Consider the following 487,587-nt stretch of genomic DNA (forward strand, 5'->3'; position numbering starts at 1 on the left):
CTTTTTCTCTCATTTTTTTTTCTCCATTTTCTTTTTTCTTTTTCATCTCCCTTATTTATTTCTTCTCTCTCTCTCTCTCTCTCTCTCTCTCTCTCTCTCTCTCTCTCTCTCCCCCCCCATCTTTCTCCCCCCTTTCTTTCTTTCTCCCTCTCTTTTGCTCTTCCTTTCACTCTTTTCTAAACGGCTGGGAAGAACTCCAACCACAGAAAAATACATAGGCCTTGCTTCTACTTCCTATCCAGTTATCTTTGTTTTATATACTATCCTGTCTACATTTCCCAATCACAGAGTAAAAACATTATATCAAGGGGAAACACTTTGTATACAAACTCCTAATTTGTGATCAGTGCTGTGTTATAACTATGCACAAAAGTCCTAAAGTACAAAATCAATAATTATCACAGTTTGCCAGTTCCTAAATTGGGCTTCATGTTATTGTTATTGCTAATTTTACTACTTTAGCTAAGATGTCATATCTGCTATAATCAGAATGTCATTACTTCTGTAACAATGCTGGGAATCACTAGGATAATAACATTACCACAGCCCTATATATACCAAAGGACAGGGGACAAAGCCAAACAGATACCAACATCCCACTCCAAATTAATTGGGAAACTAGGATCTTATAAAAGATACAAACCAAGAATTTCACATACACATAAGACATCCTTGAAGAACAAACTTTTCCTAGAGAGGCCTTGATGCTAGCAATATTGTTACCTACTAAAAATCCACAAGGATCATCATAAAAAATAAAAAATTTTGAAATAGAAAATGACATGATGAAAAAGCAAAATGTGATCTCAGACCTTCAGCCCACTCAGAACAGGTCCAAACATCAACATAAAAAGACATCAACATAAAAGAAATTACAAGACACATACCTGAAATTTCTGAAATGATAACAAGTGAAGAAAAGAAACAAATCCATAAGACTATAGAAGAAAGTAGATCATAAATAATCTCTGGTAAAAAAAAAAGTCAACATTTATAAAGGAATTGCTCAACAAACTCAAAGTAGAGATAGATTAAAAAGACTAGACGATGATAATAAAACTAGATGATATAAAGAGGATAGAAACAGTAAATGATCAACATAGGAAAGAAATAGAATGCATGAAGTGGATTCAAACAGATACGTAGGAAATAAAAAATTCCATTACAACCTGGCAAAACCACTTGAACAAAACTGAAGATATACTGTCAACCTCAAAAACAGGATCACAACTAGCGATCATGAAAGGAAAGATTTCCTGACAATAAAAGGAAATAACATTTCAACAGCCACAAGATGACACAAAGAAAAATAATGTAAGAATAATTGGTGTCAATGAAAAAGTAGGAGTCAACACAAATTACATAAAAAGGAAAAAAAAAAAAAACAATTTGCAGAAGTAGTAGCAGAAAATTTCCCAGAAGTAGGAGAAGAATCTGACACACAGATAAGTGAGGCATATAGGACTCCAATTAGCTATAATCAAATTAAATCTACACCTAGACATACAATAATCAAGATCCCAGAAATTCAACATAAGAACAGAATATTGAAACCTCTTAGAGAGGAGCCTTTCCCCAGTCAAGCCATAAAGAAGGACAACTGGAGACTTTTATAGGTAAATGGATGCAACTTGAGATCATACTCATAAGTGAAATAAATTAGACTTACATGCGGATACATCATATTGTCTCACAGGTGTGAGAAACTGAATAAGTAAATAAGATCCAAAATGTACAACAGATACTATGAATTGAGAAGAAATTGTTAAAAAAAAAAAAAGACAACTATAACAGAGGAAAGGGGAAAGGAAGAAAGAAAAAAAAGAAAAGAATATATTTTTACATAATATAGTTAAGATAGTTATACAGTTAGTTTCATTTAGTTCATTGAAAAGAAAGATTCATGCTAATATCTTTTGGAAGAGATATCACACTTTTATGTCTTCTACTCTACTATGAAGACAACAATATGCAATGTATTAATTATTGTAATTCTACTAATCTGTTTTGTAACACTGTTTATTGTTAATTTTTTTCTCTTTAAAATAAAAAAGTAGAAAAGTTCTAATAGATAAGAATATTTCTACATTCTCAATGGTGATGACTACAGAACACCTTTATATGTGAAGGGTCCATAATGCTGGATCATACTGACATTATTAAAATTTAGCATAACCCGAAAGGCATGCTGAAATAGCACTGATGCACTGGTGAACAGTTTACTGGGGCTGACACATCATATGAATAAATTCCTTCACTGAATTCCTTGGATTTAAGCAATGAGAAATTGTAGGTAATTTCCTTAGAGTAAAAGACAAGGTTTTTCTAACAGCCTGTTAGGCTTCTCTGATGGGATTTCTTAATATTTTTTCCTGTACTTACTCCCCACCTCACCACACTGGCCTGTTTCTTGTTATGGGGATTCTCTCTGCCTGGCTGGTCCCCCTACATTCCCTAGGCTATTTTATCTCTTTCAAATGCCACTCATTTTCCATGAGTGGCATTCAGATTGCATTATTAAATACCTACTTCTCCTTTCTCACCATGCCTTCTACTTCTCTTAGCACTTACCACCTTTGCAGGATGGCAAATTATGTTCTTTGCTGTTCCTTGCTCTAGAATGTGAACTTGAAGGGACAGATCTGTTGAATTCTGTTCACACATGTACTCCACCCTAGAATAGTGGCTGGCAAATAGTGTTACCCCCATAAATCCCTGAAAAATGAATACATGAAACAGTTCATTATAAACAAGGTCCTAAAATATATTTCTTTGTCTTATTGCTCTTTTTTTCTGCTCTACTATTAAACTCAGCTAGTATTAACATTGCAAGCATGTCGACCTTTTCCAACCCGTAGGTTAGGCTTACTCAGTGAAGGAGCCTGTTTCTGGAAGTTATTCCTCTGGGCAGGTTGCCAATGCCTGAATTTGTCATCTTTGGGGTATGATGCAAGAATTGGGTGGTTTTTTTTTCTTTTTTCTTTTTTTTTTAGGGGCGTGTTTCAATTTTGGCTGACTTTATTGTTTTGTCTGAGGTTTTATTCTTATGTTGAGTTCTATTTGTCTGGGTTGCTCAAACAATTTAGCAACTATTCTTCACAGTGCTATAGAGGAATGAGAGCTGAGAAAGCTCTCGTGGCTGATCCAGGCCTTCCCCCTGCATTAAGTCTTGTTCTCCACAATACAACATCCATGGCTTTGTTCACTGAGGTTTTAAATGTCGGCACAGATTCCTTTGGGCGCCCACTCAGCACACCTAATACTCCTGACAATGAGCAGGAATTCTTGATGTTTTGTCTGAACTTTCTCTTTCTTATTTTCATTTTATTTCTCCTATTTATGGTCCAAGGTACCAAGCTATTTCTCTTTTGGCATTTTATGCCTTTCAGAGACACGTGGATTTACATTTTCTGTACAAATTTACATATATACCTTAATCTTTTATTCCTTCTATTTGGTTTTGCTTATTGAATTTCTTGCAGTTCTTCACCTTAATTTCCAGTATGTGTAATTTTACTAGTCACCCTTTGAACAACTGTAACACAATGCTGTTCCTTTTGAAACCTTAAGTAAAAGCGCTACCATCTGCCACATAAAGTTGCCAATATTCCAATTTGCTGCCATAATCAATCTAGGGTGTTTTTATTTCATTCCGTGGAATATGGGGGAGTTCTGTGCAGTGCTACTTGGTTAACTTGGCCAAACTTTTGATGATAATTGTGTGATATCAGACATCTCCTTAAACCCTTGACATATTTGTTTCCACATCTGTGAAAGGAGAGAACACCATTTGCTTCAGTCTTATTTTCCATAATCTTGCAAAAATAAATACATTATTTAGGGCTAGAAAGATCCTTTAGGTATTAAAAACACTTCACTTCCTAGCTTTCAGACAGAATCATACAAGATAAATTATTGTCAATATAAAGTTCAAATTACACTTTTTTCTGGCTTACAGTAATTTACATTAAATTAGTGCATCTCTACTTATAATAAAGGGTAAACTTAAAATTCTCAAACATTATCACTGGATTTTATAAAATATAAAATCACAGGGTTGGATGAAGTGCAGCGTCAAACTGCTTTAAGAATTTCTAAATATTTATACTTACTCTCTGTGGTCATCTCAGATGGGTACTGGTCTATGGACCCCACTTGAGTAGCCCTGTGCTAGACAATTATATTCCTCACCTTTAGATTTAGATATTTTCCTAGCTAAATATTTCTCTTATAAACAGGAACATCAGATTTTCTTTTACTTTTCAATTTGTGCTCTACATCAATTCAAAATCAACTTAAAATATCATAGCCAATCAGTCGTTTCCTCCAAAATATTTGGTTGCTTCTCATTTATCTTTTCAAAATGATGGAATCCCTAATTTATCTCATAAAATCTGAATGCAAAATAGGTTTAAAAATTTGACATTAATTGTATGTATTTTTAGAGTACAACATGATGATTGGATAGAAAAAGCATCTTTAAAAAAGAAAAATGAGCTTCCATCTGGCCTAGGACTTACAGAATACTCTCTTGGTCACAATGAGGTCAGCAGCAACTTTTCAAACTGTCAAGATTCTCTGGTTGATCCAAGCTCAGGACTAGGGTAAGAGTAGGCAGAGACTTACTAGTTTAAAGGAAGGCAAAAACCAAAAAGAATCGCAGCATCTATTTTACCTCACCTGGCCCTCTGCCACCAATCTGTACTTTTTGGATTTATGACATAGATTATATATCAGCAATAACTAGGGTAGTTCTTACATAAGCTGCTTAGGGTATGCCAAGGGCTTTCAACTGGCATCTTTTATAGTTTGAATAGAAAAAAAAATTTTTGAGTTTTAGGACTCTTTTTGAAATAGTTTTCTCTTTTTAGTGGGCTTTAATTACTTTGAGAGGGAATTGAATAAAAATGTACTGAAATTTCATTTTTTCAGAGAATCAAAGTTTATTGGAAAACATGAAATGTGGGGAAATATTAAATACTGTAAACTAAACAAATGTAATATATAAGTTACACATTTGACTTTTTATGATCTAAAAATCTATTCCAAGAAAAAGAAAAATTGAAATTTGAAGACTTATAAGCTTGTTTAAAAAAAAAACAGTGAAAGTAAATTCCACCTGGTGTGGGAACAGGGATAGAAGATCACCTCACAGCCAAGGTACAACACGGTCCTAAGGCAAATAGCAGTCCAGAATAGGAAAGGCAGTGACAGAGGTAAATGTTAAATACAGAATATTTTACACTGTTCTTCTAAGAAATTTTTACAAAAATAAGAAAATACATATATAAGTATCAATAGAAGAGAAAACTTACTGAAACAATATATCAAATGAAGGTTTTTTATATAAAATTTTCCAAGAGCAAACATATGGCCAATATGGATTAATCACTAATAAACTTAATAAAGTGAAAAGATTATTAGGTTCTTAAAACAATTATTTTGTTTTATAATGGTTCATACAGTATGCCAGATGTTTCATAAAAATAATATTTATTATTAAAATTATTTATGAAGCTAAAATGTTCAACTTTTATTTCACTAAAATTTAAGTGTTAAAAGCTGTTAAAAAACAAACAGAATTTACAGTTCAGTTAGCAGTCACTGAATGTGAAAAGAGTTCTTAAAATGCTCCTCTTCTAAGCCATTCTCATTCCCATAGAAACCAATGTGAGATCCTGGAAAATAAGGTAAGTTCTAAAATAATCACCATTATAAATACCCATTATATAAATGTAAATACAGGCAATTGAAATGATTTAGATGATTTTGAAATTGCATATCATTTCCCAAACCATAATGATTCCTTCAGAGTGGTTCTTGTCTGTCATATAAATACAGCATTTACAAAATTTTAAAAATTCTTATGATTTACTTGTGAAACCATAATCGCCTTTTCAAACAAGTCTTGGGCATGCAAATATCAATTTTTTTACATGCATTTTAGTGCAAGATGGGTCTGTTTTTGGTTAAGTTTTTATTTTGTGGTAGATTAAGTACCTCTCATTATTAACACGGGCTTATAAAATGGTTTCTTTATTCATTACCAACTGCTTACAATAATATCCAGATATTTAGAGACTTACTTTACAATTATGATTCTTCATATATTATTTATCCAAGTATTTTATAGTGATAAAACAGCCAAAATTCTTTTTTTGTTGTTGAAATTGCATGTTTTTCCAAATTCTAGAATGAATCATTAGAGTGTTCATAATATTAATGAAGATGTGAGTATGAGCGGTTCAAAATAACTACATATATATGGTACATACACACAGATACATACTTTAAAGAAGAGCTAAGTAGTAAGAACAGGTAGGGAAAAATTTCAACTTTATATCTGGTGTGCCTGTTAAGGGAACTACAGGACACAGACTATTCACATGTACTGTTAGCTAGATCAGTTTTCACAACTTGTTTTTTTTACCTTGATTTCATCTAGTTTTGGTTTTAATGTGCAATCCTCATGCCCCCTTATTAGAAATACAGAATCTCAGGCCTTACACTGACTGAATCAGAGGCTAAAGTTTAACAAGATTATCAAAGTCTGAATGCACTTAAAGTTTAAAAGCATTGACAGTCCCAAATAGTTGCCCCAGAAAAAATTTAGAAGCTTTATTCCAGATGGATTGGAAGATAACAGAACCCACCATGAAATAAACTAACAGGGAAGGGTCTGTGACTTCATGAGGTCTCTGTAGTATATAGCTCAGAGTAGAATCTACAAACAATGTTAAAATAATTTGGGAAAAAGAGAATTATAATTATCTATTTCAAAATTGACACATTTTCAAAAATTATGCTTTTTAAAAGAAAACATTCTTAGATTTTATTTTTCATTGCCCTTACTCCATAAACCAAACATTGTACATATTACATGCAAAGATTAACACAAAATAAATTAGAGCTGAAACATAAGTCCTGGAGCTCCAAAATCCCTAGAAGGAAACATAGCAGGGAAACTTGATATTGGTGTAGAGAATAGTTTCTTGAATATGACGCAAGAGTCACAAGCAACAAAAATAGCAAGTGGAAATACAAACTCAAAAGCTTCTGCAAATCAAAGGAAACAATAAAATGAAAAGATAGCCCATGGGGTGGGAAAAAAGTATTTCCAAATCATATATCTGATAAAGGCTTAATAAAACCAATATTCATATTCTAACTCTTAAAATTTAATAACACCAGCAAAACTACAAGTATCTCAATTTAAAATGGGCAAAGGACTTCATTAGACATTCTTCCAGAGAAGACGTACAAAAAGCCAAAGTTATATGAAAACATTCTCAATATCACAAATTATGCAGGAAATGCAAATCAAAACCAGAATAATACTCCTCACCTTTTAGAATGTTATTATTCAAAGAAAACAGAAGATAACAAATATAAATAAGAAAACAGAGAATTTAGAATGTTGGTTCACTATTGTTAGGAGTAGAAAATGGGACCATCTATAAAGAATGAAAGATTTCCCCAAAAATTAAAAACAGAACTACATAACCACAGATGATCCAGCTATATTACATATAGATATATATTCAAAGTTTAAATCAAGATCTTGAATATATAGCTTGCACTCCTATGCTTTATACAATTCTTTACAATTTCAGTTTTTTATTCTAATACAGTTATGCTTGTGTTTATCATAAATATTTGTGGAATTTTCATGTGATAGCTGCCTAAGTGCTGCGATATGGTAAAGAGAGGAGGTTTCTATGAGTGTTTTGTAGAGAAGTGCTACCAAAATATTATTTCTAGGATCTGCCTTTGTGGGCTCAGTGAGAAGGTACAGCACACAGCTGTATTGTGAAAGAGAAGACAGAGGAAAACACAGCCACAGTATTTAGCACAGCAAATGTTCAGGACCTCTCGAGAACAAGTATCAATGCTGTTGGGAACAGCTAGCTCCCAATGTTGACAGTCTATGCCCTGCTCTAAAGAAGGAATCAGTATTCTGTACTTGTCATATACCAGTTACCTTCTGAGTTTTTTGCATTGAAGTAGCTAATTTAATCATCATAACAACCTTATGAAGAAGGCAAGCTTATTATTCCACTTCAGAGATTAGAATACTAAGGCACAGAGGAAAATTTTCTAGAGATATATAGCCAGTGAACAGTAGAGCCTGAATATAATCTCACAAATGGTCACTTTGGAGTTTAAACATTTCACATTATCTTAAGTCACTTTCCTCATTGCTAGGACAAAATACCTGACACCCATAATGTAAAGGAAGAGAGATTTATTTTGGCTCATGTTTCAGTTTCAGGTTGGCTATCCCCCCAGAAAAAAACAGCATGGCAGAAGGACATGGTAAAGGAGAAGCAAAGGCAGAGCCATGGAGGGAGACATACATTTCCAGGCCATACCCCCAGTGACCATCCCTTCTGAGAAGACTCCTAAAACTCTCACAAGTCAGCTAATCTATCCCCATAATTCATCCATCTTCCAAACACATGAGACTTTGGGAGTCATTTTAGGTCTAAACCATAACATTCATGCCTGGTCCAAAAAGACTCACATTCTTCTTTATGAAAAATGCATTTTAGAAATGTATTCACCTCTAAAAGACATGAAAGTTTTACCAGTTTTATTGCTGAAAAGTGCAAGTCCAAAATTTTCTCTGAAACTTAAGGCAAACTCTCTGCTGTGAACTTTTATGAAAACATCGGAACAAAAGTTAAGTATTGTCAACATACAATGGTATAGGGCAAACATTCCCATTTCAAAAAGAAAGAACAGGAAAATAGAAACAAGATCCAAAACTCAGTAGGGCAAACATTTAATTCCACAGCTTCACGTCCAGTGCCTAGGGCAAGTTGTAGCAAGATGTGAACACCAAATGGCTTGGGTAAACTTGCCTTATATGCAAAAGTAATGTCTCTGTCTTAGGCTGGAACTACTCACTGCCTGTGGCCTTCGTCAGACATTCCACATTCCTGGGTCTCCAACTCCTTGTGGTCTCTGCTGCACTTCTGATTTTCTGATTTCATTCTCACAGCTTCTGGGAGTGCCCTCTCAGGGATACACTGCCTGGCCTTCCACACCTTCTTCTGAAGTGCAGGTAGAAATTTCCTCATCCTCCAACTCTTGCATTATAAAATCAGCACCGCATGAGTGATATCATGGTCTAGTAACAGCTCAAGCAGCAGCAAGGCCTCCTTGATTTATGTCTCCAGAGGCCTCCAAGTGCCAGAATGGCTGAGCACTGTGAATGAATCCCAAGGTCCTAATTCCTTAGGTGGCCCTTCCCAAGCAGAGTGTCCTGAGGTTATGCTCTGTGAAGCAAAATCTTTACTTTTGCATTGTGAAGGGTGAAGTCTTGCTGTTTCCAAAGATACACTCAAGGCACCCTTGCTATTATCCTGAATGAAAGCACTTAGCTTCATTTTAATATTTTCAGCCACCAAGCTCCCTTGAACCAAAACTTAACAGGCTTTAACTTTACAGAATCTTCTTTTCTGGAGAAACTCAAAAGTTTTACAATCACTCTTGATTCTCAGTGTAAAGCCAGCTAAAAGCTCCCAGGAGTACCGATACCACAGTTTCCATACTGGGCTGCCTTGAAATTTCCTCTTCCAGATTAGTCTACTGCCCTTCATCTCTTTCTAACTCAAAGTCTCAGAACATAAGCAAAATGTAGACAAAAATTTCACCACGATATAACCCAATGGAGTGCCAATGGAGTTCTTGTTCCCATCTAAAACTTCTTGAGTCTAGAAGTTTTCCTTCTGCCTTTTTATCAGCATTCTGTTCTTATGAGCTTCAAACAGTATCACACATCAAGCTCAGCTTACAGCATTCTATGGCCGCTTTTCCCACTAACATCTCTGAATCTTTCCAAACTCCTCCTTGAATCAGTTCTAAAGGCTTCTAAACCATAGATTTAGGTATAGTCTCAGCAATAACTCCACTCCTGGTACCAAAATCTGTCTCAGTCACTTTCCATGTCACTGGCACAAAATACCATTCACCACACAAAAGAGTAAGAGCTTAATTACTTAGCTTAGATTTTAAAACTTAAGCTTAGATTTTAAAACTGCTTGCAAATACATATTTTTATGTATTTAACTGAAAAACAATCTTCTCATTTTCATATCTAACATTTTCCAGTTTTTACGTGTACCACAACCATTAAACAAGAATTTATTTCAGTGATTCTAGCACTTTGGATTTATGAACCAATAAAATTGCGAAAAAAGGGGAGCAGTTGATATTTTAAAATGAATATAGTTTTTAGGGGAAAAACCATATTGCTGTTGATACTTTTCTTTTGCTAAAGATTAATACAAATTTCACATGAACAAAAACAACAGGGTAGATTTTCTGACTCCTGACAAAATACATTTTATTCATTTCTTTGGAAAAAAATGTTCACTTGACAAAAATTGTGTACAGAGGCTCTTTGATGGTATTACGCCTCAAGAAACCCAGTACAAATTGAAATTATTACAAATAAAAATGCATTTCATGTTTCTTAACTAATGAATAATCTAACTTACCAACGTGGTACACTGTAGAGTAAGGATGTTTCACAACTGCATAACTCTCTGAGAGCTGTGGTTGGTGTCTCTACTGAACATAATGAATGTAGCTTATCATACATTTCTAGCACTGGAAAGGAACAAACTTTAAAGTATAATTTCTACTGAATATATACTGATTTGACACCATCCTAAACTTGAAAAATTGTAAGCTGCACCCTCACAAATCAAGGACCAGCTGTGTATTTACAAACTATGTATACATCATGGAATGACTAAGTCAAGTTAATTAATATATGTATTCCATCCCACATTTATTTTTTGTTCTTGTTGTTACTGCTTAGATATCAACATGTTCAGCAATCAATACTAATCAGAATAGTATGAGGGTCATATTACTTCTTAAAAATTACTTAATATAGTTCTCTTTTTTTAAAAAAATTTATTTAAAAGGAAAAAGAGAAAAACACAAAACAAAACAAAGCGGTGTAAGGGTACAAGTAATGCAGAACTACAAAAAAAAAACAGTAAGAAATCACCAGTTAATAGATTACATATTATCATCTTAGAAATAGTTGCTCAAATCACAGTATCAAACAATACAAAGTGGACATTCAAACAGTGAGACTGCAAACAGTTGTGTTCAATGATCCAACCAAAAACATTAATATGGTCAGCTATTTAACACCCCTAAACACACTTGCTGTTGTATCCTTTAGAGCTCTTTTTTACAACAAAATTTACACATTTTGGGTTTTATTACTCCTTAGTTCTTATTACTTTTGGGGGGGGAGAGAATAAAGTCAAATATGGCAAAACAAAGCTGTCAGTCAAAACCAAGGATAGACATAGCACATGATGTAAAACAGAGTACAAGGTTATCAACAATGGTTATCAACGATGTCTCTTGTTTCCTTAAAAAGAATTGTCTATCTCATTAGATATTATAAAGTTGAACAAAACAGTAGAGAACAAGACCAATAAAACTTAAGCATTGTAAACATTACAGGACTTCCAAAGGAGACAATAGTCAAACCAGAATGGGCATCTTAGTGAATCTTATTGCCTTCAAAGTAGTTGCCTATACTCTCAAGCTTGATACTATCATACAGAATGGAACAGAGTCTAATCAGTCAAAACAAGATTGTGGGAGTATTACAGGACTTCAAAACAAGTTAATAGGAAATCAAAAAAAGTTACTATTATATATCCTGCTAATTTTTTTTAATTTTTCCCCTTAATTAAAACAAACATAAGAAATAACTAAATAATTTTTTTAAAGAATAAGGGAGAGATTGAGATAAAACAGGACATAACAATATAACAATACAGGTCAAAGCATGACTGTTTCGGCAACCTAGTGCTTCACCACCAAATAACCCGACTTTTTCCTTGAAATATTTGAATAAAACTTCATATACTATAGCTTCAAATATTTCCATATCAAGAAGCCCAGAATAAAGCCTTTCCAATTAATAAGTGAAAACTTTATAAGGCTTCAAGGCCACATAATGGGAAATCATGATTACCACATAAAAATTTACTTAATATAGTTCTCATCCATTTGTCCTTTGTTCCACTCTATAATTCCACACAATGTATTGATTTCTCAAATAATTTTAAGATGGATTCAAATTAAGATTCAAATCAATTATGTTTCATTGTGATTTATCTACTTATACATCTGAATAGATGGTATGCCAAGGGCTTTTTCTATATATGTTTAATACACAACATCTGGTAGACAGTATGAACTAAAGTTGTTGAATTAAAAAATAGTATTTAAACAGGTTTACCAAAATTTATAATGTCCTATATATTTCATGCTCATTCACAACGTTACATACCCATGTATAGGACACATATAATTCTAGATCACTATTATACTTAAGACACTCAAAAATTCTAAATGACATATTTTGGATAGTATGTTATACCTACTCATTTTTACATAGTATTGTAAAAATTATAAACTCGAGTTTCTACATGTATCCTCAAACTCTGTTTAATGAGCCCATTTGCCACAAAATAATCCCAAGCCCAAGGAACACTACATAATGGGAAGGTTGGAGATTTGAGACAGGCAAACAGAACTGCATTTGGATCCTTTAGCACACCTGAGCGGCTGAGTGCTTCTTTCAGAACCCTAGTTTTCTGTGATGTGGAGATTTTTAATATTATGCGTAGGGAATTAGTTTAAAGATCAGCTTAATAATGTTCGTTAGGGCCTGGTACTTACAGAACTCATGAATGTTGGCAGTTACTTTACCTTTCTATATTTTCTTCTTCAGTTGGAAAATAAGTAAAGGCGTTTGACATATTTTCTGCCCATTATGAGGGGATTTTTGTTGTTGTTGTTTTCAGTTCAGAGTCTCACTAAGGTAGTAAAACAACAAAATTCACCTTTCTAAATTGGAAATACTACTAAACCTGCAGGAAGCCCTGGGAGGACCTCCAGCATCCCAGCATCCTTTGCGCTGGTCCCGTAGCTCGTCCCTTAGTCTCTATGGTAGCGCCTGTGTCGCAAGCGACGGGTGGCTGCAGCCGCCGAGGAAGAGTGACGCTTCCAACTTACTGTAGTCATCTGTGAGGTAGTGGGGTCGGAGGGTAGCGATGTCAGAAAAAAAACAACCGGTAGATTTGGGTCTCCTAGAGGAGGACGACGAGTTCGAGGAGTTCCCTGCCGAAGGTAACCGGCTGCCACCTCCTGGCTTTTGTGCGGACGGTGACTCAGGCCTCCAGGTGGACGCGGCGCGGCCGCCTGGGCCTGCAGTGGGATGGGTCCCCCCAGGAAGTCTGCGCCCTCGCGGGCCAGCCCTGGAGGCTCGGACGCGTGATCCCCGCGGCCTGGGCCTCGGCCTCGGGGTGTCCTAATAGAAAACACTGGGAGGGAGCGCGGTGAGCCGGCCCCAGCGCAGGGTCGGGGATGTCTGGTCCCTTTCTCTGCCTGCAGCCTGATTGCCCATCACTTTGTTCCTGACCACATAGCCTATCTTCCTTACTTTCGGTTGGTCTAACAATAGCCTTTCTTTGCCTCAAAGTCTTTTCAGAACGCAATTTTCCCTAGCTCGGCCTGTGCTACTTCCTTCTAGGGCGTTACAGAGGCAGCCTAAGTAGGATGGGAACATCACGTGTTGGGTAGCAAATACGTGTTTTTGCCCTTCGGTTTTCTCAGCGTTTGTGTCTTCAAACGAACAGAGTTTAGAAGACCCTGACATTTTTACGTTTTATTAACGATAACAAGGAGGAACTTTAGTTTTTGTACTGTAGATAATAGCACGTAGTTATTGGCTGCGCTATTCTCAGAAATAAAGGCGATTTGATTGAATCGACATACTCCCTTTTGCACAAATACAGGAAATAGATGTTAGTATTACCATTTTTCGGATAAAGAACCTGAAGCTTGGAGCAATTAAGAAACAAGCTTAGTGTCTCCTACCTGGCTTCCAGAATTGTTGAAGCTGCAGTGGGCACACCTGGCCTGACTGACAACAAAGCTCTGTAGCTGTATTACTTCTGCTTGTTAGGTTGCCTAGCCAGTTAGGTTCTCAGAATTGACTGCTTGCCTAGTTAATTGTTTCCAGCAGGATTCCTGATATTTACCTTGCAAGAAAATAGGATTACTATTGGGTAGTCTTTACAAAGGTGATAAGAAGAGTGGTGTCTATTAGCGCTTCACTAAAATTGCCCTGCCTTATATAGCCCGCCATGATTCCATTATGCTTAAAATCATATAGCTGAAGCGTTTGTTCTTTTTTTTTTTTTTAAATAGCGTACCCAGTTTTGTTTAGTGGAATACATCAGCATGCACAACACTTAAGCTCAAAGCATATTTATATATTTTTGAGTATGAAATTCATAATTTTTTAAAAAAATCTGTTCAGTCTTTATTCAGCCTCACTTTCAAGTTGGCTTATAATCCTCTAACATGCAACAGTGTTGTAGAAAACTGGCTAATAGAAGACAGGATTAAATTCTTAAGCTCAAACTACGTATTTCAGATACCATTTATCAGTTATATAAGGCATGTTATTAGGCAGTTCATTTACATTATTCAGTCTAATTCACATCACCACTCTTAAGGAAACAAGCTCAGAGATTTTAAAAAATAAGACCATAAATTCAGCATAGTCTGTTAGATCAGAAAGGTCCTTCTGATTCCTGATCCAAACTTTATTTACATTTATTAAAGTTGCTGGTACACGATAGTTGGTCAATAAAAGCTTATTGAATGACTAAATCCTCATTTAAAATAAGTCGTTGAGAACGAACTACTTATAAAGAATTTTTATAGATCACTGTCTACTTGATAATATATTTGATTTTGTTCAGTAGTTTTCATCAGCTTTTGTAGTGTATGTAGTGTTCTCATTCAAACTATGTTGCAAGCAGCAATTTGTTAAAGTTTTTAGTTACATAATGAAAAATATTCTCATTAAAGTTAAAAAGAAAAATGAAAAGTTTTTTTTTTTTTTTTTTTTTTTTTTTTTTTTTGCAACACAAAGAACTTAGAGTGGACCTGGTTTGTTAACATTGAGTTACTCACCATTTATTATTTCCCAGTATATATTTTTTCTTCTCATAGAATATTTGTGCAAAACCCAATTATTTAAGAAACTTTTCCATGTAGAATGAGAATTAATTAGCCTTTATTTTGTTCAAGTTTCTCAGCTTTTCATCTAAATAGATTTTCCCCAGTTTAAATTAGAATTTGTTGGATACAAAATTAGCCATCTGGATAAAATCATTAAATATTTACAGTGAAAACTTGTCTAGTTAAAAAACCAAAAGAGGAAAAAACACCACAAAAGAACTTTTTAAGTGTTTTTGATACATTTTCTTTTGTATCTTACTCTAGTCATGATTTAGAGTTTATTGCTATTCAAAGATGTGGTTCATGGATTAACAGTCTTGGCTTTCTTGGGAGCCTGTTAGAAATATAGCATCTATTTCTCAACCTAAATCTACTGAGTGAGTCTGGGTAGAATTTACCAAGATCTCTGAGATTTATATGCACAATTAGAGTTGCAAAGCACAACTTTAAAACAGCGGCCAATTTTGAATCTTTGAATTCTCACTTAATGCTCTGATTTACTTCAAATTCTTTCCCTTCCGAAACATTCTTATGATTGTCTTTATGGTAAATATATCGTTGACAAAGTCACAAACAGAACAAATTAAAAATGCTCAAATTAAGCCAATTTGTCATTATCTTTGAATCCTGTAAGAGTCTAAAATTTTCAGAGGTTTTCTTAAGCCTCAGGGTACTCTAAAGAAAGGATGCTGTCCACACTGGATAACTTGCTGTGTAGAGCCTGTCATGAAAGTCATTATTGAAATTGTGTATTAATGGTTTGACTAATGGATTGCTCATCTTTTGGAGATATTGTTACATCTCATCCAAGGTGAAAAGCTATTAGATAGGATGTCAATTCAGTGACTTTAAAGAAAGGGAATTTTTACTTTAAAAAGGATACTAAGATAATGTGTTTTCATGGCAGCATCATTGTTTTATGTGACTGGCTTTTCTTTAGTGTGAAGTTTAACATCTGGGATGATTTTCTGAAGGTACAAAGGAGCAAATGCTCCTTTTATTCCCCCCCATTATTTAGTCTTAATCTGTTCTATTTGTAATTCCTCACAATTATAACTGTTATAAAATCATGTTTAAGATTTTTGATTCTCCAAATTTATGACTATTTAGACTGAGAGAACAGCTTTATTACGAAGAAAAGTCCTTGGCATGATTGATTTTGATACATTTTGGGAGGCCTTGACATGGTTAGAATTTAAAACCAGATTGCAGCTTGATCTGGAGATTTTATTTTTCATTCATACACATTTCAGTTTGTGCTATTAGATTGTTGTCTAAATCTGAGATAATTCACAATTTGCTTTAAACTTTGACTCCTTTTTCATAGCAAACAGATGGTGAAAGGATTTTTTTTGATAGACATGGGTGATACAGTAAAGGTGAGAAGAAAACAAGTCCTTTGATTCTTTTCTTAGCTTCTTCCTGTGCCAGTTAGGTTTTGTGTCCTTTGCTTTTTTAGAATATTTAAAGTGAAATTGAGTTTTCCTACAGGAGCAATACTATTTCTTAGAGAATGCTGTTACACTAAACATTCTGTAAATTTTCTTTAACTAATGAATTTGCTATATACTCTGAAGAAATCAGAAACAGAATATTGCCAGCTTTCTATACCACCCCACCTTGAGAAATTCCTAGGTAAGACATTGTTATTATTGGTAATCTGTCTTTTGAGGCAAACTTATAGGCTGGTGATCCTCTAAGGCTACCTGTGTTTTGGTATAACTGAGGTACTGTCACCTATACTTAAAGTAGGATGTTTTACAGTGGTCTAAACACCAGAGAAGTGTTGTGGGGATGTTACATACAGTTGCCAGGTGCGAGTGAGAAAAAAACTGCCAGCATTTAGTGGATAGAAGCCAAAGTTTTAAATGTGCACTATTCTTATTTCTGCATGTGAAAAAAACTGTCCTGGGAAGAGTGCCATTGAGAAATATTTACATGAATTTATATCCTAACGTGGAGTGAATTACTTAGCAGAAAAATTCTTTAGAATTTTAAATGCAGAAGGTAAGCAGGACCAATATTGACTTTTTCAGATACTATGCTGGTCAGTTTATCTAGTGCCAAAGAAGGCTTTGCTACTTGATATTATTAAGTATGATACAATGGATATAGAAATATATCAAACATATAAGTTAGTTAAATAATGAAGCAAGCAATAGAAAATGCATGTCATAACACTTGTAAAGAAAAAATATATTAAATGACTATCTATTAAATGTTCTTTATTGATTATTATATGGAAAAAATGTTTTTTGACTCCAGGATGAAATAAATATGAATATAGTCAGACCTGTGTTTAAATTAACCATTCATAAATTTATGTCAACTCATGCTAATTACTTCTTTAAAAGTGTGTAGGCTATCTGTACAAGTAATAGCTTAAAGTAAAAGGTACAGCGTATGGAAAAAAATATGTATTAAAAAGTAAAATCACTGTTTCTATCTACTTTTCCTCCCCAGAATTTTTCATGTTGTACTAGTAACCATTGTTATCTCACCCTATTTTTCCCAATTTATAGATGAATTGTACTTGTTTGCATAAATCTTTTAAATACTATGCATATTGTTCTCCTTCTTGCTCTTTATTTAATATATCTTAGACATGGTTTTGCATAAATATAAAAATCTACCATGTGCTTTATTGTATACTGTACATGTTAAATAAGTTCTAATTTGTCCCACAATTGTAGGTATGTGGGCAATATTTAGTTCTTCTTGTTTTCGTATTATGGACACTTCAGTGATTTTCTCAAATATTTTAATGTATTTTTTTTTTTTGTTTACCTATAAGGTGAACTCTTACAAAGGTAATTGCCAAATACTTCTAACCTATACTTATTGAAGATTTCATAATCACAGAAGAGCTACATTTTTCTCAGAACCATTTGAGAGTAAGTAGTCAACCTGATGGCAGTAGCCCGTGAATATCAACAGTACAACCATCAAAAATCAGGAAATGAACACAGTGATATATTACTATCATCTGCTCTACACATTACCTTCAGGTTTCTCCTGTTGTCCAATAATGTCTTGATTCAGAATTTTAGGTTACTCATTTGTCATATCCCTTTAGTCCTGTAGTTTAGAGCAGTTGCTCAGTTTGTTTTGGGCTTCTATAATGTTGATGTTTTGAAGATTACAGACCAGTTAGAGGTTTGTCAACTTTTGAGTTTGTCTTATGTTTTCACATGGGTTCTGCATTTTGGCAGTACAGTCACGGATCTGTATTCTCATTGCATCTATAAGCTGCAACATATTCTCCTTTGTTCTATTACAGATTTTCACTGTGATTAGTTTAGTCAAGGTGGTGTCTATCAGCTTCTCCATTATTAGGTTAGTCATTTTCCCTTTAGTAAGTGTTTTGTGGAAAGGCACTTTTAAACCATGTAATTGTAGTATTCTAATCATCATACTTTCAGTTCATTCATTTATATATCAGTATGAACTGATGGATTCTAGTTCAGTAGGTTATAATTTGTTACTGTTATTTATTTTGATTCTCAGATTATCTCCTGTTTTTACATGAGAAACCCCTTAGGCTATCTTTCCTTTTTGGCATTCCCTTATCTTTCTTTGTGCATTTTGTAACATTCTGATACAAGTTTAATTTTACTTTTCCTTTTTAGCCATAGAATCAATCATTTTTCTAAAGCAGTTACTTTTTTGGTGGAAAATGGTATGTAGAAGGCAGGACCTTGACCCCAGTTAGGTTTGTTCCTTTCAGAATATTCAAATTCTTAAGTAGAATGAACTAGAGATTATATAGGTGCGTGTTTACATATAAAACGGTGAGTTCATACCACTATATCCAATTGCAGTTCACTACGACAGGGTTTACTCTAGTTTTATTTTTTTTCCCCTTTTCACATTTGTGATTCTCCAATCACAGTTATCTTAGAGAAACCAACTTATAGTTACCTTAAATTTTGTCTCTCTGTCCATTTTCTCCTTTATCCAGTCCTCACCACACAGATTAGATGCCTTTCTTGCCTCTTTGAGCTCAGCATGCTATGCCAGCCATCCTTTTTTAATTCCTCATTTTGGGATGGGACTTTTCCATCCTGTCCCAGGTTCTAACACACCAACCACACTATGCTGTCCCTCTGTAGCAATGCTGTCTTTGATCAGCTTGGGCTCTGACACTTCCTCTGGAACCAGGTGCATTTTAAATTTGGACATACATTCTCAAATTGCATTTTAGAAAGGTTATGCAAACTTACATATCCTTATACAGTTAACCTTTTCTCTGATGAGCTCGCTTATACCAGAGACTAAATATTTTATTTATTGCCAACCTGTTGGATGAAAATAAAATCTTGCTTTAAATTTAAATTTTTTAAAGATTCATCATTGTTTTTCCATGAATGTTACCTTCCTAATCCTGTTTCTTTACCTGAGTTATAGATAATAATCTTTATTAGAGTCACGAGAGAATTATGTAATTGTGTTAGTCTGTTGGAGTTACTATAACAAAATGTTTTCAACTGAATGTCTTAAATAACACAAATACATTTTCTCACCCAGTCCAGAGGGTGGGAAGGCAAAGATAAACATATGGGATGGAGCATTTAGTTTCTGTTGAAGGCTGTCTTCTTATCTTGCTGAAGGCTAGGTTCAAGTGTGAAAATAATCTCTTTGGTAACTCTTTCTGTAAGGACACTAATCCTCCATGAAAGAGACCACCCTTATCACCTCATTCAGCCCTAATTACCTCTTCAAAGACTTCATCTTCAAATACACTCATACAATCCCATTACTGGTGAGAGCTTCAACATAGGAACTTTGGGGTGATACAAACCTTCAGTCCATAACAATGATACATAAATTGCTTAACAGTTTGACACTGTGTGTATCCAGTATATATATATATTAGTCCCTTTTATTTTCTCTCCCCTAATGTTCTTAGGGGTTTGGATCTTAGATAATGTTTTGCTAATATTTTAGATAATAAATAAAATTTAGAACTTTTAACTATTTCTAGTGAATATTTCAATTGCTAATCTTGGGTATATACCAAATTAAGTTTGTTGAATTTGTAGGTTAATTAATTGGTTTTCTTGTATTAAAAACTTCAGAGAAAGGGGCAATGGAGCTGAGGATTTAAGCTCAGTGGCATAAGAGCAAGGTCACGAGTTCAATCCCCGGTACCAAAAAAAAAAAAAAAACCCTTCAAAAAAATTGTTGCCCTCCACATTTTCCCTGGAGTATTGTAAGCAGTAATGAGGCTATTGTTATGAAGTTTAAACACAATTTAGACACAAAAACATAGTATATAAGGAAGGATATATTGGTTAGGGCTGCATACGGATTAGCACAAGAAACTCCTAAGTCTAGATTCTGATGGCTTAGGAAGGGATAATGAATTATCAAACGATAAAACAAATTCTTTGAAAAACAGCTATTTTGAGATTCTATAGGATGAGCAAGAAATAAGCAGTTACAGCTTGAGTGCTGTTTAATATTACTACTTGGTTGTTAAACATGATTCATTAAAAGATGTAATGAACTATAAAAAATTTTTTGAAAACTATACTTCTGTTTTGAAATATTTAAAATTCACGAAGCACTGTGTCTTTCTAGTTGTGTGTGTTACTGCCTTTATTCTGGAACATCTTTCTCTACCTTGCCTCCCTCAAGCTTGTTTGTAGTGGCTTAGCACATAATAATAAAATTTATATGTGTTATAACTTACATATGTACGGTATGAAGGATTTGTAAGTGTTGGAAATACTATTTTGGATTATTAAGCTCTTAATAATTAAATTTTACATAAAAATCAATATATAAACTCAGATATTTAAAGTTTCCCTCTGTGATAGATGGCAGATTCTAATTTGGCAGTATAAATATTAATTTACTTAATATTCATATTAAAATGCCAAATAAGGTTGAACACAGAAAAGTTATTTCTCAGATTATTTATTATGGTAGTTTCAAGAATGGTAACATACTTTGGGGTGTCTTACTCCTAAGAGTAAATGTATTAAGATTAAAAAGTAGATGACAAAGAATTTGATCCAGCATTTCTTTGTATAATCGCAGTGGTATCATAATTATGAAATGCCATATGTATAATACCAAAAAGGGATAGAACTGTTGTTATGACTCTTTTGCATGTGCCCTTCCTAAAACCTTGCTCACAGAATTGTTTTTCCTTCTTTATGAGCCAGTTTTTTTTTAATGGATCAATTTTTTCCTCAGAATTTTATTCTTACTAAAATTCCTTTTCCTGCTGTTGAAAAGAGATTTGGGGGAAAGGAGGAAGAAATGCTTTATTTTTCTGTCAAATGGTCATAAGTATTAAACTTGATAAAATAAAAATTATGCAACTCTTAAAAAGAAGACACTGTTGAAACTTTCTATATTGTTTTAAGAATTTTAACTTTTTCAAATTAAGATCTGATATTCCATAATGTAAATTATTAGCTTAGTTATATTTCTTGTTGATAATTCTCTGAAGCATTTGACTGCAGAAGAGCAAGTAGTACTATATAATTTTCTTTTCCTCTCATGAAGTTAGAATAAGTAAAGCTAGCATGGAGATTAGTTACATCAAAAACTAATATGAACATCAGCATTTTAAATCAAATCATAGTAAGATTAGAAGTTTTGGGACCTCTATAATTTTACTATTCCTGAAAAAAAGTGGAAATTGGTGTAAAACACAGGGCTCTACAGTGTGTTTCAGATTTACATGATTAGCAGAAAAGTGTCAGATACTCATTTCATATTTGTAACTTGCATCTTTTGACACCTCCTTTTTGTTTAGGGACCAGTGTGGACAGAAATTGCCCAGTTAAATTTAGGAAGGTGTTTAGTTGGAAGTAGGCTGATTGGAGGTTTGATGTCTTAGAATCTTTAAACATGTAAACATCTGTAAAACAGTTAATTAACTTGACAATTCCAGTTTCCAGGCTTGACCAAATAGCGTATGTAAAGTCTGAGGTTAGAAATTGGAGAATAATGGTAGAAAAAAATTAATGAAATATTTTCTCATTAGACAGTTTTACCTAATGTCCATTCTTTATGTACTTAGTAAGGAAATAGAAAAAAGACTGCAGTCTATGGAAGGAGTGATCTCCAAGATTGATGTAATGGTAGTAAGAATAGGGAGGGGGTAACGCTGTAGTTACTTGGGAATTGAAATGGAAAAGATATGATTATCTGTTTTATGACTGGTAATGGCAGTGATATTGGTGTTGGTTTTCAAACAAAAAAGTTATGATCTTTAAGGCTTCAAAAATCAGTGTATCTTATTTATTTTATATTTTGGTATTAGAGATTGAACCCAGGATCTTTCATATACTAAGCAGACACTGTGACTTAACTATTATCCTCAGCCTTTTGCATTTTATTTTGGGACAAGGTTTCCCTCAGTTGCCCAAGTTGGTCTTGAACTTACATTTCTTCTAGCTCAACCGCCACAGTACCTGAGCTGACAGTTGTGCGTCACTGCACCTGGCTTATATTATTTAGGCAGAAAGTCTTTTGTGTTTTAAAACTAAAAATAACCCTATCTGTCCTGTAAGATTATTAGATGGTTACAGAGCTATAGATTAGAATAAGACTGAAAGGAATGCGGAGGAAAAGATAAATAATGTCAGTGTTAATTTGTTATGAAAGCTTAAGTTGTCACATTATGGGTATAACAATTCAAGAAGCTAGATTTTTATAAATGATAAAGTGGACATTATTTGAAGTACTTTATTCAGTTTAAAACATCAAAACTATCTCTTTGATTTCTGGCGAGTTAGTGTTTCAGGGATAAACTTACTATCTAAAATGCAGGTCCTTTTTAAAATTTGGTTTTAGGCTACACCCCAAACCACCTTTACCTAATGTCTGTTCCGTATGTACTTAGTAAGGAAATAGAAAAAAGACTGCAGTCTATGGAGGGAGTGATCTCCAAGATTGATGTAATGGTAAGAATAGAGAGGGGTAACGCTGGAGTTACTTGGGAATTGAAATGGAAAAGATATGATTGTAATAATTGGAAGAGGAAGTTCAGATACTTCTCAAGTTTCTGGTGTTTGTTTTTGGGGACAGGTAAAATTGACCTTGTATTCTTAAGTCATAATGATAACATGTATCCCATTTTTAAGGAATGAAATATATAAAGTAACTGGGACATTATAATTCCCATATTTTAAGCTATTATTGAGTAGTTTTAAATGTACGTGTAATAAGGAAAGTATAAATCATACCTTTGTTATTTCTCTTCTTAGGTTGAAGTGCTCTTAGTGATGTTTTATAATAGGTGACTATTAAGATGAAATAAATCCTGGGCCCCAGGATTTAGTTCAGTGGCGTAAGCAATTGCCTGGCAAGTGTCAGGTTGTGACTTTGATCCCCAGGACACCCCCCCCCACACACACACACACACAACCAAAAAGAAAAAAGAAAAAGAAATAGTAGCTGGAAAATACTAAAGAGAGTATGTAATTCATAATTACTGGTTTTCATATAGAGAAGAGGGGAGTTAAAAATAAGATCATATTTTTTTACTACTACTTTTCTGTAGTTCATAATGTTTATATTACTTGTGGGCAGCTGGTATGTATACCTGATACATCTTTTCGTTTGTTTTTTGAGACAGGGCCTCACTATGTAGTTTAGCTGGCCTTAAAACTGACCAAGTAGCCCAGGCTGGATCTGACTTGCAGCAGTGCTCCTGTCTCAGCCTCTTGAGTGCTGATATTGCAGACATGTGCCACCACAACTGGCTATATTTTAACTCCTTGTGTCACTCCTTTTCCCCTCCTCCACTACACCTATCTTTTGGTCCCCATCCTTTTTTAAACTTTGTGTGTTTGCAGAACAAGATCTTAATGTGATTGAGAGCTATACTTGTGTGTATGCTAATGTATTATTTGTGTTTTAGGGTAACAAGGATAAATAAAAGTTGGCACACATAAGTTTCTCAGACACTAACAGTGGCCCTAGATGTAGTGTGTGGTAATTACGGTTATACAGAGTGCCAGTGTGATAAAGAGACACAGAATTTCTAGATGAAGTTAACTCCATAGGAGAGTCTAATTTTTAACTATTTTTCCTTTATTTAACTCCATAGAAAATACTATATGTAGTATTTTCTAGATTTATCAAGTGTTAACACTGTCCTGTTTGCTCATATATAATGATATGTGTATCACATATATATGAGAACAGTTTGCAAATAAGCCATTAATAAAATGATTCATGATTAAAGTATTGTAACCTGTGTCCCTTCATTAGATCATTCTCTAAAATTATTTTACAATCATGCCTCAGAAAGTTAACATGAAGTCATTAATATTTAAAATACAGTCCATATTCAGATTTTATCAGTTGTTTAAAAAAAAAAAAAGACTCACTTTTCCTCTAGTCCTGTGTTTTTCCTTTATTTAACTCCATAGAAAATACTAGTTTTCCCCTAGTCCTGTTTCCCTAGTCTTGCTCATGTGTCATATTTGGCTGTTGTATCACTTTTGTCCTTTTAAATCTAAGGGTTACCATCCATTTTTATTTGGTTTTTCATGACCTTTACTACTTCTTTGTAGAGTTCAGTTGTAGAAAGTTCTACATTCTGTATTTTTCTGATAATTTCTTTATGATTAGATTCAGAATTAGATGAATATTTGAATCAAATTCAAGATAAATAGAAGTCAAGCCAGTTAGGTTTGAATGATGGTGCAGAGAAAGATGAAAAGCAGGATGAAATGCTTCATGAGTACAAAATGTTGAGCAGCTATAAAATATGAATCATAAAGTTAAGGAGCTAAGTAAACAATGTTCTTCTGGATCATTCTTTATTGGGGAGAATGTGTACAAGAATGATTCAAGCCACATGACTAGCAGTGGGTTTGAATATTAAGTAAAAATTATTGTAAAACATATGTAGTATAGTATTTGTGTGTATAAGCATTAAAATGTAAAGCTATGTCAAAACTGTAGCAAATGAGTCAACCTAAGGAGAACAGTGTATGTATACTCTCTTATAGTTAGTTGACATACTTAAAATGAAAAGAGTACATAGCACCGTTACCCAGGAGACTAGATTTTTGTCAGGATTAAGAGAATAGAAGCAAGAACCTGTTAAAGGAGTACTGCTTTGTGTAGGTGAGAAAGGATATGTGGTAGTCAGATCTAGAGCGGAAGTAATAGCAGGGCAGAGAAACAGATTGACTTGAAATGATTGGGGATGAAAGGGACAGGACTGGTCATGGGTAGAGAAAAATTTGTGATGACTCATCTGGCACTTGGTAAGACTGACTGACTGCTTTTGTGATTTCCCTTTTTAGCTAAGAGATCATACTGCTTGAGAGTTGAGAGTCACTGAAGATAGTGAACTGTTCTGATGGTATTGAATTTGGACCCAGTAAGCAGTTGTATGTAGAATTCTAAAGTGTAAGGGAGACGGATGTTCTGCTAAAGTAAATCACTCAGGTTCTGAAGGAGGTGGGGACCATGGATACATTCCTGCTTCAGACATTCCAGTTATAAAGAATTCAGTTATAAAGAATTAGTATTTAAGAGCACATGGGAAAACATGTGTGCACGGAGTCAGTGTATCTTTCACTTTATTATGCCCATTGATTTAAATAGAAATAATAACTAAAGATGTGATTGTAGGAAAACCAGTTGATATACATAGTTCCTTTCTAGTTGTATACCTACTACTCTTGGTGTACCTTCTCAACAAATATTCCTTATGCCAGAACTCAAATGCCTCAAGATACTAGTTTATATATGTATTTTCTTTTTTTACTTTAAAGAGAAAAAAAATTCAAAACAGTGTAGTAGGATAAAAATGGTTAACACATTGCATATTGTTATCTTTAAATTAGTTACTTGGGGTACAAGATATAGGCATTTAACTTTCTAAGCAATGTTAGCACAAATCTTGCTTTTCAATGAACTAAATTAGTGTAACTATCTTAACTATACTGTGTGTGTGTATCACATGGATCTGCATTAGCAGTGTTTGAATTGTGAAAGTGTCCATTATTTTCTACTTCTGAAGTTTTTATGTTTGTAGAAAGAGTGTATGAGATGTACTTAGACACCTCTCTTTTTTTAGACTGGGCTGGTTTGGATGAAGACGAAGATGCCCATGTCTGGGAAGATAACTGGGATGATGACAATGTAGAGGACGACTTCTCCAATCAGTTACGGTAAACTTAAAGCCAGATTTTTATTATAGCTCATTCTAAGTTTGGAATATTTAACTTACATAAATAATTGTTGTCTTAAAAGGTACTTAATGTTTGTATTATGTAAAGCAGGATACTACCTTCATCTGAATTTCTAAACATGAATACTTTATATAATTGCATACAACTCTCTTTCTGATCTTTTGACAAAGGTAGTTAAATAGAAGCATATTCGCTGTTTTTATTTTAAATTTTTATTAGTTTGAATTTGTCAGTGTTAATTTTCTACCAGTATTGAATGATAGAATATGGGGGAACCCAAAAGATTGGTGATTCTCAGAGTGAAGTATAGATTAGATTGTCAGGGTATAAATATTCATATGGAAATCTACCTAATTTTATTTTTTGAGGTGAAATTCATATAACATAAAGTTAATCCTTTTAAGAAGACAAATCCATGATGTTTAGTACATTCACAATATTATGTAGCCATCTCTGCATTTAATTTCAGTTTAATTTAATTTTCAGTTTAATTTCAGCATCCCAAAAGAAAATACTGTCCTCATTAAGCAGTGACAGCCATATGAAGTCACCTTCCCCTACCAAGTACTAATATATTTTCTCTCTGGATTTGCCTGTTTTGGACTTTTTAGATCGAAGGAATCATAATATATGTCCAATTTCTTTGATTTAGTATAATGTTTTCAAAGTCCATCTGTGTGGTAGCCTGTGATCAGTATTCTTTTTATGGCTTAGTATTAGTCCATTGTATGAATATGCCATATTGTATTTATCAAAAGTAGAATTTCTGGGTTTAATGGTAATTCTAGGTTTAACTTTTTGAAGAACTGCTAAAACTTTTGTACAGTGGCAGAAGAATTTTACATTTATGCCAACAATGTATAAAGGTTCTGAACTTATTTATCAAAATGAACTTACTTATCAAAATGTTTTTTAAAAAGTTATAGCCATGAGTAGAAGGATATGAAATGATATCTCTGTTTTTTAATCTCCCTGTTGGCTAATTTTTGCATGTGCACTTGATCATTTGCATGCCTTCTTTGGAGAAATATTTATTTAAGACTTTGTCTTATTTAAAAATAGTGGGTTTTTTTGTTGTTGAATTGTGAGATGGCTACACACATTTTTGACACTAAAACTTCGTCAGATAGGTGATTTGCAAATATTTTCTTCTGTTATCTTTTCATGTTACTGTCCTTGGTGCAAAAGTTTTAATTTTAAAAAAAGCCTGGTTTCTTTGTTTTCTATGCTTGTGCTTTTGGTGTTATATTTCATAATTCATTACTGAATTTGATATAAGCAAGATTTATTTCTGTGTTTTCTTGTAAATTTTATTTTCTTAAAATTAGAATTTCAGTGTATTTTGAGTTAATTTTTGTAAGTGATATTTGATAAAGGTCTAACTCAGTATTTTCCATGTGGCTAACCAGTTGTCCTGGCACCATTTGTTCAATAGATAGTTTTGCCCCTCCTCACTTTATTACAGTTCAACCCATATTTATCTGCCTTGACTATAGGGATATGTAAGAGACTGCTATATGCTTTCCTCAAATCAAGTTATAGAAGATCGATTGTTCAAAAGGGAAGTGAAATAATTTATAATGAAGTTTTAACATTTAATTTTAATAGTGATACAGTAGTATCTGTTATGTACTACATTTTTTAAAAAACACCTACATTCTAAAGACTTTAGAATTTTGCTGGAGACTGATAATTTTACCCCCCTCCTTTATGCTCATTTTACAAGCAGTACAATTTACTTTGCACTATTATTCTGATACCTTTACGGTTTCCTGGTATTCTTAAAGTTTGTTAATTCGGGTTTTTTATTTTATCCTTTGATTAATTCTTCCTTGACATGTAATTTTTTCAAGAGCTTGAAACTTCAAGCTACTTTAGTACAGTTTGGAGTTAACCTCACCTCAGTTTTTAATCTGTCTTTTTGATGTATTTTCTTTTAAAGTTTTATATAGAAGAAGAAAGAGCTGTTGAAATGTAATTCTGCTTTTTTTCTAAAATCTGTAATGTTACACTACCTACGCCGAGCATTGAACCCATCTTTGTCATGCTCTTTCATCAAACTACAGCTCTTAAAGAGGTCTTTTTATGGATCTCAGTTTATTCTAGGATCAAGTTAATTCTATATGAAGTTTATTCACTTTGTTTTTGCATCGTGTTTTTTTTTTTAAAACTGGGCAACATCAGAGAACACCCTGCCACCTTTTTTGTAAAATAGGCATCTCCTTTTTCTTCTTCATTGGAATCATAATATGCTATAAGTTGCCAGGCCTTCCAGTGCTGTTAAGTCCTATTCCATATTTTTAATCATGGATCAGTTTTTCCCTTTTCTGATACATTCTTGAAATTTTAAAAATTAAGGTTCATGAGATTTTCTTCCTTTGCCATTCAAAAGAGAGTCACATTTCTCCAGAGGATTTTTTTTGTTATTTCCTTCATTATGATAGCACCTTTCTCTTAAAAATTATTCAAGAGATTATTGATATTATGATTTTTATCATAGCTATTGTCATAGTAAATTATCAATAATTGGTTTCTTACCAGTACTACTTCTTGCCTTTTTACTGCCTTAAAAATAGAGCATTATCTACATACCATATTCTTTTTATCTGCTTTAATAATACTCTTGTAAGTGCTCTTTTTTTCTCTGTTGTGTTCCTATCTTTGGGCCCCTGGATTTTCATACATGTATGAACTGTAATATATCCATTAGTGATAAAATGTCTGATTTTTATTTCTCTACTTAAGCCATGCTTTTTATCTAAGGCTGTTGATATTATCATTAGTACAGTCAAACAGAACTTGAGTACATGAAATGTGGCTAAAGCAGATGAAGAGCCAGAATTTCCAAAACTTAAATAGCCACATTGAAAAGTGGGTATGGAGGGTGCATGCCTGCAATCTCAGCACTCTTGAGAACTGAGGCAGGAGTAAGTTCAGCCTGAGCATGAGTGATTTAAACCCTTCCCTCAAAAAATAAAGAATTGAAGATATAGCTCAGTGCAGAACCTCTGTGTACCCACACACAATCACATGTAACTACCATACTGAACAGTACAACCTCTCAAACAGTCCTTCAAATAACTGGTATTGATTAACAAGTTTCCGTTTGTCCTGATCTTTGTAGAATGTGTGGTGGCCCTTACTAAGGTTTATGTTAAACAGAAATTCTTAACCTAGGAGGCTGCCCACTTATCATTTTCTTTTTGTCTCATTAAATGTAATGATCTTGAACAAATAGAAATATAGCAATGGCCATCTGTATCTCTCAGTAACTAAGAGTCATTCTATTTTCTTGTTGTGCTGACCTAGTAGCATTTGTTTCTCTATATAGGATAGAAAACTACTTGCTTTTCCCAACACTGCATCTTACATAAAAACTCCAAGAAGCCAGTATGTTTTATGATTTACCATATCAGATACAGTAACAGTAATAAAGTTGAAAAGCTACTTGTTACTACTAGTGCTTTACTTGTTTTGTTTGCAAAAGCAATACTGTTGCTTTTATTTCAAATCATCTAGAGTCACTGTCTGTTTCTATAATACTGTTCCAGGTATACCAGATCTCTTTCCACTTGTCTTTTTTGGATTTTTTTATTCATTCGTTTATTTTTCTTTTGGTTTAATATGCTTTTACTTTCTAGCAAAGAACTTTTCATTTTCTCTGAGAATCTAGTTGACAGCACTTCATCTCCTTTATGTTCAACATTTATAAATGTACTTAGTGACCGCCTTCCATCAGGAAGGTACCTGGAGGATAAATTTGGTCTTAGAATGAACTCTAGTGGGTTATGTTGTTGTTGTTGTTGTTGTTTTTACTGTTATTAAAAGTAGAAAATGAATTAGCTATAGTGATTGTATAAAAGGGAGTAGAATACTAACGTTTAAGAAAGTTTTACAGTTATTTTCATTTTAAATAGAAAAATTATAAACTTTTAATATAAAGTGAAATTCAAAGAAAATTACCAAATTCCCAGAAATTTGATAACAGTAGTTTTTCTAGGAAACATTTGAGGAGCTTTCTGTGATCAACAAAAATAGAAGCCATTACCTTTCCCTTCAGCTTTATTTCTTATTTTAATACATTACATGTATATAAATTCTCCCAAAATGAAGGAGATAAGTTGGTATATATGAAAGACAAACATTAAAGTTTTCAGTTTTCTAAAGAGAGGGGAAAGAGCCCAAATGAAGCAATTTAAATTTAGGTTTAAAGAAAGAAAAAGACTAGAGTCACCAGTCAGCAGCTGGTGGCTGTTTATACCACCAGCCCACTCTGAGCGTTTCATTCAAACAGAAGAGAACAGATAGTGTGTCTTTGATAAAACTCATGGAAATTAGGTCAGTATTTCAATTATAAAAAGCTAAAATATTAAAATGAAACAGTTTGAAGAAATGAATAATAAATACTATACATCATTCCCACTGCTTGATTTTTGCATCATAATTACATTGAATGGTACAGTAGTATCTATGCCAAATTGTACTTGAGAACAGATGTCTTTATTTTCCTGGATATAATGTACAGAGCTTATTAATCATACTGTACTTTTATACAATATTGTTGTAGACTTTCTTCTGTTTTCTCACAGACTGTTATAAAATCTGAATGGAGGTAGAAATGGTCATTTAAAATAGTTCAAGTTAATTATAGGGTTAAACTTTCTTATATAAATGTCTTACGCAAAGCAGATCAACAACTGAAGTTGACATTCTCAAAAGTACATTTGAAACTTTAGCCTGGCGAAGTTACTTTAAATTATACTGTATCTTTTCAAGCATATTTGCATATAAGTTTTTTATACTTTCATCCACATTTGAAATTAGGGATGTGAAATTTTATTTACTATTTTATGACATTTATTCTATTTATTTTGAGTACATACATGGTTAATGCAAAAATTCTCACAGACTCTTCAATTTGACTGAGATTTTTTTCTTGGTTAGAACAATAGATGTATGTCAGTATGGAAAGCAATCTGTTTATTCTTCCTGTGTGTATAACTGTAATACTTGTTATGATTATAAAATCTTTAAAGATCTGACATTGATGTGTGCTTACCACTAAGATTAATGACTCTTAAAATTTATGTCTAATGGCTGAGGGTGGAACTGATAGACTACTTGCTAGGCCTGTATGAAGCCTTGAATTCAGTCCCCAGCACACCAAAGCAAAAGTAAATAAAACTTTGCATTTAAATATTTATTAAGAACAGAATACTTATATAATGTTTAAGAAGTATTTGGAGGATAGTTTAAGTTCCCCAAGTTTCTTCCATAAGTAGGTTAATAAGAAAATTAAGGAAGATAAAAGTATTGATTCACATACAGTTTTCTTTGTATACATGTTTATTTTCTAAAATAAACCCATGTAGTAATAGTTTAAGTGGATGTTCCAGGCTTAGTTCATTGACTTACAGTAAGTCCCTAATGATACTATTCTTTGTGTTTTATTACAGAGCTGAACTAGAGAAACATGGTTATAAGATGGAGACTTCATAGCATCCAGAAGAAATGTTAAAGTCCCCTCCATTTGAACAGTGTACTAAATTCTACGACAAGTAACTCAGAATAGAATGCTTTTAAAAATGTTTATTCCATTATTTGCTTGAATTTTTGAAACAAAAAAATAAATGTTTTGATCTAATTTTTGTTTTGTTAAGTACTAATTTTGTACTCATAATTTTCCAGAACTTTAATGAAGTGACACATTAAATTCTGTGTTAAAGTAACATTCAGTGAGGTTCAGGTTCATAAATCTAGGCTGTCCAATTCAGTACTTTTCTTAAACCATACAAATTAAATGTTAGTCCAATTTTATGAAATATTATTTTTTCATCACATGAAACCTTAATGTAATCTGTATTTTGATAGCTTAGGCAACACTTATTAACATTTATAAAGTGACCCTTCAAAACATGTGTTTTTTTCAGCTCATTTATTTATTTGTTTTGTGTAAAAAAATTCCTTAACAAAGTAAGAAAAAAAGAACAGTTAAAACACTTTGTGTGCTGCTGTTAAAAACCTTTGCAAAAAACCCAGCCCATCCCCAGAGCAGTCCATTCATAGCCAAAGAATCCCTAGGGTGAGGCAGCTCTCCAGGGTTCCAGACTCCCACACACCTGAGTCCTTGCACCCAGCAGCAGACCCCACGGAACCCAGTGATCCCAAAACATCCAAATGTGCTATTTCTGCAGCATTGAGCAAAAGAATGTTTACAGTCAAGTGCGAGGTTGCACTGTGGGATGGCAGCACCCTGGTGCTGTGGCCTCATACATTACTTAGAGTTCATCTTCTGTTCCCTAACGCATGGGCCTTGTATATATTAATCTTTTAAAGTGTAACTTAGTTCCTGAGGCATTAAGAACAATATTAATTGTTTATAGAGTATTACTAGTACTTAAAATTAATTGGATGTTTGATCACAGTTTTAAGGTAGTATCTTCTGTTAGAATTACAGAAGTAGACTCAAAATACTTTACCAGGAAATTCATAGAACTTTTACTATACATAATACTTGTACTATGTACTGCAAAATAGATTAATACAATTAAGTTTCTACAAGGTGATTTATGTTGCCATACCTATTACTAAGGGAAAGAATTTGGGTTGTATAGAATTCTTTCTTATAAGCTTAGAATGGAATTGATTTACTGAGGTTTTGAAGGAATATTTTCAAACTTAACTATATTAAAAAGTAAACACTATTGTTGAATAATTTCAAATGTAAAGTTTCTGCAACACTGCTGCAAACAAATTTAAAATGGAAGTTGAGCAGAAATTCTCCTCCTAAGAATAAATATGTTTTGCCTACCTGACAGACCACTAGAAGATCAAATAGATTAAGAGACACAAAAGAACTTTGCAGAATATAAAAGCCCTATACATATAACTGATACTTTTGTAAGTATAGGGGAGCACAGGTAGCCATGTTAATGTTACATGTATGAAATGCTGTGTTTTTTCCTTGATGTTCTGGTTAATACTTTGGAAGATTATATGATAGTAACATGTCCTGTTTTTTGTTTTGGTCTGTGCTGTATTTTTAACAGATACCATATCTGTTTTTACTGCACTGACCAAGTTGAGAGGGCAGTAAATCTCATCCTTTTGGCCCAACACAGTCTACCCCCATACGTGATGCTGGGACTTTTCCAGCCACCTTAATATCTCCTGTTGTACTCATTTCTGAATCTTGTCTTGTGTCCACACTACCCTGACTTTGTGCTATAGTTATTATACATTTTTGTTTGTTTGTTTGTTTGGTAATCTTAATTTGGTGAAAACAGAACCCTTGATTATCCTCAATTCTGATCGTGCAGGGCTTGGTGGCACACATCTGTAATCCTAGCACTGAGGAAACAGGCAGGAGAATCACTGTGAATTCAGTGCCAGACTGGGCTAGTTCGTTCAAAGCCAGCCTGAATTACAGAGTGAGACCTCTCTCAGCCACAACAAAAAAAAAGCCTCATCTTTTCTTCAGTCTTCCATATCTTGCCTTTTCTACTTGATACCGACTGGAGAGTTAGACTGGAAAACATTTGAGACCTTTTTATAAGAAAGAATGAAAGCAAAAGCTGCCTTTCAGTTCTGTATTCTCTTGTCTCCACTTCACTGACAAGTGTAGTTGATGCCTCTTCTTACCTATTCAGCATCTATTCTCCCTTCCTCTTTCCTAGCAAAGTCTCTTTCCCACCTCACTTAAAGTATCTGTCTTTCATATAGGACATGTGACTCAAAGCAAGCCAACACTAACCCCATTTTCATCTCAGCAGGGGCTGGGTCTCAGTAATCTAAAGCCAATCCTGGTGACTATGTATCTTCTGCAACTGATTAGATAAGAGATACAGATTGAAATAATTTAGGGCCAGTGAAAATCTGGCAAAAAGGAGTTCTTCATAAACGTAGCCAAGTGAAGTCAGATTCTTCTGGATGTAAATACAGAGTATCTAATCTTAATTGCTGGAAGCATTCAAATAACCACCCTTCTAGGTTGAAGGTCAGGATAAGAAAATTTGGAAGTCAGGACCCTTTGATGATGTCATTGAGCCAACTGTAGAATGAGGCTTCTTGTGAAATAAGCCTCTAGGCTTCCTGAGGTTGGATGTTTGATTAATTGTACTCAGAATACCTTAGCTGATAATATCCAAAATCCATCTACTATTAGTGTCCCATCATTGCTCACTAGGTTCTTTCGCGATGATTATCTAACTAGTGTCTACTTTTACTTTTTCTGCTTTAGAATCTCTTTTGGAAGAAACATGGGTCGTATTAAAATTTAAGTTGTGTCACTGTTTTTCTTAAATACTGTCAGTACAGTATTTAAAATATTATAAAATCTCTACTTATAAAATCCAACATTATCTGACTTTTGCCTATTGATGTATATCACTTAATTCTCAGTACTATTGTAGTTTGATCATTTCTGAAAGGTAAACCAAGAGTACATCACTTTGACAGATGAAACTAAAGCTGTTTTGCCTATTAATAGTAAGTAGCAAAATAAGAGCAGTGCATGAATATCACCTGTTATGTCTTCACATTTTCTATAAGATGAATCTTCAAACTGTTGATCAGATCTGTTTGGTGTCAGCAGTGTAGACCAGAAGATAGTGAATATCATTTTATAAGAAAGGGGTGAGTTTTGCCTTCTTGTGAAGCACATACCTTATCATAACCCATTTTACAGTACAGATAGGATGAGGAATTTATGCCCTTCCATCCACTCAAGCTCTGCCACCATCTTAGGAGCATTTAGTATGACTCCAGACCAAAGCACATGCAACCCCCCCCCCTTTTTCTACTCTTACACTTGAACCCAAGAGTGATATATCTGCACAGCATGCAGTGTTCCTTTTCGGTCATTCATTTCTGTTTCTGACCTCCATAAACAGAGCTACTTGTCTTCCACCATCATGTGTATACTTTGCAGTTCATTGCTTGCGATACCAGGAACTGAAAATATGTTAGATCCACCACAAAATAGCACTTTCATATCTGTTTGTACCTACACAATTCAAACTGTATATTTTGCCAAAAGAGGATCATAAATCACTAGTGATTACAGAAGTATGCTTTGTTGTTGCCTGTGATGAAGTGTCACAGAAAATCTTAAGGGCAAGTGGTGTAGTTCAGTGGCAGAACATTTACCTACCACACTTAAGGCCCTAGAGTTTATCCTTAACACTGTGAGAAATAGATGCCCTTACTTTTCAGTTGATATTTAAAACAAGGGTGGGAGAAGTCCTCATAGCTTTTAAAAAGTTTGACCAAAATATGACATTAAAATTCAATAGCAGTTCAACAAATTGGTCACATGGATCTTACTTATAGGTTAATGCAGTACCTTAATTAAAGTAAAACAATGCTCTTTTCAACATTAGTGATCATAAGTAAAGACTAACAAGAATGTTGGAATTTTTGGAACAGTATAAAAAGATCATGGGGTATTTTATGTATGAAAACCATAATCCAGGTTACTTGTAATGTGTCTTAATGATTTTAATAATAATATTTCCAATTATAAGAATGGACAGAATGTAGATTTTATAAGCAGAGCAATTCTCTTCTAAGCTAAGAGAGTAATGACTATTAACCACAGAAATGGCCATCTGCGTTTAAATTATTTAATTTTTTTTTACTAAATTTACCTTTGGTGATTTATAAAAAGGGAATTCACCAAATTACTTTGACTTTCAGAAACATGCATCATCCCTCTGAAGTGGAACTGTAGGATAAAATAATACAAAAACTGAGTTACTAAGCAAAATTTAAAAGCTATATGTTAATGTCTTTTCATATCTCAGAATTTATTGTCTAATAAAACATTTGGAAGACTAAATTTTCACTAATATAATAATCTTGGTCTATATATTACTAGACTAATATACGAGATTTTCTTAAGCTAAAATTAGTTGGTTGGCTTTAAATTGTTGACTACTTTTGCATGACAGCTTTCTAATTTTTCTTATCTGAGTGAAATTGATAATCGAATTTTAGCACTATTTCAAAGTACAGAAAAGTCTAGATGTAGGAATTAGACTGACATCAAACAGTGTTGCCAGAAATGTGTATCAAAAGGTGTGAAGATGGAACTCCAGGCATCCCTCTTTCATTTCAGTCAGAATTTTGACCTTTTCATTTGTTTTAGACATTGGGATTCAATGTTAGATTTCATTTGAAAAACTGATTCTTCTGCCCTTCTTTTAAAGTTTGATAACAGTGATCTAGATTTTCTACAATATTGGCAATTTCTCCTAAATACCACCAAGTAAGTTAGATTTTACTTTCTGTCCAGATTCAAGGTATAGCCACTTCATACTGTGAAAATTATAAACATTTTTTCCTAAGTTTGCTGAGTCTCTGTCATCTATGTATTTGTGACCATGATGCTAGACTTACAGAATTGGACAGATTCTTAAAGAATGTCTTTCTCTACCACTTCATTTTATAGATGAAGAAATAAAACTTGGTCTGTGCGGCTATGTGACCATCCACAAGGTCACACTGGGCAGAAACAAGAAAAGATTCTAACCTAACACTCTTTCCACTGCATTGAATGTTCTCTTTTAGACATTCTGTTTCACCAATTTTGAACTTAGAATATTTGCTAGATATTAGTAAGTATAAATGGCATGAAGGAAAGGGTGAATTCAAGCAACACCCATTCAACAAATATTTAAGGAGTAGCTACTATGCATTAAGTACTGTTCTACTTATTGCAATTAGTTGGATAATTTAGAAATGAAAAATCTACATATGTTTTTATAAGTTAGTGTTCCATAGATGGCTGCTGAATTTTGGGATTAAAATAAATTTTTTTAATACATAGAGGACATTGGTTTCACCTTGACCAGGGACACAACCTTTATGTGAATAACCACACCCACCCAGATTGCCTAATGGTACTACAACTACTCTCTCTCCCGTTCTATTCAATCCCTTCTTTTTTCTACAGTCATTAGCACGACCAAAAGTCAAGATGCTCTGTCCAGCCTTGATGAAAGACTGAAAGCCTTTGGCTACTATTAGACCAACCCAACTCATTTTCTTGGGATTTCTGCCTCAAACAGAGAGAAACAAAGTTAGGGGAAACTGCTGTGATTCATTCAGCTGAGACCACTGAACAGTTTCTGAGGGCATTTCCTTACCAGAGCATCTTGTAGCTTATCCTTTTAAAACCTGGCTCTTCAGCATCATCAGATTCTTCCCTCACTTCCAGTAAATCAATAATCAGAGTTGATTTGTGCTGCTTGCAACCAGTTTACCCCAATGGATACTTACAGCTGTCTGTAAAATTCTGCAACTCTTTGTCAGGTGCAAGAACACAAAATGCTAGCAAAGAACAGAATTTGTGGAAGTTTAGCTTTTTGTCTCATAGTCCAAAACCTGAGTCACTATGCCAGGAAAATGATGACCCTAACCCCCAAGTGAATCTTTTCAGTGCTTTGTTACATTAACAAGCTTGGTATCAGGAGACCTGTTATACAATAAAGATAATTTCCTTCCCTCACTTATCTTCTCCCCATTTAGACTTCCTAAGAAACCGTCTTGGGCCTCTCAGGGCTGTGAAGCACTGTCATCCTGTTCCCTGTGTTCATTTTGATCTTCTAAAGTACCATTGCGCTGGCCCTCTGCTGAGTGCTGTTGACCTTGTTCACTGATTGCTTTTAGTGATTCCCTTCAGTGATTGATGGAACTGACTGGACAGTAATGAAAACAGAGCTGATTCACTTTATATTAGCAGGATTAAAGCCTGAAAACAAATCTAATTTTCTTTTATGGGGAAGAAAAGTAGGAACAAAAGATTTTGATCAGTGTCATAAAGTAACATGAAAGGGAGACTAGAGGGTTTAATATGGTAAAAGGAACCTTTGTAAAGCAAAGGAAGCATAACTGTTAAGATTCCTAATGGAAGGAGTAGTGACTCTCTAATTTCCTTTTTAACAATAAATGGGTTTACATGCTAGGCATGGTATATACTGGCCCACTTTACCTCTAGATAAATTTATATTCTGAATTGGGAGAAAATGACAAAAGGGAAATGTAAAACAATCACGAGGAAATTGGAGAAATCAGAATACAGTATTGGGCAGCATAAATTGAGATCTTAACCTTTCCATGATAATTCTCTATAAAAAAAAAACACAAAATGTAGCTTATAGGAATTAAGAGGAAGTTCTTGGGTTCTTTTGCATTTTCTGCCAATGTTGATGAATGTAAATGGGTTAACTATTAAATAATGAGTATCAAATATTTGTATCTTTAATTTTCAATCCTTTTAATAATTGAATCAAAATTATAGGTACCTGGGATTCTATTGCCTTTATCTTAGGAAAACCATTGCAAGAATATGCTTTCTTCTTTCTTTTTTCTTTCAAAAGTATCTAGATGTTTTGATCATTTGATCAATAGGCAGAGAGAAAGGCAACAGTAAATAGCCTAATACAATGTCATTGCATTGTTGGAATCATAGTTGTAAGTGTCATTGACTCAATCTTAGACTTATTTTACAGCTGGAAAATGGGATTGTGTGGGTCAGGGTCAGGGCCTCTACTAGACTATACTATGTCTCTAGCTAAATTGGAAGATGCCACTCTTTCCTTCAGGAAAATGTAGCTACATGATTTGAAGTTCAGACCAGATTTCAGTCCCCACAGTTTGTTTTGTTTTGTTTTCCTGGATTCTCTTCTGGATTCTCTCAGAGTATATAATCAACGTAGCTGTGCATAGCAGCCCTGGTATAAGTACGTGGTTGTCTACAAAGAGAACAACCCTCAGTATCTTAGACCAAAGAAGAATTTATTGGCAGGGGATTATGATTAAGAGGAAACTGACAAAAGGACAGGACCTGTGGTCACTTTGACATTAGAACCTTAGTTGACAAAGGTTTCACCATCAGGAATGAGTGGTCCTCAGGCCCCAGTTGAAGCTGCAGTGGATATGACCTCCATGCAACCTGACTTCCTTTGCTTTGCACACGTAGGATTTACAGTATCTTCTGTATGTCTACTTCATCTTTTTTGGTTGTTGCATTGATTGATTGATTGATTGATTGATTGATTGAGAGGCATGCACATAAACAGCAAAGACACGGTCCTCACAGTCAACAATGTTGTCTTTGGGGTAGATGAGTTGCTATGTCTCCAGGATGCTATGAGATCCAGACCCTTGGGGCTGGAGGTTTAGCTCAGCGGCATAAGCGCCTGCCTTGCAAGCAGGCAGTCATGAGTTGGATCCCCGGTACCGATAAAAAAAAAAAAAGAAAAAAGACAGACCCTTTCACATGACCCTGCCATGCCACAGCATATCCTGCTGCTTATGTGCAAGCCTTCCAGAATGGGAGAATATGATAGCAATTCTGTTTGTTGCTTCCTTCTCACCCAAGGCTCTCCTGGTTCTCTTAAACATTTTTTTTCATTCCCTTGCATTTTCTGTGTACAAAATTTTTGGCCTAGCACAAAGTATAGTGGAATTACTCTTTCCTCAATGTTAATATTCACATTATGAAACTACAAACTTCTACTGGCATATAGTCTTGATGAATTGATGCTCATTCATATATATATATATATATATATATATATATATATATATTTTATATGGATATGTGCATAAACGTAAAAATTCAAACAGACCATTTGCATGAATCGAGCTCCTGATACTACCAAATTCAAAGAGTTGGGATACACAGGAAGAAGTAGAAAACCATGTGTTCTAGAGCACTAGTCATTTTGCCTGAGTGCATGAGGTTGATTGGGGAAGTAGAACATTCCAAGGAGAGAGAATTGCCTAGATAAAGATCTGGAAGTAGGATTATGGTTAGCATTCTGCACTATTGGCTTATAAAATATTGTGGCATTTCCTGGACCAACACAGTGAGTATATACTTTCAAGTGACACAAATTTATTGTTTTAGTCACTAGAGTTCAATAGAAAGGTATGTCCTTTTATTAAAAAAAAAAAAATCCTTCTAAATTTCATAATCCTACATGGCAAACAGATAACTTGTAGTTATCAGTCACTGGTGTGAAAACAATATCATATGAATTTTCTCATTTAATTCTAAGTGCTACTTATACCCATAGATGAGGAAACACTATCATTTATACCAGTTTACAGAGCTGATGAATAATGGAGCTGATGTTCAAACACAGACATTCTGTTTAACCACTGTAATGCATCTTGAAAATTTGTTGTTGTTTGTTTGTTTGGTCTTTGTCTGGAGACCAGATGCCTGAATCTGTAGAAGAGCAGATTAGGCAGAGAAAAGGGGAAAGGTGAACAAGCAAAGAGTTAAGGAAACTGTGTTCCCTTTTGGCGTTGGTGTTTGTCCTAAGATTCAGCTTTTGCATGGTGAGAAGCCAATACTTTGCTGCTTAACTAGAGCTTGTCTTTCCAGTGTCTTTGTTCTTTAGTCGTGTTTTTGGTCACATCAGCCTGTTTCAGACAGAGAATGCTATTTCCTGTACCTCTCAGTGCCCAAGTCACTGACACCATCTGGGCAGTTACAGTATTCATAAAGCAGGAGAAACTGGTAGAAGGAAAACTCAACGGGAATGAAATGGAGGTTTTGAACAGCTGCGCTTCTCTACCTAATGCATCTCCCTCAGAGCTAACAACTAGATTGGTCTGAATTTATCATACCAATCCAGGTTGTTTCCTTCAAACTCTTAGAAGACTATCTGCAAACATCTACAGCTCCATGCCCATCTCTGGCACATCAGATGGTCAAGATAGTCTCTAGTTCGCCATTGTTCTTCCCCTGTAGTGACTGACTGAGACTGTAGTATAATGTACCACCCACACAGACCTGAGAAGATAAAATACTATGCTAGATGATCAGGGAATACTTTTTAGTATATATTTGAGAAGCATTAAGTTTCTCTTTGTCTTCTCTTTGTCTTTTGAGTCACAGTAAGCTTCCACCCAGTGAAGGACACTGAACCAAGAAGAGGCATGGGTTATGTCACCATCCAAGAGCAAAAGGGAATATTTTGTTTTTCTTTTAAACTTACATTTGTCTTTCTAAAAAATATTTTTTGGACCAAATTCTCCATCCTGGTATAAGCATCATGTGAAAACCATCATCATCACCACCACCACCATCATCATGCCCCTAAAGTAACATGCCTAATTAATGTGAATAAACCAGAATAAGAAAGTAGTAATGTTTCCAATAAGATGAATTGAGAGTTCCATAATTCCATTGTAGCTTTTGAAGTGAAAACTGTTGTTACTAAAACATCACTGAAACAGTGGAACCAAAATCAGACTATAATCCTATTTTCCCAAAAAGTGTATTAAAGGAGTTGAATTTTACTTCTGACTTTGCATTAAGAGGGTTATTTATTAAAGCTATCTTCTTTGCTATAAAATAACTGTGAATATTGTGTAAACTGAGGTTTGTGAGGCCTGCTATTCTTTTTGTGTCAATATAAATGCAGCTCATCATGCCAGAAATAATGTGTGTGGCTTAATCTATGTAGAAGTGTAGAATCTATGTAGAGTCTTGGTGCAGTTTTACTGATTTGACAGTTTCCTGGAATCAACAGGGAGTATGTATTCCCATGTGGCAAGCTACTGGATTTCCTCCACTGTATTGGAGATTATAAATGCTCTCCCCCCACTGACGTTTATTAGAAAGTAACGCAAAGCAGATTGCTGAGTTTACACTCTGTGGTCTTTGCGTATCAGGAATATAGTATGCATTCCTTGTGCCAGGCATGATGGCATCGTTGCAGGTTAAGCCTCAAATCCTATTGTGCCATTTTAATGATTACATTGACTTAACCTTTATATAGATGAAGTATATAACTTACTCAGAGAATACTTTGCTCCTTTGTGCTTGCAGAAAGAGTCCTTCAGGTTAGAAATTCGGTCTGTGATCTGTCAGGTGATGATACAAAAGGTTTAACTTAAACACAAACACTAGTTCACAGAGACAGGATCCAGATGGTTTTGTATTTGATTACACTGTCCTCCATCTCCCAAATATCTAGAGCCTTTTTTCTTTTTTCTGCCATCTGCCAATACACTTGAATGAAGGCCTTAATCACCTCAGCTATCAACAAGTTAAGTTTTTTTCACCTTTTCTTTCATTGGGGTGGTAAGACATAGCTAAACTGTAAAACAGTATCTAGTTTTCCCCAGGGTTAGAGGCTAGGCCATTTACTCGTGTAATTACAGTCTTTGTGATAAAGAAATAAAAATTTTTATTTGATCCCACTTAATGAGTTAGGATATATTTTCTTCTACTGTCTGTTATAATCAAAAGCAATAGATTTCATTATTACCTCTTAGCCATATATTATAAGTAGGTGATTTTATTATGGATTATTGATACTGGAAAATTAAAATTAACCATAACAAGAAATTAACAACTATATAGAAATAGTTAAAATGATAAGCCTTGAAATAGAATAAATAAATAAATGTGAATAAGTCAGAATCCCTTGATCCATTTCTGGTAAATACTAATCTTGTAACCTCAGCACATTACTTAACTCCTTGTCTGTGGAGAGGGAGACTGAGTCACTGTCAGGTTAATGAGGTAATTATGTACAGCACTTAGCACAATACCTGACATTCTATAAATGTTCAGTGTAGGGTGGTCATTTTTATTATTATTTGTGCTACTGTTTTTAATATAACTTTAAATGCTAAACAGATAAAGTAATCCAATGAAATGCCTAAGACTACTAATCTAGTATGCATCTGGAAATATTATTTCAAGTGGTTTCATTAAAAATATTTTCACTTAGAGAAATACCACATAGTGAATATAATTATTTTCACTCAAAATAGGTCATGCCACTTAGTTCATATGTCCTAGGGAAAGGCTGTATATTTCTTTTCTGTGGTGCTTTCTATAAAGTGTATCAAGCTTACATCAGCAACTTGTAAAAAGATTCAACAAGTTACAGCTTGAAGATCAAATCCAGCCCCCTATCTATTTTGTGTGACCAGGGAACTAAGTAAGAAAAGTTTGTATATTTTTGTAAATGGTGGGAAATTTTTTTTAAGTAGTGTTTTATGAATGAGAAAAATTATATGAAATTTAAGTTTGATTGTCCATAAATAAATTTTAATGAAATACAGTCACAATTATTTATCTATAGTTTATGACAGTTTTTTTTTTGTTTTTGTTTTTTGTTTTTTTTTTATCGGTACCGGGGATTGAACTCACGACCGCCTGCTTGCAAGGCAGGTGCTTATGCCGCTGAGCTAAATCCCCAGCCCCTGTTTATGACAGTTTTTAATCAACAGAGTTGAGTATATGTATCTGTGACATGTACAATACACAAAGCATAAAATACTTAGTTTCTAGCCCTTTACACAAAGTTTCTTGACCCCTGATTTAAAACAATGAATATTTTTGGATGAAGTTTTCAAGAATCTGTCACTTTGAATTTAAAACTCGGTGTTTTACGTTCCCATGTCTGCCATGACAAAGAACTGCATTATCAACTAGGTGATTTAAGACAATAGAAAGTCATTATCTCACAGTTTTAGAGAACAAAAGCCTGAAATTCTAGAAATCCAAAATCAAGATACAGTATCTGCAGGCCCACGTTCCTTTTCAAACCCAAGGGAATCTTTCCTTGTGTCTTCCTAGCTTCTAATGCTTTCCTGGCAATTTTTGACATTCTTTGGCCTGCAGCTGCATAAATCTGATTCAGCCTTCGTTGCCCTATAGCATCTCCCTACGTCTGTGTCTTTAAATGACCACCTTATTACTAGGACATCAGTCATATTGCATGAGGAACTCCCTTTGCCCCTTCATTTTAGGTAATTACTTCTGCAAGCACCCCATTTCCAGACAGGGTCACATTCTAATGTAATGGGTGGTTAAGATTTCATCATATCACTTTTGGGGAAAAAGAGAGGAAGAAAAATATTATTCAGCTTGTGATGATCAAGAAAATGGATCTCCAAAATATGAAGGGACTTAAGCAAAGTCATTTGGAGAGTTAGTGCCAGAACCAAGATCAGAATTTGGGTTGCTGAGCCTGTAACTAATTATTGAGTCAAGTTTCTACTAGATAATGAACGTTTAGAGTGAATTACTCTTCTATAATAAATGCATATGAAATATTGAATCTTGCTGAGTCCTTTTAGACATACCAACTTAAACAATAATGAAACCCACTATTTAAATGTATGGACTATAATTGATTCAAGTCCTCAGTACTGTAATTATTTATTTACAGCAGAAAAGAATGAGGATAATGAAGTTTCTTTCTTATTTTAGTTGTTAATAAACCATCATAGGAAACAATTGAATGTATTTATAATCTGTTATGTGACAACATTTTACTATTTTACTAAACTTTTAAGGTTTACATTGTTATTCAAAATGACATGCATACAAAGCAATGTTAAAGAAGAAAAAATGACAACCTAAAGTGTAACTGAAGTACTTTTTGAAATGATATATATGCAAACTGAACTTTTGTTTTTCAATGTCTATAACTTTTATCAGCTATAGAAATTTAAGCTTAACTTTATTTCCTTCTCAAAGTTACTCTTAAAGTAGCATTTGACACAGTAGTCCCACATACGTTAGTCCCACATATGTTACAAACTGAAGTTGTTTGTAGGAAGCTAATAGAATTTCTTAAAATACCATTGAAATATGGAGTATGGAAAAGGATGTCCATTAGAACTTTGAAATAGAAACGTGGTAGACCAAGAGAGATATTAGTGTTATGCGAGGATAGGAAAAGGAAACAGGAAAGTTTTGATCAAGAGTTATTTACATAGGAATACCAACTGTATTCTTTACAGTATTTTTCAAATGGTATCAGTTGCTTATGTTATGGTGAAGACCGAGTGATAGTACTAAAGAAAGCCACCAGTGTGATTCAGTAATGTTGTTCTCTTGGACTGCATCCGGGCTTTTTGGTTTCATATTTTGAAAGATATTTCTGCTTCCATTAGCCAGCACTAAGGCAGTTGGTCATGTGGCTCAGAAACCATGGGGAAAAACACCCTTGAGTGAACCTTCAGCTGTGACAGTCAGTCATTCAAAACCTAAAATAATCCCAAGATTAAATTTGTATGCTTTGAAAGAAAAAGCTAACAATAGCTCTGTTACTGCACAGAAAGTCCTAAAGTTTGCTGTGACTCTGGAGTAATCAATTGTCCAAACATATGCCTTTGAAGTAGATGGAAAGAAGGAAAAATTACCCCATTTGACTGATAGAAAAACTGAGACAAGAGCAGCTAACTTGCATGTGGTTACCCGGGGAATAGTTGGCTGAGACGCCAGGATTCCTGACTCCAAATTCATTGCTGTAACCATCAGACTGAAACCAACCGACAAAGGCTATAATTTGGTTTTGAGGCTGTGGCAATAGTTAAGGACCACAATAGTGAGGGAAACACACTTTAAGGAGGACCTTGAAAATCTCTCAAGAGAACTGTGCCTCTTTATCTATGTTGATTATGCAATGATTGGAATAAATGAGTGTTCTGTCCCCTACCACGTTCATGGCTTTGGATTAGGCTGAGTCCCTCTGAGGAAACTGGGAGTATTTACCTCACACTGCAATCCCAGTTTTTAAACTGATTGCATTGAGTTTATGATGCACAAATCAATATGCTAACATTATGCTTTATACTTGGCAGAAGTCATATGTGGTGTAATGGAAAAAGCATTTGGACCACAGAGTTGAGAACTGGAGACTTGTAAACCAGGAAGGCAAATTTCTTGGCGCTATAGGGGTGATCTGGAAGGGCCCCAATGTAGATGATCAGCAAGGATCTAAGTGGATAGAATCTCAGCATCAGTGTGTTTGGGAGGCAAGCAGGAGGAGTGTGATAAAAACATTGGCAGAGGGGGCTCGGGATTTAGTTCAGTGGCATAAGCGTCTGCCTTGCAAAGCAGGCAGCCGTGAGTTCGATCCCCGGTACCGATAAAAGGAAAAAGAAAAAAAAAAAAAAAAAAAAAAAACATTGGCAAAAGCAAGGCCTGTGAGTACCAGCTGAAATCCTGTAAGGGAAGCCTGAGGGCTTTCTATCTCAGCGATTGCGGTATATGTCTTTGGGAATGAGGTATAAAACACAGCATTTTGTCAATTTTTCATAACATAAAGCATTACTCCAACAAAATAGTAATAACTATTATATTATTAAAAATAATTTTGATACTACATCTCTTTTTTCACTGGATATTATTCTTTTTTATGCATTACCTTTTCCAATCAACAGGACAACCTTAGGTTTTAATTTTTACATTTTCAAATAGGGAACTTGAGGGCTAGAGGACTCAGGTGGTTTGCCAATTGTCACAGTGTTATCTCAGATGGTGAAATGTTGGAAGTGGGCTTCTAATTCCATTCTCTATGTGTTGTTCATTCTTACTGGAATAAGGGACATATAAAGTGATAACTGAGTTTCTATATCTAGGATGCAAGACAGATGGGTGTACTACATAATCTATTAATATGTCTTTCAATAACAAGACCATTCCTAAATAGTAAGCCTCGGATTTGTCTTCAAGTAAGAATGTAATGACTCTGGAGTGGGAAATTGAGGTTGCAAAGCAGGTCCTCATCCATATTTAATTTTGTCTTTCACCACAATTACAGCTTTTCTTCACTTACTAGTGGTTAAATTCATGGGCTTTGAAGTCATATGGACTTGATTTGAAATTGTGTTTCAGATGCTGACTAACTGCGTGGTTATGGGTAAATTACTTAACCTCTCTGAGCTCTAGTTCTCTCATCTGCAGAGATGGTATTTCACAGGATTGTTGTTAAGAGTGGGTGAAGACCTGTATACACGATTTTAGTCTACCGACAAATTATTAGCAGTCTTCAACTGTAGCATTAGAAGCATCTGGAGGGCTTTAAAACCCCTGATGTTCAGGCACATTCCAGATTAACTAATTCATAATCTCAAGGTATAGAACCCAAACATTAACATTTATGTCAATCTCCCTTTGTTAAACATTATACAGCTAAGGTTAGGGGCCAGTACATAAATACTAAATAATAGTTTTCTATTGTTTAGATGATAGATAATTTTGATCTTCAGTTTAGGAAATAATTGGAGGAATTCTTGAGTAAAAAATAAATACAGCTAAATCTTAAAAATATTTACTGTTTTAGAAGTTCAAAGTTGCCACTTTCCCTTTTGTCTAATAGGTTTCCAGATTAGCTATTAGTTCATAGAGAAAGGAACAGAAATAAGAAACCAAGGGCATGATTTTAAAGTAAGTATATACCTCCAGAATAGATTATCTAGTGGAAACTCCACACACACTTTCCCTCTTTAGTGATGCCCATGTGTAGAGAGGTCTGTAATTAAATTGTATCTGATCCCACCTCTGCCTTTGGCAGCCTGGGGTCTATCCAAATTTAGGGCTGGGTTAATGGCTCCCTCTGAGAGGGAGACTGGAGCAGGAGTGCCTTTCTGGGATAAAAGACTCTGGGGACAGCTGTTGGTATGGTACAAGCCAGTGCCTGTGGAGTCAGAGGGTTCAGAACTGAAAGCTCAGATATGGATGCCAAGTCTACTGAGCAGGTGTGGGATGGTGGGGTTCTAAGTGTGGGACACTTGAGTCAGGTGCAGGAGACAAGAAAGTGAAGAATGATTGTGTGAAATGTTACACTGTGTCTGCTGCTCATGGTTGTCACGCTAGCTAATGGTCAACATGGGATCTCCAGAAAAAAGATAGGTATCATGGCCTTAAAATCATTCTATGACAAATAATTTTTAAAGTATCAATTTGCCTAGAAATAGCTGGTGTAACTGATAAGATAAATGGATTATTAAAAGACCCCAAAATGTACAGAGAATAGGATGACTATCAATCCTGAATTAACCAGTATAATTTTTTTTCCTTTATTACCAAGGATCAAATTCACAACTTTGCACTTGCCAAGCAAGCATTTGCGCCACTGAGCTAAACCCCTGACCTAATAGTTATAATTTTAAATAGAGTTCCCTCTCACTCTTAGAGATGTCTTGATATAGGTAAAAAAGTTATAGGTAAAGGTCTTCTGGTGCTGTTATCCTCTAACTTGAAACTGGACACACAAACCCTCTCAGTGGATTAACAGAATTATAGAAACAAGTGCCTCACCATCCTTGAGGATAATATAAAGGTTATTCACATAAATCATTCAGGGAATAATGTCTCTGCAAATTGGAAGGTCTTTATAACCACACCCTGCTAGCAAGAAGGTAGGAATTAAAGAAATCTTGTTAGTGAAACTAAAGTTCTTTGACATCATACAGTGAATTCAAGGTTCAAGTTCAAAGAACTTGAATGTAAGCATTTGTCACATACTGTCTGTTTCTAGTGGGAATATGGGAAAGTATACTTTATCAATTCATAACACACTAAAATTTGCTACATGCAAACTTTTTTATGATTGACACATAAATATGATAAGTGCCTTATTAATTCATAAAGTAAACTTTTAGTTATTATCCTTCAGTTAACACTGAAGGATAATAAATTCCAAGAAAAGTCAAAACACTAAGAACACAAAGAACTGGCTTATCTTTGAGGATGCATTAAAAAAATCCACATATCCCATGGCAAACCTATGGTATACATACTGCAGCAGGCTGTTCATGTCACAGAACGCTAAAAAAGGTTTACCATCACTTCCCTAGAAGGGGTTTTGTTTTGTTTTTCACACTTACCCTGAGGACTGCTATCCAGTTCTGACTCTGGGTTAGCACAGGAATGGACAGGCAAGTGGGCTGATTGGAACAGATGTTTGTGAAAATCCCAGTGTCAGGCCATGGGAGGAAAAGATCCCGGGTAGCTAAGGAAGGAATTGGGCAGTACGTAAGGGTCCACCATGGAGGAAGTGTCCAGTAGGTCAGAGGAGGGCAACCAGCAGGTAGCAAATAAGGAAAGGGAGTTCATTCAGGACAAGGATGAAACTCCAGGTCAGGGTCCAGACAGGTGAAGAGTGTTAACAGATGAGCCTACATTTCTGAACCTGCTTGACCTATGCAGATTGGGATTCCAGACAGTCCTTAAGGCAAAGGTACATTCTTATGTCCGTCCTCCCAATCCGTTTCACTAGCTTCATCTGTTGACCTCCCAGTCATTCGATTACATTCTCTGAAGGTTTTAGACATCATTCCAGAAAAAGGAGGGATCACTTAAAGAACTGCAAGTATGCCTGGAAACCTCATTGCCTGTGCTGATGACTCCTTCAATGCCTTATGTTAAAGTTCTTAGTTTCTTGGTTTTACCCCTCATTTTTGTTAATAGTGTCTTTTCAAAAATATTTTTTTAAAAATGATGCAGCATTTTGTAGAGAGACAGAAGTGGAAAATTTCAGATACGTAAGTGATACAGAAAGATCATAAATGAATAGCGCAAACCCAACACTTGACTTGTTTGTGTTACACCACCGTTTCAATTACCTGTGTAGCTCAAGTCTGCGTCTTCTGCCAGAATTAATCCTTCTGCTGAATATTGTGTTCCTCCATTGCCTTCTCAAAATCCATGTCATATGCAATGCTGTACAAACATGTTTTTTTATTTTTAGCTTCGCTGATGTGCTTTACTAAGATTGAATTCTGGAGGAGTCCTCTGGGGTTTGCTCTCCTCATCATTGTATTTCTAAAATTCAACCATTTAATTTTATGTGTATTTGTGGTTTGTTCTTTATTTCACTAGTGCATACTTTTCCACTTTATGAGCATACCACAATTTACTCAGTTATCACTCATGAATGCTTGAGTTTTTTCAGTTATTATTGTCATGAACTATGCTGTCTACAAACATCTTTGTTTCCTGGAGCTTATGTGTAGTTTCTTGACTTACTAGGCCAAATAGCAACTTTCTAAATACATCCAGGCTTAAGCTCTGGAGCCAGTGAAAATCATATTTTGCATGGCATAAGAGATATAAAAGATTACATGTGCTTAAGATTCAGGACTTTGAAATGAGGCATTTATTCTAGATTATTCAAGTTGGTACAGTCTAATCATACGAGCCCTTGGAAGCAGAGAGTACAGCCATAAGAATGGTTTAGGAAGATGCATCTCAAGAATTTGTTAACCAGTTACTGCTGACTTTGAAGATGGAGGGCAGAATGTAACTGACTCTAGAGATCACAAATAGTTCTCTCAGTTTACAGCCAACAAGCAAATAGAGAAAGAATTGTGCAACAAGGAATGAATTGTGCCAATAAAATGAATGAATGAACAAGAAACAGATTTTCCCTAGAACCTCTGGAAAACAATGCAACCTCCAGCACTTAGTTTTAGTCAAATGAGATGCACACGGACTTCTGGCCTGCAAGGGAATAAGATTTGTGTTGTTTTAAGCCACCAAGTTTCTGGGCAATTGTTACAGCAGCAACTGAAAACTAAGCATTTATATAACTAAGAATGTAATTATTGGTTTATGAATTCTTGTTAGCTAATCATTAGCTAACAACACGCTAATTTCCAAAGGGAGTAGAATGTTTCTCTTATTTTATAATTTCACACATACTTGGAAAGTTCAACCTTAAAATTTTGCAATCTTGCTAAGTATATAAACTGATACCTAATTTGTTTTTGTTTTCATATTCTTATTAAGAGACTTCATACATTTATGAACTATGTGTATCTTATTTTTCTGTGAAATGCCTGTTTGTCATTTTCCATTTTTCTTCTGTAGTTGTTTTACTTTTATTAATTTTTCAAGAATTCTTTATATTAATAAATTATATAGTTTATATTTCCTTCATGTTGGGAGATTATTTTTTCACTTCCTTTTTGTAACCTATGGCAACTATGACAGTGGTTTAGAAAGAATCTGCTGTGAGAACTGTAATTAGCTGACAACCTTCATGTGCCACACCTTTAGGATCACTTTCTCCTAGCCTGCGCCTGGGGTGGTGAAGGCACGAAAGCCTGACCAGGACTCTCTCAGTGTGAGCCTGCAGCCATGCTCTCTCTAGCCAGTGTCAGGCTGCATCATTCTGAAAGGATGACCCCGCACACTCCTGGTCTTCTGTTATTCACAGATATTTCCCCAATCACCCTTTGCCTCCCTGACATCATCTTGGCATCTGTTTCCTAAAGAACTCAAACTAACACACTGGTTCTGGATAAACAGAATTTTGCTCTTTTTCTCCTGTCTTTTCTTTCTCTTCTTTTACTTCCTCTTCCTCTCTTTTATTATGGAAAATGTGAAACACATACAAAAGTAAAGAAAATTATAAAATATCTTCCACATAACCACCACCCCATTTCTATCATTATTAATATTTTTCTCCCCAGTTATCTTTCATCTATTTTCTTCTAATTTTTTTCTAAAATTAAAGTTTTAAAAGTTTTAGTTGACACATATTTATACATTGTACATGTTTATGTGATAATTTGATACAATGCTTCATGATTAAATCCTATAGGTCTTTATAAAATATGTAGTAAGTTATTTTAAACTATACTCACTTTGCTGTGCTGTAAAACAGTAGATCTTATTCCTCCTATTTAACTGTAGTTTGGTATTTATTATCTTCTCTATCTCATCTCCTCTATCTTTAAATACTAATGTTAAATACTTAACCTTTAAATATTAATTTTAATGTTAAGTATCCTATTATTTCACTTTCTCTAACAATGTCCTTCCTAAAAATGCCAGAATCATATCTAATAAAATTATTAATTTTAAATAGCATCTAGTACCCAATCTGTGTTCAAATGTTTATGGTTGAATAGAAATCATTTATCTTGCTGTAGCTGAGCAACCCATTATACCTTTTGATGGTTTATACTTTCTATATCATCAGAAAATTCTTTAAAATCATATAAATTATATGGCCAACAAGAAGTCTCCTATAATGTTTCTAATTTCTCAATCTTTTTTAAACATTTCAGCCTTGGATCACATGGAACTTATCTTTGTATATAATATAAAGTAGGGATTCAATTATTTTTCTATATAAATAGTCAATTGTCAAAATACTATTTTGTGACTAGCCTTTCTATTCCCAAAAATATGAAATTGTGTTTCTGTGATATAAGTCAATTACTTTTTAATCTTTCTCTTTATTCTCTATTTGATTGCTGGGAACAAATTTATTTCTGTCAATACCATACCACTTGAATTAGTGCAACACGTAGCAAGTCTACATCTGGCAGAGCCAATCTCTTCACCTCTTCTTTCTCTTGAGTAGATCCTAGTTTCATTGACCCTTTGTTCTTTTCATATGAATTTAAATCAATTTATTGAACTCCTAGACATAATTTGTTGATATTTTGGTTAAAGTAGCACTGATTTTGAGGAAAAATGTAGGGAATGGAGAGAACCGATCTTTCTGGTATGCAATTTTTCAATCAGATATGTGGTATATTTATTTATTAGGCAATGGCATCTTACAAAAGACTTTTATGGATTTCCCAGAGATACTGTATATTTTTTAGGACTGCATAGCAAGGAAGACTGGCAAAGAGTGCAGAATCTGGCATCAGACTACCTGAATTTGAGTCTTGCCATTTACTAGCTATACAAACTTATGTGACTTGCCTGCGCCTCAGCTTGTTCATTTTAAAGTGGAGATCAGAATTATACTTACTTTATAGGGCTGTGGTGAATACTAAGTGCATTAACATATATGGAAGATATATAAACATATGTGATAAGTAATAAAAATCATGGAAGTCCTTGCTACTAGTCCTTATTCTTAGCTGTCTGTTATTCTATTCAAATAAAATTGGTTTTTATGATTTACATTTCTCTATTTCTATATGTATGTATGTATGTAATTTATATATATATATATATATATATATATATATATATATAGAGAGAGAGAGAGAGAGAGAGAGAAGAGAGAGAGAGAGAGAGAGAGAACTCTACCAACAAACCAGTCCCAGCCCCACATGCAGAGGCCAAGATCAGCTCCATAACCAGCACATTCTCAGATGTAACAGAGACATTATCACAGAACTGTAAACACCAGAAGAAGATAGGTACTTGGGATAGCTATAAAGAACCACTTACATCTGGAGGACATCCCTGAGGAATAGACATCTCCTTTCCTCTCCAAAAGAGGTCTCAATGCTAGTGGTAGAGCTATATATCAAGGGAAGTTGGCAGGCATCAACATAGAAGACAAAACAAAAGAAAAAAGAGAAGGTAGAGAAAGGCAAGATGCAGAGACCTGGTGCAGGCCCAGCCCACCCAGGACAGGTTTTGGACTCAGTGAGATGGGTGAAGCTGGAATTCAAACACTGGAACTTTCTGAAATGATAGCAACAAAAATGACAATACAAGTGGCAAAGGCTATAAAGAAAATTCTCTCTCAAAAGAAATGATGTTTAAAATCAAAGATAATAGAGATACACAAATAAAAGAATAAATGAGCTTAGAAAAAGATGGAGACAAAAATATCCAACAAGGAGAAAAATATCCATAAAACAGATCCAAACAAATATCCCAAGAGATTAAAATCTCTATTAAAACTATATGCAATAGATTGAACAAAGAAAAGGACAGAACTTTACATCTTGAAGACAGAATTGCAACTAGTGATCATGAAAGGAAAGATATCTCAAAAATAGCAAAAGATAAAAAAATAGCAGAAGACCATGAGAAATCAATCCAACAGCTATAAGATGAAGCATAAAAGAATATCACAAGGTTGATTTGGGTCAATGAGAAAGCTGGAGACAGTACAAATGCCATAAGAATCACAAATACATATGCACCTAATACAGGAGCACACAACTGTAGAAGGCAGTTAATGGTAAACATGGAAAATCAAATGAGCAATAGTATAGCTTTAATGAGAGACCTCAATACCCCATTCTCACAGAGAAACAGATCAACTAAACAGAAAATCAGCAAAGAAATATCAGAGCTGAACCAAATCTGTGAACAAACGAAGTTAATAGGAAGAAGCCACACCTCAAGGCCATGTGTCAAGCTGCCTGGAAAAATCCAGTGAGCTCAGAGCTGGGCCCAGAGAAAAAGCCAAAACCTGAGCTCCTGCTGCCATCAGGGAAGCATTGGTGAACCATCACCCTGTGCCTTTCCACCACTCCAGGAACTCCAGATTGGAGGAACCCAGATTCCTAATCAATCCACTACACCAAGGGACTGGCAGCAAATGCAAGAAATACACAGAATGCAACAATGGGCTGATTCCGAGGAACACAAGAAAATGTCGAGACAAAGGAGCAAAACACAATTTCAGACCTCCAGCCCACACAGAACAAGTTCAGGAGACATAGTAGAAATTAGAAGTCACACACCTGAAATCTCTGAAAAGATAGCAGCTGAAGTAAAGAAGCAACTTAATTATTGTATTGTTTGGTTAATTTTACATGCCTATGTCTGATGGTCTGGGCAGCTAGTTTGAAGATAACAAGAGGCATTATGGTAGCTATTGTTAATTTCTTATTATCTTGTTTTGAAGTCTTGTATCATTTGCTTTGTTTTGTTTGGTTTGGTTTTATTCTATTTTGTTTTGTTTGATTTTATTAGGTCTGATGGTATGGGCAGCTATTTTGAAGATAAGATACATTATGGTAGCCATTGTTGATTTACTATTGTCTTGTTTTGAAGTCCTGTATCAATTTTACTATTTTGTTTTGATTGGCTTTATTTTGTTGAGTTTCACTCTCTTTAAAAGAAAATTTAAAAAATAAAAATGAAGTTATTGAATAATAAAATGCCTATATATCTCTGCTAATTAAAAAGAAAATTCTTTGACCTAGCAAGACTTGAGAGAAGTATGTTAAACATTCCACTATAAGAAAATATTTTTCCATATTTTTATGGTTCTATCAACTTTTGATTTATATTATTTGAAGCTATGTTATTAAATATGTGCAATTTTAGAATTGTTAGGTCTTCCTGGAAAGTTAAAACTTTTGTTATCATACTGGAACTCTATCCACAGAAATTTGTTTTTGTCTCAAATTCTATCTTGTCTACTATTATTATAGTTTTCTCAGTTCTATTTTATTACTATTTGATGGTTGGCTTTTTTCTGTCCTTTTATTTTCAACTTTCCATGTTATTAGATATTTTTTGGTATGATGCTTGTGGACAACATATAATAGATTTTACTTTTCATCCAGTTTGATACCCATATTTTTGACTGACAAGTTGACTACAATTATACTTACTGTGATGACTGAAATACTTGGACTTTTGTTTTGTTTTTGTTTCTGTTTTATTATATTAGTTTTTCTCTTCTATTTGATTGACATTTCTTTGCTGTTTCTATTGATCTGCTTGCCTTTTGATATGATTGGTGAAATATTTTGTTCTCTATTCTCTTCCATTTTTTTCTCTATTGGTTTGAAAGTTATTCATTTACTTCTGTTTTAGTGATAACCCTTGAGATTTTGCAGTAAGCTTAACAAAATCAGTAATCAGTTTATTTTTCTCTTGAAGAAAGTATATGAATCCTATACTTTAATTCTAAAACTTCATTTCCCATCCTGAATGCTTCTGCATTTTTTTTTCAGTTATCAAATTGGAAATTATTACTGTTTTCTGCAAACAATGTTTATCTCCAGGTCTGAACATTTTTTTAAAATTTATTTTTCTTCTAATGTTTCTCAGATTTTACTTCTTGAATCATTTTCTCTCTTTTTGAAACCACCTTTGAAAATTTCTTCAGTAAAGATCTTTTAATGACGTCTCAACTTTTTCTTTTTTTCTTTTTTTTTATAGCTGGAAGCATCTTTGCATTGCCCGTGTTCTTGAAAGACAATTGTGTTAAGGTGATAAGTCAGCAATTATTCTCTACTAGCACTTTGAAAAATATTTTACTGTTTCTCAGTTCCCTTATTGCCCTTGTAAATTTATATTTTTGAATCATTTTTTATCTGTTAAAATTTTTGTTTGACTTTGCTGTTTTGCATTTTCACCAAAATTTACTCAGCTTTGTAATTCTATTTTATACTGCTTATAGTTTCTTGGGTCTGTGAGTTCACATTTTCTTAATTTTTGAAAACTCTTGGACTTTAACTGAGAAGTTGGATTTTCTGTACTCTTTTTGTCTCTTTTAGAGTTTGCTACAGTATAGCTCTGCAAGCATGACTGTATCTAAGTACTTTCAACAAAGTTGCTCTACTGTTATAATTAGTTTAGAGATATCCACACTAATGCCACTAACTACAGGACCTTTAATAGGTTATAAAGCACTTTTGGGAAAATTAGGAAAATGTACCCTCTTCAGTTGTGACATTTGATATAGTGAGCAGAGTTCATAGTTTAAGGAGCAGAGATCAAGGTTGGGCTTTAATATATTTCCTTTTGCTGAACACAGCTGGCACAACCATTTGCAGCATCCTGAAGTGATGAGGCCTGTGATAGCTGTGGGACACTGGGTACTTTTAGGACCAAAACTGTGGGGCAGGAACCCACAAAGGCTGCAGAAACACAGGAAAATCTTTGTGCTGTGAATTAGGGAAAGGTCTCTCAGTCACAAGCTGATCTCTTCTGTATCCCATGTATATAAACACTCTACTTATTAAACTTGGTTTCTTTGATTCGTTCTACCTGCATTCTTTATCAGAGGAACTCACAGAAAAAAATAAATTAACGGATCGTTTTGCTATTAAAAACACCTGTGTGGTTTAATATTTGGGTCAGTAAAGAAATTTAAAACCTATATTAACAATGTTCAATTTTTTTATTATATAAAATGTATACACCTGGAGTTCTTAACTCCCAAGGGAGTGCTTAGCTACCAACCAAATCCAGAGAAAAGAGAGGAGTTAAAATTTATACTCGGCAAACTTTAGGAACTTATTCTGTACCCAGGACTGGGCTGGCACTGAGCAAAATAGTTTGATAAAAGTCCCTGGGCCCTGCAACCAGGAGAGTGGTGGGACATTAAACCACACCTCCCATCCTCTGATTTCACTTGGGATACATCCGCCTAAGTAACCTAATTGAGTGTCATAATTGATTTGGGAGACTCATTTTCTTCCCTGGAAATCATTAAAGGTGGCCATGGCTGCTTGAAGCAGCACTTCCTCTAATGGAATCCTCTGGGTTCCTTCATGAGGAAGAAAGGCTCGGTCAGCAGGTGGCTGCTCTGCCCTGCTGGCCCATGGCCCACGCAGACCAGCCCTCTCCACAAAGGCTGCTAGTAGCTCCTCAGGCCTCCCCACTGGGCACCTTTCAGAGTGCACAAAAAGGGCACATTGCCATTCCTAATGGAAGCAGCCACCCTGGGCCAAGGGCTGGCCACTGGGGTCCTCTTGGTCATCACCCCAATTAGTGAGACACACTCCATGCCACTAAAGAATTTTTAGCAGGAAACTCTTTTGTGAGTGGCTCAACTTTGCCTCTCTGTGAATATGTGGTTTCTTTTTCGAAGCCAGTGTTAAAATGCCCAATTAAATCTTTACCTTTGAGGTTTTCCAACCAACTGAGAAAACCCTCTAAAGGTAGCCCTAAAGAATTTACAATTCTTTCTGTTGAATTTCACTGGTGAGAGGTGAGACTGGGAGTGTCTACTCTGCTCAGAAAACTTTTAGAGTCACAGGGGGTGGTCCCTCCATTTTAATCCCTCTCTACTTAAGGGAGAAATAGTTTGAAGTCTGGAAGAGTAACATCAAGTCTACATAAAGAGGCTGAAGCATAGGGTCACACACTGAAAGCTTTCTGAAAGTTGGTTTTTGTGACATTCATTTATCCCTGTAAGTTCCTCATACTTAAATACATCTTTACCTATGGTGGAAATGGCCACTTGAAATACATATCCTATAGGTATGAGCTACCTCCAATTTAAAATCATCTCTGTATCTCTAAGATACAGCCTTAAGTCTACAAATGGTATCGCTGAAATCATCTAGAAAGTGCCTCTTTCATCAGTGAGAAAGATTCTTCTTGTCTATGCCTTGATTTAACTGTTTTTACTGTTCCAAGTTCTTCAATATCTCCAACTTAAATTTTCTTGCTGTCACTTAAATTTCTTGTCTCCACGGATATGAATAGCAGATGTTTTGTATTTTAAATGGTTTAAAGACAATATTTCTTTAGTGTATATAATTACAATTTTATGTAGACTGTATATTTTTATAGTCACAGCTACAGCTCCACTTATGAATAAGCCCAGCATATATGCATTACAAATACTAAGAGGTCTCTCTCTCTCTCTCTCTCTCTCTCTCTCTCTCTCTCTCTCTCTCTGTCTCTGCAATTGGACAATCTTAGTTCTAATAGAGAGTGCACATGTGGAACATGCTGGAGTATCACAGTCTTCTCCAGCTCCTTTTTATTTACAGACTTTTCGGTTATTTTTCACCATTTCATCATACCTCAGTGACTAAATAAGTGTAGATGATTTTGATATACGAAGACAGTTTATATTTATTTTATATTTGTATTTCTCCTTCTCAAAGCCAGACCCAAGCTATGAGGATGAATTGATCTTTGCCTATGGAGTCATGAAAGCTAGAGATGGGGAGAAAGGGACAGCAGGCTAAAGAGTCCCCACAGGACCAGTTTTCTTCCTGCCTAATCCATTAGACATGGCGTACTATATATTGTTAGACCCAAGGTTTCTGTCTTCAGGTTAATAGCTTCTTAATATGTAGCTAGTTCAGTTTGGACATTTGTTTATAATCACTAATTGTTACAAGGCTCTCATTTAGAAGGTAGCATTATATTAATTATGGAGATGACAAGATGAAAACTGTGTAGTTTATCAAAGCCAGGCAGCTAGTCATAAAACAAAAGGGTGAAAGGACCAAATAGGACACTCATCTTCCACTGTGACAAAGAATAGGCTGGATTACAAAGGGGTATAAGGACATTCTGGGGTGACAGGTTACTTTATCTTTACAGTTTGTTAGTTTCAAAGGGGTAGACATATAGTACATCAGAGCTTTACATGATGCACAATTTACAGTTCAGCCATGTCAAATATACTTGGATAGGTTATTCAAGAAATAAAATCACTGATGGCACCAATAGTTGATGAATGGAAATGAAAGTAAGATGCAGTTTTTGCACAACCACAAGTCGATGAAAATGGGAGTCTTGTGTACTGGATTCCTGTCTGTGCTCAATAAGACTATTTCCTTCCTTCATTACCTGGGCCAGAATCTAAGATGAAGAATTTCAAATTTACTGGTAGACACTCTTAGATTATGTCACACTCGGGGAAATTTGAGTGAATGGTAAGGGTTAACATTGCAAGATTCAATTCCTCCTGCCTGGCACCCGCTGAAGATGAGTTAGCCTCCTGCAAATTTCCATAGAAACAGAATAGGCTTTAGTGCTTACAGCCAGCCCTCAGTCATTCCTGGCGAACTACCAGCCTCAGAGATGAGCTTCTCATGTTCCTGCCAGGGAAAGGAGTGGCTCTTCACCGCGGTGAACTCTGATGTGGTGAATGTTGTGTAACCACAATGCAGGGCTGTAACTTCAAAGTATGCATCTCAGTCCGACTCATACCAGGAAAGAAGCTGATAACCTGACCCCCACCTCGCACATACACACTGAGCTGACATGATTCACCAGGGGAAAGAATGATGCTTTCTGATGAATTAGCTTAATAATTCCAGACCGAGAAGTTCTGATCTTTTTCCTGAAATCTGAAATTTGGGCTGGCTTACACCCTCTATCATGCTCCAGAATTAAGTGAAAGGTGGAAACTTAGTCTCTTGTGTCTGTAAATTTTCCCTGAAGAATTTTTTCCAGTTGCCATTGTTTGCATAACATTTGCTACCTTAACATATAGTTTCATTACAAAATAAAACTTCCCTTTTCATTTACACTCTGAATATTGCTCTGCAAACTATTTAAGCTTATTTTTTTTCTAGTCATCCCTAACTGAACATGAATGTTTACAATTGTCTTTCTAACTCCCTTATATTCTGTCATTTTGGGCAAAGAGCCTAAGTTCCAACGCACAGAAAAACAGATACCATTAAGTATAATTTCTCTCTCACTGACAAAAGTACCTTTGTCATTTCCTACTACACCTTTATTTCTTCTGCTTTCAGAAGAAAAAGAGAAGGCTGTGCGTAAGGAGCAGAAGGACCTCAGCTCCTCTCTTGTGGCATCTGCCCGCTTTCTGACTTCCAGATATTATCTAACTTCTTTGAACTTGCTCATGTGCAATGTAGAGGTAACCATAGTGTTAATTTCACAGATTATTGCAAAGAATAAATGAGAAAGTGAATGTCAAAGTGGTGCCTGGCTTATACCGTCCTATGCAGGATCGTATCAGTGCCATACTGACTGCTTTCTAAGGGGAACTCTACCTGTTCTGATGCCATCCGTGTTCCTGTTGCTGGGTCCTCCCTACAATGGTTACTTTTCTCTCAACCTATCCTCTGCCTTAACACAAATGCCACTTTTTGCTTGACAAGATACATTTACTTCTATATTTTCCCCCATTAGGATCTGAACTCAAGTACCAGATTGTCATCTCTGTGAATCTTGATACTTAAATGCATAATACGTTGGATAAATCAAATTTATGAAAATCGGGTTTTCTCTCTGAATACTATTCTTTCGGTGTTAAAAAGGTCAGTGTGATAATATTTCCCTTTCTTTGTTTTGTTGTGTTTTGAGGGTCATGGTATCATAGTTGTTAGCACATGGTTCTGGAGCCAGTGAGACCTAAATAGAAATCTTAGCTGTCATTTACTACCATGCAAATTTGGTCAAATGACCAAGTCTATGGTGCCTACATTTTTTACGTGTAAAATAGAGATAATCACAGTACCTGCCACCATAGAATTGTTGTATTAAATCATGTAAATTCTCAAAGAGCATGTAGCTCTATGCTTGGCACAGTAGCCATTTTTATCACTATTGTTATTTGAGTTGAGGAATCTCCAAACCATGGTGTTGTAGCCGCAAAAGAATTCAACTCAATTGTGCTCACATGTCAGCATTAATGGTGCTGTCAAAACTACAGAAAGAGTGGAAACAAAAAGAGAAAAGGGGAAACATTTTTATTCTGTTCACAGACTCATTTCAGTGCATGCTTGAATGATTATCTATATGAGTGTGTGTTTTAAATTTAAGTTTAATTCACACAGTTTTTCTTTCACATCCCAAACAATTGGAGAACAAAGGAGGAAAAACTAAATTTGTTCTTTGGGAAACATAACTGAAATGAAAAAGAATGTTTTTCCTAAGGCAGTTTAGATTTTATTTGGAATTTTAAATAGTATTATATACAATACCTACTATGCTTTTGATGTCTCAAAAATTGATTATTTAGTCACCATAAAAATTAAAATAACCAAAATAATGGATTAAAATATAAAGCATATACATTGTTACCAGTTAATTAAAATTTTTTTTTATCTTTTTTGCATTATTTTTCTGTGATTTCCTTCCATTTTTAGCAGAAAGTATTTCATATCTTGGACATATCAAAGAAGTGTACAGAAATGGATAATACATATATATATATGTGGCAATGAATTAGTATCCTTATTATTATACTAAAACTACAAATAGTCTACTATAACAAATGGGCAATAGACATGAACAGGTGATTCATAACTTCAATTCAAATGGCAGTGAACATAAATAAAGCAATAAATATTAATGTAAAAATTCACCAGAGGAGGCATACTTTACCTTGAAGTTCTTCAGGATTCATTTGCATTTAAACTGAACCTTCAGATTAAGAGATGGTTTGATTTTCTGACAACTTTATTATCTCAATTTTACAAAGCATCTAAAACTAATAAGGAGAGCAAAAAGGGTGGGAAAAGATATGAAACAAAACGACAGTGGCAACATTAAGTATTCAAAGATGAGGGCCGTCTGCTCCGGCCCTGGAAGAAAATAATTTCTAGATTTGAATTTAGTAAAACTGTGAGTCATCTTTTTGCATCTTAAAACACTTGTCTTGTTTTGTCTTTATCGGTCCTGCAGCCTGAGACATTCTGATGAACATAAGTGCCAGTGCCCAGGAGCAAATGTCGTGGGTTTGACTCTGACCTGGTGTTGTTCCTGCTTATGAGTTTTTTTCTCAGTGTCATCTAACATGCTTTGTATTTGATAATGTGGATATGCCAGACAACTGCCTCACTCATTGTTTCATTTATTTTAAAATCATAATTTATTTATGAAAAATCTGTTCTACCATTTAATAAGATATAGGAAATCATACTTGAGAGTGACTTTAATAGAAATCTTAGTGGAAGATCTGAACATCTTTCCAGCATGGAATTTTAAGTTCTCTTGATCTCTAATTTATTATCACTCTGGCCACAAGGCTTGATATTTCCTACAAGGTTTAGGAAATTTATGGCTGTTTTAATAAAAATTAATCCTTCACTTGCTACCCACATGCTTTAAGTTATTCTTCTGGAGGAAATGGAGATTCTGTTGTCATAGATTACTGACTTCATGTTTCATCCCATCTCTCTTTGATTTTCTGTTTGTAAATAATTGCTTTCCCCTCTGTTATAGTAGCCCAGAAGCACAGAAGTCCAAAGAGAATAGTCAGATAGGAGCAAATCAGAGATCCCCATACCTGAAACACCACAGGCAAACTCATAGCCAGCCTAACTCTTAGACGGAAGAAATTACTATCAAATTGTATGAATGAATTTTAGCTTAACACACACACAAAGTCATTTCTAAAAATAGAAAAAAGCAAAATTAAGAAATTTTATTTTTCAGTTAAACGTGTTTTATAAATTGCTACCAGGCTAGTTTTCTATATGGTAAGAATTTTGGATTTTCTTTTTATCTGTAGCTCTGCATATGTATGCTTGTGTATTTGTTTCTCTCATTTAGAAATTACTGATTCTCTCTGCAATTCTAAGTCAAGCTTTTCAGAGACTAAACAAACCTATTATTTGATAATGGTAATTGTATCAGCCAGGGTTTACTAGAGAAACAGATGTAACACAAGATATACAAATTTATAAGAAATTACAAGATTGGCTTACAATGCTCACACACCAAGTCAGATGAGAGATTGTGCAGAGGGTGGCTGCATGCTAGAGATTGAAGGGTCCAGCCCAAGGACTGCAGCTTACTACAGTGTCCTATGCAAGTCCATATCAGGAGGCCCATGGGTCTGTGATAGAACACTGAAGAATTTACGATGGAAGGCTAAAGAATCTATGACAAAGGCTGAAGAGTCCCAGCTAGAAGCTGGACGGTTTGTAACAGAAGCCAGGAGACAATGTCCAAGCTGAAGGCAAAGGCTCCTCCGAAGGACCAGTGATCAGTCCCTCATTTGCCCTTTACTGTATGCAGGCTGCTTCTCTGGGGCAGATGTAGCACTTACACAGTCTGCTGTGCCCTCCTCTTGCACAGGCTGAGGATGTTACAAACTAGGGACCCAGGCCCCCTGCTGAATCACTTAGTTAAAGCTCTGACCTTCTCCAATTGACCTAATGAACAATATCCTAGAACAGTAATTGCTTGTCCTCTATTCCCCAGGATGTAGAGCTGCTTAGTCACTTAGTTAAACTTTTAGACTTCTCAGGTTGACACAATGTATAAATCGTAACAGTAATATTATTACCATTGTACAAAAATCATTTTCTTTCAAAATTTCCTATCTGCTATCTTTTCATATTGGAAAAAAGCCATAAATTTACTTTCCCCTGATGGTGGTGCCTCCTGACCTTGTCTTAGTAAAACTGAGTAGGCCTAGGATCATTGGATGAAGCACCTCTTTCTTGCCTGTAAAGCATGCCTGGAAGGCTGGCACCTGTTTCCTCTCACTAATAAAAACCCATCTTTGACTCATCATCATGTAACATGTAAGAGGACTTTCTTAACATGTAGCTATGAAAGAAGGCTGTTTTGAGTCTTGTTCAGCAAAATTTCCCATACTTTTCGATCCTCAGTTTTGCAAGATGCCCATAGCGGGGTGGGGAAAATGTGGTCAAGTCATTTATGCAAACCTCCGCCTTTGAGCTATTTATAGATCCACAGGACAAATTAGCCCAAGCATGTCCTGAGACTTCCTGTGTTTAAAAAAAAAAAAACAAAAAAACTCTGTTTGGCTTAGTGATTTCTAAATTTGTTTGACCACAGAAACTTTTCTGGGGGGAAAACATTACTATTTCATGGAACTAGTGAGCTATAGAAAACACATGGGATACACTAATGGGTGATGTTAGGATGATAGAACAGATGGGTAGTGGGAAGAACAATGGATTTAAAGTCAGGTTTTTCATTTAAGTCTCTAACCATTTATTGTTCTGTTTCCTCATCTGAAAACTGGAAATAATAGTATTTACTACACAAAGTTCTTGGGGGGAATGAAAGAAGGCAGTGTATAAGAGAATATGGGACTAGTGCTTGCTGTATCTTCGCTTGAATTAGACTCTTCTTTTTTTTTTTTTTTTATTTAAAGAAAAGGAAACGAAAAAAAAATACATGGAGATTAAAAACAGACACTCATGACAAACAAGAATGGCTTATTGGCAGAGAGGCATTCTTCACAAGTCCTGCTGCTGTCCGTTATGCACAAGTGTGCTCTGTGACTTCACATCACGCTGGTAGTAGCTGCTAACAGATGATCTGGGCTGAGTTGAAAAGTGTAGAGCATTTCTATGACACTAAGTTGGCTGTCTTCAGAGTCAGTTGAGATTAGGCATTTTCAAGTTACAAAGAATTAAACTAATTGGCTATTTGTTGTACCTCTAAATGTGTTTGACCATAAAAATTTTTTGAGAGAAAAAGTAACATTAAATGGAACTAGTAGGTTATAGAAAATACACAGAATATACTGATAAAATACAGTAGTAAAACACAGTTTATGGGCTACTTCTGAATTAAACTACCTATATACCTGTGGTTAGCGCCTTATGAACCCTTGCTGGAGCTCTCTGCTGATTTTTTTCATTCGCATTCATTACTGAATGTTTTAGTATGAAATTCTAAAAGAGCTACACTAAAGATTTGTGGTTGACTAGATTTGTATCGGCAGAGGCCCCTTCAAAGATGTGCTGTTGCCCAGTGGTGAAGACAGCTACCAGCAGGGGGGCTTGGGCTTTAGCTCCTAGAGAGCCCACATCATCTGCACAGCCACCTTTCCGAAGTTCTACCCTTTTCATTCTAGGAGGCTTAATGTCTAACAACTAATCCAAGCAATGATAGAATACAACCATTTGACTCAGCGTGAGAGGACTCTACCACCAATGTTTCAAGGCCCATGTCTCAGCCAAGAGGGCCCAGGCTCTGTCAAGCCTGCACTGAAATATGACCTTCAGTGGCTTAGAAAGAAAATGTCTTTTTAAAACTTGCAGTTTGATCTCTAATCAATCCTATTTTATCCACTTCTTTCTGCACTGAAATATGACCTTCAGTGGCTTAGAAAGAAAATGTCTTTTTAAAACTTGCAGTTTGATCTCTAATCAATCCTATTTTATCCACTTCTTTCCACAAGCATATATTCTCAATGTCATCTCAGCATCTGTTTATGGAGAAACCAGTCTGTTTCCAGAAGTTCCTCTTAATTTCCTAAATGTTCATTAACAGTTTCATGAATACAGGATCTCCTCTCTAATTTGATTTTAAGTTCTTTCTGGGCAAGAAATATATAGCTTTCTACCAATGTGCCAATTTTTGTTTCTATACCATGAGATAGAAGATAGCTATTAAATCATGTTATTAATGAAAACATATTCCTTTGTGCCAATGGGCTTTTACTTCTGTACTTAATAAGTGGTCACAAATTAGGAGAACCATATTAGAAATCTGGAAATTAACAGTCGAGTGTAGCTTATTTTGGTGGCTCTCAGTGTCTACCTAATCTGTGGAAATTTCCAGTATGAAGTTCTCACTACTTTCCTTTTTCCTTTTTCTTTCTGCATCAAGAGTTAACATCGATGTCCAGAATTCTTCCACCTATATCCATCTTCTTCTATGTAGTTGAAATGATATTTTTCTTTATGAATTGTTATTCACAGCAACTTTCTTGACTAATGCATTCAAAAATTGTGAACGCCATTTTCCCCCTTAAATAGGCTCCTTTAGACAAATAACTGCTAAGCATTTTCCTGTGAATATGTAAATAGGTTAAAAATGAAGATGCAGCCAGTGTTGGGTGAATATTATTCCAACATTACACTTAAGATCCTTTCAGCGCCATTTGCTAACATTTTGTACTCCTAGCCAAAGTGCCAAAAATTGCTCTCTCCTCATGCAATTTTCAAAAATTTCACTGGTACAAAATGAAGTAAAATTTCTATCTGCAGGAGAGAGCAAACTTCATTTAGCGTGTTTTACAAAGTGCTAAATAGGTTTTCTATTTTAGGAGTGGAGTGGCAGAGTGTGTGCTTCCTGCTATCCTGATCCAGCATTTGCAATTCTGCTCCTGCACGGATTGCACATTCAAGGTTAACATTAACATAAGACTTGTTATTTTATTCAAAAGAAGAAGAAATACAATTACAATGTGCTTATGTGATGTGATGTCAGCCCTAGAGAGGTATTTTGCATTGTCTTTAATTTTTTGTTACTCAAAATAAAATAGGGATCAGGAGCCTCTGTAAGAGGCATTTCTATTTAAATGGGTTCAAAATAAGAGCTCTTATTTCTTATTTTCTAATGCACCAACTGAAAGAAAGTGCCATGGTCTTGCTGGTAAGTAATTTAGGACCCTGAGTCACTAGTATTATTTCAAGTCATTCATTAAATCCTTGTCTGAAAGAAACCATATATAGCTGAACATTCACTGGATGTATTTTCTATGAAAAAGATAATGTTCTCATAATAATATGAGAGGGAGAATAGTAACAACTAATATTGATTGATTGTCTGTACGGTTGTAGGCACTATCCTAAGAATCTGAGGCTTACCTCATGGGACCATTGTATACACTCTTTAAGACAGCACTATTTGATTTGACACCAGATTGTGATGTCTTCATCAAGTAGTCATTATTTTTTTCAAGTAGTCATTTTTAAAGATACAGTGCAAGTTTTCCCTCCTTGGAGTTACTTCTCTGACCTGTTTGTCTAGAAGATGTACCCTCTTTCCTGTACGTGACGTTCTCTATATTTGCCTCTTTAATTAAATGTATATTTCATTAGACAGTACTTATTCATTGACTTCCTGCCAGAACTTGGATTCCTTGAGGGCAAAAACCATCTCAGCATGCTCCATACCTAATGTGGTATGGCATTTTAATAACCAATGAATTCTGAAAGTGCCATGTCTAGCACAACTCTTGAATTTCCAGAGGGGGAATAGTGGAGAATGAAGAATAACAAGAGTCAGGATGCAGAGAGACGAGGTCAGGTGGAGTCTCCTCTCCCAGTGGGAGAGAAAGAACTGCCCAATGACTGCAGCATGTTATTTACACACTCAGAAGGTTGATGGTAATTGAAATACCTCTGCCTAACAACTTATTTGCCTGGCTCACTTCAAATGCCTCACATTCTCAGAACTACAACAGCTTTTCACATGGCTCACCTCAAGCACTGTGTACTTGAGGCTGGCCTTGTTTTAGCCCCAACATGTGATCCATCTCCAGCTTTAGCTGCTGCCCATATTAAAGTTTATTTTACTGACTACTGAATGAATGTCTAGATTCTATTGCCTTGTGTTATTATTATTATTTTTGGTGTGTGCATAGATTGCTAAAGATTGAATTCAAAATCTCACCTATGCTACACAAGCCACAAAGTCACATCCCTATTACTTATTTTTTGATATTTTAAAAAGAAACACAGCTATATTCTGTGTCTTATGTCCTACATTTCTGTGATAAAAATATAAAGATAGAATTAAGAAAAAGAAAGAACAGGAAGGTTAATAGTAGTTCTTTTTGGATAGAAAGCTTTTAGATGATTGTTTTCCCTTTATTTTTTTTTTAAACCAGCTATATCCTGGGAAGATGGTGGAACAGTAAGTAGCAACCTAAAAAGCCTCTCTGAGAGAAACAGCCCAGATGCTGGAATATAGCATTCTGGAGATGGAAAAGCAGGAAAGACGAAGGTCCTTTGACCAAGGAATAAACTAAAGTGAGAATTGAAGCCCACAGAAAGAATTTTTAAAAAGAAAAACTTGAACAGAAGAAGGTGGTAGCTGGTGGTGCTGTCATCAGAGCAAGTCCCACTGTGCCAGAAGCACTTTTGGAACCCAGAGATGCAAGGGCACAGTGAAGCTGGTGACTGGCAAGTCTGAAGGCCTTGGTGAGGAGATGTAAGGGCAGAAGGGAGCAGCAAACCAGAGAACTGCACTGGCTGTCGTGTCCCAACTCGTGTGAACTGCCCGGTTCCCGCTGCTTTGACTTGCCAGAGTCCCGAATGCGCTGGGGTGGGGGCACCCTGAGGTCAGAAATCAGAAAGACCAATGGAGAGCAGAGCCAGTAGAGGACCTATATTGACTGGCGCTGAGTGTCGGGAATAAAACCTTTCCACGGGAAAGGGAAGGACATCTTGGAAATGGGCAGGACTGGCAGAAACAAGGTACTGCAGAGACTTCAGTCAGTTGTTCCCTTCCAAGACGGGATTGGTCAGATGTGCTTGGCCTGGGTCACGCCCCTGGCTGGAAACCAGTAGGGTGTCCCAGACCAATTCCCTACACTGTGCACACTAAGGTGCAATGAAGGCCTCAGTGGGCTGGCTGACCCGGAGGGGAGGGGCCAACATAAGCCATCCCTATTTGCACTTCAATAGCACACTGAAGTAGGCAGGATCACCTAGCCAGCACACTTCAGAAGAACCAGAATCAACAACAACAAAAAAGGAACGGGGGAGTTCTTTATAAGCCTGTATGGAAGAAACAAAAAATATGAGAAGAAGAAACAATAAGAAAAAGCCCCCAGCCCCCAACTCTGAGAACATTGATCCAAGAAAGGTAAATACAAAAGAGATTGAGGACAGCAAACACGCAATATCAGATATGGCATCAGTGGACATAAAGAAATATATTTGGAATCTCATAGATGAGTTCAAAAGTGAAATATTTAACCAAGTAAAGCAAGATATAAATAGATTATTAAAAGAAATGCTAAACACCTCTCAAGAAGACACAGATGGAAGAATGGAGGAACACAAAGGAGAGAAACATTTGATGAAGAATAAAAAGAAAATACAGAATACATGAAGCAGATTCAAAGAGATTACCAGGAAATTAAAAGCTCCATTGAAAGCTGACAATGCTGCTTGAAAGAAACTAAGGATAGATTATCCAAACTGGAGGACAGGTTTGCAATATGGGCTTATGAAAGGAAAAACTTTTTTAAAATAACAAGGAAACAAAAAGTAGCAATACAAAGGTTAGAAAATGACAAGAGGATCTATAACTTGAGAATAAAGAATGTGAATGAAGAAGCAGGGGTACAAACAAAGGAACTACAAAAGCTATTCACAGAAATAATTAAGGAAAACTTCCCAAACATAGAAAAAGCAAATGATATTAAGATATATGAGGCATACAGAACTCCAGCCACCTACAACCCAAACAGAGACACACCCAGGCATATAATAATCAAAATCCCAGAACTTCAATATAAAAACAGAATATTAAAATCTGTTAGAGATAAGAAACAGATCACCTATAAAGGAAGGCCCAACAGAATTACAGCAGACTTCTCAACACAAACCATCAAGTCAAGAAAAGCTTGGAGTGAAATATTCCAAGCCCTGAAAGAAAATAACCTCCATCCCAGATTGATATACCCTGAAAAACTGTCTCTAGAAATTAATGGAGAAACAAGATCCATCCAAGACAAAGAGGAACTGAGGAAATTTGTGACCACCAATCGAGCTCTACAGAGAATACTGCAGGGCATTCTAGAGAGAGAGAGAGAGAAGTACCAGGATTCCAGGAACAGTGGCAGAGAGGCCTCAATGAATGGAGCAGAAAGTAGAATTAAGAAGACAAGCAGACAACTAATGACAAACAAAGAGCATAACAGAAATGAGGCAGAGCAGGTTGGTTATAAACTCTAATATAGAAGGCCTTGATACACTAAATTAAAAAAAAAAAGAGAATCACATGCAGATTAGATCAGGAGGTAGGGTCCACTGAGATGCTCTTTATAGGAAATATAATTAACCTGAAAAAGGGTATATGGTCTGCAAATCAAATATGGGAAAACAATGCTCTATGGGACAGGGAGTCAGAGAGTAATAGGGCAACTAGACCAATATTTGTGGATAGGTTGGAAAGACAGGCTTTAATTGGTAAAGGAATATAATTAGAGATCAAGTCCAGGAGGGAGAAGGTTTGGAACCACTTAGATAAATAGCAACCCCCCCCCCATTTAAAACTGTGGGTCTATATGAGACCAAAAAAATACACAGTGCACACTGGGGAAATGAAAGTAGAGGAATGGTCTTTAAAAAGATGGCAGAAGATATTGTTAATAGTGTATCAAGCATTAAAACCCATATTACTCACACCACTCTACTTAGATTTTAGATCTGTCCCATTTTGTCTACTTGTATTATATTTGAGGGAACAGACAGCTGTCCCCAAAACACCAGGATATAGCACAGTAATCATCTTTAATTTCCTATTAACTTAATTTGGAGCCCTGTATGACTTATACTGGTTTATCATGACTGATCTTAGTTAAATCTGGTTTTTTTGATTGCTGTTTGGTATTGACAGATTTTATTCAAAACTGTTATGATTGATAGTATCAAGTCTGAGAGTTTAGGCAATTACACTGAAGATGACAAGACTCACTACAATACCCATTCTGGCTTGATTACTACCTGTTTTTGAAGTTTTATACTACATACAAAATTGTGTCTTTATTAATAGTGTTATGTACTGATATATTTAATTATACTATGTCTGATGATATAGCCAATTCTATTGGAGATAACAAGAGACAACACAGTAACCATGGTAGAATCCCTTGTACAGCGGTCTTATATATCTTTTTCATTTCATGTATTTATAGGAATATGTTTTGTCTTGCTTTGTTTTGTTCCTCCCTCTAATATAGAAAGGATAGAAATACATGTTAAGACTCGTGCATGCATAGAAACAATAAAGAGTTTATGAGAACTGATCTTATGACACATGATGAAATGAACAAACACTTTGAAGAAAAAGAGACTACAGTACCCAATGCTGATCCAGAAGTATCATAATGTGAAACCCAGCAACACTATTATTCTTTGCTCAGAGTGATTTTTTGTTGAACAGAACTGGTTGCAGTCTCACTGTTTGAAACTCCACTTTATATGCTCACTTTTGTATCTTGAATAACTACTTGTAAGAGGACAATATGTAAATATCAACTAGTGATTTCTTACTTTTTATTCTTTCTTTGAAAGTATGTATTATTTCTACTCATTTTCTGTTTGTTTAGTCTTTCTTTAAATAAAATTTTTTAAAAAAGAGCAAAGGGAGGGAAAAGTGAAAACTACTGTCAATTTCTTATTATCTTATCTTGAACTCTTGCATTGTTTACACAATTTTATTAGGTTTGGCTTTATTCTTTCTTTTGTTGGATTTTATCCTTTCAGATGGTAAGGGCAGCTATTTTGAATATAATGGGAAATATGGAAATCGTGGTTTCCAATTATATTGTTTTGAAGTCTTATAATGCTTTCATTCATTTGTCTGATTTTATTTTGTTTTGTTTGATTTTATTATGTGAGATAGTATGAACATTATTTTGGAGAAAACAAGACATTATGGTAGCTATTGCTGATTTACTATCATCTTGTTTTGAAGTCCTACCATGCTTTTGTTCTTCGGTTTTGATTGGTTCTATCCTGTTGTGTTTTATTTGATTTTATTGTGTGTGATGTTATAAACAAATTTTTTGAGGAAAATGAGGTATTATAGCAGCCATTGTTCATTTCCTGTTAATTGGTTTTGAAGTCCTGTAATGCTTTCATTCTTTTGAATTTTTTTTTTACTATATTGTTATGTTTGATATTATTGTGTGTGAAGGTATGCTCAACTATTTCAAAGAAAAGAGACATTATGTTAGCTACTGTTGATGTCCAGTTGTTTTGTTGTGAAGTGCTGTGTTGCTTGCATTTTCCTGTTCTGATTTGCTTTGTTTCACTCTGTTTTCTTTTATTCTCTTTAAAGTAAAAAAATCTAAAAAACTAAACCAACTATATCTTCTAAGTTAGAAATATATTAATTTTATAAGAAAAACATCAGTCAGAAATAAATCTGTATTTAGAACTTTTAGCATCTGGTCAAAAATGAAATGTAACTGCTGTTAAGGAAGTTCACAATGTAATAGTGATTCTGTCACCTGCACCACTACTCTGAGACAGAACATTCACATGAGTTAGCTGATCAACCTTGTTACAGAGAGGCAGCAAGGAAGAACAGAAGCCCAGAGCTTACAGGAAGCCAGTGCTTAAGTTCCAGGAGAGGTGCCCAGGTCAGATGACACCTCTTCGGGACATCCTCCAGGTTTCATGACACCTGGGCATCCTGAAGGCTTTCCACTCTTGGACTTAGACTCTGGGAGAAGGTGGAACCACTGGCTCAAACCATTGCATGATATTCCACTTCAGAGGGGATGGAAGCAGAACTCAGTGTGTTCTGGACAATCTCTCTTATGTCAGGCTATTACATTCCAAGCACATTTGACAGTTACCTCAAGAACTACAAGCAGGAGACCCATTCTTCTACAAGTGGCTGTCCTGAGGTGATCTCCTACAATCTTCCCTTTCAGTATCGATAAAGACAAAAAATATAAAAGTATCAAGATTGAAAACCAAATCTTATGGAAAATCTTACCAGAATCTGGGAGCAATTTCTGGAATACATAGGCTGATAGAGCTTTGTCAACCCAATCCAAGTTTCTTTTGGATCAGTAGCCTTCCCGAACTTTGCTTCATGAGACAGAGGCCAGAACCCAGAGGACTAGGACTTGTTCCAACTAAAATTGTGCAGTCATGCCTTCATTGCACTGTCACTGCATTGTAGGCTTCCTGAACATTGTGTACATGGTCTTCCCTCCTTTCAGGTTGTCTACAGAAATAAGCCCCAGGAAACAACAATCTAATAAAAGATGTAGTCAGTTAAATGTTATATCCTACAAGGTAGATTCTCTACAAAGGAATGGTGAATAGGATTGGAAACTTAGATCAGGACTGAGCTGACAATAATTGGAGATATAGATATTTAAAATTAATAAGGAGAAAGATAAGGACAAAAGCAATCCTTTATTATCAAATATAAACTCTTTATCATCCTTACGTTCTTTGAGGATAATTTTTTAAAAAGTTCAAATTAGCCTCATAAAAATAGTATAAAAAGGGGGAAAGGAAATATCATGCTAGGACCTAGAAGACACTATGAAACAGGAAGTGAAAGTCATAAAGAAAATAGGATTAAGAAAAAAGGAGGTAAGATATGGAAATTGATACATATGATGAGAAATTACAAGAACTAAACTTGCAATACAGTATAAAATCAATTTTGTTACAGAAAAAAGAAACATAACTTGGTACATATGAAATGAGCTCAGTGATATAAAGTATTGACCTGAGAACATTTTCTGAAAAAGTAAAATACGAGACATGGTTGAAAATGCTGTAATATGAAGAGAGGGAATAAAATGTAAGCAAAGTAAAAGGTAAAAGAGTAGAAGAAAAAAATCATATTTTAAAGACATTATTGAAGAAAGTTTTCCTGAATTGAAAACACTATGCATATGAAGATCGATGTTCTAAGTGGAAATCTACATAAATAAAAATTGAACTTTAAAATACTATAAACTGTAAATAGAAAAACTGGTTCTTCTATGGTGAAATAAAAAAACAGGTGCCTTCATCCTCCTTCTCTGCACTCCAGATTCCAAGGCATCAATGTGAAAATTAAGTGGTGCTGCCCAATAAAGCTTGCTGTGATGACAGTAATGCTCTAGATCTGTGCTGTGCACATGTAGCTCTGAAATCTTTGAACCATGACCAGTTAACTTCAACTTAAAGAGCTTATGTGGTTAATGCCAAGCATATTGGACAGCACAAACTTTCACTTTTGGAATTAAGCTGTTATCTTTCTGATATCCATCAAAGTTGTCTTTCTGATATGACAATAGGTTTTTTTTAAAAAACAGTTCAAAATTATATTCTACTTATGAACTTTGTGTGTTTAATGTGTTACGTGCACATGCCAGTTTGACGCAATTGCAAACGTACTTAAAAAATAGAACATAAGAACAAACAAAAAGTTACACAATGTATCTTCTGTAAAATGTGGAGATGAAAGAAATACTTCTGTGCTCTAGATCCATCGGTTTCAATGCTTTGATTATTAAAGAACAAAAAATTGAAACAATTTAAGCATTAAACTCAAGAAGTCATGAAAAGTACAGTAATACAACTTATTTTTTAAAAAACATCAAAATGGGAATTTGAAAATATTAAATCAAAAATTAGTATATGGGAAAAGAGAAAACATCAAGATAAAAATAATATGAAAAGTTGGTTCTTTGAGGAAAAACAAATAAATCTCTGACTAGTCCACTCAAATAAAAAGAGATATATCTAAAATTATGAATAGAAAGGAAATGCAGTATAATAACAAATATAAAATAGACCTATTTTTTATTTTAAAAAGAAAAAAGTCAGAAAAGAAAAACAAAAGGCAAAAGATAAACAACAACAAACCCAAACAATAACAATATAGGTTTTCAAAACAGAATGAAAGAAATTTAACAATGGTTGCTATATTGGATAGTGTTCTTTTTTTTTCAAAGAAAGAAAAGAAAATTTAAAAAAAACAGAAGAACAGAAAAAAGGTAGAACAATACCAAATTTAAAAAATTAACCTCATAAAATCGCTAGTTGATACATTACCCATTGTTGTCTAAAAATAGTTGCCAAAGCCACAAAATCAAAGCATAAAAAGTGGCTAGACACTCAGACACTGGCAATGCAAACCTTTCTGTTCATTGATCCAACAGAAATTCAGTACTATGGTCATCTATCTTACATACTATACATACTGTTGCACTCTTTAGAGCACTTTCCTTCTCTTTCAATTTCACAGTATCTATTACGCCTTTTGGATCCGATTATTCTGTCACTTTTTATTATTTTTTACACTAGAGAGACAATGTGATATTTGTGTGAGTCTTATTTATTTCACTAATGAGGATATTCTCAAGTTGCCTCCATTTACCTATAAAGGCCTCAAGGCCATCTATTTTTATAGCTGAGTTCCACTGTAAAGAAATACATTTTTTTCATCCACTCTACAGTTGGTGGACATTTTGGTTGTTTCCAAGATTTAGCTATCACAAATTGTGCTATGTGAACATAGGTGCACATATATCAGTGTGATATGACATTTTCAGTTTTTCTGGGAAAATACTCAGGAGGGGAATAACTGGATTGAATGGAACTTCCAATCCTAGTTTTTTGAGGAATCTCCATACTGATTTCCACAGTGGTTGCACTAGTCTGCACTCCCACCAACAGTGGAGAAGTGTTCCTTTTTCCCACAGCCTCACCAACATTTGATTCCAGTTGATTTCTTGATGGCAGCCTTTCTTTCCAGAGTGAGATGAAATCTCATTGCTGTTTTAATTTGCATTTCTCAAATGGCCAGTGATGGTGAACATTTCTTCATATATTTATTTGCCATTTGTACACCTTCATCTGAGAACTGTGTGTTCACCTCTGATACCTATTTTTGGAGAAGGTCTTTGAATTTGGGGGGTTGATGTTTTTCAGTGCTTTATATGTTGTGGATATAAATCCTTCATCTAAGGGATTGTTGGCTAAAATTCTTTCCCATTCTGTAGGTTTTATTTTCACTCTGTTGGTGATTTCTTGTGAAGTGCAGAAACTTCTTAATAATATGAGATCCCCGTTGTTGATTCTTTGGAGTATCTCCCATGCAGTTTGCATTTTATTTATGAATTCTCTGCCTATCCCTATGTTTCCAGGATTTCTACCTACCTTGTCCTCCAGTAGATTCAGTGTTTCTGTTTTAATTTTAGATCCTTGATCGATGTTGACTTTAGTTTAGTGTATGGTGATAGGCATGGGTGCATTTTTGGTTTTCAGTGTGTGGAAAGCCAGTTTTTCCAATACCATTTATTAAAGAGACTATCTTTTTCCCAGTGAACATGGTTGGCCCCTTTGTCAAATATAAGGTGGCTGAGTGTCTTTTTAGTAATCTTTTTATCTTCTAATCTGTTCCATTGATCCTCAGGTGTATTTCTTTGCGAGTACCATGCTGATTTTATTACTGTGGCTTTGTAGTACTGTACTGTAGTTTTGAGATGCCTCCTGTCTTGACTTTGTTGCCCAGAATCGCCTCTGCTATTCTAGGTTTATTCTGTTCCCAAATGAATTTTAGGAATATTTTCTCTAGATCTGTGAGGTATGTTTATGATATTTTAATTAGGATTGCACTGAATCTGTATAACAGTTTTGGGAGTATGACTATTTTCACAATGTTGGTTCTTCCTAGCCAAGAGCAAGGAATATCCTTCCATTTCCTAATATCCTCTTCAGTCTCCTTTTTTAGACTAGTATAATTTTCAGCATATAGGTCTTTAACATTCTTGGTTAGGTTGATTCCTAAGTATCTGATATGTTTAGATATGATTATGAAAGGTGATATTTTCATAATTTCTCTCTCAGTTTTTTGTTTGTGTACAGCAATGTTATTGATTTTTTAATGCTGACTTTGTATCCAGCTATGCTGCTGAATTTGTTTGTTACCTCTAGTAGTCTTTTAATGGAGTTTTGGGGGTCTTCTATGTAGAGTATCATGTCATCTGCAAATAATGATAACTTCTTTTCCTATTTTTATTTCTTTTATTTCTCCCTCTTGTCTGATTGCTCTGGCTAATATTTCTAGAACTGTATTGAATAGGAGTGTTGATAGTGGAAATCCTTGTCTTGATCCTGATTTTAGAGCGAAGGCTTTCAGTTTTTGTCCATTTAGTACAATGTTGGCTGTTGGTTTGTCATAAATGGGCTTTATGAGATTGAGGTACATAATATCTATTCCAAGTTTCTATACGGTTTTTATCACAGGTGTTGGACTTTATCAAAAGGTTTTTTCTGCATCTATTGAAATGATCATATGATTTTTATTTTTGGCTCTGTTGATGTGGTGTATTACATTTATTGATTTGCATATGTTGAACCACCCCTGCATTCCTGGAAAAAATCCCACTTGATCGTGGTGTATTATCTTCTTGATGATTTGCTGCATTATATTGGCCAACATTTCATTGAGAATCTTTGGATCAATGTTCATTAGTGAGATTGGCCTATAATTCTCCTTTTTTGGTAGGATCTTTCTCTGGTTTTGGTATCAGAGTGATACTTGCCTCCAAGAATGATTTAGGGAAGACTGCTTCTCTTTCAATTTCATTGAAGAGTTTAAGGAGTATTGGCATTAAATCTTCTCTAAATTTCTTATAGAATTCAGTTGTGCATCCATTAGGACCTGGGCTTTTCTTTGTTGGTAAGTTTTTAATCATGTTTTTTATTTCAGTAGCTGATATTGGGTTATTCAAAATTGTTATATCTTCTTGATTGAGTTTTAGTAGTTCATACATTTCTAGAAATCTGTCCATTTTCTCTGCTTTCTATGCTATGTGAGTAGAGATTTTCAAAGTAGGTGTTCATAATTTTTTGAATTTCCATGGAATCTGTAGTAATTTCCTCCTTTTCAGTCCTTATTATATAGATTTCAGTTTTTCCTTTCTTTTTCTTCATACGGTTGGCTAGAAATTTATCAATTTTGTTTATTCTCTCAAAAAATAATTCTTTGATTCATTAATTCTTTGTAATTTTGTTTTTGTTTCAATTGCATTAATTTCTGCTCTAATCTTTGCAAATTCCTTTCTTCTATGAGCTTTGGGTTTGACTTTTTCTTACTTTTCTAGAAGCTTGAGATGTAGCATTAGGTTATTTATCTGTGCTTGTTCCATTTTCTTGGTGTGACTATTGCTATATGTTTCCTTCTTAAGACTGCTTTTATTGCATCCCATAGTACTGTATGTTGTGTCTGCATTTTCATTGTATTGTAGGCATTGTTTTATTTCTTACTTGATTACATCTGCAACCCACTGGTTGTTCAGAAGTTTGTTACTTAATCGCCATGTTTTTATACAGGTTTTGCAGCCTGTTTTGCCATTGATTTACAATTTTGGTGCACTATAGTGAGGTATTGGGCATGGGATAATTTCACTCTCTTTGCATTTATGTAAGAATGTTTTGTGAGTTAGTATATGGTCTATTTTGGAGAATGTCCTATGTGCAGCTGAGAAAAATGTATATTCTGATGTTGTTGGGTGGGATACTCTGTAAACATCCACTAAATCCATTTGCTCACAGTTATGATTCAGTTCTGTTATTTCTCTGCTGACTTTTTGTCTACTAGTTGATCTATCTCTTTGTGACAGTGGTGTGTTAAGGTCTCCTATTACAATTGTGTTCTTGTATATTTGGTTTTTCATGTCCATTAGTATTTGTCTTATATAGTTGGGTGCTCCTGTATTTGGTGCATATATATTTATAATTGTTAGTTCTTCCTCTTGAATTTTTCCACTTACAAATATGTAGTGACCTTCTTTATGTATTTTAATCATTTTAGGTTTGAAGTTCACTTTGTCTGCAAACAGAATAGCTACTCCTGCTTTTTTCTGGGTTCCTGTTGTATGGTTTTCATCCTTTTGACTTTTAGTCTATGAATTTCTTTTTGAGTCAGATGTGTTTTTTGTATACAGCATATTGTGGGATCCTGATTGTTCATCCATTCTGTCAATCTGTTTCTTTCGACAGGTAAATTGAGCCCATTTACATGTATGGATATCACTGATATGTACTGGCTTGACTTTGCCATATTGTGTTCCTGTGGTTGGTTTTCCACTTTTCTCTCTTGTTTAATTTTTTGTCCAGCTTGGTGGTTTCTTTTTGTTGTTGTTCTGGAGATTATGGTCATTTTATGTCTTTCTAGCATGTATTTCAATACTTTTTCTTGGTTTGATTTGGTAGATATGAAATTCTTCAGTTGTTCTTTGTCATGGCAGTATCTTGTTTCTCCATTAAATTTGAAAGACAGTTTTTCTGAGTACATCAATCTGGGTTAAAAGTTGTTTTCTTTTAGGACTTGAAGTACTTCATTCCAAGCTCATCTTAATCTGAAAATTTGTGCTGAGAAGTCCACCATGATTCTAATAGGCTTTCCTTGATAGGTGAGTTGTGTTTTTTCTCTAATAGCTTTGAGTATTCTGATTTTATGCTATATGTCTGGGATCTTAATTATTATATGTCTGGGTGTAGATTTAGGTTGGTTATGACTGTTTGGCATTCTATACAACTCAATTATTTGTATGTCAGATTTTCCCCCATGTTTGGGAAATATTATGCTATTACTTCTCTGAACAGGTTAGTTATGTTTTTTGCATTGTCTCCTGCATCCTCACTGATGCCTATTAGTCTTACATTGTTTCTCTTGGCATCATCTTGAAGCTGCTGGATTGTCATTTCATGCTGCTTTGTTGTTTTTATAAGTTCTGTCCTTTCATGGTCACTATCTGCAATCTTATCCTCAAGGTCTGAAATTCTATCCTCAGCTACATTTAAATGGTTTTGCCAGCTTTCAGTAGAGTTTTTGTTTCTTAGATAGCTCTTTGAATTTGTTTTGTGGATTCTGCTTGTTTTTTATATTGTTCATTCAAAGTTTCAATCAATTTCCCATGCTCCTGTATTTTTTTATCTATTTCTTCCCTAGCTATGTTGAGCAAATCCTTTACTAATGTTGTTATTTTTGTCTTTATGTAAGATATTACTTCTAATTTGATTTCCTCTATAGCCTCATGGAATTGTTTCTTTACTTCATTTGCTATCTTTTCAGAGATTTCTTGTGTGTGACTTTTAATGTCCTCCATTTTTCTGTTGCCTGTTCTTGCACCTGATAGACTAGATGTTTGAGGTTGCATTTTGATTTTTTGTTTTGTCATTTTCTCCTTCCAGGCCAATATTTGGTTATTTAATCCCAGTCATCACAACTGTCAGCAGTGTATCTCCTAGGGTCCTACTGCATGGTTGCTGTCTGCCCAGTTTTTGGGTACATAGTGACCAGACCCTGCCAAAGTCCTCTGTAAAGGTGAGTGGCCACCAAGTTTCCTGTCAAACCAGCACTGCCAGTCCACTGTAGTTCAAGGTTTTGGGAGGGAGAGTGGGAGCCAAACAGTCACAGCAGTGCTTGGTCTAAGAGACGGGGGAGGGTAGCCAATGGCAGGGGGCTGAGCCAGGGTGGGTTTGGTGGTCCTCTGGTTCAGCACATGGGAGGAGCGTACTGGGTCCCAGGTGTGGCTCAGTGGCTGGAGCCTGGGTGGAGCCTAGCAGTTGCCTTCTGGCCGTTGATGGTGGGAGGGCACCAAGAGATGCAGACACAAGCACAGATCAACAGCCTGAACTGGGGTGGAGCACAGCAGTTGTCCTCTGGCTGTTGGCCAATAGACCTATCTTTTAGGACATAGAAAATACTAAATAAAAATCTGGCAAATGGAAAAATTTCCAGGAAATCATAAGTTATTAGAATTAATTTAAGAAACAGTAGAAAATTTAGGAACTATATGAAAACTTTTAAGGTTTTAAAAAGTTGCTTTAAAAGTTTAGAATAAATCATTTCAAACCTTCATGAAAGAGATTACTTCCAGAATTTCTGTTTGAAAGACTGTTTGGTTTTGTATTTCCCTCTGAAATAAGTTTTGGGTTCACAGCAAAACTAAGGAGATACAAAAATACTCCATATGTACTTTCTGCCAGCCTGGAGTCCTGCATTTAAACATTTACCATTAGAGCCATACATTTGTTACAGCTGATGAACCTGTGCTGACTCTTCACTGTCACCCAAAGTTCATAGCTCACTCTGTGAGCTCACTCTGTTGCACACACTATGGCCTTGGACAAACATATAACATCACTACTTTCATCATATCTTACAGAGCATTTTCACTGTCCTAAAAATCCTTTATGTTGGTCTCTTCCTGCCCTAACCCATGCCAATCACTGATCCTCTTTTTGTCTCCATAGTTCTGCCTTTTACAGAATGTCACATAGTTACATATATTATATTATGTAGCCTTTTTAGATGGACTTCTTTCACTTGACAATGTGCACTTACATGTCCTCCATGTCTTTTGGGGGCCTGATAGTTCATTTCTGTTCAGATCTGAATAACATTAAATATTCTGAATTACTGAAGTTTATTTATCTATTCACTAACTAAAGGATACCTTGGTTGTTTCCAAATTTTTGGAATTATAAACAAAGCTGCAATAAAGATCTCTGTGCAAGTATTTGTGTGTTTGTAAGTTTTAATTCCTTTGGACAAATACCAGTGAGTCTGGTTGATTGATCTTATGGTAAGAGTACATTTAATTTAAGTATATTTTCTTTTTTGTGAAACTTCCAGTCTTAAACCAGCAATGCTGTTACGCATTTTGTATTCATTTCAGTAATAAATAAGAGTTCTGATTGCTTCACATCCTTCCAGTGGTTAGCATTATCAATGTTGTGGAATTTGGTCATTCTCCAACAGTTATATAGTTGTATTTTATTGTTGTTTTAATTTGCATTTCTCTGATGACACTATGCAAAGTGTCTTTTCATGTGCTTATTTGGCATCTACATGAGAACTGATAAAAATAAAGTGAATGTTTAAGTATTTAAAAATTATTACCATAAAAGACACATTGCCATTAATCTCCCTAATAGATTTCAGATAGACTTAGCCCATCATTCTTGCCACATTCTCAAACAGTTCTATAAGCCTTATTTCATGAATGTCTTTAATTAAGCAGTCCTGGCTACCTTCATGTCTTGATTCTATTCAAAATAGTTACCTTTCATGGTCATTTTGACTTTGGAGAAGAACCAGAAGTAGCACCATGCCAGATCCGGTGAACAAGCTGGATAAAGACACGTTGTGATGTTTATAAGAGCCAGCCTTTCCGTATGGATGACACTTGGCAGCAGCATGCACCATAGCTTTGATCACATCTCTTAAAGACACAAAAAAGCACTTCCATGATGGCTTCAGAAAGTAGTAAGAACAACAGGATAAGTGTGTTCCAAGTGAGCAGAAGTCTTTTGAAGGGCACAAATGGTGATGTATATTTTACTATAATAATTTTTTAAAAATTTAAATATTCAGTATATATTTTGATCACCTCTGTATAATTTCTTTGATGAGGTGTTTATTAAGCTCTTTGGACTCTTTTTTAGTCTAGTTTTTCACTTTTTTATTGGTCAATGTTAAGAATTCGTTAAGTACTTTAAATTACAGTCCTTTACCAGTTATCTTTTAAACTACTTTATCATCTGTGACTGTCTTCATTCTCTTGACAGTGGTTTTTATTTGTTTGCTTGTTTTGACAAAGAAGATATTTCTAATTTTAATGAAATTCAGTTAAATAGCTCTTTCATGGATTATGTGCTTGGTGTTCACTGTATCTGAAGAGTCATTACCAAAGCCAATGTCATCTACATTTCCTGCTGTGTTATCTTCTAATTGTTTTACATTTGTGTCTGTGATCCCTTTTGAGCTAACTTGAATGAAGGAAGTAGGTTTGTTCATTTTGCATGGGGATGCCTTTGTTTCAGTACCATGGTTGAAACTTTTTTTTCTTCATTATATTGCTTACACTTCTTGTCAAAGATCAGGTGGCTATCTTTATATGCATCTTCTGGGAACTATATTCTGTTCTGTTTTCTTCTTCTTCTTCTTCTTCTTCTTCTTCTTCTTCTTCTTCTTCTTCTTCTTCTTCTTCTTCTTCTTCTTCTCATTTGCTAATACCACACCGTCTGGATTATTGTAGCTATGTAATGAATCTAAAAGTTTGATAGTTTCAGTCTTCTCACTTTGTTCTCCAGTTCCTTTGAATTATTCTAGCACATAGGAAAGATGGGAAAATGTATTTTTAAGGACTGTATACTTTGATATCAAAACTAACAAGCATTAAATAATTAAAGATGATTGAGATCATTCTCAATTCTAAATAAAGATATGAAATGTCCACAGTATATTATGAAGACGTGCCAAAGTAACTTTCAGGATTCAAAAGCAACTACAAATGTATTGTTCTGTTTCAGGTGATGTTTTATTACCTGATCATGTATTAACTCACTTAATTCTCTCAAGAATACCATGAATTAGGTGGGCCCTATTTTTGTCCTTTTTACAGATGAGGAAGTTAAAGTGTTAGAAAATTAGGTAACTTGGCTAAAGTCATATAAATGATAAGAGCAAGGCCAAACTCCAACCTAGGCAGTTTAACTTTAACCATTAACTATCGTACCTTTCATACCCATCGAACATTAGAAGAAACCAAGGTAGACATTTCAATAGTTGTGAAAAACCCTGTGATAACATGCAGAATCCATTCTTGAATTTTTAAAAAAAGTATTTTTGCTAGAAGAAAAGGTTGTGTTATTCTTAATATAATAAAGATTATCTGTCTAAAATTAACATCTCGCCACATAATTCACAGGGAGAAAAGGATTTGCATTGAAGTCACATGTGAGGCAAAGACTCTCATCACTATCGACTTGCTTTCCCAGTTCTACTGACCTCAACCAGACTTGGAGTTGAAGAAAAACCAACAGTTTAACTGTTGTAAAGGGGCAACAGCGTAACAATGATATGATATTCTCCCCATAAAACTAAAGAGTATTACTTAAAGATCTAAAAGCAATGAGGAAATACAATATAACTAGTATACAAAAAATAAAGTTAGCAACATTGTAGCTTTCCTTGTATCACGAAGCACAAACTCAAATGCCTGATAGACAACCCAAGTTCATGACTGCACCTCATTCAGGGATAATGCTCACAGTAGCAAAACTACGTAAAATAAAATTTAACAACAAACACATAGAATTTATATGTTGAAAACTATGAAAGCTAAGTAAAGAAAAGTACAGTATGTTCCAAGATTATCTGGACAATAAGTAAGTGATACTACATTAAAACATTTAGAACAATGAGATAAGGAGAGAGGACTTCTGCTATTGCTATTGGTAAGATACGAAAATATATGTGATAGTTATGGCAATTTAAAGGGTAGGTTTCTGTTTCATTTCATGGACTAGATACGTCATTAGAAAACAGAAATATATAGAAGTGTGCATAACATTTTACCCTGTCATTCAGTCATTCACTCAAAAACTAATGCTGTAAGCATATCCTCATTACAACAGTAATAGTGATCATAGTGGACAAATCAGAAAAACGGACAAGAAAGCCAGACCTGATGGCACACACCAGCAATCCCAGCACACAAAGATTGCTCTGAGTGAGGCCAGCCTGGGCTATGTGAGTTCAAGGTCAGCCTACATGATACTGTGAGACCCTGTCTCCAATGTGTGTGTGTGTGTGTGTATGTGTGTGTGTTGTATGCATTCTGGTGGAAGAGAGAGTGCAAAAATTATCGAAAATTAACATGAAAAAAAAAGAAAATTCAAGTAGGATGATTTCAATGTAACATTAGAAAGGGACATTTAAATTTGAAAAATGAATGGCTACAAGGGATGAGCCAAATTATCAAGCTTACATGGTCAAGACACAGAAAGATCACCAGCATGGGTGGAGTAGAGGGTAATGGGATGATTACGACAGCAGGTTGAAAGGAGTTAGATCTTGCAAAGCTTTGATGCCAAGATAAAGGATTTGGATTTTATTTTTTTTTAAACTCAATTGAAACTTTGGGAGGTTTCTAAGCAGAAAGTGACATAATCTAATCTATAATTCATAAAGATCACTCCAGTTTCAATTCATGGAATGAATTGCAAGGAGGGCAGAACAAAAGCAGTCGATGCAGTTTGAAATTGATCAGAGATAAAAGTGGCTGGACTATGGGGGATTCTGAATATGTGGATGGATTTAAGGTGTGTTTTGGAGGAAGAAACAAAAAGAATTATATTGAGATATTGAGGAAGAGAAAGGGACCAAGACTAAAGGAATTGCTAAATGACTTTAGGAAGACTGAAGGAAGATCAGGATTGCTGTTAGTATGGAGAACCAAGTTTCAAATATAGTAAGCTTTAGGTGTTTTTCAGAAATAAGAAGTGGGCAGTGGGCTATGCAAATATGCAAATATATGGTTCTCAGATAGCAAAGTAAGCTCAAGACTTCTGTTTCAGGCAAAATCAGTGTATTGATGTTTGAAGGCAAGGCACAGACAAAAGGGTTAAAGAATCAAAGGCATTCTGCAAAGCTGCTCTGCAAACTTTAGCTTCAGAGGGCAGACCAACGGAGAGCAAGACACAAAAAAACAGCGAAGAAGCAGCTGGTGAGACGGGAGAAAATTGGCCAGACCTTAAAGCAGAGAAAAAAGAGTATTTCATGGAGGCCAGAATATTTCAGTTGTGCCAAATCTTGAGAATTCATATAAGAACAAAAAATGAAAGTGATTGCCTAGCTTGAAAACAACAAGGTGAGTGATGTTGGTGTATGTAAGATTCCTACTGAAGAAGAGGTGAGAAGTGGAGACCAGCACTTTTGAAAACCTTTTCAGCAACTAAAATGTCATTTCAACCATTTCAATACAAAATAACCATTACATTTGTTAAAACTGACAGTGCAAATCCACTGGGAGAAGAAAGATTATTTCATAAATGATCTTTGTATGATTTATTACTTATTTGGGAAGAAACTGTTTGAATTTTTACAAAAGAAGTAGAGAGAGAAATCAATAGTATAACAAGCCCTTCTCTAAATGGAGTTATTTTATTCTGTATTGTAGTTACACATTTTTTTCATAATAGGCTTATTTTTAATGAAAAATATTAATATCTCTTTTTGACAACCACTTATTTTAACAGACCACTGGATTCAAAACTTAATTAATTCAAAATGCAACAATCTATTGGCTTTGCATTGGTAGTCTGCAGTACATATAGAAAGGTGTGACACGTGAGAATAGTGAGTTTTAGCACGCGGTGGGCAAGGTGAATGTTGTAAGTGAAATACGAAGCACCTCGGAGAGAAGTCAAAAGAAGGGCTTATAACTCCAGGGTACTGATTAGGGCTTCAGGGAAAACTCTATACATGAAAAGAATTGATGAAGGGAATTGACATGAAAAATAGGTCATTATAAAAAACATCATTGGAGTGGTAAAGCAGAACTTACCTACCCGTCATTGAATAGATTTGTGGGGGAAATACACAGGATGTTTTGGCCAACCCATGGTTACAACAAGAGTATTTCCATGCAGTTAGAAGTGGGTGACTGACTAAGAAAGCAGCGATCCCTCCTTCCTGGTAAGTGGCAGCGTGAGTGAGCAGGGGATAGAACAAGTCAGTGCTCCCTGTGAGCTTACCGCCCCCTTCCCCTCCTTCCCCGCAGTTAGCAACTAGACAGTGTTGAGGACAGCTGGACTTGATAGCAACTAAGGCACATAAAGCAACTAAATTCTTGGATTGTTGGGTTGATTATGCTGACCTGGAGCCAGAGGTCTGAGCATCTCTTGGGAGTATGACCATACACAATATAGCAAATATGGGGGATTTTCTTCCACCTTCTCGTTGAAGGCAAATATTGTTTTCACTGTTTGGCTTTGTTCTGATTAATTGCTTTGCTCTATTTAATATTCTCTTTTGATAGGTTTTATAATGTTCTATTTTTGGTTTGATTTTGCTATATGTGATTGAATGGACAACTATTGTAAAGATAAGTTATACTATTGTACCTACTCCTGTTATCCTGGTAACCTGCTGTGAAGTTCTATACCAATTTCACTGCATTGTCTCCATTGGCTTTGTTTTGTCTTGTTCTGTTGTATTTTACTACCTTCAAAAAAATTTTAAAGAAAAAGAAGTGGAGAAAGCCCAGGAGGCTCCCCTTGCTTACCCCCAGGTGTTCTTGCTTATTTAAATAGAGAATAAGCAGGCAGTCTGTATAGCTCGGAATATGTAAATTGTGTGGCATCTGTATTTCTAGTCACTGTAGGAAATCACTATCAGCTATTCATGGCCATGGATTCTTTTTGGATCCTGTGTCCAGAGCTCAAGTAGCTTGTCTAAGTCCATTTAGGGATGCTTATCTCCGATTAAGTTAAAAGAATTGTGGTTAGTGAAAGAGGTTAGGGTTAGAAAATGGAGACTTCAGGACTGGGATTGGGTGGAGACACCACTTCCCTGTGTGACACAGTGCCTATGAATGCTGTGGATTTTTGAGTTTTACTGCGTTAATCTGTTGCTCAAGTTGAAGCCCACCTGGTACTGCATGAGAAGGTTTTGAGTTTCTGCCTTTGACTCAGTGCTGGATGTGAGGAACACTTCTTTAAAACACTTCTTTAAAACAAGTGTTTTCTGGCTATGAAGGAGTAAAAAGAAAAAACAAAATATATGATGAACAAGCAGTGATTCAAACTTCTACCTCTGTCTGGCTCAGAAATGATGACTCTTGACTATTGCTATCTGGCTTTCCACATAGACTCTAGGCAAAGAGAAATGATCTGATGAGGACAGTGCATGACCATATTGATTCTTTGAGGAAACCATGAAGTTACCAGTTTGTACTTAGCCCCAGAAAAAGTTTGCTCATCTCCTTGTGTTCTTACCCTCAGACAGAGACTGACATATGTTTCTCATGATCCCGGTTTAAAAAATACATTTCTCATTTTAGCTCTCAGACTATCTAGTGGTTCGTTTCAAGATTTATCAAACTTCGTCAGTTCATAACCTGAAGCCAATACCAACAAGATGTTTGGGTGTTTTTAGTACATTTATATATTTAGAACCTTCATTATATAACTTGTTCTTTCTTCTCATTGACAGAAAGCCTTAGTTTTTTTTTTTTTTTTGGTTTGTTTTTTGGGGTTTTTTTTTTTCCTCTTTGTACCATGAATTAAATTCAGGACCTTGTGCTTACCAGGCAGGCGCTTATGCTGCTTAGCTATAACCCCAGTGAAAGCCTCATTTTCTGCTTATATTTCCCTTTACTTAACTTTATTTTATGCAAATAGATGATTACTTGACTTCATTTTCCATTTCATTTCAGATGTTGAGCTCTAAGCAAAACACAACAGGAGCCTAGTTCCATCTCAATTCCAAATTCAATTAATGTGCTTCTTCATTAGATGAAGGAGATGCCACCTGAGCACGTGGCATCTGTTTGAACCATACTTTCTTTCCCTTCTTCTAGCTGTCATCTTTTTTCTCTCTAACCACCCTGGCTAATTTTTATTCTGATGTCTAATATGCACCTTGGGCTATTTGCTGGGCTTACTCAGACTTTCTGTCAGAATCAGCCTTCCTCTTCTCTCTGTCATCTCCTCTGATCTTCCAAGGGGAATAGCAAGCTCATTTGCATACTTCTGTGCAGCCTGGCCACAAAAACCATAGATGCAAATCAGCAGCAAATCACTACATGCATAGTCTTTTCACTCAGTGTTTAACATACCCTATAGAACCATGTTTCTCCAAACCATCAGTTTCAAAATGATTTGTGATCAAGATCTTTTTCAACAACTTTCAGAGAAGACCAAAGTTAAAAATTCATATTTACTTGGAACTTACCCTCATGGCTTCAGCATGCCTTTTCTCTCTGATTCTCATGTAGTACCACAAATTCGCCTCTGTTCTAGGCACAAAAGAACCTCTTATTGACAGAGATCCATACTCCATGTATTCTTACTTGTGCTTTCTAATTCATACTTAACATTTGACCAACCATATGTTTCTCTTCATCCAGGGAAGTTTTGCCTTATAAACAATATGTTTTTAATATTATACAATAAATGCATAGTAATACACTAAGAAAATAAAGAAAAGCTCCAGTGACAAGTATAGGATAATTTGTAATCTCTCAATTTTTTAATTGACTTATACTTTTTTAGGCCTTTTTATTATAGTAACACAATACTCCTTTTCATTCAACAATTGATATTTTTCCATATCAATAAATATTATACTACAATACATTAACAGTGCAAACATTAGTATTCACATTACACAATGTACAATGCACTCTAATTTAACAAACTATAGCCCCTTTGTTGAGCATTGAGGCTGTTCGCAGTTTACTCACATCATTAATACTTCATTGAGCATCTCTACTCACCCAGTTTTCTGTGCATTTTAACTCTGTCAAGTCACTGCTTTTTCATGGATTCAAGTTCCATACTGTCCCCTCTATTGTTCCCATTTGCTTTACTAGTTAAATGGGAAAGTATTTTTAGACTAATGTTTATCTTTTTCAACTTGACCATCCCTTTTTTGGAGGTATACCCTGAGATTATTTAAAGTCATCTCCAAGATTTCACACAAATTTCCCTAATAGCTATCTCCTGTTGTAGTATACCTATCCAAAATTGCATAATGACATGCTGGAATTTTAAAGCTCCCTCTTCATAAGCATTCATTCTTATGACAAACATGAATTTTCTACTCACAGCACATCTAGCAACAAATATTTATTGGTTTTCCCTACATCGTGCAATTCTCTAGTTCTCTGTAGACACCAACTGATGTCCAGTAATTGAGTTCTGACACTGGTTACCCAGAGTTAGTATTAGATCCCACCCATGAAGGCTTCAGCCCCTAACAAGTGTCCCTCATATGACTCCAAGAGCAAATAGTGTGTTTCCAGGTTACCCACAGTTATGTCCAACTTGTATACAAATTAGTGGTTTGCAAAACTCCCTCCTCAGGAGCACTAATTTGCTAAAATGGTTCATAGACTTTAGGAAAACATGATTATTCATTTATTATAGAAAATTACAAAATTTACAAATGAATATACAGAAGATGAAGTAATATATTGGATAAAGTCCAGAGAGTTCAAAATGCAAAACCTTCTATCTCTACAGATCTGGGGTGAATTGTCCTCCAGAACATCATATGAATACATATTCATCAACCCAGGAGCTCTCCACACCCCTTTATTTCTGAAGGTTATGTTATAAGACATAATTTATTAAATCATTGGTGATTAAATTTAACCTCCATCCTCTTTCCTATTCCCAGAAGTTAGGAGTTGTGACTAAAAATGTCCAACCCTCTAATCACATAGTTGTTTCATATGGCCATCGGCCTCCATTCTAAAGCTATCCAGGGGCTTTTAGCCACCGTAATTTCATTAAGATACAAAAGGCTCTCTCATCACTTTGGTGATTCCAGGGGCCTTAGAAGTTCTTGTGTCAAGAACCAATAGCAAATGCTCTAAGCATATTTCTTCTTATATCACAGTTATCAAGGGTACTTATACCTTTAAGTATTAGTAACCATAACAAAAATGGGCTTACATGAGAATTTTGCCTACACTAGATCCTGTCCATTACTTAGAACTCATTCCAGGATGTCTTTTCTACATGTATTCAAGAGTTTTTACACCAAGAGGTTTTTACATCCACACCTTGTCTCAATTCTCTTCAATTTGCATGCATATCTTGCAGCCTCCCAAATGTTGTTTAATATTTCAGGCTTGTCTTGTTTCTTGTTTGTTTTGTTTCATTTGTGTTATAGTTTTATAGTGTAATACATTCTCATTACACCCATTTTTTATTGTTTCAGTATGGAAGCCGCTCAAGGATATGTTATAATATTGCCTTTTATCTCATGGGTCATTAAATATTTGCTTTGCACACATTGGGCACAAAACACAGAACTCTCTTTAACTCTGCAAATAAAGAGACTAGAGGGATTCAAATACTGCTGTGTTACTCAGATGAACCCATGCATGATACTACTCCACTCCCTACTGTCATCTACCAAAAGACTTATTAGTACAAAATACCAAAGCAAGGAATTTATGTCTCAAGTATGTATACTCAGAACCATCATGTTTCTCCCTCTAAGTTATTCTTCCTATGTCAGTTAAAAATGTTTTCTAACTCCCTCTTGCAGTATCGTAATTACCTATTATTAGTTTGAATGTTTATAAAAATCAACTGAGATTTTAAATACCCCATGTCTGGGCTTTTCCCTAAATCAATTGAATCTGAACTACCAGGAACTGGTCCCATGCAAAGTTATTATTCAAAAATATTCCAGAAATGTCTAACATTTATTCTGTACAGACAGGTACTCAGTGTTGAACAAAGCAGTTCAACTATGGCCCTCCAAGACTTTGAGAAAAATCAGTAAGTTCTGTACTGATGGTTCTTAATCTTTACCAAACATTAGAAACAATGAGGGGCTTTTAAAAATTCTGATGACAAGGTCACCCTCAAGAACAGATAAAAATCTCAAAGGCATAAGTCAAATTTTTATTCTCAAAGTTACCTCAAAACACAATCACATTTAAGAATTAGTGGTCTGTACCCCTCCAATTCAAAGTATGGTCTATGATCCAAAGCATTAGCATGGCCTGGGAGTTGTTAGAACAGGCATGTTGGATCCACCCCGTCTGCAGATGGTTTTGTCATACTAAAGTTTTAAAGGCACTGTTCAAGTTACAAGGGAGCAACTCTATGATTTGTTTTGCAAAAGTATCTCAGTATTTTTGGAGAGATGCACACCCTTGCTAGTTTTGGTTTTAAATGCCTGTTGTAATTTCTTTTGCTCCTGATCTTATACATATTTGGTGACTATAAAACTTTGAAGTAAAATATCCTACTAAGTGAGATGTGAGGGAGGCAAACGTCTTCATGCTCTTCATCTAAAAATGAAATGGCACCCTAAATATGAAGTGTGAATTGCTTGGTGACACACTGACACCCTGAGGTGTAGGAGGAAAGGCAGTAGCCACAGTGCTCCACTCGATGTGGGAACAGTGGGGCTCCCTGATGGTACGATCACACCAGAGCCTCCTCTTGCACTCCAAGAGCAGCAACCTCCTTGTGAAGAGGTAGTTGCTCTTAGCACAGGTAAAGACCTGTTAAGTAACATTTCCACTTAGGTTGGGTCAGTCAGCATTGAAGCAGCTTTCTAGACATGAAATTTTGGAATTTGCATTAATTCCTTCAGTATCATGACTGAGAAATGGGTACTGAGTAAGAGCTGTTAGGGATTTCGGTTAAAGTCTGGAAAGATTGTTTTTTCAGTTCTCCCTGTCTCTCGAGTTCACTGCCTCACCCTTTACCCAAGGATTGTCCTTTGCCTTTATGCAACTACGTTATGCTCTGCACAACCAGCTGTTCCTAGCACACACCCACACACGCACACGTGCATAATGGACTCCTTTTTTTCCTTCCTACAAATATTTCTCTCAGGTAATGATGGAATGTTGAAGAAAAAGACCTTGTAAGAGCCAGTGTAATAATTAATGTAGCTAATACTGCTGAGTTCTTTTGATGTGCCAAGTACTTAATGAGCAATGCTTCATTTAACTTTTATACCAAACATCTGAATTTATATCATTATTTGCATTTTACAGGTGAAAAAAACTAAGTGGTGTAAGACAAAAATGCTTGTTTTAGCACAAAAAGTATGTCTCCAGGGTTTATATGCTTACTATCTACACAGAAATAGCTTTCTAAGTGAGGCTCTCTTGAAAAAAATGAGGAACTTAAATTTATTGTGAAAATTACAAGCAAAAAAGAAATGTACAATAATTCAATAAACTCTCATGTGTCTAATACCTAGATTTGTTATTGGTAAAATTTTGCTTTATTTCATACATATTTACTTTTATTGAATTATTTTAAAGTAAATTTAAAGTGTGTTTATATTTACCCCCATAGTGGGTAAAAAGGTGATCCCCAAAATATTTACATGTCCTAACCCCCAAACTTTGGGAATATAAATATTTATTGAAAGAATGTTATCTTATTTGGAAAGAGGATCTTTGCAAGTATAATTAACTTAAGGATCTTGAGATGAGAAAATCATCCTGGATTATTTTCATAGGTCTTTTACCCAATGACAACTATCCTTTTAAAAGAAAAGCAGAAAGAGATTTGACTTGACACACACACAAAAGAGGAGATGGCATGTAAAGATAGCAGGCAAGGGTGGGAGGCATGCAGCCAGCAGCTGGGCGATGTCCGGAGCGAGCAGAAACTGGAAAACGCATGGAAAGACTCTTCCCGAGTCACTGCAGGAAGCATAGCCTTGCCAGTGCCTTGACTTCAGACTTCTGGTCCTGGCAGTGGGAAAGCCTGAATTGCTCTTTCTCTACATCACCAAGTTTTTAGTGATACGCTATTGCAGCCATAGGGATTAATAGCACTTTTTATAACTTAGTAGGCATTACCAGCACCATAAGGTCATCCTTCTATCTGTAGACAACATGATGATCACACCAATTAACACCAATTCTCTGATATTGTCTAACATACAATTTTTATTCAAATTTCCCTAATTTTTCTCCAGAGATCTGTTAGGGCTGGTTTATTTAAATAGTCCAAAAAAGAAGCATACATTGTATTTGGGTTTTGCTCCTCATAAGACTATTTTTGTTCTAAAAAATGTTCTCACCTGCCCCTTGTTTTCTTGGCATTGCCTTATTGAAGAGCCTATAGAATGACTCATTCTGGAATTGTCTTATGGCTAGAATAAGGGGCTTTTTCAGTGAAACATTCTGATGGGCAAAGATCCCCCCAAAGCCCTCTTGGTCCTCCTTTGCTGTAGTAACCTGTGGGAGAAAGACCTGACAGGTGGTGGGGACAGAGGCAAAGGCAAGTGTGCACTGGTTGCCTCCTTCCTGAGGTTTCCCCTATAGGCAGGCTCACACCTCCCTTTCTTATGTGGAAAGATGGTCAGGGTTAATGCCTACCACCTGCTAAAGAGAGGATAAAACAAGGGCCCTTTCCCACTGAAGTCAGGGTTGTCTAGAGAAAAATGACTAGATAGGTAGATAGATAGATAGATCGATAGCTCCATTATTATAAAGAATTGACTCACCCAACTATGGAACCTGAGAAATGCCATGATCTGCTGCCTACAAGGTGGAGACACAGAAAAGCTAGTAGTGTAGTTTAGTACAAGGTGGAAAACCTGTTAGGTCAACAACTACAAAAAAAAGCAGAAATAATGTCCATAATTGAACATTTACTCCTAATAAACAAATAAACAAATGAACAAAGAAAAAACCCACAAGTGAAGAAGACAAAAGTAACCAATTTAAAGAATTAAATATGTGAATCTGTTATGGTTTGGATGTAAGATGTCCCTCTAAAGGCTCACATGTTCAGATATGAGGCTTTTTAGAAGTAATCAGAGCATGAAACCACTAACCTCTTCAGTGGATTACCCACTGATGAGCTCTTAACTGAATATGCTGTTGGGAGGTGAAGGCAGCAGGCCAGAGGTTTCATGCGTGGAGCCTACATCTTGCCTATGACCTTTCCCCTCTAGCTCTTTCTCTCTTTCCCTCTGCATCTTTCTCTACTTCCTGGTACCATGAGGAAAGCAGCTCTCCTGCACCATGCCCTTCTGCCAGTACATTTCTGCCTCACCACAGGCCTAAAAACAGCGGAGGCAGCTAACTAGAGATGGAAATCTGTGAAACTATAGGACAAAATAAACCTTTCCTTCTTTAAACTGTTATTCTGGGGTATTTTTGTTTGTCACAACAATTAAACTAACTCAGGACATAATAATATATTGTAAAGAAAAACGACATAGAAAACTGAAAATTTTGAGGCTAGAAATATGGAGAGTAAACCGGATGGACATTTTTCTAGAAAAATAATCCAATTTGTCTCAAAAAGGAAGTGAAAAAACAAGTAAACCATAAAGAAAGTGCAAATTTTTACTGTTGAGTTAAAAGTTACAGAATATCATGTTATTATTCTAGTTGATTCTATTTAAATTAATTAATAATTTTTAGCTTATCTATATTTAAGAAAAATATAAAATTATCATTTGGATCCATACCAAATCCATGATAGCGATTGCTTCAGAAATGAAAGAAAAGAAGAAACATAAGACCAATATAGAAACTATAATGTCTTGTAAGATTATTTTTGAGAAAAAAGGTTTAAAGAAACCTTTAATACGTTTTTTAAAATCCTGACTCTCATTACAGATATACATGCTATCCCTTTCTTTTAACTTAATCATTGAGAGAAGTAGGTGAATGTTATAGTGGGTTAAAAAACAATTCTTGAACTTTGTAAGTCACAAATATTGAAATGTACACAAATATTTTTGGGGGGTCAGAAGGAAGGCACAGAAGTTGTATGTCTGTAGATAAGGATCATTTTCTGATGATTCATCTAAAGTACACGGAATTGCAAAATGGTTCCATAGAATCAGAACAGTCTCCCTTGGAATATAGCACAACTCTTTCCACACAGCCATGACCAGACATTAACATTTGTTCAGTTTAGTGTGTAAATAGTGTGTTTTTATTACATCCTTTTTTCTACCTTTATTTAAATATAATTTTAATTTTTTATTTAAAAACCTCTATATTTCCATCACATACCAAATGCAAAGATTTGGATTTCATAGGTCTGGAGATTCACTATGGATTTCAGATTAAGTCAGACTATTCTGATGAGCAGCAAGGTTTGGGCACCTCTCCCTAGATGACAACTACCATTCTTCCCAACTGAGATTCCCTGATTTGAGGGCAAAAATGGGTACAAAGGCTGGGTTAGCTAAGGAGTAATGAGATCCCAAAGCTGATCAGTTAATAGGGGTAAGGAAGACACTTAGGTTGGTAAATACATGTCCTACGTACCATGCATTTTGTTAAATAGATAATTCTCTGGTACAGAATCAGCATAATAGTTATCCAGTACAATGTCTGGGAAGGTCTATTAATTGCGCCAAGCCTTGAAGTACGTACTTTGCCTACCTCCTGGGCTGCTATAGAATGGATCTAGAACTGATTCATTAACTATGAAGTACCATACAACTATGAAATATTGAAGAGATGCTTATCAGTAATAGCCATGATTTTGACTAATCATCTGTCAGTATGCATAGAAGATAATACAGAGAGGCTTAGAGATATTACAGAAATTATATTACAGTTTTAGTAAGGGAGAGGAAAAAAGAAGAAAATCTCTGCTCTCAGGAAAGAAACGTACTTGAAAATTGGGCTGGGGACAGAGCTCAGCAGCACAGTGCCTGCCTAGCAAGCGCAAAGTCTTTCATTCGATTTCCAGTACAAAAAAAATCAAACAAAATGTATAGGTCATGAATTAACTTTTAGGTAGGACTGACCAACCAATAGGTAATAGAGAACCAATAGGTAAATAAGATAGCAATTTATATTAAAATGGAGTTGGATCACACTACTATGGATTGGAAGGTACCATGGAATTAAAGAGCTAAGAGAAGATTCTGTGATTGCTTTGTAGGGTAAGCTGACCTCAGAGTTGTTTTGAGAATAAACAAGTAAAATTCTGTATCTTCACTAATGCCACTAATTTTATATTTTTTTTCTCTTGGCATCATCTTGAAGCTGCTGGATTGTCATTTCATGCAGCTTTGTTATTTTTAAAAGTTGTATCCTTTCATGATCTCTAATTGTGATCCTGTCCTCAAAGTCCAAAATCCTATCCTCATCTTCATATAAATGGTTTTGCCAGCTTTCAATAGAATTTTTTGTTTCTTGGATATCTCTTTGAGTTTGTTTCATGAATTACGCTCATTTTCTATATTGTTCATTCCAGGTTTCAGTTTCCTATGCTCCTGTACTTTTTTCTCTATTTCTTCTTTAGCTCCTCTGAGCAACTCCTTTACTAGGGTTGTTATTTCTGTCTTTACATGGGAGAGTACTTCTAATTTGATTTCCTCATAGCCTCATGGAGTTGTTTTTTATTTCATTTGCTATCTTTTCACAGATTTCTGGTGTGTTACTTTTGAAGTCCTCTATTTCAATGTCTCCTGCACTTGCTCCTAGTGGACTAGATGTTTGAGATTGCATTTTGCTTTATTGTTTTGCCATTTTCCCCTTTCAGATTAATATTTGGTCCTTCAATCCCACTAGTGTCAACTGTTGGTAGTGTGTATCTTGGGGTCCTACTGTAAAGTTGATGTTTGTCCAGTTGCTGGGTCTCACAATGAAGACTTCAGTAAGTCACCTGAATTCCCCCTGCAGGGCCTGTTGGGTGAGTCCTATGTTCTTTCTAGGCTTACAAGCCTAGGAGTACTGATGGGAATCAACCCCTAGTTCCTGCTGTTATTTATGTCTTCAGGTTGTTCAGAGTCAACAGAGTTCCCTATTTATAGTGTTTATCTCAGGTGGGACCCTACTGTGTCTCTGGGTATCCCACAGGCCCCCTTAATTTTCTCCAGGTTGGAGAGCCTTGTTGGTACCCTCCTCAAGTCACCTGATATTCTCTGTGTGGAGGAAGGACTTACCCACCCACTTGCCAAGTTTGCATATGACCTACTTCTGGAAGGGGTTTCTCTGTTGCTCATTTACCCACTAAAGGTGGCAAATTCTATTCCTATTTTATGGGCAAATTCACCTCACTGATGGAAGCCTGCTGAGTTCTTCTTACTGAGTCTCCCCTTGATACTGCATGGTTAATCCACTGCAGTCCAAGGTTCTAGGGGGAGGTACGGGAGCCGAAGTTCAACAGCAATGCTAGTTCCAGGAGGTGGGGGAATCCCCAATGGCAGTGGTCGGACAGCCAGGGCGCTCTTCATGAGTGGGTGTTCCTAGGTCCTGAGGTGGATGGCCAGGACTGTGGGACTCAGGAGGGGTGATGCGTAACTTCTGGCTGAAGTTCCTGGCCGAAGGTCCTGAGAGGTAGTCTGTGGAGACTACAGGAGTTGCAGGAGGGGCCCGGGTTTAGCCTGGCCCCATGTGCACCTCTGGCTGGAGCTCGATGTAGACATTTTGTATAAATAGAATCATGGTATATATGGCCTTTCATCAGTGGCTTCCGTTACTTAGCTTAGTCCCCCAAGAGCTGAGGTGATTTCTTTAAGACTGTATTATTCTCAGTACCTTATATAAGCCCTAATCCAAATAGATGCCCAACAGATGTTTGCCAGGTAGATAATGTATTAGTCGTTCCAAAGCTGGGAAATACCTAACATAAGATGTGATTAAAAATACAGCATGTGTTTAAATAAAAAAGTAGTTATAAAAGACATATTGTCATTAATTCTCCTCAAAATACTCTCCCTTTTCTTTGAACAAACTTATTCCATTGGTCTTGCCACATTCTGAAGCAGTTCTGGAAATCTTTCCTTAGAATCTTTAGTTGTGCTATTGTGGCTGCCTTGATTTGATTCAAAATACAGGTGGCAGGTTCAGTGAATAAGGTGAATGAGGATGCATGCTAATGTTGTTATGAGTCTGAATTTCTACTGGATGGCACTTGACAGCGGCATTCACCACAGTTTTGATCATACTTTGTAAAAATCTCACAAAAGTGGATCTCAGAACCTCTTCAGAAAGTAGCAGAAATGATAGCATATGTGTGCTTGAAGCAAGGGAAGTAGTTTGAGGGGAATTAAGGGAAATGTTTCTTTTCATGTAACAAATAAAAAATATTTTAAACATTCACCATATTTTCCAATCACTACTTGCATACAATTGAAAGGAAAAAACAGGTTTGTTTTTGCTCACAGGGGTTCAATCTGTGATTGAATGGCTTCAATGTACAAACATCAGGGTGGAAAGACATGGTAGAAGAAACTTGCACACATCATGTAGTCAGAAAGCAGAGAGAGAAAGCAAGAAGAACTATAGAAAAGATCCAGGAATCAGATGCAGTCCCCAAGGTCATCCACCCATGACACACCTAGATACATCCAGACACATGCTTTACGTAATGCTTCAATGAATCAAGTTCACAACCAAGACTAACTCTGACAGATAAAAAGGGAAAGTGCCTCAGACGTAGACCAGAGCACTACATAGAGATTAAGGTTAGGGACTAGGACTAAGTCCAAGGCCAAAATTACACAGGGAAAAATTTGTGAGACGTCTACCCATTATACCTAGGGTATTCACACACCTGATTCACAGAATTTCAGGGTATCGTTATAACCTTCTGTTAGAAATCCAGTGGCCAAACTGCTGGCTTCTGGGATTGACACAGTCAAAATGTACTAGGCTACTAATACTACCTGTTTGTCTGCATTATTCAATTTAATTATTAAGTCCTTTAGGGCAAAGACTAGAATTTCTGTTTTATTGATATCATGCACATATTTATTGAGTTAATTTTATCCTAAATATTTTCTCATGAAAAAGAATGAGCATTCACTCTCTTTCTTTCCTCTTTTGAAGATTCATTATTCTAATTCTTTAAAATATGCAAAAAATGCAAGAAAGTGATTTCATCCGAAATACATGTGGATTTGAAGGAAAATAATTCATCATTGAAGAACTATCTCAAATCATAAAACTTTGCAAAGGCAGAAACTTCCTATCATTCCAGAAACATGAAATACTAAGCATTTATTTATTTGTCTTTCCTCACTAACATGTAAACTATGATATCTGAGATCTTTGTCTGGTTCATTCATTTATCCTAAGCATCTAAAACAATACTTGACACATTTTGATATTTAACAAATACTTGATGATAAGGAAGATGGGAAAGAAGAGAGTGAAGGAGAGACAACTTTTATGTAGGGGATATATAACCACTAGGAATTAGTACTGAATCAGTCTTAACTCAACATTGTTGTAAGTGACCTAAAACAAAGCATGCAAGCAAACAAAAAAGCTACTAGAATAAAATTTTCTATTCTGCATAAGGACATATTGAGGCAATAAGAGTAACAGCAAAAGGAAATAACCTGAGCATATGAGTGGGAAGAAATGGGAAATAAGCTCCATGCAGACTGATGTAAGATGATAACACTTCATAGGAAAATGGTACAAATGTGCCTATAAGGTAATGGTTTCTAACTATCGGATCCGAACTGGGAGAGAATCCGAAAGAATTGATGAATGCAGCCTACTTTATACCCAGCAGCGATTCTTCAACTTCAATGCAATGAAAGGACTAAATTCCATGTTATTTTAATTTTACACATCTATACTTTGTTGAAAAAAGTCTATAAAAATAAATAAATAGTTTTCCAATGGCTATGGCACAATTTTCTCTCCCATCTTATGTCCTCCTTTTAATCCTGTTTTCCATGGTGGTAGACCATTCGTTCTCATTAAATGTTCAAGAATCTTGGTTGAGGTGACATGGGTAAGGTACCCTCTCTGTAGGAAGAGTTTCTGCAGCTCCTGCCATGGTAGGTTCAGATGCTCTGAATAAAATAGATCTATCTATAGTGGTAGCTTGATACTTGTTATTTTACTATCCATATTTTTTCCTTGTGCCCTGTAAATCTAATTTACTTGAAGTTGGCTTGAGTAGGTTTCTATTTTTGCAATTAAAAATAAAAATCTCCCAGGCACTCGTAGGAAAACTTTAAAGAGCAAAAAGAAAAATCCCCTTAATCCCATCTTGCATAAAAATGGATGTGAATGGGTTCCTTAAGTAAAAAAACACTTGGAAGCAGATTCTGGAAAGAATTAAATAGTTTGCCCAAGTTGGAAGAGGCCTCAATCCAAAAGTACTTGTCCTGTATATAGACAACCTTCATATAGCATTTATTTCAGACATAGTGAGATAGGAGGGGACTACTGGCAAGGTCACCAAAAACTGCTGTCTAGTAATCAGTGGGAAAAGGAAACTTCTTTAGTATTGACACAGATTTTACTGTAAACCTGTATGATTTTACTCAGTGTCTGTATATTATTTTACCATTGATTTTTATCATTGGCTTTCCTCATAGATATTTATTTTGAAAACAAAAGACATTATTGTTCATTTTGAATTTATACTGTACCTTATAGAACTGAAAGCTGACGAACAACTAGAATGACTGAAGAAACTGGTGACTTTTCATAGTAGGTTAACTTTAATTTAAACTGGAAATGTAACATGGCAAAACAAATGTTAAAGGCAACTGAAACTGATTAACTTGGAGCCAGGGATGTAACTGAGTGGTACATAGCTCTTTTAGCACTCGTGAGATCTTAGGTTCAAGCCTCAGTACCGCAAAGCAAAGAAGCCAATTAATTCATGAATCATAAGTAATTTGTGTATGTTAGTTTTTTAATCTTCATTATTCTGTAAGAAAAGTACCATTATTATTCCCAGTTTGTTTACATGTAAGGCTGAATTGCTAAAGTTTTACAGTGGTAAAATAAGGATTAGATTTTAGCTAGTCTGGCACCAAATATTATCATCCTAATCATCACACTAGATTTTCTCTTCTGTGTATGAATTAAACTCAACCATCTGAATACTTATAAATTTATAGAACTCTTTAGACCAATATGTGGCATACAGTCATGACTGTTAGATTCATGAATGCTATACCACAACGTAACATGCAAGAACACAGGAATCATTGAAAGGTACCCGTGTGTGGATATTGATGACCTGGGAACAATCGTATGGCTTCCAAAATTCATCTGTAATGTCCCTGTTCTAGACAACCCATATGGAAGCCAGATCAAAACCAGTGTGAAGGTTTCATGCTTCTATTACTTGTCATAATAGCGACAGAAAGAGTCTTTTAATGACCTTTAAGAGGTCTTCCCAGAGCTTCCCACTGCCAATGTTGGAAAGTACAGAACAATCAATAGACCGAGGCCCTAGTGGCCTTTCCATGCAGGTGTTCCTGCTGTTTACTTCTTTGCTAAATGAAGTGGCTGTTTGCTCATGCTTTTGTTATTAAATTTTGTCCTCTATAGAGTACATCATAAAATTAAAATGACAAAATTAATTTAAAAGAAATTTTCCTTAATAGTTTTTAAATGTTGTTATTAAGTGCTATGATCTTATGATTTCACATGTAGCCACCAATACAAAATTGATAATACCGGGATGGACCTGAGGTTTGTCTGTACTCAAAAGCGACCCTAAGTTGCGATGTCCATTAAATGTGAGAAAGGTAAGAACAGAGAATGAGTTTTAAAATTTATTAGTGAGAATCGAGGAAGACAAGAGTAGCAAACAAGATAAAACAACAAATTGTGGGGGGAGGGAGGAATCTGGTCCCAGAAAATAAGCACCTTTTAAAGTGCACACATTTGAAGAGATAGTATTTTCTCAGGGATGAGGTGGCCATTTTTCTTTCCAAGAGAAGGCAGTACTTTATTACAACAGGAGGGAGATACTCCTTAGTTTTAATCTTTTAATCTTTAATCTCTTAATCTTTTTAATTTTTAATCTTTCTCCATAGTTCACTACCATGCCATGAGCCAATCTTGAGCATGATTATAAACTTCAACTCTAATTTCTTTTATTTCTTTTCAACTAACTTAAAGAAGCATTTCTTAGCTATTCACTGTGCTTAACTGGTCAACAGTTCTCCCACATAAAAGATTCTTAACATTGTATTTAAAATCAATGAGCACAGAATCTCGGTATGGGGATGTGCATTTGACCTTAAATAAGAAAAGAATTTCTTTCTCAAATCCTGACAGTCCAACACATTTCTTTGGAGTTGTGACTTATCTGCAATTTCCCATTCATTCAGTACATGGAGTTACCTTCCAAGTAATTGTCAGGTAAAAGTCTAAACCCATTATTTTTTATTTTGCAATAAATACTTTTATGCTATTGTGAAGACACAATAATCATGCTGGGTACCTAAGTCCTCAACCCATTAGATTAAATTGGAGACTTCATCTTGGTTATTTCTCAATCCATCTTTCTCCCTTTGAATTCTTTTCCTTCTTTCTAGTTGTACATGATCATTGATTATTTCTAAAAATGTTTGCTGCTTTTTCAAAGCTGACCAAGACTGAGGTGATACTTTGAGTTCATAAATGAAAAGAAAGGTCGAAATACTCAGCTATTCATTATCTGAAAGGAATTTGTCATTTTCAATATGATCTTTCTTTATTTCTCTACATAAGAATGTCAGATTTATCAGTGGTCCTGACTTCACCTTATAATGCTATTAGCTCTATTTCCCAAATACCGTTAGAGGAAAAGATAAATTATTTCAAGGTAGGTGTTGTTTACCTTAGATGAGAGGTAGAGATATTAGTACCATCTGTTTGTATGGCTGTATGCCAGAAATAATCAGACTCACAGGTCCTTGAAATACAAGCACCTGACATGAATGAGTAAAATCAATTTGATGGAGACACTGATGAGGTGGACATATAGACTTTCCAAATGGATCAGATGAGGAACAGGTGGAAGAAGAGCTGGCAGAAGCACACACATTGGTTACTCAGCCCTAGCTGATTGATACAAGGAAAAAATTTGAGTTATTTGCGACATCATTTCCTATTCAAGAGAAAACAGAAGTGTGTTCATTTTTGACATGTTTCTTATTTCCCAAGTTTCTTAACAACAATGTCTTTGGTTCTCCTTTCTCTCTACTCATTCTTTTGAAATGGCATTTATGTTTATGTCTTCAAACATCATCTTTTTGTTAATGGCCTACAAATTTATACATTTAACCAAGAAACTTTGCTGAAGCTTGCATATCCACCTACCCTTAGGCATCCCCACTAAGATGCACGGTGACGCTGCTGTGTGGCATTACCATTCTTGACATTCTTGACAGACTTCCTTTGCCCTCAGCATTCCCATCACATTGTTAGTAATGTCACTCTCCGGCCAGAAGCTCTGTGGCCATCTTTCACTTCTTCCCACGCATCCATTCTGGCAAACTTCGCTCATGTATCTTCACAAGGTGCTCACACTTCCATTGTTTTTCATAACCTTCCCTGATGCCTCCCTAGTCTTCATAGTCATAGTCCCTATAGACCAGAAAATTCTTACCTAGGGTCTTCCTGAGTCCATCCTCACCTTCTTCCTGTGGTCTATGCTCAGAATGGAAACCAGAGTAATTACTGTACTTCAAACATAAATTAAATCATATCACTCCTCTGCTCAAATTCTTACTTAGCTCCCCATTTTAATAGAGTAAAAGTTAGCCCTTATGAAAGTTTATAACCCCGTATGCCACCCAGTCCCTCATGAACACTCTACTGCCTTTCACTTGCTCACTCCAAGCCCACCGGCAGCTGGTCATTTCTCAGCACTCACGCTCCCATTGTAGGGACTACAGAGGTTGTTGCCTCAGCCTGGAAGCTTCCTCACCCCTCGACCTTTCTCACCTCTCCTGTTTACCTGGCTGACCCCTGTGCCTTCTGCAAGTGTCTATTCAAATGCCACCTTCTCATGAGAACACTCCCAACCCACCTCATCTTTCTTCTAAACCCCTATTACATGTTTAATGTAACCTAATTTACATTTTTAACCTTTCACTTCCTAAAATACTGTTAGTTAACCATTTACTGGTTACATTATTTGATATTTGTCTCTCTAATGTAACTTCTATAAAGGTAGCTCTGTGTCTTTTTGGTCTTTGATAATTCCCAGGTTCCTTGATCCTTGATGAATTGCTATGCCACACTAATGTCCAATAAACAATAAGTGGTTGTAGATAGTAGATGTCGAATGAAATTTTTAAAGTTGCTAACTAAACAAATAAATACTATGATGACCAAGTAAAACCATGTACAAGCAAGACTATGGACAATTCATTGATGGCCTGTGGTGCAGAACTACAGTTCCTACATCCTTCACGCTCCATTATCACTATTGAATCTCTTCTATTCCAGATTTCAAAGCAGAAAGCACACAGAACTTGTGTGTTGGGTATGTCGAGTCCACACCTAGTCTCGTTTCCTTTGTGCCTTTCATTGCTTTCACTGCTCTTGCCAAATTTGCTCCATCTAAAAGACAGTGTAGATTCCAACCTGAAGGAAAGAACTGAGCAAGAAACCCAGGAAAAATGCTGAGGACCCATAAGGATACTAGTTACTCACCACTGCTGTAGTTGAGACTAGAACTGATAAGCATCAGCAGCCAGAACACTCAGGACAAGATAACACAGCTATTGCTTAAGCAACATTTACATCTTGAAAACTAAATAACATGGCAGAGGGAGTTTGGATACAGGCAGACCAGGCTAAAGTCCTGGCTCCTGGACTGGGGATTTAGTTCAGCGGCATAAGCACCTGCCTGGCAAGCATGAGGTCATGAGTTTGATCCCCGGTACAAAAAAAAAAAAAAAAAAAAAATCCTGACTATTCCACTTACTGTGAACAGCTTACTCAGCCACACTGATTGTACATTCCTGGTCTGCTACACGGGAGACATCATATTTGAAGATTAAATGGAGTAATAAACACATGTGCTTGCCACAGGATAGGTGCTTAATTAATGATTGCTTGTTTTCTTCCCCACAAACCCAGTGTTTGCAAAAAAAACCATTCTAGAGAATTGGTCACTCCCCTTCTCCTAAATCATTTTCAACACTATCCTTACTTTTTAAAAGTATCATTCTCAAAAATTATAGCTCTTTATTCAACCTGTTGATTATAACATAATTACTTCCTAGATTTTAGAATCTCTTCTTGGGTGCTTCTCTTCAAAATATATATTTTTGAATCCTGTGTTTGTCACACCAAAAAAAAAATCTGCCTTTGCTACATGAGAGTTCATCTTTTCAAAGACTTTCATGGTGTCTGTATATTTGATACATAAGACTTTAGCAGAAGGGCCAATTGTATTGATTAATTAAAATTAAGCTAAATGAAGAATGACATTTAAAAGTATGTAAACACTCATATTTTAATTCCTTAAACATGAACTAATTTTTAAAACACTCTGCCTCACCCAAAAATGTTTGGTTACTGGTTTTTGTCTAAATGAACCCTGTAGTAGCAGTCTCCTGCTCCTGTGTGACCTGGAAATTCCCAAGTAATCACTTTTGAATAGCAGATGTTTAGATAAGTTAAGATGTTCTTAAGGAAATAAATCCTTTTATGATTATTTCAGAAGGGAGCCGTATGTTTGACTCAATACTTTAATGGATCTGCATTCTGAACAGGTGAAAATAAATACAGGCAAAGCCCATGTTTAAGCTGCAAGAAGAGAATCTGGCACCTATTTTCTAGTGACGATATAAAGACAGGCCAGGGTGCTGACCCCAGGATGGGTGTGGGTCAGAAGGGCAGGAAGGGAATCTGCTAGTCCTCTTGTTCCATTTTAAAGTCTTGTAAGAGCAAAATGCATGCCATCTTTTAAAAGAGGGTTTGGGAAAAGGAAGTATTGTTAGAAAAATAACTTCATACTTACAATAAATCTAAAGATGACCTTGTCGTGTCATGTGTAAAACCAAGTGACATAACATAGCCTACTGTCAGCACCATCAGGAAATACTTCTTCAGTGTCCGCGGAAATGAGGTAGGAAGTGGATGGCACAGGAGCACATGGAGGAGCACTGGCTGACTGCATGCAGTTTGGTAAATAGGTGGGCAGAGAACTATTTATCATTACTTTGATTTTTTTATTATTTGTTGTTCTGTTTTCTACTATTGACTGTTCTTTTAATTTCTGCTCTAAAAAAACTTTGCTACTTGGCTGAAAAAAAAAACAGGGAAAGGATATTATTCACAAGCTTCATCCTTCACATGCAAAACAGTCTTGCGTTAGTACTCCTGAGAAAGTCCTAATTCTTTCCTCTCGACAGACAGTAAGACAAAAGCCCCAATCTCAGACCTGAAAGAGATTTTTTTTTCTTTTTCTCCTTCCCTTTCCTCCTTCCTTCCTGTTTCCCTCTTATACTCGTCCTCTCTCTTTTTTTTTTCTCATTTCTTCTCTGTTTTTCTCCTGCTCTCACTTTTGGTTCTATTTCCCTTTATTTGAACTTTGTAAATTCTCCAGGGTTATACACAAATCCAGTACAATTTCATTAAAGAGAAACACATTACATTACTTTCAATTAGAATCTAAACATAACTACACAGTTTCATCCACACCAGGAGAGAAGCAAACTGAAAAGAAAAAAATTAGAATAGTTTTACTTAACAGGCAAGACAGCAACCTAGCTCACAGACCATACATTTTTCCAAGTGTGTACATGCATATATGATCCCTGGTCAGTGGTCTGGGCCCGTGGTCAGAAAGACCTTGCAGTTCTACTCTCTTCAGATCTTTCTAATTAGAACTTGAAAGCCCATTTTCCTCCCAGAGAAATGCCAGATGCATTCTTCTTTAATGAGCTTAGGACCAAAACTGCAATATGATCTCCTGCTTCAGGTGGAACATGGATAACAGCTTAGAAAGAAAGGAGAATGGGGTCTGGAAGAGGATGTAGATTGAAGGATTACCTTAATTAAATGTAAAAGTAGGATCAGAGAGGTAGGAAAGCCTTAAAGAAACATGAGTTTTGTGGTCTGAGAGACAAAGCTATGTAGGGTAGCTGTTCCTATGTTTGGCCGGGGTGGGTAAATCAAAGAAAATCTGAGTGTTTATACAATATGTAAAGAAAATAAGGTGGGCATAACAAACATCCCATAGAAAATGAGTAACCCAGGACAAAAGACTACTAAGAACGAATCGCGTCTTAAATGTTTTTAGTTGAGCCTGTTCTAATTCTGTGCATTTTACCTCGTAAGTTAGATTTTCCTCAAATGACTCCACTGGTACACTATTTTCCAGAGTCCTAAACAGTAAGGCTACCGGGAAATAAAAGTTTAATTTAAAATTTAGTACAACTCAGAGTAGAGTTTGCCACATAGTATTTTTCATGCTATTTTGAAGAATTACAAGGACTTGAAAATTTTACAGTTTGGTTTCAATAATTTATAATCCACTTAAACAATGAGAAATTACAAAGCTCTAAAAATAAAGGAGGAAATCATGTGCTGAGATAAAAATAAGTACAATGTAAATTGCTAAGAGACAAATGGAAAGGTGGTGGGGAATAGTTTGCCCAGTACAAGACTTTGGCATAATCAAGTGAAAACAATACATATATAGGTATTTACTTGGATGTATCAGAATAAAACAAGAAAAAACAACTAGTTATTTAGAATGAGTGCACAAGAGATAACCAGGATGACTGGGTTCAGTTACTGAGACGTTCAGAGTTCTTGTACTGGTAGATCATTTAGCAACACAATTAGATAGATAAATATAACTTTAAATTCTTGATTACACCAAAAATATAATAAAATGCAGTCAGTCCAGAAGAAACTTGAAAGCTGATGAATCTACCCAGGGAATCTACAATACTGACTTGAATTTTATTTGCTCGGACATCTTATATGCTACCAGTATCTCATATGTAAGCTACCAAATACAGTTTGACCCCTAGGTAAAGAAGAAATCGGTAAACTCAAGAAAACACAACCACCTGATAATCTTCTTAGAGGCATTTGGGACTGCTCAGTGATCCATGAATGTCAAGTTAAACCTCTGCTATACCGTTTCAAACTTGTATGTAAATCTCAGGAAGGTAAACCTTGAGTAAAGAATACTTGTGATCTTTTTGTCCCCCTGTATGTTCTTAAGCATTTTAAAGGCATTATTTCACATAAACTTCTAAGATCTTGAGAAATGTACACCACTTCTAATATTTTTTTCATAAACAGAGGATAAATATTCAATGTTTCTGCTCTGACCAGGGGAGAATACTCAGTGGTAAAAGAGAGCAACATTTGTGTTGAATCTTAGCTGTAGAATTACAAAGATTTCAAGACTTTCTTGTCCGGCCCAGTTTTACATTGCTTTCCCCTCAAAACAGTTCCCAGTCTCCAACTGCAATGCCAGCTCTCCTGTCACTTTAAAGCTCATTTCTTATGTACCTAGATACCTTTCTTTTCTCTAGATAGCAAACGTGCCTCTATGTAATATCTGGGGAATGCTCATGATTGGAATTATTGAAAGTACAAGCTGACACAACAAACCACCAACTTGTTATTTTGATGAAAATATTTTTGTATTTTCAGCAGATGGCTCAAAATGTTGCTTTTGTTATACAGCCGTTGTTTTGACAAAGACAAAAATAAAAAAGAAAGAAAGAAAGAGAAAGAAAGCTCTGGATCATTTTTCGTATGAAATCTAATCTAAAACCAAACAATCTGGCTCGTGACTTTAGAGTGTGTCCCATGTTTCCTTTCTAGAGCCCATTTCCCTGGCAACCTCCACCCTCTCCCAGCTGTAGAGGTCAACACAATAGACTTGTCACAGGTTTTAAGTCGGGTAACCACTTTTAATTTGGAGAAATTATTACCCGGGGAGAAAATAGGCTGGTCTTGTACTTCAAAGAAAAAAAATAGAAATCAAGATGAACACAGCCTCCTGAATTGGACTGACTCTTAATGTTACTGCGTGCCTCATAAGCAGCTGTTCAAATAAGTAGCTGCCCGGAGGAAATGTATATTCAAATGCTCCTTGTCATTTGCCTCTCCTTGGTTCACACCTAAAAGCCAGATGCAAGCTCTTCCAGGGCTAACAAATAGATGCCTTCTGGTGGCTCATTATGGTAATTACTGGCCATATATTACTGCCATGTGAAAAGGGTTGTGAGGCAGCTAGCCCAGGGGGCATTTACAAGTGGTTTATTTGTGTTCAGCTATTAAGAATCCTCCAGTTTATCAGATCAACTACTGCTCTTGGGATTTTACAAGCAAGTTGTTCCCTAACAATCTGATCTTCATCTGCTACCTTTGTGTTGTATTTAAGCACCACTTAAGGACCTAACACTTTTCTTGAGAAAGTTACTTTACCTGTTTACAAAGAGTTTCCTGTGTCTGCTGTGTCCAATAGCATATTCCACAGGACTTTCTCCATTCCTCCCCCTTCTCCTTCCAAGGTTCCCAGGCTGCATCCTTTCTTTCATAATCAACAGGGCCATACATCTCTTTGTTGGCCACAAATATCATCCTAGTGTAAATGAATGTCGAGGTAACTGAGCTTTATGGGTTTGGACAACTTCACAGTTGCATCCAGGTTATACAGGGTCTGAAGCTCTTATCAGTTTGGGAGAGGACTTTTTTTTATTTCTTTATTTTTTTTTAAGTAAAAGAAACAAAAATCTATGAACATAAAATTTGGCACAAAAAATGAACTTGAGGGGCTGGGGATTTAGCTCAGTGGCATAAGTACCAGTCTGGCAAGCACAAGGTCGTGAGTTGGATTCCCGGCACCTAAAAGAAACCCAATTTTGTAATGAGAGACAAATTTTAAAGAGCTGACAAATGTACAGTATTATAGAACCAAAATAGAACTGCCTAACTCACCTGTGATACTATTATTCTTACTTTGGGAAGCAAAGGTCTTTATCTCTTTTTATGACAGTGATTTAGTAACATTTTTATGAGAAAAAAAACTCTGTTTATTGTGATTTACATTGATTGAAAAAATAGTTTATATTACTTAAAGAAGTGTCTTTCTCTGTTGTAATTTGTTACAGATAATGCCATATAATTTTTTAGAATTCTTTTTAAATTTGGGGAAGTGCTTATTTAATTTCTTTATATGTCTGTGATAATATCTTGAAGTATTTTAAGTTTAGTTGGTATGACTAATTTAAATATCCTTTGAATATCAATATATTCAATAACATCAGGGTATTGTGGCTGACTTCACTGAAATATCTGAATCAGTTACTGCTTTTTTTAATTTGAAATTTTTGTTTGCTTCTCAGTATCAGAATTATTTCAATTGACTTAATTACTGAACTTTATTGATTATAGATTCATATTTCATTTTTTTTCTGAGTTTCCTTTTAGTTTTTAAAGCATAGTTATAAGTGACAAAAGGGTACCCTTAATAGGCATTGAAATCAGGAGGACTTGAAGATAAACTCTCACTCAAGCACTGCAAGGCCTCTCTCCAAATTTGTTTTTTGATGTCAGAACAGTTTTGCAAATTGGAAAAATTAATTAGCTAGGAGATTCCCTTACAACTAAGATAGTAAAGGTTAAACATCTTTAGAGTCATAAAAAGTCTGCTTTGGGGTCCTTGGAAGATAACTCCGAGGCATAACACACTCCCATGAGCATCCTTACTTGACACAGTCTGTTGCTAAAGACACCATTATTAAATTTAAATGTAGAGAAAAGAGCTTCAAGTCAACATTTAATCCTATTTTATTTACTTTATTTTCTTTTTTTGGCAAGAGGTGTTAGATTTTCATAACCCCAGGAAGGGAGGTGTTAGATTTTCACATTTCCAGGAAGGAGTTCTTGGTGTGGGAGGCAAAGAAATGAAAAGGAATGGCTCTTGGGGACAGTCCAATTAGTTTGTGTGTCAGCTACTACAAGTTCGTTTGCCATCTACTTCTAATGGCAAGTTACTGCCATAGTACGAATTTGCTTCATACAACAGAGGTGGACCATTCAGCAGATTCTTCTGGTGGACATCATTATCCCACTATTTATAACTCACACTTTCAGAAATCAGGTGTTAAACACGTTCACATTATGGCCACATGCTGCATTTTAAAATGCTCCATAGTAGTATATTTTTCACTTCAAAACTAGTTGCCATGTGTTTTTGCATGAAACAGCATGCAAAGCCAAAAAAAAGGAGCAATCCCAGCTTGCTTTCTTAAAAACATTTTTATTTTCACATATAAATATGAAAATATATGCACCAAGATGTTGATAGTAGTTGTTTTTTGAGCAGCCGAAATTGTAAGATGTGAAATTGTTTAAAATCTTATGTGTGCTGGGGATATAGCTCAGCGGCACAGTGCCTGCCTGGCAAGTGTGAGGTCATGAGTTCGATGTCTGATACCAAACAAAACAAAGCAAAAAATCTTTATGTGTAATTTTTTCTAATACAATCTTTTATTTATATAATAAGAAAATATTTTAATACCAGAAAGAGACCATATCATTTTAACATTGATTTTCTTTACCCTTTTCCCAATAAAAGAATGGTGTAGAAATTTGAATCTGTATGTGCAGTTCAATATCTGTATTAAAATTCTGTTTTCAAGGGACATTAATCTATTTCTAAGAATTACTTTTTAAGACTTACTATAGCAAAAACAGGCAGATCAGTCTCACATATGGCTCAGTAGAATCTACAAAGTTCGTCCCTGTGATTGGGAAATAGTTCACTATATCAAAAATTTAGTTCTATAAAGGAGAACTCTATAAGAGACTTATCTCTATAAGAGAGATGTTTTTTATCTAATTGAATTTTTCAAGAATATACATAAAATATTCTCGGGAAAGGGTTATGCAGTTTTCGTATGTATAATTAGAAAAGGTCAGCACCTCTTAAGAAATGTGGCATGGTATGGAGATATTCCGCATTAATTTGAGTTCCATCAAGCAATATTTATTGTTGTAAATGAGTGTCAACCAGCACTTAGAATCTATGACGTGCAGAACGCACTCATTTACATACACTCCCCTGTCCTTCCTAGATAATGGTTCGCAATGCTTGGTGTGCAAAAGAAACATCTGAGGGAACTTGGGAACGTGCACGTCCAAGATTGCACTTCAGTTTGCCTTGCTCAGCAGATACCATGCATGACACAGGAATGGATCATTCGAACAGGGCCTCTCAGAAAGGCATCATTTTAAGAAAATGTGGCTCTTAAAATAGAGTGACTTTAGCAAAGAGTAAGAAAGAGACTCTTCCAGAGGCGAAAGGACTGTGAGTTGTGGAAAGCAGACTAGAAGAATTGTTTCTGGTCCTAAACACTCTCCCATCCCTTCTTCCCCAGCTGATGAATTTATGTACCCCTCAAATTGTGCAATATGAACCCTCTGACCAAAATCATAATGTGTGGGGAAAAACAATCCTCTTTCCTTCAAAGTGCAGTAGTGTGAAGCCCTGTTAAGATAATGTCTTGGGCCTCACTTAAAAACCTGCCACATTCAACCTCATAAATCTCTGCTCCTACAGATTGCTGCCAGAGTCCATGTGCTTTGTCTCCTCCATTTGAGCTAATGGTTTTTTACATTGTCTTCCAGACACGTGACAGCCTGGTGTCATAGTGCTGCTGAAAAATGCATTCTCTGTGCCCAGGAAGAACCTGTATAAATATTCTCAATAAATAAATAACAGTTGTCATTTTCAGAATATGACAATCTCCAGCTGCCCGTGCTTAACGGGAGCGACGTGTCATTTATCCTAATAGATGTGAATGCATGTATTGTACATACCAGCGAGTCACCTAATTCTTATTCACTCCAGTCTTGGTCTCAGTTGGGGGCAAGTGCCTATAACAGGGTTTGGCTGTATCAAATCACAAGCTGAAAAATCTTGGCCAATTATAGAAGCCTGAGGCTAAGGAGGGAGCTGTCCTTTCATACCTCCTCACAGACCCCCTCCTCTTCCCAGGCTTACCCCAGACGCCAGTCAACCTCCCCTCTGTGGAATTTCTGGGAATCTCTCTCCCCCTTGTAATTTAATGTGACTCAGTTGTTCTGTGTCCTAATAATACAAGTGGTGAGAAAGTCGCCTAATCCTACTGGCATCCCCTCTTGTCAGCACCTCTTTATTTCCCTCTTTAAAGGCTCAACATGTTTTGATTTACAATAGCGCCAAGATAACTGCAGGTGCCCTTGCTAAAAAGCAAGGTTAACTCACCTGAGATGAATTCTTTTATTGCAAACAAAAGCAACACAGGAGCAGGAAACACAATTAATACAGGTGCTTCCCTGAAACTTAGCAAATGCCTGCTGTCTTGAAGGGTGGGGAAATCCTCATCATTGCCTGAAGGTTCCTTTCACGCTATTTCAGTGAAGGAAGGATTTAAATTAGAATAGGTTTGAAGGAGAAAGGAAAAGCCCCAAAAGGACCCCATATAAGGACCTGTAAATTGTTTAAGAACTCAGGTTATTCAGGAGTAAGTAAAGTGTTGACCCAAAATGACCTCAACAGTAGCATTCCGGGACTGACCCATCTAATAAAATCATTAAAATTATAGGTGGTACATTTTAGGAGTATAGTCACGTTAAATAGCATTCTTTTTAAAGTACTCTAGTCAAGACAACCTTTGTAGAAGCTGTCATTTATTCTCCTTGGAAATATATATAATGCATATATTAATTCTGGAGAAGTGTTTGATTCTGTTAGATGAAAGCCGATGAGCTAACTTTCTCTTCAGTTTTCAAGTTCAGAGTTCACTACTTTGTTGGTTGACAGTTGATGGCTTTAAAACCTCAGAAGTTAACTGAGTCTTTTATCATAAAATGTAGGTAAATCTTTTCAGGTGGTAACTGAGGGTATTTGCTGTTAGTGTTAAGAAACAATCAGAAAGGAAATCAAGCAAAACAAATGCTTCAGTCCTACTAAACAGCTTAATTCTCTGAATCTTGCATTAAGAAAATTAAGATAAAAAGCCCTGAAAAACAAAAAAGGGAAATTGTAGACTTAACAACCTTTGACAAGCAGTTACTTTTAAATTGCCAACTATATTACATCTAATTTTACAAATCTTGATCACTTCTCTAAACAAGTAATGTGTCTTTTAACTCTTGGTCCTGATATTGGTTTAATTGGACAGTTTCATCCAGTAAAATGTTACTTTCCAGCCTTAGCTGGGTCCTCTCCAATATTAATTTACCTGGGGCAGTACATTCGATTGTCACAACACTGAGCCTTTCTCTGACAGTCTCCTTCTTCTCCGGAGTATGTATATTAAGGTTGCAACAAATGCTTGTGGCCTAGCCACATTTCCTCAATGGCAAACTACCTGCTCTCAGAATGACAGGATGACAAAACTACATGCTCAATTACACCTGCTCCTCTTTTAAGTAATTACCATAGACCTTGCCAAATTATGTGCTAGTTTTCTCAGGCATACTAATTTAAATTAGAATGAAAGTGCTAAACTTTTATCAATTATTACAGCCTGACAGTTTGAAACAAGGCCTTTGTTTTCTAGAATTCTACTCTTCCATTATCCAATTACAAATGGCGAAAGCCTACTGCTATTTCGAACCCCAGCACACACTACCATTTTGTTTCCTTTTTCATAATCTGTATATGAAATTGGATTTCCTGTATTCTGATTTTTAGGGGAAAATGCACCACTTTGGAGGTTTTCCTATGACTTATAGATGTACAGAAATAAAAGCAGTAAAGGAATTAAGCTGCCAGATTTATTAAATAAAAATTTGATATACTTAATTAACTATAAACTTCAAATAATAAATTATTCATTAGTAGCAATATGCTTTATGCAATATTTGGGACATAATTACCCCAAAAGCTGTTTTTCTAAACTCAAATTTTGCTCCAGCTCCCTGTATTTCATCTGGCAACTCTAGAGTTACATAGAACAAATTTTTTATTTATATCTGTTTGTTTCAGTAATAGTTTACTGAAAAATAGTGAGTTCTATTTGGATTTTGATATTGGGAAATATAACAGGATCAATTTAAATAAGATAAAATAACATATTATTAGCAAAAATATTAATCTGAATGGGGGTTTCATGCCTTCTTTTACAATCTAGTAAAATATAAATTTTCTCTGTGTATAAATATGAAAAGTCTATGTTCTCTGGCTGAATTAACATTTCTTGTTTTTGTGTGTGACCCTCTAAAACACTTCCCTTACTGAGGTCATCTGTAGTCACTCAAAACTGGAGAGGTCTTAGGAGAATAACAAATGGAAAAATAGTATTTTGAATAAAATTAACTCAGTTCAGCGAAGAAATTTTTTGCTTAAACTGGCCTATCTTAAACAAAATACTAGAAAACAAATACTTTTGATAATTTTCTGAGTCCAAGAAAAACATAGTAAAGACAATTGATTTTCAGAATCCTAACTGTGGAAGTGAAATGCTATAATTTTTATTCTTATAGTTCATGACTACTAGCAAAATAGTTATAAAGTCAGTCAAACACATTCTATTATGATCTCTTTCACCACAGATTTTATATTATAAGCCAATTAAAATATTTGTTAACAAAGTTAAGAAATGTGACAGAATAATATTAGAATTTTGCATGTTTTATAGTGTATGTGCTAAATTTGCCCTATGTATGAATTGAAATGTTTCTCATTTTATAATTATGTTTTTTATTTTGTTATCTTTTCATAAATCTAATAATTCTCACCTTTTTTTCTTTCTTACTTTTAAAATAAGTAGGGTTAAAAATGAATAGAAAAGAGAATATTGGTTGCCTTGGTTACTTTTTGTTCATTGCTGGAACAAAATATCTGATACCTAACATGAAGGAAGGAAAGGTTTATGTAGCTTACTGTTGGTGAGATTTCAGTCCCTAATCAGCTGGTTCCAAGGCATGCTGACATAGCACTAGTGCAACACTTCAAGGCAGCAGACAGCAAAAACAGCCAGAACAAAAGGTGGCAGGGGGGAGCAGAGCAAGCCTCTTTCCTCCTTTGCATTGTACACAGGCCACACCTTAGCCCCAACCCCAAGCGCTGGTGTAGCAATCTCAAAATCTCCTTGCCCTCCTGTTTCCTAAGATGAGGATATTTACAAAGTAAGAACCTTGGCTCCCTGCTGGGTCTTAGTTAAACTTCTACACTTTTCAAATTGACACAGTGTATCAACAACAGTACTGGTACTTCTATTCTTATAGAATGCACTTTTATTATCAAATAATATACCTACTTGTGTTAACCCTGATTTTGTTGTTATAGCCTGAATTTTTCAAAATAAAATGCCTTGATTTTTAATTGACTTGAAAGGTGACAGTAACAACATCTTTTTTTGCGGCTGCGAGGGATAAAAAAATGGGTTTACAACATATAATACTTCCTAATAAAGTAGAGGTACAAGATCTATTTGTCAAAGTTTTCTTAATCATTGTGTTTAACTAGTTTTCTACCGTGTTCACTAGTAAATGTTAAGTATTTATTTAATTTCTGTGGAAAGATGCCAAATTTATTGAGCAAACTTCTAAATAAGAGATATAAACAAAATAATTTACATATGTGTGCATATATTCTGATATACTGTATTAGACTCTTATTATTTTTTACCATAAGCTGTTTAGCTCTCCAGTGTTTTAAACATAAGTAAAATAACCTTATCAGTTACTTTAGAAAAGTTCCAAATGGCTATTTTTCTGGGGGGAAAACCAAGATTTTGGTCCTAAAGCAATAGCAAAGTCACCCACGAGAGTCTAAGATGCCCTGTGCAAACAGATCTGTTTGTTTGGCCGTGTACCAACCAGAAACAGGTATGTACTCTGATTGCTGATGTTGTGAGTCCAACCTGCTCTTTCCGGAGTCAGATATCTTACCAAAACGAAGAGGCAGCAAACAAAAAATAAAAAGAAACAAAAGCTCATAGGAAGGTGGTATAATGTGAGGAGAGGAAGAGTTGTTACAGACCAGAAGCACTGATTCCACAAAGTCAGGCTACTCCAAAGGGAGTGAACTAAAGCATCACCCAGATAGAGGGAGAATTTGTTTCTCCAATTAAGTATGATGGATACCAGAGTCTAAATTGGGGTAGGTATTCTATGGAAGAGAAAAGAAGTTCTACTGTCAAATATGCTTGAGAAATGCTGTCTTAGAGATTTATAATACATAATTGAGCATTATAATTTCTAATAGATCAATTTTTTTAAAAAGCTTCACATGATGAATATATTTATAATTTATTCAAACATATACTAATAAAAATATGTATCTCTTTAATCCTGTTAGTAAATATATGCATGTTTAATATTGATTTGCTCAAGCTTATTTGAATATGATGATTATTTTTTTCAGATCACCTGGTAACATTCTTTATTCTATTTCTGAATGAAACAAATTTTAGTGCTCTGTGGTTATTGGGCATTTGGATAGTTGGGTTATGGATCAATCAGCAACTCAAAAGTACCTAAAGACCGTGTTTTTGTTATGGCTCTTGTGACTTTGGTAATGAGCAGAAAAGAAAAAGTGTTAAAAGCAGAAACTTTGAATTGGGAATCAGAGGGTTCAAATTTCATGTCTTCTACTTGCCTCACACAAAAGGTCCGGCTTCTTTATGCCCCTGTTTTCCGCTTTGTCAAAGGGAGAAAAAATAACATCAGCACAGGGGAGATGTTCTGTAATATTACCTAATACTCAGAATTTAGCTAACAAGTCTTCATAGTAAGGATGTAGTGTTCAAATCTCCTTTTTATAAATTCCCTAAGAGGAGTGAATTTACACTGAAATTTTTAACCAAATGATTTCTGAAGAATAGAAATTAAATAATATTGCATATTTGACAAAGCCAATATGATGCTATGCAATGACCTAAGATTAAATGTATGCAAGACTGATCATTCCAGACCTGTGGTGGGTTGAAAGGATTCAATGTGATTACATATCTTAAGTGCTGAGTGCTTTGATGACCTGTAGCAGCTACAACTCTGCTAATTGTAGCAGAGATGAACTGACAGGTAATACAACTAAGGTAAGTTGGGTTTCACGTCCTTCAGGTTTCCCTTCTCACAGGTTTTCAATATCTGTTTCACTGAAACATGTACAAGTCCTGGTATTTGTGACTGTGTGCTCAAGCGAGGAGAATTCTTACACTGGCAAGCAGCATTGTGAAGGAAAGAAGGAAAACCCTGGCAGAAGTATGAACTCTCAGAATGCAGGCGCCAGGCATGGTGGCTCACGCCTGTAATCCCAGCACTTGGGAGGCTGAGGAAAGGAGGACTGTTGTGAGTTCGAGAAACAGCCTGGGCTACAAAGTAAGCTTGAGGCCAGCCTGAACCGCATAGCGAGACCCTGTCTCAAAAAGACAAAAAAAAAAAAAAAAAAAAAAAAAAATAATAATAATAATAATAAAGAATGCAGGCCCAAAGACAACCTGATGCTGCATTTTCCCCAGGGCCAATAAAAAAATTCCCATCTTCATCTTTTTCAAAAATGAAAGGTGAAGAAACAGATTTACAAAAATCTCTTTATTAATAAATAATTATAGACTCACAAGTCGCAGTGATAATACAGAGAAGTCCTGTGCACCTTTCACTGGTTTCTTCACATTGACTATATCTTAGCGACTGTAAATCAACATCAAAACCAGGATGCTGAGATCTGTACTCAGTGTGTTCAGCTCCAGGTCATTTTACCATGTGTAGTTTACCTCGGCTCGAGGTACAAACTTAAAGACTTTGCTTTACATATTGTTCCTTTTTCAAGAGGTAAGATTTTTCTCACAGAAACAGTTCACATTACTCTGAACATTAATTAATCTTATTAGTTATATTTCAACTTTCACAACTGGATGTGACCATGAGGGAAATAAAGTAGTTATGTGACAGTTTTGATGCTACACGTTGAAATATTTTTATAATATAGAATTGTGGACATTTCTCTTATGATTGCAATATATTTCTCCTTTCCTTTTTATAAACCTGGTCTGTGTACATAATTATTTTGAGGAGTAACTTTATATTTTAATTCAGTTCTTCCTTTTGGTCATCATTTATTGCATTGCTGGAAATCTATGTGTTTTATGCTGAAGAAGAACTAAATGGTGAAACAGACCCCATTTAAAAAGCCATAAACAAGCTTATAGTCATAAGTGGTGACATGAATAAATTGCTTTTGAAAGAAAATTCAGACTTAATATCATTACCTAGCCACAGCTGAAAGGCATAACTATATTTCAAATAGTAGTAATGGCTGGCATCACTGGGTTAGAAATGATTTCACGATGGCATCATAATGACTTATTAAAAAGAAAAACAAAGAACACCTTGAAATCTCATCATGCTGGTTACAGAAGTAAAAATTCAATAGTGAACCAACTGGTTTTATATCATATTCTTTGCCCTGTGGTACTTTGGTCTATAACACAAGTATGTCAGAATTTTAAAAATACTAATTTTCATAGTTTTGGTATGGCTACAGCTGTATAAAGCATGTTCATGATATTCATAGTAAAAATAACTGTTCAAATTATTAGATCTTCACACCGGTAAATGCTATAAGAGCCAATAATTTTATCTATAAGATGAATTATTTCTGGTAATGGTGAACAAAATTTTGTTGAAATTGAGAGGGGTGGAAAATACTGGTATCTACTAAATAAATCAGCTCTCTGACTCTGGCATCCTACCCACCCTCAATGTTACAACCAATACTTTGTTGTCAGTACAGATTTCCCCACGGGTTTACCCATGTATTTTCTTAGCATTCTCTCCAGCATCGCAGTTCAGGTTTTTTTCTCTGCCTTAAAGTTTTCCTTGTAGATATTTTTTTCAGAAAATAGATCTTATAGTTCATTAAAAATGTGCTAATTTATATTGCAAGATGTTTCACTGGTTGCACAACTCTAGGTTGACAGTTATTTTCTCTTAGTATTTTGAAGACATTGTCCTATCATCTGGTGTCTCAATCCAAGTGACATTGCTTTTATCTCGTGTACATTTTTTCTCCGTTCTCCTTTAAGAACTCCTGTTTATCTTGCAATCGGCACTTGCACTGTGTAATCTAGGTGACTCCCCTCTCCTTGATCTTGTGTTTTATTGGAATTGTTTGTATTTTTATTATTCTAAATTCTCAGCAATATTATTTTGAGCAATGTCTTCTCCCAATTCTATTATCCCCCACTCAGGAAAACTGACTAGACATTTACAAGACTTCCTTACTCTTCCCTCTTTGTTCACTGTGTTGTCCCTTTACTCTGTTCAATCAGCTGTTAGTCTAATCTATACTTTAGCCTGTTGAGTTTCTAATTTGATTTCTTAAGTTCTTTGGGTCATTTTTCATTTTACCTGGTAACTCTTTTTTTTGTTGTTAATATTTAAGAGTTTTTTTTTTCTTAAGAATGTTACACATCCCTGTTATATTCCACATGTAATAATTTCTAGTCCTGAGGTCTTAGTGGGTCTAACCTGTAGTCTTAATATATTGTTGCTGTTGGTGGGCTCTATATTTTTATTTTTATTTTTGACTTCTGCTGCTGCTGTTGTTTCTGCTCTGTTGACTCTTGCTCATGGTGATTTATTTCCTCACTAAACAGATTTTTTTTATTATTCTGAGCTCAGTCACTGGAATTTTGGCTATGAAAATTTTTTGAAGCTCAAGTTGAAAGTGTTTTAGATATGATTTATTTTTACTTCTCAGTCACCTAGGGGCACTACCTAGAAAGAACCAGTTCAAATTATATTCCTAGCTCTGGGTTTTTCAAGGTCATTGACTTCTTTGAAATCCATCCCCAAACCCATGTAAAGGCTTGTTTGTGGTTTTGAATTTTCATGGAAATGTTTTCCCAAACCCTTCTACTGAGAACCAAATCTAAGACATATAAACATCTGTTTCCTATTTGCCTCTGCTGGCTGTTATATTTGGTTTATTAATACACTGTTCATTAGCTAGCATTAGTTTTATAATATAGTTACCTATAATATCTTTTTCTTTTTTGCTAAGAGACACTTTTGGGTGTTCTGCATATATGCAGATGTATCTGATGCAAGTTTTTGACTTGAAAAAAATTTAGTTTCTTTAGGTCCTAAATAGAAATGGGCCCAGGCTATGAGCCACCAGTAAATGTTGACTAATCTCAGGGAAACTAAAAATGATACTTTTTTTTTTTTTTTTTGCTTTCTGAGGCCAATATTCCTTACGGTTTAGGGCTCAATCTCTTGTGAGGTTAACTGTTCACTTCAAGATTAAATATTATCTCTAACACTCCTAGGAAGGCTTTTCTGATGGCTTCTTTGCCATCTTACCTAGAATAGAACTCATAATAATTTAAAGACTGAATTAAAAACTACAGAAAGAGATAAGGATAATAATGGACCCAAACACATGGAACGGGGACTGGAAGTAGGACAAAGTGAAAATATATTTATCACTCATTGGGAAAATCAAGAAAATGTCTTAGAAATTAAATTAAACACTTATATAAAAGGCAAATAGTATACACTATGGAAAAGATAACCCTTTCAACTCATGTGAAGGAAAGTTCATGTAAGAAGCAAATTAAGCAAACACAGACCATTAGACAGAATGCAAAAAGACAAAAGGATATACGCATACATGAAAATACATGTGTAAAAATAAAACAAAGTAAGTTGAAACAGTGTAGTGAAACATAAAAAATGGAGCTAAATGTCAAAATTAAAATATGATGACAGAATGAAAATATGCATACAGTAAGGGCATTACAGACTTCCCTGTGAAAAGACTTTTAAACTGAATCACCAAAATGCAACTGTATGCTAAACACAAAAGATGCTTCTAAAATTGAATGTCTCAGAATGGATAAAAGGTAAAGGATAAACACTATAGTATATAAATGAAAACACAAAATTATGTGGTGCTGGGATATCAGATAAGGTTGAATTTACAGCAAAGAATTATTAAATAAAACTAAAAGGGAATTGTATACTGATAAAGGCCATAATTCACAGGAAGTAAAATAGTCTTATATTGAATAACAGCATAAAAATTCCTAAGGAGCCAATCATGCTGCTAACTTCCAAGGTTCCTGTGAGTAGTAACGGGAAGCTACAGCAAATAAAGGAAATAATCACAAGTGGAAGAGCATCTCTCTGCTACAGCTAGAGGAGACCAAGATGATGGAGTGGTAAGCAGCAGAGCCGGAGCCTCTCAGAGACCATCCAGGCTCTGGAGTGCGGTGACATGAGGAGGACAAGAAGAAGGGAGGAAATATCTAAAGCATGAACTGAGGCCTGCAGAGAGAGTGAAGAGACAGACTTGTGTGAGGAGTGGAGAGGTAACCAGTAGCTCCTCTCCCTGAAGGACCCACTGCATGAGATGAGTGGTTCTATCCTGCAGGCACATTGGTGGTAGCTGGCAACTGTGTAGGCCTCTGTGGAGAGACAGGAAAGTGGAGGGAAGCAGCAAACATGGAGGACTGCACAGGCTGGCAGTGAATGTGAAGGGCTCGGTCCTCCCGTGGGAGAAAGCACTTGGCCTGAGCCATATTTGAGATGGGCCAGCTGAGATCAGAACTCAGAGCTGCTGCTGGATTTGTATAGTGGCTCCTAGCTGAGTTCAGACCTATGGAAGGAAGGGAGTCAGACCACAGCCAGCTGATTAATCTGGTCTTGGCCAGAAAGTGTAAGCTCACTGAAATTATCCACTACCCCACCAAAAAGCTACTGATGGCTTGCTGAGATAGATTGGAATAGATGGGGACTCTATCTCCACAGGTTGTCTACCAATGAAAGCAGAGACAAACCTGGAAGTATACTTCCTCTCTCTCTCTCTCTCTCACTCTCTCTCTCTCTCTCTCTCTCTCTCTGTCTCTCTGTCTCTCTGTCTCTGTCTGTCTCTGTCTGTCTCTGTCTGTCTCTGTCTGTCTCTGTCTCTGTCTCTGTGTGTGTGTGTGTGTGTGTGTGTGTGTGTGTGTGTGTGTGTTTCTCTCTCTGTGTCTCTCTCCTCCCCCATCATTTGTTTTTTTGTTGTTGTTGTAGAGGTGGGTTTTTTTTTTTCGCTTTTTTTTTCATTTTTTCTTCCCCTTCATTGTTTAATCTTGTTTTTATATGAGTGTGAATGTGGTTTCTAGCTGCTTTGTGGTTTTGATTCTGTTCTGTTCTTTTTATTTCTTCTTTCTTTCTTTCCCTCCAGTCTTCTGCCCCAGTTTCCCAAAGTTAGCATTATCTCTGTGTGTCTTCCAACCTTACTTGTAATCTCTTATTCTTCTTTCACTTCTCTATATTCTCTTTAACCCATTTTAAAATGTAATGCACAAGGGCACAACTGAAACATTAAGGGCTTGTGTACTGCATCTTAATATGCTGGGTGTTTTTTTTTTTTCAGATTTGTTATGCAACCACAAATCTAGTTCATGTGGTCAAAAAATCTACAGACTGGCAGGATAGATAAAGAAGCAAGACCCAAGGCTGGAGATTTAGCTCAGCGGCATAAGTGCCTGCCTTGCAAGCAGGCAGTCGTGAGTTCAATCCCTGGTACCGATAAAAAGGAAAAAGACAAAAAAAAGTATCAAGAAGCAAGACCCAACAATATGCTGCATAGAAGAAATGCATTTATTTCAAGAAGAAATTCATAGGCTGAAAGTCCAAGGAAGGAAAGCAATACTCCATGTGACAAAAACCCAGAAAAAAGAAGGGGTAGTTATGTATTTGCAGACAAAGTGAATTTCAAGCCAAGACTGATTAAGAAAGATAAAGAAGTTCACTACACCCTTGTAAAGGGAAAAATTCAAGAGGAAGAGACAACAATCATAAATCTTTATGCAACAAATACCAGTACACCCAACTATATAAAAAATACTAATGGGCATGAAAAATCAAATAAGCACTAGTACAATTGTATTGGGGGATCTGAATATCTCACTATCACAAAAGGACAGCTCAACTAAACAAAAATATCAACAATAAAATTTTATAACTGAACCAAAACTTTTGAAGCAATACACTTAGTAGATGTCTACAGCATGTTCCATCCCACATCAGAATACACATTCCTCTTACTGCATATGAAACATTTCCAAAACAGACCACCATACTATCTCATAGAACTTGCTTAAGCAAATACAAAGGAAATTGAAATTATCCCATGCACATTATCAAATCATAGTGCCATGAAATTGGAAATCAATGACAAAAGACATGAAATTAAATAGCACCCCCTGGAACAACCAATGAATCACAGATAAAATTTAAGAGAAAATTAGATAGTTTTGGAAAGTAATTTTAAAAAATAAGATAAATTCATCATTTGTTTTAGGAAAATGTGATAAAGTGTAATAGCAATAAACTAAGGAAAATGTTTAAGATATATGAAAATGTACTTTTAAATGATGCAAAAGGACAAAACCAGAATTGAGCAAATAAAATTAAATGACATAGTCTTGGAAAACATAATATAAGGACAACAACTCTCCCTGTATTATTTTATACTAATAGTGGTATCCCAATGAAATTAATGCACAAAGAATTTTCAAAGTGGTCAAAAAATTTCAAAAATTTCTGAATAAGCTTATTTTTAAGACACTAAAATATAATATTACATTAATTAATATAAATTTTTACTTCTACAAAAAACCCATAAAAATACAAGTGAAATATTCAGATGTATATCAAAATTCTCATAATAATGTGACTTTTATAGAAGAAATACTTAAATTTTATGCAAAAAAATGGTAAGGGATTTATACAATAAGTAGTAATGAACAATTAGTAGCCCAGTCCTTAAACCATGATGAAATACAATTCAATGAGATCAGAAATTTAAATATTATAAAAAGAAACTCTAAGACTACATGTTAAAACAAACATTTAACCTGCTGGGAGATAAAGTAGATAAAATTCTTAAAGTCATAGACATAAGCAAGGACTTTCTGAACAGAACCTTGGTTACATAGGAAGTTGTACCAAGAATCAGCAAATGGGATCATATCAAATTAAAAACCTTCTGGACAGCATAGGAAGCAACTGACAAAGCAAAAACAAAACCTACAGAATAGGAAATAATTTTGTTAGTTATTCCTCAAACAGAGGATTAATATCTAGAATAGAGAAAGATTTCAAAAATTAGAACCCCAAAGTAAGAGACCCAATCAAAAACTGAGCAATTGAAATGACTTAATATAAGAAGTACAAATGAACAGTTATTACATGAAGAAATGCTCAACATTGCTGGCCATTGGAGAAATGCAAATTAAAATAACCCTGAGATTCCATCTCACTCAGAAATAATGGCCATTATCAAGAAATCAAATGACAACAAATGCTAGCAAGACTGTGAAGATAAAGGTACTCTTCTACTTTGTTTATGGGAATGTAAACTAGTGCAACCACAATGGAAATCAAAGAACTAAAATTACAAATTCCATTTGATCCAACCAAGATACTTTCTATTTATCTTCCCAAAAAGTTAAAGACATCATATCATAGTGATCCTTGCATAACTATGTTTATAGCAGTGCAATTCATAATAACTAAATGTTGGAAGCAGGCTATATGTCCATCAGCAGATGAAAGGATAAAAAAATGTTTTTCTCAAAGTGATATATTACTATTCTATAAAGAAAGATAAAATTGAGTCATTTGCAGGAAGTGGATGCACCTTATAATGTTAAGGAAATAAATCAGGCAAAAAGCTTAAATATCTCATGGTTTCTTGAGATTTTAATGCACATTAAAAAATCATTAAAAAGAAAGAGAGCAAAATAAAAGATTATATAAGTAGGGAGACAGATCTTTCTCAAATGTGAAGAGGATCAAGAGAGGGAGGGAGGGAAGGGAAATGAAACAAAGGAGTTAAGATGCTTATGTGCACATACCAACTCTACACAAGGCATGTGAACATCACAAGCAAGTGTACTAACAAATAAAAAAAGAAAGGAAGGAGGAAAAAAGGGAAGAAAGAGTGAAAGCAAAGAGGAAAGAAAGAAAGAAAGAAAGAAGAGAGAGAGAGAGAGAGAGAAAGAAAGAAAGAAAGAAAGAAAGAAAGAAAGAAAGAAAGAAAGAAAGAAAGAAAGAAAGAAAGAAAAAGAAAGAACAGGGCACTAAAGCGCTTAAAAGAAATTACTTGGGAACTTTAACACCAGTCTTGAAATGAGAGCAACCTTTCTACATGTCACAAAATCAGAAGCATAAAAGCAGATGTATCTCACACATACATGCACATCCATAAACGATAATTGCTATGTCTACACAAAATTAAATAATTTTCAACATTATAGATTACAACTAAAAGTGAGAAATGAAGAATACTTAAAACATACTACATGTTATAAAGAATTCCCTTTCTTAGTATATTAAGAATTACTGGGAATCAATTAGGAAACATATTTAAGGACTAGTAGGAAAATAAGGAAGAGAACTTGAGCAGGGAATTTATGGAAATTCAAACTTTAATGAATTGAATAAAATTAAGCAAAAACATTTTCAGCCTTGTCCATAATTTTTAAAGTGCTTATTAAATAACTATAATATATATTTTAAAGCTGTAAATTGAGATATATTTACATGAATGACTGTAAGTATATATACTCTTTCTACAGTGAACTATAGTATCTCCCAGTGTTACCAGTGAACAAGTGTTGAGATGAACATGTATTTTTATTGCAAATTATATTGTATGTTTCAGTTTTTCAATCTTGCTTGTATTAGTTTTATAAAATATGTTATTTCAAATTATAAATGTAAGCCAGATAAACAAAATAATTAACAGATTAATGTCACACAGTTAATACATAGCAAACATTTCAGTCAAGCCCAGAGCTATGACTTAGACAAAAGCACATAGGTATACTGTTGTCATTAATTTGCTTTATTCTTTTCTAAACTTTTTATTAATAAGTCTAATGACTAGGGTATTATGTAAATGAGTTCTGTCTTTAGAAAGGTTCATGTGAACACTTGTTGAAAAGCTGATATTTTTACTCTGTATTTTTTTTCACTGATAAGAGATAGGAAGCAACTTGTGACACCTTTATTTTTAACAAGCAACTTGTGACATCTTCATTTTTAACAAGCATGTGTAATAGATCCAAAGTTTTTTTTAAACCTTCTTTTAAAAACTTTTTAAAGCTTTTCTTCATTGCTAAAATTAGCACTGTGTATGAATAAATGTGTGCAATCATTATTCAGACTTTAGACTTACAATCTAATATTGCAAAACCAAGGTTGACAGTAAAAATATATCTTTCTGACCTATTTGGCTAAGGGGCCCCAAAAATTCATCTCTAGAACATTGCAAAGCACTCTGTATGAATTAAATCAGGAGGTTCCTTTTTCTTTCCTTCTTTCTTTTTCTTTCTTTCTTTCTTTCTTTCTTTCTTTCTTTCTTTCTTTCTTTCTTCCTTCCTTCCTTCCTTCCATCTTTCTATTCTTTCTTTCTTTCCTTTCTTTCTTTCTTTTTCTCCCTTCCTTCCTCTTTCTTTTTTTCTTGTCTTTTTAAATCAGATAATCCATTGACTAAAATTGTGCCAAGCGGAGCACTGACTTTAGACTCTAATGGCTTTATCAGGGCCGTTACAATTTATAGAGTGAGCACTTTACAATCTTTGTAAATATTGTACATATAGATTATAAAGTTTTAGAGTACAAAGTGCCCAACTCCACTTGTAAATTCACTTTTTCCATCAAAAGCAAAAACCATTAGCCTAATTTGGGGGGATTTTTAGTATATGAAATGATATTCTTAAAAATTGCACTTATCTTTGAGTGAAAAAAAAAGGTCTTTAAATTAAAAGTTTATTTTCCTAGGATAATAGATTTGCCTAAAGCTATAAAGTTTACCAAGTAAAACTTCCTACTATTATCAGGATTCCTGAATAGTCTTTATACTGAATTTGAAGAAGGCAAGATTAGTTTTTATTATTATTATTATTTTAAAGAGAATAAAACAAAACAGAACAAAGCAGATCAGAACAAAACAATGCAAGCAACACAGCATTGCAAAACAAGACAATAGTAAATCAATAGCGGCTACCACAATGTCACCTGTTCTCCCCAAAACTCTTGTCCATATCTTCACACACAATGAACTCAAACAAAACAGAACAGTATAAAACAATCAAAATAAAAGAATGAAAGCACTAATGGCCTTCAAAACCAGACAATAGAATAATCAACATGGCTACCATAGTGTCTCTTGTTTTCTCCAAAATAGCTATTCATACCTTCATATGTACTGAAATCAAATAATACAAAACAGACTAAAAGTAATCAAAACAAAGAATAAGTACATTAACTGGACTTCAAAAAAGATGACAGAAATTCAGCAATAGCTATCATAATGTCTCCTTTTCTTAAAAGTAGCTCTTCATGCCATCACGTTATAAAATCAATTCCCATAAATTCATTAGGAGAAGATCTAGGTGTGTACAAGTCTATATATCTATCCTTTCTATATTAGAGGGAAAAGCAAAAACAAAACAAAGCAAAATATAAAGAAAAATTTAAAAGAGACTAATAACAATAAAAAGAGCCCAAAACAAGATGATAGGAACAAAGCTAAGGTTGTTATTTTGTATAATTATCTTCAAAAGAGTTACTCAGCTTGCCAGATATAAACAAAATTGATCTAATTTAATGAATGTTGACTGTTTTGTTCCAAAAGCTAATAGAATTAGCATGGAATTACTATTAGAAGTAGTATAATCATCTTAAGCTATTATATATATATATATATATATATATATATATATACAAATTTTTTGCCCTGCTCAGTGTTATTTTTTTTCTGTTGGTGTTCTTGAAGTCATAGTTATTTTTATGTCTATCTAGAATACCATTCAGTATTCTTTTCAGGATTGGTTTTGTAGTCATGAAGTTCAACTGTTCTTTATTGTGGAAGTATCTTATCTCTCCAGCAATTTTGAAGGATAGTTTTGCATGGTACATCAATCTGGGTTGGAAGTTATTTTCCTTTAGGATTTGAGATACTTCCCTCCATGCTTTTCTTGACTTCATTGTTTGTGTGGCAAAGTTTTCTGTGATTCTGATGAGCTTTCCTTTATGGTAATCTTTCTCTTTTCTCTAACAGCTTTTAGTCTTCTGTCCTTCATGTTGAATTTCTGGGATGATGATTATTATATATCTGGTTGTAGATTTATTTTGGTTATGGCTGATTTGAGTTCTATATATTTCACTTATCTGTGTTAGTTTCCTTTCCCATGTTTGGGAAATTTTGGGCTATTACTTCTGAAAATAGTCTTTGTTATGTCATGTATGTTGTCAACTTCTTTTTTGTTGACACCTATTAATCTTATATTGTTTTTCTTTGCATCATCTCTCAGCTATTGAATTATTATTTCTTGATTTCTTGTTGCTTTTAAAAGATCTTTCCTTTCTTGTTCACTATCTGCAATCTTGTCTTTAAGGTCTGAAAGTTTCTTCACATTCATTCAGGTGGTTTTTCTAGCTTTTGGATAGTATTTTGATTTTCTGGATATCTCCTTGAATCTGTTTCATGCATTCTATGGCTTTCTTATACTGTTTATCAAAGTCCATCTTTTTGCCATGCTCCTTAGTTTTTTTTAACTATGTCTTCTTTAGATGAGTTTGGCATTTCTTTTATTACGTTTATCATTTATTCTTTTACCTGAGAGATTATTTCTGATCTGAGTTCCTTTACAGCTTCACAGAGTTGTTTCTTTACTTCAGTTGCTATCATTTCAGAAGTTTCAGGTGTATGGCTTACACTTTCTTCTATTTCCATGTCTTCTAGGCTTGTTTGGGATGGGACAGAGGTTTGAGATTGCATTTTGTTCTTTTGTTTTGTCATTTTCCTGTATTCCCCTGGAGAAGCTTAGTGCAAAATCTCAGTTGCTTCCTGGGTTGAGGATGTCTGTCTGTACTGCAGAGAGTTTCCCTAGTTGAGCGGGGGTAATTAGGCTGGTCTTTCAGACCCTTAGTGGCACTCAAAGTCTCTTCAAATGAGGGCAGTACATTGAATGGACCTTTAGCACACTCCACATGGCTCTCTGAAGCTCCTGGCTTCTTGAGGTTGTTGGGCAGGACTCTACCAGGTTCTGAGTTGCATACCAAGGCTGAATATCTAGATGGAATACACTGTTCAGGCCTTCAACTCATGCCACACTGCACATCAAAGCTCCTTGGCTGTTTGAGGATGCTGGGTGAAGCCCTGATAGATTCTGAGTGAGGTGCCAAGGTTGCACAGCTAAGTGGAGTTTGCTGTGCAGGCTTCCAGGATTAGTTTTTAAAGGACTCTCCATGCTGATTTGTTTGATGTAAAAATATACATCAATGTTAAAGTAATTAAGTAATAAGATTATCACTTATCTGTTTTGTTTTTTGCTTATATTTATAACACTCAAGTAAATAGACATTTTAATTATGCTCAAAAAATTTGTAGCTTTTTTGACACAGGGTCTTACTATGTAGTTCACGGTGGCCTTGAACTCACTTTGTAGATCAGGCTGACCTCAAACTCACAGTAATCCTTTTACTTCAGTTTCCCAAGTAGTGGGAAAAATATGTGCCACCACACCACCAGTCATGCTTAAATTTTAAATGCAACATTAATTACATAATTTGGATAAAAAAGAATCACTATGTAAAATTAGGTGTTTACATTATCAGTAGTTTCTATATATATATGTGTGTGTGTCTGAGTGTGTGTGTGTGCATATACACTGTGATTTGTGAATATGTTTAAGACTCTTTGTAGTAGTGACATAAAAAAGATATAAAGTTTTTCTCATTCATGATAAAATCTAGTCAAAAGTCCAGGGTTAACAGCAGATCAGTTCCATAAATTTCTCTGGAAATAAGGTCCCTTCTACTTTATGATTCATCTGTACATCATTGCATTCTCGAAGTCACTTAATGATCTATGGTAGACTCTCCAGCAATCACACTCACATTCTCACTAGCAGGATCAATGCAGGAGAAGGAAAAGAACAGATTCTTTTTTTTAATAGGCCATCCTAAAGTTGAACACATCTCTTATGTATACATGAAAATGCTCAGAATATAGTCATTAGGCTATGTATTCTTTTGCAAGGAGGACTGGAAAATAGAGAAAAGGACTAGTGGATGATGTGGTCTACTGAAAATTCCCCGTTAAATTTTCTGTTTGCTAAATCCCATTGCTTTTTATAATGCACACATTTTCACTTTACTAACATGAAACTTTTCTTTGTTCTATCCTAATATGTAAACTTAACTTTAAGGCAAAAATAGGTATAGTGAGGAGTTTTTAGAATAATATGAGTAATCAAAATTGACTCAACTATAAAGTAAGAGATCAGTTCTAAAGACTTCTTTTACTATTGTCTCTCTATGACCAAATTTCCTTTATCCAAGAAAAGACATTCAAGCCAAATTAACAATTTTACCAAATCCTCAGATGTTAGATAATCTCAATTTCACCCAAACTGTCTCAGAGCATAGAAGAAAAGGAAGTTATTCTACTTGTTTTATCAAGCTAGTAAGATTTCTATACCAGATTTTGTTAAAGAGAGCAGAACAAATGAAATTTGAATTAAAATGCAGTTACGGATTTAGTTAAATATTTTCCTTGTAGCATTTTCCCTGCCCACTACTGAATCATCCCAATCTCACCCTTGATCAACACTCTGTGGAGAAGCCAGGATGCTACAAATATTAATTGGGACATTTCCTTCACCCTCTAAAAATCTTCAATGGTTTTCCTTCATATCTGGGATAAAATCCAAATTCCTTAACCTAGTTTGTAGAATCGTCTGTGCTCTGGCCTCTGACTATTGAAACTCATTTTGTGTAGCATTCTCTCTCATTTGCTATATTAATGGGCACTTGGAATTCCCAAAACCCATCAAGTCCTCCCTACCATACATCTCAGCTCCATTTTTCTGTCTACATGCAAGATTAATTTTTAGATATTTATATGGGTGCCTCCATGATTTTCATAATAGTTTGTCTTAAATTCACAGATAAATTCCATGGCTATCCAATCCAAAGATAATCTCTACTATATCTCACTCAGTTTTAAATTTTAGATGGGCACTTAGCACTCAGTGTGTGATATTTCTTATTTATTATTTTTTAAATCTATTCTTATTAAACTTTTAACTACACTATAGTGTAAATGCATGATATTATTTCCTTAGCACATAGCACAGTACTTAGTATATTACTCAATAAATATTAATGAATGACTAATAAATGAATTAACAAGTGAATGAGAAGCTTTCTAATCTACTTTTAACAAATTTCCATAATGACAAATCAAGTTTCTCATTAAGAAAAATGTCTCTTACTTGGTTTTAACAAATTAATGATTTTTAATTTCCATTGTATGTACAGGGGAAAGATGACATTCCATTTAACTCTCTTTAAGCTTTAATTAGAATAAATGGTCATGGGAATTATAATTTTTGGAATGATTTGGATGCACATTTGATCATTACCTGGAGTAGAATGTATGTTTACTAAGCAGAGAATAACTGGGTCTTCCCTACTCTATACTATAGTTATAAAATGAAGTTCACTGTGGAAAGATACCCATAGTAACTGTTTTGTCCCTTTTATACACCAATATACAGACCTAGTAACAGGATTGGGTTTCTAACTTTTGCACCAAAGATGCTAAAGTTGTGTAAATGTAACTTGAGGTATTCAGAGCACCACAGAACTTTCTCCTTTTGCCCAGAGAAAGTGAACCTTCACAGTCTTGTCACCTCTCCATCTATCATTAATGTTTCACGTTTTACATTCTCTTCAGCTGAGTATGGAAATGGTTTAGTCATTTAAATTTTCCAAAGCTACTGTTCAGTGAAATACTTAAATACAGAATATTCAAGTACAGATTTATTACCCAATACATATGTTCAAGTATTGAGCAATAAAGATATTATTTAGGGCAACTCAGAAGCAGATAAAGGGGTAGGAAGATCAACTCATGATCAGCCCCAACAATTGCAGTGAGAAGCAGCAGAAGGTGAGAGTCATCACAAGGTGTTGCAGTGTCCACCATTTTGTGAGGGGAGCAGGCATCAGACTATGAGCCCCACTTCTGGTTGCTCCATTATATATGAGCATGAGACATGAGGATGTCCCTAACAGTGGATTTCTCAATTTTTTCCCCAGAGGATGCAAAAGAGAGCCAGTAAGTGGAGAGGTGGGTAGAACTTTGATCCCCTGTCCCCATTTCCATTGCTTCAACCTCAGTGGTTCTGTTGGTTAGGTTTGAAAGAATAAATATTTTGCTGTATGGAACTTTATAGAATCATTCTAATTATTTTGAAGAATTCAATAGTTATGAATGTTCTAACTTTTATAAAACAGAATAATGACAAGGGGGATTTGATCTAAGCTAAGTAAATCCTTAACTTGTATGCTTACTGAGTGAGGAATAGGCATCTAAATCAAATGAATAAGAAGTACACAAATATACTAAAATATAACAAATTTATTACAGAATAGTGTGCTATTTTAAATCAAATTGAAAATGACAGATTATTTAGTTATGACATAGGGGTAGCCCTCTCACACAATTGCCAGGGGAGCTAACAATTTAAGTGTAAAAAGTAAAATCTTGTAAGTACTACAGTAAAATATAGGGAAAGATTTTTTTTAAACCTGAAGTAGAAAAGATTAGAGAGTTGATCAGAATGCCAAAACCAGAAATACTAAAGGAAACCCTTAACAAGTTTAACTATATAAAAATGAAAGATGCCATATGACAAAGTTTAGAAGTAAAATTGAAAGACAAAACCAAGGAACATATTTGGAAAATACAGGCCAACAGTGGCTTAAAAAGAAGCAGTGCTTCCAAAATCAACTCTTTAAGCAAGTAGTACCCTGATTCCAAAACTAGACAAGAGCCCAAATAAAAAAGAAAACTACAACCTGCCCTTTCTAGTGGACATTGATGCAAAAATCCTTAACAGGATATTGATAAACAGAATGCAGCAAGTCATTAAGAAGATCATACACCATAATCAAGTAGGAGTCATCCCAGGAATGCAGGAATGGTTCAAATAAATAAATATGGTTAAAATAAATAAATCTGTACATCTTATTAACAGAACCAAAGACAAAAAAAATCACATAATCACCTCAATAGATCCAAATAAGAGCATCTGACAAAGTCCAATGTCCATTCATGATAAAAATTCTACAGAAAATTGGAATACATTGTCTTTACCTCAATCTTATAAAAGCTACCCATCACAAGCCAACAGCTAATATAATATTAAATGATCAAAAACTGAAAACTTTCACTCTCAAGTCAGGAATAAGATAAGGACATCCATTTAATATAGTTTCAGAAATATTAGTCAGAGCAATTTGACAAGAGAAAATAAAAGATATAAAATAGGAGAAAATAAAAGATATAAAGATTGTAAAGGAAGAAGTTAAATTATCATTTTTTGTAGATGACATGATGGTCTACTTAGAATCCCAGAAATGCCACCAAAACATTTGTAGATTTAGTATCCAAATTCAGTAATGTAGCAGGATACAAAGTTAACACTCAAAAATTAATAGCATTCCAGTATACAAACAAAACTCACAGAGATAAATTAAGGAAAACACACCCTTCCTGAGAACATTCCCAAAAATTAAATAATTATGAATTATTGTAACAAAAGATGTAAAAGACCTGTATAGTGAAAATTACAGTACCTTAATAAAGAAGGCTGAACAAGGTGACAGAAAATAGAAACACATCCCTCACTCTTGCATAAGAGAACCAACATAGTGAAAATAGTCATACTTCCAAAATTATTATACAGATTTACCATGGTCCCAATAAAAATATTATTAAAATGCCTAAAGGACTAGCGAAAACATTCTTAAAATTTATTTGGAACAAAAAAGACCTAGAATAGCAAAAGAAATTCTAAGCAACAAAGAAAAGTCAGTGGACATTAGACTGTAATCAGTCTAAGACCTGAAATTATACTACAAAGCTATTGTGATAAAATCAGGATGGCAAGAAACTGGCAAGAAAACAGGCCTGAGGATCAGTGGAACAGAATAGAAGATACAGACACAGCTACAAAGACACTTAGCTAACTTATCTTTGACAAAAAAAGCTAAACATGTTCATTAGAAGAAAGAGCGCCTTTGATAAATAGTGCTGGCAAAACTGACTCTCCACATGTCAAAGACTAAAACTAGACCTATGTCTATCACCACACAGTAAAATAAAGTCAAAATGGGTCAAAGATCTAAATATTAAAATAGTAACCCTTTATATACTAGAAGAGAAAGTAGATAGAAATCTTGAAGATATAGTTGTAGGCAGATACTTCATGAACAAAACCCAGATTGCTAGGGAAATAGTACAAAGAATCAACAAATGGGCTACCTTATTTAAAAGCTTTTGTACAGAAATCACCAGCATTGTGAAAAAAAAACCCACAGAGTGGGAAAAATTTTTAGTCATTTGTCCTACAGACAAAGGACTTACATCTAGAACATACACAGAATTGAAAAAAATGAGGTTCTCCCAAATTCAATGACCCAATCCATAAATGAACATCTGAGATGTACTTTTCAGGTTAAGAAATACAAGTGGCAAGTAAATACATGAAAAAATGTTCAACATCATTGGTCATTCAAGAGATGCAAACTAAAACAGCACTGAATTTCCATCTCACTCCAGAAAGTGGCTATCGTCAAAATATCAACCAATAACAAATGCTGGATGGGCTGTAGGGGGAAAAAAGAATCCTTCTCCACTGTTGGCTAGAGTGTAGACTGATGCAACCCTTGTGGCAATCAGTGTGAAGATTACTAAAAAGTCTAAGATAAGAGGTCCCATTTGACCCAGCTATTCTCTTTCTGGGTATTTTCCCAGAACAATTAAAAACATTTCATAGCAATATATGTGCACCCATGTTCATAGCAGCACAATTTGTAACAGTTAAATCTTGGAAACAATCTAAGGAATATAAAGGAGTACTGCTCAATCATACAGAAGGGTAAACTTGAGACTTTTATGGGTAAATGGATGCAGCTTGAGACCATAATCATAAATGAAATTAATCAGACCAATATGTATAAACACTGTAATGTCATGCTAGTGTGAAAAACTGAACAAGTAAATAGTATGAAAATGTATAATAGATATTGTGATTTAGGAAGAAGCTTTTCAAAAGAAAAGACAAACACTGAAGGAGTAAAAAGAAAAAGAAAAAATATGTATACACAGATAGTTAAGATACTTCCTAGCTTCTCTTAGTTCTTTTAGAAAGAAAGTTTTGCACTAATATGGTTTGGACATGATAGCATGCCTATATCTTGCATTCTGAGCAACAATTGCAAAGACAATACACAAGGTATCAACTATTTTTTTTTACTTTGAAGAGGGTAAAATTAAATGCAACAAAACAGAATATAAGAAAGCAATGTAAGAGACACAGACTTCAAAGCAAGACAGCCAGAGATCTTCACTATCTATCATATTGTTTCTTGTTTTCTTCCAAATAGTTGTCAAGATCTTCACATACAGTGAAATCATACAAAACAACATAGTATAAAACTGATCTGAACAGGATGATGAAGGCATTTTAGGTCTTCAAGACCAAACAATTAGGAAGTCAACCATGGCTGTCATAGTGTCTCTCCTTCTCTTCAAAATAGCTATCCATACCTTCATGTATGTTGAAATTAAATAAAACAAAATAGACTAAAATCACTCTGAACAAAGAATAATAGTCTTGCTGGATTTCACATCATGATGCTACAGAATCAGCCTTGGGTACTGTAGTGTCTCTTTTTCTTCAAAGTAGTTGTTCATTCCATCATGCATTATATAATCAGTTCTCATAAACTGTTTAGAAGTTCTATGCACGTATGAGTCTCTACATGTATATCTGTCCTTTATGTATTAGAAGGAAAACTGAAACAAAGCAAGACAAAACAAAAACAAAATTCCTAGATAAACATAAAATGAAAACGTCAAAAAATCCACAATACAATGTGATCAACAATGGTTACTATGATGTTTCTTGTTATCATCAATAGAATTTTCTATATCATCAGGCATAGCTTAATTGAACATAGTAGTACATAACAATATTAATAAAAACAAAACATTGGAGACACTATAAGACTTCAAAAGCAGGTAATTGTCAAACCAGAGTGGGTATCCTAGTGAGTCTTGTCATCTTCAGAGTAGTTGCCTATACTCTCAGACTTGATACTATCAATCATAACAGATTTGAATAAAATCATTCAATACAAAACAGTGATCTAACAAACCAGATTCAAATAAGATCAGTCATAATAAGGCAGTGTAAGTTATACAGGGCTTCAGATTAAGTTAATAGGAAATTAAGGATAGTTACTATAATATATCCTGCTATTTTGGGGACAGCTGTTTGTGTCCTCAAAGCTGGCACAAGTAGACAAACTGGAACAGAATATAACCAAACTAAACAGAGCAGTGAAAGCAATATGGTTCCAAATCATGATAAAAGATTAACAATATCCTCTGCCTTCCTTTTTTAGACAATTCTTCCACATTCACTTTCACAGGGTGCATGGGTCCCACTAACTCCTTTAATTTTTAGATTGGGGGGGCAACCTGCTATTTACCTAAGTGGTTCTGAACTTTTACCCCTGGACTTGATCTCAAGTTATATTCTTTTACCTACAGGCAGAGACAGAGCACCTATAAAGGAAAACCCATCAAAATCATGACAGACTTCTCATCACAAACCATCAAATCAAGAAAATTTTCCTTCAGTATAGCTGAGTTGTTCTCTATTGCACAAAACTATCATGTCTTTCCAATCTATCTGCAGGTGTTGAATGAGCTGTCCCTATTTTTCTCTGGTTCCCTGTCACATGGAGCATTGTTTTTTCATATTTGACTTTTGGTCCATAAACCATCTTTCAGGTTAATTGTATTTCCTATATAGAGCATCTCATTGGACCCCATCTCCTGAACTACTCTGCCTGTGTTTCTTTTTGTTAGTGTGTCAAGGCCATCTATGTTAGAAATTATAGCCAAACTTCTCTGCCTCATTTTTGCCATGCTATTTTTCTGCCATTGGTTGTCTGCTTTTCTCCTTCATTCAACTATCTGCCCTGTTCATTGAGGCCTTTATGCCACTGTTCCTGAAATCCTAGTGTTTTTGTTTTCTCTATATACTGTACTTTAGTATTTTTTGTACAGTTGGATTGGCAGTCACAAACTCCCCCAGTTCCTCTTTGTCATGGAAGCATTTTATTTCTCCATTAATTTTATGAGATAGTTTTTCAGGGTACACCAATATGGGTTGGAGGTTATTTTCTTTCAGGGCTTGGAATACTTTGCTTCAAGCTCTTCTTGATTTGATGGTTTGTGTTGAGAAGTCTGTCACGATTTTGATGGGTTTTCCCTTATAGTTGCGCTGTCTCTGATGGCTTTTTATATTCTGTTCTTGAAATGAATTTCAGAGATCTTGATTATTATATGTGTGGGTGTAGATCTGTTTTGGTTGTAGGTAGTTTGAGTTCTGTATGGCTCATACATCTGAATATCATTTCACTTGGGAAGTTTTCCTTAATTATTAAGTTAATTATTAATTATTAATTAAGTTTTCCTTAATTATTAATTATTTCTGTGAATAGCCTTTGTATTTCCTTTGTGTTTACCCCTGCTTCTTCACTCACATTTTCTATCCTTAAGTTATATATCCTCTTGTCATATATAACAATATATATGTTATTGTTATATACAATACAATACAAGTGTATTGTTATATACAATACAATACAAGTTATTGTTATATACAATACAATACAACTTGTATTGTATTGTTGTATTATATTATATATTGTTATATATAATATACATTTGTATTGTTACTGCCTGTTTCCTTGTTATTTTTAAGTATCTTTCCTTTCACGGGCACACATTGCAAACCTACCTTCAAGTTTTGTTAATCTATCTCTAGTTTCTGTCAGGCAATATTGCCAGGTTTCAATGGAATTTTTAATTTCCTGGTAATCTCTTTGAATCTGTTTCATGTATTCTAGGATTTTTATATTCTTCATCGAACATTTCTCTACTTTTTTGTGCATTCCTCCATTCTCCCATCTGTGTCTGCTTGAGAGGTGCTTAGTATTTCTTTTATAAATTTTTTATATCTTGCTTTACTTGTATTAATATTTCAGTTTTGAGATCATCTATGATATCACCAAGGTATTTCTTTATGTCAGTTAAAATTAAATAAAACAAAATTCTGTGTCCAATATTGCATGTTTGCTGCTCTCAATCTCTTCTATATTTACCTCTCCTGGACCAATATTGCCTGGGACAGGGGCTGGGTTTTTTTAAATTTGTTTCTCTTGTCATGTTTCTAGTTTCTTCCACACAGGTGTATGGTGGAGGTCCCAGCCCTTTTCTTTGTTGGTTATGGTTTTTCTGAAGCATACTGGCTAGGAATTTCTGCCCACTCCAGCTTGCTGGTAGTCATTGCGGTGCAAGCAGGGGTGGTGTAGGCTGGCCGCTCCCCTCCAAGCCAGTCAACCAGTGGGGGCCTTCACCACATTAGTGTTTGCCACATAGATGGAACTGGTTCCAGACAACTTCAGGAACAATTCCATCCCTGGCTATTGGATCAAGGCCAGGGGCATGATCCAGCCCAAGCAGATCCCACCAATCTGCTCTGGGCAGGGAGCAACCAACTGAAGTCACTACCATTTCTTTTTCAGGCCTGTCCTGCCCAATATCAATATGTCATCCAATCAGTCACCCCTCTCCTGCAGGAGGGTCAGATTCTGAGCACTCACTGCAAGTAGGTTAGTGCAAGTCTCCATGCCAGCTCTGTTCTCCATTGGGCTCGCCAACCCCAACTTCAGCACAACTATGGCTCCTGTGGCAAGAGCGCCATGACAGTGAGTCTGAGCAGCCCCAGTGGGAGTGCCACGATCATGGGTTTGACCAGGTCTTTTCTTTTTAGTTTCTTCCTGGGTCTAGAGGATCTATCTCCCTCCATCTGGTCTTTTCCTGAATGTTTTATTCCAGCATCTGAGCTGTTTCAGGGAGGCTCCCTATTTCGATGCTTACTGATCTGTCATCTTTAGCTCCTCCCTGTATCAACTATTGTAAGGGTCCAACTAACCTTGTTTAAGGGTCCAGCTGACCTTATTTTGAAATTTGGTTTCATTGTTTTTATTTACCTGGGTTTTTTTCTTTAAAGTAAAAATAAATAAAATAACACACTTATTTATATTTTTTGCTTGACTAATCATAATTGTACACATTTATGAGATATGAATAGTGGTTTGATATATGCATACAAAATGCAATAATTAAATCTAGTCATTAATGTGTCCATTACTTCACTTCTATCAATTTTTGTGGTGAGGCATTTGAAATTTATTCAGTTACTTTGAAATATAAAATACATTAGTGTTAATTATAGTCTCTCTGCTGTATATACAGCATGGTAACTACAGTAGATCACTTAATATTGTGGTTTTATGTGTCTTTTTCATTGCATGTTTTTCTAGGAATTTGTTTTGCTGTCTTGTTATGATTTGTTTTTCCCTATAATACACAGAGGATAGATATACATGTAGAAATTTACACATAAGAAGATTTTTTAAAAACTATTTATGGGAACAGATTATATAATATAAGATGTAATAAACAGATACTCTGAAGAGACACTAAAAAAACCCAATGCTAATTCTGTAGCATTATGATATAAAATCTAGCAATGCTATTATTCACTGATCAGAGTGATATTTGTCTAGTCTCCTAAGTTCAATTTCAGCATATGTAAAGATAAGGACAGCTACTAAGAAGAGAATGAGACACTATGGTAGTTATTATTGTCTTCCCCAAAGTCAGATCTTGAAGACCTAAAAAGCCTCCATCATCCTGTAATGTTTGATAAGTTCTATAATATGCAGCATGTATTTAATGTGTGTGAAGATGGGGACAACTATTGGAAGAAACTAGAGACAATTAGATAAATAGTGAAGATCTCCAGTGGGCTTGCTTTAAAATCTGTATTTCTTTAAATTGTTTTTTTTAAACTGTTTTGTTCTATTTTGATATGTTTAATCTCACCCTCTTTAAGATAAAAAAACAAGTATGTAGGACTGATAACCATATTACTAAGTTTTTGTTAGATCATTGAGCAGAACTGTTGGCAGTGTCACTATTTGAATGTCATTTTACATACTTTAATTTTGTAACCTGAACAGCTATTTTTAAGATGACAATATGTAACTTATTAACTGGTGATTTCTTATCACTTATTTTTCTGTAATTCTGTATTATTTCTATCCTTTTTTATCTCCATGTATTTTTTTTTTGTTTTTTCTCTTTAAATAAAAAAAAATTAGTGATTCTGAGCAGTTTTTTACATACTGTACCTAAGTTGGCCACTGTAGTATGTCTTCTTTTGAGAAATGTTTATTTATGTCCTTTACCCATTTTAAAATTGAATAATTTGGGTTTTTAAAAAAAATATTTGTTGATTTGTTTGGTTTGTTCTGGTACTGAGTTGTTTGAGTTATGCCTATGTCTGTTTCACTTTCTCCCTTATCTACCTGCTCCAGACACTGACATGCTACAGTTCTGAGACAGCCCCATACGATTCTGAAACTTGATCTGACTGTTACTAGGCATACATTTAGCTATAGGGGGTCACTTGTTCATTTGTTTACTTAAACATTTCTTGAATTTTAAATATGTGATAAGAATTATTTACTTGCTGATACTACAGTAAATAAAACAAGGAAATCTCCTGAACTGAAATACCTTATATTTTAAAGGGAGAGAAATAAACACTAAAAATAAGCTATTTCAGTTGACTATAAGTGCTCTGAATTTGATAAAATATAGTGATTTTCCACTAGCGGACATTAATAGTCAAATAGCAAACTGTTTCTTTGGGAAGCAAATAACAAAGTTCTAAAATAGAACTTCTCTCACTGTGATATACATACAGTTCGCCTAGAAACATTGTTGCTCCCCAATCTCTGAATCAGTAGATCTGGGGTGAGGCAGTAAATACTGTTTCCAGCAGGATTCAGGTGATGTTGATATTCCAAAACCACACTTTGAGCAGCAGAGTTCAAAAGACATGTTAAGGAGTCATACTTGAAAATTAAAGCTCAAGCATTGTGCCTACTCAGGGCCCTACTAACTAAGTGTCCTGGAGAATGTCGAATTTCAGAAAGAGCTTGAGATTGAGAAAGAAAATCTGGAACCTTCTGAAGAATAGGATACTCTTTCAAAGAGCAGGAGAAGCCAAAGCATATAACTATACTGCATCTCTCTGCAAATATTAGATTGAATTCTTTTTTTTAATTTTTCTTTTCAGTACTGAGGATCAAACCCAGGGCCTCTCCACCACTGAGATACACCTCCAGCACCACTATCCACCTTTAGACTTTGGGACATGGTTTCATTCAGTTTTCCTTGCTGGACCCCAATTTGGGATCCTTCTGCTTCAGCTTCCCAGAACCCTGGGATTACAGATACAAGCTACTGCACCTGGCAAAGTCCCATTCTTTTATTATTTATATATTAGCATATGCTAAATTCTTGCTTCATCTTAGTTCTTTAAAATCATAGCTCCACATTTGAAAGTGAGCTACATACAACCTTCTTATTCATACCTCTCTATCTCAACTTTGATCTAATACATCACTTACAAATAGAAATTTTATCAATGATGGGATGGAAGGGTATGAATGGCGTGCTCTTCAATCTCCACAGGCAACGCCTTGCAAGAGGAAATTTACTTTATGACTCTTTTCTCAAATGGGCTGTGAGGAGCAGTATTGTCGTGGCAGTGAGTAAGCAAGAACTGAGTGTGCATAGAAGACCCAGGTCCACTGCACTGCATCTATATACTACTTTACTACTTTACATCATCACATTCACAGAACCAAAACATGCTCTGCATAAACCAGAGAGGAAAGTGCCTTTGTAAAACTGAAGACAGCTGCTTCCATAATAGAAATCATTGTACACTGCATCAGAGAACTAAATTAGTAGTGAAAACAGTCATAAAAACCAACAGACAGCAAAACATGACTCACTTAGGAACTGCTGCCAGTCAGGCATATGGTCCTTGGATCCTGTTCAAAAATCTACACCTGCATTTTTTGAATAGTAAACACAGAAGACGTAATTACTAGGAAAACATGTGCCACTTTTCCAATGTGTCAACATTACTTTTGTTTGTTTGTTGTTTGTTGGTTTTTTTTTTTTTTTTTTTTTTTTGAGACCATGAATGGCCTAGTATTAAACTGACCACAATACTTACTCATTTCTATGAGACTTCACAGAGCAACTAAAGCGTAACCAAAGCCGACAAGTTCCATTTCATACACTGGGGACTATCTTTGGCTTAAGCAATTCTAACAGATATGTTTTACTGACAAAACATTCTTATATGTCTTCGGTACAATCAAGGAAAAATTAACATTGGAGACATAAGAAATATCAGTCCTAAAATGCATACAAGTGTATGACTGTTTAAATATTCAAGCTGCAGTGAATTGGGGTGTCTTCCCTGGTTCCCCTCTCAGCTATCCTGTAATTACTGTTTCAATAAAAAACAGATGTTCGGAGAAGACTTGATCTGTTCCTGCAGCTTAAACACAGCTCTGCCTCCTCAGCTGCAGTCCTCTAGCCAATCTGCAGGTTCACCATGGTCTGTATAAATCCTCAGGCCAACTGCAACTAAAGGATGATGCTTTTCCCTCCAGTGTGTAGGAAGGTGGTAACAAGTGACAGTAAACAATCTCCTTGGCTTCTGACCACCCAGAAGTAACCTAATGACTAATGGAAAAACATTTTTTTAGACTGGAATGTGCTGTTTATCTTTAAATTCACACCTTGGTCTCATGTTTCACAATACACGAATTGTGTTGAATAGCATTTATCAGCAAAGCAGAGTGACTAGAATTTCATTCTGAAATAAATCATGGAAAACCTGCTTCATGTCTAGTAAGGATTGCACCTGTGGAATGTCTCAGCTTTAGTTAGTGGAGCCCTGAATTTGCTGATGAATTGCAAAACTACATGTTGACTAATTCATATTTGTTTTGCTCAATTCATTAGTCAAACCTAAACGTAAATCCCGAACACTTGAAGAACTATGGGACTTTTGTTGACACATAAGAGGCAAGTGCTATAGATGAGCAGTGTTTTCTTCATGTGGTAGATTATATAGATCCTTTTCTAAGATCATATCACTTCACAAATTCTAGAGATGCTTGTGTAAGCAGTAAGAGGCATGTGACAGTTTGAAAGTGTGAAGAGTGTGTGTTTAGGTCTAGGTAAGGAACCTGAGTGTAACATTTATAACATGATTTATTTATTTGCTCCCCCTAGAATGGTGAGTTCCTTTACTACAGGAGCCATTTTTTCATGTTCAAGTCCCCAACATTTAGGAGTAAAGTGTCCAGTGTTAGTTGTATGATTTTCCTTATCTGAGTTTGCTTCATGGATCTAAGATTCAACATGTTTGACAGTCACCACTGAGAGGAAACCACAGCACACTCTTTTAAAGCAACAGAGAAGTCCAAATTGCAGCTGCCTGGGCCACAGACGATTTTAAGGATGGCTCATAAAATGTGCAAGTTAATTACATTCTCAGGTCTCTTTCTTTAGAGGTCATAGCTAAAGGAGACAGGAAGAGACTGTTAGGCCAAAGTATCTCTTCAGTGAGAGTACTGCTAGACCAACCACTAGAATGTAAGCAGGGCAAGTTGAATCCCAAATCTCTTTTCAGCCATAATTGCTGCAGAATCAAAACATTAAGCTGGGCGACTCAGAGCAGAGAACAGAAACATTCATCCCACTATTTGCATTTGCTTTGCACCAGACTTATGGGAATAGCCTTTGAAACATGTATTAAATAGTGAAAATTCAGGATACGCATGGCTCTAAAATAACTAACATACACATTTTAGAAGCCTAGGGTGTTTTTTTTTTTTTTCTGGAAATATTTACCATTGCAGTATAAAGCACTAAGGAGCAAATGTATTTGCCAAGCATTGAAAGTCTTTAAGAAATTATGTTATCAGGTTCTTGTTAGCAATAACATAAAACTTGGAACCAGCCAAGTGCTAACAAATAGTCTTTTATGCTGACAGCGCACTAATTCCTTGATCTTTTTTTCCCCTCATATGGCAATATTTTAGCAAGCTGCTGGGTTTTACTACTTCAGCTTTAGGCATTTTACTTCCAAAGCCTCCCCAGCTTTAGGTAGCTTGTGATTTCCTCGTTTAATCTAGCCTCACTTTAAAAATGTAAATGCTACTATCTTTTTAATAAGATAAGTAAGAAGAGTAGAAAACATAAAACATCGGGCTTAATTTTTGAAATATCAATTCAGTGAAAGACCATCAACCATTAAATTCTGCAAATCATGACAAGTTTTCTTCTGGATCATTAAGAAGTTCCAAGTGCTGTGAATGGAAGGCCTACAAAGGGATGCATCTACTTCTTGATTCTGTTTGAATCCAGAGGAAAGCAGGACCAGGCAAGGGTTTACAAGAGAAAGCACTGAGTACAGGCATATGTGCATGATCCTAGTACTCTGTGAGGCTGAGTCTAGAGGACTACAAATTTGAAACCATTCTGGGCAATTTAGCAACTTAGCAAGACCCAGTGTCTGAATAAATAATAAAGAAGGACTGAGGATATACCTCAGTGGAAAGGCTCCAGGTTCAAACCCCAGGACTGAAAACAAGATGAATGCACCAATGATAAGTTAGTAAGTTAGAGCTGTGATAAAGTATGAATTCAAGGAGAAGAGATTCAGTATGTATCAGGGCCTAGAATGGAGCTGAGGTGCAGCTCAGTGGAGTCCCTGAAATCAGCCCTCTCCATCCTCCTCCTGCGTTCTTCATACTTCCTTCTCTCTAGCTTTTCCTCTGCTCTGTCTGACAATGTTAAACCAAGTCTAACCATGTCTTTCCCTGGTTTAAATGCTCTACGGTCCTCATTGAAAAAAGGAATCTTCTAAGCTTATGGTACAGGGTTGATCCAGGGGGGGTCCAGGCATCCCTTGTTACCCAACACCTAGACCTCTGTGTTTCAGCAGCGCAGGACTTCAAGCTACCCACACACTCTTCTTGAATTTCATGACTTCATGACTTCTCAGAACTGTTCCCTTTCCCTTGCTCACTCAACAAATACCTCAGGAAACACCTTATACTAACTCTTGCTGGAACACACCTTCCCCTCCCACCTAATTAAACTTCAACTTTTGTTGTTATTTCTTTATCTGGAAAAGTGTTTAGTGATTACATCACTCACTATATTATTACTGCCACTGTTTCTGGTTTTAGTTGGTCTTCCTTTTCTAGGATAAGTGCATTGAGGGAAGGTTTATTTCCTGTTATTCCCAGTTCCTTGGATCCGATCACAGTGCCTGACACAAAGCAGCTGGTCAGTGTCTATTCAATAAATACATAAAGTCCTTGAGAAACCTCATAGAAACCAATCAACTAGGAAAAATCTCAAACCATTCTATTAACCATAGAGATATTGTTCCACCTTTATATTAGAAAGTAAAGCTTAAAAATTTTATTTTGCTAACTTATAAAATCTTTGCTGCCCCTTGATTCCTCAGGTGTCTTTCACTTTTTGGTTCTTATTTGACTCTTGTGTATTTGCATTTTATTTTACATATGAATGCACCTTAAATATTTTTAAAGTAAGTCACAAATCTGAGAAAAGAATAAAGAAATCTAATAAAAATTTCCAAAGTTGAATTTGTTCTTAAATACATGGAAAGTGTGAGCGGTAGTTAGGAAGACAGAAGAAGGAAGTTGAATTGGAGTAGGACAAAGAGGGAATGGAGGAGGAGAGGGAATGGAGCACAGGCAAGGAGGCTGGGCGTCAGAATTTTTAGTGTTTAAAATATGTGTATTTTCTTACAAAGAAGGCTATAAAATAAGCATAACATACCAATCAGATACATTATGCATCTGATAGGCAAGAAATACTAAGAACTAGCAATACCAAAATCTTGATTGATTATACAGGAAGGAAGAGGAAGAAATATGAGGAATCTTGTCTTTGCTCACTGCCCAGCAGAACATTAACAGGACCAAAGGGTTGTTTGGCCCTTTTTCATGAGGCCGGTTAACTAAAACTTGGTGGACAAGTGGCTAAAAGTACAACTTCACGACTCATCTTTTAAAGCACACTATTATTCACAAGCTTTAAACATTATAGTTTACTAAACAAAAGAATCCAATACTATGTCTAAGAACACAGGCATCTAAGTGGCCATATAAAGATAATGTTTTAAAATTAAGACTTCTTTTAAACAATTTAAACATGGCTCTTAGCATTCTATAATTATATTATATTCATGTAATCTTTACAAAAGCCCTATAAAAATCAAAGCGGATATCAGCAAATTTTAGAGAGCCAGACACACACTCGGTGTTCAGTATTAGAAGTGATATGTCATGATTCTGTTATTGGTAGAAATGATGAAAACAAGAGTCTTCATAGTAAACATGGAAAATTTGTAACACATGAAATAATGTCATAAAGGGATAGCCTTACAAAGACGGTTTGTATTTCCTAGTAACTGTTAAAACTGTAGATTCTCATTTCACTGTGATAGTTTAAAGCTTTTTTAATTTTAAGTTTTTTAGTAGCACATGTTTGCAGCACGTAATGATTATACTCTTTGTAGAGAGTTGCAGAAGTGCGTAACACATCTTAATTCTTTTAGATATCCCTTTTACTCTCCTTTCTTCCCCCTTCCTCTGCCATTGGTCCTCTTTCCTTTTGCAAAAGATCTTCCTATGTTTTATTTCATAACTTTTATTTTACCCTTTATTTATATTTTGAGGTTGACTTATAAGAAAAATCATGCAATATTTAAACTTATGTGTCTGATTTATTTCACTTAACAGTACAGTCTCAAAGTGTATCCATTATTGTACAATTGACTCAACTTAATCCTTCTTTATGACAGAATAATACTGCATTATATATAAATTCCACAGTCTTTCTATACATTCAACTATTAATGGACATATACACTGCTTCCAAGATTTAGCTATTTGAAATGTTCTTCTATAAACACTGGTATGGATGTATTGTTGTCATATAATGTCTTTAATTCTTTGGGAAAGATACTCAGGAACCTTTCAGTGGGATTTTATGGGGTCTTCCATGTTGTGGATCTTGTCATCTACAAATAATACTTGACTTTTTGTTGTCCTATACATATCTCTTTTAATTCTCTTTCTTCCCTGATTTCCCTGGTTAACATTAGAAGTACTGTACTGAGCAAAGTGGTGGAACTAAACACCTTGTATTATGTTTGAATTTAGAGGGAAAGCTTTGAGCTTTTTCCCTTTAATGTGATACTGGCAGTAGGCTTGTCATAAATGGCTTTTATCACACTGAGGTCAGTTCCTTCTTACATTTTCTTCAGTGTTTCTATCCTGAAAAAATTTTGGGATTTTGTCAAAGGCTTTTTTTGCAGCTGTTGAGCTAATCATGAGAATTTCTATCCTTGTGTCTGTGTTTGTGATATATTGTATTTATTGATTTGTGTGGGCTGTCATGCTTCCATCCCTAAGATGAAGCCTACTTGTTCATGATGTACAATCATGATGATTTGCTGCATTCTGTTTGCTAGTATTTGGTTGAGGATTTTGCCCCCATGTTCATTTAAATGATTGTGGTTCTCTGTTTTAACTGAGTCCTTGTCTGATTTTGGAGTCAGTTTAATGATAACTTCTAAGAATATCTACAGGAGTGCTCAGCTTCTCTCAGTTTCATCAGAGTTTAGAGAAGTATCAGTGTTAGATCTTCCCTGATGTTCTTGAAGAATTCAGTGGAGATTCCATAAGATTATGGCTTTTCCTAGTTGGTAAGTTTTCTATTACTGCTTCAATTTTACTACCCATTATTGGATTCAGAGTTTTCTAGGTATTTCTTATGTAGTTGTGTCTAGGAATCTATGCATTTCTTCTAGTTTCTCCAATTTATTGTAGTATAGATTTTCAAAGTAGTTACTGTTAATCTTCTGGATTTCAGTGATGTCCGTTGTGTTTTCTCTTTTTTTATTTCTAATTATATGGATTTGGTTCTTTAGTTGTTTCATTAAGACTGGCTAAGGGTTTGTCTATTTTATTTATTTTATAAATAACTAGCTTTTTCATTCATTGATTCCTTGAAATTTTTTGGTCTCAATGCATTAATTTCTGCTCTTAACTTTCTGATTTTCTTACTCATAGTAGATTTGAGTTTGAATGGTTCTTGATTTTCCTAGAATGTTCATGTGCATTATTAATATGTATATTTATACTTAGTTTTTCTGATATGGGTATTCACAGCTGTTAAGTTTTTCTCTTATGACTACTGTTGTTGTGTCTCATAAGTTCTGGTATGTTATACTGCCATTATTGTTAATTCTAGAAACTGTAATTTCTTCCTTGATTTCTTCAGAGACCCTTTGATTATTCAAGAGTGTATTGTTTAATTTCTACGTATTTGCTTAATTCTATGGTTTCTTTTGACACTGATTGACATACCATCTTAATATTTGCAGTGTAAACATTTTTAAATCATTCTTTAAAATGTAATTTTTAACATCTATATAGTATCTCAACAAATTATTCAATGAGTTTTCATAATTCTGAAAATTTAAATTTGACATTGATTTATTTGTTTTGCCATCATAATGACCATGAAAATGTTTGCATTTTTGTCCACATGATTTTCCTAACTTAATCAAAGGAGATATATATATATATATATATATTAGGGTTTGTAAGAGAAATATTTAATGCACATTTAATGGACATAACATATTATGAGAAATAAGGACAAAAATTATGGGATACTAATCATTAGAAACTATGCAAGCAAGAACAGAGTAGAGTTAAATAGTTACTGTGATGAATGAAAATAAGTTTACCTATCTAGAATTCTATATTCAACAAAATTATCCTTCAAAAGTGAAAGATAAATACTTTCTTAAGTAAATGAAAATAGAATTAATCACCAGCACAAATATTCTTAAAGAAATGCTGAAAGGAGTTCTTCTGAAAGAAGGAAATGCATATAGATCAAAAAGTTCAATCTATTTAAAGAAAGGAGGAATGGCAAAGAAATAATAAGTGAAGGTTAAATCTTTCTTTATTTCTTCTATTTGTAATTGACCTACAAAAGCATTTAAAGCAACAATGCTAATGATGTGTCAGACATAAAAGAAATGAGGAGCAGAATGTCAAACGAGATAGTAGAAAGAAATTAGGACTTCTGCACTGAGCATTAGTACTAATCTTACTTGAAGATGGACTTTTCTTAGTTAGAAAATGTACATTGAAAGGGAGAGCATTATACATGTGCATATACAAAAATGACAGGAAATCGCATTAATTTATATAATTAATATGAGCAAGTAATTATAATCAACAATAAAAAATAATTTAAATAAAGATAATTAAGTCTAGCATAAACATTAAAATTTTTAGAATAAAAATTGATACACTAATATATGAAATAGAATGTAATTATATAAAATTATTAATTAATTAATTAAAAGCAAGAAAGCAAGCAATAAATAGAAAAACTAGAAGTATATTAGATATCAGTTCAACCATATCAATAGTCATGTTTAAACATACATTAAACTGGTTTAAACAGATTGTTAGAATGGATCAAAAATGGGATTCTGCTTTATCATCTATAAGAAATCACTTTAAATATGAAGACTCAAAGAGATTAAAAGTATAGAGATGAAGAAAGATGTTTCATACATGAATTAATCAAAATGAAATGGATAACTACATTAATTGCAGACAAACATGACTTCAAAAAAGAAAGATTAGACTTAAAGAGGAGCATTACATCATGGAAAAGGGATCATTTTTCCAAGAGGACATAATCCTGAATATGTACGCCTAACAGACAATCAAATTATGAGGCAAAACAAAGGAAATGGAAAGTCTGCTATTGTAGTTTGGAAAGTTCATTACTCCTTTGTTAGGAACTGATAGATAAAATAGGAACAGAATCAGACATCACAGTATGACCTGAAAAGTGTAATTATCAATTTGATCTCCTTTAAAGGGAGAATGGATATTGACATAAATACTCTCCCCAACAAGTGTATAGTATATATTAATCTCAAGATCACATGGAATTTTCAGTAATGGATACACTATTCTATGTCACAAAAAAACCTTCGGGTATAGATGTATACAGAAATCACATCAAGTATACTCTCATATCTCAATACAATTAAAGTAGAAATCAATGGCCAACAGATAGGTATAAAATATCCCCAAATATTTGGAAATTAAGCATGTTCTTAAATAAAAAGCATGTTCTCAAATAATCTCTTCTAAAGCATCCCAGAACCAAAAATATTTAAATTTTATTTTTTAGAAAAAGATTAAGATAAAAGAGGACATAACAACACAGGTCAGAACAGAACAATTTAAGCAACGTAGTGTTTCACCACAAGACAACCCGACATAACAGTAGCTACTATAGTGTTTCTTTCCTTGAAATATTTGAGTATACCTTCATAAACTATAGTATCAAATATGACAAGACAGTGTAAAACCATTCAAGAGAATGAAAGTACTACAGGGTATTCAGAACCAACTAATTGAAAACAAACAATGGTTACTATATTATCTCCTTGTCCATAAGAAAATTTGTTTATACTATCACATATAACAAAATCCAGTAAGATATAACATGGTAAAACTGATGGAGACAGAAGAATAAAAGCTTGGTGGGACTTCAAAACAAGCTGATATTAAAGGAGCACTAGCTATTATAATGTTATGTTTTCTTCAAAATAACTGTTAAAACAATAACAGACAATAAAATCAAACATCCCAGAATAAAACAAATCCAATTAATGAGTGAAAACATTATAAGCCTTCAAAAAATATAATGGAGAATCATGATTACCACATACTTTTATGTATTCTTACCATTTCTTACACTAGGGAAACTATTCGGTATTTATACATGTGAGTTTGATTTATTTCACTTATGAGTATGATCTGAAGCTGCACCCAATTATTTATAATATCTCAATGTGATCATTCTTTATAGCTGAGTAGTACTCCATTATATAAAAATACTACAACTTTTTTATCCATTCCTCAGTTGATGGACACTTAGGTTGTTTCCAAGATCTGGCTATTACAAATTGTGCTGCTATAAACATGTGTGCACATATATCACTGTGGTATGATGTTTTCAGTTCTTCTGGGAATATGCCTAGAAGTGGAATAGCTGGAATAAATGGGACTTCCACTCCCAGATTTTTGAGAAATCTCCAGACTGATCCCCACAATGGTTGCAACATCTACACTCCCACCAACAGTGTAGGAGAGTTCCTTTTGCCCCACAGCCTCTTCAGCATTTGTTGGTGGTGATTTTCTTGATCTTGGCCATTCTTTCAGGAGTGAGATGGAATCTCAGTACGGTTTTAATTTGCATTTCTCTAATGAGTAATGATGATGAACATTTTTTCATGTACTTATTTGCCATTTTTATTTCTTCATTTGACAATTGTGTGTTCATTTCAGATGCCCATTTTTGTATTGGATCTTTGAATTTTGGGGGTCTGATTTTTTTTAATTCTTTATATGTTTTAGACAGAAGTCCTTTTTCTGAGAGACAGTTCACTAAGATTTTTTTCCCAGTTTGTGGGTTTTCTTTTCACTATGCTGGAGATTTCTTTTGATATGTAGAAACTTTTTAATAGAAGGTGATGCCAGGTATTGATTCTGGGAAGTATTTCCTGTGTGGTTTGATTCCTGTTCATGAATTCTCTATCTACTCTTATGTCTTCAAGATTTTTACCCAATTTGTCTTCCAGGAGATTTAGTGTTTCTATTTTAATATTCAGATCTTTGATCCGTTTAGATTTTAATTTAGTACATGGTGATAAGCATGGGTCTAGCTTTAGTTTTCGACATGTGGAGAGCCACTTTTTCCAACACCATTTATTTTGTCATTTTTCCAGTGAACATGTTTGGCCCCTTTATAAAGATAAGGTGGTTGATTATATTTGTAGTTGTGGTAGTATCTTCTAATCTATTCCATTGATCTTTGGTTCTGTTTTGATTCCAGTACCATGTTGATTTTACTACAGTTGCTTTGTAGTATAACTTTAAGTCAGGGATTGTGATGCCTCCTGCCTTGCCTTTGCTGCTTAGAAATACCTTTGCTATTCTAGGTCTCTTCTGGTACCAGGTGAATGTTAGGAGTGATTTCTCGAGTTCTATGAGGTATGTCAGTGGTATTTTCATTGGGAATGCAATGAATCTGTTTAACAGTTTTGGGAGAATGGCCATTTTCACAATGTTTGTTCTTCCTATCCATGAGCAAGGGATGTCTTTCCAATTTCTGAGATCCTCTTCAATTTTTTTCAGTGTATTATAATTTTCCCTATACAGACCTTTCACTTCTTTCGTGAGAATAATTCCTAAATATTTCATTTTTTTTTGGTTGCTAGTGTGAAGGGTGTGGATTCTCTTATTTCTATCTCTGTGATTTTGTTGTTAGTGTATAGGAATGCTATTTATTTTTCAGTATTGATTTTGTATCCAGCTACACTGCTGAACTTATTTATTATATCTAGGAGTCTTTCAATGGAGATGTGGGGGTTTTCTATGTAGAGTATCATGTCATCCGCAAATAATGATAATTGAACAACTTCTTTTCCTATCTTTGCCCCTTTTATTTCTCTCTCTTGTCTAATTGCTCTGGCTAGTATTTCCAGTACTATATTAAATATGAGCTGTGATAAGGGGTATCCATGTCTTGTACCTGATTTTAAGGTAAAAGCCTTTAGTTTTGGGCCATTTATTATGATACTTGTTGATTTATCACAGATGGCCTTTATCATATTGAGGTAAAGACCATCTATTCCAATTTTCTGTAAGGTTCTTATCATGAATGAATGTTAGACCTTATCAAAAGCTTTTTCTGTATCTATAGAAATGATCATGTGATTCTTACTTTTGGCTTTATTGATATGGTGGGTTACATTTATTGATTTACGTATGTTGAACCATCCCTGCATGCCTGGGATGAATCCCACTTGGTCATGGTGTATAATCTTCTTGATGATTTGCCACATCCTATTTCCCAATATTTTATTGAGGATGTTTGCATCTGTGTTCATTAGGAAGATTGGCCTGTAGTCCTGTTTTTAGTTGGGCCTTTCTCAGGTTTTAGTACTAGAGCAGTATTTGCTTCCAGTAATGACTTAGGAAGGATTGCTTTCCTTTCAGTTTCACTGAAGAGTTTGAGGAGTGTCGGTATTAAGTCTTCTTTGTATTTCTTGTAGAATTCTGCAGTGAATCCATCTGGGTCTGGCCTCTTCTGGGTAGGTAAGGACTTAATTCCATTTTCAGTTTCATTAATAGAAATTGGATTATTCAGTAGTTTTACTTCTTCTTGACCTATCTTTGGTACTTCATATGTTTCTAGGAATCTGTCCATTTTTTCTGTGTTATCAAACCTATGAGATTAGAGGTTTTCGAATTAGGTATTGATGATCTTCTGTATTTTTACAGAGTCTGTAGTGATTCCGCCTTTTTCATTCCTTATTGCATGAATCTGAGCTTTTTCTTCCCTTTTTAAATAAAATTGGCTAGGGGTTTATCAATTTTATTTATTCTTTCAAAGAACCAACTTTGATTCATTGATTCTTTGCATTGTTTTCTTAGTCTCTATTGCATTAATTTCTGCTCTTATTTTTGTAATTTCCTCCCTTCTTTTGGCTTTGGGCTTGACTTGCTCTTCTTTTCTGAGATGTTTGAGGTGTAGCATCAGGTTATTTATTTGTATTTGTTCTGTTTTCCTGATGTGGGAACTCAGTACAATAACTTTTCCTCTGAGGACAGCTTTCATTGCATCCCACAGATTCCAGTAAGTTGTATTTGTATTTGGGTTTGCTTGTAGGTATTATTTAATTTCTTCTTTAACATCCCCTGTGACCGGAGCTAGAGATTTAGCTCAGCAGCATGAGCGCCTGCCTTGTAAAAAAAAAAAAAAAAAAAAACTGTGACCTACTGATTACTCAAGAGTGTGTTATTCAGTTTCCATGTGTTTGTGGGATTTTGACAGTTTCTTTTATCACTAATTTCTAGTTTCATGGTGCTATGATCCGATAACATTCATGAGATAATTTCAACTCTTTTGAATTTATTTAAATATGTTCTGTGGTCTAGTATATGGTCTATTTTAGAGAATATCTCATGTACTGCTGAGAAGAATGTGTATTCTGATGTTGCTGGATGGAACACTCTGTATATGTCTATCAAGTCCATTTGTTTACAGGTGTGATTCAGTTCTGTTATTTCTTTGCTGATTTTCTGTCTGGTTGATCTGTCGCTTGGTGTCAATGGTGGGTTAAAGTCTTCTGTTATAATTGTGTTACTGCTTATTTGAGTTTTCACTTCTATTAATACTTGCTTTGTATAATTGGGTGCTCTGGAATTTGGTGAATATATATTATATATATATATATTGTTTTTTCCTTTTTATCGGTACCGAGGATCGAACTCACGACTGCCTGCTTGCAAGGCAGGTGCTTACGCCACTGAGCTAAATCCCCAGCCCCTGGTGAATATATATTTAAGATAGTTATCTCTTCCTTTTGAAGTTTTCCTCTTACCAGTATGTAGTGACCTTCTTTATCTCTTAGGATCATTCTCGGTTTGAAGTTCACATTGTCTGCAAACAGGATAGCTACCCCCACTTTTTGGGGGGTTCCTGTTGCATGAAGTATTGTTTTCCATCCTTTGACTTTCAGTCTCTGAGTTTCCTTTTGGGTTAGATGGGTTTCTTGTAGACAGCATATGGTCAGATGTTGTTTCTTGATCATTCTGCCAGTCTGTTTCTTTTAATTGATGCATTGGGACCATTTACATATAACTATTATATATTGATTTATTGTTGACATGTTATATTTCTGTTGTTGCATCTTTATTTTTCCATTCTGTTTAATTGTCTGCTTTGTTTAGTGATTTTCCCTAAGTGTATCTAAACTGTCTTTCATTATTCTTTGCAGGGTTGGCTTGGTGATCATTAAGTTCTTCAGCTGTTCTTTGTCATGGAAGTATCTTATTTCTACATCCATTTTGAAGAACAGTTTTGTAGGTACATCAGTCCAAGTTAGAAATCATTTTCCTTTAGGATCTGAAAAACTTCACTCCATTCTCTTCTTAACTTCATTTTTTGTGTTGAGAAATCTGCTGTGATTCTGATAGGTTTTCCTTTATAGGTGATCTGTCTTTTCTCTCTGACAGCTTTTAATACTCTATTCTTGTGTTAGATTTCTGGGATGGTGATTATTATATGCCTGGGTGTAGCTTTATTTTGGTTATGACTATTTAGAGTTCTATATGCTTCTCTCATCCTGATGTCAGTTTTCTCATGTTTGGGAAATTTTTGGCTATTACTTCTCTAAATATCCTCTTGACATCCTTTATGTTTCCCTTCTTTTTCATTTATCTCTATCAATCATATGTTGTTTTTCTTTGCATCATCTTGCAGCTGTTGAATTATTATTTCCTGATTCATTGTTATTTTTAAAAGATCTTTCCTTTCCTGTTCACTAGCTGCAATCTTGTCTTCAAGGTTGAGGCAATTTTTACAACTTTCAATGCAATTTTTGATTTCCTGTATATCTCTTTGTATCTGCTTCAGGTATTCTGTTTCTTTCTTATATGTTCATCCAGCGATTCTATCTTTTTGTTTAGTTCCTCCAATTTTTTAACTGTGTCTTCTTTAGATATGTTCAGCATCTCCTTCATGTCTTTTATCATTTCTTCTTTTACCTGGGAGATTATTTCTAGTTTGAATTCCTTTAATGCTTCCCAAAGTTGCTTCTTTATTCCAGTTGCTATTTTTTCAGGTATTTCTGGTGTATGGCATATATTTTTCTTCTATGTACATAGCTCCTAAGGTATCTTGGGATGGGCTTGAGGTTTGAAATTGTATTTTGGTCTTTCATTTTGTAATTTTCCTACATTTCCATGTTTCAAGTGTTATTCCAAGGCTTTCCCTGGACCTGTTGGAAATCCTCTTCTATGCCCTTTGTGACTTTGGCCACCCAGTTCCCCAGATTGAGAGAGGGTCATTGGAGTTGGGGCAGGCAAGCCGAAGCCCAGGGCGGGGGCAGTTGAGTGTGGCAGGAAGCTGTGAAGTTCCTTGGCTGGTGGAAGCAATGATCCCAAACTCCCAGGGCTCGGGGTGCTGCAGGGACACTGACCTCCACCTGCCAGTTTCCAGAATTGAGGGTGTAGGCAGGCCCAAGATCCCTGGAGCCGGCTAAGCATGACAGGAAGTCGGAAAGTTGGTGCAGGTAGGCTCAAGACCTACTGGCAGAAAGCTGCCTGGCCTGCTGGGAGCAAGGGTCTTAAATTCCTGGGGCTTGGGATGGTGCAGGAACACTCACCACAGGCTACCCAGTCTCCAGAATTGAGGGCACAGGCAGGTCCAAGATCCCCAGAGCCAGTCAAGCACAGCAGGAAGCCAGGAAGTTGGTGAAGGCAGGCCCAAGACCTGCGAAGCTGGTCAAATGCGGCAGGAAGCCATGAAGCTCCCTGGCTGGCCAGGAGCAAGGAGCTCAAAAATATTTAAATTTGATGAAAATAAAAATGTGACACAAAGGGCATTTTATAGTATTAAAATGAAGAAAGGCCTAAAGCTAGCTGTATTTGCCTTTCCTAATGATTTACATTTAGAAGAATGATTATTTTTAATGTACCAAAAGATTTAATGGTTTAGGACAGTTGTTTCTGGGTTACATAACCCAAGATTTCATAAATTCAAATTTATACATTTTGCTTACTAGATTATATAAAATTTTAAAAATATAGTCTTCTCTGCTATATATGCAAATACAAAATGTGCAGTTATGAACTGAGAGTGTAAATTAGCCAATAGCCACCATAATTTTAGAATACAATTCAAACTATGGCATTATATACAACAGAAACCCTTAATTTATTCAGTCTTAGGACCTATTTTCACTTTTAAAGACTACTACTAACTCCAAAAAATCTTTTTATTTACATTGGTTATATCTATTAGTACCTATCATATTGGAAATTAAAAGAGAGGGTTTAAAGTTATTATTTATTTATACTTAGTAATAAACACATTTCAATGTTAAATATATTTTAATGGAAATAACTTCAAAAAATTTGGTGAAAAGAATGTTTATTTTTTGCAAATCTCTTCAATGTCTAGCTTAACATAAGTGGACATTCATATAAGTGTGACTTATTGTGATACTTTGATTAAAGTTTCTGAAACAATTTCAGCCTCACACAGATTCACAGTTGGAAAAGAAGAAGCTATTTTAATTAGCCTTTCAGACCACTTTGATTATCCTTTGATGTTATACCAAAACTCAACAAATACAATTTCTCAAAGAATAATTGAAATTTGGACTCTGAAGCTATATCAATGAATTGTCCCCATTCTTCTTACAAGTACATTAAAATTGACTGCTCTCTTTTGCCCTTTGAATAAACTCCATTTGTGCTTGATTTAGTAACGTCACATATTGGTCATTTGGAAAATGTTGTCTCAAAGTAATACAGATTTCCTAAAGTTTACACAGTTCATATATAATACAGAATGCAATCAACAGTTGCATCATCATTAATATTGATGCAATTAGTAATGATGCAATCATCATTAATATTAACTAGTCTTATCAGAAAAAACTTTAAATACTGAAAAACTGTCAGAAGTTTCCCAAATTCTAATTTTTGCTTGATAACTTCAATTTGATTGTTGGAAACAAATGCTGTCAGATGTTTTCCTTGCAGTGACAAGCTCACTTTGTTCATTTTTGATAAAATGTCCTCCATATACTAAAGTATGAATAACCATAGTTTGTCAGTCATTCTTAAAATAAAAAGATGGTGTTCAATAAAAAAAAAACCTGGAAGTTTAGCTCTCATCTCAGATATCTGTGCGGCCATATGTGGCACCTTAATAAGCAGCAAAGTGTTTTAGTTATACCTCCCACTTTGTCACTTAAAGAGTTGAGATGTATACAAATTAATAAATTTTATTGCTTCATCAAGGGCATTCTTAAGTTATTCTGGCTTTTTCTCCAGGGAGGGTACCACAACTAAAAGAAACTTAGGACTGCTATCAGTCTGGTATCTCTACCTTAATTTGGACTCTGGTCCTGGCACTTATTATATTCACCAGTGCTTTTAACCTCTCAATTCAAATGTTAACACAGTTAAACAGCCTAATAATAACCCCAAAATACTCCTTAAAGATTTGGGGAACACCCAAAGGACCCCAGGGTCTTTGAATATTGCTGAGTAGAGAGATCAGTAAACAGAATAAAAGGTCTCTGTCAGTTATGTCCAGATAACCAGTGCCAAAGCTGACATCGTCAGCAGAAGACTTCCTGAACTGCATATGTAGGTGTGGTAGAACGAAGGCGGGGAGGGAGTAGTAACCTTAATACAGAAAGGTCAGAGAGTCTAATACTATCAGCAAAAAGTCTAAATGTTGCTGTTGTTGTTTGTTCACCTCTCTTGCTTTTTATTTTTCTATGTTTTTTCTTTTTTAAATAAAAAAGAAAAAGAGAAAAATGTCTAAACAACCTGGCAGCCTATAGATTCAGGATCAATACGTATGGTGGTGATTTTGCAGGTGACTGTCCAGGCAGGTCCAGTGGTAGCAAGTAGAGTTCATCCTTATTCTACGTGAATGAAGGTTTTTGGGAGGAGCAAATAACTGCCTTTCACGCACATCTGTAATCCCAGCACTCAGAAGGCTGAGGCAGGAGGTTCACTGTGAGTTTGAGACCAGCCTGGGCTACATAACAAGTTCAAGCCCAGCCTGAACTGCATAATGAAACCCTGTCTTCAAAAGGAAAAAGGAAAAAAAAAAAAAAAACACAAAACAACAACAAAACCCCTGTCTTTTAGGAGAAAGGTGGGAAGGATGAGCTAGCAATGGAGCTGAGGCCACCACAAGTCCTGAATACACACCAAGCTAGCAGTTAGTGGCATGTTGTACAGCATTTGTTTTGATGAAAAAGAAGCTGAGTGCTTCTGAATTTGTCAGACAGTGCTTAGAACTGGACTTGTTGTGGGATGTATGGTTTGGGGTATCATATCTTTTGCCTTACAGTTCACATGTTGTATTTGTAAGACATGCAACGTCCTCTTAGGAAGTAGTGAGTTAAAGATTAAGGAAAGATGTAGTGATTTTTTGTTTTTTGAGGTTAGAGAAGCCAACAGAACAACTAGTAACGCTGTGGGTAAAAGGCTTGTATTAGCTAACACGGTTAAGAGGATATTGACTGATGACTACACAGCACACCCAGCCAACATTTTTATCCTCTTTCTGAGTTTCATGGAAAAGAACATGTTTTAGGAGCAGAGAAAAAATACAGAAATGGATGTAAACAAAGTTAGAAAGTCAGTTTTTTTTTTTTTCAGGCTGTGTCTGGAATAAGCTTTCAGTTGAAATGAAATGCAATTAGCAAGTATGATAATGCATTTTGCTTCATTTAGCCCTTCAGTAGGTTTATAAACAAATTCTGCCAGTTAACTTGTAAAGCAGATGCATGCACTGCACTCTGCCTTAAAGAAGGCAGCTTTTGCAGGTGCAAGAAATACAACAGGATGACTCTTTTATCAATTTATCAGCCAGCAACATCAGCAACAAGGAACATGCACCGTTTAGTAAAGTAAGTTAAGAAATATTTAATCCAATGGATTAGTAAAGACACTGAAGAGTTGTACTCAAACCTTCAAAGTAATATTTTGTATTGTACTGTTCCCACAAAGACAATCTCAGGTATTACTGGGAGTCTCAGACTGAATGCTGGTTATTCCTAGTAGCAGTGACTACCAGGTGGACATTTTTTCTAATATTTCTGTATTTTTATATTTTACTCATACTATATTTAAGTTAATATGGGAAAAATGAACATAAGTAAAAATTTGCATTAATCCTGAGGAAGATTTAAAAATATTAGTGACTTTATACTTTAACCCCTTGTTCCAGTCTGATTCACTTTGGCAAAATCAAATCCTATATCCAATGTGCTACATTCTGCCATTTAAAGCTGTATTAACATCTTTGTTTTCCAAATCAAGTGGTGAGACAGTCAAAGGGAAAATAATATAGAATTCTCCAAAGCTAAATATGTGGCACTGTAATCCCACCACTCAGGAAGCAGAGGCAGGAGGATCAGCGTGAGTTCAAGGACAGCCTGGATTATACAATGAATCAAACACCAGTCTGAAATACACAGTGAGACACCATCTCAAAAAGCCAATGAAATAAACAAACTAAGATCAAATGAAATAAAATAAAATAACATATAATACTCCAAAAGAGAAGTAAAAGAGACAATTGGATCCCAAGAAAAGAGAGACTAACTTCCTAGAAGATTTAAAGAAGTCTTCACAGAACAGATGATGACATTTTAAATAAATCTGTAAAAGACAACTAACCATGACACAGTCCCAAGATGATAAAACAGTGCCTTGATTATTACAACACAGGAAGTATATAGGACCTTCTTAGAAATATTGAGTGGGAACTTGGCATGTTAACATCAGTAATGACAGGGTAAATGTTAAAATTTTCTTAACACTGAGAACCTATATGCTCTGAGCCTTGTCATGTATTCTCATTTCATGAAGTTTTCTTTGAAGATTGTTACTCATATAACCATTACTTGCATTTTCAGTATGAAGCCATTAACCTGCAATTCATACAAAGAATCTTCACTTAATTTTTTCTCATCAGAATATGAATTTTCAAACAGGCAAACCATATTAATAGTTTTCAGAATATTTTCATGCATCTTCACCTTTCTATTCCTTATGGATTTTTGATGCACAATAATATCTCTAATATCTCATTTAGCTCTGAAATAATAACATGTCTAGAAGATATGCTCTCTCTCTACTCTCCGTAGCTAATTCTGTGGTACAGATCCAGAATATGCCAATAGTTTCACATGTTGTGGGTCTCTAGTAGAGTAACTATAAGCAAATTTTGTGCTAAATGAACATTCTTTCCTTTTCCTCTGCAAGAATCATGTTATGTCCCAACTCAACTTAGTAGAACTAAGAATCTTTTTTACCCAACTCCACCCCACCTGAATTGTTCTCTTAATTTTACATAGCATAAGCTCTTCTCATTGCTTTTACCCAGTCTTATGCCTTAGTTTTTCTGACTGTAGGCTGGGCATTTATAAGTTCTATAATGGGCAGAAAATTTTCCAGCTCTCTCAAAAGTTCTAGTGGAATTGGAGAGATTGCTGCCTGCTTATACCTGCTGCACTGAAATATTCTCTGGCCTTTAGCAACTAGATAAAAGGGGTCATTGGGAAGAAGGCATCATTGGAATGTATTTGCCCCTCACTAACACACTGATACAAAAAGAAGTATTACATGACTCCCAAATAAACTTGCAGAACTTTTGCTCCTTTTTATACCCACAAGGCCCAAAGTAGGACATGAGCCTCAAGCCTTTTCCAGCAGACTCCCAAGCCACCCTCAGCCAAGATGATGACATTTACCCCGCTTTCTCGAAACTGACTGCAGTGCGCAGGTTCTCTAGATGAAGCCTCCAAAGTGCTATCCCCTGTGGTGTGTGCGGATGAACTCTGCCACCTCCAGGCACTGTTTTCTGTAATAGCCTTCCCCAACCCCAGCTGCTCACCCTACTTTCCCTATATTCCCTCAAATTCTTAAAATTCCTTCTCTTGCCTCTCCCTCCACTGTCACACCCATGCTACCCTACCTGAGTCACTCTTTATGGCTTCTTCCTCGGCCCTCAAAGATAATGTCACAGGGATCTCAGCCTTTCCTCATTGCCAGCCTATACCTGGAAGACAATTAGAACCATAAAGAGCCACCATCCCGTGCCAGCACTAAATTGTGAAGTCCTCAGATAGCCATGGATAGTAGCTGAGAATTTGTGCATTGGTTAAATACAGTCCTCTGCCAAGTGTTTTGGGAAGGATGTAAAACAACTATTTTAATGGCAGAGTTAGGAATTACCAGAGCTCACAGAGAATGCATTAGCGCCATAGTGGGGATTCTTCCTGTACACCTCACCAAGGGAATTTTTAAACTCAAACTGTGTATTTGTTGTTCAGAAAAGGATCACAATTACTATATAGGAAAAATATTTTATTTGTATCTCTTCAAATACAGTCAAAGTGTCTATAAAATGTTTGGAAAAGTGTTTTTGTGAAATGATGGCCCTTTTTAGAAATGGCTACATTTCTGTGCTCAAAATAATTTGAAGGAAGAATATTTCTCCAAGAACTTCAGTTTCTTTCTTTTTTATTTTTTTATTTTTTTGTGAAGAACTGAAATAGGGTAAGTACTTACTTTTTATTCCTAATGCAAAAATCTTGCCATCTTTAGAATTATTGAAAGGTCTAATTATTTTGCATAAATATTTTATGAGTGAGAAAGAGATAACTGATTTTTAATTTAAGATAAAATTTAAAAAGAAATGTTATTATCAAGTACAGAAATACTTAGTACCATCAAGTCATTACACAAGGGTATTATTAGTGACAGAAGCTACATTTAGTACAGTATAAAAATTCAAGGAGGTCTTCATAACAGGAAAGAAAGTAGATTCCAAATTGGCATTTTGCTTATTTTACAAATTAACATTTTAATTAAAATGTTTTATTTTACATGCTTAATCATTTCTTTTTCTATATCTTTTTTCCCTTTTCTTTTACAAAAGCAACTGAAGAGGGGAAGTCTCTAGTCTGCAATATCCTGAAGATTTCCCTCACTATGCAACATTAGGCAGACTAACAGTCCCCATGGCATCACACTTTGAGTAGTAAGACCTACAAGTCCAAATTGTTGTATCCCAGATTTAAGAAGCATCTTGCATAAATTCAGTAGGCTCTTCTTGAAGTAAGGCTTGGCATGCTTATATAATGTATTTTACAACTACATTTTTCTATTTCAGTCACTTCTTGAATTTGTCCAAAATTATTAAACAAATGAACACACACAACTGACAACTGATATTTAATAATATGGGGTCCAACTGACTGAACAAAACTCCTATACATATACCATAAACTGCTCCTCAGAGACAAAGCAATTCTGGCTCCACTGAATTTGAATCTGGAAGTGTACATTTTCCAAATCAGCTAAAGGCTAAAAATCACCCTATAAGAAGCTCACATCACCAAACATACTATTCTAGCTGTGAGAATTATTTGCAAAAGCAGAGGAAAACAAAAGTCTTTTATGTTTATTTTAGTTGTTAGCAAAGAATTACAAACAAAAATAAGTCAGAACACGCCAGGTGCTGATATGGACCTTAGGACAAGTGAGGTTTGCTTTCTAAGAATGGTACTCAGGAAAGAAACCAAAAGCTGGGCAGGGTATAACTGAAAGTTAACAGCCTGCACATTTTGCTGTCTCATAAAAAGCATAATTTACCAGTTGCAGTAATAATAACAATGATAATGATGTGAATTAATAAACTTGCCAGTGAAACCACTGTTCAAATACACGGGTAATTTAATTAGTCCTGGCTGCACTTTCTCTGTCAATCCCAAACTTACTGGGATTGAATTGTTAAGTACATTTTTCACTCTGTGATTCTGAGAAGTTTATTTTTACCTGGCAAATTATTTTAAACATGAGACAAAGCAGGGCAGTGGTGGTGAAATCATATAGGAAGCCCACGACCCAGTTCCCTAGGCTTGGGCCCTCGCTGCCCGGACCCCAGCACACAAAGAGCTGGTGTGAATTTCAGATCCGGGCTCTGCTCTAAATCATGGGAATTGGAGAAATTAGAAATGACATCGTTTACCCAGGGGCCTTTTCCATGAATTCTTTTTTTTTTTTTTTTCCTGAAACTTGTACATTAGTCTCAGACTTGCTGGCTTCATTAGTCCCGTGTGTGGCTGCATTGGAGCGAATATATTATTAGCCTTCCTCCCTGCCCCCAAACCAAGATAGCCGTTATATATTTCATCCCAACACTCTGCAACATTATCCGTGAACACTAAGGGAACATGTTTCTCTATGTGCAAAGTGAGAAAAAAGTCCCGGGGAGGGCGTTACCATCATTTGTCTTTCTGTTGGCACATTCTGGCCCTCGTACTTACCGGACCCTTCTTTGTCTCCCTTTGAATCTTACAGTTTTAGAGCAAGGGAGGGAATCATGAGAAATGACTTTTTTTTTCAAGAGGAAGAAGATTGTCACTGAAACTGATATGTCTACCCGATAACCAAAACTGTCCTAACCTCCCACAGATCACAAGCTCTCCTCCCCCAAGAACAAAGCCACCCTCTGAGAGGAGTGGGGAGGGGAACCTCAAGTGCAGCCTCTCATCCCTGTGGCACCAGTCAGAGCCCACAAACTATTTTATCATTCTCTGGCCCTAAAAGATCAAGGGAGGCAGTGTTTGGAAAGTTGCCTTCAAGGCTGAGTTAAGTGTTTAGTCCTTTCTTTGTCGCGGTGGCTTCCCTTTGTGTTGCCTAGGATACTCCAAGCCAGGGAAGTTTCTGGGCGCCATCCCCCACCCCCGTTTTTTGCATGGTTTGGGTGGATGTCTTCATTAGTACTTTCTTATTTTGCACTTCCCCATCCCCTAAATAAATTGGGAACATTCTATAGGTAGTTGAGAACAGAGCAGATCATTTCCTCTTGTAGTGAGGATCTATTTCACTTCCAGGTCAAAAGCAGTTTGGACTATTGTTTGCAGACATTTTGCATGTTCTGTGTATTTTGTATAATCAAAAAAGAAATGTTTTAAACCCACAGATAGAATTAAGGCCTAGAGTTGCTTTCGTATTGTCAAAATCACAAGAATGTGTGGAAAGGGTTTCACCTAATATTTAATTAATAGTGATATCATTTCTTAAATTGCTAGTAATAAAGCATTCATTTAAAAAATAAGAAAAGCTTGGAGTGGCTGGTGGGATAGTAGGAATAACTATTAATGGTATGAGATTTGGAGTAGTGTTTTAAAGTTGATCAAAGTGATGACTGTGCAACTTTGAATACCCAAAAAAGCAGCAAATTATGAATTTTTTAGGATCGCATGGTTTTAATTTTTACTAAGATTTAAGACTCAAAGACCAAATCAAATACAAGTGTCCAAGAGGCCATTGGTATATTCTAAATGTCCGCACCCTTCTTAAATCTGAGTTGAACTGAACTTTTGGTATGGGAATTACACCTAAGGCTTTCACATTGAGCTACATTTCCAGGTCTTTTTACTTTTTCAATTTTCAGTCTTTCTAAATTGCTCAGGCTGGGCTCAAATATATGATCTTCCTCTCTCGGTCTCCCAGAATCTCAGGATTACAGGTGGGGACAACTATGCCCAGTTTAAACTTTTAAATCATTCAAAACCATTACAATATATCCCTCACTTCTCCTCCTCTTCATCCACTTTGACCCCGTCCCACTCTATTCAGAAGTAAAAACATGAACACTTTTCTCTGTCTCTCAAGTGTACTATTCTGTTAGCCAGTGGTTCTCAAATTATAGCAGGCCTCAGGGTCACATGGAAGACTTACTAAATCAGAATTTCTGATTCAGTGAGTCTGGAGCTAGGCTGAGGATCACATTTCTAACAAGTGGCCAGTTATGCTGATGCTACTGGTTTGTAATACCGTTGCAACAGAAAAAGTAAAGGAGTCAGGACAAGAAGAGACCAATGACTAAGTCAGACTAAAAAAGGGGACAGAGAAATAAATTAAACAAAGTCTTGAGGTTGCAGTGAGGGTTAGTGAGGAAAAGTGTCTTCTTTAGACAACCTTGAAAAGGAAAGAGCAAGTGTGAAGATAATGAGAGATTTGGGGCTTCAGAAAAACATCAGACTTGATGCACTATCCAATATGGCAGCCATATGTGACCACTTAGAATTTGAAATGTAGCCAACATGAGTGAGGTCGTAAGTCTTTTAATTTATCTAATTTTACTTCACTGAAATTAAAATTTAAAAATTAGTGCTTGATCTAGTTAATAGAAAATTTTTAAATATGCTAGGAATGACTTGATATGTTTTCCATTGTACATTTTGGGAGATTTGAAAATAAATGGAGTGTTTCCCATGAAAAGTCTTGTATCTGAACTGAGATGTTCTAGAAACATTAAATATATATAGAACAATTAAAGCTTATCATGACAAAAAAATATAAACTATCTCATCAATTTTGTGTATTTTTATGTATACTATATATAGAAATGATTTTAATGTATACTATATATAAAAATGATATTTTAATACATTGAGTTAAATATATGAATTATATGAAAACTATTAATTATATAGAATTAATTTTTCCTGCTTCTTTTTACATTTTAATGTAACTACTAGAAAATGTGGATTATATATGAAACAAATTTCTTCTGGATAGCATTTGTCTATGCCATTAAAAAATTTAAATTAAAGTTAAATAAAATTTTAACATAATACCTCGGTCTCAGCAGCTACAGGTAAAGTCTTTAATAGCAGTGTATACCTGTTGGCTAAGGTATTGATCAGTATAAATATCATTAAAAGCTACTGAAAAGCTTTGGCTTATACCTTATCAATAAATTAAGAGAGATCACTTCCTAAGGATAATACTGAGAATATTGAGGAATAAAAATATACAACAGCAGACATGGAAATGCTTTAGGGAGTCTACAAGAGATGAATAAAAGAAATGAAATCGTGTTTGTGAATGCTTGTAGAAATGAGGCAATAGAAGATTGACAAATTTGTAGTGGCAGCCTATCAAGGAAGTCTACCTGGGAAGCAAGTACCAGTGCTTTTTCATAAATATACCAGAAACTCCAGGCTAGGGAAGAAGAAGGTAACTAAAACTAAAATAAGAGAGAAGCAGATAGTAACTGTGAGGGACGAAGGGACGGAATGAAGACCACATGAGAACAAAGAACAAAACTAAGTTTGTTAAATACAAAATGAGGTAAGATGAGAGGAGAAATGGAAAGGGATGAGGGACATCACCCAAGCGAAAATTCTCTAAGTTGCATTATTGCAACGGAGCTATTTCACCTGACAGTAGAAGACCTGGCTACATCAGTGGGTGGCTCAGTGTGGAGCTGATAGTGCAGGAAGAAGCCCGCATATTAGATAATGAATAACATGACTGAGCTTTTGAGAACGACAGAAGGTAAGGAAAGAGATCTGTCCTTTAGATACTGAGGTGGAAGAGTGGTCAGCAAGGTGGTGGGTGACTGGGAAAGGGAAAGACTGAAATAAGCTGACAGTCGGAACCATAGTAGGGTAGGATACATGGAGTAGACAGCAGAATAATGATCAGAAGAAATCTGGGAAGTGAGGGATATGCTGCTTTACACAGCAGTCCTGAACCTCCTGTCAAATTTAGTTTTGCCCTCTTTTGAGACACTTTGCTCTTTTTTGATAAACTTTTTGTATGCTTTGAACTGTGACTATTTATATGTACTTATAACCTCTTTCTTACTGCTTTCTCCTCCATCTCCTCCCATTCCTGCTCTGCCTTCCTCTGATACAAATACACACACACACACACACACACACACACACACACACACACAAACACACACCTCTTTTTCTTTCTTTCTCTTTCTCTTTCTCTCTCTCTCTCTCTCTTTCTCTTTCTCTTTCTCATCACACTGGCAGTTCCTTGCAGATTTAGACAGTCCTTTCCTCATTTATTCCAGTTTTCTGAATCTTAAAAATTCATGTTAAATTGTTTGGTTAAGATTCTTATATTGTTTGTATAGATACATAGATACAAAGTTAGCCAAAAAAGGTATGCACACTTCAGGAAAAGAAAAACAGTATGAAATTTTTCAACAGATGGTGTTATCCTCATGTGGGGAACATTACCGGGTGTCAGATAGCCCAGAAAACCCACTGCACTGCCAGCCCTGTCCGAAGACATTGAAAATGTATGTGCAGCAATCTCAATGACCAAGTTTACCCAAGTAGCAGTTTGCTGAACTAATAAATGTCTGGAAGTTAACCGTCACCACTTTGAGCAGCTCTTGTAATTTTAGGGGCTAAAAGTAACATATTAATTTCATGATGTCTCAATAAATTTAGTATTAAAATATTTATACAAGTTTTCTTTTCCTGAAGTATGTATACATTTTTTGAAGACTCTGTATATATGATTTACAAAGTTTAGATAGAAATTAGAACATCTGTAGTGAACATCACACTTTTGCCCTCTACATATTCTTGTTTCATTACTTTGGTCAAAGATTTGAATGATCATGTCCTTAGGCAATTGTCACAAAGCTGGACCATAGTACACTATTACCACTTTTTAAACATGGTAATGATGTCTGGGAAACACACAAGATAGATTCTTGATAAAGTAGAATCCTTAAAAATAGCATAAGTATCTCATGACATTTTTTGACCAAGGCACCATGCCCAGCTATGCATTGCTATGTACATGGCTATGGGGACCATTCCAAGGTGGAGTGCTAATAGAAAAATAATGCTAAAAACAGAGACAGAATCAGTGAAACACACAGTCCTAGTTCTCAGACCAGTGCACAAAAGTTGACTTGAGTGTTAGATTGCTAGAGCAAACTAAATGTCCAGGGACATAGAGAGATGAATAGGAAAATCTAGGGTCCACCTATTTAAGAAAAAACACTGTTGAACACCGTGACTGATATTTTGATTCTGCAGCACTCAGAGGTCAGAGATTTATGTGTCAGGAATGGATCAGTTACATGAATACAATGGTAATACAGAGCATGTGCCTGGAGCAGCATGTCAATCAGTGTCATCTTGGATGTCCCAAAGACTACACATGACATTTGCCAGGATATCCGAAATGCTAACATCAACTTCCTCCTCACTGCACATTACATCCTTTCAAGGATAATTGACAATTTGGTAAAATTGATTTTGAAAAGAGGGGAAACAAAGACCAAATTTTATTTACTTCTGTTTTTCTCTTTCCCTCAGATCGATTTCCCTCTGTATTCCTTACAATTCAAGTTCATTTTATAAACAATCGAGTCTCACTTTGTTCTTGAATTCTGGGTAACTCTATATCTAAAGGCCATCTGGACACATTCCTTCTGACACTCCTATCTACATTAATGTACCCTGGACCATCAACAGGAAATGCAGCCTGAATTCTGCACATGGTTCTGGAAAGAGTGTGGCAGTCCTTTGGAAGTGATATGGAAAAACTTACTTGGCCTAGGGAGGCTTCCATTTTGGGCTGCAAATTGGGATACTTGGATCCAAATTCTCATTCCATGTGACTCCAGGGGAGCTTTGGTCAGCATGTAATTTGGTGTGGGTTGGGCAAGGAAAAGACAGAAGAACACAGAACTGCCAAGTTTGAGGCGTTTTACGCAGTTGTGACCTGACCTAAAATGTGGTGCCGAGTTGTGTGTGGGTAACTCAACCATAAAAATACAGCTGCGGTCGTATTAGTCTTGAACTTGAGATCATTTTAGTAGAAGATGAATTGCCTCTAAGTGATTGATCTGGTATTTGAAGGAAATGCTGTTCTCTTTGCTTCTTCCAAATGGAGACACTAACCAGATGCTTGTCCCACACCCAGAACGGATATTTGTGGTGTGGCTTGCACTATGGCCTGCTGGGGAATGATGACCTTGGACTGACAGTTCCTCCTTTAAGTAGCAAACTTGTGTTTTTCGTCTTAACATGATATGCCAGAGGCACCAAATAACAACCTACATCCCTTTACACACCTCTTGTCTCTGCCAGGTTTAAGCTGATAAAAGCTGGGGGGAGTGTTTTCTGCATGGTCTGACTGAGGCTTGAAATGAAGATATTCAGTAAGAGATGGCAAGCCCTCCTTTTTTGCCCTTGGGCCCCCTGGAAGAAAATCATAGAAAGGCTCTGCGAGTTTAGACTCAAAGTAGCTTAAAATTTCAAGTTAAAGGAAATGTTCTTTCCCTTTCTTTGTGAGGTTTTGCAGCAAAATAACCTGTTTGCTTGAGAGATTAGATCTGTCAGTTTCAGCATTGCATGGGAAGGTCTGATTTAAGAATTATGAGACTTCAGGAAAATCAGCAGTGGAGGAGAAAAGCAAGCCTATAGCTGAGATCTGCTAGCCAAACTCACATTCGATAAGAGCCCAGGAGGGGAGAGTTGGGACATGCGTGAGTCCAGCCTGCTGGGCTGTCTTCTCCTGAGGCACAGAAAAATAAAACCTGGCAGCAAATGCTGAACGATTTCCCACAAACAAGATTTTGTTTAAAATTAAGATGAATTAGAGGATGAATTTTTTTCCTCTGTTGTTTGCTAATCTATACCATAAGGCCATATTTTCTCCCTCACCTCCCTTCCCTTTGGCCTTTCCAACCTTTGTAGAACTTAGGATAGGAAACCACCAGAACTGAGGTTACTTTAGTCTTGAACAAGCAAATCATTTGCAGGTGTGAATGTAAAGGAGTCAAGTGTTATATCAGCTATTTGATGAGAATGAAAGCCTTGAGAATAACATTGCTATTTGTATTGCATTTGATTATTTACAGAACAGTTTTAGCTGTTACCTGATTCCCACAAAAGCTCCATGAAATAGTTCAGCCAGATATTACTTCCCAATTCTAGACATGAAGAAATCAAGCCCCCACTGTCTCCAAATCATAGAAGTATGTGGTCAAACTGGCATTATCTAGGGATCTGGTCATTCCACGCTGAGCCCTGCCAAAGTCTTATCTCAGGCCATGAAACACAATTGATGAGTGACCCAGGACATTTGCTGGCATCTCACACTCATCTGTGACTACTCCTTCAGCTGTGGTAACCTCAATTAAGATGATTATAACGTCTTCCTTCTGGATATCTCTAGTTTCATCTCTCACAATCCAGCAAAATCCTTTCTAGCAGGATGATTTTAGCAGAACATTTGTACTGGAATTAGTTTCACTTTGCATGAAATAAAAGGAAAATTGCTAATTAATAAGTCCATCAAGAGAGATCCTTTCTCCCCACTCATCTCATTTCTCACATGTACCTGGTGGGAAGAGGTCCTTTTCACCATCCAGCAACACGTAAGCGTGTCTATTTAGCCTCTCTTTATTACTAGGCAGATAAGTGCACTGATATACACATCTTTGCCTTTTGGGTCAGCACAAGAAGGATTTGGGGTTCTTTTCATAACACAATGTTTTTTGGGGGGGTTGTTGTTTTAAACAGATAAAACACTTAATAACTGGCTTGTGTGGTGCCTTTCTACCTAGATTATTTGGCCTCCAGATAAACGGCTTGTTCCCTCACCTCCTGTAAGTCTTCACTCTGATCTCTTCTCAGTGTGCCCTTTCTCCACCATCCTGTTTTAAAATCTTAACCCACTTACCCCCATTTTACATTGTAACCCTATTTAACTTGTCATTTTATACCCTTTGCTGTAGCCTAAAATATCACACAATTTACCTAATTATAACATCTGATTTTTGTTGTATCTTCTTTCTAAAATTAAGCCCTAAGAGAGGAGGAAGGTAGACTTTTGTTACTCACTGATGTACCACATGTCTAAAACCATGCCTTGCATATAGTAAGTACTCAAATATTTTTATTGAACCAATAAAATTTACTTCTTCTGTGCATCTTGCCTCTTTCTTAGTTTTCAAGACGATTGGGTTTTTTTTCCTTTCTCAGTCTTGAATTTTTTATATAACATTACCAAAATCACTAATTTTTCTCCACTTGTGAATATATTTACATGTGTATTATCTACTATGCCAATTAATCACAATATAATTGAGACTAAGTAGGGTATTTATAGAAATAAATGACCAAAATCATATCTTTCAGGTGCAAGATTTGTTGTTTAACCACATTTTCCCAGTTCTTAGAAAAACTGTTTTGGAGCTCTAAATCATATGACACCAATAATTATTTCCATCACATAAAAGAGCAGCTACCAATTTTCACATTTCATGTTTTCAGTGACACTGAAAGGAAAGTACAGAGATTTCCCAAATAGCCTTGTTCTCAAATATGCATACATTCCCCCTATCAACACAACACCAATGTGATTCATTGTTACAAATGGTGAACTTACATTGACATATCATCACTCAAAGTCTGTAGTTTACATTACAGTTCTCTCTTGGTGTTACAAATTCTATGGATTTGCACAAATGTATGACATGTGCACCAATAGGGTGTTATATGAATGTATTCACTGACCTGAAAATCCTTTGTTCAAACTATTTGTCCTCCTCTCCTTCCAAGACATAGCTACTGCTAATCCCGTTACTGTCTTCATATTTACCCATTTTCAAAATGTCATGTATTTGAAATCACACAGCAGGTAGGCTTTTCAGATTGCCTCATTTCATTTAGTAATATACAGTTAAGTGTCCTCCACATCTTTGCATGGTTTGATATCTCATTTCTTCCTAATGCCAAGCAATATTTCATTGTTTATCCAGTCACCTACTGAAGAATATCTTGATTCCTTTCAAGTTTTGACAATTATGATAAGCATCTCTGGGCAGGTCTCTATATAGACCTGAGTTTTCATCTTCTTTGGGAAAATATCAAGAAATATGGTTTCTGGATCATATAGGAAGTATATCTTAGCATTATAAGAAGTTGCAAAGCTGTCTCCCAAGGTGATAGGATCACTTTACACCTGCGATGAATGAGAGTTCCTATTACTCCACAGCCTCAACAGCATCAAGTGTTGTTCATGTTCTGGATTTTTGCCAGTCTGTTGGGTGTGAGCTAGTGCCTTGCTATTTTAATTTCCACTTCTTGATAACATATAATCTGAACCACATTTTTATATGATCATCTGTTATCTCTATATCTTCTTTGTTGAGGCATCTATTTCATCTTTTGCTTATTTTTAAATTTAGTTATTTTCAGATTGTTGGATTTTCAGAATTATTTGTGTATTTTATATAACAGTGCAGTACATTATCAGATATATATTTTGCAAATATATTCTTCAGAACATAGGTTTTCTTTTAATTCTCTTGATGCTACCTTTAGAGAGAAGTTGTTTTTAATTTTTGTTAAATTGAGTTTGACAGTTTTCTCTTTCCTGGATTATGTGTTTGGTGTTGTGTTTAAAAAATGTGATCAGTCATCTAGATTTTCTTCAATGTCCAAGGTGTTTTATGACTCTTTGTCTTACATTTAGGTTATGTGTCCATTTTCAGTTAATTTTTGTAAATGGAGTAAGTCGGTATCTGGGTTCATTTCTTTGTCCAGTTGTTCTGGCTCATTTATTTAAACTGTGATCTTTTCTCTATTATATCACATTTGCTCTTTTTTTTTGAAGATTAGCTGAATACCTGTAGATAATTGGCTTTTGTATATTAACCTTGTATCCTGCAACTTTCCAATGATCACTTATTAGTACCAGAATTCTTTTTGTCATTTCCTTAGAATTTTCTACAGACATGACATGCCATCTATGAATAAGATAATTTTTACTTATCAATTTGCTTACCTTTTCCTTCTCTTTCTGCATTAGCTAGGACATCCAGAATGACATTGAAAAGAAAATTGCAAGATATTTATGAGCAATTAAGTAATTGTTATCAAGCTCTCAAGGATAAGAACTTTGATTTAACAATTCCACTTCCATAATCTATAATTTGTAGCAAAATTATCAAAAGGATATAAGAGATACATGAATAAATTTTAATGTTATGGCACTATTGTTGGAAAGGCAAATTCTCCTTCCCTTAAATGTATAACATTTGTCATGTGATAAATACTGAAAATGAAATCCATGTAGAAATAATGAAGAGCAGCTATGAGTCGATGGATATGGAAGAATGTTCACAATACATTTCAGTGAAAAAAGCAAGCTATAGAATAATATTTATGACGTAATCTCAGTTTTATAACTGACATCTCTATGTGCATAAAGGGCTGGAAAGAAACCCTTATGTGGGTTATTAAATAGACTTCCATAAATGTGATCAACTGATCTTTGACAAAGGAAGAAAAGCAATTCAATGGAGAAAAAATCATCTTTTTGACTAATGGAGCTGGAACTGAACATTGACCTAAAAAAGAAAAAAGAACCTCGACACAGATCTTATACCATTCACAAAAATTAATTCAAAGGATACCACCCTTTAGCCCTGCTTGGTAATGGCAAGAGTTTCTTCTTTCTGTATTTCATACATTTTTAGGGTTTGAATTTTCAAAAACAATAATCATATTATTTTAGTTTTCTGGGGCTACTGTAAGAATGTACCACAAACTAGATAGCTCCAACAATGGGAATATATGGTTACACACTTTGGAACACTAGACATTTCAGATCAAGGTGTTGGCAAGGCTGGCTCCCTCTAAGAGCCTGATGGAGAATTTCTTTCAATTCTCTCATAGATTTCAGTAGCTCCTGGAATTCCTTGGCTGGTGTTTTTCCTGTATCTTCACATCATCTTCCTGCTACATTTCCCTCTGTCTCTGTGTCCAAATGTCTTATTTTTAGAAGCACACAGCCATGTTGTATCAGAATCTATCCTAGTGATCTCATCTTGATCGTCCACAAAGATTCCTTTTCCTAGTATGGTCATCTTCACAAGTATCGGGAATGAGAACTTCAGTCTTTTTGGAAGAGGCATAGATTCAACCAACAATGTTCATTTGATAATGAAAGTCATTAAGGTAATAGTTGATGCTTTTTATTCCCTGCCTAACTTTTTCACCTGCCTTCTATGTTTCTATTATTGACTCCTTTATGAGTAAATCCCAAAATATGAGAACCTTCCCCCTTTCTCTTATCCCCCTACCCCTCCCCATGACTGCCTATCTAATCAGGAGTAAGAATTTTATTCTCTTACACTAGTGAACACCTGATTACAAACTCATGAGTGAACAGAACACATGGATTTTTATCAATAATGGTGAATGTTTAAAGCATCAGCTTTGCTCCTAAGGGTAGCAGGTCAAGAAATAATATATGACGGCTCCTGCAAAATTTTTGCTCAAGCCTGTTTCCCTTTTCTCACTAATCTTTCCTAATGCCCTAGTTTCATAATGTGATTTAGTGAAATTAAACTTGAGCAGCCCCAAATTATATAATTAATTACATTTGGCTTCAATTACCTTGACTAATTGATCCAAGCCTGCTCACAGGCTACCTGCAGCCTGAGGTGGAATAAGGCAGGTGGTGAGGACTCATTAGCTCAGTAGTTCATGTGTACTAGCTAATTTGATTTTTAAAATTGTTACTAATCTCTCATGGATCATACCATAAGTCAGGTGAGTCTCACATATCCCAAGTGCTTTAGGTTGTGTGTGTTTGTGGACTTCCCATCAAGGAGTCTTTGTCATCTCCAGTGTGCACTGCAGTCCTCACTACCAAGCTTACCCTATTGTAACCCATTCTGCCAAAGTCTGGTTTATTTTCTGATATGGAGCCTGGTGGGGACCCTGGGCTGGGAGGGAGTGGAACATTGTGGGGATAGTCAGAATGACTGTGACTAGAAAGCACAGTCTTCAAAAGTTGTGTCCTTCCAAAAAAGGGATTGTGTTGGTGAAGTGGCTGTTGAGAACTGACTTGGTCGTCTGGCTTCTCAAAACTTCATTGCAGGGACAGCAGCAGCACCCTGGAGCTTTCCAAAATACAGTCTGGGGCCTTGGCCCATGCTGCAGAATCAGCACAAGCAAGCTGTATGCTTTTTTAAATTGTGGAAAACCCTGTTCTAAAGGAAGTTTTGTGAAAGCAAGGGTCAACCTGTTCAATGTGTGAATCTCACAGCAGAGGAGACTGTAAGACTTAAAGGGAAATGCATGAAAAAGTAAAGTTGATTTTATCCACTTGCTTTCCTGCTGCTATCAATTTTGAATCCCTCTTTTGGGTTTTCTCTTTGATACAGAAATAGAGCCATGCTTTGGTTATGATCACTCCTCTTTTCACAAACTCTGTGTTCCTCCAAAACCTTCAAAGTGACCATCTGTGTTATTTCCCTGTCTGATTCTCTAGCTGTATTCCCTTTTTCAATGTGTGTTATTCCTTGGACACATAATCTGAATTTCCCCTAATGGGGTCATCTATCATAACTTTTTCACATTCTTTTCTAATTGAAATGTCCCTTTCCATAAAATATTTTCATAATTGCCCAATCAAAAAAGATCTTTCTCTTGGAATCTTCCTGAAATTTTAAACAGGTTATACTGTGTTTATTACTAGGTCATATTGTTTTTATAATTAGTCATGTCCCCCACCTGATTAGACCAGGACAATGTCTACTCCATAGCAGGTGATTAATCACAATTGGAGGACTGACTGATTAAATCACTGACCAAATGAATGAAAGAGTAAATGAATCTGTGAAGTCAGGACATCACCAGATAATTTCTTGACGACTATTTAAATTTGAAGAACTATGAGTCTGTTCCTTTGCTAACTTCTGGGATGATGATGTTCAGCTCTTACCATAGAACACTCTTAAGCAGTGAACAGACTCTATCAAGGAATTCTCTCTGTTCAAAAACACAAGATGATGTCAATCTTTCACCACTTACATAAAGCCCAGATAGATGGCTATGCCAGTGGTCCTACCAGTGCCCAGTGCCCTTAGGCAGAGGCACTCTGTTTGAGAGCCTGTCTAGCACCCCCATCACTCTGAGTCCATTAGCTCTCAAGTCCTAATTTCACCCAAATCATACTCTTCTTAATCCAGCAAGGATTCCAAGGAAACATTAATGAGAAGACAAAATTTCTGTAGTCAAAATTAGGGGATAAAATACCACACTATTTGTGATGAGTACTTTCACAAATTTTCATTTGGACTCTAAAGATAGCATTTCTGGGGAAAAGTACTAAAAGCAGGCCTTACTTTATAAAATCATGTCATGCTAATTTCCCCTTCTTTGATACTTGGATGCTAAGGAACCCCAAATTGTGACATTTCGGTTCTGAGCCAGCATCCAGCTTTTCTTGTGAAATCTATTCACAATCTCAACAGGATTTAATTTCCTTTTCCCTTAGATAAGTATTTCAGATACTATGCAGCTACTAAGAAACTATTGTATCAGTATCAAAATAGCCAAATCAAGTTTTCTTGAATTCAAAGGTGTATATTACATATATTCTAATTAAAAGTTATTAATGAAATATAGTTTAGATTCTTGTTTTGATAATTTATGCATAGCATAAACATAAACATTTTGATCATTTTGGTGTACAGTTCAGTAGCATTAAATATATTCATGCTTTTATGCAGCTATCACTGCTACGCATTTCCAGAACTATCTCATCTTTCTCAATGAAAACTGTACAAATGAAACACCAGCTCCCTTCTCCCACCTCCAGACTCTGAGAACCATAATTCTACTTTCTGTCTTCTACATATTCATCTGTTCTAGATAACTTATATAAGTGGAATCTACAATATTTGTCATTTTGGGTCTGACTTATATCAGTTATCATAGTGTCCCTGAGATTCATCTGAATACTAGCAAGTATCAGAATCCTCTTCTAAATTATATACAACTTTCTATTCATCTTCTCCCCCTTGTTGAAAACTTGCTTTGTGTCTATCTCTCAGATATTCAGGATGTTCCTGTGAATAGGAGTGTACAAATTGTAGTTTGGGTTTGTAAAACAATCAAAATTTTTTATTTTAAAAAACAGAACAGAAAAAAGGATAGAAATGACACAGAATTTCAAAAACTAGGAAATTAACACTGATTAGTATGTTGCATATTATTATCTTAGAAGCAGTTTTTAGGTTACAAGATTTAGGTACAAAAATGATCAAACAATGAAAGCACAAACTGTTCTTTTGGATGAACTAACAGAGATTAGTAGTATAGTTATCTATCTTGAGTGTGTGTGCAGATAGATAGATAGATAGATAGATAGATAGATAGATAGATAGATAATTTTTCCTTCTTCCTTTTCTCCTTTCCCCATCACAATTATTTTTTCCTTTTGAGCATTTAATTTCTCTTTCATTATCACAATATCCATTGTACATTTTGAATCTTATTACTCTTTCAAAAACAATCAAAAATTTTAAACATGAAGTCAATGCATGTGAAGAAAAATCACAAGCTATAGTGACCCATTGTCAAAAGTTGCATTATGCTGATTAATCATGCATCAAATCATGTTCCGATTGTCTGTGTGCATGGAACCCATGAGAAAAGAGATGGAGATTCTAGAAAATTCATTCTTTACAGTAGTAAATATTATCTCTGATAGTAAAGATTAGTATTTACTCTTAAAATAAGTTCCTAATCAAAGCATGCCACTTGAAAAAGACAATCCCATCCAAAAAAAATTCTATCTGATTTACCAAGACTAAACACATCTCTACTTTTAATACATTTGCTTCAGTGTTTCCCTTTCACTTCTTGAAGATTCTCTATAGTAGCGCTACCTGGGTGCTTCCTTTTATATCTGTGTTATTTGAAGCAAGGGTTATTTTCTTCAACCACATTCTATATTGTATTTATCCACTTTATGCTACCAGATCTGTAGCCAAAAAGCAAATGTGGGATTAATGGGATGCACTCTTATTGACAGTAATAACACTATGGATTTCTAACCACATGATAAGATCAAGATGCATATTTGTATTGGCTGTATTTATGTTCCAGATGCAAGATGATTATCTGACTGCAGAGGCAACATGATTTAATACAGAAGGCCCACAGCCAGGAATTGGGGAATCTGGGTTTTATTCCTGGTTTCATCACTAGGCCATGTATATATGAGTGTAGTATTTTCTAATTACACTGTCTTCCTTGACCCCAAACGGCTTCCCACTCTGCCACTAAAAGTGTTTTCCAGTGTTCAATTATGATACCAATGTATTGCTTTAATTTTCCCCTTCTACTTGCTTTTTTCTTTCTTCATCATCCATATTTCTTACTAAAATATGTTAAATTTATATTATATTAGCAATACATAATACATTTAACACTTCTTTAAAGCTGCAGAGAATGTTGATTCCCCTTTGGTCTTCATGTTTCCATTTCCAGGATCCTCTGTTCTTTTATCTTTAATCTTTAATTGTGTTCTTGTCCCCATTTGCTTCTATTTCATTCATTTGCTGATGATGGAGACTCACTTCTATTTCCTTCCTGTCAGCTATACCTACACCAATTTCAACTCCACATAAAATATTCTTATAAAATATTCCTCTAAGATACAGTATGGAAAATGGAAAAATATATAAGCATGCTATAGAACACTGTGAATGAAAAACTGTGGGATTCCTTGGTATCTATAGTGCAGGATTCCAAGTGAATGAAAAGTTGCTTTCAATGAAACCTGCCCCAAATACAAAGTGAACAGACAGAAGATTTATTCCTAAGCCATCAGTTTCTTGAGAATGAAAGATCTCTGCTTTTCTGAGTTGTTGTCACAGTCAGCTAAGTGATGCTTAACCAATTGCATTTCTACTGGGAAATTCTTCTGTCTCATTTAAACTCCCTAGTTGCAACAGGAACATAGGGAATCCACAAGCCTAAGGATATACATCAGCCTCCAGATCATTCTTTACCCCTCGTGGAACAGATCCAGCTGCAGAGGGACTAAGAGCAGTCAGGTTGCTTGGATAAACCTTGATGTTTTCCTAGTTCATGTTGGTGAAGAGACAGCAAGGAGAGGGTTGGAGCCCAGTTCTATTGGCTACAATGTGCTATTTGGTATTTCGTGTTTTTGTTCCTTTTGCATTCCAGTAGTTTTATGCGAAGTGATTCAGGGTAGAGTTAGCACTCAGTAATTTTTGCAGCAATAAAATATTATTGGTAAAAACAAAATATCCACGGTTCCTTGACCTGGATACTGCTACAAAATGGAACACATTTTTGACAATAAATGCAGAATCCAACTCTTTATTTTTTGTTTTTTGAAAATCAGCCAGTTTAATAATTCTCAACTCTGTAAGAATGTGTACTACCCATATACATGAAAATATATATAATCTCCTTCAAAAAGAAACCCAAAAAATAAAACAGAGCATTCAGGTTGAGAATTTAAAACTACAGACTGCTTTTTTCCGTAAGTAGTTTGATAAGTTAACCTGCTTTCTGTGATTCATCTGTTCAGAGGCTTCTACACTATCTTTTTCTTTGTTGTTGTTGTTGTTGTTCTTCTTCTTTTTCTTCTCTTTTCCTCTAGTTTTTCCTTTTAAGAAAGCATCACCAATACAATTGAAGTCCTTTTGGCACCCCCATTACCTTCTTTTCTGAATTCTAGAACCAGCTATTAATTTGTAGGAAATATAGTAAAAAAAAAAAAAAAACATTAAAAGAAACATATTAAGCTATAGCATGGAAACTCAACCATCAAAAACTCTAGCTCCAGGAAACTCTACAAGACAAACAACCTGTGTCCTTAATAAATAAATTATAAGAGTAAAGAAAGGAAAATAAGATTTCCCTTGACTTCAGGGACATATCAACTAATCATTATAGAGAAATATTTTTTCATTCCACTAGAAACAAACTTACAAACTTTCATTACATTTAGGAAATCACTGGAAATAAGAATACTGATAGTATTTTTACATTTGATAATGATATTACAGTTTTTTAAAACCTTTTTATTGTTATATGCTTTTCTTATGATTCTAGTAATATTCAAATATTTCCAAATGAGTTGATATGCTGCATGTACTTAGATTAAAGATAATAAGAGAAAAAAAATCTACGTCCTGCTTCAGTAACTAGTTGGAGAGAAGCAAGCTTGGGAATAAATGAAAAAGACTGACCCTGAGGTACCATGCAATCAGTTTAATAGAATATCAGGATTTGTTATACTATTCTTTCTATATTTATATACATTTGAAATATTCCACAATAAATGTTTTCTTTAAATTTTATTAGAATTTTAAAAATAGGGAAAAATAATTCAAACACCAAACTTTGTTTAAGAGGCTTTGCTTGTGGTTTTTGAAGATGAGATTAGCAGATTCCATAAGAAAAGGGCTTTAGGAAAGCATATGATTTGAAAACCATTAAAATTCAGGAGTACTTTCCCAAGAGTACACATGGAATATATAGAGCCCAGAAGTACTGACACGGACCTCAGGAAGCCCTCACATTCCATAAAGTTGTGCTCAAGATCATCTCTGCATGCGCATATTTCTGGAAAAGTACCTAGCTTTATAAGATACAGAGAAAGTTTTAAAAGCTACTATCTAAAAGGAAAGTGAAGAAAATTGAAGGTGTATATTAGTAGATTCAATATCAAACTCAGCTGGAATTTGTGGGGACTGCAGGATCACTGTGAACTAGATACTTGGGCAGTACCCACAGTATCTGGGATATACTGTGGTCAATCTCTTGCTCTTACTCTTCTTGCTAATGGAAAGGCCACAGTGAACCCTCACCTATGCACCTTACCAACTACACCTATCAGACTGCATGAAGCTGTAACACAAGCAATCCTCAGTTAAGAGAATTCTAAGGTAAGCACTTCTACTTGAATATTGACTGACCCTGGAATTTTCTAACGCATTACAAAGGCCTTGTTCATTAAGGTTTCTTCTGATGTTAAGATTGCTGAAGAGTTTAGGAAGCCCTGTGTTAATTCAGTACACCAGACATTTAAGAGAAGGTAAACAGGAACCTTCAGGGAGATTTACTTCAGCTAGCCTATACTAGTGAATTGTTAGTTATCTCAGTGAGTCACACAATATGAGACATGCAGTCTCCAAGATGAAAACAAAAGCAGCAAATTTTCCTAAAACAATCCTTTTCCTCCTACAAAAGGTAACCAAAGTGTTTACCTACCATGTAAACACCTTGCCAACCAACAAGAAGAGCATTTGGAATATGTGTTTTTTCAAATGAATATGGAATGTCATAGCTCACCAAATGCTCATTGTTCAAAAACAAAAATAACTGGGACAAAACAGTATATAGTTTGGTAGGTCCTGAGAGTTTAAAATGGGAATCAGAGAGTTTAATAAGTCACTCAAAAGGCATGTTTTTCACTAATCATAGCCATTTGGGAGACCTTTGTTATCTAAAGATAAGCTTATGCTTCTAATGGAGAAATGATGGCCAGCATATTCTATTGGAGACTATACAAGATTATTCTATTCAATATCTAATCAAGATTTGGGTGGTAAAAGACCTTTCCAAAGCATTATTTAAAGGAATCCTCCCTGCCAGCTCTTAGATTGCCTGATAAGCAGGGAAGCCCCTAGAGAAACTGAGAAATCCATGCAATTTCTGGGGCTGAATCAGCATGAATCACCTACTGTAGGATATCTCTTATGCTCCAGTTATATAGCTAGTCCACATCCATCTTCCAATAAAGCAGAGCAAGATGGCCAGTGCCAACCATAATATCTTACTCAGAGAAGAAACTCAAACATGTGTTGAGTCAATGACTATATTATAGCAATGAATTTGAGCATGAAATCACTGACTGGAGAGCTTTTCTGCTGGCCTGGGATTTATTCCTTCATTGAAAAGTAAATCAGTGGAGAACATATTTACCTGTTTGACATAACCCACATAACAGTAACGTGTGGGTTTTTTTCCCACATTTCCTACAATCAGGTAGCATTCTAAACATTTTACAGTTGTTCCGTTTTACAGAAAGCTTATCTAACAGTTATCATGATGCATGCTTATTGATAGAAAATTGAGGCAAAAAGAATTTAAGTCATAAACCCAAAGTCATGTGTAGTAAGTGGTAGATAATGGGTTCAAACCCAGGAGGTCTCATCCAGGATATGCAATCTTAACTAGTGCTCCAAATTGCCACTGTTTACCCATAGCAAGTGAACAAAAATTTTCCTTTAAAATTGACATTTATTTTCAGAGGCTATTTCAAATAAAATGTTCTGTGTGATAGAGATGCAGTACAGCACAGGCCCTAGAATTAGGGATTTGAACTATGGCTCTACCAATGCCCACTGTTTCTTAATCTCCCTGAGCTGACATTAAACTAAAGGTAAACAGTGCTTACTTCCGGGTGGATTTCTAGGGATTCCTTGATATAACCTATATGGAGCATTTAGCAAGTTCAGCACACGGAGCAATTATAATGCATCTACTGGACATACTAACCCAGGACCTGTGGATCTGTGCATGCTAGATAAGTGCTGTGCCACTGCACCACTCAGTAAATTTTAGTTAAAATAATTCACTGTGCTTATTGACAATTTAATGTCCACCACAACTGGATGTTTTTTAATCTTTTCTAACAATGGAGACATACTTAAATCATTATTTGAAGGCTTTACGGAACCATTTTTATCAGTGATAAACTAGAGTTTAATCAAAAGAGAGCAATGTGTAATACTAAGATACGTTGTCTCAGTGAATGAAGACTGCTAGCCAATGAAATGTTACTCAGACTGACTCCCTGCTGACTAGGAGTTAATATTACTAAATCACTGATGAGGAAACATTTTACTACTTGCCTTGACCGTGTGTTTTCCTATAGATAAATGGACTTAATGTCAACTCAGGACATGATCCTATCATTCCAGCATGCCAAGACTTCTATAGTGTAAAAAGAAGAGAATACACACACACACACACACACACACACACACCAAGCTCTACCTCGTTGCTACACATCTTGTATAGTACTAAAACTTAGAGCATACAAGGGGGTGACAGTGACCTGAGGTCTGAGTCCAACATATGATGGTATTTATGAACTCCAATCTCAAAAGTTGAAGCATCTTAGCAACAGTCTTCAGAGAGCAGTGTTATGTGAAGCTCAACTGATAACATTTCAGTTCTTTGTGATTTCATATTAAGAGAAAGACCATTCTTTTGTATCATTCAGGTGAAGCTGAGTATAAATCTATAGTAAGAGATCATGGAACAAGATCCAAACCCTGATAATAAGAGCTACACAGATTTTCTGAGCCACAGCTAACTGTGGTCTAGGCCTGGCAGAGACCTGGGAGTGAAAACCAGGAGCCAAGATGAAAATGTAATCTCCAATCTAGAAATGTGTTGGGAGATTTAAGAGAAAACTACAGTGAAGATAATTATAAAGGATTTCCTAGATATCATCTAGAAACTAAAACATTATCCACATTATAATGTGAAGTAATAGTACTGAATACTGCAAATGCCTTTATGCAACAAAGCTGAAATCTCTAAACTTGGATTCACTGATGGGATTCAGGGATCCCCCAGGAATACTAGACAAACATCTGCATGTGTGTGGATATGTGCAATTTTCTGGTTGGAAAAGTGTGTAGCTTTCATCTGATTCTCAAAGTAGCTATGCAAAAAGCTATCCAAAGAAGGTAGCTATCCTAAAGAACAGTTTAATCGCTACAAGTAAACTCCATTTTGGACTTTTAATTTGGTGGTTACATTAATAAGATATACTTAACTATATTTTGACTTTGGAAAGAACACAGGCAGTGAATAATTAAACCAAAGTATTTCTGCATGTTAACAACCTCAAGTTCAAGGAGGAGCCATCAGGCAGTGGGAGCTAACTGTCCTCAGTGGTACCATCAAAAGCAGAAAAGCTGTTTCAGCTCCCATTGCCCCCTCAGCCAACACCAAATCCTTGGAGACTGCCGCTTGGTGGGTGTGGGCTGCGTGTTTTTGTCTTAGTCTAAATGTTTTTATATCACTGATAATCAAATTTTCCACAGAAATGATTCTAAAATTCTGATTTGTAAAGAGATCCCTGTGCTTGAAACAAGAACAATGAAATGAGTTTTCTTTCACAGTGCTGAATTTAACATTTAAATAATTATCCTTCCTACCAATGGGGACAAAAGATAATTGAGTACTCATTTGATGTTCAACAAAATCCGTGTGTGTTTATGGTGATAGATGGTGGAACTTTTTCTTTGGCTTTAAACTCTACTTATGTTGGTCTCAAACTTTTAGAATATTTTTGAAGCCAATGATCAAAATTATAGGAACTGATTTACCAACAGCAATGTATTTAGCTTACAAATGAATGCAGTTATCAGATCAATTAGGGCTTTGTTCACTTGTTTTACTTTATGGTTAGTAGACTACTAATATGAATGATTTTTTGGTGTGGAGTTGGTACTAAAATAAGCACAATGGTTTTATATGTTTGTTTATTAATTAGTTACTTGGTTTAGACAACTAGGACAGCATCTGCAACTTTTATACTCCGTCTTCAACTTAGAATGCATGCAGCTTTATATTTATTAAGTGCTCACTGAAGTGAGATTGATTTGACTTGCAAGGTTATAAGGTATCAAGCAGTACTCTCCTGATCACTGTGAGTCATATTCAGTTCAGTGGCTCCCAGCACAGGACTATTCATTCACCTGTGAGTGGGAAGTAGCTAGAATAAGGGGTGAAACATAGGGACAAAAACCTACTTGAGACAGGCTCAGTCCTAATTTAACCACTGAGCTATTCTGTGACCCGACAGTCACTCAAGTAGACTTTCTGTCTTGTTTGCAAGGAGTGAAAAAGTATCAAATTACCCTTGCTATGCAGTTTATAATCTATTCAGAAAAAAATTTTTTTGACATAATTATGGATTCCAGATACTATGAAACTAAAACATTTTAATCTCAGGATAGATAGACTCCTCTCTGTGGTGCTTTTGAGAATAAATATGATTACTTCACTAATAGCTTTCCCAACAGTCAGGTTTTTTTTAATAGATGCATTTTTATTCTTTATCAGTTGGCTAGTGTGTTAAGGCTAGCTTACTAAATAATCTTTTATTTAAATTCATATTATAGAAAAACCTTTAACATAAATATACACAAAATTGTTATGTACAACTCATTTGCATGGTCCGTTTAACTTCAGGCAGATCAGGCAACCTGCCTCTCTTCCTCAAGAGTTGTTCTAAGGATGAACTGTGGGAACACACGTATGTTAGCACAGAGCAGGACACATGACTGCCATTACTTTCAACTATGATTACATTCTTCTTATTATACACACATTAATTGAATTAGCAGTTGTAGAATGTCTTAACATCAAAAAATGATATACACAATCTGATATCATTTTGTTTTACCATTAAGTAGCAAATTTCCCTCAATTCATCTCTACCATACCTTTCTGAGGAAATAGCAGGATATGAATAAGTTCAATCCTTCTCCCTCTCAAACGTTATGAAAACCTCAGACCTGCAACAAATCTACCTCAGATTATGCCCTTGCACCTATGTGTACAGCTCATATGTATATACAAAGAAGCAAGTGTCATTTTAGTAAGAACCTCTAAGAATTTCAGCAAACAGTCTCAGATAAGGATCATTGTTTAAACTGAATTATATTCAATAGCAAGTAGTGCTGCAGACAATATGGAATATTGCTTAAAAGCATGAATCTAGAATGCAGACTACCTGTTTCCAAGTTTCTGCTCTGTGATGTACAATTATTTATTCTTTCTGATAGTATCTTCATCTATAACCTCTGCTATGTAAGACTGAGATATAGTGAGGAGCACTCAGCCCAGTGCCTGGAATTTTGCAAATGCTTATTAAGTTTTAGCAATTATTCTTAATTATAGATCCATTTTTGTCTCTCTAAAAACTATTTGATGTTTTTATGTCTTCTATTTCTCTCTTCATCATGTGTTTCCTTCTACAGTCTTGAATATATGGATAATATAGTAAAAGTGCTTACTTGCTAAATCTATTATCTTTATTTCCTAAACTTTTTCTACTACTTGATATTCTCTTAGTTTTGGATCATATTTTGCTGCTTTTTTGCAGATCTGTTGCTATGGTTTAAGGGTTTTGCCCACAAGTTTATCTGCTGGAGGCTTGACCCTCAGAGGGGTGCTATTAAAATGGTGGAAACTTTAAAAAGTAGGACCTAGTGGGAAGTATTAATTATGGTGCCTCTCACAGAACCCCAATTATTTCCTGGGAAATTGAGTTATTATTTTTTTAAAAACTGGCCCTTCCCCAGTCTCTGACTCCTGATCTTGTCCTGTGATCTCTTTTTTTTTTTACAAGCACTCCTGCTATGATGACACATATCATGTTATGATACAGCCAAGTGTACCCTCACCAGAGGTCAAACTGGTGGGGCTGCCCAATCACAGACTTGCAGCCTTCAAAATTGAGCTAGGTAGCTAGTTTCAAGTATTTTGTTATAGCAGCAGAAAACATGGATGTGGCCAGTAAATTTCTGTAGCATTGTAAATTTTGTCATTGATTTCCAGATATTGCCTTCTTTCTTTAGTGCTGGATTTTGATCTGGCAAGCAGTTAAATTACTTAGAATAGACTAATTTCAAAACTTGCTTTTCAAATTTGCTAGCGTAGGTTCAGGAAGCCTTTGGGCTATAGCTAATTTGGGCTACGACTGATGCAATGTATTTATAAGGATTCTATTGATACAGTCTCTGTTATTCTGTAATGAGTTATCACCACTGTGCCTGGTGGTAATAAACTCTCTCCAACTCTTCCAGTCTCACTAATCCTTTCCAGGGGTCCTTTCCTCCATGCCAGAAACTCAAGGCACTGACCCCTTTGATAGCTAATACTTTTATATTAACTTCATAATTTTACAACCTAAATCCAGGCAATTGTTTGCACACTGGATGTAGAAATAAATGGAGAATATGTATGTTTCATTTGACTAAGAAGAGAGTATAAAGATTTAAATTGTTTTTCAGCATTTTTGAACAGTATGGGACCCTTCTCTTTCTTTACTTGTACCTCTTCTCCCCTTTCTCTCTTCCTTTTCTCCTCTTCCCTTCCTTTCTTCTCCTCTCTTCTTTCTCCTTACCTGTAAAGCTCCCACTCCAACACTCTGCCTATGGAGTCTAAGTGCCTCAGTCTCCGTGAACTACAGTCAGCTTGAAGACCAGTACTGCGCGGCTTCTCTTCCTGTGCAGCCAGAAGCACTTCAGTCACTGGTTGGTGCCTTCACAGCACATGTAGCTTCCCTTTCTCAGGTACTCTTGTCTTGTGCTGCCTAATGGTGGAAAGTCACTATTCCACATTTCATCCAATTTTTTTAATTGCTTAAGGTGGGAGGGTAAATCTAATCCTAGTTACTCTGTGTTTGGCAGAGCTGAGGTCTCTGGTTATTATTTCTTCTGAATGCCAGTTTTAGGTACAAAACAGTACTCATCTATAAATCAGATTAAAAGGAGTAAAGAAAAGGTGATACATTACCAACTGTACAGATTTATGGGTATGGTTTTGGAATATGATTAAATACATGCACCAAACCTAGGCATTTCTGTGCTATTTTTTGTTTTCACTTCTTAAAACATGTGGCTTTTGGACTCTTGGCAGTAAGCCAATCTTTATGTAAAGGCCCCAAGTTAGGAAGCTTTTGTACAATTTAAAATCCTATGTTAGGTATGATTAAGGTTTTTATGAATGATTTAGTAAATTAAAAATTTTCTTAAAGGAAAAATATTTATTTATTTTCTTACCTCTGATATTGATACCATGCACTCCAAATACTGAAAGTTAGAATTCTTTTATATGAATACACTACAACAATAATTTAACATATGTATAAAGTGTGAGATCCTGTCCAAGAAAGGTTTAATGTTTTATTTACATTTTCGTGATGATATTAAGCATGATCACATTCTTCAACATTAAATGAGTACTTATGTGTTTATGTGTGTGCATATATGTGTGAGCATGTGTGTGTAAAAGACACAGAAAGAACCTGCATACATGATAGGATGTGAATTCAACTAAATTTCTTGCTTAAGTAAATATTTTATGCTTCTTAATACAGTATTTAATACAGTATTTTATTTAGCTGACTGAGAATTATACATCTATGGTAGAAAACTGAGGAATTCAAACATAACAAAGATTACCCTTGGCACTTAATCACTGCATTGAGGTATATAAAATATACTACAATTCATGAGATGGCTTTACAAAATTTTCATTACACAGAAGTTGTTCAATTGAGAAATATTTCCTAAACTCACAAACTGTACAATATATATCTTTTAAAAATTACTCTTAAATCTTACATTTCCTCTTTGAGACATTTATTGTTCCTGGAGAAAACAGTGTTTTTCTTATTCTTAAGTCTGTGTTCTATTAAAGTAGAGAACTCTATAAATCAATAATAACCTTTTAGATATCAACCTCTTCATAATTATGCCCTCCAAGTCCAGGTAATTGTTTGCATATTTTATACTGAAATAAATGAAGAAAAACATATGTTCCATCTGATTGGGAAGGGACTATAAAGATTTAGATTGTTTTCCAGAGTTTATGAAGTTTGACTTTATCCTCTCTTATATTACATTTGAAAAATTAATTTGTTTCACACAGAGAAACAAATAGATCGGTTGATGGTGTGCAGCTCTGGAGGAAAAATAATACTGTCTGTTAGGAGCCAATATGGATTTATCATAATATGACTTGTATTAAATACTATACAACCAAGCAGTTAAAGGAACATTTGATTTCAGCTGAATCAAGTTCTGAGTAAGTTTTTGATGCTTCTACTATATTTCCCAACAGGACGTGGCTAAATGCCCAAACGAGACTGATCTCAGATTAAGAAACTACACCGAGATCTTGAAGGCACCTTATTTGCAGACTGAAATGACAGTCATCAGAAAGGCCTGCGGCTGTCTTCCTAGATGCCTACTTAGGGTGCCAACCATCTGTGTTCACTTAGAAGTATGGTGCGCGTGTGTGCATGTGTGCGTGGGTGCATTACGCACGTGTCTGTCTGTGTGTGTGTGTGTGTGTGTGTGTGTGTGTGTGTGTGTGTGTAGGTGGAGTGGGCTGTGGGGGACACAGCTCAGGTTGCAGTTCTGAGTGTGGGCTCTCATGTAGAATGAAACCTTCTGCCTGGTGCCGCTCAAATGAGACCCCTCATCAGCTGTTCCCTCCAGAGAAGTAATTTCACCAGTACCAGCTGCACGGGGAATGTTTTATGTTTTCTTTATTCAAAGTGAAAGATGTTAAGCAGAAATTTTCAGAAGCACTTTTGTTTGGAAAGGGGAAGGAAGATCACTGCAACTGGAAAACATCCATGAAATTAGCCCCAAGTCACAGCCACTACTGATCATTTCCTGACAAGCTGTCTGTCAGCCAAGCCACAACAATAGTTTCTTTGGGATTTTCTGGTGCTGTAACAGTGTTAATCAAATGTTAGTAGAATGGGAGGTATTTTGAAGTTTTAACTTTTATAACTGTAATAGTGGATACAACAGCACTTTAGGATCAGGGGTCTTCAAACATTTTCAAGTACGCCTGTCTTACTTACTGCATTAGCAGGAATTAGAAGAATATCCATTTAATGTAAAGGTCATGAGTGCCTATGCGACTCAACTAAGTGCAGTGAAAGGGAAGAGGGTAAGCCATAAAGAGGCACCACCTGGTTGTGTGGGCTCCGAATTTGGTATTTATATGCAAAAATCTTGTCTAATATAATGTCTATAAATAGGAGATGAAAATGAGCTGATTTGATTGTATGATTTTATTTATTCATTATTCACAGGAAAAAAACTAGACTGCCTTTAATTGACATACTTATGCGTAAAATTTCAGTATTCCTACAGCCAGAAGTATCAGTGCAAGTTCTTCTGATGAATTTCTCTCCTCTCTCTCTCTCTCTCTCTCTCTCTCTCTCTCTATTTCTCTCTCTCCCTCTCCCCCTAACCCCCCGTGTCTGTGTCCAGCTCCATCTACCTCTTCATGAAGATCTCTTTTGTAGTTCCTCTAGCTTTTCTTTGTCTGATCTTCTCTGACATTCCTTTATTAAACATGTGTTGGTCAATGTTACAATCCAATACCCAAATCCTAATGCAAGACTGGGGAATGCCAGATTCTGAAGTTAACTTTTTGAATGTCACATCTGCTTACAGAAGAATGATTTGCATTCCCAACTTAGTGTCAAATTATCCATTTATGAGACTATTATGAGGTGTGAAACTGTTCTTCCTAAACCCTACTTATGGGAAAATTTTTCTTTTTATTAACTGGATTTAAAAGCTTTATAACAGTTATTTTGAAAATAGCTTCCAAGCTTAATAGTTGTAAGAACATTACATATTTCCTATACTAGTATGTTTCCAGGATTTGAGATCCTCTGGACTATTAAGAGAAGGGCAGAGATACTTATTGAGTACTTCACATATTTTCAGAATTATTTAAAATGAGAAACAGACTCACCTGGATAGCATTTCACATTGAAAATTCACTGGCCAAAGTTTGCACACCACAGTGCAAAATATGCATAAGGAACTATTTAAATAACTGCACTTTTGCTGTTCTGGTATTTGACAACTGCTATGAGAGATTTCTCCCTGGTTGTAAAGCAACTGTGTCCTAAGGACTCTGACAAAAATCTGCCTCCATATTTTGCAATTTATGTACTCCTGGTATATTGTCTTATTTCATGAAACAGTAAGCATGTATCTGCCTAGAATCATGAGAGTCTTACAAATTACAGGCAAAGGTCTTGCATTCAGGAAACTTAGCATGTGGCTGAAAGGAAGCAAAAACTAATAAGTGTAGGAAACAAATAGAGATCTTATGTATTTTGAACAGCAATAGAAAGCGATTTGTGAAAGGATTTCGGTGACTGGCAAACAATGGCATAGATCTGGGGGAAAGTGCCTGAAAAACAAGTATTAAATAGAGTCTTTGAAGGAGAGAAAAATTCAAGGGGGAGGGCGAAAATAACATTGTACAGCTGAGAAGGACTCAGTCTACTACCTTTAATCTCAGACAAGCATTCTGAACTTCATGCTGCTCAGTATTCTTCAGCAAGAAGTGAGTTGACAAAATTGATGTTTTAGGAAAATTACTCCGATAGTGATGTTAGGAAGTTAGCAAGAGAATCATCTGGAAGTATAAACTACATCAGACATCTTTGGGAGTAATCTATAGGTCTTGACACGGTTAGTTAAAGGAATCAATCCAATCTGAGAACCAGTGGTATGTGACGCACTGTACAGTGGAGAAAACCAGTAGTGAGAAAACCAAGGTGACATAAAGGTGTCCGGTTTGGAAAACTAGAGGAATGGGGACATCACCCAGAGAGGGGAGAAAACTGGGAATTTCAGCAGGAAATGTATTTTGTTAAAAATGTAAAAAATATTTGAAAAATGTGTTTAATAACAGTCAAATAGTCTATTATTCAGATTCCAGATGTGTGAGGAAGAACTAAAAATAGAGGCTTGGACAGATACTTATACATCCATGTTCATAGAGCTTTAACTACAATAGCCAAGAAGTAGAAAGACTCAAATACCCATTAAGAAATGAATGGATAAAAAATATGGCATACATACATATAAGGGAGCATTATATACTCTTAAAAAAGAATGATAACCTGCCAGATGGTGCAACATAGATGAACTTTGAGGGCACTATGGTCAGTGAGATACGCCAAACACAAAGGGGAAAATATTGCATGATTTCACTTACATGTGGTGCCAATAGTAGTCACATCATTAGAGATAGAAAGTGAAATGATGGTTACCAATGGGTAAGGAAAGAGAGAATGGAGTTGTTTCATGGGTACAGATTTTGATTTGGGGATGATGCAAACATCCAGACATGGATGGTGGTTGATTTTTGCACAATGATATGAATGTAGTTAATGCCACTGATTGATGAATTTAAAATAGCTAAAATGGTAAATTTTATATATGTGTATTGCTACAATAAAAAGTGAGCATTATAAAAAACAGAATGTGCAAGTGCTGAGAGAAAATCAAGAAATGTTTCCCAAAAAGAAGTGAAAGTTGAATACCTGGATTGAAACACTGGCTCTGTGCCATCTTTTTCTCTTCTGTGAATGGGGAACAATACTAAGATTAAAAGAAATAAAGTATATGGAGCTCTTTTGCATTTAAAAGACTCTACAAAAATATTAGTTTCCTTTTAGTTAAAAAATCATTTTCTGATTTGAACTCTTTCCCTCAATGGAATTGACTTCAGATACATTAAGATGTATCTTTCACATGCCAAACAGAATAAATAAAACAGGAATGGAGGGGATGGCAAGGAGAACAGAAATGTCCCCCTCAAGGAGGAAGTACACCTTCTTCCTGAGGCAAAGAATGGTAAAGAGAAAAATGTGTCAGTAACCAGGAGACGACCTTTGAGTTCCAGCTACCTCTGTTACCTAGGCCTCCCACCCAAATGCCAGAAACTTTTGTCACATAGAAGGATCGTGCTTGAATTCTCCCAAGGGAAAATGGTGTATGAAGGTGTGAGAACTAAAATAGAATGTCTACATTAGCTGAAAGTTGGGAGTGTCCTCTCAGAAATGGACAGAGCTTATTAGGATCTACTGTTTGGGAGGTGAAGTGTCATGACATAAAGTTTTCAGTATTATTGGTTAAAAAAAGAAAATCAGAACTTACTGTATCTCTTGAGCATGTGGTTATGATTTTTAAAAGCATCATAAGTGTTGCAGAAGTACTTAGATATTTCCCTAACTTCTAAATGTTGTAATGTTCCTGGTATAGTGAGAAGAATCTTTCTGTCGTATGGGATATCAAAACCATAGATATACTCCTGAAAACCTACCTCCACAAATCTAAATGAGTGGCTAAATTTTTTAGCCTTTTTATTTTCTTTTATTTTAAAGATATCTGCATAGAGCAGATGCAGCAACACAAAGCAGACTGTGTGAAATCGCACGTTGTTGATGACATCTGAATCCCCACATCAATAAAAATGGCAAGGAATTTCAGAGAGCATATGTGGTAGAGCTGAGACCAGAACTCGGGATTCCTGAAGCGTGTGTCCCACTATACACACCCCATGACAGCATAGGGTCACAGAGGATCTTCAAAGCATCCTGGATCCTATCACTGTACCCAATAACTAGCATAACAGAGCTAGCACAAAACCACTTAGATGATTCTGATCTCCATCTCAGATGCCACCTCTTCGAAAACAAACCTCACTTACTCTCTGATTTCCAACTGACTTAAAATCCACACCACATCTTCCAAAACATGACCACATCCTGCCTGGCTCCAGAGCCTCCTGGTTAGAGCTCCCTTCCTCACCCTGATAGATCACCGCCTCTTCTACTCAGAAGTTCAGCCAGCAGGCATTCTGCCTCCTGCTTTGCATCACAAGCATTTTAAAGAGATGCCCCTGTGGTCTTCATTCGTGGAAAACAATCATTTACATTACATAAAATTCAAAAACCCTAGGGAGGCAGTTTAGCAATTTAGCACTTTGTTTCATGTGAAAATATTATTTCTAGTTCATAATGAGAAGTTCAAAAATACGGTTTCTTATCATTAAAAGCTTTGAAAAGTGTGTAATCTGAGTTCTTTATATGTATGTTCCCTATAAAATGTCCAAAAGAACAGAATAGAGGACTTTCTACAAAGAAATACCTTCAACCATTTTAAGGAAAGGGTCTTTAATTTGCAGCTAAATTAGTCATACAGATAAACACGTTAAATTCCTTGGATTCTGGAGTTAGTCATAATAAACTTTAAGATAAATCAGAAGTATGTTTTATGTGTTAGCCTGAGATGACTGAATGAGGAGGGCACAAGCTCATCCATTCCAGAATTTTTTCCCCATCCTAAATCTGTGACACAATCTTCATGAAAGCTGGGTAAAACAAGGATCTTATAATAATCCAGCAATGGACTCTGTACAGCTATGAGTAGTGTCTGAAAGAAGACATACAGCTGCCTATTGACAAGCAGGTAATATGTAAGCAGAGGCAGAGGAGGGAGTGGTGTGTCTAGAAACCAAAGAATGCTGTCAACTAAAAGCTAGAAACTGTCAACACCTAAAAGCTCCCTCCCAGAGCATTTGAGAGATCGTGGACCTGCCAGCACCTTAATTTAGGATTTCTAACCTGCAGTCTGTAAGAGAATAAACTTAACATTATTCTAAGGCACCTGGTTTGTAATATTTATAATAGCCCTAGGAAAACTAATACAGGCCCCATCTTCACACTGCCGGGGTTGAACTTGTCCCTCAGCAATTTTATAAAAGCTCTACTGGTGGCTCACGTTTGAGAATCATTCCTGTAGGTTGGTGGTTTTCAGTTTCTATCAGGAGTCACAGGAAACTTCCTAGAAATGACAATTCTCAAGCCCCACATAGACTCTGGAGATGGGGGTAGATGTGTGTTGCCCTCGTTAGTTAAGAAATTACAGTGCAAGAGAAGATGCTCAACAAACAGTAATAGAGCAAAGCAAGAGGAAACAATCTTCAAGAAAGTAAGGGTATTATGCTGTGTATTCTCCTAGACTGCACTGGGACTGCACTTCTGGAAACCTTACCACTGAACTGGGCCCAGTCACAAACATGCCAAAGCAGCCATCCTCCAAGTGCAAACTCCAAAGACCAACTTTTGTTACAGTTTTGTTAGGGCACCCGGTTCTGCAGACTCCAGGAAAAGTGTATCTGTAGCCACATACCCTGAGACAGGACAAGCTGAAACACTAGGTTCAAAAATTTCATTGAGGCCAACTTCTTTTAACTTTAATTACTAGATAACTAGCTCTCTTTGCCACATCTTTTACCCACAGCCCAAAAAACAAAATAGACCAATAAATTTCATTTTGGCGTGAAATTCCACCCTTTGCTATAATCAAGCTATGTGAGACTATTGGAAACCACTAAGGAAAGCGGCAACTGGAAATTGTGTTTGAAAAGATTTGGTAAAATCGCATGACTAGCACCAGATAAAAAAGAAAACATCAGCTTTTTTAGATGAATAGTTTAAGAATCCAGTTTAAATATTTTTATTTGTTTGTTTGATCTTCATGCTTCTGACCTGAAATAGAAAGCTTACTCTGGAAATGCCAAAAGATTCTTTTTCAAGTTGCTTTCATTTCAGTGCATACTCAGTTCAACCTTCTCAAGGCCTTTGTGGTCCTGATATTGCATTTGTACCTTTAGGTACTCTTTTTATAAGCACTGAAGCTAAATGATCTAATGTTTCTCATAGCACTTTTTCTTGCTTGCTTTGGGTTTAGAAAACAGTTGAACGAAATGAACTCAGCTCTCACTGGCATGACAGTTTGCCTTTGAGCTCCTCTTTCCTCTCTCTCCAAGCACCCAGTGCCTTTAGGAAGATCCAGGATTGCTCAGAGAACCCCATCTGTTGGACTGGAACCTCACTCTTCAGATTTTCCTTCTTTCCTCCTGTCTGAAACTGCACCAATTTTGAGAGTAAAGACTGAATTCCCTTGGTGATGACCGATTAATGGCATGTGTTAATTTCTGAGGTTACTCTAACTACACAAAGTGATATTCTAACTTATATTAGTGAAGATAAGTTTTTCAAGAGGAAATTTCAGTGATAGAACTTTAAGTTCTTGCACTAGTGTCTGTTTCATTACAATTTGGGAGATCTGCCTGTATACTCATGGAGTTGCCCAGTGATTGGAGACCCATTGAGGTCAAAATGAATTCGTGTCATTATTTGAAAAATGCAACTTCTTTTATTCTACTCCAGACTTTCTGAATCAGAATTTCTGGCACTGGGACTCAGGAGTCTAGATTTTACAATTCTCCTAGATGACTTTTGATCCTCCGAGACTGAAAATCTCTGTTGCCAGGGAAAAGAGTACCAGATTCAGTCAGCAGGCCTGATTTTAATCCCTTTTTTAACAGGCACAACAAGATATTGTGAAGTCTACATCATTTGTTATGGGACTTAGTTTCTTTACTGTCAAATGCAAATAATAACATACTTGCCTCCCTACTTGAAAGAGTGGTCACGAGGCTCCAAACAGTTAAGGCCTCCAAATTGCATGGCTAGCACTATGGTGAGGTCATTTTTGTCATCTTGTGGTACCAAGTAAGTATAAGGGAGTGATAATAAACTCAATAATAACATAAATAATATTTTAGTGCAATATTTATTTTTAAAAATTAACATAAAGCATATATAAAACATCAAACATTTTTGCAAAGACAAGATCAGGGTCACTGATTTGTTTTTCCTTGATTGTTGAGCTCTAATATAATACTGTACCATATTGCTAGTTAGTTTTCTTAAATTTTGACATCCTATTCATCATAGGTTTTTTGCATTAATTTTGATTTTTTAAGTATTTCCATGAAGATAGTGGTTTATTTTTTTTTACCAAGGGCACGCTCTTATATTTCACACCTGAGGGTAGCAATGACTGTCCTCACCTGTTTTACCCTAATCCTGGCCCTATCAACTAGAATGGGCTACACTCTGACTCCAGCACATTCACACAGAGTTCCAAGTGCACGTCAAAGGCCCTGCTACCATCCAACTCAAGTTCAAACTGTTGAGGGGGTGGAGGGAGCTTGGTCCTAGGAACAGGAGGTAGAATTTCATCCATTTTTATTTTCCCAAAGTATAGGCAACAGAGAGGAAGCAGTTCTACTGTCCCATAGCACACTAGTGAAACTGCAGTCTATTCTAAGTAATTATACATTTAAACATAACCAAAGGGGACTAATAACTCTCTCAACACATGCATATACAGAATAATATCAGTAGGGATGGAAATGCTAATTATCGATTGTATATATGTACTGAATTATAATCCACCACATTGTAAATAAGTGTAAGTGATGTAAATAAGTGTAACTATTTTACATCAATTTAAAAAAACTTTAAAAAACAGAAGGCAGGCCAAGGTACATGCTCAGTGCCTCTCTGGGTCCACCTTCCTGGACCACTGGAGAAGTATTCCTCTTTGACATTCGATATGAGAACCAGTATAACTCTGCATAACTGGAAAATCTGTTCTTCTTTTGGGGATGACAGCTCCAGTAGCTCCACCTCTATCCTGGGCAAGTTTGAATTTTCAAGTTGCTTCCTCTACAGCTTTCCATTTCAGAGGTTGCTAGTATGTACCAAGGGCTGGCTTCAGTCCCCTTGCACTGGAATAAAAACTAACACCATGCCTAAATAGCCAAGGCTGTGGAAGGAGATGGAAAATAAGAGCCTGCTGACATGGGATAGGAGGCTGTGCTCTCCATGCTCATTCTAGGTTTCCCCAACATCTCAAAAAGGCAGCGTAAAATGCAGAGATTGTAAGACACATGCTGAGGAAACAAATACAGGGGATAATGGCTCATTCCAAACATCGTGCCCAATGATCTTATCTTGCAAGTAACGGTGGAAAATGTTCTAAACTAGCATTTATTTCACTGCATATTTGGAAGACCTCAAAGCTTATTAGAACATGGCAGAGTGCACAGATTTGCTGACTTGGAGCAAACTGTGAATGGCCACCCTGAGCATTTTACATTACAGATTTTGGCTTCTTCCCTGGCTCACACAAAAGCAATAACTTGTTCATTTTTGGAGGCAGAGGGAGCCCATAGTTTTATGTGATGTTGAAAAAGAACTGCACTCCATGGAGCATTAAAAACACTGTTGACAATCAAGTTGAAAATAGGCGTTGGCTTATTGGTTTTGCGATCTCTTTTTGAGCAGGGACCACAGGCAAACTAAAATGCTCAACAGCTCAGGGCATGACTATGAATCTAACTGCCAGATTTCACAACCCACATTGCCACTTACCAGCTGAGTTTTCTTAGCCAATATACTTAACATTTGTACCTCAGTTTCCTCATCTCTACAATGAGGAAACTGGGAATAACTGGACCTACCTTACAGGATTGTTAGGAAGACTGAATGGGTAGATATGCATACAATGAATACATGGATGGATTTCTGAATTTATATTTTCTTAATTGCTTTAACTGTTGACTCATGTTTAATTTTGCCATACCCACCAGGGAAATATGATCCTCCAAAACTAGTGGTACAAACTTCCATGACTGGGCATCATGTGCCCTTGAAATATTTAAAGAATACAGTTCTGTAAAGCTAGATGTCCATCTGACAGGCATTTTTATACCTGTGGGAAATCAGAGAATATCTCTTCTCATTGGCAACTTTATCCACAGAGCAAGATACAAGACTAGATGTATATAAGGCACACTCTCCTATTGAAAGCAAGTATAGAAAATCATCGGAATGAGATATTCCAAATTTTAGCCATAGATCTCTTGGAGAATGCCATTATGGGTGGAATGGACAGCTTCATAGAACAAGGCATGAGGTATTTTAGAGGGCTCCACAATCACACGCAACAGATTTACTAAGGAGCACCTGGTGTCCCTGTTAGTCATGACTGGGCACTCAGAGCTGTCGCAGCATAATCCATAACGTCTAGGCCCGCACTATTGCAGTCCGAGGAAAATGCACATCAAAGTTCATGCCTCCTACAGTATAAAGAGAATTCCTTGAAAGAAAAGGTAACCTGATTCGAAAGTTGAGAAGGGTAACGAGTTATGATGACATTGCTTTGGAATGCTTGAAGGATGTGAGAGCAAGAGTGCTGGGTAAAGAAAAAAAGTCCTCCATAGATGTAATGAATTCTTTAAAGCAAAGTATCATTTCTCAATAATGCTACAAATCATTTATCCTGGGTTTTTTCTTTTTCTTATTTCTGTTTCCCACGCTATTCATTTAGCACACTTTTCAGAAAGTTTGCAAATGATACCCTACGAATGTCTTGCCATAGTGACAGTCATGATGCTCTCAAATTTGCATGTACATAATACACAGACAGCACAGTATTACTTCTTTATACTAGTTACCAGGGGGGCATAGAATTCTTATAATATGAAAAATTTTTTCTTTAAAAATTAACATTTAAAATCTTAATGTAATAAAATTTTGACATATATTAATTATAATTTATATTCTACCTTTTAAGTTAATAGATATTTTAACATACAAAGATGACTTCTAGAAACATACAAAACAATATATTTTCTATTTGTTATATGTTCTCATAATATATGGTTACATTTTGTGAACCCTGAATATAATTACAACTTTTAAACCCTTCACATGGTTGCTATGAATTGAAAAGAAATTATGTAAACATCTTGATTATGCCAATAAAATTAGTGATTTTGCTAAAATAATGGCAAGAAAAATAAATTAAATAAAACAAATACAAAATCTAAGCTTTATGTAAGTCTTTTATTTTTTTACACTTTTTTTTTCTCTTTTTTATTTTTATCGGTACCGGGGATCAAACTCACAACCGCCTGCTTGCAAGGCAGGCACTTATGCTGCTGAGCTAAATCCCCAGCCCACAACTTTATGTAAGTCTTTATTACTCATTCAACTACCTTTTGTCCATAGGCAAAAGAGCTAAACATGTACAGTAATAATTAAGTTTAGTTGACTGATTAATACTCTGCTCTTCCTCAAACAGAAACTATAGATTTATAGGAATTCTTTCTTCACATTATTACCAGGATACATCTGTAAAAGTAGGATGATAGAGTACATTTTGTTTTATTTTATTTTGCAGTGCTGGGGATCAAACCCAGTATCTCATACATGCTACGCAATTACTATATCACTAAGCTGCAGATACAGTTACAGCCCCAGAATATATTTTATATGCCAGTTTGTAATAAAAATCTAAAATCCCACCTCATTGTTAAAGTGCCACTTCAACAATTCCCTTGGCGTATTTGTTAATGGAGTGACCGACCATTCAGTCTCCTATGCCAGACAAAATATAGACTAAAGGTACGGTGGATTGTCACCAAATGGCAATGTCCCTGATCTCAAGCCAGGACAGGAAGAAGGCAGCCTGGAGGAAGCAACTGATTCACCACAAAACAGTGATTTTCCTAAGACTTTTTAGTCTTTCCCAGAGACTCTTTAGTAGCTCCCGTCCAGAATTATAAATTACTTTAGGAGCCACTCACACAGGCAGAGGTCCAATTATATCCCCAAACTGACAAGGTAAGAAAGAATAGTGGAAAGATGCAGGAATGAAGAAATCAGGATCTGCAAATAGCATCTCTTGTGGTCAGTTTCCCTTAGTTTCCTCAGCCCCAGTGCTCAGATGTTTAGGATTAAAAGTGCTGGGACTTGACAGGCAGCTGAGAGCACCAATTGTCTCAAGAGCAGAGATTCTTTGGAAATGATAAGGTGCAAACACTGTCAAATGGCTCCCTTTGCATTGCACTGCAATCTCCAGCCATAAAGGCTGCCAGCACCAGCGGGGGCAAAGCTGCCAGCCATCCCTCAAAACACCAGGCTACAGCAATCTCAGGGCTCCCTGGACTACATAATGACAGGGCCTAAGCAACCCAGGTTTAGGTTGCAGTTGTTAGAGGGAATCTCTGGCCATGCTCAGACAGAGAACCGGCAAGTGGAGGATGCTCTGCCGTTTGTGTTCAAACGCTGCTGTCTTAGTTACTTTTATCATTGCTGAGACAAAATACCTGAAACCCAAAGCTGAAGAGTGAAGGTTTATTCAGCTCACAGTCTGTAGAGGTTTCAGTCCACAATCAGCTGGCTTTAAGGCAGAAAGGCACCTGGCAGAGGGGCAACAATTCATGGCGGCAGAAGATAGCAAAAGCAGCAAGAGAGAGTAACATAAACTTCGTTCTGTCCCTTATAGTGTATCCAGTCTATGGGATTAGGACAGTGCCAGTCCAGTCAGTGGATTCACCCAGCAATCAACCACTCTCAGTCCCAGCACCCTTAATCCCAGCATTGTACTTTGATTCAATCACAAACTCTAAATTCAGACACCTCTATGATTCGTGAAGCTTTGTGGGGACATCTAGGCACAAACCATAACAGCTGCTAAACGCGGACTCCTGAGGTGAAGCCAGCTGGGCCTCTCTGGCTTTTTAACTCTCCTTTATCTGAGATTGGTTCGTTCAAATGGAACTTGCAATGCAAGTTTTTTGAAGAATCTCCACATTCATTTGCATAGTGATTGCACCAGTCTATACTCCTACCAACAGTGGAGAAGTGTTCCTTTTTCCCCACACCACATCCAGTATTTGTTAAGATATTCCTTGCTCATGGATAAGAAAAACAAGCATAGTCAAAATGGCCATACTCCCAAAATTGTTACACAGATTTAATACAATCCTAATCAAAATGCCATTAACATACCTCACAGAACTAGAGAAAGCATTCCTAAACTTAATTTAGAAACAGAAGAGACCTAGAATAACAAAAGTAATCCTAGGCAACAAAGGTAAAGCAACAGGCATCATAATCCCTGACTTGAAATTATACTACAAAGCTACTATGATAAAAACAGCATTATACTTTAAAAGAGAGAGAGAAACACCTGAGGATCAGTGGAACAAATTAGAAGATGTAGACACAGCTTCACACACTCAGCCACTTTTTCTTTGACAAAGGAGTCAAGCATACGCACTGGAAAAAAGATAGTCTCTTTAATAAATAGTGCTATAAAAACTGCTTTCTACATGCCAAAGACTAAAATTAGACCCATGTCTCTCACCATGTACTAAACTAAAATCAAAATGGATCAAATATCTCAATATTAAAACAAATATTAAATCTAGTGGGAGAGACTAAGTAGAACTCTGGAAGACATGGGTGTAGGCAAAAATTACATAATCAAAACTCAGACCACCCAGGAAATATTACAAAGAATCAACAACTCCTAAAAAAATCTTTTGCATAACAAAAGAAATTACCAATAGAGTGAAAAGAAAACCCACAGAGTGGGAAAAATATTTGGCCAGTTGCCTCTTAGACCAAAGACTAGTATCTAGAACATATAAACAAATGAAAGACTTAAACCCTCCAAATTTAAAGATCTCATCCAAAATTAGGCATTTGAGATGAATATTCACTTCTAGAGGCAGAAATGCAAATCATAAAAAATATGAAAAACTGTTTAATCACTGGTCATTCAAGAGATAAAAATTAAAACAACACTAGGATTCCTTTTCACCCCAGAAAGAATAGCTATTATCAAGAAATCATCCACTCCTAATTATGAATTGTGATATAATTAGAGCATGTCATTATTTTTTTTATCTTATTATTTGCACTTACTTTCCTTTTGCTGATCTTATTTTGTTTCCTGTCAAAATTTAGAATTTTTCTGTTAGTATTAAAATTAAAACTTCTATTCCTACTGTTTTAAAGATTTTATGTGACTCTTAATATTCAGCTTAAAGCAATGATGTTATCTTTCTTATCTTTAATACAAGGGCCTTATGATACTGACATTGTAATGATACAGATACCCCACAAATAATGTTATTGCTGCTTATCATTTTATTTAATTATTGATATTAAGTATTTATTGTTATTTTATACAGTTAGTATTTTTTAGGTTTACTGACATGAGGTTTACCATTTCTTCTTGTATTAGTGGTTTATCTTAAGGGACCTTATTCTGATATACCTTTTCTAGAAATTTCTTTAGTAACATGTTGGTGACTATCTCCATCGTTTTCCTCTTACATGGAAAAATGCTTGACATTCACAAATTAAAAGAGGTAAATGTTTGTTTTGACCCACTTTTTTAGTCTGGGATCATATGACTTCAAGGCACAGGTGGCACAATGGAAGGACATGATGAAGGGAGTTGTTAAACCAGTGGCAACAAAGAAGCAGAAAGAGAAGAAAGGATTTGTGGACAACAATACATTTTTCCAGGTTACACCTCTAGTGACCCACCTCCAGCTAGGCTCCAACTGCTAAAACACGGTCAGCACTGAACTTGTCAATGAGTACGTCCACTAATGAATACAGTGCCCTTGTGATCCAATCACCCTCTGAACACTCACACTTTGGGGGATATTTTAGATTGAAGCCATAACATTCTGCCATGTCCATCTCATTATGCAAAATGTATTTAGTCCCTCTCTAAAAGTTGTCAAAATTCTAAAAGTTATCAAAATGTCAGCAAAATTGCAGAAATTCCAAACCCAAAATCTCCTCTGAGACTTAAGGAAAACTCTTATTTGTGAGCCCCTATGAAAATCAAAAAGAAAAATTAAATATATCTACCATACAATAGTAGAGAGTAAACATTCCCATTCCAAAGGGAAGAATGGGAGATAGAAATAAACCAAGCCAAAGTAGACCAAACCCAGAAGGGCAAGCATTAAGTCTTGTGGCTCCATGGAGAGCATGCGTGGCAGGCTGTAGAAGGTATAAACTCCCACAGGCTTAGGTGGTCCCACTCCTGCTGCACTGCTGATTGCAGCCCCTATGATCTTTCGCATGCTGGTTCTGTCCACTGCGTGTAGCTTTCCTCAGCATTTTATCCACGTACCTGGCATCTACACAATTCTGAGGTCTCCACTGCACCTTTGGCCTCACTTTCACAGCTTCATGCATCACCCACATAGCAGCACATTACTTGATCTCCAAAACCTTCTCTTGAAATCTAACTGGAAACTTCCAAGATAGCATAGCTCTTTTATGCAACATGCCTATAAAATCAGGGCCACATGGATGATGCCAAGGTCTTCCACTAGTTTAGAAAGTAGCCAAGCACTCTTAAACCGTGACTGTAGTGCATCTAAATTCCTGCATGTCTGAGCACTTAGAAATGAATCCCAGAGGATCAATTCCCTATGCAGCTCTTTTTGAGCAGGATACTCTGGGGCTCTCTTCTCAAATGAAAGCTTTATAGTATTACACAATAAGTCTAGGAAGGATGGGGTCTTGTTGATGCTTGAGATGCCTTCCAACCATCTTTCCTATTTCCTAGCCAAAAGTTCTTGGCTTCTATTTAATGCTATTTTTTTAGCAACTACCTTCTCCATGGCCCTAAATTGGTAGGGGCTTCCTTTCTACAGCAAACATTTTACATCTGCTTTTTTGCTTGTAACTCCCACTGTTATCTTGACTAAAAGCTAGAAGTGCCTTTTGCCCCTTGCTGGAACATATTTAGGCTGTACTGAAATATTCACCAATCTATTACCCTTAATCTCAGCCTTTTGCAAAGTGTTGGATATGGGCACAATGAAAACAAATTTTCTGCTGGAGGTTTTTAACACATATGACTTGTACTGAAACTACAAATGGAGTCCTTGTTCTTCACTGAATTCTCTTAAGTCTGGCTTTTTCTGTGTCTTCATTCTTATCAACATTCTGGTCTTCTGAGTTCCAACCAGAATCGCTCATCAGTCTCTACTTACTCCACTTATAACATTATAAGGCTTCTCTCTCGCTGGCATCTCCAAATCTTTCCAAACTACTCACACAGACCTGTTTGAAAGGCTTCTGAACCACATAGTCAGGTATAGTCACAGCAACAATCCCACTGTTGATGCTAATATCTGTATTAGTCACTTTTCCACGATTGGGAAAATGTCTTACATCCACAAATTAAAGGAGGAAATTTTTGTTTTGGCTCACTTTTTCGGTTTATTTGCAGCTGGCTCCAAAGCACAGGTGGTATTTGTGGAAGGGCTTGTTGAAGGGAATCCATGTCAACAAGGAAGCAGAGTGAAAAGGAAATTTATTCTGGTATAAGAATACATTTCCAGGTCATGTCCCTGGTGACTTCCTAACAACATGTTCACCTACTGAAGTGATGAAGCCACTGATGGGTATGGTGCCCTCATGATTCCATCACCTTCCAAAAACATGCAACTAGCTGCACAAGAGCCTGTCTGGCAAGTGCAAGGTCCCCAGTTCGACTCCTGATGAAAGGAAAAAAAAAATCACATGCAATTTTTGGGGAACATTTTGGGTCTCAGCCATAATGATGGCAAACACTGTGGCCATAAAATGTCTTTAATTCAACCTTGCTCAGGGAAAATAATTATACCAGATGTATAGTAATTTTTTGCTTGAAGATATTTTTGACTTTTTCCTGAAAGATAATTTTACAGGATATACATTCTTTTCTTTCAGAACTGTGTAGATAATTTTCACTTTCCACTGGTGTTTCTCCTGAGAAGTTTCTCCCATGCAAGTAATAGTAATAAAATGAATTTTTAAAAATTAAATGCTACAATATGTCAGTGATTATGCTGGCTACATGTATTCATACTGTCATATAATTCTCATGTCTCTACTATGATGTAAGTGCTGTTATCAGTATTCCCATTTCAATTGACTTTTTTTTTACCAGAGTGTCTAAATTTGAATCCACACCACCTGGTTCAAGTCTATTCTTAAAGGCTGCACTGTACAGCTTGTTTTATTTCTTCTCTTTGCTTTTAAGATAATTTGTCTTTGGTTTTTCTATGATTTCATTAAAGTGTGTCTAAAAGTAGAACTTGTCTTATTTATACTGCTTGGGATTTATGTGACCTACATTTTATGGGACTGTCCATATTTTATGTGATTTATTATTTTAAAATTACAGAAAATATCAGACATTGTTATCCTGAAACTATATTTTCTGTATCCTTTGAAACATTCAGAAAGCAGGTGTGAGATCTTTTTACTAATTCCTTCATGTTTTTTTGTAATTCTAATCTTTAAGTTGTATAATGAGTCTTTTTAGTTGGAGTTTTATTTAATAATTTTCTCTTTATTTTTTCTTCTAATCTATTATGTACTGCATGCATATTTAATTTAATTACTGCATTTTAATATTTGGAAATTTCATGAGTTCTTATTAACAATTAGTAAACTCCAGTGGGCTCAGATGCTTTTTATAGTCTATTCTTATTTTTTATTATATTTTTTAATTGTCCCTAAGTTAATTTTAACATCTTTAGTCTTTGCTATTTCTGTAAACTTTCTAGTAGTGCCTAATTTTCTGTTGTACTTTTAAATCATCTATGTGAGCTTGTGTTTCTCATAGTGGTAACTCATTTAGACCTAACTTTCTTTTTTTTTTGTCTTTTTTTTTTTTTTCATTTTTTATCGGTACCAGGGATCGAACTCACGACTGCCTGCTTGCAAGGCAGGCGCTTATGCCGCTGAGCTAAATCCCCAGCCCCTAGACCTAACTTTCTGTGGGTTTGTTTAAACAGAGTTCACACTGATCACTGAAGGGTGCCCATTTTAAAGTAAGCTATCACCTTGAACTGATGGAAATAATGTTTTGGAAGACCTTCAACCTAAAAGAAAGAAAAAGACAAGCACATTTATTTATTATCTTCCTCTAAGAGGCCTCTCCTTCCCTCATGGCTACTGTCCACCCTGTTTTATCAGGGGGCCCAGACTCATTACAGTTGGTATCTTACTGTGCCTTCAAACCTTAGGCTAGCACTAGAATTTGTTTTTTATCCCTCCTTGGTGCTTTTAGAAACCTTAATTCTAGGCTCAAAATAAATACCTATTCTATTGTCTTTATCCCTCTGAATGCTTGATTTCTTCTAAAGTTTTCCATTACAGTCTTGCCAGCTCTGCTATGATTTAGAATCACTTTCTTTTTAATGTTGTCTCACATTTTTAGACAATCTTATTATAACTTTTTCAGATGTCAACATCTATTAGCAACAGAAAACAAAACTTGCAGTTTTTTCTCTGCTATTTGCTTTGCTATTTTAATACTTATTTTGTCATGTGTCCTCAGCTTTTGAGTGGTTTTTCCACAAGTCGCATACAAATAAAACTTACACAGGTATTTTTCAGTGATCTTTTTTCATCTTATTTTAGCTGTGCAAATATTTATGTTCTTTAAAAAATTCTAATTCCACATCTAAAGCCTAAATGCTAATTATCATAGATTCTCTACTCTAAACGATATTACACAAAACACTGAATCATGTCTATCTACCTAAATTCCATTCTCTTGCCAGCTCTATTTTTGAATCTTCTATATTTTCACAAGAAATATAGAAATATATTCTATAAAAATTCAATGGATTCTTACAACGCTTGACAAAAATCAATGCAATCAGTAATTCTTAGTAAAACTTCATAGAATTGATCTGTGCATAAATCTTTGTGTCCCAAAATTGAAAACTTCAGGAAAAAAATCTACAGTGACCACACAGATAACATTATGCAGAGTAACAGATTATAAAATAGGCAAAGATGGGGAATATATAGGTTACAGGTAGAGAAAATACATTGTGGAGGTCTTAAGAAATTTTTGATGTGCTATACGCTTTGGTGTTTTTGCATGTGGATATTCAATTCTTCCACCATTTTTGTTGAGTGTACAGTCCTTTCTCCACTTAATTGCTTTTGCATCTTTGCCAGGAATCAGTTGTCTGTTATGTGGGTATCTTTTTTGGGATTTTATATTGGTATCTTGGTGGTTTGTCCATTTTGATATCAATGCCATTTTGTCATGATTGGTATAACTGTGATAAGTCATGGGATTGGGGAGGGTTAGAGCTCTAATTTTGTTCCTTTATCAAAGTTGTTTAAAGTATTTTGAGTCTTTTCTATTTCTACAGAAATGTAAGAATTAAAATGTTAATCTGTATGAAAAATGATGTTGGAAGTTTGATAAAGGATTGTGTTTTCTGATCTTTATTATGTGTTTTTATTTCATTGTCTTTTATTTTTAATTTCTCAAGGGAAGATAGGAGAATATTTCAAAACTTTCTTCTTTTCTGTTAAATGCACTGGTGTTAAAAAATAAAAAAATTAAGAAAAGAAAATATAATACAAAAATAGTTTTAATTTGCTTTAGGATTACACAAAAGCCAGTGACAAGATTCTCACAGGTTAAGATATCACTTACAGTTACCCATGTTAGGCTATACCTGACACATTTCAGAATCATCTAAATAGTACCTGTCAAATGGGAGACAATCTGACTCTGGCCAAGTACTTTCTCACAGAAGTAGTATCACTGATTTCAAATCAATACGTTAGGGTTAAAGTGTGTGTGTATATGTGTGTGTGTATGTGTATGTGTTGTGTGTGTGTGCGTGTGTGTGTGTGTAACTCATACCGTAAGCCTTCTTAGCAACATTTTAGAGATCCAAGCTTTGGCTCTATCTCTCCTTTGCACTTACTTCACTGTCTAGTAGGTGAGTGAATAGGTAAATGTGATTTTTTTTTTTCTTTCTTCTTTTTGGGAGGAGGGGGGTGGTGCTACTGAGAATCAAACTCAGGTCCTTGCCCTTACCAGGCAGGTGCTTATGCTGCGGAGCTATATCCATATTCCATAAATATGATTTTTAAAATTTGCAAATATAACATCTATTTAGCAAATATTCTATAAAAACTCAGAATATCAAAGAAGCTTATATTGTTTTCTCCCTTGAGGTATTCGTAGTGTAACCAACTCTTTCCCTCTGGGCTTTGTTCTGAGGGCAACAGAAAGGATGAAGTCAACAGGACAACACTGGGGTTGGTTTATTAAAAAGAACAAAAGGGAAGTTTGTGCTAGTGAGAGTGGGTTCCAAGGAGAACACCAAGGAAGCGCCTAAATCTAGGGGCTTATATGCAGCCTTTAGCATAGGAAAGGTGCAGATGGACGTGTGAAAATGAAGGAATGCAGTTGCCCTGAACAGCTTCTTCTTGTCAGCAGATTTTATGAGCCTTCTGTCATCTGTGTGCCAGTTAGGGCTCTTTCCCTTGGATTCCAATTTCCTGAGGCTTATCTCCACTTACTGAGGCCCTTACACTTTGTCCCTTTATTTTCAGTAGTGTAATGAGAGAGAATGTGTTAACAATTATGATACATTGTGATTTGAGACGTAGTCTAGAACTGTATCAAGGTGATGAAAATCGAATGAAGTGTACAAAGAATTAGAACATGTGAGAAGGGGACACAGAGACTTTACAGAGTCCTGGCCAATTAGGTCAAGTGGTATGGACAGAGTGATATGGACCAAGGACATGAAAAGGCACAACACATGTATTCTGGAAATGTAGATCATGTTTGTATGGCTTAAGTAGAAATTGAGGTAAGGTATCAAGAAAGAACAGCTCTGTGGAAAGCAATAGAAACAGAAAAGCTCAGGCTTTCATCAAGAGATGGTGGGAAAATTAGTTACCTAGAAAACACGTTTTAGAGAAGGAAGGAGAGAGAAACATGATAGAAGAGTGAAGGGATGCCCTATGCAATGACTTACACACGTAATACTCGCTACTTGAGAAGCCGAGGCAGAAGTATCACAAGTTAGAAGTCAGCCTGGACATTTTAGTAAAATCATGGCTCAACTAAAAAAGAGCTGGACATGTAACTCAGTGGAGTGTGCTTGCCTAGCATGCATGAGCTCCTGGATTCCATCCTCAGTATCATCAAAATAAAATAAAAGGATAGGTTGATGCCATAATACATGATTAGTGTAAAAATGCAAAATTTCCTGGGTCACAAGTTTATTATTAAGACCAATGTTCCTAAATGTTCATATGCATGGAGAGTCACCTCAGTTCTTATAAAATTCTAGTTCAGCAGCTCTCAAGGAGGCCTGAGCTTGTGCATTTGTAATGAGCTTCCAAATGATCTTGATGCTGTTGGCACATAGTCTAGTTTGATTAGAAAGGATTTAGAATATATCAACTTCTCTCAAGTCATTTATGTACTAAATAAATTCTACTAAGCCTATCCTGCATAACTAATAAGTTTTAAGAATTTAGTCTTTAAAGCTTCATATAATATGTTCCATAATATTTTATTGCATTCAAACATTAGAATCAGAGAAAAAGAATAACAAATTTCATCTCTTTGTCTCCTTTCAGGTCACGTCAGCTTTTGGCTTTTGGAACCTTACTTCCTTTTCTATCACATGTAGCACCTTTTCCAAAAAGACATTTTGTAACCCAGTTCTCCCATTATATGGCCATTTTATGCATATGGTTTATAGCCCCTTTACCAGAAAAGTCCTGTAGCTAAGTAGATTATAAATTATTGTTAACCATGTTTCAGAGAATTTTGAATCTCATCTAGCAACTAATAGGACTTTATAACCACAAATTCTTATATCAGTCTAACAACTCATGTATACCCTAAGTGATTTCAAAAGAATTTCATGACTATATAGAAATTGATTGTATGCATAATCTTTTTTCCTCATGTGCAAGTAAATTTTGCATTTGAAAACATTGGGTTTCTTTTGCTTCCAAAGGGAATTTTGCACGCAGTCTATAAATCTTGCTGTTAAGACATTTTCCTTCATTATCCTAAATTTATCTTAATTTCAAACCAATTAAAAGCTGTTTACTAGCATTTTCCTCTCATATAATTGAGCGCAGTATAGTTGATTTTGTAACTGTAAACATACATCTGTGAATAATTCCTAAATACCACAGTATATGGGAGATCCTGCAGGATAATGGAAGTAATTTATTTCTAAATTGCTCCCATTTCTCTTATGATTTGCTTACAAAGCTTTATTAAAATCAAGTCCAGCAGGTATGACAAGAGGCTGACCTTGTTTCCTAAATGTTTTGAAGGCTTCCTGGGCAAAAGTCTCCCAAGGCTCTATGTATCTCATAAATTCTTCTATCTCCAAACCAAAGAGAAGTGGCAACGTTACACAACGCTTAAAATCATGGGATCCCAGAGATTCAAATTCCATCTCTGCCACTCTCTAGTCATGTGTCCTTGAGCAAGTGATTTAACTCCTCTCTGTTGCAGATGTCTATAAAGCTGAATGATTATATAAGCTAATTCAGAAGGCTAAGAATTAAATTAGTGATGTACATAAAAATATGATTTATGTATTATTATTATTAGCTGTTGTTATTGCTTTTATTTTGGGTACTGAAGATTTTAGCCCAAAGTCTCATATATGCTGAGTAAGTACTTTGTATCTCTTTGTATCTTTTTTACAATTTTATTTTGAGACAGAATCTTGCAAAATTGCCCAGTCTGACTTTGAACTTGCAATATTCCTGCTTCAGCCTCTCGAATAACTGGGATTACAGGAGTGTGTGATCATTCCTGGCTCATAGCAATTGTTAATACAATCAACATTATAAACATTTTTAATTCTTACTGAAGCCTGGAGCAATTTTTAGGCAAAAGATGTAGTTGTCATGAAAGTAAAAAATTAAACACCAAATTCTGTTAATGATTACTACAGCCACCATGGCCTGATTATTCTATTCCGCTTTGTGGTTAAATGTCACTGATGAGCATCAGCCACTCAAACCCACTTTTCAGCAAATAACCTAATAGTTCCTAATCTAGCTAGTTGGGTTGCTCTGTGTCTCCAAAGACGTGGGCTTTCAATCAGACAATTTGTGTAATGTGTTGATTGGGTCTGACTCATCAAAACAGTATTGAATATCTATGATGCGCGACGCAGTGAGTCAGCAAGATACAAAGATCAATAACTCAGTAGCGATTTCATGCTTTTCAGTATGCCTGGCATATGCAAAATAAAATAAAAATTTTAAAAAGAACTGGGGATGTAGTTCAGTAGTTGAACACTTGTCTACTGTGTGTGAGGCCCTGGGTTTCAAGCCTCAGTGCCACAAAAGAAACAAAACAGGAGAGGGGGTCAATAATGGTTAGTGATTGACAAGTTATTAGAAATTAATCAGTTTCTCTGACCCTTAAAATTCTTTTCTTTAAAAGAAAGAAAGAAAGTGCCTATAGTTTCTGCTGTCAGGAAGCTTCTAATCTAAGGGGGAATTATAATACAATCTAATTGCCGTGATAGGGAAGGAAAAATATCATGGGACAGAAAGAGAGAAAGGAGGATGGGGTCCAGGTGCAAATGGGACTAAGCTGAAAACAAAGCCCAGGTGAGAATCAACTGCATAAAGAAGCAGCAAGGTTATGGAATAGCATAGATAAAGGCCCACGGGCAAGTAAAGGTCCAGCAGACTTTCTTAGAGAAAGTGGTAAGGACTGAGAGTGTCTGCAGTGTACAGTGCAGGAGGGAGGGGAAGCAAGATACACTGACAGAAACACCTAGTCCTCAAAGAGACTTTAGATTTTGCCCTGAGGGAAATGGGGAGATGTTAGAGTGATAAGCAGTGGAATGAGGTAATCAGACACATCAGTGTTATAGAAAAATCATGCTGGGGGCAAAGTAAGGAATCAATAGATAAGAGAAGGCAGTCGGGAGAAAAATTAGCCTGTTGTAATGCTGAAATCAAGACTTGCAGGCAGCCTGGATTCAGTGTGGGCAATGAAAACATAAAGTGAGCAGTTTGGAAGTTACTGAGTCAAGCGCAGTAGTGTACACCTGTAATCCAAGTAACTTTGGTGGCTGACACGGGAGGATCTCAAGTTTGAGGCCAACTTGGGCAACTTACTAAGAAGACTTTATTGCGAAATTTAAAAAAAATTTTTAAAGAACTGGGGATATTGCTCAGTAGTTGAGCACTTGCCTAGTATGTGTAAGTTCCTGGGTTCAAGCCTCAGCGCCACAAATAAAAGAAAAACAAAGGAAGGAGTCATTAATGGATAGTGGTTGACAAGTTACTAGAAACTAATTTTCTCTGCCCCTTCTGAGAGAGGAGAGAGAGAGAGGGAGAAAAAGAGAGGGAGAGAGAGAGAGAGAGATTGAGATTGCTGGGAGCATAATTCCCTGTTAGAGCATATGCTTCGTTTGTACAGGGTCCTGAGTTCAACAGTCAGCAGAAGAAAAAACAAACTTTGATACTATTTTTAAGGCTTTGCATACAAATTTCACCCAGGAGTAAATTTTGCTGTAATAACAAGCCTCAAAGAATCAAGCAGAGCTCTCAGCCTGTATTCTGAACACCAGTACTTGCTGTTCCAGCCTTACCAACTGTGCCCGGAGACTGGAACTTTTGGCAGCACTGTGAGGGCTCAGAGAGAAGTTCTCCCACCTTTTAAATTGCAGCCCAGCACATGTGGGATACATCTTTAACCACAAAATATATTTTCATTAGGGTCTTTCCTCAATTGTAAAAACTTAAATATAATAAGGACTGAGGATGCCTATAAATCAAGCACAATAAAATATTAAATTATGCACCTTATTTTAAGTGGGGTACATGTATTTTATTATCAAAAAGTATGGGTCTAGGTACCCTGGGAATTCTGATTTCTTGGGCAGTCTGGGAGCTGGAGAACAACGCTGCATTAGTTTTCAATTTACAGAACATGATGTTAGCGATTACATTAACTTAATCTAATAGTATTTCCCATATTTAAAGACAGAATGAGAACCTCGTGTTTGGATTGTTGTTGGCTTTAAAAATCTAAATGGGAAAGTCCATGTGTTTGTGTATGTGTGCGCACACAGAAGGAAATACGAACTTGCCTGCCTTTCCATATAATCGGCTACGTTATTAGCACAGCTGCACATTCTGTGTCTCAGGGGATTAGAAGCTCAGCCTGAAATCTCATTTAATTACAGAGCATTGACTACCACAGACCTCTTGCATCTGGACCCAGGAATAATAGAGAGCATTTTCTCTGAACAGTTTGTCGTGTGCAGGATAGAAACACATGTAGTTAAATTTCTAGCATTTGATTAAGAACACAAAGCAAAAATTCACAGATGGTTAGCTCAGTCTTTTAAATAATTTCTCTAAAGTTCTTTGACTTTTTTTTCTTTGCAAGCTTAAAAAATGCAATACCTTTCCCTTCTGCATATGGAGTGAGAGAGCTCAAAATTATTTCCCTCATCTGTAAATGGGTGTAACAATAATATCTACCTCACTGGTTATCTTGGGGGTGAAATCAGGTGATGAATTGAAAGGATGACATGAGTCAAATGATATGCCAGTTAAACAGTACTACTATCATTACTCATCTTTTGAGAAAAAAAGGTTTTTGAGCACCTGTTAGCCTCCACACCTTCTTCTACATGAAGGAAACAATGAATAAAACACATGATTTCTGCTCTACTATAGCTTTTGTTGTAGCTGTGAAGGAGACAGATGAACAAATCAGATTTTCTAGAGAGTGGTTAGAAATAGGAAGCAGAGTGAAGTGACCGGCAGTGACTGTAGGGATTCCTTGGAGAAGTTCCTTTGGAAAGATAATAGGGAGATATAAAATATGAGGTCAGAAATACAGTTAAACATTTTTAAAAATTTATTATAGCAAAAGACACATTGCCATTAGTCCTCCTCAAAATACTTCCCTTGCTTCTAATAGCTGTGACCCATTATTCCTGCCACTTTCTGAAGAAGTTCTGAAAATTCTCTTTGGTCTCTCAATGTCCTCGATTGATTCAAAATGTTTACGACAATTGCTGTCAAGTAAAAACATTCCAGTGTGTCTTCACTCACCATATCCGCTAGATCCAGAATCGTATGACTTTTGGCTCTTCCCCAAAGTTAAAATGACCACAAAAGGTAAATGTTTAGAATCTGTTCATGACACTGATACAAATAGCACTTCATACTTAAAGGTACTCACAAAAGAGGACTTTCAGAAATTAAATGGATGCTACTGTTAGCTGAGCAGAGGAAAAGGATGGCTGCACTAGGATGCATAAAGATAGTGGAACAAGCATCCAAATAGGCCAAGCAGAAAGCTGCAAAAGGTACATGGAATAAGCCTGGAAGAAAATTGCAAAGGATTAGTAGGTAAAGGATTTGGGCAAACTGTCACATAGAGACATTATACAAGTAGAAAAGCAAGTCAGAACTGAGTTTGGAACATCTTAACATCTAGAGGAAAGTAGAAGAGGAAAAACTAGCCAGAGGAGCAATCACTAAAAGATAGGAGGGAATCCAGAAAAATATATTCTGATAGCCAAGAGAAGAAATGCTAAGAGGAAACAGAAAGTGTCAATGATTCAAGGGCAGTTGAAACGGAGAAGGAGATCAGTGCCCAGAAGAGCTCACTGGATATGGCAATTCAGTGGAAGTCATGGATGACCTTGACGAGAGACTAAACTTTGATTGTAGTAAGCTGGGAAAAGACTTGAACCTGATAAACACAGAAAGCAATTTTAAACAGCTCTTCTGTAAATTTTTACTATGACAGATCAAAGAAATGAAACATGGATCTAAAAATATTCCCTTTAGTAATTAATACACATTACTAAGCTACCAGTTTTTATCCAGGCAATATGCATTATCTCCATGACATTATAATACTTAAATCCTATCTGACAGTGTAATCTCCTGATTACATAAGAGTCAGCTGAGACAAAGAGAGGTTAGATAACTTACACAAGACCTGGCAACTAGTCAGTAGAAGATTTAGAATTGGAACTCAGATGTCTCCAAGTTCACACACTGATTTTCCCCTGAAACTGTAACATCTATGTGCCCACATTCACAGCCTCTTTCACCAGCCACGTGTATACTGGTCTTCAGCCCTGAAGGTTGTTGACTCAGTATATTGGCAAAACCCATCTTCTCCCCACTCATGATTAATGACCTGGAACAACTGGAATTCCAAGAACAGTGTGAACAAGGGTGTATCATGATGCCCTCTTTCTTGCTCTCTGAACTTTAATCCTCTGTATCAGTTCCATGTTTGGCTTGCTTTCCCCATGTTTGGCTTTGCAATGCCCACTAGATACCTTCCTGTATATACATGACACATTCTCCATTGTTCAAATCAAGAAATGATGGACAACTGTCAGACCTGAAAGTTGGCCTGATAACTGCCCGAACCAATTGGTGCCACATTTACCCTTATCAGGGAATTATTCTACTTAATTGTCTACCTAGACTAATGAATCAGATGCCAGCATAAGAAACCCTGAACCCACCTTTGTTCCCATGAACATAACAATCCAACAACAAATCATGAGTAAATTTCCTTTAAGAGAAATCCAGGAACTAGTCAAAAAGACTCCTGCAATCTAGGCCAGTTACTTAGGAAATTTGAATTATGCTCTTGCCTGAATCCCTGCCCCTCACATGGCACAATACAAACAGGACAAAAACCTCAGCTTCCAGATTCTCCTTAGAGAGAGAAAAGGTGTCTAGTCTCCTAACCATTCTAAGGGTTATCCACAGAACTGGCTTTGGTCTAGCCAATTGTATAGTGCCTATGAGACATGGCATATTCTAGTTGCTAAGAAATAGTGATAAGAACCAGGATGGCAGTTTGGCTAGCAGAAACCATAGTCATACCTTCCACACTAACTCATTACAGTGAATTGATGAAAAAACCTCTAGCAGCCAGTTTCTACTTGGAGAGGAGGAGGGAAAGACATAGACCACACATACAATGACCCAACTTATCTGGAGGCTGCCTGAGGAATGATTTCAGTCACTGAGCACTGACAAGACACAGCATATTCAAGACGCCTAGAAATCACTCTGAATAAATAAAGTGTGTAGACTTGCACAAAGTTTTGAGAGGTCTCTAGAAACTCTCACTGAACTGGTTAGTGAATATCTCCTCCAGTACAAGGCTAGTCTGAAAGGTCTATTGGGTGGGCAGTGTCAAATGCAGAAACACCAACACAAACTATCAAGGAAAATGAATCAAACAAGGATGTACCCAGCTAAGAAGCAAGATATATCTAAAAAAAATAATAATAATAACACAAATGAAACAGACACATGATTTTCCTGCCAGAAAATTCAAAGATGTTCACAAAAATATTCAAGGATAATTTTTTAAGTTTATTGGTACAATTTAGGTATACATGACAATCACAATGGATCATATGAAATTTGTATCTGTACATATCTTGATTCCTCCTTTTGGACCATCCCCTTCCCTTCTCTTCAACCTATCTTGCCTTACTTATTTACAAAGTTTTGTCTCCATTTTTTCCTTCTTTTATCACTTTTTCTTTTCCTTTTCTTCCTTTCTTCTTTCCCCTCCCTAGTTCCCCTTTCTTTTGAAAAATTTCTTCCTCTTTCACAATACTTATTGTATACTTTTGTGCTTATTTACATTTTAAGTTTTTCACACCAGAGAAACAATGCAATGATGTATGTCCAATTTATTTCACTTAAGAGTATGGTCTCAAGGTACATCCATTTACCTAAAAATGTTTCAAATTTATCCTTTTTTATGGATGAGAAGTACTTTGTGTTATTAAGGGAAAAAATCCGCATCTTTTTTATCCATTCCTTGGTTGATGGGCATTTGTTTTTTTTCCAAAATTTAGCTACTGCAAACTGTGCTGCTATAAACATAGGAGGAAATATATTGCTGTGTGTTGTTCTTAATTCCTTCAGGAGCATACACAGCAGGGGAATTGCGAGGTCAAATAGGACCTCCAGTTTTTTGAGGAATCTCTACACTGATTTCTACAGTGGTAGTACTAGTTTATACCCTTCTCAACAGTGAAGGAATCATTGCCCTCTACAGCCCCAGCAGCATGTGTTATTGATTTATTTCTTGATGATAGTCATTCTTTCTGAGTAACATGGAGTCTCAGAGTTGTTTTAATTTGCATCTCTTGAATGATCAGTGATGTTGAACACTTTTTATATATCTATTTTCTGTTTGTATATTTTCCTCTAAGAAGAGTTTATTAATCTCAGACACCCATTTTTGAGTAGGATATTTAAATTTGGGACATCTGATTTTTTTCAATTCCTCAATATTGTAGATAATTAGCCCTTTGTCTGAGAGATGACTGCCTAAAATGTTTCCCACTCTGTATAGTAAATAAATAATAAATAAATCTTCAAACAGAGAATACAGCTGCACTCAGAAGAAAGGATCAAACTTGGTCTCTTAAACCAATAAACACACCTTCCCTCCACTTTGGGACACTAAAATGAGGGAAGAGGTTGCTAAGCCCTCTATACTTTCACCCCAGGACCCTTCATCTTCAGGTTAAGCTTGAACAGAAAAAAGAATGGCAGATTTAAACAACTGGAAGAGTTTGTAGTTATGAAACATGTCTTGGGAGCTCCAGTTACTAGGATCATCACGTCCAATTAAAATTTCACCAAAGAGTAATCACCATGCAACCAAATCAAGAATCTATGAGTCAATTTTTTAATTAAAACCTATTTTTTTAAAAACTGGAAAGCATGATATAAATGCATGCTGCACTCTGACTACCTAAAACATAACTTTTAAGGAAAATATTGGTGGCTAAGGAGAATATTGGATGCTGGTTTCAATCAGTCCAGGCTCTTTCTGTTACAGAAAGAGCATCTGCTACAATACATTTACATTTCTCCGCTATGGGCCTGTGATCAGTCTTTCTTTTTGACCTCTGTGCAAATGAAATTTGTGAAACAGTCATTGCATCTACTGGATCTGAGAGTCTCTTTGCATTTCCATTCATCTCATTCTTTCCAGGGTTCTGCTTTCAGGCACATGGAAAGAAAAAGCTAATAGAACAGCAGGCCTTGGTCTAAAATCAGCACTCACAGTACCAGCCTACGTAGAAGCAGATCTTTTTGTAAGGTTGAATGGGGCTGATAAAATAACCAATTGTCCTGCTGTGTGGAAGCTATGGGAATTCAGTTAATGGGACTCACACAGATCCCAGGGACCCACCTCACATTTATAGCAAGAAACTGGTGAAAAAGCAAAATCTAAATAAGGTGTTGCTATAGGTGAATTAACCAATATGTAAAAGTATGAGCACTTTCTGTAGTCTTGTGTATGTGGCAGGAAAACTTGACCATAAACACGTACAGAGGCTTGATATGTCCCATGTCTGTTGTAGTTTTAGCACTATCAGTCCTTTTGGAAAAATTCCCCATATATCAATTATACTCTCAACAAGAAAAGAGGCTTCCAGGGATATGGGGGTATGCATTCCATTATGAATCATCAATAGTATTGTTAAATTATATAAATATTTCCATGCAAGTATCAACAGAAGCATAATTATATGAACAATACTGCATGAATAAAACATATCGTGAAACACACTGTTGAAGTCAAAATGTTCATTTGGAATCTCCAGTCCCTAGACTTCTTTTTTGTATGATTTCCAGCTCATTTAGCAACTTAGAAGTCAAATAGGCATAGTCTAAGCTGAAATATACCAGGATAACTCCAGTCTCTCCCCACGGCAAAGAACACACTGTCCTTTAGCTCTATACTATCACAATAGACAGAAAGGATGTACACAAAATGACTCATCTGGATCCAGACAGAGCAAGTGATGGTGAAAAGAGGTAACCAGCACTGAACAAAATCAGAATTGTGTGTGATGTGTGTGTGTGTGTGTGTGTGTGTGTGTGTGTGTGTATGCACATGTTGAAGGCAGACCAGGGAACACCTGTTTAATAGAAAAGAATAAGTAGTTCTTGCTGAAGTATAAACAGTAAATATGGCCCCACAGTAATGCCAAGTCTGAACATATTACTCTTCTTTATAGGATATGTAATCACTTCCCAAAGCTGCTTTATTTTTATAAAGAATAGAGTCTTTAGGTAAATGGAAACAGCTGTAATGCTGTAATATGGCATCTTGGTCATATAGAAAGGTTGCCTTTCTGGGGAAGCTGGGAAAAGGGAGTCATTAGGTATGGCTTTCCTACACTGAAAATACAGCTTCTTATTTCAAGACCTTCCCAGGTTAGCGCTATAGTGTGGTGCCTTGATCCCTGAAAATGAGAGTGTTAGCAAACAACTCAACTAACTCCTCAGTGCACCCATGTTAGGTTCCTTTTAAGGCTCAATTATGAAAGTAGCTAAAGAGGCAACCTGGGACAATCCAGCAGTCTTTAACATGGCCCTGGGTGAGTGTCACAATCAGTCTACAAGCCAAAGCAACACGAGTTTGTATAAGATGTGGGACAATATAGAGACTAATCAAATGTGACCTTCAACCATATCCATTTCCTTTTGGAGTCTTGGAAACCTAGGAGAAATGAAGGACTCTGGTAGTCATTCTAGACACTTGGAGTTTGGCTACTCTTTCCTGGGCATCTCTGGTTACATGTCTGGTTACGTGAAAAAATATTGAGTTCAGGAAGGAACCTTAACATTCTAACATTCAAATGTTAGAAGGTGATTCCAGAGTTCAGTATTTATGAAATTTCAGCTTCCTGTCCGGTGTAACTATTCCCCAAGCATCATGAGTGAACTCAGTCTCTGCCAGGACAGCTCCAAGCCACTATGGTATCATGATTAGTTACTTACAGCAGGGATTTAGTGAATTTCTTGTATGCTCATATTCCACTTTACATTATTTCTTATCTCTTCTATATGCCTGTATCCCCCCTCATTAGGACTGTAAAATGCACAGCATATTTTAGTTGGCATCCCTCACAGGTCCTCACAGGGCATCCTACAGAATCCTCTGTAAAGACATTGTCTCCTCAACACAATTCTGTGCCCATGAATCAATGAGCATTTTCTTTCCTTTATATTACTTAATACAATGTGATCTTTTAAACTTTTACTGACTGCTAGTAAAACACACCAGCTTCTAAATGAAATTAGACTTTCCTAGTCCAGGAGGGGAATGGCAAGAGAAAAAGTATTTGACATAGGATATTTTGATCATTTATGTCCTGATACTGAGAATTATTTGTATAATAAATACATCAGAAATACTGTTCATAGATTAATATAAATTCTCTCATTTTATTAAAGATCACTTTGTATTTTACTTTTCTGAGTTGTTTCTGCAAAAAAATAAAAGACGCGTTTCTCTTGAGGTGGTCTCTTTAGAGTGAATTATTCAAAGGGTAATCCAGTAATGCATGGCTTGTACAGGTAATACAGCCATCCACAACCCCAAGGAAACACAATATACACAGATAATGCAGATAGATGGTAATTACATGCCATAAAGTTTCTCTGCTTCCCAGAGCAGAATTGCTATAAATTTCCATGTTGCAGTTGAACTTTAAGACCTTGATTTGCATGAAACATTTTGTAACAGAAGTACACTTATAACAGCAATTTCTCCTACACCAGGATTTAGAGTTGGGCCACACAGATTTGCAATTCAAGGTCTTTTTGAAAATATCAAGCCCACACCAAAAAAACCAAAAACAACAAAAAAACAAAACCTGTACAAAACAGCAATTAGTAAAACCAAACCTGCGATGAGCATCCATCTATCCATCTGCTAATTATACTGCCATGGCCTCAGGGAGAATCATCCAGCCCTGGCCACTAATCCAGTGTGATTGCATCTGCATCTGAATGAATGATGTCAGGCCCTTCTACAGCTGTGACCCACTGGGGTCATCAGCCAATCAAAGACTCCTAGCGCAGCTGGGCCTAGTCATTTGCTCTCCTAGATCTTATCAGGCTCTACTCCATTACCCATCAGAACTCTCCTCTCTCACTTTCAGTCTCAATTATCCTCTGCTCACAAATACTCAGGAAAGGAAGGAGCCTAAATTCTCCTATTCCATTGGTTTTCAAGGTTGTTCTTTGTTTTTTTGTTTTTCATCAAAGAATCTTTCCCTCATATTAAGCCTCACTATAAACCCAGGATATAAAGGAAAAACACATGTGCTCTGGTCATAGAGGGGTGGGTGGTGCGCAACTCACCTCTTACACAGAAGGACTTCAAATTACAAAGTGTATTCCCTCCATTTCTGGAAGAAGAATCCAGAGATTGAACTCCAGTTTTTTAACAAGGGCATCCTTGGCATTTGGGGGTCGAAGCAGTCTTTGCCACACAAGATTGGCAATGAATGTAGTCCTTTAGTCTCGCTATTCCCAGCCAAGTTCCTATGGCCACCTCCTGTATGTTTGCTGGCCAAAATCAACTGCTGAGAGAGTGAGCCTTGTTCCACCTAGGCTGAGAATCATGCAGCCTGGAGTGATTTGCCCAGGATTAGTAAAGGGTAGAGACAGGATGCACCTAGTTTTCCTGACCCCAGCTTAGTGCTTTTTCCTCAACGTCCTGTGGACTTTTCAGTCAGGTACAGTTTTTTCCTTCTCTCACCCCTCTTTAAGTTTCACCTTATTGGTTCAGTCCTTGCTAATGAAGTTCAGCTTCTACTCTCTAAGAATTCCCTCATTCTTTACATCCTTTAAAAGCAATGCAAGCTCTTTCATCTAAGAACAGAGGCTAACTCAAAGATATTCCCAAAACTTTCTCTGTGGTGACCACAAATTTAATTCCTGGTCCCATGGCCATTGTGGCTTCTCCGTTAAGAGATGAGTTTCAATTTATTAACCCAGATGAACTGATTTTTTTCTTCTCTTTAACTGGTATTGTTTCATTCTGGATCAATTACATTGTATTCTATATAGCCATGCTAATAATAGATGGTCTTCAGCCAATCAAAGACTCCTAGCACAGCTGGGCTGCTTTCTGGGTTATGAAGCCAGAGAAACCCAATTTGAATCTTCCTCTTCCACTGACCAGCTGTGTGACTTTTTGAAGGACATCTGGCAGCACAGCACATACAAGACCCTAAACCACAAAGAGAAGGAGAGAGAAAAGGGAGCCTTGGTTTCCTCATTTATGGAATGGAGAGCAAGGAAAATTTCTCTTCTAAAGATCCTTATACAAATTAAATGCAGTATATATAATACTTCCCACCTGTAGTTTTTAGTAATTAGTGTCACCACTGTTATTATCAGCATCATTGTTTCCTCACCTTAGTGTGATTTGACGGAATAAATTCCCTTAAGGTATTTTTCATAAAGTTGTCATATGGAGGTACTTGAGTTACCCCCATGCTACATTCTGTGGCTGGAGTTTCTCCTTGGCTTTCAAACTTATCCAGTAATGCCAGCCCAGTTGGAGGGGAATGTCAGACTACCTTCTTCCTACTCTGATAAGATGAGTGGACACCCCTGTAGTCATCTAAAAGATCTGATTTCTTACTTATATCAGGGTCACAAATATCCAGACCTTTTAAAATGATTTTTTACTAATAGCCTATCAAGTCTTCAGAGGGAACTATCATGTCTGAGACAGTCGAAATCCCTTTTTTCTGACAGTTTGAGTTGTGCACTTGAAATCATCTTTGACAAGAAAAAAACATGGCTAAGTACAACAAAATCATAGACCATCCACCGTGACCAATTTTCAAACTTCAGACCCTATACCAGTGCTTAATTACGACACAGAGAAGTGAATTTCCACAGAAATTTCATGTAAATTTTTCTTTCACAATCAGTGCTAAAATGATAATTGAACAATTTCAAATATCATACCTATTAAGTAAAACTAAACCATACACATTATTCTGAGATTATTTGTCAAGTCATTTCAGAGTACAGTTTGTTTTGCTGAATCAGTTTATGCAAAGTTATGTATGTGTGGGCATTTATTAGATGCCGGTTCAAAAATCTACCCATGTAGCTAATGTTTTAAATGATGTACACAGATGTTAAGTCTATATGAAAAGCTACATTTTATTCAAAATATTTAAAAACTAAATAAATCATAACAAATTCAATATTAAATTTCATGTTGGAACTCTTTGGATAGACCAGATTTAGCACTCTTCTTAATAGAAAGCTTTCGTGTGTTTCTGAGGAAATTTTACCCATGAAAGGACTGGCAGTTTCCCAGCTACTTTTCCTCATTCTTTGTATTGTCAATGAAATGATAATTATTCAATTAATCTTGTCAACAAGTGGAGGGTGGTTTCATTTCAGTTGTTTACTAATTACTATTGGGTAGATCTTTAGATCCTTGACAATGTTGTCCAATTGCAACAAACTACTAATGAAGCAAAGCTTGGTTAATTAGGGAATAAGAGCAATTAACTTGTCAGCAGTTAATTCTGACAGTCCCTAGAGAAATTCTACATTTAGAGGATACGTATCACAGGAGCTATTGACCTCTAAACCTTCCTCCTTTTCTGTCACTGCTGTTTAATGGAAAGTCACTTATTTTGTCAAGCTAATAACTGCGGTAATGAAGTAGCCTATGGCTTCAGCTTGCTACTCTGTTTTTCTCCTGCTAATTTTAGAAAGTTTAAAAATAGATGAATGGGTCTATTTTGGACATCATTAAAAGAGGAAACCCAAGGTGGGACTTTAGGGCATCCATGGAGCCCGGTAGCCACCATAAGTATCTGGAGCTCATTAGTTTACCAAGACTAAAGGAAAGATGGTTGTGAATTTTTTTTTAATTATAAAGCTGTATGAGTCAAGCCAATTTTGTTTGAGAATTTGATTTTATCAAGCAAGGAAGGATAATTCTGAAATATGTTCTTTGATTTCCTCTTTACTGTCTTTACAAAACAGTGGAATTAGTGCATTTGTAGTCATCTTGATGGGGAAAAGTAAGTGAGAGGAAGTGGAACAGATCATTAAAATATCTTCGAGAAAACACCTAGGATAACTTGTCAAGCTTTTCCAAAAAGTAATCATCTAATGAAGCCAGGACATTTGATTGTTCATATCTTGTATGTTCCATTTTCAGCATAAATTCTGGGCAGCATATCCTCTCCACATCTAGACTACAGCTCATTATAATGAGATTGGAGATATTTCACTCTTTGCTTTTTCCTGTCTCCCCCCTTCCTACAAAACATTGGGACAGGAAAGTATAAGCCTTAATGTTGGAAAATCAGTCATGGCCCCAGGGACTGGTCTGTCTGCCTGATGGCATTTATCCTTATATTTTTCCTTGGAGATATTGTAAAAAATAAAATAAATAATAAAAACACTTTTATAAGCTTAAGCCATTATGATAAATGTGTAGCTTACAAAAGGAGCATGAAAGTAGAAATGAAAATGGAGGCAACTAATCTCACTTCACCTTGGAGTTTTGGTGAAGTTGTCTACAACCAGCAGTGTTCAATAACAGTGTTGAGCTTGTTGGAAGTCCCTCTCCACCCCCAAGTTCTGAACCAAATGAGAAACATGACAAAAAGGTAAAGTGGAACCCATACCAGCTCTATTTTAGATGGATAGTGTTCAGTTCAGATTTGACTTAAATCCCAAGGAAATTGACCTTGATAATGTAAAGAAATCAATGTAATGTAGCACTATATATAAGTATCATATCAGAGAACATAGTATTGAAATAGTAGCTTCTCTCATAAATGAGTACCCTTCCTAGCAGTATTAGACTCCAGGATTAGAGAAACTTACAATTCTTGGACACCAGACAACATTACACAGAAGAAGTACCCATGTGAACTGTGAACCAAGGAGCTCAGCGACCGATGTCTACCTGCAGCCGTCTGCATGTTCAAGAGGAAAGCCTTGGCTTTACACATCCAGCTTCTGCTTGCAAGTTAAGCTGTCAAGTGAAGTTGCTCCTCTTCCCAGGAAGCAGGAAGGATGGGCCAGGACCACAGGTATGCTTTCCAAGCCAAGTTCTCTCCCTTACAGTAAGGAAAATTAGTTCTTCCTCCAGATGTTCCACACAAATCTTTTCCAAACAACCAAGTTGCATTTCATTGAATCATTATGAAATTGAGTATGATAAATTCTGAATTCAACTTCATTAATTTAAAAATTGAAGTGATTAACTTTTCCATTGTTAGTAACAAAAAACTTATAAAATAAATTATTAGTGTCCATACAATTTTCAAGAGATTATTTTGATTCCCATAAGAATGCACTAATTTTGTTATTCCAAAGTACCCACTCAAGTAAAAAAAAAGTTCCATGCTACTTATAAAGATATTTTGAGTTAAAGTAGCGTGAATTATACATACATATTTTGTTCATACTAGAACAGTAGAATTTTTCACTCAGTTGTGTTTATTTTGTTTCTCACTATACACATATTCTATCATGATCTACCTTCAGTTTACTGATAAGTAAAGAAAGACTGTAAGGAAAAGGAGAAATGGATTGCTTTGTTTTCCTTTTCCTTCTGTGTCGACATTTTTAGCACAACTGATGGAACAATATTGGACAAGTAATAAAATAACAGAAGATAAAGTTGCCTGGCCATAGTTCCTAAGTACTATTTAATTCTTGTGTTTGAAACAAATCCTTGTTTGAACAGAAAGTGTGGTCTTTGGGAGCTGGTAGCATTCCCTCCCATCTTCCCCCCTCTGCTACACAGGCATGAGTGTAGTGTGCTTACCTGATAAATACGTTGAGTCTTGTTCAACTCCTGTGTGCACTACAATTCTTATTTTGAGGATATCATGAATGCTGTCTATAAATGTGACATCTATCCATTGCACATGCAGTTTCTCCTCTGCCAAAGACTGAGCTTTATTGTTCCATTATACGTTCTTTATAAATGCAAGTTCAGACAAAAAATATTGAGAATTTCTAAACAGAGACAGCAGAGCAATAAAACAAGGGTTCTGTACTTTTGAGCACAGGGCTCCATGCAATGGCACTGCTCGTGTGCCTGTGAGGTCAACCCTGAGGAAACAGTTAGACCTGGGGGGAGCTCGGGCCATTGAGTAGGCACAAGAAAGGATGAATCCTAGGATAGTGAACTGACTCTTATTTGTACCAGGAGATGAAGGTACTGGCCATAATTAGGCCTTGTACCAACAGAAACCAGAATGCATGCTATTGTTGGCTAGCAAAATAGGGGTTATTTATCCCTCAATTAATATAAAGTAATTCTTACTCAGATTTTCATGGATCCAGTTTAGCCTTTGTGTGCAGTTATCTTATATTGAGCACAAAAGTATGCAAGTTTTTTCTTCACTTTTTTTTACCTTTTTGGAACATACTGTACTTTCCTATATGACCAAGGCTTGCACTTGGCATCTGCTCTGGGTTCCCTTCTCTTTTGGCTGCCGTGGGAACTCATGATGGAATGGCTTCTTCTGGAAGCCCTCCCTTTGTGATACCACAGCAGCCCACTCACAGCCCGGTATGCCTTGTTTTTGTCTACTTGTCTTTTTTTGTAAGCCTATGAAAGTCTTGATTTCAAAGACAGTGAGTAGGTGCTCAACACAATAGGTGCTTTAGGGAGAAAGTTGGGTGTACTATTAATTCAGCTTCAAAGATCACACAGCCAATAAATTACAGAGCCAAAATTAGAATTCTGCGTCTTTCCCTAGACCTCCTCTTTCATGATTTTGTGGCCTTATAATTGTACAAGATGCTCATGAAGAAAAACTGTGACTTTCTCAGCTATTGCAGCAAAAGCCTCATTTGGAGAGTAATGTTGAAAAAAGCAAAACGTGTCTCCATCAAATAAGTAAATACAAAAGATCACAAAATGTTCCACTGAAATAGATTGTATCATTGGAGTCGTGATAACTTGGCGAATTTTTCTATTTTTAAGTTCTTTTAACAATCCTTTTAGAAGTTAGTATTTCAAGTAAACACTTATTCAATATATACTTATTTAATGGATCCTGAATAAGAAGCTGCCTGTACCAGGTAGGCTAGGGACAAAAAGGTAAATAAGATACATTTCTCTGCGCTTAAGAAAATGTAATCAATAAAAAGATCAGACATAGCAGTCTGCGTGATCATTTAATAACAGGTAAATCATGGCACTTTTGCATTCAAAAACATCCACTGGTTTCTTTTCTCATTCAATGGTAATCTTCAAATTTGTTACTATGATTTTCAAGGTGCTCATAACATGACCTTCCTGTATCCTTTTGATGTCCTCCTCCACCACAGCAATACTCCCAGATCTCTGCTTAGCTCTTCAAAATGTCCTTTTCATATCTTAAGTATTATTTCTCCAGCTTCCCACAGTTCAGTCCATCACTTTCTGAAGGTCTCTGCTCTCATTCTTTTGTATCTAAGAGTTTTCATGTCCAGATTCTCCACCACTCACCACCCAACATCTTTCTCTAACCCCTGCACTTACTTTCTTTGAGGCATTACTACTAACTGATAATGTATATATTTGTTCTTATTGTACCTCTATGTTTCTTAAACATAGCCACAAACTTATTTAATATTTCCATATAAGCTCACAATTGTGTATTCCAAAGCATGAAATGGCTGCTTTCTTTATATTCAACAATACTTGTTAAATGAATTAATGAGTGAATCAATATGTGTGATACATATTGTACATGAGATCCCCCCATGGCCAAAGTCCACCTATGGCCACTGTTATATATATTGTAATGCAAACTTCAGTCAAATATAATGTACTCAATTATAACAATCATTCTCTTAAACTGTATTTGCAAGAGCTATTATTAATGAGAGTTGAATCCTAGTGTTGGTACTAGGGCCTGTTCATTGTTGTTTAACTTGTATCTTATTTCTGGAGATCTATTATAAGTAGCCACTAGACCAGATGTTGTGGAGACAAAATGATTAACATAAAATTTAGGCGTTAAGAGACTTTGGTTTAGTAAAAAAGAGATAATCCATACATGGTCATCCAAATGGAGTTTTTTTTTAACTAGTACGTACTAATTTTACAAAATATTATCAGTGTGCCTGTCATGGTTTGTGTCAGTGGCCCCCAGGCCTCATGCATTTGCATTATGCATTTGCAATTGGTTCGTTGTATAGTGCTTGGATTGATGATATCAGTGTTACACCCACGTAGGGGTGGAGCCAGTATGTGATGTAATGACAGGAAAAAGGCATGTCTTGTTCTTTTGCCTGTTTCTGTTTTGCTGTTTTCAGACACCTGAACTGCGGCACTGCCATGCCACTCTGCCTTGGAGCCAACTGAGTATGGACTGAAACCTCCAAAAACTGTAAGAAATAAACCTTTCCTTTCCCAACTTGGCACATCAGGTATTTTGTCTCAGCGACCAGTAAAAAGTAACTAAGACAGTGACATTTTCACAATGCATACAACATTTTCATCCTATCCATTCCCCCTACTACCTTCGCTTCCCTTTCTCTCCCCGTTATATCCTTTTCTTAGCTAATAATCTGTGAAATGAGTTTCTGAACATAGGGCACGTCATGAGGCTCATGAGAGAAAGAACTCCTGTTGAAAGAATCAGAGAAGTCTCTTTGAAGAAGTAAAAACTGAATTCATGTTTCAATTAGGTGCTAAAGAATAAGTGGACACGTGGGAAAGACAATGACCCACAGAAGTCACACAGAGAAAACAAAGCTCTGAGACCGTGGGAGAAAGTCCAGCCTACATTGAGGGACACCAGTGGAGTGAAGGAGGTGAAGACACAGTGGTTCTTAGGAGCCCATGAATGTGCTCAACAGTTTTGGATCTATTGACTTGTACTCAATTCCACAAGGCCTCAGGGACAAACAATATTTTGGAGACTGGATATTTAGAAAATTGAAAGTTTTCAGGGGGCTAGGGATTTAGCTCAGCAGCATAAGCACCTGCCTTGCAAGCAGGCGGTCGTGAGTTCAATCCCCGGTACCGATAAAAATGAAAAAGACAAAAAAAATAAAAAAACAAAAAGAAAATTGAAAAACAATTTCTCCTTCTCAGAGATCTAAAAGATAGCACACCGGCACACCTTAGAGACATTGCAGGTTTATTTCCAGAACACCACAATAAAGCCAATATTATCAAGTCAACCTCATGAGTATTTTAGATTCTTGGACCATGTAGAAGTTACATTTGCACTATACTGTAGTATATTAGGTATGCAACGGTATTATGTTAACAAAATTCCTGAATGTGCCTTAATTTTAAAATGGTTTATAGTTGAAAAGCAAAAGCTCATCAGAGCTTCAGCAGTCATAATATTTTTGCTAGTAGAGGGTCTTGCCTCAGTACTGATGTTGGCTGATTCATCAGAGTTTGGTTGCTGGAGGCTGAGTAGCTGTGGAAATTTCTCAGAATAAGATAGAAATGAAGTCGGTAGTGATTGGTTCTTCCTTTCATGAAAATTACTCTGTAGTATGTGATACTATTTGTTAGCATTTTATCCATACAACTTCTTTTAAAATTAGACTAATTCCTCTCAAACCTTGCTACTGCTTTATCAACTTCGGTTGCATAACAATCTAAACACGTTCTTCCTATACCTGCAATGTTTACATCATCCTTAGCAGAAATACATTTCTTCTCAAAGAGCTTTCTTTCTCTTTTTCATCTATAGGAAGCAATCTCCATCCACTAAAGTCTTATCATGAGATTTTAGAGATTTAGTCACATCTTCAGGCCCTAGTTCTTTTCTAGTTCTCTTGCGCTCTCCACATCTGTGGTTACTTCTTCCACTAACGTCTGAATTTTTCAAAGGCATGCATGAAGGTTAGAATCGACTTCTCCCAAACTCCGACTTAGATTGATGTTTTGACCTCTTTCTGTGAATCACAATTTTAATATCATCTAGAATAGTGATACTTTCCAGAACATTTTTGAATTTCTTTTCCTGACTCTGTGAAAACTCTATCTTTATGAAATATTTTTCTTGTATAAAAACTGGAAAATTGAAATTACTCCTTGATCCATGGGCTAAAGAATGAATATTATATTTGTAGACATGACAACAGCATTCATCTTGTTTACAGCATAGCTCTTGTGACCAATTGCATTATCAGAGAGCAGTACTAGTATGAAATTCATCCAGTAGTCTTCAACAAGGGGCCAAAAATACCCAGTAAACCATGTCACAGTATGAGCTATCACCTAAGCTTTGTTGTTCCACTTTTACACACAGGCAGAACATATTTAGTATAATTATTTAAGGCCCTATGATATTTTTGAGAATCATAAAATGATATTGGCTTCCATTGAAAGTCACCAGCTATCCCAGCCACTAAAAAGAGATTCAGCCTATTCTTTGATGCTTTGACACTAAGTACTGACTTGGCTTCTCAAGATAGGAAAGTCCTACATAACATTTTCTCCCACTAGAAGGTTGTTTTGGTTGTTTAGAATCTATTATTTAAGGTAGCCTCATTCATCAATGATCTTAAGCTGGTTCTTTTGGTAAACTTAGCAGAGCTTATCTATCAGCACTGGCTGCTTCTCCTTATACTCTGACGTTATGGAGATGATTTCTATGCTTAAACCTCATGAACCAACCTGTAGTAGCTTTGGGCTTTTCTTCTACTGCTTCCTCATCTCTCCAGCCTTCATAGAACTGAAGAGAGTCAGGACTTTGTTCTGGATCAAGCTTTGGTTTATGAGACACTTTCCATGTAAGAATTAAGATTATTTCACCTTCTCATTCATGTGCACACTGGAGTTGAATTTTTAATTTATTTCAAAACTTTTTCTTTCACTTTATTACTTGACTGTCTGATTGTAAGAAATCTATATTTTAACTTGTCTTCATTTTTTTTATATACCTTCCTCCCCATGCTCAGTCTTTACTAATTTATAATTTAAAGTGAAAAATGTGTGACTATGCTTTTCACTTGAGTTCTTACAGGCCATTGTATGCTTATTAGACTGATCAAAATTCAATATGGATATATCCTAGAAAACAAAAAAGGCTCAAGAAGAGGCAGAAAGATAGGTTGATATAGAAGTTAGAACACACAAAAAATTTATTGACTAAATTCACAGTCTTTTGACTGTGGTTCTCAGTGCCTCAAACAATTAGAGATCATAGATCATCATAACATATTCATATATAATAATAAAAAGTTTGAAATATTGAAAGAATTACTAAAATGTGACCCCAACACAGGTTAGCACAAGTGTCTGGTTGAAAATGGGAATGTACACAAACTTGCTGGAGGCAGAGTTGCCACGCAAGTTCCATTTGTAGCAAAATGCAATATAGTATCTGCACAGCCAAATAAAGTGAAGAACAAAAAAATAAGGTATTTGAAAGCACTGCTACAAATGACATGCACTTCATTAATACTGAGTTCTGCTGTTTATTATTCAGAAGATATTTTCTAGTCATCAAAGCAATTTAAACAAAGGAATCATGTAATTAAAGCTTTTCCTTATTGTCAAGTTACCTAAGAAATCTGATGTTATTGGTGTTATGTAATTTTCCCCATAACAACTATGTCAATGATGGATGTGAGAACATTAAATAAATAGACAGGCAGATGGATAACAACATGAAACACCAAAATTAATTAGCTACCCATATGTAGCCTACTAGCTCAAAAGTTTTTTACATGTTTTTTAAAAATTTTTAAATGTTTAATTTTTTGGAAAAAATCAAAACATTTTGTGATAAACAAAAAGTATATGAATTTCATATTTCAGTATCCTTTCATAAAGTTTTATTAGATCATAGCCACTTGTCTCATTTCTTGTATTGCCTCTGGCTGTCTTCATTCTACAACAGAATTAAATGTAAAACTCGAAAATATTTACCACCTTCTCACTTATAAAATATGTTTTTGACCTCTGACCTAGGTACTAGATGATAGTATCTTTCAGTTGAAAACAGTCTCTCATAGCACCTCGGCTGGTGACTTACATATTTTCAAGTTGCTAAATGTATCTTGCATTAGTGTCAAAGTAAAAAATTTAGTATTAATGCGTGTGCCACACAATTTGTGCTTCTACATACTAATAAAAACTGAAAGCACTAATTTCTTTATATGTCTGCAAAGACTGACATACATCTAGTTTGATATTTAGCATATGAATTCTACAAAAGATTTTTTAACAGAAACTCCAGGCTGCAATGAGAATTTATCATACTCAAAAAGGGAAGTAATTTTGCTGCCTTTTTCAAAAAATATGAAATCGATGTTCATTTAGAAATCTTGAAAATTACACTAATGTACCATTCAAACTTTAAATGTCAGAACATAAAACTATGTTAGTTTTCTAGCACAGAAATAAATTAAGGATTAAAAAGTTCTAAACCTTGGCATTATCTCTCTTGAAGATAATTTAGAAATAATATAAAATTGATCTTCAAAACTTCCAAATTTAATATTCATTGGGACAAATACAATATATTTTACAAAGTAAGATGCTGCATGGTTAGTGGAAAATAGGGAAAGATGTAGACACTAAATACCCATGATGTAGATTGGGAGCAAGGGAGAGCAAGAGCGTGTGCAGGGCACCATGAAGACTAAATTATTCTGAATGGTAGGTGACATGTGACCAGCATCTTTATAGAGCAAAATGATACTAAGCAGAAATCATTTGTTTTAGATATATTCCTAGTAAAATTTCTTGCTTCTCTCACTTTTAGTATTGTATGTCATCACCTGTATCGTTCTGTTTTGCCAAAACTGTCTAGGTCACATGGTCATATCTGCATAATCAAGCAAACAATTCAGTGAAACTGGTGTCAGAGGAAGAGGACCCAGTTGTGACTCCTAGGTGCTCAACACCAAGGCAATGACGTCGGGTTGGTTGTTTCTCCTATCATGACCCGTGATGAAGAATCTTTCAAAGACCTTCCATTCAAACATTCAAAGGGCAAAATAACATGCTTTGTTTATTATTTTTAACATTTGTGATAGACCGTTCAATTGATTTAGGTGAATAATATTTTTAAAATAATATATGGATTTGGGTCTATGCATTTCCTCTTTCTCACATACTCTGTGTATCTACTTATACAGTAGCACTGTACTATTGTGTAAAGAAATAATATGAAGAGTTTTGAAAGTTGCAAAGAGCCATAGAGGGAGTACCGAAATGGTGGAGCAGTGAGTACCAATAACTCAGCTTCTCCAGGACAAAGAATCTAGATCCTGGGAAACAGTCGTTTGGAGAATAGAAGTGAGTGGAGGGTACAGGGGAGCAGTGAGGGAACTGACCGACAGAGGAGCAGAAACAGGACTAACTGGTATGGGAGAAATAGATAACACTATGGAGGAGAGACTGCATGATGTCAAGGACTTTGCCAGCTAGGAGGCAAAGTGAAACTAAACAACTTTTCTGCTCACAGAGGACTGGAGAACTGTACCAAGGCCAGAAGAATCTTCTGCAGTTGGAGCCAGCACAGAGAACTCAAGACACCTGCTTCCTGAAGAAGAAACCTTCCTTCATTGCATGTGGGAATATTAATTAGTACAACCATTATGAAAATCAGTGGGCAGATTTCTCAAGGAATTGAAATTAGAAATTCCATATGACCCAGCTATCCCCCTACTAGGAGTCTTCCCCTAAAATGCTTAAGATATTATAGTACAGTGATACATGCATAGTAATGTCTATAAGCATACAACTCATAGTAGCTAAATTCTATTTCTAATAGCCTGTCAACAAATAATTGGATAAAGAAAATACAGTATGTATATATAATTGAATATTATTCTGCTATTTAAAAATGACAGATTTGAGACATTTTCAGGAAAATGAATGCACCTGAGAAAATATAACGTGGTATGAAATAAACCAGACACACATGGATGTGCGTGAACACACACACACACACACACACACACACACACACACACACACTTAAATACCATATGGTAGCTCTCATTTGAGTGAGGCAAAGTAAACACAGAGACAGAAAGAGAATTTTTTAAATGTGTTGATAAAGGTGTTACGTGTTAAGTTTAGATGTCCCCCCAACGCCTCAGGTGGTCATAGATTTTTTTTCAGAAATGGTTGACTCTAGAGTGTGTAACTGATTCATAGTGCAGTGGTGAGATTAAAGGGGCTAGGATTAATGGTGGGTTATTGCTGGATCAGTTCACTGATCGGAAAGGCACCACCCTAATCCCAGTAGATTGGATGTAATACAAGGCACAGAAGGAGGCTTGTCTTTCTCTCTCATTGCTTTTTCTGACTTCTGCTGCCAAGAACTGTTACCCTTCTGCCATGTACCACCCTTGTGCCAGCTGATTATGCACTAAAACCTCGACAAACTGTGAGCTAAATAAACCTTTTCTTCCTTAACTTTGAGAGCAGAGTATTTTGTCTCAGAAATGAGGAAAGTAACTAAGACAGAAAGGAACTAGGAAATGATCTCTTGCAACAGGGAAGTGGTCCAGTGAAACAAAGGCAAAGGGCAAATGGAAATAAGTAGAATAAAATATGCCAGTACAGGAATCTAATAACCTCAATTAATGTAAGCATTTATGCCATAACATAAGCTAAGGTTAATAATATCAACAAGAATGGGGTACGGGAATTGGAGGAAGACCAAACTGGGGAGGAAGGGAAGGACGAGAGGAAAGAGAAAGGGAATTTTAAAAAAAAGAAACAAGCTATGTACACATGAAACCACTCCCCAAGAGGATTCTAAACTGCATGAACTGTAAACATGTAATAATAAAGTAAAAGAGAAGAAAAAGAGCCAAGATATAAAAATATAAATTATTGTTATTAAATAAAATCACATGATGCTAATGTTAGGGCTCGAAAGTCACAGAGATCACTTTACATGACCTCATTTCACAGATGAAAACATTGAGTTTCAAAAAAGTGAAAAGCTAAAGATTTGAGTTCTGCCACTAATCTGTGATCCCCTATTTATGGTTGAGAACTGCATTCCAAATCATTTCTGTCCCTGGAATACTTGCTGATACTGGCTTCCTCAATTATCATGTTTTTCCAAGCAATGGTCTGTATTCTCACACTTTTACTTCTGTGTCCCCTGGCTTAATTTCAAGCTACTTTCTGTGTTAGTAAAACACTGTGTTTTCTGGTTGGCTTTTCAAACAGTGATATCTAGGTAGAGGACTTGTATCACATCCAAGCATAAGAATTCTATAATCATTAGAATTTAGGCCTAATAATATAAGATGGGGGGGAAAGATTAAATAAGTGGAAAATTGTTGACTTATCTGGGCCATTTTGATGTCAGATTCTTTTTCCAAATTATAGTTTAATAAATGGACTTAAATTTATCTGTTAAATGATATCCTGTTAAGCAGAAAAATCATCAATTAATAGTAAGATACTTCTGGCCAGAGTCCATTTATTCAGGCATTCAATAAACATTATTAGAGCCTTAAAAATAACAAGGAAATGTAGGTGACCCTAAAAAATTATTTTTAAAAATACAGATTAATGAGTTTCTTCCTTCCTAGAAAGAAATTTAAGAAGTAACAATAACAATTCACATTTATTGAGGTCTTACTGTGTGTCATGCCTCGTGCTGTTTAAGTTCTCTCTTGATCTTTATTGTGATAAATTATATATTACTATGTGAATACAAAATATAAATAAGATCTTATATAAAACTTCTAGTATTGTGCTTAGAGCATATTAGAGTCTCACAAAATTTTAATTGTTTCCTTTTGAATTTTTTTTTGATGCTACTGGTATTAAATCTAGTGCCTTATACATCCAAAAGCATACACTCTACCGCCCAGCTATACTTACCAGTCCTAACCCTTCCATTTGCACAACAAATATCACCATTTTTCTTTCTTACAAGTAGTGATTTCTAGAGCTGTTTGGTTCAACAAAAGAGTATACTGAGTAAACATGAAAAATGTCCCTAGATTCATGGTGTGTGGCAGAATGGTGGAATGAAGCAGCCAAAGACAGAAATGACACATTTGCCCATCTGAAGGAGCTGGGAACTGGCTCCAGGAGAGGCTTGAGGGTACCAGAGAAACAAAGAAACTCTACCAGCAATAACTGGACGAGATGGTTGGTCTGTCCTTGGTCGTGTAGAGGCTCGTGGGAGAGGCCCAGATCCAAGGAACACACTGAAGGAAGTGCGGGCAGAGGCACAAATAACAGATTGGAGCCTGTCTCAGGATGTCGCCGCTTAGAGCTTGCAGAGCATGGCTTCCAGAACCACAACAGACTCCAGCAGACTTTCCACAGAGATGGCGAGGAAGTTGCTGGAACAAACACTATCCTGAAACTTGCCCCTACTCTGAACCTCATCAAACCCCAATGTTTTTCTGAGGTTAGAAAAAGCCTGGCTTAGCATTTTTAAGACAATATCTATTTGCCTTTTGTCTCCCATTTGCAGCCAGAAGTGAAAGTTCTAAAAACCCATTAAAAACTTTGGGTTTTATTTTTTATTTATTTCTTTACTATATCCCTTGCCGGGCCAAAACCAGAGAATGCTGGAATGGCAAAAGCTCATTCTCCTGAGATATCCTGATCAAAGTCATTTGGAACTGCCCTGGCGAAGCATCTGGATTTTTCCATTCTTATCCAAACCAACACTTCAATCCCTTGCAATTTGCTCATATGCATCCACCTTCTCAAGTGTTCTGAGGCATTTCTTTCAACACACACATTGGCCTTCAAAGGATAACAAGCAATTGCAGACTGACAGAAGCAGTATTTTCAAGTCTTTACCTCCATACTGTCATCCAACAGAGATCAGGAACTTCTGTCAACATTATCTATTCTTTTTATTCCATGCAGAGCAGATGTATAGGGGAGGCAAAGCCGAATACACTCCTGCATAGAAAATTATGTTTTAGCACTACTTTTTACACTACTAAATTGTAAGTGTAGGATTCAATAAAGTGAAATTTTAAGGTAACTCATGTAAATCCAGTAGACAATCTGGTATTGTCCTTTAAACTTGCCCTATCAGGTAAGTTGTGTTTTTGTTGGGTAACTCAAAATTTACCGACATTTTTCTTATAGGTTACCTTTATTCTAAGTGACTTTGACCCATAGACAGGTTTCTTTTCAAGAAATAATTGTGTATGTAAAGTCTTACATGTCACAGTCTTAATCCTGTCTTCCCTAAGAAAAATGCAGTTTATCTGTGGTGGTGTAATATCTATAGTATAGCATAGGGAGAAACTGGGTTTCTCCTCCTGCTACTTTTCCTGATGATTTCTTTCCATAGAATATAACAGAAAGCTAGAGTTTGCCTTTCCAAGACACAATTCTCAGAAAACTCTTTCACTTTTTCAGTAGGATGAAAAAAATTATGATTTTTGTCCTGTGCAGAGCTGGTGAGAAAACAGCTCATAATGATGTCCATTGTTGCCTGTAACATTTTTTAACATTTATTCTACTTTGGTTACCTGGATATTTCTTTAGTATTTTCTATATCTTTAGCTATTCCATACTGGAGACTTGATGATATGTTCATTAGCATAACCTTTCTCTAGTGTCAACTAAGAAATATTTTTGATCAGATAGATAAACTTCTAAGGTCAGCATCCCTGTCTCAGTTTCTGATGTTTCCAAAATATACAAGAGATTCTTTAGTTTTCTAAATCTTCACCTGCTTCTTCTTTTCATGTAATTTGCCTTTGTGCAGTTATTTTGCACCACCCCTGGAGTGTTTTCAAATATATTTCAAACCCCCAAGCAACCCCATTTCAGCTGATTGACTTCAGGGAACTCTAATGCTGGCCAGGCATTTTGCTGCAACCCCATTTAGACTCAGCAGGAAGAACAGATTTAAAAGGCAGATTACGGTGTTAGCTTTTTAAAAACTGCTTTATTAGAGAGGCTAAAAGCCACCGAGGTGGTAAGCTGAATTCTTTTGAAATACAAGCAACTTTAAGACATCGAGGGAGCAGTTCGTCACCCGTGGAGCTCCTCCCTTTGGGTTTCAATGATGGCAGGGACCAGCTGGCTCTGAGTAGTTTCCTTACAGGTCCTTGTGACTCCAACAACAGAATCCCTAAAAGCACCAAAGGGGATTCATTTAAGGATTGGAGGCCTTTGAAAAGCAGCTCACCCCTGGGCTTCTGGCAGGCCATTTTGTGTGAAAGGGTTGGTTATATACTGGCCTCACTGCATTGTAGGGGATGGCTGGGGCAGTAGGTAGAGAGCCATGAGGAGAATCTGAAAGTCACTAAGGAAAGAGGAGTTCTTATGATAGATACCATGAGTCCCAGAAAATAAATGGATGTATGGATGGGAAAATGAGTGAATGAATATTTGAATGAATGATAAAGAAAGGCTACCCTACTAGCTAATGCTTCACATGCCATCTTAAAATATGTGCTATGATTTTTCCATGTGTTGTTTACTTGTCTGGGTCTGTTTGAACTGTTTCAGGAGCTGCTTGTAAAGTGATTAAGGATCCATGAAAAGAAGGTCAATATATGCAAGACATATGGTGCATACCTGTAATCCCAGCACTGTAGGAGGCTGAGGTAGGAAGACTGTGTCAGTCTTCTTAGGCAATTTAGTGACGTAATGAGGCCCTGTCTCAAAATTTTTAAAAAAAGATAAATAAAACAACTAACAGGTGGGGATGTAACTCTCTGTAAAGTCCCTTGGTTCAATCCTTAGCACAGAATAAGATGGAGAAGATAAAGGAAAAAGAGAAGGAGGAGGAGGAGTTGAATGAGAAGGAAGAGAACGGGGAGGGCGAGGGGAAGGGGAGAGGTAAGTATAACCAAATATTGAGAGACACTGAGATTCTAGGCGAGTTTTTATTTAGGGGTTAAAAGATGAAATAATTCATCAGATTTGTGATAGAAAAAGTATGCAAAAAAGCGGACTGGATCCTATCTAAGGGCAAAATTCAGTCAGGATTAAACTAGAGATCTGACAAATCATATAAGGCATATGTACTGCCACCCACTTCCCCTGTGCCCAAAAAGAACATCAGCAATCAGTGGTAACTCTACACAAGTTTTCACACAACCTCAGAATCCTTCTTAGCAGGCTTTTGCAGTCCCAGATTAATCAGAGGATATTCGCAAAATGGCTATGGATCAGTTCAGAACCCAATACAAATTCCCAGGGGAGAACAGGAGACAGAATCCAGCAGAGCTAGTCTCCTGGGAACTGACAGAACACCAAGTGTGTGCCACCCGACATGGCTGGCTGTCAGTACTGGCTTCAAGAAGTTGTCACCCTCAGTAGTCTGGGATCTGTCACCAGATTTTTCAAGAGCAAATAAAAGTAAAATTGTATTTAGAATCTCCTGATTTTCAAATGTTAGATCCAAAAAGGGAGAAAAAGCAGTGTTGTATAAGCCAAACAAAATACTTATACGAGAAATAAAATTAAAAATGTTTGCCAGTTAATGTAGCCTTCAGGCTTAAAGAATTGAAGAAAGATTCCAGTGTGCTCCTATCTTTCCTGACCTAACTTACCTCCATCTGGGATGCAGCTTAAAAACAAAAGAAATCCATCTCACAAGGGCTTGAAGAGGGCATGTGACAAATTGTAGAAAATTATAGCCAACATTTTGTGGTTGCTGATCTTCCCCAGGTTACATGCTAGCAGAGACCTGAAAAATAGGCAAACTTCAAAGATCAAAGTTTCCAGGCTACAGAGGGGACATTTCAGCCAGCATGCTTTTGTCTGGTTCCTCCCACCCAAACCCTTCTTTGTCAGTCACAAAGCAGTTGTTAGCAAAGTTCAGATTCTGACATTGTTAGAGGCTAATGATGCCTTTCACACATTGCTTATTTCAGTACTCCAGTCCTCCTGGTCTCTGTCTCCATTTGGGTTGTTTACATACAATTTCCTTTGGAGTGGAACTTTGTTTTTCTTTTCCTTCTTTTGGGACTGTTGTTGTTTCTTAAAATAGGAGGTCATTTGAGGCAGAAATGTGTTTTCGCCTCTTTGCTTCCTCTATGGTTGGGACTGGGGCCCTTTTGAAAAGAAGGAAATTTCCACTTTGTTTATAAGGAGAGGTTCATTTTCTTTGGATATCCTATTAATTTTCTGGGTAGGGAGTTTGGAGTTCCTAGGATTATCTAAGGAGATGAGGCCAGTGGTTGGAAAGGCTTTTCTTTGGTTTGTGTGTTTTCATGTTACATATGCTGCTTTTCCTAATGCTTTTTTCTCTCATTTCTCACATTTTTGCAATGAACCTACACATCTGCCTTTGCATTCCAGCTCTCTACTCTGTCTTCTTCTAGCTCCCTTTACTTGTCAATCTGGATTATTTGACCAATGTGCTGGACCAATTCCAGCCTGAGTCATACCTTAATACATTTGAAAGGAAAAGTAATTTTCCTCCTCTTTAAAATGCAGGCATGACCCATGACCATTACTGGAAAATACAGGCTTGATGGTGCTACCTTCCCCTGCCCCACCATTCTACTCCTCCTCCCCCTCTACATGTGACAGGTCAAGCCCAACATCAAGTCATTTCAGTGTGCAAACAGGTGGGCAGGGGCTGTTCCGGACACTGCGCAGAGTTTACCCTGGACCTGATTGAGAATACATTCTAAGGAGACAGCTTATTAACTTTTAAAAGAATGTTTCCAAGTACGTGTATTCCAGAGCCAAACAAACTGAAATCCTTCAAGGTAAATCTTATGAAAACTTTCGTTGTTTGAAACAAAGGAAATATTAATTTTAAAACAATTTACTGCAAATGACTCCTAATATGTAATTTAATTAAAGGGAAATGTTCAATAGAACATAATACTAAAAAAAATTGAATTAAATGGAAGCAAGCCATCAGGTCTCTCATTTTGATTGTTCAGGATCATCCCCTGCCATAAATTTTATTGTTTATTGAAGGAAAAGTTTAAATTCCACATTATGTGAGGGTAAGTGATTAAGGCTGATATAAGAAAACACAGGACCAGGGAAGTTTATGATGGTGGTTGGGACCAGGGATTTGGAGCTGGGCAGATCAGGAATTGGTTATCAGCTACAATGGAACTAGCTGAATTGCCTCAGGTAAATTACTCACTATGTCTATTCTTCAATTTTCAGTTCTATAAAAAAGGGATAATAACAGTACCTGCTTTATCGAGTGGTTGAGAATTAATATGTTAAAGACATACTAAGTTTTCATCTGATCAACATAAAGCATTTCTTCTAAGTGCATAAGAGGCACTTACACATCTGACACTGCCTATACTAGAATAATTCTATAAAATAGGTATCCTTTTTATCTCCATTTAGCTGAAGAAATTAGGGGTCCAAAATATTTAAGTATTACTCCACAGCCCCAGAAATACTAAGAAACCAAACCAAGATTCCAACCCAAGAGAACTGACATTCTGTTTTGAACAGAGATACTCAAAATGGTAATTCTATTCTCCATAAAATAATTACACACACAGTCAGGATTAAACACCTTCTTTAGAATTCACCTCCTAACTCAGGGAAGTACTCACCTGATGCATTTGAAAAATATTATCTCAGTACAAAGGAAAAGAGGAGGAGAAGGGGTTTTGCTTTTCAGTTAGCCAAGAATTAGTTACTCACATTTTCTCATTCCTCCTAGAGTTCTGGTTAAGTGAGATTATTCTGTACAATAAAATAAATACATGTGGTAGAAATTATTGAGTCAAATACCTTCAATTTCAAAAGATACAAACTACTCTAATTTATCTAGTTTCTAGAGATTCAAGTTTTAAACTGTTGGTGAATGTCCAAGTAACATTTTTATTGTCTGGAGGAATGAAACTTGAAGACCTGGAAGAAACAGGAGATTGTGACATCAGAGATAGAAATAAAAACCAGAAGTTTGTCACAGTAATATATTCTAATAACCAAGAAATTAAAAATCACAAGATATGTCTGCATATTTAGAATAATAAGCTATGCTCAAATATAGCTTGTATTTTATTTTGCATTTTATGTTATCACAATTGATTTATATAGGAGAAATATTATTAGATGAGGTAAGCAGTAGAAACATTATCAATCTATTTTATGTAGGAGGCAACTGAGGCTCTGAGATCCAATTGGTTGGCCTAGGTCAATAGCTGGTAATTCTTAGAGCCAAGACTAATCATTCCCTGCTCTTTCTGCTCAATCACAATTCCCACTGCTAATGTTGCTGAGCTTGGTCTGTCATTTTACTTTACCAAGATGGCTGTTCTCCAAGAGCTGGGAACCAAGAATAATTTTGTAGGGAAAGGTCCAAAATAAGAGGTGACGATGCATGTGTACTCCCTCCCAATCCACCTCAGAAGGCCCTCTGAGGTGTAGGAGGGGTATCCCTGGCAGGTGGGGGAGAAACTGCAAGGGGCACGTGTCCCACATTTCCACATACAGCCATCCTCATCCCACATTTTATTTTATATTAAAACTCCCAGCTCTGCATTCAAACTTGTAGGGTTGGATCTTTGTGCCACTCTGCCCTAATTTTTTTTTTGCCTTGTTTCCTTGTTGATAGAATGATATTGATAATTGCATTGATTTTCAGGATCAATATCAAAATTAAACAAGATAGCCCATTTAAACTGCTTAGCACGTTGACTGACATGTAGTGAGAATTCAATGAACTTTATTATTTCATGCAGAGATATAAGTGGCAAAGCCAGGGTTTGAACCCAGCCAGCAGAACTCCAGAGCCCAACTGCATAACCACAACCCCACACTTTTTGCCTTTGTACTGGTTTTGTCCATCTGCCTAAAGCACACTTCCTCTAGGCAGCTATCCACACAGCTCTCCTCTGCTTGTTGTTCAGCCTTTGACCTTTCCTGGCTGCCTGATCTAAAATAAGTTTTCCATCCTCTCAAGCTGTTTCATTTTGCCCTGACTTAGAGCAGTCTAAAACTGAATATTTATTTGATAGTACATGGAATACTTTCCCTACCACTAGAAAGTAAGTTCTATGAAGGCAAGAGCTTAGTTTGGTTCACGTAAGTCATTTTTTTTTTTTACCATAGAACATACAATATTGTTCGTCACATCAACACATACATTGATGAACAAAACATATTAACATGGCAGCTAACATACTAAAATACTACCAGCAGAGGAACAGAAATGTTGGTAAGCTCTAGATCCTACTCTTAAGGGATTTGTACTTTGGCTAGGAAGACACTCTGGGAGGATCCATAGAAATCCATCTATGATAGACTACGCCAAATTTGAATGAATTAGGGCTAAGTTTCTGGGCATTCATACCATGAATTATCTTTTTGGTATGGTGCTGACTTCTCCACCAAGCCAATTTGACATACTCTTCCCTAATGAAATGCTCTAGAGGCAAATACCACCAAATCAAATGATAAAATCTTTACAAAGCCATTTCAAGAGAATTTAAATGTTCTCTATGAAATTACACATAGTATTCTTTTGGGGATGACATTCTCCAGAAGGCTGCAGACAGTACAGTGTGTTCTACTCAAAGCATGTTTTTATCAGTATAATCGACTCCCACAAGTAAACTGGGGAAGTAGATACTTTACAACTGTTAAAGATCTTGGAAGACTGAAAAGCAAAAGAGGCATTTAGTTCATTTAACCTAAACTACTGGACTATGTCTCTGTGTGAGTCATTAATCAATCCCATTAAGTTATAATTCTTTGCTAAGCTAAGAAAACACAACCCAAACAGTAGTGAGCATTTCCTCCCTTGCCACTTACCCCTTAAAATGAAGAGCGATCTTCTAAAAACTTCACTCTTCCTGAGATTAGCAGGTCTGCAAAACGTCCACAAGATTTGTCCAGAGAGAAAATGTGCCAGATGCAATGAAGTGAGAGATCCTTGTTTGATGCTGACCACTTGCATTCAAACTGATTTCCACAACTCAGATAAAGCAATGCAGAGCTACCCAGCATGACAAGACTAAACTAAAACCAATCATTTACAACATGATTTCCTGCTGAACAGTGTCTAAGTTGTCCCATGGTGAATAGTTGTTAGCTAACACAGAACAGACCTTGGATCTTGAATGCAAATATTTTTATATGACAAATGACATTGTGTATGTGTTGATGAAGGGGGACCACAGGAAAACAGTGTGATACAATGTAACCATCAGTGGTTACAGCACAGGAAGTCTACTCTGTTCTTCATCAGAGAAGCTCACCTTGATCTGACATGATGGGCCAAAGGGATTAGTAGCCCCGGGGACAGACAGATCCACACTCATGAAATAGGCCACAGCAATGCCCATTGTTGCTTATTATAAAGCCAACACAATCGAACATAATTTATCAAGTGCCTGGTGGATGCAATGTCATAGGTTAAAGGGTTAAACAGCTAAAGATTTGCAAGACACCTCTGTTGTTAAAGAAGAGGAAAGTACCAACTTAAATGTGACCTCATTTAATTTGGTCCTCAGAGAAATCTAGTAAGGCACATAGAGCAGGCTCCAAAAACCCCAATTTGTAGATAAAGAAGCCAATCAAAGGGTAAGGGAAATGCTCAAGCCTGCATAAGAGTGAAACCTGCAACTGAGCCTTGGGCCTAAATCATGCTCTTACCACTGCCCACTCAGCATCTGGTTCCACCATCAGGTGAAAACTTTCCTTCAAAAACGTTCCTGGGGTGAATTAGAAACGGACTGACAACTCCTAACATTTAAACACTTCAGTATGTCATTGAAAACAGTATTTAACTTTCTTTCATAAAGTAGACCATGAGTTGACCACATGACCAAAACAGCAGATGGTCTTGGAAGAGAAGCTCTTCTTTTACCCACAGAGCTCTCCAAGACTTCAAGACGGCAGCCTGGGTCTGTGGCGCTCAGAAGATCAGAGGGTCTTTGAATTCTGACGTTGCTTGGGCTGGGTACCTGGACAAATAAGTACATCTGCTTTCTTTGATTTGCAGTAGGGATCATCTTTCCCAAATTCTTCCTGGTGTCCCTTCACGAAGCTTTTGCCTCACTTCAGGTTTACAAGTCATTTCCTGATTTCCTGTCACTTTTTATCACAAGAAGATAGTGTACTGCCTGCTTCAAGTTCAGAATAGTGCTGCAGACTGTCTTTACATTTCTAATGGAACTTCATACTTTCAACCCTATATCCTCTCTCTTTCTCCTGTCTCTCTTTCTGTCATCGTTGAATTTAAAAGCCATGAAGATAGCATCTGTAATGAAATGTTATCTCTTAAGTAACGACTGTAGCACAAAGTCTTCCATTTGTGAAGCACCCAGTCTTCTGTATAAATCAATGACTTTTTATCTGGTTTCCACATATCGCGTCTGTCTTCTTCTTTGAGCTTCTCCTGGGCTTCAGCACAGTCATATCTATAAAGGTCATTTATTGGTGATCCTGTCTAGATGCTCACGAATGAAGGAAAATGCTTATTGAATTTGAGAGAGACATGTTTTTGACTGAGTTTTGGAATGCCCCAGTGAACAAAGGTTTAGATTTACCTCAGTCCTGAGTCTTAGGGTCTACAAGTAAATTAGAGACCCCTCAAAAAAACATACCTTACAGGAAGACATAATAGATATTACTGTACTATTTACTATATATTTGATATAATATTTATCTAAGAGAAATACATAAAATATTTGTTCCATTCAGGCAATATTATAGTCAAGTGGGTAATAGTAGTAGAACTTTGAAAATTATTCAGAGAAAAACATTAAACAGCATGATACAGAGACTTTCAACTTGTACTAGGATATTTTTTTTTAAATCACTGAAATTGAACATTAAAGGAATCCTGAAGTTTATAAACTGTCACTATTGTTAATGGGAAAAATCAATATTAATATTTAAAATTCAATTTAGAAACAGAATTGAAATTAATAAGTTGCCGGCACTGGTCCATAATCCACATAGTTTTTTCTTTCTACTTGTTCATAGGTTTCAGAAATGCGCATTTATATTTTGAATTCTAACTTCCCCTTATTTTGTAATTGTAAACATTTTCCATTTATTTAAATGGCTGCATAACAGTTTATCATGCTGCTGAGCCTTTATTTAAATTAACTCTTCCCCTAACTGTAAACATATATTTGAAAGTTATATTAAATTTGGTGATTTAGAGATTTTCACTTCAAAATTTTTTTGCATTTCATTCACACAGATGAGCATGACACATACACTTAAAACAGAGAAGTTTAGGAGATAAATGCTAAAAACTGCTCTTGGGGAGGAAGGCGTGAAAACATTCCCCTCTCCCCCACAAAAAACCACATTTTAATATTCACCACCAGTTATTGGACTGAATGAGCCTTTAGTTCCCTTATTTGAATTCATTCCACAAACCAGTTGCACTAATTTTGTATTCTCTTTGGCCATGTAGACGGAATCTAAAAATATTTGCAAGAAAGAACTCTGGACTTACCCAGCGTGTATTTATCTGCTTTTGTTTATATCCTGTCTTGTTACAAAAAGTTTAAGGCAGTTCACTTATGAGATTTTTTTTAAAGGATTAATAGCTTTAATAGCCCATTTTCCTCATTTTTATTTTTCTGTACTGAGAGTATTTCTGTTAGTTATACAAGTAGAACTTTAGGTCTTAGAGTTTTACTGCATTTTTCAGATGTGTAATATTTTATTCCCCATTTGCTTTACTTTCACATCAGCATTCAGAGTTATTATAAACATCTCACATTTGTCTTTGTTATATTTCTTGTGTAAGTAGGATCTGGGTGGAATATTACTTGTTTAAACTTCTGAGGTCACAGACTTTTCGAGCTTATACCAGTACGACTCAGCTAGGAAGCAATAACAATCAAAAGGTTAAATATTGAAAATTTTGGAATGTAGTACTTTACAAAGACATGCAACTAGCTGGCTTTTGGTCAGCAATTGTACAGGACAATAAAAAGACAAAAATGTCTTACTGCTTCTTGCAATGTGAAATCACTTCATCACTGTTTGCTCAGGCACCACATGCATTTTTTCCTATTCATTTTAGTATTCACTGTGTGTAAAGTTTCTATATTTTGTGCTATGACAAGGGCACATTTTGGAAATGCCAGGGAACTTCAGAACTGACGTATTATGTTCCCCATGGGGTTCTCACAAAAACCCAGTGAGAAGGATAGGACAAGACTAAGTATCCCCATTTTATAGGACGGAAAGAAAGACTCAGAAACATCTTGATATACTCCAATTTATCGGAACTAGAAAACTAAAGACTCAGACCCAGATATTCCCATCCTTAATCCAACTTGCATACCACCATTCACAGCTATAATTAAGATTTTTCACTAATTCTTTCTTTTGAGGATTTTCTAAAACTCTAACTCGCACATTAGGTTTACAGCAATTCAAGCCAAGGGAAATCTGTGTGAAATGACTTTATTAAATGTGGTTTTACTTTCTGTGGGATGAACCCAAGAGTTGTTTCTCTCCCCCATCAAAGTGTTCTCTTTATTTAGTGAGATGAAACTCAATAAAGAATGAAACTTCTCACAGAAACTAAAAGATTGGGGCCTCCTACACTGCTTCTTGAGGAAGGAGAAACATCACCCTCCCTGGCTGGTGGTGGCTTTTCCCCTGGGTTCCCATATATCCTCTCTTCACTGAGCCAAAGTCCACATTCCTTGCCCTGTCACCACACACAGTTTGACCCCAGGCCAGGGTGGCATCTTCCTCAGTCCCTTTGAGGTCACAGCCAACGCTGCCCTGTGGACTCGCTGGCAGTGGGTATCTGGGGACAGCTCCTGCCCAAGCCTCCCAGCAGCAGCCCCTTACACGTTACTTCACAATGGCCTTGTGTTCTCCCCTGCTTACTGGGAGGAAGATGCAGCCTGCTCTGCCCAGGCCTCCCACCAAGTGTGTTACTTAGGGCCTTCAATCCAAACAGGATGCTGGTCAAGTACTGCAGATTATTTGACCACCACTACCTCCTCTTTGCCCCTCAGCTGCTTAATTCAGTCAAAGCTTTCAGGACCCCATCTCGGAGAGGTGTATGTTGCTGTTTTGTTTCCTCGAACAGGAAAATGTATTTTCTGCTCTTCCCCCCCCCCACCAACTGCTTTGAAAGACATGAGAACCCGGCCTGTTGCAAAGAGATATTTTTGCATCCAGATTAGAAGAAAAAAGTCTTTACCCCAATGTCTGAAAACCTTTTTAGTGTGAAAATCTGGGATGGACCACTTGAAGAAGGGGGGCATCACCAGCAAGGTTGGAATACAACAGCGCCGTCTACTGGGCAGAAGGCCGACGTCTCTGTTAGTGCTCGGTGCAGTGACCACAACACAGTCATTTCCAAACCCAGCACCTCTGGTGAGAGGCGACTACCATGGGTCACTGCTTCCAGAACAAACTTTAGGCCTTGAGATCTGCCCTTAAAACAATTTCAGTAACTTTACTCCCTGTATACCCACGTCACCCCCTATCCATGTATAGAGACTACCCCCACCATCTGCACTTACTAAAAACCATCTCACCTTGACATGCCTACGTTCATTCCTTTACTCGTTTATTTGGCAACAGACTCTGTGCGAGGTATTGGGGGAATAATAAGTAAAACACAGCTTCTCCAAGCACCTTTTGTAGGGCGTCTAGGATTGATCCTGGAAAGAACATCTACTTCTAGTCTTTTTCTATCAACATCCTTTTGATTCTCACTTACATTTTTCAGTTCCTCTCTGAGCTCTATTCTTTGCTAAGGGATCACTGGAATACTAAGATATCTGTGTAAATTAACCAAGCTACTATATTAAATGTATTACCTTGGTAATATATTTCTCCTATGTAAATTCAAATCCTTGAATCTCGAATATGGCTACACAAGAATGGTTTGAAGATTGAGGTCTTTGGGCAGCTTGTTAGAGAGGTATGGGGGTCAAAGGAGGAGGTGATGTTGAATGTGTGTTCTTCAACCAGTTATCATAATCACCTTCTTAATATGCACAAATGGTCAGCTCTGGCCAGCAGATGAGAACACAAAACATAAATTTCCTTAGATATAATTATTTTTTAGGACTGTTCTATTCATTTTCCATTACTAAGAAATATGTGAATAAAATGTTCAGCCAAGTCATTAAAATCAAGTGGACCACTGTAACATCATGAGACAAAATACTGTTAATAATGAGATAAGATACCTCTCTACGAATGTTGGGAAAATGGAGGAAAATAGAAATCTAATTTTTGTATACTCATTATTAGAACAAACATTCTCCAAAACAGAGAATATTTGCAGTGTGACAGAGAGTAACTCCCCAAGGCTTCTTAACACTTAGATGAAGCCAAATACAATATATGCTCATAGCCATGAGGGGCCAAAAATTTTCCTGGATCTCCAAATTCATCTTTTTCTTTTAGACCAAGTCAAATCAAATTGGACAAACTAATTAAATCTTTAGAATTATCTAGGGAAATTCAGCTTATGTGCTGTTTCTTAGTGTCATCTTAGTGGTTAACACGAATTTACCATTAAGTTCTTTTTTTCCTAGGGGTTGGGGGTAGAGTTCAGTGATAGAAAACTTGTCAGGCCTGTGTGAGTTTCTGGATTCATTTCCAGCATGGCAAAAAACAAACAAAAAACTCAGTCTAATGGTAATTTAAAGGTATAGATTGCATGTGTAAAGCTGTGTTCTGCTATGTGTGAGGGCGAGGAAAGGAGGTGAACAGGGATAATGAGCAACAATTAATCATATTATTCCTTATAATAGTACTTGTATGCTTGTAGTCCACGCCTAATTTTATTGGTAAACATTTCTTTTCTGTCTTAAGCTACTCCAGATTAATAAACTGTTTCAAATGAGCCATACTCTTTAGTTTCTCATTAAACACGTTAATAACAGATCATAGTGTGTCTTACTGTCAAAAGGCAGTTTCTTGGGCTATATCTGTTGTCCTTTCTATTTACCCAGTAAAGAATGATACTGAGTAGAATAATTGTGTGTGGCTGTTAATTAGTGCTTTATTGACTTCCCTCATTAAAATAGAATCGTAAGTTTGAAGCTAAGTCAGAAGTCCTTGGTCTATATTTCTAGTTTCTCCCAAGATGAGAAATTTTGAGGTACTATTGGAAGTACTGCTATATAAATGAGAAACAATTATCCATGGTGTTTATTCTGTAGAGCTACTTCAGCAGCAGAAGGTGCTGCTCCCACCAGCCCAGAATTTGTTTTCCTCCTAGCCTGGACTGTCTCCATCTCAGAGCCTAGAATAGGAGTTGTGTCATCCACACTGACTCCAGCCTGCAGCTGTAACTTTCTAGAGATCAAAGGGCCCCCTGTCTGTGTTGTCACCGTGAATGACAGGCCAGCATTGTGCAGTGCAGTAGATCAATTCGCTGTACAAAAAATAATAGTTCCTTTTCCTTAGCTGCTTGAGTAAAATCAAAGTGATGGCCTCAAACAACTTAATTCCATCCTTCAGGTACAAGCCCTCTTGAGGGATAGCTTGTGGTATAATTGCTTCCTGGTTAACCTTTTCACTGTTTTGCATCAGTTTTGCTCTACTTTTTTTGTGTCTAATCATCATTTTAAAATGAGGGTCATGTGAGTATTTAAAAAATAAAAAGGATTAAAGAGCGAACTATTATGAACAAGAATAAGAGGCCTGTACTCCTCGAATTTTAAAACAGTCATGAAACTAGGAAATCCACTATTTCACCTGGGGAATCACGGGATTGTCTCTTTCTTTAGTCAGTTATTACACCTCTCATTCATTGTGGTTCTCTACTGACAGAGACTACACACTTTAAAGTCCAATAGGCAGTGCTGTTTTGCTTTCTAGTAAAAACCAAGAACTTCCTTGTATTTCCATTTTACTATTTTAGATTGTACCCATCATTCTGATAGATAGCATTAAGAATTTAAATGTATGTACAATTTGATTAAGGTGCTCAACTTCAAGAACTATGTCACAGAAATAGTAAAGCTACCCACCTTATGGAAGCTGGATAGACATAAAGGAGAGGACCTGGGGCCCCAAGATGCAGTTCCCAAAAATGTACCCCCATCTTGCACTCTGAGGTCTACCTTCTAAATTTTTATCACCTCTCAATAATACCTTTAAGTTATGAATCCATCAATGGATTACTCCACTAATAAGTTTAAAACCCATAATGCAATCATCTACCAATGCCCTACCTCTGAAAACAATGTACCTTTGGAGCACACAGAAAAAGTTTCAAAGAAATATCAAAATGCTAGCAACTATACTTGGTAACGAAGATTATGATACAGTAATCATTCTACAATACTTTCTATGTTAAATACATTTTTATTAAGCACTCACTCTGAGGAAAAAAATAGCTGTTAACTACAGAAAATATTTTATCAGGGTTTTCTTTGCCTTAAATGAAAGTACTTACAAGAGAAAAAAAAACTCTAGCCACAAACTACAGTAAATTTTATGTAACAAGGATGATTAAAGAATAGGGTGTCATAGGTAAGTGGGAGTGAACAGAGTCTGTAAGAGTATAGGGCAAGGGCACATCAAAAGGAACACTACAAAGTGGCTTTTATCCAAGCTTTTAAGACTTTCTATTTTTAATGACTGGACCAAAACCAAAATTAGGCACCTCTCAATCCAGCCTGGTAGTTACCAGCCCACACTGTTTGCCTGTAAACATACCCAGCTCCTCCCCTTGGCTAGGCTCACAGACGTCTTATATATGAAAACAACCTGAAACAGTTATAGTCACAGAACAATCTTGTAGGTGGAAGACAGAAGAGCTAAAATTCCTCTGTTCTGGAGCTTGTTAATGCCGGGATGTGGCCTAAAAGTTCTTTTGGAAAAAGATTTATGGCACATACACAAAGGAAGGTGGATGAGGACGAGGAGGAGGAAAAGGAAAAAAGAGAAAAAAAAAGAAAAACAAGCTGTTAGGCACACTTCCACTTTGAAACTGAGAAACTGATTCCTAGAGTCAAAATTACTTACTCACCAGAAGGGAAATGCCAGGTTCAAAGTGCAGTTTCCTGACGCTTATTCTGCCATTACCACTATCAAAGCACCAGTGGAATCCTCACAAAACTCCTTACAAGGCAAACAAGATCTGGTAGAAGACCACATTCCTGTGTTCAACCTGAAGTATTTGTTTTCTAACTGAAAAGTCTAGTTTTAAATTCTTGAAGTTCTCATGAAAGGTAACAAACCAAATTATGAAAGACTTTAAAATATCTAATGCACAACTTCTGAACAGCTATTGTGTTAAACATCACGAGAGATTTTCATCTTAGTATTTAGTGCCTGGCAAGAGATGACTCAGTGCTATGGAATTTAATTTTAAATTGTTTTCGAATAAATTCAAACGGTCCAGTAGCATGAGATTTTGGAAGGTGACAAGGTGGTTTCGGAGATTTGAGAGTTTTCAAAGCCATATAACAAAGGTTACCTCTAACAATCATGGGGATTTATGAAGCTCTCCACCCTAATTGTTTCTAGAAACCCTTAACCATGCCTCCTTGTGCAAGAAAATTATATTGCGAATTCTTATCATCTCTGCTTGCCCGGGACTTCATAGTATCAGCACCATATGCCTAGAAACTGCTCAGGCATTCCTTTCTGGGGTTTGTCATTAAATCCTTGTTTTCTGGATGCCAAGGTTGAGGGTGCAGCAATTGGTCAAGGTCACCCAGTGAGTCAGTGGCAAAGCTGGGAATACAACTCAGACTTTCTGACTCCCTCGCCCATCCCCTGACCAGCAAACCGCATGCTCTTAACCAGGATGAAACAAGCTTGTCTGTCTCAGCATTCACAGTGAGCAGGGGGGAGAGAAACTACAATTTCTCCATTTCCTTTTCCAACATTCATAAGTCATTTATTTCATCAGAAATAGGCAAATTGTCCCAGATCATTCTTCCCTCCCAAATAAGAAATAATTATTTTTTATTGATTTGTCAAGGAAATGCTACTTTAATTTGGAAGAGTAAGAAAAACCATTTTACCCCATCACATCACATTGTGTACCATTGGTGGTGTAGCTGCGGTGCAAACCCACAGGAGCTGCTTCCTGCACTCTGCCAATGGTTGGTTCTTTCGCCAGCTTCTCCGTGTGGCCTCTCTTGTACTGGGGTCGGGCGTCTCGTGGTTCCTGGCAAAGGACAGTCCCAGGGACAAGCCAGGCCTTGACGTGGCTATTCCTTCTGCTCTTTTGAATGCTTACTGACCACAAGAGAACCCAGTGCCACTGGCAGCTACACCCCGCATGCCACTTGAAATGTAGTCAGTCGTGGCCGTCCAACAAGGCGCCAGCCAGTAAAGGATGACTTTACTAAGGACAAGGCAAAGGCAGTACAGCCATCTCCTGCCAACACCCACAACATGGGAGAAGGGGTTTTAACACTCTGAACATCAGGACAGGCTCATGGATGAAGTGTCCTGCTTTTCCCCGTAATCATAAAGTTCTTTCTCCCACCTTTTTGTACCTGTCATGTTTGATCATAAATAAATGCATCTTTCTCAGAATAAGCTAATCTGTTTACTCCCAAACGCTCATTGTCGTTTTGGAGACAACTTTCTAAATTCTAGGGTGGGGCTCCCAACCAGTTGGTCTTAACCCTCCAGTTCTGTTGGGAGTTAGTCACTGGGATCTGCGTGACAGTGGTCCCAGAAGCTGTCAGCAGAAACACGGAGCAGCAGGATGGAACAAGGGAAGATAAAAGTTACCCCGGCTCCTCTCACCATGCCATTGTCATCTGTTAAATCTCAGTCCAAGCCAAACATGCTTTCCAGGTCAGAGTTCCAGGAGTCATTTCAAATGGACAGTGTCACGTCTGCTCTTATGACCCCAACCACTTGTCCTCTTCACATGTGAAAATCCGAGGCCTAAGTCCATCCCACTAATATTTCAGAACAAAGTCCTCACTGACCCCAAACCAGTTTTCCTCTAGTTTTTGAAACTGCACAAACTTAAAAGACTGATCATGCATGTCTTTCCCATCACACAATGTCTCTAAATGCATTCTATTCTGTATTTTTTCAGCTCTTTCTACTTGCACAAGCCATCAAGTATTATGTTCTCATCAGAAGGAATGTTTGCTTAATGTGACAGCACTGGATGTACCCCAGGGAGAATGACAACATAATTTTGTTTACTGGTCATTCCTAGTTCAAAAGAAGTAAATTTCATTAACTTTTCTGATAAAACACAAAGATACTATTATATTTGCTTTCTTCATAAAATTAAAACAAAAAAACCTTGACGTCTCTAAGAGGGCAGGCTTTTTGGAGTTTCTTTGCTCTATCCAGATCATCTGGAGGCTGATGCTGCTCTGATGGCCACTGAGTTGTGACGGAAACACCCATCTATGCAGTTCTATGTAATGTCACTGTAAAACTTCTGCCCCTTTACATGTATTCCATGGTCATCCAATAGCTTCCCTATCAGAACAAGGAATGTTATGACCCTAACATTTTTCATCAAAATTATAAAGACAGATATCTCATCCCAAAATGTCCCTCAACCAGCAAATAAATAAAGAGACAAATAAATATTTTTTTTGAAACTCACACAAAAAAATTCACATAGTCTACTGAAGCCTGACTTCATAGATTGGGCTAGAGAAGTCAAAGCTAAGGGAGTCAGTCTGAGTAAGGCTGTGTTGGAGGGAATAAATCAGCCTGACCTTCTCACTTTCAAATCTAAGAGATGCTAAAGAGTGTTGTGTAGGTTCAGGCCTCGATTCTCATCCTCATGGTAGAAATCTACTCTTAGGACAAAAAGTCATAAGGAAAAGAATCTGTAGAAATGGATACTTTTTTTTAAAAGGTTCAGTTTAAAAAAAAAGCTGAAAACAAAAACTAAATCCCTCAATTAGACATTGGAGCAGATTACTTTTTTTTTTTTCCAAGACCCTGTTACCTTTCCACTACATGTGCTGTGGACAGGAAATGGCCTTGTATGCAACTGTGTCAGCAAACACAGCTTAGCTTCTGCTTCCAAAAGGAGTAGCAGGAAAGATCATCCAAAAGCAGGAGTTTAAGACCTTTTGTTTTCATGAAAATGAACTCAGAGAAGGTTAAATCTTTCATATATGTCAAATAGTCATCTTATCTGCTTTATTTTAAACACAGTATTTGAAAACCCAAGAGTCAACAATGATGTGATGGTTTCCTTCATGAGACTTTCTTGTTCTTTTCCCCACTAATAAAATGGTGTTTCTGATGCAACACACAGAGTTGGAACAGAAAGATGTGAATAGTAAGGCAAAAAGATTTAAAGTCTACAGACTGTAGGAACTGAAGTGTATTAGGAGGTTAAGCTATTTTCTAAAAAAGGCAAACTTTGTAGTTTAATCTTCTTATTCTAATGATAGATGAATAGCAGAAGATTCAAACTTTAAGCTATTCTGAATTTTGTAATTCAGTGGTGTTAAATACATCCACAGTAGCACTTAGCCATCACCACATTACACCCCAAACATTTACACCATCTTCAATAAAACTCAGTATTCTCTACACCATAAATTTCCACTCCTCCTCCTCCAGATCTTGGCAACTTTTTGTCTATTTTCTTTCTATTTGAATTTACCTAATATATGTACCTCATCTAAGTTGGAATCATACAATATTTGCCCTTTTGTATGTGATTTCTTTCACTAAGAATGTTTTCAAGGTGCATTTATGTTGTACCACATAGAAAATTTCATTCCCCAAAAAGGCAAACTTTTACCTGTAATCCAACAGAATTTTGATCTGTCTTCTTATTGAAACCCTTGTTCTCTAGAGTTTGTTAAATCTCCATAAAGAAATGGACAGGTAATGGACATTTAATATAACCCATGCTCACAATGCCTGCCTTTCCTGTCACTTTTCAATATAGTGTTTTGCAAGTCCATCAAACCCAATGCCATCTTTTCATCAGAAATATTTTGATGCAATGGTGACATGCACTTGTAATACCATGACTCTCGGAGGCTGATGCAAGAGGGTCACAAGTGCAAGTCCAGCTCGGGCAGTTTAGCTACTTAGCAAAACTGTCTCACAGTGGAAAAAAAATTAAAAAAAAAAACAAAAAACCGTACAGCTCAGTTTAAGGGCCCTAGTCTCAATTCCCAGTGCCACCAAAAAGAAAAAAAAATACATGTCTTGTTAAGTTCTCTTCATTAGCCTGAAATTACATTCCAATTCAGTGTACCTATATACACCCACTACATATTTAATGAGATAATGCCTTAAACATTACATAAATTAGGAATAAAAAGAAATTGAATCATATTTCAATTTGTAAATGCTTGAGAATAACTTCATTGTGAGACATCGTGACATGATCAGGAGCCACATTTCGATAGAGAACCATCTTTGAATTCACCAAGTACAAACACAAATCAGGATGAATGTACTGCATAAACAACTAAGTGCTTTAAGCAGTGCTGTGATTTTCTAACAGTTATGCAAATTTTCAAAATAGCAACTTTTTTTAAAAAAGAGGTCTAAGCAAAGTTAAAATACAAATCCTTTATTTCTAGGAAAATTTGTAGTTTATTAACACTGCAATAAATACATTGCATTCACATGTAAATTGAAGTTAGCCTGTTGGTCCTCCAAACTCATGAGTGCCCACTTGGACACAGGAGAGTTAAATGAACAGGACTATGCCAGACTTGCATACTACTGACATTGATGACACCTGTGTCATCAATGTTAGTAATGACACCTAATCATTGTGACAATAAAAAATTAAACACAAATTTTTTAAATGATCCATGAGGAAGACAGAACTAGTCTAGACTTTAGTGATGGGAAGCCATCAGATAATTCTCTTTGTCAGTATGACCTCCCAAGTCATAAGAAGCACCATTTGCATTGTAGGATCTTGAGAGAGACACTGCTCTGGGAAAATTAGACAGTTTGAATTGGTAACTGGTGGTCAACTAAAACACCAGATGAACTGAATCAAGATGGGGCTGAGTGTGAATGGCCCACAGACGTCTGTTGCCAGCATAAAAAGGAGACCTGGAGAGAAAAAGTAGCATTGTGGGTTCTCCTAAGTGTTGTTGTTTGGAGCTATTGATTCCCCTGGAGGAACTTGTCATGTTGGCTCCCCTAATATGAACTTGGCTGTCATCATCAGAGGAGCTCAGGGCCTCACTGCTGAGAAAGGCTGCAGTTCACTTTGGAGAAGCTTGGATCCTTTGAGCATTGCTTCCTGGCTCCAGAGGGTAAAACGTGTGCTGTTTTCTCCTAGAGTAGTTTGTCACACTGGCTTCCTGATATGCACTTGGCTGTTCACTGCCTTGGTCTCAGTGTCTTTGAGGATGCCTGTGGTAATTTTCAGGGGAGCTTTGGTCCTTGTTTTAAGCATTGCATCTTAGCTCCAGTACAGAACCCTTGACCTGCTTGCACAGATCTTTCACCCTACTGGCATAGACTTTCTAGCTTCTCCCACTGACCTTTGGGTCTTCCTGGTTCAGATCTGTGGAACAGACTTGCATTGGTCATTGTCATGGGCTCTGGGTTTTCACCTGAACTCATGCAGGCCGTGGGTCCAGGGCCTCGCTGGATTTTCTAGGCCATTAGTGTTGTGGACAGGTTTCCTGCACTTTCTTTGTATTTGATTGTTTCAATGACCATTATAAATAATACTATAAATTATGTGTCCTGTATGTAATTGTTCTCCTTGCAACCCCTGACTAAAACAGGTAGGGAGGAGTTCCTTCCATGTCTTTAGTCTTCTGAGTAATCTTTGCCCATACCATGGGCCTGAGATCTTATCTTCTGCCTTTCTTAGCGGGCATTCCATCTACCAGGTATGCCTAACTTCCTAAATGTCAGAAAGTACATAAACAATTATTGTGGATACTTTTAAGCTGACCATGCAAATTATGTCATTATAGCTTCAAAAAGGGGTCAAATTCTCTTCTATTTCATTTTTCTTTTCAAAGTTCACCCTTACAGCCTCTAAATTGAAGCTGCAATCTTGGCATAACTCCCGTACTATTAGAAAAAAATGTTTACTAATTCCTTTCTGTACAATCCACATCCAGCCTGGTTCCATGACCATACTGCCCTCCTCAAAATCTGCCTGAACCAAACCTGGCAGCTTTTTGCCCCTGCAAGTACCACAGTTACCAGAAACTGAACTTTCCACTTCCTAACACCTCAGCCTCCTAATCACTCCTTGAAGTGACTGATCTTACCGTGTTTTAAAAATATGTATCTGGTTTGTTTTTTTCTTTTAGTGGAGAAAGGGTCTTACTACTTAATCTAGACTGGCCTTGAACTTACTGTGTAGTTCATGTAACAAGTTCCCTTTATGCTTCTGTCATTTATTTAAAGTAGATCAGGGAGTGACATTTTATCAGTGAGGTCACTGATAACACAACAAAGTGCGGCAAGATTGGTTGATTTGCCAATCAATTATTATAACCATACAGACAATAAGTAGTGAGACAGACAAACAGCACAGGCTGTTATTTGCTTATTTGCTGTTTTTCCTATCTTAATTCAGGAAGTTTTTCAGTCATCTGTGCAATATACTGTTTAAAATAAAAACCTCTCCAGTGAACTAATTTGTATTTACCCTTTCACAATCCCTTAAGATTAGCAGGTCTCTCAAAAAGCCTTCATGCATTTCTTTTTGTCAGTATAGATGGAAAACCCCTCATTTTCCAGTCTATCATCATATTCTCAGAAGCGCCTTTGCTCTTCTGATGGTTTAAGGGTGCCCTTCCTTTGACCTTGTCCAACATTATTATTTTTTATGAATATACAAAAACCAAATTTGCCACCCCAAGAGATGCATAGATTCTGTATTTGTACACACAGGTATGGCAATACTTTCCACTGTATTTCTGAAGCATAGTATATACAGCACTCTGGACTTGAGACCTCCTAGAATAGCCATCACTGCATATCCAGTATTCTTTGGAAGACCCAGCTTTTCATGCCTTTTAACCTCTCCTTTCAACATCTTCTCTACCCTAAAATCTGTGCAAACTTCAAGGCCTAGTTTGAATGCTTCCTCCTTTGTTATATTGTTTGTCTCTAGAAAAACAGAGCCAATCAGAGAGTACACAAAAACAGACACATAGACTTATACGAAAATTCCTCAGGTGGGTGTGGAGGCTCAGAAATTCCATGACCTGCCATTCACAAGCTGGAGACCCATGAAAACTGGTGGAATAATTCCAGTCTGTATCTGAAGACTGATGGGGAGTAGAAAAATCATTGGTGTGCATTCTAGATCAAGTCCAAAATCTGAAAATCTCTGGTGCAAGTCCCAGTCCACAGTGGGGAAAACAATCTTCTTTACTCAGTCTTCCAATTCAACAGTCATAGCCTCCAAAAGCATTTTCACAAATACACCCAGAAGTAGCATTTAACCAGATTATAGGTCCATTCTCTGACTCTGTCAAGTTAACACATAAAATTACCCTTCATTATACCCACATTATACCTCGATTTCATCCACTCCACATATCTGTTTAGCACTTAATTAATTTTGCTAGATATTACAGCTAATTGCTCACAAATGTTTGTGTTGCACTCACTCTTATTTATACTTCACTAAGCAGCATTCATTTTCTTGCTTGCTCTTCTTGTAACCCCTTCTTTCTGAAATCATTGTTCTTTCTGGATTAATTTCTGTGACAGCATTGTGTGTGACAAATTGTTTGAATCCTTCTTATGGTTGGTACATTGTGTCAACTTGAGAAGTTTAGAAGTTTAACTGAGAGACTCAGCAGGGAGCCAGGATCCTTACTTTGTAAACATCCTCATCCTGTGCAAGAGGAGGGCAGGAAGGTTTTGTCAGTGCTATACCAGTCCTGGTATGCACAATGTAAGGAGAAGAGGGTTGTTTCCCTATTTTGCTCTGGCTGCTGCCCTGAAGTGTTGCCTTAGTGCCATGACACCTTGCCTTGCAGCCAGATGATTATGGGTTGAAACCTCCAAAAACTATAAGCTAAACAAACCTTTCCTTCCTTAATTTTGGGTGTTAGATGGTTTGTCTCAGCAATGATAGAAAAAGTAACCAAGGCAATCCTATATGTTTCCAACAGGAAGATCTGGGAAACAACAGAAAAATCTATATGCAAAATTTTTTGTTGTTGTTTGCAATGCTGGGGAATCAAATCCAAGGCTGCATATATACTAGGAATGCTCTGTACCACTGAGCCGCATACCAAGCCTCTCAAATCATTTTTAAAGCAAATATTTTCAATGAACTCACTTACCCAGAAGGTTTGAGATAGGGTAATAGTATGAAATGTAAATCAAAAATCCTTCTCAACCTCCACTCTGTGTCTTCTACCTTTGTATTCTGCTTTAGGGTTAATTTCCTTCCTGGACAGTCCCAGGAATTACAGGCAGGTGTGACAATGTCCAAGGTACATGGATACTCTCTTTCTTTCTTAAAGGAAAGAAGACCTTTCACATAAGCCAGTCAGCAGACTTCTGTCATCTATTGGCCAGGACTAAGTCACTCCATCCTTTATAAATCAAAGACTATCACAGAGAACAGGATTACGATACCTAGTGCATGCTAATTAACACTCACCCCTTGTGCACCCAAAGATAGGGACAAATACCCTCATCCATGGGAGATGTGCTTGATCCTTGGCTTGCTGGAGAATACTGGTAGGAAAGGCTCCCCAGAATTCCTTAGTCATCACGGAGAGTTGTGCTTGAATCAGCCTCCCCAGGATGCAATTGGAGGGTGGTGCCCTGGGACAATGAGTTCCTATTTACGCTGCTCTCATGTTTACAGGGAAGCTGGGAGTGGAAAGGCAAACTTTACCAGGACTATAGTGATGGGAGTGTTCAACCAGGGGAATTGTGAGCAAGTGGTGCAGCTGGGATTTCCATTACCTGTGGGAGTTTTTTTTTTCTAGTTCTGGTGTAGGCTACCGATCCCAGATTCTCCCTGGTAAGCCGGTTCATAGCTAGATTACTAAGAAAGCAGAGAGTGAGGCCTGGGATATGTGGCAGTTTGTTTGCCTCATCCCTGAATGGCATGGACGAAGAATGTACACATCACCCAAATGAGGTTCCACCAGCAAGAGAGAAAAGCCACTGAGTGAGCCATAGGGCATGCCTTGTGCCCTGGCTGCTGGATGCCTTGTGCACCCGTCCACAGATGCTAAATCCTAATTCTAAACTTGGGTTTTTTTCTTTCAACATTGCAGATCTGACCTCATTGTCTTCTATCCAGGACTGAAAGGAAAAAACCTGAGGTTGTCTGTTGGTTTATATACAGTAATTTTTGTAAATTCCAATGTTATAATTTTGTGTGAATCTGTGAGCAGTTTCATCTTGTTGGTATAGACTTTGGGATGTAAGAGCTCTTTTTTTTTTTTTTTTTTTCAGGTGTTATTTCGTCACTTATTTGAAGAATGCCTTCACTGTCTCTATTTTATTCATCCAGACCCATCAAGGCAACCACAGCTAAATCAATGGTAACAACAAAAAACTTTGTAGCGTGCAGACATTTCATCCAGCTTTTTCTTTGTATATTTTTCATTCCTTTTTTTCCTGTGTGCTCCACCTGTCTCCCCTCACTAGATTACTACTTAACTCTTTCATTTTGTCTTTTCTGCTGCTGAGTCTGCTAATGAGGGTTTTGTAAAATAAACATTATCACTGAATTATAGCATACGTACAAAGTGTACAAATACAGTGTGTACAAGCTGATGAAGAATCACACAGTGCCAAAAATGTTGTTTATCTTCCTTTAAGATATTAGTAGATGTTAGTATAGTAGCTTCTCTCTCTCCTCTCTCTTTCCCTCTCCCTCTTTCTCTTTCTTCTTCCAGTGACAGGGAATGATCGCAGAGAGCACACTGAATGAGCGCACTGAACTACATTCACATCTCATATTTTCTTTTTTCTTTTGAGACAATCTCACTAAGTTGCTAAACTACCCAGGCTAGACTCAAACTTGTGATCACAAGTTTCACACTAAGAATCACACTTGTGATTCTTAGACATGCACCACCACTTCCATTTCTGTGTATGTGTCTGATAGTTCTGATATGGTAATTTACCAAAGTAAAGATCTATTCTGCTCCAGGCCCTGTTTTAGAAGCCATAGCCATAATAAATAAGATGACACCTTACTTCGAAGGAAATTCCCATGGAGTTAAAAAAGAGAAAGGCACACAGAAAGAATGAAAGCAAGAGCTGTTGAAAACAAAAGATATTGGGGTGTGTTATCAAAAAAGGGAGGTCACATTCACTCAGTAAACCAGAGTAGTTTTGTGGAATACGGCACGTAAAATGAACTTTGAAGCATGGTAGGAATTTGACAGAGATCAAGAAGTGAGAACACTGCATAAAGAGCACAGTAGAACTACTGTGTGCAGAATAGCGGTAAACTTTTAACAAGAACAACAACAGAAATTGGTCTATATTCATCATGCTTACATAATTTTGACCACTAGCCAGACCAAGGTATAGTATATCCACAGTGAGCTACTTGGTAGAATAGTGTAAGTTTCCTCAATAAAAATAAATGACATTTTTTTGTTTATCTAGTTTAATCAAATTGGTGCAAAGAGCTAAAATGAATACTTCCCTTCAGGAATCTTTTTAATGAATGGACTAGAGGGAACAAACACTCACCCAAAGTTTTCCTAAACACAAGTACGGATATGCTCAGGTAAACACTGAAGATTACCGCGTTAGTTCTGGCTGAAAGGAACATGGAAGGCTTCATGGAAGTGCACATTTAGGTGAAGACTTGAAAGTTAAGGTGGGATGGAGAGGATGGCAACAGGAGGACCAAGATCAGCTCTCTCTGTAACACCTCGGTCAGGATAAACAGAGCCTCACTGAGACATGGTGATTCCGGATACCATGCCTTTCAATATGACCCAGTCAATTAATTATGGGTGTAAATGAGATTTTTCATTAACATGCCAAAGGACACAATTGTATCAAATTATATTTTAAAGAAATCTATTGGTTTTATTTGGGATTCCAGAGTCAGCCAATATTTCATTTCATAAAATTTTTGATGGGCCGAGCAAGAAGAGGTTGGTTTCAGAGTCAGAAAAGAATGAGAAGAAAGTAGAAACAAAAAACAAAAAGCAGATTTTGAAATAACTTTGCTTGTAATGCAAGCGCAGGAAGGCAAAACAATAGAAAAAACTGGCTGGTAAACAGTTTAAGTCAGTTTCTCTCTCTCTCTCTCTCTCTCTCTCTCTGTCTGTCTCTCTCCCTGTCTCTCTCTCTCTCTCTCTCTCTCTCTCTCTCTCTCTCTCTCTCTCTCTCTCTGTGTGTGTGTGTGTGTGTGTGTGTGTGTCTGTAAAGAGTAGAGCAGAGGGAAGTTCATTATCATGATCTGAAACTGGCCTGTTTAGAAATCCGGCTGGTGTCTCTATTTGGGGGGAGATCAAGTAACAGTGTAGTTTGTGTTTGGTGATACGGAACTTCAGTGAGTAACTCCATTTTTATTTTACCTGGTCTCTTTAAGGCCTAGGGTAGGAGTAGAAAGTAAAACAATTCCCTCCTGTAATTTGTGTTTAACAAGCATCATAAAGTGCTCTGATGGGTAAAAAATGACTGAGTCCTGTGGAAGTCTTCACATAGTCAAATAGGAGCTTTGTCTTTTAAAAATATTATTATTAAGGTAATATCCCCTGTGACTAGTAGTCTCATAATGTGGGAAAAGAGAGAGGTTGTGAACAGCTTTTGGGAGACACAGATGATCCTTTAGGCAAGCTGGAAATCCAGTGAGGGCAGTCCCAGCGGAGCAAACAGCAGGTAAAAGCAGTGACTGGCAATTGAATGTGATCAAGAAACACCAGCAGCTCTGAGGAACTGAAGTACAGGAAAGCTAAAAGACAGGAGTGTCTGTAATGACGTCTGAGCCACACTGTCTTAGTAAGGCCTTATATGCCACCTTCTGATCCTAAAAACAATGACTGTAACCATAGCGTCTTAAACAAGCAGCAGACACCTTAGAAAAATCACTCAGAAAAAGAGATGAGCAGAAGGGAGTCCAAAACCAGAAAGACCATTGCAGTTCCACTGCATCAAAGCAGAGCAGGGCAGTAAGGAAGCCACGTCACGGCACGCGGGAGAAAGTTTGTCTGCTTATGTCATTATGGTCTCTCGCCACCCCATTTTTCAGAACACTGTGCAAGCCAATTCTTTAAACCATAGGCTCAGGAATGAGAGTACCACATACATTGAAGAAATTTTAATTTAAGTTGCTTGAGAGACGGAAACCCACCTCTGCAAAGTTCAGCACATTCCTCAAAGCTGCTCTCACTTCGCTGTGTGGCGGATTCAGGCAGGAAAAGGCTCCGTTGCTAAGGCAACTCCATCCTAGGCCTCTACACCGATGCCCTCTGCTGTGCTGTCGGCCTAAACTCTCAGGGATTGCTTAGAAAATTACAAATGAGGAGTGCTTTTTCTTCGCTTATCTTCTTCAGAAATCCCATTTCCATATTCTCTGTGTTAACCATTTTATTTCTGTGATCATTTTTATCAGCTCCAACCTCTCTCTTCTCTAATAAGGAATACAGACTTTCCAGTTCAGTTAGACTGCATTTTTCTGATACTTTCAGTCTCATTTACTATGATTCTAATCTGGAAAACTGTCAAAGGAAAGGAGCAGAAAGGGAGGCAGAAAACAGGCATCTGATCTAATATAAGACTAGGTGCTATGAGGCACACGACTACAAATCTAGACTCATTTCCTTGTTAAAACATATGACACCATACATTAAATAATAGTGATATAGGGCATCTGGATTTCAAAAAGACATTTGGCAAAGTTTCAGGACAGGGAGCACAGTGAAGGCATGGAGCCTGGATAAGATTGTGTGGTTAGAATAATTCAAATCTGACAGTACCTGGAAGGTGTTGGTTAATGACTCACCCACATTTTATAGAAAGAGTTCTAATTTTAACCCTGTTCTATTCATCAAATTTATCATCACTTACAGTGGGGCATGATACTAATTTTGCAGCTGGCTGAATTCATCTAGAGCAATGCTAGGCACTTAATAATTGTTCAATAAACGTTGAACTTAATTGAGGGGAAATTTGACAGAAACCTGACACAATCACCATTGTAAATTGGTTCATTAAGCTGAAAAAATGTAAAACTATGAATACAATAGTATTGAAAGGGTAAATGAATTTTATGCACTTGGACACAAGTAATCAATGACACAAGTATAAGATTGAGAAAGCTCAATTTAACATATTTTTCAAATGTTAAAAAGAACCAAAACTACAAGCTAAATATGATTGACAGCTTGCTTCCTTCTCCCTACAAAATTAATACAGGATACACACTGTCATATACCAATCAAGAGGAGTAGTAGCTTGTTCACCTCTATCCAGTGTAGAAAACATCTGGAAACTGTTTCATGCCATGAGTCACTTTTAAAGAGGATCACTAATCAACAGACCACATTGTCAAGGGAATTAAGATTGCTATACAGCTGACTTAGCAGTGGTGATGACCTTGGATTATCTGGGTAGACCCAGCAAAATTACAAGTGTCTATAAATGTGAAAGAGGAAGGCAGAAAACAGGACCAAAGTGATAGCAATATAAAAAGACTATGCCCTGTTACATGATGTTGAATTTATAACTGAGTTCTTGACCACAGGTAATTTATAGTTTTGTGTTAGAAAATGACTGGATAGACAACTTCAGTATCTCTTTAAAGATACTCCATCAGTGCCTCCTTACAATCCTTATCATCAGGAACAGACACACAGTAGTTAGGGATTGAACATACAGTTTCTGTGGTAATACAATTCTATCTATATTCACTATGTAACTGAACATATCCCAGTTTCTGGGGTTGAGTACATGGGTATATTTGTGGGGCCACTTTTTGCCTATCACAAAACTCAAGAAGTGTTGTTGAAAAATGAATGAATGCTAAGGAAGTCATGCTTGTAGGAAAACTCAAAAGAAATCCTTAGTTCAGTCTGGTACATCCAGGAAAGAGTCCTAGAAAACTCATGTGAATGAATAAAAAGTTAGGAAAGGAATAGAAAAATTATTAAATACTACACAGTCAAACGTTCAAATTGCAAGTGAAAAGTTAAAGCTCATGGAGATAAAACAACTTGTATAGAATCAATTCTCCCTAGGCTTTGTCTAAAGTCAACTGTATTGCTCAACTCCTGGCCTACCACAGGCAAATGCTGACACTGGGAGAAGGCAAAGATAACATACAGTAGATAACAGAAGACATTCTCCTTATCAGACAACATGTCCTCTGGGAATTTGGGAAACAAATTAAGGGTGCGAGCCTCTTTTTTTTTTTTTTTTTTTTTCATCTACAGAATGGTATAAAACAGCTTCTGTGTCATAGTATTATTGTTAAGTATTAAAAAATATATGAACTTAGTCTCTTCTGCATAGTAATAAATATACAATAAGTAAATTATTATTACTAGTGTTCTTTTTGGTGCTGGGGATTGAACTTAGAGCCCCAGGCATGCTAAACTCATGCTCTTCTAGTGAGTTATACCTCTGCCTGTACTATAAGAAATTTTAAATACATCTATTATAAAGCAATTGAACATTTGCCTACAGCATGTCTTTAATCTGGATACCAGGACACAGAAAAAAATGAGATGGTTTCTATCACTCTGGACTACAGTCTGTGCAGAGTCCCAAGCCTACATAGATGCCTGGGGAGCAATGAGCCAGCATGTCTGGTGTCAGAGAGTACCTGCTACAGAATTCCTGCATTTTATTACCACGCAGTATTGAGCCCCAGTGCTGTTCGGTATTCTAGGTTTTCAAAGGATGTTACAAATCTAAATATTTGCAATAAGTTTTGACTCTGGAAATTCCTATCAAACACATCTATAGACCACATCTAGCCATGGCTTGGTTCTGACCTCTATGAAGAGGTCCTGGAGAAAAGCACTGGGCTATCAATCAGCAGTTCTTAGTCTAGAGCTCCAGATAGGACTCAGGGTCTATGGATGAGCAGGGAAAAAAGACCTCCTTATTTTAATTTATTTACATAGCCCATATATTTCTCTATACATATTTATATATTTAGAACTAGAAAATAAATTATATATCTGCTATACTTTGGATCTTGAATGCTCTGCCAAAGCCCATGAGTTGAAGGCTTGGTTTCTCACCAGTGGTGTTAGGAGTGGGAGTGGAAATTTTAGGAGTGGAGCAGGGTCAGTGGAAGCGACAACAAGGGTATGGCTATGAAAGAGATACCGGGGCCTTACGCCCTTCTTTTTCTCTCTCCCTGCTTCCTAGCTGCCACGAGGTAAGCAGCTCTTCCATCATGAGCACCCACCATCATGTGCTATGCTGCTTCAGGCTCAAAGGCAATGAGACCAAGAAATCATGAGCTGAAATGCTCCAACCTGTGAGCCCAAGTAACCCTATTCTCCTCAGAAGTTGATTTTCTCAGGTATGTAATGGAAACTGACAACATAATACTTTATTTTTGCTCATTCTATGAGAAATTATCACTTCTTATTTACAAACACCCCAGGTATTAGGTGTACCTGTAAATATCGTACCTGTAAATGCAGTATTTTCATTTCACATTGCAGTGTGCCAGCATCTCAAAATATCTTCTATGTTCATCGCTACTTTGAAATGATGTAAACTCTAGAGCCATTCTACATTTTAATGTTAAATATGTTAACGAAGAAACATATAACCACGCTAACATGGATGTGCTTTCATTTTAACATTTTGTTGATTGTATTTCATCATATTTGGGTACCTTTTAATCTTGTTTAACAATTTAGAAGGACTATTCTGAGACAGATTCCATATGCTTCACTCATCTGCAAAAGGGACTGGTGGTATGCATTACACAAACATGCATGCCCAACCAGCACCACCACCACACTGTACCAACCACAAGCTCTTGGACAAAATATCAGGAATAAAGGAGAAGGAGAGACAAAAGTTTACTCCAAACTATTTGATAAAATATTGGATGTGACCATGTGGCACTTAGCTGTCTTTAACTGTCACAGAGGTATCCTCGTTATCTCCCTCAGGCCTCTTAGGTACGTACTATGGTTAGTCTACTCAGCAACCAGGAGTGATGGCCTCCTATTGTCAAACTGCTATTCTGTTGAGCATCCCCAGGAACAACAGTTTGATCTGCAAATAGGCCACACTGGAATGTAAACTGTATAGTTAGAGATGCAGTTCTTTTGTGTGAGGTCTTATTAGGCTGAGGAGTTTCTGCTGGCTTCTTCCCCTTCCTGCTTAACTCAAGTTTCTTGCTGCTGGATGATGATCTCTGCTTATTTGCAAATCTGAGAGATGTGCTTGACCTCCTCCCCTCGTGGCTGCCTGCTCTGCTTGCTGCACTTTGCAAGTCTGACCTCGATTGTGGGTTTATTCAGTACCAGGAGACTGAAGTTGGCCCTTAACATTCCTAGGTCTTATGTGTCTGAAATCTTTAGTCTGGCTTTACGAATGATCTGAATGTATAACACTAGCTCCTGAATGGTAATGTAGGTTTGGTAATAAACTAAAATATAAATCAGGAGCTATGTGAGATTATTTTGAATAAAGCCCTGTTGCAACAAATCTTCAAGAATAATCTTAGTTTGCACAAAATTGAATTTCAGACCTCAACCTATATCCACTTCCTCGAGCTATGAAATTCTCCAGATATGTACTTAAATAATGCTAGCAACTTGTCTTCAGATGGTACTCATAAAGAAAATTGCTTCTACAAACCTCTTTCTTCAAATACCTTGATACCCCCTTAAATTCCAGATACATGAATATCCCCCTAAGCAGTGATAGCAAATCGTTTAGAGACAAATGTCCAAACTGCAACCCAAAACTAATTTATTTATCACAAAGAACCAACTTACAATTAAACCTGAATACCAATGTTTCAGTTTAAAAAAAAACTCATACATTAACATCTTTTGTCTTAAAAGAGAAAAAAAATGCATGTGTCATAGGTACACCACCATTGCTCTAAATTATACACACAGGGATCCCCATATTTATCAATAGTTCCCAAGGACACAGGTTTTTACTTCTTTTGTACAAAGTAGCATCTCCAGCCTAGAGTATGATAGGTACTTAAAAATACTAGTTGATTTAATAAATGAATTAATGGAATCTACATAGTTATAATTAAAATGCTTACTTCAAAAGTGATTGAAAGGATTATTTGAGATGCCATGTGTGAAAACACTGATAACCTCTTGTCATGTATAAGTGAATAAATTAGATCCACTAGGGCTATAAACTGTGAAAACCTACTGTCCCATCTTCTAGAGTGCTAGAATTATAGGTGAGCACCACCACACCTGCTCAGCTACAACTTGTTCTAAGCAAAGTGTGCAATTAAAATATTTTCTGCTTGCTGCTATAATATTCTGTGTTTATTACAGTATTTCAGGCAATCCCAACTTCCCAATGTTCAGTGCCTTCACAATATCCTGTGTAATACATACAATATCCTGTGTAATACATTTCACATGATTAAGTGTTTTGTTTTGTCTTTGGCAACACTAAGACTTAAACACAGGGTCTTATGTATGCTGGGAAAGTGTTCTACCTTTGAGGTGTATACCCAGCTCCTTTTATTGCATTTTGAGATAAGATCTCACAAAGGTGCTCGGGCCATATACAACCTTACCTGACAATATAATTGGTTTTGAAGATTTGCCTATCTTTAATCCAGTCATTGGACACTTCCTAGCATTGCCTATCCACCATCAAAACATCTTTCTGGTGGTATAGATTTTCTCTGTGCTAAAAAGCTGTATTGAGAAGCTACATATATGTCATATTATCAGTGGATTACTATTTACTGCGGTATGTTTCCTGGCGCTGCTGTACTTTTTACTACAAGCAGCTACTTCAATCATATTGGCAGGGCAACACTGCCCCTTCCAATATTGTTTCATAGTATACGATGTCAGCAGCTTCCTGCAGAAATTCAGCCACAGTGACACATAATGTAATGAACTATTTTTGCCCCTGCTCCTTCCTGGTGCAGTAGGAGATTTGGGGAATTGTCCCTTCTCTCTCTCTCAAAAAAGGGGACTGCCTCAGGTAGTCTAGTCATTTTGGTATCTAAAAGAACAGTGATGCTGAGTTTTTTCTAATATGCTCCATATGAAATGAATCTGGTTGAAAGAGAAATCTATACCATATTTAAGATATTATACTATCTTCCTCACACTTAAATCAGAGTTTTTTGAGATTTTGATTTGTTTTCTGAGATGGGGTCTTTCTGACAGACCTTAAACTCACATTCTCTGACTATAGTTACTGGTTAGCTCAGATGACAAGCACGGGTCACTGTGTCCAGCTAAGATTAAACTCTTAATGACAGTAGAGAAATTTGGGAACCAAAAGATATGATGTGTGTGCGTGTGTGTGTGTGTGTGTGTGTGTGTGTGTGATGATGGTACACAGACTTTGTGAAAAAAAACAAAGTGATTTTTAAGCAAAGACCAAGGAAGTATTCTACAAAGAATGCTAAGTAAATCTTAAATTGTACAGTGTACTTTAAACTGCACAGTGCATCTGATTATCTTTCCACTCTTCGGGTGTTGTGACACTTTGGAATGACTGTCCAGGCCACTTATTACTATTACACAATTCTGTCTCAGGCTTCAGTGAGTGTAGCCTGGGTTCATCAGGATGACCATTTTCACAATTGCAAAGAAAGATCTAAATTCCCATTTTTGGTAGAGAAGTTAATTCCTATTTGATATTCTTCCAACAATACAAAAGCATAGACATTACTAGACTTCCTATTAAGTAACATTAAATATGCATGTCCCAAGATGAACTTGTAATGCTATTATTCAGTCACTCGGGGCTGGTGCATTTACACACACATGCCAGGGAAACATTAAATTGCTGCACGGATGATACCTTCCCACACAGCTGAGTAGCTTTAAGCAAATAAATAAACAAATAGATTTTCTTTCTTTCTTTTTTGTTTTTGAGACAAATTCTCTTTTTTTGTACCAGAGATCAAACTTACAACCTAGTGCTTACCAGGCAGGCACTTATACCACTGAGCTAAATCTCTGGCCCATGAAATGAATTCTCATTAAGCCAGGCTAGTCTCAATTGTCTGGAATCCTTCTGTCTCAACCTCGTGTGCGCTAAGATTAAAGACATGAACCATAATGCCAGCTAACCACTTCCTGATTGTGTTCCAGCCAAAGGGGAATATTGCCAAAAGGCTTGTCTGGTACGTGGTGACCATTCAGGAACACAGAGTACATACAGGTAGTTCAGCTATCTTCAATATCTACCCCCTGAATAATGGCCTAAATTTCATTATGAGCTTAAAAATAAGCCACAGGCTGGTGACTTTTATCACTTTTTAGTTTAAACATGACCTGTAAATCACCTTACTCCTCACCCTAGAATTTATCTTTCTTTCACTTAAATCATGACATAGTGACTATTTTTATACTTTCATGTGTGATAAGCAAAAAAATTAGCCAGAGCATGGCTCTCATCTTTAAATTCTATTGAGGAAATAAATGAAGATTTATTCTTTACAGTAATGCTTCTTCTATTTGCTAAAAAAATGACAAGAATTGATAATAATTTAAGTCTATATAATTTATTGTCTTATTTGCAATCATGCTGATATGCTAATCTCAGACTATCCTTTCTACAAAGGGAACTAAGCCTCAGAATGCAAGCAAAGGGACTTGTTCAATTTTTGTTGACACCGATTTTTGTTCTGACAAAAATCAAGCCATTTTTTTGTGTGTGTGACTAGTGACTTTGACCAAAAAATATGAAAAACATAAAAACACAGCAGTGGCCCAAGCCTGGAGACAGTGGCAACTGTTTTTTACTTTTATACTACCTCATGATAACTTTTCTTTAAAAATATTAAGAGGCTTGTAAGGTTCGTGGCTCTTTCTAAAAGGATAGCTTGAAGAATGATTCACCTCTGACTGAAAATTTAAAAGCCCTGGGAATACTTATAAATGGGCATATTTATCAATTCAGAAGATAAAAAATTTATGCTTTTCACATCCATAGAGTTAAGTGTGTTTACCACCTTGGAGAACCAAGGAATGTTATTGATGATAGCAGTCACATGGTTACTCCTGGCCAGATGCTTGGGCAAGGAGACACAGAGCAGCTGAGCAAACACTGGAGTTACATGCAAATCAAGAGCACTGACTGGCTGAGAGCTGCTGCGGGAGGGGTGGTGAGCCACTCTGGGGGGTCCCAGGGAGTCTCACAGTTAAATGGTCTCTGGGTGTTGGGTGTCAGAAGCCACTCTGGGGGGTCCCAGGGAGTTCTCACAGTTAAATGGTCTCTGGGTGTTGGGTGTCAGAAGCCTGAGAAATGCGCTGGCTATTGACTGTTGATGGACCTTGTGCTAGCACAGTGAGATTCCCAAAGCAGCAAGGTCCCAGGCCCACAGCCCATACCTTCTAAGACACTTGATGCTTGGTGCTAAGTTTAGGGAACTGCTCCTCAAGACTCCCATGGCTGTCCCATAGTAGTTTGGGCCCCAAATCACTTCCTGCTACATTTCCTTTCTCTACCTCCATGTCTAAAATTGTGATGGGGCATGAAAAGTAACATCATGAGCCAAACAATACACTCTATTTAAAAAGACTCTGCTAATATCCTTCAGTAAAGAATAATTTGACCTGTAATTTCAAAGGCTGGGCTACAAATTTTCAAAATGCCCAAAAGACCACAGAATGAGGTGGTACAAAGTACAGTGTGTGAAAAATGGACAGAGGAAGTGTCAGAAGGGCCTAAACGAACAGGCCTCTACTTGGAAGAGGGAGCTTGTAAGTCTTTTCCTGAAGATACTCTGCTCTAGGCAAGACTTTTACATAGCAGAGAAGTATGAGGCAAGGTTGTCCAGCTGTAACTACTGCTTACATTAACCCTGTAAAGATTAATTTTACCAATTCATAATTGGTTTATATTATTAAATATGGTTAGACTTTGCATTTTGTCAGTATAGTTGATATTAATAAAATAGTTTCAAACTAAAGTTATCAAATACTTGAATATATTACTATTCTAAACATTCTTGGCAAGAATCCAATTGAAAGGCACCATTTTCTTCTTTTCTATCATATGCATGCATGTGTTCTTGCACACACAGCACTCAAGAAAGGTTGAAAAGAGAAAGATGAGTAAGGAAAACACTCCAGGAAAAAGTGGGGCAGAGTTAGAAATGCAAATAAACTTACAGCTGAAATGATGTGATTAATAAAGTAGCCAAAGAATGGTCCTCAAACATCAAAGTCATGCAAAAAGCAGGGACATTTTCCAAAGCCCCATGTAGAATAAGGGAATCATTTTGCTGTACCCACTACAACAATATACACAAAACTAGTCTTCCTTTCTAGTCATAACAAAAATTACTTGAAACATACACATAGTGAAGGAAAGAATTTTGGTTTTGAATATTGAGGATTCAAAGAGAGTCTATTTCCTCTGAAGGATGAAAATCTACTCTCTCTTTCTGTGTGTGTATAACACATTCTGAGAATATAAGTAAAGATTCATTTTTGTCTCTCTCTCTTTTAACTTAAAACCTGAAATAATTTAGTCTTCTTGCAATTTTTTAGAAGACTGTAAATATTCACAGTATTAGGCATGTATCTACCAGAGACAAAAGAGCAAGACTAGAAATTTTAAATTAATAGAAGTTTTTTTCTGAGCAAAGAACTCATGAGTGAAGTGTGTGATGGCTTGGAAAAACAGAGTAGAGTATGTTATACATTAATTAATGCTGCCTATAAAGTTATAAACTGGATTTTAAATCCATCTTGTGACAATGACCAGGCAGACTAGCTGGAATAGGATGCTGCAGTGACTTCAGTCATATATGCCCCTCTCAAGTGGGATTGGTGGGGAGTGCCTGACCCGGGTAACGCCGCAGACTAAGACACAGTAGGCTAGCCCAAACCAGGTCCCGGCACCTGGCAGTGCACCCTAATGCAGTGAAGCCTTCAGTAGGTTGACTGACCTGGAGGGGCAGACCCAGCATAGGCTGCCCAGGTTTGGGACTCCCTAGAACACTGCAGTGGGCAGGAACACCTAGCCAGCATGATTCAAACAAATTGTAACCGACAAAGAAAGAAACTGGGCCTCTTATATACGCTTGTATGGAAGGAACAAAAAGTATGGGAAGAGAGAGCAACAACAAAGGGTCTTCATTCCTCAATCCTGAGAACACTGATCCAGGAAAGGTAAATGCAAAGGAAAGTGAGGACAGAAAACATGCAATATCAGGCATGGCACCAAGAGACATAAAGTAATATCTCTGATACCTCATAGACAAGTTCAAAAGTGAAGTATTTAAGCAAGTAAAGCAAGATATAAGTAGAATAGTTAAAGAAATGCTAAGCACCTCCCAAGAAAAAACAGATGGTAGAATGGAAGAACAGAAAAAAAGGGGAGAATTATTTGATGGAGAAAATAGAGAAAATGTAGAATACATGAAGCAGGTTCAAAGAGATTACCAGGAAATGAAAAACTCTATTGAAAGCTGGCATAACAACTTGAAAGAAACTAAGGATAGATTATCTGAACTGGAGGACAGAATTGTAATGTGGGACCATGAAAGAAAAACTCCTTAAAAATAACAAGGAAACAAGCAGTAACAATACAATGGCTAGAAGATGATAAGAGGATCTATAACTTAAGAATTAAAAATGTAAAGGAAGAAGCAGGGATACAAATATGAACTGCAAAGGCTATTCGCAGAAATAATCAAGGAGAACTTCCCCAAAATAGGAAAGGATAAAGATAGAGACAGGTCTATGAGGCATACAGGACCCCAGCCACCTACAACCCAAACAGAACTACACCCAGGCATATAATAATCAAAATTCCAGAAAACCAATATAAGAACAGAATATTAAAAGCCATCAGAGACAAGAAACAGATCACTTACAAAGGAACACCCATCAGAATTACAGCAGACTTCTTGGCACAAACCATCAAATCATGAAGAGCGTGGGGTGCAATAATTCAAGTTTTGAAAGACAATAACCTCCAGCCAAGATTGATATATCCTGCTCAACTGTCCCTAGAAATTAATGGAGAAACAAGGTGCTTCTAGGATAAAGAGGAACTAGGGGAATTTGCAACCACCAATTCAACTCTACAGACAATACAGCAGGACATTCTAATAGAGAAAAATACCAAGATTCCAGAAACAGTGGCAGAGAGGCCACAATGAATGGAGCAGAAAGCGAAATGAACAAGACAAACTAATGACAGAAAAAGAGCTCAACAGAAATGAGGCAGAGAAGGTTGGATGGTATGAACAGCTATTTTAAAGAAAAGAAGACATCACAATAGCTAGTGCTGATTTAATATCATCTTGTTTTGAAGTCCCATCAAGCTTTTGTTCTTCTGTCTCCATTGGTCTTAACATGTTGTATCTTATTGGATTTTATTATAGGTGGTAATATAAACAAAAAACTTTCATAGACAAGGAGATAATTCAGAAACAATTGTTCATTTTCTGTTAGTTGGTTCTAAATACCCTGTAATACTGTCATTCTCTTGAATGGTTTTACATTGTCTTGATATGTTTGATGCCACTGTATATGAAGTTATACTCAAAAGATTTTAAGGAAAGAGACACTATGCTAACTACTTTTATGTCGGGATATCTTGTAGTAAAACACTATTTTGCTTAAATGGTTATGTGCTGACCTGTGCTGTTTTGTTGTTATGTCCTCTTTTATCTCAATCTCCTTTTTTATTATTTATTTTTTTATTTTATATTTTTAATTAAGGGAAAAATGAATAAAAAATAGCAGGATGTATTATAGTAACCCACTTTGACTTCATATTAACTTGACTTGAAATCCTGTATTGTTCTCACCATTTTGTTTTGACTGATTTTATTCTATTCTGTTTTGCTTGATAGCACCAAGTTTGAGAGTACAGGCAACAACTGTGAAGACAATAAGATTCACTATGATGCCCATTCTGGTTTGACTATTATCTTCTTTTGAAGTCCTGTAATGTCTCCAATGTTTTGGTTTTATTGGTTTTGCTCAATTTTATTATTACTGATGATAAAGACAATTCAGGAGGTATTATGGTAACCATTGTTGATCACCTTGTATTCTGTTTTTACATCATATACTATGTCCATCCTTTTGATTTGACTGACTCTGTTTTATTATGTCACATTTGGTTTTAGTCTCCTCAAAAAAAAAAAAATAAGAAGAACTATCGGAGTAATAAAACCCAAAATGTGTAATTGTCATTGTAAAAAAGAGAGGAAAAGGAAGTTCTCTAAAGAATATAACTACTTGTATATTTAAGTATATAAGATAGATAACCGTATCACTGAATTTTTGTTGATCACTGAACAGAACTGTTTGAAGTCTCACTGTTTGAATGTCCACTTTATATGCTTTAATTTTGTAAGTTGGACAACTATTTCTAAGATGACAATATGTAATCTATTAACTAGTGATTTCCTACTGTTTATTTTTTTTAATTCTGTATAACTTGTACCCTTTTCCTGTGTTTTTCTTTTTCTCCTTAAATAAAATTTTAAAAAATAATTTATATATTATTGTCACAAAAATCTTTAATCTGTACATATTCACAAGAAAATAAACATACAACTTACAGGATTTTTCCATAAGCAATTAGCTCTGATCATTCAAAATTGATAAAACTGTAAAAGATAACAGAAATTATTCTAGATCAAATAACTCAAAGAGGCATATGACCACATATAATACACAATCTATTATTTGATCCCAAATAAAAAAAAACTATAATAAAATATGTTTTGGGGACACTTGAAGAAACCTGAAGATAGGTTCTATATTTGATGTTATTGATGCAATATTAAATTACTTTAATGGTTTTACTGAAGGTTATCTTTATTACTTAAGAGAAAAGATCATGCTGTCTATAAATTGCTTTCAGTATATTTTATATACATATATATAGACACAAAGAGGGAGAAAGGAAAGAGAATGCTACAAAATATTAAGAATTGAACGTAAGTAGACATTCTGAAATTTTGCTGCGCAATTTTTTTAACCCACTTGTTTGAGGACACTAGCTTACTGAAATGTAAATAAGAGCAATTTCTCATAGAAGTGATTAATGTAATGCATAAAAGAACCTTAAATATATAAATAGATCTCAGCACTGAACGTCATTGGCCATAAAGAAAAGGTAACTAGATACTATATGCTTTTAAAAGGAATAGATCACTACTATGAAGTAAGTAGTCTTGCCAAAAAATACCAAACCTGACCCAGGCAAAATTTCCAGGTCAGTCATTCTTAAATAGCAGCAGAATCAGGATCACCCAAAAGGCTTGTGATATAAGATTAATAGCCTGCAGAGTCAGTTTCTGATTTCTTAGGCTTGGGGTGATTCTCAATAGTTTTGATTTCTAGTAAGTAGTAATGCTAGGACTGTAGTCCACATCAACTATTTGAGAACAGCTTCCTTAGGTCAACCCACTAATTATGGAACTACAAAAGACATATGAACACATTAAATACTACCTTGGTGACACTATCAACAAAAGTAAATTTTGAGTAAGTCTAAAGGGGAAAAATTCTGCATTTTAAAAAATAAATAAATTGCAACTTAAATAAAAATGAAAGAAAACATAGGCTGAAAGAGATTTACATAGTACAGCAATTAATTGCAACATACAAAACTATACTTGAATTCTTTTTAAAAAGTTATTTTTTTAGATAAAAATGTTAAAATATTTATGTATGAAATTAAAAAGTAAAAGGCTTAGACCATGCTTGGGCTGACTAGGGAAGAACCAGGCACAAGCCCTCTCCTGTGAGTAGGTGCCATTTTGTGGGCTGTGGGGAAGGAGAACAAATAGTTAACAAAAAGCTAAGATCTCTGGGAGTGATGATCTTAAACCCTCCCCGAGCCCACATACCTGTGCTGGAACTCATCTTGTGCAACCCCAGTTCCCAGGATTGAAAGAAGGTCACTGAGCATAGGCCAGCTAGTGCCAAAACATGCAGAGTCCAGCCTAGTGTGGCTAGAAGCTGGACAGGAACTTAATGGCTGGGAGCATTGAGGCTCTAGAGGTTTCGTGGGGCCAACTAGACTATGCCCAGTGACCTTCAATCAGGGGAGCTGAGGGCATATGAGTCCCAGGAACCAAAAGTGTAGGAGGTGACTTCCAACAAACCCAGGGGAAGCTTTGGAACATCACTTGAAACATGGAAATATAGAAAAATGACAAGAAAAAAGGCCAAAATGCAATCTCAAACCTCCAGCCCATCCCAAGAAAGCGTAGGAGCCATGTACATAGAAGAAAATATAAACCATACACCTAAAATGCCTGAAATAATAGGAACTGAAATAAAGAAACAACTCTGGGAACCTCTAAAGGAATTCATATTAGAAATAATCTCCCAGGTAAAAGAAAAAATGATAAAAGTAAAGAAAGAAATGCTGAACACATCTAAACAAGACACAGTTAAAAAATTAAAATAACAATGCAAAAAGATAGAATCCCTGGATGAACAATATAAGAAACAAAAAATACATCAAGCAGATTAAAAGAGATATACAGGAAATAAAAAATTCCATTGAAAGTTGTCAAAACAACCTCAACAAGGGGCTGGGGATTTAGCTCAGCAGCATAAGCATCTGCCTTGCAAGCAGGCAGTCGTGAGTTCAATTACTGGTACCGATAAAAAGAAAAAAGACAAAAAAAAAAAAAAACAACCTCAACAAAAGTGAAGATAGAATTTCAGACCTTAAAGACAGATTGCAACTAGTTAGACAGGAAAGATCTTTTAAAAAATAACAAGAAACCAGAAAACAAAAATTCAACAGCTACAAGATGATGCAAAGAAAAACAATGTAAGATTGACAGGGATAAATGAAAAAGAAGGGCACAACACAAATGACATCAAGAGGCTATTTACAGAAGTAATAGCTGAAAATGTCCCAAACATATAGAACGGAATCTGACATATAGATTAGTGAAGCATATATAATTCCAAATAGCCATAACCAAAATAAAATGACACCCAGACATATAATAATCACCATCCCAGAAATCCAACATAAGAATACAATATTAAAAGCTGTTAGAGACAAAAGACAGGTCACCTATAAAGGAAAACCTATCAGAATCACAGCAGTCTTCTCAACACAAACAATGAAGTCAAGAAGAGCATAGAGCAAAGTATTTCAGATCCTAAAGGTAAACAACTTCCCACCTAGACTAATGAACCCTGCAAACCTGTCCTTCAAAATGGATGGTGAAATAAGATACTTCCATGAAAAAGAACAGCTGAAGAACTTCATGATCACCAAGCCAACCCTGCAAAGAATACTAAAAGACATTCTAGATACACAGGAAAAACCCACTAAGCAAGGCAGACAATTAAACAGAATGGAAAGGTAAAGATACAACAGCAGAAAGATAAGATGTCAACAATAAACTAATATATAACAGTTATAACCATTAATGGAAATGGCCTCAATTCACCAATTAAAATAAACAGACTGTCAGACTGGATCAAGAAACAACATCCAACCATATGCTGTCTACAAGAAACCCATCTAACCCAAAGGAAACTCGGAAAGACTGAAAGTCAAAGGATGGAAAACAATAATTCTTGCAACAGAAACTGAAAAAAAAAAGTGGGGGTAGCTATTCTGTTTGCAGACGATGTGAACTTCAAACCAAGAATGATCCTAAGAGATAAAGAAAGTCACTACATACTGGTTAGGGGAAAAACTTCAAGAGGAAGAGATAACTATCTTAAATATATATGCACCAAATTCCAGAGCACCCAGTTACATAAAGCAAGTATTAATAGAAATGAAAAATCAAATAAGCAATAACACAGTTATAATGGGAGACTTTAACACACCATTGACACCAACAGACAGATCAACTAGACAGAAAATCAGCAAAGAAATAACAGAACTAAATCACACCTGTGAACAGACTTGATAAATGTATACAGATTGTTCCATCCAACAACATCAGAATACACATTCTTCTCAGCAGTACTTGGGACATTCTCTAAAATAGACCATTTATTAACCCACAGAACATATTTAAGTAAATGCAAGAGTTGAAATTATCCCACACACCTTATCAAATTGTCTGGCAATTAAACTAGAAATTAATGATAAAAGAAACTGCAAAAACCCCACAAACACATGGAAATTGAATAATACACTCTTTAGCAATCAGTGGATCACAAAGGAAATTAAAGAAAAAGTTAAAAAATAACTACAAGCAAATGAAAATACAAATGCAACTTACCAGAATCTGTGGGATGCAATGAAAGTGGTCCTTAGAGGAAAATTTATTGTACTGAGTTCCCACATCAGGAAAACAGAATGAAAACAAATTAAAAACCCTCATGCTACACCTCAAACATGTAGCACAAGAAGAGCAAGTTAAGCCCAAAGCCAAAAGAAGGGAGGAAGTCATAAAAATCAGAGCAGAAATTAACACAACAAAGACTAAGAAAACAATCCAAAGAATCAATGTATCAAACAGTTGGTTCTTTGAAAGAATAAATAAAATTCATAAGCCCTAGCCAACCTTATTTTAAAAAGGAAAGAAAAAGCTCAGATTCATGCAATAAGGAATGAAAAAGGTGAAACCACTACAGACTCTGGAAATATAGATCATCAACATCAGCATCAAAAACCTCTACTCTTATAGGTTCAATAACATAGAAGAAAGGGACAGATTCCTAGAAGCATATGAAGTGCCAAAACTAGGTTAAGAAGATGTAAAACTGCTGCATAATCCAAGTTCTATTAATTAAATTGAAAATGTAACTAAGTTCTTACCCAAAGAAGAGCCCAGACCCAGACAGATTCACTGAGGAATTCTACAAGAAATACAAAGAAGACTTAATGCTGACACTCCTCAAACTCTTCAATGAAGTCAAAAAAGAAGCAATTCTTCCAAGGTAATTCCTGGAAGCAAGTATTACTCTAGTACCAAAACCTGAGAAAGACCCAACTAAAAAAGAGAACTACAAACCAATCTCCCTAATGAACATAATTGCAAAAGCTCTCAATAAAATATTGGCAAATAGGATGCAGCAAATCATCAAGATTACACACCATGAACAAGTGGGATTGGTTCAATATATGCAAATCAATAAATGTAATCCACCATATCAATAGAGCCAAAAGTAAGTATCACATGATCATTTCTATAGATGCAGAAAAAGCTTTGATAAGGTTCAACATTCATTCATGATAAGAACCTTACAGAAAATTGGAATAGATGGCCTTTACCTTAATATGATGAAGGCCATCTATGACAAACAAATAGCCAGCATCATATTAAATGGCGAAAACTAAAGATCTTTACCTTAAAATCAGGCACAAGTCAAAGATGTGTCTTATCACCACTCCTATTCAACATAGTACTGGAAATACTAGGCGGAGCAATTAGACAAGAGAGACAAATGAAAGGAGTAAAGACAATAAAAGAGGAAGTTAAATTGTCATTATTTGCAGATGAGAGGATACACTACATATAAGACTCCCAAAATTCCATTGAAAGACTCCTAGATATAATAAATAAATTCAGCAATGTAGCTGGATAGAAAGTCAATACTCAAAAATCAGTAGCATTCTTACACATTAACAACAAAATCACTGAGAGAGAAATAAAGGGAAGCAACACCCTTCACACTGGCATCCAAAAAAATGAAATACTTAGGAATTAATCTCACAACAGAAGTAAAAGATCTACACAGGGAAAATTATAATGCCCTGAAAAAAGAAATTGAAGACGATCTCAGACAATGGAAAAACATCCCTTGTTCATGGATAGGAAGAATAAATACTATTAAAATGGCCATTCTCCCAAAACTGTTATACAGATTCATTGCAATCCCAATGAAAATACCACTAACATACCTCATAGACCTAGAGAAATCACTCCTAAAATTCATTTGGAACCAGAAGAGACCTAGAATAGCAAAGGTAATTCTAAGCAGTGAAGGCAAGGCAGAAGGCATCACAATCCCTGACTTAAACTTATACTACAAAGCAACTCCAGTAAAATCAATATGGTATCTGAAGATCAACGGAATAGATTAGAAGATACAACGACAACTGCAAACACACTCAATCACCTTATCTTTGATAAACAGGCCAAACATGTTCACTGGAAGAATGACAGTCTCTTTAATAAATGGAAAAACTGGCTCTCCATATGCTGAAAACCAAAATTAGACTCATGCCTATCACCATGTACTAAACTAAAATCTCAATGGATCAAAGATCTAAATATTAAAACAGAAACAGTAAATCTATTGGAAGACAAATTAGGTAAAAATCTTGAAGACATAGGGGCAGGCAGAGAATTCATGAACAGGAATCAAACTGCACAGGAAATACTTCCAGAATCAATAACTGGGATCACGGCTTATTTAAGAGTTTCTGCATGTAGAAAGAAATCTCCAGCATAGTGAAAAGAAAACCCACAACCTGGGAAAAAAATCTTAGTGAACTGTCCCTCATACAAAGGACTTCTGTCGAAAACAGAAAACTCTTTAGAGTTAAAAAAAAAAAAATCAGACCTCCGAAATTCAAAGACCCAATCCAAAAATGGGCATCTGAGATGAATACACAATTCTCAGATGAAGAAATACAAGTAGCAAATAAATGTATGTAAAAATGTTCATCATCATGAGTCATTAGAGAAATGTAAAGTGAAACCACACTGAGATTCCATCTCACTCCAGAAAGAATGGCCAGGATCAAGAAAACTACCAACAACAAATGCTGGAGAAGCTGTGGGGGAAAAGGAACTCTCCTGCACTATCGGTGGGAGTGTAGACTGGTACAACCACTGTGGAGGTCAGTCTGGAGATTCCTCAAAAAGCTGGGATTGGAAGTCCCATTTGACCAAGTTATTCCACTTCTAGGCATATTTCCAGAAGACCTGAAAACATCATACAACAGTGACATATGTGCATCCATGTTTATAGCAGCACAATTTGTAATAGCCAGATCTTGGGAACAACCTGAGTAAGTGTCCATCAACTGTGGAATGGATAAAAAAAGTTGTAGTATTTTTATACAATGGAGTACTACCCAGCTATAAAGAATGATCACATTGAAATATTTATAAATAAATGGATGCAACTTGAGACCATACTCATAAGTGAAATAATTCAAACTCACTTATATAAATACCATATAGTCTCCCTAGTGTAAATAACGGTAAGAGTATATAAGATTTTGTCATAATCATGGTTCCCCCATTACATTGCCTTGAAGCCTTATAATGTTTTCATTAATTAGTTGGAAAGATTTTATTCTGGCTTGATTTTTATTATCTGTGATGGTATGAACAGCTATTTTGAAGAAAATAAGACATTATGGCAGCCATTGCTGATTTAACATCATCTTAAGTCCCACCATGCTTTTGTTTTTCTATTTCAATTGGTTCTATCATGTTGTGTCTTATTGGATTTTAATATGTGTGATAGTATAAACAAATTTTATATGGAAAATGAGATAATATAGTAGCCATTGTTCATTTTCTGTATTTGGTTCTGAATGCCCTGTGATACTTTCATTCTCTTGAATGGTTTTATATTATTTTGTTATGTTTGATATTATTGTATGTGAAGGTATGCTCAACTATTTCAAAGAAAGAGACATTATGGTAGCTACTGTTGATAAGTTGTCTTGTGGTGAAGTACTGTGTTGCTTACATTGTTCTGTTCTTATCTCCTTTATTCTGTGCTCTTTTGTCTTAATCTCTTTAATATAAAAAATAAATAAAAGTTCTCCTCCTCCTGAAAAAAAAAAAAAAAGCTAACACCTCCTGTGAGTTAGTGTCATGAGTGGACTTACTGGAAGAGAGCCAGACATCAGCCCTCACCTGTGAGTTGGCACCATTTGCAGACTGTAGGGAAGGAGAACAAGAAGTCAACAAGAAGCTAAGATCTCTTGTGAGTCCATGCCATTCACATGCTGACTGAAGGAGAGATACATGCCAGTCCCTTCTGGCGTGCAGTCAGGGAAAGCAGAAGAGCCCACACCCTCCCCTCCATAAGAGACTGGCTGATTTGGAAAAACACAGCCTGCAATGATAGCTAGTGAGGTAAGACAGCATGTAATGTTTATAGTATTTAGTTTTTCACTGACTTTGCAGACCTAAAGCCAGTATTCTGATCGTCTATTCAAAGAATAATACACAATTTATCACATATGGGGGAATCTCCTTCTGAAGGTGGTGGCCATTGTTAATTCCCTATTGTTTTGAAATCTTATATCATTCTCATTTTTTGGTCAAGTTTTATTCTGTTTTATCTTGTTTGATTTTGTTGTATCTGATGCATGAGCAGCTATTTCAAATATAACAAGATGTACTATGGTAGCCATTATGGATTTACTATTATTTTGTTTTGAAATTCTGTATTGCATTCATTGTTTTATTTTATTGTCTTTATTCTTGGTTTATTGGTTTCTGTTTTGTTTTATTTTACTATGTCTTAAGGTATTGGCTGCTACTTTAAAGACAAGAGGCATTATAGTAACCATTGTTGATTTCTAATTACCTTGTTTTGAAATCCTGTGTCACTTACACTGTCTTGTTTTGATTGGCTTTTTTCTATTTTAGTCTTCTTGATTTTATTCTCTCTAAAATAAATTTTTTAAAAAAGCAAAAGGCTCACTAAAAATCTAAGAGTAAGTCTATAATTCTTAATAGATTTGCTTGTTTTCATTTTCTAGTGACAATATTTTTTATTTTTACCTGTTTCATCTTTAAATTTCTTGTTTGACTTTTCTTGTTCTGTTGTTAATTCTCTTTTTCTTGGCTAATGACTCAGTTCTTAGAAATCTGAGATATCCATCACAATTATGTGTACAGTTAAATTCTCTTTGTATTAGTGCCAGCTTAAGTCTGTCCCCAAGTTCAAGGGACACTTACGTTGATTTCTTATTATTTTGACATTTTAAATGTCAAAGTACTATGACATCAAACAAGTCCACATTCAGTATAAGTTGTTTTTAAATGAGATGCTTGAAATACAAAAATTAGTTTGCTTTAATTGTGAGACTATCACATATCAAGAGAATATAAGGAATGTATAGCTTAAAGAATAACAGTAAACCAGCTGTGGTGGCACACACTTGTAATCCTGAGTAACAGAGAGACTGAGCCAGAAGATTCCTAATTTGAGGCCAGCTTGGGGAATTTAGTGAGACCTTATATCAAAATAGAAAGGGCTGGGAATGTAGCTCAGTGACTGAGTTCTTGCCTAACATGTCCAGAAATCTGAATTCAATCCCAAGTAATACAAGAAAAGAAAACTTATCTGTCCATCAGCCAGTTTAGGAAATAGGTAATTCCCATTACTCAGGAAAATCACTTTGTGCACATCTAACTCACTGCACCTCACTACTCTCTGAAAGTAACCACTCAGCTGAACTTCACAGAAGTTAGCCCCTGCAGAACTATATGGTTGCATTGCTGAATGCTAGAGTTTTGATTTGTGTATAGAATCATACCTTATTTACTGTTCTGTGTATTATTTATGAGGGCTGTTTTATATTGTTTTTAGAATCTATCATGTAAAATGTGCAGCTATTAAAAAATCTATTTTCACGGTATATACAAGATATGACTGAAAATGCAGTGAATGTTAATTTTTTTTATATTTATTATAGTAAAAGACATATGGCCATTAATCTCCCTTAAAATACTCTCCCTCACTTTGAGCATACTTATCCCATTGTTCTTGCCATTTTCTGACACCGTTTTATGGACTCCATTTTGTGAATATCTTTATTTGCAGTGTCAAAACTACTTCAGTGTTCTGAACCAATTCAGAACATTTATTTTTCATAGTCATTTTGACTCTGGTGAAGGACCAGAAGAAACACAGTCCCAGAGCCAATGAATAAGGTAGGTGAGGATGCACCATTATGTTTTTAGGAGCCTGCCTTTCTGTTGGATGACACTCAACAATAACATCCACGGCATTTTTTTAGAACACCTCATAAAGATATTCATGAAAAAGGAACTGCTTCAGAAAAGGGCAAAAAGGATGGAATAAGTGTTTTTGAAAGTGAACAGATTTTGAGGGAGATGAATGACAATGTCTTTTATTGTAATATTTTTAAATTTAAGTACACTTCATTTTTTGGATCAACCCTTGTAGTATTCACCTATATGACTATTCCAAGATTTACAAGTTCTTATGTTGATGGATAGTTCATCACTTCTTTTCTAATTAATTTCACTCTTACCTCCTTACAAAGTCACAGCGGAAAGGTGATCGGGAGCTGTCTTTTCAAAGTCAGATCTTCCTGAATTCAGCTTCAATGTCTCAAGTGTTTCCCAGTAATCAGAGTGTGAGTTTCCAAGATGAGGCACACGTTTGTATCATAGTAAGGAAGTATTCATCTATTGCCTATTTGAGTGTTACCGTAAAATATATTGTCACTTTTTGGCAGGTGCTTGTCCAGCATTTGTAGATGATGCGATTTTTTAAAATCAGTTCCTCTAATTTAGGAATTTTAAAATATAAAACTATGGTTGGTTTTTTGAATAATCCCCCAAAGCTAATGATGCCATGACCTGAAAATATATTTCTAGAGCTCAGTTAGGTATTTGGTATCAATATTTAGATGTCAGATTGGTTTATGCCCTGCTCCACCACACTGCCTGTTATTTACAATTTGCCAGATTTTGAAAACAACATCATATTTGCATTATAAATATATTTTGGAATGATACTTTTTTAAACAATATAGTGGACTGTCTAAATGGCACTAGGCTGGTTTTCCTTTTGAAAGTTTAGTTGTAACTGTATATGTAGATGTAAATAGACCTCAGCATTCAGCAGCAACGTTCAACATATTTTTTTAATCATATCTCATAATGGTACTCATGAAGAAGGACTTACAGAGCTGCCCCAGAAAATGGCAACAAGGAACTGTATTTTTTCTCTATTTTTTTCTAAGGAGATCATTTTGTTTAGATGTATCTGTTTCTTCTGACATCACTTTAGGTATATTTTGTTACATAAAAGTTACTCCAAATTTTCAAATATACTGTTACAAAGCTGAATGACATTTTCTTATGATTCTTTTAGTTTCCTGTTTCTGTCTTTCTTTTATACTATATATTTCTTTATACATTTCTTCTATATATTTGTCTTTAATTCACTTTTTGATTAGCTCGAATAGTATCATCTATTTTATTGCTGTTTCCTTTTTTCTTTCCTACTCCCTTCCTTTTTTCTTTCTTTCTTTTTCTTTCTTTCTTTCTTTCTTTCTTTCTTTCTTTCTTTCTTTCTTTCTTTCTTTCTTTTCTTCCTTCTACTTATAAGATGAAGGTCTCTCTCTGTGTTGTCCAGGTTACCCTTGAACTTGGATCCTCACTCCCCAACCTCCCAAGTAGGGGGATCACAGGCATGTGCATCACACCCAACTTAAAGAATTTTTACATTTTTAATATTAGAGTTATATTTCCTAAGTTCTAAATCACAAATTATTTTGCTAAATCTTTTATTTACTTTGTTTCAGTTATTTCTTTTACAGCCAGATACTGAGTAAATTAGTTTTTCAATCTTTGGATTATCATATTGAAAGTTATCAGATGTTTCTCTAAAGACTGTTTTTTGCTATATTTCATATCTTTGAGTGTTTAGTATTCTCATTATAGCTCTTTTGTAGAAATTCTGGTTTTAGTTTATTATATGTTGCCCCAGCAGCTGTTTAAATGAGAACTTTTTAAAATCTAAGTGAGGGAGATTTTTCTCTTGAATTACTTTGCAATTCATAATTTTATGTCACTGTATCACAATGTTAGTTGCCTTGTTTCTACATATTGCAGCTCACTGAAGTTTTGTTTTCATTGGCTAAACATACACATTGAGATATATTCAGGAGCAGCTGAAAAGATATGTTTTATATTTTCGGGGTTAAATTTGGGAGATCCGTATGCATATTGATTTTCAAACTGTTTTTCTAGCCTTAGTTTTGGTTCATCTGACTTGGCATTGACTGTTTCTGCTTTCCAGGCACATGGTTCAGATGCTGCACTCTACCCATTTAGGTTAATCCATTTAGCTGTGCACAGTGAAATTTGAGCAAAAGTCATGCAGGCATGGTGCTACATGCTTGTAAGTCTGGTGCTCTGAAAAGCTGAGGTAGTAAGATTGCAGGTTTGAGCCCAGTCTAGGTGACCCAGCACTTCAGTGAGACCCTGTCTCAAAAATAAAATAAAATAAAATAAAATACATAAAAAGCATTAAGGATGCAGCTCAGGGTGAAGTTCTCAGTAACACACACACAAAACAGAAGCATACGCACCACCTCCTTTAAATGCTTCAGAAGCCTTTAAATGCTTATCTACAATTTACCACATCTTCATTTCCTTCCCACAGAACCCAAAGGTAAACACACCAAACAAACAGGTATTAACAGCCTGCATCCCTTGGTAAAGAGAACATCAAGATCAGTCCTCTGAAGAACCACAGTGGAAATGTGCTATCAGCAGGGTTTAAATATTTTTTACTTTAAGCTAGTGAGACGTGGGTATCATGGGATATTTAGCAAGATATGAATAATGTACTCCATCCTAGTGCAGAAATAAGGAGTACAGCAGGGCTTCAAGATAAATTTGTCCCTCTGGTCAGTGATGTCATTGAAGACTCATGTCCCCGTACCCCACCCCCCATTCACTCTTGACTTCACCTTCTGGCTAATAACAAAATATGCAGAAGTTCTAAGACTCATACTCATACATGAAGTAGAAAAAGCATGAAAAGTGTCTTTTCTGTAGCTTTGTGTTAAGAGGAGGGAAATTTGCTGGTGCATCCTAGCAGATGGCTGTTTATAACCCTTGAGTAGCTATATGAAACACTCTACTCTGAATTAATCATGGGAAAGAGGGAAGAGATTCTCATTTTTGACTGGGACTACAGATCTGGGATAAAATGTATACTGGGATACCACGGTAGTTTGCATTTTAAGTGTCCCCCAAAAGGCCCATGTATTAAAGGCCTGGTCTCCAGCTTGGCACTACAGGCAGGTGATGAAAACTTGGGAGATCTTCAGGTCACTAAAGGTGTACCTTTGAAGAAAATAGTGGATGCCTTTCTTCTTCTTCTGTCACATTCTAGCCCTGAGGTGAATAGCTGTGCTCTTCCACTCATTCCCTGCCATTATATGCACCCTACTTCTGCCAGAGGGTCAAAAGCAACAAGGAAATCTCCAAAGCTGTGAGCCAAAACAAACTTTTTTTCTTTATAAGTTGGTTATTTCAAGAACATAAATCACAATGACATTACTAGCAAAAAACCTGCTTTCATATATGTATGCAGGAACTATTATTTTAAAATAATTTAATAACCATGAGACATATTGTAAAATTATCTTGGAAACACGTTTACACAAAAAGCTTAACATAGATGTTCATAGAACCTGTATTTGTAACTGCAAAAATAGGAAAGCAAACAGAGGTGCCTCCTGGTATATAGATGGCTAAAAAAAAAAAAACAAAAAACAAAAAACTTGTGGTACACCCAGAGAATGGAGCATTCTTCAATGTTAAAAACAAATAAAATATTGTAGTGAGGGAAAAACTATGGAAATCAAAAAGATGAGGGTTAAAATAGGAAGAAATGAATAGGTGGAACACAGAGGAATTTTAGGACAAAGAAAATATGTTATGATAATATTCTGTTAGTATTACAATGAATACATGTCATAATACCCACAGAAGGTTTAACAGCAAAAAGGAAGCCACAAGTAAACTATGAGACTTGGTTGGTGGTGACGTTAACACCAGAAGTTACCATATGCAGGAGGGAGAGCACTTGGGGAAATCTTTGTATCTTTATCTGAACTTTGCTATGAACCTAGATCTGCTCTAAAAATGAAATCTATTAAATAAAAGTATATATTTTAAATAAAGGAACCATTACTACCAATTTCCTGTGTATTTTTATTGAGATAATGTTGTATACAGAAGAATGTCGTATGTTTTTAAATGGAAACATAGCTGTTCACCTTTCTTTTTTAACTTGATAAAAATTTTAGAAATACATTTATCAGTATGTAAGTCTTTTTAACAACTATATTGTATCTTTTGGAATGATAATGGCTTAATTTAATCTGTCAACTTCCATACCCATATATATGCGCAAAGGTTATTTCTAGTCTTTTACTAGTATAAAGAATATTTAAATAAGCATCTAGTTTTGTATATTTATGTAATTAAACTTGTAGGTAACATGTAAAGAAATACTTCCACCAATTTACATACCAACAATTTATAAAATTCAGGATTCCCAATTTAAAGACTTTATTCTATGCGTATATCCTCAAATAAATGGTTATAGAATCATGTTATCGATTAGCAGGAAGAGGCAAATATAGGATGGCCCTTGTCCCTGTATGAAAACACAGCACTATTTTTATTTCTCTTTTTTCTTGTGACTTCAACCTGCTAACTTTACCTCAGAATGATTTATTCATGATTTCCTAAGCAATTTAATTTTTTGGCATTTAAAGATATTTTCAGGCTTTCAAATAGAAGAGTAAATGACCATTACAATAACTGAAAACATATTATCAGCAGAAATTTGTGAGCAAAAAGAGAGCAGTTTGAAAAATGATACTAAACTCTCCCTTCTCTAGTTTAAGGCATGTCTCACTCACATTACTGCATGGTTTTAAAGTGTTTTATGGGTCCTTTGTGAAACTGAAGGTTACTGAATATATGACTTATTTTTGCAAATCAAATGTTTCTTTAAAATTCAACAAATTTTCAATGAGGTTTAATTAGGCAGAGAAGTGATTCAGAACTCATTTTAAAACATGCATGATAATTAGGGAACATCAAAGAGTATTGTTACATTCTAAACTGTAAACAACTGACTGTTAATGATTTAACAAATTCCAAATATTATCCCACATGACAGACCTGAACCTTATTTTTTAAGGCAAGTGTATATTAAGTTAATGATTTACTCAACACCTCTTCTCAAAAAGTACTTTCACCAGACACTTCATGTATCATCACTAGAGTCAAAGTTCATGGAATTTTGGAGCTAGGAAAGAAGGTATCTTCCCTTCCTCCAGCAGGCAAGAACACTGTAAAAGAAGTTTGCTGTAGCATATTTACTCGATTCTTTAAAAAAATCTTTCATGTCAAGAATTAATATTTTAAGTCATAGGAACACACCAATACATGAAAGGAAGAAAGTGTCCGTCACTCAAAAAAGAGTCCATATTCTGGTAAGAAAACACTTCTCACGGTTAGACAATACTCTAAAGCAGGAATAAGAAATCTTGCTAGGATTGTGGGCTTAGACTTTTGCCTTGGGCTTATTAGAAGTGGTGGCATGTCTATTCCATCAATATCATTGCTTCCCTGATAGCTACACATTTTAATTACAATTTTTTTATGCTTGTATTGCCTTTTTCAAGTTTTAAAGCATATATCTACTACTATGTATGAACTTCACAGTAATTTTTGAGGTAGACACCATCTCCATTTTCTAATTGAGGAGCCAGTAGGCTTTTGGCCATTAGTCCAATACTCTGGTCAAATATTAACCAACCTGAATTTTCCTAATTTCAAACATTTAACTTCCTGAGGATCCTAAGGTTATTTTAGGAGATCATCCAGTGAAATGTTGGGTAACTTAAATGTCCTAATAATATCATGCCTTCTTGGAAAAAGAAAAATAGTGCCCAAAAATTCCATGGAAGTACTTGTGGCTCTTAGTGAACTGTGAGGAAGACATTCTATTAGAAGCGTGAAACCACAGCCACCTCTGAGTTCCTCAGTTTGTTCATTCCACCTCTTGTCATTGGAAAAAAGGAAACTTGAAAATAAAATAGGACTGAAATCAAATGTGTCTGGAAAGAAGAATACCAAATTATTGCCAGACTTGTAGTGAATGGGTTACTAGTTAATTTTACTTCCTTTTTTGTATATTCCATATTGCCTACAAAAATTATGTTACTTTTTAAATCAGAAATTATATAATTTACCAATATATATATATATATATATATATATATATATATATATATGTGTTTCCCAATCTACTAGAAGGGGAAAGAGCTTGAAACTTTCTTAATCTGGAAACTTGGAAACCTCTAATGAATGAACATTCTTTTTATAAAATCAATCAATGAGCAAGTGAAAGAATTGTTCAGGGCATTCATTCATGATTCCACCTAGCTTAGTAGTTATGGGTAGTTAACCCCAGCACAAACACTATTCAGAATGATCTGAGAAATAATTGTTCTTTAGAACATTCTGAACTGCAGTTCACTTACCATCAATGTTCATGACTTTAAAAAACAGTTACTGAGCACCTACAATATGCCAGGCAGTTTAGGTGCTAGGAATACATATTACAATTCTTAGCCAGGCATGGTGGTGTACAAACGTAATACCAGGTTGAGGCAAGAGTATAGCAAGTTCAAGCCCAGCCTAGGCAATTTAGTAACTCAGTGAGACTGTGCCTCAAAATAGAGAACAGAAAAGGGGCTAGGGATGTAGCTCACTATGAAAATCCTGTGTTCAATTCCCAGTCCAGTATCACTAAAACAAAAAATCCCTTCATGGATCTTCCATTTAGAAGATGAGGTAATAATAAATAAGTAAATAAATAAAGTAAATTTAAAAGTCATGAAAAGTATAACATATTGAACAGTACCAAATGATTAGGAGAAAAATCAACTAGAGAAGAACAGAGTGGTTGGGCAGGGGATTTGGGTAAAGTACTCAGGGAAGACCTCACTGCAGAAGCAGTAAAAAATCGACAATTTCTGCTTGTATTTTTAAGGTGAGGTCAACAGAATTTACTTGTAGATTGAAATTAGGGTTGTAAAAGAATTTCAATGGTGACTCAAAGTATATGGCTTAGCAACTATGAAGTTAGAGTGATCATTTTCTAAGACAAGGAAGGCTGTGGGAACATAGATGATGTGGACAGGATCTGGAGCTCATTTTTTAATCTGCTGAGTTTGAGACATCTGCCTCCTGTCAAGGAGAAACACTAATCTGATGCTTGGGCATGCTTGGGAACCCAAGGGAGTGGTCTGACTTAGAGATACAAATTAGAACTTTTGAGTATGTAGTGGAAATCTGTGCAATCAGTTGGGAATGATACGGACCAAGTAAAAGAATAGATAAGTAAGAGCAGAAACCCAAAGATGAATCTTTGAGTCTTCCTACATCAACATATGAGGGAAATGAAGTTAATCATGTGGTAGCGTATCCTAGAAGCCAAATGAAGAAGGTGTTTCAAGAAAGAGCACACAGTCCATTGATGGTAAGTCAACTGCAGTTGAGAATGTTCTGAAGAACAATTATTTCTCAGATCATTCTGAACAGTGTTTGTGCTGGATTAACTACCCATACTACTAAGCTAGATGGAAAGTATTTTAGAGACCATGGTATAATGGTAAATGAATGCTAGAAATATGAATTTGAAGGTCAAACCCCGTATTTATTGCATATGTGATCCCAGTAAAGTCATTTAACCACTTCTATTCTAGGTTTTTGTTTCTGCAAGACAGAAGCAGTACTAGCTGTTTCATTGTTATGTAGACTATTATTATTTCTAACAAGCAATAGGTACTCAATAACGGTCAACTTCCTCTTTTTTAATAAATGGTGTCTGTAATGGTTAGAAACATGGGCACTCTCTCTCTCTCTCTCTCTCTCTCTCTCTCTCTCTCCATATATATATATATTTATTTATTGTTGTTGTTGTTGTCTTTTTGAGACAGGGTTTCACTATGAAGTTCAGGCTAGTCTTGAACTCACATTGTATCCCAGGCTAGCCTTGAACTTGTAGCAGTCCTCCTACCTTGACCTCCCACTTGCTGGGATTTGTAGGCATGTGCAACCACGACAATCTCTATATTTTGAACTCTGTGAAATTAGTCATCAATAATCCAATTCATCATTTTTCATCTTTCTAATAATTACCCAGGTGTCAAATGTTCCTCCTTTGCTAAACTTTTAATTCAACTTCTCAAAGAAAAAAGCCTCAAACTGAGAATATTCACCAAATACATGGCTTATCCTCAAATTCTTAATGTTAAGAAAGGAACTATTCCATGTTAAAATAGAATAAAATGACAGGACAACTAAGTACGATATTGTCCGGGACTGGATTCTGTATGGAGAAATGCTATATAGACATAATAAGGACAACTGGCACATTTGAAATATGAACTGCATACTAGAGTACATATAAGTAACATGGCAAGTAATAAATTGGTTAACTATGGATGTCTGAAGGAATATTCTTGTTTTAAGTAGTAAAGGCTATTACTGAGTAACAAAATAATTACATATAGAAAAAGGGAAAAAGAATGAAAAACATGAAAGTAGCAAAATGTTAAAAATTATTTAATCTGGATAAATGGTATTTAAAGTATTTATGGTTATTCTTGCAATCTTTCCATAAATTACAAATGTGTTCATCATTAAAAAGTAGAAAAATATTCCCTGGAGTATGTGGTATTGTTAGTAGCTTTATGCTAAGACTTCTTTCCCAGATCAAGTGTAGGGTAATGCTGCTTTCATATACATTCTGCCTGCTTTTTCATAAATATGATAAATTTCAGAAAAAATTAAACAAGAATTGTATGAAACATATATACATCTGTATTTGAATGGAAATGTGTTGCTAAAAGAAAAAGAAGTTAAAGACCTTTGAATTATGCTTCCTTTGGTTAAAAAAACACATACACCCACAGGTATGTATAAAAAGTTGCCAAAGAAACTTAAAACATTGATTATCTCCGGGAGTCCAATTATGGTTTTCTCTTGTAAATTTCCTTTCTGTTTGATTTTTTTAAAAAGACATTACTTTTTTCATTTGAATTATACATGAAGGCAGATAATAAATGCTGCTGTTAGAGTCTGAGACACAAATGACACTGTTACAATTTGTGTGCTAATCATGGCCAATTGGGATTGAAAACAAGAACGTGAGTTTCTCCTGTGGCAAATATAACGATAAGAAAAAGGAGAAATCTGCAGTGTTTGTCATCACGGACTTCACCATGCAAGAGGCCGAATTATGGCAAAACACAGAAGATTCAGCTGTAATTTAGTAGCTTTGGATAGTTAGGTAAATTATTCAGAGCCCACACTTGCCCAGCCTCTGCCAATCCAGCGTGTCCCCACAACTTCTGCTAATTTCTGACATTCAGATGCTCAGTATTTTGCTCCTGCCTAAAGTCACACCTGCTGCTTTTCACGAGGAATCTCTGAACCATTGTGGTTTAGAATTGAAAAAAAATTAAGGAAATACTTGGAAAAGGGTACAAGCACCTTCATTAGGCATTGCCAGCCTTCCATCTTTCTCTCCCTCCTATTCTGCTGCCATCACCATAGGAACCCTCAAAAGCCATCAGTTTTTGTTTTTGTTTTTTTTTTTTTTTTTTGAGACTAGACGGTATGTGAGTTTGATTTATTTCACTTAAGAGTACATGAGATTTTATGGTAATCACGCTTCCCCATTACATTGCCTTGAAACTTTATAATGTTTTCATTCATTAGTTGGAATGGTTTTATTCTGGTTTGTTTGATTTTATTATCTGTGATGGTATGAACAGCTATTTTGAAGAAAATAAGACATTATGGCAGCCACTGCTGATTTAATATCATCTTGCTCTGAAGTCCTACCATGCTTTTGTTCTTCTATTTCCATTGGTTCTATCATGTTGCATATCTAATTGGATTTTAATATATGTGATAGTATAAACAAATTTTTTATGGAAAATGAGATAATATAGTAGTCATTGTTCATTTTCTGTTATTTGGTTCTGAATGCCCTGTAATACTTTCATTTTCTTGAATAGCTTTGTACTATTTTGTTATGTTTGATACTATTGTATGTGAAGGTATGCTCAACTATTTCAAAGAAAGAAACATTATGGTAGCTACGTTAATATCGGGTTGTCTTATGTTGAAGTACTGTGTTGCTTACATTGTTCTGTTCTGATCTGCTTTGTTCTGTCCTCTTTTGTCTTAATCTCTTTTTTTAAAAATGCCATCAGGTTTTCTCCTTTACCTCTCCACTCCCTCACCTCGCCCAGGCTACCCTCCTTGCCTAAATCCCCTTGGAATTTTGGCTAAAAAAGTGCTCGATAACAGTTTCAATCAGTTGATCAATAAAACATTTGGTCGAGTATAAGCTATGGCCTATAAATTAAATGTTCAGGCACAATTGTGACAAAAAGTGAAACTAATTCTTGGAAGCCAATAGGTTTGTGGGTTATCAACTATTTAGCTAAAATGCCCATATATTCACTTTCACTCTGTACACTCATCCCTCTTCTTTCTTTTCTTCTTTTCCTTTCTTCTTCCTCCTCTGCTTCTTTCCCTATTAAATCTATTCATCAGAAGCAGGCTTGGACATGTGTATAATTTTAACATTCAGGAGGCTGAGGCAGAAGGACTGTATTTAAACCTAGCCTGAGCTTCATAGCAAGGCCCACGCCTTCCTGGGCTACAGAGAAAGACCGTGTCTCAAAAAAAAAAAAAAAAAAAAAAAAAATCGTGTGTCTGCCACCAAATAAGAAAAAGGATTATGAAAAACCAAGAAAAGGACCTTAAAGATCTCGTAGGCCTGAAGCTAATTAAAACCCAGAAGAAAAAGCAAAAATCTCCACCTACAAGTCAACATCTGCTTTGTTACCTTTAGCACTCCCTTCACCAAGAGGTTAGAATAACATCTCCCCAAAAAAGCCCTTCTCTAGGCCCCTGAACTGGTAAATACACTGCTTTGCATGAAAAACAGACTTGACGAATGTGATGAAATAGAGCGTCTTGAGATAAGACATCTTCCCAAGTGTTCCAAGTAGGCCCCATGACAGTCTTTACAAGGAGAGGCAAGGGGAAAAGTCAGAGAGTTTGCAAATGATAAGCTGATGACTTTATTATATAGCTAGTTTAGTTAGTTAGTGGAACTGGGGACTGAGTCCAGGGCCTTTCCCATTGAGCTACATCTCCATCCCTTTATATTTTTTATTCCACAACGAGTATTGCTAAGTCACTAGATTGCCCAGACTGGGCTCAAACTTGCAGCCCTCCTGACTCAGTCTCCCAGAGTCCTGGATTATAGGAAGGTACCATCATGCCCAGCTTATGTTGATGGCTTTAAAGATGGAAGGAAGAATTATGAACCAAGAACACAGGTCGTTTCTAGAAGATGGAAAAGTAAGGAACTGGACAATTTCCTATACAAAGGTTCTCTACCTATCACATGCATCTCACAAGATACACTACCGCACAAGCCAGACAAAGCACATTTCTTATAGATGGGCAGCAAGAATAAGCAGAGGCCTGGAATCCATGGCAAACTGGTTCCCTAAGCCTCAGAAAGTTGCTTCAAGCAGATAGAGCTATGTTTGCATAGGCAGGGGTTCGCACTGCTGTCAAGAGACCCTGAAATTCACCCCTAGTTTATGTATCTCAGTACAGTTTGCCTGACTTAAGCCCGAGCACCTCGTTCTATCTAGGATGAATGAGACCCAGCCCAGATTGTTCCTAACTTTCACTCTCATCTTAGAATGTTACATTCTCTGTCCCACCTGTGTCAGAATTGCAAACAAAAAGAGCAGAGCTGATGCAGCCAAGGTCCTCTAGGAAACAGTCTTCCTGCAGCCCACAGCCTCCAGAAGGAACACAGACCCATCAGTACCTTCAGTATGACCCATGTGAACTCTTTGGATCAGCAGAACTGAAAGGTAATAAATGCAAGCCTTTCAGTCACTAAATTCATGGTCATTTATTACAGCAGCAAGAGGAAACTAATATACCACATCTCCTATGCAGTTTTTTTTCTCATGCCTGGCATTAACTGAAACGTTGCTCTTCAGTTTCACTTTCTCTTCACTCCGCTTCATTCTAACTGCTAACAATATAAGACTCCTAAAGTGAATCAGCCCATTCAGATTATTTTGTTGGATGATACTGAAAAACTTTAACACTGATCAGTGGCACAAAGGGGGAGATCATGAAGGCAGTATTAATCCTGGCATGTTTGTAGGCCCTTGTATGTGTGGGCAGCATAGAAAGTGCTGGAGATCAAGAGAGTATAGATGCAGGTCCTGATATGCAAGAGGTCTCAATCCAATGACAGAGTGATAATGTAATATTGATTATACTTTTAAGATTTTACTAAATATACGATTGCTTTTGAGCAATTAAAATGAAAATCGCATAGCAATACTTTGCAAGTTATACTTAAAAGAGAGGCATAGAGAGCAACACAGGTTAGACTCTAAGCTTAACTGAGAATCCTAACTCAGTTACTACTCTGTCCTAGTGTCACTAGGATAATTATTCAATTTCTCCTGACATTAAATCTTAATCAGTAAAATGTGAATAGCAAGATCTATGTCTCAAAGTTGTGACAGTTCAACGAGAAAATATATATAAGAGGCTTTAGTTCAATGCCTGACTTAAAGAAATACCTCAGTAAGTGGTGACTTAGAGTCTGATTTATTTCTTAATATGCAGAGGCAATTATTATGGAATTAGATGACTTCTCAACTTTCCCCAACCAGGAACCACTAGCACTGAGTTATCTTATTTCTCAGGTCTCACTTCCCACATCCCCCCCACTCCCTTCCTCATTCCCAAATCCATAATTTTTGCTCAGTTTTGAAATGATTTGCCAAACCAGCTTCTGTTGGCTAGGGTTTCCCCTTGCCTATTTTCCATCAAATGATGGACTCCAGCCAGAAAAAGGATTTTGGAGGTTAGTTAGGAGCCACTCCAACTAAAAACACAAATGTGGTTTGGGGATCTGGTAAGAAGGCAGAAATATAAGCACAAAATGATTCTCTCTTTGCGGTCATGAGAGATCAGCTTGTTAGGGAATGTTTGTTTGCTTGACTCCTCTTTTTGTTTTCTAACACCATGCATCAGTATAAAATCCCTTATTGTTCCACTTTTTTACTAGATTTTTCTCAATATGATTTTTGCTATTTTCTTTCCCACAGCCTACTAACAAGCAGATTGAAAAGGCAATAATTCTATTTCCCAAAGCTTAAACTGTGAAAATATACATATGTGTCAGATTATTTTCTTTATCAACCCATAAAGCTGTTTTCTCTGATTTCCATGTAATTTAGCACACCAAAAACTCAATCTTATATTCTGAATGCTCACTGGCTTGTGGGAGGGATAATTTAGAACAATCAAGTGCCATAATTCTTTGAAGGTTAGTTGATATGCCGTTACAATAGAAAGAAAGATCTTTCTCCTCACTTTCGTTTCCCAAATATAAGGAAATCAGCAGTGCCAGTTGCACACGGAGAACTGTGGAATGAGTTATCTTCTATACTCTCCCATTTGCTGGAATCTTTATAACACCCAATCTTTCCACTGCACAAGAATCCATCTCACCTTGCACAGCGTCTCATCAAATATGGTATCTCTTTCCTACTTATTATAGAAATTGCCCAGGACCTGTAACAGGCCATTTTCTTTTTGGATAGGTAGGAAATTCAAAGAGAATATTTTGTGGATGGCTAGACCCCTGGGAAAACTTATATACGATGGGCATTGACAAGGCTGTTGTTGCCCATAGCACATATTCTCTTGGGAGACATCTTTTCCTGGTGATGACAGTTAGTAACTGCCAAGTCTGCCTTCCTGATTGCCTGCTGAGACCCAGATAAGGCTTTGGTAGGCACGGTAGGCTGGCTGCAATTCCTAGGCTTTCAGAAGACAACAGAAGCCAGCCTCAAATCCTTGCAACGAATTTAGGCTATTTGACAATGTGGAAGAGGTGTCTAACCAAGATGTATAAGTAAATATCAGCTTTCTTCTTAAAAATGTAAATCCTGGCATGAAGTGGTGGTTGAAGCTTATAATCTCAGAGATTTGGTAGAGAAAGGCAGAAGGACTGCGAGTTAAATCCTAGCCTGGAAATTTGGGGAGACTTTGACTCAAATATAAAACTTAAAAAGGACTGCACATATACCTCAGTGATAGATCATCCCTGAACTTAGTCCCCAGTACAGAAAAGAAAAAAAAGGAAGAAGACTCTAGTGTATGTTATTCTAAGTGTGAGTGAAGACTGATGTCTGTTCTCTCTTGAGCTCTTAAATTCAGTTCAGTTTATCATAACTACCCATCAAATGCCCTCTTCTGTCTAGATCTTTGGCTTACTTTTATATATACACAAAAATGAATAATGAAGTCAAAAGGAAAGGATGTTTGCATTGAGAGTGTTCTGTACATATTATTTTTTAAAATATTTCTTACAACAATCCTGAATGGGCTGCACAGTTTAGATTCATGTGGTAGAGGCAATATTTTTACTGAAAATGGAAAGTTTTCCCTTTGCCATGTAAGAGTCCAGAGGTAGGTGGCCTTTCGATTTTGTTGGTCAGTCATCCCTGGATCATTGCTCTCTGCCAGATAGTTATAAAACTGAGGTTCGGATGGATTAAACAACTTCCAAAGATCTACCAGCTTCAACACACTGTACTGATTCTTTGTAATGCTGCACTACAGTTGTTTTAGATTTTGGCTAAGCCATTCCTAACAGCACAAAACCAAAGCATGCATTTCCACAATCAGCCCCGTATCTTTCATGTAAAGGGAAACAAAATTATCATGAAAAACTCTTAAGGTAGAGAGTTGAAAAGGTTCAGGAGCTTTCATTTAGCAAAATAATAGTAATAGAATGATAATAATAATGATATAATAAGTGGAAAGTACATTGACTTTGGGGGAGAATTTCGGTCAGCCTGGCTGCATAGGAAAAATCAAGGCGTGAAACTCCTGGTCATCATACGAATCCGGTTTTCATACTTCATCAGGTCAGTGCACACTGCCCCAGCTACTCAACTGGGCCATGTAACATGACAGTAGTCATGGAGTATTTAATACAGCAAGGATAGCTGTCTGCTAATAATACTTATCAACACATGACTTTGAGTTTCATATGATTTTTACATTACAAAATGTTTTAATCTTTTCAATCATTTAAATATCTAAACATCATTTTTAGCTCATAGGTCATTTAAAATAAGTAGTGGGGAGGTAATTACCATGGAATGCTACTAAGGAGTAAAAGGAGACAAATCTTTCATAAAAATAACTTGGACAGATCTTAAGACCATTATGTTGAATGAAGAAAACCCATTCGAAAAGTGACATTCTATATTATTACATTTCTATAATGTCTTTAAAATGACAAATTAATAGAAATGAAGATCAAGCTAATTAGTGAGTAGGGGTTAGGCAAGTGTGGAGATAAGTTCATGGCCATGGCCATAAAGAAGTAATGCATGAGAGGTCTTTATAATGGAATGTTTTTTTTTCTTGGTACCGGAGATCCAACTCACGCCTGTGCGCTTTCAAGGCAGGAGCTTATGCCGCTGAGCTAAATCCCCGGCCTGCTTCTGTTTTTTCATTGAGATGGTGGCCACATGAATTGCACATGTGATAAAACTGACACCGATGTAAATATATACTCTATCAGTATCAATTACTTACTTGGATACTATACTACTATGTGTAGTATAACTGTGAGAAATTGGGTGAAGGGATACGTGACAATCTCATGTGATCCTGTAGTTATTTCAATATAGAAAGTTACATTTAAAAACATGAAATGCAGGCAATGGATCAGATTTGGCTGATGGCATATTTTTTCAACCACTGGAAAAATAAAAAGAAATATGAAGTATAAATAATACAGAAAAGTTAACACATATAGTATTTAGGAATACACAAGGTTATAAGAAAATGACTGTCAAGCCATACTTTAAAGTTGGTAAAAGATATGAATAAGTCACACAGAAATACAGACAGTAGGAACATTATTTAAATCATTTAAATAGCCCAGTAATTTTCAAAAATTAACTAAAATATTTCTCCATAGTATCAAAATCTTACAAGACTAGTACTTTCAATTAACAACATTGTTGATCAATACATAATAATATACAGAATTGGTAGAAGGCTACACTGATGTTAAGACAATTTGATGGTTTCTATCAAAAATTTAAATAAGCATTTCTTTGGTCCACTATGACATATTTCTTAATGCTATTGATGTACTTACACAGGACCCAAAGATGTAATTAAAGGATGCACACTTCTATTAGGTTTCCTTTTTTTAAAAAAACAGCTTTATTGACCTTTAAATTATATATTATTAAATTGGCCCATTTGAAATATGTAAGTAAATGATTTTTAGTAAATATACCATCACATAATCACTACCAAAAGTCCAATTTTAGAACATTTTGGTCACCCCTAAAAGATTCTTTATACCTATGTAAAGTCCCTGCTCTCACTCCTAGTTCTAGGAAACCATTGATTTACTTTTGTCTATAGATTTGTATTTTAGTTTTAATTTGAGTATGTTCAATAGTCGAAAGCATAAGCTTTTCTTTTGTCTTCTGCTTCCTCTTTCTCCTCCTCCTCTTCTTCTTCTTCTTCAATAATCCTTTAGTTCAAACTATAGTCATCATTTGAAGTCATGCTCAAATTTAGCTTAAAAGCTTTAAGAATACAGCTTCAATAAGCAGAGACTGAAGGATATTAAATGGCATGTAAGAGAAATTGGTATTAACACATTTTCATATAATCTGTCTTTCTTTAAGAATTTGATAAGCAAAATCAATTGAACTTTGTCACAGAATAATGCCATGCTGCTGTTATACTTTTTCCCATCCATAGGGTGATATAAAATCGATCTGTGCATTTTTCAAAGCAGGAGGCATTGGTACTTTGACAGAGTTCTATTATGGCGACAGCATTTCTATTATGCCAAATGTCTAATGTACACCTAATGATTGTATTATACACAGAAAGCTGTTATGCACTGATTACCAACTGCTGTTTATAATCTTTTGAATGCATTTTTCTGATGCACAAAAAAATGATGGGAAAAGTAACAAGAGGGGGAAAATGGAAAAGAACGTGATCCATAAACAATGGGTCTTCATATAGCTCCATGTGGCTACATCAAGCCTCATGATGTCTGAGAATCACTGACAAGTTTTAGGAGCATGATAAATTTCTATGCCTAATAGCAATAAAGCAAACAGTAGGCTCTGATTTAAAGTGAACGTGAATGCTGGAGGTTTGGTGACACTTGAGACCATGGGTCCTGTGCTTCTTTGGCTGAACAGTAACTACTGAGCTGACTATGCCCCATGTGTAAATCACGAGTCATCCAACTGGATCAGATAAATTTTCCCATGGAGAAGCTGCTGGCTTAAATGTTCAGAACTATTTTCTATGTTGGTTATGATCTAAGTATGTTTTCAAATATTTAAGAGGCTCAGTAGAGAAGAAAATAAAATGTCTTAGTTCCTTTGAGCAGGATACGTGTCATCGATGCCAAGAAATTGAGTTATCTATTGGAGATGGTGCATTAGAGGTCATCACTTTGGAAGGCAAGTGATCGAGAGAGTAGTACAAAGGGATGGGTTTGTTCTCTCAAAAGTTAAATATAGAATTGCCACATGGTCTAGCAAATGAGTACATATGACTCCTAGGTATCCACCCAAAAAGGTAACAGATATTTGTATACCAATGTTTATAGTAGCACTTTTAAACAACCCAAGTGCCTGGACAAATAAAATGTTGCCTATGTACAATGTAATACCATTTATTCTTGGAAAGGAAATATATGCTAAGACATAGATGAACCTTGAAAATATTATGCTAAGTGAAATGAGCTAGACACAAAAGGGTAAATATGGTATGATTCCACTTATAAGAAGTACCTAGAATGGGCAATTCATAGAGGCAGAAAGCAGAATCCTGGTTGCCAGGGGCTAGAGGGAGGGATGAATAGGAATCCATTGTTGAATGGACAGAGTTTCTGTTTGAAATGGTTCAAAAGTTCTGAAAATGGTTGTAGTGCTGATAAATGCACAATGCTCTGAAAATATTTCATGCCACTGAATTGCACACTTGAAATGGTCAAATTGGTAAAATTTGCTGTGTATATTTTGCTACAATATAAAAAGGCAAAAAGAAGAACTGGGCCTCAAAAAAAAGGATTAGTATAATGTTAAGTTTTAACATCTTAAGGCTTGATTGCCCTGTTTTAACCTTGTCTGAAGTCTTTCTGAAGCTAAAAAAAAAAAAAAATAGTCCTGGCCACTTATGATTCTACTTGAGAGAAAGAAATTAGCTGCTTTAAAAGTTCTAGGTTACAATTAATCTTTTTATCACTTCAGTAATTAGTTATGGAAGGCTTACAATATGCTCAGCACTGTTTTAGATGTTAGTGGACAAGAAGATAAAGTTTAATAAAGCTTATGTAGTAGTCAAGGAAAGCTCCAATGGACCAAGAAGAAAAAAATTATTTTTTGCTGTACTGAAGATTGAACTCAGAATGACCCACTTGCTTGGGAAGAGCTCTGTCACTGAGTACCCTCCCAGCCATTTTTTGAATTCTTATTTGTGAAATAAAGTCTCACTACATTGTTGAGGCTGACCTCAAATTTGTGATCTTCCTACATTAGCTTCTCAAATACCTGGGATTACAGGTATGTACCAGCATGCCCAAATGAGAGAAATTCTGATAGTGACACATCTTATGAGAAAAAGTGGAATACAGTGGCAAGGAGTGGGAGCAAGGGAGGGAAGGATGCTACTGCAGAGAAGCAAATCAAGAAATACTGAAACTAGGATGTTTGGAAGAAATCAGCAGAACTGAGAGCCGAGGGCAGTGTTTGGGCTGAAGGATAGACTCAAAAAAGGCCTGCTGGCGGGAAATCGACTGACCTTTTCAGTAACAGAAGGAAAGCTCTTGTGCTGGGTCATAGTGAGAAAAAAAGGCGAGCCAGGAAATGAGAATGGACAATTTAAGGCATTGTTTTTTATATCAAGGAGTGTGCCAAGGAAATCCATTGCAAGGGTTTGAGCAAGACAGTGGCTTAACCCAATTTATCTAGTTTGCTATATAGCAGTTCAACCTTCACCAGTGACAATCATGTAAAAGGCACATGTAAGGCCTTAAATATTTGGTGAATGAGAGAACATGCCTACTGATTAAACTCTTCTTCAAAGTCTTAAATTCCTATTATTCATTCAAGTGAGATGGAAGACAGCTCAGTTCCACATACATTTTTCTATATAAACGTTAAAAATACAAAATAAAATAAAAGACTTTGCATATAAGCTCCACATTTTGTTTATGCAGTTTTGGTTTGTGTGAGTTTTTGAGACAAGAGTTTGGCTACGTCCTGTCACAGACTGCTGAGTGCTGGGATTAAGGGTGTGCACCATCACATCTGACTCAAGTTCTATGACCTTTGAAGATTGTATGTTATAACAATGATAATGACAATGCAAAGATATTTTTATTAGACTGATTCCCAATTTTGTTTTGAAACTATTTCAGAATAACTATAAGACAATTTATTCAGTGTCATATATGTTTAGGAACTATAGAGTAAAACAGTTAAAAGGATTTACTGTAAAAATCTCAGTATATAATATATGTGTTCAAAAGGGAGATAGTATGAATTATTAATTTACACCAAAGACCTTTCCCAAGATACCCCTTTCAACATCAAACTAACCAGTGCGCCAAAGGACCACTTTGGGAAATGTAACTTTAAACTGCCCCTTTCCTTTAACTTCGTATGCCCCTCCCTATACATGTGGAATACACAATTCAGGTCCTTTTATTTTTTGACCATTTGTGCTATAGTCTCTCTATTTTTATGGCGGTGATTAGTTCTATTTTCTTTTCTGTAAGTCATTTTTTTGTGAAAGTTTTGCTTCCTAGTAACTAGTTTTCAAACTTCACAAGTTAAATATGATCCATTTGATGGATTAGTCAATTGTCCTCATATTACTGGGCTTCAATTTCCTCCCTTCTGTAAGAATAAGCTGAACCTATTTGGTAGGATTAATCTGACCAAGGAAATTACCAACGTTTTTCTCTACAGTGACTCATGGGGACCATAACCTTTTCAGGTCAGGAAAAAGTGGCCTAAGTCTTCACTGTCCAAATTTGTCTGTGCTTCTGAGTCATCTGAAGGATTTTAAAGTCATGCAGCTTCCCTCACCCTGGGAATAACTGAGTCAGAAAAATACTCAAAGTGGTCCTGATGCAACTGGATCTCAGATTCTCTAATTTGAATTTATTTTTATTGTCTTAAATTTAGAAAAAGATAATCCTAATAATAAAACAATTTTTATTTATCATTTGATACATTTTTAAGTGTTTTTTTCAAATACGTCCAAAAATTCTGAGATGTTGGTGGGACATATAAATTCCATTTCATAAATGACATCCATAAGATGTCTGAGAGAAGGTGATATTAGACAAGTGACTTAGTCTCTTTGTGCCTTATGTTCTTTACCCATTATAAGGTTATGAACAATAGCATCAGCCTGAAAGGGCTTGTAGGGATGAAATGAAAAACACAGCTAAGGGAGCCAGTTTAACAAGAAACAGTCTTTTTTTTTATACTATGTCCAATAAATGGAAGGAACAATTGATTTGAAGACTTTTGCAAACACATTATGTTGAAGGATAATGATTTTAATATGTTAATATAAATTCAGTCAAACCATCAGATTTAATTTTCATTTAAATGCTTAGTAAGAATTTATACAAATTATCACTTTTTCTTTAAACCATAGGTATACTATTAGGTGTAGTACAAAGATCAAGCTTAGTGTGGTTAATGATAGCCATTTACTTCAGCGTAGCTCTGCGAAAGCCATGAGGCCATGAGCATCACTTACAAAGTCACACTTATTTACATTTGGAGATGTTAGCATTCTGTATAAAAACAGTAAATTCTTTGTAAAGAATAGAGTACCATATCAGGTAGCAAATTGCCTATAGCATGGGCAGTGCTGTGTGATCTATTCTGAAGAAGAAAAATCCCATACAGAAAGAACATGATAAATATGCTAAGTTTATACAATATGTGCTCAGTGATAAATATTCTAAGCATGTGCTGTAATAATTCTCTCATCAGAGCAGCCTGGTTACTACCATCAGCAGATACTGATAATTAATCAACTGAAATGAATCTTTACAGAATAAACAAATCTGTCATACATGAATGATGATTATGTCTCTTTCAGCTCTGAAGACTTTCATAACTTATTCATGCCAACATTATGAAGGCTTCTCCCTTAGGAAACAAAGCATCTTTTACGAAGATCTCTTTTTAGTCTGTTTTTGGCTATTTATGGTAGAGAATTGGAAGAAGCCAATAGAGATCCTCCTATTTCATCTCCAAGAGGAACAGAGTGGGTCTCTTAGTCTTGGACATGTGTATATTTGCAATCTTGCTGGCAGAGCAGAGATGGCTTGCCCTGACTGCATTCATGGAAGTTGATCCAATACATTCAAATAGGAGCAAACAACCCCACTGAGAAATCTGTGTGTAGGCTGATTTGCAGATTTTGAAGAGAGACATTAACTTCTATAGTTAGAAAATGTGGAAAGAAGAATAGAATATGCTAGACATGAACAGGCCACAAGTTGGTCATAAAGAAATGGGTATCAACTCATAAACAAAACATAGCATAACCCAAGTAACACCTTAATCTGGTTTATTTTTCTATTAAAGGTAATACTCAGAGCTGGAGATGTAGCTCAGTGACAAAGCACTTGCCTGGCATACATAAGACCTTGTATTTGATTCCCACCATTAGAGAAAAAAAATACAATTCCTTACAAATTGTTTGCTTTTTAAAAAAGCCTATGAGCAGAGGCCATCAGGGCCTGTTCAACTATAGTGTAACAAACAGCCTTGAAAGCTCCTGACATAGGGCAGCATGAAGATTGTACATTATGCAAGATTCAGGCTCCCTCACCACAAAGCTTCTCTCCCATAATGCAGCCCACTACTCATGAGGATATCTCTCGGCCCTCTTTGTGTTGCTCTACAGGAATGGGGTCCAAGGTCCAAGGTGATAGTCTGCTGGTTGATACTGATATGGTTGTGATCTTGCTGTAATCAATTGATCTATGTCTCTGGCCCAGAATGTCTTCTGTCAACGTGCATAAAGCTTGTTAGCTTGTAGGCAGAGTAAAATCTCAGGTCTTTTAGAGTTTTTACCACTGGATTTAAGTATATTAAATATTTATTATACATTAGTTAAGTTTTAATCTTCTTTAGCCTGATAATCACCTGCGGTCAGTGGCTACACTATTGGACAGTGTTGGTTTGGAGAGAGTTCCTTCTCTACCACGTCTAGTCCATAGTCCCACAGCATGGGGCTTATAAAAATATAGATGCCTAGGGATAGCTTTGGGGGGTGGCTCTACTAAGAGAAGCACCTACTTTAACCAGTAGTTTGGCAGATTATGGTATTAGAGATTAGGGAACATCAAATAACTTATGTTGCTCTGACACATGAAGTAGGCAGTCATCTATCTTGACCTATGAATCCCGCCAGGGGAGCTAAGGGATCAAATGGAGGCTTGAACCTTATTAATTGACAGTTTGCATTTTAAGTTAAGGGCCATCAAGTGTTCTTAATTCTCTACTTCCCCAAAGTGAATGTCTTCCCATCCTACCTACCGTCTGAAGTTTACTAAGCAAATACAGGAAAAGAAATGGAACTTTAGTGCTGGGTTTTGCCTCTTTAACATCAATGTGATCCTTTTCATTGGTATAGAAACTAAGTGCTACAGAGAAATAATTTGCTCACTGTTACGTAGGTGCCATGTAGCAGAACTGGATTGAACTTGAATCCAGATCAGTCTGTTCCACCAAGTCTCGAGTTATTTTTGACCTATTGCCAGAGTTAATGAATTGGGCTGTTTATCAATGGGAAGTCCCAAGGTCACCTGAGAGGGACAGGCTGCTGCTCTTCCCATTGAGCCTAACTCTTGTTCTGCAATGTTATCTCCTGACAGCAAAGCTAAGAAAGCAAGTGACCCAAAATAATTACTCTCTGCACTAAGTGCCAGAAAGGACAAGGCAGGATGGAGAGAGGTAAAGAATGACAAGGAAGTTCTTTGAAAGAGAATTTAGGAAAAGTGAGAAAGTCAGTCGGGGCGGGGCGGCGGGGGGGCTGGCAGAAAGCCAGGCACAAGGCACAGCAAGTGTGAGAGCGAAGGCGAGCTTGGTGAATAGATGAACCAAAGGCCGCTGGAGGTCAGGGAAAGGAGGCCTTGAAGGATGATGGGGACACATTATGGGCAGCCTTAGAAGACAGACATTCAGCTAGAATTTGGTTTTTCTCTCTCTTTTGGTGAATGTTGAGTTTCGTTTTAACCATGTATTGTGTATTTTGAGTTTCATTATATAGGCACACACCTATAGTGTCAGGACTTAGGAGGTGTGAACAGGAGGATGGCAAGTTTGAGAGCAGCAGGGACTACATAGCACACCCCAGGCATTGCAAGTTAAAGAGACCTAGCTCTGCCGCCAGCAGAAGTCCTAGGAGGCTGGATGTGCTGCTTTGCTTTGAGCAGTGGATCCCTAATGGACTCTGGCATCAGCAGCAGGAAGTAAGTTAAAGCACTACTAAGACCGGTGGCCCTGAGGCTGGAGCAGCAAATTGAATCCACCTGACAAGTTCAGACAGAAATAGTCTGATCCAGTCTCTGCAAATTGGAAAACCAGAGCTGACACCAATAGTCTGTTCTTAAATGCTCGAATGCTTTCATGTTCTCTACCTTACATGGGTTTCAATTTCTAGCTTCAGTAGTAGGATTGGGGCTGGCTGTAGCTCAGCAGTAGGGCCTAGGATAGAGTACACAAGGTCCTGGGTTCAATTCCCAGTATATACATACCCAAATTTCCATTTCTTCTAAGTTGATCTGCCTCCTTTGTTCCACACAGCTGTTTCCTTGCCTTTGAAAGGCCCTGAGATAGCAAATCATGGGCATAGATGGCTTTTATTTGTTTAACAGAATGATGGAACCTTAGCCTCAGGTGCGTCTCAGAAGAGCTATTCTGATACTTTCACACTAGTACGTTATTAGTATTGTGGTGATACTATTAATATTAACTTTATAGTAAATATATACTCTTCTGTGCCAAATGATTTATATTCATTTAATTCAATATGTATGGCAACATTGCAAAATGAGTATTTTTATTTGTGTTTTACAACTTGTAAGATTTACCACTTGTGCTTAGCTCTCTTCACCTTCCTCCACGCATCAGAGCATACTGCATCTTTATCTCACAGATTCCTTTAAACCCAGTCACTGAGGCTCTCTTGTCCCTCACAGGATTGGCTGCCTTGAGAATAAACTGTCTTTTGTAAACAAACCAAAAACTCACTTTTTAAAGATTGCTTTACTAAGCAGCTAACTACTGAAATTTTAATTCTTTATAAAGAGTTAAAATAATTCTTTTGCTTTTAAGATAGGGTTTTGCTGTGGTTCCCAGGATGGCCTCAGACTCTCTCTGATCTCCTGCCTCTGCTCTTGAGTGCTAGGATTACAGGCATGCTCTAGCATGCCTGGCTAATTTCAGAAATACTTACAAAAGAGTTGTTGTGTTTAGAAGAAATGTTGTGGGATGGTTGGAGCTAAAAGCTTGCTGTGTACCTCACCAGCACACTGGCCGCTGCACCTTCTTGCTGGTCAGGTGGTGGTGGGCAGCTGAGGCACCTGGCTGCTCTGCGATGCAATTCTGAGTGTCCTGAGGGATCACGGTGGCCCACGCTGGATTTGTCACTGGCATGAATGGCACTGTTGGGACCACAGGATTGTACCTGGATTCACAGAAACAGACAGGGTGGATGTAGAATCAAGGGGTGTTTTGGCTCTGTGTCCTAGAAACTGGATTCAACCTCCAACTGTTTTTGAGGTTATTAGCCTAAAGCTGTCACTTTTGCTTTATTCAGGATGATATGTAACTATGATTAAAGGTACCAAATGTTCTGTTCTCAGAACTAATATCTCTGTAAGATTTGTTATATGGCGATAATATTTTCACGACAAGATATGTCAGACAAAATTATGACTCCTCAAACTTGTCCCTGTCTCCGTCCTTGGAACTTGTGAATATATTATATTACACGGCATAGGATGATTAAAGTAGCAAACAAAAATAAAGTTATTATTTTAGGCTATGTTTCCACCATTCTTAACCTTCAGTACCTCAAGATGACTGTATTTGGAGTAAGATGTTTAAAGAGTTAATTATCTTAAAGTGAAGTCATTAGGGTAGACCTTAATCCAATAAGACTAGTGTCACATTCTAAAAAGAACAGGACAGACACAGCAGGATGAAACTGAGAGAAGATGATTCTCTAGAAGCCAAAGAGATTAGCCCCAGAAGGAATAAATTCTGCCAATGACTTGATTTTAGAATTCTGAGAAAATAAATTCTTGTTTTTAAGCATCCCAGTGTCTTTTATGGCAGTTCTAGATAAGGTAATAATCAGTTGCACTCAATATTTAGAGGCTTTATTTAAAATGTGGGTGATTCCCAATGTAACCCCCAGAGTGCTTAAATGTAGAAGAGGGAGGTGGGAGATTGGAGTGATGTAATATGGAAATGGCACTTTCTATTTCCAGCTCTAAAGGAGAAGAAGAGTCATGAGCAAAGGAATATGGGCAGAAGGGACAAGGAAATGACTTCTCTCCTAGTGCCTCCAAAAAGCCACCACTCCGCACTGCTCTCAAGAACTAGCAGTTTAAGGCTTTGCTCACAGAGCATATTTCACAGCTTTGGGGATTTGTTTTCAATCACACTTTTCCAAGGTGTCTTATTTTTCTTCCTTCTGACTCACTTGCTGCCTCCCCTTCCTTCCTTCTTTACTCTAAAAATGTTGACACAGCTTTCTCATTTTCCTACTAAGGAACAAGGCTATATTCATTTCTGACCTATCATTAGCTGGCTCTTGGGAAGGCTTATCTTTTGTGATCTGACGTTTCTTACAATTCCAAAACCCAATGGCTGTAGCTGAGGGTCTCTCTATGTCCCTGAAAACTCTTCATTTACATGGTGCTTCTCCTACCTGTGGCACCATGTCCTTTACCAGGCTTGTCAATATGCTTGCAAAATGCAACACACATAAAGAATTATAATTACAGTTTATAGTAACATGCCTACAATTTGCTTTCTTTGCAAGCATTTTGGCTTTCTAGCAATCTAAGTAGCAATGGTGTCTTTTGTTTCCTTGGTTTTTAATAACGGAGTTGAAGAAAATCAGATAGTTTAAGAGTACAGTTAAAGGGTATCTACAAGGCACAGGTACTCTGGTAGAAGGGAAAACTCAGAGCTGGGCAAACTACTCTTCTGAACTTTTGGAGCTTGAGCTCATGCTCATATTAAGTACCTGTTACTTCATGAGCTTTCCCCGTGATTTGGCTGCTTTCCCAGCCAGTGAGATTGGCAAAATAAAACACAGGGCTATAAAACACAAGGCTGTCATAACAAGATACCATACACCAGATGGCTTCAAACAACAGGAACTCATTCTTTCACCTTTCTGGTGAATAGAAGTCCCCAGTCAAAAAATTGGTAAGACCATGTGGCCCTCCGATGTCGTCTATTGATCTTCAATGCTCCTTAGCTTGCAGCTGTGATGCTCTAAGCTCTACTTTTTTTGCAAACGAAGGTTCACCCAGTGTTTCTATGTCTAGAGAGCACCACTCGTATAAGACTGAGAGCCCACTCTACTGCAGTACGACTTCATATTATCTAGTGACATCTTCAATTTCCAAATAAGGATCTGATCTGAAACACTGGGGGTTGGACTCTTTGGGGGACAGGGTTCATACCATAATAAGGCTTCTTCCACCAAATTCAATGCCAGTTTTTAAATGGTAGGGACAGAGAAAGGACAAATATTAGACAAGTCACTCACATTTACGTAAGGGGGGCACATCAGTCTATCAGTATAGAACAATGTGGCAAAAAGCAAAGTGGTGGGTGCTCTGCCAGCTTATACTTTATCTTCTCAAATGATGTTTTTCATAATTCTGGTTATAGCTGAAGTGGAGACCAAGAAGGACCTTTCACTTTCTTATTCTCAGGCTGGTGATGGATCTTAGAAATTTTATATTCTAGGCAATTCTAGAATGAAGAAGAATGCTTAATTGGGTACGATTTCAAATGTAAATTAAATTACACTTTTAGAATCTATATCCAGTGTGGTAGATTCAATAATAGTGGCCTCAAATGATGTCTCCATGCTAATCCTAATCTTTAGGGTCTATGAATCTTACTTTAAATGACAGAGATTTTGAAGATGGAGGAAGCACAAAAGCCTTTGGAAAAGACAGAGAAACAAGATTCTCCCCTAGAGCCTGGAGGCAGAACAAGGCTTGGTATTGCATCAATCGTTGCTCATTTCATATTGCCATCCTCCAGGCAGTAAGGGAATAAATTTCCTTTATTTTTAGCTATCAACTTTATAGGAATTTATTATGACAGCTATAGGAAATTCCAGAATTTCAAGAAAAAAATATAATGGAATCTTACATGTTTTCTATTTTAAAAAAGGTAGTGGAATATTATTTATCTTTTTAAAATTTTTGTACTGGGAATTGAACCAGGACCATGTGGATGGTCCTACTACCATATATCCCCAGCACAAATGGAAACTGAGAGATGTTACAGCATAGATAAAGCTTGAGGACACTGCGCAGAGTGAAATAAGCTAGCTGTAAAAAGACAAATACTATATGATTTCAAGAATAGTCTGATTTATAGAGATGGAAAGTTACACAGTGGTTGTCATGGGATGGAAAGGAGGAGGAACAGGAGTGGTTATTTAATGGGTATAGAGTTCTAGTTTTGTAAGATGCAAAGAGCTCTGAAGATGGGCCATACAATCATGTGAATGTATTTAACATTTCCAAATGTATATTTAGAAATAGTTAAGGGATAGCTTTTATACTGGTATACTTTACCAAGTTTGAAAGTTTAACTTATAGAAGGAGAACTTTATTTGCTAAAGATAAATATACAGCATATGCTGAGATTTTGCTTCATGAAGTTGTATTTTTTCAGCACCTTTAATCTAAATCCTTTTATAGCACTGAGCTGCCTCTCTACAGCTGCTGTACTTTATCAATTCCTTTATTTCTTCACTCTTTCCTGGTCTTTCTCCTCAGTTTACAAACATGTTGAAGTCTTCTGAGCTTTGTTGGACCTGGGGACTTTGTTAAGTACTGGCTCTTTTTTGAAAGGCTTTAAAAAAAAATAACATAAGTTGTATGTCACACAGCATATTTTCCTTACAGTTACACATTCACATCCTCCGAAGTACTCTATGTTTGACATAGGATGACTTCCTTTCTCCCTCCCCAATCCCACATGTGATCAGTCACATTGGCCAATTAATTTTGTTTTATGTACTGTATTCCTCTAGCTCTATCCCACTGCTTGTCTATCTGTAGATTCTGGTTGTTTGCTCTTGACCTGTCGTCTACATTGCAAGCAGGGAGTCTTAGCTTGGTTTTTGGTGTTGCAATACAACACTTGAGACCAGGCAACTAATCAGAATCAAAAATTAATTTACTAAGGAATTGAATTTCTTTACCGATTTTAAAGGCTGATAATATAGGGCCTACTGCCTCGTTTCCACAATGGCTCAAAATGAGCGAATTCATTTCTCAAGCCCTTTTTACAGGAGTTCTATTAATCCATTTGTTAGGGCAGAGTCCACAGGACCTGAACATCTCTCCAAAACTCCATCTCCCACCTCCAATTTAGTCCACACTGTTGCAGTAGACTAACTTTCCAAACTATGAATTTTCGGGCCACATTCTGACAGCACAGAGAGATCCCTCTACATTGGAAACCAAACCCTGCTGCGCCCAGGATTAAAGCTCTTCAGCCAGAGATGGCCTCCAGCTTGATACCCTAGACCCTTTGTGACATGGTCACTGTCTGCCATCTGCCAGTCCCACAGCTCTGGTTCCTTCCCTGACCCTTAATTTAAGTTCACCTGCAATTTCTAGGTCCGCGTCCCTAGTTTTCTCTGGATGGAGCACTCTTGCAATCCTCTTACTGGACTAACATAGCCGCTTCCCTGCATCCGATTCAGGCATCACCTAGAAGAAGCTGGGGCTTCTCAGCGTGCCCGGGAATAGTTTGCTGCCTGCACAGCTTCTATGAAAGAAGTTAAACATTTAGGTATCTGCCTTCTTTCAACCCTTGGACTCTCTAAGGCCCTTACCAACTCGTGATTCTGAAGGTTCCAGTATTGAGGACCCCGACTGGCACAAAGCAGACTTTCATTATGTAGTCCGGGTTGGCCTTAAACTCCTGAGTGCTGGGCTTACAAGTCTGCACCATCTCACCCGGCCAGGTTAGATTTTTAAAAGTAGGCTTGCTAGCAATACGTGCTGTTCTCCTTGCATCCCGTCAAGGCATTTGGATTGCAGGCTTTGTTGGCTTCACCGCGTGAGTGCAGATTAAGTCCTTTCTGAAAGCGAGCAGGAGGACCCGGGCTAAACGCAGGCCCTAGTGTTCCACTTCCCGGGCCAAGCGCAGGCACCTCCCTCCTCGGATCACCTGTCTTCAGGTGACCGGCCTGAACCCCGTCTGGCCCGACACTGGACAGTGCTAGGTGCCTCATCGTCCCTCCAGCCCCCGGCCCGGCCCGGCCCGGCGCAGGGCAGAGGCCGCCGGCTCACGCACGCCCCCGCCGGGCCCAGCCAATGGGCAGGCGGCGCCCGCACGACCCGCGCCGGAGGAGGGCGTGGGGAGGCCGCCTCGCGCGCACGCCGGGCCGAATCGCCGCCCCCGCCGGGACGGGAAGTGAGGCGCCTGCCGTCCCAGCCCGAGCAGCCAGCGTCCCGCGGGCCCGCAGCCGCGTGCAGCATGGCGGCCGCCAAGGTAAGCGGGCCGGGGCGCGGCGCCTGCCGGCGCTGCCCACTGGGTGCCGTGCGCGGGGCTCCGAGGACGCCGGCCCGTCCCCCGCGCGGCGCCTTCCGGGCCGCACGTGTGCCGACGGCACCGGGCCCTGGACACGCGGCCGCCGACACTCCCCCTCGGCGCGGACGCCAGGCGGCTGGCGGCGGCGCGGGGCGCGCGTGCTCGGCACCTCCGGGCGCCCCGCCGGTCCCTCGCGGCCGGGACCCGGTTCTCCTTCCAGGCCGCAGGGCCGGGCTGAAGCCTGATCCCACTACGTCTCCAGGGCTCCGCCCTCCCGCGGGTGGGGAAGGCACCCTCACCGCGGCTGGGCACCGCCTGGAAACCTGGGTTGCCAGTGCGTGCCGGCTGGAGACCCTTCCCCGTCCCCTCGCCCACCCTTCCCTTCCTCTGCCTGTCTGAAAGCGCTTGCAAACCAAGCCTGGTGCCTGTGGGAGGTTTCTTTGGGAAATGGCAAAACGTACTGTCTGGAGCCTGTGACTCCCGTGAATTTGTCCTTAGAGGGAATTCTGTGTGCTGTGAATCATTCACTAGCCCAGGCACTAGGGCTCTGGCGCTTGACCTCTCCTCTTCACCAGTGCTTGAAACCTGGACACCATTTCAGTCTCTTTGCAGCGCGTTTCAACTTTTCTGGCAGGATTCCATGTTTAGGCCCAATCACTTGAATCAGTGGAATTTATCGCTTTTAATTTTAAGTTCTCGAAGGCAACCCTTTAATCAAGACTATACAACTTCTTAGCTCATTTTAAGTGCAGTGAACTTAAATGTACCCACAATTCAAACATTTGCCCCTAATCAAAACTCTGTGATAACCCTCAAGAGGAAAACATGGCCAACATATCATATTCCTATTTATTCAAGCAAACTAATCACATTTGCAATGGAAATTGTAAGCAGACAAATATATTTAAATGCTGTTCTGTGACTTACATCTCTCTAGGCTCCCCAAATCTGCAGGCTTCTTTAGGTTCCCAGACCACTTGGCTCAAGGTAGCCTTCTGAGTTTGATTCTTAGGACTGTGTACGCTGGTTGTATTTGAGCGTAGGTGTATGCCTCCGCAAATTGCATATGTATGCATTTAATTTGGAAGCTGCGTTCTTGCAAGCTCAGTACCCATTGGTCTTTTCTTTGCGTTAAATTTCATGCAGCTAGAATACAAGGCTTGGTATGAATCATTTTTCTATAGTAGGTAAGAATAAATACCCATTTTTGGGTCATTTTTATGGTTGTAGATAAATTAGATAATTTTACTGAATGTAGTTGGAAATACACTTCACTAATTTAAAGTAAAATAGGTTGAGATGGAAGCCTTTTTTTGGGGGTAAAGGATTTCCTAAGTTGATCAGGGGCTGATTTTAAACTTGCTATCCCTGCCTCAGCTTTCCAAGTAGTTGTAATAGATGTGCCTTACTGTATTTTGTCAGAAGGACCGTTTTAATTGTTTTTTTTATTTTGTTATTTTTCTAGTACTGAGGATCAAACCCAGAATCTTCACACTGAGCCACACCCCAGCCCTTTTTAAAATTTTGAGAGAGGGTCTTGCTAAGGTTGTTGAAGTTACCCAGGTAGGCTGGAACTTTGGATCCTTCTGCCTCAGCCTTCCAGAATGCTGCGATTATAGACATTTGCCACCACACCCAGCTTTTATTTTTTTTAAGTTTTACATTATGTTAAGAGTGCTTTATTTTATTTTATTTTATTTTATTATTATTTATTTTTTGCCAAGGAATGAGAGTCTGGAAAAATGAGATTTTTAATATTGGAAATCCTGTGTTTTTATTCACTCCCTTCTGTCTAGGATTTCTGATGGCTTACATCTGATGTACAGATATTTATGATCTGACAAGACATAACATAATCAAATCAGAGTAAATAAGAAAGCCAGCATAAAGAGAATAAGATGAAGCCAACACTAAGGTTAGCAGAAAATAAGCATGTGCTTGCTGGAGCTAATTGCATTTTTCAGCAGTCAAAACAAAGAGAAAAATAATCTGAGATCAGTCACTGGGAAGTAGTGTCTTTTTGTTCTGTTATCTGGGGCCATTTTCTCCTGTGTCGTTTTATATACTGCAGATGAACTGCATTTGAAACTGTCTCAGAGCCACAAATGTATCTCTCTGTGTTGTACAAAGCTGTTTTGGTGTTTCTCATTGTAGGTAAGAGCAGTGTTATAAATGAAACCTTAAAAAGAGGGTGTGCCTGTCTCTGTCAAAGAATGATTGTCCACAGCTGGGTGTGGTGGCACATGCTTGTGATTCCAGCACTTGGGAGGCTGAGGCAGGAGCATCCTGATTTCTAAGCCAGTGTGAGGTACATAAACCCCTATCACTAACACCAAGAGAAAAAAAGGTGCCCCTAACCTAAGTTGCTTTTGGGTTAGCCATTCATCAGCCAGCACTAGACATGCAGAATGATATGAGCTGAACAGAGCTGTAGATGTAAAAAACATATATCTTTTTCTTCTGAAAAGTTGAACTTCAGTAGGAGAGACATCTATCTCAATAGAATGTTAAGGAATTGGGCTGGGAACTTGGAGACTCTACAACCAGAGGAAAATTCCAATCTTTATTGCACTCCCTCTGGTGAATTGTTTTGAGTAATTAAGCAACTGGGTGGTGGCCACAACCAGTCATTGCTAGCAAGGTATCTCCTTTTAGTTTTTCTTGGTGGTTGTAAGTATTTAAATGTAACTAATCAATTGTTTCCTTTAAATAGTTTAAATATTAAGATTGACAATCTAATCTTTGGTCTGCTTTTTGTTTTGATTTCCACTACCAAGGTTACTATTTAGCAATGGAAGAGATACAATACAGTGTTGTTTTAATGAAGTAACATTGATCTGAAAGTCTGTATTTTTGAGGTGAACTCAAGCTTTCACTCTCTTGTGGGAATAATTCCTCTGTTTCCTTGTTAGATCTGCTGTACTCTGTGCGGTTTCAGGGTGTTTCCAAAACTGCCTTGCTTGCATTAAAATGAAAATGAACTTTATGAGACTACATTTTACTGAGTTCCATAAATAGCACAACAAAGAAGCAAATAAAATCCAACAAACACTCCTCATGCATTTTTAACCACTTATCAGTCTGATTTTTTTCAACACAGGATTGCCAAAAATTGCTTATTTTTTCATTGATTTTTATAAGAATGTAGCAAAAATGGCAGTTTCATCAGTTTATTCAGTACAGGCATTGATGGGTGGGCACAGCGCTTGCCTGAGCCATGCTCACTCAGGGTAGTCAGGTTGGGCACAGAAGCGCTGCCTGCATGGCCCTCACGGTGCAGTGGTGAGTGGTTAACAGAGGTGATCTCTCTTTGGCCTCTTTTTTACTTTGGTGTATAATCGCTGTCACGGGTTAATGTTATACATTGAGAATGATAAAATTAAATTACATGAAACTATTAGAAGGTATGGGAATCTTCACCTGAGTTCAGCAATTCGAGATGAGAGATATTCAGGGATAAAACCTTGGATATGGATGAGTCATTTGGGTGAGATTGGCCTAGAACTAAAAGAAAACTTTTAACAAACCATTAATAATAGTGAAAACTTGGCCTGACAGAGACACTTAAGATTGATTGATAATGAGTTACAACCGTGCTGGTTGATTCATTTGGGATTGTCTTGTATTCTTTCTAGTGTTGCAAATGGGACTAGATTGAGGATACTAACACAAATGGGCCTTCCAGAAAACTAGCACCACAGCAGGGACTAAGTTCCCTGAAGGAAACACCCTACTACCCTGGCTCTGGGAGCCTCAGACAGGGGCCCCTGTCTGTGGGCCTTGGGAAGACTTCTCAGAAGTGGTGGTAGCTGCAAAAGAATGGGGAATGTCAAAAGAAAACCTACCTTGCTGGCAGAAATGTAAACTAGTAGAACCATTACAGAAATCAGAATGGAGGTTCCTTAAAAACTAAGAATAAAAATTCCAGTTGACCCAGTCATTTCCTTTTCTAGGCATCTTTCCCAAAGAATTAAAGACATCATATTACAGTGATACATGCATACCCATGTTTATAGCACCACAGTTAGTAGGTAAATCTTGGGATCAGCCTGTATGTCCATCAGCAAGTGAATGGATAAAGAAAACATGTTTTCTGTACATAAAGGAATACTACTCAGCTAAGAGGAGTGATAAATTTGAGTCATTTGTAGGAAAATGGATGCAACTTGAATACATTATGTTGTGAAATAAATCAGACACGTGAGTGTCAAGACAATATGGTTTCTATTATGTGAAAGTATAAATGAAGTGTAGAGAAAAATGAAAAATAAATGGGGTGCAACAAAAGAGTAGATCTTTTACAAATGAGAATGGGAGCAATAGATATAGGATAAGGGGAGGAGGAGATGTGAAAAGAATTGGGATGTGTTGTACACATGTGCAAGCAACCTACAATGAATATAATCATTGTATGTTGGGGTGGGGAGAGAGGAATGGGGATTAAAAATAATTAAAATGTGTTAAATATGTGTATGTCCTCCCAGAGGTGAATATGACCATTATGTACAGCAAATGTAAAATCTAAATTTTTTAAAAAAATAGGATGCATAGGCAAGAGGAAAGATCCAATGCAGTGATCAGAAACAGAATAGCCAAGGCAGGGAAATGAGAGTATATACTACAGTTAGGAGATAAAAATATAGGAGAAAATATAACTCCCAATCTGCTAGATGTCAGATATGCTGCGTTTGTGTTCCTCAAAATTGAAGAGTAGCAAAAATTTATTGAGCGATAGCTTCTGAGACACGGGAGGGTTCCAGGAAGTACATTGTCACTGAGGCTACTTCTCTGAGAATGTCTCATAGAACAAAATCACGAGGAGGGGACAAAGTCACAAGGTGAGTACAATGTGGGTCAAACTATATTTAACTAAAAGATTACAGCCACGTAGTTAATATTAATCCAGTACAGAAGCAGGTCACATAACAAGGGTATAATGAAAGAACAAAGTATTTTGGGCAAGGGGTGGGTCCAGAGGTTCTGGGCACTCATCTGGGTGATTGATGTGTATCTGGACTTCAGTGGATCAGGTGATACTAGTTATAGTGCAATTCTAAGTTACTGCTTGTCCCTTAGGGTGGCGTGTGTGCCTGGTAATGGCAACTTTTATCTTGCGGCCTGGGCTTTCAAAGATGCATCACTGGCCACAATTCTGATGTCTTTATTTTTCTGCTGACTTCCTTGAGAGCCCAGTTTCTATCTGACTGAATACTAATTTAGCTGCCTATACTAATAGATAATAAAAGCAGCTAATTTTATGGAGTACTTACTAGATTCCAAGTTCAATTCTAGATGGGTTCCACGTAACTCATTTAATGCCCCTAACAGCTTTCTGAGTTCTACACTATCACCCCTGCTCTGTAGGTGCACCTTGAAACACCAAAAGGTGATATTTGGGACCCAAGATAATTAAATTCTGTAACTTGGGAGAAAATCCTGCCATTGGGCTCCAGAGACAGTACTGTCTGCCTGTGTACTGTGTGCAGGGTGGCACACTGTCCTGCATGTGGGAAAGCTGAGGGGATGGCTGAAGAGGGCAGTTAGGTGTTGCCACGTTAACCAGACTGTAGTTAGGACTGTTTAGTGCTTACTCTGAACCAGGCACCTTCCCGACTGTTTTACACATAAGAACTAAATTTCCATGGTACCAGAAAATGGGTGCTTTGCATTTTTGTCCTTATTTTGTATGTGAGAAACTGAATGGAGGAGGTTCAGTAATTCCTCAAGGTTACAGAGAAGTCAGTGATCTGGCCTGGGTTTGAACCCTGCCAGTCTGTTTTCAGAGTTGTTGTTAACCCCTGTCCTGTGCTCTCCAACTGGACCTTATAAGGAAGTCTGTTTATAAAGATACACATATGAGAATTCACAAGCCATTGAATATGGGCCTGTATATTTCCAGATCACACCAGTCCAGTAATTTTTATATAGGAACACTTTTGTCACTCAGTAGAGGCTTCATGTAGTGTTTTAAATCTAGTGTATTTCCCCATTTTTCCAGATCATACATCCATCCCAGCAGAGCAGTAATTTTTTTTTTATTTTAAAGAGAATAAAACAAAAAGCAGATCAGAACAAAACAAGAAACACAGTATTTCTAAACAAGACAACAAGAGATCAACAGTGGCTACTATAATGTCTCTTGTTTTCTTTGAAATAGTTGTCCATATCTTCACACACAATGAATTCAAACAAAAACAAAATAGTTTAAAACTGATCAAAACAAAAGAATGAAGGCATTACAGGCCTTCAAAACCAGACAATAGGAAACACCAACACTGCTACTATAATGTCTCTTGTTCTCTTCAAAATACCTGTTCATACCTTCACACATACTGAAATCAAATAATAGGAAACAGACTAAAACCAATCAAAACAAAGAATAAAAGCAGTATTGGACTTCAAAAAATGATAAAAAATCAGCAGTGGCTACCATGGGTTTCTTCAAAGTAGCTGTTCATACCATCACGTAATAAAATCAGTTCTTGTAAACTCTTTAGGAGAAGTTCTAGGCATGTATTAGCCTATACAAGTACATCTATTCTTTCTGTATTAGAGGGGAAAAGCAGAACAAAGCAAAATACAAGAAACAAAAGAGACAACAATAACAAAGAACCCAAAAAGTAACAATATAGGCTTTTAAAAGAAGTTAGTAGGAACATAATTAAAGTTGTTATTTTGCAGTTATCTTCAAAAGAGTTACTCAGATTTTCAGATACAAACATGCAAAATTGATCTATTTCTATGAATGTTAACTGTTTTGTTCCAAGAACTAATAGAATTAGTAGCACAATCATCCTAGCTATCCTAAGTGTGTACATACAAATTTACATGTTTTCTTTTCCCTTCCTTATTTTCTCTGTTATTTTTTCCCCTTTGAGCAGTTTCTTACCCTTTCACAATATCTATTGTAGATTTTGCATCTTATTTGCTCTTTCAGTTTCTTGTCCTGGGGAGACAATATGATATTTACACATGTGAGTTGGATTTATTTCACTTATGAGTATGTTCTCAAGTCACATCCATTTACCAATAAAAGCCTCAATGTGATCCTTCATTGTAGCTGAGTAATACTCTATTGTATAAAAATACCACATTTTTTTAAATCCATTCCTCAGTTGACGGGCATTTAGGTTTTTTCCAAGATCTGGCTATTACAAATTGTGCTGTTATAAACATGGGTACACATATATCACTGTGAATGATGTTTTCAGTTCTTCTGGGAATATGCCTAGAAATGGAATAGCTGGGTCAAATGGGACTACTAATCCCAGCTTTTAGAGGAATCCCAGCTTTTAGAGGATTTCCACAGTGGTTGCAATAATTGTTATATGCTTGTTATGGGAAAAAAAACCTGCTTTATTAAAATATAATTTGTATACCATACTGTTCACCTTCTTAAAGAGTACCATTTATTGTTACTTAGTGTATTCATAGAGTTGTGCAATGGTTACCTGTGTCATATATACCTTTATAAAACTTAATTCAGTGACTACTATGTAGGACTTGGGCCATATATTTAACCTTCATGGTTTTCTTATCAGTAATAAAACTGATGTTTGTTTTGAGAAGAAAATATGCTTGTGGTGATAAAGTATTCTTCATGTGGCAGGTTTTCTTTTCCTACCAGTAAAAGAGAAGAAAGAAAAGAATTTTACCAGACCTTTTTAGGGGGTTGATTAGAAATAAAGGAAAGAAAATCTGATTTGTTTTTATGGTACCTGGCACAATAAGTATTGAGATAGCAGGTTTCCATGATCCCATTAATATTTGGATTTTAGGGTTTAAGAAACACAAAATTTTTAGAGCTGCATGATCCTTGAAGTTTGTATAACATGATCTTCGTTTTTCCTTACCCCAGTTCTGTTAACAGCCCTTTTATGGGGGAAAAATGGACTCTTAAGAATTTTTTAAAAATTTATTTTAAAGAGATTAAGACAAAAGAGGACAGAACAAAGCAGATCAGAACAGAACAATGTAAGCAACACAGCACTTCACCACAAGACAACTATAAACAGTAGCTACCATAATGTCTGTTTCTTTGAAATAGTTGAGCATACCTTCACATACAATAATATCAGACATAACAAAATAGTATAAAACCATTCAAGAGAATGAAAGTATCACAGGGCATTCAGAACCAAATACAGAAAATGAACAATGGCTACTATAGTATCTCATTTTCCATATAAAATTTGTTTATACTATCACACATATTAAAATCCAATAGACACAACATGATAGAACCAATGGAAATAGAAGAACAAAAGCATGATAGGACTCTAGAGTAAGATGATATTAAATCAGCACTGGCTATTATAATGACTTGTTTTCTTCAAAATAGCTGTTTATACCATCACAGATAATAAAATCAAACAAACCAGAATAAAACCATTCCAACTAATGAATGAAAACATTATAAGGCTTCAAAGCAGTGTAATGGGGAATCACGATTACAAGAAAATCTTATATACTCTTACCGTTACTTACACTAGGGAGATTATATGGTATTTATATAGTTTGATTTATTTGACTTATGAGTATGGTCTCAAGTTGCACCCATTTATTTATAAATATTTCAGTGTGATCATTCTTCATAGCTGAGTAGTACTCCATGGTATAAAAACATCACAGCTTTTTTATCCATTCCTCAGTTGATGGACACTTACTCAGGTTGTTTCCAAGATCTGGCTATTACAAATTGTGCTGCTGTAAACATGGGTGCACGTATGTCACTGTTTTATGATGTTTTCAGGTCTTCTGGAAATAGGCCTAGAAGTGCAATAACTGGGTCAGATGGGACTTGCAGTCCCAGCTTTTTGAGGAATCTCCAGACTGACCTCCACAGTGGTTGCACCAGTCTACCCTCCCACCAATAGTGCAGGAAAGTTCCTTTTTCCCCATAGCTTCTCCAGCATTTGTTTTTGGTAGTTTTCTTGATCCTGGCCATTCTTTCTGGAGTGAGATGGAATCTCAGTGTGGTTTCAATTTACATTTCTCTAATGACTAATGATGATGAACATTTTTATATACATTTATTTGCCATTTGTATTTCTTCATCTGAGAATTGTGTAGTCATCTCAGATGCCCATTTTTGGATTGGGTCTTTGAATTTCGGGGATCTTTTTTTAAAAAATTCTTTATATGTTTTCGACAGAAGTCCTTTGTATGAGGGACAGTTCACTAAAATTTTTTTCTCAGTTTGTGGGTTTTCTTTTCACTGTGCTGGAGATTTCTTTCAACATACAGAAACTTTTAAATAAGCCGTGATCCCAGTTATTGATTCTGGAAGTATTTCCTGTGCAGTTTGATTCCTGTTCATGAATTCTCTGCCTGCCCCTATGTCTTCAAGATTTTTATCTAATTTGTCTTCCAATAGATTTACTGTTTCTGTTTTAATATTTAGATCTTTGATCCATTGAGAATTTAGTTGTTTAGTACACGGTGATTGACATGGGTGTAGTTTTAGTTTTTGGCATATGGAGAGCCAGTTTTTCCATTTATTAAAGAGACTGTCGTTCTTCCTGTGAACATGTTTGGCCCCTTAATGAAAGATAAGGTGATTGAGTGTGTTTGTAGTTGTGCTTGTATCTTTTAATCTATCCCATTGATCTTCAGATCTGTTTTTATTCCAGTACCATATTGATTTTACTAGAGTTGCTTTGTAGTATAACTTCAAGTCAGGGATTGTGATGCCTTCTGCCTTGCCTTCGCTGCTTAGAATTACCTTTGCTATTCTAGGTCTCTTCTAGCACCAGATGAATTTTAGGAGTGATTTCTCTAGGTTTATGAGGTATGTTAGTGGTATTTTCATTGAGATTGCATTGAATCTGTATAACAGTTTTGGGAGAATGGCCATTTTCATAATATTTATTCTTCCTATCCATGAACAAGGGATGTCTTTTCATTGTCTGAGATCATCTTCAATTTCTTTTTTCAAGGTATTATAATTTTCCCTGTATAGATCTTTTACTTCTGTTGTGAGATTAACTCCTAAGTATTTCATTTTTTTGGATGCTAGTGTGAAGGATGTGGCTTCTCTTATTTCTCTCTCAGTGATTTTGTTGTTAGTGTATAGGAATGCTACTGATTTTTGAGTATTGATTTTGTATCCAGCTACATTGCTGAATTTATTTATTATATCTGACTCCTGGGAAATTTGATATTGGTCCCAGGTCCCTTGAACTTTTCTGCTTTTAACATCGTTCTAGGTCAGTAATTCCAACCTTTGGAATCACATGGGCAGGTGTAAAAGATGCTGATTCCTGGGTCCCACCGTATAGATTCTGATTGAATAAGAGTCTGATGTGGCCTGAATGTGGAGATTTTCAGAAGTTTGACAATCAGTGTTCCAAATTGTATGCCTCGAGTGATCTTCTGTCTCCTTGGGACAAGCCACCAAATGTCATGTATTCATTCAAAGGAGAATTACTATTCTAGTTTTCTTCTTTATTGAGCCTTTTTTTTTTTCATCCTGCTCATGTTCCCTGTGTACTTAGGCATCAAGGTTATACAGTTTTGTACTTATCTAGAACATACAACATTTGTTGATAGCTTTTCTTGTCCCCTGAAAAGTCTCAATGGTTTCTTATCCAGGTAAGTGCCCAGAGAGGGAAGCGTTGCAAAGTCTCTGGTCAAAAACCTTCTGCTGGCTTGTTCTCCAGAGCCTTGGGGTGCCAGTCTTCTGAATTGGTTAGCAATTAGAGGACTGGAGGCTGGTGGGGAGGGCTGAAAGGGAATGGATAATAGGGTGCAAGTTCTTGCTTGCCTGCCTCTCCCCCATCCCTCGATCCCTCCTTTCCTTCCCTTTCTTTCCTTTTCTTCTCCTTTCTTCTTCTTTTTTCCTTTCTCCCTGTCTCTTTCCCCCACTTCCTTCTTGAGTTCATGTGGAATATTGCCAGAGGAGCCATGAGTCTTTCTCAGCACCTTTGGCCTTTAGAGCTTTTATTCTCTGCTTGTGATGAGTTCTTACAGAGAGCCATTCCTTCCTTCATTTCCGTCAATTATGAGGATTAGGCTCAATGAGCATTTTCTTTCCTTCTCTCCTCGCTTGGCATTTGATGCCTCTTTAGCACCTACACTTCATTGGGTTGCTTTGAGGTGGGCCTTGGGACAGAGGAAAGTGTGAACTCATCCTGGTGTGTTGCTTCCTTGGGGAGTAGGATGTGTCCTATTGCAGCAGTGCAATTCCCTAGACAAAGTGTAACGTCACCTGCACAGATTTCATGGCCTTCTAAGCAGACCTCATGTTGGACCCAACCACCTTATTTAAATGCTGTCTGTCTTCTCAGATCTCTGCTGACTCACAGTCATGGCTAGTAGTTGATTTGTGGAGTGATGGTCTGGTTTGTTGATTGGCAGTGTATAACACAATATTGTGCTGTACTCACTGTTCCTTTGGAAATGTGCCATATAGTCACATGAGTGTAGGCCAGGCCTGGGTTATTCCTTTTGACGCCCCACGGGCGTGCTTAGTAGCTTTTCAGAATTGACGTGTTGTGATTTGTGGGCATCATTCTTGAACCTGGTCATAGTTGTAGATGGAACTGCAGAGGGCCCAGCTGCCTATTGAGCTCTGCACCACTTTTTGTATGTGGCAAGAGGCTTCTAGGACTTTTCTCCCTTCTGTCACCAGCTCTGTTTGGTGAAAAAGCTCTGGACCAGAAGGTAAGAGAACCTGGGTCATAGCACTCTTGCTGCCACTTACGTTGAGAATTTGGACAGGCACTAACTTCTCTGGGTACTCATCTGGGTACCAGATGGCAAAGTGGACCATCTGAGGCATCTGTGATAATCCCATGAGATGTAACATGTGAAAGCATTTTGGGAGTCATGAAGTGCAAAAAGGATGTCAAAATAGGTCTGTGGGAGGCTATAGGATAGTTCCACTTAATTTTATATGGGGGCACATAGGTATTATTTGACCTATCTGAACAAAACAAAGTATGCTTTGCTGAAACTCCTAATCCACTAAATTGCCTAATGGGCTATCAGCTCAACTGCTTCAGTAGCCACATTCTCCTTGTGTCCTACCAGGAGCCTTGCCATTGGGACTTTTGTGCAATATTGTGTTGTGCAGTAGTGTTGGTTTCATTTGGGAGCTTATTAGAAATGAAGTATAGACCTGTGTCAGTATCTGTATTTTAACTGGATTCCCATGAGATAATATACACATTAACTAAACTGTTAGCGTTGATTTGGAACTCATTACCACGTAACTAAATGTGCCTGTCTTTTTAATATAAATGTGCACTACCTGTTTATTCACTGTTAGGTTTTTTTTTTTTTAACAGAAATAAGCATATAGCAAAATGTTCTGTATAAATGTTAGGCTTCTTAAGGCCTATTTTGATTATACACTGGAACCAGGGTGTTACTTTGAAGCACATTTTTGAGTTATTATTTAAGGGAATTGTATAAGGATTGTAATTGTATTTTTTCTGTTTCTTTACCACTCACCTATACTTAAAACTCCTGGAAATGAACATTGCCTGTATTTTTTTTTTTTTTTTTTTTTTACCATCATCTTCTAAAAACCAACTATCACCTCAGTACTAATACTTTGTCCCTCTCATGTGTGGCCATGTGTGACCATGTGCCCACCCTTTTCCTGGAACTCCTGCCACCTGCTTTCACAATGAACCTGCTCCTAATTTGGCCTCCGCTTTTGTTCTCCTGTGTGGGCTTCTCGCCCTGCATCTTCTGGAATGTTTGTGTTGCCCAAGGCTCTGCCCTTCTTCCCCCTCAGGTGCCTGTGGCAGTGCCTGCCTTCCCAGGGGTGATGGTCATTGGGTTTCACTGCCCTTTTCTTTTGCCTCTTTATACTGTATGGCTTCTGATGTCTATAAAATAAAATTTCACACTTTAGAAAGCTAAATCCTTCTCGATATACTTTCGGTATATTTTCTGCTGTTACCTCACACTCCCTTAACATGTCGTTGACATGTTTTTAGGGAAGATAAGCAAACCTCAGATTCCTTCATATAAAACTATGACAGCGATGTAGCAGGAAAAAAAGTAGGGCATGTTCGAGTATGTAATTTAGAGCTTAGGCAGATGTAGAAATGTTTCCTGTACTTTCTCTGTATTGATGGGCAGAGTTCTCAGTTCTCACAATAGGTCTTAGTTCTCATTTTCCATTTCTTAAAGTGTCCATGAAAACATTAAAACGTATGTCTTGAGTTACAAATATTTGTTACAAAATTGTAGTGGGTTCTAATCAAGATTTAAACATAATCAACACATTGCCTTTCATTGATAGGTCTTTTAAATTTTGTGTATATCAGTGATCAACTACTAAAACCCTTTGGTAAAAGACTGTTGGAATTACCATTGTCTCAAAGTATCTCTTTGCAATTACTTATGACTTACAAAGGGAAAAATGTGTAATAGGCAGATCTCCAATACTAAATGATTATCAATGAATGGGATAGACTGGCATTACGTAGCATTATGATATGTTTCTGGCCAAAAGTGCTTAATCTGGACCTAATCATGAGAAAGCAATTAGACATTCTAGAAGACCTCTGGCCTGACTTTAAAAATTCAGTGTTATGAATGAAAAAGATCCAACTCAGGGAAACTCCCAAAGGTACATCATGACCCAAATGCAATGCTTGGGTCTGGATGCAAAATGAATGCATGAATGAATAAATAGGCCCAATTGGAACAATCTGTATATTAAATGTTAGTTGGATTAGTTTGCTAGGGCTACCATAACCAGGTACCATTTCTGGTTTAAACAGCAGAAATGTATTTTTTCGCAATTCTGGAAGCTCTTAAAGATCTGTGATCAAGATGCCTGCAGGGTTGGTTTCTTCTAAGGTCTTCTCCTTGGCCTTCAGCCAGCTATCTTTTTTTTTTTTTTTTCCCTGTCCCTTTGTGTGATTCTGTCTGTCTGTACCCTATGACCCTGGTCGTATTAGTTTGGGATCCCCTTTAATGATACCATTTTAACTTAACTCCTTTAAAGACTTTTCCTTCAAATCCAGTAAGTCACATTCTGAGGTATGGGAGTTAGACCCCCAACATGCAAATTTAGGAGGAAAACAGTTCAATTCAGTTCAATTCGTAACAGATACTGGCTGAGTTTTAAATTGACCATGTTGAGGTTCTGAAGGATCTGATGTGTTTTCGCTAGATTTTAAGCTTTTAAGGATAAACTTTTCTAGAGTTCAATACCCTTTTACCTGCCACATAGCACTGAGCCACTGTTTATTAGATTGTTTATGAATTTGTACTGCAAACCTGTGACAAAGTGAAAGGGGAAGAAATTCTTTTGCTGCATGACAGTGGTTTGTTAGAGACGTTTTCTAATCATTGATTCAATCTCCTCCATCTCCCACCAAGATAAATAATAGTTTAGAAACACTTGAGTTGTACCTAGGCGATTTCTGGGGAAAGCATGAGGTAGAGTGACAGACCTTTGCAGGGGCCAGGCTGTCCTAAGGTGGATGAGTCGCTGTGACTAGAAAGGTTGCTTCAAAGGAGGCTAGCTGTAGGTAGAGCAGAATTCCCAGGCAGGTCCAATGTGTCCATTGCAGCTACTTCAGGTCAGCTCACCCTCTGAGGAAGGACACAGGATCGTCAGGGGAATTAAAGTGAGTGATGTCAGGTCTCTGACTTTGCAGTGCCCATTGGCAAGGCATTTCCTTCACTTCTGAGCATTCACACTGTCATTTTCTTGCTGGTTGATGTTGACTTTGAGTTGGAGGAATCTACCTTCTTTTCATTGTCTCTCATCTCAGTTTTAGAAGTAAAATCGCAGCCCCATGTTCTGTTTTTCCAGTTTCATAGAGATTTCATCTGGCCCATTTTTGATGGCAACAGGCCTTTGCCCAATTTTCTGTTGCGTTATTTGCATGTTCACATTGATTGCTTCTAAGAGCACTTTTAAAGTTAGGAACCTTGCCCTGCTATTTTATTTGTATATTTTTTCCTTAGGCTGTTTGTTTGATTTTTAACGTATATACTTACTTTATATTATAAAATCTTTTCTTACAGGTTTCTAGGTTATAAGTAATATTTTAAACCAGCTTCCCCATTTAGTATTAAATAAATCACTTTTTTGTGTGGTACTGAAGACTAATCTTGAGCCCTTTATTATTTTTTGAGATAGGATTTCATAGAGTTGCTCAGGCTGAGCTGGAACTTGTGAACCTTGTTTTTGTCTCCCAGAATGCTGGATTTACAGGCACGTGCCACTACACTAGTTGTGTGTTTTTCTAATATGATACTTTTTAGAATCAACCCCTCAATCTCTTTCTCTGTCTCTTTCTTTCTTTCGGTCTCTGTCTGTCTCTCTGATAAAAAGTAGGGAACCAATTTAATTTTTGGTGTTCAATTCTGGGAGTTCCAACTCATCAGTCAGTGTGACCCTCTGCCACTTAGACCAAATCTGCTGATTCAGTCTGTGGAGGAAATCTGATTAGCTCAGAGCTCAGAGATCCTTTTTATAGGATTCAGGTGTCCATCGCTGATTTCAAGTGAAAGGATACTGCTACCTAGTAAGCATGGCACTGCTAACTCTGTCCCAGGTTACACATCTCATTCAATCTTTACTGTCTCCCTTTTTTCTTTTTCTTTCTTTCTTTCTTTTGGTGAAAGAAAAAATAAGAGGTCATGTTTGTTATGGGCTAGTAGTAGAGTCCCTGCTACATCACCAGGTCTTTTTTATTTTTATTTTGAGACAGAGTCTCACTGAGTCACAAAGTTGCCCAGACTGGGATTGAATTTGTGATCCTCTTGCCTCATCTTCCCACAGCGCTGGGCTTACAGGCATATACTACCACACCTTGCAATAAAGCAAATTTCTTAAAACCACCATCACAATGTCATTATAGATCTCAAATAAATTATAGCAGTTCCTTAATAACTTGAGCTATTTATTCAGCATACATTTTACCCGTCTTCCTTTATTGTTTATATAGTTTTTCAGTTGTCTCATAACTGAGGGCCACAATTGCTTCATGTGTCTTGGTTTTCTTTTGATCTCTAGGTTTTCTTGCACTCTCAGCCTCATGTTCCTCTTTTCCTCTGAAAGGAAATGCAACATCACTTTTAAAATCATGGCTCTGTGTTCATTTTATGGTTCTACCACTTACTGTGTGAACCACTTAACCTGTCTGTGCGTAAGTTTCCTCGGTCAAAGGGCATTTACTTTTGGAAGGCATTGGAAGGTTGAAGTGCTGATGTCTGCAGGGTTCAGAATAGAGCCTGGGATAGCATAGACTTTTAGAAGTGCTAGCTGTGGACTTGAAGACAGACGGGTTGCTTAGAGTCCTGTCAAGAGTCCTGTGCTATGGAAGGGGTTAGAGGAAGGTTCAGACAAGGGAAAGATTGCAATCACTGGGATGCCTCTCCTAGCTGTACAGAGACTCCTTTTCTTCTTTGCTTCCTTCTAGGTTCTTGATTATGCTTCAGTTAGATGACGTTGATGCAGAGCAGAATTTGAAACTGGTATTAAGGTATTCAGTGGAAGTAACTTCTCCATTGTCCTTTCATTCCTGATGTTCTCTTCCTCTGTATGTTAAGTTTGCTATTCTCTCTCAGAAACTGTTTTAACTTTTTATGGCATTATCTGGGCTCTAACAACCTGTGATCTGCTAAGTAGAGCCTTTCAGCACTTTATAAATATGTCATATACTTTTTACATTCTTTTGTTCCCTACGAGGAGCACACATTCCAGTCTTCAGACTAATACAATCAGTTTTTATTCATTTAAGGAGCAATAGTAATTTGACTCTTGCTAATACGTAACAAATTATATTGGGAGCAGTAATTAACAATTGCAGCTGTTCCTAATTATACAGTAACCTTGATCTTTTTAAAAAATTAAGACAAGTTCTGTATATAGTACTCAAAAGTAATATTCTGCATAAGCATGTCTGCCTTCTGCTGAAACATGGGCATTTATGGATAATAATGCAAAATCAACAAGACTGTCATTGGTTTCTGTTATAGTGTTGTCCAGTGCCATGATTCATCAGAATGGCCCTAAACTAGCCTTACCAAATGGGGCACATCCTTCAGGGATTATAGTTAATTTCAAAATGACCTGGGCTCCAGTCATTTCTGGCTATGTGATTTATGAGTACTCATTTAAAACTATGAAACACCTTAGCTTTCTCATGTGGAAAATGAGATTTTAATTAGTCCTCACCTTAAATGATATTTAAATGAGATCAGTTATAAAGCCTTTCATCAGAATAAAAGGGAGCTGGGTATTACTGTTGCTATAACTAATAAACGATCCAATTTAAGACTTCACACCTATGATCCGTACCGTGAGTGGTATTCTGATCTTCTCCTAACATTTGTGTCCTGTGATAGCATGCATCAGCATATACTTTGTACTAGCTACTCATTGAAAAGTCTGTCATTCCCCTATGGAGCAGGGCCTCTAATTTATTTGGCATTTTCTCTGTTGGACCTGGCAGTGGCCTGGTACATTGCAGCTAGTGAGCAAGTAGAGCCTTATCATCTAAGGCAGTGATTCTCAGCTGAGGTTTGGGTGGGGGGTGGGGGTGAGTAGAGTTATTCCCTAGGGGATATTTGGCAATGTCTGGTGACATGTTTTTGATTGTCATAGCATGGTGGGGGGTAGGTTGCTACTGATGTCTAGCTAAAGAAGTTGCTAAACATTTACAGTGTGCCTGGCATTTCAACAAAGATGATCACTAGACCCTATAGCAAATGCTGAGAAACCCTAGTTGAAGGCAGCCTGACCACATGAGCTGTGACCTTGTGAAAAAGATATGAACAGTCTGTGTGGCCTGTAGTTTTCTCAACTTCGGAGGAAAAGAATCACGCTTCTCAAAAGGGTTGTTTGAAAAGAAAGGGAGATTGTGCATGTATATGGCTAGTGAAGATCTACTCAGATTCACTTCGATAATTGCGGCCATCCATCATCCCTTGACCAGCTTTCTGTGTTAGAGAAAGTCCCCTCAGTACAAGGCTCAGCTCTCCTAATCTGGGAGTGAAAGCCCAATTCTTGTCTCTTCATGCAGTCGGGACACAAGCGAGTGACCTAGACTTAGCCAGTCATGTGCTTACATGTGAGATATCAGCTGGGATGAGGGCAAGATGAGGATGCAGGTTATGGATGAAACTTCCATTTCATTTTACCTGAGAGGCAGTCAAGATGGCCTGCTTTTGTTGTGCAATCTAGATGGATTTCTTGTCAAGACATTCTCGGGTAGTTTTAGGTGCTGCTAGTAGATATTTGGCCTGAGTGATTTTCCAGCTCTCCTAATGAAATAGTGGTTATCGCATAGCGTTTTAAGAAATTATTTTTTTTCTTTAGCCTGTCACCTTCTGTTGCCTGTTCCAAATTTAGTGTACGTTGAACCTTCAATTCCATTCATATTCAGGATTAGAAATGTCACAAGATCCGGTTCTCAGCTGTTTTTAAGATTATCTAATTATTATCAACATTATCAGTTTAAGATTTACAGGATGCTTTCCCTTCATCCTAATTGGTTGCTGAGTAACTTTATGAACTAGATAGGGTAGAGTTTATTACCATTTTGTCAATTTTATGGATAAGGAAACAGAAGATTAGTGTGAAAGCCCAAAGTTACTATGTTAGCCGGACAGGTAGCACCTTCTCCTAAAGCTGCTGCCACCTGTTGATGTCAGTGTAATGTGTCTCAATAAAGAGTTAAGAATGTAAACAGAAAAAAAATGTCTATTTTAGGAAAGATTCATTCTGTCTCTTGTCAGTTTTATACTCTTGGGAACATTTGCTGGGATGTTAGCTTTCGCTTAATGACAGTGATAGTAGAGTCTGAAACCATATGCTTAAAGCCTATTTGGCATAACAGAACTTACAGTGAATACACTGCCATGCATTTCTTTTTTTTTTTTTTTTTTTTTTTTTTTTTTTTTTTTTTGGCTTTTTCATTTTTATCAGTACCAGGGATCGAACTCAAGACTGCCTGCTTGCAATGCAGGTGCTTATGCCGCTGAGCTAAATCCCCAGCCCATGCCATGCATTTCTTAACTGCTATACCCTGCTTTTTAATATCAGACCTTTAATGGCAGTGGTTTTACAGTAGCTTAATGTTTGTCTACAGCAGAGAATAGTCAGAGCTAACTAACATACGTCACAGCCTGCTGAGTTCTGATAAACTTGCCTGTTCCTCTGAAACGATCTGCTTTATAACTACCCAATGGATTAACATTTGTGGCGTCTGCTGCTTTACAAGTGAACTGTTGAGTGACAGGAACTTTTGAGGGTTGATTACACAGATACGTTGTGGTTTGAAGAATGCCTCACTTGGCATCTTGTTGTGTATTAGCTGATATCAATAACTTTTTGCGTTATTATTGTCTTTCATTTATTAGAATTTAAGGAAACTGACCTAAGGGATGAGTAACTTAGTTGTTTTAATAAAAACATTATTTTGGTAAACTTGATAAGTCTTTCTTCCTTTCCTCAAGTTAATGGAAACTCTGTGGTTTTAGGGAATTCCAAGCTTTTTTTTTGCAGTTACCAATTGTATCAGTCAAGGTTCACTTGCAGAGAATAGAATCCACTCTGGCTGGTTTAAACCAAGGGAGATTTATTACAGCATATTAAATGGCTTACAGGATTTGTTGGGAAGGTGAGGAAACACATTTGAAGTTGAGCTTTGAGGAATGACTTCCAGAAGCTCAAAGTAAACAGATTACCAAGGGTGTGGTAGCCTCCTGTGCAGCTAGGATACTGCCTGCTAAACAATGCATGTCTGAGGGCAGTGCTGCCATTCTTATGAAAGGACAGAAAGGAGATGCAGTAAACTCTAGACATTCCTTTTGATGGTGCTTTCTGGCAGAAATGTGGACCATAACTTACAAATCTCACTGTATTTCATTTGACTGATGGGCTTCATAGCTGCAAGGGAGTCTGGAAGCACAGTTTTAACTGTCCAGTCTCTACAGTGCAGGAGGCTAGAGAAGGAGAGTGGCTTCTTCCAGAAGCTAAGTTTTTAGGTTACACAAAAGGGTAACCTCTTACTGGGATTCAGGTTCACCTATGTGTGGTTCCTTAGGCACAAAGGACTATACAGGAATCTTTTGTTTTCTCATTTCATGCTTTTTTTTTTTTTGTCAGTGTTTGTTTGCTTGCACATATACACACTGTAGACTGCTAGTTTTTATCTCATATGTGAAATAATCGTGTGAGCCTGTGTTTTTCTGGACTCAAGACATTACAAGTTTGGGAAGGGGACTGGAGAAATACTGTTGAAGGAAAGCAGCATTGTATAGTTCATGATACAGGAGCAGAGGCAGTGACCTTGGATTCTAAGCTACTGGTTAAGCTCTTGGTGCTATGCTCATCCACACACATTTATAATTTTATAGGGAGCGTCTAAAACAGCAGTTCTCGTTGAGATTCCATTGATCTTTTACACACTTTGGGCTCTGAGAAAACCTAAAAGTCCCTTTAGGTGACTTGAACATGCAGCTGGAGCTCAGAGCTAAAGTCTTAATCAACCCCACATTATCTAAAGTTGTGATTGTTAAACTTTGTTTCAGGACTTGAAGGACTTGTTAAGCATAGACTACTGGACCCCACCCTACAATGTCTTCTGGACCCTACCAGTATCACTAGAGTTCCCAGGTGATACTGGTATTAGAAGTTCAGGCATCACACTTTCAGAATCACAGATCTGAAGAGAGCTACTGATTTTCATAGTAAATATCTGATTTTTTACTTATGTGGAAGACTCTGTGTGTGTGTGAATTGAACCCAAGGTCTTGTGCTTCTACCATGGAAGAATCAATATTCTTACCTTCTTGTTGCTTGTCCAGGCTGTAATCATCTGAAGAATAAGATTCCTTCTAGAAGATGAGGGTCTCACAGAGCTTCCCAGGTTTCTTTGCATTTGATTCTGCAAAGGAGGAACCTTTATGTTATATAGGTTTTCTTGTATTGTTCTCTCCTATCTTCTTTTAGATGTAACAACCATTTTGAGTGCATGCTTATGTCTGATTTGTTACAGTGGTGTTATATAGGTTTTCTTGTATTGTTATATAAGTTATATAGGTTTTCTTATATTGTTCTTTGCTGTCTTCTTTTAGATGTAACAACCATTTTGAGTGCATGGTTACATCTAATTTGTTACAGTACTAAGCCTGTAACTCCAGGATAAGAGAGCCAATTTACATTTCTCTAATGGCCAGCAAAGCTGAACATTTTTTCATGTATTTATTGAACATCTATACATCTTCTTATGAGAAGTCTGTTTGTTTTGGCTACCCGATTTTTTATTTATCATCAAGAAGTCAAATAAGAACATGCTGGGCAGCTGTGTCACAAAGGAACTATTCTACATTGTTGGTGTGAATGTAAGCCAGTACAATAGCTATGGAGATCAGTTTGAAGGTTATTCAAAAAAACTAAAACTAGAAATTCCATTTAGTGCAGTTGTGACTCTTCTAGGCCTCTTCCTAAATGAGTTAAAGTCATATTACACTTATATATACATACCTTTGGTTATAACAGTACAATTCACAATAGCTAAATCTTAGAAACCTGTATGCCCATCAGTAACTGAATGGATGAAGAAATTGTGGTATTTATTACTCTGCCATAAAAAAGATAAATTTGAGGCATTTATAGGTAAATGGATGCACCACGGGTCTGTGATGTTAAATGAAATAAATCAGATTTAATTATCACATGGTTTCTTTCATATGAGAAACCTGAAACGTAAATAAAGAGCAAAATAAAAGTTACTGTCTTAGTTGCTTTTTAGTCATTGGTGAGACAAAATACCTCAACCTAAGTTGGGAAAGGAAAGATTTATTTCTTACAGTTTTTGGAGGTTTCAGTCCACACTTAATTGGCTCCAAGGCAGGCGGGCATGGCTGGGCCGCATTCATGGTGGCTGCAAACAGCAAGCAGGAGCCTGCACAGAGTAAAACACACCTTCTCCCTGCCATTACATCACATCCTATATGGGTGGAGCACTGACACCATCAATCCAAGCACTAGACAATGAACCATCACAAATGCACAATGCAAACTCATGAGGCCTGGGGTCACAGACATAAACCATGACAGCTATATAATAGGAAGTAGGGAGATCTTTTTCATGAGAAGGGGAGCAAAGATGGAGAAGGGAGAGAGGAAAAAGGGATGAAAAAATAATTGAAGATTTTTTAAAAAATGAAAGAGCTTTTGCAATAGGAAGGGGAACAAGAGTTGGAGGGAGCAGGGAGGGAGGTGAAGGGGAAAACAAAAGAATTAAGATATATTAAGTACATGTACAAACTCTCCACAACAAATGTAATCATTATGTACTACATATGTGTACTAATAAAAAAGGAAAAAAAAAACAGTTTTAAAAATATAAATCTTTTCAGCAAGACCCTTACCGTTGACAGCTCTAACTCATATTAGAATGAGACAGCGTTAATTTGTCCTTAGAGGGATCTTTCTGATTCTTGTCACTGCATTTTTTTCTTCTCCCAATACTTTTTAAGTGCCAGTTATTGAAGTTGTGTTATGAACTGTTTTTTTTTTTTTTCTTGAGATGTACGTAGTGTTTTGCAAACACTATCAATGACCTAGTCACAATTGTGCATGTTGCCCCACTTGGGCAGCAGGAGGGAGATTTTTGTAGCTTAAGGAACACATGTGTGTAAGACATCAGCAACACAGCAGTAGCAGGCAGTCAAGCAGAGTGCAAAAGCAGCCTGTATCTTTATCGTTATAATCCTTGTGCACGTTGTTGTTACATATTTACATTCTTGATGCTGGCCTCACTGATGCAAGCATGGTTGTTTAGTGCTAAGTCATGGCTAAGTAACTGTATCGGGTTCTGTGCCTGTGCAAGACAGCATGGTCATGTCCTCAGGTGTACTCACATACCTTTGAGCTTTGACAGTCTGAGTGGTTCCCCACAAAACGGCTAGTGTTTTCCTTGTCAAAAGTGTTATATGTTGGCTGATTCTCAAGTTTTTGCCTTGTGGGACATACATTCAGAGAATTACTAAGAATTTTCATACAAAGCAGTGGTAGACTCCTCTCAATTTATGTACCAAAAACTAATGAATAATTTTTCCTCTGGTAAAACACCCTTCTCTCTTGCTCTCTTAACCTTGGGAGTGGCATGAAATGTTATTTGACTGAGTATAGAATTCTTTATTGTGTTGACTGAAATGAAATATTTCATAATCATCTGCAGTCATTCTTAGTGATTTACTATTTGTGTTTGAAAGCCAGTTCCTTGATGTAAAATTTTGATACAAAAATTTTATTTAATGTTGGATTGCGTCCTCAAAAATGCAAATTCAGAAGAGTAGCCATAAAAATAAGGCAATTAGATGCTAATAATAGTAGCTGTAAATATTTATGTGGTATTAGTATATGAAAAATACATATAGCAGTGATGGCCCTTATGGAAACAATCTAAAGTTTGATGACTCTTCTGAAACCCAAGAATAAACTAAGTCTAATAATTCCAGGCTTGTGTAATGTGAAGTGTGCATGCTGAGCAGCTGTTCTGAATTTATTATGAAGGGTGACTGCATTTCTGTGGCTTCCCCTTTTATAGCTCATAGAACTTCCTGAGTATTGGTTTTGCCAGCAGGTAGAATCCATTTACGTGCACATTCTGAACACTGGCTCTTCTCATTGCAAATTTTTGTTGTCTTCAATGAAGTTGTGGAAGTATTCTTCCTTTACAGCAGTTAACATTTAAGTAAGAAGAATTGGAACTAGATGTAGAAATGGAATTTCCAGGTGACAGCACACCATTTGATGAGTGGGGAATCAGTGGAATTAGTGCAGACATGAGCCAGGAAACTAGTAGTAACTCTTTTGAATCCACCGTCTATTGGCCCACAGTTACCTATGCTTAACTAAAAAGTATCCAGGACCTAATACACTTTTCAGTGGGCCTCAGAGAAATTCTGTATGGATCATTAACTGTTTACTACAACTTTAAGATCTGTTTTCAAGAAATAACATCTCATGAGGCTAGGAGAACAGAGGGAATGATTAGTTCTTCAGTGTTTCTTTGTTAAGTGTTTTTTGAGTACCATAAATTCACTTCACTTTTCTCCCAATTTCTCTCTTCTAAGGTATGAATCAGGTTACTCATCATTTAGATGTGGGTAAGAGCAACCATGATAGACTATCGTACAAACTCTTTGGATAAATAATACACATAATAATAGATACCATTTATCGAGTGCTTTAATTGTATAGTTTTATTAGTGCTATCCCTTTATGAATTATATCATCTTTCCAACTATCCCAAGTTTCCAGTTCTAAAAATGAGGAAAATGAGACTTGAGAAGTCAGAGGATCAAGGTCACACTCGCAAGAATCTTAAGAGGTCAGGCCTACACTCCATGCAAGGATGGTCTGCTATGAAATCCATGTTCTTACATATAGCAATAGATGGACACTATGAACAGGTAGTGGTAGGGGAATTGGAAGAGCCTTGATTTTTCTATGTGTGGTATATGATTTTCTGGGTTAAGTTAGGGTCACATTGAAGCTGCTTACAATGTAGTGCTGTAGGAGGTAAGAGACTTGGGACCTGAAGACTCAGAAGACATGAGGAAATAAATGACCCTTTTGAGCTTTGATTTCCCCTTCTGAAAAATGAGAGCAGTAACATATGTCCCACCTGACTCAATTTGTTGTGAGGACCTAAAGAATTTATAGTCATGCTTCAAAAACTATCAAGTTGTCTGCATTCTAGATGATGTTATTTGTGAATGTTGGTTACTCACTGTATATAGATTGTTTTCATTTGTGTTCTGTGCCCTAGATACTGGATAGGTTACAAAGGGAACACTTTGGTTTTTCTCACAGAGGTACACTTCTGAGTGATCACTGAATGAACATTTTGTGATCAGTAAAGCCTAGTGTAGGAATTTAAGGCAGGGAAAATTCACTGAGATAGCATGAGCCAGGAAAGGCCTTACCAAGTGCATGGCATAGTGAATGAAGGAGATTTATAAGGATGTGATATTCAGATAGAACAAGACCTGTTCATTGTTGGAAAAATACTTCTGCTTTAAAAAGCGAAATCAGTTGAGAACTTTAGGTACCACATGCTATTTTCTAAATATAACAATCCAAGATTCTGGATGAGATTCTTCCCATAGAGGAGAGAATTTCCCTGCCTTGACCTGGAGATCATGTTTTTTATAACTTCTACACTGGTAGTGTTCATTCCACCTACTTGACCCACACCAGAGGGAAAGCTCTTCAGAAACTTTCATATTAGCAATATCATTAATCTTGACTGAGTTAGTTAGTAGACTGTTTTTTCTTTCCTTATTGAATAGCAAGAAATACTGATTCATTCAGAGTTTTAAGAAGAAGAGTGCAAATTCATAATAGCGTAGGTGTTTGCAGGTACTCAGCTGAAATGAAAAGTTATCAGTCATGCTTTGGGAAACAAGGTGACCATCCAACTGGTTTCAGTTCTCCCATTTCAGTTATTAGTTAATAAAATTATTCATGATAGTGGTGGCCAAGGAGCACAGGCAGTTCCATATTTAGAGACAGAGAACCCATTGTCCAAAGATCTCAGCAGAGTCTTTACAAACACACAGAAGGGATTTAGAACAATTTGCATAAATCTCCCTGTGGATAGAGACATGGCTCCAGCTTTGGGGTGGTTCCAGGAGCCCCTCCTTGGCTATATCATGGGGTAACTCTGTGCTTGGTGAGAATTCAGTCTCATGATGGTTTTTGCCAGCAGGATTGGGTGATGGGATGCTGAATAAGCCCACTGTTTGGTTATAATAAGGGCTCTTTTGTGTTGGTCTGAGGCAGTCATGTTCAAGTTTGTCTTGCTTTTTCCCCAGTGATGTTTTTGGACTTTGTGGCCTAGAGAATTAAGCCTAATGCACATTCTGAGTTAATCTGTTAAATTTTATCAGAACTAAGCACAGTCTCTTGTATTTCCAGAAGTGGAGTCATACCTTTGGAGATTTCTGATTTATTAAATTAAAAGTTGGGAAGAGTATAGTTTCTTGGCATTCCCAGGTAGCTAAGTATACTTGCCTGATGTGGTGGAACTGTAGGAAGTAATTCCTTTAGGTTACTTAATGTGATTTGCCTAGTTCACTGACTTCTTTAAGAAATATGTTTCCTTGCATAATTAGCAAACAGGTTGTACTTTAATATTTAATATTCCCCTATGAAAGGACAGGACATACTTGGGAGTGTAGTTTAAAAATGCCAGGTGTTTGCGGATCTGTTCCAGCTTTTGTTTTTTCCTTCTAATAAATGATATGCATTAAACTAGATCTTAAGAGCTTTAACTACTGGTATCTTGTTCAGAGTGTTATCATTCTAGAAGCCACATGTTGAGCGTAATTTTAAATCTGGGGACTAATTTATGCACTGGGGCATTTTGGTACTTTAATTCAAAAGTGAAATCCACTAAATTCTAACCTGCAGTTTATTTTCCTTCAGTCTGCTAGCTTGATTTCTCAGCTTTATTCTAATAACATAAACATTTTTATGTTTATTTATAGGTGGCTTTAACTAAGAGAGCAGATCCAGCCGAGCTTAGAACAATATTTTTAAAGGTCAGTATAAAGAAATCTATTTTGTTTCTTATTTGGTTTGTGTTCTATAACTTTGAAAGATTATTTTCAAACAGGTTTTTGTTTCATTGTTAAATTTTTTAAAATTCCCCAAAGTGTCTTTATGTAGGACTTATGAAAAAGGTCCTTTACAATTCTGTTTTTTTTTAAATGTATAAGAAATACTTAGGCAGTTGTTTGAGCTGGCAACATGTTTTATATTTAAGTTTCTTTTTAACCAAAGAAGAGTCAACTGGGATTTTGTCTTGTGACTCATTTACCTGTTCAGGATTCATCTGTGAAGGATAATGATAATGAGTTTTCTCCTAAGAAGTTTAAAGGTGTTTTTAAAATCCTGTAATTCTCCATTCTCCAGGAGAGACTGTCCGTGATACTCTTTGCTAAAGGCTGCCCACGGTGGTTGAAATCATCATCATAACTATTATTGTTTTATTACACTAGTAGTGCCCTGTGGGAGGCCTCAGCATGAAAGACTACAGACACTAGAGCACAACAGATGTCATGCAAACTGATTTTCTTGACTTTTTTGACTTTTGTCTACTTTATATTGTTGGGCAATGAATGATCAAATCAGGAAAAATCTTCCTCTGGTTTATCACTGAAACATGTTTATGTTTTTAGCTGAAACAAAAGTACTCAAAAAAGAAAAGGCTACTTTTGTAAAGGTAATAAAAAAATATATGATTCTTTTCTAAACATTATGGAAAGGCGTCTGGGCTCAATAGAGAGAAGAATCAATCCAGAAATGAGAAAGGAGATATATACTGGCTGTGATGTAGGAAGTTATTGTTATTATTATTGTTACTATTTTATACTACTGGAAGTTGAATGTAGGGGCCTCTTGCATGCTAGGGAAGTACTCTATTGTCTATCTATCTATCTATCTATCTACATATATATATATGTCTCCAGCCCTTTTTATTTTGAGATAGCATCTTACTGAGTTGCCCAGGCTGGCTCTGAACTTTGGATCCTCATACTTCCGCCTCCTGAGACATGAGCCACTATGCCTTGTAGAGTTATTAATTCTGTGAACCTTACTTTCCTCAACAACATATTTTAGGACTTTGAAGATGGAAGGCTGAGGATGTGGCTCAGGTCACAGAAATAGTTCACGCCTGTCCTGTGCAGAGCTGTGGGTCTGCTATTGAGCACTCAAAAAAAAAGGAAAAAAGAGACATCAAGGAATTTGAAAACTGATAGGTTTGTGATTTATAGAATTATAACCAATTGATTTTAGTTTGGATATTTATATTGGCTACCTTATCCATTGCTGGGACAAAGTATCCAACACTCATAATGTATTTGGCTCAGGGTTTCAGAGCTATGAGTCCATGATCATCTGCATTCGGATGGCCAAAGGGTGTGGAGGAGCAAAGAAGGGCAGTGGGCTGGAAAGAAGAGAAACTGATGCAACCCGTGAGGTCATGCCTCATTACCCACCTTGGTGCATCTAGAAGTATGCCTAACCTGATTTCTCTCAATTCACTTGATTAGACAGTCATGATTAACAGTCATAATAATGGTATTCTGATTATGAGAATATGCAGTTTGTCCTTCAGAGATACGAACTGTTTATGAATAAGATTGTCGTGTCTGAGATTTGCTTTTAAGTAGTTCTGTTTTGGTGGATTGGGGAAAATGAATGATGATAATTTTTTTAATTGGAAGTAGGATATTTGGTTTATATACTTACTATTCTCTCAGTTTTGCAAATATTTGAACATTTTCATTATACCAAAGTTACAAAAACTTCTAAACATTCAATGAAGTAACTAATGCAAAGATGCCTGGTATCTGATAAGCATTACATATTGGTGGAGTAAACATGTAACATGAAATAATTCAAATATAGGAAGGATAATTAAATAAAAAGATACAAAACATGAATAATTTTCAGAGGAAGGAAGACAAGATAGATTTATAAGGAGGTTTAGCTTATATATTAAAGCAGGATTCTTTATAAATTTGCTGTTAGCCCAGAAGAGACAATATAGTATAGACATCCTAAGATAGAAAAGGATTCTGGATGACAGAAGTGCAGAGAAAAAGAAAAGCATTTATTTCTTCTTTAAATTAATACCTATCACTGTGCCTGTTGGGCCTAACTCCATTGGGATGAAGTGGCTGAAGGACCCATAAGTTGTAATATATATACATATAAAAAAAGTCTGGTGATTTTCTTAGACTCCTGTGCAATTCTGAAATTGTTCATTAAATTGTTCACTAACTGTTCACTAAAGACTGAGTAGGCTGCCAAGGATCCTAGCAAAGTGAGTAGAAGTTCACTAATTTGAAGTCGTAATTTTTCCTTGAAGTCAGAACACATTATTTCAGTTTAATAAGAGATACAAGCATCTTTCTGACAGAAAATGAGAACAGTGTAGAGGGTATCTGAATAAATGTTGCCCCTTTAATGCTCACTAGTGTCTTGGCATGATCCCTTGGAAGGACTTGAGTTAAAGGCAGTGTTACCTTTTGAGGCCACTGGGCAGCTGGAGAAGCCTGTTAAAATCTTAGTTTGGAATAATATGTCTTTGCCAGCTACTGTATCCACGGTGTCAGGGGGAAAGTCTGATTGGCCAAGGTAGACCAGGGAGGGCAGGAATTCATGTGGCGGGTGTTCTGACCTGAGGGTTGAGGGCAAAATCTTGGGGACTAGCTAGGGAGCTTTTGAGTGACAGTTACGTATGATTCAGAGGCTGTGGGAGTGAAGGAGAGGGAAATACCTGAGGAAAACAGCAACAGCAGTTTGATGATGGGATTGGGGATCTAGCAGAGGTTCTGGTGACCTCACTAGGTCTGGATAGTGAGGACCAATACAAATCCATCTTGAGATCTTTTGTTTATTATCTACTGCAGCTAGTATTGAGGGGAAGGGAATAAAGGGGAGCAAGGCTCAAAGGGGGCTGTCAGGCTGGACTTCGTAGTTAAGTATAAATCAGCAAGAAACATTCTGCAAATCTTTCTGCTCTGCTGATTTTTCAGATATGAAGTTTTTTTGATTTGATTTTCTTCTTAATAAAAATTCTGTTTCAAATAAGTAAGTCAAGTGTCTCTCTGCTAAAAAAGTAGAGAGAGGATTCTTCTGTAGCTTGGGAAAGATGGAAAGGGGTTCCGTTGTACCTAGTGCTCCAGGTGTGTGGGTACCAGAGGAGTTCAGTTCTGACACAGAGAGTGCCTGTGGAATTGGGCTAGATGCAGAAAGAGGGCTCCTGGAGGACTGAACTAGGTCCAGTTCAGGTTTTTTTACTATGTGTTTTTGAGAAAATCAGTTCTATTTTTTCTTTTTCTTTTTGAGATTGCCTACTGGATGTTAGATATGGTGTTAGATGTTGGGCATGTAATGATGCGTAAATTATTTCTTTAAACATGTCACTGTATATGTGTAAGAAAACAAAAAGCCATCTGTGAACAATAAGAATATATAGCATTAATTACCAAGAATATCATGTTGACCAATTACATCTTCCTGCTCCACAGACAAGATTTTGAGCTGTGCTTGAAGACAAATAGGTGTTTATCAGAGGGAGAAGGTAAAGGAGGGCATGGGAGCTAGGAAAAGAACAGTGTGGGCAAAGCCTCAGATGTGTCAGGTTCATGGAAGGAATAGTTAACAGCGTGTGCGGCCGGGGAATAGACTGGTAGGGAAGTTGGGACTTTGTGTAAATGTGCCAGGCTAAAGCGTTTGAGCTTTTTTGCAGGATTTTCTTTTGTGAAGTGGTGGCAAAAATTTTATTTGGATATGAAGTAGAAGCCTAAGTAGTCAGTTCATTTCTAACTTCAACATTGACAGGCCCTTCCCTTCCCTTCCCCTGCCCTCCTTTCCCCTCTTTCTTCTTCCTTCTCTTCCCTTCCTTTCCCTTCCCCTCCCTTTCCTTCTCCTTCTCATCCTTTTTCCCTTCCTTTTCTCACCTCATCTCCCCTCCCCCCCCTCCCCCTCTTCCCCTTCCTCCTTCCTCCCCTCCCCTCCCCTCCATTTTGCCTAGTGCTTTTGGTGTTGCTTTATGTTAATTTAAACATATGAATACTGAGTATTTACATTCAGTTTATGGTTTCAGCCAGGCACCATGAAACTCTGGTATGAGTAGGATAACCCAAAGAAGTATAAACAATGCCCTTGTCTCAAAGGAATTCAAATTTTGTACAGAACAAATTTACAAGTATCCAGCACATCAGAAAGAATGTAAGTCAGCATACTCAAAGGGTCTGCCTGTGTAGTTACAGCAGATACCACAGGAAACAGAAGAAGGATTGGTCGCCATTGTGGGCAGTGGTTATGGAAGGCTGGTGGAAAGAATGTAAGGAGCCCCCAGAGTGGAGAGATGAGGGCTGTGTGGAGTACAGGCTTAGAGACAGGTTTGGCAGAAAATGGCATCTCTCGGTCAAAGGATTCTTGTCTTTTTAAAACGTTTATTCAAATGCAGCTCTGTGCCAGGGATTCTGCTAAGTATTACAGAGTGCGGGTGACAAAACTGGAAAGGTAATTGGGAGTTTGGTGTGCCACTAAACAATAGGTAGCCATTGAGGGTTTTCTGAGTAATCCCATTATGGGAGGATGGGCATGAGATGGGACTGCAGCAAGGCCTTGAGGTAGGGCCCTTGGTCCTGATCCCATTGGAGGCTCTCAGAACTTGAATAAGGTGTGGCACCACGACCAGTGGGGAGTGGGCACGGAAGGAGTGTTTGATGAACATGATGAACATGATGAACATTTTAGAATGGATGAGAGCGAGAGAACAGGGACTGTGATCATCGTGTGCAGCCTGCATGCAAAGAGGTATCTGTAATAAGAACAGAAGTTGAGGCAAGAACCAGGGGAAGGATGGGGTGTGGATTGTTAAGAAGAAACCATATTTCTGATGCAGAAGATGGGAAAACAGGGTGAGGTGCTGGGCAAGAGAAGTGGGGAACTCTGCTGAGTTTAGTGAATTACTTGGATTCTTAGTCTGGCAGTGAAAGCATGATACTCACTGTAAAAGTTTTGAAGGCAAAGTTAAACAATTAGTTAATTCTTTGTTTGAAAAATGTTTACAATAAATCAGTTTATGTCATTAATGAAGATGTATAAAGAAAAGTAACTTTGTCTCAGTGTAGATAGATACAGGGCTCTATCTCTCCCTCTCCCCTCCTCTCTTTATCTCTCCTCCCCCACACCCTTTCTCTCATTAGGTGTCTTCATAAGGAGACAGGAGAAAAACTATTGTATTATATTTAATTTTCCCCTTACCTAATATATTCTGAATACCTTGTCCTATAATTGGATGTGTTTCTGTAGGCTTCTTAATGCAGTGTGATTTTCCTGCGTGTGGCTGCTTTACATAATTTAACCGTTCTCTGTGATTGTTGAGTTGTCCCCTCTGCTTTACTGTCATAACAATAGTGTAATAAACACCTTTGTATCTACATTTTTATGTGTAGCTCTTATTATTTTCATAGGAGAAATCCCCAGCAGTTTCATCATTGGGTAAAAGGATGGGTTAACAATAGATGAAGGCTTTTGATTGTTCTTGGTAGACTTCCTTTCATGAGGTTGTGTCAGTATATATTTTGGGTGGGAATGTGGAAGTGTACATTGAATTTGCACTTTAACAAATAGCAATATTTTAAAGTATCCATTTATGATTCTTAATTATATTTTTGACTTTATTATGACAGTTTTCAACATACAGAAAATAGAATAGTACAGTAACTCCTATGTAATCAGCATATAATTTAAATTAATATTTGTCATCTTAGTTTATATGTGTATACATTTTACTGACTCAATGTGTTAGGTATCATCGTAATGCATCTTAAATACTTTAGCATTCAGCTTCTTACATGATCTTAATGCCATTGTGCATTTAATAAAATGAACAGTAAGTCACTAATAACATAAATACTCAGTCCACATTCATTTTCTTAGTTATATTTTTGCTCACCCCTACAACAAGAAAGCAAGTTAAAGACTGGTTAGATGAAGTGAACTGGCATGCAGAGGGATTCCCAGTGGTTGGAAAAGAGACCAGAGTTTGCTCTTTAGCCCTGGGATGTGAATGAATGGCAGAAATCGGCAGCTGTATGAGTAGGTTCTGATCTGGCTGGTTCATAGTTCATGGACACTTGTCGTCAAGATGCATATAGTGAAGTGACAGGCTCCTTTTCTGCATCCCTGTCCTGATAGCTTCACTGATTGTGGTGTTTCATGGTAGTGACAGTATTATCCAAAGATATTCAAGGAATCCTAATATCCTTTCCATTTTGTAGGCATATGTTTAATTATATTAAAACTCCTGAAAAATAAGAGATGGAGACTTGAGATCACTTCAGGTCAGCTAGTCCCAAAGAAGGACTGAGTGATGTTCTAAAGATGTGAAATCTGTAAGAAATAGCCTCCCCCACCCCCTGGCCACCTTCTGTTCATTGCTTTAAGGAAGCAGAGCTACCTTATCCATCCTGAGTCCATGTTATTTTATCAGTCTAGAGGCCTTTGACATATTAAGTCACAAAACAGATTGCTTCAGCCTTGATAATAAGCTGGTATTGCAAACTGAAGAAAACTCTTTTCTGTGTTCAAGTTACTATATTGTTATATTTAAGAAATGACTGCTTAAAAGATCATCTCCAAACAGAAGAGGCCAGTAAAAGTTCTTAGTGTTCTTTTTTAAATGTAAACCATTAAAGTATAGATGAGGTGCACAGGTCCGCATGTACAGCTGCACAAATGTTTACAGGGGAGGTGCACCGCAGAACCAGCACCCCAAATACCTCTGACGCCCCTCTGATCAGCATATACCCTCTCAAGGAAGCCAGTTGTCTGACTTCTCTCACCAGGCTTTACTTTTTCCACTCTTTAAAATGTGATCATAAAGTGTATGTTTTTCTGTTAGCTTGTGTGATTGCTCTCACTCTCTCTCTTCCTTTTTCTTGCTCTTGTTCTGTCTCTCTTTCTGGTTTTTTTTTTTTTTTTTTTTTTTTTTTTTTTGCTTCTGTACTGTAAGTTGAACCCAGGACCTTGAAACATATTAGGCGAGTGCTCAGCAATTTCTTTTCTAGGAATCTAACTTTCTGAAGTTGCAAGTATCAGACAGATGTTACACACAAAGATGGCTATCTTCAGTTCACTTAAAATATTAAAACCTGGAAAAATCTAATTGTTGACTACTAGGAAAAAAGTTAAATTGTGTTTTAAAAACTATCCTAAGGAAACAGGTATAACTCTTAAATCATAAGATTGTTGTAATTAGTATGGGCATATCCTTTATATTTCAAACTTGTTTTGCCTCAGGAAAATCAAAATATATTTTTTTACATGTTGAAAAGCTATATTAAATGCTAACTGATGATAAAAATAATGAGCTATCTTTTTGTGCACTATGCTAAAAAAATGCTGATTAAAAACAGTAAAACACTAGCACTCCACAGATCTCCCCCTTGGCTGGTCCTGACAGAAAGCCCTTGATTACATCCTTGCCCTGGTACTGTACCAGTGTCGCTGTCACTCAGTGGGACACAGGAAGATAATAACGTAGAATACTTACAAAATGCTAATTGTGTGTACTGCATTGTGGATAATGTATTAAATTACTATGTCATTTATTTTAGTAAAACTTCGTGAAGCCAGTAATATCATTGCACCCATTTTTCACATGAAGAATCTGAGTCCCCCTGACAACCTTAGTTATTTACACAAAGCCATTGAAGTAGTAGGAGGCAAAGCCCAGCCCAAGACTGCAATGCTGATTACTTAGTCTGTGTTGAGATTGAAGTGTAGAAATGACAGGTGGCTTTTTAAAAAATAATTCTAATCAGACTTAACTCTAGGGTTACAGAGGAGGGCAAGATGCCATTCTCACACCTCACTTCTATGTGGATCCCCCTTACTGTGACTGTTAAGCCTGCTATCCCTGTTCTTGTAGCTGCTCTGTCCTCTCCTCCCTGTTTTACCTTGGAATGTGGAGATCCTGTCCTCCTCTGCAGGATGCCACATCATCCTTGCACTGTTTCCTAGCATTTTCCACAGCCCTTGGAGCCTCACAGGACAGGAGTCAGTATGCTCCATCTTTCTGGAGTTGGAACATGCCCCATCGAAAGCAGCACTATCAGGACACTGTTAAGTGTCATGTACACAAACCACGTCTGATTTTCTGTGTGACTCTAGAAGGGAACATTAACTTGGACAGCAGTCCTACCTATTTCCAGGAAATCCCACAAGATACCATAGCTCACTCAGTTCCTTTCCAGCTTAGCTCGTCATCCCTTTTGCAGCTTGTGTACCTCCATGGCTGCTGTTGAAAGACAAAACCTAGACAAGTTAAAATTTTAATGAGTTACTTGAGCATCCAGTGATTCACATGAACTGAACATCAACAGACTACACAGGTGGTTCAGGCCTACATCAAGGGGACAAGAGGGGAAACATTTATAGAGTGTTCAGGGAACCAGGGCAAAGAAAATATATTTGAGTTTGCATATTCGGGGAGATTGGAAAATGGCGACGAGCTAGGGAATCGAGCGAAGAATCTCTCCAGAGAATTCAAACTCAAAGATAAAAAAAGACAGCATGGAGAGGACCAGACAAATCGATAGCGATTCTTATTAACCAAGACAGTACAACTGGAGGATTTAAAGTCGTGCTGAGACCGGAGGCTACAAATCCCGCGCCCTTAAATCAACAAACAGACTCGTGGACCCAGCACGAAAAGCTGAGTTGCTTTTGGAGACCGCGGGAAACTGAGACCCAGATCGAGACTCCAAGTAGCAGCCAGTTCTGCACCGCTGCACCAGAGCGGATGTACAAACCTCTGGCGATTCAAATCTAAACGGTGCACAGAAATCTGACCGGTCAGCGCTGAGCCACGAGTGGGGGAAAAGTGGACAGCTTGGTGTGCGGCGGTCCCGGAACGAGGACTTGCACTGGACCCTGGTGAGTACAGAAAACCCCGCCGCTGCTGGGTTTGACCAGAGAACAGCTGGCCCGCCACCACGGGGAAATCAATAACACAGAATCTGGTGCAGACATATTAGCCTGGCGGCAGAAATCGCAGCTTAGTGACATCACCAGGTCGCCCTGTAGGGAGGGCTGGTGGAAGACATCTTAAGTCCTGGCAGAGCCTGATTACTTGTTGGCTTCAGCTCCACACAGAGAACTTAGTGGGAGCCATCTTTGTTTTGGGCAGATCTGCTTTTCTGGTGCACCTATCACAGAGAGGTTTGGAAGAGAACGGCTGGGACCTGGGCAGAATCCTGTGCCATTACCCAGCTGCTTCTGATTCAAAGAGAACTGGCAGGAGCTACTGGGGCTAAACCAAGCCTCTGCTTGGGGCCCAATAAGCAGATACAAAATAGTCACAACTCACAACTCAGTGACAACCAGAAAGTACAGCCCAATTTATGAACTAACTGACACAGAGGCTAGAGTCTAGACTGTACTGCCCCTACATCCCAGCCTTCCCCAGATAACAGCAAATTGGGGAGGACAGCAAAAACTCAAGCCAGCACGCTTCTGAAAGGCCCTAAGCAATTCGGAGAGGGCCAGAGAACTCCAGGACAGTCTGAAAGAAACCAGAAACATGACAAGAGATAAAAATTAAAAAAAACCTCCAGCTGTTCAACAGGAGAAATTAAACCCAAGAGAACTAAACACTGAAGAGAACAAGCACAGTAACCATCCTCTACTCGACACAGCATCAGCCGAAATTAAAAAGTACTTACATGATCTCATAGAGGAATTTAAAGATGTACTCCTGATCCAAGTGAGGCAAGATATAAAGAGATTAATTAAAGAAATGACAAGCCCCGCCCAAGAGAACACAGATGGAAGAACTGAGGAAATCAGAAAAGAAAGAGAAGCATCTGAAGAAGAATTTAAGCATAACTTAGAATACATGAAACAGATCCAAAGAGAATATCAGGAAACTCAGAACTCCATTGAATATTGGCAAAATGCCTTGACAGAAACTAAAGACAACCTTCTGAAACTTGAAGAGAGATTTAGGGCTTATGAACATGAGAGAAAAAGCCTCTTAAAAATAACTAGGAACCAGAAAGAAGCAATTCTAAAACTGGAAGATGATAAAAAGATACATAACCTAAGGATAAAGAATGTGAGTGAGGAAGCAGGAACATCCAAAAATGAAATACAAAAAATATTCACAGAGATATTAAAGCAAAATTTCCCACGTATAGCAAAAAGAAATGATATCCAGATAAAAGAAGCATACAGAACGCCAGCTACCTACAACCAAAACAGATCTACGCCTAGGCATATAATAATCGAGATCCCAGAAATCCACCAAAAAAACAGAATATTAAAAGCAGCCAGAGAAAGGATGCAGGTTACCTATAATGGGAAATCTATCAAAATAACAGCAGACTTATCATCACAAACTCTTAAGTCAAGAAGGGAGTGGGGAGAAATATTCCAAGTCCTGAAGGAAAAAAATATGCAACCTAAGTTCATATATCCGTCAAAACTCTCTCTAAAAATTAATGAAGAAATAAGATACTTTCAAGACAAGGAGGAACTGTGGGAGTTCGTGGCCACCAATCCAACCCTACAGAGAGCGCTGAAGGACATTACAGAGAAAGAGAGGAAGAGATATCAGGATTACAGCTACAGTGGCAGAGAAGCCTCAGTGAACGGGGCAGACCATGGAATGAGGGAATAAGGTGGACAAATTATAGCAGAAAAGTGGAGTAGCAGACATGAGGCAGAGACGGTAAGCTAGTCTTTAGTAGAGACAGCTCTGAAACTATATTTAAAAAAAAAAAAAAAGCAGAGGTCATTGCTAATGGTGTATAACGATTTAAAAGACACAGTAGTCCTAGTGACATATTTAGATTGAATTAAATTTGTTCTGGTCTGTCCACTCACATCAGATTTGAGGACACAGACCTCTAGAACCAAAAATAGCAGGTTATACCACGGCAACTATCCTTACTTTCCTATTGACTTAGGCTGAAATTCTGTATTACTTACATTGTCTTACTATGACTGATCTTAATTGTATCTGAATCATAAGACTATTGGTTGGCCTTGACTGATCCTATTAGAAATCGGTATGCGTGTTAGAATCAACCCTAAAAGTAGAGGAAACTACTCTGAGCATGACAAGATGTAAAGGATATCCATACTGGTATGAATCAGTAACAGCTCTCAAATACTACAATGCAGTCAAAGATAAGTTTTTATAAAAATAGGTGATAGTATGTTTAACTATAATAAGCCAGTGTTGTCGACAAATCTATTGAAAATAACAAGAGAAAACATAGTAGCTACGGAAGATCATTTATATTATAGTTTTATAAGTCCTATCCATTGCATGATTATCTAGGAAATTGTTTCGTTGTCTTGTTATGACTTGGTTTTCCCTATAATACAGAGAGGATAGGAACAAATACTCTGAGGAAGAAACCTGAAAAACCCGAGGCTTATTTTGTAGCATTATAATATAAATTCTAGCAATCTATTGCTTGCTGATTAAAATGACTCTGGACTGGTTTCTTCAGCTCAACTTCAGCATATGCAGAGATGGGGACGGCTATCACAAAGAGAATGAGAGATGCGATGGTAGTTGGTATTGTCTTCCCTAATTTGGAACTTGAGGACCTAAAAAGACTCCATCATCCTGTAATGATTTGATTAGTTCTATAATATGCAATAAGTATAGAAAGTGGGTGAAGTTAGGGACAACTATCTGTAAGAAGCTAGATAGATAAGGTAGATCTCCAGTGGACTTGCTTTGAAATCTGTATTTCTTTAAATTGTTTTTTTTTATTTTTTTTAAAATGTTCTGTTCTGTTTTGATATGGTTAACCTTATCCTCTTAGAGATGTAAAACAAATAGGTGGGACTGATAATCATATTACAGAGCTTTTGTTCGGCCATAGAGCAGAATGGTTTGTAGGGTCATTTTTTTTTTGAATGTCATTCTATATACTTTAATTCTATAACCTGAACAGCCATTTCGAAGATGACAATTTGTAACTTATCAACTGGCAATTTCTTACCTTTTGTTTGTCTGTAATTTAGAATTATTTCTACCCTTTTTTTTTTAATTTCCATGTATTTTTTTTCGTTTCCTTTTCTTTAAATAAAAAAAAAAAAAAAAAAAGAAAATATATTTGATTAGTTAAAGTGGAAAGTCCCCAGTTGGAGATCAATTTGGTGGTTTCAGTTTAGTTTAGCTTAGAGTTTGTTTTACTGTTGACATTGAGTCAGACTTGGGTTTGCTTACATAGTTACATAGAAACCCAACGTGTTGGAACCATCTCATCCTAGTGCCTCCCAACTGGTTATTTCATAATTAATTTCACTTTTTAGGAAAGCTGTATGTCTTACCCCTCCCCCCAAAAAGACATGACTTGTATTTCTAAATTTCAGTAAGCCAGTGTTTGTCAACTGGGTGTCTGTTGTAGAGTGTCATCCATGCGTCATAATGTGGTAGGTACTGGTGACATCTCATTTCCCCAAGTTAGGGCAGTCAGAATTGTCATCTGTCACTTTCAAATGTGCCTTGAGGGAAAAAAGTGCTCACAGTTAAGAATCAGTGGTATAAGCATAAATTTTGACAAATTGAATATGTTTTTGTTTTTTCTTTGAAGAGATGGCAGACAACTATTGATGTAAAAGGTACATTATAATATTTGATATTTATCTTTTAAATGTTTTCAGCCTTTTCACATCTTGATTCTATGATTATATACTTTGGAGAATCAGACATGAAATATCATTTCTCTTAATTTTCCTTTTTTTTAAAACAGTATGCAAGCATTGAAAAAAATGGTGAATTTTTTATGTCTCCTACTGACTTCGTCACTCGGTATTTGAATATTTTTGGAGAAAGCCAGCCTAACCCAAAGACTGTGGAACTCTTGAGTGGTGTGGTGGATCAGACTAAAGATGGGTATGTTTAAACTTGTTTTATATTTTTTGTTTAAAACAACTTTCTTTTTGCTTTGATGATCAGAAATTCACTGACTTTTTTGTTTTCCATCTCGTAAGAGCATTTTCTCTATTACTATTAACGTATTATTTTAGAAATATTACATTAAGATTTCCTTCAATGATTTATTAATAGTTGATTTTTTTGAATAAAGATCTTTGTAGTTTTAGAAAATTGACAATATGATCCAAAGATATGAGTTTTTAAGTATGCTAATATTTTTATGAAAATTGTAAAACTGGAGTAAATTTACACATAGTTGTATGAATGAAACTTTACTATCATCTTTCCCTTTGCTTGAATTGCTCTTAAAATTTCACAGTTAAATGGTATGGATCTACAGGATAGAATAATATGATTCCAAATCAACAGGAAAGGCATTTTGCAATAGCTACAGGAGAGAGACTATACCATAGGCAGTAGAATAGGACACTTTGTAAAATGCCTTTGGACCTTTTTTCCTACCACTTTTCTCCCTGGGATTTATGCATGTTACCTTATTTCAAAGAAAGGTCTTTGCAAATATGATTAAGAGTTTTGAAATAAAGACATTCCCTTGATTATCTTGATGGTCCTTAGATTCTATCATAAGCCTTTTCATGATGAAAGCAAAGGAAGATTTGACACAAACACAGAGAGAGAGAGAGATGGTAGTGTAGTCACAGAAGCAGAGTTAGAGGAGTGATGAATTCACAAGCCAAGGGATGTTTGGAACCACTAGAAGTTAGAGGAAAAAAGATCTTCCCAAGAGCATGTAGAAAGAGTCTTTGACCTTGCTGACACCTGGATTTTAGACTTCTGTTTCCTAAAACTGTGTTAGGATAAACTCTTGCTATGTTAAGACATGCAGTTTGCAGTAATTTGCTCTGTTTTTAGTTGACAAATGAAAACTTTATGTATTATGATGTGCGACACATTTTACATGTGCATACATTGTTGAACAGCTAAATCAAGCTGATACATCCATTACTTCACAAATTTTTTTGTGTAATCTCTCATAGCAGTTTTCAAGCATACATTGTTATAGTTAAGGTATTTTCCCCCAAATCTCTAAAACTTATTCTTCCTGTCTAAAATTTTGTGTCCCCCTCAATGCCTCCTCCCTAGTGCAGTCCCTGGGTAATCAAAACTCTGTTTCTATGAGTTTGACTTCTAGACTCTACATGGGATTGGTACTTGTCTTTCCATGCCTGGTTTATTTCACTGAACGTAATGTCCTCCAAGTTCTGTCCATGTCATAAGTGATAGTTTCTTTTTTAAAGGCTGAGTAGGATTTCTTTTGTGTATATGCACCACATTTTTTTAACCATTCATCTGTTGGTGGACACTTGGTTGATTGATTCCATATTTTGGCTAATGTGCATAATACAGAAGTGCAGACAACTCTTTGTTGAACTGATTTTATTGTCACAATTTATTGTAGCAGTCTTAAAAAATTAATGCAATCTTGTAGCTATTTTCTCTGGGAAACTAAAAAGCATACAGTTTTGAAGAATTTTCTTCGGTCAAAAACCAGTTTGATTTAGAAAAAACACTTGCTATTTGTACCTTTGGGCTGATGCAGACATTTCTGGGGCTGCAGCTCCAATTATTTCTGTGAGAGTGCAGCCCCTTCCTGAAAACTTCACCTGTGTGTTGATTTGAGCTGGACTTTGGGTGGGAAAATGAAACGTCTGTGGACTGCATGATTTTAAGGTCTCAGCATTTTATTTAAAATGAGTACGAAGCTTTGTGTATTTTATACATTGTTCATACAACTTATCTTTTAAGAACAAGTGACAATACATTTTGTTTGGGGCCCTTTGAGTTTGGCAAACACATTTCTCCTGGTTGTTATTAACTGTTGTCTATTTAGGGGGAGCTGAAGACAGAAAGTTTTCATTGGACCTTTGCATTTGGCAAGACTAAGTAGGGCTTAGTGTGAACTGAAGGTGTTGAATGCTCGACTGGCAGGCTGCCTGCAGCCTGCTACCATTGCTGAGCCCTGTATGTGTCAGGGGACACCTGGTGACTGGGGAATCTAATTGGCTTGCTGGAATCACATACACATTTACCACACAGGTTGACCCTCAGTATATCTGGAACACTGGTTCCAGGATACCCCACAGCTTGCAGCTGATAGCAAAATCTGCCAGTACTTGAGTCCTTCCTAAGAAAAACTGTAGTTTTTGCACATAACCTACGCACATCTTCCCACTGTACTTTATATGATCTCTAGATTACTTAATATATAATGCTGTATAAATGTTATGTGTAAATAGTTGTTCAATTCCAGTGCTGGTGAACCTTTTAGCCACCAAGTTCCCAAGCTGCAGCTCCAAACCCACTTATTTATTGCAAAGTGCAAATGCTGTGTTTAAACATGAGATTTTAGTTTAGGAAAAGCAGCTCATACGTTAATATCTTTTGTCTTAAAAGCACAATTAACAGCTTTAAATAATACAAGCAGCTTTTTATTGAAAGATAAAAGTTTGCATTTAACATGCTTTTGCATAGTCAGTGTGATCTTTGCTGTTGATAATTTGTCAAACCTTGGCTGGGGTGACTTGGCTCCTGTACCAACAGAGAGGGCTCTGTGTGCCCACTGTAGCACAGGTTTGCCATCTCTGTATTCTGTCTTAGGGATAATGATAAGAAAAGTCTGTATGTTTAGTACAAATTCAGCTTTTTTTTTCCTGAGTATTTTTCATTAGTGGTTTGTTGAATTCATAGATAAGGACCTTGTATATGAAGGGACCATCCATGTATGTTTTCCATCTCAGTTGTGGAGCTACTTGACAGTCTATGGGAACATGTACTCATGAGATCAAATATTGGCTTTGTTTTGTAAAAGGGAATGTCAGGTATTCTGACCCTATGAGTGATGGGCTGACAGACCCCACTTACTACCTTGACAGCCCTCCATTTTTGTTAAATCAAAATGGTAGCAATATCATCAGCATCCACAAATAATTCCTTTCAGTTCAGAATTCAGTTAGTCTTGGGACATTCCCCATTTTGATGCCTGAAATACCAGTATCAGAAAGAAAAGGTAACAAAGAAATCCAGGGTTTTAAAATGTGTGGGCTATATAAATAGTGTTCTCTGCTTTTCGAATGTTTGCTCTGTATCCTTCTGAATAATACCAACAACAATAACAATGACAGAAAAATACAGCCTTTTAAATACTTCACAAAGTGGAGGAGGATATAATAATGTTGATGATAAAATTATTTTTATATACCTGTTTTCACTTTGTGAGGTTGTACTGAAGAAATCCAGGCCTTGGCCACATGCTGAGAGTTAATGAGGTTTACAATTGCCAACACTTAAAGAGTATTAGGGTAATGTATTTAAACATCAGCAGTTCACAGTCTGAAATGCTCATCATCTGTCAAGCACAATTTGGAATCAATAAGAGGAGGTGTTTCAACTTGCTAATGAAGAAAGTTTTGTGTAGTTAAGGTGGACACAGATTACAGGTAAACATACAGGTAAACATCTGAAAAGTATAAACTATAGAATTAAGCAAAGGTATCTCTTTAATTTAAAAAAAGCTATATAATAATCAACAGTAGTCACCTGAGAAGCTTAAATATTCTTCATAGTCATCAGACTCCCAAATTAATCTACCAAAACAAAAGGTCTCATTAACAGCTCTCATTGAATCAGTGTTATTTTCTTTTTCTCTCTCTCAAGATGTCTGATTAACCCTCTTTCTGTTTGCATTACTCACTTTGTGTTAATATTTGATGTCTGAAATCATAGGGGGTTGCATGCAATGTGGTGGCTAGACACTATCTATGAGGAGTAAATTAAAAAGAATTTTTAAAAAGGTTGGTATTATGTTGCTGATGTATTAGAAAATCTTTAGGAATGTCAGGTGCCAGGTTTTATTTTTCTCTTTGATTCCAGGAAGGGTTGATTAATGACTAGATACTGATTTCACATCTCATTCATATGTACCGATAGCACTCCTCCTGTTGCCCAACTCCTCCCTACCAGTCTAAAACCCCCTTTTTGGAAAGTTTTGCTGAAAAAAGAAGGTGAGATATGATGCCACTACCAGAGGCAAAAGCGAGATCACAAGAGCCTTTTGTGTGTGAATAGAGAACATAATGTATGTAGGTAGGCAAGGGAAAGTGGAGGAGGCTGACAGTGTAGGAAGGGAGGGGAAGCCATTGATACCACCTCTTAATTTTTTGTAGTAAGAACACACAATGGCTGTGTTCACAGTGTGGCCAGTGGCCCACTGGGAGTTTCTAAGACCTCTTCAGGATTCCAGGAAGTCAGAATTGTTCACATAATAATGCTAAAGCGTAGTATGCTCTTCTCATGTCTCATTTTGAAAACTGATGTTTCCAAAAGTAGCCGTAAAACCCTTAACACAAGATGTTGGTGTTCTCTAAAATTCATGATGAGACCTAGCTACCACAGGGGTAATATGGAGGTAGGGATTTGGGAGTTGATTATGTCATGAGAGTTCTGCCCTTCTGCATGGGATCAATGCTCTTGTAAAAGAGGCTGGAGAGGACCTGTCCACCGCTTCCACCATGTGAGGACACATAGAATGTGCCATCTGTGAGGAATAGTCCCTCACTAGATACTAAATGTCCTGCTACTTGGTGTCAGCTTCCAAAACTACAAACAAAAATTTCCTGATGTTTATAAATCACTGAGTTAAAAGTATTTTGTGATAGCAGCCTAGATGGAATAAAACAAATACCAAGTCAAACAGTATGAGCACCTGCCCTGTTCATCATCACACATTCATAACAATGTTCTCAACATGGTAAGAGTTACTGAGTTTTTAAATTAAATCTCGCTCTTGAGAATAAATCATTTTAAGATTGAGTACTAAGTGGAAAGTATATATAGGAACTTCTGCATACTGTAATGTAATAGTTATCTAAGGAAGAACACTTCAGTGGATTTGACTTACTGGGTGAGCTAATCTTTTCTTTTTAGTATTGTTTTTATTTGAAAGAATCAAAAATTTCATGAGAGGTTCCTAATGCTAAAAGCTTCTGATATCATTGGTGGCAGTATTAATGAATGTGATCTTTAAAAATACAGTACAATGAAATACATTTGAAAGATGTGCACAACTGATGAAAACAATATTTTCCGGTGTACCAGTACATGGTATAAGAGAATCATGCGAGGATAAAACGTCTGTTCCCAGGATCAGGAGACCCTTGAATTTTAAAGTAATGGTAGGAAAAAGCACATTTATATAGTTTAAGCTTTCACATTGCAGCTAATCTTTAGGAAGATATTACCTGTTGGAATTTGTTGTTGTAGCCAAGAAAAATGGCCCCAATTATCTAAAACACCATTAAAATATTCTTTTTTGTAACTTTGAATGCGTATGTATGAGGATGAAATCCTTCCTGTCTTTCCACTAAAAAAACTTAGTGTAGTGTTTTGAATGCAGCTATTTTCCATTAAGTGAGACATTAGGGAGACTAGCATGTGTAAAATTGCTTTTTTCACTAGGTTTTTATTCTGTAAAATATATTTTCACACAAATATGTATATGACCATGTAATTGATTTAATCAGTTTTATTTATTTATTTATTTAAATCTTTTTGAGACAAGGTCTCACTATGTACTTTAGGCTGGCCTTGAGCTCACTTTGTAATCCAGGCTGGTCTTGAATTCATAACAATCCTCCTGCCTCAGCCTCTGGAGTGTTAGACTAACAGGCATGTGCCACCATGCCTGGTGATTTATTCACTTTTTAATAAATTAATATTTTAAAACTTCTCAGTTGCATATTTCTAATATAGTATGATTGCTGTAATTCACTTAAATAATAGGTCTTTGGGGTCCTCAATAATTTGTAAGCATATTAAGGGATTCTGAGACCCAAAAGTTCCACAAGACCAAAGTAGAAAAACATCAGTGACTGTAGAGAATGGGAAGAGATGTTGTGCAGATGTGGTGGTGGATTTGGGGAAAAATTTCTGTCAACTGTCCTTGAGTTTTTGCAGGACATGGATGAGAAGTGAGTGCAGGTTGAGGTTTGTAGAGGAAGAATAATATACTAGCCATTTAGAAGTAGGAGGTGAGTGGATCAGGAAAGAGCTGACTGCTAGGCAGGCCCCCTGAAGGTTTGTGGTCCACCTGAAGGTGTAAAACTTGCCTGTTAATATGTCTATGTGTTTTCTATCTCTATTCAGCTGCTTAGATCCAGCACAGAGTGGGAGAGTTGGGTGTAAGCATGGCTGAGGTCCTCGCAATTATTTAGTAATCCAGAGCAGGAGAGGTTTCATGGAGGTGCATTAGGCAAGCAAGGGAGCAGTTACAGTGGACTGTAGCTCTAGCTTGAAAAAGGAGCAAGGAGAGCGTGTTGAAGTGGGAGCAGTGAGAGATGATGAGAAGGCATCAGGCACAGTGAATTGTATTGTATTGAAGCTGGCATATTCCTCACATCGGTACCTCGGCAAGCTGAGGAATAGCTTGTGGGGTACCTTTTCCTCTTTTATTATTTTGATTCACTGGGATGAAGGATCTGTGCCAGTGGGCTGAGGGATCTGTTCTGGAGCCAGCAAGTGATGCTCAAAGTGAGAACCAGGGCTCTAGATCCTTACAGCCATCCTCAGTGACAGCAAGGTCTCAAGCTCCTCTGATGATGAGAACAACTGAGTTCATATCAGGAAGCCAGCAGGACAAGCTTTTCCTGAACTTTGAGCTGCCATCACATCCATCTTCTTGGATGCTTGCCTCTGCAAGGCCAGTTTAAAATAATAGCACTTGTTTTATAGTATTTCTAGCCTGTCTTGGTACTCAGTAAATGTTTGAAAAAGAAATATTGTTCTTTCTTTTCTTGTTTAGTTGTTAGTGCAAGGACACAGATTGCACTAATCATCTGGTTTTGCTTTACCTAGATCATATGTGTTTAAAATTGAAGCACAAACTAGTATAGGAAAGGAAATCAAACTTATAATCTGTTTCTGAGCTACATGAATATGAATGTCTGTTTCTCTACTAGTGTTAGTATCAGAGGCACTTGATTTGACAGTTGCTTTAATTAAAAGAATCTTGCATTAAGCTGTAAGGAATTCCTGAAGCCAAAACCTCTGTGGTTTGAATGTGTTGCCCAACATTCATGTGTTAGAAATTTAACTTCCGACACCATGGTGTAGAAAGGTGAAACCTTTAAGAAGAAGCTTTTATAAATGGGTTAGTGGGGTCCTGGGAATGGGTTCCTCATAGGAGGATGAGATTGGCATTTTCCCTCCCCACCATATGATGCATTTTGCCTTCTGCCATGTTATCAGCAAGCAGGCCCTCAACAAATGTCACCGTCTTGATCTCAAATTTTCCAGCCTCCAGGATGATGAAATACATTTTCTCTTCTTTACAAATTACCCAGTCTTAGATACTCTGGGCAGCATGAAACAGACTATGACACAAATGCTGGGAGATTTAGTGCCAGTTAACTTACCCATTGATTGTGGCATAATTTTCGGTGAGTCGCTTCCTAGTAAATACACTAAGAAGCTCAGATTTTAATTAAGAGATTTGAGAATAAGACTTCACCTGCAATCTGATGCAAAGATTTTGAGATCTTCTGTCTGGAAAAAGGAATAAGTAAGAGGCGATAACCACTGTTATAGTTAGGGGTTGCAAGGAAAATGATTACAGGACACATAATTTATAGTGTTACTTTATAATAGTTGCCCAAAGAGTTAAATATAAGAAGTGCAGGAAATCTGTCCACACATTAAGACCCAAAGAATCCAGCTGAGGGCCTGAATTCCATGCATGAGTCCAGCTGAAGACCTAGAGCCCATGAGAGTGCCCTTCCATGAGTCCAGTTGGAGGTCTAGAGCCCATGACAATATCTCATGCAATTCTGCTTTATGTATCTGCTCTGGGAAGGCCCAAATGTCAGTGCTGGAAGCTAGAAAGTCTTGTCCACTGGGATGAGGGATCTGGGCCAGCAGGCTGAGGGATCTGTTCTGGAGCCAGCAAGTGATGCTCAAAGTAAGAACCAGGGCTCTAGATCCTTACAACCATCTTCAGTGACAGCAAGGTCTCAAGCTCCTCTGATGATGAGAACAACTGAGTTCATATCAGGAAGCCAGCAGGACAAGCTTTTCCTGAAGATTGAGCAGCACACATTTTCCCTTCTAGAGCCAGGAAGTGGTAAAGTAAATACCAGAGCTCTCCCAAAGTGAAGTACAGCCATTCTTAGCAACAACAAGGTCTCCAGCTCCTCTGATGATGAAAACAGCCAAGTTCATATCAAGAAAGAAGCTCTACAAGCTCCTCCAAGACAACCACAGCAACAGGAGAACCAATAACTCTACCCTCTTCCCTTCCAGTTCTTTTTGTCTCAGCAACAATCCTCAAATGGGCCTTCCACACCCAGTACCATGCTGATTCAGTTCAGCTGGCATTGCAAGTTGACCACTGGTTATTCTACCACAGCCACTGAAAGTTTACATCTTAAGTGTTTTTGACTAAATTTATCTCAGTAATAAAGGATACATGGTAAGGTAAAGTGACCATTTAGAGAACCTTAGTATTGGAAAAATGTAGGTTAATTTCAGATTAGGTATTTGTCACCAGCCATATGCCAAGTACTGTTCGGAACAAAACATAAACCTTACGCTGTTCCCCAGCAATTAAGTAATGTAATATATATGATGTAGAGGCAGCTCTGTAAAAAGCGTAATTGTTCATAGGATGGTCAAGGGGCGATCTCTAAAAAGTGACCTTTGGACAAAGACTTGAATGAGAGAACATGCCATGGGAGATTTTTAGGACTGAACCTTGCAGGGAGAAGAAATAACAGCACCTGAGAGGTGAGAGTGCTTGACTTGTCTGAGAAGCAGCAAGAAGACCAATCTGGCTAGAGAATGGTGGCAGGCAAGAGAGTGGAAAAAGTAAAAGTATCCTAAAGGGCCAGATCTTGTAGAATTTTATTCCAAGAAAGGTAAAAGTCTTTAGAGAGTTTTGAGGATGGGAGTGACATTAACTACAGGGATCTCCCTGGGCTGGTTAGTCGAGGTCACAATGAAGTGAGCAGGAGTAGTATAAAGGGAAATCCACTGAGAGGGCGCTGAAGTTCTCATGGAAGCAGTGGCGGCAGGACTGGAGTGCCGGTGTAGAATGAGGAGAAGTGGTAACATGGGATTTTCTTGATGTGTTGGATATGACATGGGGAAAGATGCTAAGCAGCTGAGGTAGGAAAAGTTAGGGGAGGAACAGATGTGGAAACAAAATTATGAGCTCCTTAGGATATTTAAATATAGAATACGTATAAACATGGAGTTGGAAAAGTAGAGTGCTGAGTGCAGGGATCTGGATTTCAGGGAAAACTCTGAGTTAGAGATGGAATTTAACCAAAGAACTTCCTTGATCTGAGCCAATTTGAGTACAGGGAGTTGGAGTTCTAATTGCTTCTGAGGGTTCATTCAACTGGGAACTGTTTTTCTATGGGAGTAGGGTTTGTTTTTAGATATTAAGTATTATGAACTTGTTGGTGGCTTTTCCAGTGAATAAGAGCTTTTCACTGGGTGTTGGGGTAAGTGTAGTTCATCCTGGGATTTCTGATTCAAAGATAAATTGACAAAATTAAATTCAAAATGTTTTTATTGCTTTGATTTTCCATTTGTCTCTGCAGTCTAATGAAAATCTTGATTACCAGAAATATTTACATAGCTAAATATTTTTATTATGTAGCATATTTGTCAAAATAACACCTTTATAACTTCTGACAATTGGTGAAGTTTAAATATCTTTTCAGCTCTGTTTGTGCTTGGTGTATTTCATAATATATATCACCATATATATGTTTATACACATACATACATATATATTTAAAATAATCCATTTTTCTGTGTGATTTTTGCCACCAACTTGATATATGGTTAGGTTCATTCATTTCAGTTTGTTTTTAATTTTTAAGAATTGCCTTTTCCCTTTAGATGTAATCGAATTTTTGAATATGTAAAATGTTTTCAAAATCAAAACTACTTCATCCTGTCTCTTTCCTCTCCATTTAGAAGTCACTGTTTTCTTTTAATTTTCAATTTCTTCTTCTACAGAATACAATATTTCCCTCCCAAATGTAAGTCAATTTGTATGCGCATTCATGCTCATAGTTTGTGCCTTATTCATATCCAAAAAGCAGGCATACAAGCTCTATATATTGTATACATTATATATATTATATATTACATGCATATATGTATGTATGTATGTGAAAGAGAAAGGAAAGAGGTAGAAAGGGAAAATAAATGAATATACACGTGTGTTTGTCTGAGTTCTTCAAAACTAGTAAGATTTGTGTAGAAAGAGTTACTCTAAGGAACTGACTTGCATGATTTTGGAAGATAAGAAGTCTCACTGTCTGTTATGTGAAAGCTGAAACCCTGGATAGCCAATTTTGTTGTTTCACCCAAATCTGACGTCCTGAGAGGCAAGGAACAGATAGTGTAGTGTCCAGTCTAATGATGTGCCAGGTGAAGCATTCAGGCAGAGAGGCCACATTTTTTTCTTTCTCCATCTTTCTGTTCATCAGGCTCTTAATGGATTGGGTAATCAACTCTACCCAGTTTGCCTATTCAAATGTTAATCTTATCCTGAATTGACCTCCTGGACTATGTTTTATGTGGACATACTATGGCCCAGCAATGTTGACGTAGAAAATTAACGATCACAGTGTGTATGTTAGGGGAACGTACACACACTCCTTTTTAATGGTTGTGTGGTATAAGACGGAACATATAAAATCATTTCCTTATTTTATTCTAATACCTGTTTAAGTTTGTAGAGCAGTACTTTTAAGATTTACATTGTTTGAGGTATTAGGATCCTTTTGCCTGGCCATTTTTTAAGGCTACCACCAAACAAAACCGGGCAAACCAAAATAAATAAATCAACCTTAACTACTCTCAGAATATCATTTTACTTGATCTTATGTTCCTTCATTTCTTACACCAAATACTTCTTGGCTGTCTGTCCCCTCCCCCATTAATAGAGGAAAGGGGCTTCAAAATAATAGCTCCTATTATTGTCCTCAGACACAGTGGATCTTTCATGTGGGAAAAGCATTCTATAGCAGAAGGATCATTGACAGTGGTTAAAAAAATGTTCACATCTTACTAGATCTGTTAAGAACAGTAGAATCCCTCCATGGTAGCACACGCCTGTAATCCCAGTATTCAGGAAGCTGAGGCAGAAGAACTGCTGTGAGTTTGAGGCCAAACTGAACTAATAGTGAGACTCTTTCAAAAACCAAAAGGGCAAAAAAGTCATAGGACTTTAGAAAAGTGACCTAACCTTCCTAAGCCTGTTTTTCCCTTCTGAGTAAATGGCTTTATTATTTCTGCTATGCGAGTGTTTGTGTATTGGTACCCAGCAAGTTACCTCTGTGGAAGAATTTGGCTAGCTTTCCCTGTTTCTTCACTCATAGATAACATCCTCCCAGTTCCTTCTCTCTCTGCTGCCCTGTTACCTCCTGCTTCTCCTCCCCCATTCCTCCAGTGCTTCCTGGCCACACAGACACCTTCTCTCATATTAAGAGAAATGTCTCATGATCTCACTTTTCCTTTCAGCATTTCTTGTGTGTGCAACCCTCATCAGAAGAGCTGTGTCTTCTGCTCTTACAATTAAGTCCTTTCTGTTCATTCATTCTTCAGTCTGCATGCAGCCTTTCCCCTGCAACTGTACTGAATTTGTCTTTGTTAAAGTCAGCAAAACAGAATTCAGGGATAATACTAATCCTCAACTAGACAGGGCTGCTACTTCATACCTCCTTGAAATACTCTCTTCATTTTTAGAATACTATGTTCTCTTGCTTTATACCTCCTGCCTGGTCTTCCACAGTCCTCTTTTCTGGACCTTCTGTATTTCTGGTTTTTCCTATTTTGTGAATGAGCTTTTCCCATGTCATGGTACTAAATACTTAAAAATTTCTACTTCTTTGTCTTCCTGCTGAACTCCAGAGCTGCTTCTGTGAGTTCATCACGTGCTTCTGTGAGATCTGTCATTTGCCTATTTCCTAGATCTCAGACCTTAAGGGTCCTCAGCTAGGCTCCTTAGCCTTCTCTCTTCCTTTCCAGTTTGCCTCAGAGTGTTCCATCTTGTAGTGTGGTCCTGAACCCTTTTAATATCTAACCCTTTAGACATTCTTACTTCCTCTTTTCTCTCACATCTAACTTCTAATCTTGTATCAAATTTAGTTGGCTTTATCATCAGTGTATATTGGAAGTCTGTCTACTTTCTTTTCAAAGTGATAGTAGAAGCAATGCTGTTTAGGTTTCGTGATGCCAGAAAGGAAAAGGAAAAAAAGGAAGATGCTGGGAAGCTGACCAAGAAAGACAGACCCCATTAAAAAGTCTGGTAACACATGTTGAAACAAGAAAAGGCCCAAAGGCAAGCTCATAAGACCAGCTCTATTACTGGTATTGTTTCGTATAGCCCTGCATGAAACAGTAGAGAGAAATTTTCACCTCTAAGTTTATAACTGCTGTGGTTATCTCTGATGTTTTGAGACTCCTCAGCAGGGCAGAGATGCTTAGTAATAATTTATCAGCATTTTAAAGATAGAAGCCATGTTTAGTCTCTACCAGAAATAGCAAAGATAGTGATAGATACAGCAGTGCTGATGAGGATGCTTACAGTGGGGTAGTAGATTAGTAAGTATTTACACTCTCTTCATTTTAATATGTTTTTGCAAGTTCACTTGAATATTTTCAAGAATGAGACTTGTAAAAAGTCACTAGTTAATTTTTACTAGTTAACTATACCATTGAAAATCAGATGCAATGCAAACGGTAGTTGGTACACAGTCTCTCATTGGCTATTCCTTAGATCCATTCCCACTGAATAAAGGAACTCCCAATAATGGGACCCTGCATTTGACTTGATTTTTTTTTTAATTCTACTCATACCGTTAGAGAGGGATGTTATTCTGTATGATACTTGATCATTTCCTATCACTTTGACTGTTACTTTCCTGGTCCTGGGTGTGATCGTGTCTCACCCAAGCTATTGTTCCAAGACTTAGCATGTTTCCCTGTTCCTGCTCTTGCTTCCTTGCAGTTTGTTCAACCCAGTAGCCAAGTGATTTTGTAAACCTGTTAGATCCTGTCACCGTCTTACTCACAACTCTTTATTGCTCCCATTCAGTCAAAGTAAAAGCCAAAGTCCTCACAGTGACCAATAAGGCCTTCTTACCCTCTCATTGCCATATTTTTCCCACCTCTTACTTCATCTCCTAATAGTCTGCAGTGATCCAGGGCCATTTGTGTTCTTTTTGTGTCTTGAATTTCCACGCTGGTTCCATCTAGGGGCATTGTGCCTGCTCTTCCTTCATGAAGTCTCTTCCTTCAGTTATTTCATATGATACTTATCTTATCCAGATGAATTTCATTACTTGTTTTATTATTTCCACCTCTGCTGTTCCCTGCAGCCTTAACTGTAAGCTCCCTGATGACAGGGAATTGCTGATTGTGTAGCTCCTAGATTATGACTGGAACACAGTAGTCCTATGTAAGTATTTGATGTATACCATGTTAATGTGTGATATTATTATCAAGATGAGGTGGGGTGAAACTCTCATATTTCTCTCTTGTTCCACATTGGATCTGTGCTTTAAAATCGTAGGTTGTCATATTTTTCTGTTTAGATCACTTAACATTTCACATACTTGTTCATTTTAATAGTTACTAAAACTTGTAGCAAATCCTTTCTCTTCTCCTTTTTTCACTTTTCTCCTCTGCAAATAGGCTGATTCTAAAGTAATTTGGAGTTCTAGTTTTTGTAAAATAATTCTAAGGGATTGTCCGTGTTGAGAAAACTACCCATAGGATTTGATTTTCTAATTCTTTTTGAGAATTTGGCCATAATGTCAGCTCAGCACATAGCAAGATGTTTGTGAATTTGACCTTATTATGCACTTACCCTCTGCCTCTTTCCTTAGTGGTTTGATAAGTTACTGTTTTCTATCAATGCAAACCTGCCTCTTCTCTTTTCATATATTTTACTATTGTTGTTCACATTGTTCAAGTTGTTAATTTAGAGTATAGTTTTTACATTTACTAAAGATAGTAGCTTTCTACTTGAATAAAACACCCAAAAAAGTACCTTAAGATAGATTTAACATGTAATTCATTTTGAAACCCTTTTCTTACTGCTTTATGATATCCTGATTCAGAGTGTGCTTCTCAGTCTTTTCCCTTTTCTCTTTTCTTTTCTTTTACTTCTTTCTTTTTGCCAAGAAATAGAAGTCACCAACTTCCTGAAGGAAGAAACATTAAAATTATAGTGTTGCTTTTTTTTTTAATAAAAATTGAACCTAGAATAAGCAACAGAGACTCAAATAGTCTTGTATCTTAATTTACTTTTGCAAAAATATATAAAGTAGTCCTAACAGTTTCTAATTTTGGTTATCCTTTACAGTTGCTGTTGTGTGTTATAATTTCCTGCTTTTAAAAAAAGCCTGGAATTATTAGAAGACTTTTAGAAATAGGACTTGCTAACAAATGCAGAGATAGTATGCAAAAAGGTCAAGAAACATGCTGGATCAATTGGGACACAAGATTTTCCTTTTTTTATTTTGTTTCTTATCATTTATGTAGATTCTTTCACAGATTAAAGTAAACTAAATAGAACTGGACTCAAATAGTCAAAAAGTTTCTATGTAATAAATTGGTTATTTTAATGACAATCTACATTGATTATTTTAATGACACTCTACATTCATAGGTAAACTGTTGTTAATAAGTGAATTCACCATATTTTGTTGTAATTATTTGTATAACAAAACATAATTCAGTATGAAAAATTTATATATTTTTCTTTCCAGATTTTAGGCCATTTCCTAAATTATGTTTCTGTAATAAATTTTTAATCTGTATTGGGGTGAAGTAGGAGTTTCATTTTGTATATTAAGGATTTTAGATACACTCTAAAATACTGCTTAGTTGGAATATTATAAACAATCACTTTTTATTTCAGTTATCATTTATACTGTTTCTTAGGTTATTAAGCTGTCTTTTGTAGTCACTACAGTTTATACAGTTTAGCGTTAATTTTAAAAAAAGATTTAAATTGAAAACCTGACATATCTCAGGTAATCATTCAGAATGTGAATTGGCTTACAGGCATCAGAGATGTTATTAAATCTTTATTGATCCCAATATAATTAAAAATATTTTTGCTGAAGACTAATACCCTTGCTATCAGCTGTTTTCTTATAATATACCTCATAGAAATATTCATCAGAACAGATGGCCAATGCCAAAATGGAATATACATTTAATATCCAGAAATTTTTTCCCTGCCGACTGTCTTGCCCTCAGCAGTTCAAGATACTGTTGGCACAGTAGAGGTCACAGTGCAGCACCTGAGGCACAGTCACTGTGCTTTGGGTGACCATTTCTTCCTTGTTCTGGATTAAGAAATAGGTGTAGGATCTCACTTGCCATAATGAAGAACTCTTTTTTTTTTTTGGGCAATTTTCTCTTTGATTATTCTTTGGTTGACTAGACAACTTTGAGGCTTCCTCCTGAAACTATCAGTTCCTCACACCTTCTAATTTCCAGGATTTTGGAGCCTTCTTTTCTTCTATTCTGGGAGAGGCAAGAAAATATAATGGGGTGAATTATATTTATTTTATAAATATAATTATATTTATATTATAAATATATATAAATATATATAAATATAATTTCTTCTATTCTGGGAGAGGCAAGAAAATAGCAGTGCCATTTGATGATTCATTTTCTTTTTACTTGTGTTCTTTAAAATTAACACGGGACATTTTGGAGGCCCAGCATTGCACATATGATACAGGAAAAGTGTACTTGAGTATAGACAAGGGTTTAGGTTCATACGAAATTAGGGTGTGTCAAAAACACATGTAACTTTGTGATTTGGGAGGAGTTCTCCAACTGGGAAGGTAAGGAGTCTGTTAATGGCTTGTGTTTAGATATTTCCCTAAAGTGTCATGTGGCATAGGTGGGGATTCTTCAGAGATGGCTGAATCTAGAGTGTGCAAATTTGGAATTGATTCATGGTGCAATGCTGGGATCAAAGGCACTAAGGTTAAGGATGTGAGTGCTGCCTACTCTAAGTAGTGTAGATAAAGTAAGAAGGGAAGAAAGAGCTGTGGTTGTCTCTTGTTGCTTTTGTTACTTTCCACCCACCATAAATTCTTGCTCCTCTACCATGTGCGACCCTGCCTTGGAGCCATCTGATTGTGGACTGAAACATTGACAAACCATAAGACAAATAAACCTTTTTCCTTTAATTTTGGTGTCAGGTATTTTGACTTAGCAGTGAGAAAAGTAATTAAGACAAAATTTGTTACCAGTGAAGAGGGGTTCTTACTGGAACTGTACCTGACCATGTAATTCAGGATCCTTTGGGACTGGCTGTTGGAAAATATTTGAAAGGTGCAGAGATGCCAGCTGAAAAACTAGAGCTGCAACACTTAGGTGGTACCTGAGGTTGTTCAGAGATCAGAAGACCAGCCTGCTGACCAAAGCATTGCTAGTAAAGAATAGACTCAGAAGATTTGTGCTAGGAAGAACTTCATTGACTCTTGGACTCCAGGCAATGTATTCTAGCTTGGCAGAAAGTTTGTCTGCATTTTGCTCCGATAGAGAGACTGCCTAAGACTGAGATTAAGGACAGTGGACTAATTAAAGTGACAGACAAAATTTCAAGGCTAATATTGAGGTGGTGTCATCACTACTTGTAGGGGATTTTAGCCAGATTTATGTTGAGAAGGAAGAGCAAAGAGCCCAGCAAGATGCTTTAAAACATTGTGCATTTCTCCAGCAAAGAAGCTCCAATAAAGCTATGGACTGCAAAGGGAAAACAGGAGTTCTTGATAATGAGAAGGAACAAAATAGAAAAGATGGCCTGAGAGCATCACAAGAGGCAGCAGGACTCCACCCTTTACAACCTCAAATTTGCAAAAGTGACAGATTTTGCTATGCAAAGAGATCCCCAGAGCACTGTGTTCCAGAAGAGCAGTGGCCTAGAGAATTTTTTTCCTTGGGATTTGGTTAATAGGCACCTGACCTCTGCTGGTAAGAGAGCAGGAAACCTGGCTACTGCTCTAGCTGGTAACAGACGCTGGTGTTACCCACGTGGTGCAAGTTTTAGACTCATGCAGAATGCAAGAGCTTTTTGGCCAGGAAGACTTCCATCCAGATTTCAGAAGGCCTGGGAAGCCAGGCAGGTTATCCCAGGGGGCACTGTGTAAAGCTGTGAATGCAAAGCCAAAGGTGCAGTAGTGACTCCAGAAGTTTGGAGAAGTCAGGAAATGTGGATTGTCTTAGGAAAACTAAAAGTAATTAGCAAAGCCAGCCAAGAGAGAAGCTATGGGAGATACAATCACCTGAAGTGCCACAGTGGTAGAGCCTTTGGAGCTCAGAACTTGCCGCAGATTGCCAAGGGTGCTGGAAGCCGAACTGTGAGATTTAACGTTTACCCTGCTGGACTTTGCTCTTGCTTTTTTCTCCTTCCTTGCTATTCCCATTCGTAAGTTTTGGAATGGAAATGTCTTTCTTATGCTATTGAATGCTGAAAGTGTTTAATGTGCTTTTGATTTATATAAGGGCTTGCAGTTAAGAGTTTTGTCTTGAACTCTTCGCCAATGCTGAAACTGTTAGAACTTTGGCAACTCTTGAAGATGGACTAAGTGCTTCTTTGCATAAAGGGTTGCACATGAGTTTTGGGAAGCCGGGGGTGGAATGTTATGGGTTGTGTTTAGATGTCCCCCCAAAGCCCCATGTGGTCATAGGCTTTTTTGGAGGTAGAGTGATGCTGGAATTGATTCCTGGTGCAATATTAGAATCAAAGGTACTGAGACTTAGTGTGAGTGGAACCCATCCTAAGTTGTCCAGGTAAGATAAAAGGGGCAAAAAAGCTCTGTTAAGTTCCCTTGGTTTTGCTACCTTGTGGAGGCCATGAACTGTTCTCTGCAATGCCCTAGAAGGCAGTGATAGAATCAAGCCACCCTTCCTTGGAGCCAGCCAAAACCTGTACAAACTGTGGGCTACATAAACCTTCCCCCTTTAACTTTGGATATTGAGTATTGTGTTTTTCAGTGAGTGAAAAGTAACTAAGACAGAGGAGGTGTCTGACTATTGAGACAGTATTTGTAAAAAAGCATACTGGTGTTTTTTTGACGTAGATGCTTGTTTGGAGTGACACAGGGTAGAGGACTGATGGAAGCCTTCCTCTGGGAATACCTGTATAAACAATATATTGCCATAATTTAAACTCTGCAAGCCTTCATCAAATTGGGAATATTTAAAATATTTTAACCATGTGAGATAATTATTGAGGTAATAAATATGTAAATTAGTTTGATTGTGGTCATTTCACAATATATATCAAGCCATGTCGTATACCTTCAATACATGCAGTTTTGGAAATCAGTTATACCTCAACAAAAACTAGAAAAAATTTAGGTAATGCACAGTGTCCAATATCTGTTTATTTCTATGTACTTTGACTTTTAAACACTTTATGTTTTAAAGTCACTAATTCAAGTGCATTCTTCCCCTCTTCCCTATTAGGAAGGTAAAAAAAAAAATTGACATGTGGTGGATGGAATTATTGTTTAACATAGAATAAATTTTAAATACCAAATTCTCTTTGTTTACATTGAATAACATGACCATATTGATAAGAGGAGTTATTCTTGAAACTTGGCCTGAATTCATATATATTACCAGAAATGTCTGCAAATTCAATTTGGAATCAACATGTGGGTACCTTTTCTTTTTCAGCTTCTTAAATACAGAAAATCATAATCTACTTTAAGCTTATTATAAATGATGCAGCACTTGTTTACATGGGTAAAATGACTCTATCTAAGTAGTATATTGAAGTTCATGTTAATGTTTGCTATTTAATGACACTTAATGATATTCAATGAAGGGTTATGCTAAACTGGAGAGAAAATGTGTTGCCCAGGCAACTACCTCAGGCAGACTAGAGATCCAGGCATATGGCTCTATAGTGCACATTATTTCAGCATCTTTAAGCATAAAGAACCACACATGTAATTGACTGTGAAAAATTACTGCTCAGTTACTGTATTGTATGGTCATAATAGAAGTAAATGAATACGTCATTGTTGTTGGGACAAGTCTGTTGGGAATCACTTATAGACTCTACTATTTAAGAAGCAAAAGTACAATAAGAAGAAAATAGCTGGTTTAATTAACATGTAAAAATTGGGTTAATTTGAATTCAGCTGGCACAGCAGATATTAATGTTGGCTAGTTTTTGGTGATATTCTGGCTCAAGCCTGTATATTCTATTTCTTCTTGCCCAGACTGTGAATAATTTTATTTTTTTAAAATGATAAGGGCTGTTTCAGTCATTTAATTTTTGCTTTGCCAAGGGGGTTATATTACAGTCACATTCAGAGTGTTTTGGTGTACTCGATCTGAAATGTAAGAATTAGAATTGAATGAAACAAAATGCTAAAATGTTGCTAAGTAATTGGTTATGTCTCTCAAAGTAAAATCAGTGTAATTTGATTTTAGTTTTCTGCTTATGTTTTATCCTTTTTTGTAAGCAGAGCAACTAACTGGAAATTCATTACTGCCAAATGTAAAAAAGTAATCCATTTTCTTATGCTACTTTTTCTGTTCCTGTGCTGAGGCACTTTTTATTTCTTTCAGAATATTGTTTTAATCATTTGAGATTTAGGGAAAAAAACTGTTCTGATAGTTGATTTTTTTAATTGGAGTTGCAAGAATAACTCCTTACTTAGTTGATTTTTTAAAATACTGTTTGAGTCAAGAGCAAACAGATAATATGCCATCTTTAGCAGAAAGTTACATGAAAGATACCTCAATCCTTCAGCCTGTGCTTGACACACTCACCGGGTCTGTTGAGCAGAGGTTACTTCTGTGCTTTTCAACTCTAAAACAAAGGAATGATCAAACTGGAGATGAGTGTGAAAAGCAGTAAGCTGGCACTATGTGTCCTGCATGCTGGCCAGCCTCTGCATCCCTGAGTGCATTGACAGTAACTGGTTATCCAGCATTCATCTGGATACAGCAACCTGCTGCTTTATGCAGAGTGTTAGGCTGGTGTACAGTATGGTCACTTACAAAATGCTAACTGACAGATTGTTTGCCTGCCAGTTTTATGGTGATTGATTTCTGTGATTTATGTCCCCATTATCCTTCTTCATTTGCCATTTTAATGAAGTTGAAACCTTCTTGTACAACCTTAATTGAAAGGATAAGGAAAGATGCAAGAAACACAGATTTATACAAATCTGCTGTATTTACCTAACTCAGTTTCCCAATACAGTTTACAATTACTTTTCCCTTTCTTCTCTTGTGATCTGCTATATTTTCCCTTTTACAGACAGTACTCACTTTTGAGTTGTTTATGGTGAATGTTTTCCTTTTTAAACTTTTTCTTTGAGAAAAAGTCTTTGAATAGGTCTTAAAATAGCCATAATATAACACAATGAACAAGTAATTGTGATACATACTTAATAATTGTGCTCTCGGTGTTGGGGTTTATACCAAATAGGAGCAATACAATATGACATGGTAGCTCTTCAGGCTTTAAAAATGATCTTTACTAATATATAAGGTAAAAGGATATCTATCAAGAGATTTAAAGAGATAGAGAATTTGATATGGGCCGGGTTATAAAAAGCTTATAGTGGTTCTTTTTCTTTGGTGCAGTATCATTCTTCTTGTAATCTACCACAATGAAAATTTTTTATTTCACAAAGGTTAAAAAGTGGGACACTGAACCAAGTGACAAGGACACAGAGAGTCTCACAAGGTCAGTGGTAGTAGTTGTCTAACAAGGAAATGATGGAGTATCAAAGAATATATAGATATAAGACATTTTTTAGTGCTGCTTAAATTAACTACTAGCAAAACTGAACTGTAAAAAGGATGAATCTGACCTGTTAAATGTATTTAAGCCCTCTGATAATATTTGGGGCATAGGGTTGCCCCCTAAAAATACTTATTGCCACTGTCAGCCTTGGGCAACTTGAGTGCTGTTTGATATAAGCTAAAAAACATGGTAGTTCTTAGAAGCAGGGCTAGTGCTGTAGCCAGTCACTGAATTAAGCTCACAACTAGGAAAGCTTATATATTTATCTTTTTTGCAGATATAGAGGAAGAGATGTCTGCCGAGGTGATATTTATAGGCCAAATTCATGATAACAGTACAGTAAAATTACTAATAAAAATCTTTTATAGGTTTTTAAAGCCAGGCATAAGTAGCTTGCTTATTTGAACAATATTCAATCTGTCAGATTTCATTGGAGCCAATGAATTTAAATAGGCTCTTGGCAAATGCTATGCTGAGATTTAACAGAGCACATAGTAGTAGACCCAAGAGCCCTGCTGGCCTCCATACAGATGCAGTCCAGGGTCTGCCAAGCCAGAGTAGACATGGAACAACTCCTGCTGCATTGGAGATAGAGGGGTGTGTGGGAAACCACTTTTCGTGGAATAGGAGCAAAAGTAGCTTGGTTAGTCACAGGTAGGACTAGAACCTGAGCTTCTTTCCACCACACGCCTGATGCTTCTGATGCAAAATTAGGTAACATTCATTGTCTTCTTTTGGAATACATTATAAATAATAATGATGAATTTGCCTAATTGGGGCCCGAGTCCTGTTTGTATACTCACTGACCATCATCTGGCACATTAAATAATTTTTTTTTGTTTTCCAGCTCCCTCATCATTTGCCTAACCTCATCGTTTTCCTATCTGCAGTGACCTCAGGGCCTCTGAGTCTGTGCTTTTGGCTGCTTTCAGCCCTGCAGCTAAGACCTCTGGGTACCCTCTTCCTAGGGCAGACTTGCTCCTGGGCTTTTAAAACTCTGCTGTGACTTGTAGAATGGGCCCTCGAAGACCTTGTACTATTAAACCTTGACAGCTGTTTGGAAAATAAATCCTATACTTGACTACTTCTTTCTTTCTATCCTACTAAAGTCCTGGTCTAGATTGTTTCCTTGTCCTGACTGTTCCTTCTAACCTTTCTAACTCCACCAATACTGTTGTCCACATATATCAGGGATAAAATCCATGAATACCATCTCCTCTCCTCCCATCTTCTCTTCTTTAACTGTCTCCCTGCCCTGCCCCATGGAACTTGCCAAGATTGGTCTTCACTGGGCCCTCACAAGGAGATTTCTTCTCAGATGACCTTGTGTTTTCCCAGCAGTACTGCTTTTTCATCTTTCAGATCTTGATACCTCCTTCACAAGAGTTTTCCTGATCACTGAGGCAAACCAGTACCATCTCCCATCTCCCTACTCTCCCTTGTTGATTCTGAAGACAGGCAGCAAAGTAGAATAATTTTGAAGCTCAGAAAAAAAGAGTAAGTGCTTAGTCCTTCCCCATACCAGTAAAACAGAACCTGTGAAGCTAAGTTCTGCTTGAGTGCATTCCTCTAGTTTACCCTAGGCACAGTTATCTAACTCCAGAGCTGTCTTTATGTCTTTACCTTTCCACCACAGGAATGCCTTGTGCAGCAGGTTTGGTTCATCTCATCCATCTGCCCTGTGTTCTGGGTGCCCACAGCACTGCCTGGCACAGAGCAGAGAAGGAATAAGAAGAGCTGAAAAAGCCAAAAAGCTATTATTAAAAGATGTTAAAATTATATAGGCCAAAGCTCATTTGATAAAATTAAACTGGTGTTCATAGGAGAGTCCAATTCTAGATTTTTTTTTTTTCTTTCAGCACCCACAGGTTTTTTAACCTGGGTGGTCTTAGAACCCTGTTTTTGGAGTTAGAATTTACTTTTATCTCTGCTGTTAATCCTGGGCAATTCCTTGGCTTCTGTAGTAACACAAGGAAGAGGGTCATAAGGAAAGTTATTTTGTGAAGCATTCTTGTGGTTAAGAATCTTAAATAAAAGTAGTAATTGGATTTTGATACGGTACATTGTCCACACCCAAACTTCCTGAAGTATGAACAGATCAGATTCTTATGTGTGGTTGCTTAAACTTTCATTGCCACAGAGTTGGCCTGCAGATGGAAGGCAGACTGAGATGAAAGGGACAACAGGGGTCCCCAGCCTCTGCTGAGTGGAGATGAACACCAGCAGGGAGGAGGAAGAGAACTGGAGTCACCAGCTCGGGTTCCTGGGATGTTTTCACACCTTCTGTCCCATTTTCCATTTTATCTTGCTCCTTTTGTACCTCTTATTCAGTCCTTTACCACTATCCCGGTTTAGGTTCTTGCTATATTGTTTTATATGCATTTTTATTTTTTGCTTATTATAAAAACAAAGTATTATATTATTGAAAAAGAGTTAGCTGGGTGCAGGGATATAGGCCTGTAATCCCAGAACTCTTAAGAGACTGAGGCAGGTGATCACAAATTCAGCCTCAATGACTTAGTGTAACTCTTTCTGAAAATACACGATTTTAAAAGAGGGTTGTAGCTAAGTGCCCGGATACTGATGAGCAAGAAAAAGGGAAAACATACAATTCCTAATAATGAAACCAGAAGAGATTCACTGCTAACACTTTGGTGTGCATAGTTCCAGACGGTGTGTGTGTGTGCATGCGCACACATGTAAAACAACATTTTTGTCCATTTTTAACAATGCAGAATCATTTTCAACGTATTTTGTGTAGCTGACATTTCATTTAATACCATGGGTTTGTTTGTAACAGAGTTTGTTTTCACTTACTAACAGTGCTACGTGAGCATCCCTCTTTCAGGATAAATTCCTACAATGTGCTTGCATTAGTTACTTTTCTCAGTGCAGACAAAATACTCAACATCCAAAGTTAAAGGAGGAAAGAATTATTTAGCTCAGAGTTTATAGAGTTTTCAGTCCGTAATTGGCTAGCTCCAAGGAACAGTGGCATCTCAGGCAGGCATCACAGGGAGAAATAGTTCACAGTGGGCAGAAGGTAGCAAAACAAGCAAGGGATGACAGTACCTCTTTCTGTGCCTTATATCTTAGCCAGGCTACTTAGGACAGGTAGCACTTATACCCTGAATCCTAATGCCCTTGATCCTAGCTTTGCACCATGAATTAATTCTAGTGTCACACACTGTAGATCAGCCACCTCTGAAAAAGCCCCACCTGGGACCACATGAGGCTTTGGTGGGACATCTAGATACGAGCCATAACAGGTCGTACTCTATATATAAATGTTCCTTTAATCAGTTGTATATTGAGGTTGTTTTCATTGTTATCAACAGTGAAACCTGCACATCCCTTTAGTTTTAAGTTTGCATACATTTATGTATTAATTTTTCAGGTAGACTCCTAGAAATTGGATTATGGTGATTGTGGTGTGTTATCAAGCAGTTGTCTGGAGATGTAGCCCTGTATACCCCCTTACTCTTGGTATAGGGTACTTTCTTTCTGATTCAATCCTTCTAGGCTCTTCCCTGGATCCTCCCAACATGTTTTCCCACTTCAGTCTTTCTTCTTCTAGTTTGTTTCAGCACATCTTTGCCTGATCAATAGTTTGGAAGCATAAATTGATCCTCTCATTAAAACGTTGAGATCTTTGCCTAACCCTTATGGGCCTTCTTGATCAGTCCATGAGCACTGTTATTTCTCACTGAACTTTCCCTCCAGCAAGTCTGCACTGCATGTGGCTCCTCATCTCTTTCATTGTGGTTACTGGCTTACCTTTTGCCCCTCTGTCCCACCAGTTCTAAGAGCAGAGCTTACATGTTTCGTCAGAGTATTCCTCACACTGGCCTCTGCCCAGTGCACAGAAAAGGCACTGAGACTGAACTGCAGTCTTTCTTCTGCCTCCCGTTTTTCCTTGATCATATCTTAGCAGCAGGACTGATGCAATATCACTGCTTGATTTTGTCTTCCCTTAGATGTTTTATGTTCCTAATTTCTGTAAGACTATTCTTTCAATATAACAATACTGTTTGTCTCTGAATTCATCCAATTTACCTCTAGTTAACTGATGTTATTTATTGTCTTTTCCATAATAGCATAGTTTTCAGACTATACCCTTAAATATTTTAGTATTTCCAGGGTAAAAGCTACCCCTTGGCAAGTTGAAAACAGAGGGACCAAAAGTTATGCTATGATTTAAAAAAAAAAAAATTAAATCCTTACTTGACGTGTATGTACCTTTCTATGTATGTAATAGGTACATATCCTTTATACTGTTATAAACATGGTATAAAGATACAGTTCACTTTTAATCCCTGGTATCTTGGCTTATTATTTTACAGTACTTTATAGTACACAATATAGCATTTGAGCTGTTTTCCCTGGCTTTTAAAGGAACTGCAAAATTGGTGCTATTGTAAAGGAATTCTAGGAGAGGAGTAGCTCTAATGCTTTGGAACACAAAAATGCCTTGCTGAAAACAATTTCTTATAGGATCAGAATTGTGAATTAGAGCAGTTAGGAACCTGCTCTCCCCTAAACTCTAGATAGCATAGACCTGTGTCAAAGCATAGACTTGCTTTGTTGACCCATTTTGTTCTGCTAGTTTCACTGAATACTCTTCTTTACGTAATATTTATGGAATTCCTCAGAATTGTGTGATTATTTTAAAAGGGCATCTAACATTGTCTAAGAAGTCTTGGGAGTTGGGGTGGAAAAGAAACTAAGTGAGCTCACCAGTCAGGTCTGAACTTGATTAAGCTTGTATTCTTTGTTGTAACTCATGCTAATACCCATTAAATCTGAAAAGCAAGACTGAAGTACTGTTTATATGAAAATATAGATGTTTTTAGATATGCCATAAATGCATATAGTACTATATAATTATCCTCGTAGACTTCTAGTCAGATTGCCTTGAAAATCCAAAATGATCTTGATGAACAGTAATACACTGTGGTTTCATAGTTCATCTCAATACCTCCTACATAGAGTTTTTAAAATACTTGTATCTAACAGGATTACCAAGTTTCATACCTTTTTGGTATCTATAACATGCCTAAAATAACAGCCAGTTATGGTAGTGAAGCTCTGCTGAAATTGTGTGAGGAAGATTTAGCCACGTATACATATTCCATTTAAAGAGTGGTAAGGTGTTCTTTTTTATTGTTTGAGGCCTTTATAAAGAGCATGAAATGTTTAAAAATCCCATTCTATATTGCATATCTCTTTTAAGTAATTTAGCAGATGTGATAGTTACTGCCTCAGGACCAGACCTGCTCATTACATAGTGAGCAGCACAGGCTGCTTGCATGTTGTGGTGCCTGCTCAGGGTGGGTAGGAAGACGCGTGCAGAGGATGAGGAACCACAATGAGGTGCAGTCATCCTGCGTACCCTTCAGTGGTAAGAATATGGTGGGCCTGCTGTGGGTTTCTCAGGGCTGTCCCTTCTTTCACAACTTTGAGTAACCGTTCTGTAAAAACTCTCATATCTTTATTTCTAATCTTGGCCTCTCTGTTCCTTGTAGTGCTTGCTGTGTAGCAAGTCCCTAAACTGGTGGTTTAAAACCAGAAATGCATGGTGTTGAGTTCTGAAGGTTTAAAGTTCGCTGTGAAGGTGTCAGTAGGGTGTTTCCCCGCTGGCCCCTGAGGTCCTTGAGGGAGGTCTCTTTCATGCCTCTCACTGGTGCTGCTTGGCTTGGAGAATCCTCACCCTGACCCCTGCTTCTGTCCTCACAGAGCATCTCTTCCATGTGTATCTATGTCCAAAGTCTCCTTCTTTAAGAACTCTACAAATACTATATTGTATGGGTATTCACCCAACTCAGTAGGTCCTTATCTTAACTGATTGCCTTAGTGAAAACCTTGTTTCCAAGTAACAGTATGTTCTGAAATACTGGAGGTTATAAATTTTGGGGTACATGGTTTTGACTATACCAGAATGTCTCCCAAGTTACATGCAGGGACTACCATCCTTCAGTCCTCCTGTTTAACTAACATGGTTAGAATTGGTCCTGTTTTCCTACAAGTCCCTTCTAAACTTTTTTTTACGTTCTTTAAAACTCTTTCCTGCTTTGGTCATGAGAGCATCTTGGTGTCTGACTTGTCTTCAGTCCTGCTCCTTAACAGTGTTGTCATTTTAGTGTCACTTGTGTTTCTCTAGCCTTTCCTGCCTTTGCATTTGAGAGCTCCCACTATACCCTACTACCCTGGATGTGATCATCTTTCCTTTTGAAATGCATCCTCTAAATCGGTTTCTTTTCTAAAACAAAGATTTGCTCCTCTTACTTACTAATCTAACATCCTTGAGTGATTTATGCCTGCCTGTAAAAGCATTAAGATTCTGTAGCCTGGCTGTCGGGGTCCTCCACAGGTGGCTACTGTTCTCCCTGCACATCTATTGCTCATCTATTGCTATTCATCTATTGCTCTCAAAACTGTCTAGATTCAGGCTCCATTCCTGTTTCATCCTTCTCTAAGTGCAGCACATTCTCTGTATTTTCATCTCCAATCTACGTGCTGGGAGACAATTCTCTCAACCCTTCTTCTTTTTCCTCTCTGTCTCCTCATACCAGTTGAAAGTCTGCCCAGGTCAAATGGAAACCAGGAGTTCCAAATTGTAGACTCAGAATGACAGAAGCCAATTATTTTGCCTTATACAAGTCATTTTTCTTCAGCTTGTTTCATCTAAAAAGTAAAAGAGGAACTTGAAATAGATGATCCCACAGATCTGTTCATCTTTAAAATTATCCTTCAAAGGCCTTGCCTCCATGAAGGCTCCCTGGTTCTTCCAGGCAAAATAAGTACGCCTTCCTTTGTACCCTTAAGACTTTGCTTCTTCTAGTTTTCACAAGTCAGCTCCTGCACTACAGCTGTTAGGTGTGCACCCCTCCCCCTCCCCCTATTGGGGGAAGTGCCTTGAGTTCAACAAAGAAAGTTCAACTCCTGTCTGTGTCCCTTCCCATCTCCATCTTCCCTGGTAGCTGAACATAGATTCTTAGTAGAAGAGACTCCAGTAGAGGATGAAATGTCCAGGACAAGTGTTCTCTTGAAGCACTTGCTGTACCTGAAGTGTTCCATGCATTCTAAGAACATGCTGTGGGTAGTGAATGATAGGGAGATTTTGTACCGAATACACCATGAGTTTTCCCTTTCCTTGTGGCATTGTAGTAAGATGACATTTTGCCAAACAGCTAAGTTGACTTTAGAATGATGTATAATAATGTTTAATTTGTTTAGAAGTTATTAAATATTCTATAAAACATGAATATGTTCCTTTTTTCTTGTTCTGTATATCCTCTAGCAACTTGGACTGTCTCAGTGTATTACTGAGGCATTTTAATCTTTAAAACACATTAAAGTGATAGAAAACATTCTTAGGAAGTCTTTCTATGACTCTTCCTAAGGCATAGAGCTGATAATGCAGTGACCTCTTTAGAAATTTTTGATAACTGTTTTAACTAGAGAAGAACGAGCAGGTCCTTTTCTCCCCTTCAAAGTTCTTCGTCCTCTGTTGGTTCTTGTTTTCTGTTTTGTTGGTACTGTATGCTGCTATTTTTAGACCACTGCTATCTGCCTTACCTGACTAGGATCTCTTTGGGCTCACATTTCATGTCTGATTTGTCTGTATGCCCCTGTAATATTTCTAATTCAGTTCACAAGTGGTTAGTAGCTATCAGTAATGAATGAATATCTGAGTCACTTTTACATGGTATCTAAGGATATTACTAAATAACCAAGCAGTTCTCTCTTGTTCTTATGCAATTACCTTTTAATCTAAAGAATCTAAGCCTTAACTATAGAATCTAACTCCCTGCCTGAAGGAAGATTGAGGTTTGAAACATAAAATGGTGTTGGATAAAACAGTTGCATGTGAAGTGATAGTGCATTTAGTGTTTCACTGTGTGTTCAAGCCTGTCATGTCTCTTTGCTTCTGTACATTGTTTTATCCACTCACCCACTGTGTGTAAAAGGAAATGCTAAGTGCTGAGAAATTTGTTTAGTTTTGAATTTTACTTTTTTTGATGACATTTAAAATTTTTTTCCTCCTTAGTGTATGTTTATATGTGCTTTTATTGTCTACAAGCTATTGACTTTGTGCTTTGTGTTTGTTTTATGTTACAGATTAATATCCTTTCAAGAATTTGTAGCATTCGAGTCTGTCCTGTGTGCTCCGGATGCTTTGTTTATGGTGGCCTTTCAGCTGTTTGATAAGGCTGGCAAAGGAGAAGTTACTTTTGGTAAGGAATATGAGGATATGGGTACCTACATAGGGGTGGACGGGTGAAAGCGTTTCTTTTGCTCAGGAATGAAATAAAGTATCTGGACATTATTTTAAGATGTTAGTATATTCATTTTAATAAAGACACCAGTGTTGGGGAATCCTAAGTGTCTGGCTTGCAGTTTTGATACTCTGGTTTAGTTTCAAAGTGGATAACAAGTTGGCACAACGTCTCATAGAATCATAGAATGTGCGTGTCAGTAGGACTCCTGCTTCTTCCTTTCTGCAACAGTTAATAAATTCCCCATGACCCAGGCACTCAGCATTTCTTGTCTTTACTTTGCCTTCATAAGTTGACTTACTTCTAGAGATACTTCGTATGCTCTTGGTTCATAATGGTACAAGAACAACATTGTGAAGAAAGAGGAGATCAGAAAGTAGTGGGTCATTGATAAGTTCTTTAAAAGAAGCTGGTTGATGGAGGTAGATGTAACAGAAAGCACGTTTCCTTTGGACCATGTGGTTTCCAGTGTGCATTGCCTGGGATACCATTGCCTATTGTCTTACCATTTGCTCCTTGCTGGAATGTAAGAACTGATATCTGAAACTTAAAGAACGGGTTTATTTTGGCTTTATTTATAGATGTTTCATTCCGTCATTGGCTGACTCCAAGGCAGGGCAGCATCCCTGAAGAGGTACATGGCATCCAGGAAGCAGAGAGGGTGAATGGAGGCGCAGGGGAGGGAGTTTGACCCCCCCCATGCCACTCCCAGTGATATATCTCTTTCAGCCCTGCTCCCTCTCAGCATCACATTTAGATATAAACTCCACAGTAGACTAATTCACTGATGAGTATCAAGCACCCCTGGATCCAGTCACTTCCTAAAAGCCTCGCCTATGAGCACACAAGACTTTGAAGAGACATCAAGATGTAAACTGTAACACTGTGAAGAATTTTGTAGCCTTTTGAGGGTATAGATTATGCTTTAAGGGGAAATGGTTAATGTACCCATTTTAGACATCTTTACTCTTAGCTTCTAATTGGTTCAGATCCTTAGGACTTGTCTTATTTGGTACATTATGGGAAATATGCAGCTGTAAGGCCAATACAGACCATGTAACAGAACATAGATTCTGAAGACAGAGACCTAGCCACTTCCAGTTTAGCCACTTCCATTTCTAATCCAAGTTCATTGTCTTCCCAGGTCCTCCTTTCCTTATTTAAAAAAAAAAAAAATGAGGATAATACCAACATACAGCATAGATAAGATAATACAATGGGTTTACTTCACTGGCCTGTTTTGCTGCCCTCATTCTTCTCATGCTCATCTGACATAACAGAGTTACTCAGCGTGAGGTTAGCCAGAGCAAAGGAAAAAAAAAATCATGTGCATGTTTCTAAAGGCACGGATGTTTCCATTAACACTTCATGAAGATTATTTAATATTCAAGGATCTTTACATTTAGTTTTTCCTTTTCCATCATCAAATTCCTCCCAGCACCACGGAAATCACAACTTGTCATTGGAATGCCAGTTCAAAAAATGTCACTCACATTTTCAGCTATTCAGTGAGCAGCTATCTTATGGTGGTATAGGTGTTAGATTGATGAGAAAAATGATAGAATAACATTATCTTGGAGTTGTCTTGGTTACTTTTCTATCATTGTTGAGACAAAATACTTGATGTTAAAAATGAAGGAAGGAAAGGTTTATTTAGCTTACAGTATTTATAGGTTTCAGTCCATAGCAGGCTCCGAGGCAGGGTGGCATGGCTGAAGGGCAAATGTCCTGGTGGCCGTAAGTGACAAGAGCAAAAAGGACAAAAAGGGAAAAGCGTGCCTCCTTCCCACCCTTACATTGTATGCTGGCTAGCAATGTTTTCCAGGAAACTTACCATGGAATTGAAGCTAATCAAAAAGGACAAAATCAGGCATTGTATTAAAGAATGGCACAGGAAAAAAAAAGAATGGCATGTATCTACTTAATCCTAGTCTAATAAACCCAAACTATTCAGAAAATGAAAGTCAAGATCTTTAATCTGGCTATCTGCCAATTCAAGGCTGTTTAGAGTTATACTGAGTGGTGGTCTGACCCACTTATTGATGGGTTCTATCCACACAAAATTCTTATCAGGCCCAGCATGGTGCCTGCCCAGCATGGCGCCGCCCAGCATGGCACTGGCTCCTAAAATGACAGCGTGGCCCTCCAGTACTGGTTTTCCTGTTCTTCTTTCAACCCTGAGTTAAACTTCCCACTTTTTGCGTGCATGCCAGCATGTCAGTGTGTCATTCTGTCCCTCTTTCAAACTCCACCTACTGTCAAACCTAATAAAATCCCCACAGCTTCTTTGTCAGCCTCAGAGGGATCTTGTACTCTTGTCAGCCTCCTGTGCCTGCACTAGAGGCCTTTTTCCTTTTCTGCCTTTGTTTCTCTACCACACCAAAAAAAACCCTAACACTTAAGTCCTTGGCTCCTTATAAATCTATTTATCTTGGTTTCTTTTCTCTAGTTGCTGAGACAAAATACTTGATGCCCAAAATGAAAGAAGGAAAGATTTATTTAGCTTATAGTTTTTGGAGGTTTCAGTCCTGGCTCCAAAGCTGGGTGGCATGGCTAAGGGGCAGCTGAATGGCAATCAATAAGAGTGAAAAGGGCAAAAAGGGAAAAGCTTACCTCCTTCCTTCAATGTACTATATACCAGCTACCTGCCCATGGGTGGATGTAGCACCACCAATCCCAGCCCTGGACAATGAACCAATCACAAAAGTTAGACTCAACCACCTTTGAAGGGCCTGCCCCTCTTTGACCACATGAGGCTTTGGGGACATTCATACACAAAGCATAACAGCACGGTTCTAGAATAGCTATTACACTGGGCATAGGGATACAAGACTGTGGTCCCAACTATTGGGGAGACTATAGCAGGAGTACTGAACTCCAGCCTAGCATGGGCAACATAGCGAGAGTATGTTTCAAAATAATGGCTTAGTGTAGAATGCTTCCCTAGCATGCTTGAAGCCCAGGGTTCAAGCCCTAGTCCTTCAAAAGAAAAAAATGGATCTCATTAGTATTTAAAAAGATCAGATATCTCAGAATGCATCAGGAGGAAGAGTGAACATAGGAGATGCAAGAGGGCAAGATGCCTCTCTTACTTCCCTTGGCTCCATCAGCTGTGGTGATCCCGAGGAGAGTATTATTTTCACACTGTCCTGAAGGCCACCTGGTTTTTCCCTGGGTTGCACGGAAGGCTGGAGAGTGGCCTCAGGTCCTCACTGTGCCCCAGGCTTGATTTTATCCAGAACAGAGCAGATGCCCTCTTCTTCTGTTCACCTGTTGGGTTTCCACAGAAGAGTGTTTGAAACAGGCTTCTGCAGATTGCTCATCATGCACCAGCGTTTGTCAACACGCCAGCAATGTTCTGCTCCCACCAGTGGTTCTGATGCATACTAAACACAAATCAGATCGAGTGAGGAGCTGATAATCAAGTGTCAGTTTTCAATGAAACCTTACCCGTTTTTTTTTTTTTTTTTTCCGAAATCTTGTTTACATTTATCATATTTTCATGTCTGGGTCACTCCCTGTGTTTGCTACAATGAAAAGATCTTGATTAGGCCAATTCTGTTCCTTTGATATCCAGTTCATTATGTTCTGTTTCCTTTGAGGGAACCTTATCTCCAGTATTACTACTCTCACCTTGTTTTCTTATTTTGATACCTGATGTTTGTACAATTCCAGATACAAACATGAGGATGGAAGAAGGTCAGTGTCATTGGTAAAGTCTAGTTAATAATTTATGATTCTCTGTGTGTGGAGAAAAAAGTTTGGCTAAGTGTTTTGTTTGTATTTTTAGCCCATTTTATGTTACAGTGGTGTTTAATCTTACCTTTAATTTTTAAAGTATATTTCATTGAAGTGCAGCATATGTGCAGAAGAATGCACAGGTCATAAGTGGGTATTTCAGTAAACCTTGTTGTGAACTGTGTATTTGTTGACCACCATCCAGGTCAGAAGAGGATAGTATCAGCCACACAAAGCTTTTTTGCTAGGCCTTGTCTCCCAGTAATAATTAACATTCGTCACCATCAGTTGATCTTGCCTACATTTAAGCTTCATATAAATGGAATGATACAGACTATACCCCGTGGGTCTGGTTCCTTTTGTTTAGCATTTAATTGTGAGATGCACATATGCCTTGGTATATGTTTGTACTTTGTTATTGTTGTATGGTACTCTATGTGACTTCCCTCAGTTATTTATTCTTTCACTCTATGATTGATAAATAGTTTGGGACATTTCCATTTTGGACTACTACCAGTAGTGTGCTTCAAACATTATAAATACATTATAAATAAACATTTCTATGGATAGAATTGTCAGGTCACAGAAAATAGGTATATTTAGATTCCATAGATCTTGCCAAAACTTTTCCAAAGGGATCAGATTACTTATTAATTACTACAGCTTTGAAATAAATTCTGATATCTGGTCAGTTCTTGGAGTTTATTAATTTTTTCTTTTAGATTATCCTGACTATTCTCTATCCTTTCATTAAGATACTTTTAGAATGAGTTATTAATATTGGCAAATACCCTGTTGGAATTTTAAATGCTGTTGTATTGCATACACTTGATACCTTTCTATATATCTATATGAATAAGTTTTTTAGTCCTATAAGGGTTTTTTAACTGTTTAAATAAAAGCCTGTTTAGTGGCAAATGTTAGTCTTCCTGCTTCACCATTATTTGAGTATTTTGAGTGTGAAAAATGCACATTTTGAAGGAAAAGTAGCTCACTGAGTCATTTGGCGTCAAACGGAACTAGTGTACTGCTGCAAGGGTGGCAGGCAAATAGGGTAAGAAGAGAAAGAGAAAATATGTGTTGATTATCTAGCCATTTGACCAAAACAAAGAAATAATGAATAAAGAACCATATATTAATACTTTTGTAAAAATTAAAGTTAATACAATTTAAGGCCTTATTTAGCATTTGTACTCTTAAATTAAGAGTTTCAGTATGACTTTTAAAATTTATTTTTATTTTTTAAAATATAGGGTTTTTCTGTAGAGTGCCAGATAGTAAATATTTTCAGCTCTTCAAACTAGGATCTCCATCTTAATTATTCAACTCCATTGTTGCAAGAAGGTATGTAATAATGGATGTGACTGTGTTCCAGTAAAGTTTTATTTACAAGATCATCTGGTGGGCTAGTAGAACATAAGTTTGTTGACTCTTGCACCAGAGTATTGACAATGATGTATATAGGTTGATATTAATACTAGGGATTAAGATATTTAGCAGAATGAGTATTGGATGATACTTGAACTGTGAAACATATAATTATAACCATATTTATAATTTCACCTAGGGAACCTAAATTAGTCAAATTCATAACAGCAGAGTAGAAAGTTGGTTATCAGGGATTGAGGGTGGAAGAAATAGGGAGATGTTGGTCTAAGGGCCCTTTCAGTTCTAAGATTAAATTCTGCAGACCTAATGTTGGTAGCCTTAAATATGAGCTATATTCTTGAAATAGTGTATCCATATATCAAAATCATACTGTATACCTTTTATATATATATATATATATATATATATATTTAATTTGCCAATTATAGCTTATCAAAGCTGGAAAATTAATAAAATGTATAAAAGTGTATTCTCTTTGTGTGTAATACGATTCATAAAGCTGTATTTATTGCTTTAATACTGTTTTGAACAGTTTGGTTCGTGAAAAACCAGTCATGTTTTGGCAAGCAAACCATGGAGACAAACAAGTGAAGTCACCTAAATCTTTAATGATTTTAAATCTCTTTTTCCTTTCCGATGATTGTACTTTGCTGCCTGTTGGCTGTCTAAGTGAGGAAATAGACACTTAGATACATGAGTGCAATGTAGGAGCTACCAGCAGATACACAGTATTTGAAGTCATTGAACTAGATGAAATAAATTAGCAGGACAGGGGTAACTCCTGAGTACCAAGTATGCTGTAGGACTGGAACTACAGTAATAAACAACACTGAACAATCTTTCTCTTCTTAGAGCTTGAATTTTAGGGATAGAGATGTCAACCAATGAAAGCTATCTGACAATTACTGTAGATGTTGAGATATACTTTCTGTAAGTGGGTAGAGGTATGGAGGCTGTCTGAGTCAATCTAGAGGAATGACCAAACAAATATAAACACTGCAGTGCTGCATGGTGTCTGTGCATTCCAGAAAGGGTTGGTAGTGCATGCTCTGGAGGTGATGGTCACATGGGATGTTCTGGGGCAATCAAGGCAGAGTGACTGGAAACCTGGATTGAAGTCCTATCTGTGAATATCTACAGAACCATTCCAGAGAGTGAAGCTATCTGGCTTGGTCCCTGTGGCTTGGGATAAGAGAAGAATCAAAAGGAAGGAAGTAAGTTCAGGCAGAAAGAAGCTCCTGGTCCTGTTCCGCTCTAAAGACATGTAGTTTCATATAATCTCATGAGAGAATAAACACAACTGGTATTTTTATCTTTATTGATCACTTGCTGCATAGCAGGCACTGGGCTAAATGTTTTGTGTGTAATTTATTATGCAGTGTTTGCAACGTAGGTGGTCTGTACTGTACTAATTTTCCTAGGAAGAGGGAAAGTGGTTTGGTAAGGATATTAGAGGTGCCTGTGTTGGAGCCAGAAGAGCTGCCCTTCTCAGAGGGACTGTTACTAATGTGCCACTCTGCCTCCCCCTGGTGGTGGTCAGACTTGTGCCCTACAGGTGAGACCTTCCTCATCTAGGTGGCTGGCATCTACCTTATTGGTCTCAGTCTGTATCAAACCCTAGGAGTGTTTAATATTTTTTCAGAAGTAAAGGCCAATAAGCAAAGCATTAATTGATATTTCGTTTCACTATCAGGGGGAAGTAGTTATAAGGCGAGAACATACCTAGATTAGAATTCTCAGTATATCAAGAAAGTGGCCTTAGTCGCACACATGTCTGGGTCACTTATGAAACTGTACATGGCTTAGGCTTTACCCTGGAAAGCTTTATCTTTGAGTATGAACAGAATGCTATGGCACTGGGACCACAGAGTGGGAGAGATATGGAGAGGTAGTCTCAGGAAAGGCTAAGGTAGAGGAGGCCCTTGATTGAGGGGTGCAGTTTAAAAGTTTTGAGGGGGCACTTGGTGGGGGGGGCATCATTTGATAAAGCACCAGCCACAGAGCCTCTGAGAAAGTTTTTTTTGTTTTGCTTTTTTTTTTTTTTTTTTTTTTTTTTTTGATATGAGAGGCAATTGGGAACCAGTACAGGTTCTTTGGATAACAGGGACAGAATCAGAATGATGCTTGGAAAAGATCATTTGTTATAGTGATTGATCTATGGTAAAGCCAGAAGCATACATGTCTCTAACACTTGCTTAGGCTTCATAATATGTACATGAAACAGATACTCATTCCATTTGTGAGTGGAAGACCTGAAAGTCAGACTTTTAAAGGGCCTACCTGGTGTCTGAGCAGGGTGATCCAGACTCCTTGGGATGGTAGTTTCCCTGAGACTTCCGTTCTACCACGTTTCTAAATGATGCTGGGGGAGCAAAACATTTCCATTGTGGGCTGTGAGAGAGAGAAAGAAAGGGATCTAATGAGGCTTTTATCTGAGATGTTTGGCGTTGTAATCAGTCTTCTGATGCTACTTTAAGACACTTACTCCTGTTTATTGATATTTCCTCAGTTATTATATTTTGTAAGCGTGTGACAGTAGTAGCCTAACTCAGTAATAGTAGAAGACTTGAATCCCATTTAGTCTAGTGGACTGCTTGAAAATGCAAAGTGCATTTAAATACTATATCACTTCTGTATGTTAAAATCTAAAATTTTATTTCTAGAATTCCACTACATATTTCTCTTTTCCTCTGATTTATCTTTTTCATTACCATGATTGAAATTTCAAAAAACATTTTATGTGCAGTTTTAGTTTAGTTTGTGAATGTGACACATTTCATTATTCAAATCTTAGTGAGGCTGTCTGCAGTTTTTAATTGAACTTTAAAATACCGGATTCTTAACTTTGGGGCCCTGGTTGAGTGTCAGAGTCATGAATGGCCATGATTGTTTGTAATATTTTGTCTAAGTGAGCACCCCTCCCCAGGAGAAGAAAGTGCATAGCTTTTAGCAAATCTCAAAGGGGTCAGTGATCTGCCAAAGATAAAAACTGCTTTTATAGAGGGGCAGTTGAGCTAGTGGACGTATATCTCATTTAAGACTTTCCCCGCATTGCTGTTAAAAACATTGGTTGTAGAACAGTTTGCACTTGCTTGAAAATATAATAATAATTGTCAGTTCTTGGATGCCTTTTGAGTTAGGATATATGAAGAAGTAAAATATTTTGGACAACTATTGTATAATAAACACATTTGAAAAGACATTTTTCTGTAACTAAAATACATGGAGAATAATTATAAAAAATATAAAAAGAATCATTTGGTTGGGCATCTACTAAAACCTCTGGAAGGAAATTGGTTCAGGTTTTCATGAACTCTGGAATGGAGGAAACCATCCTGCCCTTTATGTCTGTTCTCTCTGCCTGGGGTCCAAAAGAAAATAGTCCAATCTTATCCTTTTATTATTATTTTAATGAAAGAAACTTAGTGCCCTACAGTAGAGTCTATTTTGAGGTGAGGCACCCAACTATATTTTCTTAACAAACACTTATATTCCAATAGGAATAAGAGGCCCAAGGAAAAACAGTGTGAGTTTTGTAAGTAAATTCCCCAATGTGGATAACAACTATGGCCTGCCTGTGTACCAAACATCTTGTCAGAGATCGGAGACACTGCTCAGGAGCTGTTCCAGTTCATTGGGTCAAAAATCCACTATTTACCAAAAGCTAAATACGGATTTGCACGATTGACCATAATGGCTTCAATTTTGAAAGATAGTAGTATCAGAGAGCACTTTCAGTTGGTGGGATAATTTGAGAATGGTGCATGCTCAAATGGCTAAAATATTGTACTTTTTATTACTTCATCACTCCACTTGGAAAATAGGGAGGGGGAGAAAAAGTAAGCCTGTTGAGAGGGTAGGAGAATGTCAGTTGGAGAGTAAATCACAGTAGCCCTGTGAAGCCACTCCTTAGTTAACTACTGCCTAAAGGTTAACGGTTCTCTAAAAGGCTACCATGGTGTGGAGAAACTGCACTGCGGACACTGACCCTTGTGTGTGTGTGTGTGTGTGTGTGTGTGTGTGTGTGTGTGTATGTCTGAATGCTTGTGCAAGATCAAGGTTGAAACGAACTTGTTAATAGGAAAGAAGATATAGAGAACAGAAAACTGCTAACAGTAAACTCTAAAACTTGGAGCCTGGGGAAAAAATTGACTATTTTAAACTGTTCAGCTCATTTAAAAATAGTAAAATTACACCATTATTCTTGCAGTATGAGAGAGAGAGATAAAAATACAGTTTTTCTAAATTGGAAAATTTCTGTAATCTTGCTGCTAATGACTGATTTCTTCCAACAGTTGCAAGGCAGTTTTTGCTCTGATAGGTTGATAAAAGAAACAAAATCAAGAACATATTGGAAGTTCTCAGAGAAAATTACAGTTTTTAGGTATACGTTGGGGGGTGGATAGCTAGACATTTTAATTGAAATAAAACAGTTTTATACTAATATGGGATCGCTGTGGGTGTACATTTGTAGTACATCTGCTCTTGAAGCATTTAAGTAAGGTTAAATATATGTTAATACTTCAGTAAGAAAATTATTTTCGATAACATCCGCCTAAGGAAACTAGCTTAGGAAATTGGTTTTTTAAACAATATAGATATTATACTTGCATTTGCAGAATGAGTTAGAATCCTTTGTGTTACTTTGTGAATTTCATTGGAGTTTCCTGGTTGTGTTCTTTGGTGGTGATGAAAGTTAACAGTAATTAACATAACAGATTAAAGCAAGCACATCTGGAGAGTCACCACAATCTGCTATATGCCTCCAAACACCATTTTAAGTGACCTACTTTTGGTGTTAAAGAGGCTGATGATGACTTATTCTATTCTAGTGAAAGTTCTTTTTCTGATAGAAGAAAAGCATTTCACTTGGTGTCCTCACTGATTTTGTTAGTGTGTGTGATGAATGATAATCTTATGTTCAGTGTCTGCTGGTCTTGAACCTTTTTCCTTGCTAACCAGCATTCACAATGATGGCTTGAATGGTGAATTAATCTTGAGGATTTGTAGGCCCACCAGATTTTAGAACAGGATTCTTATCGGTGAAGTAGAACATGAGTTCCCATTGTAATAGCATGGGTGTATCTGTATACTGCCTCCATCTCAAATCTGCTGATTCAGAATCTTTGGGCGTGGAGCTTTGGAATGTGTCTTAAACAAGCTCTCCAAGGGAGCATACTTCATACTTCAGCTGAACAATGGCTGGTGTAGTTTATGGCTTTCTTTCATGCTTGAGGAAACAGCTTAGAGGGGAAAAGGTGACTGGTTTCATGGGAAACAGCTTTGTCTTTGGGTAGTAGAAAGACAGTACTGTTCTCTCCTGCATGCCACATGATCTTAAATCAGGGGAACAGGAAGTGTTTTAAATTAGTCTTAATTCTTACATGCCCTAACATATATGGCTTCAGCATCATATTTAGCTCAGCTTCACTGTGTGGGTGCTTATTTTTTGAAAGATACTTATCACCACTGTACTTACATGTTTGGAATAATAATAAAAAAGTTCATAGGGCATATAAGAACTCAATATTAATGTGCAGTACTTATGCTGGGCTCACTCTGTTTTAATGGCACCCATTTTCTCCCTAGAACTTCCTTGAGTGAGTCTGAATTGTACCCAGACTATTTCTTTCCTCTTCAGACCTTTAACTGTGATTAATATAAAAAGGCACTTGTCAAAAGGGTTTGAAATGGCAACCTTGATATTGGAGCATGTGGTAGTAGATAGGTCTGCATCCACTTACTCCATTATGTTATTTAACTTACGAATTCAAGAATTTGTCTTTTGCTCCTTGCTTAAAAGACGATGACCATGTAAGCTGTTGTTAACTGTATCTGCAGAGTGGAATATTATTTCTCTCGGGGAAAACACACAACTTGCTTTGAGGATTTAGCAAGTGTTAGAAAAAGCAGGAAACTGTTCAGAAATAAAGTGTGGTCATTCCACATGTTTAACAAACATCCTTTTTTGTGTTCATTGTATTAATAGAAGTTTTTCAGAATCCATGAGCAATATATTATGGTTTAGTGTTTCAGATAATATAGCTTGATGAATCTTTTTTTATTTAATGGAAAATTTGTTTTCATTGGTTTGCAGCTCCAAAAAATGAATCCTTTAGAACTAAAGTGCATTCATTTAGTTATTCTGTATGGAAACAAAAATGCAGAAAGTTAAAATTTGCATAAGTGAAGACCTTGATGATTTCAGATTATAGTGCAGTAGAGGTTAGAGAATAAGAGCTCATAGAATTTGTGAAAACAAATTCAGTCTAACCATTTAATGGCATGTGCAAAGTAATTTGCCAATTAAATATTTCTAGTATCTGAAAGATCTTCAAAGTAAAAAGTGGAGGTTCCTAATCTTTTTTAATTTTGTATTTTAAGAAACATAATAGGAAATTAAGTAGCTTTCTATCACTTTTCATTTAAAGTTTTAGTGTTTGAACTCAGAGAATGATGAATTTAAAATATTTGAAGAAAATTACTGCCTTTTGAGAAATGTATAAACTATAATATTTCCAAATCATACTGTGCCTAATTTTTTTGTATCATGGTAAATACTTGGTGCCTAAATAATAAATTGCATATAATTATGACTTTAGGTTTTAGAATTTTACCATCTTTACTGTTCACTCTTCTTTGTGTAAAGCATTGTACTGGGTTGCAGAGTAACCCTTTAAGATAGATATTTTATTTCTGTTGTAAAGATGAAATGTAAAGATTTTATTTCTGTTGTAAAGATGTTCAGTCAGTCTAAGCAGTTTTTCAGTTCATAAGACCTGTGATATGAATCTGCGGTAGCCCAGGGTTTGTTTTTTTTTTTTTTGTTTTTTTTTTTTTTTAAATAAAAGCAACTTTATTGAAATGTAATTTACTTATGTAGACCATATGAGTTCATGGATTTTTAAGTATATTCATTGACTTTTTTTTTCTTCTTCAGATTTCTGTTCCTTGGTTTTCTAGGTAGCATAGGTAAATGTCAGACAAACATTTTTAAATATGGAATCTTTGATATAAATGGGTTAATTTCATTTTTGGTTGCCAATTTCAGATGTATAGGAATACAATAGATTTTGGTGTACTGTTCTTCTGTTTTTCAGCTTTCATGAACTCATTTCTTAGTTCCCAGTGTAGTTTTTTCACACTTTCAGCTGGTCAGTTTTTGAGAGAGAGCAAGAGAGAGAGAGATAGAGCATTGTAATTGTCTTTTTATGATATAAAAAAATACAGCAACCTTTTAAGATTGACATAGTTTTGGGGAAAGCAAAGTACCATTAAGTGTGCTCTTTTGGTGAAGTCTTACCTTAAATAATATCATCATTATTTGGTTTGTTTGGCAGAGACTGAAATAACAATGATTATACTTTAAGAGATAAGCATTCTAGTTTGTTTTTCACTTTCAGGAGGGATGACTGAGCTTAAGAAGAATGTGACTATATGCACAAAATATACCTACAATAGTCCTGTACTCACATTCTAGTGCTAATTATGTTTGCTTCATTGCTTTGTATCACCTCAATCCAGAGGTAATATTTTAAGACCTTGTGTTTTAGACCAGGAGAGGGCTTCTGATTTGAGAAGATTTAAAATATTTGGAGTTTCCTCTCTCCTTTCCAGCACTATAGATTTAGGTCTGAGAATGGTGAAGGCTTAGTGATAGGAGAACAACTTGAGTCTTCCATGGAAAAACTCAAGGGATGCCAGAGGAGCCAGATCTAAACTGGATTTGAAAATTGCTTTTTGTTTGTTCGTTTGTTTGTTTAATTTTCCAATTTTCCTGCTGTCAGAGATATATTCAACTTCTTATTGCCTCTCAGGACATGATGAAATCTTAAACAGCATTAGATATGAAAACTATTTGTGTCTGCTAAAAAGAATATTAACCTGAGGTGATACGTCAGTGTCTTCAAAAGTGAGACGGGAATGCAGTATCCCATTGTGATTATTTATTTTGGTTTATAGATGTTGTCTCTAGTCAAAAACCCTCAGGCAAATATTTTAGAAAACTGATGCCTCAGAATGACTTCTTGAGCCCTAAGGAAATATGTGGAGACTTATGAGCCCACAAAACATTTTTGGAGGAAATGTGAATTTTCCAGAGGACTAAGACTTAATATTTTAAAAAGCGTTTATTAGCTGTGAGAATGAATAGAGATATTGCTAAGTTTCCTCTGCCAACAATCCTCACATCTTTTGCATATCTTTTGGTTTGTCCAATTAGAGTAGTTTGTCCTTCTTATGCTATCAGGGGAGTGAATAATAACTTTTGTAGTAACTAGTAACTTTTGTGTCAAGTGATAGACAACAAATTCTATTGTTTTGTTTTACCAAGTACCATCACCAAATACTTTTTCCACAGCAAACTCTCCTGCACCATAAATGTATCAAGTCTGGGAGTTTTAAAAATATTTTAACATTTAATTGATGCCAATGTCTGTGGCTTCCTGTAACAGGATTTGTCATAACTCAGGGAGCAGATGGTGATCGAACCTTGATTTGCTTCAAGAGAAATGAACCTTTCTTTGCAGTGTTTGTATCAGTTGACAAACTCTCAAGGGTCATTTTGGCAAACTTGCAGTGGCTATCAGGTTGTTTTATCTTTTTGTTTTTGTTTTTTGGTATTGTTTTGTACTGGAAGTTGAACCCACTGAGCTATATTCCCAGTACTTTTTAAATTTTTTAATTTTCATTTTGAGACAGGTTGATCCTAGGGTGGGCTCAAATTTGCAATTCACCTACCTGCCTGGTGCTCCTAGACTACTGGGAATACAGGCATCTGCTACTACTTATGCTAAGTAGCTTTGTTTTGTTTGAGTTTTTTGCTTTTTTGTCTTTGAATTTTTTTAAATTTTGAGACAAGGTCTCATTAAGCTATACATTGCTTAGACTGGGTTTGGAAGTGCAGTCCTTCTGCCTCAGCCTTACAGGATTACTGGCATGTACTTAAGAAGTCCTTCTTTCCTGCTTATGTGGCTTCCTTTTAAAAATTCTGTCTCCAGCCCGTTATGCTGGTGCATGCCTGTAATCCCAGCACGCAAGAAGCTAAGGCATGAGGATCAGAGTGAGTTTGAGGCTAACCTGGGCTACATAATAAGTTCAAAGCCAGCCTGGGCTACATAGTGAGACCCTGTTTAAAAAAACAACAAAAGAAAATTAAATTAACAAGATATACAACTATACTACTAATCTCTGTTCATCAAAAAGAACAGTTTGTGATTTCATTGTTCGATCATTTTTTTCATGCTGAAATATTGTAATCTGAATGACCACTTCAAATATAACAGTGTGCAACATATTAACTAGTATTAATTTCCTATAATTTTGTTTTGAAATTCTGTTACATTGTTTTTATTCTTTTTGTTATGTTGTTTTGTGTTTGAAATAAAAAAGGAGAGCATTAGGAAAAGACACCAAGAATTTAAAAAAGAAAAATTCTGTTTCCTAGCCAGGAGTGGCAGTGGTGATACATGTTTGTAGTACCAACAGGTTTGAGCCCAGCCTTGTGAATTTAGTTCAACTGAGCTAGGACCGTATCTCAAACTTAAAAAATTGTAAAGGACTGGGAATGTAGCTCAGTGCAAAGACCCTGGATTTAGTCCCCAGTATCATTAAATTTTAAACTAAGAAAAAATTGAAGATTGTATTTCCTTGCCATGGAGCCCCGCTATCATTTATGGTAATACAGGATGCTGGACCTGTAGTTGGATTAGTTCTTGTGAATTAGGTTTGGATACAGCCCATACCTCCTATCATCACTTCCCACAGAATCTAGCATAGTGCTTATAAATTGTGCTACTTAGGAGTTGGTAGCTACCTAATTAAGAACTGGCATTCATTTCTACAGTAGCTGGTAAGGGAGGACAGCCAAGAAACTGATACATGGGGACTGATTTTCCAAGTAGTTTGTACACTGCTCAGCTGCAGGGGTGCCAGTTACACAGACCATGGAATGAATGTTACCGTGTGAGGTTGTGTAATCCAGTACCCTGAATATCTTCTCGTATCTGCACATCACCAGTGTTGATACATTACTGCCGTATGCTGCCTGGTCTGGAGATGCTGCTTTGTCTACTTCCAAATACGGTGTTTTGATGGAAAGTTAAAAATTAGTGAAGAGTGAATCTAACCCTTTTATAACACTGTAAAGCTGCTGCTGCTTCTTTCTTCTTTCTCCTTCTCCGTCTCCTTTTCTTCTCTTTCTCCTTCTCCTTTTTCTTCTCCTAATTCAGTCCTCAACTCTTGCATCAGGAAAGCCTGGGGAGCTGTAAAGTGCAGGTATTTCGGCTTCCGGAGAGACTTAAAATCAACCTCGGAGTGAAGTTGGGGGTTTTAATAAGTAAAGCTGGTACTGAAGTGTTTTTGAATGTTTGTTGAAATAACTTCACAGAAACCGTAGTCCCTCAACAGGTTAATATTATTGTCTTTAACTTGTTTCACTGTCTATCGTAAAGCTTTTAAGGCTTACTAACTGTTCCCTAATACTTAGGGAACAGTTGTTCTGTGTTTGTCACATGAGAGACTCAGATATGAAAAATGGGCATTTGCAGTCAAGTGGTTAATAGTATATTTGGAAAAAATACACAGTAAATATATAAAAGTGCACATTTGTATAGTAGCATACATGTATATATCATATAAAGATGTCTTTTCATTAAACAAGTAATCAGAATTTACAATCAAGTGATAAGATTCAACTAATCTGCAGTGACTCAGTTGTAGTACTTCAAACAGTCATTTGCTTGAAAAACATTTCATGGAATAGTGGGAAAAATTTCACAATTAAAGACTCAAGTTTTTATTTAAATCTGACCTCAAGTAAACATCATGTGGTAGTTACTTTAATTATAGGGAAAAATAAAATTGGTTAGGATGAAACGTGTTTTATATTCATTCACTAGTGTTTAATAACAAATTCATTTCTGTAAATACATATATATATATAATAAAACAAATAATTGCTTTAGATTTATATACTGTTCGATTAACATCGTCTGTTACTTTCTGTGGAACATGAAGGGAAGGTCAAGGGAAAGGTCCTCATTTGACAGTTGGCCTAAGGTTATTCCATTCAAATTTTATTTCACCTGAATGCTTGGCAGAGAGAAATCTTCAAGTTAACTAGACATAAACCAGAAACCTATATTTGCTTCCTTATGTCTCTAAAATTTTATTGTATTATACAATTTTATTTAAGGTGTAAACAGGTTCTGATTGCCATACTTTTATCATTAAAACATTGTTTCTCAATCAGTAACCTTTATCATTAGAACACTGTCTTCCCAGGGTAGATGAGAAGACTGTGAGACTTTGTTGAATTTGGTTGGGCCTCTTCCTTCAGAGGCATAGATGTTAGAAACTAGAAATGAACCACATGTTATCCGGGTTAGGTTGTTTCGGTGCTGGAGAAAGTCTGGCTTTATGTCATTAAGGATTTACAACCATTACAGTAATGACCATATGGTAAGTGCCCAAAACATCTTTGCTGCTGTTAGTAGAATTTGGGCTGAAGTTATTTGAATTTTAGTTTGGTATTTCTTCTCAGGTGTTGAAGAAAGTTTCCTTCTTAATTCATTTTATAGCCCCTAATAGACACAGTATAGGCATACCCCGCCTGTTTCTTTTAGATCCTAATTCTGTTTTTTTTGTTTTTTCTTATGTTTTATCTCCCTCCCTCCAAAAAAAAAAGTAGAGAAGACAGTAAGCTCAGAGAAATTGAGAATTACACTTTGCAGCTTTTGTTGTCTTCATCAGGGCCCATGGAGGTTTTCAGACACCTTTTATAAAATTCATGACCAGCATAATTCTGATTTTTATTGCCTTCTCCATTCAAATACACAACCAACCTTGTGTTGATAGAGGCACTGCTTCAAGACAGGACTGGGGAGAGAAGTAGGAAATTTAGGGGAAACTGTAGGAACATGTCCCAAAGATTTTGGCAACATGTAGAGGGCTAAAACATTTCTTTTTTTTTCTTTTCTTTAGTTCTTTTTAAGTAGAAGCAGAAAGGGGGTAAAACATTCTAGACACAGTTTGCTCATAACAGTGAGCAGGTTTGGTGGGTATATTTAAAAATATGAATGCCAGTCAAAATTCATTACTATAATAATTTGTGTTGTTTCCAGTCTCCAAACCCACTATTATGGGGAGGAGGACACTAATAAATAAAACCATGAAGCATTACAAAGATAAGGCTCTCCATATTCTCTTCTGTTGGTTCTGTTACAGTTGTATAAGAGAGGTGCTGAGTCTGTACTATAGCAGAACATGTGGTTGTCCAATTTGAATGTGATTATTTGGATAATTTGAGAACTTCAGATCAAACACTTCCCCAAATGGCAGTGTAAAGTTAAAGAATCTGGTTACTGACTTTTCTTCCTCTCTTCTTTGTCTTCAAGTACAGCTTGATAAAGTTTTGACTTTTGAAAGTTCATCCAGGCTCCTAAGAATATTGAGTATGTGCTTCAAGCCCATAATTGATCTCTAAGTCTTCCAAAAACTTCTGAATAGTTTATAAAGACTTTTAAGTTTATAAAGACTGTTATGAATAGAGAAGGCAATAAAAATCAGAGTTATGCTGGTCATGAATTTTGTAAAAGTTATCTGAAAACCTCTATGGACCCTGATGAAGACAACAAAAGCTGTAAACTTTTTAAGGCTTCTGTATCGATTATGTTTTTCCTGTGACTAGTGATTAAATTCTATCCCCTATTCCTAGAAAATAACTAATACATCTTGAAGCAGAATAAATGAGATGATGATAAATGTATCTTTTTTTCTTCAGTTTATTATTGCCTTTAGGCTGTGTGCCTGTGTGTAAGTTGATTTCCCCCTTTTGGTGTGATTATTTGTTTTCATTTCTTGAGTATTTCCATGAAGGCTTTTTTGCTTTTATTTTTGCTAGAGTTTTATAGTCTGTATATGTGTTTAAAATGGTGTTACATTTAGCTCAGCGGCATAAGCATGCCTGCCTGGAGAGCGTGAGGTCGTCAGTTCAATCCCCAGTATTAAAAAGAAAAAAAGGAGTTACTTTATTATAAGAAGGAATAGCAGCATCCATGGAATCATATCTGACTTGCTTTGTTCTAATTGACTTTTCTCTTTTCAGAGGATGTTAAGCAGGTGTTTGGACAGACCACAATTCATCAACATATTCCATTTAACTGGGATTCAGAATTTGTACAGCTGCATTTTGGAAAAGAAAGAAAAAGGCACCTGACATATGCAGAATTCACTCAGTTTTTGCTGGTGAGTGTAGCTCTGAAAAGTTAAAAAGAATAGTTAAGTAAAACATGGGATCAGATTGTGTGTAAAAAAGACTTGAAATCCAAACTGTCATTTGTTGCAAACTTTGTAATGCTGGAAAGAATTACCCCACTTAGAAGTATTTCTCTTAGTCTGTTGTAACCATAGAATTAAATAGGATCTTAAAAGATTATGTAGATCCTCTTCCTATATAAAAGGAATACACATTGAGGCTTCCACAAAATCACATGGGTTCATCAAGGTCACTTAGATCGGGATGGGCAAAATTAGAATGTGAATTGAGAACTTATGACTGGCTCCACTATATACAGTGGTTAGTTTTTGGTTTTCCCTGAGAAATGAGTCGTGCCATCATCTAACCACAGAATTGTTTCACTTGAGGCCTTTAATACATTGTCATTGTGTCTCAAGCTTATTTGTATTGGATTCACCTGGGGAGCTTTGAAAACTTTTGTTGACTTGGTTGCATGTCAAGAATTGGACTTGATGGGGGCTGGGTAAAACCTGAGCATGTGTTTGAAGCTTCTCAGATAGCACTAATGTGCATCCAGGTCGGAGGAGCAGTGTTCTAAGGATACCTGTTTGCCATTAGCATCTCTGAAGGAATTCTCTAAACTGGAGCGCACCTCTCCTCCCCCATTCTTTCCTGTCTATCTGCGTTTTTGTTTCATTGAGATCATACCATTAGAGCACTGATGATGCCAGCAGAAGATAATATTTATGGTTAGGTTTTCTCCTGAAGCATCATTTTAAAAAGTCTTTAATTCCCATGTTAGCATTTAGTCACATTTGTTACCATTCATTATGATACATAGTATTTGCCATGATTTTTATTTTACTTTTATTTTTGGAAACCTAAGACACCCCTAAACCTGCTTTTGCATTTTCTTTTTAAAACCTGTGAATTTTTGTGACTCCCTGTTTTCAGTTTTATAAACATACATGTACTTAGGTGGCAAACAAAACATTAAGTTGTTGGATTTTTTGCTGTTGTTTACACAGGACATTGGCATGCTGTAGGAGGCAGTGTTCATTTTGCTGAGGAATAATTACAATAATGCTATTGAGACAAATGCCTCACATTGACTTTATGGAATACAGCCTAATTAACTTTAGTCTTAATGGGATGTTAGCAGTAGTAAGGATGATCACATTTCCCCCTTTAAGCAAGTATCAATTATGCTGAATTGAGTCGATTGTAAGCCACTGACAGCAGCTTCTAGGCTTTCCTAAAGATACGAGGAAGCCAGAGTCAAGGATTAGAAGACTCCAGGATTACTGCTTCTGTTTCCAGTTGTAGCTTGTAGGGCACTCATTTAAACTTGGCTCCTTCTGTGATGGCAGATGGAATCATTGTACAGTGTCCTGCATGGAATGATGATTTTGACTTTGAATCCAGAATGGAAGCATTGGATTTTTACTAGCTTAAAATGGCTTTGGTGAAATATATTGCCCAAGGCCTTTTGAGCCCAATCCAGACCCAGATTTAAGGGAAGAGGTCGATGTATCACCATAAGCTTACATGACTACCTGTGAGTACTACTTGTGATGTCTATCCTTAGGTCACTTCCTTCTCTTTCACCTGTTCTGTGTACTTCCTTTGAACTCTTTTCTGAATGCAGATAGAGCTTTAAACCTCTACTTCAGATGCTTGTTTTCTTCTTTAGAGTTCCTTGATAGATGCACATAGCTTCTGAAAGATACGAGTGAATTTAATCTCCTGTGTTTCAGGCTTGAGCTTTGTAAGCCATACATGCGCCACCACCTTTCTGCTTTAGGGCAGGGATCAGACACACAGGCCCCAGTTTCCTGGCTGGCGCCAAAGTTGTAAAGCAGATTTGTAGCTATTTGAACTGGGAAAATGCTGTACCATACATGCTGCTGCCTGTCACTGATGAGGAAGAGGAGCAGCTATAGGGACAGCTCAGAAGTGCTTGTGGTTTCAGAGTGCCTGCGGGGGGAAAGTGGCTCAGATTGCTTCCAGCCAACATGCATATTACCATGCTTGTGTGTGTGCATATGTTTGTGATTTGTGGGCAGCATCATTCCTTGCAAGTTCTAATTTTTCTTCATTTAATAAATGTTTTACTGTATCCAGTAGGAGTTTATTATAAATCACTCTGTAGCTGTGAAGATCTTATTTGGTTCACCTGTTCATCTTTATGTAGTCTGGACAAAGTCCATAGCCACTGAGGTTGTGGCAGTCATGGGCATTGCATACTTGATGAACTAATGTATGTTTTTTCCTATACTTTGTTTATAGAATTCATAAAGTTATAAACCAGTTTTATATTCATTGAGCTAAAATTGCCTTATTGTGCATACCACCAATAGTGCTAAAGCATGTAACGGGGACACAAAACCTTTGTCCCGTATCTTGTTCCTCACTGTGTGACAGGATTACAGAAGGGAGTAGGGCCACTTGTCTGTTATCCCTTCATGTATATTGCTTCAACTACTTCTGTGCTTTATGCCCAATTTTTTTCACTGTAATTAATGAATGACTGTGAGAATGTAGTTATTTAAATGTGAAGTTTTTAAAATGTGTATTTACTTTAAATGATAAAATTTTATTTGTTTATCTTTGCAGTAGGGATTGCACCAGGGTCTTTACATTGAGCTATATGGCCCCAGCCCTTTATTAAATTCTTTAAATTTTTATTTTGAGTCAGGGTTTCACTAAATTGCTAAATTGCCCAAGCTCATGAGGCTCAGGCTCTTGATTTTCCTGCCTTAGCCTCTCAAAGTCCTGTACCGCTTGCAGCTTTTAAAGTGTTCTGTAAACTTCTAAGTGCACCTCTACTCTCATCTCCTAGAATAAAACTGTTAATTTTGGAGGTGCTAGTTTTAAAATTGATTTTGATATATTAAAATGATTAGAAAACAGTATGGAGAAATTTTTCTCTTTGCTACGTAGTACAACTTCAGTTCACAGGTGGAAGTATTCTCTTCCTCATTTGGAAGTATTTTTTGTTCCGTAATTATTACTTATGGGAAGCAAAACATTAATTCCAGCATATGTTGTTGAGTGCAGTGTTTGTCAAGAAGCCTTGTACAAAACACTGTGAGGGCAGAAAAGACAGTTCTTGAGACGCTCATAATATACAGAGAGCCTTGAGAATTGTTCCTGTTTATATCCATTTGATAGTGCAAAAGAAGAAATTGTGTGCAGGCATAAAACAATATCCTACAAATTTCATTTTTGTAGCAAAATTTTTAAGGATTTGTAGCATAAGTGCTCATAGATATAAAGCAGCAACCATCCAGAATACAAACTTGAAGAGCCAGGTATAAGCATAAGGTCATCTAGTTACCTATCCCATTTTACAGATAAGATAGACTTTTCATGTTAGAGCATCTTAGAGTTACCTTATTTGTGATCTTATTTGCATTTCTCTGATAAGTATATATGTTGAGCATCTTTTAAAATGCCCTTTGACTACATACATATCATCCTGGGAGAAATGTCTATTCCTTTGCCTATGTTTTTTAATCAAATGGATGTTATAGGGCACTTTGAAGCACAGAGTGAAATGTCTCCTAAATGTTTATTTATTCTTTTTTTTTTTTTTGCCAAATTATTAAGTCAATCCTGCAACAGTTTTAAAAAGAGATGTGGTAGTAGTAACTGTATCTGTCTGATCCTTATAATTTATAAAGTTCTTTAAATACTCTTTTTCTGATAGTAACCCTTGATATGATTACCATTATCACCTATTATATGCAAAAGGATAAATAGACTGTAGAGTGAAATTTTGTATTTACAGGTAATTTTCTGATAAAATGGCCCAGAGCTTTTATTAGCTAGCCAAAGAAATATCCCCACATGGTAAGGAGCAGCTACTCTAGAACTTTACTTTTTTGCTTGAGATTGTAAGTGTGAGAAGGATTTGAAAATGTAACGTTGTTAGTACTCTGATATACTTTCGCTAGCATCAAGGCTAAGGATAGTTATTTTATGGTCCTTAAAAGGGCTGTTCGTCTTAAATAGGGGGCATAGACACTTACTATTGGACATCTTGCATTCTTGATGCATACCTATTAAATGCCAGATGCATGTTACTGTCATTCCCAGTTATACACTGTGCTGTTTTATAATTGAGTATGTATTTTACATAAAATTATTAAAAGTTTGTGAATATTATACACATAGGGAATTTCTAAAGGCTCCAACCTCAGAGAAGTCTAAAATTGGTACCAAACATTACTGTAAACTAGAACTACATTGCTGTTAGCTACCTCTCATACAGCATTTTCCAGTGTAGAAAGTACTTTTACTTTTATTGTAATTGTCCTTATAATCCCCTTAGGTGTTCAGCTAAGTAAGGCATTTACTGTTATTTCTATATGAAAGAGACACACATAGAAACAGAGAAATTTTGTGGATTTGTTCTAGGTCAAACAGAACAGAAGATGAATTTAATTTTCCTAAATTTTCAGTAAATTTGTCTCAAATTTTAGTGGAAATTATCTGAGGTGCTCATTTTAAGATGCAGAGTTCTAGGCCTCTCCAACCCAACCTTCTTGTTCAGTGTTTCTGGATAGTGCCTATGAAACTGCAGTAAATACCCGGAATTGTCATGCTCCAGATGGTCTAGGAACATTGCTCTGAGAAACATTTATCCCGACTATATAATCTGAAATGTTTGTTTAAAAGCATATACCTTTAGGCTGCTGAGAAGTCTACAGAGGCTTCTACCTGATCAGAATTGTGTTTCAGAAGACTCATTATGCCCAGAATGTGGGAAATAAGTGGAGAAAGACATGACTGAAGAGTGAGCGACCAGCTGATCGTTTTCTGATCTAAGAGTGAAATGGCTTAGCTTAGATTGAATGTTCCCAGTGACCAGCCAAAGTAAATAGATTCAAGAGAGGTTAAGGGATAGTCGTGACAAGGCTTGTGAGTTAATAGGAAGGAAACATTAAAGAATTTGCAAAACTTAAGGCTGACTAGTGGGATTCAGGCTTGGGCAAGCAGTAGGTTGGTCAGGAATTACTGAGAAATGGAACACAGCAAGAGATGAAGGTTTTACAGAGGACTACAGAGAAGTGCAGAGACATGGAGTAGCTGTTTGCATGTGTATTGCTCTGTTGGCTTTGCCTCCTCAGTGACTGAGAATTCAAATGATCCTTTTATAGGAGCCATACCTATGTAAACTTGGGTTTTTTCATCGAATTTTGTATCCCATTTTATGGAGCCAGGGAATTTATTTATTTATTTTAATATCTAGGGACTGTCTTCTCATTGTTCTAGGAGAGGTATCATCAAGAAATTAGTAGTGCTTTGAATTGTGAAGGATGCCGGATTCACATAGCCAAAAAACAGGATAATTGACTTGAGAGAAAATGGGTCTAAAAATCTGCTCTCTTCTTTTTTCATTAAATAGAGCTTGAGAATAAGATTATCTGACCCAACAGAGAGCCCTAAATTGCTCAAGTATATTTCACCACAATTGTATTGATATCCTCTTTTTGTCAGAGTAGTAAGATGTCAGAAGAGAGGTGAATTGTACTTGATAAAGCTGAGCCATGTTGAATATCCCAGAGTGGCCATTCAGATTGGCAGAGGTCTCCATGTCTTTGGATCCCATGAGCCCATTACAGCTGTGTTGGATGCCCAAGCGTGCTTGTGCTATATGCACAGCCAAAGCCTGTGGGTTCCTTTCGTTCAACCAGATTGACTGTTATTTTGACTTCAGTCTGACCTGCATATAGATCAGTCCCTTTTCTGTATCATGTGGTTGGTTATTCAGGTTGGTTACTCAAGTAGACACTGGCAAAGGCTGCTCCCAGATGCTGCTGGTTGCCACATAGCACTCTAGATACCAGATTTGCCACTGTTAATCAGCTGTGATCCTGGCTTGATAGTCATCTTTATTTGGGGTTTACTACAATACTATTTTTCATGGTATCTTGGTACATGGCAAAAACTTCATTGCAAAAGGCTATAGATGTTAAAAAAAGAAAATGTTCTCTACTACTACCACCAAACAAGGAAAATGTGCCTTCAACCATGGCAACATCAAATTCTCAAGCTTTGGTGTTTATTAGTAAGGGATTTCAGGTTTAAAAAATCATTTTAGAATTGCTGAAGCCACAACTGCTTAAACGGAGTAGTAGAAAATTAACAAACTTCTTTGTTGGCTTTGAGTGGCCTGAATTATTTATACCCTCTTCCCTTATAGCTTGTTATCTGCTTAAAGAAAATGGATCTTGAATAGCCAGAATTGCAGTCATATTTGGATTTTGAACATGTGAGTGCCATTTATGTTGATCCTAATTTGGGCCAGAAGTGTATTAATCTAGATTTTGGTACTGTTTCATAAATACTCTATTACTTGATATTAGAAAATGAGAAAAGGAGGCTAATGTTTACTTCCACCTCTCCCAGTGCTTAGATTCTATTTTGTGTCCACATGGAAGCCAGAGCTTATTTGGCTGTGGATGAGTAGATGTGTGACCTCGATCTCTTAGACAAGTGGACACAAGACATGTTCTATTTATATTGCAAACTTTTACTCTGTAGGCAGAGGAATGGGACATTGTATGGTTGTCTGTGGTATTTGTCAGCTTGTTGGTGGTGGTGCAGGCTTTCACAGTAACATCTTGCTGGAAATGAGAGTCTATGCAGTACTCTCCAACTGCTACCCATGATAAAGTTTAATGTCCAGTCAGGTGATGGAGGAAACTGAGATGGAAAAGCTCGACTTGGTTTCTGCCACAATGTTGCTGTGATATAGAACTATCTAGAACACTGCTTCTGATGACTCTTTAATTAAGGGCCCACCTTATAAATTGGAGTGAAATTTCCCCTTAAATGCTGAAAATTGATCTGCATGGCTGAATGGGCAGCCCAGGAAAATGTTACAAACTGGAGCCACATATTGCTTAATCTAATTCATTGCTAAGTTCCAATTTTACTGTGTTTAAAAGCATGTGGCTTTTTATCTTAATTCAAATATTTTCTCCAGATTAGCAAAAGATTATGAAAACAATGTATTAAAAAGTATGCAAGTTCTAATACTTGATATGACATACAATTTATTTGAAACAGAGCTGAACGTAATATCATGCTTTTAAAGCTACCCTTTATACATTTTTCATTCTTCATTTTAAGAAGCAATTATGTGCATCTTGTGCAGTATTCTCTGCCACCTGAAAGGGATGATTTTGAATCATTTGTTACCACTCTGCTTTTAATTAAAATTTTGGATTTTTAAAATTTCAAAACACAAAATCCAAATTAACCGGAATTTTTAAAATGTTACTAGATTTACAATATATCTCATCAGGATCTGTTGCTTATTTTGAGGGCCTTTTTCTCTGACAAATTGTTCTCAGGCTTAAGCATGAACTTGCATGTCTGAATAGAATTGAAAAGAATTTTTTTACATTCAAAATATACCCACTTGAAAATTGGAGATTGTTAAGGAAATGACAGGCCTGGAACTATTAGAAGCATGAATGTTAGACCTAAAGCAGTGTAACCCCTATATATGTTTATTTCTGTACAGCTAGCAATTTTAAAGAGTTTCATTTTTTTCTGACAGCAATCTGAATGAGTATGTTGAAGTAGTTTGAAACTGCTATAATAAAAGCCTGTTCCATTAATCATCATGCACCAGAATACAGGGACCAGAAAATAGTTCACTGGCAAATATTGGGGAGAAATCTGGCCTCCTTTCCAGAGCTTGAGCAAAACCAGCTGAGAGCTTCTTGCCCTGGGACCTTTTGGCCTCAAGTGGTAGAAGGGGCCTTCCCTTCCTTAGAAACTGTCTCCACCAGCAACACTTGTCTGGCACTGTTAAGTGGTCTCTTTGCAGGGACATTCTGTCTTCCCAGCTCGTATTTTCCACCTCTCTCACCCTTGGTTTCATTTTCTATACTCACTCACGTAGGTGTCAGTTGGATTTGTGTTGTTTGCACTTTATATGCACTGTAGAGCATGCACATCTCATTCTGTAGCAACTCTTCTGGTGTTTGGTAGGCTTTCTTAGGAAGAGGGCACCTATGTGGGTTAAGATCATAGTTCCAGAACCAAGTCATCTGGTTGTGTCCAGTGTTGGTCTTAACTACATGTGACCCTTGCACCTTTCCCTGGTATTTTCGTCTGGGTCCCAGAATAAACTGTGTGGGACCCAGCTTATAAAGAGGCTGAGAGAGTTCTAAGACATGAAGCAGGAAAACACCACAGTCGTGGGGCATAACATGCATTCAACACTTGGTAAAGGTTAATCTTTTGGACTTTTTTCCCCCCCAAAAGACTGTCATCTAAATTTTTCAGATTTACATTTCTTCCTGTACCTCTAGCCTTCTTTTGTAAAGAGCTTAACTTTTGTTTATAATTTAAACTCATCTCACTCCAGGTTTCTCATTGTGGTCAACCACTTCATCTCTTTCCTCTTAAGTATTTTCCTTTGTGGTAGAGTCTCCTATCTCCCCCATCATTTAAGATGAAAATTCTTTAAGATATATTTGTCTTCATATTTATTGCCTTCAACTTGTCATCAAAACTTCTCTCAAATTCTCTTTCTATAATCTATCCAAAACTACTGTTGATCCCCTCATTTATGACTTTGCTCCAGGCAGGCTAAGTGAGCAGTAAAGAATCTCAATTCTGTAATCAGACTTTCCTTGGTATAGGTCTCAATGTTACTACTCATATGCTGTGTGACATCGGGCCAGTTATGTAACCTTCTTGAGTGGCAGGTGTCTCTCTGTGAAGATAAGAATTCCTTCTCAGTGTTATTGTGAGGCTTAAATAATGTGTTATCTTTTTGAAATTTTTGGGATAGCTTCAGTCCTACATAAGTGTTTAAGCCTTCAACTGTTACTGTTGTTTCTGCCATCTGAAGTTGATCTTCTGTTCCTGTGGTTGGTTCACAGTGACTTAACAGAACACTTTTGCCATATTAGAAAGGGCTTTTAAGTTGTAAAACCTTCCACTTTAACAGAAATGAGAGCTACCACTTAATAAATGCCTGTCATGCATGACCTTTAGCCTTTCCAGCGAGTGTTGGTTTGCCTACTTTATGGAGGAAGAACTGCGCCTAAGACACAAACACGATCACCTGATTTCTCTCAGTCTGCACCGCATGACTGCGCCACCATCCTTGTCCCATGTTTCATGTTATCGTCATAACACAATGCGTCCCCCATACCCCCCTGCTGACAACAAAGGAGATCCTTGACGTATGTCCCTTAGTCCATGGTTGAATGAACATTCCCAGTGACATGGAACCTGCTACTCTGCAAAGTAGCCCGTTTGATTACACAGTGATTTTATAGGTTGATACTTCAGTGTATTGTGCAAAATCCTGGCCCTGATACTTCCTTTCCATTGATTTTTTTTTTTTTTTTTTTAAGAAAGAAATACAGAAATGCAGTCTGGCATCTTCTTTTTTTTTTTTTTTTTTTTTTTTTTTTAACCCAATAGTTATTTTTTTAACTTTTAAGTACTTGCATTTAACACTTCTCCCATTGTTTTTCCATTCCCATGCATAGGACTTGTTTGCCTGTTCTCCTTTGCTTAGAAGATGGGTGTTATTTGATATATGCCGTTTAGTCCTTCTGGGTTCACATGTAGGAACAATCAGTCTTTTAGTGGTCCTACATATACTTTCGGTTTTTCTTAAATAGCCATGAAGGTGCCATGAGAGGTTTGATTTTAATCCACTGTGGCATGAATAGTGAGCCTGGCTGTACCTAAACCATTCTGTCCGAGCAGCACAAATGAGAGAAGCATAAACAACACAGAATGTCTTTTCCCTGGCAAAGGTAGTAGCACAACAATAATGTCAACAGAATCTAATGTAAGATACAGTAACACAGGTCTTGTGTGAGGTCCATGCCGGGGTTGTCATATGAACTCAGGTCAGTGATTTTTCAAGAAGGCTTTGTTGTTTATTATTTGTCTGGGAGCAGGACTGGCCGTGGGGTGGATGGTGGGAGCCAAGCTAAGAGTAGTTCCTGTAGAGACTTGAGTGCCCTACGTTGCAGATGGGTCTCAAGGTGAAAGGCCACCAGAGCTTTCTACAAAGGTAAGTAGAGGTCGTATCTGAAAGATGACCTTTGATGTGTGCAAAGCAGACTTCAGAGGTTATAAAGAAGTTCCAGGCTGATAGTTGAAGCTGAGGTAGTAACTTAGGTATGGTCAGAGAAGGCCTTGAACCAGTAGCACTGGAAAAAAGGGAAAAGGTGATTTGAGAAAAATTTCAAAGACCCAAGAAATATAACTTGGTAGTGGTTTACTCTTGAGGAAAAGGAAACTTGAAGAATTGAAAATGACAGCCTTTTAGGTGAGGTGACCAGAAAACCTATGCAAATAACTAAGCTTTGAATGCAGGATAGGAACCAGCTTTGAGTGTTGGGCAGGAGACGCTGTAATAGTAGGCTTAGCGATGTGTAATTTTATGGCCTTTATGAGATACTCACAGGATACATTTTCTAAGTAGTTACAAATTTTGGTCAGGAAACAGGAGTGGGAGATTTCAATGTGGAAGTCAAGCCTTAGCTTATAAGAAATCTATGAGAATTTGAAAGGAGCACTTTGCTTTAGAAGCAGAGCCACAAGACCCTGGGGCGGAGGACTGCCTGACACAACACCTCCCGTGCAAGAAGCAAGTGGATTCCACCCCCAGAAGACTGCAGGGAGAAGTACTATAACACAGAGACGTCATATAGGCTCTGATTTTTATTTATTGTTTTTTCTTAACTCTTCTAATGTACACATTTTCCAACTATGTCAGAGTAGAGAAAAAGTATAGTATGCTTCACCATGTACCCTTCATCTAGCTTAAGTCTTTTTCAGTATTTTGTCAAGCCTTTTCATCTTCCTTCCTATGTGTTGCAAGAAAAGGAATATAAAATACTTTATAGCATTTCATTTGTCTTATACTTTAGTTTTTACCCATTCATAAGGACAATTAATCTTTACACATTTATGTTGTCTCACCAAAGTTAAAAAATTAATTCTTTAATATCATTTAATAAAAACTCATTTCATTTAAATAGCTTGAAATCCTTGAGAGCCACTTCAGTGATACTTTTTAATTGCATAGAAATTAGCTGTCTCTCTAAGGGCCTGTTTGACAGGAGGCAGAGTGTCCTGGGAAAGATGCTGAAGTACGCTCTGCAGAGAGAGTGCTTCTGCCTTCTGGTGCACAGTGAGTTTCAAGGGGAAGTTAGGTTTTTTGTTTTGTGTGTGCACTTATCTCCTGGAAATAGTCACAGAGTTCTGTGGTTATGTCCTTATCTTACCTTATAGCATATGAATTAAATCTTTATCCAAAGGTTACATTTTTGTGCCTCCAATCCACATGTTGTCCAGCTCCTTATTCTAGTGCAGTGGTTCTCAACTACTATGGTTCTTTCCAAGTCATTTCTGAATGTTTGAACCTCGGGAAAGGAAGGATTACTTATATCTAGTGGGAAGAGAAAAGGGGATAAATGGAAAAGTTTCTCACAACAGAGACTTGACCTACCCAGAATGTCAATAGTGCAAGGCTGAGAAACTCTTTGTTACAAGAATAATATATTCCAGAAAGAACCTCTCTTAATCTGTTGTTGCATCATGGTTAAGAACTGTTCTTCCTTGGATAGGCGTTAATATTCCTGCATGTTTTTTTCTTCTATTGATTTTTCCTCAGCTGGATGTGGTCAGATCATTGTACCTACCAAAATTTATTCCAGTTTTCATTACATTTGTGGTTCAAATTGTAGCACAGAATGGAAGCAGTTTGGTTTGCTGGGTTGGAAATTTAAAGTGAGGTGCACTTTCTTTCCCAAGAGATGTATACTGATTTGACCAAAGTTTTCTCTCACAGGAGATAGTAGCTTAGGGATCCTAATAGTTAGCAAGCTGGGGCTCACTGAATCAAGATGTAATCTACATTTCTTCAGCCTGTTTTGAAAATGAACAGTCATTTGTAGTAATTAAAAAGAAACAAAATTTAAATAATTCACCTTCTCTGTTTGTAGGAAATACAGTTGGAGCATGCAAAGCAAGCTTTTGTGCAGCGCGACAGTGCCAAGATGGGCAGAGTCACAGCCATTGACTTCCGTGACATCATGGTCACTATCCGCCCCCACGTCTTGACGCCATTTGTAGAAGAATGTCTGGTAGCCGTAAGTTGTGACTTGGCTCGAAGGAAATAATTTGCTCTACTTGGTTTAAGCTAAGTAAATAGGAAATCAGAAAGAGCAATTCTTATAGATTATATAGGGTTTTTTTTTTCTACTTCAAATACTTAGTGTTTTCTTGTCATGATTGCATTTATTATCAAGCTTACAAACAAAAAGTGTATTTTGGCTAGTTTTAGTGAGTGGGTTAATACATTATCTGGATTATATGGAATATCTTAGAAAATGATCCAGTTGTCCCATGGTATCTTGGGGGACTGGTTCTGGAAATCCTGCCCCCTGCAATACTAAAATCTGCAAATGCTCAATTCACTTATATAAAATGACACAGTCTTTGGGTATAACCTATGCCTATCTTCTTGATACTTTAAATCATCTTTAAATTATTTAAAATACCTAATACAATGTAAATGTAATGTAATTAGTGGTTATACTGTATTGTTTAGGGAATAAATATGGGGGACACTGTATTGTATCCAGTGCAAAGGGAATTTTCCTCTCAAATCTTTTCAGTCTGTGGTTGGTTCAGTTGAACCCATGTATATTAATACATACGGAAGGCTAATTATATTAAGTGGTTAAAGAAAAAAGGCAAAACAAATTAGTGATCACATGTTAATTTTGCTTCATATTTCAAGGCATGTCAAATACCGATCTTCTTGTTTGCTCTTTAGGATGCAAAGAAAAATAGCACACATACTTACCATTTGTTACAACCTGAGATTTGCTCACTCATTCTCCATACGTGTATTGAAGCTTGCTTTAGCACTTGCGATAGGCAGAATCATGTTGCTATGCATCATGGAGCTTCTCTCCCAGAGGGTGTCCAGCTCTTGGGCTTCCCAAGAGGCCCTGGGGTGTCCTGTACTGTCTGTAGGGTGACTTCCCAAACCTTGGTCATGGAGCACCAAAGTCACTAAGAATACAGATTCTAGGTGTGTTCTAGGCTTGGTCTTCACTGTCTATAGGTAGTGAGCTCTTTAGAATGTTTGGAAAGATTCTAGATGATTCTAATGATCACTCAGGTTCGGGAGCCACTTGCTAAACCCAGGTAGGAGACCAAGTGTTTTCACCATCATATGGGTTTCTCACCATACTTACCAGGTATAAAAACTCATCACTCTTCCTCCCGTTTTTGTTCTGTATTACTTTTTTCTGTACACATGGCCTTCAGACCTGGCCTTTTTGTCTGCGGCAGAGTGTTCATCTAACTCCATTTCTTGGCACACTTTCCAACTCTACTAAATCACATGCCAGCTATTTTAAATGATTACAAAGTGAAGATTTATGTGGTTGTTATCTTATAAAAAAGTGTTTCACAGTACAAATATTTTGCCTTGTTAGGGCAAAATAGATTATGAAACCCCAAACTGAAGTTCCACTCTTAATGGACATTCCATCTCTTTCCCTTGTCCCCTGTGAAGAAATATGGCTTCTCAAAAATTTTGATTAACAGAATCTGACCAGTTTAAACTCCCATGCAAGCATATAACATCTCATATTTTTAACAAAATATGCTTGTTGGTTAAAAATTCCACCAAAGTAAAGTCTATACTTAAGGATTATTTATTGCTGGTTATAAGTAAATTGATAGTTCTTTATATTAATTTTAGATTGGCCACTTTCACAGTATGATTATACTGATACACACTTTTGCATATATAAGCATATGCATATGTACATTTGTATAATGTAAGTTATGTATGTATAAGTCTTTAAGACTTGCTCATTAGATGAAATAAACGAACTTATAAAACATTTCCATTTGAAATTTGAACTCTGTAAATTACTACTGATCTTGTTAAAATCCTACATATGTATTTATTTAGTTTTCTGAGTGTTGTATGTGGAAAGTACAAGTTCTGGTCATGATTAGTTTCAGTTACTTTTAGAAAATATTTATAGCTTTCTTTAATGTGAAAAAAATACTTAACAGTCATGTCTTCTTATATATACATTCTTGATTATTTCCAAACTAGCATTAGATATAGTTCGTACTTCTGAATCTTCTTCACCTATAAGTCTTTTCTTTTTCTCTTTCTTATTTTCAATTTACCAAGGCTGCTGGAGGTACCACGTCCCATCAAGTCAGTTTCTCCTATTTTAATGGATTTAATTCACTTCTTAACAACATGGAACTCATTAGAAAGATCTACAGCACTTTGGCCGGCAACAGGAAAGATGTAGAAGTGACCAAGGGTGAGTGAGAATATGTCTAAACTCTTGCCTGCAAGTTTCTTGGGGAATAAAGAAGACAACCAGGAGTCTATGTTACAGATTTTTCTATTCCATTCACACTCACACATATTAACCATATGGTATATATGTCTTCTATCCTTTGATCAGACAAACAAAAGCAAGCAAAACAATCCTTACCAAGTTTTAAATAAACTGAAGATAGCATTTGAATTAGAAAAACATGTAGTTTCTTAAATATTTTCAGACCTTGCTAGAATTGAGCTAAATTGACAGCCTCTGCCATGTCCTTCAAAAGTACAGGAGGAATTTCACAAACTTGTATTGGAGGTTGTATTAGTTATCTGTGAACATGAGTAAGATACTGTATTGTTTTTAATGGAATTTATTTCTTAAAACAGAGGATTCACTTAGGAATTTTACCTAATAAAACCGCTTGGGATCCATGCATGCAAAGTTTTACATATGCTTGTTTCCACATTTTCCTTATTCTGAAATTTGAATAACATCCTGTGTCATTTATTCCGATGACGCTGAGCTCGTGAGCTAACTAGTCTGCATCCTCTTTCCAAGTAAATGAAAGAACTACAGAAATTCTTGCCCTGTTTGGATTGACTTGAATTCTGACTGATAATAATAAAGTTTTGTGATGTTCACTTGATTTAACTGTAAGTTCAATGCTATTTCTTCTTGAATCTTTTCCTTTTAACTTTTTTCCATACAGAGGAGTTTGTTCTGGCAGCTCAGAAATTTGGTCAGGTTACACCCATGGAAGTAGACATCTTGTTTCAGTTAGCAGATTTATATGAGCCAAGAGGGTAAGTTGGCTTTTTATTTTTAATTAGCTTAATAAAAGGAGGCCAGGAGGTAGGAGTGGGAGGAGGACAGCAATCAGGAGAAGAAGCCAAATGAAAAGCAACACTGAAATAAGGAAAAGGATAAAATGGACACTTCAGAATTCCATAATGTAAATTTAATAAACTATGTTTTGTTGCTGCTTGTACTTGTTTTCCCACCAGACGAATGACTTTAGCAGATATTGAGCGGATTGCTCCTCTGGAAGAGGGAACTCTGCCCTTCAACTTGGCTGAGGCCCAGAGACAGGTGAGTGAAGGGAACAGATTGCTCTCATTCCCTTAGTGAGCCCCATTTCATTTGCACTTGCCTTTCTGCTATTACTGTCTGACTTACAGTTTTCCATCTTCCACCCAAATCTAGAGAATTTCAGAAGGCTGAAAAGAAACATAACTTAGAGTCGTTCTGATGAACAGCAGACATTTGTGATGCCTTCTGGTGGCCTTTGTTTCTTTCTTTCATAAATGGGTTGATTTTCTGATGCACTGGAAGCTGGACACTGCCAAAATGTGCAGCTCTGTTCTTCCCTAAGTATCATGTTGAGGGATGCAGGAGCAGCCTGGGTTGGTGTCACCATCCCTGTCAAGCTACTGTGTGTTGGTAAATGAAAGCCATCTCTGCTCTGCAGAGTGGCACTCTGTCAGCACATTGTCTGACTGCCATGCTTTCTGTTTTTCTGAATATCAAAATGAGATAATTTTGTTTAGTCTGGAATTGTAGTTTGAAGGCTTTTTAGACCTACTTTCTCTATGAAAAAATTCATAAGTTATGTGGAAACAATTTTAGGAATGTTAAATTTTATTTTATGGTTAACAGAAACCAATCTCTTGAAGTTATGGGAGTCAGAAACTTAAGACAGGGCACCTCCTCATTTAACTCTTGCTCTACTCTGTTGGTCAGGCTTAGAGAAGAAAAGCCTTCATAATGTGTGTTGTGTTTGCACAGCATTTGTAAAATAAATCCCCTCACAGACAGGGTGTCGGTGTCGTTTTTAGAAAAATACCTCCTTTAAGGCAAAGCCATCTCTGAATCCTCTGAGACCTCACTGTTCTTGGCTTGGGGCTCTGGGTCTGTACAGAGACGCCAGTTTGACCACAATGGGTTGATGCGGGCTACATTTTTAGGACTGTCAGGCCTGGAGCCAGGACCCCCTCCTTTTAGCTCCTTCCCACCCAAAGGCAGCGGTGAGTTTTGTGTGTAGCATGTAAGTCAAAGTAGTGGGTGTGTGCTCAGTAAATCCTAACAAGGCACCCTGGAACCCAGCTGGCTGTGGTTAAAAGAGGAAGCCGATTTCCCTTAGTGCAGGAGAAAGAACTGTATAATCATGTCCAGAGGTGGAAGCAACGTTCCTTTGCCTCCCTTTGATTTTAAACAATGCTTATGAGATGATTATCTCTTTGTCTGTGTAATACCAACTATTGTAGAAATTTGGGGATTAAGAAAAACAGTTTTTGTGTTAGGTCTGCCTTGTTCTGCAGCTGGCAGTCATCTCCCACCATTTCTGCCCTTTGCAGCTTTTGAGAGTTTGTAATGGATGCTTGTTGATACTGGCCACGAAAGGGTTAGACTAGTTTGATGAGATTTACAGCAGGAAATGATTGGCTGCTGCTTAGAGGTTTAGAGCAATTCACAGCGGCCTGCTTGGAATATGGTGTGCTTTTTACTGCATGAACCCCACTGGGCCTAACAGATTCAAGCGAGGGAGGTCATCCACCTGTGGTCAAGTGTGCCTGTCCCAATCCTTTGCAGCTCTTGGAGCATTTTTCCTTCCCAGAGGAGTGAAGGAGGAGGAGTCTTTCTTGAGTCATTTTAAGAACACACTGTTTCTTTCTTCTGAAAAGTTAAATGCAAGTCTGGACTGCATTTGTCTTTAGATAAGGAATTGGTGGTAATAGTACAATCCTCTCTCTCAGTATTTTCAGAGTATTTTTGACTTATTATTACTTTTAGCCCGAATATTTAAAAGTATTGTTATCTTTACTGACGTAAGTAAAGTAGTGCTTCCCTTTTGAATGTGTCTGTCACAATGAAGATGCTACTGATCTCTGTGCACAGACAGGATTGGAAACAACCCATGGAATTTGCAGAAGAAATGTTTTACATTCATAGAAATACATATTCCTATGTAAAGCTATTTTTAGTCAGACGTCTTTGAAGGAGATTTTAAGTCATCTCTTTGTATTAGAATTGTGTTATAGTGACAGCAACTAAAATTCAGTGGGTTTGATAGCTAGGGCTGGTGATTATTTTCATTGTTCGCTGATTTTAATTATCAAGACGTTGGAAAAACAAATTTTATTGAATGTATTTATTCATTCAACAGGTATTTATTAAGCACTGACTATATGTCATCCTTATTTGACAACTCTGTGTGACATAAAATTACTGTTTTATTTATACAGGCAGAGAAGTGCAATACTCTGAAGTGTTCTGGTCTCAGAAACTCTGAGGATAATAGAGATCAAAAGAACAGCAACAACTGCCCTGAAGTAGAAATTTTGGAAAAATGGGCAGTAAAGAGGAAAAAGTAACAATCATTTCCAATACTTACAGTCACCAAAAGCATTTCGAATATCTCTGGGTAGTGAGGATGCTAAAATGTTAATATTAATTTTATATGCATATATAGACAGATTATTTAAAAATGACTGAATGTTATACAGTCTTTAAAAAGTGTTTTTCTAAAAAACTACCACTTAAAAGGTAAAGAGAATTATGTTCTATTTAGCTTGTTTTCATGTATGGTAGCTTATGAACATTTTTGCTAGCATAAGCTGTCCTTTGGCAATAGCATCTTAGTCTGGTTGTGGTGGCGCATGTCTATTGTTGCAGCATTCAGGGGATGGAGACAGGGGGATCACTGCTATTTCAAGGCCAGCCTAAGCTACCTTAGTGAACTCAAGGCCAGCCTGAACTCCAGAGTGAGACTTTGTCTCAAAAAGACAACACAAGAGCATTTTTAATGACACATTTGCATTTTAAAATTACAGCCTTATATTTTAAACAGTTCTCTATCATTGGTTACTTAGAATTCTTTGCTTTTAAAACATTTTTGCATTTTATCATTCTTAAAGCTTGATCCTTATTGATATGTGTGATTATTTTCTAGCCTCACTGTTTATAAGAAGAATAACGGGCTCAGATGTGTTCAATGTGCATTATAAAAGAACTTACTACTTTTAGCCCTAAATAATCTCCTCAGGTTTCTTTGGACTGGATTTAATGACAAATTTGAGAAAGCTTGTTTTTATCAATCTTTGCCAGTCTAGGGATTGCCATTTAAAACAAAACCAAAAAATGTAAATCAAACACTAGGCAAAAATGATAGCTGTTTCACGAATATTTTAAAACTTCCACTTTTTTCTATCACTAGTGGGAGTTGAACATTTGGAAGTTGATAATATTGTTGACAGGAAATAGCACTTACTATTTTCAAATTTGACTTAAACATTAATAACAATACAAATTTTTTATTAACAGGAGTTTATGGAATCTAACCCTACCTTCCTGTTTCACATTTTGCTTGTATCACAAATTTAGAATCCAGTGAGTAATTTTTTAAATAATGTGTGCTCATTTTTTTTCTACTTCTGTTCTGCCCCTTCCTGCCTGCTCTTCACATCCTGTGCGTGCAAAGCAGAAGGCCCTGGGTGATTCAGCTCGGCCAATTCTCCTGCAAGTCGCAGAATCAGCCTACAGGTTTGGTCTGGGTTCTATTGCTGGAGGTTAGTCATGAAAGAGAGTAAAGTGGTAATATTTTTTATTCTTTCTGTCTTTTCTTTGACTTTCCACTGCGTGATATTACAAGACAGAGCTTTCTCTACTTGTTTTACAATCCAGTTACCTTTCTGTACCTGTGAGATCAGACTACAAAAAAGAGAACTTTTTTCCATACTTCCACACAATCAGGCCCATATAAATGACAGTTTTCCCTTACTTATCTTCAGCCAGGCTTCCTAAAGCCAAGTTAATAATGAGGTTAGGCTTTAGTGATAGGCTTTTAATTTAAACTGTGGCATCCTTTTATCAGGGGATACTTAACTGAAATTCCATAATGGCTTATTAAGGGTGGTATGGTTTTTAAATTTGTACATGTGAAGTTTTTCTCACCCTTTGATTTTATCCTCCTCTGTTCCTCTGTTTTGCCTTAATTCCCTCTGAAATGTTGATATTTAATTTTAGCTGTTGGAGCCACTGCTGTGTATCCTATAGATCTTGTGAAAACTCGAATGCAGAACCAGCGGTCAACTGGCTCTTTTGTGGGAGAGCTCATGTATAAAAATAGTTTTGACTGTTTTAAGAAAGTACTACGCTATGAAGGCTTCTTTGGACTGTACAGAGGTTAGTACCTTGTGTTAAATTTGTATAAAATAAAATAATAACCAAAGGTTTGCTTTCCTCAGTGCCTAAAATGAATTAGACTATGTTGAAATAGAAATACAGAAGATTCTCAATTGTCCATGCTAATGGGAGTAGGCTGGAGACATGTAGGGCATGGCTATTCAAAACAGCTCATAATCTAAAAGCGATTTTTATTGCTATTTGATGTGTTTTATTTCTTAATATAACATAACATAACATAAATTATTTTTGAGTGTTTAAAATGTTCATTGCTTGTGTCCTTAAAGATCCCACTCACCATCTAGTAGAGAAAGGTATCCTAGGGACAGGACTAAGTCTGCTCAGGGTTCATGATTCCCCTGGAATTTACAATTTATAAGACCAATTTTAATGGTCTTTCTAATCTGTGTTTCACTTTTCGCAGTTCGAGGTACTCATGATCAACCATGATCTGAAAATTCCAGAAATAAGTAATTCGTAGCTTGTGAATTGTGCACTAGTCTGAATAGTATGATGATACAATAAGTCCCCATCTTAAGGGTGAGTTCTAATCTAGGAGAACGCTCATAAGTCAGATTTACTCCTAATCAGACAGTGAGTGTTGTACAGTACACCTGTGAAAGTTCACTACTCAATTGTTTGTAAATTAGGAACTCACTGTATCTCTCATTTTCTGCTCATAAAAGAAAGCAAATGATCCTCCTCCTCATATACTACCAGGGTGGTAGCAGCCTAGTCGTACATTAGAGGGCTCATGTCATTCACCTCACTTCCTATCATCATGTGACCTTGCATCATCTCACTAGGAGAAAGGGAAAGAGTACAAGATATTTGAGAGACCACGGTTACATAACTTTCATGACAGTATATCACTATCATTGTATTATTGTTGTTAATCTCTTTCTGTGCCTGAGAGAGAAGAACCTATCACGGATGTTGGGGGACTCTGTACCATAAGAGTCTGTCAAGTAGATAACAAGGATTTGATGGAAGCCTCTTTTCCTATCTTTTTTCTGAATTAAAATTACCTCTTTCCATCCTCTGACTCTGTATAGACTTCATTGGTATTAATTCACCCAGCACTCCAACTGGGTCGTGCCATCTCAAACTGCTCTGTGAACCACCTAAGAGTCATTAGAGAGTGGTAGCAGGAGTACTCACTCACAGAAAGAATCCTACGTGGATTGCTGCTTTCTGTTGCACTGGCTTACGGAGACATATTTTGGCTTCCCTTGTCCCTTTTCGTGCTTGCTTTGTGCAAAGAGTAAGGAAGTGCATTGGCAGCCGGTCAGGGCCTGATACCAAGGAGGCTGACTCCAAACTGCTTTGCCATTTGGCCAACTGTAAGTCTTCCCTCCACTCCCTACTAGAGCTTGCTCTTGAAGAAGGAAACTGCATAGTACTCTATCCACTGAGGTGGTTGTTAACACTAAGTAACCATGTAAAGTCCAGCCTCTAGGCCTCTTCTGCCATCTACTGACTCTTGTCTCTAAAGTAAGCACCCAAGTTGAAAAAAAACCTCTGAAACTGGGAGGTTTTCAACTGCAGAGAATTCCATTTTGTAGGTTCTATTATATAGATAGATAACCCTCATCAAAGGCTTTTTGATCTTTTCTCTGCCCTCCTTTGCTGGCCCCCTGCCTTTTCTCACAATTTGGAAGGTCTGTGACCCCAGGTGATTGATGATGACCCCGTGGGGTCACCACCTTCCATGTGAAATACCCACCCCTTTCCATGACTATAGCCTCTCGAATGAAATGGCTCCCAAGTAGTACAAGGTTAATGTCACCATTCCCTCTTTCCAGTGAGTCAGGCAGAAGTGACCACCTTACCTGTTCGTGTGGGTGGCTTTTTAAAAAGAGAACTTTGAATGTCTAGTCTAGACAGATGTTTGAGCCTTGGCATTGCTTCACCAACTATTTTTATGGGCTTTTCTTTTATGGGTATTGGAATAAATGTCAAAAGTGCCTTTAGAATTCTAAAATCTCCACCTGAATGCCTAGTAAATGTCTTCAGTTTGCTTGTTTTAACATGGTTTGTTTTTAACTTTTGATTCCTTCTTTTTGCTGTCTCACCACACCTGGCAGATCCTGATTCTCGGTTCTACCTAGATTTCTCTTCTGTGACTTATCCCTTTGAACCCATAGGCAGAAGAGGTTGAAGTGCACTTGAGTACTGAGTGCTGAGCTAATGTGGGCCTGAAAAGAGGGTCACATATCTTGCTGTCTCAGTTACTGCATGTGTAAGATGGGAGCTGCTACTTTTAGCTACTCAGGAAGGGGAAGTGGCTGGCATATTAGACACAGGCTCACTCTCAACACCGGTTTATAAATAGCTGTTATTCCAACCTGTGCCCAGTGCCTGGACCCTCAGGGCAGAGGATAGAGTCTGTCAGGATGACAAGTAGACTGTGAATATAAGAAGATTACCTTGGGGAGTCACTTATGCTCATTTCTTCCCTAATTCTTACTTTTTGCAGATTTTAACAAAGATTTACTGTAAAACTCTTGCTTAGTTTCAATCTGTAATTTAGATCTTGAGAGCAAAGAGGTGATGGGCAGTTGAAGTATAAAAAGAATCCTGATTTATAATCTCACCTTTAAAATGACTTCTTCTTCTTCTTCTTTAGACCTTTTAGACCCTTTAGTTTATTGCACATAATTATTAATTGTATGCTACAATTACAATTACAATTGTTTGTAAACCCAATCATTGGGCAAGAGAGAAAACAGATGAAGATATAGATAATTGTGGAAATGATTATTTAAAAACTGTTGTTTAGGGCTGGGATTTAGCTCAGTGGTGTGAGCACCTGCCTGGCAAGCGTGAGGGTCATGAGTTTGATCGCTGGTACCAAAAATAAAATCAATCAATCAATAAATAAATACTGTTGTTTTAAATAAATAACAATAGTAGAAATAAGCCTAGAATATTTCAGAGATTCAGTATTATAACTTTCGTTTACAAAGATGTGAGGTAACTGCTTGTGATTCTTTGTACATTTCTCATTAAATGCAATTTTTTTTCTTTTATTCTTTTTGAAACAGGGCTTGTCTATGTAGTTTAGGCTAGCCCTATGCAGTTCACTGTGTAGCCCAAGCTGGCATCAAAATCACAGAAATCCTCCTGCTTCAGCCTCCCTGATCCTAGGATCACAAGCATGTACTACCACGCCCAGTCTAATTGTAATTTTATTGTTTTAAATTTTATCTTTGTAGGAGAAAACTGAAATTTAAATTTTGAGAACACAAATTTGCTATAGTATCATTTTCATTTGGCAATATTTGAACTGTGAGAGATTTCTAATTTGTAAACATGTTTCAAAATATTGAGCATTTTTTCATATTTTAGAATTTTGCATAACATGTAATTTTTCTCCGTCAAGTCATATATAATTGCTCCTATTTCCTGAATAGGATAATTAGGGAATATTGCAGAAGTAAGGTCTCTCCCCTGTTTAAAATTACTTTTATGTACACAGTACTTTTTTAAAAGTTGTTGAATGACTCTGAAAGAAAGTACTTTTGCAGCATGTGTTCTTATTATGAGGTTAATAGCTATCTCTCTGTCATACTGTCTCTTTCTTAAAGCCAGAATTTAGGGCATTTTAACAGTAGTTCTCTATGGATATGGAATGAAGGTGATTTTTAAATAATTCATTCAGCACTTCAGGACATACTGTTTTGTTTTTTGTCTTCTCTGGCAGTTGCCATTATCTACACACAGTCCTGGAAGTATCCAGCGGTAACCGGGGGACGCATTTCCATCCCTGCCCACTGTCCCGTGTTGGCTGGTTTCCTGGGCATGAACACTGTCAGTGGTAGCTTTCAGTGATACATAGGAGAGTCAGCAGAAACTGTCATGCTGGGAGCTGCTCACTTGTTATCTCCAGGTCTCTGGTCTCTGTATTTCTGAGTCCCCTGTATACTTATTTTTTGTATGCAGTCTCCTTCAAAGTCCTAGGACACTGGCTCTACAAACTAACTCTATAACACAGACTGATTTTCCCATTTTATTTATTTATTTATTTATTTATTTATTTATTTATTTATTTTTGGAGGGAGATAATTTTGGACAGTCTGGCCCCCAGGTGAAGAAGTCTATTTTTGTTATTTCAGGAAACAGTACAGTACCTGATCCAGCATTACCTGAAGTCATTAATGAAAGTCTTCCTCTGTTTCCTCTTGTCACCAGGCCAATTTAATTCACTTAGGTGTTCAAAACCATAATGAATTTACCTGACAGCTTGGTTTGAGTGAACTGCAGGAGCAGATGAGCCATTCATGGCCTGCCATACACTGGGCATGTTTAGGAGGAACAAGGGACTGGGTAAATCACCTTGTGTTCCAGGAATAACTAATTTCTGCTTTTAAACTTTGTGATACCCTCTTCTCTCAGTTGCTTCAGGTGATAAGATGAGTAGCCTTAGAAATTAGGAAAATTTTTTTTTAATTTAAAAGAAAAAGGATTTATTCTGGTTTATTAGAAAATATTTTGGGAAGATCTTTGGGAAAAGCATGCATTCAGAAGATATCAGGGTCCAGCAGAAATATTTCTTACAGGAATGTTTTTGTTTCTCTTAGTGTGAAAAATCCATTAAAAAAACTTCCCAGAAGGAGACACTAGAAAATGTCATGAATTAAATTTAAGTTAGAGTAGTGCTTAATTTTTGGAGTAATTGACAGTCATCACCACCACATTATCAGTCCACATTGATTGAGGTTGCTGAGTTTTGAAGACCTTTATTTTGTGTTGTCTGTCTAGTGTGAAGCAGTCATCTTCCTGGAACGTTCTCAAGGTGACATCTAGAGGACGTTGTGGTGATATTTCAGGAAGCCATTGATCTGTGTATATTCCAGAAGGAAGTTTTATCAGGCACTGAGGTTAAGCCAAGTCTCTTTTGATGCTTATTGGTGCCCAAAAAGGGAGTGAAATACTGTTGACCTGCAGTAAGATTCTTTCTTTTGGATAAAAATAGATTTACAAGTCTTAGCACCAAAATAGAAATGAGGTTTCTGCTTTGTACTCCTTAAGAACATATACCCCGCTTAGAACAAATCACAGTTAATCTGTGAACTGCCATGAGCTGTGGGTCCACCTTTCTTACCACAGCTTTTAATAAATGCAGAATGGTTTGTTTTCAGTCTTACTTTCTTGGCTGATTTATGCACACTTTTAGTTAAGAAGTTAACTGTGAAAAATTCAAAAGGTAAATACTTGATTATAGGAAGACAAAAGAGGATAAACAAAGGACTTGGACAGTTCATAACCAAATACTGATGTTGCTGAGACTGAAATAAGGGAAATTCATGAAAACTCAGAATTTAGAGAAAAGAAAAGATAACCTGGATGCTGAGAGTTGTCATGTAGTGATGAAAACCTAAAGGAGTCTCTATGATCCCTCTTCCCATTACCTCCACTTTCAGAAGGCTCCCAAAACTGAGAGGAACTGACTTTTCTATACCTTGATTAGTATCATTCATTTTGAATCATAATATTCTATCTCCCAGGAGCATTCTGAGCTATAGGTTAGTTAAACAGATGGTGTCTAACTTTTGAATAAAGCATTTAACCCAGGTAAGCAGGCAGGGAAATATTCACAGCCACCCTTGTGCCTATGCTGTTTCCCTGCTCTGATGCCACTTTGGGTTCCAGGGCGGAGAGCCGGAACAGAACTGGACTGGAAGGAGGGCTTTGAAACCGGATAGTGGATAGTGTAGTTGGGAAGGTAGAAATGCCTCAGAACTGAGGGCAGTGTGAATCAAAAGCAGACAGACAAGTGGGAAGAGGAGGGAGAAAAGAATGCTTCACCAAGTGAAGAGAGAAGGGCATGGAAAAAAGAGCAGGGATAAAAACCATAAGGCAGGGCCCTCAGAGTGCTGATAGCTCCAGAAAGAAGGTTAGTCTGATTTTGAAAAGCAAAGGAGGCTCTCAGGGAAGCCTGGCAAATGTAGTGGCCTCAATTGTGAGGTCAGGAGGGTAAGAGATTTGGCACGGTAGGGGTTGCTGTTGGGTTGAAGTGAGGTGACACAATTGTGTGCCGGCCACAGTTTTACCTCTGGGAATATGGCTGTCTTATCTCCCTTACCAAATTCTGCCACTGTCTGCTCCCTGAATGTCTTTGGCCCTGCTCTGTACTATTGTCAGTAGTGGGCTGGCTACGCTCAAACTGGTTTTTGTCTTTGTTTTTATAGTCTTGTCTAGAATTGTCTTGTGAAAGAACAATAGCTATGTGTGGCTGTAGTCATCTGCAGACCATCAGCGTGGTTTCTGACAGTGCTTTTCTAAGGAGCCTGGGAGGAAGGATCCAGAGACTGAGCACGGAGGTGTGATATCAACACGCACGCTGTGGCCACCTTCCTTTTGCTGTACGAAAGTGCCAGTCAGTGCAGGATACTGGCCATAAGAATTGTGGACTCCAGAAAAATTGCAGTATTGTCTAGTTTGGAAGAAACAAACGGCTTTGCAAGGCAGAGAAGGAAGTTGGAGTAGGGAGTGTACTAGTGGGAAAAGTTCAGCCTTAGAGAATGGAAAAGGCTGGCATGAGATGCAAGGTGGACCTGACTAGCTAGCTAGCTGTAGACCTGAGCCAAACTGCTCAGTCACCCTGTTCATTTCCATGAAAGAGGAGGTAGAATAAATGATTGATATCGACAATGCTACTTGTAAAGGTAAACATTAACATAAATAATAAGAAAACCCATTTCTGTAGTACATACTGCGTTCTGGCCCTGTTATGAGAGATTTGTCTCTGTTGACTCATTTCATCTTTACATTTACCCCATGAGATGATACCATGATAATTGCCATGCTACAGGTGTAGAAACTAAGGTACAAAGAGATTGGGTAACTTGTTAACAATTACATAGGTAATAAATAGCAGAGTGAGATTTCAAACCTAGCAACCAGGCTGCAGACCCATGTTCTTAATCATTCAGCTCTTCTGCGCCCAGTAGAAATTATGTCGTTAAAAATTACTTATCAGCTGAGGTTGAGAAATATTTAAATTCTTAATTGTTTTAGCTTAGAAACAGTTGGAGGTGTGTTGTTATTTGTGCAGTGCTTCCTTATCTTGTCTACAGAAGCAGGGCCCCTAGACACTCTGATACCAGATGTGCCTTCACCCCCTGGGAACAGCTCATCCAAGGACAGGTGTAATATCAAGGGAACAACACTATTCCTTACCCAGTGCTGCACTGTGAACATTATTCAGGCTGTTTGCCTCTTCTAACTAAGAAAAGAATCAAGGGGACATCTTAAAAAGATAGAAGGAAATATTGCCTGTTTTGGATACATAAAATCAGATGATGAAGAATATCTGACTTTTTAATACATTTACTCACGAGATTATCAAAACAAACCAGCAGCTTGTAATCAGCATTCTTGTTTTAACAATGAGGAACCTAAAGTCAAAAAATAAGTTTGCCACAATCAGTCAACAGGAAAGAGACCAAACCTAAGCTTTCAGCACATACCTGTCTACTTCCTAAGCAGATACCCAACTTTTCATTGTATTGTCAGACTATTGGAAATAAACAGCTTTAATGAATTTCTTTCACAGTGCCTTAGAGCTCTGAATCTAGAATTATATTTCTAAAAAGTTCTTAGGCAGAGAATAGTGTAGCAGCCCTCTAATCTAGCATGTGGTTCTCAGGAGCCTCTTTTGGGGATGCCATATGAAGCTGAAATTGGGAGCCCCTGACGTGGGCTTGGGTTCCACCTTTCCAGCTAGTTCTTCTTGGGTTGCACAAGGGATTGGACTCAGAAGGGGTAGTGTGATTTATATCTCCAACCTGTGAAATCTGAAGACAAAATACTGTATTAATACTGTACCCTGTAAATCTTTTCTCGCATTAACAACCTTCTGGGAGAATAAAGTTTGCCACAGAAGCATTGCCATATGTGCTGATGGAGCTGAACTCAAAAGAGAAGATTAGAAAACTAACCACACTAATAAATTTCACTTGAGGCAGTTGGAAAATGGACTGCTGTTTTGACAAGTTAGAAACAGCACACACATCGAGTCTCTGTTTTGAATGGTTAAAATGAATTTCCAGGACCCAACAGAAACATCTTATATTACAAACCTGATTTTTTTGCTGAGTTATCCAGATGTCAAACATATATGCCCTGGAAACTGTAAAGTGACTATGAAGAATTATCTTAACTAAAAAATAGGCTGAGGCCTTACTGAACTATGGTACTTGTCTACCTCTAGGGTCAAGATATAAACAAGGTATAAGGGAATTCCCCCCTCTGCAAGTTTTTCTTTTTTTAAATTGTCCCACAGATCATGCCACCTCTTGAAGAGCATTTGCCCAAACTTGTGGTATAAAGCCACATCTGTAGGGGCCTCAGCTTGTAACCTACGGCCATCTATTTCTCTGTTTACCCAAGGTAACTGCCACAAGAGTGCTTATCCTTGGCCTTTGATACCAACATCTGCCCAGACCTTAGGAATGAATTGTATGTTTTGGTTTTATTATTACTGAATTAAAGTTCTTCATTTAATATAATGAAACTTGTGACCTCTGGTTATATTACTTTACTCTCATAATTGCTCTTTTTGCCCTGGGTCTTACCCTTGCCAATGTTACTGAACTGCCTCTATAATATTTTACTTTTTGAATCTTACTTTTTACTTAAAAGCCATCCCATGTGTCAGCCGAATTTGATCCTTGTTCTTTCTTGTGATTTAAGTTTGAAAAGCGTATTGTGCCTTATGAGGTTAGAGCACAGAGGCGGGAACCAGACTGATGAGTCTCTTTGCCCATCTAATAACTGGGTGATCTTGGGCGGCTTCCTCAGAGTCAGCCTCAGTTTTTTCTTCAGTTAGTGGAGACAAAGTATCACACACTGTTGGACATAGCAGTACAACCTATAATCCTAGCATTTGGAAAGCTAAGGTACAAAGATCATGAGTTCAAAGCCAATCTGGACAACATAGCTTAACTTGTCTTAAAAAACAAAAGCAAAATAAAAAGCATATACCACATGCTTCTAATGTAGATTAAGTGTGTTAGTTCACATGAAACACACTGAAGTAGCACCTATTGTTGAGTAAGTGCCCAGTGATACCATTATTATATATATTACAAGATCTTCTGTGATCCAGACACAGCCTGCAGTAATTTCACCCTGACTTTGAATGTGCCATCACCTTGAGATTTTTGTGCCTTAACGTATTATCCCCTTTTCAGGACTGCACTGCCCTTCACTCTGGTACTATCTCTTCTTTTCAGGAAACCTGCTTGCTGAAAAAGCGATAGGATAAATAATTCCTCTTCCTTGATCTTTTTCCTTCCAGCAGGCAGGATAACTGGTTCTCTCCACTGTGTACTTCTGTACTTGGATGTTCCTGGACTCTGGTACCTACCAGGCTGTTTTCAAATGTTCTGCCTCTCTTTCTGGTACATGGAGACAATTAGGGTTCACTTTTCCTCTAAACTGAAAATTTTGGGGGGAAGAGGCATGCATCTCATTGTGTTCATTGTAATACCAGCCACACGGAGAGGACATTTAATAAATGTTTGTTCTGTGGATAACTATTTTCTGCCCTTGTTTATGTCTTAAAGATAGAACATGTTTGCTTTGTTTTGTTTCCTGCTGTTCACAATGCATTGCTAAATTTATAGTGAGGAAGACAAATTCAGTAGGTTACAAGGCCTGCTTAAATAAATGTATCTAACACTATAGTTGCTTGGTTCTTTGGGCTGCTTTTTATTAGTTATTTAAAAAGATCATCATAGAGAGGTTACAGAGACAAGACATCGTCATTTAAATCATAGTGCTTATAGCCCATCCATGATTTTGGTCAGTTACTTAGTGATGAGAAAAATATATCTAACAAGTAAATGCTTAAACATTTTTGGCTTAATCTGAATACAGAGAGTAAAATAGATATTTCAGATATTAAGTTTGGTTCAAACATCTTTTGCCTAGTTTTTAACTAGTAGAAATTCGTGTTATATTTTCAATGAGTACTAACAAAATCTTTCATCTCATAGGTAACTTCTTAAAAGATTGATGAGTGCGTTTGAAGAGACAAAAATGCTTGATTTTAATGAAAGCACTTACTTTGCCCTGATGGCTTCCATTCCTGTTTCCCTCACATGCTGCCTCGGCTCATTTAGATTATAAAGAGCTTAGCCTCATTCAAGCTGGCAGGCACACAAGGGAGGCTTTTGGTGGGAATTCATGCAAGAGAGAAAAAGGCTGAAATCTCATGGGGAACCAAGGACTCAAGTTAAACTGGAGCATGGCCTCAGGGTCCAGAAGGTGGTCAGAGCCAGCCTGTCCCCTTTCATGGGCTGCTCCTTTCATGGGCTGTGTTTTCTCTCTTGGTGTCCCCATTCTTTTTACTCCAAATTCTCCTCTCCACCAACCCTCCTTCTTTGCTTATTCTACTTCTTTGTGACAGTAGCACATACTTCCCTTGCAGCTTGTCATTTTCCCTGCTTCACTCATTATATCTTTTCGATTTGTAGCTCTGTGCTAACCAGCTCCATTGCCTCAAAGAGTCTTAGTGCTTCTAAGAGAGCCTTATTGGCTGGCTCCACTGTGGGTGCCAGGCCACGGGGTTCCCATTGCTGAACTCATTGTTGCATATCCTTTACTTGTTCACTGAAGATGAAGCAGGCTCTGAAAATGTAGAGAAGGGATTGCAACCTCTGATGCTTGTGGGATCCAGGCAGGTTGTGTAGTGAGCAGTTGAGACTGGGTAGGAAATGTTTATTAACTACATGACAGGGTTGAGGGGTGACCAAGGGTATAAACTGAGTTTAGGTTTGAAATCCCAGTCTCACCATTTACTAGCCAGGTAACTTAGAACAATTTACTTACTCAGTGTGTGCCCTATTTCCTCTCTTTACCATGGTTGTGAGGATTAAATGGTTTAAGAAAGTCCTTAACATGGTGCCTGGCACATAATAAACATTATATAGCTGTTTTTTAAATTTTCATTAGTGTCAGCATTCTCATAATCTTTAGTTTTACAGTGCAATGGACTGTTGCGTATTTTTTTCCTAAAACATGAAGCTATCTTGGCCTATTTAGCTTTCCCCTTCTATATCGCCAGAAGCAAAAAGAAACTTTTTTCTCTTGTGAGGTTATCAACAGAGCAATAACCATGAGCATTGATACTTGGGATGTCAGCCCTAGGAAAGGTAGGGACTTTGAATTGGATGTGCAGGTCCTGTTTAAAAGATGCTTGGGTAAAGGTGGTCACTCAGCAGAGGCTACAAGTGGACCCTCTGTATAAATGAATTTGAAAATTGCACTTGGTGACAAAAGATGGCACCATGAAGCACCTCCCCAGGATATCACCATGACGTAGGGTACAGTGTACCCTCAAGTTTAGCTTACTTTATGTTTCTAAGAGATATTTGTCTTTGATTTTCATTTATTTTGTTTCTTAGAACAAATGAAAAGGACATTTTAAAGGTCAGATATGTAGGCATGCTGTTGTTTTAACTTTGTTTAAAAAGTGGCCCTGTCCTGTCAAAGGCCACACCTCCCTTATACTCTGAATCTCACTGAACTCCCGCTCAGCTGGACATGTCCATGGTAGAGGTCTTTACTTGTTACCCCAAACTGTTTTATTTCTCAGTCTTCCTTATCTCTGCCTAGTTGTTCATGCTAACGACTGAGCCTTTGGGTCAACCCCAGCTTTCACCCTTAGTCTCCCTTCCTGAGACACACATGTATACACTCACATATATGTGTACACACACACACACACACACACACACACATCTGTGTATTCTGTCTCTTCCACACAGCAGCCAAAATAATCCTTTAGAAGTATGAATTAGTGCATTGCTGTCTTGGGTAAAGGCCTCACTTACTGCTCATCTACCTGAAAGTAAATCAGGCTGAGGATCCTGGCCTGTGATGTGACTGTAGCATCTGGTGCCCACCTGTGCTGCTGTCCCTGCCTCTGCCTGTGGGGCCAGACTGATCTCCCTTGGCCACAAGTGTACCAGGCTCGCTTCTCTACTCCTTTCATTATGCTCTTTGTTCCCCTTCTGAACATGTATCTTCCTGCAGTGGTCACCCTCCCTGGGAGGCTTGTCTTTCCATGGGAGACACATGAGAGCATAATCTCAATTTTCCTGTGCTGGTCATTGAGTCATAGTTGTCCACTGAATGGATGACTGAGCTATGGGCATTTGGAGAGATGAGCAAAGTGTTACAGAAAATCTATGAGTTATGTCCACTGACATAGGAAGCAAGAAGGAGAGAGCCACAGACTTTCCCTGAAATAATGAGATTTCTTATATCACTAATACTGTTGATTTACCCAATGTGCAAACTACCCAGAATGTGCAAGGGAATTTACTGTTAGATGTGGCTGTTAGGAGTTAGTGCTTAAACATTCCGTTTCAAGTATTCTCATTAAAGGTAATAGCAGAAAATTACAGCAAAGATTGCCCCAGTTTTTAAGTGGTGATCCCCTCTGCAGAGCTGTTGATTTGTTTAGTTAATGCTAATTTATTTAATATACTTTTACTTCTTGTTGATTTTTAGGTCTGTTGCCACAGCTATTAGGAGTCGCCCCAGAGAAGGCCATAAAACTTACAGTGAGTCTTTTGAGTTGCTGCTACTTAATAAGAGAATTTGCATATACTCATGAATCTAGTAGGTATTCTTTGAGGCAGTAGGTTTGTGGTTGGAAAGTAAGGCATTAGCCACACACAGCTTTTCATTGTTGCCTGTTTAACATGGAATATCTGAAAATGTGATGATTAATTTGAGATCATTTGTGGTTGTTTTCATCATCATAGCAGCAGCAGTGAAACAGTCTTCATTACCTGCCATATCAGGGACTTGACACATGTTCCTGTATTGTTTTAATTTTAAGCAAAGTGTTGATCCACTGTGAACAGAGAAGAAAAGTATGGCCCACCAGGTTTAAGTAGCCTTCCCATTAGCAGGAGAACTAGAATTCAAAATCAGATCTGAATTCAGAACACCTTCAGTTAGACCTGCTGTATATAGATTGTACATGTAGGGTATATTCTGTAAGCATTGCCAAAGCTGAATAGTGAGGGCTCTGTGTTCTAGTTGAAGCCGATACTTCATCACTGTTTGCCTTGCACCTGGCTCATGTTGACTGATGGTTGGTACTTTGTTCAAGTGTTTATGGAGAGGATAGATAAGACCATAAAGCCCCAGAAACTTAAACTATTGGGCTATTAGCTTTGTCCATGACATTTTTCTTAATACCATTTTATAATGTGATCTTAAGATAGCTGAGCTGCTCTGGTCTGTGTCTGCCCAAAAACTTATAATTGTTCCTTAAAATTGCTTGTAACTCGTTTCATTTTGATAGTATTATACCTAATGAATGTAGTTGATGTTGAGACTCTTTGAGGAATTTTTAGATACTGAATTTCTACTGAGCTGAAAAATCTGTAAAAATTGGTCTCAATAAAGTTCTGTTTTAGATTAAATCTTATTAGAAGGTTTGAAAGTGACTTTTAATCTTATAAAACTTTTTAATTTGAGTGTTTTTATTTTATCTCTTATCATTATGTCTCGCTTTTCATGCTATGGTAACTGCAAGACATACTTGAAATTTTGGCATATAAAACACCTATCCTTTAATTTTCATAGAGGCAACATCAGATGTACTTATGTACAGTATGTTTTACTTTTAAAACAACTATGTGCATACTATGTAGAGTGTCTTAGACAATTTTCAGGTTTATCAATTTATGTAATAGAAAAGTAACTTTGGCAGATGTACATTTGAGTGTGTTTATTGACTATAATTTTCATCAGCTTCTGTAAATATTTTTCTTTAAGGTGAATGATTTTGTGCGGGACAAATTTATGCGCAAAGATGGTTCGCTTCCACTCGCAGCAGAAATTCTTGCAGGAGGCTGTGTAAGTACCTTGTGCAGCTCTCCACATCAAAAAGACTTGTTTCACATACCTATCACTACAAGTATGAACTAAGGCTTCTGTTTAACCACAGATCCTGTACAAGGGCAGAATCTACTATAAGGCATCTCTGCTCTCCTAGACAGGCAACCATGCCTGAGGTGTAAGGGTAAATGTTTCTGATCTTACTGCCTGTTACGTTACGTCTGTTTAATGCATCATTGCTTGTGGTTGGTTCTGCAGAAGAAGTCATTTGTGGCAGAAGTGTTTGGCATTTGAAAAAATTTCATTAACTTTTCTAAAGTTAATTGGTACCCATAGTACATACTTTGCACATGGCACCCTCTGCTGGGTCAGACACTGTAATTTGTAGCTTCAAGTCAGCAGCCATAGCTCTCTGCTTTGCTCTTCCTTAAAAGTGGCCACAATTGCAAACTTCAAATGCTTCTGGATGAAGGATGCTGGGAAATAGCTGGCTGAGTGCATTGCATTGTCAAAAATGTGTGTACTGATTGCTTCTTGACATGGATGAACAATCTGCATCTTGTTCTGCAGCTTGGCAAAACATTGTGTCTCCCTTTATCTGGTTTACCAGTTTGCTCGTGTGAATGTAAATACTTTAAGTAAATTAAAATGTTATACAAAGGCTGGTGCTATTCAAGGATAAGGTTGGTTAAATAAACAGGCTGTGATCACTCAGGTAATACAACATTGGTTTTTTTTCTATACAACCTTATGTATCTTTTTTAAAGAGAAGAATGAGGTCATATTTTTCTGTTTTGTAATTGGCTTGTTTTAAGTAGGAAATATTATTCATAAAATAAGTAGTTTTACTTGAAAATCATTGAGTTTAATGTTTGGCAAACACTTGAGAATGCTAAATGCTTGTGTGGAAAGTGCTTATTGTCCTGTTCAACATTGAATGGTGGTTTTTTGAGCTTAGCGGAGGTTGAAAAGTCTTGGGTCATTGTAATTCTTAAGAGATGTATGGAATTTGGTTACTCCCTGATTTTGTTTGATCACTGACCTGTCAGAGATGGCCAGGTTCTGTAACTTTAGGAGCATGTAGGATAGAAAAAAAGGAGCCTTTAATGTTCTCAATAAAAAGGGTGCAGAGTAATAATCACAGAATAGCAGGCATTGCAGGAACTGCTTTTCCCCATAAGCAGTCTTCACTTCACACAGCTCTGTAGTTTTCCATGTGAGTAATTGGATTTTCTGATTTTGAAATAGGTGTTACCATGGGCTATTGTATGTGCATCCCTGTCCTTCTGGCTGTTTCGGTAAACCCAAGGGAGTTTCAGGTCAGATGGGAGTAGGTTTCATTTGTTGGGTAGGTTGCATTTGTTTGTTTGTCCCTAGATTTTAGACCTGCTATAGAGACATGGTTATAAATCTCTTTAAGAATGTTAAAATGTAAAATTAATTTTTGATTTTGGCAATAATCATGACATGGTGCCTGAAAGTGTCTTTTCTTTTTAACAAAAGCCTTTTTCCTGCACATGTATCTTAGTGCCAAGGAGATTGGTTGTGGCATGTATTGTGCCATCTGTAGGTGGTCTTGTTTTGGCGGGTGTGGTTGCCCATTTCAAACACACTGCACAGGTTGGCATCAGAAGTGGCGCCTAGTTATTGTAAAGAGGAGTAACCTTTTTTCAAAGCTGATCTAAACAAAGGCTTAAAATTGGAGCCACTTGGGCTTTACAGCTACTTAAAATATCTGTGAAATGAGGTTGCCACCCTTCATCTCAAAGGTGGGTAGAGAGTGGTCCTCAGCGTTTCAAGCCTGTTTCCCTCAATCCCCGTCATTGCCTTAAGAAGTCAGAGTAAGCAGTTTTCTAGGAGTAAACAAGTTAGGCATTTTAGATCTTCCAGTAGGATGCATGACTTCATTTTCACTGTGAGTTTGTGTATGCATGCACACGTGAATATATGCGAGGGTATGGGTATATATGTCAGCATTTCTTCTTGCAGACTTAGGCACCCAGTGTGCACCATAGAAAAATGTGGGTTCCAACTGCCTGGCCTCTCCAGTTGGGAGTACAAGGGGCTTTGTGAGGCTGGGTCCCACAAATAGCTCCTGCCTTAGTTCAGCAGTGCATTCCTAGGTGTTGACATTAAGTCCCTATGAAGCTCACCTTGCTTCATTATGATGAGGAGTTAGTACACGTGGCTCGCTTGCACTTGTAGCCAAACTGTTCTTTTTTATGAACAAGGCTTTTTGTTTTATAAACTGTTTTCTATGAAAACGAGAAATATAAAGGGAGATCTTCATATCCATAACCGCATAACTTTGTAGTGCTTAGCCAAACACTATGTTTTGCTATACTTTAGAAAAAGTAAAACTGGTCATTGGCACTTACAAGAAATAAAATTTATCCAATTCCTTAACTTGTTATTTTTTATAATAATGTCTGTAACTGAAGAGGTTTAAAAAAATACTTTTGTTTTATTGACACATAGAAAAGGGTAAGTCTGGCTTTATTTTTAAACTCATTTTTCATGTTGAGATTAGGTTTCAAGTCCTGCCAAAAATCTGACTTTCAGAGCATTTTTATAGATTCACTCTTAATATTAGTGGTGTATTCAGCACAATTCAGGACTAAACTAGATGTTGAAACTGGGGTTTACAAACTGAAAGTCTGACAGAATTGGTATTGGTTTGCATTTTCTCCCAGAGTTGATTTTCTGCATTCTATGTTAGGCCAGTAGTTGTGGAAGTTTCTGTCAGATACGTAGACCCTCAGGCTCTCCTCCTTTCCTTGCATTCTCCCCTCCTTGGATCAAAGGCTCAGTTACTTAAGGGAGTGTTATGAGGGTCTGTGTTAGTGACGGTAGCAGGACATGTGGCAGACGTGAGCAGTTCTGTCCCAACCATCCATTCTCAGCTAGGCTCCCAAAGGTATTAGCCACTGGAATTCTGTTTCTTAGTTGTTACTGCTTTGTTGCCACTAAAAAAACAAAAAAAACTATGTGTAATGCCATACTGTATGTCTAATGGAACAGAAGGTTAAAATCCTGAGGTGTCTTGAACCTTTAGCTTCTTAATCCTTGATTTTAAGAAGGATCAGGTAAGGAAAGATGAGTGGTGCCAAGACTAGTTTTAAGGAAGAAATATAAATGTGATGATTATCTGGTGTGAAAATAAACCTAACATTCATCGGATGTGTCAACAAAGTATGAGCCATGGTCTTAAAAAGCTTATGTTTAGTAAAAATCTTTTACAAGCCAATAGAAAATAATAGTGTTTCATAATAGTTTTTGAAAATGCAAGTGAACATGCTCTTGAGCTATTTAAGTCCGTTGTATTTTTTATGATGTGCACATGTTTACATTTGTGTGAAAATATACATTATTTATGTGTTTACTAAACTTGGGGGAGATCATTGATCTGTGCTTATCACTGGTTCTGAAAGGAATTGACAAGAGTATTGCCACTGAAAACATGAAATAGAAAATTATCTTAATTTCTTTTCCTGGCAAATTCTTAGGACCCAGATACTATATAGGCTTTAACTGTATTTTTCACTAGTATGGTGATTCTCTTACGCATATTTTTATACCCGTTTGCACAGCCATGTATCAGATGTCACTTTTAGGGTAAGTTTTTATTGCTTTTTATATTATTCTGTTGTGGTTAATATTTATTCTGAAAATTTAAAAAAGAATGAAATAGTCACAGTGTATTTGACACCCAGCTTACAATGGCAAACTTGATAAATGCTGGTTCCCAATTGCTTTTCCCTCCCTCAGTCCCCAAGAGATAACTGTGTCCTGAAATGGGCGTCTTTCTACTTGGATTACATATGAGTGTATCCCTAGGCAGTAGCTGTTTGCTTTTGAAAACTGGTGCAGTAGGAACAACTTCTGATTCCTAAACTGAAGCCTTCACATTATTCCCATTGGTGCCACTCTTGTGCTTTACTTGTCAAAAAAGAATAGCAGATAGCACATTACTTTGAAATATTCTAATGTGACATATACTGCATGTGTCTGTTACACATGTGTGTATTTATAGGCTTGTTATATAGGTATACTTAATATTTAGAGCAGTATATTTATTTAAGGTTTTGATAGCTTGAGGTTTCTATCTATAGTCCTGTATTTAATGGAAACTCATACCTGATACTAAGTAAATCTGAAGTTTTTTACCCACCCTCAAACACTTCTGCTCGCTGCCTTGTAGTCCTCCTCCCCTTCCTGTCTCTTTCCCACCCTCTCCAATGCACACCTCTAGCCACCTTCAAGCACTCTGCAGGACTTGTGTGTTGATCGTGATTTCTGTTTCTTTTCTGTCTCCTTCGTTCCAAAGGACAAATAAGACTTTTTTGTATTCATTGATAAATACTAAGGATTTGGTGCATGATAACCTGAAGGCACTTTGTAATTATTTGTTAAGTGACAAAATTTCAAAGCCAAACTTGGCATTAAGGTGGTCCTGTTAAATATTGTTTACCAGTGACAGATCTGTGTAATGGGCTCATATATATCTTTTATTTTAGTTAATGCCTATTCTCATCCTTAATAAAATAGATTACCTTTCTCTGGAAACCATGGTAATCCAGAATCACAAAGAATAGAAACCATATAGATGGACATCATTTTACAACATAAAAAGTGTTCTTTTAAAACCTTGCAAGTCTTAATTTTTAACAGTTTGCGTAATAAAGATGTTTTGTGTGTAAAATTAATGCTTTTAAAAATTTTCACCATTTGTAATCAGAGCAGTCATATTAGGTACCTGTGACTGCATACATTTGTAATCCCAGCATTCTGGGAGGCTGAGGCAGGAAGATCACAAAATCAAGATAATATATCAAAAAATTTTTAAAAGGCTGAGGTTACATAGCTCAGTGTGATGGTCCTGGTTTCAACACCCAGTATTGAAAAATAAATAAAAAGTAATTACATTAAACAGAAGTCATTCCATTACCCTCTAAGGAACATGTGTGTAGTCAGTTTGAGCTCCCAAAGTCTTTACCTACCAGATGTGAGTAAAGGAATAAACAACTTGCTTTCTGTTGGCCTCAGTTTTCTTGTGTATAAAATAGAAATAACAGCCTCCTTTCAATTGTCTATTGCTTTAAAATAAGCCACCCAGAACTTGGTGTCCTAAAATAGTAATTTGTTCTTTTCTTCATGAGCAGACGTACAGTTTCAAGCTAAGGTGCTAGGGTTGCCAGAAGGTCCACCATGTCCTCACACAAATAGCAGTTGGAGGTAGCTTGGCTGGCTGGGGCGGAGGCTATGGCTGTCACCTGGCTTCTTCATATCTTAGTGTCTGATCCTGTGGAAGAGAGTTCGGAGAGCAAAGTGAGAGGCCAGATCTCAGGCCACCTTCGAAGGTACCAGGGATTGACATAACGACATTATACTTCTTAGTTAGCCAGATTCAGTGGTGGGGAAAATGCAGCACTCTACTCTGGAAGCAGAGAAAGTGACCAAGCCTTGGTGCTCATCTTGAAGCCACTGCAGTTAGCTTTGCTGGCGAGGAAAACCGTGAGAGCTATGTGAAATGATTAAAACATGACTTACACGCCAGTCTTCGTCCTTTTCCAGTGTCTCTGTCTTTTAAATTCTGATACGTGTATTTTGGATTTTATAAAAATTTTAGTTGAATTTTTTTGGATAAAGAGAAATGTAAAAACATGCAGTTCCCTCAGGCAAAAGAGAATTTTATTGGATGTGGCTTATGAAGGTCTTCAGTTGCCCTAACCAATCTTAAGGTCTCTAATCTTCCTTCTGTGTATCTGTGTTGTGGGTGGTGGGGGCAGTTTTGAACCCTGTCCTTGACAAGACATCTGTCATTGAACTTATGCTCCTAACTCCTAAATTTTGTAGCTGCTTATTTGCCCTTTCCTTAGCAAATGGTTTCATCCTTCTATTAAATTTGATCTTCATTTCATTTTAACCAATGCATGGCAGTCCTCTTCCTAGGACTTGCCTGCTAATGGGAGTGATCTTAGTGTTTCTGCATCACTGAGCAGAGGCAAACTGATTATCTGTTGCAGAGAGTTTCTTAAGCCTGGGGCTTCAAACAATTCATTAATATCCTCTCATGGTTCTCTAGTTGACTGGGCTCAGTTGGGAGGTTCCCTATAAAAGATGGCAGCTGGGGCTGGAATTGTCTTAAGACTCCCCTAAGTTGGATATCCAAGATGTGTCAGTCTGGTGGCTGTCTGGAAAGCATCACATGCTGTCAGCTGAGGCTGTCATCTATAGTACCTGATGCAGCTGGTTTGTGGAGCTTGGCCTCAGCAAACATTGGCAGCTTGAGTCTGAAGGAGAGCATCTTAAGAGTCCTAGACAGCAGCTGCAGGACTTCGTACAGCCTGCCTTTCCACTGCATTCTGTTGGTCAGAAAGATGATCAGACCAGCCCACAGGCAGAAGTTGAGCAATGTGATAGGAGTAATAGCCAAGTCTTCCCACCACTGAGGATTCAGTAGCACCCTCCTCATCCCACGCCTTGCAATGGCATCAGAGCCTCATGTCTGTCCTGGGTTCTGGTGTTGATTGCTCATAGTTAAAGAGAACAGAAACTCACTGAAGTAGTAATAATAAATAAAAGTTTACCTTAAGATGTCATGAAATGAAACCAAAGGCTCTAGAGAATTGACCCAGCTCTGGTCACTACTTCCTCTCTGTTCTCTTGACCTCTCTCACAGTGGTTTTGTATCTCTCCCTACATTTTTTTTTTTTTCCTCTACTGATCCATTTATTCTCCTCTTCCTGGTTGTGACTTGTTAGCCACTGAGTCTCTTGTGAGATGACATTTTCTCATCCACTGCCCTGGTCCCAGCTAATCAGATCAGGTTGCTAGGTTGTGTTTTATTTTTTCATTTAATTACCAAGAGATGAAGTTGGAAAGGCCACCCTTTGGTGTCAAAGGCCAATAAGAGCTTTGAGTTACAACTGCACCCATCCATGAAAGGTTGTGCTTAACAGTTCCATTTATTTTACCATCTTCTTCAAACCTTTCTTGTCCTATTCTGTTTTGAGCTCTGAGTTCTGTAAGCTTGCCCTGAATAATAGTGTAAGTACTTCTATCATAGAATATATCCAAACCCATATTCCTTATGATTGAGCTTGAAATTCCTTTAGATTTCAGATCCAATCATATCAAAATAGGAAGAAAATTCCCTCATGTAATGAACACGTAGGCTCTGGCAATCAGAGTTGGTGAGGCAGATTGCCTAAAGTGGACTTAAGTCATATTTCTGTGATCTCTCTCTTCCCAGGGCTTCCTGTGGAGATGTGGCCTCACAGCATAATTTTCTTAAGCCAGAATTTTTATTTCACTGTACAAGTCTCTGCACATATTTTATTTATAAAATATAGGATGATGTGAGGCCTTGGTCAGTAAATTGAATTTCTGTGAAGTCACTCCTGTATGACATGCCAAGTAACCAAGATGATACTGTAGAAATAATTTTTAATGCTTGCATCTTTATAGTCTATTTAAGTTTAATGAAAAATCTAATAATTGGTTACATTATTTTAAATTGCTATTTTTCAGAATTTTCCTGGGAAGCAGTATTTTGCATATCCTCCCTTTCGCATGATTTAAGACTTTAGTACCAATTTTCTTAATATGTGCTTATGCTTTACTGCTGCTCATCAATTCCTGTTGCCTTGAAGGCTTATCTATTATATCAGGTGTTTTGTATAAGCTGCTGTTTTTGTCACATACAGTCACTGATTCACCAAGCGAAGATCTTCCTTTACAGCTATGGGCTAAGAACCAGCAGCATCCCTAGCAAGGATGTTGGGTAAATACTGGTGGAACTGAGACATGAATGCTGAGGAGATGGCCCATTTCTCCCTGGTACAGTTCCGTTTGTTCCCTGTTATCATGCTGTGATATGCCTGCTGGATGAATCCATGTTTGACCAGAAGGCATTGGTAAGGAAGACAGTTATGGAACTGGAAATGAAGGATGGTGACTATGTGTTCCATTACTGTTCTTTTAGAGACAGGTGAGCAATGAAGAGACATTTACCTCAGGAAAGCCAGGGAAAGGAATTGATGGACTTTAAGGAATAGCAGAAATCATGCCCACAGAGCTACGTATCCAAGTTATTTCAAAAGAAAGTATTCTATTAGCACTCAGAAGTAGAACCAACTTTTAAATAGTCCCTATTTATTTTATTTGACTTCATTTCTAAAAATGGCAAGCAACCAACCCCAAAATATATTTATTTCAAAACTTACGAACAGGATGAAGCTAATACTGTACCATGAGGCATTTGGTTATGTTACAGGTAGAAAAGATTATATTTTATGGTTAACATGTGAAATTTTCATGTCAAAACCATGAAGAATCATTTAAAAAAGAGAGAGACTTTAAAAAGGAACCAGTGAATAGCAAAAAAATGTTAACCGTGGCAATACCCAAATTTGGAGATTTCTGAGATGCCGTGGAGGCAGGTCTACTGCAGTTCACTCTGAAAGGCTTCTGGGGGTGGGGTCTGGTGCCTTGGCTGGGAGCAGAGTCGCCCGCCTGCCTGCCTGTGTCAGTGAGAAGCGCTTTTTCCAGGTGACTTCTTAGACCGAAGATAAAACCTGAAAAAATATCTGATCACTGAGTGCTTATGAGGCTATAGATTAAATGTTTGTTTCTTCCCCACCACTCATGTATTCAGTCAGTGCCCAGTGTGACAGCATTAGGAGGTAGAGCTGGGACTGAAGTGATTTCTGTCATGAAAGCAAAGTTTCTCTTAAATGGTGTTAGTATCCTTCTAAGGGAACCCCACAGACTGCCTCATCCCTTCTACCATGTAAAGACACAGTGAGAAGATGGGCTATGACTCAAGAAGAGGCCTTCAGCAGACCCCAGCCATGCTTGCACCCTGTACCCCAAATTTCAGCCTGTGAGAAATGAAATTTGTAATGCTTATTATAGGCTTCCCAGTCTATGGCATTTGTTACAGTTACCTGAACAGACCAAGACAGTTTGGCACAGCCTACCTAGCTAAAGACTGCCTGTGGAGGGTCAGAAGTATCATCATAGTAGGGAAAAGTCCATGCTGAGCCAGACAGATCCCTCTTGTATGTTTTCCTTTTTTCCCTTCTTTGGTAAAGTGACAAAGTACAGTGATGTCTCAGTTGATAAACTTAATTTGTTTTTACAATTTAGGGGAAGATCTGCATTGTGTTTGTGTGGGGAAGGTGGCCATGCTCATGCTTGTCAACCATTATGAAGTTCATGAACAGAAGCAAAATTTTGCTGAATGCTTTTGCTTGCAAATTAAATTCTTTGCAAAAAGCATTTGTAAACTGAGGCGTTACGGTATTTGATTCAGTGTACTTCAAACATTGAACTATCCTTCTTGCTTTCTAATAAATAGGGGAAGGGTTTGTCATACAAAAATTTGAAAAAGATTAGGTCACAGACTTGGTGCAGTTAGGTATCAGACATTGAAGGTCTGTAAAGCATTAAATGGTTCTGGTGGTAGTAGTCAAAATAGACACATAAAACAGGCAGACCCCCAAATGTTAACATATTTGACAAGTCTATAAGTTAATTGCTTTTTAATGTCAATCAGACAGATTCCACTTTGGTTTCTTGGCCAGGCTTCTACAGGCCTATTAAAACCCTGTGAAGCTGAAAAGAAGAAGCTTAGTATTTGTAAAATGTGTAAACAGAATGACCTTTTTCTGACTAACCATGTGACTGAGAAATTAAGACTGGGATATTTCAGTTTGATATCTGTCTCAAAAACAGTTACATGGTAAGGATTGTTTTATTCTTTTCAAAGTTAAATCTATTTTATTCTCTTTTTAAAGTTGTTAAAATTTAGTTATAGGTTTATCTTGGTTACTTTTCTCTCATTACTGGGACAAAATACCTGACACCCAACATTAAGGAAGGAAAGCTTTATTTAGTTCACAGTTTGTGGAGGTTTCAGTCCGTAATCAGCTGGCTCCATGGCAGAGGGCAGCAGTTTACAAATGCAAAAGAGAGCGAAAGCAACAGGAGCATAAGGGAGAAGCATAAGATTCTCTCTGTCCCTTATGTTGTTTGTAGGCCAACCCAGTAGGGTATAACACTCACACCCATAATCCCAGCTACCATAAATCAATCAAACTCTAGAAGCCCATCTCCCATGACCCCACGAGGCTTTGGGGGGCACATCCAGACACAGTCTATAACAAGGTTTTTAAAGACCTTAATTTGTATGCCAGATCAAAGGAGGAAAATGCTGTATAGCTTTTTATAAAGTGTGCATTTCATTGCACTCTCAGTTTATCAGTTTGCTGAGGCTGTTATAAAAAATACCTCATATCAGCAACTTAACCAACAGGAATTTATTTTCTCACAGTTCTGGAGATATAAAGTCCAGGCAAGTTTAGTTCCCCTGAGGCTTCCCACCTTTGCTTTCAGTTGGGTGATTGCTGTCTCCCTGTGTGTTGTGGCCAGGGTTGTGAGGAGAACAATTAGAATCAGGACACAGAATTTATAATATTATTGTATGACGGTCACCTAGAGTTTGACACAAGAAAGTTCAGGAAATCTATCCACAGCACTAAGACCCAGAATATTCAGCCAGGGGTCTGGATCCCACAGCAGTGTCCTGCATGAGTCCAGATGAAGACTGGAGCCCATGACAGTGCCTTCCACAAGTACAACGAAAGTCTAGAGGCCACGACAAGGACTTAGCTAGTCTCTTTTATGGATCTGCACTGGGAAGGCCCAAAGGTCAAGAGTGGAAGCTAGAAAGTCTATGCCAGCAAGGTGAAGAAGCTGCGCTGATAGGCTGAAGTTTCTACAGTGGAGCCGAGAAGTCACACTCAAAGACCAAGGATGTCCTGAAAAGCACCTCAGCCATCCTCAGTCACACAGAGGTCCGGAACTCCTCTGACCATAAGAACAGTCGAGTACATGCCAGGAAGCCAGCATGATGAGTTTGTCCTGGAGATTAAGCAGCACACATCTTCCCTTCTGGAGTCAGGAAGCAATGCTGAATGTAAGGACCAGAGTTCCCCCAAAGTGAACCACAGCCACTCTCACCAACAAGGTCCCAAACTCTGATGACAGTGGTCAAATTCAAACTGGGGAAGCTAGTCATGACGAGCTCCTCTAGGAGAAGCAAAGCTCAAAACAGCAACACTTAGAGAAACCCACAATGCCTCACTCTTGTCTAAGTCTTTAGTTATGCTGGCATCTTTCCTTAGGTGGACCATCTATGCTCAGCACCATGCTGATTTAATTCAGTTGGCGTTAAGTTGACCACCAGTTTTTAATCCATAACACTGTGTTCTCCACGGTCCCTTTCCAGACCCTATGTATCGATACCTTGATTTTCTCTTTCTATAAAGGCTCCAGTCATGCAGGATTAGGGCACACCCATCTCATTTTATTTTAGTTACCTCTTCAAAGTCCCTGTCTCAAAACATAGTCTCATGTTCAAGTACTGTGGAGTTAGGACAGGTTTTGGAGGGATACAGCTTAGCCCATCACAAATAAGATATAAGAAAAGATCCTTTTTTCAGCGTGAAATCAGGCCTTACATTCCTGATGATAGAAAGGGAGCATTTCTGGTGAGGACCCTGGGACTAACACCTTTTCCTTCAGAACTGGGTCAAATGAATGGCCATTGATTTCAGGCCAGCTTCTCTGAAAGGTGGTTGAACACCTGTCTTGAAGTCCTTATGAACAGCCGTCAACTGTTAATGGGCAATGCATGTTAAATTAATCCACCTTCTGCTGTGTGCTAAATATCTGTTTTGTACCGGTGATATTTATACATAATAATACTTGTGCTACTTACAAATTCACGTCTCCGTTTAACATCAAGTTAGTAGTAGAGTAAATGGAAACTTGAAGCTTAGATTTGTTAAGAAATCTTTATTTTCTAATTTACTCAAATGTCAAATATTATTATCACTTAGATATACATTTTAATGTTACGTAAATTATTAAGCATCTATTAATGTAGATCTTATTTGTAGCTATAGTTTTGTTTGTATCCAAATAATCAAAATAATATATTTGGGTTTAATAAAAAATTCATATATCCATAACTTCATATTAATCCACTTTTGATACACATAGGCACATATTTTAGAATGTCAGTGTGCAATTAGATATTCTTAGCACATGTCATTTGTGAAAAGCACTTTAAATCTAAGTACATTCAATTGAGCATAATTAAAATATCAAGATACATAGTCTTTATATACGTTTTGCCACTTAATTTTTTAAGTAGCTATAAGTATCTACCATGTGAATTCCAATTAAAGGGAAGTGATTAAATTATGGCTATATTTAATGCTTTTAATTTAAAACATAGCATAAATTATACCAGGTTAAAATATACTACCATATTTTCTGTCAACACACTAATAGTGGCTTTTATTTTTCGTATTCAAGACTAAATATTCTCTAAATAGTCTCAATACTATTTAGATAGTCATGGAGACAATATGCCTTTTCATCTTAAGAGTGCTTTTGACTTGGATCTCCAGATCACAAGGAAAAGTGTTTAAGAATATTGTCACAATTATTAAAGAAGTGTTAGAAAAAGACTTGTCTTTTCATATAGGTGAATGGAAATGGATTATGGAGAAGTTGGAACTGGTGCTTTGGAACCAATCCTTTAAGGTCATGTATCGAGGCTGCTGACATTTCCTGTAGTTACAGTCATGAGAGCAGACAGCCTTGTCACACCTGTTGGACCTAAAGAATATTATTGATTTAGTGAGAGTCATTGTTCTCACAGTACTTAGAGTAAATGGGGCACTATATTAGGATTCTGAGTTATATTGCTTTTCTAAATATTTTATTTCCTGAAATTTTGTTTTTAAAAAAGAACTAGCTGTACCACATCCCACCATAGAGTTCCCTGTGTAGTCAGAAATGTCCGCAGTGAAATAAATCTCTGTGTAACGTGGCAAGAGAAATTTGAGTTGCAAAAGTTGTAAGGAAGAGGTGAAGAAATCAAGCTTTACAAAAGCATTTGGGTATTGACCAAAAGGAGTTGTGATTGTAGGCATATTTCAAGTATTTTTTTTTTCTTCCAAACTGTCTAGTCCATTTCAGAGAGGACATATTAGAAGAGAAAAATGTAATTTTAGTTTGAGCCATGAGAACCATATCATGTGAAAAATCAGAGCATTGGGAAATAATGGTGCTTTGTGTGGATAGGAGCCCTATTCGTTTAAGAAGCCTGGAACTGGGACTTCATGCTGACATTGCTGCAGTTTCCACAGTCTCATTTTCCATTTTGATTTTTCTTAGCCCTCCTGGATACAGCATGTGTTTATCAAGACTGTGGGCCTCAGATATGAATTGTACCACCTGAAACTATTGTATTGATATGTGAACTTTGGTTTGTATTGGTACAGAAGTGAGAGATTTGTTGTTTCTATCTTGAGTCACTGTGTTTTATTTAGATAAAACCTATGCCAATATAATCATTTTGCAGGCCCACTGAAGAAAATTGAAATTGTCAGTAGTTGCTCTTTTCTGAGTTTAAAGTATACCTAAGGATCAGATTGGCATGATTTGGGTATCTTACTATCACTAGTCTGTCTTCTTCAGGATTTATTGAGTAATTCACACAGAAAAGTTGGATGCATTTGATGAAAATCAGTTATAGTGTACCTAGAGAAACATCTTTTCTCCATATTTCTTGAGGCACTTTAGTGTCTGAATCGTTTATCTCCTACACAGAGGCTTGCCAAGGCATGGGGATTATTCTAGTCCATATGATCATATTGGCCAAAGATGAGCCAGATACTGTGTTCAAACAAGAAAGAAAAACTGAAAATGAATCATTGTAAAGCTCATTTTCTTTGACAGTTAGCAAATCAGCATATAGCTTCCAACCTGGAATTTATAATCAGGCCAGTTAGGATTGAGATTTTGTCTCTGTACTGGACAGAATTCTGTGCTTCCATTTCTTCACCTCCAGGAAAGCCAGAAGTACTATTGTGTTCTCAAGACAGTGAATAGAGCCACTTATTAGTAGAAAGGCCATAGCCTCCAGGTATAACAGTCAGAAAGGTCAGAGTAGCTCATTCAAAACTAAAGAACAGGAAAAGGAGAGAAGAGTACCCCTGAGGAAGAAGCAGCTGGAGAATTGGAGTCCACTACTGAAGCAGATTATTTCCCTCTGCTGGCAGAGCCCTCATACATAGTGAACTACTGTCTGAAAAATTCAGAGTTTGCCAACTGGTAAGAGAGAATTCTGTATCAGTCACTAAATCCTTCAATACAGAGGATCTCCTGGTTAACTACTCTCTACATGCTGAGGAAAAAAAAAAAATAACTGTGTACTCTGTAATTGCAGGAAGCATAAATCCATAGATGCTGGGACCATCCCAAGAAGGCTGGTAAATTGTACTTTTTTTGTGTACTAGTTATATCTTTCTCTAAACATGTTTTTGAAGTCAAGTGCTCTCTTCTTTAAAATGCTACCCCCCAAAATTGTCATACGAATCCTAGTATTCAGTATGAATTGAGTGGACAAAGAAATGTTTTTGTTTAGTACCTAGTGATAGCCTGAGTAAAAACCCATGTGGCACTAAACTTAACTGGTCCTTATCCATAGTCACATGTACACGCAGTGTGTTCCTCACAGAGTTCCTATATGTGACCTTGAGCTGGATTTAAACACGTGGCTGCCTGCTGTGTCTTCTACTGTATGGTTTGAGTTGAGGAACAGAATGCATGAATGATCTCACATAGACTCATCCCTAGATATCAATAACTACTTTATTGTCGTGTCACAGATCAGACTAACTTCATCCTAACTTCTTGTGTCTAGCTAGAATGTTACATTACCACTGATTCCAAGGGAGTCTTTGGTTCTTTTTTTTTTTTTGGTCTTATATACCAGAACTTTATTTAATTGTATCTTCTTGTACCCTATTTCATTTCATTCTATTTCTGTGTCTCTCAAATATAAAATAATAGGATACCAGATATCAGTTTCTGCCCTAAAAAAATTATCCCCCAACTGTGTAAGTCATGAAATCAAATACTTCATATTTTATCTTTCGCTACTCCTTCTCCTCTACTTATGCTATTTTGCTGAAGCAAAGAATACTTATCCCTGTGTTTTGTCTCTTTCTTCTCTTCCGCATGGGTCTTTTTTTCGTGTGTTGCCCTAAATAAATTTTCATTGTCCCTGACTTGCTGTTATAAGCAACTATCATTTTCTTACTTTTCCTTCCTCTAAAAGTGAAGGCTACACATGTCTCCTAATTCCTCAATGTCACTCTCCCATTCCCACCCCTCACACTTGACTTTGCCTACCAGAGTCAGTAGGCATTGTTGGCCATTTCAACTTCTCCCTTCTGCAAGGCCCTTTCTTGAGTATCCCAACTGCCATAACACTAGCATAATGCAAGAGTTTGCTGTGGCTTTTTAGTCTCTTACTACTCATAGGTTTTCTTCTTCCTTTCATCCCATGTAAGTTTCTGCCTTCATCTCTATTTGGATTATGCCCTCATCTACATGGAAACTAGATCTTCCACACTTTTAAATGTCTCAAATTTCTCCTTACTACCCTTGCACCAGCTAAACAGGTGCAGACACATGGGACCTTCTCCCATGTTCTGCCACCAAACCCTGTTGGTCTCTATTGCATCTATTAAGGATCACTCTACCCACCGCACCACAGATGCAGTGGTTCTAATTGTGGTCTCTTATCTCTGAACCAGTCTGCTAAAACCCTAATTGTTATCTCTGCCTCAGGACTCTTTTTCATAAGCCCCTTTTCCTCTGCTACCTTGGCAGCTTCCTGACGCTTTGGTGCTAGTTAGACTATTCCATAGTCCTAGTTCCTGTTTACTAGTTCTCTTCCCAGGATGATTGCAGGGGCACATAGAGGGTATGCAGTCCTAGTTTTCAGGTTGGTGTACCAAACCTTCTATGCTTGGCCCAGCAGTCTGATCTTCAGCCATACTTTCATGCCCTTGCCATGTACAGTGAAGGGCTCTGCTCAGTTCCTTCATGCTATTTTTGCTAACAGGTGTCCACTCAAGCTCTGGCATCTACCAGCTCTAGCTTAGAATCCACCCCTGTTCTTCCTACCTGATGTGACCCCAAGCAAGTTGGATCATCTATCACTACTCTCTTAATTTGTTCATTTATAAAATCAGGGTAGTATTACCTACATCATGATATAAAGACTAAATAAAATTTATACTTTTAGCACAATTCTTGGTATCTAAACCCTCAGTAAATCCTAACAATTGTCATAATTGTCCTAACAATCCTCATAATTGTCATCCTTATTAAAATTTCACTTGATGAACATGGTGCTAGATTTGTTACCCATAAATATATAACATGCTCTCGTCACTGGGCTGTCATGAACTCTCTACTTAAGTCTTATTTCCACTTCAGTTGTCACCTTACATACTGTAATTCTGTGTGCTTTAGGGTTTCCCAGGATATTCCAGCCAGGGGAAACCTTGTCCTCCTTTGAACTGCCAAATCAATTTGTCTGGACCTTAGCTCTTATCATATGTGGTATATACCCTTCCTCACGTGCCAGCACCAGTATTTGTGAGTCATGTGGCTACTGAACTCCGTAGAAAATGTTTTCCTCTGTTTGCTCTTGGTATTTACCTGGAAAAACAGGTATATTGCTTTGCTGAAGCTCCCAGGATGAAATACCAAACACAAGGTGACTTAAACAACAGTAATTTGTTTTATTGCTTTTATGGTGGCAGGAATCCAATGTCAAAGTTTTGACAGGGCTGATTTCTTGAGGTCTCTCTACTTAACTTGCAGCCCTGTGGCTTCACATGGTCTCCTCTGCACTCTTATATGCCTATATTTCAATTCCTGTGCTTGGAAGAATAAGTGAGATTAGACTAAGATCCACCTTAAAGACCAGTTTCCCTTTATGAAGACCTCATCTCCAAATACATGTAGAATACCTATTCTGAAGCCCTAGCAGTTAAGGTATTTTACAAGGTATAGTAAACTGATTTTGGGTGGGATATAATTCAACCAATAAAAATTGCTTTGATTTTTCTGTGCTTCATTTTATAATCATGTGAAGTCTGGAAAAGGCATCTTTTTCATGGACTGAAGATACACATGTACAAACTAACACCCTGTGGCCAGCTGTGGCCAGTGGTGGATATTTGATGCTTATCAATTACCTCAGCCCTTAACTTCAAATTCCTAGAAAACGGAAATGATTTTGTACTCATCTTGTGTCCTTATGGTCCCTGAGACAAACTTTGAACGCAATTGCTTGTATTTGGTAAATAAGTATGGGAATGAAGAAGAGATGAGTGTGTATGTGTTTGTTTCTCTGAAGTTGTAATACAGAGTATAGCAAGAGCCATGTAGAGAAATCAGGGTCCCCACTGTCAGTAAGATATGCCACACTGGGTTTAGGATGGAAAATCTCCCTGTCTTATTTGCTACAGACTCCAAAACGTCATAGAGAAATGATTTGTGACAAAATTGCACACACAAAAAGGCCAGTATCTTCACACAACCAGAGATCTCAGGTGATGAAGGACACAAAGATATTGTGCACAATAGGTGTTCCTGTTCGTTGTCTGCTGCTTGGGCTGTCTTTGATCTTTGGAGAGGAGGAGCATGGCTGAAGTACTGTGAATGGAAAATAGATCAGGAGTTGGAAGCTTAGCAGGCAGTGTGCTGCTCAGTGATCAAGCCTTGGAGATACCTGGACAACACACCTGATGATAAGCATCTTCTCTTGGTGCCTTAGAGTCTCGCATTTCCTTCCAGCCTGACTCCAAAGGGCCTGTTTCACCTTTGACATCTTTCAATAGGCCACTTTGAATCTGTAAGTTCGTTCTTTTTGAGGTCACCAGAGACTGTGAGTCCATCACTCTTTTTTCCTGGTATTGCTGTACCCTTTCTTTCTGATGCATCTGTTTCCTGCAGCACTCTGCAGTGGATTTGCCTCTTGCTTCAATGTAAGTGATAAGAACACATTTTTCTATAGTATAGAATTTATGTCTGTCAATTGGCTTGAAGTCAGGGAGTTGAGTATAAGTTTGTATTTCTATTATGTATTTTAACAACTTTTATGGGTGTCAGTAAAAATATAATACCACATTTTTTTTTACTAAAAATTGTGTCCTTTAATAATGGCATCAGTTGCTTAGGAGATCTGAGATAAAATAAAAAAGTTACTCTCTGAAATATTGTGAAAGACCAGGGTTAGAAATCACAGTCTTAAGGAAACAGACTGAACTCATACTCAGAATTGATAGAGATCCTAGAGAGGGTATATTAAAAGGATTTTTTAACCCCTGCTGTGCATAATGATTATGTGGGAATTTTTTTAAAAAGACCAACACAGAAGTTCTTATTTAGTTGGAGCAGGGTGCAGTAGTACACTACCTTTTACAAACTCTGTAAGTGATCATGACATGCAACATTAGAGGAGAGCCACCACCTTGGGAGAAAGAGAAAGAACCCAGCTCCCGGGAAACAGTTGCTTTATCATGAGCACTGTGTTGACTCCCAGATGTTTACCATCTCTGCTGTTCGTGATAAATGTTATGGTTTGTGTCTGGATGTCTCCCCAAAGTCTCATGCAGTCATGGATGGGGCTTTTTTAAAGGTCATTGGACCTAGAGTATGTGATGCTGGGATTGATTGTGTGGAAGTGACACACCAGGGGATCAGGGTCCTCACTTTGTAAACATCTTCATCTTGTGCAAGAGGGGACACTTGAGATGGTATGAGTGCTGCATGAGCCCTAGGGGATGGTAGCCTGCTTACAATATAAGGGAGAAAAAGTGGCTTGCTGTCAGCCTCCCTGGCCCTTTGCTCTTGTTGCTTTTGCTGTCTTCTGCCTTGAATGGTTATCCCTCACCATGCCACCCTACTTGGAGCCAGCTGATTATGGACTGAAGCCTTCACAAATTGTCTAAATAAAGCTTTCCTCCTTAATTCGAGGTGTTGTCTCAGCAATGAGAAAAAATTAACCCAAGACAGACACTTAAGTGAGATACTTTCGATAGAGGCTATATTTTCATATGGGGGATACTGACCTGCCCCATTGCCCACTGTAGGCACTACACAGATGAGGGCACACTCATTCCTTTTCTCAAGATCAATGTTCTCTGATCGCTTTTTCATTTTATCCATGGTAGAGATAACCTTATATTCTGGAGTTTTGAGAAATCAGTCCTCAAGCTAATTCCACCATAATGAGCCTTTCTTAACACTTCTGTCTCTATGAAGTAGTTTTCTTACATTAAATAAGTCTCTGGATCTCATATACAGAGATTTCTAGTCCAGAAGTACAAAGAGAATCCTTACTGTACACTTAACATGGTTACTGAGCTAGGTCTGTTTCATCTCCTCATTCTGTCAGCCTTCAATTATTCTCTCTTGTCACACAGGAAACAGTAGCTGCAAACTGGTAAGGGTTCATTCTTTCCATACATGTTCTGATGATGACAAGATACATGCAGAGTGTCAGAACAGAGAACAGGATGTCTTCATGTGGACTGGTAGACACACCAGGTTTTAAGTGTTTCCTCTTACTCTCTGCTTCCTACTTCTTGAGGCCCTTTCTTTGGCCTTTCGATGAATCCACTCCAGATTGTCCTGCCAACATTAGCTGAAGGTGATGAGTAATCCATGGAAGAAGCAGACAGAGAGAGAAGCCTGTGGCTAACAAGCACTATTGCCATGTTACTATGGAGAGAGGAAAGTGCTTGTCTGTTTTTAAGAATAAATATATCTTGCCTACCCCATCAAGTTGATAAAAATGGCAAACAATTTGATTTAATGACTGAATATTTTTCTTTGGTCTTTTGTTAACATTGTTAAATACATTGCATAAGCTATGTACTTAATTTTCTTTACAGAAAATAACTTGCGATCTACATAGAAAAATTTAAAAGTATAGCCAAAATAAACTATTTTTAGAATTTCTAGCTCCCAACCACCACACTGTTGTATGTCTTGTATGGTAGTAAGTGCATTTGGGGAAGAATGTATGTGTTTTAAACATGGAAGGCTGCTATTTATCATATGGAGAACATTTTTCTACAGTATTTTCACCGGCTATATAGTATCTCAAGCATTGATATACTCAAATTCATTTATTTCATCCCTTACCACTGGATATTTATGTTATTTCTAATTGTTAGCTCCTACTATTTTAAATAATACTTCAGAGACCATCCTTGTAGCAAGTTTTAATTAATATGGACCATTTTGTGATGTTATATAGTTTAGGAACTGGGAATAGAGAGTCTTCTAAGAGGTAGTTTTATGTGACTTTTTTATAACCTTTAAGGGGGGAGCGGATGGAAGTCAGCAGGGATCACCAGGCTTGTGTAAAGGCAACATGGCATGGAATTTATTGTGCCTGGGGATGGGCAGGCAAAGAGTGATAAGACCTTCTGCAAGGAACAAAGGGAAATGTATCCTTTTTATAGTGGTGCAGAGAAGGCAGAGTCAGGCCAGAAGATTTTAATAAACATCTGTGGTCAAAGTTCGCTGGCAGTCTTGCACTTCAGTGGGCAAAGGCCTTGAAGTGTCTGATATAAACTTTGTGTGTTGTTTCTAGATGTCCTCAGGACCTGCAAAATTTCTTGTCCTATCTTATCTCCTTCACAAAATCCTATGCCGGCCGATGAGTTCCCTGCTGAAAGTAGTGCCACTGCTGCCAGCAGGTTGGGGGCTAGAGAGTCAGGTCCAGCTTGAACCTTACAGTGTTGACCCTGTTACCGCAGTGATACCTTGTAAGCTGTGAACGATAAGCACCATTGTCTGTGCTTTTGCTTTAGGACATCACTACATAATAAATGTCATGGGGCTGGGGATTTAGCTCAGCGGCATAAGCGTCTGCCTTGCAAGCAGGCAGTCGTGAGTTCAATCCCCGGTACTGATAAAAAGCAAAAAGACCAAAAAAAAAAAAAAAAAAGGATACACATAATAAATGTCATGATGAATTGTGCTGTATATTAATCTGTATTTGGATCATACAAAAATTTAGTGTATTTATGACAAGGAATAACAAGTTGAAGTACACTAAAAAAAGAATATAATTGCTTACGATAAATACAGGCTTAGCTTCAAAATAGCTAGCTTAAAATTTCCTGTGTAGTGCACTTTAAAGATTTCAGTGATGATCTTAAAGATATGGCACACAGCCACTGCTGGAATGAAATAACACATATTGTTCAAAGTTTGGGCCATAATTGATTTAATACATATTTTTACTTTTTTGACATGCCATTTATCTTATATGAGAAAAATAATTCTATAGACAGGTGATACATAAGTAAAATTATAAGAATGATTTCATGAAACTTCACATCCGCCCAATTAAATTTTGATTTTTTTCCATCTAAATTTATATGTTCTCGGCAATTACTGCATCCTTGCCAGAATCTTGAAATCCATTATTCAAGAATGTTTGTCCTTGCCCTACTCCACTTGTGGGAGACAGATCTGTGTCTTTGTGTACTTTGTTATTTAGTTTGATACCAGTTGCCTTGTATTTTATTATTACCTTTATGACCTTGGTTTTGAGCGCTGGGGGGTGGGCAGTTGATTTTGCTTCAAGAAATCTTTGCCATTTTAGCATGAGGATTCCAGTGAGGCCAACTGAAGTCTTCCTCTGGCCTTTGGCTTCTTTCAACCTTGACAAGAGAGAGTTAGGGCCTCTTTACAAGAGGCTTCCTAGACTGTAATTGTGTTTTGATTCAAACTTGTAATCATCAGCTGTTTTAATTGGTGGACCCTAGACAGACTGCAGCCTCTTGTGAATAGAATATTCTAAGCTGTGTTGAGAATTGCTTGTGTTTTTCTGACCATTTCCCAGCTCTGATCCTAGACCTTTTCTTTTTCTCTTTAGGCTGGAGGCTCACAGGTTATTTTCACAAATCCTTTAGAAATCGTCAAGATTCGTTTGCAGGTGGCTGGAGAGATCACTACTGGTCCCAGGGTCAGTGCTCTGTCAGTTGTACGAGACCTGGGGCTCTTTGGCATCTATAAGGTAACTCTGCTTTCAACCATTTATTTGCTTGCTTTCTCATTTCATAAATTAGCAATTGTTCATCACATGACAGTGATTTCTCCCCATGTCTACACCTAGAGAAGATATCCTGGTGGAACTCCTAGGACACCTTCATGCAAATTATGAGTCACCTCTTATGCCATCTACCCAAGAAGTGCCCTTAAAGATACATGAGCCCAGGATAAGCATGATGTGAATGGCACCACCTAGTATTGTTCCAGATCACTTTTAATAATGTTGGCTGGAGCTTTCTGTCGCTTAATTACTGATGCCGAAACATAATTCTCAGTGCTGTCCTGCATGAAGGATAGATGCAAGTGTCCCTGGCACCATGTTTTAGGAGATCAGCTGAGCTCAGTTTAAAGAGAAGCCCAAATCAGCTGAAGAACTCACAGTATCATCTGATCCTGTACATTCTGGCCCTGTCCATGTTTTCTCTTTCTGTGCCTCATCTAAATTATTATAAATCTTAACTCTTTCATTTGGAAATAGTTTTTCAAAGGGATTACAGAATGAAACTCACAGTTCTTGAAAGCTGTTAGTCACACATATCTCCTACAGAGTTCTAATGGAGTATACTAAAATCATCCTCAGATATTTGTCCAGCATTAAAGCATTATTAAACAAAAAGTTTTAAAGATTGTTTGAAACTGTTTTATACTAACATGAATAAGCAAAACTTTAAGAATATAGGGGAAAAGTCCAATGTATAATAATTCATTTACACAGAAATATATACAGATACTTACAGTTAATAGTACTTTTTTCTGTACAACTCAAGATTATTTCATTGTAAGAGAATCAAATGTATTATTCACATTATTCGTATGAATGTTAAACCAGGTTTTAATCAGTACCCACTTTTTGGATCATGCGTTAACATGATTTTGCAGAGGACATTGTCTTCATTTTCAGCCCCATACTGTTCAAGACGAAGCAGTTTCAATTGTGTATAATCTTGTTCCTAAGAATTTTATTCCATGCACACATAGCATTGAGACAGTTGATTATTCCTTTCTTATTCCCAATTCATGTTGAGTAGATGTGACTGACCTCCATGGTGTATAACTTGCTATTCTGCTAAAGAGAACCTTTAAATGACTGGTTGTGACAGTCAACAAAGGATTTAGTCTTTTTATTTTCTCTCCTAACCTGAGTTATACAGGTGACTTCAGTACATATCTAGAATTAATAATAATTGAGAGTGTTTCAAATCTAGCTCCCCCACAATGGCACTTTTCAAGGTTAAGTGATTCGAAGAGTACCCTGTGATCCGAGCTTTTGTAAAGGTCAAATGTAGATCTGTTTAGTGGGATTATGTTAGCAGGGAAAACTTTTCCTTCTTTATTAACAAAAAACTGCTTTATTTACTGAGATTTATGTAATACTTAGAAATAAGCATGCAGAATTTTTTGAAACAGTACATAAAATGCTCAATCTGTGATTGTGCAGTAAACACTGTTCTATAGCTATTTTGTTTACCAATTTATTATGCAGGTATAAGAAATAAGCTGTATTGTCATGAGACATAGTAGCATAGATCAATTTGAAGTCATCTCTTCTAAATTTTTAGGCTCTTGCAGCCTATAACATGATGTAGCAGCTTGTCATTTTGACAGAATACCAAGCAGTCTTTCAACAGGCTGTCTGGTAAAAAGCATTTGTGTCCTATGGCAATGACTGTTATTGAAATGTCTTGGTGGATAAAGTGGTAAAAACTTGCTTGCTGATACAGACACAGACTGTTAAACTATCTGCAGATGAGGCAAGACAGACATAGTGCTTTTCATCTTCACATTATTTTACGATTTTAATCCTCTTTAACACTGCTTGGAAGTAGTTGGTATCCTGATTTTGTAGCTGGGTGAGCAGAGGCTGCCAACCATGGTATTTGAGCTGAAACTGAGGTTCAGATGTTGCTTGTTTCCACTTTTGTGCTAAAATTGCTTTCTTGAAATGAGCAGGATTGCTCAAGTTTGAGCAAGAGCACTCTACCATATAGAGTTAGTTTAATTACTAGTTTAGTGGTTTAATCTAGTTCAGAGGCATTCCACAGGGCTTGGCGCTGCTGTGCAACATGGTGTTTTGGGTACATTGATAACTATCAATTGAAGTCACTAGTGCTTTGAGCTGGAAACTTGGTTTCATTGTAAGAAAGTGATTCCATAGTCTCTGCCTTCTCCTGGCCATCCTTAGCAGCTAATGTGGCAGAACCTGTGAGTCCATTCCAGACTACACCTCTCTGGTATAGATGTCTCTCAGGAGACTGGCTCAAAGGACCACCTCAGGTAGTCAGCCTTGCTTGTCCTATGAACCTAGTCTCCAAGCTCACCCCACCTTAACCTACCCCAACCTACCTCACCCTTCCAAGATCCAAAATTATTCTAGCAGAGTTAGGGAGCATCTCAGCTTTGGCTTTCTTTACTAGGTAGTTTCGTGTGTTTTTATTTCAGGATAATGCTTTTTAGAAATAAAATGCTTCTTTGTTGACTGCAGATGACCATGAGTAACCTAAAATTTTTAAGCCTGGTATGTGTCCTCTTGTGGTTTGTCAGGCTTTTAGTTGGACCAGGTAATCTTCTTTTTCCCTGGTTGCTTTTGTTTGGCACTGTTAACATTACAATGCAGAACCAGGAGGGGTGAGTGGATAGCTCTGTCTGTGTGTTTAGGCCTGCTGAGCTTAACTTTACCTAAATTTGACTTAACCAAGCTTTCTATTTTTTCCTTGAATTGACTTGCAAAAACATGACTATTCTGTGACTTTCTGGTAAATGGCAATTAAAATACTTGCTTTAGAAATACATTTGCAACTAAAAAACAAAGTGTATATGGTAAACATTTCACATTCCTGAAGTTAGAATAGCTTAGAGTAGATTTAGTGAACTATGTAAACAAAACTGTCCCTGTGGTAACATTTAGAGGGAGATAGTTGCTGTGCACAGGAGATGAGATATATGAATGAAGTAAAAGCAGATAGCTGATTGCCTGTGAGTTACTTGAATATAATGTTGTTAAGAAATCTACAGCATATAATACTTTTCTGAAGGTTATATGAGGATGAGCCTAGAGATGTAGTTCAGTGATAAAACATTTGCCTAGCATGTACAAGGCCCTGGATTTAATGCACAGGAGCACAAAGAACATTTTTTAATACATAAAATATATGTGAGAAAATAATTCTTTCTCTAGGCAACTTTTATTGTGAGAGCCCTTGGGACATGAATTAAATCAAATAAATTTTGTCACAAAGAACAAAGTTGTGTACAACTAGTTTTGAATGTTACCTCTTCCATAGGAACCATCAGTCAGCTTGTAAAACTTGTTATTTAACATTATGTGGCAGCACAGCTAATAGCACTCAAAACATGCTTCTTTGGGATGCAGTGGAAGAATTTGTATCTCTTTTTGAAGACAAAAAAAAAGATCACTAAGCAATGACAGCTAGGGTCCATCAAACATTGTTGAATACAGGTTTTGAATTCTGTAATCACAAATTAAACATCGTCCCTTACTGGAAGCTTGCTTAGAAATATGAGCTCTGTCTGCTCTACTTTATCAAAGGCATTCATCCCAGTACATTTGACAGGGTAATTCAAATATATTTTTCACCCATGTCCGTAAATGCATGTCTATGTTTATGCATTGGTTTTACACAAATGAGCCATTGGAGCTGTTGTCCATGCATTGTGAAAATAAGTAATGATATATGAATGCATTCTTGTTTACTCTGCTGGTTAGCTCAGTTTTGATTTTTAATTTCAAAAAATACAAGTTGATGCTTCAAATATCAAAAAATTCAGAAAGATATATGAAAGAAAATATTTTTCTTTGTCTCCTCATCTTCAAAGAATAAACACTGATTTAAGTTTTTATATAGCCTTGAAAAGAATTCTTTCTACTTATGTCAGCATTTATCTATCTTTTCTTTATGCATGTCTCATATTGTACCAATATCATCATAGCATGTATTTTTTTAAAAACAGTGTTTTAAGTACATTATGTCTTAAGGCTCTTCCCCCTTTTTGTTGTTGTTTTGTTTTGGTTTGGTTTTTTTTTGGTACCAGTAATTGAACTCATGACCTCATACTTGCCAGGTAGGCACTGTGCCACTGAGCTATATCCCCAGCCCTCTTCCCTCACCACTGAAATGACCTGTATACAATCTTAAAGGTCTTTTTTTATTTGTTTCGAGCTTTTTTGCAGTACTGGCACAAAACATTTTTTAACCATTTTGCTACTCATGAGTATTTGGTTTTTTTCTAGAACTGCCTGGGCTGTTAGCAGGTGGCTGTGTACAACCAAGGTGCTGTTTGTGCTTTATGTAGAAAAAGTCAGCCATCCAGAAAATAAATATGTGACATTGTGCCATGCTAAGGACCTTGAAGAAACAAAAGACAAGTGATGGAGGAGGGCCAAAGTAGGATACAGTACACTGTGCTAGGCTGGGTGGGGGAGGCTTTTGGAATAAGGTATATAAGCAGAAACCAGAGGAAACAAGAATCTAATGGACCTTACAGAAAACATTCCTGGATGGAAAACCTTCTGCCAGCTTTCTCTTTCTGTTAGATTAGAAAAACTGTTAGACTGTTGGCCCTTCCTTGCCTCTTCGCACTGTGTTTTTTATCACCGTCCTACCTATTCGGCTATCCTAGCTGCCTTTCCTTCTTCAAGCATTCCAGGCTATTCCCTCTTACTGCAAAGCTCTTGCTGGAAATTTCCTATCTCTGCTCAACAGACCCCTCTTAAGAAGCCAGCCAGGCGTTTACTATCAAGAATCCCCATATCAGTTCTCTGGGAGCATTTATCACCATTTGATGATTTTCTTTGTATAACTTGTCTCCCTTATCTTCTGTATACTTGATAGCAGAGGCCTGTCCGGAGGCTACATTTGTCACTGCTTCTAGTCATAAGTAGGCATCTGATAAAAATCTGTTGAGCACATGAATAAAAGTGAGGTATTTCTGTGTTATGAACAAAGAAATTCTAGTAGAGAAAGCAAGGGAATAGTGAATGATGTCCAGAAAAAATCATGATATTGGCAAAGTGGAGTATGAGAAGAGTAATTGTATGAAAACTCTCTTCCCAGTTTTAGAGTTTCCAATCTCTTTCACCCAGCAAACTCTGCCCTTGGTTCTGGCAATAGAAACGTAAATCGGTATGGTATGTACTGCCCCATCTCATGGGGACAGTTAACCAGTTGCCCAGATCCATAGAGTGCAGTGTATGTGTAGTCGAGAACTCTTGCCCCATAAGCACAGGGCCTTAAGGGAGGTGGAAGTAGCTCAGGGCAGAAAAGTCAGGAATGCTTTCCAAAGGAAGTGACCTCAAGTGAAGAATCATATGTAACTCACCATAAAGAAGGCAGAGACAAATGAATGTGACTGGGATTATATTTGAGAAACTGTAATTTTTACGTTAGTCTGGAGAATGCCAAGGAGCAAGGAGAGCAGCAATGAAGATAGATAGTGGGGATAGTGAGGGAGGGTGTGTGAAGAATTTAGGAGTTAGTCTTGCAAAGTCCTAAAAAGTAGCAGATAAAAGCAGATTAAAAGACCACTCCAAGATTTCTGATTTAAGCATTTGGTAGAATGATGGTAACAGCCTTTTAGAATTTCACAATATATGAGAAATCTTTAGAAGACCTTCTGTGTACTATTGTCTTTAGAACTGAGGAACAAGAGGTCTGAACACTGGTAAGTTATGACAGCTGGGTGATCTAGATAGGCAGAGGTAGGGCTGAGACAGACTTCCTGACTTCCTTTACAGTGTTTTCTTACCCTGAAAGTGTTGAAGGAAAGGCTAGAGCCTTGCACAAGGGCAGGTCCAGCAGCTTGGCAAGAGTTGTCTACATGTTTTAGCACAGTGCCCTAAGCACCTGCCTGGCAAGCACGAGGTTGTGAGTTTAATCCCCGGTGCCAAAAAAAAAAAAAAAAAAAAGTTATCTACATGAATGAGGTCTCCATGCTGTGGGAAACCAAGGATGGAACTAAGTCCCTGCAAAGTTTAGGTGGCTGAAATTACGGGTGCCCCAGGAAAAGAGCAGCAGCAGCCAGGAGAGAGCTGGAATGAATATCTTTGGGGAGGACAGTGGAGGAATAGACCTAAGGAAGGAGGAGTTGTATTATCAAATGCTGCAGAGACCAGGGAATGTGAGGAGGGCAAGAAAAGGTCTTTGTACTTAAAGATGGAGGCCAGTGGTTATCTTTAAGAAATGAATCTGAAGAGCATGATAGAAGCAGAAACTTACAGGAAGAAATATGAACAGTTATAAACCACCTAACCTGAAAGTTTAGTAGTGAAAAAAAGCAGCAACTGGAAGAAAAAGGAAAACGAGGGGAGTAGAGGTGGGATATTATTGTTTAAATTTATTTGTTTTTTGTAGTGCATAGTAGGCAAGTACTGTTACCACTAGGTCACATTCTCAGCCTGTTTTAATTTTTTTGAGAGAGCCATGCCTGTTTTTAGACAAAAAGTAAAAACAGTCACTAAAGACACAATACTCAGTGTGTGAGTTTGTGTGTGAGAGAGAGAGAGAGACAGAGAGATAATGTTTATTGAAGCCTGCTTTGTTGGACCCCATGCCTAAAGTTGTATATCCTTCTCAGCATTTAATCTTCACTGCAGCGAATGAGGCATTTCTTTTAAGTTGCAGCTGAAGAAAGGAAAACTTGCTAGGTTAGGTAATTTGTACAGGCTCATAGCTTCTAAGTGGCAAGGCGGGATTTCAAACTCAATCCCATCTGTCTTTGAAACTGGATGCATCATGTAAAGCTGCATTGAGCTAGGTAGGAGAGAATATATGGTGGTAATTTAGATTTCCAGGAAAACAGTAAATTTCTAAGGAATTTACTAAAATAATCCATGTAAAGCACATAGTTTACAACTTGGCACATAGTACATATGATGTACTAGTTTTTTTGTTTCTTTGGTGGTATTGGGGATTGATATGCTAGGCAGGTGCTCTGCCACTTAGCTATGTCCCCAGCCTTTGATTCACCATCTAATTAAGTTTCCCCGGGCCAGCCTCAGACTTGCAATCCTCTGCATCTCTTTACTGAGTACTACTGAAAACCTGGCATTATAAGCATATATCACCATGCCCACCTCTTATTAATTTTGGGTTGTAAATGTCAGCTGAGGGATATTTACAAAAATGTTTAGTGCCTTCCACCATGCACCAGGCCTAAGTAACTTCTGATTAACAGCATCCTCTGGGTTAGGCATTCTAGTTTGGACTTAGAAATAGCAAACTAAAAAGGAGATGCCTTAGTTGGGCATCCTGGCACACACTGTAATCCTAGCACACTGGGAGACTGGGTGGGGGGCGGAGGAGTGGTCACAGTTTTGAGCCCAGCTTTAGTGACTTGCTAAAACCTGTATCACAATAAAATGGGAAGGGGCTAGAGTGACAAAGATACATAAAACATCCCTACTTTCAAAATACTTCTTATTGAAAGAATGTGACCATTATCAGTCTAGTACCATAGAATTCTTTAAAATGTTTAACAGAAAATTTAGATACAAAAGGGTATCAAATGATAAAGTGTTACTTTCACAGCTTCAAGCTTCAGATACCTTCAGATAGCTTTCAAGAGGCAAACCTTTTTATAAGGTAGTTTCTGTTCTGTTATCATTTGTTTTTTCTTATTTTTGCTACATATCCACAGGATTAGTTTTAAGACAGAATTTTTCATTTTATGTAAATAGAGTATAATATGCTATTCTTCATGTTAACAAGTATATAAATTGATAGTTAACTCATCGTTCATAGGGTTCTCTAAATAAATGGATTTTCTAGAAGTGCTGGATATGTTTGGATTTCTCCTAAGCCATTCTTAAACACTCTTTGGTTTCTAAATTTGACCAATGTGTACACTTTTTAAAAGATGACCTGCTTAAGAAATATTAACTCACTATAAAATTAAAGAAACAATTATGGACCACATAGGGCATGATCAACTTAGAAAACTTGTATGAACTTATTTAATAGTATGAAGCATTCACTAAATAAAAGATTGACTCAACCTAATAACTGTTGAGTTCTATTGATTCAGTGTGAAACCACATAGAAGTCGTTTTTCAGCTTCTAGTTAAAGAAGGTATTATCTATCTCTCTGGCCCAGTAGGACAGTGCTATTCACTAGTTGCCATCTTCTTTTATTGAAAAAGGTTTTATTGAAAACCTTGCATGAGGCTGTTAATCATTGTTATTAAGTTTATGTTATTTATATTTTATGGATGAAGAAACTGAGATAAGAAATTCTAAGAACCCAGCCTAATGTCACATAGAAGTTAAGTGGTGAAGGGATGATCTGGGCCCAGGTCTCTGATTGGAAAGCCTGGATTCTTATTCTTGCAATATACTGTCTGGGCTACAAAGTGGCAGAATTCAGATACATACACACAGTTAAGATGATATATTTTTTATGTATTTGTTTGAGTGCAGTGTACTTCTCTATCTAGGAAGGTCTCCTCTTTAAGGAGAGTTCACAGGCTGACATGTAAACTGTTGAGTCATAGCTAAAATATTGATTAGCCATAATTCTTGATGATTGGAGAAATGGCCTGCGCTGACTGTACTGAAGAGGTTGAAATGTAGTGTTCTACATCTAGAAGAAGAAAAGCAAAAATTGTTGAGGGACATTCATTACATTTGTAACCATGATGTGTTTTGAAGGAGACAGTGTCAGGAGCAACAATTTGAGCATGTCTTCCATGTGGCAGAAGTTCTTTCCATGGGCAAACCAGATACTTAAACTGATCATCCAGTTAGAACAGCTAAAAATACTAGACAATTTTGTAAAAAGTCTTCTCAACAATGTATGTTAGCAAAGAAAGATTACCAAGTCTAAAATTGGATGAATTCAGCAGAACTGTAAAATGACTATTTACTTAAATTTGAGCATTAATTCTAAAAAGAACAGGGCCAAGATTAAGGTGTATCAGACAAAGCACATAAGTCTCAAAACTGAAGGAGGTATTTACCTTTAATTGCAAACCCTGTCCATGCACAGCCTCAACAATAAAGCCTGGTTAACATTTCTACCTTGGCACCACTCTTGTTCTGCCCTATTCCCGTCCTAAAGATTCTTCCTGAGAAAGCTGTAGTTTCAAAGAGCTACACCCTCGGTGGGAGAGTGAAAGAACAATTCTCCCTTTTCCTCTAGACTGCAAAGAAAGTCGCCCTGCTTCTTAGAGGAAGCAGGAGGAGGAGGAGGAGCAGGTGGAGGAAGTAGAAGGAGCCTGAGAGGAAACCCTCCTCTAAAAACCAGGGGTTCTAGGCTGATCTCACTGAGTTTGTCAGGATGTTTATTGTATTTCTTTGATGATAAGAGAAGCTCCCTGGTGGGAGTTTATGTTTAAATAATCTTGAATTGGCAGCAGTCCTGCGTACCTGAAAGGGTTAAACACACTTCCTTCCTACAGCAGCCCACCTTCAGCCACATGTCAAAGAATTCTCGCAGATGAATTTTCCAAGGAAAATGATAATTCACAGTAAGAAATCTCAAGTTACACAAAGAAATAAGGCACTTGAAGTGATAACAGAAACAAAAAGAAGCATTTTACACTTATTAGGCCTTAAAATTTTAAATTATCAGGGAAAATGAGTGTTGTTAATTTGTGTTAAAAATTAACAAGTATAAAAGTATAATTAAAATTTTAAATTCACCAGATTGCTTTAATATCAGAAGAGAGAATTAATAAGCTGGAGATTTAAAAAAAAAAAAAAAAAAAGAAAGTATCCGGAAAACATTTCTAAGAGATAAATAAGATGTGGAGAAAAGTATAAAATAGTCTGATAGCCAGATGTGGTGGCACACTCCTGTAATCCCAGCACTCGGGAGCTAGGCAGGAGGATCGTTGCAAGTTGGAGATCAGCCTGGACTACAAAGTGTGCCCAAGGCCAGTCTGAACCACATAACAAGACCCTGTCTCAAAACTGCCAAAAAAGAAAAAAGTCTGGTAAGTGTGAAGGAAAAGAGAGAAACATTTGTGACTGAACGTTTTTTAGTACTAATGAAAACTTTTAACCCACAGACTCAAGAAGTACAATAGGTCACAAGTGTGGAATAGATTAAAATAACCCAGACTAGGCACATCACAATAAAGCTGCTGACCATGAAAGCTAAAGAGAAAGTCTTGAATGGCTAGGTCTTCATAGAGGCAAGAATTGCACTGACAGCTAACTGAGAATTGGAATAAGGGAAGCAAGAAGACAGTTGAATGATGACTTCAGTCTATGACGAAATAATTTTTCAGACTAGAATTGTATACCCTATGAAATTATTTTAGAAACAAGGATAAAATAGACCTTTGGGGAAAGACTTGGTTGGTTGTTTGGTTGTTTGGTTGGTTGGTTGGTTTTGATACAAGCTCTTGCAGTTTTCCAGGCTTACCTTGAAATCACTAAGTAGCCCAGAAAGGGCTCACTTACATTCTTCTGCCTCAGCCTCTGATAGCTGGTATTACAGGCATACACCACCTTGCTTGACAAGACATTTTTTAGAGTGGCAAAACTTGGAAAGTGTAGCCCCAAAAAAGCCTTTAAAAAAGAGAATTATAGAATGTATTTTAAGTAAAAAATAATTATTTCAGGTGTATACGTAGATGTATAAAAGAAATGAAAAAGAGTGGTAAATGTTTCTAAGTAGCATTATTCCAATTAATGTGTTTATTATTATACATACTTGTTAAGCTAAAATTAAAACTCATAATGACATATGGGATTTGTTTTCAGTACTCTAAAGAACATGTATTATATAGGAAAAATAAGAAGATAACAAATATTATAATAAATTAAGTAAGCATGTTAAAATTCCAGAGTAGACATCGAGACTAGAAATAGACATTGCAGTTGATGATGTAGGTAATTCAGAGGAAGAAGGAAAAAAAACAAAAATTTTAAAAACGTACAAAAAAAAATGGGACACATACAGATTAGCTTTGTGAAGGTAACATGACAGGCAGCTCAGAAACAAAAATTCCATGTAAAAATTTCTATGCCACTTCTAGAATTTCCATCTAAGAGATAACATCATTGATGGCAAAACAGTGGACAGTAGGAGAACGGTAGAGAACGAGGGCTGGCAAAATAGCATCTCCTAAAAGATAATTAGAGTTGCAGACTCTAGAGTTGCAGATAACTAGAGTGATTTACAATGAAATTGAGAAACGAGTATTCTAAAACCAAATAATAGGCACTCACATTTCATTTTCAAATTGAAGTCTTATGGAAGTTTGCTGATAGCATGTCTTCAATTGTTGGCTCTCTTTCTTAGTTTTAACACCAGCTGCAATCATAGTAACAGGTCTTAGCACTAGTGACGGTTCTCAGCAAGATGCTGAAACTCACTTGAAAGTCACAGCCAGTTAGTAATACCTGTGCCTTGGGTGGTCAGGAGACCTGCTCCCAGTCTGTGTTCCTAAGGGTTAACTCACTTGAGAGAAGCAAGAGGAATGCTGAGGGATCAAGACATGACATGTTGCCCATTGTTTGTAGCTCTAGGATCAAAATATACAATTAAACATGCCAAATAAATTCTAAACCTGTAAGGCAGAAAAGGAGAGGTGGCTCTGACGACAGGTGCCAGGAGCATTAAATAACCTTCGCAGACAAGGTGCACCACTGTGTCCTGCAGGCTGCAGGCTCCCCAGTCTGGCATTTTCCTCCGTGGCAGACAATGTGTATTCACTGCTGGAGTCTCTGTTAAGCCTCTGTCTCCCAGACCTGCTGGCTCCTGGTGCCCAGCCCAGCACAGAGGTGCCTTTGTAAGTGTAATTACCTTTCCCTGTATTAGAAATAGTCTGTTTAGAGCTGTGTTTGCAGGTACTGGTAGAATAAGCAGGAATTAGCATCCTAAAAGACTGCCCTAGCCCTGACTTCTGCATCAGCACCATTCTTCAAAACTGGCTTTTCTTTTCTTTCTTTTTTCTAACAGGATTGATTGGGCAGGTGTTACTGTGTGTCAGCCAGGACTAAAGTTTAAGGGGGAAAAAAGGCATCAGAGAATTGAGACAGCTATGCGTGTGTGTGTGTGTGTGTGTGTGTGTGTGTGTGTGTGTGTGTGTGTGTGACACACAGACAGATAGAAATCCTATTTGTTGTCTCTTGATAATCACAAGCTAGGAGTACTACCACAGGGAACTCAAGTGAATGATTCCAGTAACCTAAGAATTAAAGCTCCCATGGATTTTTAGCACAGTGTCTACATCAAAAAGGCAGGAGAAGCCAAGTGAATGATTCTTCTGCCATGACAACACGGTGGCCAGAGTCTCTGGGCCTCGCTGGCTGTGTGAGTTGTGGATTGGTGACTGGGAAGCGCTGTGAGGTCTTGCCCTAAAGAGGTTTTCCTGGACTTCATGCAAATGATGATGTGGGTGGGAGAACCCTACAGAACTGGAGTACAGCCTGGGTTGGCCTGAGATTGCTTCCATAGAGTCTGCCCAGAGATGCTTTTTATTGTTCCTGTTGGTATATTAGCCTTGCATTAAAAAAGAAAAATAATAATAATTTCTGCCCTTGGGGGAAGAGAACTTTAGTAAATAGTAAGAGATTAGAGGGTTGTATTCTGCATTTATTAATTTTCTCCAAATGATTTTACTGTGTACAAAGGACATGAAGGGACTGCTAGAGAACGTCTAAGGGCAGGGATGGTCAGAGAACCGGTAAAATCAGGCACAAAGAGACTTAAGACCAGGCAGTATAGGGCAGGAAGATCTAAAGATGCATGTTAAATGGCACACACTCTGACTTCTTAATTTTTTTTTAATGACCAGAGTAATTATATCTGTGTTGCCAAGGCAGACTGTAGCATAGCCCAGAATGTGTCCCTTCATTCCAAAGGTACTTATTCAAAATGGCTGATCACTTAGGAAAAATTCTACCCAGGCAAGTAGAATTCAGGTCAGACAGGTTTATGTTTTTGATGTAGGACTGGAGAATGGGTGTTCAGGCACCAAGTGAAAGATTTATCAAGGAATGGAGAGAAACAGTTTTACCCTTAGAACTTTAAAAGCCTTTTTAACATCCTGCTTCCTTTTTCATTGTGTGGGAGCACAACAGGTCAGGGATTGCCTAAGGCGGCCTTGCAAATTGGCACCTGCCTTTGTGCTTCAAACCTGAAAGAAGAGGTGTAGAAAAGGAGGCCAGGGAAATTTAATAAGACTGCCTTTTCTCCAGCCCTTCTCAAAGTTAGCTTTCCATGGGGGTTGAGCTTTGATGCCTGGGGTGTAGGAAAGGAAAGGCTACCTCCAGAGCCAGCTGCGGTTATTCACTGCCCTGAGACACCTGAGCAGGTGCTGGACTGGGGGACAACAGAGCCTCCCTGATCTCATTTTCCCTCCACTCGGAGTGAGTACTGTCCACCGAACTTTCACAGTACCTTATTTTTTCTGAAAATTCCCGTCCCTCCACTCCCCTGAAGAAAAAGGCCTTTGGTGATTTTGACAAGTAAGGAATGTTTCCAGCTCTTCACACAGTACACCACAACAGAGGGAAATATCTGTCAGCTGCTTTTCCTGTGATTGAAGATGGAAGCTGATCCACAAGTTCGCTTTCTTCATGACTTTCCCATTTTTTGCTTTTCCTTGGGTAGTCAGGAACTTAAGACCTCTTACATAGCCTGGAAGTTTGCTTTGATTTTCATTTTATTTGACCACATTGCCTAATTCTACACAGGGAAAAATGAAACATATTCCGCCCTCTTTGTACTTGTGTTCACAGTGCAGCTCCATCTTTTCCCCAGGCTTATGCTGTCTCCTTTGTGTATATGACTTCCGATGAAGCCATTTCTTCTGTCATCTAGAATTGTTTTCAAACCTCTCTTGGGTCTCATACCTCTTATTGGGCAGTCCTCACTTGACTTACTGTAGTGATCTCAGGATAGAAAGGAAAGGGTCTCATGGTGGGACACTGAAGGCTTTTTCTTAGACAACTTCTTCCTGTGCTTTTACTCTGCTTGAGTCTCAAGAGTGTTTCTACTTTCAGGTCTAGTCTTCTCACACGTGACCTTCTGATCATATTGAAGCCACATAGCATAAGAATCTCAATCTCTCCTTTTTTTTTTTTTTTCCTTTCTTTCCTCCCAACTTATGAGAAAACTAGTATTTTCTCACAAGCTTTATTATATCCCTAGTAAATAATAAATCCTTGTTTGGAAAACTGAAGGCTTTGTTTTGTTTTCTAATTTTTTTAAAGAAATAATTGATTGTCATTGTAGAAATTGACAGCATACAGTATTCCAAAGTCTCTTTTGTCTTTTTTTACTTTTTTTTCCCCTCTGTGGGAATCGGCAAGATAAAATCAATATCATCAGCCAAGTTTCTTAAGACCCAGCCAATAGCCAGAGATTTTGCTAAGTGCTTTATAAATTAAACGAGACAATAGTTCCAGATACCTGGTTGCCTGTAATCTGTTGGACAACACTGACATGGGTACATAAAAGCATGCAGGAAACTCAGACCTAGTTCAAGTTAGTGTGGACAGTCTGGAGCCATGTGGCATCTACCCTTCATTTTATAAGGTCTCATTGGAAGTAGTAGTTCTAAGGGTTTAAATGAATGAAGAGGTGGTAACTTAAGAGGTTAGCGTTCTCACTTTAACAATATCAGAGATGCTCAGTGATAGGTGGAACTTAATTGGTCAGATGAGTGGGACATTCATAGCTTTGTGACTCATCAGGCTTACCAGGGAGAGGAAACTGGGAAAATGAAGTCATTACAAACTTTGACAAGGATGAGAACATTGGATTTGATACATATAATACCCTAAGACCAAAGAGGGCAGTAAGTTTTTGAAAAAAGCAGAAAAGAATTGTAGGCAGTATGACTAAAGAACAAAGCAGATGTTAGATCATGCCCAGCCGAAGCAGAATTCAAAATTCATAGGCTCTGAATTTAAGGAGAAGAAGGACTTCTCCATCATGGTCTCAGGCCGGGATGGTTGCTAACATTTATGGGCTGCATTAGAATGTTTACTTGCAGTAGTTCTTTATGACTGAAGAAAATGATGAGCCCAGATAAAAATATTTTATAATGAGAGAAAACCTTAAAAAAAAAAAAAAAAAAAAAAAAAAAATATATATATATATATATATATATATATATATATATATAACAAATGAGGCAAGCAGATTGACATCTTGCTGTAAAATGCAAATGTTGGGAAATACAGTTAAAAATAAAAACTAATGACTATAGTAAGAAGCACAGTTAGGCCAGACAGCATGGTGGTTTGAGCCTATAATCCCAGCACTCCAGAGGGTGAGGTGGGAGGATCATCCTAAGTTCAAGGCCAGCCAGGGCTACATAGTAAATTTTGGTCTCAAAAGATCAAAACAAAACAAAACAACAACAAAAAAACACCTCACACACACAACTTGTGCAAAGAACAACACCAGCCTAAAAATTTGCTACAAATGGCTTGTTTAGAAAGTTGATAATGGGGCTGGGGATTTAGCTCAGCGGCATAAGCGCCTGCCCTGCAAGCAGGCAGTCATGAATTTGATCCCTGGTACCGATAAAAACGGAAAAGACAAAAAAAAAAAAAAAATAAGTTGGTAATACGGTGATCATGCTTTTTACTATAGTAAGAGAGCCAGACAGGAATATTTAACTGATCTTTATTTAAATTGGTCAATGATGACGAACCTATGGCAGTCATGTTTTTCTTTTAAGACAAAAGATACTAATATATGAGTTGAATTTTCTAAACTGAAACCCTAGCATTCAGGTATAATTGGAGTGTTAGCCCTTTGAGATAAATAAGTGTGTTTGGGCTGCAGTTTGGACCCTCATCTCTGAAGGATTCATCCTCACTGAGTTATTTGATACCTAGTTTGAATGTCTTCTGGGTAGAGTCTTTATGTGGACAAATATCAAGGAGAACTTACAGGAAGCCTTGAAGGCAAAAAGGGAAGAGTAGAATTCAAATAAGAAACTGAACTATAGCATTGTTAACTGCACAGATCACAGCTTTCTAGAAAACTAATCATATACAGTACAGCTCATACACAGTTGATAGGTTAATTGTCCCAGACATTGGTCTGCACATGTGTAAACTAAGGAGCTTAGAGGTGATGGTTACTATGGTTCTAAGCAGGGTTGGGCCTGGTTAGTGCTTAGCTGGTTCTTAAGTTGAATTAAACATTTAGAAGTTTGGAGTGAACAAGATACAGATGCATGGGCTAAGAGGCCACATGCAAAATGGTTGGGCCTTTTTTAAGTACCTCTGTGTGGCATGAATGGGTGAGTAGCCAGCGTGACAGAATCTAGATTCCAAGCACTTGTCCTGTTTGAGGGATGAGCCAAACTAGGATTAAATTTAATAGGCTTAAGTAAAAAGCCTGAACTTCTGTTTCTTGTGTAGAACAGTTAAGTTGCAGTACACCTGGGTTAATAATAGTCAATATGAAATAGACTAAGTGTTTTTTAAACTGAAATTTCACATAGAGTTGAAGGGAAATGTGAATGTCAGAAGAAACCAGCACTACAGTAACAGATGTGTGGGGTTAAGGCGCTTTGACAGACTGAAGCCATTATCAGGCAGAAATACCCAAGATCCAGCTTACTAGACCTCAGTAAATGCTGTTTCCACGTGGCTAGTTCTATCGAATTTGTATATATTCTTTATAATCTTTTGGGATTCTCTGTATTTGGTGGAAATTTTAGATATTAGAAATCTGTGAAAGAGATGGCATTAAATCATTAAGTGTTGAAAAGTGGTAATTTTCTTCCTGCTCAGCCTACCCAAAACACAATATATGTGTTGTGGTTTTAATCATAATAGTATATCATATTTCTGGGTACTCATCAATTTCTCAGGGCCTCTGTGTGGCATTATTTTGGCACCAGAAATTATTTTATGAAGAGTTTGCTATAGTTCTTAAACATGTCGAAATTATTGTAAATATTTTATGACTTTAGGGCAGGCATTTATCAATGCTTTATGTACCTAGGACAATAAGTATGTGAATAAATTTAGGCAATGCCATGAACTCCCTGAAAAGATACATAATTGTTTTTGTATGTGTAATATTTTCTGGGAAAGATTCCAGCACTTTCATTACATTCTCAAATAATACAAAAATGGGGCCCCTTTCCCCTCTGCATAATTTGTTTACTTCCTCGTGTGTAAACTAAGAGACTTCTTCAGTTTTACCTTCTGTTATCTGTTGAGACCAGTAAACAGATTTCTTTGAAAATACGAATGACTTGCCAACAACATGGACTCGAAATGATGTCAAGGCAGAGTTGCAAAAGCGTTGTAATTCACATCTTAGCATTAGAATGAATGAGAAGACCTTTCTCCCACTTCCTCACACCATACAACAAAATTAACTTTATTTTTAAAAGGAAGATTCAGACTTCTTACTTACAGAATTTGGATTATTTTTTTACTGTGCCCCTTTGAGTTTGTGAGTACAAATTTGGTCTTTTCCAGGAATATTTTGTTCTGAGGTGAGTTCCAAAGAAGGTTGATCATCTCAATGGGATATGTGTTTCATGTGGTTTTTCTTCCTTTGCAAATGCACAGGGTGCCAAAGCATGCTTTCTGCGGGACATTCCTTTCTCAGCCATCTACTTCCCATGTTATGCTCATGTGAAGGCTTCTTTTGCAAATGAAGATGGGCAGATTAGCCCTGGAAGCCTGCTGTTAGCGGGGGCCATAGCTGGTGAGTGTCCTGCATGGAAATCTGTTCCTTCCCCATTGGCCATCCACAAACTCCACTGTGCCCAGCCTCCAGCCCCACAGTATGCTACAACACTGGAAATTTTTGCTGATGGTTTTTGATAGGGTACCTATAAGTTGGTTACAGATTACTTCAACCAAGTAGTGAAAAGTAAAGGTATGAGTTATTGAGGCACATTCACTACTGGACAAATTTAATTTCTTAACTGGTAAAAAGAGCTCATTAGTTACTGGTTCAGTTCATGGTCTATAGATCACAATTCATGTCTCATTGTATTGCACAATTTCCCTTCGTAGCATCACAATGATAATGCAACAAGTTTTTGAAAATCAGAAAACTTCTGTTTTAAAGGTATCTAAATAAAATATTGCATCCAGGATTATCAGCTTATAAATCTTCACCTCCTGGCAGCAAGCTTCCCCAGAGCAGGATGAGAGGGAGAGAGGAAGTCGCAGGTGGGGTGAAAGGAGTCAAGCAAAGGAGGGAGGGAGCAGAAGAGAGAGAAAAACCATACTTAATCCTGAGCATTTCTTTTCATATTAGTATCCATCGCCCCATCGCCCCTTCCCATTAAACAGTGGGAAAGTATAGGTCATAATTTGTCATACTGCTTTTTTTTTCCTCAAAGAATGGATTAGCTACAAACTAGCAGGCCTTGTAAATTCTATATGTTGTTAACAAGTAATAAGCAGCATTCTTAGCAGATAGCAGAATCTAATGACCACCTTTATCATTAAAAGTCAGGGATAAGAAAGACAGGATATCTCCTTTCTCTCTCATCTTTCTTTTTCAGCCTTGTTTTGGAATTGTTAGGCCATGTGGTAAAATACAAAAACAGGTAATAAGCATAAATATTAGAAAAGTAGAACTGATGCTGCCATTATTTACAAATCATCGTTTACCTGAAAATTCAAGGTATACTGCCAAAAATATATTTGAATGAATATTACTTGTTAGTTAGTAATGTATTTTGTTGAGATAAACTTTTAAAACTCTGAACGTGGAGGCAAGCAGTTAGCCAATACCCCAGAGGAAACCTCAGTAGGCTGCTGAGTGCTGAGCCGGGTGAAGCTGAATGGGCCAGGCCTGTGTGCTGGTTCTGGCCGGGCCATGCTGTTGGGAGTGCAGAGAGCCCAGTGTGTACCACACCCATGGCAGCCGAGGGAGGACAACGGTGGGCCCTCAGAGATGGCATGGCCAGCACCCTGGAGCCTAGGAAGCACACCCCAGGGCTCTGCAGGGAAAAAGCCTGTCTCAAAACAAAAGAAACCTCAGCAACTCCAGTGAACAGTGGTGACCACTAACATACTCATTATAAAGCACAACATAGTCTCACAACTGTTTGCAGATACTCCATATTCAAATCAGTTCCTTCCACAGAATGTGTACATATTTTGTTGTTATTGTTGAACAACCCTATTATAAACAAGGTAGATCTGTGATTAAATTAATGTGATCGTGTATTTTGATAATGATTTTGCTTATCTGATAAATACTGACACCAATGAAAATTTATTTGTCTTGAGAAAAATTTCTTTAGGAATATGCAGCTTTTTAGGAGAGGTGGTCATGAGTAACTCACTATTTAAAGAAGATTATTTGTTTGTTGTAAGATTTTTGTATCTAGTATTTTTTAAAATGTTTTAAACTAGCATTGGCTCTAAATACTGGAAACATCTACTCTGATATTTCACAGATAGAGCAAGGTTAACTAACACGTAAGTTTGTGTTCATTGCCCAGAGTGTTTCAGAAGGTGAGGACTGAAGCAGGGAGCCTAAAATTAAGAAGACAAATTCTAATTCTGTGTCATTAGCATGGTATTTTTAAATTAATGAATAGTATTTCAGTATGATTTACCCAAGCTGGGCGTGGTGGCACAATCCTGTAATCTTAGCACTTGGGAGACTGAGACCAGAGGATCACCTGAGTTTGAGGCCAGCCTGGGCTATGTAATGAGTTTATAGCCAGTGTGAACTACAGAGGGAGACCCTGTCTCAACAAACAAATAAAATCAACATGATTTGTGATAATACCACTACTGCTTTTTAGGTCTTATAGCATGGTCTGTTATACCGGTAATTTTTTTTTTAATCAGGGTGATAAGATACAAGAACAAGTCAAACTGTAGTTTGAAGTAGGGAGGGAAGGCTTGCCTTTTATTTAATTAGCTTAAACTAAATTTTACTCAGGAATATCTTTCACAGCTATTCATTGTATATTCATAGATATAGAAGAGTTATATGTATGTGATGGATTGTGTTGGTTACACAAACATTTTAAAAGGAACATAAAAGAAAAATTTTAAGCAAATAAAATTGACAGTGGTCAGTTGAAGAAAGAATAGTATGTGGATCAGGCAGTCCTAAGAACTAGAATAGGCTGGAGTGGCTCTCCTGCCACTGGCTGGGAGGGAGAGGGGAAATGATGTGCACAAAGCAGAACTGGGACTGAAGCAGCTGTTGTCAGGTTGGCTGCTTTGACTGACTGAAACTCAGCTATTTGTTATAAAAGAAAAGTCCTAAATTAGATTTTCAGTTTTTGTACATACTGGGTACTATTGCCATTCTTTACGAAGGACTCTGTGGGGCCTTCTGAATTGCAAATGTAGTTTGCTTTAACAAATTTCCCCTTCTGATCAATCTCTCAATTGTGAACAGATCTTTGGGCATTCACATTACTCTCCATCACCATCGTAAATGGACCCACAGTAGCATTCACAAGTTATATTTGGTCTCAGATCCCACTGTGCAATAATGGAGCAGTGGGTTTTGTGAGAGGGGAACAAGGAAACATTACATAGGAGAGAAGTACCACTGGTACATAGGTGTTAATGATGTGACCATAAAGTTTAAGATAATTTAAGTGCAATTCATCGATCCTTAAGAATAAAAAGTAGTAGAGCTATTGTATCAAGGTAATGAACTAAGCATATTCTTCTAAAGTACCTTACATGTCAGAAAATACATTTCTATAGTTCTTTATTGGCCCTCAGTGTATAGGAAACAGTACCATATTGACTGAGATGAAATTGGATGATGCCACAGCTCAAAACACTGGCAGGGAAAACTCCTACTGTGAGAACCAAATGATGAGATTCTGGGGTGGAGTGGAGGTACTAGGGGGAATTGTGAGTTAGCTCTTTTTGTGACAGGATGACTGACCTTGAGACTCTTCCCTGTCACCTGGAACTTCAGATAACACTTGCAGCTTAAAAGCTCAGTGCTGCAATGTTAATGAAAAGGAGGATGTCAAAAGGGCAGGTATGGGAACTAACCAAAAGCAGGGTAGGGCTTACAGTAATTTCTAGACCTTTACCACAGCTACAGAAAAGCATATACCATAATAGTTCTTCACTAGAGGAGGAGAAAATAAATTCTACCTGCAGTGTGAAGCCTTCCACATTTCATCATCTCAGAAGGCTTCTAGCCTGCCAGCCTCATTAGGCCATTGCACAGGCCCTCCTGCTCCACTCCGGAGACAGACCTGTGGGTACAGCTGACCTAGCATATGGTAGATGCCACCCACGATCAAACCTTCCCTTTGAATTTGTAAGCAGCCAGGGGTCCTCAGGAAGGAACAACAAGGTAAGCGAAATAAAGAATTACAGAGCAAACAGGCAATTCAGGGAACAGAAGGGTACTTTTAAGAACTGTAATTAGGGTCCTCAAGAGAGATTTGAAAGGAATAATCAGTAAGGAAGCTTTCCTTAAAATTAATGAAAGGATTGTGAAAATTAAAAATTCAAAGATAGTTCTGAATGATAGGGTTTTGTGATCAAAAACCAAACTAGACATCTGGACATTAAGGACATGGAAAAAATTTTAGAATATAGAACAAAACAATAATAGAAGAAAAATAAGAACTCAAGAGATACGTAGGATTAATGCAGGAGGTCTGACGCCCATCTGATAGGAGCTGCCTGGATACCTGCCAAGGAGGGGGCCATGACTGTTCCGGGTACATCAGCATTTAGGAGAGAGGACAGAACTTGTTTTTCACATACAAGGACTGCTGAGTCACCCCTCACAAACCTTCTGTGCAGCAAAAGGAAGAATATTTAGGAAGGAGGACAATGGGAAAACACATCAAATAAAAGTAAAATTTCTGAGTGGGCCTAAATAATTGCTGACTTGATATGTGTGTTTATTGTCCAGAAAGGTTTGAGGAGATGAATAAAGAAGGGATGGGAATGAAAGTGGCTGATGTCTTGTCATTGCTTGGAGAGGAGACAGATGCCAATGAGTTAAGCACCTGGCTGTGGATTCCTGTGTGATTGTGCCTTATTTAATACTTAGTCAAGAAAGGGTAGAGACCCAAAGGAAAGTAACTAGAAGGAAGGAAAATAGCATAATTCAGGACATCAGAAATAAGTCTAGTAACCTCAATAAACGGTAGTGAATGTAATGTTCTGCAGATATTTTGAAAGAAAATTTAGTCATCTAAAACTTGTTAAAAACAGCAACATAGAAAATTTGAAAGAGAACAGGTTGAAAAATATGTCCAAGGCATTAGCAACAGTAAGCAAACATGGGCATATTAATTTCAGACTAAGTGAAATTTGGGAGTTAAGAATAGCATTTAAAAGCACAGAGGCATATTTCGTGCTTAGTGAAATCGGATACAAAGATAGATCATCAGTGTCTGTAATTACCAATATAATGCTGTGTTAAAGATTTCAGCTTAAAGTTTGACAAGATCATGGTATTTTCACATTCCTAATAAGGAACTATATCATGCTACTCATAAAATACAACATATCTGGTGGTTATGTAGACAAGGATACAAAGAAGATTTGGAAAATTCTTAGCATTGACCTAAAATAAGTCTCTATTAACTTTTCAACTTTTAAACAGAGAAATATTATTTGTAAATACAACTAGATATTCATGAAAATTAAGAATGACTCGGGCCCCAAAACTGTATTTGCCAGTCACATTTTCTTCTTATTATGAATGATCTTATGCTGTCGCATTGCTGGTGCCCTTAAAGACTCGTGGTTGTTTTGACTGGCGGAGGAGCGTCCACATGGCTACTGTTGCAGAGGTGGTGGACACCAAAGGCTGCACATGTGTCTCTTCAAGACAGCTGCGGTGCCCTTCCTGCTGCAGGACCCAGACATTGTTCCCCATCTCCTAGCTTCCTCTTGCTGCCTGTCTTTAGTATTAGAGAAGTCTAAGGTCATGTCATCAGCATGATCTTAGCCTTGTGGAAGCCAGGAGAAACCAGGGAAATTCACTTAGATGTTGCCATTCTTGGCTCCGACAATCAACAGCTCTCAGGTGACCAACCTCCTCCTAGTTTCTGTCACTCCTAGCCACACTCTGGCACTGCCTGAGTTTCTCAGGCTAAAAGATCAACAAAGCCTCACACCAGAAATCTCCCTAGAGAGCCGTCTGCTGAGATATGGGAGCTGAGAATGATGGAGTTGTGCCCAGGTTGCTGTATATCCAGCACCCTCTGCAGCACAAGTCCTTTTCAGGCAACTCACTAAATAACTTACACATTTTTTTTTTTTCATTTTTATTCCAGTTCCTCATCTCCCAATACTTCTCTTTCGCTCCCTGAAAGGGAACTATTTTTGAAAACTACTCCAACAGAAGGAAACTTCTTACCCATTTTATTACTCTTGAGTCTTTCATTCATAGTTGAACTTGCCTGCCCATCGCTGTGAGGATTCTATTGCATATCTGAAACAGACTGCCTGCTAAACTCTGTAAACCAGGAAATAAAGCAAAATCAGCAGTGTGAGCACAGTGGGTTTCTAACCATTTTTCATGTTTCCTTCCATTATGTTGGAGGATAAATTCCTGGCTTGAAGTTAAAATAATTTCTGCAAACTGATAGAAAACTCAATGTGACTTACCAAACAAAGTATGAGATATAAAGTGAGCTTTTCACATGCAAAATTGTGGTGCATTTTATAATTGTTACTTAAGGTGACTATTTTGGGGAGCTGAGTAAAGATGGAACAGGGAGAAAGACTGATTTAATAATATAAATGTAAGCATGGAGTATGTAGATTAACCCAAACACACACACACACTCCACTCACAGTGTAACTTTAAAACTGTCTGTTAGAAGGATGAGATGTACCTAGGAGCCAGACCATGTTGGTTTGGACCGAAATTCTTACAGAATTATTAAGCCTTAAAAAAAGCAAAGGAGATTTATGCATCTGCATTTGACCAATTTGGTTTGGAATGGGTTCATAATGGAAAAGTAATAAAACCATAAGAGACAGTGTCTTCTGAGTACAGTCTCACTTTTAAAAAATCTAAACATGGGTCTGCCCCGTTTTGGATAGAATGACTGTAGAAAAATTTCCCATTGGTAATTTTGGGAGGAATTTTTGTTGTTGTTCCTGTTTCATTGATAATCAGCCAATACAAACTTTAAGACTTTTTTCAGATATTTTTCTAGATATACCATTCTTTGGAAAAAAGAACCTTGAACTGTTATGTGTGCCCCCCCATACACACACGTGTGTGCACACGCACACAGTGGTTATTTAGTTATTGGTAAATTCTTTCTTGTGAAAGGGGAAAGTCAGAGTTGGAGGTCAGGGTGGTGGATTCTGTGAGAAGGCACCTCCTGAGACTGCCAGCAAGCAGAAAGCCGTGAAGAGGAAACACAGAACAAGTTCACCTCTAGAGAGTCAGACCTAACTTTGCAGGATTCTGATTTCAACAGGAAAGCAAAAAACTATTTTAAAAAACCACTTCCTCCATTTATCCTCACCACTTGAAGTAGTAGTACTGATCAATAATTCCTTAATATTAAACATTTAAGAGTAGAAACATCGTGTGAAAGGGTGCCGGGAGAGCAGTGGAAGGCAGGTGTGCAGAACGGCATGGCTGCACTTCCCTGAGAAGACAAGGAAGTGGGCATTTTACTGCGCTGGCTGCTTCACTTTCTTCCCAAGACCAGAGTTGAAAGCACAGTTATTTTTATGTAGCACAAATGTGAGCAGACTGAGATGGTGTTACGTCTCTCCTACAGGCATGCCTGCGGCATCTTTAGTGACCCCTGCTGATGTTATCAAGACTAGATTACAGGTGGCTGCCCGGGCTGGCCAAACCACTTACAGCGGAGTGATAGACTGTTTCAGAAAGATACTTCGGGAAGAAGGACCAAAAGCCTTGTGGAAAGGAGCTGGTGGTATGGAAATAATTGGTTTTTAACTAATCCTATGGTATCAGCTAAATTTCTGGAGGGAAAAAAAGTAATGACATCTGTAATTCCAGTTTTTTTTTTTTTTTTTTTTTTTTTTTTTTTTAAGCTCGTGTATTTCGATCCTCACCCCAATTTGGCGTCACTTTGCTGACTTACGAATTGCTACAGCGATGGTTCTACATTGATTTTGGAGGAGTGTAAGTATCATGCTAATTATCTCCTGCTAAATTTCAGCTGTTTCTCATCCTCAGTTGCCATTGAGAAAAGCACAGCCATCTCCATCCAATGGTGAAATAGAAAAGATCTAGAAAAATTTACAAGGTCATTTCAAAGGAGAACATAACAGCTAGCTGAGTTCAGCAACTTCTTTATCGTGCATGTTGTAATAGTTTTGAGTGATATTTTTACCATTTAAAAAACAGAAAAACAATAAAAATGTACCCTAACTGGTTAACCCTTCTTGTAGCAAACCTGTTGGATCTGAGCCAGTTCCTAAATCCAGGATCATACTGCCTGCTCCTAATCCTGATCACGTTGGAGGCTACAAACTGGCAGTTGCAACATTCGCGGGGATTGAAAACAAATTTGGACTTTACCTACCTCTCTACAAGCCATCAGCATCTACCTCAAAAGCAGTCAGCAGGGAATCAAAGGAGGGCTGAACCCTGCACACAGCTATCAAGTGGTTGGCACTGCAGTAAGAGTACCTCATGCTGGATTGAAGCAAAGCTTCTCTCCTTTCCGGTTAATCTCATTTAAATTCATATCAAGGCTTTTTGTTAAGTGAAATCACTCATTATCTGTATGTTTTCCTAACCAAATCATTGTACAGTTATTCCTGATTATTCTTTGGACCTCTGCCTACAATCCTGTGTTTGTATCTGAATTCGCTGGAATTGGGTTGACCCTAACATGACTTGGGGGAAAGAGCAAGTCTGAACAGAAATTTAGGCTCCTCTTCTTGGGATAAGAGGATGAACTCAAGCAGACTGCATGGAGGCAATCATGGATCTTAAAGTGTTCCCGGTGTGTTTAAACTGTTAGGAAACCGGATGCATATTTATAAAAACAAAGAATACTGGAAGAAATGAGAAAAACTCAGAAATAGCCAGTTTTTATTCAAATTTTAAACATGCACAGATTTTGTCTCTGGATTATATTATGAAGCTTTTATGTGAAACATGTTTTTTATAATGAAAACCACATTGGAGATGTTTAGTAATCGTATGCTCTTACTAGTACAGAGACTACTAAGGAAAAAGTTTTAGCACTTTAAGGAAGTGCTTTTGGCGTTTTATTATACAGAGAAACTGAGATACAGCCCCTCTGTAAGATGTGCTAATTTTGTATACTCCTATGATGCACATGTGTCAATTATGGCCGGTTTTAATAAACACCATAGAAAAATGCGCATGACATATGGCTGGTGCCAAACCTAATCCCACCCTTCCCCAAATAACTGGCGTCCACTTGCTTTTAAAATCTACTTGTATCTTGAATCATGTAAGACAAATATATTCTAATGTAAGTTTTATTTAATTTGTGGTACCTTGCATAATGGACAGAGGCTTGTGTGTTTGTGAAGGTGGAAATAAACTATTTTTAAAGCTATTAAATTGCTCTTGAATTTATAAGATGGCAAATAACTGCAGTGATTGTCATTAATGGACTCTGTTCTATAGGCTGTGTTTGGGAGGATTGTATTCATATTGGCATGATCTTTCAAGATAATGTATACCTCATTTTTATAGCTCAGACTGAGTAAAAAAAATTACATTGAGCCTAGATAAGTACAGAGCTACAAGCTGACACTTCTAGTCACTGCTAGCACTTTTGACAGTTTTTAACACAATATTTACAATAATACAAAGTTTCATTGGAATTGGACATGAAAACTAGCATGGAATGGCATTTCCATTTTCAGGTCTGACTGTGGATTATACCAAGGCCTGTATCATCCTATCCAAATTTGCTAATATTTGGCTAGTACTGTACAATTTGGAAAAGCTCATCTTGATCAGGTCTGTCAACTACAGTCATGCTCCCAAAGAACCTACTAAATAATCTATTGGCAGTTTGTATGAGTGAACATTCTGTCTCCATACCTCTCTGCCATGGAAGATAGCCATTTCTCCATCTGCACTTCTGCAGGCACTTCTGTGCTTCTCAGATTTCAAAACTAGGAAGAATATGTATCCTCTGTGTGTGTGTGTGTGTGTGTGTGTGTGTGTGTGTATGTGTGTGTGTGTGTGTTTGTGTGTACTTGAAGAGATTTGTTACTTTCACCAGAAATAGAACAGATACCTACATGGCCCCTTCCTTGTCTATGTGACACAAGCCCTCCTCACCCCACGGTGATAAGTGATAAATTTATATTTCAGTCTCCAGGGCCAGGCACAGAACTCCAAGCATGTCTCAGAAATGGGGATGGTTTTATAATAGCAGAACACTTTGGCTTTGGTCTTTTGAGTATGGGGAAAAATTCCTAAGTGTCTGCATTCCCTTTCCTCACTTACTCGAAATTTTATAGAAGATCAGATTTTCATGGCAGAAAGACTGACCCAGTCTCATAAACGGTACCCTGCCCTGCCTGCTGTTTTATGAGCTGTTGCATTTGATGGGAGAGCATCTTGGCTTCCTGTATACTATCCCAGAGCCCAGAATGAGTCTCTTCAATAATTAAGAAACTGGAAGCCCTGGGAAGTAGCTGGGATAAGGCCACATTGTTTCTTTAAGGCGTCTTGGCTTTTCTGGTGGGGGAGAGGCAGTGACTGGAGAAATGAAGGAGCTCTAATTTCCATGGATTTCTGCTCAGTGGGTGGTGCGACTGAAAGGCCTTGAATAGGATGGCAATTGCCATGTAGTGAAAACCATGCAAAATTTGTTCTGGGTTTCCCTCTTCACAGAGGGACAGCACACGTGTCAGCAGTGCTATGGCTGCTGTCAGTGCCCGGGTCACTTCTCTCCCCAAGGCAGAGGCACAGAAGGCTGTCACTCCCATTTGCTTCCAGGCCACCCAAAG

At 36.9% G+C, this 487,587-nt stretch overlaps 2 protein-coding genes and 2 long non-coding RNA genes across 7 annotated transcripts; 3 read left to right on the forward strand and 1 right to left on the reverse strand.

The window, feature by feature from the left end:
• Window positions 1-12,970: 12,970 nt before the first annotated feature.
• Sem1 (SEM1 26S proteasome subunit) lies at window positions 12,971-31,902 on the forward strand. Its single transcript, XM_003475112.5, has 3 exons — window positions 12,971-13,176; window positions 26,144-26,237; window positions 31,715-31,902. The coding sequence occupies exons 1-3, from the start codon at window positions 13,101-13,103 to the stop codon at window positions 31,755-31,757; spliced, it is 213 nt and encodes a 70-aa protein (XP_003475160.1). The 5' UTR covers window positions 12,971-13,100; the 3' UTR covers window positions 31,758-31,902.
• A 48,199-nt stretch (window positions 31,903-80,101) lies between these two features.
• LOC134474420 (uncharacterized) lies at window positions 80,102-92,659 on the forward strand. The gene is made up of 2 exons (XR_010045291.1): window positions 80,102-80,229; window positions 83,621-92,659. It is a non-coding gene; the product is annotated as an uncharacterized LOC134474420 (long non-coding RNA).
• A 146,799-nt stretch (window positions 92,660-239,458) lies between these two features.
• LOC106028804 (uncharacterized) lies at window positions 239,459-318,329 on the reverse strand. 2 transcript variants are annotated; one of them, XR_010045298.1, is made up of 4 exons: window positions 318,210-318,329; window positions 311,929-312,159; window positions 241,094-241,230; window positions 239,459-239,664 (listed from the first exon to the last, which is right to left on the reverse strand). It is a non-coding gene; the product is annotated as an uncharacterized LOC106028804 (long non-coding RNA). The 2 variants fall into 2 exon arrangements; XR_001202426.3 differs by lacking the exons at window positions 311,929-312,159; window positions 318,210-318,329 and having other exon boundaries at window positions 241,094-265,692.
• Window positions 316,886-486,181, forward strand: Slc25a13 (solute carrier family 25 member 13). 3 transcript variants are annotated; one of them, XM_003475007.5, is made up of 18 exons: window positions 316,886-317,243; window positions 343,776-343,829; window positions 356,595-356,737; window positions 385,743-385,858; window positions 404,133-404,272; window positions 416,270-416,416; window positions 418,492-418,630; window positions 419,352-419,445; window positions 419,647-419,731; window positions 423,123-423,207; window positions 423,665-423,823; window positions 436,352-436,404; window positions 437,633-437,713; window positions 459,540-459,680; window positions 477,235-477,373; window positions 484,392-484,550; window positions 484,672-484,762; window positions 485,032-486,181. In XM_003475007.5, the coding sequence occupies exons 1-18, from the start codon at window positions 317,229-317,231 to the stop codon at window positions 485,225-485,227; spliced, it is 2,037 nt and encodes a 678-aa protein (XP_003475055.3). In that variant the 5' UTR covers window positions 316,886-317,228; the 3' UTR covers window positions 485,228-486,181. The 3 variants fall into 3 exon arrangements, with proteins under 3 accessions (XP_003475055.3, XP_063098496.1, XP_063098490.1); XM_063242420.1 differs by lacking the exons at window positions 316,886-317,243; window positions 343,776-343,829; window positions 385,743-385,858; XM_063242426.1 differs by lacking the exons at window positions 459,540-459,680; window positions 477,235-477,373; window positions 484,392-484,550; window positions 484,672-484,762; window positions 485,032-486,181 and adding an exon at window positions 437,805-437,867 and having other exon boundaries at window positions 317,088-317,243.
• The last annotated feature ends 1,406 nt before the right edge of the window (window positions 486,182-487,587 follow it).

Source organism: Cavia porcellus, unplaced genomic scaffold (assembly GCF_034190915.1).
Source record: "Cavia porcellus strain 051 isolate PalLab524CR breed Dunkin Hartley unplaced genomic scaffold, mCavPor4.1 scaffold_2, whole genome shotgun sequence".
Taxonomy (NCBI): Eukaryota; Metazoa; Chordata; class Mammalia; order Rodentia; family Caviidae; genus Cavia; species Cavia porcellus.

Coding starts and splice junctions, on each gene's coding strand:
- Sem1 (XM_003475112.5), top strand. CDS start 13,101: ATGTCAGAAAAAAAACAACCGGTAGATTTGGGTCTCCTAGAGGAGGAC. Junction 13,177..26,143: donor CGAGGAGTTCCCTGCCGAAG/GTAACCGGCTGC, acceptor CTCTTTTTTTAG/ACTGGGCTGGTTTGGATGAA. Junction 26,238..31,714: donor GACTTCTCCAATCAGTTACG/GTAAACTTAAAG, acceptor GTTTTATTACAG/AGCTGAACTAGAGAAACATG.
- Slc25a13 (XM_003475007.5), top strand. Junction 356,738..385,742: donor GTGGATCAGACTAAAGATGG/GTATGTTTAAAC, acceptor TTTATGTTACAG/ATTAATATCCTTTCAAGAAT. Junction 404,273..416,269: donor AATTCACTCAGTTTTTGCTG/GTGAGTGTAGCT, acceptor CTCTGTTTGTAG/GAAATACAGTTGGAGCATGC.